Source organism: Bos grunniens, chromosome 4, assembly GCF_055505025.1.
Source record: "Bos grunniens cultivar Pamir isolate PY7600 chromosome 4, Bosgru_T2T1.0, whole genome shotgun sequence".
Lineage (NCBI taxonomy): Eukaryota > Metazoa > Chordata > Mammalia > Artiodactyla > Bovidae > Bos > Bos grunniens.
Window position 1 is genome coordinate 88760513 of NC_141168.1, and position 576716 is coordinate 89337228.

The 576716-nt window shown below is 42.4% G+C and overlaps 3 protein-coding genes, 3 long non-coding RNA genes, 1 other non-coding gene and 2 pseudogenes across 19 annotated transcripts in view; 3 read left to right on the plus strand and 6 right to left on the minus strand.

Annotated features, from left to right (window-relative positions):
• Nucleotides 1-1245: 1245 nt before the first annotated feature.
• LOC147374499 (uncharacterized) lies at nucleotides 1246-4330 on the minus strand. Its single transcript, XR_015162830.1, has 3 exons — nucleotides 4123-4330; nucleotides 2318-2343; nucleotides 1246-1810 (listed from the first exon to the last, which is right to left on the minus strand). It is a non-coding gene; the product is annotated as an uncharacterized LOC147374499 (long non-coding RNA).
• On the minus strand, nucleotides 2192-2264 carry LOC147374500 (small nucleolar RNA SNORD93). The gene has a single exon (XR_015163321.1). It is a non-coding gene; the product is annotated as a small nucleolar RNA SNORD93 (small nucleolar RNA).
• Nucleotides 4331-28067: 23737 nt separating the features above from the next.
• On the plus strand, nucleotides 28068-343574 carry TOMM7 (translocase of outer mitochondrial membrane 7). 10 transcript variants are annotated; one of them, XR_015162823.1, is made up of 9 exons: nucleotides 28068-28232; nucleotides 31504-31552; nucleotides 221402-221477; nucleotides 235856-235943; nucleotides 272863-273158; nucleotides 287713-287801; nucleotides 337582-337731; nucleotides 342653-342760; nucleotides 343102-343574. XR_015162823.1 is itself a non-coding variant. In XM_086397404.1 (4 exons), the coding sequence occupies exons 1-3, from the start codon at nucleotides 28130-28132 to the stop codon at nucleotides 221463-221465; spliced, it is 216 nt and encodes a 71-aa protein (XP_086253530.1). In that variant the 5' UTR covers nucleotides 28068-28129; the 3' UTR covers nucleotides 221466-221477; nucleotides 272863-274887. The 10 variants fall into 10 exon arrangements, 2 of the variants coding, with proteins under 2 accessions (XP_086253530.1, XP_086253531.1); XR_015162825.1 differs by lacking the exon at nucleotides 272863-273158; XR_015162826.1 differs by lacking the exons at nucleotides 235856-235943; nucleotides 272863-273158; nucleotides 287713-287801; ... (1 more) ...; nucleotides 342653-342760; nucleotides 343102-343574 and adding exons at nucleotides 230900-231478; nucleotides 233292-233641; nucleotides 233725-233941.
• On the minus strand, nucleotides 97041-103680 carry IL6 (interleukin 6). Of its 2 annotated transcripts, none has more exons than XM_086397401.1 (5): nucleotides 102089-103680; nucleotides 100683-100873; nucleotides 99468-99581; nucleotides 98591-98737; nucleotides 97041-97319 (listed from the first exon to the last, which is right to left on the minus strand). In XM_086397401.1, exons 1-5 carry the CDS (start codon nucleotides 102366-102368, stop codon nucleotides 97164-97166), a joined length of 888 nt encoding a protein of 295 aa, XP_086253527.1. In that variant the 5' UTR covers nucleotides 102369-103680; the 3' UTR covers nucleotides 97041-97163. The 2 variants fall into 2 exon arrangements, with proteins under 2 accessions (XP_086253527.1, XP_086253528.1); XM_086397402.1 differs by lacking the exon at nucleotides 102089-103680 and adding an exon at nucleotides 101041-101278.
• LOC147374503 (uncharacterized) lies at nucleotides 176140-178001 on the plus strand. Its single transcript, XR_015162831.1, has 2 exons — nucleotides 176140-176490; nucleotides 177801-178001. It is a non-coding gene; the product is annotated as an uncharacterized LOC147374503 (long non-coding RNA).
• LOC147374504 (uncharacterized) lies at nucleotides 259933-261400 on the minus strand. Its single transcript, XR_015162832.1, has 2 exons — nucleotides 261130-261400; nucleotides 259933-260101 (listed from the first exon to the last, which is right to left on the minus strand). It is a non-coding gene; the product is annotated as an uncharacterized LOC147374504 (long non-coding RNA).
• Nucleotides 270939-272211, minus strand: LOC147374505 (poly(A) polymerase alpha pseudogene; annotated as a pseudogene). Its single transcript, XR_015163040.1, has 2 exons — nucleotides 272195-272211; nucleotides 270939-271838 (listed from the first exon to the last, which is right to left on the minus strand). The product of XR_015163040.1 is annotated as a poly(A) polymerase alpha pseudogene (transcript).
• Nucleotides 272593-273625, minus strand: LOC147374506 (developmental pluripotency-associated protein 4 pseudogene; annotated as a pseudogene).
• Nucleotides 343575-411176: 67602 nt separating the features above from the next.
• RAPGEF5 (Rap guanine nucleotide exchange factor 5) overlaps nucleotides 411177-576716 on the plus strand; it is a 235128-nt gene continuing 69588 nt past the window's right edge. Inside the window, exons 1-11 of one of the 2 annotated variants that reach the window (XM_086397408.1) lie at nucleotides 411177-411534; nucleotides 454509-454559; nucleotides 456226-456332; nucleotides 463336-463457; nucleotides 465281-465449; nucleotides 479971-480037; nucleotides 505671-505719; nucleotides 533259-533332; nucleotides 545047-545172; nucleotides 573708-573826; nucleotides 574323-574411. In XM_086397408.1, coding sequence (XP_086253534.1) covers nucleotides 411304-411534; nucleotides 454509-454559; nucleotides 456226-456332; nucleotides 463336-463457; nucleotides 465281-465449; nucleotides 479971-480037; nucleotides 505671-505719; nucleotides 533259-533332; nucleotides 545047-545172; nucleotides 573708-573826; nucleotides 574323-574411 — 1204 coding nt within the window. In that variant the 5' untranslated portion in view covers nucleotides 411177-411303. The remainder of the gene's footprint in view (nucleotides 411535-454508; nucleotides 454560-456225; nucleotides 456333-463335; nucleotides 463458-465280; nucleotides 465450-479970; nucleotides 480038-505670; nucleotides 505720-533258; nucleotides 533333-545046; nucleotides 545173-573707; nucleotides 573827-574322; nucleotides 574412-576716) is intronic. The other variant, XM_086397410.1, reaches the window with a different exon arrangement.

Genomic DNA, 576716 nt, shown 5'->3' on the forward strand with positions numbered 1-576716 from the left:
TGTTGCTATTTGTTTAGTCATGTCCAATCCAGGCGATCTTCCCAGCCAAGTGATTGAAACCATGTCTCCCACATTGCAGGTGGATTCTTACTGTCTGAGCCACCAGGAAAGCCCCCAATTTGTTTATAAGCCACCCTCAGATCATTCCGGGAACGTGGTTTGGGTATAAAAGATATAAAGATTCTCTTCATGCCCAAAGCTCCTCCCTTGGAATAACAAGTCCTCTGAAAACATTTCAGCTCCAGATCTGCTGCTCTTCAGGGCCTGGTAGTTTTAGTCATGCTTAGTCACTCTTGCTTTTAGCGCAACATGTAGGCATGTATGATGCCAAGGAGGGCAAGCTGACTGCTGAACCGGCTGCAACTCACTTTGGTGGTCCTAGATTTTACTTAAGCAAGGTATTGGAACGCTCCATTGTCAGGGTACAGGGAAACGGGTTGGGGGAGATGGAGCGATTATGCATCATCTCTGGAGGCACAAGAAGGCACCTGAAAGCCCCACTTCCTCCTACAGGCAAGATGGCACAACACAGCTGCCAGGGTTCCTGATCACGGTGAGTAGGGCTCAACAGGCTGTGGCTAGACCTGTTATCCACAGGAATGAACTGGCCCATCCCTTTTCAAAAGAACCCTTGCACATCCCCATGGAAAGTATCCACATAACTTATGCACCAAGCTTAGCCATTAACCCAGTTATTCAGCATTCTCCCTGGTGGCTTGGCTGGTAAAAAATCTGCCTGCAATGTGGGAGACCTGGGTTTGGAAGATCCCAGGGGAACAGCTCCAATATTCTAGCATGGAGAATTCCCTGGACAGAGGAGCCTGGCAGGCTATACAGTCCATGGGGTCGCAGAGTCAGACTGAGCAACTTTCACTCACGCCTCACTTAATTCCCTGGTTTAGCCAGAATCTGCCAAAGCCAGTCTAAATTTTGTTGTGTAATTGTCACACTTCATTTTCTGCTACGATGTGGCTACTAGTATACATTGTCAAGAGACAGGGAAGTGTCATACCACTCACACACAACCTGCCAAAAGCTGTTGTCTGAAACATCTATAAAGAAAACTTGTATATCCTTGATGGGTAAGGTAACACATCCTTTGACTATTTCTCAAGCATTTACACACTTACATGATCCCAAGGTGATTTTGATGTTTTTGCCCACTTTATTCTCAGCAGTTTTATCACTGACCCAAGTCTTCCCACAGATTTCATTGGAAATCTCATTTAAGATGCCAGAAAGGGAAAGTTTTTAAGTCATATTTATTGAAATTGAATTTACATTCAGTAAAACTCACTCCAAATTTCTGACAGATGTAATTACCACTATAATCAAAGTGTAGAACAGTTCCTCAGGCCCTACCCTCAAAATGCTATGCAACAAACTCCACTTACCTGTCCTCTATACAATGGGTCAAATTTAACCATCAAAATGATAAGACAAACTGCAAGCACAAAACCCAGAGGTTTAGCATAGTCAAAAGAATGGGATTTAAAAATAACCTTTGTAAATTAAAGCAGCTAACCAAATTCTCTTTTAAGATAGTTGTAGAATAGCTAGTCTAGCTACTGTGTCAAGATTCAGGCTGGATGGCAGAAAAACTGTTTTAAATAATGGAATTGAATTCTGCCAAAAATTCTCTACAGGGCAGATATATATTTTTACAGATACTTGGCAGTTTTTTCCTAAAATTCACCCCTGCTACCACCATGAAAAGGACAAATAGCAAAAAACTCTATTCTGTATATATCAATCATCACATGTTCAAATACACCTTATCTCCTGGAAAAGCTTCTTTCAAGCACCAGCCCTGTAAGAGAAGTATCACAGTAGGTAATTAGAGCAGCAATTACTAAATTAGATTTAAGAAAATATAGTGACCAAACCATGTTTATAAAAGCAGTGCAGGTAAGGAAAATGAATTCCCCAATGAACTACATATTGTCAAATCAGGCATAGCAATATTCTGACATTAAAAAAAAAATTAACTCAAAATGGCCACCATTGCCAAAGATAAACATCTTTAAAGATTAGATGCCAATCACTTAAAAATACTTTTGTAAAATAACATTTTTCTTGGCATAATAAAATGTTATTTATTTACTAGAGCCCCCCCCCCCCATTTTATTTAAAACATAATGTTTAAAGGGGGAGGATGTGATTGCACTTAATACATTCCTGCCCATCAAATTGGCCTCAGGTAAATCCTTTAACCCATCAGAGCAGAGGGTATCCAATCAGATTAGGGTTCTCATCCTTGGCCAAGAATTCTATCCAACTAATAACTCAGGCCAGATTTTCTCCATTAGGTCCATACCTTAAGCTTGTCAGCATCTTGTCAGCCTGGTAGGAAAGAGAGAAAAACAATGTTAAAAATATCACTAAGTTTTTAAAAATTATTTATTTTAATTGGAGGATAATTACAATATTGTTTTGGGCATTTTGTGTCTTTTTTTTTTTTTTCTCTCTTTTTGGTAAAGAGTATCTTATTGGGCTATTTACCTTTGTTGACTAAAGAGCTAACTTTGAGTAGAATTCCTGTAAAACAGCAATATTTTCCTAATTTCCTGACACTGCGAATCTCCTGAAATTCCCAGCCAGGAGACACCCTGGGCGTCTCCATTTTATAGAATGTCAGCAGTCACCATCTTTCTAACTTTATCTCCTTGTTACACTAGCATGGAACAATATCAACTTGGGGAAAAACTATAAACATTACTGGTAACAGTATCTGCCTATGAAAGATGGAAACAAACTCTTCACATTAAAAAAAAAAAAAAGCAAAGGAAGCCTGAAACTAGTGTACAGAGGCGGAGGCCATCGAATTGAGAACAGTCCTGTCAACACTTGCTCACTTCCCACAGTCTTTAAATAGACACTGGCTCTCAGCCATGTCCCTCTCCTAAGGCGGTTTAAAAAAAAAAAAAAAGCCGTGCTTAGGACACAGCTCGCATCAGTAAAATCAGATACTTTCTGATCAGTAAAAAGATCTTTCACCACTGAGGCAAACATGTAAACATCCCACAAGCCTCCCATTTCAAGAGATCACTAAGCGGTACCAGCGATAACGATTCCTTCATCAGTCAGCTTATAAATTGAGATCTTTACAAATTTTATTAAATCCGGGGAGTAACGCTTTCGATAGGAATGTATACCGGTAAAACACTTAAAATGCCCTCTAATGCTGAGGACCAGAGTGGAACTTGGAAACGCTTCCTCGAGACAAACTTTCTCTAGGGCCACTTTTCCTGTTTATCTTGGCGAACACAAGTCAGAACCCCAAAGGTTCCGACTTCTCAGGCCAGAAAACGATGACGGGCCTCCCGCTCATGAGACCCACACACGTTAGGAAAGAGGGTCCTATGCTGCATAACGCACTGTCAATGCTGAAAAGGGGAGAAAAACTGCTCCCTCATCAAGGCTCACAGTAGTTAACCGCTCCCACAAGAGTCACGTAGACCTTTTAAAGAGCCCAACCACAGAGCGAAGTGGCAACTGAGAGGCATTTGCGGAGGGGGAATGCCTGTGTGGGCGAAATTACCTCCGTTACTTGCTAATACCGGAATTAACACTGCTCTGCCTTGAAGGCTAAAGTGTTTCAGGCCCATGATCTCATCCGCTTCCTAAATAGACCGTGTCAGAGTCCTCAGAGCCCCCGGTGGGGGCCCCGCGTGCGTCTCAACTCGCACACCGTCCAGGGCTCTGCGCCTCCGCCCCGGGTCGGCTCCTCCAAGAGTCGTTTGTTTTTTCTCTTTTTATTGCAAAAGGAGCTTGAAGCTCCATGTGGCCCGGATCCCTTGAGTATCGGGGTCCCAGGCACAAGTGACGGGCGCCTCGACCCCTGGGGGAAAGAGGGACCTTAGGCGCCAAGAGCGTTATTTCTGGGGAGGAAGGGTCCCCGGTACCCTGAGGATGTCCTCGCCGCAGAAGAGCTCTCACAGCGGCTCCCGTGGGGCCTGGGAGGCCTCTCTGAGGGGGAGCAGAGCTGAGGTCTAACATGAGCCCTAGCCGCCCACATGGGGCGGACGCGCGGACAGGAGGGGCGCTCCTGGTAAGTGCCACTGGAGAGAACCTCGGGCCACGCGGAGGGCTTTAGCGTCGAGCTGGTGAAAAGCCACTTACCGAGTCACGCGCGGAGGCAGAAAGGGGAGAGAGACAGGGAGACACCCAGTTTAAAAGGGGCCTGGGCAATCAGCACCCGGCGGCAACCAACCAAAAAGTTGCCCTAGAGCCCCGCCCGGCCCGGGACCCAGCCCAGCACCCGCTCCTCCCAGCCAGCGGCACCCTGAGGCCCTCGCGCGCCTCCTGTCGGCGGCCTGGGGCGAGCGGGGCGGACGGCTGCCCCGGCCTCGCGCAGCTAGGGCCTCAAAGCTGACCCACCGACCATCTGCCCCAAACCTCTTCCTAAGAGTGGGGTCCATTTACCTTGAGGCAGATTCAAGGGAGCTTCTGGCACTCTAATAATGTTAGGTATTTCTGCCTGTCTCCCCTCTCCCCACCTCAAGTATCCTTTGCCTTTCCCCAGGATAGTCTGCAAGCCATCAGAAGTCCCCAGCTTTGCTTTTATACTTGGTTCTATCCTTAATCTGGAGAAGGCAATGGCACCCCACTCGAGTACTCCTGCCTGGAAAATCCCATGGACAGAGGAGCCTGGTAGGCTGTAGTCCATGGGGTCGCTGAGGGTCGGACACGACTGAGCAAGTTCACTTTCACTTTTCACTTTCATGCACTGGAGAAGGAAATGGCAACCCACTCCAGTGTTCTTGCCTAGAGAATCCCAGGGACGGGGTAGCCTGGTGGGCTGCCGTCTAGGGGGTCACACAGAGTTGGACACGACTGAAGTGACTTAGCGGCAGCAGCAGCTATCCTTAATCTGTCCCTGGAATTTTTAGAATTGAGACTTCCTAGGTACTGGAGCACTTTAGATCATTTTGGTTGGAGAGACTGTTTAGGGCAACAAGTATACACTCAGCAGTAGGCACCCTGATTTATGCTGGTGGGTGGGTTGTTGTTGTCAGTCTCTAGGTCCAGTCGGACACTTTTGGACCCCATGGACTGCAACATGGCAGGCTTCCCTGTCCTTCACTATCTCCCAGAGTTAGCTCAAACCCATGTCCATTGAGTCGGTGATGCCATCCAACCATCTCATCCTTTGTGGTCCCCTTCTCCTCCTGCCTTCAATCTTTCCCACTATCAAGGTCTTTTCCAATGAGTCGGCTGGCTCTTCCCATCAGGCGGCCAAAGTATTGGAGCTTCAGCTTCAGCATCAGTCCTTCCAGTGGATATTCAGGATTGATTTCTTTTAGAATTGACTGGTTTGATCTCCTTGCAGTCCAAGAGTCTTCTCCAGCACCACAGTTAGAAAGCATCAATTCTTCCATGCTCAGCCTTCTTTATGGTCTGACTCACATCCATACATGACTACTGGAAAAACCATAGCTTTGACTATAGGGACCTTTGTCGGCAAAGGTCGACATGCCATGATGTACCTGATGCCATGATCTTAGTGTTTTGAATGTTGAGTTTTAAGTCGGCTTTTTCACTGTCCTCTTTCACCTTCATCAAGAGGCTCTTTAGGTCTTCACTTTCTGCTCTTAGAGTGGTATCATCTGCATATCTGAGGTTGTTGATATTTCTCCCAGGAATCTTGATTCCAGCTTGCAATCAAGCTAGGGGGCAGGAGGGGGAATGGTGTTGAATGAGAAACTGCCCCTGCTTTTAAGGAACATAAAACAATAGAAGCCAATGCAGTGTGCCACAGGATCAAGCCACCAAGCCCAGTCTCCTAAGGACATAAGGGTACCCTTCCTGGAGGAGAGGGTGTCTAGGCTGAATCTAGCATACTAGCAGGAAGCTTGCTTCATGATACAGGCGAAACCAAGAGAGTTAAAGAAGAGTCATAGACTAGAGGGACTTTTAGACCATACAGAATTTCTGGTGGAGTAGAGCACACATTAGGATGCTCTCCAAAAGGAGACTTGTTGCCACAATGGAATGTAAGCCTAATGGGGACTCAGCTTCTCGCTCTGTTGGATCCTCTGAATTCAACATAGTGCCTGGAACATATTTGAGTAAATGGGAAATGACTCCAGGGAAAGGGATTCACCACTGAACCCCTATAGTAGTTGAGTATTCATGCTATGAAACTCTTCAAGGCTCATAGTGATGATCGTGGTGGGAGTCTTATCCCAGAATGTAGCTCTTTGGGTTTCCATGAGTGTGAGTTTATTCTTGCATTCTCAGGACATGGCCTAGAGCTTGGTGCACTGTGAATGCTTGATAAAAACCTGCTGGATTTCCTTTCTTGGTGTGTATTTGCCCTGCTGCTAGAGAGGAACCCTCCACCCCCACCCCCACTCACCATGCCATGTCGCTTTGTGAAGGAACTTCTGCAGGCAAATGCCCTGAGCTTCTGTCCACCCTTTCCTCATTCCCTTCCAGAAAAGAAGGAATTTCAATAAAATCCTGTTCTAACATGAACTTTGAGAACAAACTGGGGTAAGCTTGTTGGCGTCCATCCTCCACCTGTTCCCTGTTTTCAAGATTGTAATCTTCTCTGATGTCTCCCCCTAGACAAGGGTTGAGACATGACCATTTGGAAGCCATTGAGGGTTTTCTTGGTTCAGTGTACAGTTATCTGGGTATAAGTGTCACTCCCTTATCCTTTGTGATTTTCAGTAGTCCAAACTGAATAAAAGATAGTATATCTTACTAATCCTGCAAAAACAGGATCTTGCATTTTACTCACTTTAAATTTTTGGCCCCCATATATGTTATGGCCCCCATAGATGTCCAATGGCTCCTCTTTCTCAAAGAAGAGCAAATCCATTAGGAGGCTGTAAGCTGTGAAGGTTTCTGTTCTTTTTCTTCCCTCATTGCCCAGCATCAATATAAAACAACAGTGACCCAAGGTTAGGATAGGCAGCAGAACAGACTCAGCTCTAAAATCACAATCTTATCAGCAGTAAAGCTAACACTTTCATTTCTCTTCTGTGTCTTGTTTTGCATTGGTTCTGAAGGTGGAAGGGCAAAAAAGCACATTTTTTATCTTCCTCCCCTAACCCTGCAGTTGTCTGATCCTTATTTGTTTCCAGTGGACCAACATCAGATACAGATCTGGGACATTTGCTTTCGCCAATTAATTGGCCCATTCATTTCCTTTTGTCTCTGTTTAGTGCACATTTTGTTGTGTTGCTGTAGTGTAGAGCCGGGAGATAAAGCAACTGAAGACATTGTTTATGATTCAAATGATCACAGCAGTTGGGTAACATTTTAATTGGCGTCAGTGGGCCATTTGCCACATGCTGTTCTCTACCCAGCAGCCTGCCTCTTCCAAGCAGCTGTAGGCTTGTTTTCAAGCCAGGAGAGAATGTTTGCTCTCATGGAGGCCTATTGGTTCCACTTGCCTCAGTAGAAGCAGATGATGGCTGCAATGCAGCTGATTTCAGCGATTAGAGGTTGTACAGGTAAGCATGCTGGAAGCACTGGGATACAACTGTACTTGTTTCTGACCTCCAGAATGGATACAAAACAGACTATTTAAAAAATGCCCCCTCGGGTTTGTTGCTCAAACATAGTTGTTCACAAGACCTCTGGAAAATTTAGGAATAAAGGTATAAAATAGATTTCTATTTCACGTTTTATATTCAATATATCAAATATATCACCTTATTGATAAGCATGCTCTAGTTGTAAAACAAATAAAAACATCCTTCAACTCCACATCCTTCTGCAACTAACTACTTATTTCTTTTTCTCTTGATAGTGTGCGTGCCTCATGCTGAGTCGCTTTAGTCGTGTCTGACTCTCTGCAGTCCCGTGGACCGTAGCCTGCCAGTCTCCTCTGTCCATGGGATTACCCAGGCAAGAATGCTGGAGTGGGTTGCCATGCCATGCTCCAGGGGATTTTCCTATTTTCCTGACCCAGGGACTGAACTAGTATTTCTTATGTCTCCTGCATTGGCAGGTGGATTCTTTACCACTAGGGCCACCTGGAAAGCCCTCTCTTGATAGCAAGTCTCCTCAAAAGCACTGTTTCTAATTGCTCTCCTCTACTCTTCTGAATCTAATTATGTTGGGCAGCCTCGGAGATGATCCCAGTGGCCCCATCTCCTGCTATTCATGCCCTTGTGTAGTTCGCTCCTCTCGAGTGTGGGCTGGACCTGTTGAATTTCTTCCAATGAATAAAGTACAGCAAAAGCAATGGGATGGCGTATGACAAGATGCTCCCTATCATATGTCGTTAGGAAACTGCAAATTAAAACCACAGTGACATGCCATTATATATCTATTGGAATAGCTAACTTTCAAAACACTGACAACACCAAATGCTAGTCCGGATGTATTAATAACTAGCAACTCTTTTCGTTGCTGGCAGGCATGCGAAATGGCACAGCCACTTGGAAGACAGTTTGGCCGTTCCTTACCAAAGTAAATGTGTTCTTACCACATAATCCAGCAGTCAAGCTCCTTGGTATTTACCCAAATGAGCTGAAAACTTGCACCCACACAAACACTTGCACACGGATGTTTACTGTGGTTTTATGTATTCATCATTGCCAAAGCTTGGAAACCACCAGACTTCAGTAGGTGAAAAATAAGTAAATTGTGGTACATCCAAACTATGGAATACTACTCTATACTAAAAAGAAGTGAGTTGTGAAGCCATGAAAAAACATGAAGGTAACTTAATTACATAAGTTTACATAATATGCAATTACATAATCACATATTACTAAGTGAAAGAAGCCAACCTGAAAAGTTTACCTACTGTTTGATTCCAACTATATGGCATTTTGGAAAAGGTAAAACTATGGGAACAAAAAAAAAAGATCAATGGTTGCCAGAGGTCTGGGGAGAGGGAGAATGAATAGGTGGCACACAGGGGATTTTTAGGTCAGTAGTAGTGAGAACATCCTGTACAGAATTGCTAGATGGACATAAGAAAGAGCTCCTCCATGGCTGCGTCTTAGTGGAGGCATGTGGGATAGAGAATAATTGAAGATGAGCTTTGTTCAGTTGTACATTTATATGATTGTTCAAATTCCGTTTTTCAGTCGCTAAGTCACGTGTGACCATTTGCAACCCCATGCACTGCAGCATGCCAGGCTTCCCTGTCCTTTAGCATCTCCTGGAGTTCGCTCAAACTCAAGTCCAGTGAATCTGTGATGCCATCCAACCATCTCCTCCTCTGTTGTCCCCTTCTCCTCCTGCCTTCTATCTTTCCCAGCATCAGGGTCTTTTCCAATGAGTCAGCTCTTCACATCAGGTGGGCAAAGTATTAGAGCTTCAGCTTTAGCATCAGTCCTTCTAATGAATATTCAGGATTGATTTCCTTTAGGATGGACTGGTTTGATCTCTTTGCTGTCCAACAGACTCTCAAGAGTCTTCTCCAGCACCACAGTTCAGAAGCATCAATTCTTCCATGCTCGGCCTTTTTTATGGTCCAACTCTCACATTCATACTTGAATGTGACTACTGGAAAAACCATAGCTTTGACTATGCAGACTTTTGTCAGCAAAGTGATATTCCTGCTTTTAATATGCTGTCTAGGTTGTCTAACTTTCCTGGTGGCTCAGATGGTAAAGCGTCAGCCTACAATGCGGGAGGCCTGGGTTTCATCCCTGGGTTGGGAAGATCCCCTGGAGAAGGAAATGGCAACCCACTCCAGTACCCTTGCCTGGAGAATCTCATGGACAGAGGAGCCTGGTAGGCTACAGTCCACGGGGTCACAAAGAGTTGGACATGACTGAGTGACTTCACTTTCTTTCACTATGTTGGTCATAGCTTTTCTTCCAAGGAGCAAGCATCTTAATTTTATAACTGCAGTCTCCGTCTACAGTGATTTTGGAGCCCAAGAAAATAAAATCTGTCACTGTTTCCATTTTTTCCCATCTATTTGCCAGGAAGTGATGGTACCAGATGCCATGATCTTTGTCTTTTTAATGCTGAGTTTTAAGCTGGCTTTTTCTCCCTCCTCTTTCACCTTCATTAAGCATCTCTTTAGTTCCTCTTCACTTTCTGCCATAAGGGTGGTGTCATCTGCATATCTGAAGTTATTGATATTTCTCCTGGCAATCTTGATTCCACTTGAGCTTCATCCAACCCGGCATTTCACATGATGTCCTCTGAATATAAGTTAAATAAGCAGGGTGACAGTATACAGCCATGACGTACTCCTTTCCCAATTTGGAACCAGCCCATTTTCCATGTCCAGTTCTAACTGTTGCTTCTTGACCTGCATACAGGTTTCTCAGAAGACAGGTCAGGTGGTCTGGTATCCCCATCTCTTTAAGAATTTTCCACAGTTTGTTGAGATCCACACAAAGGCTTTAGCGTAGTCAATGAAGTAGATGTTTTTCTGAAATTCCCTTGCTTTTTCTGTGATCCAGTGGATGTTGGCAATTTGCTCTCTGGTTCTGCTGCCTTTTCTAAATCCAGCTTGTACATCTGGAAGTTCTTGGCTCATGTACTATTGAAACCTAGCTTGAAGGATTTTAAGCATGACCTTGCTAGCATGTGCAATGAGTGCAATTAGTTTGAACATTCTTTGGCATTGCCCTTATTTGGGATTGGAATGAAAACTGACCTTTTCCAGTCCTGTGGCCACTGCTGAGTTTTCCAAATTTGCTGGCATATTGAGTGCAGCACTTTAACTACATCATCTTTTAGGATTTGAAATAGCTCAGCTGGAATTCCATCACCTCCACCAGCTTTGTTTGTAGTAATGCTTCCTAAGGCCCACTTGGCTTCGCAGTCCAGGATGTCTGGCTCTACTTGAGTGATCACACCATCCTGGTTATCCAGGTCATTAAGACTGTTTTTGTATAGTTCCTCTGTGTATTCCTGCCACCTCTTCTTAGTATCTTCTGCTTCTGTTAGGTCCATATAATTTCTGTCCTTTATTGTGCCCATCTTTGCATGAAATATTCCCTTGGTGTCTTCAATTTTCTGGAAAAGATCTCATCTTTCCCATTCTATTGTTTTCCTTTATTTCTTTGCATTGATCACTTAGGAAGGCTTTCTTATCTCTCCTTGCTATTCTCTGGAACTCAGCATTCAGATGGATATATCTTTCCTTTTCTCCTTTTCCTTTCACTTCTCTTCTTTTCTCAGCTGCTTCTAAGGCCTCCTCAGACAGCCATTTTGCCTTTTTTCATTTCTTTTTTCGGGGATGGTTTTGATTACTGCCTTCTGCACAATGTCATGAATCTCTCTTCATGGTTCTTCAGGTACTCTATCTATCAGATCTAATCCCTTGAATCTATTTGTCACTTCCACTGTATAATCATAAGGGATTTGATTTAAGTCATACTTGAATGGCATAGTGGTTTTCTGTACTTTCTTCAATTTAAGTATGAATTTGGCAATAAAAAGTTCATGATCTGAGCCACAGTCAGCTCCTGTTCTTGTTTTTCCTGACTGTATAGAGCTTCTCCATCTTCAGCTGCAAAGAATATAATCAATCTGACTTTGGTACTGATTATCTGGTGATGTCCATGTGTAGAGAAGTCTCTTGTGTTGTTGGAAGAGAGTGTTTGCTATGACCAGTGCATTATCTTGGCAAAACTCTGTTAGCCTTCGCCCCAGTTCATTTTGTACTTCATGGCCAAACTTTCCTGTCACTCCAGGTATCTCTTGACCTACTTTTGATTGTTCAGATGAACATTGTCAAATTTAAATTTCAAGAGGGTAGGAATTGTGACTCCTTAATTTCTGCATATAAGTCTAGGCTGCCTGAACCTCGTGCAAAAGGTTGCTAATAAATGCCTTTCATAGAAATGATGATAAATATGTGAAGCCACTTGATTGGAATGCCCTTTCTAATGAACACATATTTATAACCCACATTCAGAAGGCTGGAAATTACTTCCAGGCCCATCCAGATCTGTGCTGGGAACTGAATGCAGCAATGCCACAGCTTCTTCTAAATTACGTTTAAGCTTTAGAAAGATTATGATGAAGTGGTGCATAATCCTTCTGGTGTCTTCAGTGATGCACTTAAACAGGAATGTTTCCTTCCTTCCCCTTGCCGTGACTAAACATCTGTGCAACCATGACTGTTCCAGCTTAAAGGAAAGCATCAGACCCATTTAGCCTCTCCTGCTATTCATCCTGTGTCCTCTCTCCTCTCATTCCCAAAGGGGTAGCCTTCCAGTAGGGGCAGCAGCATCATAGATGCTCTGTCGAGAGCACAATTAGTCTACATTTTTTCATTACTGATCTGCATGCCCTTAACGAGCTTGCGCTCTGCTAGATGGAACTCGAGGTGCCCAGGGGGCTTTACACTTTAGTTGAGTCAGGTAAGTTTACTCAGATTCAAAAATTTAAACAGGCATTCGGGGAGAACGTTGAGTCTTTTTTTGTAGAAAGGCCCCATCTTTCTGGTTTCCACTCCCCTTCCCTTCTCTCCACGGCATCTGGTGTTCACATTTCAGGAGGTACTTTGCGTCCAGGAAGGGAGGCAGATGACAAGGACAGGTCTTCTGCATTTCAGCTGGCCTTTGCTACAGTAGGTGCTGCCCTTGGACAGTGACTGCTGTAATGGAAGTGTTTCCAGCCGTGGGTCTTCTCTGAGGTTTGTCGTTGAAGACCTGGGACCTGTCACTCATGATCACACTTGCCTGTGGCTTGGTCAAGCCTTGGGAATCTGCTGTGATCAGCTCCAGCGGCACCTTCCCTGGCTACCCTATCCAAACTCCCACTCCTTCTCCATTCCCCCCCCTTTTTTTTAAAGCCTATTTTCTTTATAAGACATATCTATGTATCTATCCATCTTTCTCTTTCATCTAGCCTCCTCTACTGAAACTTAAATCCCTTTCAAGATGATTTACCTAGAGGTCTCCTGTCCGCTTCTCTACCTCTATTTTCATCTCCTTCTCTGTCTCCACCCTCAAACCCACACCCATACTGATACCAATCTGTATCGATTAAAAATGTGGGTCTAAAATTTAACTTACTGGGTTCAGATTCTTGTTCTGTTATTTACTAGTTGGGGGAACCTGGACAAATTACTTAGCCTGCCTATGCCTTGGTTTCTTTATTTGTGAAAATGGGATAATAATAGCACCTACGGTGTAGGTTGTGATAAAGATAAAAATGAGTTACTATATGGAAAGGGTTTAGAAATGGGTCTGACATGTGGAAAGCATCACCTAAGTATTTGCTGCTTTTTAAAAATTATTGACAGTGTTCTCTACCAGAATATAAAGTCCATGAAGGCAGAATCTTTGTCTGTCTTTTCTACTGTTATGTATCCTTAGCCTTCAGCAACATATGACCCACAGCAGGCACTTCATAACTATTTGTTGGCTGAATGAATAAATGAATGTCTGGAGAAACAAGAGAGCAACAAAATCTATTTAAAAAAATATCACCACCCTTTCACACTCCCTCGGGCTTCCCAAGTGGCACTAGTGGTGAACCTGCCGGCCAATGAAGGAGACATAAGAGATGCGGGATCAATCCCTGGGTCAGGAAGATCCCCTGGAGAAGGACATGCAATCCACTCCAGTATTCTTGTTTGGAAAATTCCATGGACAGAGGACCCTGGTGGGCTACAGTCCATAGGATCGCAAAGAATCGGACACGGCTGAAGCAACTTAGTCTTCACACTCCCTCTAGTAAAAGTTGATGTCCCTCTCAAGATGATTTCCTCCTCTTTAGAGTTCTCCTTCCTTGAGAAGCTTCCCAGGTGGCGCTAGTGGTAAAGAACTTGCCTGCCAATGAAGGAGACATCAGAGCTGCAGGTTTGAGTCCCTCGGTGGGGAAGATCCCCTGGAGGAGGGCATGACAATGAGATTCTTGCCTGGAGAATCCCAAAGGACAGAGGACCGTGGTGGGCTACAGTCCACTGGGTCACGTGCAGAGTCGAACACGACTGAAGTGACTTAGCATGCACATGCCTGCATCCCCTAGGAAGCTGAGAACTGGGTTTTAGTCTTCAATGACACTTTCTATCTCCAGACTATCTTATCCCAGGGCTGCCAAGCTTGCTGGGTAACTTGATCCTGGGAGAAATCTCCCCTCTTGATCCTCAGAGGTTCCTCTCTCCACAAAGGTTTGTCTCCCTTCTCACATTGACACTAACACTATTCTTTCCTGCTCAAAGTGGAGAGGCGATACTCAGAGTATCACGTCTTGGGGGGGAGGGCGGTGTGTGTGTGCGTGTGTTAGTGGAGGAAGGCAGATAATAAGCAGCTCTCACAGTTTCAGTTCAGTTCAGTTGTTCAGTCGTGTCCAACTCTTTGAGACCCCATGAACCGCAGCACGCCAGGCCTCCCTGTCCATCACCAACTCCCGGAGTCCACCCAAACACATGTCCATTAAGTCGGTGATGCCATCCAACCATCTCATCCTCTGTCGTCCCCTTTTCCTCCTGCCCTCAATCTTTCCCAGCATCAGGGTCTTTTCAAATGAGTCAGCTCTTCGCATCAGGTGGCCAAAGTATTGGAGTTTCAGCTTCAACATCAGTCCTTCCAATGAACACCCAGGACTGATCTCCTTTAGAATGGACTGGTTGGATCTCCTTGCAGTCCAAGGGACTCTCAAGAGTCTTTTCCAACACAACAGTTCAAAAGCCCCATTTTCCCACCGTGCCTTTCTTCTTCCCAGGGCGATGGTATCTGTCTAGTTTCTGGCCTTACCTTGTCTGGCTGGCTTGAGAGAGAATTGGAGCCAGTTCTCCCCAGGACCCTGTGCCATTAACCACTTAGCTCTCCTGATGCCCTAGATCTGCATTACTAAGCCCCAGTTCACTCCATTAGTCGTGGGAGTTACCACTGATGGAAATGAGCTTTGGTTAATATAAGAGGCTCAGAATCCAACTGAATTTGAATTGTGATGAATTCTGCTCTCATCTTTCTTTTTTTCTGCTGACTTTCCTCTCTTTACCTTGGCAAGACACACCCCTTTGCAGGTCTGGGTTCAAGATGACTTGGCTACTTAATTTTTAGACTAGGGGCTTGTAATCAGCCCACGGGTCATGAAAGTGAGCCCCATCTGTAGTAAGGGAGGGTCTGACCACTGTCTGGTCACACTGTAGTTAAGTGTTGGTGCCCTATATTCTGGAGTATTAAGGGTCCCAATTCTGTTAAGGGGTGTCCTGGGGCACCAAAGATGAGTCATACAGGATAGTTCAGAATAGCTCAGCAAAGGCTTAGTTTGTGAGTGGGTTTTCTTTCACTGGAAAAACCACAGGCATCATACAAGTGCCCTCTGAGAGAGGCCTTCACCCCACAACAAAGAAAGGAATAGTTAAATCAACTTTTCCATCCATGTGATCCCAAGGGCATAAACTAGTTTGCAGATGTTGGCCTGCTGGAAAGCCTGTGTCCTAAGCTGGAGAGAGACCCCCTCTTCTCCTTGCCAGAGTTTTATATTATTATTTTATTAGTTCTTTTTAAGGCAGTGTGAGAGAGATTCTCTCTGGGAGATAGATACATAAAAGTTTCTGCCATTAAAAAAACATTTTCTCTTCTGAGGGATTATGCATGCTTGCAACTGTAAGAGATTTTTATTAGAGGACAGAGTTGTTTAATAAGATGTTACTTTTGCCAGCTTCTTAGCTCTTTGCTGAGGTCACTTATGTTTGAAAAGTCAGAGTGGTAGAGGATCCCTGCTCTCCATCAGAGCTCTGTCTTAGGAGGAGCAAAGAGAGGGTCTTCCATGATGGAGCTCTGTGGTTGTGACCTGGCCTCTGCCTCCTAAGGAATACAGTGACTCAACCAAATTGCTGGGACTTCCCTGGCAGTCCAGTGGTCACTACTCTGCACTTTCACTGCAAGGGGAGTGGATTTAATCCCTATTCAGAGAACTAAGATCTCACGTGCTGTGAGACAAAGCCAAAACAACAACAACAACAAAAACATAAAACTGAAATTGCCGATTGTGTTGACATCTGATTTCAACCTTTGGTTTCCCACTTGGGGTCCTGAAACGGGGATGTCTACTGTCTACCTCTCAATAAAAATGTTACCCCGTAGCAGATATGCATTAGAAGAGAGAGAGTTATTAAAGTGGTATCACAGAACCTTTTATATTTTTGTTCCTTCCCCTTATCCTTTTTGTTAGAAAACAGGATCTTAGGACCTCTGGTGGCCTTGCATCCCCTGACCTGTAATCTGTGTTAGAAAAGTAAGTAAAATCAGGGAAATAAACTCAGAGAGAAATGGGGAAGGGGAGTTCTCTGTTAGACAGGTGACTGGGGATGCCCTTCTGAGAGACTGTATTTCTGAAGATACCTGAAGGCAATGAGGGGCTGAGTCAAGGGGAGAACGTTCCAGGCAGGGAGCCCTGTAGAACTCCTGGATCCTGGGGCATCGCCATTTACCTGGTGAATACCATCAGTGTGGGCCCAGTGACCAGCAGGCCATGAAGATTTGAATAACCTGGTGTTAATCTGCTGGGATAATGGGCGCCTACTTTGAGCAAGCTGTGTGCAGCAAGCAACTTTGCACAAGAAGCCATGCATTTCCTTAGAAAAAAGGTGTTGAATCTTTCCAAGTTCTGCACCATAGAATGCTGAGGGGAAAATGTTTAGCTTGAAGAAATTTAAAGGTAGGTGTTGGCTACCTTGTCTTGTTCTTGGAGAAATTCAACATGAAGTTCCCTTTCAGGGAAAACAAGAAACAAAAATAAAAGCTGCACTCTGCTTTCCCAGCCCAGATGAACCAATGTGGCCTTTAGGTGCCATTCTGCTTGGGGGAGGCCAACATTTGGAATATCCCCCTTGAGTGAAACCCCTTTAGAATGTCTGTGTTTTAACTAAAATTGCTTCTTGATGTGTCCAACAGGATGATTTACTTACAAAATGTGCTAATGCCAAGTTGTCAATCTGTTACATGTGCGCTCAGTCGTGTCCAACTCTGTGACCCCATGGACTGTAGCCCACCAGGCTCCTCTGTCCATGGGATTTTCCAGGCAAGAATACTGGAGTGGGGTGCCATTTCCTACTCCAGGTTAGATGGGTTATTAAACTATACACTGAAGTGAGGCAGAATAGCTATTAAATGCAAAATTTTAACATCATTATTGCTGTGTGGCACCCTTTCCGAAAGTCATTAGTGACTGGATTAGAAAACAGAGGGCTCAGAAAATAATTTTATTTTGAATCAAAAATAATATGGGGTAAGTTGCAGCTTTCTTTGACACTCAGAGATTGTGCCTGCTATAACTCCTTTTTTCTTTTTTTTTTCTTTATTGAAGTGTAGTTGATATACAGTATTGTGTTAATTTCTGCTGTACAGCAAAGTGATTCAGTTATACCATTATATCATTCTTTTTAATTTTCTTGTCTTTTAAAAATTAATGAATATATTTTTATTGAAATATAGTTGATTTACAATGTTGTTTAGTTTCAAGTGTACAGCAAAGTGATTCAGCTTTATATATATATATATACACACATACTATTATATATAGCATTATATATAGTATTTATATATATATTTATTCTTCTTCAGTTTCTTTTCCCACATATGTTATTACAAAATATCGAGTACAGCTCTCTGTGCTATACTTTGTTGTTTATCCATTCTTTATGTAATAGTTCATCTACTAACCCCAGACTCCCACCCCATCGTGCCCCTATCCACACTGCCCTTTAGCAACCACAAATCTGTTCTTTATGTCTGTGGAGACAATTCCTGTTTTTGATTGTAGGTAGGCGATTCTGATATAGGTGGTAGTCACACTTGCCGAACCTTTTATTTTTACAGTAGATTCAACTTAAGTAAATAGTGTTCTATCTGTCATCCCATCTAAGCCTTCAGACACTTGAAAGGTAACCAAGTCAGGTAATCCCAGTGTTGCAGATGAGAGCCGAAACAGGAGGGTTTGAGTGAGCAGAAGACTAGGATGAGCACTGGGTGTTCCTGCTTCTCCAGCCCCTGACTTCCTGCTGGAATCTGTATCATGGTTATGTAGTTTGGTACCTGGACCACTCTTAACCATGGAGTCAAAGACTGAGGACACAGGTATGGACATATTAATTTTCAGGAATTTAAAGGAAATCTGTTAAATACTAGCCTTCAGAGAGGACAAGTTAAATATTGAGTTATTAATAAATATTTTTATGAAAAGTACGACTATGCATCCATTAAAAGGGAAGCTATTTATGTACTGATCTGGAATAATTGTTAAGAAATATTATTTTTTACAAAATTTTATTTATTTATTTTTGGCTGTGCTGGGTCTTTGTTGCCGCGTGGGTTTTTCTTTAGTTGTGGGACAGGGGCTACTCTCTGGTTGCGGTGCACGGGCTTTTCACTGCAGTGGCTACTGTTGTTGTAGAGCTCAGGCACTAGGGCACTCAGGCTTCACTAGTTGCAGCTCCCGGGCTCCAGCGCGTAGGCTCAAAAGTTGTGGCACAAGGGCTTCGCTGCTCCAAGGCATGTGGGATCTTCCTGGACCAGGGATGGAACCCATGTCTCCTGCACAGGCACGTGGATTCTTCATCACTGAGCCACCACGGAAGCCCAGGAAGTATTCTTAATGTTTTTTATTTTGACATATTTTAAGACTTCCAAGAAGTTCCAGAAATCATACAGAGATTTTCTGTGGGCCAGGAAATCTCTCTTCACCTATCTTCCCCCAGTAATAAGTTACATATGACCTTGATAAATTGATAGACTGGGGAAGTTGAGACTGGTAAAATGCCATTAATTCAAATAAAGACTTTATTTGTGTTTCTAAGAAATACTTTAAAATAAAAAGGGTGAGATAGTGTACAGTTTGCATCGTATTTGTGTATTTTTGAAGGGGGTGAGGGAATGTGTGAGTTTGTGTTTATTTGTTTCCATATGCCTAGAATATCTCTGGAAGGATGTATACAAAACTAGACACATTGGGTTGCCTACAAGAAGAAGAAGTGGGCAAGAAAGTGCAATGCTGTGCTGTGCTCAGTCTCTCAGTTGTGTCCAACTCTCTGCGACCCCATGGACTGTAGCCCGCCAGGCTCCTCTGTCCGTGGGATTTCCCAGGTAAGAATACTGGAGTGGGCTACTGTTCCTCCCTCCAGGGGATCTTCCTGACCCAGGGATCTCTTGTGTCTCCTGCCTTGGCAGATGGATTCTTTACCACTAAGCCACCTGGGAAGCCCAACAAAGTGTGAAAGAAATAGAATTACACTCTTTTGTGCCAATCCATCTATTTTTAAAAAAGGTAATGAGAAATCTTTTTACATATTCATATAAAATAGTCTCTAAATTACATTTTTAAGGTAAGTAATTCTGACTGTATCCCATTTGTAAAACAAGGGTGGGGAGGAATGTGTGTCTTTGCTTGCCTAAACATAGAGATCTTTGGAAGAATATATAAGAAATCAGTAACATTGATTTGCTTCCAGGGATAAAAATGGGGAACAGGGGACAGAAGCAGAGGGAGACCTTTTACCAGATACCCTTTGTACCTTTTAAATTTAAACTATGTGAATTTATTCCCTTTTCAACAAAATCAAGAAAACTAAAAAAAAAAAAAAAAAAAATTTAAACCCTAAAAATAAAGTGCTTTCACCTTGTAAATTTTTTTTCTCTAAAATATTCAGCAGCTTTCCAGCTACTCTTTGGCTAAAATCCAAGTTTCTTAACATGACGTTTAGGTTCTCTTTATAACTTGGTGTGTATTTCTTGCCTGGAGCTTTGTGTTCCACCTTAAACATTTCACTCTCTCTCCTCCTAATCCTGCTTTTTCTGACGTTTTTTTATTCTAGTCTCCCTCGTCTCCAGCCATCAGAAGTCCGCTCAGGCTCTCTTCTGTGATGTACCCTCAAAGAATCCAGCCCTCTGTGACTTGGCTCTCATCCAAATGTCTATAACATTGTATTGTCTGCTCTACACATTGGGCCTTCACCCCACACCCTTATCTTTCAAGGATATATGCATTGTATTCCCAAATAAGATTCCCAAATCCTTGAAGGACAATTTTTCTGAAACTCCCTCTTCCTGGCAGAAGCTTACCCTTGATTGATGTCCCAGTGATATTCTGTGACTAATCTATTCTTTGTGGAAATTGTATTCCACATATATGCTTGCTTGATATACACATGAATCCCAACCTGTACCATGGCAATAAGAAATTATCTATCCACTCACAACACCCTAGCAGAAAAAAAAGAGGACAAAGTAAGAGTTAAAAACTCAAGAAATCACATGGTGTCTGAATATTGATATATTTTTTAATGTACCATCTCTAGAAAACAAGATGCATGGTAAAATATTTTTTCCTCTTTCATTTTGGTGCATATATGTGGCTGCATATTGGAAAATAGGCCCTGTTTTCCTGGTATCCATGGTGAATTAATTAGTTTTTCTGATATATTATCAACTAGTTCTTGAGGTTCTTGTGTTGGACAAACAGCAGCTGCTGCTAAGTCGCTTCAGTCTTGTCCGACTGTGCGACCCCATAGACGGCAGCCCACCAGGCTTCCCGGTCCCTGGGATTCTCCAGGCAAGAACACTGGAGTGGGTTGGTTGCCATTTCCTTCTCTAGTGCATGAAAGTGAAAAGTGAAAGTGAAGTCGCTCAGTTGAGTCTGACTCATAGCGACCCCATGAACTGTAGCCTACCAGGCTCCTCCATCCAGGGGATTTTCCAGGCAAGAGGACTGGAGTGGGAAGCCATTGCCTTCTCTGGGGCAAATAGCAGAGTTGGATTCAAACCTTAGCAAGTCTGCTTTCAGATCCACGTGACTTCTAACTCTGTGTTCTTTTCTTTATAGCAATGGATATAGTTAGCTTCCTTCCATGGCACAGCATTGAATTCAGGTCCAATAGACACAAACTATAAACTATATTCCTTGAAGAGCTTACACTGTATCTCACGTTGCATTAGTCTGTCCCTCGCCCAGTCTGTGGCTCTATATTTAGTAGGTGCAGCCAGTTCCTGGAAGGCTGTTGATACACTCATGAAATTAGAACTAGAGAAAAAACTGACAAAGGTCAATCTTTGAAACAGAAACCATTAAGAACAAAGAGGCAAACGATGTTTAAAAATAGCTTATCTTTGCTTACCTCTTTTAGTTAGGCCCCATATTTCAGGTGTGTTATCTATTTATCTTTAGAGTAACTGAGGTGGCTATTATTGTTACCTTCTTTTGCAGATGGGAACAGAAACTTAGAGAGGTTAAATAAGTCGACACAGCTAAGTAACAGAGCCAGGATTCAAAGGCAGAGCCTGCTGCTGAGTCCCTGTGTTTAATCTTGGCGTGATGTTATTGTTTTTCCAAAGACCAGTCACATGGACCAGTAACTTCTCAATATATTTGTCTTACTCTCTCTAACCAGATTACAGAGTCTCTAAGTGGAAGATTGCACTTTATTTTCTTATGGGTCTCCACACATTGTGATCCATATAGCACAAGGAACTGCGCATTATTAGGACTCAATACTCCAGAATAAATGAATGCATAAAAAATGGCTTATAAATGTGCGTGAATGAAACAATGATGTTCAGATTCAAAATTCAACAACCACATACCAAGCAGTGTGAGGGGTGCAAAGAACATGACGTTTTGGAGGACTGGAGATGATGTCCAGGAAGGGAGGTGCCCAACACATGGTACTTTTATTAACACATCAGCATGATCTGATTTAATTTTTCTTATACACAGCTCTGTTAGGTAGCCTAACAGAGTTGGGCTCAGTAGTCTGCTCAGGCTGCCATAACACAACACCACAGACTGGGTGGCTTACACAACAGAAGTGTGTTTTCTCACAGTTCTAGAGGCTCAGAGTCCTAGATCGCGGTGCAGGGAGGTGGCCGGTCCTTCCTGGACATCATCTCCAGTCCTCCAAAATGTCATGTTCTTCACACCCCTCACACTTCTTGGTATGTGGTTGTTGAATTTTGAATGTGAACATCGTTGTTTCGTTCACCCACTTTTCTAAGCCATTCGTCTGCATCCAGTCCTTCTGGAGCTCTGATAGTGTGCACCCTCACTGTGTCCTCAGAGGGCCTTTCCTCTGTGTGCCCGTGGCCAGAGAGCTCTGCTGTCTCTTTCTCTTCTAAGGACTGGCCCTGGAAGATTAGGGTCCCACTCTTAACTCATCATTTAATCTTAATTACCTTCTTAAAATCTCTTTCTCCAAACCCCTCCACAGGGGGTTGAGCCTTCAACATTTGAATTTGGGGTGGCCTGGGGGTGGTAGGGCACAGAATTCAGCTCATAACTAGTAGTTACTCCCCTTCCATTTTTCAGATGTGTAAATAGACATCCGAAGGAGTCGTTCCCGTTCTTAAGTCTCGCTATGCTGCCAGAAATGTACAGCACCCATAGTTCTGAAGGTTTCTCTCCTCCTTGCAGCCTTAAAGAGCTCAACCATCTAATCCTCTCTAGAGTTGTTTCCCCGCCACTGCCCCCGCCTCCCCACCCCTGCACTAAGAAAACAATATTATCTTTTCTCTGGATGTTGCTGGTAAAATCCTGACAGTTGATTTTTCCCCTTGAACTTCTCACCTTCATGGCTTCACCTCTTTTCTGTTATTTTATAATTAGCTGAGACCAGTTACTTATAAAGTGACTGATTAATTCCACTTTCCTGTACATTACGGAAGAGGAACCATGGCATTGCCAGGCTTACAAACTTTGGAATAAAGCTGGGGACCTGAAGGTTGTTCAGTCCACAGCAAACTCTCAATGGGACTCTCTTATTTTCCTACCAGAAACCAGAAAGCATGTTATTCTTTATCTGAGGTCTTGAATATCATAATACCTCAATATTCTCTACTTGATGGTTTCTGCTGACTTGCGCCCTCTGCTGCTTCATGTCTTCTATTCTCTCTGTTTTACCAGCTGTGGTCAGAGTTTTCTTTCTTTCTATCTTGAGTTCAAATCTCATTTAGAGAGGGTCTGATTGGTTCAGTCAGTCAGCATCCCTCTGGGTCAATGGCCAGCGTTTGGTCTAATTTTAAGTGTTGCTCCAGTACAATGTAAAGAGTTCTTTTACCTATCACAGCATGAGGAAAATATTTTTTTGCGAATATATGACTTCTTTTCTTTTGTCCTGTGTTTACTTCTCTCCTATAAGGCACTGTAGCAACGTGGTTAACATTCAAATTCTGGTGTAAGAACATCTGGATTAAGACCCTACTCCCACTACTTATCAGTTCTATGAAGCTGGGCAAATTTACTTCACTTTCCTGTGCCTTAATTTCCTCCAAATGAGGTTGTTAATACAGTCCCCAGCTCACAGAATTGTGAGGATTCAAGTTAAGGCATTCGAACAACCACAGTGCATGCATTATAGTAAGTGCCCAGTAAGTATTAGTTATTTCTAACTGCTATGCAGAGTACATCATGAGAAACGCTGGGCTGGAGGAAGCACAAGCTGGAATCAAGATTGCTGGGAGAAATATCAATAACCTCAGATGTGCAGATGACACCACCCTTATGGCAGAAAGTGAAGAAGAACTAAAGAGCCTCTTGATGAAAATGAAAGGGGAGAGTGAAAAAGTTGGCTTAATGCTCAACATTCAGAAAATTAAGATCATGGCATCCAGTCCCATCACTTCATGGCAAATAGATGGGGAAACAGTGGAAACAGTGGCTGGCTTTATTTTTCTGGGCTCCAAAATCACTGCAGATGGTGACTGCAGCCATGAAATTAAAAGATGCCTACTCCTTGGAAGGAAAGTTATGACTAACCTAGACAGCATATTAAAAAGCAGAGACATTGCTTCGCCAACAAAGGTTTGTCTAGTCAAGGCTATGGTTTTTCTGGTGGTCATGTATGGATGTGAGAGTTGTCCTATAAAGAAAGCTGAGCGCCGAAGAGTTGATGCTTTTGAACTGTAGTGTTAGAGAAGACTCTTGGGAGTCCCTTGGACTGCAAGGAGATCCAACCTGTCCATCCTAAACAAGATCAGTCCTGGGTGTTCATTAGAAGGACTGATGTTGAAGGTGAAACTCCAATACTTTGGCCACCTGATGCGAAGAGCTGACTCATTTGAAAAGACCCTGATACTGGGAAAGATTCAGGGCAGGAGGAGAAGGGGACGACAGAGGATGAGATGGTTGGCTGGCATCACCGATTCGATGTACGTGGGTTTGGGTGGACTCTGAGAGTTGGTGATGGACAGGGAGGTCTGGCGTGCTGCGGTTCATGTGGTCGCCAAGAGTCGGACACGACTGAGTGACTGAACTGAACTGAACTGAACTGAATGGATTGTCCACCAGGAGGGAAAATGTCCATTCTTTTGCCAAGGATATCTCTAATCATAAATTTACAAATAAGCATTTTAGATACCTGTTCTATGGCTGACTGAGTAACATAATTAACCAAGGCTGTTAGTTCCCAATGAAATTCATTCAACAAGCCCACAAGTGGTATATATACAGTAATTGAGGATGTCAGATTTGTGAGGGTCTCTGCCTGTAGTCTATTTGGGGAAATAGTCATGTAAATAAATAATGATAAGTCAACTTGAGAGTAGGGGCACCAGGAGGAAGTGTTTAGCTTGTGCTGAAAGTCAGGGGAATTACATACTGGAGAAAATATTTGAATGGACCTTAAAGAAGAATTTGGGAGGGCCTTTCTGGCAGTGGTAGGAGCAGAGATGAAAGATAATATGGTGCCTTCAAGGAACATGTAGGTTGTGCAATAACTCTTTAACCTTTTATCCTAAAGGCAATGGGGAGTCCTTAGAGGGTTTAATTTTATTTTAAAATATTATACCTTTTTTTTTTTTGTAGAAGTCATATATGCTCATTATGAAAAACAAGCAACATATTACAGAGAAATACATGAAAAGTAAAGATTTCCATTAATTTCCTCCCTCATCCCCGAGATAATTACTATTACAAAGTGTTTGAAGTATATTTCTCTACATTTCTTTCTAGGCATATAGTAACAAGTGCATGGTGATTATTATTATAATAGAATCTCGTGTGTGTACATTATATATATATATATATTAATAATTTAGTACTGAAGTTTTGCAGCACTTCCAGCCATTACAATGTTACCTGAATCCCCATTCCTATCTGTAGGAATCACTGTGAAGGTGAATCTATATACTCTAGACTTTGTGGAGACCAAGGAGTAAGACGGCTTACTTAGTAAGTTGTGCAAATTCAAAACTGGGCAGGCATCTTGACCACCTCTTTCAACTCTGCCCTCCACATTCATTTGGCCAAAAAGACCTGTTGATTTTACCTCAACAATTCAAATTTATTTCCTCTTTGCCTCTGCTAAGTCACTTCAGTCGTGTTCGACTCTGTGTAACCCCATAGACGGCAGCCCACCAGGCTCCCCTGACCCTGGGATTCTCCAGGCAAGAACACTGGAGTGGGTTGCCATTTCATTCTCCAATGCATGAATGTGAAGAGTGAAAGTGAAGTCGCTCAGCCCTGGCTGACTCTTTGCAACCCCATGGACTGCAGCCTACCAGGCTCCTCCGTCCATGGGATTTTCCAGGCAAGAATATTGGAGTGGGTTGCCATTTCCTTCTCCAATGCATGAAAATGAAAGTGAAGTTGCTCAGTCATGTCCGACTCCTAGGGACCTCATGGACTGTAGCCTATCAGGCTCCTCTGTTCGTGGCCTATAATATATATAGTTTACGTCTTATAAGATTTAGTAAAGTAAAGGACTCCCTTGGAGGTCTAGTGGCTAAGACTCTGCTCCCAATGCAGGGGGCCTGGGTTTGATCTCTGCTCAGGGAACTAGATCCCATGTGTTGCACCTTAAAAAAAATGATCCTGTCTGTATGCAGCAACTATGGCATGGAACAACAGACAGGTTCCAAATTGGGAAAGGAGTAAGTCAAGGCTGTATATTGTCACCCCAGTTATTTAACTTATATGCACAGTACATCATGTGAAATGCCAGGCTGGATGAAGCACAAACTGGAATCAGGATTGCTGGGAGAAATATCAATAACCTCAGACATGCAGATGATGGCAGAAAGTGAAGAAGAACTAAAGAGACTCTTGATGAAAGTGAGAGGAGAGTGAAAAAGTTGGCTTAAAACTCAACATTCAAAAAACTGAGATCATGGCATCCGGCCGCATCACTTCATGGCAAATAGATGGCGAAACAATGGAAACAGTGACAGCCTTTATTTTCTTGGGCTCCAAAATCACTGCAGATGGTGAGTGCAGCCATGAAATTAAAAGACGCTTGCTCCTTGGAAGAAAAGTTATGACCAACGTAGACAGCATATTAAAAAGCAGAGACATTACTTTGCCAACAAAGGTCCATCTAGTCAAGGCTATGGTTTTTCCAGTAGTCGTGTATGGATGTGAGAGTTGGACTATAAAGAAAGCTGAGTGACGAAGAATTGATGCTTTTGAACTGTGGTGTTGGAGAAGACTCTTGAGAGTCCCTTGGACTGCAAGGAGATCCAACCTGTCCACCCTAAAGGAAATCAGTCCTGAATATTCATTGGAAGGACTGATGCTGAAGGTGAAACTCGAATACTTTTGCTACCTGATACGAAGAACCGACTCACTGGAAAAGACCCTGATGCTGGGAAAGATTGAAGGCAGGAGAAGAAGGAGACGACAGAGGATGAGATGGTTGGATGGTATCACCGACTCGATGGACGTGGGTTTGAGCAAGCTCTGGGAGTTGGTGATGGACAAGGAAGCCTAGCATGCTGCAGTCCATGGGGTTGTAGAGTCAGACACGACTGAGTGACTGAACTGAACTGAATGCAGCAACTAAGACTTGGCACAGCCAAATAATAAAATAAATATTAAAAAATATAATTAGTAAAATAAGCTTTAATGTTTTAAATTCTTTTAAAGATTAAGACTAATTTTGTATTTAAAACACTTAACACAGAATAGACTGGTTGTTATTATCACGATAATGAGCTAGGCACAGGAATGTCCACAAAGCCAGGCGGAAATTTTAGAGGAGCCATGAGCACTTTATGAATTTAAAAGAGTGAGCATTTCTAACCACTTCTGGTTTGGAACTTCTTGTTTTAAACAAATTTTCACTCAAATAAAGTCTTTAAAAAAAAAAGAGTATTTAAAACAAAATATATCTTGAAGGTGAGTCAAGAAAGGCACCAAGGTCAAAGAGGTAAAAATCTCTTACACCCTTAGTAATCAAGAATTCCTAGCCTTCCTTGATAAGCTAGAGGAGTAGGATGGGGTAGGAGCTGGGAGCAACGTTCAAGAAGAAGGGGGCATATGTATACCTATTCCTGATTCCTGTTGATGCATGGCAGAAACCAACATAATATTGTAAAGCAATTATCCTTCAATTAAAAATAAATACAGAAAAAAAAAAAATCCTAACCTTGAGGTAAAAGCCCAAATGCCAACTGCACAGGAGCAGTTACTGAATCAGAAGTTGGGAACTTCAATGGTAAGCAAAGGCCAGGCCCCACTCCCAATTAATCATAATTGGTAGGAGTTGGCCCCCAGTAGGAGTGAGCCTTTTAATCTCACTGATTCTATTGTGCAGCCAGGAGTGAGGATCACTGCAATTCTAAACGAAGGAGGACAAGACGGGTGCTGACTGCAATGAAATTCACCAACTTCTCTGAAAACGTCCTGATTTTCATGCGAACTTTCCCAAACTTTAAAATGCTGACAAGTAATTTAAAATGTAAAAATAAACAACTAAATACTTTGGGAGTCAAAGAAGACATGGATAGACGCTCTGTTGGGTGTCAGTTTGTGATCTTCCTTGCAGATCAACCTTCAGTTTGAAGAAACAAACTGATAAAGAGGGAAGTTAAATAACTTGACCAAGAATACACGGCAAGTGAGAATAAAAGTTGGGACTAATATTCAGTGTTCCTTCTCTGTTAGATTAAAAAACATTTGGAGATAAACTTTGAAGAGTGGGTGCGGCTGTAGGAAAAGAAAGGACGTTCCGGGCAGAAGGAATCTCCTGAACATTGCCCCAGGCATCCAGCAATCAAGGAAACCTGGCGATTCCTAAATAGTGCAAAGGGAATTTGGACCTCCTAACGAGGAGAATCAACAACTCATGCGCTTTCCACAGGCGGGGCCGCGGAGGGGCGAGGCAGGTTAAGGACGATGAATTGCGACCTTCGTTTGGCGACGCTCACGACTCCTGCCGTAAAGGCCGGTGTGGCGCGTGCGCGTCTCCTTTCGTGCAGATTCCTGACGCGTTTGCTGTTTTCTCACGGGTGTCGCCAGCGCTGTCGCAATGGTGAAGCTGAGCAAAGAGGCCAAGCAGAGGCTGCAGCAGCTTTTCAAGGGAGGACAATTTGCCATCCGCTGGGGTTTTATTCCTCTCGTGATTTACCTGGGTCAGTGGGAGAAGAACCTGGTAGGAGACGGGAGGGAAGAGGGTGCGGATGCTGAGACTCCATTTTGGCCTGAGGCGTGAGGGAGAAACGCGACCACGCCGAGCACGGCTCTCGAGGCGCTCTGGTCAAGTGTGGTCCGTCTAAGCTGAGTTCGAGTTCTTGTTTTATCCTCCCCCCACCCCGCCTCCTTTTTTTTTCTTTCTGGTCTTTAACAAGTCACGTAATATTTCCCGTGCTGTCTGTAAGCAAGAGGTGACCTACTTTTCTGGATTTGGGGGACCTGAAAAGTCCTCATGTGCGTGGACCTGAGGGCCTAATGTGTGTGAAAGTGACTAGTTCACATTTGGACACTAGGTGTGTTTTCGGGAAGGTTATTGTCACCTGTCGTGGTGGGCCTAAGTGGAAAGAGGTTCTAAGCCTCATGGGTATGCCACTGCCTCGAGGCATGATTATGACAATAGTTGGTGGATGCTTCTGCGTCCTCACGTGCCGGTCAAGGTTTTACGCGCGGGGAAACCGAGGCATAGAACAGTTTTGTTCTTCGCGGAACGCCACACAGCTGTCAAATGGGGGAGCTATGAACTCAAGCAGTGGGCCTCCAAGGCCCATCCTCTTAACCACTATGCTGTATTGCGGAAATTTGAAAGTGGTAAGGCTCATATTTTTGCCTAGGGCCGCACACTGAGACTTTACACCGTTTCTCGCCTGGGGTAGTTTTGTATTTTTAAACTGATTGCCCAGTTCAGGCAGTAGGATGGAGTGGATAGCGTTCCGCCTTTGTCAGTTTGAGCATAGAGTTTGACATTGTGTAAAACTCCGGTTCACATTTCACAATCCTTTGATTTTTAATTAGATGCTGCTTCTTGTTTTTGGTTTTATGTTTTTTAGGTGTCATGTCTTGTAAGACGCGGTGCATTCGCTCAGCCTTGACGGAGCGTTTGGTTATGCTGGATATTCCGTAGGCAGTTGTGGCTCCCATTTCCCCATGACTTGCAAGCCAACTAATAACCTGGAGATACTTCAGAATGCAGGGCTTAAAAAGACCCTTTTCCTCCCTTATTTTGAACGCATTTTTGGGGGGGTGGGGGGCGGGGTTTGGCTGCACCGTGGTCATGTGAAACTTCCGCTACCAGATACTGAACCTGCACTCCCTGCAGTGGGAGAGCGGATTCTTCACCGCTTCCCGGACTACCCGGGAAGTCCCTACTACACATGTTTTGAAAACGACTTACCTATTTGGCTGTGCCAGTTCTTAGTCGCAGCTTGTAGGATCTAGTTCCTTGACCAGGGATGGATCCCTGGCCTCCTGCTTTGGGAGCAGAGAGTCAGCCACTGCACCACCAGGGAAGTACTGCAATTTTAAAAGAAGCATTAGTTCCCCAGATTTTAGTAACTCTGTGTAGGTATTGAAAATTAGAGCAAGTAATTAGTCTGCTCTTACAGGCTGTTATTCCCCTCTTTCTCCCAAACTGTCCTCTTCCCCAGCCTTCGCTTAACTGTAAAAGGGCCCAGCAAAACTGGGAGGAGCTGTCCTCCTAGCTAAGGAAGTTAAGGGGTTTTTAATTCTTCCCCTTCTTTGTTCTGTGTCGTTTTCCCATTGTTGTGTATGTTGGGTCCCATTTTAGTCTGCTCCTGCTTTCTTTGTCCGTGTGGATTCTTTGCTCTTCTATGTCTTTTTCAGGTACCTTTTCTCCTCTCCTTTTTGAAATTCCTTTTCTGTTGCCAGAAAGCTGCAGCTGGTTGTTAAAATCTGTATAAGGAGGGTTTTGGTCTGAAGAGTAGACAATGCTTTTCTTTTCCACTCTAGAATTATTTTCCTTTTTGTGCACACTGGCTATTTTCTTTTTACTAGGATTACCAGTAATCCTACAGTTTAGTGCTGGTACCCTTGTGTCTAGCTCGGGTGGAGACTGATGTTAAGGCTATCTTTTTATCTTTCCTTATTAACTATTGTTTTTTCCTTATACTGTATCTAAGCTTAATTTTAGGTCTGACCTAGTTCCCATGCTTTACTTCTCCATCAGCTCTCAGTAAAACTTTGCAAGTGCATATTGAATTTCTTGTGTAGTTTAGTTTCTTTCTTTTTTTTTTTTTGTAGTTTAATTCCAAACATAACCTTTTAGGGCTTCTGGAAGTACAGTGGGAATATAGTGCTATAAAATAGGACAGTGACCCGATAAAGCATCTGTTTGGACATTTACCAACAACAAGATTTTAGTGAGTTACCTGTTGGAAGACAATTCTCCATAGTGTCTTGAATTTCTACAAATCTTGTGAGCAGAGGCAGTGACCACCCTTTGTTCATGTTTTTAAGGATGTTTGTAGGGTGGATAGCTTTGGAAAATAGTACCAGGGTAAAGGGGAGGCATGCTGTCCCTGCCCATTATAAAAGATTCTGGTTCCCCAAACACAGGGTCAGGGATCATCTTTAAATGCTGATTAGTCTGATTACAGCTATTGCTTGTAATAAGAGCATTGATTTAATAAACAATAGCCTGAAGTTTTTTTCCCTCTATCTCCAGCCTTTGGTTGCTTTGTAAAGAGAGGTTCATGGGGATAAAATAAGATGTCTTCAATTTTTTTCTTTAAAAAAGTATAATTTTTTACAGAAATAGACTCAAGAGTCACAGAACAACCTCGTGCGGGGTGGGGAAGAATGAGGGGAAGGGATAGGGAGTTTGGGATGGACAGGTATACACTGCTGTATTTAAAATGGATAACCTATTGTACAGCACAGGGAACTCTGCTTAGTGTTATGTGGAAGCCTGGATGGGAGGGAGTTTGGGGGAGAATGGACACATGTATATGTATGGCTGAGTCCCTCTACTCTCCACCTGAAACCAGCACAGCATTGTTAATCAGCACAGCATTTTTAATCAGCTGTATTCCAACAGAAAATAAGTAAGTTAAAAAAAAAAAAAAGCTTTAAAAAAAAAGTCTTAGTACTGTTTGTAGTTCTTCATTCAGTTTGATTTGGTAGTTTGTCTTTTTTGTGGGTAATGACTAAGAATGAAAGATCGTGTGTGCTAAGGGCTACTATTATAGGAGTAAGTTAGTTTGTCTTCCCTACTGATTAGTTCTGCACATGATCACATATTCTAGTGAAGATTCAAAACTATTCTGTTGCACAGGTAAATCTAGGTAATTCTGGTAGATGTGGATGTCATTCTAGCTACCAAATACTGATTTAGAAAGAAAACATTGTAAATTTTTTGTCTGCTAGAGTTTTAATTGGTCTTTATTCTCTTTCTTCCCTCTCCCTTTCCCCCAGGATTTAAGAGGGGTGCAGATCCTGGAATGCCTGAACCAACTGTTTTGAGGTACTGCTCTTACAAATAAGCATTGCAGGGCAAATGTTCATATATAAGTACTAAATCATGGCAAGCAGAAGAGAAGTAGTGCTAGGTATTGTAATGGAGCTTTATCAGTCAGGTGTAGTTTTGGGCTATTGGAAAATTGCAGCAATTTGCAGACCAGTCTAACTTTCATTATCAGGTAACTGCTTTCTCTCCTCTTCCTAATTTTTGTTTACTGTGCTGTGTGATAACCATAATGAAGTATGTTTTAAAAGGAAAAGAACTAATGTATCCTGCTACTTTAAAAGCTGAATGTTCTTAATTCCCATATTCCTGTCCTATCCTTATTAAAATATGTGAAACTTTGTATCATTCTAACAACAGTACAGTTAGAATTGATTCTAACAACAGTACAGTTAGAATTGATAGCCCATGTATTTTCCAGTTGTTGATCACTTAGGTTTTCAGTTTTTTTTTTTAGTATTTTAATTAACAATATAACAAACATTTTTATGTGCATAGGTTTTATAGGTTTAGATTTATTTCCTTGTGATAAATTCTCATGGGATTAATAAGTCAGAGTATGGACATTTGTGGCTCTGAAAATGCATTCCTTTCAAGTTTCCTTTCTCCAAAACAGCCTTGATGGTGTTGGATAAATACTGGTGAATACATACACACACACAGCTACACGGAGTATGTGTATTCATATACTCATATGCATGTGTGTGTACATACTTGTGAAAACCACGTGTGTGTGTGTGTGTGTGAGTGTGTGTGAAGGCAGAATCTGGAACAGGAAGAATTGCTCTGTAGAAAGGACTGGTACTCATAGCACTGGGATGAGTAGCGCCCCTGCACGGGTGCTGTGGAATACCACCTTGACCTTCTGTCTTCCAAACATTTCTTGTGGATTGTCCTAACAGACTTTTTACTGCTATTCTAGATCTGTTTCTTCACACTCCTAATCTAAGCTACTACTTTCTAGAATGGTCATATCACTAACAGTCATTTGTAGTGTGTCAGCCACTGTGTTAAGTGCTTTATATACAGCATCTCTAGTTGTTACTTCAGTCCTTCAGAGCTGATCATACAGTCAGTGCGTGGTCGTGTATGTCTGTCTTGAAGGCCTGTACACTTTCCACTGGGTCATGTGGCCTCCCGCAGATAATATGATCTGCTACTTTACTTAGCACAATGCCATCTGATATGAATTTCCTCCACCTTCTCTGCCTTGCCAGTCTCTCCTTTTCTCAAAGCAAGGTTTTTTTCTTCTTTAGGGTACTGCCAAACGTGCCATCTACATGTCCATTTATGCTGTTATTCTTTACTGATAAAATTCTTCAATGAATGGTCTTCACTCCCTGCTTCCTTTCTTCACTTCCCTCTTTTCCGAATCTTTTGTGGTACAGCCTCTTAAAACTGCTTTCAGAGGTCCCCATCAAGCTTTTTGTTTTTAGTTTTTACTCTTTGAACTATCAGTTTTCCTTTTTGTAAAATGGGGACTCAGGTAATGTGTCTGCTACTGAGTAGCTGATTGACCTTAGACCAGTTACTTCCTAAGGGAAACAGTACCTTAGGAAATACTATCAGAGATGGGACTACCTGGTCAAGCTGTGTGAACATTTTTCAAGGACTGAAAATTATCATCAAATACTTCTTTCCAAGAGGCTGTTAACCTAAGATGAAGTTTTGTTTTTTATAAGTTTATAATATCTGATTTATAAGATTGTCCTGAGAATTGAAAAAGATTATTGTATGTAAAGTATTAACAGTGCTTGACACATAATATATGAGCAATAAACTTAATAATTTTTAGCCTTTCTCTGTCATGTCCTTCACCCCACTTTTCTTCTGTGAAAACTAGGCTCTAGCTACATGATACTGTGTGTGAATCTCAGAATAAACTGTATTTTTTTCATGCCTTTGTCTGTATGCTTGTTCTCTCTCTGCCTGGGATGCTTCTTCCCTCAGTTTCCACTAGATGAAAACCTACCTTTAGAAAAGCTCAATCTCAATTTTTTTTTTTTTTCCCTCAGTCTCAAATTTATCACCTCTTCCTTAACTCTTCCACCTTTTCCTAGCAGAAACTGCTCCATTTTTTGTGTTCTGTGTCTCATTCTCTGCTTTGTATTATGCTTGTTGCTTGTTTTCATTTGTTTTGTCCTGTGAGTACCTGAAGTAGCTGCCAGATACTTGGGGAACACTTTGAAAGTGCTGAATTAACTTAATTAAAGGATCCTAACTTCTTTGTGGTGTTGGGACAGGAATTGGTAATAGCGTTTCTTCTTGTACAGTTTTTAGACTGGACCTGCATGCTGGGAAACAGCATTTCGTGCCCCAGGTGATACAGAACCCAGAAATGGGGATACATGTGCCCTTCTGTTGTATTGGCTTCAAATATCCCACCAAGAGTTGGCCCTTCAGAGTGAGGCGCCACCCCACCGCCCGCTTTTTCATGTCCTTATCATCATCTCAGTGCTCCTCTCCTTTCTGGTGGTGGTAATCATTCTTTTCTGTCATTAGGAACATTTTCTGATTTCTTTCCCGGGGTATTTGTGATATAGGAAGGAAATGAGTGCTGAAAAGGGTTATCCTGTTACAGAATTTCATATACTATGCTGCTTATACTGGGAAGACTGACTAAAGAGGTCTTCCTGGGTTGCCTCATCTGTACCCTGAAAGGAATAGACTTGTATTTGTCAGGGTTTTCAGTAATGTAAATGTTTTATTAATGTAAAACTCAGGAATATAAAGTTTATTGTTTATATATAAATTGATTTATATAGTATTTATGAAAATAATGTAGTTCAAGATTTACTGGTGTATTTTCCTTGTTAAGTTGTTGGATTCCTTGGAATTAGGTCCCCATTCATTGGTGTCCATCCTCTTTCACACAGGATGGTTCTGTGTATTAGGTTGTTTGATGTAAATGCCTTATTCAAAATGCAGTATTTAGTGAATAAGGGGCAAAACATTATTTAGGCAAAATGCATGAATATTAACTAACTGGGAGAATGATTGTTCCCATTATCTGTATAAGACCAAGGAAGATTTTCTTTTCTGTTTATCTTAGATGCTCATTACCAATGAGGAAGAGACCTTGATAAATGAATATTTTGTTTTCATATCTTAACTGTATGCAAATATACTTGGGATTTAATGGGAGATTTTAATACACTTTTGAAAATTGAAAATAAGTGCATGTTGGTTTGCTTTATACACAAAAGGAAAATACTTTCTAAATACAAACTTAACAGAATGCTCTATTGTCATTTCGTAATGCAATTTTATTTAAGTTGACTTACTAGAAACTACATTTTTAATCAACAGGGCTGAGAAATAAAACACATCTTGTCTCCTTCCTGTATCTAACAAGGATATACCTTTATTTTCTGGTTTCATCAATCCTTCATGTCACTCTTTTGATTGACCTCAATATATGTTTTCCTTTTTGTTTATAATAGGTAACTACAATTAAAAGTAATAAAATTGTATTTCTTTAAATAGGTCTCTGATTTTTTTACTCAGTGAGATTGATGCTTCTGCTAATTCTGAATTTGGTGGTTGAGTAAACGTGAGCATAAATGTATAAAATCTTCTAGTTCTTAAGCTGTGTTTGAGAAGTTTTTACTTTGGGGTTTAATTTGTTTCTCCTCTTCACAAACATTTTAGCTTACTTTGGGGATAAAGGACTGTTTGGTCATCTGGTTTTGGAAGCAGTCAATGCAGAGGAACAACATGGAAGGTGTGCTCTCTGGCTGGGATAAGAGATGGGACATCGTTCAGACGGTCACCAGTTGGATGGCACAGGGCTCTTACTTCTCAGATGCATCTGTTGCAGAGTGGAACCTCTACTGACTTATTTATGATAGACTGTATTAAAATAAATGTTTTTAACAATGTTATGTCTTGAGTCCTTTTTGAATTGAACCTAATAGGACTGTCAGGTAAAAATTTAGCCATTTGGTACTTTTTCAAAACAGGGATCTATGTGTCTAGATGATACTTTGAAAAAGAAGCACATTTCCAAGTTAATTCATGTCCGTTCACTTAACAAATGGATTCTAGTTTCCCTTTGCAGTGAATTAATAACTCCTTTTGAGATGTTCTGAGATAGTAAAAGGAGAGAGAGCTCTCTGTGACATACTGGGCCCTAACTTCCAGGGATGACGTTCTGATGAAATAGGATTCTTTGGCTGTGTTGGCAGGGCATGAGAATGGCATTGGAGGCTTATATGTCTGATTTTTGAGTTAAATGTGAGTCTTAAGATTTCCCTCACTAGGAAGCTGGAGGTGGCTGAGCAGGAGCCCATGGAGAGCTACGCAGAACGGTAGTACTTCCTATTTTCTGATAAAGGCGTTTATGGGAACTAGTTCAGTTCTGTGTTGTGGTTTCCTGGGACTTTATCTGTATTTGAAGGCACCCCTCACCTCCCTTTTTCTTAAACTTAGCTTCTGTAATTCTAACAAAATAGATCTATTTATTTATTTTGGGGAATTGTAATTACAGGAAAGTAGGCTTGAAACAAGAGATGACACATTGAATTGAATGTTTTAAACGTCTGGGTCAGAGAAGGATCATGAATGTAATCTCAGGTAACTGGAGCAATCATTATCAGAAATTTCCTCCTTATTTCTAATGTAAAGCCCTCTTGGTGATTTAAACCTATTTTCTCAAGTTTTGTTATCTTTGCCATGGAGATGTGGACTATTTTGGAAACTTACTGCATGAGGGAATTTTAAAGTGGAATTCTTGAGAGCTAACTGCAGGGAAATCATTTCTGGTATGTACTTAATGTAATTGCTTTAATATTTCATGAATCTGAGCACGTATGCTTTTGCTAAGAGCTCTGACTAGCTTTTAAATCCCCTAGAATTGCTTACAATTGTGGCTGCCGCCTTCTACACCCCCATTCTTTCTACTAAATGGGTTGTCAGTGAATTTTTGTTAGTATTTTGGTACACATTTTTCTTTTTCACTCAGACTTTCTAGAACTTGAGAAAATAAAGCTATGGCAAGTGCCCCATTTGATAAAATACTTACATGGATAAGAAACATAAGTGGTTTTGTACTTTAGGAGCTAACTTGTAGCTGTTTATAAAGCCCGCAAATATTTTTGAAGTAAGAAATTGGGAATTAAGGAGAAAGGGACTAGTTCCTAGTTCTCATATCTGATGAAGCTAAGGAACAGAATTTAAGCATTTGTTCAAGGCACAGGATAAGAACTGAGACTAAGTCTACACTTTAAAGTTTATTTCTGAAGGTTTGTGAAATGTTTATAATTAAGCTCCTACATTTTATTGAACTTTAGATTTTAGGACAGTGCAGTCCTGTTGAGCAAACATGAGTCTGTTCTGTGTTAAACACTAGAGAGTCCTTACAAATATGGTTTCTTTTTATTATTTTTAAAAAATTTTAAAAGTTGGAATATAGTTGCAATGGTGTGTTAAATTTTTGCTGTGCAATAGATTATTTCTGACCTTAATTTTGCTTAGACAAACCCTGAGCTGACAGGACCTGATTTGAGTCCTGGTCCTGCTACTTAGTTCCTACTGCCCTTCATAGAGAAATCACTTACTCTTTAGACTGGAGTTTCTTCCACAAAATAGGGATAATATTTGTCTCAATGCGTTAGTCCCTGCTGCTGCTGCTGCTAAGTCGCTTCAGTCGTGTCCGACTCTGTGCAACCCCATAGACAGCAGCCCAACAGGCTCCCCCATCCCTGGGATTCTCCAGGCAAGAACACTGGAGTGGGTTGCCATTTCCTTCTCCAATGCATGAAAGTGAAAAGTGAAAGTGAAGTTGCTCAATCATGTCCGACTCTTAGCGACCCCATGGACTGCAGCCCACCGGCTCCTCCGTCCATGGGATTTTCCAGGCAAGAGTACTGGAGTGGGGTGCCATTGCCTTCTCCGGCGTTAGTCCCTAAACCACAAGAATACTTGAGTGAGTAGCTGTTTCCTACTCTGGTTGGCATAGCTGATCCTAGACTAGTAATCCTAGTCATAGAAGCTTGTTAGCAAAGCACATTTTCAGCTCTTCCTGGATCAGAAATGGGATGACCTCCCATGATCTGTGTGTTTTAATTAGCAGTCCATGGGGTCGCTAGGAGTCGGACACGAGTGAGCGACTTCACTTTCACTTCTCACTTTCATGCGTTGGAGAAGGAAATGGCAACCCACTCCAGTGTTCTTCCCTGGAGAATCCCAGGGACAGGGGAGCCTGTTGGGCTGCTGTCTATGGGGTTGCACAGAGTCGGACACGACTGAAGCAACTTAGCAGCAGCAGCAGCAGCAGCAGCATTGTTTTAAATTAAACTTGTTATCTGAGATGTAGAATTCAATACAGTGTAAGAACCCATATAGAAAGATCCCTGTACGCCTTACCTAGTTTCCTCAAGTGGTAGCATCTTGTAAGACTATGATTTCAAGATATTGATGTTGATACAGTCAGAACCTTTCCATTACCACAGGCATCCCTCAGGTTACCTTTTTAATAGCTAACCTCCCTCCCTCACACCCTTGGCAACTAGTAATCTATTGTCCATTTCTATGGTTTTTCTCATTTCATTTTTGTATGTAAGAAAGTTACATAAATGGAATTATACAGTAAGTAACCTTTTGGGATTGGCTTTTTTCCACTCACTGTAATTCTTTGTAGATGGGTTGAGGTTTTGTGTTTATTCAGTTTATTCCTTTTTATTGCCAAGTAGTCCATGGTGTGGATATATGTAGAGGACATTTGAGTTGTTCCCAATTTTTAACTATTATGAATAAAGCTGCTATGAGCATTTGTGAACATCTCAAATGAACATGTGAACATGTTTGTGCGATCAATCTGTATTTTAAAAAGCCCTGTCATGACTGTACAACTCAGATTTGTGAATACTGTCCTAGGCTTGCAGTAACCTTCTTGCTTCCCAATAGGCATTAAAGTCTTCCCTATCATATCCAGAGTGATCCTTTTAAAAGTAAGATCACATCACATCCTGATCAAAACTCTCCAGTGGTTTCCTGTCTCACTGAGAATAAATGCCCAAATCCTTTCTGTGACTACGAAACAGCTGGTTTTATGTGCCTTTGATCTGTTACTCACCTAGGATCCTTCACGTTCACTTGCACTCTTGCTATTTTGATTTCTTGTCCTTCAAAAAGGCCAGGCATGTTCTCACTTTGGAATATGAGTTAGCTATTCTCCTGGAATTCTTTTTCCTGGGGCTTCCCTGGTGGCTTAGAGGTTAAAGCGTCTGCCTGCAGACGAACCCGGAGACGAACCCGGAGTTCGATCCCTGGGTCGGGAAGATCCCCTGGAGAAGGAAATGGCAACCCACTCCAGTATTCTTGCCTGGGAAATCCCATGTACGCAGGAGCCTGGTAGCCTACAGTCCACGGGGTCGCAAAGAGTCGGACACGACTGAGCCTTTGATCTGTTACTCACCTAGGATTCTTCATGTTCACTTGCACTCTTGCTATTTTGATTTCTTGTCCTTCAAAAAGGCCAGGCATGTTCTCACTTTGGAATTTGAGTTAGCTATTCTCTCTCCTAGAATTCTGTTTCCTAGATTTCCATGTGTGTGGCTTTATTCTATTCTCTGCCCAAATGCCATTTTGATAGAGACAACTTCTCTGATCCTTATGTAAAATGGCAAGCTCCACACCAGTCTTGTCACTCACTGTCTTTTTTAAATTTTATTTTTTAAAAATTGAAGTATAGTTGATTTACAATATTAATATTAATTAATAATTAAAGTGTTAGTTTCAGGTGTACCACAAAGTGATTCAGTGTTCATACACACACACACACACACACATGATTCTTCTCCATTATAGGATATAAGATATTGAATATAGTTATCTGTGCTATGTAGTATGTCTTTGTTTATCTATTTTATATAGTAGTGTGTATCTATTAATACCAAACTCCTAATTTATCCCTCTTTGGTGACCGTAAGTTTATTTTCTATGTAAGTCTTTCTGTTTTGTAAATAATATATATCATTTTTTTGATTCTATGAGTAAGTGATATCATGATATTTGACTTTGATTCTGATTATTAGTATGATAATCTCTGGTTCCACTCACATTGCTGCAAATGGTATTTCATTTTTTTATGGCTGAATGGTATTCGTGTGTGTACGTGCCCATTCATCTGCCAGTGGACAGTTAGGTTGCTTCCCTATCTTGGCTAGTGTAAATAGTGCTGCTGTGAACCTTGGGGTGTGTGTATCTTTTTGAATTAGAGTTTTTATTTTTTTCAGATCTATGCTCAGGAGTGAGAGTACTGGATCATATTTAGCTCTATTTTTATTACATAAGGAACCTCCATACTGTTCTCCATAGTAGCTATGCCAGTTTACATTCCCATCAACAGTGTAGGAGGCATCCCTTTTCTCCACACCCTCTCCAGCATTTATTGTTTATAGATGTTGGCCATTCTGACTGGTGTGAGTTGATACCTTCATTGTATGTAGTTTTGATTTACATCTCCCTGTTAAGTAGTGATATTGAGTTTCTTCATGTGGCCACCTGCATGTCTCGTTGGCCCATTCTCACCTTTTACCTTGTCTTCAAAGAAATTTTATCCACCTGATTTTCTATATATGTATGTGTATAGTCTTATCTCACTTCGAAAATGCAAACTACATAAACACAGGATATTTTTATGTATTTTTAGAGGCTAGCACAGGTCCTGACATGTAGTAGATGTTCGATAAGAATGAATGGGTGAATAACATTATATGTGTTAAGTGTAAAATGCTTTGAGAACTGGAAACTTACAAATCATTATAAAGGGCCAGTATTATTCTGTGTTATTCATAATTGGTAAAAAAGCCTTCATGAAAGATGACATCAAAAGATGTTGCGGGGAGATAATATGAGAGAGGGAACGTTTACTATGACTTTGCACTTTTTTCATTTAGTCACCACAACAATGCTATGAAGTAGGACATTAACTCCATTTTACAGATGAAACAGGTTTGGGTCATTTTCCCCAAATCACAGAAAAAACTTGTTTTTGAACCCATGTCTGCTAACTAAAAGCTTATGATGTTGTTATTGATATGTGCCACCATTAAAAGTAATTTATACAACTAATGAAATGGTATAATAGACATTTACAGCAACTACAAAATATTAACATTCCAAGTTCCATAAAGAGGGCCCATCTACTTCATCCAGTATCCAGGGCTGTATTCACAATAGGACATAGAGTAGTCAAATTCACATCACAAATGTAATTTACTTGAAATTATTATGCCAGCTGTAGTAAACTAAATGTTTATTTTTGTTATCTTTCCTTGAATAGCCTATGTTTCTATTGAGATATTTTACATACAATAAAACGAGCATATCATAAGTGTACAGATTGGTGAGTGCTGCCAGTTTTGTATACCCTGTAACCACCATGCCAAGGTGGGGCCCAGGATCTCCTTGAACCTGGGATCCTTAGTGTTTCACACATGGTAGGTGCTCAGCAAATGCTTTTGAATTAAATGATAAACTTTTTTAAGGTTGATCTAGAAACTGTATGCTGCTGCTGCTGTTAAGTCCCTTCAGTCGTGTCCGACTCTGTGCGACCCCATAGACAGCAGCCCACCAGGCTCCGCCGTCCCTGGGGTTCTCCAGGCAAGAACACTGGAGTGGGTTGCCGTTTCCTTCTCTAATGCGTGAAAGTGAAGTCGCTCAGTCGTGTCCGATTCTTATCAACCCCATGGACGGGTAGCCTACCAGGCTCCTCCATCCATGGGATTTTCCAGGCAAGAGTACTGGAGTGGGGTGCCATTACCTTCTCCAAGAAACTGTATAGGGAAGTTTGAATTGACGTTCTCTTTCTTTCCTGTAAGAAGCAGAGATGTGTGTATAGACCATGGGGTGACCCACGAAGAGTCGGACATGTCTGAGAAACAGCAATGACAGTCTTAGAAGTTTACTCAAAACTGGGATGATGAATAAAAGGTCCTGCAACACATTCTGTTACATCAAGCAGAGTCCAGAAGATAAGGAAAAGGGCATGGAGACAGAGGAAGAGATACATTTTTTTCTGGGAAAAAAAAAACTGCCACTAACAGGAAGTGAGCTAAGAAATGTCAGCAACTCCCTCATGTTCCCTAATGTCTACTGAGGAGGAGACTATGAACAAGAAAGAAGCTCCTAGAGAGCAAAATTAGAGGTCCCAGGGTTTCCGTGGAAGTAGAACTGAAAGCCCCAGATACTGCCAGGAAGGGAAGTCTGTTTCTGCCCCCATATGATCCTATATTGCTACAGTCCAGTGACCACTAGGTTTTCCTCTCTCCTTTTTTTGAATGGCAATTTTAATGCTATTTTCTTGCGCCTATTCTGCCTTTGTATATTGGATAAGTTGGGGGTGGTTAACTTGTCTTTAAGCTCTTAGGTTGCTGGCCCCTGGAGGGCACTTCAGTCCAGGTGGGAGGTGCACATTTCCCAGAATTCCCGACCTATAACTTGGTTGCAATATCTAGATGAGGCTTGAGAATTAGTATATATGAATATTTGGTCAGCAAAAGTGGACATGTCAGAGAATCAAAAATTCATTTTCTGTTTCTCAAATTGTGATATGTAGCTGCTTGTTGCAATCAATCTAAAAGGCTCCCATACTTCTTGGCAGTTAGGTGTAACTCTGACTAACAATCTGATAATTGAGATAGAAGCAGAAGTGTTGTGTGGTACTTCTGGGAAGTCTCCGTAAAAGGGAAGTTTGTTTCTTGGATCTGAAATCACTGGATTACAGCTGACCATAAGGTTAAAGGCCATGCCCGAGGAATGATTGAGTGGTATACTCTTAGGAGTCTAGCAGGTCTCTGTGACTAATGAAGAGACCCTGTTTGCTCACACTTTCATTGACTCATGTATTATCAAATTTTCTGGTCTTTCTAAACAGATAAGGTATTGTTCTTTATGTTAGCATTTTTTTTTTTAAATGAGTGAGGTAAGCACCTTTTCATATTTTAAAGAATCATTTATGTTTCCTTTAGCCCATTTTTCTGTTGGAGTATTGATCTTTTCCATACTGATTTACAGGCACTTTATATTTTAGGGACGTTTTATCTGTGATATTAGTTGTAGATATTTTCTCTCAAGTTTTCATTTGTCATTTGATTTAGCTTAATGACCATCCTTGCCATGTAGAAGTTTTGAATTACATTAATTAGATCATTGACTTATAAAAATGCCATTTGGGTATTATTTCATACTCACAAAGTCTTTTTCTCTCTTGAGGTTGGAAAAAAATATTTTCCTAAGGTTTCCTTGGTATATGTTTTTTGATTCTTATTTGTTAGGAAACATCATTTTTACTTTTTAATTAAAAATATTATTTTTATACAACTTTAAAAGGTTATATTGCATTTATAGTTTTTACAGAATATTGCTGTTATATACTATGTATTGTAACATCCTTGTAGTCAACAATTTGTACTTCCAAGTCTCAACCCCTGAATTACCCCTTCCCTCAACAGGCAACCACTAGATTGTTCACTCTGTCTGTGAGTCTGCATTTTTTTGGTTACATTCACTATTTTGCTGTATTTTTTAGAGTCCACATATAAGTGATATCATACTGTATTTGTCTTTCTCTGACTTATTTCACTTAGAATAATGCCCTCCAAGTCTGTCCATGTTGCTGCAGATGGCAAGATTTCTTTTTTTATGGTTGAGTAGTGTTCCACTGTGTGTGTGTGTGTGTCTTTGTGTTTGTTTATATGTATATATACCATATCTTTATGTTTTGGTATATTTTGGTTTACATTTTATATTTTATTCCATTTGTAATTAATAACTAAAATGGCTTCTCATTTAACTTCACCACAACTTCTCTTAATGATTTTATTACTACCCTGACTTCAGGTTCCAGGGAGGAGATAAGATCAAGTAGATCTTACCTAAAATAGTTAGGATCAACTGGAGACATAGAAGGTGAAATGAAACAAGAAGAGGTTTTTGTAACAAATCCCGAAAGGATCACATTCGTTCCTTGGAGTCATACCCTCTCTTGCCTTTGGACCTCAGCAAATGCTTGTTAATTCTCCCTCTCTGTTCCTGCTCCCTCCCAATCCTCCCCATTTTCCTGACTTTCTTACCATAAGGGCAAGGGCCTGGTTGATTTGTTTGGTGTTATATCCCTAACACCTGGACTAGTACATGGTACATAGTGAGGTCTCAATATTTGGTAAGCTAAGAAGTAGAAAGAGGAGAGTGAAAAAGTTGGCTTAAAGCTCAACATTCAGAAAACGAAGATCATGGCCTCTGGTCCCATCACTTCATGGCAAATAGATGGGGAAACAGTGGAAACAGTGTCAGACTTTATTTTTGGGGGCTCCAAAATCACTGCAGATGGTGACTGCAGCCATGAAATTAAAAGACGCTTACTCCTTGGAAGAAAAGTTATGACCAACCTAGACAGCATATTCAAAAGCAGAGACGTTACTTTGCCAACAAAGGTACGTCTAGTCAAGGCTATGGTTTTTCCTGTGGTCATGTATGGATGTGAGAGTTGGACTGTGAAGAAAGCTGAGCGCCGAAGAATTGATGCTTTTGAACTGTGTTGTTGGAGAAGACTCTTGAGAGTCCCTTGGACTGCAAGGAGATCCAACCAGTCCATTCTGAAGGAGATCAGCCCTGGGATTTCTTTGGAAGGAATGACGCTAAAGCTGAAACTCCAGTACTTTGGCCACCTCATGCGAAGAGTTGACTCTGGAAAAGACTCTGATGCTGGGAGGGATTGGGGGCAGGAGGAGGAGGGGACGACAGAGGATGAGACGGCTGGATGGCATCACTGACTTGATGGACGTGAGTCTGAGTGAACTCTGGGAGTTGGTAATGGACAGGGAGGCCTGGTGTGCTGCGATTCATGGGGTCGCAAAGAATCGGACACGACTGAGCGACTGAACTGAACTGAAGAAGTAGAAATGCATAGAATGTTAATTGCCTACCCAAAATCCATTTCTGTGTAACCTCTGAATTTCTGCTCAGCTCTGTTCTCCAGTTTCCTGGAGTCTAACTTGCCCTGTGTTCATACAACTCAGGACCAAGGATCTGAGAAGTTTCTATAGATTCACTATTGGATGCATTTTTAATGAGATGTATATGCAAGAAGCAGATACTGCTCTGATGTGAGGAAAAAAGTTTTGTAATAGTATGTGTTTACTGTCTTGAAGAACTCCCTCCTCTGTGATATATTTAATGCTGAGTATCTTTTAACAGGACCATTCTCCAAAATTTAATTTTTTTCTTTTGCTTTTTTGGGTCTTTAAGTAATAGATTGAAGGAAAGTAAATAAAATACCTAAGATTATGCATTTACATTATTTCTCATATTGATGAGTTGTTTAAGTGGCCCGTGGATCAACTTACATGCAATTAGAGCAAATAGTGGAACTATTGTCATTTTTATTTTCATCTTTCCCTTCCTCATTACTGTTATTTAAAATAAAGTCTCTATTTTAAAACACCACTATTCTTCACTTGTATGTCTTAGAGTACCAATTTCGAACCTCAGTAATTTGCTTCTCTGCATTATGTATTGTATTTCCATATCATGTTGAATGGTAATCTGTAAGGGCTAACAGTTGAATTGCATTATGTTAATTTGCATATCCATTTGCTCAGTGTCCAGACTTTGAGGGACTGAGACACAGGGTGAGCACCTTAAAAAAAATTTTTTTTAACTTTTTATTTTGTATTGGAGTTAGCTGATTATGTTTTTGATAGTTTCAGATGGACAGCAAAGGGACTCATCCATACAGGTGAGCACCTTTTTGATGGAGGGTCTGAGACCAAATTTTGGGAGAGTGGTCAGTCCAGTAGGGGTCCTGAACTTGAAGAAGAGTGCAGTGGTTTGGCTTCTGGACTCTGGATATGGAGAGGGTGGAGGCTTTGAAAGGAGGAGATTTAAATTGTCCAGACATTCTTCCGCTTAATTTTAAACCTAATTCTTAGTTATGGACTGTCTTCAACATCCTAATACACCCATTGTAAGTTGAAAATAAGAAAAAAAATGCATTTAATACGCCTAACCTACCAAGCGTCATAGCTTAGCCTAGCCTGCCTTAAATGTGTTCAGAACACTTACGGTTGGACAAAAATCATCTAACACAAAGTGTTGAATATCTGATGTAATTTGTTGAGTATGGTATTGAAAGTGAAAACCAGAACAGTTGTGTGGGTATGGAATGGTTGTAAGTGTATTAGTTGTTTGTTGTCACTATCAGGTGGCTGGGAGCTGAGGCTCCCTTGTTGTCCAGCATGACGAGAACATTGTACCACATTTCACTAGCCCAAGAAAAAATCAAAATTCTGGCTAGATATGGTTTCCACTGAAGGTGTCTCGCTTTCACACCATTATAATGTCAAAAACTCAAGTTGAACCATTGTTAAGTCGGAGACTGTCTAATTTTATTATGTAGATGTTTATTACCAGGTAAGTTTTAGTTAAATCTCACTCTTATCCAGCTGTTTCCCTTATTAGAAAAATAATTTGTTTAGGGTAAAGGAGAAGAAAAAGGTAAATAACAGAGTATCTTTCCAAAAAGATTTTAGATGACTCATTTTCTTCTATTTTTTTTTCTCTTTCCATGAGTCAGTGGGGATTTATTTTATTGATCTGTCTTCAAATTCATTAATTTGTGTTTTCTATTGTGCTGATAAATTATTAGTTTCTGATATTGAACTTTTCATTATTAGATGTCAACTTGATTTCTTTAAAAATAAAGATTCCAGTTCTCTGTTGATGTACTCCCTCTTGTTATCTTCAATTTCTGTTTTACTTTACATGTTAATTATAGTTATTTTGAAGTCATTTCTGCTAACTTCAGTATCTGGAGCATCTCATCACTCTAACCCTTGGCTGTTAGTCTCTTTACCTTGATTCTTTTCCCCTGGTAATTTTTTATTTCATGTGTGAAAATAAAGGAAACCTCATTTAAAATGGAATCAGGAAGACTTGAAGGGGGAAGCTCTCACCCACATATCACTCCCCACAGCTTACAGACCCTAGTTGGAAGAAAGAATTCCTTCTGACCCATCAACAACAAGCTGTCCACTGCCTACAGCCAATAAAGAACTTCCACAGCCCTCACTAGTTTTTCCTAAAAGCCTAGTAAAGGCCCACCTTTCCCTACAGACTTGCCTGTGGTGCACCCTGTAGTTTTGCATGTTCTGAGCTGCAATTCTTCTGCTCTTCCCGAATAAGCTCATTTTCCAACTGGCTGTGTTTTTTTGTTTTTTTAACATAAGCTAGATATTGTGGATAGTATTTGTAGAAGCTCTAGATTGTATTATCTTCTAAAAAGTGTTGAATTTTATTCTTCTTGTTCAGTCGCTCAGTTGTGTCTGACTGTGACCCCATGGACTGCAGCATGCCAGGCTTCCCTGTCCTTCACCATCTCCTGGAGCTTGCTCAAACTCATGTCCATTGAGTCAGTGATGCCATCCAACCATCTCATCCTCTGTCATCTCCTTCTCCTGCTTTCTATCTTTCCCAGCATCAGGGTCTTTTCCAGTGAGTCGGCTCTTGGGATGAGGTGGCCAGAGTATCGAAGCTTTCAGCTTTAGCATCAGTCCTTCCAATAAATACTGAGGATTGATTTTCTTTTTAGGACTGACTAGAGTTTTGTTCTAGCTGTCAAGTTACTGGCAAATCACCTTCATTCTGATGAGGATTGGATTTAGATTATTATGGTTGGTTTATTTCAGTTTTGAAATATATTTTTCAGTTTTGACCTTTCTCCCAGGGTGTAGCCTTTATACCTAGAGCATGATCTTTTTTGGTGACTCATCTGAAAGTTTGGGATCCAATATCCTTTTACTGTAGCTCTTAGGTGGCTGGAACTCCATCTTCCCAGCACTGTGCTGCCTCTTAAACTTCTTCCCAGCTGCCCAGTATCTCAACAGTTATTCTCTTCTAGGACTTGAAAGTCTCACCTTTTGCTCATACAGCTTGGAGCCAAGGATGTGGGAAGAATTTCTATAAAATTTCCAGTTCTTGTTCTGAAGTTCTCTCCTGTCACTTCCCCCACCCAGCCCCTGACCTCTGAATCCTGACCACCGTGGCAACCTCTGTTTCCTCTGTCCTTTGTAATGCAATTTTCTTCTTGAACTCAACTTCCTGAGCAGCGTAAATGTGAAGCTCCTTTTGCTTTCCTTCTTTCAAGTACTAGTTCTGTTTTAATTGCTGTCCAATCCTGAAAATTGTTATTTTATGCATTTTGTCCTGAATATGTCAATAAGTCTAAGCCTAGTATCAGCTATTCTGTCATGGATGAACTGTGAGTCCCACACTTTGATTGCTTAATTGACACAGTGGTCAATGAGAGCTGGAGTTAGCAGATATTCTTGGCTTAATTTTATTTTTTCCTTTTCTTTCTTTAAATAAAAAGGGGCTCTAATTAACAGTTTTGATGTGAGTGGATAGCTAGATTATAAGAATTTTCAAATGCTTTGAAGAAAGCTCCCATGAATTATTTTACTTGAAAAGGTCTTCATAGAACTATTAGTTTACTTTTTTCTTAAAGAGAAAGACTCCTCTCTGAAAGGCTATAGCTGTAGGAAATTCAGCATATGTTAATCCTTTCTAAAGAACTTGGTTGGAAAAAAGGTATAATTACTGTGGCTTTGCCTTCTGATTGGCCTTTCTTTCTGATTAGATCAGGAAATGCCTAGAGTATTTGTAGATCTAAAAAAGATGACAAATGAAATAGATCTAATCTCAAAATAAGTTTCTGATGTACAACAAACTAGGACACATTAGGTTAAATCTAAAAGTCTTTTTTAACATTCTGTAATCTGAGATTACTATGTTTTGAAGGTTTAATTCTAGCAATTGACATCTTTGCAGGTGACAGTGTAAATCACAGAGCTTAAAATTTCCTGGATACAGATTTACTTAAAATTGCTCCATGACTATCAAGCTACTTTCACATGGTGGAGAATGCCAACTGTATTCCTTTCTGCAAAAGCAAAGGTTCCTCTTAAAGGTCATTGGATGATAGGGCCTTCACAGTAAGCTAGTACAGTGTCCTCTGTGGCAGCTTCTAAAGTGGCTTCCAGTGATTTCCAGCCTCCTAGTAGTCATGCCTGTATTAGTTCACTTAGACCTGCCATAACAAAATACCACAGACTAGGCAACTTAAACACAGAAATGTTTTTTTTCACAGTTCTGGAGGGTGGAAGTCAAGATCAAGGTGTTGACAGATTTGATATCTCTCATATGGCTTTCTTCTTGCCTTATAGATGTCTGTCTTCTTACTCCATCTTCACAGGGCCTTTCCTCTGCCTGCGAGTCCCTGGTATCTCTTCCTCTTTTCATAATGATTCTAGTCATTGGATTAGGGCTACTCTCAGGACCTAATTTAATCTTATTACCTCTTTAAAGTCCCTATCTCCTAATACAGTCACATTCTAAGATAATGAAATTGGAACTTAAAGATATGGATTTTATGGTGACTCAACAATGCCCTTGTGTAATCCTTTCCCCTTGAGTGTGGGATGGACCTAGTGACTGGCTTCTAATGATTTAAATATGGCACAAATGGCAATAGCTTGCTTTTGATATTGGGCTAAAAAGACTATGATTTCTGTCTTGTTCAATCTTTCTGTCTGGTTCTTCTTGCTTGCTTGTTCTGATGGAAGCAAGCTGTCATGTTGGGAGTTCCCTGTGGAGAGAGGCCCACTTGGCAAGAAACAGGGTCTTGCAGCCTGCAGCTCCAAGGAACTGAGGTTCTCTGTCCAACAACCCAGTAGGAACTGAATCCTGCCAATGGCCACATGAGTGAGATTCAAAGCAGATTCTTTTCCACTTGAATCTTAAGATGACTGCAGTCTCAGCTGCTACGTGGACTACAATCTGGTGAGAGACTGAGCCAAAGGTCCACTTACGCTGCATCTAGATTTCTGACCTTTAGAAACTGAGATAATAAATGTTTTAAGCCACTGAGTTTTGGAGATAATTTCTAACAGCAATAGATGTACTCTCTATAAATTCTATATAAAGTGAGGGTAGCTAATATATTCTCATTTTGCCGTTGTTGAGAACAAATAATAGTTACCACTTATAGACTATGTGTAGTACAGTGCTGTTTATTTCCATGTATTATTTACTTTAATTCTCACAACAGCCTGTTTTTATCTTCAGTTTACAGAAAAGAAAATAGATTTAAAATGGGTTTGATAATATGTTCTAGGTCATACTCATAAAGAGTGATAAGTGGGGATTTGAACCCACGGGCTCCATGAAAGTGTGTGTGGCCCTGTGAAAAGCAAAAATATGGGGCTTCTTGTTTAAAAATTGTTAGGAATTTCAAGGTGGTAATAGCAGAGTGTGAAATGAAGTTTCATGCCATGAGGTTAGATGCCATTTGGAGAGCACTGGAGAGAGAAAATTGTTGGATGCCTTCCAGGGTCTGGCACTGTTGCAGGTACAAGCTCATATAATCCTATGGCAACCATATGGGATTGAATGATCACATCCTATAGATGAGGAAACTGAAGCCCAGGGACACTCTGTACACTTTTCCTAGTATCAAATAACTTTTTACACTGAGGAGTGTTCTCTTTCTGGAGTATAGCATTGAAGTTAATGAAATGTGATTAGCAAGTGTGGCCTGTCTTTAAAGTTTAGTCTCTTTAATGTTTTGAGGTATAAATGGAGCTGTGGACTTTGGAAGAATCACCTAGATATCCAGCAGGGGGTGTGGGAGAGCAGCACTTGGCTGGTAAAAAGGTCTGAGCTACAGACATGGCAAGATCAGTATTGTAGCCTTGCTGTCTTGGTATTTTACTTGTCTTCTAGCTTGTATTTCAAGGTCAGTGCCTTATCTTTGTTTTCCTTTTGGGAAAAGAATTGCCTTAGGCACTGTTATCTTAGAAGGAGCAGGAGTTGATGTCATAGAGAAACACTAGTTTTGGATCCCATTATACTTCATAGGGCCTGTAGAAGCTCTATGAAAAGTCACATGGGTTAAGGATCCCATCATAAAAGCCCTGGCCAAGATGGCAGAGTAGGAAGACTCTGAGCTCACCTCCTCCCAGAGGTACGTCAAAATCACAACTCCTTACAGTACAGCTATCTATGAGAATGATCTGAAGACTAGCAGAAAAGATTTTCTACAAATAAAGATATAAAAAAAGAACCATAACAAGATGGGTAGGAAGGGCAGAAATGTAGTATGTTCAGGACTTTCACTGCCAAAAATGGGACCCATGATTGAGGGTAAAATCATAATTGCAGAGGTTCTCCCCAGAAGTGAGGGGTTGGAGCCCTATATTAGCTTCCCCAGCTTGGGAGTCCTGTACCAAGATGAGAAGCCCCCAGAGTGTCTGACTTTGGAAGCCAGACTTGTGTACAGGAGAGCAAGAGGGCTGAAGGAAACATCAGTTCAGTTCAGTCGCTCAGTCGTGTCTGACTCTTTGCGACCCCATGAACTGCAGCACGCCAAGCCTCCCTGTCCATCACCAACTCCTGGAGTTTACTCAAACTCATGTCCATCGAGTCGGTGATGCCACCAGCCATCTCATCCTCTGTCGTCCCCTTCTCCTCCTGTCCCCAATCCCTCCCAGCATCAGAGTCTTTTCCAATGAGTCAACTCTTCGCGTGAGGTGGCCAAAGTACTGGAGTTTCAGCTTTACCATCAGTCCTTCCAATGAACACCCAGAACTGATCTCCTTTACAATGGACTGGTTGGATCTCCTTGCAGTCCAAGGGACTCTCAAGAGTCTTCTCCAACACCACAGTTCAAAAGCATCAATTCTTCAGTGCTCAGCTTTCTTCACAGTCCAACTCTCACATCCATACAAGACCACTGGAAAAACCATAGCCTTGACTAAACGGACCTTTGTTGGCAAAGTAATGTCTCTGCTTTTGAATATGCTATCTAGGTTGGTCATAACTTTCCTTCCAAGGAGTAAGCATCTTTTAATTTCATGGCTGCAATCACCATCTACAGTGATTTTGGAGCCCCCAAAAATAAAGTCAGCCACTGTTTCCACTGTTTCCCATCTATTTGCCATGAAGTGATGGGACCAGAGGCCATGATCTTAGTTTTCTGAATGTTGAGCTTTAAGCCAACTTTTTCACTCTCCTCTTTTACTTTCATCAAGAGGCGTTTTAGTTCCTCTTCGCTTTCTGCCATTAAGTGTGGTGTCATCCGCATATCTGAGGTTATTGATATTTCTTCTGGCAATCTTGATTCCAGCTTGTGCTTCTTCCAGCCCAGTGTTTCTCATGATGTACTCTGCATATAAGTTAAATAAGCAGGGTGACAAATACAGCCTTGACGTACTCCTTTTCCTATTTGGAACTAGTCTGTTGTTCCATGTCCAGTTCTAACTGTTGCTTCCTGACATGCATACAGATTTCTCAAGAGGCAGGTCAGGTGGTCTGGTATTCCCATCTCTTGAAGAATTTTCCACAGTTTATTGTGATCCACACAGTCAAAGGCTTTGGCATAGTCAGTAAAGCAGAAATAGATGTTTTTCTGGAAGTCTCTTGCTTTTTCAGTGATCCAGCGGATGTTGGCAATTTGATCTCTGGTTCCTCTGCCTTTTCTAAAGCCAGGTTGAACATCAGGAAGTTCACGGTTCACGTATTGCTGAAGCCTGGCTTGGAGAATTTTGAACATTACTTTACTAGCGTGTGAGATGAATGCAATTGTGTGGTAGTTTGAACATTCTTTGGCATTCCCTTTCTTTGGGCTTGGAATGAAAACTGACCTTTTCCAGTCCTGTGGCCACTGCTGAGTTTTCCACATTTGCTGGCATATTGAGTGCAGCACTTTCACAGCATCATCTTTCAGGATTTGTAATAGCTTAACTGGAATTTCATCACCTCCACTAGCTTTGTTCATAGTTATGCTTTCTAAGGCCCACTTGACTTCACATTCCAGGATGTCTGGCTCTAGGTCAGTGATCACACCATCGTGATTATCTGGGTCGTGAAGATCTTTTTTGTACAGTTCTTCTGTGCATTCTTGCCACCTCTTCTTAATATCCTCTTCTTCTGTTAGGTCCATACCATTTCTGTCCTTTATCGAGCCCATCTTTGCATGAAATGTTCCCTTGGTATCTCTAATTTTCTTGAAGAGATCTCTTGTCCTTCCCATTCTATTGTTTTCCTCTATTTCTTTGCGTTGATCGCTGAGGAAGGCTTTCTTATCTCTCCTTGCTATTCTTTGGAACTCTGCATTCAGATGCTTATATCGTTCCTTTTCTCCTTTGCTTTTCGCTTCTCTTCTTTTCACAGCTATTTATAAGGCCTCCTCAGACAGCCATTTTGCTTTTTTGCATTTCTTTTCCATGGGGATGGTCTTGATCCCTGTCTCCTATACAATGTCACGAACCTCCATCCATAGTTCTTCAGTCACTCTATCTATCAGATCTAGTCCCTTAAATCTATTTCTCAGTTCCACTGTATAATCATAAGGGATTTGATGTAGGTCATACCTGTATGGTCTAGTGGTTTTCCCTACTTTCCTCAATTGCAGTCTGAATTTGGCAATAAGGAGTTCTTGATCTGAGCCACAGTCAGCTCCCGGTCTTGTTTTTGCTGACTGTATAGAGCTTCTCCATGTTTGGCTGCAAAGAATGTAATCAATCTGATTTTGGTGTTGACCATCTGGTGATGTCCATGTGTAGAGTAGCCCTTAAAGGGTACATGAAAAAGTTAACATGCTCTAAGTCCCAGCACAGAGGCGGTAATTTGAAAGAAGCCTGGGTCAGATCAATTTGCTGATCTTTGAGAGCCTCTCAGAGATGCGGGAGACAACTGGGATTCCTCCTGGGACATAGACATTAGTGATAGCAACTTTTGGTAGCTCATTCTATCACAAGGACACTGGTGCTGGCAAGAGTCATTTTGGAGTCTTCCCTCTAACCTCTTAGTAATGGGAGTTTACCTGCCCAAAACAGTAGGCTGGCACCATCTTAGGACACTCTAGGCAGTACAGACAGCCATATTGGGATTTATATTACCCAGCAGTGGGCAAGCAACCACCACATGATGCAGGACCTGGTAGCCAACAGGGCTAGGGTCAGCCGTGCCTTCCAGTACACCCATGGTAGTGAACCTTACCACAGCAGAAGGACCCATACAGCCCACATAGTGGATACTGTGAGTATATTCCTGTGGTAACCAGAGGGACTGTGCTACTGGGTCCCCTACGACAACTCCAATGTAGGAACACTTGAAGTTTAGGAAATGTGATGGTATACCTAATATATAGAAATAAACACAGAGAATTAGGTAAAATGAGGATAGAGAAGAATATGTTCCAAATGAAGAAAAAGAACAAAACTTCAGAAAAAGAATGAAAGTGGAAAAAGCAGTCTACATCATAAAGGTGCTCAGTGAACTCAGGGAAAGAACAGACGAGCAGTGTGAATTTTAACCTAAAGTTAGAAAATACAAAGAGAAATCAAACAGCTGGAGAATACAATAATGGCAATAAATAAATGAATGAATAAATGAGATTATTTGATATAGAGGAATGGATTAGTGAACTAGAAGACAGAGTAGTGAAAATCAAGCAGAACAGGAAAAATGAAAAATGTTTTAAAATGAGGATAGTTTAAAAGATTTCTGAGATAGCATCAAGCATACTAAGATTTCGTTATAGGGGTCGCAGAGGGAGAAGAGTGAGGAAAAGGGGTAGAGAGCTAATCTGAAGAAATAATAGCTTAAAACAGCCCTAACCCAGGAAAGGAAACAGACATCCAGTTTCAAGAAGCACAGGGTCCTGAACAAGATGAGTTCAAAGAGGTTTATACTGAAGACACTTTATAACTGAAATGACCAAAATTTAAGATGAAGAGATACTCTTAAAAGCAGCAAGATAAAATAAACTAGATATGTGCAAGGGAACTTCTGTGAGATACTCAGCTGACTTCAGCAGAAACTGCAGGCTAGAAGGGATTGGCACCATACATTCAAAGTGATGAAAAAACCTACAACCAAGAATAGTGTACCCAACGAGGCTATCATTCAGCTCTGAAAGAGAGATAAAGAGTTTTACAGACAAGCAAATGCCAAAAGAGTTCAGATCCACTAAATCAGCTTGACAAGAAATGTTAAAAAGGACTTTTTTAAGTGGGAAAAAAAAAAGACACAACTAGAAATATAAAATTTATGAAAGGAAAAAAAATCTGACTGGTGAAAGTCATTTGTGCAGTAAAGATAGTAGATCAATCACTAATACAGCTAGTTCAGTTCAGTTGTTCAGTTGTGTCCAACTCTTTGCAACCCCATGAATTGCAGCACTCCAGGCCTCCCTGTCCATCACCAACTCCCAGAGTCCACCCAAACCCATGTCCATCGAGTCAGTGATGCCATCCAACCATCTCATCCTGTGTCATTCCCTTCTCCTCCTGCCCTCAAATTTTCCCAGCATCGGGGTCTTTTCCAATGAGTCAGGTGGCCAAAGTATTGGAGTTTCAGCTTCAACATCAGTCCCTCCATTGAACACCAGGAATGATCTCCTTTAGGATGGACTGGTTGGATCTCCTTGCAGTCCAAGGGACTCAAGAATCTTCTCCAATACCACAGTTCAAAAGCATCAATTCTTTGGCACTCAGCTTTTTTATAGTCCAACTCTCACGTCTATACATGACCACTGGAAAAACCATAGCCTTGACTAGACGGACCTTTGTTGGCAAAGTAATGTCTCTGCTTTTGAATATGCTATCTAGGTTGGTCATAACTTTCCTTCCAAGGAGTAAGCATCTTTTAATTTCATGGCTGTAGTCACCATCTGCAGTGATTTTGGAGCCCAGAAAAATAGTCAGCCACTATTTCCATTGTTTCCCCATCTATTTGCCATGAAGTGATGAGACCAGATGCCATGACCTTAGTTTTCTGAATGTTGAGCTTTAAGCCAACTTTTTCACTCTCCTCTTTCACTTTCATCAAGAGACTCTTTAGTCCTTCTTCACTTTCAGCTAGTAGGAAGATTAAAAACAAAAGTAGTAAAATCATCTATAGCCATAAGTAATAGTGGGATAAATTCCTAGAAAAATACAATCTTTAAATGCTGACTCAGGAAGAAAGAGGAAATATGAACAGATCAATTACTAGTAATGAAATTCAATCAATAATAAAAAAAACTCCCAATAAACAAATGTTCAGGACTAGATGACTACACATGTGAGTTTTACCACACATTTAAAGAAAAATTGACATCTGTCCTCAAACTATTCCAAAAAATTAAAAAGGAAGAAATGATTTCAGTTTTTGAGGCCAGCATCACCCAATACCAAAACCAAACAAAGATACTACCAAAAAATATAGGCCAATATCACTGATTTGTTTTTTGAAAGTCACCCAGTTGTGTCTGACTCTTTGCAACCCCGTGGATTATACAGTCCGTGGAATTCTCCAGGCCAGAATACTGGAGTGGGTATCCTTTCCCTTCTCCAGGGGATCTTCCCAACCCAGGGATCAAACCCAGGTCTCCCACATTGCGGGTGGATTCTTTACCAGCTGAGCTACCAGGGAAGCCCAAGAATACTGGAGTGAGTAGCCTATTCCTTCTCCACCAGATCTTCCTGACCCAGGAGTTGAACTGGTTTCTCCTGCATTGCACGTGGATTCTTTACCAGCTGAGCTATTAGGGAAGCCCCTAGTAAACAGATGCAAAAAATCCTCAACAAAATATTAGCAAACTGGATTCAATAGTACATTAAATGGGTCATGATTAAGTGGGATTTATCTTGTGTATATAAGGGTGATTCAAATCCACAAATCAGTGTGACACATCCACAACTTAAGAATAGATATACTATGATCATCTCAATAGATGTCCAAAGTGGAAAAAGCTTTGGTCAAAATTCAGCATCCATTGGTGATAAAAACTCTGAACAAAGCAGGTGTAGAGAAACATACCTCAACATAATAAAGGTCATATATGACAAACCCACAACCAACATGAATACCCAATGAGAAAAAACTGAATGCATTTCCTCTAAGCCCAGGAAAAAGACAAGGATGCCCACTCTCCCTACTCTTATTCAACATTGTATTGGAAATCCTCACTACAGCAATCAGACAAGAAAAAGAAAGGAATCCAAATTGGAAAGGAAGAAGTAAAACTCATTTTTGCAGACAACATGATACTATATATAGAAAATTCTAGATGCCACCAAAAACTATTAAAACGAATGAATTCAGTACAATTGCAAGATACAAAATGAATATACAGAAATCTGTTTTGTTTTTATATACTAACCACAAACCATCAGAAAGATAAATTAAGAAATAGTCCATTTATATTTGCATTGCAGCAAAAAGAATAAGATACCTAGGAATAAACCTAATGAAAAAGGTAAAAGATTTGTTCTCTAAAAACTATAAGACATTGATGAAAGAAATTGAATACAACACAAACAAATGGAAAGCTATGCCATGCTCATGGATTGAAAGAATTAACATTGTCAAAGTAACCATATTACCTAGTGCAATCTATAGATTCAATGCAATGCCCATTTTTACCAGTGACATATTTCACAGAACTAGAACAAATAATTCTAAAATTTCTATGGAAACACCAAAGACCCTGAATAGCCAAAGGAATTTTGAGAAAGAAGAACAAAGCTGAAGGCATCACATTCCTTGATTTCAAATTATATTACAAAGCACAGTCATTAAAACAGTATGGTGTGGGCACAAAAACAGACACAGATCAATAAAATAGAAATAGCCCAGAAATAAGCCCATGCTTATTTGGTCCATAAATCTATGATAAAGGAGGTAAGAATATACAATGGAGGAAAGACAACCTCTTCAATAAATGGTGCTGAAAAAACTGGACCACTTTCTCATGCCATATAAAAAATAAACTCAAAATCGGCTTATTTGTAAAATCTGAAGCTGTTAAACTTCAGAAGAAAACACAGTCAATAAATTCTTAGACATTGATCTCAGCAATATATATATATATGCATTTTTTTTTTTAATCTTGTTGCCTCAGAAAGAAAAGCAAAAATGAATGAATAGGACTGCATCAAACTAAAAAGCTTTTGCATAGGGAAGGAAACTCAACAAAAGGGCAGCCTACTGGATGGGAGATTTTTCAAACATATATGATAAGAGGTTAATATCCAAAATGTACAAAGAACTCATACAACTCACATTAAAAAAACAAGCAAATGACTTAAAAATGGGCAGAAGGCCTGAATAGACATTTTTCTAAAGAAGACACCCAGATGGCTAAAAGATACATGAAAAGATGCTCATATCAGTAATTGGGAAATGCAACTAAAAGCCACAATGAGATACCACCTCACATCTGTCAGAGTGACTGACATCAAAAAGACAACAAAAAACGTGTTGTCAAGGATGTGGGGAAAAGGGAACCCTCATATGCTGTTGTTATAACTGTAAATAGGTGCAGCCACTAGGGAAAACAGTATGGATGTTCCTCAAAAAATTAAAACTAGAACTGCCATATTATTTAGCAATTGCACCTCTTGGTATTTACCCAATGAAAGCAAAAGCACAATTCAAAAAGATACATGCATGTCAATGTTCATTGCAGTGTTATTTATAATAGCCAAGATACGAAAGCAACCTAAATGTCCATAGATGGATGAATGGATAAAGAAGATGTGAGATGTGGTATACACACACACACACACACACACACACAGGTATATATATATAATGAAAAATTACTCAGCCATTAAATGAAATCTTGCCAGTTGGGACAACATGGCTTGATCTAGAGGGTATTATGCTAAGTGAAATAAGTCAAAAGGGGAAGATGAATACCTTGTGACCTCATGTATATGTGAAATCTAAAAAAACAATAAATGAAATAAATAAAATGAAGTGAAAATAGACTCATGGATGCAGAGAGCAAACGGGTGGTTGCCAGATGGGAGGGGAGTTGGGAGACTGGGTGAAATTGGTGCAGAAGATCAAGAGATACAAAACTCCAGTTATATAATAAGTCAGTTCAGTTCAGTTGCTCAGTTGTGTCCGACTCTTTGCGACCCCATGAACTGCAGCACACCAGGCCTCCCTGTCCATCACCAACTCCTGGAGTTCACCCAGACTCATGTCCATCGAGTCTATGATGCCATCCAGCCATCTCATCCTCTGTCGTCCCCTTCTCCTGCCCCCAATCCCTCCCAGCATCAGAGTCTTTTCCAATGAGTCAACTCTTTGCATGAGGTGGCCAAAGTACTGAAGCTTCAGCTTCAGCATCATTCCCTCCAAAGAAATCCCAGGGCTGATCTCCTTCAGAATGGACTGGTTGGATATCCTTGCAGTCCAAGGGACTCTCAAGAGTCTTCTCCAACACCATAGTTCAAAAGCATCAATTCTTCGGCGCTCAGCCTTCTTCACAGTCCAACTCTCACATCCATACATGACCACTGGAAAAACTGTAGCCTTGACTAGATGTACCTTTGTTGGCAAAGTAATGTCTCTGCTTTTGAATATGCTATCTAGGTTGGTCATAACTTTCCTTCCAAGGAGCAAGCATCTTTCAATTTCATGGCTGCAGTCACCATCTGCAGTGATTTTGGAGCCCAGAAAAATAAAGTCTGACTTTATTTTCTGTTTGTATTATATCCCCATGGAATATGGTCAAACTGTTTCCACTGTTTCCCCATGTATTTCCCATGAAGTGATGGGACCAGAGGCCGTAATCTTAGTTTTCTGAATGTTGAGCTTTAAGCCAACTTTTTCACTCTCCTCTTTCACTTTCATCAAGAGGCTTTTTAGTGCCTCTTCACTTTCTGCCATAAGGGTGGTGTCATCTGCATATCTGAGGTTATTGATGTTTTTCCTGGCAATCTTGATTCCAGCTTGTGCTTCCAGCCCAACGTTTCTCATGATGTCCTCTGCACATAAGTTAAATAAGCAGGGTGACAATATACAGCCTTGACATACTCCTTTTCCTATTTGGAACCAGTCTGTTCCATGTCCAGTTCTAACTGTTGCTTCCTGACGTGCATACAGATTTCTCAAGAGGCAGGTCAGGTGGTCTGGTATTCCCATCTCTTCAAGAATTTTCCACAGTTTATTGTGATCCACACAGTCAAAGGCTTTGGCATAGACAATAAAGCAGAAATAGATGTTTTTTTCTGGAACTCTTGCTTTTTCGATGATCCATTGGATGATGGCAATTTGATCTCTGGTTCCTCTGCCTTTTCTAAAACCAGCTTGAACATCTGAAAGTTCACGGTTCACGTATTGCTGAAGCCTGGCTTGGAGAATTTTGAGCATTACTTTACTAGCATGTGAGGTGAGTGCAGTTTTCATGGGGATATAATACAAAGCATGAGGAATATGGTCAATAACATTGTAGTTAACTTTTTATGGGGACAGATGGTTACTAGACATTGTGGTAATCATTTCTTAATGTATGCCAATGTCAAATCACTATGGTAGTATACCTGAAACTAGCATAATATTATACACCATCTATGTTTCAATAAATATAGAATCAGAATATATGTTATATTAAGTCCTTTCTGGAAAAAGAGCAGTGATTAAAAAAAGGAAACTAAAATAGGGTACAGTGTAAATCAGTCTTTTCCTAACATATTACATGTTGGGGGGGCCCCCCAGGAGGAAGAGTGTAAAAGCAGATGGTAGAGATGGTCTAGAGGAGCTGTACTGAAGAGTGGAGGCGGGCAGATGTGGCCATTGTGGTCCAGGAGGGTTAACAATGAGTGTTTTAACTAAGCAGTTGGTACTGCATGCCTGGGGAGCTTTGTAGATCAGGTTTGATGTGCAGAGATGAGATTGGAACAGAACTGGTAGGGATGCAGTTATGACTGAAAGCTAAGACTAATTGGGTAAAAAGTGAACGAAGCTCCAAATTGTGACTGGAGTTTGCTCTAACGAGGCAGGGAGTGGGAATTCTGGAGATATGAACGAGGGCCTGGTCTTAAGCTCATCAGAGTAGGAATGGGGGAATATTTATAGAATATATTTAGGGGAATATTATGGGAAATTTATTGATCCTTATCTGGGCAGTGCCAGGGTGGACACATCTATAATAATCATATACATTGTCTCATAGACAGGGTATTTTGGGGAAGGGAGACATGCTTTATAGCCCTTCAACCATGGATTGCTGAATATCATATTACTCAGAAGACTGTCATATGAAGCAAAAAGAGTTCAGGACACCTGGTGGCCATCTTGAATTGTCTCCCAGCAAGATCTGATTTCTTTTTTATTTCCCAGTGTTTGGCACAAAAATATTCTTCTCTTGACTTGTGTCAGGCTAAAAAGAAATGATTAGGTTTCTGCTTCTATTCTTTTTTTTTTTTTAATATCTTTTATTTTATTTATTTATTTGTCTTAGTTGCAGCATATGAACTGTTAGTTGTGGCATGTGGGATCTAGTTCCCTGACCAGGGATTGAACCTGGGCCCCTTGCATTGGGAGCCAGAGTCTTAGCCACTGGACCACGAGCGAAGCCCCTGCTTCTATTCTTGATGGAGATTCAGGCAGGGGTTCAAGCTTCCCTGATGACCTCTGGCAGATGGTTCTAGTTATTTAGTGGAAATGAAGCAATTGTTTCAAGCATAGTGCCAGGATTTTATTTCCCAATCGCTGGTAAAATCAGTAATCATTTTTGGTTATATACCGATACTAAATTAAAAAACTAACATAAGCCAAGACTTAGCACTGTTGGCTTATCAAAATCATAACTTTGAAAATTCAAAGTATCAAAAATACTTTTTTATTAAAACACACCTGAGGAAATATGTATACGTGATTTTTGGTGATACAAAATTATGGTGTGTTTTAAAAAATAAAACTTTTCTAATTCTAAGAATGGTAGATGTTCATTGAAGGAAAAAATTGGGAAATGTAAAAGTACAAAAAAAAGAATAAAGAAAGTATCACCTGTAATCTTCTACTTAGAGATGACTACTCTTTAATACTTTAGTGGATTCTTTCTGAGCCTTAGTTTTCAGTCCATGTACTGTAAAATTGACATAGTCAAATTTGTACTCAAATTCATAATCTGGCTTTTGTTTTTGTTTTCCACAGTTATATGGTGAGCATTTTCCAACATCACTAAGATTTTTATAAACATATTTAATGGCTGCATAATTACTGTATGAATGTTCTATTATTTTAAAGCATTTTAAACTTTTTGTCTTGAAATAACTTGTTTTATCAAAAGTTATAAAAATAGTACAAAGATTTTCAATATAACTTTCATCAAGCTTTTATGAATGTTAACATCATACATAACTATGTACAGTACTATTAACTAACCTCCAAACCTTATCCAAATTTCACCAACTGTTTTGCAAATGCACAGGATCATTGCTTATAGTTGTAGTGTCTCTTCCAATTTGGGATAGTTCCTCCATCTTTCTTTGCCTTTCATTATCCTGACTTATCTTGTAGAATATCTTTCAATTTGGGTTTCCCTGATATTTTCTCATGTTTAAATTCAGGTTATGCATTTTGAATAAGAATACCACAGAAGTGATGTTGTGTCCTGTGTACATCAGTTCAGATGTGATGATGTGTACATCAGTTCAGAAGGTGATAACTCATAATTTATAAGTCATTCATGGAGTACCTTTTTTTCTCCCCTCAGTTTTGTTCTCTGTGTTTTCAGATCTGAAGTGAGTCTCTTATAGGAAGAAGATGTATGAGGCTTGTTTTTCAATCCATTCAGCCACTCTTATGTCTTTTGATTGGAGCACTTACTCTATTTACTTTTAAAGTAATTATTGAAATTGTCATTTGCCATTTTGTTGTTTTCTGTTTTTTTGTAATTCTCTTTTGTTCTTTTGCCCTCTTCTCTTGTGATTTGATGACTCTATTGTTATGCTTAGATTGTTTTCTCTTTTTTCTGAGTGTATCTATTAGGTTTTTGGTTTATGGTTATCATGAGATTTTTATATCTATATCTGTATCTAAACCTATATATGTGTGTGTTTATATATATCTATGTGATTATGCTTCCGTGGTTGCTCAGATGGTAAAGGATCTGTCTGCAATGCAGGAGACCTGGGTTCGATCCCTGGGTTGGAAAGATCCCCTGGAGAAGGAAATGGCAGCCCACTCCAGTATCCTTGCCTGGAAAATCCCATGGACGGCGGAGCCTGGTAGGCTACAGACCATTGGGTTACAAAGAGTCGGACACGACTGAGCGACTTCACTTTACTTCACTTCATGTGATTATTTTAGGTTGATAATCTTTTAAGTTGAAGCATATTCTAATCATCCTACATTTTTACTCTTTTATCAGTATTTAATGCTTTTAATGTCATATTTTACATATTTTGTACGCCCTTTAACTTTTGGAGAAGGCCATGGAAACCCACTCCAGTGTTCTTGCCTGGAGAATCCCAGGGATGGGGGAGCCTGGTGGGCTGCCGTCTATGGGGTCACACAGAGTCGGACACGACTGAAGTGACTTAGCAGCAGCAGTAACTAGTTATTGTGGACGTGTGTGCTTTTACTAGTTTTATCTCTCAGCCTTCCTACTAACTGTAAGTGGTGGACCCACCACCTTTCCTAGGTGTTTACCTTCACAGTGAGATTTGTCCTTTCATAATTTTCACATTTCTAATTGTGGGCTTTTCTTTTCCACCTAGAGAAATTCCTTTAGCGTTTCTTATAAAGCTGATTCAGTGATACTGAACTCTTTTAGCCTTTGCTTGTCTGTAAAACTCTCTCTACTTCAAATCTGAATGGTAGCCTTACAGAGTAAAGCATTCTTGCTTGCAGGCTTTCCCTTTTCATCATTTTGAATATATTGTGCCACTCTCTTCTGGTCTGCAAAGTTTATTCTGAAAAGTCAGCTGAATATCTTTTTTTTGGTTTATTTTTGTTTTTTAATTAATTAATTTATTTTAATTGGAGGCTAATTACTTTACAATATTGTAGTGGTTTTTGCCATACATTGACATGAATCAGCCATGGGTGTACATGTGTTCCCCATCCTGAACTCCTCCTCCCACCTCCCTCCGCATCCCATCCCTCAGGGTCATCCCAGTGCACCAGCCCTGAGCACCCTGTCTCATGCATCGAACCTGGACTGGTGATCTATTTCACATATGGTAATATACATGTTTCAATGCTATTCTCTCAGATCATCCCACCCTCGCCTTCTCCTACAGAGTCCAAAAGTCTGTTCTTTACATCTGTGTCTCTTTTGCTGTCTCACATATAGGGTCATCGTTACCATGTTTCTAAATTCCATATTTATGTGTTAATATACTGTGTTGGTGTTTTTCTTTCTGACTTACTTCACTCTGTATAATAGGCTCCAGTTTCATCTACCTCATTAGAACTGATTCAAATGCATTCTTTTTAATAGCTGAGTAATATTCCATTGTGTATATATACCACAGTCAGCTGACTATCTTGTGGAGTTCCCTGATACATAACTAAATTGCTTTTCTCTTGCTGCTTTAAGGAGTCTCTCTTTAAGTTTTGCCATTTAAATTACAATGTGTCTTGGTATGGAACTCTTTAGGGTTTATCTTGTTCAGGACTGTGTGCTTATTGGGCCTGAATGTCAGTTTCCTCTCCCATGTTAGGGGAGTTTTCAGTTATTATTTCTTCAGGTAAGTTCTGTACCCACTTATCTCTTTCTTCTCCTTCTGTTACCCCTATAATGTGAATGTTAGTAAGCTTGATGTTGTCCCAGAGGTCTCTAAATCTATCCTCTTAAAAAATTTTTTTTCTTGTGTGATTTCCTCTTTTCTGTCTTCCAGGCTGTGATAGGTTCCTCTGTATTATCTAATCTACTGTTTATTCCTTCCAGTGAATTTTTACTTTCAATTATTGTATTATTTAGCTCTCTTTGATTCTTCTTTATATATTCTCTTTGTTGAAATTCTCACTGTATTCATCCTTTTGGTTTTTTTCTTTTTTTGTAGTTTTATGAGTATCTTTCTGATATTCATTTACCTTGAACTCTTTATAGGTCGGAGAAGGCAATGGCAACCCACTCCAGTACTCTTGCCTGGAAAATCCCATGGATGGAGGAGCCTGGTGGGCTGCCGTCTATGGGGTGGCACAGAGTCGGACATGACTGAGGCAACTTAGCAGTGGCAGCAACTTTATAGGTAGAATGCTTATCTCCACTTTGTTTCCTCCTCTTTCTATGGGTATGTCTTATTCCTTAGTTTGGAACATATTCCTCCATATTGTCATTTTGCCCAAATCTTTGTTTTGATTTCTTTGTGTTAGGATGTCAGTTTTGTTTCCTAGTCTTGGAGAAATGGCCTCAGTAGGTAACCTCCTGAGACTTGGTTGTGTGCTCCTCTCTGGTCACCAGAGCCATATGGTCTAGGAATGCCTCTGTTTGGGCTCTATGGACCCTTCTTTTATGATGGGGGTCAACTTCTGTGGGTATGCTTGTGGGCAGGGCTGACCTCTGTGAGACTTTGCCTTGTGTGGTGGTCGTGAGCTGTTGGAAAGCTCTGCATAGTTGGCTGCATGGCCCAGAAGTGCTTGGCATTTGTGCTGATGCACTGGTGGGCATGACTGGGTCTCCTGCGCTGATAGACTAGCAGGAGGATTCCACAGTGGCACTTGACAGTACTAGTGTTACTGCAGGAGAATGAGTTCCCCGGATGGCTGCCACCAGTGTCTCCATCCCCACGGGAGGCTCAGTTTCCTCCTGCCTCTCCAGTAGGCTCTCCAAGATGAGCATTTGGGGTGATACTGGTCCCTTTCAAACTGCTACTTCTGTTCTGGGACTCAGAGCACGTGTGTGGCGTTTATATGTAGAATCTCTGCTTTCTACAGCCCTCTGACTCTCCTGAACATAAAACCTGCTATTTTTCAAAGACAGACACTCTGGGAACTCATCTTCCTGGTGTAGCACTCCTGGACTCCCTGGGGAGGACCTCTACAATTGTGCTATTCTTCCTTTTGTGGGTTTCCAAACCTAGGGGTATGGGTTCTGACCATACTGTTTTCATCCCCCCTACCTTTCTCATGGTGGTGTCTTCTTTACCTCTTTAATTGTGGAACTTTTTCCTTCTGGTCTTCAGGTTAGTCTCATAGATAGTCCCACCGTAAGTAGTTATAATTTTGGTATGTCTGTAGGGGGAGATGAGTTCAGGGTCCTCATACTCTGCCATGTTGGCTACCTCCCTCTATCCATTTACTCTTGTGTTAGTAATAATAGAATCCTTCCTTTTCTGTTCTCGCCAGCACCAGATGCCATTAACAACACATTTTTAAAAAAAGCTCATTGTTGATTAGATTACTGTTGAAGCTGGTCAATTTTTTATGAATATTCTAATTTTAAAGATTCTGACTTCATGAGCTATCTAATTGCTCTCAAGCCTTTTTACACAGTGCTAAGTGCTTTATATATATCATCTCATTTAATCCTCCTAACGATTCCCTTAGGATGATACTATTAATATTTACATTTTACTGATTGGAAACTAGGGTTCATTAATGTGTCTAGGGGAATTGGCTAGTGGTCCAGTGGTTAGGATTTTGTGTTTCTATTTCAGGGGGGCATGGGTTCAATCCCTAGTCAGGGAACAAAGAACCTGTAGGCTGTGGATGAATGGCAAAAAAAAAAAAAAGTAATAATGTGTCTAAATTCAAGCAGCTATTAAGTGGAGACAGAATTACAACCCAGATCTTCTGACTTAAAATCGCATGCAGTAACTCTAATGCTATTCTTGTTTGAGGGTTACAAAGTATTTTCTTTAATGATGATAGTCTTTATGTATTTAATACTTCCAACATCTTGCAAAATAGTAACAGAAGATCTGTAAGTGATTTAATTCTTAAAAAGTAAAGAACTTTAATAAAATATGAAATTATGAGGATTTATTCATTTCATTTAAATTCTATGCTTCATTGGATTTCTAAAATTGATACTGCCTCCTATACAAATAACTGAAATAGAATTGCTCTTTTAAAACTTTGTTTTAAAAATGAAAAATTCTCCTAAACTTGACTCCTTCAATTTTAGGACTGATATTTTTATGGAAACAAAGAAAATAAATGGCTTGTTTAATTTGTTATCCAAAAGTATAAGAGACAATAGTAACTCCAGATGTTGACTTGCCTTTTCCATTTTCAAAGTGTTCATAGTTTCCTTACCTGCTCTATGAATGGGGTAAAATTTCTGTCTCCATGAGGAAATGGAAGCTAAGAAAAGTTGGTTGATATCTGGATTTACACAGCTAGTTTGTAGCATGTGTGTTAGTTGCTCAGTTGTGCCTGACTCTTTGTGACTCCATGGACGGTAGCCCATCTGTGGAATTCTCCAGGCAAGAATACTAGAGTGGGTTGCCATTTCCTTCTCCAAGTTTGTAGCATATTTGGTAGTAAAATATGGGATATATGAGTTCAGTGGTGGTAAAATACACCATATGTGAATTCCAGCTCTTTCAATTACATAAAAATAATTTAGAAGTGAGCTATGAAACATTGAAATTCTGAACACTCCTCAAGTTTCTATTTCTTTCTTGAATAAGAAAAATCATATCTACTTTGAATACATTTATTTTGATATCTCATAAGTGTATCTTAAAAACATGTCAAAAATCAAACATTTTTCTCCCTAATCCTAGTTCTTCAAAATGTCAGCAAATGCCTCTACCATCTTTTCGTTTGCTTAAGTCAAAAACTTGGAAATCATTCTTAGCTCTTTTCCTCTTTCATCGAGTCTCTACACTCTGTGATTTTACTTCCTGAGATGTGTGTATGACAAGAAAAAAGAAACAAAAATTGTACACACTCACTGGATGTATATATACAGGTGGTTAGTATTGTAATTGCTGCACACTCAATTGCTGCACTTTCTGTCTTCTGCAGTCATAACTAAACACAGTTATGAGGAAAATAATGATTCTTATATTAAGTGCCTATGTGAATACTTTGAATGTACACAGTATTTATTTAGGCCATGTTGTGGCATGTGGACCTTAGTTGCCTGACCAGGGATTGAACCCGTGTCACCAGCAGTGGAAGCACAGGGTCCTTACCACTGGACTACTGGGGAATTCCCTGTGCACATGTTTTTAAGAAATTTTTATTGATATATAATTAATAGTGGTGTGTTAGTTTCTGACGTGCAACAAAGTGATTCAGTTTTACATCTCTGTCTCTATGTATCTATCTATATTTATATATACACACACAAATATATATATGTTCTTCTTCATATCCTTTTTCATTATCCTTTATTACAAGCTATTGAGTATAGTTTCCTGTGCTATACAGTAGGACTTTGTTTTTTATCTGTTTTAGCTTGGTTTGTATCTGTTAATCCCAAACTCCTAATGTATCCCTCCCCCGTCTTTCCTTTTGGTCACCATAAATTTGTTTTCTTTGTCTCTGAAACTGTTTCTGTTTTTGTAAATAAGTTCATTTGTATCTGAATGTACACATTTATTGTCATTAAAGATTTTGATTGACAAATCCAGGATGGATTGCTTATAATGTTACTTGTAGGAGATAATGTGTAAGTTGTGTCTATGTTTTGTTTTAATAACTTTATGTGTTAACTATGTCTGTGCATATCAATTTGCAATGAAAAATACTTTCCTAGCTTTATTTATTCATTAAGTTAGTCATTTATATCATTAACCATTTCTGAAAACATCAATTATAAAACCACTATAAAAAATGGTACCTGAGCTACATTTTTTGTTCTAGATTCATCAATTTGAAGCAAATCTTTTTTTTTTGTTAAGGTGAGTTACAATTTCTTTTTTTTAAAAATTAATTAATTTATTTTAATTGGAGGCTAATCATTTTACAATATTGTGGCGGTTTTTGCCATACATTAACATGAATCAGGCACGAGTGTACATGTGTCCCCCATCCTGAACCCCCCTCCCACCTCCTTCCCCATCCCATCCCTCTGGGTTGTCCCAGTGCACCAGCTTTGAGTGCCCTGCTTCATGCATCGAACTTGGACTGGTCATCTATTTCACATATGGTAATATACATGTTTCAGTGCTATTCTCTCAAATCTTTTTGATTTGGTCTTTCACTAACGTCTTTGACTAATGTGAACTGTATATGGTTTGTTAGTTTTAGCAACTTGAAGTGCCATTATTATGAGATGCTTTCAAAAAACAGATGTTTGTTAAAGAAATATTAAATTTTTGTCAACTTTTTAATCCAGTATTTTTTCTTCCAAACATTTTTTGTTTTAAACTTTTCTTTTTATGCAAAAATTTATCACTTAAATTTAGGAGTTTAGGTGGCCTCAGTGCTGCATTAGCTATACCTTTCTGCAAGTAACACTATGGTTTAGCACTTGACTATCACTTATAGCTACAAAACCAAGGGATCATACTCTGAATAAAAGTACAAGCTCTTTTAACCTTTCTTTCTTTGGAATCACTCCTATTGTCATCATTTGGTTAACTACTGTTGCTACATTCAGGAAAAGTATGTTTGGGTTTTGTTTTTGTTTTTGGCAAAACTATCCAGTAAAGCTCCTTTAGCCACCATATTTTTTAAGAGGCTTAAGTAACATTTGAATTAATTGTAAAAGTAAGTTCCTAAAAGTGCTTACATTTTCAGATTTTTATATACCTTGGGGTTTCCATTGACAAACTAACCTTAAAATAAATGGTCCTACTTCTCCTGACCTGTATATAGCTCATGTCACCTGCACCTCATCTTGTGAGGTCACTAATACTGACTAGTCTGTACCATGGTCAGAGGAGTCGCTGATCACAGGCTTATCTGATACAGCAACATCACATTGCTCTTTCCAAAGGTTTACTCAGTCATCTTTGATATTTATCTTATTGTAGGCAAAGAGTTCATGGGCCAAGTGTCGGTTTATCGACCCTACTTTGAGTAGTATTGAGCTGATATGAACTAAGATATACAGAGCACTGCAGACAAGTAAAAACTTGCATTTGAATATTCATTATAGTCTACAAACATTGTCACATGCTCTGTCTCCTTATCTGTTCCTCAAAATGAGTAATATTATTTTCATTCAGCTGTCAAATCTCCCATGGCTAGGAAGTGGCAGGAGGCATTTGCCACCCCAAGTCCAATATGCACTCTCATCTACAATTCCCAAATATATCTACACAATACCAAGGTACCTAAATTATGTGTACTTATTATTTCTTCTCCCCAGCTATTTGCTGTGACAACTCAGTTCTGAGCGGATAAGTAGTCTCTTTTGATGACTTGTTTTTCAAATAGATTTGAATTGATTTTGTGATCCTGTAAAAAGCCTTAGGAGCCAGTTTTGTTCTCTAAATTTATTATTATCCTAAGATACAAGTATGAAAGTAAATTCACTATCACATTTATAAAATATCACTTTATAAAAAGTAAAAATTTTTACTAACCTTTCTCAATATACCTTAAATGTAATATATTCCACCCCCATCATTTGAATGAATGAAAAATAGGGAGTTAAAAACAGGTATCCTGGGATTACTATATTTCCAGTAACTTTATAGATTAACTTCTTCATTTCTATTTTTTGACCCCTTCTTATTAAAGAGGTTGACAACTCTTTAAACTGCCTGCAGGGCCAGGCAAGTAAAATAGGAGAGAAGTAGGTGAATTTGCTAGGGTACTGTGTTTTTAATAGGGCAGCTGCTGGCTGTTAGTTTCAGTTCATTGTGACCATGCACGACTGTGAGCCCAGGGTCATTGGCTCTTCTAATTTTTAAGAAGAGTTGAGTATCTAGATTTTTATTAGTTCCTTTTTTTAATTTTAAAAGTTGGCAGCGAATTAAAGTATTTTGGAACACTATGCAGCCCAGTGAAGCCCAACTCATAGGCATACTGCCAGCTTATTATTTATTGCTGGCTTGTGCAGAGATGATTGGTGTTCAGCTGAAAGTACTCAGCCACTCAGGGTCTTTAAGGAGGAAAGTGAGGTCATGGGTTTAAAAAAGATATTCAGCAAGAGGTGAAACAAAGTTTTTCTGCTTAATTCTAACTGCCAGAAAATATAGTCAACAGAGCACCCTCGTGCTGATTACTCTAGCATGTATTCAGTTAAATTTTTTGCATTGTGGTCGAATATATATAATATAAAACTTATCACTTTGGACTTCCCTGGTGGTCCGGAGGGTAAGACTCTGCACTCCCAATCCAGGGGGTCCGGGTTGGATCCCTGGTCAGGAGGGAACTAGGTCCTATATGCTGCAACTAAAAATCCTTCTTGCTGCAGCTAAGACCCAGGGCAGACAAATAAATAAATATTTTAAAAAATTTATCACTTTAACCATTTTTTAAGTGTACTATTCAGTGACATTAAGTATTTTCAAAATGTGTAGCCCTCCATTTTCTAGAACTTTTCATCATCCCTGCTGGAAACTCTGTTATTTATTAAACACTAACTCTCCATTACTTACCCCAGCCTCTTGTAACCTCTATTCTGCTTTCTGTCTGTACCAATTTTCCTATTCTGTGTATGTAATTTTAAAAAAAGTTTAAATTACTTTTGGTCGTGCTGGGTCTTTGTTACTGTGTGAGCTTTTTCTCTAGTTGTGGTGAGCAGGAGCTACTCTCCGGTTGGCGTGTGCAGGCTCCTCATTTCGGTGGCTTCTCCTCTTGCAGAGCACAGGCTGTAGAGCACAGGTTCAATAGTTGTGGTGCATGGGCTTAGTTGCTTCACGGCATGTGGATTCTTCCTGGTCTAGGAATCAAACCTGTGTCTCCTGCATTGGCAGGCAGATTCTCTTCCATGTTCCTCCTGGGAAGACCCTGGGTGTCATTTAAGTGGAATTGTACGATAGTTGTCCTTTGTGTCTGGCTTATTTTACTTGGCATGTTTTTAAAAAGGTTCATCCATGTTGTAGCATATATCAGAATTTGATTCCTTTTTAAGGCAGAATAATACTCCATTGTATGTATGTGTGTAGGTGATACGTACATACATACACACATATATATGTATTTTATAAATGCATACATATATACCATATTTTGCTTAGCTATTGATCTGTTGATGGACATGAGTTGTTTCCACTTTTTGGCCACTGTGAATAATACTGCAATGAATGACAAGTATCTATTGGAGTCTCTGCTTTCAATTCTTTCAAGTATGTACCTAGGAGTGGAATTACTGGATCATATGGTAATTCTATGTTTAATTTTTTGAGGAGCTGACAAAACTTTCCACAATGATTGTGCCATTTTACATTTCTGCAAACAATGTGCAAGGGTTTCACTTTTTCCACATCCTCACCAATACTTGTTGTTTTACCTTTCTTGATGATAGCTATCTTAATGAATATGAAGTGATATCTCAATGTGGGTTGATTTGCATTTCCCTAAACACTGGTGGTGTTGAGCATATTTTCATGTACTTACTGATCATTTATGTATCTTCTTTAGAGAAATGTCTATTCTGGTCCTTTGTCCGTTTTTGAATTGAATTGTTTGCTTTTGTTGTTGTAGGAGTTCTTTGCATCATTTAATAATAGCTTTATTATATATTAAAAAAAAAAGGAATGAGCATTTCAGGGTTAAGATGACAGCTTTAATACATCTATTTAATTTTTCTCCTGCCTAAAACCTTACCAAACCTACTATAAATGGATTAAAAATAGTCATAGGCCCACAGGTCAGGAAGAACAGGGAAAGAGAAAACAATGATCACAGTTTAGAAGCTGCCATGTGAGCAGGTGAGTGGTAACTGAGTGAGGAACCCGAGACTGGTGTTACGAGCTGGTAGTGAGGAAAGCTGCTGAGATCCCTGAGGTACTGGGTGGTTGCCGGCAACAACAGGATGCCTCTGGATCCTGGGGTGAATTGTGGAGGAGGAATGGCGGAGAGCTGTCTGAGAAGTTGGACTTTCTCTCTCACTCCATTCTGCTGGGCCACAGCCCTATCCTATCCCAGCAGGAGGTTAGGAGTTACAGGGTGGGTCTGCAGAAGCATCACTTTTGTTGATGAGTTCACAGTGATGATGGTGTGTGGCTGAGACTGACTAATGGGACAATAAATAGGTGTGTTCCTGTAAATGATTCCACTGCAGCCTGGTGCTTTTGGCTCAGCACCTGAGCGAGACCCTTATCTACTAGCATAGAGGAAAAAGACAAATATGTCCCAACAAAGGGGAATGCTTTTGTCAATCCATGTGTGCTCCTGTATATGTGAAGTGTCTCTGGGGGAATGTATAAGAAGGTGGCAGCAGTGGATGCCTGTGCGTAAAGTAACTTTATGAGTTGGGGCCTTGATGAGAGGGAGATTTTTTATCCTTTACTCTCTTGTGCCTTGAATTTTGTACCATGTGCATCTATTAATTATTCCCCCAAATGAATTAAGTAAAACACCTTCCCCCAGCCCTAAAATTGTTGTTGTTGTTGTTTTTCAGTTGCTCAGTTGTGTCCAACTCTTTGGAACCCCATGAACTGCAGCACGCCAGGCTTCCCTGTCCTTCACCATCCCCCAGAGCTTGCTCAAACTCATGTCTATTGAGTCGATGACACCATACAACCATCTCATCCTCTGTCTCCCCTTCTCCTCCTGCCCTCAATCTTTCCCAGCATCAGGGTCTTTTCTAGTGAGTCAGCTCTTTGAATCAGGTGGCCAAAGTACTGGAGCTTCAGCTTCAGCATCAGTCCTTCCAATGAATGTTCAAGGTTGATTTCCTTTAGGATTGACTGGCTTGATCTCCTTGCAGTCCAAGAGACTCTCAAGAGTCTTATCCAGTACCACAGTTCAAAGGCTTCAATTCTTTGACACTCAGCCTTTTTTACTGTCCAGCTCTCATATCTGTACATATATATATATGGATATATATAAGAACATATACAATTTAAGCAAAAGCGGCATTGTGCAATGGATGTTATTCTGCAATTTAAGTTTTTCACTTAGATATACATGTGATAACCATTTAATAGCCATTCAATGATTGTTGAACCATTCCTTTTTTTCCCTTTCCTTAATTTTGGTACTACATAATTTCCTAAAATATAATCAGTTTTATTAGTAAAAATATTATTGACCTGAAGTTGTACATGACATATTTTCTTACAGTTTTTAAATCTTTGGAACTAAAGTGATATTCACTTTCTCAACACTGATTGTGTGTGTTTTCTATTTCTTGTTCTGTCTTGACAGAGACTTGCATGCATGCTCAGTTACATCAGTCATGTCCGACTCTTGGCGATCCCATGGACTGTAGTCTGCCAGGCTCCTCTGTCCATGAGATTCTCCAGGCAAGAATACTGGAGTGGGTTGCCATGCCCTCCTCCAGGGGATCTTCCTGACCCAGGGATCAAACCTGCAACTCCTATGTCTCCTGCACTGCAGGTGTATTCTTTACCACTGAGATACTGGGGAAGCTCAACAGAGATTTATGTCCTCGTTTATTGGTCTTTTTACAGAACCAATCTTGAAATTCATCTATTCTAACATTATAGGATATATATCTTTTTAGCTTCTTAAGCTGGATGTTTGTTTTTAATTTTTCTTTGAAATAAAAGTTTTTAGGTTATGACTATTTCCCTTAGAATGCTCCCAAACCTGTCCATTGCTAACTCAGTGTGGTATCATTTCTCAGACTGTCCTGCTGAAACTTCCAGCAGCTTCTGGCACAGCTGATCACTCTTCCTCCTTGAAACGTTTTCCTCTTTTGGCTTCTGGGTGCCACGAAGTTTTCATTCTGTCACGCGAGCTACTTCATCTCAGTCTCCTTTGCTGTTTCTTCTTTTCTCTATCTCGTAGTGTTGGGGGAGCCCCAGAGCCCAGTTCTTGGTTCTTTTTGCTTGTTTGTTCCATTGATGACTTCTCTCAGCCTCATGGCTTTGGATACCATCTATGGCACTTACAATGCCTACATTTACTTCTTCACTCTAGTTTTCTACACTCAACTACAGACATGTATATCAGTTAGCTTATCATTATTGCTAAGTTATCCACATAGATATCTAATGGGAGTCTCAAATTTGTCACGTTCAAGACTGAGTTCCTCATCTTTTCCTGAAAACTCCTTGTCCTGTTGGTTCCCTCTCTCATTCAATGGCAGCCTCATTGTTCCAATTGCTAACACCCAAAACTTTGGAGTCATCCTTGACTTCTCTCTTTATCCTACATATGTTTGTCAGCAAATACTGAAGACTCTTCTTTAAAAACATATCAAGAATACAGGAGCTTCTTACCTCCTCCACTGCTATCACTGTGTTCCAAGCTACCACCATCTTTCCCTTGGTAAATTAGATTAACCTCCACACTGGTCTTCCTACTTTCACCCTTGCCACCCCTATCAACTCTCACAGTTTATTCTTAACACAAAGCTATAGTGATCCTCTTAAACCATAAGTTAGATGTCTTTCCTTTGCTCAAAAATCTTCACACTCTGACCCATTTCTTCCAAGGGCCAGTCCTTGATATACCTGTCTTCTTGTGAATTAGGAAAAAAAGGGTCTCTTTTTGCCAGAAAGACACACCTTGGACCAGGTATATGGTTTGGCAAGCAGACATGAGCTTGATTTTAGCATCTACTTACCCTCTTGGCTTGATACATTTATGGTCATACTAGAATGATACAGGCAGAGCTGTAGCTTGAGTGGAGGTATAAGTGAGTAGAGAAGACAGATTCATTGGGTAAACTTAGGGACCTAGGCAGAGATACTGACATTCCTGGATTTAAACACCTGGTGAATGCTGGAGCTATTGTATGTATTTATTTTTAGTCATGTATATTTCATGTAAGTTTCTGAGTCAGACTTAATGTAGCTTTGGATCATGATGGTAGTGAGAGTGTAGGTTATTCCAGCCATTCTGATTTATGCTCTATTTCCTAGACAGGGCAACAGGAATGATCCAAGTCTCCCAGATCCCAGGTGATGTTAAACATCAAGTGCAAGTGCCCTTGCTGAGATGGTAGAAGGATGCACTAAATCAACCTCTTTCTTTCTCCATTTATTTGTATTATGTATATGTATATGTAAAACAATTATATGGTTTGTGTATATGTAATATAAATGATAAGATTCATATTTTTATCAACTCTCATGAAAAGTTGTAGGATGGGACTATTAGGTGAGAGTTGTGCCTCCACCTGAAATAAACAGCATGTTAGGTCTTCACACCTGTTTACTGTCTCTCCAGATGTTCTGGGTGTCAGAGCCATGAACCAGCCCCCAGGGGGGGCTGAGCTGGCTGCACAGGACATAGGAAATTGGAAAAACTGGCAGAAGCCTTTGCTTGTGTAAACTCTTTATCTTCTTTAAGAGAATGTAGGCCTTTCTAATTCTTTTTGAACAATGACATTATAATTTTCTAACATCAAGCCTGAGGATTTTTAACTTTAAAGACGAGACAGGGATTTGGGTGGTTTTTTTAAGTGAGGGGGTGGCATTTTCTCTGAAGGCTGCTCTGGTTCTCTCTGAGTCATCCTAGGAGTGGTTAGTCCTATGGCAGGGAAAGAGGGGACTTTAAAACCAGACAAAGTCAGACAGATTCCATCTCTGAGACTTACTAGCATTGGGGCCTGGACTTGGAGGTCCACCTTCACCACTGACAAATCAGATGGCCTTGGGCAATTTACTAATCTTCTTTAAGTTTCAGTTTTTCTTGCCCATGAAATGTTAGTATTATAATAATATATTCCTCATAGAGTGTTAGAAGGATTAAAGTAGCACATGAGGAATGTGTAGCTTGGTGCTAGAATTTAGAATGAACACTCACGGGGCATCATGATTATCATTGTTAGAGCCTATATTGTCTTCAGCTTCCGCTTATGGTCTCCCATTTTGAGAGGTCTAACACTGAAAAGAGTGAGTTGCTAGAGTGAGTTGCTAAAGTGGCTTACATGTGTAAAAAAAATTTTTTTTTCAGTTATGTTTCATTTCTAAGCCTGATCTACATTTGAAGTGCCCTCAAAGTCTAGTAGGGTAAGGGGTGTGTGTATGTGTGTGTAAGAAAGAGAGACACAGAGAAAGAGGAAGGTAGGCTTTCAGTTCATTTCAGTTCATTTCAGTCGCTCGGTCGTGTCCGACTCTTTGCGACTCCATGAATTGCAGCACGCCAGGCCTCCCTGTCCATCACCAACTCCCGGGGTTCACTCAGACTCACGTCCATTGAGTCAGTGATGCCATCCAGCCATCTCATCCTCTGTCGTCCCTTTCTCCTCCTACCCCCAATCCCTCCCAGCATCAGAGTCTTTTCCAATGAGTCAACTCTTTGCATGAGGTGGCCAAAGTACTGGAGTTTCAGCTTCAGCATCATTCCTTCCAAAGAAATCCCAGGGCTGATCTCCTTCAGAATGGACTGGTTGGATCTCCTTGCAGTCCAAGGGACTCTCAAGAGTCTTCTCCAACACAACAGTTCAAAAGCATCAATTCTTCGGCGCTCAGCCTTCTTTACCGTCCAACTCTCACATCCATACATGACTACAGGAAAAACCATAGCCTTGACTAGACAGACCTTTGTTGGCAAAGTAATGTCTCTGCTTTTGAATATGCTATCTAGGTTGGTCATAACTTTCCTTCCAAGGAGTAAGCGTCTTTTAATTTCATGGCTGCAGTCACCATCTGCAATGATTTTGGAGCCCCAAAAAGTAAAGTCTGACACTGATTCCCCATCTATTTCCCATGAAGTGATGGGACCGGATGCCATGATCTTCATTTTCTGAATGTTGAGCTTGAAGCCAACTTTTTCACTCTCCACTTTCACTTTCATCAAGAGGCTTTTTAGTTCCTCTTCACTTTCTGCCATAAGAGTGGTGTCATCTGCATATCTGAGGTTATTGATATTTCTCCCGGCAATCTTGATTCCAGCTTGTGCTTCTTCCAGCCCAGCGTTTCTCATAATGTACTCTGCATATAAGTTAAAGAAGCAGGGTGACAATATACAGCCTTGACGTACTCCTTTTCCTATTTGAAACCAGTCTGTATACACTAATTCCTTAACCCCTGGTTTATGAAGCGGGGTACTTTGGGGTTTCAAGAGAATATTGTTTAATTTAGCCTAAAATGCTGAATTATTGAGGGCTACTTTATCAATTATTGAATTGCTACTTCTTATTCAGATATGGTTAATTTGTGAGTTATGTGAATATATTAATACAGTATAATTTTTAAAAACTGAGTATTCCACTACTTATGAACACTACTATATATGATTTAATCCATTCTACTCCTATAGTGAAAACAAAATATTAATAGGAAAGATAAAATTGATAAAAACAAGCAGGTTAGATTGGGTGGTTCACCGAGTTTCTGGTAATATTTTCCCTTCTGAGTGATTCAGGTGGTCAGACACTAGCAAGGTTGTCCAGGCCATTCTCCTGAGGCCTGCTGTACAGCTGACTTGCTTTCTCTTCAGGAGAAAATGAGTTCATTATAAAGAGAACAATGTGTGTCATACAGTTTCCAGGAATCTCAAGTGTTTGGCTTAAGGTATTTTTGAAAATAAATAAACACACGTATTAGGAAGTCAGGCTCTGGGAGGTTTTTCCTGAAAGTAATTACAAGCCTACAATAATTAAGATTCTTTTGTTCATAAGTAACAGAAATAGACTCTGACTAGCTTAAGTAAAAAAGAAGTGTATTGGATGGACATAAGATGGTCTTATTCATTCAAGAAATCGCTAACCAGCCCAATCTTGGAAAGCACAGAAACTTGAGGGTTCAGCAGCAGGAAGTTTGTAGAACTCTGCTATCAGTGCCTCTGCTTCAGCAAGCACTAGTCAGTTTCATTTCCAGAGAAATGGGTAGGCCTGTCTTGAGCCCATGTTTGAGTTTATCCTTGGACCAACCACTTATGGCCAGTGGCATGTCCTAGTTCAGACAACACAGCTGAGTACTCAACACACGTGACCCTGGCAGCTCCTGGAAGAGGTAAGGCAAGCTGCCACCCAGGGGGTTTCTGCCATAGAGTATTTTACCTTTGAGCTACCTTTTTTTTTTCCTGCCCTTAAAGAACTAGGTGAATTTTTTACTTCACGTTTTTTTTTTCCCCTGGGGAATTAAATAAATTCCTGCTCCCATTCCTGGACACTTGTTCAATGATTTTTGAGAAGTTCTATGTCAGCAATTCTGCTTAGTCAGTCTAATAGCAGCAGTCTTTGGGTAGTTCCTCTGGTGATATCTGTTCTTGACCAGTTCTTTGCTTACATTTCTCTCTTCTTTTCTTGCTGTTTTTTTTTTTTTTTTGCAGTTCTTATGTATAGGTTCTTCATTAATTGCCATCCGATTATTACACATCTTTGAATGGCCTGGCCCATCAGGTGAAGGGAGTGGGTGGGGTACTGAACTAAGGCAATCTGAAACCTGACTTGGGGTTATTGTCTCAAACATCTTTTCATCAAATCTGCTATTGCCTTTGTCCTGAGAGCTTTCTTCTCAGTTGTCGTCTCTCCTCCGGGATCTTTGTTTTTTTTGAGAGGAAATATTCAAGAAGAAGGTGTTATTTTCTCTTTCTTAAAAATTATGAACTATATAATTCATATTGAAGAATAAATAAGATATCTTTATTATTAGACATTAAAGACTAATCATAAAAAGGATGTTCATATATAAATAGTCATTCCAGGGTCTTAGATACACTCTGTGAGTCTTGCACAGAGTATACCATTCCCCCCCTGGTGGTGGTAATCATTTGCTGACTTTTGTGTTCATAATTTCCTCACTTAAAATCAGTTTTTAAAATCACCTATGTATGTATGTATGCCTAAGAATACTTAAAAACACGATTAGTTAGTACAAACCTGGCTAAGTAGGAAAAGAGAGCTACATTGCCATTGTTAGAAGGAGTCTCCCAGAAGAAAATAAGCTGAGCAGACTCTTGGAAATGGTTTACAGAGACTTCTTTGCAGAAGTCTTTGAGCAAAAGTGTGAATGGGTCCTGAGAAAATCAAAACATCTGACAAGCCAGGAGTGTGGGCCAGAGATATCCAGAGGAAAAATGGTTGAAGAGAATAGGACTCTCTGCTTGTTGATTCTCAGCTCATCATGACCAACCCCAGAGCTAAAAATGTAGGTGAAAAGCAATGGTTCTCAAAGTGTGGTTCCTAGGCCAGCAGTATTAGTATCATCTAGGAAGTTGTTAGACATCCCTAGTTCCCAGTCCAGACCTACTAAATAGACTTCTCTGGGGTTGGGGCCCAGTGGTCTGTGTTTTAAGAAGAAGTGATTGTTAGAAACCAATTCAATACTGTAAAGCAATTCTCCTTCAATTAAAAATAAATAAATTTAAACAAAAGATGTTAAGAGTACATTGAAAAGACCATAAGGAAAAATAAAAAGTGATTGTGCTGCATGCTAAAGACTGAGATACACTGGATAAAGCACATATTCTGTTTATCTTCTTGGTGATAGTTGTAGCATGGAGGGAAAAGCGTGAGCTTAATTAATCAGCATTTGGTCAAAACAGGCTGAGTACAGATGACAATATAAAGCAGGCCCACTAGGTGTTTATTCTTCCACTAAAATGGCAGTACATGGGACCGGGTAGTATCTGAGGGATGGCAGCTCTCAACATGGCTGTCTTTTGGTGACACTGCATCAACCTGGACTGTTGTCCTTTGACCCTGATGACAGCCATTTCCCCAGGATCTTCTTCTATCATCCCACTTTAAGATTACCTTCAATTTTCTCCTCTTTCTTCTACTCCATGTCTTTCCTTTTCTTGGTTTACTCTCTTGCTTTGGTAAAAAAACATTCAGTAGTTTCTTCCAAGTGAATGAGATGTAAATTTTGGAGTCCTGGAGTTTCCCAAAATATCTTCATTCTTTTTTCATGCTTGGTTAATTGTTTGGCTGAATTTAGAGGAATGTTGAAGACATGGCTCCACTGCTTCTTGTTCTTTGGTCATCTTGCTTCTAGTATTGCTGCTGAGAAATCTAAAGCCATCTGATTCCTATTTTTCTTCTCTTCTCTTTTGTTTTTTTTTTTTGTATGTGACTTGATTTTTCTTCTTCAAAGCATGCAGAATCTTCTCTTTGTCCCCAGAGCTCATTTCCCAAGAAAATGCCCTCACGCATGTTTTTGTTTTGTTGATGTACGGCATTTTAAAAATTGTGTTGTGACCCTTTCACTTTGGAAATGTGTTGCAGGGAGGAAGCCAATTCAGACTCCATGTTAGAACTGTTTCTTTGACTTGCTTTTCATTGCTTTTGTTATAATCATACAGAATGGCCTGTCTCAGAGAATCCTGCCCCTCTGCCTGACTGTTAAACTAAAGTACATTTGTTCAGAACCCTGTCCACCTGTAGAGGGCAGAAAGGAAGAAATTGACACATCCCTTGCCCCAGGCTTGCCATTCTGGGACACGTTTGCAAGACTAATGGCCTTTTTACTTTGCTTCCTCACCTCCTCCCTCTTCCCCAAATCCCCACCCCCACCATCTCTGAACTATAAAAGAGCCTAGTGTCCAGACCCCATAAGATGGTTGTTTTGAGGCCTTAGCCTGCTATCTCCTCGATCAGCTGGCTCCCTGAATAGTCTCTTCCTATGCCTCAACCCCTCCTCTCTTGTATTCATTGGCCTGTCATATGGCGAGCAGAGTGACCTTAGACTCTGTAACGAATGTGTATCTTTTAATCCTGGGAAATTTTCTTGAATTATTTTGTTAATTTCCATCTCTTCATCTTCTCCATCCTCTCTTTCTGTAATTCATTTGTCTTTTTGTTCATTTATGTTGTCTTGAATGTTGTACCCCCTCGTGTTTTAGTTCCTGTTGTTCTTAGACTGTTCTCCTTTTTGATAGCTTTACATTCTTGTTCCGTCGATGTAATGTCCTCTTTTATCTCTCTGAGGATATTGTTGATATTTTTGAAGATTTCTTCACTGCAAAGTTACTATTTCCTGAAAATTGCTTTTTCTTTTTTTGTGGTGGTGGGGCGAGGTCTCTGTCTTCTGTATTGAAGTGATTAAAATGAAAGTTGCTCAGTTGAGTCCAACTCTTTGCAACCCCATGGAACCTGCCAGGCTCCTCTGTCCATGGAATTCTCAGGGAAAGAGTACTGGAATGGGTTGCCATTTCCTTTTCTAGGAGATCTTCCCAACTCAGGGATTGAACCCAAGTCTTCTGCATTGCAGGCAGATTCTTTACCATCTGAGCCACCAGGGAAGCCCCTCTTCTATATTAGAGGTTAAAAAAACTAATTAACAGAAAACTCAATCAAATAGAGTTAGGAGACCAGAAGAGGGAGCTCTCATGCCCTGCAATGGTAGTGGAGTCCAGCAGGAAGAAGAAAGTCTCCTTTCCTAAAAAGGATTCAGCCAATGAAAAGCCATAGACTCTTTGTTTACCGTAGTCCTCTCAACCACCTTTTCACCTCTATAAAAGTGTTTTCCTTCCTTTGCCTTGCAGGAACTTGCACATGACTCACCACAATTGCAAACCCCACATTGCAATTCTTTGCTGATTCCAAAGAAACCTATTTTTTTCTTTCCATTTTTCCTTAAAACAATTTTTATTTTATATTGGGCTACAGTTGATTTACAATCAACTGTAAAGGTATACAGGTTTCAGGTATACAGCAAAGTGATTCAGTTATATCTTTTTCAGATTCTTTTCTGCTATAGGTTATTACAGAATATTGAGTCAAGTTCACTGTGCTATACAGTAGGTCCTTGTGATCTAGAAACCCATCTTTGTTTGAGTAATATGTGGCTGGCTATGTAAGGTCAGCAGAAGTTTCCTTAGATATCTGACTTTGTTGTTTGCTCATATCAGAGTTAACAAAAAAGCTAATTGGAAGCTCTAAGCATGTGTCTGTAGGGCTTTTCATTCTTGAGTTTCACAAAATAATGAATGGGTGGATCACATTTGTTGGAGAGTTCTTGATATTAGTATTTTCACATCTTTACTCTTATCAAATTCCCCAGAGAAGACTCTTTCAGCATTCTGCCTGCTTCCCAGTATTCTGGAACATGGGTGAGGATGAGGGACCTACAATACAGCTTCTCATCCACGTTGCCTTATTTGGAGGTCCTCAACCCCTAGTTCCCTTGTCTGGGATGCCTATGCTCAACAATCTACATGGTTTCTCCCTTAGCCCTTTCTCCTCTGCTGTTCAGTGGAGTGGAATTGGGCCTATCAATAGACTTAAAGACATTTCTGCTGTCACACTGTTTATACATTTCTGAAAAACCTTGTGTTCTGCAAAAGTCATGCTCTGAAAATAAGGGGAAAAAAGAGTTAGAACACTATTCAAAACGTTGTACTTTTGTAATCAGTACAATGCAAAACTGAATGATAAAAAAGACAGTAGCACAATTAAATCTCCATGTGTATTTACATCCAGAATCATTCAGCCTTAACACTGAGGTATATTGGTCCTAAAGAGCATTTGCTTCTAAGAGAGATTATTTTTTCCTAGGATTTTATATACTGTTAAAGCTTTCTCTTTAATTGTAAGAAATCTGGTAGCTTCAAAATGACTGAGAAAAGTTGTTTATGAACTTACACACTTTCTGAATTAAAATATCATCCCCTTAGTTCAAACCGTGTTTGAATTAGTTCTCATTAAAAAAACATATGGGCACTTCCCTGGTGGTTCAGTGCTTAAGACTTTGTGCTTCTACTGCAAGGGGTGTAGGTTCCATCCCTGTTTGGGGGAACTAAGATTGTGCATGCCACAGGGTGTGGCCAAAAGAAAAAATAATAAAAACATTAAAAATTAAAAAAAAAAAATGTGTTATATCTGAAAAGACTGACCATTTCAGTTCTGTGGGCATTTCTGCCTCCAGGACTTGTTTGTCAAACTTAAAGATCTTTGCATAGACCTCTCCTCCACACACTGACAGTTCTTTAGGGGAAGTAGGTGTGTACCGTGCATTCCTCCCACATCTCCATCCAGACTCCCTGGATTTGGGGCAGTGTACTTGTGGACTGCAGCCATGTTTGTTTCCTTGTTTCACTGATGTTATCATTGCTTTTTCCCCTGCTCAGATTTCCATTTTCAGGAAAAGGTTTTTGGGAAACTTTGAACGAGGGCAGTGGAGTAGGATATATTAATATTACTCCACTGTCTTTACCGAGAAGTCCCCCAGGCACAGAGGTCTTTGAGGAAGGTAAACTCAAAGTTAGCTGGAATTTTACAGGTTGAGAAGTTTGCTTTAGTCCCAGAGACTTCTGTGGAAAGAGAGGCTGTGAGGCTGGGGTGAATTAGAGGCAGAGAGAGGCATTCTGGAAACAGCAGGTGCTGTGACTATCAATCTGATTGAACTGGGCCTGATTCAGGGTCTGTTTAGAACACTCTCTTGTTTTCTATCTTTTGAATCTTAGAATTGTCTAGGAACATAAGAAAAAGCAAATTTCTGACACCTTTCATGCTGGCTAGTGAAAGATAGTGTGTTAGTTGCTCAGTAGTGTCCGACTGTCTGCAACCCCATGGACTGTAGCCTGCTGTCCTCCTCTCTCGATGGAATTCTCCAGGCAAGAATCCTGGAGTGGTTTGCCATTCCCTTCTCCAGTGGATTTTCCCAATCCAGGGATCAAACCCATGTTTCCTGCATTGCAGGCAGATCCTTTACCATCTGAGCCATCAGGGAAGCCTAGCTGGTGAAAGAAGGGGAAGGAAACCACTGTGTGGCTTTTCGCATGTAGAGGTGCATGTAGTTCCATTTCTAGTCCTGTTGCATTTCCAAGAAATGTAAAGATTCCTGTGACCACTTTATCTTCAATGGTCCAGTCTAATTAAACTGAACAAATGCTTTAAGGACAAAAATGAATTGTGTCTTGGGCGCTTAACAACTACTTCTGCTTTCTAAACAGAATATTTTATTCTTACCGGAAACTCAATTTTCACTTTTCTTTGTGGCTGTTTTTCACAGAGTGGCAATTTCTAAAACCTGAATTAATCTGCCACATACAGAACTACCTATTATAGCTCTTAGTCTTCAGTGGCCTGTTAATTATTATTGTACTGGAATAGTACTTGATTTAAACATTTAAAGTTTGTGGATATGTTAAGCAAAACTTTAGTTAGCTTAATTGTCAAAATTATTTAGTCTACCAATTGTACTGGAAAACCAGGCTCTCTTGTTTGATTATCTCTGGTCATTTGCCAACATTTCTTTGTGTTTCATTACTTGTGTAGTGGCATGAAACTTAGGCTCTCAACAGAAGTATGTAAACCGTGTCTATTTATTTTTTAAAAAATTGAACATAAGTTTTATGTCAAGCCCTCATTTCATAGATATTTAACCTCAGCCAAATCAGGGTTTCTTCAGTCAGTTCAGACTCTAGTTTTTCCCTACTGTCTACACATTCATGATTGAGAGTCAGTCCAGGAATGCTAAGACTTCCTAAGGGTGGGCTTGAGAGGGCCGTCAGCTAACTGCCCTGAAGTGGTTGCCGTCTATTCCCAAGGTATTGGATATAAATCAGGTCTCCATTCATCAGAAACATTATTGCTCTTTTGTCTGCCCTGTCCTTTCCTAAGGCTTCTCCGGGTTATTCTTACTTGTAACTTTTGGACATGCCTATAACGTTTGGATGCTTTTCTCAGAGATATTTGTTAACAAGTAATTCTTACAAGTTTTCCCGTCTTATGACTGCTTATCTTTCACAGCTAAGAGAATTTGTATTTCCTCTAGGGTAGGAAAAACTAGATTTTATATAATCATGCATTCTCTCTAGTCTATTTGGTAATATACACTTTTTGCCATATACTCAAAAGATCAGGCTATTACAGATGAAAAAATGGTCTGCTTTTCTAGATGCATCCCTCTTCGGAGGTAACAGATGACTTAATGTTCCGTTGAGTGGGGGCAGGGTCATGGGGCAAAAAGTAATTAGAAATGAAAAGAATGCAAGTTTAATATATGAAAGTGTTATCCACAACAATTACATTGGGACCTGGAATATATGATTAATATCTATTGTGGATTCTAGAGTCTTAGTTTGATATTCTATTTTTTCTTTATTAATATTATTTCTATGTGTCCCTGTGGGGAAATGGAAAGCTGGTGGCAGTGAGAGATGGTTCACTCACATGGACTCTGCATGATGGAGATGTGACCTTGCAAGTTTGACTTGGGGTTTAAAACTGGGAGTACGTGATATTAGTACACATATTCTACTTCCAGGAAGATGGAATAGAGGTACTTTCCCCTATTCCTTCTACTGAATGCAATTAAGACCCTGGATATTTTGTATAAAACAAACATAAGAAGACTCTGCAGAGAGAAGAAGCTGACCAGTTAAGACCTGAGGATGTGAGGGATGACACAGTGGTGAGTTCCCTGGATTTTCTTTTTGCCTTGTATGTGTCATACTCAACACTGGATAAGACAGCAACTCAGAAAATGCCAGTGAGTGAAGATTAAAAAAAAAAAGGTCCCAAGAAAAACTTGGTCTTTCTAGACAAAGGACTAGGGAAGGGACTGTCTTGTAAGGCAGAAAACTTGTAGATAATAAACACTAGATGCCAATCAAATGTCATGGAGAAAAATAACATCCTACTCCTCCTTCTCTAGCTAAGACCAAGTAAGGAAGCTAGACTTCCACCCTCATGGAAATGAGGCACCCCAAACCCCCTAGTGGAGTGGGGTCAGAGAGAACTAAATGGGGATCTGGGACTTCCATCTCTGCTAGGCAGTAATGAGTTGCCTTCCCTACTCCCATCACCCCAGCCCTTGTGGTGTCAGTGGACCACATTGGGAACCTGGACTTCCACTCTCACCTAATAAAAGAAAGTGGCTCTTGTTCTCCCCAGGAAGGTGGCTTCCCAGGTGGCTCAGTGGGTAAAGAATCCACTTGCAATGTAGGAGACGCAGGTTTGGTTCCTGGGTTGGAAAGATCCCCTGGAGGAGGGCATGGCAACCCATTCCAGTATTCTTGCCTGGAGAATCCCATAGACATAGGAGCCTGGTGAGCTACAGTCCATAGGGTTGCAAAGAGTTGGACACAACTGAAGCGACTTAGCATGCATGCACATGTGCAAAGTAGACTTAGAGCAAAGAAAATCACCACAGACAGACAGGGACATAAATAAATAAAGGGTCAAAAATAAATAAAACGGCCAAGCCTCCAAGAAATCATGTAATCCCAAGTGTGTGTTCACCATGTTACAGAATTGCAAAGTATAAGAAGCAAAAACTAGTGGAACTGAAAAGAAAAAAAAAATTATGATTCAGGTTGGCAACTTAAACACCCCTCTCTCAGCAACCAACAGATCAACTAGAGAGAAAAATCATCAAGGATTTAGAAAACCCCAGTCATATTTGTTGATTTGGACCAAAAGGATCTAATTGACATATAAAACACTTTACCTGACAACAACAGAAAACATATTCTTCCCAAGAACTCATGGAACATATACCAAAACAGACCATTTCTTGGTCATAAAACAAATCTCAACAAATTTTAAAGAACTGAAATCATATGTTCTCTGACCACAATAGTATCACACTAGAAATAGATACCAGAAAGATAATGGATATGTCTCCAACTCTGGGAAACCAAACAACATACTTCTAAATAATCCATGGGTCAAAGAAGTCTCAAGAGAAATTGACAAATACATTGAACTGAATGAAAATGAAAATGCAGCATCTGAAACTTTGTGGGACAAGCTAAAGCAGTACTGAGGGGGAAATTTATAGTAATGCTTACATTAAAAAGAAGTACATAGATTGTTTGTGGAAATTCTTCCTGAATGGCGATACAAAAGAGCAATGGTGCCGGGAGCCAGCATATTGCATATTGAGTGCATATTGCATATTGAGTGCAGCACTTTCCACAGCATCATCTTTCAGGATCTGGAATAGCTCAGCTGGAATTCTAACACTGCTGGGAGCCAGCGTGAGGAACTCCGCCCATGGCAAAGGTCATGAGGAAGGAGGCTCGGCATAGGCAAAGGTGGGATCGAGCCTCAGGAGTCCCCCTGGAAATTCTTGAGCATCTACCCCCAAAACCAGAGTCTGCCTACTTTCTGCTTTGTGCTCTCACCCACACCTCTGACTTTATGGGAGGCTGTCCCCCACTACCTCTCTCTGAAAAAAAAGAGTTAACTTACAGCTCCAGTTAATAATTCCTGGGTGTGACAGTGTTTCAACCTACAAACTCCTTTGGAAGTCCTCTAGCCTGCCTGAATAGGTTTTTCCGGCCACATGTGATTGCTCAGAGCCTCCCAACTGTGAGAGGCATGAGATGTTCTAAACCGTCTAAATACAGAGTCCTTTGAGCAGTTAAAAGATTGATTAGAAATTGTATTGGTGAAGGGTTTTTCACTTGTTGGGCCAATGTTTGCTGCAAAGTCTCCATATCCCTTACCTGCTATGTCCCTGGCAGTGTATTGATTAATATAATTGGTGTAAGTAGTAGCTTTAATGTTTGTAACCTGGGACCCTTGAGTTAATTCTTTTCTTGATTGAACCCACCTCACCTTTGCCCTATAGGAATGCAACTCTATCCAGTGCTTTTTGGAGGCTGGCGCCTGACTTTAGAATAATCACCTTTAGAGAAAAATAAGTTTCTTAAAATGTTAACAGGCCTCCGGGCCAGAAGATGATGTAAATCACCTAAACTTTTGCGTATGATAAGTTTGCAGGAAGAAAGCCTGGCTTACTGCATGACTCTACCCCTTCCCCCATTATCCTCTATGCATAACTTAAGGTATAAAAACTACTTTGGAAAATAAAGTGCGGGCCTTGTTCACCGAAACTTGGTCTCCCCATGTTGTTCTTTCTCTCACCTTCTGGCTGAATTATTCAGCCTCTTTTCTCCACTGAATTTCCTCACTGAGCTATCCTTATTTCAGCCTCTTTTCTTCACTGAATTTTCCTACTGAGCTATCCTTCTTCTATTACTCTTTATATCCTTAATTAATGTTTAATTAAGCAGTTGTTTCCTGATCCTCGCCGACGCCGTCCCCGCTTCGAATTCCCTGGATCTGCCCGGGCTGGACCCCGGCACAATGGTAGAATGAGAATTGAGCTTTTGCGATCCTGAGAGACCCTACCCCATATGGACAAAGTTACCAACTCACATGTTCTCTGATTAAAGACCTGGGCATCAAGAGTAGCTGTGCTTGTTAGACATTCTGAGTTTGCTCCTGTTCTACATGATTGCTTGCTTTCTGTATTTTTAAAAAATCCTTGATTAAGAATAAATTGGGAGTTATGTTAGAATATAGGGCAAACTTCTGTAATGAACATATCCCCAAATATAGTTGAATAAGATAGAAGTAGATTTATCATGTAATGATCCACTGACTGTTGATGGTCCAGTGTAGTGAGTCTGTTCATCTCCATGAGGTCATTTAGCAATCAAAGTTCCATTCATCTCTGCTCCACTAACTTCTAGGGCCAGACTGTCCAGTAGAAATTTCTTCAGTGATGGAAATGTGTTGTATCTGCACTGCCCAATACGATGGCCACTAGCATGAATGAAATTGGGGGCCTTACGTTTTAATTTTTTTTAATCCTAATGAATTTAGGTTTAAAATTAAATGCGTGCAAGTGACTACTGTGTACCCTATTGGACATTGCAGCTGTGGATATTGCTTTGTTCTGTGTGATTAAAGCTGATTCACCATAGCATTTTTTTTCCTAATCCACAAAAAGGTGAAAGACAATGGAAGGCAAGTAATATCTTTTTAGGCAAGTGAAGGTAAAATTACAACCTCAATTTACTCACGTTTCATTGGTGAGAACTCAGCCACTGTGTCGAGGGTTCCCAACATTACCCTGAGGTTTGGTGATATTTACTAGGTGGGCTCCCAGGACTTAGTGTACATGAGTCACAGGACTCATATAGCTGTGATTTATTATAGCCAAAGGATACAAAGCAAACTCAGCAAAGGGCAAAGACCTGAGGCAGATTTTGGAGAAATTAAACATGAGCTTCCAATAGTCCTGTCCCAGTGGAGTCACATGGAATGTGCTTAATTCTTCCCACAGTGAGTTGTGACAGTATGTGTCTACCAGGGAAATTCTTTAGAAACTCAGCTCCCCAAGTTTTTAGTGGGATCCTCTCTGCTTAGCACATATTGAGATTTTACATTCTTAAAAGAAAAGCAGGTGGTTTGTATAAACTGTATAGACTGTACAGGTTAGGTACTCTAATCCTTTAGGGAAAGTTTTGTATCAGCGTGAGGAACTGTTTACTAGTTAAGGTCTCAGATGCCAGCCAAGGGTCATACTTGTAAGCAGGCTTTTCCAAAGACTTTTCTTGAGCCTGCTCTGTTCTTTTTTTCAGCACAGCCACACCTACTTGCAAAGGACAATGGGAAATGTAGCCTCTAGATAGGTAGCCACATGGCTAATCAAACACAAGAGTGGATTTGAAAGGACAGCTAGCCGTGTCTTACGGAATTAAGTACACTTTGTGATTTTGCACGCATTGCTTAGACTCTCTGCTCCTTTGGTTACTACATGTGCATCTGAAATAACACATACATTGAACTGTGCTTGGTGCACAGTAAGTGCTCAATAACAGATTATTATCATCATTATTATTAGTCTATTCTTAGTCTTTTTTGTTTCTCTGTTTTTTTGGCCATGCTATGCAGCCTGTGGGATCTTATTTCCCCACCCAGGGATTGAATACAGGCCCCTACAGTGAAAGTGCCAAGTCCTAACCACTGGACCACCAGGAAATTCCCAGTCTATTCTCAGTCTTATTATTAGTCTATTTATATGGGTTCATTTATCTTTTCCTTTCTATTCTTAAGCCACCAGAAACAGAATTTTACCAGAAGTGGATTCTGGACTGTTACTTTCCTACCAGCTTTCTCTCTTGCAGATTTTGGGGTCATTTTCATAGAATAACCTACATGTCCTCAAGTCCCTACCCTTTGGAGATCATCCTTCCCTTTAGCATACAAATATTATAGTCAGTATCTCCATCCCAACCCAACTACAGGGAATTCAAACTTCTCCCAGATTTTCCTGAGTCTTTTTGATTTTAAAAAAAATTATTATTTTTTATTCTTGATTTTCTTGGTGGGGTGTTACATGTCCTGATTGCTGCCTGTCACTCTTGCTATGAACTCTTTGGTTTCTCTTTGATCATTTCCCTGATCTCCCTGTGTTTTCAACCTTCCATTATCCATTTTACCCTCAAAGGTGCACAGGAGCCTCCCTTCATTCTTTAGAGCTGGGCTTGCACAAGGCTGCCATATGTTTGCTTTATGTCAGTGAATAAAAGTCATGGAAGATTTATGAGTAAGGGAGAAGATAAATGAAAATTTGATACCTGACATCACAATGTCTGAAGTTCTTTTTAAGACACACCCTGACGTGCTCCTTCTCATCTTCTCTTGTTCTTGCCTTTCACCTCTCTAGTACGGTCTGCCCTGTTGCTGGAACCCACTACAGAAAAGTAGATCTCTTACAGATATTCTCTATACTACCTATTATAGAGGTTTAGATCCAAATCTCCTCAACCCATGCCACCAGATGATGAAAAGTCCCGCAACATTAAAAAAAAAAAAATAGAGAAAGCAAACAAAAAACCTCGAAATAAAAATTTTAAGAAAATTGCTCTTTATCTTTCTGTTATATCAACATTTTTAGTTAATCCACCTTCATGATTTTTCATAACTTGAACCTATTCCTTCAGGTCTATTTGTACTACTTTCTTCTTTGTGCTTCAGTTATTTCAGTTCCTCCACATGTTCTGTCCAGCCTCTGAGCCTTTGCACATGCTGTGCTCACTGCTAGAAACACCTTTCCTACCTCTGCAACTGGCTGAATCCTGTACATTCTTTTGTTGTTGTTGTTCAGTGCCAAGTCATGTCTGACTCTTTGCAACCCCATGGACTACAGCATGCCAGATTTCCTTGTCCCTCTCCATCTCTATACATTCTTTTAGTATAAGTTTCAGTTCAGTTCAGTTCAGTCGCTCAGTTGTGTCTGACTCTTTGTGACCCCATGAATTGCAGCATGCCAGGCCTCCCTGTCCATCACCAACTCCCGGAGTCCACCCAAACCCATGTCCATTGAGTCAGTGATGCCATCCAGCCATCTCATCCTCTGTCGTCCCCTTCTCCTCCTGCCCCCAATCCCTCCCAGCATCAGAGTCTTTTCCAATGAGTCAACTCTTTGCATGAGGTGGCCAAAGTACTGGAGTTTCAGCTTTAGCATCATTCCTTCCAAAGAACACCTAGGACTGATCTCCTTCAGGAAGGACTGGTTGGATCTCCTTGCAGTCCAAGGGACTCTCAAGAGTCTTCTCCAACACCACAGTTCAAAAGCATCAATTCTTCAGTGCTCAGCTTTCTTGACAGTCCAACTCTCACATCCATACATGTCTACTGGAAAAACCATAGCCTTGACTAGATGGACCTTTGTTGGCAAAGTAATGTCTCTGCTTTTGAATATGCTATCTAGGTTGGTCATAACTTTCCTTCCAAGGAGTAAGCGTCTTTTAATTTCATGGCTGCAGTCACCATCTGCAGTGATTTTGGAGCCCCCCAAAATAAAATCTGACACTGTTTTCACTGTTTCCCCATCTATTTCCCATGAAGTGATGGGACCAGATGCCATGATCTTCGTTTTCTGAATTTGAGCTTTAAGCCAACTTTTTCACTCTCCTCTTTCACTTTCATCAAGAGGCTTTTTAGTTCCTCTTCACTTTCTGCCATAAGGGTGGTGTCATCTGCATATCTGAGGTTCTTGATACTTCTCCCGGCAATCTTGATTCCAGCTGGTGCTTCTTCCAGCCCAGCATTTCTCATGATGTACTCTGCATAAAAGTTAAATAAGCAGGGTGACAATATACAGCCTTGACATACTCCTTTTCCTATTTGGAACCAGTCTGTTGTTCCATGTCCAGTTCTAACTGTTGCTTCCTGACCTGCATACAGGTTTCTCAAGAGGCAGGTCAGGTGATCTGGTATTCCCATCTCTTCAGGAATTTTCCGCAGTTTATTGTGATCCACACAGGCAAAGGCTTTGGCATAGTCAATCAAGCAGAAATAGATGTTTTTCTGGAACTCTCTTCCTTTTTCCATGATCCAGCGGATGTTGCCAATTTGATCTCTGGTTCCTCTGCCTTTTCTAAAACCAGCTTGAACATCTGGAAGTTCACAGTTCACGTATTGCTGAAGCCTGGCCTAGAGAATTTTGAGCATTACTTTACTAGCGTGTGAGATGAGTGCAATTGTGCGGTAGTTTGAGCGATTTTTGGCATTGCCTTTCTTTGAGATTGGAATGAAAACTGACCTTTTCCAGTCCTGTGGCTAGTGCTGAGTTTTCCAAATTTGCTGGTATAAGTTTAAATGTCATTTATTCTGGTGAGTTTTTTCTGAACTCTATTTTAGATTAGATTCTCCTACTTTGTGTTGTCATAATAACTGTATTAGTTTCCTAGAGCTTCTGTAACAAATTACCACCAACTGTGGCTTAACACAACACAGATTTATTCTCTCACAGTTTTGGAAGATGGATGTCTGCTGTCAAGGTGTGAACAGGGCTGTCCTCTCTCTACAGGCTCTAGAGGAGGATCCTTCCTTGCCTCTTCTGGTGGTTGTCAACAATCCTTAGCGCTTGGTTTGTAGATGTATCTCTCCACTGTCTGCCTCTCTCTTCACATGGATGTCTCCCCTGGGTGTCTTTATGTGTCTCATGACTTCCTCTTGTCTTCGTTACCTCTGCAAAGATCTTATTTCTGAGTAAGGTCACATTCACAGGTACAAGGATTAGGACTTCAATGCCTCTTTTGGGGTGGGTGGGCTACCTACTTGTAACAGTAGCATACATACATAGCACAGTAGTTATTTCTTTAGATTGTTTTCCCTAGACTAGGTCTCCTGAGAGTGGAGACCTAGTCTGTTTTATTTATCATTATATGTCCTGGGCCCAGCAGAGAATCTGGCCCATTGCAGAAGCTCAGAGAATATTTGAATAAATAAAAACCCTCAAATTCAAAATTCTCTGGGTTTTCCACTCAACTACTTCTTCCCTCTCCCAAAGCCTCAGTGTCCTCTAGAATTCCTGAATCTTGGTCAACAATCACCACATCCTACTGAACTAGCCACTACGTATCTTTTGCTGATGACTGCCATTGCCTTCTCTCCTTTCAGTCATTCTCACCATCCTAATCCATGTCCTGCCTGGACTACAATGAAGGCCTCTGATATATTCCTCCAGCAATCTCTTCCTGCTTCTTTCCCATCCATTTCCCACACTGCAACTTGAGTGAGCACATTAAAATGTAAATCACAGATGTCATTCTACTCCTTAAATACCGTCAATGCCTTCTCATCACATATGGGATAAATTCCCAATTTTTATGGCTTTTGTAAATTATATTTTTATATTAATATGGCTTCTGATGCTCTCAGTCTGGTCTCAGCCTTCCTCTCCATCCACTCTCAGCTATCCTTTTTCTCATTCTTTATGCCCTGGACGTCATGTATTTTTCATGGTCTCAACCATAGTGTGCACTTTGTGGATTCAAACCACTGCACATGCTGTTCCCTCAGGCTGGAATGCTCTTCCCACCCATCTTGGCCTGGCTAACTCCTATATTATCTTCCACATCTCAGCCCGAACCCCTCTTCCTCAATTAGGTCTCCATTACTGCCCTCCCCAGACATAGTTAGATGCCTCCACTACTGGGGTGCGTAATAGGGTTCTTGGTATGCCTCGCATTTCTCTTTTGTAAACCTCCTCACATTTACATCCTTTGTTCCATGTCTGCCTTCCTGCCATAGTGTAAACCACATGAACAAACATGTTTACTTGTTCACCTTTGCATCCCCAGCATCACCTAACATATATGATGCTCACACACTCTTTTTTGAAGAGTGGAGGTGTTTGTTAACGGCTTTTTCTCTTGCTCTTTGAATTTAGTTCTGATTTTCAGAAACCTGCTTGTGATGCATGGTTTCTAGAAAGCAGAGTATGTGGCTCTTCTTTTGCTTAACTCCTCTCGGTTCTTGACTCCTGTGGACTTTCCCTTGCTGAGCAGAACTCCTCCCCCAGAGGAAGACATCTGTGGTGGTTAGGGTGGGAAAAGCTTTACTAAGAAGACAGACTTTATATGGCTGGGACTTAAAAGGGGAAATCTATGCCAAATTCCCAACATAATATTGATATGAGATGTAGGGACCATGTGCACTTCCCCAGATTGTCTCTCTTACCACCACTCTCGGCTGGGGTAAGAGGAGAAGGCGGATGGAGAATATCGCTGGTGGGAAAGAAAATGGAGGCAGATATACATGCACTGACTAGCCACTGTCTCCTCTAGAAGGTCTTAGAATGTTTCTTCCTAAGTCTTACTGTTTTTTCCCTTAAGATAAAGACTCATAAGCACACAGCACTAGTAACTTCCCCACTCATTGACCAACAGCATATATCCCTAAGAATTGAAGTATCTTAGGTTTGATTATCTGGGAGAAGGCAATGGCACCCCACTCCAGTACTCTTGCCTGGAAAATCCCATGGACGGAGGAGCCTGGTAGGCTGCAGTCCATGGGGTCGCTAAGAGTCGGACACGACTGAGCGGCTTCACTTTCACTTTTCACTTTCATGCATTGGAGGAGGAAATGGCAACCCACTCCAGTATTCTTGCCTGGAGAATCCCAGGGACAGCAGGGCCTGGTGGGCTGCCGTCTATGGGGTCGCACAGAGTCGGACATGACTGAAGCGACTTAGCAGCAGCAGCAGGTTTGATTATCTATGTGTGGTTTCTTCATTCAGTAAATGTTAACTGGGGCCTGCTTTGACTGTGTGGATCACAACAAACTGGAAAATTCTTAAAGAGATGGGAATACCAGACCACCTTACCTGCCTCTTAAGAAATCTGTATGCAGGTCAAGAAGCAAAAGTTAGAACTGGACATGGAACAGCAGACTGGTTCCACATCGGGAAAGGAGTACATCAATGCTGTATATTGTCACCCTGTTTATTTAACTTATATGCAGAATACATCATGAGAAATGCTGGGCTGGAAGAAGCACAAGTTGGAATTAAGATTGCTGGAAGAAATATCAATAACCTCAGATATGCAGATGACACCACCCTTATGGCAGAAAGCAAAGAACTAAAGAGCTTCTTGATGAAAGTGAAAGAGGAGAGTGAAAAAGTTGACTTAAAGCTCAACAAACTAAGATCATGGCATCTGGTCCCATCACTTCATGGCAAATAGATGGGGAAACAATGAGAGACTTTTTTGGGGCTTCAAAATCACTGTAGATGGTGATTACAGCCATGAAATTAAAAGATGCTTGCTCCTTGGAAGAGAAACTATGACTAACCTAGGCTGCATATTAAAAAACAGAGACATTGCTTTGCCAACAAAGTTCCATCTAGTCAAGGCTGTGGTTTTTCCAGTAGTCATGCATGGATGTGAGAGTTGGACTATAAAGAAAGCTGAGTGTTGAAGAATTGTTGCTTTGGAACTGTGGTGTTGGAGAAGACTCTTGAGAATCCCTTGGACTGCAAGGAAATCCAACCAGTCCATACTAAAGGATAACAGTCCTGAATATTCATTGGAAAGACTGATGCTGAAACTGAAACTCCAATATTTTGGCCACCTGATGCGAAGAGCTGACTCATTGGAAAAGACCCTGATGCAGGGAAAGATTGAAGGTGGGAGAAAGGGATGACAGAGGATGAGATGGTTGGATGGCATCACTGACTCAGTGGACATGAGTCTGAGTAAACACCGGGAGTTGGTGATGGACAGGGAGGCCTGGCGTGCTGCAGTCCATGCGGTCACAAATAGTCAGACACGACTGAGTGACTGAACTGAATTGAATGTTCATGTTCTGGGCTGTGGGCTCAGGATGCAAAGATGAATAAATAGAGTCTTCCTTCTTGTGGAACCCATATGCTGACTGGAAAGAAAAATCCACCCATTTTAAGATGTGATACAGTATGGTCATTGCTGTGATGGACAGATCTGTGCAGTTTGAGGAACCCAGGAATAAAAATTTCTAGTTATTATTCAGAAGCTTGCATATTGCTATGTCTTCTGTAAGTGGTTATACCATCTTAAAGATGTGTGATTGCATCTTTAAAATGTATTCCCTGTATTTTTTTGGGATTTTCTACCTCATCTGTCAGTTCCCTGTGAGGCGGAGGACCTAAAGGTTAAGAGTAGGGAGCCAGAGGCAGGAAGACTGGGCCTGTGGTTTACTTTTCAGCTGGGTAACTAAGGGAATTACTTATTCTCCCACCTCCAGAGAAAAGTGTGCAAATGCAAGGATTAAATATGATGCATGCAATTCATTGTGCTTGGTGCCTGGCATGCAATAGGTGCTCAATTATATCTTCCTCCAGGTGACTGCAGCTTTTTGTTTTAGTGGTGGTGGTAGTGACAGAAACTTGTTTATACTAAGCTTCATGGGACACACACAGAGGTTTAGTTGCTTTTTTTTCTTTAAAAAAGAAGTTTATTGTTATAAAAACAGCCTAAACATTATATAAATACAATATAAATATGCCTTTAAAAATATGCATAAGTTAGCAAATTTTTTGAGGTAAGCCTACACATTTCAAGAAATGATTTGTCTCCAAAACAATAAGGACATTCAAGCCGCATAGCCATTTTTACGTTACTTTTTCAAACCAAATACATAAAATATTTCAAGTGGCACTTCATAAAAATATAAATACTTATCATGTATATAAATTAACTCAAAATCACATATTTAAATATCAATAAATTAAAGATAAAATAGTGTCCTAACGCTCATACTTTTAGTTCTTCATAGAGAACAACATAAGTTGTGTGCCCAGTGGACAGGTTTCTGACCAGAGGAGGGAATGCCCAGGAACTACCACAATCATGGGAGCCCCAGCTACTTCATCCGAATAGCTCTCAGGCTGAACTGCAGGAAATTCTCAAGGTTTCTCAGGATGAGGATAATCTTTGCGTTCTTTACCCACTCGTTTGAAGACTGCATCTTCTCCAGCAGGTCAGTGTTTGTGGCTGGAGTGGTTATTAGATCTGCGATCTTTACATGAAGGGAACACAAAACAAAAGGAATTGTTTAAATATTGAAGAAGTCTTTTGCAGTGGAGAGGCGCTGTGGCCTGTGGGAAGATATTCAAACAAATTTGGAGCGAAGGAGCAGATGTGGGCCACTGGCCTTGACTCGCCCAGATGGGGGGAGGTCCTCTGCTCTGAGCCCACCCAGCATGAGACCCTCTCACAGCAACTGAGCTCTGATACTTTTTGCTGCTCTGTCTCTGTTGGACCATAAGCATCTCATAAGTAGCCATCGTATCTTACTTGTCTTATGTCATCCTAAACAGTGCCTGGCACAAAGTTAGAATTCAGTAGATGTATGAAGAACTTTTAGTTAAAGGCATTTTAATGGGTTCTTCGGGGGCCTCTAACTCTAATACTTTTCTTTGGCTTTGCTCTCACCCATCCATCTGACATCTATTAAGAGTCAGCTGCTCTGGCGGCGTAAACAGAATTGGGGAAGATTTTTCCATAGACCCACTGACTTGGAGCTAAGTCATGGTGGAAGGCCTCGCACCTCCACCTGTGATCCTGGAGCACTGCAACCTCAGCATTGCCAGGCGCTTGTTAGAAATGTGAGTCTCAGGTCTCACCCCAGACCTGTTGAGTCAGACTCTGCACTGTAACAAGATCCTCTAGGTGAAGGTGTCTGCACCTTCAACGGGGAGAAGCCCTGGTACAAGGGACTCAGCTAGGAAAGGGAGGCAGGATTAGCACCAATGTGCCTGCTTCTCCTTCTCTTTGTGCTTTGGTTCATCTGCAAACTGTGCCATCAAGCTTATACCATGTGGCATTTGAATGGCTAGCTGGTAGTGACCAAAAAGCCCTTGGTACATGCTCTTCCAGCCTTTAGCCTTTTCTCTGCATTAACTCCTTGGCAAAAGAGTATGGGAAAGTAGTTGAAACTACCATAATAACAAGAATGTCATTTGGCAATCTTAAATAGTTTTTGTGCTCTCTGTTCTTTGTTATTATGGATTGTTACTTGAGGTTGGATATGCTTCCTTCTGCCTCTACAGATACTTTTTTCCCTTATTTCTTAAACTTTTAGAAGTTAATGTGAAAACTCTCCCCCTTAACTGAGTTTTAAATATAGTTATTGATGTCATTTGCAGAAGACAGGAAAAAGAAAAAGCTTTAACTTGAGGAAATATTTGTCAGATCTTTTCCTTTACACACAGCCATCTCTTTTGAATTGGCTTTGCACTGCCGAGTTGTCTAGGCCGCCTTCTTTGAGTCAGGCGAGGGGACACTCACCTTTTGCTTCAGGATCTGGATCAGTGTTCTGATATTTTTCCTCAAATCCCTGACATTTTCCTGATTTCCCTCATACTCGTTCTGGAGGTAGTCCAGGTATATCTGATACTCCAGAAGACCAGCAGTGGTTCTGATCAAGCAAATCGCCTAAGAGAAAAGACAGTGGGAAAACTGGTTATTGCCAGCAAGGCATAATTGATTTTAGAAATTTAAATTGCTATAATTCAACAACTTCTGCCTGTTCCCCTCCAGGGAACTTCAAGTACTTCTTAAGCATCATGTTTTGAGACATTGGACAGCATTAGCTGCCCCATTTAAAATACCTGCACAACGAGAGGCACCACTTAAATGTTTCCCAAAGCCCAGTAGATGCTAGATTATGGCAAGGGGCCATCCTCTGTTACACCCCATAATGCTCTTCCCTCTGGCTGCACTCCTGCCCTTGTCAATGTCAGGGTGAAACCTCCTTTTATGAAATAAGCAGAAGTCAGTGGAGGTTACTGCACTGTCTGAAGGAGAAGGGTGTAGAGAATGATCTCGGCAGGGAGGGCAGGCCTAGATCCTGCTAAGGGCAGCCAAAGAGGAGAAAGGTTCCTGGACCACCTTACCCATGATGAACTAGCTAAACCTCTGGGGTTTCCTAACACTTGACAGTGGTAAAAATCCCAGCCCAGAGGGGCTATATTTGACGAAGTTGTTAAAAAATAAGTTGCCTTTAATATCATTTAAGTTGGCCTCCTCATGAAATCTACATGGTATTCTTTATATTAATCCCCTTCTTCATTGCCTGCCTGGTCTTTATATATACAGATGCTTCATGCAAGAGGGAGAACTTTTGACTAGGGAGTACTGAAAAGTGAACGTAATGCATTTGTACCTGATTGAACCCAGATTGGAAGCATCCGTCCTTTTCCTCCATTTTTGGAAGATTCAGCTTATTTTCTGCCAGTGTCTCCTTGCTGTTTTCACACTCGTCATTCTTCTCACATATCTGGGAAAGAATATCAGAACCGTTATCTTATAAATGCCCCTAAAACTCACACCACTAGAGGGCTGATGCATGATCTATCATGGCCAGGAAGTTCTCTAAGAAAAGTGAAGTCACAGTCCATTAGCACCCAGGCAAGTGAGCTCTACAGAAGATGGGCACATGGGTTCAGTTCTAGCCTCACCCGTGACTTCATGGTTGTTATGTATTCCCAGTCTCAGTGTCCCTATATCTGCAAGTTGGGGATAATGAAAAACCTGCCCATTAAGTTTATTGTGAGGACAAAACAATATTTTATAAAGTGTCAGCACATAGTAGGTAACATAATAAATGATAGGAATTTTGATAATAATTGGATGACTATAAGTTGAGCCAGAATTATATGTCCCAGCTGGAAGGATCTTTCAGATCATCTAGTCCAATTCCATGATTTTACAGATGGAGCCCAGAGGTGCTGAAGAATTTGCCCAAGATCACAAAGCTTGTCCAGCAGAATCAGAGTTAGATTTGGGACTCCCAGTTGCCTCTCCTGTATTATTTTCTTTCTACCAAAGCAGAGCCAAACTACCTTACATTTAAAGCTTGGGAGCTGCTGTAGCCTATGGATGATTTTGCCACTTTGGTGGACTATCAGGTATGCGTCTTACGTGCCAGAATGACTTTGGGGAATCCCTAACCTCTGGGCTGGCATAACCTAAAAGTACTGTGACTGTCCTGAGAAGCTGAACAGTCATTTCAGGTGGTGCTTTTTAATCCTCCTAAAGTCCAAATCACACAAAAAAATTGACAGACCTTAGTTTTTGGTTATGGAAAAGGAAATCCTGAGAGGCAGTGTGATCCACAGCTCATGCCAAGAATGGAGCTGAGAATGGGCCAGGGGGCAGGGATCCCAGCATCACTGTATATTTTTCAGGATGAAAAGGAACCATCTGAGACCAGGAGCAGAGGAGAAATTACAGGACATAGTCTGCCCCTTTGGCTTCAAGTCTGAACTGCCTCCAAACCCAGCAAAGACCTCCCAATGCAGAAGCCCCCATTCACATCCAAGAGCAAGGAAATAGATGCCCACATGGGTGCTCATCACCCTGGAGCGAGCCTACCCACCTCCTTTCTCATTGCAGAGATTTTGTCGACCATGCGCTTAATGAGAGCTTCGGTTTTCTCTGGAGTGGTCAGAAGTAGTCTGCCTGGGGTGGTGTCATTTTTGAAATCTTCTCCCAGGGGACCCGGGGTAGGGAAAGCAGAAGTCATCACCAGGAGCAGCCCCAGGGAGACAGCGAATGGAGTGAAGGCGCCTGTGACAGAGCAGAGGGAGAGCAGCCAGTGAGCAGACTGCGCCGCTGGGGGAGCTGTGCTTCTGGCTGCTGGCCGCCCGCCAGCCCTCACAGCAGCGGACACACACCCCCCTCCTTCGCCGCACGGCTGCCAGGCCGTTCCTGGGCTAAGGATTTCCTTCACTTACTTGTGAAGCGGGAATTCATAGCTGTTCCTGGAGGGCAGATGGAGCTCTCTTTCGTTCCTGGTGGGCCCGAGGGCAGACTGAGTCTCAGACATCCCCGGTCTCATATTTATTGGGGGTTGAGACTCTAATATTGAGACTCATGGGAAAATCCCACATTTGATAAATCTTTGTTGGAGGGTGGGGGTGGGGCCAGAGCGGGTGGGGCTGATTGGAAACCTTATTAAGATTGCTCAATGTGACGTCCTTTAGCATCACAGGAATCAAACCAGGGCAAAAAGTGCCGCGTAGAAGCTTAGATCATTACTAAAGCTAGTCCTCAGAAGCTGGATCACTCTTTCTTTACTTTTTTTTTTTAGTGACTCAGCACATTAGCATGTCTTGAGAAAAAGTAAAGCTGAAATCATGCACAGAGTTTTAGAGGGGTAGCGGGTGGGGAGAAGCTAAGGCTGACTGATTTTAAAAATACTTTAATTACCACTGGTTAGGCTTTAGTATTCCAGTTTATTTGTATTTGTAAAAAACCTAAGATGCTCTGACCTCAGTTTCCTCAGACCACTCCACAGCCTGCTGGCCTGGGATTACAAATAATATCCTATGAGCCTCTCCACCCCTCCACTCCCTCAAAAAGGATACTGTGAGCCCTCAGCAGTACTGTTATTTCCTGGCTCTCACTGTGGCCAGCTGTTGCAGAACCTCCTGACTCCCCCCACATCTTGTGGACGTTCTCTAGGAGTCTCCAGGTGCAGTGGGGGTTCACACATAAATGCCGCCACGAGGCATCTGCCAGCTTCCTCCTCACCTGCGCCTGCTCACTTGGGCCAGATCCGTCACAGCCCTGCTCATTCCCTAGTGGCCTTTTGGGGATGTTCCCCGTGAAGACCCTGATCTCTGTCCAAGGAGGTTGTCTTGTGATGCTGGCGCTATCCCTACCACTGGCTATAGGGTGATCCTGCTCCCACTGGGAGGACCCTGGGTCTGGGTGTGCTGGTGTCCTCAATTTACTGACACCCACTGGGTTCAGGGTAGAAGTAGGGAGAATACCACTCACCTCTTTGGTAGTATGTCAGAGGAGGATCTTGTGGCATTTTCTGGAGCTTGTGTTCATAGCTGTATGACTTGATTTGAATCCAGAGGCAACTGAGAAGAAATCTACTGATAGAACAGGACTCTGGGTTTGGAATCACACTTCCCCTCCAATGCCTCAGGCTTCCATGTTGGGTTGAGCTAGTAGAGGCTTCCTCGGTTCTTACAATATCTTTTGCAAGAGGGTCCTTGGTTTCATGCAGAAGATCTGTATACCAGGCCGTTCCCCCCAGTCTCCCAGACATCCAGACAGCTCAGAAGATTGGTTCCAGACTGCAAGTAGGACCCTTGTATGACACCAAGGGAAAAAAAGCCCTCTTTTTTTGTATGTTTTGTTTACAAAACACAGTGTTAACATCACAATCAACTTCTTTACTTTGCAAAGAGGATCTTGTCAGGATTGCTAAAACAGGGACCTCAGCTAGGGTATTTAAAACACAAATCGATTTACTTAAGTTTTGTTTTGTGAACAACATGTTGGGACCTGCCTATTGGGGAACGCGAGGTCATTCATTCTTTCACTGACTTTCTAAATTGAGAGGCAGATCCTGTAGTGGTGGTAGCTTGGTTTGGAGTTTGAAAATGAAAATGGCAGAGGATAGCTGAATGGTTTCGCTTTTAGTGCTCTTGGGTCTTGAGCTACTCAGATGCCCCCAACCAAGCCTCCTGTACTGAACGAAACCACCACTCCTGGCTCCCCTGCAATGCACGTGCTGGGCCTCTGTAGTGTGGGACTGCTTCGTCTCATATTTCCATTTTTTATAAAATATGACTCAGAAAATTTCATACAGTGAATCGACAGCATACAGATTTTTTTTTCAATCAAGAGTTTTAAAAACAGGAAGTACATGTGCATGATAAAATGTTGGGACAGAGCATTAGGGCAGCATGGGAGAAGAAGTTGGTCTCCTTCCTTCCCAGCTCCTCTTCCCAGAGATAGTGCCCGACCTGTGGTGTTTTCAACTAAATCCTCTGTTACTCTAATCTGGTGAGGTGTTCTTGGTGACCTACGTACTCGTCTCTGTGTTTACATTGTTGGTTCATATATTGTGTACACCCACACACTTGTACACAAGTATATACACACTATAATTTCCCATTGTCTAGATGATGCTGAGGCGATTTCCTATGGTCAGGTACATGGTAGAGGCACCGGCTCTTGAGTTCACACAGCTTGGCTTTAAAGCCCAGCTCTGCCACTTGCTGTCTGACCCTGGCTAAGAAATGCCAAGGATCTGTGCCCCTTGATTGCTCATCTATAAAACTGGGATAATAGCAGTTCGCTGTGGTAAAGACTGAAAGAGAAGATTGTGTGAAAAATCCCTGGAGCATGGTAATTCTGCAATTAATACTTGCTCTTTGTAACATTCCTTGGCTCAGGGTCTCTGGTTTGGAGAAGTCCTCCAGCCAACTGTGTCAGACAGTCCATATGGAGCCTTGCTTATGAATGAGCCAGACTCCTGTGCCAGTGGTCAGCTAGTCTCCCAGTCTTTTCTCCTCTGAAGAAATCAAATGCATGTTTTTTGAAAGTTAAGTAGAAGATGAAGAAAAGAAAAAAAAAAAGTGATTTCCTTTCTCTCTCTCTCTCTTAATGGTGAACATTAAGTTCCCCAAACCTGGTCTCTCAATTTAGGTAATGAGCCTAGCTTGTGTCTTGTTGTTACACTGTTTTCCAGGCTTTCTGCTAAGTGTTTTTATGACTGAAGGTTTTAGCCTTCCCCACCCATGATCATCATTATTATTCAAAATCTCGAAAGTGACCCTCGACTGTGAAGGAGTCTGACTTAATCTCAGACCTTGTGCTTCTGGCAGCCCTGGAAGGGTGAATTGTGTGTGGGTGGGAATGCAAGTGTATGGGGAGGCTGAGAGGACGCTGTTGGGCACCACCTTACACACTGGTAGCATCTAGGGTCTTTATTAACATCCTGGCCTTGGGTTGCCGTTTGCTTGTTGGAGAAAAGGGTTCTTTGCTCCAAAGCATTAATGCAACATCCGTAACTCCACCATGATAGCTTCTGTGCTTTGGATGTCAGTGGATATTCCCTTTGGAGAGCTCATCCCTCATATTTTAATATGTACAAATGATTAGGAAAGGCCATGCTGTCAGCATTTATTAACTAATAATAGCCGCAACTGCTGGATTGCAGCATCACTGATTTGAAGTGATCACCAGCTGAGACCAAGAGAGGCCTGACAGATGGGGGGAAGAAGGAAAACACCAAGGAACTTTGCTTCCTCTACCCTTGTCTAGGCTGGCTGGTCCTTTCTGTGCCCCTTAGGATTACTGCCCATGACTGCCCTCCTACATGTTGGTGGAATCCAGTTCAGAGAGTCCATCAATGCATTCAAAGTGAAGGGGGAAAGGTAACTGCCATTCAGTATTAAGCTCCCAGGAGAAGAGGTGGCGTCCACATCTCACAGGTTAAAATGTGGAGTTGTGCTCCTGTGTCTTTATTCTAGTGGGTAGGGTTGGGTTGGTTCTGTGATTTAGCAGGAGGGAGTATCCCAAGAAAAAAGAGAAGTCACCGGCTGCTTGAGAACTGGCAGTTGCTGTCAGAACGCAGTTTCACTTGTCACTAAGTCCTCAGAGTCTGTAAACCGCAACAGTGGGTTATTTAGCAGCTCCTTCCGGGGCTGAGTCCTACTGAGCAGACCAGCCAGGCCTGTAAGGCTCTGGGAAATGTCTTTGCTTTGAGAAAAGTGGTGCTATTACTGGGAGTGAGAATATTAGGGACATGCAGTGCGTCTACTTGGAAAGGGCTGGCTGCTTTTGGATGGGGGGCCAGGCCTGGATACCAAAGCTCTGGGCAGTTCTCAGGCCAGCCCAGCTTCTGTCCTGGACCTCACGACCTCAGCTCTGACGTCCTGCTGTAGCTCCTAGCGACTTCTTGGTCTGGCCTCAGCTTTTGGAGGGCAGAGATGTGCAGGGTTGTATCTAGCCTCTCCCTGTGTTAGAGACACGGCTGCAGTGCCAGGTTTCTGATCCACAACTGTGCAGAAGGAGGCGGGGTATCTGTTCTGGGCCCTCATTGTTTTGGTATGTGCTGAGTTATCGTCCCCTGCTGAAGTGGGAAATCCCAGGCATTTTAGGAGGGAAGTGGCTTCTCCTGGGGCAACCACGTAGACTCCCCCACTTTGAGGACGAGCCCTCTCCCCACGTCCCTCTGGTCTCTGAGCCTGGAAGAGCGGGCCCAGGAAGCTGCATTGGTGAGGAGATCTTACTTGATGCTTCTGAAGGAGCCCACTGCTCTGAACCCCAGGGCTGGGGAGGTTCCCCTGGGCTGAGTTTCAGTGTTTTATCTCTTTTCCATCTGTAGGGTTGACCTTCTTTGTCTGTGGCTGCTGGTTCTGCTTTACTATTAGGAAATCAGCTCATCAACAAGGAGCACTGAGTTAATTTATTCTCATGAATTATTTGAACCATCTTTGGTTTCTCCAAAGGTCTCAGTTCTCTTGAGTTCAGTGTCATAGAAACTAAGCATGTAACACCATTGGCTGGTTCCTTCTACTCTTTTCCCTCAAAATTAAGGTACTAGTAACCCATTTGAAAGCATCACATGTGATGGTTAAGACTAGGGGATTCTGCTATGATGTATTTTACCTCTCTTCCCTGCCCTTTTGGCTACTTATTTGCAAAAAAGAGACTCTCTTTGTCTCTTTAAATTATACCTTAATATGTGTTCTTCTTAGCAAGCTGAATCCATGAAAGTAGGGAAAGTCTCTCTAATCTTCTTGATGGAATAATTTCCATGATATTCTTTGGACATGTTGAATGCTCTGTAACTGAGCCATTGGGGTTTATTACTTCTCAAAGCAAGATCCACCTTGAGTGATCAAAAATATCACTGAAGTAATAAGGTAAGCAGGTAATAAGTTAAGCAGGTAAGGTAACCAGGTAAGCAGGTCAAAGAGCCATAGGTAATTTCTTTATTATTCCTCGAAGCAAGATCCACCTGGATTGATCAAAAATATCACAGAAGTAATAAGGTAAGCAGGTAAGGTAACCAGGTAAGCAGGTCAAAGAGCCATAGGTAATTTCTTTATTATTCCTCGAAGCAAGATCCACCTGGATTGATCAAAAATATCACAGAAGTAATAAGGTAAGCAGGTAATAAGGTAAGCAGGTAAGGTAACCAGGTAAGCAGGTCAAAGAAGTAATAAGGTAAGTAGGTAAGCAGGTAATAAGGTAAGCAGGTAAGGTAACCAGGTAAGCAGGTCAAAGAAGTAATAAGGTAAGTAGGTAAGCAGGTAGTAAGGTAAGCAGGTAAGGTAACCAGGTAAGCAGGTCAAAGAGCCATGGGTAATTTCTTCAAGCTATTGAGTTCTGGGTGTGAGATACGTAGTGCACAATCCTTGACTTACAGACCTATTGCCACAGCTCCAGGTGGTGCTGTCCTCACTGTGGCCTTCAAGGCCTGGGCACCCAGGCAGCAGGGCTGGTGGTCTGCTGGCCCTTTGGTCTGCCAGGCCTGCGGCTTCTCCTGTGCTGTGGGGCCTCCACAGTGGTCTGAGTTTCTCGAGGGCTCCGTGGAATGATGGGCCTGGAACTTTCACTCTGGAGGCTGTGTTTCTCATGTGCTGCTTTCCTGTGGGCAAGAGTGATGACAGGAGGAAAGGCCTGCCCTACTATGCCTGTTTGCTTGGCAAGTGATCAGGATGCATGGAAATGGTGTCTTCTTCCCTGGCATTTGGAATTGTCTTTGGTGATACCTTTTCTGGGAGGTGATGAACTTTTACAAGGAGAGATAGCATCCCCAGAGGTGTGTTTGGAGCCTTAGTACTGAAGCAATTGCTGCTAACTACCTCAGATTCTCTTGTCCTGGGACAATCAACACAGAGGCTGTAATACATATTCCTTCCTCTGTGTTCAGTTTGTTCACTGAGGCCCCAGACTCCATTAAGGCAGGTTAGGTGTCAGAAGAGATTCAGTTTCTGGGCTTTTCCCATCTGATATGTGTGGCCATGCTGTTCGTCAGGCGTGTAAAAACTCCCTGGCCTTCATGGCCTGTCTTAGATTTCAAGATTCAGAAGGAGCTTGGGGCTTTTTGCTACCAGAAAAATACTTTGGCCAACTGGAGGATTGGGGGCAAAGTACTCTGTGATCTCAGGGCTCCATTAGAGAGATTTCTCTAAATTCCCTTCTTGCCCCAGCATTCTGTGAATCTTCATTAGTTATGCTTAATAACCCAGAGTCTACTCTTAATAGAGTAAGAGACTCTAAATTAAGAAATAGCTCTTCAAAGTCCTAAAGTCTGATGTCTTGGTTTACACCAAGAGACCTCTTGTGGCTAGTCAGGGTGTCACCCATTTGGACATGCTCTGGACATTGGTGGCCTCAGGCAGACTGACTGATTTGGAAGATGCCAAAGCCCAGACATATCACTGCAAGGTGATAGCAGATTTCTTAGTTATCTGATCAATATTTTAAAATTTAATTGTTTTTAGCTTAAAGAAAGAACTACATAAGTAATACATGTTCAGTGTATTGTAGAAATTGAGAAAATAGAGATAGGCCAAAACACTGCATAATAATTTTATCACCCAGTGGTAATCATTGCTTATGCTGTAATTATTGTTCTTGTCATTTTTCTCTGTAGCTACACATCTGTCAGGATATGGGAAATAGAAAAATACCATCCATAGTGTATTATAACCTGCTTTTCCTTTTTTATACTGCTTTGTATCTGTAACATTCTGGGTAATTCTCTGAGTAGAGATGATGTAAACAATGGCTGTAGCCAAACCCATCAGAGCTGAGAAGGGAAACATCGAGTGAGGTTTATTGATTACTGCTGCAGATGCACACTGTTCACTGTTCCCTGGAGAAAGAGGGCATATCTGAATGGGGATAAGATGCATTTAAAACAGTCAGTGAGTTTCCCAGGGGGATAACTAATCACTTGTTTGTGGAACAGCATAATCTCTAAATCAGTAAGTCGTGCTGATGGTTTGACAATCATGAAAGTGAAATTTGCAGTTCAACCGATACTTGCTTCTCAGGTGGTTCTGGTAATTTAACATAGCCGAGCTCCGATTGGCTCTTGTGCAGGGCATCGATCTGTAGCTCGTTGCCCTTGGTTTCAGGATGCCTGGGGAGTTGTCACAGGTGATGGTGTCATCATCTCTTCTCATCTAGCTCATTTCCCCTAGTACTTTGAGGTTCCTTGCAGGGGTCTGTTCTACAGAGAGAGGAAAAAAAATTGTACATTTTGATAAGGAGTTTGTAGTCTTGCAACATTTCTCTCCTTTCCAACTCCAGTTCTGGTTGTGTTTCCACCTGTTGGGATTGTGTTGCTTGTGCAAGAAAACTGCATTTCCTGTGGGAGCTGAAGGTAGACCTGTCACAAAGCAGATGCCTGCAGGCCTTGATGTTGGTTGGGAGATATGTTTGGGTAAGAGGTAGACAGCCCTGGCCTCTCTTGATCAAGGACTCTGAGTTGCTAGAATGGGCTACTGATGGATATGTCAGCATCCCCTAATCCCAACCTCTGCTGCTGATCTGTTTAAAAATAAGTGCTTAACAATAAGCACCTATTTAAGAGACTTTGGACATACAGAATGATGTTCTAGGACTCCTGGCCCTTGGATTCCATAACCACAGTAGTTTTCCTGCTAAGGTATTTTAAGTAATTGAGGATTGATGTGGGATATGAGGGTCAGTCAGGTATTTTTTGAATGCTAAGTGCTAGACTAGATGCTTTACACACATTAGTTCATTTACATTCCACTCTATAGAGTGGCAGTTATTAGCTTTATTTTATGCATTAGGAAACTGAAGCTCAGAGACATTAGATGACTTACCTGAGATCACACAGGCTTCTGTAACTGTGAAGAAGCTTGCTGGTGTTTGGGAGGAGAGGTAAGATGTGGTGGATAGGTTAGGTGTAGGGTTGCCAGGTAAAATATAGGATGCCCAGATAAATTTCAGGTATACAACAAATAATTTTTAAGTGAAAGTATTTTCCAAATATTGCATGGAATGTACTTATGCTGTAAATGTATTCCTTGTTCATTTGAAATTCAGATTTAACTAGGCATCTTGTATTTTTATTGATTAAAGCTAACAATTTTTGTTAGGTAGACAAAACTATGGAGGGTGAGTTAGAAAGCTAGGTGGAAGTGAAGCAAATAGGGAGCCAAGGAAGATGGTTTGAGGAGGGCGTGGTTTGATGAAAGTGTTTAATCTGAATGAACAGAAAGAAGTCCCCAGGGGATGGAGAAGGAGGTGGGTTTGGAGGCTATTGAAGAACCATCTCAGCGTGAGAACAGGATGGAGCCCAGGCAGATGTACGTTGGGGCTGGCTGGTTCACGTTCAGAGGAGCCAACTGTGTTCATCTCCTCCCGGCTCTGCCCTCCGTGGTTCCTGGTTGTAGCTTTATATTAGACAGGGTAGGTGGAAATTGGCAAAAGCTAGGAATCAGGGCCCCCAGAAGGCTAGTTATTATATGTCTTCCCCCATATCTGTGGGCCTACAGAGATGGAAGGATATTTTGAAGGGCCAAATCAATGCAATCTAGAGATTGGTTATTAAATAGCTGTGGTTTAGGGAGTATAGAGAAAGCATGTAATCAAAGGTTATTTAAGCTTACTTTTCAAAGGCAATTGGCCATAAAACTTTTTAAGGAAACAAATTGTTCTGGTCAAAACATACTGCTCCTATGTCCCCAAATGAAGGCTGCTGTTTTTATAAATAAATTGACACAGACTGCACACTGAGTTTAGGGGAGTAAGGATATGCACAGCGTAGAATTTTTGTTCTACAGAGTTAGCTGTCCTTGAGTTTCCCCAGCCAGGTGCTGGCTCATGCCTTAGTGGATCAGGGCAGAGACTGAGCCCAGCTCTTGAGCTATGGCCATGTCAGGGACTGAAGACTGGTCACGGTGAGAGAATAAGACTGGTCACGGTGAGAGAATTAGACACAACAAGGCAGCAGCCCATGGGCTTGTGGGTTTCCGCTTTGTCACCGTTCTGTCACAACCAGAACAGATGAGTCAAGAGTCCAGCTTTGGGGCATTTAGTGGACAGGATGAAGAAAGCCCCGAAGCATTCTTAGGGTCCCCAAAGATTGCTGCTTATGTCATAAGTTTTGCTCTTAACTACTAAAATCACAAAAAAATCACTTCTACTGTTATTCTTGGCATTGTGTCTTATTGTACTACATCCTTTTGTTTTTGATTCATCTCTGTTACAGTTCTGTTGCATATTTCTAGGACATTGCATTAGGAAAACAAACATTTAAGTGCCATTAAATTCAACCCTGCCTCCTAATAGTACCCTCCTGATGACAGGAATGTGTTGATATTTGACTGTGTCATAATCAAACTTCAGAATATTGAGTAAAACATAAAATTCCCTGACAGAAACTTGGTTCCACTACATGGCACAGCTCCCAGGCAGATCACATTAGGCTCTAGGCTACAATTTCCTCCTGCTGTCCAAAGGATGTAAGTCTTTTCATAACAGTTTCAGCACAGGGTAGAATGACATCTTGCGGATGCCATGACGTCTCTCTGTTCTGAACTTCCATTAGGACTCAGACCGTGCCTTGATCCTCCGGGAAGCTTTTGCTGACCCATTTCCAGGAATAGTGAGGGTCATCTTCTGGGTTCTCCTGCAGTGTCGTGTGCTGTACTAATCAGTTTCCAGACAGTGTCATGATGGCACAGGCTCTGGAGCCAGACTGCCTCAATTCAAATTACCATTCTGTATTCTACAGGTGTGGTCAACTGGGAAGTTATTGACCATCTAGTCTTCATTCTTCTCATTTACAAAATAGGGGGTATCAGTTGTACCTTCTCTCATGTAGTTGTTGGAATCTATGTAAGGAGCTTAGCATCCTGCCTGCCACATTGGAAGGACCCAATAATATTACTATTGCTTTCGCTGCAACTGACTGAGAATTTCTTTCTTTTTTTCTTTTTTTGGGGGCTATGCTGTGTGGCTTGCAGGATCTTAGTTCCCTGACCAGAGATGACTGAGAATTTCTTGAGGGGTCCATCTTTCTATGTCAATGAATAGTATGGTTTTAGGCACTAGGCGCTCAGGGCTGGTAAGTGAATGAAAGGTGAGTTCTCCTTTCAATTGACTTGTCAGAAATAGTCATCAAGAGTTTAAAAATAAAAAATACCTTAATTTATGAAAAATTTTTTGTATGTGTGCTTTTAAAAAGTCATATAAAATATTATGCTTGCTTGATTTTTAAATCAAAGATTATAATACTTTCAATTTAGTTCAGTTCAGTCACTCAGTCGTGTCCTACTCTTTGCGACCCCATGAACTGCAGCACACCAGGCCTCCCTGTCCGTCACCAACTCCCGAAGTTTACCCAAACTCATGTCCATCGAGTCAGTGATGCCAACCAGCCATTTCATCCTCTGTTGTCCCCTTCTCCTCTTGCCCCCAAGTCCCTCCCAGCCTCAGGGTCTTTTCCAATGAGCCAGCTCTTTGCATGAGGTGGCCAAAGTATTGGAGTTTCAGCTTCAGCATCAGTCCTTCCAAAGAACACCCAGGACTGATCTCCTTTAGGATGGACTGGTTGGACCTCCTTGCAGTCCAAGGGACTCTCAAGAGTCTTCTCCAACACCATAGTTCAAAAGCATCAATTCTTCGGCGCTCAGCTTTCTTCACAGTCCAACTCTCACATCCATACATGACCACAGGAAAAACCATAGCCTTGACTAGACGGACCTTTGTTGGCAAAGTAATGTCTCTGCTTTTGAATATGCTATCTAGGTTGGTCATAACTTTCCTTCCAAGGAGTAAGCATCATTTAATTTCATGGCTGCAGTCACCATCTGCAGTGATTTTGGAGCCCCCCAAAATAAAATCTGACACTGTTTCCATTGTTTCCCCATCTATTTCCCATAAAGTGATGGGACCAGATGCCATGATCTTAGTTTTCTGAATGTTGAACTTTAAGCCAACTTTTTCACTCTCTTCTTTCACTTTCATCAAGAAGCTTTTTAGTTCCTCTTCACTTTCTGCCACAAGGATGGTGTCATCTGCATATCTGAGGTTCTTGATAATTCTCCCGGCAATCTTGATTCCAGCTTGTGCTTCTTCCAGCCCAGAGTTTCTCATGATGTACTCTGTTTTATCCAACAATTAAAAAATATATACGAATGGATATTTGTTCCATATTCCTGGCGGTACAGTTTACTAAAAGAAGCATGGATTTCACAGACAGACTTGGTTTAAACCCCAACCCCATCATTTACTGTTTGAGTAGCTTTGGGAAAAGCGCGACAGTCCCCTGTGCCTGAGTTTCCTCATTTGTAAATTGTGGCAAAGACAACTTTCCTCCTCATGGTGGTTGTGAAAATTAAATGAAACCACACCCATAAAGCAGACTTATTGGTATATACTAAATTGTCAGCAGATGCTAATTTTTTTTTTTTTTTAGTTGTATTTAGCAGAGGTGGGGCAAGAGAAAGAAGGCAAGAGAAAGGGAACAGAAAAGGGTCAAGGTAGACACAGCACAAAATAAAAACACAGGAATGAAGAAAACAGGAATGGCCACCAGAAAATACAAATAAAATGGCTTATAGATTTCTTCTTGTTTTTAAAAATTATATGTATATATATATATATATAAATTTTTTTTGCATGCATTATATATAGCCATGGCATGAAATTCAGAAGTTTCCAAGGCACACTCAGTATAAAAGAAATTATTTTCAGGCCACTTGAGCCAAACTGTTTACCTCATTATGTAACTACTTCAACCATCTTTTTCTAGTGATTCCTTCTAGAAATACTCCAAACATACACTGATAAACAGTATGTTCATATTTCCCATGATTTTTTTCGGCCGCACTTTGAGGTATGTAGGATCTTAGTTCCCAGACCAGGGATTGGACTCACCACCCCCTGCAGTGGAAGGGTGGAGTCTTAACCACTGGACCACCAGGGAAGTCCCAGTATTTCCCACAATTTAATTTTATTCTTCTACGTAAGTGGTGGTGCACAGATGACAGTGTTCTGCACCTTGCTTTCTTTACTGAATGCTTTAGCAGTCATTCCTTTGCGGGAGACACAGGCTGCCTCCTTCCTCTTAGCCCTTGTATTCCATTTATTAACCAGTTCCCCACTGATGGAATTTTAGGTTGTTTCCAATCTTTGGTTATTACAGATACAACTGCAGTGAATAATTTTGTTCATGTGTGATTTCACACTTGTGAGTGTAGCAGTGGGATAGTTTCCTAGAAATGGAGGTAGTTCCTCAAAGGATACAGGCAGTTCTACTAGAGACAGAGTTTATATCCAGTTACTCTCCTTCCAGCAAGGTGTAGGAACACCTGTTTCTCATACTCTGGTCAGCACATGATGCTATCAGTCTTGATCTTCACCAGACTGATGAGGGGAAAACATATCTCAGTGTAATTTTAATTTGCATCCCTCTTACTATAAGTAAGGTGGACCACGGAACCATTTTTATGTGATTTTCCACAAACTCTCCGTTCATGTCCTTGTTTTATTTTCTGATGGTTTTTGATCCTTTTCATATTGCTTTGAAGGAACTCTGTGTGTGTGTGTGTGTGTGTGTGTGTGTGTGCTGAAGTACAAATTTAATAAAGTCTTTGATCAGGTTTTAATCCATAAGTTATCTATGAAATCAGCCCTCCCCCCACAACTTTTTAGAGCCATCAATAGCCATCATGGTGTCTGTGAATACCAGACACCAGCTAGAAAAGTACAGATTCAGGGCTTCATTAGTACCATACTGCCAGCCGAAAGTTAAATGAAATTACAAACTACCCCTCTTCGTCAAAACAGCAAAGCTGACGTTGGTGCATAGAAACCACTTTCTGTGATCCCACCCTGGCGGATTCCTAGGGAATAAACATCAAACCTCTTCATGTAGGTTGACAATCTGAAGGAACTCTTGATACACTTCAAAAGGTAAACTTTTGTTCTTCATGTGTCTTTTTATTTTATCACTCATCTTTATATTAATTTATAGTAGGGTTTTTTTCCACCATGCAGAGAATTTAGATTTATATAAAGTAGACTTTTTTCTTTTATAGTGTCTATATTTCATGACATATATGAAAAGGTTTAGTATACTCCAATTTCATAAGACTATCCTTCTAAATTTTTCTCTAGTATCTTTAAGTAATAGGTTTTCAAAGTATTGAGCCAATACAGGCAATGCTTGTCATATGACAAGATGCAGTATTCTTTTCCACACCTTTTACATAAATATAAATACACAGAGAAAATGTCAGTCTCTCTAGAAAGTGGAGTGAGTGGTATTTTTTCCCTCTTTGTACTTTGTTTTCCAGGTTTTCTGCATTGATCATGTACTACTTTGATACTCAGAAATATATTAACTAAATGAAATTTACTTTTACCTCACTTAAACTTCATTTAAGATTTGCTTCCTGGATCTTTGAGAATGCTTGTAATGCTGTCTACTTTGCTTTAGAAATGGTCTTTCGGCTTCCACCCTGAACAGTTTTAGCCCCTAGAGACTTCCTTGTTGCCAAATCCAGTGGAAGCATTTTAGTCCTAACCTGACTTTCCCACTGGTATACTGAAGCTCCTGAAGCTTTCCTGCTTTTCCTTGCTTTCCTGCTTGGCCTTAGTGCCTTCTCTCTCTCCCGTTCCTCACGCTTTCCTCCTTGTGTGGCTTTACCGACCCTTTCTTTCTGTTGTACATAGATGATGCCCAAGTTTATGTCCATGACTTGGATTTCCTGCATTCTAGACAAGGTAGACATATTCAGTGTTCAGTGGACATTTCCACTTAGATCTCCCACAAACACCTTAACTTCAGCATGTCATTATCTCCTAACACTGTGTATCTGGAAAGATAGGGGATGTTATTTTTCACAGTGCCCAGTGGAAAAGGCTAACAAATGAGAACATGGAGAATTTCTCATTTGAACGCACATATACTATATCTGAGGTTAGAGCTTTGCTTTAATTTAGCTTCGGTTTATCAGCTCCTACCAGGGCCTTAGCCTCAGCCCTCAAAGAACTTTCAATTATTCAGCTTGATTTGCATGTTATTGGTTTTTTAAGGCCAGTGAATCTTTTGGAAGGTTGGTTGCCTTTTCCCCACAGACCAAAGTAATTTGCTTATCCTGATGGGAAGCCTCATTCATTTCCTACTAGTGAACAGGGCTTCCTCTCATGGAGTAATTAACATTGAAGGTCTGGATCCGTCTAAATCCCCTGAGAGTCTAGGTCCAATCCATTGGAATTAGTAATCACAGACAACTCAAGTTATGGCATTCGATTTAAAAACAATTGCAGTACATCCAGTGGGAAGAGGAAACTTTCAACTGGAGGAGGTTGGCTTGGTTTTCTGGCTGAAAAATTGTTTTTTCTGTCTTTGCGATTGCTAACTATCAGAACTGGTAGTGCTACAGGAAGAACACTACCAGTTCCACTTCTCTGAGATAGTCTCTTTCTTTTAATTTCTTTGTTAGTTAAAAATAAATTATGAAAGTAACAAACATTAATTGTAACTACAGCAAGACTGCCCGCCTCTTGAGATGACCGCTGTTCACCACGGTGTCACCTTCCACGTCACCTTCCCTGCTACAGACTCACATGAATGCATACAAAAGGCACCCAAGTTACATGTGCAGAATTGGGTTACCTATTCTTTTATTTTTTTTAAGTGATGAAATCATACATTGCATATTTACCATGCAACTTGTTTTTTTTACTAAGCTCTATGGCATGAATACCACATCCAGGTCACTTAATATAGCTCTTATTCTTTTTAATAATAGGTATTATTGAATGTTTCATGATTTTTTCAACCAATTTCTTTTTCTTTTTAAAAAACTTTATTGAAGTATAGTTGATTAACAACATTACGTTAATTTCTTCTGTATAGCAAAGAGACTCAGTTACATTTATATGTATCTTTTTCATATTCTTTTCCATTATGGTTTGTCACGGGATACTGGATATAGTTCCCTGTGCTGTACAGTAGAGTCTTGTTGTTTATCCATTCTATATAAATATAATAGTTTGTTTCTGCTAATCCCAAACTTGCATTCCTTCCTTCCCCCTCACTGTCCCCCTTGGCAACCACAAGTCTTTTCTCTGTATCTGTGAGTCTGTTTTTGTTTTGTAGATATGTTGATTTGTATCATATATTAGATTCTACATTTAAGGGATATCATATGGTGTTTATCTTTATCTTTCTGACTTACTTCTCAGTACTGATAGTCTCTAAGGTTCAACTAGTTTCTTCTTGATGAACATTTTGATGAACACTTTACAGGCAAAGCTGCAGGAGACATCCTTATATATGTATTCTTACAGAATGAAACTTTATTTCTAAAATGTCCTGAAAGTAAGATTGCTAAGCTCCAGGCTTGATTAATTTCTACAACTACGTTAATATATGAGCAGAGGAAGGGAAAAGGGAAGTGCTGTACTTTTGTCTGGCAGGTACTACAGTGGTACTTTCCATAAGTTGTTTAGTTTCATCTTGGTCTCTGGGCGATAGTCCTTCCCCAATCCCTCCTCTACATAACCACAGACGAGCATGTCACTCCTTTGCTTAGAAGCCCTGCATAGCTCTCATCTCCTACAGGTTGAGGCCAAGCTAATAACATGGCCTATGAGGCCCTCCACAATTTGGTCTTACCTACCTCTTCTGTCTCTCTCTTGCCCTCTCCTTCTTGCTTTGCATTCTAGCACCCCAGGACTGTTTGCTATCACCTACTTCCCTATGCCACTGCAGCCGTCCAAGGCTTTGCTCTGCCTTCCTCTCTGTTCTGCTGATTCTTTCTCACCTCTTCCCCTGGCTCTTCTCTCACTCATTAGTTAGCACTCAAGTCAGTCTCTGGGTCTCTCAGAATGCCTTTTGCAGGTTGGTTTATGAATTGGTGAGGTTAGATCATGCCACAGTGACTTATAACACACAATCTCAGTGGCTTAACACAAGTTTAGTGTTTGGTCAGTCAAAGTATGCTTTAGGTCTGGGTAACATTCTCTTTGGAGCTCCCTTTGGTGATCAGGTCATCAGGAATACACCATCCTATAATTGTACCATCCAGAGCACTTTGCTTCTCCGGTTGATGTAGCAGGAGACGAGAATACCAAGAGCATCTTACTGGCAGTTAAATGTATTGGCCCAGAGGTAACCACCTTATTCCCATTCTCAGCCCACTGGTGAACCCTGTTACACAGCCCTACCTAGGTGGTGAGGTGCAAGGAGGTGAGAGTGTAATGCTTTCCTGGGGCTGGAAGGAAGGAGAATTGAACATAAGTGAGCACTAGAAGCCTAAGCCTCTACTACAGGTGAGATGCCACCACTCTCTATATGTCTGTCTGAAATATTATATAGTATTAGAATGATAGGATGATGGTTTATGTGTGTCTCCCCACTAGAGTGGGCACTTCTGTAGAGTAGAGGATTTTATCTTGTTCATCTGACTGTGGCATGTGGCACAGTGTCTGGCACATAGGAAATGGTCAAGAAACATGTGTTGGCAAGTCCATTCATATAAATCAATAACCTATATTTATATCCCTGGGACAGTAAAGTTCAGAGAGGTCAGTTAACTCACTTATGATCACAGCTAGGAGTTAGCAATTGTTGTTTCAACTGCTAAGTTATGTCTGACTCTTTGCGACCCCATGGACTATAGCCCTCCAGCCTCCTCTGTCTGTGGGATTTTCCAGACAACAATACTGGAGTGGGTTGCCATTTCCTTTTCCAGGGGATCTTCCCGACCCAGGTATCAAACCTGCATCTCCTGCATTGACAGGCATAGTCTTTACCACTGAGCCACGAGGGAAGCCCAGGAGGTAGCAAAGCTTGATTCAAATCTAAGTCTGTCAGATTCCAGAACTCATGCTTTTAAAAAAGGTTCTAAATTCTAATCTGAGGGCAGGAGAAGACCAGTGTTCCAGCTAAAGCATTCAGACAGAAAGGGAGAGTGAATTCTGCTTTACTCAGCCTTTTTGTTGTATTCAGGCCTTCCATGCATTGGATGAGGCTTGCCACATTGGGGAGGACAATCTGCTTCATTAAGTCTACCAATTCAAATGTTAGTCTTATTCAGAAAAACTCACAGACACACCCAAAATAATGTTTAACCAAATATCTGGGCACCCTGTGGCCTAATCAAGTTGACACAAAATTAACCATCATACCTGCCTTTCCTGACACTCCGATAATTTGTACTATTTGTTAATCTTATACAAGACTCCTTTGTTCACATTCCTTCTATATTTGGTGTTAAAAAAACGTTAAAAGACAAAGAACTTTAATTTTGTGGAAGTGGAGTGCTTTTACCTTCTGAAAACATTTTAAAATTATATGCTAAGAGTCCAGTGAAAAATCAATTCAAAATAATCCCCACCCCTTTACACTGTTTCACCTTACCTGATTATTTTTTAAACTTAAAAAAAAATAGACTTTGGTTTTCAGAGCAGTTGTAGGGTCCCAGTAGAATCTGTGAAAGTTACAGACTTTTCCCATAATCCCTACCCCCCACCCCACAACCTCTCCCATTAGCAACATCCTGCACCAGTGTGATACATTTTTATAATCAGTGAACCTACAGAGACAAATTATTATCACCCTGAATCCATAGTTTACATTAGGGTTCACTCTTGGTATTATGTATTCTGTTGTTTTTGAGATGTATGACATGTACTTGCCATTACAGTATACAGAACAGTTTCATTGCCCTAAAAATCTTCTGTATTCCACTTGTTCATCCCTTTCTTCCTTCAGCCCCTGGCAACCACTGATCCTTTTTACTGTTCCCACAGATTTGTTTTTTCCAGAATGTCATGTCATTGGCATCATATAGTATGTAGCCTTTTTAGGTGGTCTCCTTTCACTTAGTAATACGCACTTAAGGCTCCTCTATGTCTTTTCATGGGTTGATGGTTAATGCCTGATTTATTTTTATCATGTAAAAAAAAAATTATAAATTTAACATTTAGCACTAGCTAATATAGTTTATCAATTTGATTCATGTTTGTTGACCATCTCTCCCACTAGAATGGAAGCTTCTGGAAGGTGAGGACTTTTATTAATCACTGTATCACAGTCCCTGTAAAAGAACTTAGTATATGATCAACTCTTATTGAATGAATGAATCAGACAAATCTTTTATAACTATAATCCTCTTATTTAGGGAATTGTTTCTGATGTGTACAATGTAAAAGTTAATCTGATACCACTGTTTGAATGGGATTTAAACTCTTAAGGGGTTTGAGTCCTTTTTTATTTGGATGTGGAACTAGAGACCTCATCAATGATTGATAAAATTGAAGAAATTATTGGTTTCTAGCAAAGTATTACTTTAATTTTTTTGTGCAGAAATGAAGTATGTAATGGAAACAGGAGTATTTCATTTTCTATCACCAGAAGTGATTCCCACCATCCCACCATATGGGATTTTGGCTTGGGAGGCAGGATTTCCATAACACACATGTAACCCTCTGCCTCTCCTCCCTGACTGTCTTCTTCCCACAGCCCACTGAGCCCGAAGGTTGGGCTTTTATTTTATGTCTCCTTCCTGTCTGCTGGGGACACCTGCCATGGCATGTCCTCTGTCCTAATTCCAGTGCTATGCCTTAGTCTAAACGCCTCAGCACAGAGTTCAGGGAGAAAAATGTTTGCCCATGAGGGAACATGCATACACTGGGAAGTACTTCAAAAACAACACTGTGTTATACGTGTACATCTTTGATTTGGTTTAATCAAAGTTGAGGTAATAGTACATATAATGCTGTTTCTTTTGTTTTAATTTAATATTTCTTGAAAATCTTTTCCATATTCGCAGACACACATCTACCTTACTCTTTTTTAAAAGTTACATAATACTCCATAAAAAACTAACTTTATTTAATCAGTCTCTTACTGAAGGATGTTTAAGTCATTTTCAGTCTTTTCTATATAAATAATGCTGTTGTGAACATTACACTATGGTTTTGGTTCTCTTGCATATTTGTGTGAGTATATCCTTTGGCTATATTTCTAGCAATGGAATTGCTATACAAACTGCTGTGTGCTTATAAGATTGTCTACAAAAGATCTAGCACTTTGTAGTTTTATCCACTGATAGCAAATTCATAGTTTTCTCTTTAGATTATAGCTCTTATAACTATAACTGTGTTGGTGATTAAGAGAGGATGAGATACATTTGGAAGAAAGAAAGGAAGAAACAGGAAGGGAAGAGATGAATCATTTGTTAAGTGAAAAGCACACTATTGGGGGTAGGCTTATGGAAGTAGGGGATCAAAGAGCCCTTGGTGGGAATTTCAGCTGTGCCATTTATTAACTATGGTACACATAATATGGTACAATGGCATGATGCTAAACGTTTAGCGTGTACTAGGCACTGAAGGAAATGCAAAAGAAAGCACTAGATTTTATTCCAGACTAGTTGGAAAAGCACAATAAGCCCCCTGGAAGCCATTAGGAAGCAATGAAGACCTTCAAAATCTCCAAGAGGATTTTGGAGAAACTCAGATCTACTTTAGAAATTATTTATGTGGATAATTTACATGGAGATATATATATATAAATATATATATATTTTTTACAATTTTATTTATTTATTTTTGGCTACACTGAGTCTTTGTTGCTGCGGTGATGTTCTCTAGTTGCGGCAAGTGGGGGCTACTCTTTGTTGCAAAGCTGAGGCTTCTCAGAAAGGTAGCTTTTTTTGTAGCAGAGCATGGGCTCTACAGATGTGGGCTTCAGTAGTTGCAGCTCATGGGCTCTAGAGCTCAGACTCAGTAGTTGTGGCACATGGACTTAGTTGCTCCACAGTGTATGGGGTCTTCCTGGACCAGGAGTTGAACCTGGGTCCTCTGCACTGGCAGGCAGATTCTTAACCACTGGGTCACCAGAGAAGTCCTACATGGATACTTTAAAAAAATCAGTTCTAATGAAATAATTTCTTTCTGGGAGTTTGATGCTTTTGAAGAATTTGCTTTAATTTCACATGACTCTCTTAAAAGCATCTCATAAGTCATATGACAGCATCCTATGTCAAGCTTTTTTTTCAGAAGTTCAACTATATGTTTGTCATGGTTTTTGTAGCGTCAATATTCTGAAATTCTTTAAAAATTATCATTGGTATCTGGGTTGAAGATTTGCTTCAGGGTGGAGCTGAGGTAGATTTGGTTCTTCCAGTGGGTTTCAAAGGGAAATTTTAGGCTTTTTTAAAGGATTATTTTGTAAAATGTCATAGTCTTATGTGTGTCTCCAGTTGAGGGTGCGGTGGTACCTGCCCTGGGTCAATAGAGGAAATGATGCAATAATGAAACTTAACTGCAGCACTGTCCTACTAGGGGATGGAAGAATAGTTACAGCTTTCCCCCAAACCTCGCCCTATTACATTAGGCCCTTTCACTGGTGATACTGTTGTTTGGGACCTTCTTCCCTCTCTCTTTCATTACTCATCTCTTAGTTTAAGAGTGAGTCAGACCTGATGTTAGCTTTCATTTGGGCTCTCACTACCCGTAGGACCTTAGGGTACTCTTTCATTCTGTGCTTGCTCATAGTCCAACAGAGAACAGTGTCTATAAATGAGCATTTTAATAAGCATTTCCAGAGATTCTGATATAGGAGGAAAGGTTGAGGACTTTCCAGGGAACTGAAATCTGGAGAAGTGGAGTAAGTTGCCTAAGATCACACGACTAACCGGTGGCAAAGTAAAAAATGGACCCAGAGTTTCCTGACTGCTGGTCTAGCATTTTGCCTATAAAATGGGGGGTGAGGGGATAGGAGAGGTCTCCTCTCCTGTTGTCTCCTGTCATAAATCAACTCAAACGATACTCTTCAGAAATACAGACCCACCATTTGGCTCCAAAGTGTACCTCCTTACCTGCTTCTCTTTCCTCCCAGTTCTTGCCAGTGTTGCTCCCTTCTTCAAGCTCCAGGTAAAATCTGGGTTCAATGGAGGTACCTTTTTCATGTCATCCCACATATATAATCTTTTGGAGGTCCTGTCAGTTTCCCTTTGTAAATAAATTCCAGATTTATTTACTACTGTCTCTTTCTCTACTGCTACCACCCTAGTCCAAATTTCCACCATCATTCACCTGGACCATAACTTTCTGTTTGGTCTCAGACAACTTTTCACAATGTGATTCTGTTCTCTCTCTACCACTTCATTAAAAACCTTCAGTGACTCTCCAGGGCTATTAGGTTGGAGGTACAACATGACATGACCTCCAATGCCCTGCAAGCTCTGGCTATTCAGGATTACCTTATACCATTCTCCTCTCTGTGCTCCTTCCAGTTTCCTGAATGTATCAGCTCCTCCCTACCACAGGCCCTTTTCACATGCTGCTCTTTTGCCTGGAAGAGATTATATATAATTTTAATTTCTTCTTCTTTTCCTGTTCAGTCAGTTCCTACTCAACTTTTAGATCTTAGCTCAAGGCTCCCTTTCCCAAGAAAACCTTTCCAAACTACTTCCAGTTACAGGCACTCCTGAACCATTCCTCTCCACATCCCTTGCCTCCACCTCCCTTCTCCCCCGCCCCATGTATGTTTATCAGTCTGTAATTCATCTACTCCTTGGTAGAATTGCTCGAGTAATTTCAATCCCCCCCTTATTATATAGTCTATGTGAGAAGATAAAACGACTGATTTTGTTCACTATTCTTCCCCCAGTGTCTAGCACAGTACCTGGCGCACAACAGGTCCTCAATAAAAATCTGTTTGATGAATGATGGCTCAGCAGTAAAGAATCCCCCTGCAATGCAGGAGATATGGGTTCAATCCCTAGGTCGGGAAGATCCCCTGGAGGAGGACACAGCAACTCACTCCAGTATTCTTGTCTGGGAAATCTCATGGACCAAGGAGACAGTCCATGGGGTCTCAAAAGAGTCGGACACAACGTAGTGACTAAACAACAATGAGTGAATGAAACTTATAGGCAGCTTTTCCTTAAATTTCCTCTGGATTTGTCTCATCTGGCTCAAGTCATCAAAGGCCTATCTTTCATGTACTTACATTAGGTTGGGCACATGTATATACACATGTGTATCTTTTATGTTCTCTTGAATGTAAGGTAGCCTATACATTCAATCTCAGCCATCTTCACTGATACTTTATAATCTGTCTCAAATATTAAATGACAGGGACCTTGTGACTGTAGGGAAGGGAAGTACTTTGTAAATTACCCTTCCTCTCTTTCTTTTACTGAGCTTCTGGGGAAGTCCCTTTGACCATGAAAGCTAGGGACAGAATCAGACTGGAGGCCACAGACTATCATGGTTTGCTTTAAAGCTTGAGCCCTAGGTAACTCAAGAAAAATAAGATGGAGATCTATGACCATTCATAGTCCACTGAATTACTTTACCTGTGGGAATAATGATATTAAGCTGCTCTCTGAGACTTTTTGGTTGATCATATCAAGGGTCTTATTGTCGTTCAATCCCTCAGCCATGTCCGACTCTGCAACCCCACGGACTGCAGCATGTTATGCTTCCTGCCCTTCACCAAACTCCTAGAGTTTGCTCAAACTCATGTTCATTGAGTTGGTAATGCCATCCAACCATCTCGTCTTCTGTCATACCCTTCTCCTCCTGCCTTCAATCTTTCCCAGCATCAGTGTCTTTTCCAATGAGTTGGCTCTGTGTATCAGGTGGCCAAAGTATTGGGGCTTCAGCTTCAGCATCAGTCCTTCTGTTATGTAGGTAGAATAGGGAAAAGGAGTCCAAAATGGCGATGGCTAAAAGACAAAGAAGGGAAAAGCCCGCGAAAATAGAACAAAAGAAGGTCCGAGGACCGGAGTGAGGACCTCAGGTAAAACAAACAACACTCCTGGCTGGCCCAATTTACATAGGACAGGCCCAGGGAAAGATAAACATATAAAAAGAGGAGCCAAGGCTAGCGCTCTCTCTCTCCTTCTCTCTCTCTCTCTCTCTCTCTCTCTCTCTCGCGTGCGCTGGGGTGCTCTTCTCCTCGTGTCTTTGGGTCTACGTGCCCTCACGCCTCAAAGGTGAATTTTCCTGCTATCTTCTAAATAAAATAGAGCTGTAACACTGAGCTGTAACACTGATCTGTCTAAGAGCTATAACATGGTCCTTTCGAGACCTGAGAGCTATAACACGGTCTATCCAAGACCTGAGAGCTGTGACATGCTGAGGGGGCTTTAATGTCTGTCACTCCAAATCTTTGTTGTGAGGAGACAAAGAACCGAGGAACATACACTCGCATGACACTTCCAGTGAATATTCAGGGTTGACGTCCTTTATGATTGACTGGTTTGACCTCCTTGCTGTCCAGTGGACTCTCAAGAGTCTTCTCCAACACCACAGTTTGAAAGCATCAATTCTTCAACTCTCAGCCTTCTTTGTTGCCCAACTCTCACATCCATACATGACAACTGGAAAAAACATATCTTTGACTATATGGAACTTTGTCAACAAAGTAATGTCTCTGTTTTTTAATATGCTGTCTAGGTTTGTCATAGCTTTTCTTCCAAGGAGAAAGCGTCTTTTGATTTCATGGATGCTGTAACTGTTCTCAGTGATTTTGGAGCCCAAGAAAGATAAAGTCTGTCAGTGTTTACTTTGTTTCCTCATCTATTTGCCATGAAGTGATGGGACCCAATGCCACAATCTAAGTTTTTTGAATGTTAGGTTTTAAGCCCGCTTTTTCCCTCTGCTCTTTCACTTTCATCAAGAGGCTCTTTAATTCCTCTTTCCTTTCTGTTGTAAGGGTAGTGTCATCTGCATATCTGAGGTTATTTATATTTCTTCTGGCAATCTTGATTTCAGCTTGTGCTTCATCCAGCCTGGCATTTTGCATGATGTACTCTACATATAAGTTAACAAGCAGGGTGACAATATACAGCCTTGATGTACTCCTGTCCCAATTTTGAACCAGTCTGTTGTTCCATGTTTGGTTCTAACTGTTGCTTCTTGACCTGTATACAAGTTTTTTGGGAGGCAGATAAGGTGGTTTGGTATTCCTGTCTCTAAGAATTTTCTGCAGTTTGTTGTGATCCACATAGTCAGGGGCTTTTGCATAGTCAATGAAGCAGATGTTTTTCTGGAATTCTCTTGCTTTTTCTATGATTCTATGGATGTTGGCAATTTAATCTCTGGTTCCTCTGCCTTTTCTAAATCCAGCTGTACATCTTGGTTCGCATACTGTTGAAGCCTAGCTTGGAGGATTTTGAGAATTACCTTGCTAGCACGTTGATATGAGTACAATTGTGTGGTAGTTTGAACACTCTTTGGCATTGCCCTTCTTTGGTATTGGAATGAAAACTGACCTTTTCTAGTCCTGTGGCCACTGCTGAATTTTTCAAATTTGCTGGCATATTGAGTGCAACACTTTAACAGCATCCTCTTTTAGCATTTGAAATAGCTCAGCTGGAATTCTATCACCTCCACTTGCTTTGTTCATAGTGATGCTTCTTAAGGCCCACTTGACTTTGCACTTCAGGATATCTGGTTCTAGGTGAGTGGTCACACCATTGTGGTTATCTGGGTCATTGAGATCTTTTTGTATAGTTCTGTGTATTCTTGCCACCTCTTCTTAATAGCTTCTGCTTCTGTTAGATCCATACCATTTCTGTCCTTTAGGATGCCCATCTTTGCATGAAATGTTCCCTTGATATCTTTAATTTTCTTGAAGTGATCTCTAGTCTTTCCCACTTTATTTTTTCCTCTATTCTAGTTCCTTTATGCCAAAAATTCTATTATTTTCCTCTATTTCTTTGTATTGTTCACTTAGGAAGGCTTTCTTATCTCCCTTTGCTATTCTTTGGAACTCTGCATTCAGATGGGTAAGGGTCTTATACTATTACAAATCATGATTGCAAGTTGCTTTAGACTATTATTTATACCCAGAGAAGATCTAAAATTGGTATATGGTTGGGCTCTGGAGTGTAGGACACTTCACCAAGTATATGTTCATCAGGTCAAACAAAGTATTGGCTTGAGGCAGAGACTTATCGATTCTGAGATCTTCCCTGGGGCATCTGGGAGTTTCCCCAAGAGCCAAAGTTGACATTGTGAAGCTAGGGATTATTTGAAATTATTTGAGATAAGCACTCTGCACTTAGTGCTTTAGTAAATGTTAGCCATTCTTTCATTCTTGTAGAGAACAAATAGACACTTACATTTTATTTGAGGGAAGAAATAACATGCATAGCTCTTCTTTTCCCTAAGGGACAGGTCCTTTGGAATCTGTCTACTTGTTTATTAAGAAACTCCAATGGTCTGTCATACTTAAAAAAATGCGATCCTAATAGAAGTATCTATGACACACTTTCAAGTGTTGACAAAGAGGAAGCTTTTTCTGAGTACCTTTTGTTGTATAACCGCTGAATTCTGGCCCCAGCTGAGAATTAGTCATGAAACAGGTCTCCTATTGCAACTTTTACCACACTTTTCCTTATGCACCTTATCACATGTGTTATTATTTGTGGGTTTTTTTGTATCTTTTTTTTGTTTGTTTTTAAGCTGACTTCTGTCATTTCTACTAGGCTTCTGTGGTGCTCCGAGCAGGAATCTCTATTTTGATGACTTCTGTCTGCATGCATAGGACCTAGTGCATAGGGCATAAAGAGGAAAGAAGAGTGCTCTCATTCAGAAGTCTTTTCTGTATCTCTCAGCCTGCATATCGTCTTAACCCTTTTCCCCTCGCATATAAATGGGAATGTACTGTATGTTTTAAATTCCTTTTCTTTTTAAAGGTAGATTTGTTTTGGAGACATCAGAATTAGTATGGTAGATTGAACACATAATTTTTCTGCCTTCCAAAACTCTGCTAAAACTATGGAAAGGGATTTTCTTTTAAGGCAAAATTTATAAAGATGGAGCAAATAGAAGAGAAATCAAAAACTCAACATTTTGGGAGAAGTACAGGTGGAACAGTGGCAACTGATGCAGAGACCCAGGAAAGGTGAATGTTATACTCGCCATGGAGAAAACTGAGAGCCACCTATTCTAACCTGGGGTGCTAAAAGGCTCAGCATCTGACAACTGGAACCAAGAGTATTAGGGTGATGAGAAGAGGGGAGTAAGAGATGTAAGGATCAGGTTATTTGGGCTGGAAACACAAGGCACAGGTGAGGGCTTGGATGCTGTACTGAAAATTGGAATTAAACACATAATAATGAAACACAGAATAATACATATGTATACTGATGGGAATCATATCTATGCAAAGCAGAAAGACTTAAAGATACAGACACTGTATTGCCCAGATCATTTTGCAGTGAAGCTCAAAGTCCTTGAGTAAGCCCATGCTCAAGCTTAAAGCTTTTGATCAGTCCTTTCTCCACGTGCTTTTAAATATAAGCAGACAAGCAGCCTTGTGAGGACAGTATTTAACATGAGAAGTTCAAAATAAACAGAAAAGCAACTTGTAAGAAACAGGTTGTGCAGTTAAAAGAAAACCTGACATTAATATCCTCAGGGAAACATTCCTTCTGTAAAAGAAGAACAGGATGGAAATGCTTGGAAACGAAAATATCCCTGGATGTTGGAAACATATCAGGAATGAAAAACTCAAAAAAAAAGGGGTGGATAAAATGTTGAGGGAACTCCTAGAAAGTAGAGTAAAAAGCAAAGAGTTGAAAATAAAGAGAAGAAAACTAGAGGATGAGTCCAGGAGATCCAACAACCCAATAAAAGTTCCAGAAAGAGATAGCAGAGACCATGGAGGGGAGAAAAGTTTTCACAACTAAAGGACATGATTTTTGAGATTAAAAAGACCCACTGATTGCCCAGTGCAATGGATGAAAAAATACCTTCAACATAATTATGAAATTTCATTACCTTGCGAATTTGGAAGATTCTGCAAGCTCCCAGAGAGAAAAAAATCAGGTCACATACAAATGATCAGCAATCAAAGGGCTTTGAACTTCTCAACAGAAACACTAGAAGCTAGAAAGCCATGGACAGTACTTGTGATAATATGAAGAACATTTGTTTTCAACCTAGGTTTCTATAGCAAGTCAAACTATGAGTCAAGTGAAAAGGTGAAAAAAAGATACTTTCAGAGAAGCAAATGTTAAAAAGCTGCAAAAAGTCTCCCTTCTCAGGAAGCTTCTCAAGGATCACTCCATATTAATTAGTAAATAAGCCAAGAAAGAGGAAGATATGGAATACAGACGATCAATCACTGTGGAGAAGGGAAGGGAATCTCCTGGAAAGTGGTGAAGGGAGATCTCAGGATTACAATTATGCATGAGATGTAGAGGGCAATCAGTAAAGATTGGAATAGCATGACGCAGGAGATGGCTTGAGAGCTGCCATTACCAAGTCTTTTGCTTTTGTATCAGTCCTTAAAAAAAAGTTATAGGTATATATATATTATAATATATATATTAATTATATATAATTAATATATATATTTACACACACATATATATTATCATGGTAAAAGTCATGTAACAAAAATTTACCATCTTGGCCATTTTAAAGTGTACAGTTCAGTGATGTTAAGTATCTCACACTGTTGTGAAGTAGAGCTCCACAATGTTTTCATCTTACAAAACTGAAAGTCCATACTCGTTAAACAACAACTCCTCTACCCACCTTCCCCCACTATTCTACTTTCTGTTTCTGCTAATTCAACTACTTTTGGGACCTCATGTAACTGAAACCAAGGAGTATTTTTCTTCTGTGCCTGGCTTTGATTATTTAGCTTAATGCTCTCAAAGTTCATCCATGTTGTAGCATGTGGCAAGATTTCCTTCCTTAAGACTGAATAATATTCTATTGTATGTTTATACCATATTTGGTTTATTCATTCATTCATTGATCCACATTTGAGTGGCTTCCATTTCTTGATTCATATGAATAGTTTGCTATCAACATCGAAATACAAATATTTCTTTGAGACTGTGCTTTCAATTCTTTGTGATATATGCTTAGAAGTGGGACTTCTGGATCATATAATAGTTCTAGATTTTTAATTTTTTGAGGAAGTGCCATATTACTTTCCATCCCATTTTATAGCCCCAAAGAGTGCACAAGGCTCTAATTTCTCCATATCCTTGCTGACTCTTGTTATTTCCTTCCTTCTTTCTCCTTTTCTTTTTTTCTCTTTCTTTCTCCCTCCCTCCTTTCTCTCTCTCTTTTTTCTTTCTAGTAGCCATCCTAATGGGTATGAAGTGATATCTCATTGTGTTTTTTATTTACATTTCTCTGGTGATTAGTGATGTTGAGCATCTTTTCATCTGGACCATTTGTATATCATCTTTGTAAAATGTCTATTCACGTCCCTTGCCATATAGTGTATATATAAGGATCCAACTTTACTCTTTTGAATGTGGATATTCAGTGTTCCCAGCACCATTTGCAGAAGCAATTGTCCTTTCCTCATTTAGTGGTCTTGGTACTATTATAAAGATCATTTGAAGTTTGTTTTTGAGCTCTCTGTTCTATTTCATTAATCTGTATATCTATGTCAGCACCATGTTGTTTTGTTTACTGTAGCTTTATAATGTTTTGAAATCAGAATGTGTGAGTCTTCTGAATTTGTTGTTTTTAAAAAACATTATTTTGGCTATTCAGGGTCCCTTGAGATTCCATATGAATTTAAGGATAAATTTTTGCATTTTTCAAAAAATGCTATTGGGATTTTATAGGGATTGCACTAAATCTGAAGATTGCTTTGGGTAGTCTGAACATTGTACTAGTTTTTTTTTTTTTTAAACTGTATAAAACTACGAGAAGATGAGTTACTAAAAAGAACTATAAAGTGAGAAAGTAAAAGCTTTATGGGAGACCATTGTGAACTGATAGATTCCCTGCTGGGACTGACCAGTAGAACATTGTACTGAAAGGCTTTTGGACAGTGTGGAAGAGTTAGTCTAGTAATTATAAAGATAATCAAGATAATAAGAAAAAAGGTGATTATTAAGGAAAAAGATTAAAAAAAAAAGATAGGAAGCATTATCACAGCACATTATAGTGCTTGACTGTGATTAATGTTTTCATAGGTATATAATATTAATATTGAATATTTAGTCAGTCAAAAAGTATGATGTGAGTGAAGTTGTGAGAGAGAAAGCACAGTAATAGAAGATGTAGACCTTTATCTGCCCGCAATAGGAAGTCATTAATGGATCAAAATACACCAGTGTCTTTGATTGTATAGAGCCAAGCTATCTGATATGATGATCACTAGCCACATGTGGCTATTAAGCACTGGAAATGTGACTTATCCAAATTGAGATATGCTGTTAGTGTGAGCTACAGGCTGAATTCTGAAGACTTAGTACAAAAAAGTAATGTAAAATATCTCATTAAGAATTTTTATATTGATTACATGTTGCAATGATAATATTTTGAATTGCTGTTGTTGCTGTTCAGTTGCTCAGTTGTGTTCAACTCTTTGTAATCCCATGGACTGCAGCACATCAGGCCTCCCTGTCCTTTACCATCTCCTGGAGCTTGCTCAAACTCATGTCCATTGAGTTGGTGATGGCATCCAACCATCTTATCCTCTGTTGTCCCCTTCTCCTCCTGCCCTCAATCTTTCCCAGCATCAGAGTCTCTTCTAATGAGTCAACTCTTCACATCAGGTGGCCAAAATATTGGAGCTTCAACTTCCCCGTCAGTCCTTCCAGTGACTATTCAGGATTGTTTACCTTTAGGATTGACTGGTTTAATCTCCTTGCAGTCCAAGGGACTCTCAAGAGTCTTCTCCAACACCACAGTCCAAAAGCAACAATTCTTTGACACTCAGCCTCCTTAATGGTCCAACTCTCACATCTGTACATGACTACTGGAAAAACCATAGCTTTGACTAGACGGACCTTTGTCGGCAAAGTGGTATCTCTGCTTTTTAATTCGCTGTCTAGGTTTGTCATAGCTTTTCTTTCAAGGAGCAAGCGTCTTTTAATTTCTTGGCTGCAATCATCATCTGCAGTGATTTTGGGACTCAAGAAAATAAAGGCTGTCACTGTTGCCATTGTTTCCCCATCTGTTTGCCATGAAGTGATGGGACTGGATGCCGTGATCTTCATTTTTTGACTATTGAGTTTTAAGCCAACTTTTTCACTCTCCTCTTTCACTTTCATCAAGAGGCTCTTTAGTTCTTCACTTTCTGCCATTAAGGTGATGTCATCTGCATATCTGAGGTTGTTGATATTTCTCCTGGCAATCTTGATTCCAGCTTATGCTTCATCCAGCCTGGGATTTTGCATGATGTACACTGCAAATCAGTTAAATGAGCAGGGTAACAATATACAGCCTTGATGTACTCCTTTCCCAATTTTGAACCAGTCCGTTGTTCCATGCCCAGTTCTAACTGTTGCTTCTTGACGTGTATGGGTTTCTTGGGAAGCAGATATGGTTGTCTGGTATTCCCATCTGTTTAAGAATTTGCCACAGTTTGTTGTGATCCACACAGTCAAACGGGCTTTGGTGTAGTCAATGAAGCAGAAGTAGGTATTTTTCTGATATTCTTTTGCTTTTTCTATGATCCAACGGATGTTGATAATTTAATCTCTGGCTCCTCTGCATTTTCTAAATCCAGCTTGAACATCTGGAAGTTCTCGGTTCACATACTGTTGAAGCAGCTTGGAGAATTTTGAGCATTATTTTGCTAGCCTGTGAAATGAGTGCAATTGTGTGGTAGTTTGAACATTCTTTGGCATTGCCTTTCTTTGGGATTGGAATGAAAACTTTGGAATGAAAACTGATCTCTTCCAGTCCTGTGGCCACTGCTGAATTTTCCAAATTTGCTGACATATTGAGTGTAACACTTTAACAGCACCACCTTTTAGGATTTGAAATAGCTCAGCTATATAATTTGAATATATTGAGTTAAATGATGTTGTTAAAATTAATTTCATTTATTTTTTATTAACTTTTTAAAAAGTGTGGCTACAGGAATTTATTTTTTTTTTTTAGTGTTTCTATTTCACTTTATTTATTTATTTTTTTAATTTAAATTTATTTATTTTAATTAGAGGCTAATTACTTTACAATATTGTATTGGTTCTGCCACACATCAACATGAATCCACCATGGGCGTACATGTGTTCCCCCAGCTACAGGAATTTAAGATGACACATGTGACTTGCATTATATTTCTGGTGGGGAGCACTGGTTTAGAAATAAGATAATGTGTAAATGTCAGAAGAACCAGCTAAGACAGTGAGAAGTGATTGTCTCTGGGGAAGGAACTTGGGAAACTGGGGAGGTGTGGAATATGAAATTACTGTTTTTGGTTTTAAGCTTTTTATTGTAATTTGGCTTTTAAAATGAGTGCATATATGACTGTTAAATACAATTTAACTAAACTATTTGGCTAGTTTCCTTTTTAAATATTTGTTTATCTGATCTTTTAGGAATTGCATAATAGTCCACTATAAGAAGTTACAGTAATTGCTATAATTAGTCTTTTTTTTTTTTTTTACAGATACTTAAGTTGTTACTAGAGTTTGGTTTTTTGCTATTTCAGACATCACTTTAGTGAATATTCTAAATGTAGATCTTTGTCATATTATATCTGTAAGATGAATATCCAGAAGTGGGCTTCTTGGGCAAAGGGAATGTGCACTTTAAAGTTTTGATAGGCATCAAATTTCTTTTCTGAGAATTTATACTAGCGTATACTTCCACTAACAATACCAGCATCCCCACACTTTGATCAAAATGGAAATTATCCAGTTTCTTAGACCTTGTTCTCTTTTTATTATTTGTGATGTTGAGCATCATGTGTGTGTTTTCACTCTGATGTTCTTTGCTCATTTTTGTTTGGGGTTGTGTCTTTTTCTACATGATCTGTAAGAGTGGATAGAGCCTTTCTAAATGGATTCTGAGGGCTATTGTACATGGGAAAGATGTTTGTCCCCCTAAAAGAAGAACCAATCCACAAGTATCTGATGAGGGACAGCTTAGAATGTCTCTGTTGATGACATTTCATATTTGGCAAAAAAAACCACAAACAGCCATTTAAATAATAGAACCACATGTATCCCAGAAACAAAAACAACCAACCAACTTTGCTAAAATTATTAGGGTAATAAAAGATTGTTTTGAGGGAGAAAGTAATTTTGTGGTAAGAATAAGATAGATTTTTTTTTGATCTGTGCTACCTCTTTTCTGCTTTATTTATTTAACTTGAGTTCTGTGTTTCCATAATTTTTTCTCAACCCTACCCATATAAAAGTATTATCATTCAGTCTGAATATTTACACATACATACTCTGTTTAAAAAAACAAACTATGAAATGGTTTTCTCCCTCCATATTATTCTAACCCTTTGCTCTCCAGAAGACAGCCCTCAAGAGCACAGGCTGCTATGAAGACAGAGTTCCAACCCTTGGAGATATGCATGGTCTATTGAATTCCATTAGAAGCACGCACACAGGTTAATAGTCATTATTCTGCCAGGAGAAATAGTTGTTTCTGATATAGCAGCAACTAGTGGTAATCTAACTAAATAACTTCTCTTTCCCCCAATTTAATAGTAAACTATTTGCATAAAAATGAAGAAGAAAAATGTATTGAGGGTGGAGAGGTATGTGATAGATGTATGTAAGGTGTGACTCAACACAGAGAGTTATTAGCTTAAAGTCTAAAAATAATTGTTTCTCCACTTGTTTTTTTTTAATGTAGGCATCTTTTAAAATTTTTTATTTATTTTGGCCATGCTGTGCAGCATGTGGGATCTTTGTTCCCCAACTGGGGATCCAGTCTGTGCCCCCTGCAGTAGAAGCAGGGAGTCTTAACCACTGGACCACCAGGGAATTCCCTCCACTTATTTTTCTTATTTTTGGTTCTCTCCATACAGAACCAAAAGCCCCAGGTAATGTCAGAAAGTACATGTCTTTGTCACTAGGGTGTTTCTCCTCAGCCACCCCAAACTTTTTGCATCCTCCTGCTCTTAAACATCGCTCAGGGAGGGAGGGCTCTATGACCATCCTCAGAAGACTATGTGAGAATCAAACCCTCCTATAAGTCAGAAAGTTCTTGCTTCATTTAGCTAGGATCATTTCATCTTCCATCCCTTATGGATATGCAGAGATAGCAGATTCCTAATCTAACAGCTTCTTATATCACTTCTATCCTGGCTTCTTCCTCTGTGATACATTTTTTTTCTCTACATGCTTGAATCCTTGAATAATTTCAAAACTCCTTTCTGACTTCTCTTTCCATATGACACCAAAATTATTTTCTTTTACGGTTGATATTTGCAGCTGAGCATGTAGTTATTTTCATGTAACTTGTGGTAGAAAGTGAAAGTGGTGATGGTGTTTTGGCTTTGCTGAAAGGCTACATCATTTTCTCTCCTGCTTCTAGCCTCCAAACTTCAGTTTCAGCCACCAGTAATAAACCTGCTTCTACGGCTTAGAGTACAAATTCAACACAATTTATGAGCTCCTGCATTGTGCCAGAATCCTTTTTCTCAGGGAACATTCCCAACTTGAATAATTCACTGTTACAACAGTGTTCTCTGAAGTTCTGTCAGAATTCTAGGCATCAGAGTTTTGGAGGGAAATCTGGCAGAGAGAGCCCATCCAGGCACATGGAGGAACCTCTGCCTCTAATCTCTCTGAAGACAGATAAAAGGCCTATTGAGACTGAAGGATCATAGACCATGGCATTAGAGCTTGATATAATTTACTATGCAGTTAACTCCAGCATAATTATGTACAACATGTTGTCAAAGGTCTACAGTAGGGTACTGATCCCAACTTCCCTTCCTCCTGCCTTAAGGCATTGGTGAACCTACTTCTTATCTGAGGACGGATATGGGAAGTAGTTCCTTCCTTCCAATTGGGCTTAGATCTCTGTATTCTTGTGCTATGCCAGTCACGGTAAGGGTGACCAAGCCCTTGAATGAAGAATCTTATTCTCATGCTCTGTTTTTGTGCTCTTTCAAAGTTCTTTCTACGTTGCCAACTATCAAAGGAGTGTGTGGTAAGCCTATTGCTTGTCAGTTTTTACTGAGAAATAACTTCTCCTTCTCTCTTTATAGATGGCCTTGTTTTGTGCTATACTCTTTTCCTTTGATAATCTGACACTGCATTCTGTACATTCCCCTTGGCTGGAAAAGTTATTTCATGATTTCTTCCCCCTTTTTCTTAAGAATGAGAGTTGTCTCTCTTATTTACAGAACATGTTCAATAGAGAAAATTTGGAATACACCAAAAAGCATAAGGGAGAAATGATTCATAATTTTACTATCCGGAAGTCATCATTATTAGTATATTAGAATATATACACATACATATATATGTATTTTAATTTATATTACAGAATAACTATCTGTGCTTTCTGTACAGTTTTTTATTAATAGATTTTATTAGTTCAATTTTATGGACATAGATTATTTTCATTTTTTCTATCATATATGTTGCCATGCACATGATTGCACAGACCTCTTTATGCTCACTTGACATTTTCTTTAGAATGAAATCCTAGAAGTGAAATTGTAGCATGAAAGGTCATGTACATTTTAAGGCTTTTGATAAATATTGCTGCATCCACCGTAATAAAGGTGATACTGGTTTGCTGTCCCACCAGCAGTATTTGGAAATGTTCATTGTTAAGACTGTGCTCAATAGCAGGTACTTAACTCTTTAATCTTTTTCAATTTGATAAGTATAAATAGTATCTCAATATTTACTGTGAAATTTCTTTGATTATAAGTCTGAATATATATATATATATATATTTCATGGTCAGCTATATTTTTTTGTGATTTGCTTTTTGGATCTTTGCTCCTTTGTTTTGTTCATCTGTCTGTTATTTCTTTGTGTTGATAAATAAACTCCATTAACCCCCTGGCAACATGTTGTTTGTTGTTGTTTAGTCACCATGTCGTGTCTGACTCTTTGCCACCCCATGGACTGCAGCACGCCAGGCTCCTCTGTTCTCCACTACCTCCCAGAGTTTGCTCAGACTTACATCCATTGAGTTGGTGATGCTGTCTAACCATCTTATCCTCAGCCATCCCCTTCTCCTTTTGCCTCCAATCTTTCCCAGTATCAGGGTCTTTTCCAATGAGTCAGCTCTTCGCATCAGGTGGCCAAAGGATTGGAGCTTCAGCTCAGCATCAGTCCTTCTGATGAATATTCAGGGTTGATTTCCTGTAGGATAGACTGGTTTGATCTCCTTGCAGTCCAAGGGACTGTCAAGAGTCTTCTCCAACACCACAGTTTGAAAGCAAAGTTCAGCACTCAGCCTTCTTTATGGTCCACCTCTCACATCCGTACTTGACTAAAGGGAAAACCATAGCTTTGACGATATGGACCTTTGTCAGGCAGAGTGGTTATTAGTCTGGAGCCAGACTGCCTGAGCCTGTATCCCATTCTACCTTTCTCACTGGCTATATAACCCTGGTACATTACTTAGCCTCTGTGCATCAGTTTTCTCCTCTGTAAAATGAAGATTCATGTTGATCCCAGGTGGTTGTGTAAGGATTAAATAAATTAACATATGGAAAGCACTTAAAACCATGGCATATAATAATTACTAAATAAGTATGTTATTATATGGAGAAGGAAATGGCAACCCACTCCAGTGTTCTTGCCTGGAGAATCCCATGGATGGAGAAGCCTGGTAGGCTGCAGTCCATGGGGTCGCACAGAGTTGGACACGACTGAAGCAACTTAGCAGCAGCAGCAGCATGTTATTATAATTACTTAAGATACTCTTTATAAGAATATTGATCCTTTATTATGTGTGTTTCAAAATAGCGTCCCTTATTTTTTTTTAAATTGTTATATGGTTTTTTATCTATGAAATTCTATACATCAAATTTGTCAATTTTTTCCCTTTCTAGCTTCTACCATGATATAATACATAGAAAGTCCTTCCTTATTCCAGTATTCTGTAAATATCACCATATTTTCATTCAGGACTTTACTCTCTCACTTGTTTCATTAAAATATTTTAAACTATGTAACCTACATGGTGGAGAAGGCAATGGCACCCTACTCCAGTACTCTTGCCTGGAAAATCCCATGGACGGAGGAGCCTGGTAGGCTGCAGTCCATGGGGTCGCTGAGAGTCAGATATGACTGAGCGACTTCACTTTCACTTTCCACTTTCATGCATTGGAGAAGGAAATGGCAACCCACTCCAGCGTTCTTGCCTAGAGAATCCCAGGGATGGGGGAGCCTTGTGGGCTGCCTTCTATGGGGTCGCACAGAGTCAGACACGACTGAAGCGACTTAGCAGCAGCAGCAGCAGCAGCAACCTACATGGAATTAATTTTGGTAAATAGAGTGAGGTAAGATACTAAGATAATAATATTAATTATCCTGATCTCTTATTTTCCTATATATTTGAAACATCAATACCACCTTTATGATGAATCATCATGTATGAGTATTCCTACATTCTTGTTAGTTTCTAGACTTTTTATTCCATCTCACTGAGTTTGCTATCTCTCCTATTACTAATGCCACATTGCTCAAATTATTGTAGTTTTAAATATATCTTATTTTCTGGCAGTGAAAGTGCCCTCTTTGTTATTTCTCTTTTTTATATTTCCTAGCTAACACATCTCATTAACTTTTGAATAACTTTTTCTAATTTCAAGAACTTTTCATAATTGAAATTTGAATTAAATGAGTGGTAGTTGCTCAGTTGTGTATAACTCTTTGCAACCCCATGGACTGTACCCTGCCAGTCTCCTTTGTCCATGGAATTCTCCAGGCAAGAATATTGGAGTGGGTTGCCATTTCTTCTCCAGTAATTTGAATTAAACATATAAATTATTGTGGAATGAGTTGACATTATTACAATGTTGACTTTTCTCATTCAATAACCTAATTTATATCTATGCAGTCCATGGGGTCGCTGAGGGTCAGACATGACTGAGCGACTTCACTTTCACTTTTCACTTTCATTCATTGGAGAAGGAAATGGCAACCCACTCCAGTGTTCTTTCCTGGAGAATCCCAGGGACGGGGAAGCCTGGTGGGCTGCCGTCTATGTGGTCACACAGAGTTGGAAACAACTGAAGTGACTTAGCAGCAGCAGCAAATATTTTACATATTTCAGTGAAATTTTATTTTGTTTTTCCAAGCCTGATTTTTAAAAATATTGTAGAAAAAAACCTGTACAATTGAAAAAAAAATATATAGGTCCTATGTATTTCCTTCTGGGGATACTCAGGTGGTGGTAGTGGTCAGAAATATGCCAGCCAATGCAGGAGACGTAAGAGACGCAGGTTTGATCCCTGGGTCAGGAAGATGCATGGAGGGCATGGCAACCCACTCTAGTATTCTAGCCTGGAGAGAATACCGTGTACAGAAGAGCCTGGCTGGCTACAGTCCACAGGGTCACACAGAATGGGCCATGACTAAAGTGACTTAGCATGCACGCATATTTCCTTTTAGATTAATTCCTGTGTATTTTATGTTTTTGTTGTGGTTTGGGAATGGAATATTTTCCCATTATATATAAAACTTGCTATTATTAAAATCTGCGTCATATATTGAGGAAAGTCTTTGTATATTTTATAACTGGTTGTCTTACCAAACTGTCCTATTTATACTAATAGATGTTGTTATTTGATATGACTTTTCTAGGAATCATGTCATTCAAATGATATTTTTGTGGCTTTTTTTTAAAGTTGAAGGATAATTGCTTTACAATGTTGTGTTGGTTTCTGCTGTAAAACAATGCAAGTCAGCTGTAATGATATGTCTATCCCCTCCCTCCCTGCTCCATCCCACTGTTCTAGGTTGTCTCAGAGTGCCAGGCTGGGCTCCCTGTGTTACACTGTAGCTTCCCGCTAGGTATCTCTTTTGCACATGATAGCGTATGTATGTCAATACTACTTTCTCAGTTCGTTCTGCCCTCTTCTTCCTGTGCTGTGTCCTCAAGACCATTGTCTACATCTGTATTTCTGTTCTTTCCCTCAAATAGCTCATGAGCACAATTTTTCTAGATTTCATATATATGTGTTAATATACAATATGTTTTTCTCTTTCTGACTTACTTTACTCTGTGTAACAGGCTCTAGGTTCATCCACCTTACTACAGTTGACTCAAATTTGTTCCTTTCTATGGCTGAGTAAGATTCCGTTGTATATAGGTACCACATCTTCTTTATCCCTTCATCTGTTGGGTGAAGGGATGTTCATCTGTTGATGGACATCTAGGTTGCTTCCATGTCCTGGTTATTGTAAATAGTGCTGCAGTGAACACTGGGGTACATATATAATTTTGAATTGTGGTTTTCTCAGGGTTTATGCCCAGGAGTGGGATTGCTGAGTCACATGGTAGTTTTATTCCTAGTTTGTTAAGGAATCTCCAGACTGTTCTCCATAGTGGCTGTATCAATTTACATTCCCACCAACAGTGCAAAAGCGTTCCTTTTTCCCCACATCCTCTCCAGAATTTATTGTTTATAGGTTTTTTTTTTTTTTATGATGGCCACTGTGATTGGTGTGAGGTGATACCTCATTGTAGTTTTTATTTGCCATTATCTAATAATGAGCGATGTTGAGCATCTCTTTATGTGTTTATTGGTCATCTGTATGTCTTCTTTGGAGCAATGTCTGTTTAGGTCTCTGCCCGTTTTTTGATCGGGCTGTTTGTTTTTCTGATAATTGAGCTATGTGGCTTCTTTTGTGGCACTCCTTTTCTTTTTTTTTCCTGTAATTACTAGCCAAACTTCTAGAATATTAAGTACTTGTATGGTTCTGAGCATTCTTGTCTAAATTCACTTTTTACTGGGAATATTGGCTGTTGATTGGAGCTAAGAATGCCATGTTTGGAGTTATAACTAAGATCAGATTTTTCCCTGAGCAAAGTCACTAAGACCTATCACATCTGTGATAGAACCATTCTACATCTCCTGTGGTTATAATCATTCAAGGATGGAACTGTTTACTATTTTGTGTCCAGGATGACTTAATCTGCATGTATTATATGATTTCATTCTCCTAACAGACCTATGAAATAGATATTGTTATCTGTATTTTTCACATGAGGAAGCCAGACTTCAGACAAATAAGTTGTGTAATCCTGAGCCATACAGTCACCCATGACAACAGTGCATCTGAACTAATTCTATTTGTTTTTTCCCCCTGGTATTTCACAAAGTGATAGAAATAATGGGAGTTACAAATTTAATTACTCTGTGAAATCCAAAAGAATCCAAAAGGGATATCAAGAAATATAGATTAGATCAGATCAGATCAGTCACTCAGTCATGTCCAACTCTTTGCGACCCCATGAATCGCAGCACGCCAGGCCTCCCTGTCCATCACCAGCTCCCGGAGTTCACTCAGACTCATGTCCATCAAGTCAGTGATGCCATCCAGCCATCTCATCCTCTGTCGTCCCCTTCTCCTCCTGCCCCCAATCCCTCCCAGCATCAGAGTCTTTTCCAATGAGTCAACTCTTCGAGTGAGGTGGCCAAAGTACTGGAGTTTCAGCTTTAGCATCATTCCTCCCAAAGAAATCCCAGGGCTGATCTCCTTCAGAATGGACTGGTTGGATCTCCTTGCAGTCCAAGGGACTCTCAAGAGTCTTCTCCAACACCACAGTTCAAAAGCATCAATTCTTTGGCGCTCAGTCTTCTTCACAGTCCAACTCTCACATCCATACATGACCACAGGAAAAACCATAGCCTTGACTAGACGAACCTTTGTTGGCAAAGTAATATCTCTGCTTTTGAACATGCTATCTAGGTTGGCCATAACTTTCCTTCCAAGGAGTAAACGTCTTTTAATTTCATGCTTGCAGTCACCATCTGCAGTGATTTTGGAGCCCCAAAAAATAAAGTCTGACACTGTTTCCACTGTTTCCCCATCTACTTCCCATGAAGTGATGGGACCAGATGCCATGATCTTCATTTTCTGAATGTTGAGCTTTAAGCCAACTTTTTCACTCTCCACTTTCACCTTCATCAAGAGGCTCTTCAGTTCCTCTTCACTTTCTGCCATAAGGGTGGTGTCATCTGCATATCTGAGGTTATTGATATTTCTCCTGGCAATCTTAATTCCAGCTTGTGTTTCTTCCAGCCCAGCGTTTCTCATGATGTACTCTGCATATAAGTTAAATAAACAGGGTGACAATGTACAGCCTTGACATACTCCTTTTCCTATTTGGAACCAGTCTGTTGTTCCATGTCTAGTTCTAACTGTTGCTTCCTGACCTGCATACAGGTTTATCAAGAGGCAGATCAGGTGGTCTGGTATTCCCATCTCTTTTAGAATTTTCCAGTTTATTGTGGTCCACACAGTCAAAGGCTTTGGCATAGTCAATAAAGCAGAAATAGATGTTTTTCTGGAACTCTCTTGCTTTTTCAGTGATCCAGCGGATGCTGGCAATTTGATCTCTGGTTCCTCTGCCTTTTCTAAAACCAGCTTGAACATCAGGAAGTTCACGGTTCACATATTGCTGAAGCCTGGCTTGGAGAATTTTAAGCATTACTTTACTAACGTGTGAGATGAGTGCAATTGTGCAGTAGTTTGAGCATTCTTTGGCATTGCCTTTCTTTGGGATTGGAATGAAAACTGACCTTTTCCAGTCCTGTGGCCACTGCTGAGTTTTCCAAATTTGCTGGCGTATTGAGTGCAGCACTTTCACAACATCATCTTTCAGGATTTGGAATAGCTCAACTGGAATTCTATCACCTCCACTAGCTTTGTTCGTAGTGATGCTTCCTAAGGCCCACTTGACTTCACATTCCAGGATGTCTGGCCCTAGGTCAGTGATCACACCATCATGATTATCTGGGTCATGAAGATCTTTTTTGTACAGTTCTTCTGTGTATTCTTGCCATCTCTTCTTAATATCTTCTGCTTCTGTTAGGTCCATACCATTTCTGTCCTTTATCGAGCCCATCTTTGCATGAAATGTTCCTTTGGTATCTCTGATTTTCTTGAAGAGATCTCTAGTCTTTCCCATTCTGTTGTTTTCCTCTGTTTCTTTGCATTGATCACTGAAGAAGGCTTTCTTATCTCTTCTTGCTATTCTATATATATATATATACACACACATTTATATATATATATATGTTTTTATTTATATATATATGTATTTCCCTGGAGAAGGGAATGGCAACCCACTCCAGTATTCTTGCCTGGAGAATCCAATGGACAGAGGAGCCTAGCAGGCTTCAGTCCATGGGGTCACAAAGAGTCAGACACGACTGTGTGACTACCACTACCACATATGTATTTAGAGAGTGAGAGTCTTTGTAGCTCTCAAATTTTAATATTCATAAGAATCATCTGGAGTGCCTTTAAAAGTACAAATTCTTCAGCTCTACTCTTCAGAAATTCCAATTTCTATGGTTTGGGCTGGCCCCGGGCCCAGGGATCTTTAGTTTTGAAAGAGGAGGTTTATATATCCCCCTTTAAGAAATAATATTTTAACTGTATAATGAAGCACATTATGTCAGCCATTCATATTTCATAACTGCTTGGGATGTAGAAATTCTGGTCAGAGCTAATGTAACATAGAACTCTCTGATGGCTATTCTGAGGTTCTGTTCTTGCACAGTGCAGTCCTCCTGGATCAATCATTCAATAATTTTTTATTTTCAGATTATGTTATAAAGATTAATGACTATATCTTCAGTTTAATCAGAAACAAATGTTTTGCTTTTATATCCAAGTCACATTTACTCTACTGGCATTAAGCAAACACAGATTGGTTACATGTGAAATTATTAACCTCTTATCTTAATTACTGAATCTTACCTGTGCTATTTTGGACTACAGTTTTCCTTTTAGAGAATAGATTTTACATACATGTTAGGTCAGGTTTATCTTCCCCATACATATTTCATATTTTCAAACACTAAATGAACGCTCTCACAGTTTCTAAGATTATGGATAGGAACTGATTTTATTATAGTTTTTGGAAAGCAGCCCTCAGCTGTTTAGGTGATGCATCATGAAATGGTAATTTTATTTACCTCAAAGGACATGTTATTTAAGAAAAATCTGCAAACATGGTGTATCTTAATTCACAGAAGCTGGAAAGCAGGATATATCTGGTAGAAAAGCGGCTGTGAGATCAACCCCTTACACAGTTCCCAGCTGTCAAGGGGCTAGAACAACTGTGACTGAGCCTTTTCAAGACCCCTGGATACTGATGCATTGATCCAGATATTCTTACCAGGTGGATGCCTATGTGGTACAACTCCAGCTTCCCAAATAACTCTTGGGTACGGGGGCTTTGGAGGCTAAAACTTGCCATTAGAGATAAGTTTTTCCTTATTAGATAGGCTTCTTTTCACAATTCCCTGGGGAGATGGTTTGATTAGTCTTTAATTCCTTGATTTATTAGAATGATTTCTGCCCTGATGAGACCACCAGAGAGAAAGTTGGGGAGAGATGAGGAGCTGTAGAGGGGGGAGAGCCTGGAAGAAGTATGAGCAGACCATTCTGGGCCCTGGCTAGTCTCTACTGGCCAGCTTCTTGGGAACTGCTGTCTCCTCTGCTTGCTTACTTGACCCTGCCATTCTGTGTCCCCTGAACCAGATGGGTATTTCTGAGAGATTTATCTGAAGTCGCAGAAGAAACCCTTACAGGTTGATTAATCTTCTGTTTTCTTCTTGGGCATGTGCAGATTCTAATTTCCACCAGAGCTCACTTGGGAACTCAGAGGAATACATTTTGCAAAGGGGGCAAGTGTGATGCTGCTGCTGCTTTAGGTGTCACACTCTGATACAGTAAAATTTGAGGGCACTCCACCCAGGATAAAATAACATTGAATATTAATGTGATTGTTAATGGGTTCCCATCTTCCTTTCAACCCTGCTTCCTAGGGATGGGCTCATTTTAGTTCTTATCTTTTGGGGAGGGTCTAGGAAGTTACTTCCTTCTGATCATTTGACACTTGATCAGTTCATTAAATTAGTCAGTTGCCTATACCTTGAATAAATACAAATATTTTTTCCATTTAAAAATATTTTTGAATTTTAAAATATTATTTTTCAGTAAATTTTCAGTTTCATAACAGCTAACTACAATTTGGGCTTCCCAGATGACTCAGTGGGAGACACAGATTCGATCCCTGGGTCAAAAACATACCCTGGAGGAGAAAATGGCAACCCACTCCAATTTTCTTGTCTGGAAAAGCTCATAGATAGAGGAGCCTGGTGGGCTCCAGTCAGTGGGGTTGCAAAGAGTTGGACATGACCAAGCAAGTAAACACATACACAACTGCAATTTACAGCATTAAAATTTTTGAATCCTGTTTATCCCACTATGTTGTATTACACTTAAAAAAATTCTAGCCTGAGGTTTTCTTTAATTTACATTCTTCCCTGCTGTCTTCCTTTCTTCCCTCCTTTGTTTCCTTTCTTCCTTTCATTCATTAAATATTCATTGCACCGACATTTAACAATCTAACAATCGTTGTCCTCTGGGAAATTTTCATTGGGATGGGGATTGAGGGGAGAGTCTTAGCTGGTTTGTTAGGGTTGCCTAGCACAGAGGGCTACTGAAGCAAAGAGAAAGTGACCTAACACCAACAATTCTTCCTTCCCTCCCAAGAAGGTAACACTAGCTTTCAACTTTTCATTTTCACTTAAAAACTCCATTTCTTGAAGAATGCCTTGCCCTAAATTAGTTTCTAAGTTTTTTCCCCTTTATTATCATTATCAAAAAACATTATTGAGTCACTTGAATGGTTTGCTGTCTTCTCAAGCTATTATCTATGCATCTCCTTGGCCACTTCCCCAAATGCTCTGATGTCTTTGACACCTGAAATTTTCCCTCCCGCCATCTTCTACGAAGAGCATCAATGACCATACAGCCGATCCTTCTAATGTTCCTTCTCTCGGAGACCTTCTCATTGCCAATGATCTTCACTTCTTTTCCATTTGAGCTTTCCACACCATTGGCCCCGGCTTTGAATTTTGCCATCAACAGGCCTGCTTCACCCATGAGGGCTTAAAACACTCCACACTAATAATGGATTCTGATCTCCCCACACTCCCTTTTTCATTATGTCAGCTATTAGATCTCATGGGGTCCTTCAGTTCCTTCCACTCCAAGTGAATCAGTCCTCTTATGATATTACTTTTTTTCCTGGGCATCATAGACCTCGTTGTGTATCCATCTGGTGTGTGTATATGTGTTTGTACACGAATACATGCTACATCTCTTCTGTTTTGGATTATGTATTTTTACTGATATAGAATTTATAAATACTACATTATATGCAGTAAAATGCACAAGTCTTAGATGTACAGTTTGAAGAATTTTTACATATGTATCTCCTATGTAACTACCACACAGATCAAGATATAGAACATTTCCATTACCCCATAGAATTCTGTCTGGCTTCTTTCCAGTTAATAACCACCCTTCACATGTAGCCACTATCATGACTTCTAATCAGCAGAGATCATATTCTGCCTATTCTTGAGCTTCCTATAAATGGAAAGGTTTCTGTTTCATAGAAATCGAAATTTAAGTAAATTGTCGGTCAACACATGGTGAGAATTGGAGTTTTAAGTGTGTTCCTTTAGCTTCCGACACACAGCTATTCTAATAAAGGGGGAATAAATCCATTTCCCCTTAAAAAAAATTCCTTTTAAAGGAATCCTATTCCTTTAAAACTTCCAATATAATAATGTACAAAGTATTATTGACCCAATTTGTCTAAGACCTTTGTTGTATGAAAGAAAAGATACAGTGTCAGGATCCCTGGTGGCTCAGATGGTAAAGCGTCTACCTGCAATGTGGGAGACCAGGGTTCGATTCCTGGGTTGGGAAGATCCCCTGGAGAATGAAATGGCAATCCACTCCAGCACTCTTGCCTGGAAAATCCCATGGACGGAGGAGCCTGATAGGCTACAGTCCATGGGGTCGCAAAGAGTTGGACACGACTGAGTGACTTCACAAGCAAGCAGGATCCAAAGGAGTCAACCACATTTATTGTTTGTCTCAATCTCTTTGTAATCTCCAGACAACTTTTATGTGTTCCTAGAAATCCACCCTGGGTCCTCTATTTCTCCTTCTCCACCTGCCTCCTGAGAAATCTGTATGCAGGTCAAGAAGCAACAGTTAGAACCAGACATGGAACAACAGACTGGTCCAGAATTCGGAAAGGAGTACGTCAAGGCTGTATATTGTCACCCTGCCTATTTAACTTCTATGCAGAGTATATCATGCGAAATGACAGGCTGGGTGAAGCCCAAGCTGGAATCAAGCTTGCCAGGAGAAATATCAACAACATCAGATATGCAGATGATAGCACTTTAATGGCAAAAAGAGAAGAGGAACAAAAGAGCCTCTTGATGAGGGTGAAAGAGGAGACTGAAAAAGCTGGCTTAAAACTAAGTGAAAAAGAACAAAAGAGCCTCTTGATGAAAGTGAAAGAAGAGAGTGAAAAAGCTCACTTAAAACTCAGCATTCGAAAAATGAAGATCATGGCATCCAGTCCCATCACTTCATGGCAGATAGATGGGGAAACAATGGAAACAGTGACAGATTTTATTTTCTTGGGCTCCAAAATCACTGCAGATAGTGACTGCAGCCATGAAATTAAAAGACGCTTGCTCCTTGGAAGAAAAGCTATGACAAGCCTAGGCAGCATATTAAAAAACAGAGACATTACTTTGCCAACAAAGTTCCTTATAGTCAAGACTATGGTTTTTCCAGTGGTCATGTATGGATGTGAGGGTTGGACCGTAAAGAAAGCTGAGTGCTGAAGAATTGATGCTTTTGAACTGTGGTGTTGGAGGAGACTCTTGAGAGTCTCTTGGACTGCAAGGAGATCCAACCAGTCAATCCTAAGGGAAATCAATCCTGAATATTCACAGGAAGGACTGATGCTGAAACTGAAACTCCAATACTTTGGCCACCTGATACGAAGAACTGGCTTATTAGAAAAGACCCTAATGCTGGGAAGGAGTGAAGGCAGGAGGAGAAGGGGATGACAGAGGATGAGATGGTTGGATGGCATCACCAACTAGATGGACATGAGTTTGAGCAAGCTTCAGGAGTTGGTGATGGACAGGGAAGCCTTTTGTGCTGCAGTCCGTGGGGTTGCAAAAATTTGGACATAACTGAGAGGCTGAACTGAACTGAATTGAACCACACAATCCCTGGGGAATTTCATCATCATCTGCTATGGCTCCAGCCGTCATCTCTATGGATGTGACTCCCACATACGTTCATCTCAACTGAAGCTTGGATTGAGACCTTTATCCTAGTCCCCTCATCCTGAATATCCCCATACACATGTTCCACAGGCATTGGCAAGCTAACTGGACTTGATTCTCCTTTTCTCCAAATCTGCTCCCCATACTGTATTTATTGATGAGGTGAATCTCCTATTACCCTCACTTAGGAGTTTCAACTCATCATATTCTCCGTGACCTGTCTCTTCCTCTTCATTTGCACTGTCATTGCCCTAGTTCAAGGCTTGCCATCTCCTGCTAGATCTTGCCTTAAAGCAGATCCTCATTTTGTTCCCCTTCATTTGTTACGCTCCTCCTGCCAGGGAGAATCTTTCATGAAAAAATATCTGATCATATCACTTTCTGATTCAAAATGGTTCAGTGACTTTCCATTTTGGCTTCTTAATCTGTCATGCAAGCCTTTCGTGGTTTGGTGTCTGCCTACTTGTCCAGATTTATCACCTTGCCACTCTCCCTTCACACTTTGGGCTCAGTAATGCCGAACTATTAGACATTCTCTGAATATACTCTATGCTGTGCCTTTGTGCTGCTATTCACTTCTCCTAAAATGCCCTCCTCCTCTTGGCTACCTGGGAAGAGTAGGGCAGCCTTGATGCCACTTAGTTCGTGAAGTTTTTCCTAATTCTCTACCCCATAGGGTCCTCAGCCCTACAGACACAGAAGGAAATGAATTCTGCAGACAACCTGAGTGAGCCTGAAAACAGCTCCAGGGAGGCAAGCATTTTCCTATATTGTAATTGTTTATATTCTCTATCTCCTAGTCATCTATCTGTACATTCCTAGAGGGTAGAGTCTCTTGTTCAGCTTTACACAGAAATGACTCACTATCATTTGTTAACAAACTATTCATTTGTTAAATGAATGAATGAAAAAAGAGTGTAGTAGTATGCTATGTACTTTGCAAATAAATTGGATACCACTTCTACCCTGTTTAGACTTACCTGTGGAAAAAATGATGAAGACTAGAAAGTCAAAAGACCAAGCAATAAATGGCTGTTCTTTGGAAAATACTTATCTTGGGTTTTTGAACAATAGGTTAAAAGGCATTATAAGTGCCCTTTAAGTGTGTGACGGGAGAGAGACTGTAGGAAATCACCTTCTTTTTCTGATTAGTCACTGGTACCTTCACAATAGGGGAGGCTAAGACTTCAGGACTTGGGGCTAGGGTGGTACAAGGAAAATCTTGAGAATGTGGGCAAAGGTTTTCCAGGAACCGGGTGGAAGAAGCTTCTATGCATGAGTAGAATGTTTCCAGGAAGACACTCGGAGAAGGAAATGGCAACCCACTCCAGTATTCTTGCCTGGAGAATCCTGTGGACAGAGGAGCCTGGTGGGCTGCTGTCTGTGGGGTCGCACAGAGTTGGACACGACAGAAGCGACTTAGCAGCAGCAGCAGGAAGACACTAAGAACAGATTTGCCTAAGCAGTGGCTGAGTGGACAGCACAGGAGTGAGATAAACAATGGGACAGTGAGAGATTCAGGGCACACTGACTAAAAGGCAGAGTCCAGGTTGCTTGGTCTCGTTCCTTTCAAGTGTGCTCAGACAGTCCTCTCTTGGGGATCATGTCCAAGTCATCTGTCAGTTGTAGGGGCTAATTGATTGTAACTGCCAACTGAGTACTGTCCTTTTCCCAGGGCCACTGAGGACAGATCCTAAGTCAGGAAAAGCTTTCTCTGCCCATCCACATATATTAACATACATACACTCACTTACTCTTTCAAAAAACTTACTGTGTTTCAACTGAGAAAAAAATGTGAAATCACAATATTTGAGACAGTTCTGGGGCATGTCATTTGGTGCCATCTCTAAGATTTTCATTCTTCTTTTCTGAAGTGTAGGCAGGTTAATGTGTAAAGGAACACATACGTTTATGCTTGTGTGTTCAGCTTGTATAAAGCACAAAGTTTAACTTTCTGATGGTACTGTTACCTTCCTATAAAAGAAGTAGTTGAGCATGGAAGAAGTTAAGTGACTTGCTTTTGATCACAGAATAACTTTGGACAAATTACTTAAAATTTCTAAGCCTGAGTTTTTTCACTTTCACAACAGAGATGATAATACTGTAATGGATATTAGTTATTGCTGCAAATTCTATTTGACTCCTCCCACCTTGAATAGCAATACCTTTTAAAAAAGAGAGTCAGAGTAGTTCTTGACCTTGGGTAGTTATTATTCCCCAGAGGTATTTAAAAATGTGTGGGGAATTCTTGATTGTCACAATAACTGCCAGAGATGCTGCTGACATTTAGTGAGATAGAACCACTTGACCATAGACTGGTTCTGATAGGTGCAAATCAGTCAGGATAAGCTTTCCCCTTTGCCCCAGTGAGGAATGGATATACTCACTACACTTAAGGGATTGCCTTCCAAGATGGAAAACTGACAGAGCCATAGGAATGGTTATAAAGGAACAGTAACAAGAGGCATCACTGGTAGCAGAGTTTGCCCCTTAATCATACCCTGACTTGTACTGTTTCTTCCTAATTCTGTTGAGTCCATCATATCCACTCCTACTGCCCTCAGGAACTCTCTGAGATACAGCTGGGCTAGATCAGCAATTTCTTAGAACCTCAAGGTTAGAAGGGCTCTTAAAGGTTATGAGATACCCTACCTTTCCATCAGTAGGTACAACAGTTCTGGGTACCACCTTTTTGAAGGGTCATGGTGATTTTCAACAGTAAACTTCTGCCTGTTCCCTAGAGGTGTTTGAAAATGTGACTGGGGGCATGGCGAGCATTTTGGGTTGTCATATGAGTAGGAGGCATCTAATGTATTTAGTGGGCAGTGACCATGGATTCTAAATGATCTCAAAGCACAGGAAAGTCCTATGCAGTGAAGAATTGTCCTGTTTTAAATCCAAATGATTGTTCCTTTAACAAACACTTCAAAAACTGGAGTTCATTCAAGGAAGAGTAACCAAAGTGATGATCACCAGTGGATAATTTTTATATGAGACATATTTCAATTCATTATAAAGAAGCTCTTTCTCTTTTTCTTCTTATACTCTTATTTTATCCCCATAAATATTAACAGTTAACAATTTCTCTATATATGTAAGAATATATACATTTATATGTTTTAAAGTTTTTAAACAAAAGATCATACTGTCCATTGTTCTGTAAATTGCTTTTTTGCTTTATAACATTGCTTGGATATATTTTCATATTGTCAGGTATAATAATGATAATGACTAATAATAAAAATTGCTAATTTTTATTTAATGCTAACTGTAAACCGTACACTGCCAAATTGTTTTATATAACTCATTTCATACACTAGTCCTTTGACATAGGTACTGCTATTAATCCCTGTGGCAGACTGACCCCAAAGTGTCCCCCCCCCCCACCACCACCATAATCTCTTGCTCTTGGTGTTCTCATCCTTGTACAGTCCCCTTCCCTTGAGTGTGGTTGGGATCTATGATTTGCTTCTAAGCAATAGAACATAGCAAAGGTGATGGATGTCATTCTCATGATTGCATAACATTATGTAAGTCTCTAGGCTTCCCAGGTGGCTCAGTGGGTAAAAGAATCTGCCTGCCAATACAGGAGATGTAGGAGACATGGGTTCAATCCTTGGGTCAGGAAGATCCCCTGGAGGAGGGCATGGCAATCCACTCCAGCATTCTTGCCTGGAGAATCCCATGGACAGAGGAGCCTGGTGGGCTAGTCCATGGGGTCACAAAGAATCGAACACAACTGAAGTGACTGAGCATGCACATAAGCACATGGAAGGCTCCATCTTGCTTTGGACACTGTTTGGGGACTTGGTGAAATAAGCAGCTATGTTGTGTGGAACTGAAGCTGCTTTCTAGAATCTGAGGACAACCTCTTAAGTCTGAAGGTGATCTCTAGATGACAGCCAATAAGAAATAGGGATCCTCAGTCATAGACATAAGGAAATGAATTCTGCAAATGACTTGAGCAAGCTTGAAATCAGATCCTTCCCCAGTTAAACTTCCAGATGAGAACACACCCCAGCGGACACCTTGATTGCAACTGTATGGGGCCCTGAGCAGAAGGCCCAGTTGAGTTGTGCCTGGACTCCTGATACATGGAAACTGTTCGATAATAAATTCATATTGTTTTAAGCCTCTGTGTGGTAATTTGTTGTAGAGCACAGGAAACAAATCCAACCCCATTTTACAGATGAGGAAACAGAGGCAGAGGAGCTATAACAACTTGCCTGAGGTCATGTAGTAGAAAAGCTGGTATATGATCCCTGGCTTTAAAGTTCATGCTCTGTAACAAGCTGTCACTCTGCTTGTCTGCCTCTATATAGACTACCTCATTGTTTTATACATCTGAAAGGTCTCCTATTACATGGATAAACTGACATTTATTTCTGCATATTCCTACCAATAGTCAGTTGGATTGTTTCCTATTTGTTTATTTATGTATTTGAATGAAAGATATGCTGTAATAGATATCTCTATTTCTTTGATCACTTTTACAAATATATCTTTTAAATAACTCTCAGCAATAGAGTTGCTGGATTAAAGATTATTTGTATTTAAAAATTTGATATGACCAGTTTTCCTCCAAAGAGATCATACCAATAGAATGGAACTTTCTGTCAAAATTGCCCAAAAATGGAATGGGAATGTTTGGGGGCAAAGATGGCAAATTGAACACACATTTCTAGTTCTTTCTTCCTTCCCAAACCACTAAAGCTAGAATAAACTGCTTTTTATGTTTTTTTAAGGTACAGACTGACAAACATGAGGGAATTAGAGAAGGAGTCCAAACGAAAATATCCTAAAGGTGGAAAGCATGTGGAAAAGTGGTAACCAACTTAGCAGACCTGGGAAAGGTGAATCCTATGCTGGTAGTGGGATCAGCTTTCTAAATTTCAGAATTCCCCAAAGACTTTGGAATTGGACCTAGAGTGACAGGGGAAGCATACAATGAGCTGACTGATGCTGTGAGGTAATTAAGAGTCTTGGACCCTTCTAACAATTCAGTGATGCTAGATCCCATCTCCACTCCAACCTCAATAGGAGCCTGGAGTCTATTTTTCTCCTCTGCAGATGATAAAACAGTCTTTGGACTGAGGACTCAAGCATAGTTGAGGGCAATGGCAGAGATAGTGCCCCAAAACACCCCTCAGATCTTAGAATTTTATCAGCTAGGACTCTAACTTTCAAACAAAAATATAGAAAAGTATGCTCTGCCATATCTGGTCAACTCAGGAAGAAATACTTAATGTTTCTGATGTTTAATAAAAACCCAGATAGATTAAAGTGAAACCCAAATTGGACAAAGCTCATTCAAAGGCCAGAGCTTCCAGTCAGTTTTTAAATTCCTATTTGATATAAGTAGACCTTCAAGGAATACCAGACTTCAAAGAACAGCCTCAAATGAGAGAGAGAGACCAAAAAGTCAAACAAACAACTGGAAACAGCTAATTCATAGAGGAAAAAAAGAGGTTATGCAAGAAAAAACTTCAAGATTAAAAAATTAACCAGAAAATAAAAATAGGATGCTAGAAAGAGCAAATTATAAAACACAAAAAGCTCTTAAGAAATTGATAAAATAACATAAAAATGAATATTTCAGTAGAAGGGTTGGAGGAAAATGTTGAGAAAACATCTCAGAAATTAGAATACAAAGAAATGAGATAGAAAACAAGGGAGAAAAGTAAAGATAAAATAATTAGAGGATCAATCCAGGAAGTGCAGTTTCTGAATGAGTGGCCAAAAGAGGGAACAGAACAAACCAAGGAGAGGAAACAAAATATATTTCCCAGAACTGAAAGGCATGAGTTTCCTGACTGGAATTCTCTATTGAGTGCCCAGCACAGTGCAAGGAAACAGACACACACCCAAGGCACAGCACTGTGAAACTTCTCAGTGCCCATCACTCAAGACAAGGAGACAATCTTAAAAGCTTCAAGGGAGACAAAACAAGTCATATACAAAGAACAGCTATCAGAATGACTTCTCTACAGCAGTGCTAGTATACAATTTAGAATCAGGTATGAGGTATAATCAAGATATATTTAGTCTTGAAAACATTAAAAAATTTTACCTCCCACACAACCTTTCTCAAGAAGCTACTGTGGAATGAGCACCTCTGAAACAATGGAGAAAACCAAATAAGAGAGAGACAGGACATACAGGAAATAGGAGAAAGGTGAAGGGACTCTCCAGGTGATGGTAAAGGAAGTTCTCAGATGCCAAGTGTGCACCTATGCATGTGAGTGTCTTGAGAGGAAATTTAGACATGTGACAGAAAATTGAGGGCTTGAATTACAGGTAAATACATAAGAAATTAAGCAAAGACAAAAGGTGAGTCTTTTTATTCATTCCAGAGGAATGAATGAAATACAAAGATGTGTAAGAAAGGAAAAATAATCATAGCTTAAATCCTGACTCAACTCTGAATAGTGTTTAGTTATAGTAAAGTGTGTTAGTCATTCAATTGTGCCACACTGTTTGTGACGCCATGGACTGCAGCCTACCAGGCTCCTCTGTCCGTGAGATTTTCCAGCCAAGGATACTGGAGTAGTTGGCCATTTCCTTCTCCAGGAGATCTTCCTGACATAGGGATTGAACCTTGGTCTCCTGCATTGCAGGCAGATTCTTTATGACTGAGATACTAGGGAAGAACTAGTTATAGTAATGTAAGCACTACGTGCTGATCTAACCACAATCACCACATAAACTATATTGGGGACTTCCCTGGTGGTCCAGTGGTTAAGAATCTGCCTGCCAATGCAGAGGACACAGTTTGGATTCCTGGTCCAGGAAGATTCCACATGCCATGGGGCAACTAAGCCCCTGTGCCCCAACTACTGGGCCCATGCTCTAGAGCCTGCATGCTGCAACAAGAGAGGCCACCGCAGTGAGAAGCCTGCACACATCAACTTGAGAGTAGCCCTCCAAATTTTCTAAAAGAATTACCTTAAAAAAATTGAAAGTGGATATCTCTAGTGAGGAGTTTCTGTTTTTCCTTAGCAAATCTTGTTGAACTCCTTAAATTGTATGCATGTATAACTTTGATTTTAAAAAAAATTTTTTTTTGATGTGTTGCCTCTGATATGTTCTTTATCTCTGATTTAGAGTGCTTCTTAGGAGGATGATGTAAAGATGATTCAAGCATCTTGAGGTTGATTGGATGAAATTTCTTTAGATTTGCTTCTAGACCTGGAGTTTGATGAACTAATGATTTTCTAATGGGACCATCTGTTTTCCAGAGTAGTTGATTTACCATTGAACTGCAGAAAAGTTCTTCCTTAAACTGAAACATAGCTTTGTATAATCTCTACTGTCAGATATAGTTTTACTACTTGGGGCACAAAGAACAAATCCCATCCCTTTTCTTTACCAGCCCCATTGAAACATGATTAAACTATCATCATTGAGAAACTATCCCTATTTCCCACCCCTACTGGCATGCTTTTTGGTCTTCTCACATCCTGTTCAACTTCCTGTGATTACATTCTACCTCTAAAGACGGTATGTGTGTGTGTGTGTGTGTGTGTGTATGTGTGTGTGTGTATTCGGAACAGAATATTCCCATTGTGGCCTGTTTGTTATAAAATGTTTCAACACTATACTGACCACCAAACACCTCCTCCTTGGATGTAAAAATTAGTGGTTAAGAGTAGACCTCATCTATAAAATGGGGACAAAGTCAGCATCTTCCTCATGTGAAAATTAAACAACATAAAATGTATGGCCAGCACAAAGACTGACACAAAGTAGGTGTTCAATGAATGTTAGCTATTAACTTTCCCCCTAGAATTATTCTATTAATGTAGCCCAAGACACCCATTAACAGAGGAATCAATCAAACAACAAATATTTACTGATTTCCTATTCTGTGCTAGATGCTGGGAATGAGGAGAATGAGACCATCCTCTTATCTGGAGGAGTCAGTAGTCCCTCACCATGTTGATTTATTATATTAACTAAGAACTAAAATCCTTTACATTTGTTTTATCTTTTCATTTTGAAAAAAGTGTACTTAAATTTTTTTTAATCAAAGTTATATATGCCCATATAAAAAGTTGAATAGAATTGACAAATTTATAACAAAACAATGGTTCCCTGCATCAGTCCTCACACTCCTCCAGGGCCTCTTTCCAGAGGCAACCAGTTGTCATTTTTTTAGGCATTTCTTCTGGAATACACATCTTGGTGCTTCCAAATAATATGCCTGAATTATACTGTCTTAAAATGTGACTTTTAGACATTTTCTGTCGCCTTTTGTGTTAAGAGTTGGATAAGCATCCAACTGTCTTATACCCCATTCCTCTCTGTACCTGTGCCCCATGCTCCTAAGATAATACACCTTGCTTAAATCAACGTATGCACTTATGTCACTTGTTAAGGAAATACAATTTACAGTTGAGCATTGTGGACTCTGGTTGTTTCTTTTCTCCTTATTTTTCCTGAAATTAAGAGTTGCCTTTCCTCCCATTTGTGTAATTTTCTTTGTACGACCCTCTAATAGACACACCTGATAGATACAGGTCAACCACCATTAGGTAACCTACCGATGTCTGTCTTTCTCTTGAATAGAGCCTTTCCACTCCTCCAGCCTTGTCCTGGGGTAAGAGCTCTCTACACTGTTGCAGAGCTGTCACCCTGGGACTTCCCTTCACCATCAATCTTGGAATTCCCTGTTTTTCTCCTGAGTTGGATTTCTTATCTCTTCCTCTTTCTTGGTTTACTCTTTTGTTTTGATGGAGAACATCCTCTTGGAGTCAAGGCAAAAAAAGGGTCTTTTCTTTGTTCCAGTGTTGTGAAATTTCACAGTAATGTTCCTGGCCATAAGCCTATTTTCATCCATTATACTGGGCCATCAGTGGTCCTTTCAGGAAATCTGGATGCTCATATCTTCTGAGAAATTTTCTTAAATTATTTTATGGATGATTTCCTCCCCTTGGTTTTCTGTTCCCTCTTTCTGAAACAGTTGTTAATCAGATTTCCTTCTTTTGAGTTTTTCATTATTACCATTAATGTTTATTAATTTCTAATGCTTCTGTTTTTTGGCAAACTAAATGTTCCTTTTTAAGATTCCTATTCTTGTTTTAAGGGTGTAGCATTGTCACATATTTAATAATACTTTAAAGTTTATTTTAATTTCTGTATATATATTTTTTCTTCCAAATTGCTTTTATCTGATAGTTTTGTTCTTTGCTTTTCTTATTCTAGGCCTTCCTTAGATATATGGTAACCCTTGGATGTCCACTCAAGATTAGTGAACCAAAAAGCTAATTGGAAGCTCTGAGTTTATAGACAGGGCTTGTTGATTTTGAGATTCCTACTATGTGATCTGGAAGCACTATTTTAGGAAACCTCTGATTAACTTTTTTCTGGACATTTTAGGGACTGGTCATACTCTCCAGAAAAACTTTTCTTACCTCCTCCAAGGTTACAAGTATGCTGCCTGTGTCCTGGTACCCCATTGAGGAAATAGGGCTGGGGAAGGAGAGCTGGGAGTTAGACAGCATTTTAGGATCACCAAATGCCCTAGTTTCTGGTACTGTTCCCAAACATACAACCAGGCCAGTTGACCTCCAAGCCAGAGTTTCTTCAAAGAATAAACATTCTGTCTTCCAGGGCTGTGGAAGAGCAGGGTGTAGACCCAGTGGTATAGAGCAGGAAAGGCTTGTGTGTGTGTTGTGTGTGTTTAGTTGCTAAATCGTGTTTGACTCTTTTTTTCTTAAATCATGGACTGTAGCCTGCCAGGTTCCCCTATCCATGGGATTCTCCAGGCAAGAATACTGGAATGGATTGCCATTTCCTTCTCCATGGGATCTTCCTGACCCAGGGATCAAACCTATGTCTCCTGCATTGCAGGTGGATTCTTTACCACTGAGCCACCAGGAGGGTTTAGAAGGCTCTAATTGCTTCTCAAATGGCCTCCACTCATCTCTTCTTAGGTCTGATTGCTTTGCTGTAACCCCCAATTTATGAAGTCTCTGGGACTGCTAGTTCTCAAGCCTTTTGAGGATTCTACACTGTAAATTCCATTGGTTTTCAGGTTTTGTTTTGTTTTTTGTTTCAAGTTATTATAGATTTAGAACTCAACATTCTATGATGTGCTCTATTACTTCAGTACTAACTACATAAGAGCTACATTGTTTGTCAGGATGATACTCTTTATTCCCCGCTTTATTCCCCGCTCCTTCCCTTTTGCCCTTCTTTCTCATCTGCCTCTCTTTCTCTATTTTCTTTATTTTCCCTTTCTGGATATTAACCCTTTGGGATCTATCCTCTGTTTTTTTAAAGAAAAAAAATTTTTTTTTTCTCTAGTCAACTTCTTTCTCTTTTTCCCTATTCTTTCTGGGAGATTTATTCATCTTTATGATTTAACCCTTCCATGGAGCTTTTCATCTCTGCTATCATATTTAGAATTCCTAAGAGCTCTCTTTTAAAAAAAAATAGTATCTTGTTAAATGAGTATATCTTTTATCTCGCTAAGGAAGTTGATATTAACTTAAAACCTTTTTTTCCCCTACTCCTTGTAATTTTATTTCCCCTGAATTTCTTCTTCCTGTTAGTTTGTTTCAGTCTGTTTCTTTCAAAGGTGTGGCTTTTCTCAAATGTCTTTGTCACTTATTTTTAGGGGAGGCACTGCAACGCTGACTGGAAGTTTTGTGTAAGTAGGGTTTAACAGCGGGCAGGCTTTTCTGAAGAGAGATCTGGCAGGGCTCTCAATTTTTCCATTGGAGGACCTTTAAATGTATGCAGGAGTGGAGACAGATTTCTCTTGGGATATTCAGTTTCCCCAGGGAGGAGTTGTCCAATCTGTTGCCTGGAGGATGTAAACTTGCCTTGCAAGTATTCTGATAGCTGAACCATTGAAAAGGGTTGGTCCAAGAGGTGCTGTCGGGGAGTGCGTGCGTGTGTACCTGCATGAGTACCTCATCATCCATTGTAACCTTCTCATTTAATCTCCCCGCTCCTGTTGGCATTTCATTCTGCCCACACCTGTGGCTCAAGTCCCGTGGGAGGCAGATTCCGTTGGCTGCTTAGGGGTTTTTTCCTTAATCTTTTTTTTTTTTTTGTAATGCTATTTTAATGGGTTTTGGAAGAATAAACAGAAGAACTGGAATATATGTTCCACTTTTACATTTATTCTCACCTGCCCTGACTGAGTCATGTCTTCTCCCTAAAGTTGTTTCTGTAATTGTTTACAAGGAACCCTACTCCCTTGAATCTTGTTTAATCCAAAAGGGCACCCTGGGGTTTTAATTCTGCCATTTACTATAAGAGTGGGGAGTACTTGGCTGTTGGGCTAGGCTCCCTTCTGCAGGGTAGCTATGGGCAAGAGAAAGGAGACTGCTATGAGGAACAAGCGTGCACGCTACATGTGCACTTAGGCACTAACGATGTGGTAGCGCCCAATCTGATGTGTATGTTGAACTCACACAGCATATGCTCTCCTTTAGCACAGGCTCCCTGCACTGTTTGTGCACCTCTCAGAAGCTGTGGTAGGGCCCTTGTTGTGTGCTTCACTCTGCAGTTCCTCCCAGAGATTGCCAGTTGCTCCCTCATCCTGGAGCAGGGTTTATTAAGAAAGCTTGGTTGGTGCAACTTTTCCTTTTTAAGTTCTTGCATGCAGCTGATGCTCTAACAAAAGGTCACAATCTATTAATAATTAATATAGAGCAGACCATAGTAAATCTGACAGTTCAAACTGGGCAAAGCCATTGCTTTTGGAATGGAAATAGAATTCTATTTAAAAGGCTTAAAAACAGACAATCAAAAAACTGAAAGAACAGATGGCTTCCAGGCTCTATTTGGACATTTTGGAATTTAATGACTAACTACATTGAAAAGTCTTTCCTACCTAGTCACCATGCAAGAGATACCCATAAAACAGTTCTGTATTAGCCTACCTTTGAGTTACACCATAATTTTGCAAGTAATGAAATGACTTTAAAAGACTGCCCAATAAATCACATTAAAGCATAAAGATGGTTTTCACTAATTCAGACTGGCCATCATCTTGTTAGTTCGAAATGATCCATATTATTAAGGAGATGCTAAGGTTTTCTTTTGAATAACACTGCTGCTGCTGCTAAGTCGCTTCAGTCGTGTCTGACTCTGTGCGACCCCATAGACGGCAGCCCACCAGGCCACGCCGTCCCTGGGATTCTCCAGGCAAGAACACTGGATTGGGTTGCCATTTCCTCCTCCAATGCATGAAAGTGAAAAGTGAAAGTGAAGGCATTCAGTTGTGTCCGACTCTTAGCGACTCCATGGACTGCAGCCTACCAGGCTCCTCCGTCCATGGGATTTTCCAGGCAAGATAACACAGGACACTTTAATGGAGCATGAGGAATTTGTTTCCTGTTACGGCCAAGGGCCCACATTTGATGTCAGGGCCAAGCTGGGGTATTTCGAGGTGGGGCAGGACTAGCATTCTGGTTAAAGTTGGCATTGAGTCCTCCGCTGTCTTCTGCATCTCCTTTGTGTGTCCGCCACTCTCCATCGACAGGACGGGAGGAAATGAAACACTACTTGTCATGACCTTAGGTGTATTTAGAAACGTCTTCTGAGAGAATGGCTTTCAACTGGGAGTAGAATGCTTGTGACCCAGAAGTTGTGTAGGTGGAATGTGGAATTTTTATAACAGTTCCTAAGAAGCAAGCATATTTTCACCCTATGATTAGTTGCAAGCATGCTAGGCATTATTATTAACTTTGTAAATGTTCAATGGATTTTTTTTTAACTTGTGTCAATGACATTTATAGAATTCATTTTCAGTGTTTTATTTATCTGTGTTGTGGTTTAGCCTTAAGGTAGTATTGCATTGCAAAATTTAACTACTATGACATAATCATTTGCTAATATGTTTTCTAGACATAAGAATAAAATTTACTCCCAATAATAGTATAGCAATGATTAATGTCCTTAAAACATTTACCTTTTAAATAAAGGTAAGAGTAACATCAGAATGCATGTTAATATGTAATTTCTTCTCAAAAGAAGTGAATCTTTAACCACAGTGAGACAGAGTTACTTTATGGAAGTATTGGTGGGATGTAAGATACAAAAATATTGAGTTCCACTTCTAAGTGACTGAGCAAAATAGGATCCAGGGCTGACTCACAACTGCCTGAAGTCAGCTTTCAGAGCTTCCCTAGCTGCGGATGTCTTTGGTGGCACTGGAGAGGAGCAAGTAAAGCAGCAAGGATCCTATAGTCTGGGAAATGCTGTGCTTACTTATTTTTCTTTTTGTAAGCATTTATCATGGAAAATTTCAGGCATACACAAAAACAGAGAGACTCATATAAACAGAGAGACTCATATAACAAACCACCATTGCAAAAATTTATTTTTAACCTAATGTCTTCGACCTCATTTGGGAAAAAACATAGTGGTAAATATAGGAAGTTCGTCCAAGCCTGGTGGAAACTAAAAACCATGGCAAGGACAGACATATTTCCTTAGCTACACAGGTCTACTCCTTCTCCAGTGAATACCAGCATAATTTAAATGTCATTTTTAACAATGAAAACACTTTCTGAATTTTTGACAGTAACATATTTCTTAGGAATCACATGGATTTGATAGGGTTCAGGGCAGGCTCATGGGAACAGATCTGGGTATCTGTCCAAGGTCAGGTATAAGAGGAATCAATAGTAATAGAAGCAGCAGGAGAGACAAGTGCTGAAGAGGCATTATCACAAGACCACAGTGGCCTGAAGAAAGCTATCAGATGAGGGACATGCTTGATTCATGGGCTTTAGAAGTACAGGTGACCTCTGGTACCCGAGAGCAGGTTGTGCCTCCAAATCCCCATTCACCTTTTGTTCCACCACAGCAGGTGAGCATTCCAGGGAGAAGACGCAGAACATTCCTTTTTCAGAGGAATGCCACTGTTCAATTTACCACTTGGAAAGCCCTAAAACCCCCCAGGGCCTTCCAAAATAGATGGGATTAGTCAGTAGTGACATTTACAGGTTTGTTTTTTTTTTCCCCCTCATTCCCCCTTTTCTCAAGAATGACAAAAGTTTTTCTTCTGTCTACTTAGTAAACTTATCTCCCTAGAGGATTTTCACCTTGTGAAAGAAAAGTGTGGTTAAATTCTATACTAGATTTACTGGATCTTATTGCAAAATGAAAATATCTAAATTGCTCCAGCTAGTTTAGGGAGGTATTTCAACTATGCTGATAATGGAAAGGGCTAAATGGAAGCTATAAATTGGGGGAAATTAATGAATTAGTACTGAAAATTTGAAATTTCTCAGCCCTCCATTTGGATAGTGACTGCTCTCCACACAGTAGAAACCAAGGAAACATTTATATAAATACTGCAAAATTCCTTTCTAATCACAGTGGTAGATGTCCAGGACTCACAGTCTGCTTTGTAGACTGATGAAATGTAACCATACATGTCAGGGAACAGGGATGTACTAATAGAAAAAGGAACCTAATGAGAGGTACCAGTTGCCAAGGGTAAGGCCTGGCTGCCCGTTCATTCACTCATTAGTTCATTCATTCATTCATTCACTCACTCATCTTCCTTCTCTCCCACTGCAAGGCCTTTGGTCTCATGAATGCTCCTAGGAGATTTGCCTCCTATTCTTCCTTTAGCTCTCAGCCAAACTTTACTTCCTCTGGAATACCGCCTGAGCCCCTTTACCTCCACCTCCACCTAACAGGTGGGTTAGGTTCTTACTGAACTGCTCCCTGTGGTGTATAACAGATACTCAGTAAATATTTATTAAGTGAATGAATAAGCTAATCCTTCATCCAAGTATTCTTTGTCTCCTCACTAGGCAAGACTTTACTAAACAATAGCTATGGAAGAACCCTGGCCAGGTGAGCAAGTCCTTTTACATCTGAGGATTCAAACAAGTCAGGACCCACCTTCTTCAAAACTGGAGGGAGCTGAGCATGAGATGGTTTTCAGCCTGAGTCTATGGGTGGAAGTTTATGGAATTAACCAGAATGGGCAGAGAGATAAGAAACAGTCAAAACTAAATTTATACTTGTGCCAAGTTCATGTGACTCTTAGAATTTGAAATATCATTTTTCTGGTAAGGAAACTGTGGCCTGGAAGACTTAGTTAATGAGTAAGTTACTTACTTGGTGAAGTTGGTTCTCTGACGTTTGTTTGAATTTACTAAAAGTTGTTGTGGATTGAAGTATAGGAACCTGCAGTATGTTTTGGTGCCTTGGGTTTGAAGGGAACATGTTATTTCTGGAGAAGTGGAAGGACTCAGAGTAGTAGACCCAGAGGAAACATCTGGAAGAGAAAGGGAAGCTCTCAGAGTCTCAGGGTTCTTCTACCCTGGGAGGGTGGTGACCCAGCGGGTACCAGCAACTCTACCAGGAGAGTATTCTGAGAGAGGGTTGTTTCTTCAGCAGTTGATTTTAGCTACTGCAGAGTTTTACCAGAAAGTAGACTTCTTTCATGGCAGTGTAGAAACTTCGGGGTGGTTCCAGTTCCTAAACATTTCTTCTGTTTAATTTAGCTGTTCTATTTAATAGACCATCAATTGTATATTTTCTGAATAACTGTACCTTATCTGTAGGGTTTTCGTGGTTACAAAGCCCTTTCCCATACACTAGATTCCTTGGTCCCGTTACACTCCTGTGAAGAAACTAAGACTGGAGACCGTGAGGTTTGACCAAGAGGCACATGGCAGGTGAGTGGAGAACAGTTGCTTGAACCAGGTTCCTGACTCGGGTCCTATACTGCGTACCACATGTGGCTCACACAAAAGGAAGTGTTCCTCTGGCGGCCTGGAGTCGCGTAGCAAAGAGTGACAGGGGCTTTGAACGCACTCAGATTTTACTTAGTCTATATGCTGTTTTTCTCAGAGGCATGTTTACCTACTTTTCTTCTTACCACATGCCACAGCAGAGGGTGGCAGAGGTGAGCAACAATTTATAAGTATGATGCTTGATAGTAGTCGATGGCACAGTATTTACAATCTGGTAGACACCAAAACTTTCACATGCATCCATTCATTTCATCACACAATAAGTCTGTGAGACAGGTACTGTAATTATCCCAAATTTACAAACGTGGTAACAGGCAGAGAGGTAAAGAAAATTAAGGTCTCAGAGTGAGTTTAGTGTCTGACATTTGTCTTCTTAATCACCAGTTTTTTGTTTTAACCTACTGACCTTTTACCTATGAGATTATTAAACCATTTGAGTACAAAGGAAAGGCCTCAGTATTGCATTGTAGAAAATACTCTGAAAAAGTTACTTTTCTTTCTAAAGTAATTATCTAGAAAATTACACTCCCTGAAAAGATGATGCATAAGCACAGCACAACACTCAAAACTAGTAAGAAATGTGTAAAACAGTTGGTCTCCTTTCATCCAGCATCTGCTCTGTTTCCCTCTCTGGAGGCATCTGCTGTTAACAGTTTCTGATGTTGAAAATGATGTTTGGAGATTCACGTTCTCATTAGTGATTGAAGTAGAGAGAAATGATGCAGCAGCGGCCCCACCTCTGGCCTCAGCTGTGTCCTCTGTCAGGACTGAGGTACCTTGGGGCTGCTTGCAAACTGGCAGGCCGCCAGCCAGAAGTCAGAGGGCGGGCGAAGTGAGGAACTCTGGGAAAGATGAGTGCCTCTGGGGAGAAGGAGCTTGGCCCCACATCAAAGCTCTTAGGCTTAATTGGGGGGTGAGGGGGATTCTGAGGAAGCAGTGGTGATTTCCTCGGCTCCCGTGGCAGATCCTCTCGCAAAGTCTTTTCTGAGTCCTTAGGTTTGGAGGGAACCCAGTGGGTTGAGGTAAAGCTTGCAAGGGCTGCTTCTTTGAATATTCTGGGAAACACTGAGCACCACATGGGGACTTCTCCATCACAACAAGTCTCAATAAGGAGGAAAACATTCTTCCTCAACTCAGCATAGATCACCAGAGGGTGCTGGCACCTCTGAGTTCCCAGGGAGTGGCAACGCAGGGTCACTGAGGCAGTAAGGCCTTGAGACGGCACGGGCGTGTTAGAGGTAGGCTTTTTAGGTCAGCCTGTCTTAGGGGCTCCAGAACTAGAGAGGGACGAAATGGCAGGCTCAACTCTACCAAATGGTAGCTGCCTATGATGAGTACTTATGGGATAAAAATGTTTGCTGATTCTTCTGATTCTTTGTTATTTTCCTTTCCTGAATTGGCCCTTTTTCTTCCCCTTTCCTGTCCAGTTCCTGCTTATCATTTAAGATGTGGTCAGGCAACCCCTTCTCTATTACCCCTACCCCAGCCCCAACCCCTGGCCCTGTATATCTGTCATTACCTGACTTGTATTAAAATGATCTGCTAATGGGTCAGTCCGAGACCATGAACTTCTATTTAGGGTTGGTTTGGGTCAGTTTTGTAGTCTGAGTGCCTGGATTCTGAAAAATATGTTGAGGAAGTGTAGAGTTCGTGTATGATGCTCTGAACTATGCCTGGGGTGCCATTCCTCCTTCCAGAATATCCCTCTCTGACGGTTTGGGCCAGCGAATGAGTTAATTTTTCCTAGCTTGACAGACAAAAGAATTTGCCTTTAGGTTGAAAATGGGGCTAAGATGTTTGCTAAACTGTTAAATGATTTTGGTTTACAAATGAGCATATTTGGAATAGACCACACTGGAAAATGGGCTACATTAACACATCACATAACCATTTAATTATCTTAGATAGTCATCAAAGTACTGACTGTATTGCTCAAGTTTGGGTCACTGGGAAAAAAAAAAACCCAATTGAGAAATCCCATCCTGTTTCTGTGAGGGAAATACTCTATGAGTGTCTGTTGAGGTGGTCTGAAGAAAGACTCCACATTTTTATTTGTTCCTACCTCATGGTTTGTCTTTTTTTTTTCTTTCTTTTTTCCTATGTCTTTCTATATTCCAGATGTGGTTCTTTAAATGATTTGACTTGGAGGCAAGATTGGGATATAGGTCAGTGTGGAGGTTGATAAGTAAATGCCTAATTGTTCCTAAGTGACGAAGGGAAATAGATAGTAACTAGTATATTTCTGGCTTGTAGCCCTTTCTGTCTCTTTAGAAGATTGTCAGGGACATAGGAAAAGAAAAAAGTCTGAATTCTCTGAGTAGGTTCTGCTTTATATAGTTTCAAGTAAATGAACTAAATCTCTGCTTTAAGGCTGCAAGTCTAGGAGGGAAGGCAAAAAAAGAGAAAAGACTGCAAATCTACATGTGATGGATGGTGCAAGCTGAAGGTTTACTCTCTGTAAAAGTGGTAATTTCCCCATTCCAAAGGCAAGGAGACAGGAATGGGAGGGGTGGGTGGGGGAATCAATGTGTAGGTCAAAAATTTGAATTTTAAGTGCAATCTTCTTAGTCATCACTTTCATTTCTGTCTTCTAGGGAAATCTGACACAGCTAGAAAGCAATGGAAAACACTAAGGGTTGCATCAGATGTTGAAGAGAAACTGATCATGTCATGGAGATAAAAATGATCTAAGACGGATTTTTAAAAAGCTGGTCATTTAAAGGTAGTAATCTTTTGGGGGAGAAGCTCACAAGGGTTCCAGAGATCAGTTAGTCCCTTGTTACAGTCTTAGCCCCATTTTAGAAAAAGGAATGGAAGTGTTCTTATGCTCTTTCTCTTCCTCTCAGCATATATTCGCTAGGTGGGCTGCCAATTTTCAGCCCATTTCAGCATGTTTCCCTGTAGAGAAAGTTCTAGATTCACCCTGTGAAGCAACATCTACAAGAAGATTTAACATTGTTAACTGATGCTCCCCCATTCTGTTGGACAAGTGGTTTTCTTTGATTCTTTCTTAACTCTACATCTAAAATTAGCCTTCAGTGTTCCTGGCACTGTGTATGACCCAGGGTAGGGTTAGGAAGGAAGTAGAAGATATGGAGTGAGAGGGCATTGGAGGAAAAACAGCACAGTAGTGATAAGAGTACCATCTGTGTAACAATTGTCAGTTTAAAGGTCATGGTCCATTAGTTCTTGCCACAAACATGCTGCATAGCTTTACTTTCTCCATTTTACAGAAGAGGATAGTGAAGCTTGGAGAAGTTAAAGGATTTGCCTAGGATCACATTTCTGTAGATGATGAAGTCTGAGCCTAGAAACAGTATTCTGGCTCTAAAATTGTGTCAGACTTCATTGAAAATTGGCAATTTTAGTCCAATATCTGTACATATGCATGTGGATAAGGCATCTTGAGTGCTTGAAGTGGCATGAGGCTCCTCGGGGTGGTATCTTGGGGGAGGATGCAGTGCACGTGGATTAGTGAGGGTGTCAAGGAGATCCTCCTTGGGGAGGAAGGTGGAAACAGCATGAGAGGAGGAGAAAGGCAGGAACTAACTGGAGCCAACTAGTGTGGGTTGGGGGAAGGAGACCGACCTTCCTGGGCAGAAGAACCTTGGCTGGAATGAAAGAGAGACAAGTCTAGGGATGTGGGGATAAGGGATGTGGATATGAGGGGTAGGGGAACAGCAATACCTGGAATTTTCTTTCCGTGGCCTCAGGGAGCCCAGGGCAGAAGGACTGTGAGCTCTCCTAAGAACGTGTTCTGCACTGGTGGGTAGAAAAGGGGGTTGCCAAATGAGTTATATATAGAAGTTTGTGCAAGGGAAGTTCTTATGCAAAATAACTAAACACGCTCCATTGCCCTGACTGGTTACTTATAAACGTGGCATATGTGCAGAGTTGATGGGAGTCCAGATGTTGTCTCAGAGACTGCTCAGAGAAAAACTGAGAATGAACTTGCAGAAGCTGATGACAATCTGTCCCTCCATCATAGTGGAGACAGTTTCAGCCACATTCCCATTAAGCATTTCCTCTGTCGAGCACTATCTCTCCTTGAAACTTGGGGAAGACCGGTGACAGAGCCATCCTCAAAGGAGTGGCTAAGAGCTTGAGGACAGGGAGAGAAGAGATTGAAGCAGACCTGGATGATCTCTGCAGTTATTTAACTTTCTAGCCACACATCACTTCATAAACCTCTGAATTATAGGCCCAATATCACCATGCATATGGGGCATTCTAGTTACCTTGAAATCTGGGACTCATAGGTTGTGGGTGGCAGGTCACAACCATAGCTGGTCGTGCCAGGGAGACTCCTCTGCACAGTGTCACAAGCACAAGAGAGAGCTTTGATTTCATGAGAGACAATCCCGGGAACCCACAGCAGTAGAGCAGGGCGGATTATGGAGCCTAGAGAGTGGAGCTGGGCCACAGAAGTGCCCTCACGCCTTCCTCTGCAGCTTCCCTAGGTCCCAGGAACACGTGACAGCAAGAGACATTCTAAGAGTTAGTGCTGACTGGCTGCACCTGGAGGCTCTCAGGGGGCTACTTGCTGATTCCAAGACAAGGGTTAGCCTTTCCTTATCCAGTTTGGCTAAGAATGTAGAACAAGGGAGGATGCCAGTTTACAAAAATTCTTAGAGCTTGAGTTTCCTCTGTAAAACAGGGATAATGGTAAAAACAAATGCAATCCCAGTCATGGTGAGGAGCAAATGAGACCCCGCATGTGTTGCAGCTAGGGTTCCTTGGGTCACAGATTATGAGATAGAGGTTTGCATGCAGAAAGGTTTTGGAGGGGTCCTCTTGGGATCAATACCTTTGGGAAAGTGAAGATAGCATTATTGGGTAGGGGAGAAGGTGAACTGTGATGCAGCTGAAGGAAGGCCTCAGTAATCCATGATTGGCTGTGCAGCTTCAATAGCCCTTCAGAGTCACCCTGAATTGAGACAGAGTTGTGGGTCTCATGTCTCCACATGGAGAAGTCACTGGATGTGCTGCCCCCAGGAAGGGTTTGTGATCTTAGGCAAAGAAACACTTCGGCAGAAGGTCAGGGCTAGAGAGGGATGTGGCGGCTAGCTGGCAGCTGTCACCACTCTTAGCAGGGGAGGGGAATGAGTGCTTAAGCCCCAAAGGAGGTGGTAAACCTGGGTGATGCACCACAGACCCACTGCAGCTCATTCTTGGTGCCTCTGCTTCGCTTATTTCATAAATAAGTTCTGCAAACAGCTCCTCTGGGGCTGGGGAGCTTTTTTTCATGGGGAAACTTATAAGAAAAATGAACTAGAGCCTTCACCACAGCAGCTGCTCTGGAGGCTGCAACTGATACTCATCATCTTCCTTCTCTACTCCTTGCTGTTTTCTCCTTCCCCTTATCCAGTCCAAGCACTTACTCGGTGGGTGTGAAGTGGACTGTGGCTGCTGTACTTACCCATTTGCCATTAAGAGGCAGCAAGTGGATTAGGTGGGTGCCAAACACAGCCTTCCTTTCCCCTCAATTGTAAAGGCAGCCCTGCGTGGGTGTGTGCTCAATTGTCTGACTCTTGGCGACCCCATGATCTGTGGCCCGCTGGGATCCTCTATAGAATTTTCTAGGCCAGAATACTGGAATGAGTTGCCATTTCCTACTCCAGGGGATCTTCCTGACCCAAGGATCGAAACTACGTCTCTTGCATCTCCTGCATTGGTGGGTGCATTCTTTACCACTGAGCCACCTGGGAAGTCCGAAAGCAGCCCTTTCTCTCTCTGACTCTCAGGGTCAATTATTCGTGCCAGAACAGTGACTCTACCAGAGAATGTTTCATGAGAAACATGAGGTAACTGGGTGGCAGCCACACCTCATCCTTTAATGAGAAACTGTGTTACCAACAGTGCCCAGAGCCATTGAATTTTTGTAGCATTTTTCTCCTATAGGAAGGGCATGTGTATTACTAAGGCCTCCAACATATTTGCCACATCTTGCTTCTCAGGTCCAAGTAACATACTGTCACCAATAGAGGGGACCAGAATGATATTCTGCAGGATGTCTGGGGAGCCAGGTTTCTTTGGACTATGTTTGACAGAGGGCTGGGGAGTTAACACAGCCTGGAGCAAGATACTGTCTGTCCCACATGAAGGAGAAACTGGGATCTGATCTCCCTTTCTGATCTCCCTTTCCGATAGAGGTTGGAAAGAATGCATTTTTCTAATCCATGAGGCAAACTATGAGCCTGAGGCAATGTTAATCTGCTGTCAGAGAGATAATCACATCTGGCAGAGCATAGTGGCTGCAGCTGGGGCTAGTGCTGAATTGAGTTTCCCAGTCCACAGCTGATCTGCAGGACCCACCTGGCTTTTGTAGAGGCCAGACTGGTGAGGTAAATGGCAGTGTGATAGAGATCACCCCACCCCCGGAATCTTTGAGATCTGCCATCCCCTAGGAATTAGATACTGTTTTTAACTTACTATCTTGGCTGGAATGGGGAAGGGCAGTGACAGAGGCTTCCACCTGGCTTTCCCACTGCAGCGTGTGGGGTGTCTGCCAACAACCAAGTGTGTCCATATTCTAGTTTTATATTCAAGCACAGGGAGAAGGACTACAAGATGGGCCAGAGGAAGCAGCACGCTCACTGTGAGCTGAACCTGAGGCAGGACCCCATTTACTGCTTGGTCCCCATTAGCCCCCTCTCCAGTGGGGTTTGGGCGTAATGCTGCTTTGGATCTCTGGGTTTCAGTGTCAACCTAATTCCTATGTCTATCAGTCCTCAAAATGTTTGGGATTTCTCCTTTTCCAGGTATACAGTTACCTGGGTGAATGACCAAAGATCCCTTTAAGGGAAGAATTGAAGTAATGGTTACTCTATATACTTATCACAGTGTTAAAGGTCTTCCCTTCTAGGGACCTTGTCTCTCTTTCAGTCAATTTTCCAGATCAAAACACTGACTCAGATCCAGAAATTGAACCAGGAATCATAAATTTTTGTTGGGTTGCCCCTAGTCTCTTGATCACCCATCCTTGATTTCTTTTGTATAGTGAATATTACCCATATGTCTTGCCCTAGGAATCCTGTGTTTGATTACTATCTCCATGGATTATGGAAATTGTGACCTACTTGCTTCTGGTGGTTAAGAGTAGCTTGCTGGCTTCTTCAGACTCCTACCATCCCCATTGCTCTCAGTGAGCCCAGTTCTATAATCACATCTCCTGCCATCAGAGAGTGACCACAGTTCATTCTCAGCGATGTTGGTGCCCTCTCACCAGGGCATCCCTCATCAGTCTGATAAACAGTGCCTCCTGTACCTTCCCACGGAACAAAAGCATTGGGTGCATTTTCTCGTGTTATTTAGTGTCTCTACTTTAGCATGCTGACTCCTCTGAACCCTTTGCTCTCCTTTCCCACCATTTGCCAGGGCAGCTCTGGCATTTCTATTTTGCTATTTTCTCCACATTTCTAAGATTCATCCGAGACGTGTCTTAGCACGGTCTCCTGGGGTGTTGAACCCTCTCTCACAAACCTAGTATCCCAGTTTCTGCAAACATGTGCTAGCTGGGTCCTGCAGTTTATTTGAGGGGCACAAACCTTTTATTAGAAGATCCAGTGCTCCCTCAATTAGGTTGTGTTGTACCTTAATCCTAGTTATTGATGTGATAGTCAAGATGGGAGAATGGGAGCAGATCCCTAGAGTATGTTAGTTATGTATTGCTGTGTGACAAATTACTCCCAAATCTAAGAGCTTAAAACAACAAAATTTATTAATCTCACAACTTCTGTGGGTCAAGAATTCAGACATAGCCTAGCTCTCGTGAGGTTGTAGTCAAGATGTTGGGTGGGGCTATAGTCATTTAAAGCTTGACTGGAGATGGAGGATCTGCCACCAAGATGGCTCATCACATGGCTGCTGGCAGCAGGTCTTAGTTATTTGCTGGCTGTTGGCAGGAAGCCGCAGTTCCTTGCCATGCAGTCCTCGCCACAACGCTGCTTAAGTAATTTTACAACATAGCAGCTGGCTTCCGTCTCTACCTGCTGCCCCACTCAAGTGGGTGAAGCAAAAAAGTATGAGATGGAAGCCACACTGTCTTCTGTGACCTAGCCTCAGAAGCCATACTTGGTCATTTCTGCATTATCTCATTGGTCACAAAAGTTGGCCCCATTCAAAGTAAAAGGGGACTGGAGAAGAGTAGGACTGTGAGGAAGCAGGGACCACTGGCACCATCTTTGAGGCTGCTCACCGCACAGCAGTATGTATTGTTTTGCAAGAAGAAACTGTGGCATTGTCTTTGGGTAAGGGTTGAGCGCTAGCCGTGATATTACTCTTGGCTGATACTTTTGTTTTTTCTGTGCATTTCTAACTCACGGGTGAATGGTTTCTGGGGTTTCTGTCCAACTCACAAGCCAACACATCCCCTTTTCTAGGAGTTGATTGCCCTTCCTAGATGGTCCATTGGCAGTCAGGGATTGTCTACAGGTCCTGGCCATGGCTGACTGGTGCAGGGGTGGACTCCTGATCTAACCAGACTGGTTGTGTCCTCTGTTGGGATTTTGTAGTCATGACTATGAGAAGCAGGCATTCTCTGTGGTTCCATCTATGATGTGTAAACTTGGGAGCCATAAGTGGTCATCTCCCCACCATTAAAATGGACTATAAAAAAAACCAACAACAACAGTCTGAGAGAATTGTCCTTCAAGGACAATTGCCTCCAGCCTTTGGCCTTTCTTTACATGTTTCATCTTTGTCCCTCGTTTGGTTACTCCATGATAATCCTGGCTTGCATTGACATAACTATTTTGTACATGTTTCAGTCCCTTAAGTTAGGACTCAATCTTATTTTCAATCAGCAGTCAATTTAGAATCATCAACTAGAATGTTACAAATGCTGTTATTTGAGCACACAAAGACAGTACTTGAGCAGAGGAGCTGTGACGCCTGGGGTTTGATAAATACACTCTCATTTTACCAAAGGGGCCCATTGTTCTCGTACTCACAGGTTTTGTTTCTCACTTTGTATGTGTTTATCCTCTCTGCCTTTCTTCTGTTACAGTCTTTGTATGTCCATGCCTTTGCACTTCCTCTGGAAGCTCTGTTGCCAAGAAACAAGGAAAGACCAAGCTCTTGATGTGAAACTCAATAAGAAAAGGGGGAAGGAAAGCATGTAGAGATCATGGACTGCAGCACGCCAGACTTCCCTGACCGCCACTGTCTCCTGGAGTTTGTGCAATTTAGCTCCATTGAGTTGGTGATGCCATCCAACCATCTCATCCTCTGTTGCCCCCGTCTCCTGCCCGCAATCTTTCCCAGCATCAGGGTCTTTTCCAATGAGTTGGCCCTTCACATCAGGTGACCAAAGTATTGGAGCTTCAGCTTCAGCATCAGCCCTTCTGATGAATATTCAGAGTTAGTTCCCTTAGAATTGACTGGTTTGGGCTCTTTGCTGTCCAAGGGACTCTCAAGGATCTTCTCCAACACTAAAGTTCAAAAGCATCAAATTCTTCAGCGCTCAGCCTTCTTAATGGTCCAGCTCTCATATCCACGTATGACTACAGGAAAGACAATAGCTTTGATTATATGGACCTTTGTCAGCAAAGTGATATCTCTGCTTTTTAATATGCTGTCTAGGTTTGTCATAGCTTTCCTTCCAAGGAGCAAGTGTCTTTTAATTTCATGGCTGCAGTTATCATCTGCAGTGATTTTGGAGCCCAAGAAAATAAAATCTGCCACTGTTTCCATTGTTTCCTCGTCTATTTGCCATGAAGTGATGGGACCAGATGCCATGATCTTCATTTTTTGAATGTTGAGTTTTAAGCTAGCTATTTCACTCTTCTCTTTCACCTCTTTAAGAGGTTCTTTAGTTCCCTTTTGCTTTTTACCATTAGGATGGTGTCATCTGCATATCTGAGGTTGTTGATATTTCTCCCAGCAATCTTATTCCAGCTTGAGCTTCATCCAGCCCAGCATTTTGCATGATGTACTCTGCATATAAGTTAAATAAGCAGGGTGACAATATACTTGTCCCAGTGCTTTCATTCAACTGTCATTCAACCCAACATTTAAAGCCAGCAAGTTTCCTCCTTCTGGGATTTTAACACATGTATATTCTAAAGAAGTCCAAAAGTGAATTCTGGACCTGACTCCTTAGTGGTTGGTATCTACTCACCCTTAGGGGCAAAGGAAAAAGGAATGGACATACCAAGTGAATGAGTCAGCAGCCACAAAAGTTATCCCACTGCCTCTGGGTCTGATCTATTCTCCCTCCTTCTCTCTGGTTTCTCCAGTTGATCCCCACTACCCCCGACCTCATGACTCTCTGGGAACAGGGAGACGACTGATTCATTCAACTGCCATTCTTGGCCAGAGCTCCAAGAGGAGATGACAGCCCAAGTCTGACCATGGATGAGACATACATGCTGAGATTACTTTTATGTCCTCTATTAATTTCTAGGAGAGAGAGAAGGGAAAGGAGGAAGGAAAATTTTCCAGGGACACATGTCTACAGTTTGAAACCATTTTTCTCATCCTGTACAGTAGAATCACCTGTAGTGCTTTCGGAAAATACTAATGTCCAAGTCTTGGTCCCAGAAGTTCTGACTCAGTGGGTGTGCCGTGAGACCAAAGCACTCTGTGTGTGTGTGTGTGTGTGTGTGTGTGTTTCCCAAATGATTCTGATGTGCAACCAGGGATGAGAACAGGTTTAGCACTTAGACTTAGCATTTCCCCTTTTCTTTCAGTGTGTCTGTGGGCAATTTGCACTGAATCTGAACCAGGCTTCTCCGTCCATGGGATTTTCCAGGCAAGAGTACTGGAGTGGGGTGCCATTGCCTTTTCCAACTGAATCTGAAACTGCTCAGTAAAAAGCCTCTGATGGATATAGATTATTTAAAGCCCATCTTGATCTGGACAGAACTGTTAAGTTAACCTGTTCAAAAGTGATGTGTTCCCAGGCTCCTGGAGTGTCTCAGCCTCTGCAGCCCTAGGTGACTCTGGTGGGTACCTCCAAAGCAGAACAGTGGGTTTTAGGTAGCAGGGGATTCAAGATGGTGTTTCAGGATCCAGCAGTGCTTCCCCTAACTTCAGCTTATAGTGAATTTTTTTTCCCATTAATTTGTTTTCTCTGGAAGATAAATAATTTACATATTGTGATGACATCTTCCATAGGTCAACATGAATCAGCCATAGGCAGGCGTATGACTCCCCTCTTCTGAAGGCCCTCCCCCCTCCCTCCCCACCCCATCTCTCCAGGTGGTCACAGACCACCAACTTTGGGTTTCCTGTGTCATGTATCAAACTCCCACTTTCTATCTGTTTTATATGTGGTAATATTTACGTTTCAATGCTACTCTCTTGCATCATCCCACCCTCTCCTCCCACTGTGTCCAAAAGTCTGTTTTTCATGTCTGTGTCTCCTTTGCTGCCCTGCACATAAGGGTCATTGGTACTATCTTTCTAGATTCCATATATATGCATTAACATACAATATTTGTCTTTCTCTTTCTGACTTACTTCACTCTGTATAATAGGCTCTAGGTTCATCCACCTCATTAGAATGGACTCAAATGCATTCCTTTTTATAGCTAAGTAATATTTCATTGTGTATATGTACCACAACTTCCATATCTATTCATCTGCCAATGGATATCTAGGTTGGGTTCATGTTTTAGCTATTGTTAATAGTGCTGCAATGAATATTGGGGTACATGTGTCCTTTTCAATTTTGGTTTCTTCAGGGTATATGCCCAGCAGTGGGATTGCTGGGTTGTATGGTAGTTTTAAGGACTTCTTCTTAGGTAGTGCTAGTGCTAAAGAACCAGCCAAGGTAGGAGATGCTGGAGACAAGGGTTGATCCCTGTGTCGGGAAGAGCCCCTGGAGGAGGGCATGGTAACCCATGCCCTGGAGAATTCCATGGACAGAGAAGCCTAGTGAGCTACAGTCCGTAGGGTTGCAAAGAGTTGGACACTACTGAAGTGACTTAGCATGTACATGTGGTAGTTTTATGCCTAGTTTTTTAAGGATTCTCCATACTGTTCTCCATAGTGGCTGTATCAGTTTGCATTCCCACCAACAGTGTAAGAGGGTTCCCTTTTCTCTGCACCCTCTCCAGCATTTATTGTTTGTAGACTTTTTGATGATGGCCATTCTGACCAGTGTGAGATGATACCACATGAATGTTTTAGCTAAGCAAAAAGTCTCTAGATGGTAGGGATCATGTCTGTCTCATTTTGCCAGATAAATGTGCTGCAATCTTGCTGTTGTACTTTTCTGCTTAGGAGTGAAATTTATAGCTGGATCTCAAGGACCCTAGAGGAGGCAGCACATTGGGGCCCAAGCATTGCATACCACAGCCTCATTCAAGTGCTGATGTTCTCTCTGTTTTACTATCTTATCTCTTCTCATGGCTTTGAAGGACAGCCATATGTGCTACCCCCAAATACGCCAATTTGACAGAAGGATTGTCTTGAGCTAAGATGTTTGAGATTCAACAGAAGCGGAAGGAAGCCTTCTCAGATATCTCTTTATCTGACTAAAAGCAGAAACTCCTGAGAAATAAGGATTGTCATAAATCCCCTCTGCTGGGGAAGTTTTATGGCCATGAAGATGGAGAGTTAGCCCCAAAGTAGACCTGGACAAGCAAACCTTGCTAAGATAACCCTTATCTTCTATTAGTTTCTCTCATAATTTCCCGTAGTTTCTCTCACTTAATTTCCCATAGTTTACAGTCACTCATAGCTTAAAGATCTTGTTACATATCTACAATTTATCATTTTTTGCTATAATTGATATATAAGCTCTCAATCCAATCCACTTCTTTGGGTATTCATTTCTTTTCTAGGAAGTTCCTTTTGTCACATAAAAATTAACATCAAATAAAATTTGTGTGCCTTTTCTCTTGTAAATCTTAGTCTTTATCAGTCTAATTTGTAGGGCCCCAGTCAATGAATCTAAGAGAATAAAAGGGAAAAGTTTTTCCTCTTGAGCAGATTTAAAACAGCTCTCAAGTCTATAGGTCTCTCCCAATATTTGACTCATAACCTGTTGGAAGCCTCCACTTGGATACCTCATGGGCTCCCTCAAAAATCAACATTTACAAAACTGAATTCATTATCAGTTTCTCAAAACATGCTCCTTTTCTTGGTTTAATGGCAGTAGTTCTGTACTCCATATTCCTTGGACTGAATATATCAGAGTCTACTTAGCTTTCTTCAGAAGCCATTCATGGAGTAAATATTTACTGAACTCATACTATGTACCACCCATTGTTCCAGCCACTGTATATACAGTGATGGATAAGCCAAACAAGTGCCTGCTGTCTTGGAGCTTGCAGTCTCACAGGGTGAGAGATAATAGACAATAAAGACCTTACTTTCAGCTAGTGGGAAGTGCTCGGAAGAAAGAAAAGGAAGGGGAGAGAGAGTAACAGGGGAAGCTACTTGAGGAAGTATGGTCGGAGAGAACCTTTCAAGGGGCTACCTGGATGATGAGAAAGGACATGAAAAGATGGGGGATGACTGTTCAAAATAAAGAGAACTGCAAGAGTTTGGACCCTGAGGCTGAATAAACCTGAGAGACCACTGTTTGAAGGGTGATGGGTCAAGGAGGAGATGAAGGGAACCATCTCGTGTTGGACTTGGAAGACATGGTAAAAGTGTTGGATTTAATTGTATTTCATTTAGTCCACCTTTTGTATCCACACCTTCCTTTCCACTCTCCTGCCACGTTCTTTGTCAAGATCCTGTTACAGTTCATCAGATCTGTTTACCTTCTCAGGTTTCCTAACTTCCTGCTCTCCAGGCTCCTTAACTGGTTTTTCTTTTTCTCCTTACCTTCCCTCCTTTTATTCTGTCAATTAATTAATTGATTTTTATTGAAGTATACTTGCCATACCGTATTATGTTAGCTTCAGATGTACTACATAGTGATTTGACAGTTGCTTACATTATGAAATGAGCACCATGATAAGTCTAGTAACTGTCTGTCTCCACATAAAGTTGTTACAGTATTATTGACTGTATTCCTTATGCTATGTGTGACATCTCTGTGACTTTTTTGTTATATAACTGGAGGTTTGTACCTCTTCATCTCCTTTGTCTATTTCACCTCTACCCCCCTCCCCTATTTCAAGGTAGGCAGGGCTGCTGCTGCTGCTGCTAAGTTGCTTCAGTCTTGTCCGACTCTCTGTGACCCCATAGACAGCAACCCACCAGGATACCCCGTCCCTGGGATTCTCCAGGCAAGAACAGTGGAGTGGGTTGCCATTTCCTTCTCCAATAGGCAGGGCTACATATGCTGAAATAATATAACAACCCCCAATTTGCAGTGGCTTAACACATAGAAATCTACTTCTTATTCATGCAGAGTCCTCTGTGGGTCAAGCAGTTCTTCAGGGCTTGACCCACAGAGACCTTCAGAGACCTACACACTTGGATTTCACAGCTGTGCTACTGCGGACACATGACTCTCAGAATTGCTGAGACAGAGAAGGAGAAATGGAGAATTTATATCTGCTCCTGCATTCTTCACACCTGAAGTAACAAAGGTCACTGCTGCTCACAGCACATTCCCTAATCAGCTGTGTGGTGGTCAGGAAATGTAGGGAAAACAGGGGTAGACTGTGAAATGTAAATATCTCTGATACAGTGATCATCCACCATATTTTATCTATGTACTGTCCAAGTGGTGGGCATCTGACTTCCAGCTACTGCATGCAGTGCTGCAGTGAATATTTTTGGCTTATACTCATGTGAACTGAGCTGAGGATTTCTCTGGGATGTGGTTGTAGTTCTAATGGTGGCTCCATAAAAGGTAAGCCCACATCCTAAGCCCCAGAACCTGTGAATGTGAATTTATTTGGAAAAGAGATCTTTGCAAATGTAATTATTAAAAATCTCAAAGTGACAACATCATCCTAGATTATATCGGTGAGTTCTAAATCCAATGATGTGTCCTTAGAGAGAAGAGGAAGAGGAAAAGACCATGTGAAAATGAAGGCAGATGTTGAAGTTGTTCAGCCACAGTCAAGGAATATCTGGAGCCAGCAGAAGCTGGAAAAGACAGGAAGTAGTCTCTCCCAGAGCCTTCAGAGGAACACCACCATGATTTCAGCAGCCTCTAGAATTGTGAAAGAATAAATGTCATTGTTTTAATCACCAATTTTGTGTTATTTTGTTAAGGTTGCCCTTGGAAACAAACACAGATTTTGCTACCTGGAAGTATGGTGCTGCTGTAACAAATATCTAAAACTGTGGGAAAGGCTGTGAAATTGGGTAGTGGGCAGAGGCAGAAAACTTTTGAAGCTCATTATATAGAAAAAGTAGATTCTGGTGAGAATTCACGAGGAAGTGAGGAGCACAGGGGAGAAAGTTTTGCGGTCTTAGAGACCACATATGTATAGAATATCATAGAAAAATGAACATTAAAGGCAAGAACTCAGAAGGAAATGAGAAACATGTTACTAGAAATTGGAGGAAAGATTATCCTTGTTATATAGTGGTAGAAAACCTGGCAGAATTGTGTTTTCTTTGATTTGTGAAGAGCAGAATTTATAAGATACAAGATTGGATGTTTAATTGGGGAGACTTCTAAGCAAAATGTTGAAGAGACAGCCTGTTTTCTCTTTGCTTACAGCAGTATAAGAGGAATGATAAGTGGAAGAAAGAAGTATTAAATGAAAAGGGATCAGCACTTTAATTGGGGAGTGTCTCAGTTTACCCAGTCTACAAAAGATACTGTCATCAGAAAAATCTACTGTTGGGAAGTATCCTCTAGAGAGAAACCTGAGGTTGTGACTGGACAGCCTTTTGCTGAAGAAATTAGGCATGTGACTCATGGATCCACTCAATTGTCTCAGCAGAAGCTAGGAATATAGATAGAGTTTACAGAACATATCTATGGAGGACCTTCTTCTCTAATGTCATGAGCCCTTGTGACATATACAGAAGACCCACAAAGTTTCTGAGAATATTACATGAGCAGAAACACTGCCAGCTTGTGCTGAAAAAGACAGAGAAAGGAGGAAATGAGAGAAAGCTATCAGACTTCCAAAATTCTACAGACAAGAAGTGAGCTGATAGAACTATTTGACTGCAGACAGTTGCTGCCATTCGAGAAAAAGGAAGAATAACTCTGAGGTGCAACTACAGGCCCAAAGGATAGAGTCACCATGGGCCCACTGCAAGCTCAAAAGGAAGAGCTGCTGTGGGCCCAGCTGCTGCTGCTGCTAAGTCACTTCAGTCATGTCTGACTCTGTGCGACCCCATAGACGGCAGCCCACGAGGCTCTGACATCCCTGGGATTCTCCAGGCAAGAACAGTGGAGTGGGTTGCCATTTCCTTCTCCAATGCATGAAAGTGAAAAGTGAAAGTGGAGTCGCTTAGTCATGTCTGACTCTTAGTGACCCCATGGACTGCAGCCCACCAGGCCCTCCGTCCATGGGATTTTCCAGGCAAGAGTACTGGAGTGGGGTGCCATTGCCTTCTCTGTGGGCCCAGAGGGTGTGTCAAGTCATAGAAGATTATTCGTAGGCTTTGAAACTCAATGAAATTTTCCCTATTTAGATTCTGGCTTTCTTGGGACCAGGGGTCCCTTTATTCCTTTGACTCCCCCCCCCCACTTTTGAAATGTGAATGTCTATCTTATAACTGTTCCACCATTGTATTCTGGAAACAGATAACCGGTTTTGTAGTTTCACAGATCCACAGATGGAGAGAAATTTTGTCTCTGGGTAGATCAAAGCTCGAGTCTCATCCGTACCTGATTTGGATTATTTATGTGATGAGATGTGGAACTCTCTGTGTTTATACTTCCACCAACAGTACTTAAAAGTTCCTACATTTCTGCCAACATCTGGCATTATCCAGCTGCCTAATTTTAAATAGCCTAATAGGTATAAGCAATATCTTATCTTTCCTCTAATTTTCTATTTCTCTTATTTTGAGTATCTCATGATATGCCTTTTAGCTTTTTGAACTTTCTCTTTTGGAAATTACCTTTGCTGGTTTTCCCATTGGGACTACTTTCTTTTTCTTGCTAACTTATTAATGACTCATTGGTTTTAAACATTGCAAATATCTTTCCCCATTTTCTTCTGTCTTTGGACCTTTTCTATAATAACTTCATTGAACAGAAGTCTTAATTTGTTTCGTTTTTCTCTTTGTTTGCCCTCATCCATTCTAAACTACACTAACCCCTTTTACTGGCTTTGTCAGAGTTTATTACTAAATAATATGTCAGTGTCATGTTAGATGGGCTTCCCTGGTGGCTCAGATGGTAAAGCATCTGCCTGCAATGCGAGAGACCTGGGTTTGATCCCTGGGTCGGGAAGATCCCCTGGAGAATGGCAACCCACTCCAGTACTCTTGCCAACAGGTTCTCTATTCACTTGTCTTCAGCTGTTGTACATTATTTTTTTCTGAACCCGATTGACTTTGCAATCATACATTTGCAAAAGTCAGGGCCGGGAATGGCAGACCTTATTCTGAAACATTGCAACTAATCAGGAACATTTGGGCTTTTAGCATATTTTCCTTGTAGTCAGGCTTTTTTCATATGGATGTGATGTTGTGTGGTTAGGCCAGTAGTTATACCCCTCCCTCCTCACAAACCTCAAGACCTCCTGGGGACCTGCTGAGACATGGAGGACATGTGACAAACAGCCCTTTTGGCCCAGAAGGAAGAGGTGCTGTGGGCCCAGAGGGTGTATCAAATCACAGACGATTATTCTCAGGCTGTGAAACCCAATGATCAGGTTTGTCTTCTCTCATGGGGGGATTTTTAGGAGTGTGCATTCACTGAATCATATAGTGTGAGAGCTGGAAAGAGCCGCAGGGATCATCCAGTTGGACCCTCTTATTTTACAAATGTAGGAACTGAGTCCCAGGGAAATGAAGGGCTTGTCCAGGTTATTCAACTGTCAGTGAACTGCTGCAGCTAGCACCCAGATCTCTTAACTCCCATTTTGTGAGTTTCCATTTTTCTACCTTCCCCTAGAGGATATCAGAAATATTTTTGGAGGGCTCTGAGTCCACGCTGAAACTTCCTGTAGGAGATCAAGGGCCTGCAGAATTTAGACTCTCTTGGCTTGTCCATCCTTGTCTCCTGCTGGTCTGGCTTAGTCTCTGCCTCCTTCCTCTAATGTTCCATGCTCTGCTCTTTCCTGTAAGCCTCTGCTCATGCTGTGGTCATCCTAGCATCACCGTTCTTCTTCTTGCCTGTCTTCATCCTTCAAGTGCAAGTCGTTTAAGACTCAGTTCTACTCTCTTCATGCCACTGCTCACCAGCATTGTTCTCTTCCTTCTTTAGGTTCTCATAACACCTGCAGCCTATACAAATACAATCTACGCTTGATTATTTGCTGCTTTTTTTTTCTAAAATGTTTCTGTTGAACAACTGACTAGGTCATTTAATGTCTCTGTGTCTCATTTAGTTTATTAACTAAGAAAAAAAAAGACTTGATCAAGATCATTTCTAATGATGCTCTGTATCTAACATTTTTTGTCTCCATAAGATTTTTAAACTCCTCAAGGAAAGGGTCTTTGTCTTATATTTCTTTTATAATTCCTTTAGTCTAGTGTTTCTCAGCAAGGGATAATTTTCCTCCCCCGGGGACATTCAACAACATTTGAAGATATTTTTTGTTGTCACGCTGAGGGAGAGGGCTGCTACTTGCATCTGGTGTGTAGAGGCCAGGGATGCTGCTAAACCTACTATACACAGAACACCTCCCGCCCGACTCCTCCCCGCCCCCACACACAGTAGATTGTCTAGTTCAAAATTTCAAGCAAGGTTGAGATACCCTAATTTAGCCTTTGTCCTAACACCATAGACACATAGTAGACACTGAATAAACATTTTCATTTTTTTGTCAAAGAGAATTGCCGTTCTAAAAGGGATCCTATCAGATATGGAGTTGTCCTGGGAGAATAAAAAAAGGAAGTGAGCACTCATGCAAAACTAATGCAACGTCAGAGAAGAGAATCTAATTTTCCTTAGTCAGGAGCAGGAGGAGAGAGTATCATAAAGAAGGAACTGTTGCATGAATGAAGACCAAGAACTGAGAATTTGATTACTTTGTAGGAGGTGTTGATTTAAGCAGTTTGTCTTCTAGATATCTCCAGGGAACAGCTTGTGATTTTGGTAAACAATAATAACGATAACATTGGAACATATGAAGGAAACTTCTGGGAACTATAATTTATATTGTCAAGGACACTTGTGTTTACAGTATCCTCTTTCTTACCTTCCCCTGAAATGAAGTCTGAGGGCTGAAAGTGACCTTGGTTTATATATGAGGCAAGAAAATTGGTTCAATGGGCTATGAGCTCTGTCAACCAAAAAAATCACAGGCTGTCTTTCCAGACCCCTACTCAGGGTTGTCTGGGGATAAGGAAGATGGAGAGCTAAATGCTTCTGGTGACTCCTCCTAGCCTCTGCCTGGGCTGTGTTCCTGATCTTCTCTCTCCCTGTGTTATGCCTGTATTTCTCTTTAGGTCACAACATGCAAGTAAGCCTTGTTATTTCTTTGTCACCCTCTCTCTCTTCTCCATCATGAAATACATATAATAAGAAATATCCTAGACATACAAAATAGATAGCTCCCTAAAAAGTTGAGATCAGAGGGAAAATCCATGATTTAAAAGCTCTCTTGAGATGGCCACCATTGTTCTTAACCTTTCTGAGCACTTGGCAGATGGCACTGTGAGTTCTCCTGGCTACCAGAGGTATTTGGCAAAGTTTCTGTTTAGACTTCATTTGGAGAAGAAATGCTTAAGTTAAACATTAAAATTCATGAGAATATTTCAGTTCCTTGTAAACTCTTAATCACAGTTACTTCAAGTGAGGTATCATTTATGGATCCTTGTGGAGGAAAAGTTCTTTTGACGGGGACTTCCAACAGTTTATTTCAGAAGATCACTAAGGCTATGGTCAAATGCAGTGCATTGTAAAACATACTGAAATACATAACGATGGTGATATTTATGAACTAATTTTTTATGGTTTAGGTTCCTCTCTGTTGCCTAAACTTATAAATTTTGGGTCCGTAGGAAAATGCATGCTTCTCACCTAGTCATGCATGGGTTTTTCTTCCAGTAAAAGAAAAATCAAATAAGTGAATTGAAGCACCTCTTTCTCTCTTTTCAAACTTTTCTGTAAAGATTTTTGGGAAAATATTCTGGGGCAAGGGTTCTCAGCATAACCAGTGCAGAGATCGACCTAAAACAGAAATTTGAAAAATGTATATTGCTACTGCTGATTTTTGGTAGATGAACGCATGACTTCTTTTTATCGAATAATCTGGAAAAAACATAGGGGAGCGTTATAAAAAAACATAAAACCCGTAAATGTGACAGCACATTTTGTAGCCCAGTCAACATTTCTGTTGGTTTGAAATTTTGTTTCCGCAGACTTTCTTCACGGTTGACTTTTTCACTTTTCAATTTGCTTCCCCTATACACCAAATAGCAGTACACTAGGAACTTGTATGAAATTAGATTTACTGTCTTAAGGTCCTTTGACATCACCGCATGTCTGAATGGGATTTTTTTTCCCTGTTTGGGATTTTTCCCCTCTTTGCCCTTTTGTGATGATTTTAAAATGTTATGCCAGAAGAGTCTGGGTAGCTCTTTGGTTTTGCTTTCATAGTCTTTTATGCCTGCTTAACTGGGTGCAACTGAGACTGGTTTTACAAGAAGCCAACAAAAAGCTCAGACTGGGAAAAGATGAGTAAACTCTTACTCTGAAGGCAGAGCTTGTGGAAAGGGAGAAAGGGAGATCCCTTTTATACTTTATGAGAATGCACAGTTTAGCAAGGCTTTATTTAAAAGTTCTCCCGCGCCTCCATGGAAAGAAATGGCTGAGCCACTACTTCTTTGTAGTCATTAGGAAATTGTGCTCACTGGTTGAATTTTTAGCATCTCACTATATTTCTGTTCTTTCTCTGAATACAGAGGATAATAAGTTTGCAAGTGACTTGAATAAGCCTGCATTAAGCAGAATTCTATGGTGGGCCCCAAGATCGGTACCTCTTCCTCCTGTGTAGGTGGTCAGTATAATCAATATGCAAGACTATGAACATGATAGGTTTTACTCTTGTGATTAGGTTATGTTGTAAGCACAGTTGGCCTTACGGGAAATTATCTGGTAGGCCTGACCCAATCACATGAGCCTTTAAAGCAGAGAGTTGTCTTCAGCTGGTCACAGAAGAAGCAGAAGCATGTGGTTTTCAGCTGAGAGACCTCAGCCCTGAGGCCTCTGTGAGGAAATGAATTCTGCCAAAAAAGCAGGGAGCTTGAAAAGGGGATCCAGAGCTCTAGGAGAGGATGTAGCCCCACCTGACACCTTGACACTCAGTCAGGGGGGGACCCTGAGAAGATAATCCAGGCCCACCACATTCAGACTTCTGACCTACAGAAATTGTGAGGTAATACATTTGTTTTGTTTTAAGCCATTAAATTTGTGGCTTAAGCTTTCCATTCCACACAGCAGTGGAAAACTAATATAAAGGAGGAGAAGGGCTTTGAGACGAGAAAGCTAAGTAAATCCAACATTCCTAAGTTTGGTTCTGGAGCAAAGCTGTCATAATGGCTAATGTTATGTTTCCCCTTATGTGAAGGTGCCCAGTTATCTGTTTGGCCAAAGCCTATTCTGCATGTTGCTGTGAAGTTATGTTGTAGATGAGATGAACATTTATAATCAATTGACTTTAGGTAAAAGAGATTACCCTCTATAATGTGAACAGACTTCATTATGAAGGCCTTTAGGGCAAAAACTGAGGCTTCCCCAAGAAGAAGGAATCCTGCAAGGCCATCATATCAAAATGCTGCATGAATTATGGATTTCAGCCTTGCCAGATCCCACAATGTCATGAGTCAATTCCTTCAGATAAATTTCTTCACATGTATCCTACGGGAGAAACTTAACTAATGCAGTCATAAACTCAGGTGTGTTAGGGACCACTCAGATGTCTGCAATGTACTGTACTGGGGCTGACTGGAGGATGGCATGGGGGCCCGCTCGTGCACTGTGCCACCAATTGAACAGGTCTTTTGATGTTTCCCAAAAGAAGCAGGAAATCCAGAATTCTGTACAAAATTGCCCAAGTTCTAAAATTCTCTTGAACTCACTAATTCTAACTTGAGGGTGAAGGTGTGGACCAAGCCTGCATATTCCAGAGTTAACCTTTTTTTTTTCTGAAACACATAAACATTATATGTTGTGTTGGATCCTGGGGTTAGAGCGACAATGAAACAGGGGGCAGTAATAACCTGAGGATCTACTCTGCTGGGGAGGGACTGTTCCCCACTGAAGAAAGGCCAGAACACAACATAATTTTTTTTTTTAATATCCTGGTGGAAAAAGCAGAGGAAACACAGCAGAGAGGGTGCAAGCTGCAAATAATTGAAGAAAGAACTTTGCTGGCTTCTCAAAGTCCTGAGTATAATTGAAAAAGGAAGAAACCCATCATTGGAAGCACCAATTTACCAAGCACCGATGAGGTGTCAGCTTGAAGTACTTAGAATATATCACCTTGTATAATTTTTTAAAATATCACATGTGAGTGGCAGTTGCTCAGTCGTGTCCAACTCTTTGCCACCCTGTGGACTGTAGCCTGCCAGGCTCCTCTGTCCATGGAATTCTCCAGGCAAGAATACTAGAATGGGTTGCCATCTCCTTCTCCAAAATATCACATGGATAATCACTAATCCCATTTTAAAGATGAGGTTACTGAGACTCAGCAAGGTTAAGCAAATTGGTCATAGTCACTTAGCTAAACAGCAGCAAGTTGGGATTTGAATCCAACTTTATGACCTCTTGAACCCATGGTCTTATCCATTTGGTTACACTAATTCAAAAACATAGTTTTTAAAAAACCTTGAGCATACTTTAAGGAAACAATCAGAAATATCCAGAATATGGATTGTCATATAAGACATACCATCTTGGTTCCTTCAATAAATCAAATTCATAAGAGAGAAAAGAAAAATATTAGGATTGGAACACTGTTGTAGATGAGAAAGTTTACACTAGACGTAATAACCATATGCAGTGAGAGTCTTTGAAGCCTAGTTTGGAAAAACAATCACCTATAATAGATATCTTGGGGACAGTTGTGAAAATTTGAGTTTGAGCAAGGTATTAAATGATATTAGGAGTCTCTAGTTACCTTAGTTGGGTGTGATAATGGTATTGTGGTATATAATGATATATAAGGGAAGTTCTTAAGTTTTATTAGAGTTTCATGTTGAGATTTTTAGGCGTGAAGTGTAATAATGTCTTGAAATTCTTTTTTCTTCCTTTCTGTATACACACACACATGCATAGTAAAAGCATAGCAGTGATTTAATCTAGACATTGGGCATATGTGTGCTTATTGTATTATTTCTTTTAGTTTTCTGTAGGTTTGAAACATTTCATAAAAAGTAAAAAAATTTTAAAGCCACTGAATATGAATAGACCAAACATAATATGTCAGTGAGTGCCAATTTACAATTGTAATCCATAAGGTTGGATCAAAGAACTGTGAGTAATTGCAGTTAGACTTCCTTTTCTGTGCTGTTGTGATGATGGTATGACCAGCTTTTCATCATTATAGATTTGCATACATCTGTCCTAAACCCAAGTTCTTCTAGGGCTGCTAAGGGAATTTACTCACCTCTGTGTCCCTGGAGTCTGTGCCTAAGTGAGCAGTCACTATGTCTCTGCTGAATGGATAAGGAAAAGCCCGAGAAAGCTGTACCAACGACAGTAACAATGACAATAATGATAGCAGCTAACATTGAGCCCTAGAAAAGTTGCAGGCTGAGAACCTCATAACAGTCATATGAATTAGATTTAATTAGATTCTGATAGTATGGTCCCCTTTTGCAATGAAGAAAGTGAGGCCCTCAGATGATTGGAAATTTGCAAGAATTCCAAGTAGTTGAGGCCAAGCCATCTGCCACTAGTCCCCTTACAAAACAACTCCCATTCATGCTTTGCAAGTCTCAGCTGTCTGCTGCTGCTGCTAAGTCCCTTCAGTCGTATCCGACTCTGTGCGACCCCATAGACGGAAGCCCACCAGGCTCCCCCATCCCTGGGATTCTCCAGGCAAGAACACTGGAGTGGGTTGCCATTTCCTTCTCCAATGCATGAAAGTGAAAAGTGAAAGTGAAGTCGCTCAGTTGTGTCCAACCCTCAGCAACCCCATGGACTGCAGCCTACCAGGCTCCTCCATCCATAGGATTTTCCAGGCAAGAGTACTGGAGTGGGGTGCCATTGCCTTCTCTGCTGTCTAGCACACAAAATTTCACTAAAATAAGTTTTCCCACAATCTATGTGGCGAACACTGGAATTTCAGGAAAGACAGCCATGGGGGAAATGCTGGCCTGTGTTACCCTGTGCCCCTGAGCTAAGGAGCTGTTTCCATGGCTGAGCTTGGAATGCTGGGAGCTGGCCACCCAGAGGTCTGTGTGACTTCAGTGGACCTGTGGAGGTAGGACAGCCAAGAACAGATGGCCCTGGGTTCCTGCACCCTTGACTGGGGAGGCACTTCCCTTCTCAAAGCCTCAGGCAGCTGTCATCCTGCTCTTCGTTAATGGCCCTGGCCCTGTCTAGGCCTGGGTGGCAGCACTGGTCCTCACTGAGTGTTTAATGACTTCCAGGGACGACAGCTGTCCTCTCTGCCAGGCCTCCCTTGGGGACCCACCGCAGGTCATCTCACAGGCAAGTGGGAGGAAGACAAATTATGCTTGTCTTATCGCCCAGAAAACCACCCCTAGACACATTTTTAATCATGGGGTACATATTTCTAGAGATGTTTGTTGAGTGGGGCAAATTAGTTTGCTTGCTCCTGGCTGGTCAGGAAAGAGAAAAAATTTAAAAATGAATCTCCAGGATTGGAGTCTCCACCAAGCTGTCCGCTGGAATTGGTCTTCTGCACCTTGAAACTCTCATATCGGGAGGAGCTGATATCCCCTGATGTCCTCTACTCCCTTACCTTGGGTCTTTTTGACTGCAAGTATGGTCCCTATGCCAATCAATTCCTCCAGCTCTTTTCCCTACACACCTACTCCATGCTGCTAGCCTTTTGTATTCATCTGTTCAGAATACTGTTACACAAAATTTCTCACACAGAGATGTGCTCAGTCATGTCTGACTTTTGTGGCCCCATGGACTGTGGCCCACCAGGCTCCTCTCCCATGGTATTTTCCAGGCAAGAATACTGGAGTAGGATGCCATTTCCTGCTCCAGGGGATCTTCCCCACTGAGGGATCAAACCCACATCTCCTGCATTGGCAGGCAGATTCCTTACCACTAGCACCCCTGAAAAGCCCCTCTCTTGTTGGAGAGCACAGGATCTGGGCTCATGGGCTTCAGTAGTTGAAGCACTCAGGGCTCAGTAGTTGAGGCTCATGGGCTCTAGAACACCGGCTCAGTAGTTGTGGTTCTCAGGCTTAGTTGCTTTGCAGCACGTGGGATCTCTCCAGATTAGGGATCGAAACTGTGTCTCTGCATTGCAAGGAACTACTAAATCACCAGGAAAGCCCAGTTTGGGTTGTGTTAAGCCACTGAATTTTGTGTGTGATTTTTTTTTTTTTTTTATGACAGCAGTTGGAAACTGATACATTAGTCTAGTCGAAATCAAGTGTGAAATGCATAAATTTTCATTCATTGAAAAGAAGATCTCTATATGGGCTTCCCCTTCTCTGTGTGAGACCTCTTTTTTTCAGTGAGTGAAAATTTATGCATTTCACCCTTGATTTGGGCTAGGTTAATGTGTCAGTTTCTTACTGCTGCCATCAAAAAAATTCTCCCAAATTCAGTGGCTTAAAACAACTCAAACTGAGCTTCCCTGGTGATCCAGTGGTAAAGAATCTACCTTGCATTTAAGGGGACACAGGTTCGATCCCTGATCTGGGAAGATCCCAAATAAATAAATACATAAATAAATAAATCTTAAAAAAAAGAAGTGCTTTATTAGAAAAACAAAAATCAAAGCCACAAAAAACCCCAAAAAAACAAATTTATTATCTTATAGTTCTAGAGGTCACAAATCCAAAATCAGTTTCATTGGGCTAAAATCAAAAGGTGTTGGCAGGACTATGTTTCTTCTGGAGACATAAAGGAGAATCCATTTCCTTGCCCTTTTCAGCTTCTGAGGCCACCTGCATTCCTTGGCTCATAGCCCTTCCTCCATCTTCAAAGCCAGAAGTTTAACATCTTCCCACTTCCCCTGACTCTAGCTTTCTGCTCTGTCATCACTACCTGTCTTCTCTTACTTGGATCCTCCTTCCTCCTTATAAGGACCCTCGTGATTACAGGGGGTCCACCAAGTTAATCCAGGATAATCTTGAACATCTCAAAATCCTCAACTTAATCACATCTGCAAAGTTCCTTTTGCCATGGAAAGTAGCATGTGCACAAGCCCCAGGGAGTGGGACCTGGACATCTTTGGAGAGCCTTTACTCTGCCGAACACATCTATTAGTAACATTTGGGATAGATAATAACTCAAGATAAAGGGGTTTTGTTCTATTGTTTTTGTTTGTTTGTTTTTTGCACTTCAAAAAAAAATTTTTTAGATCATATGAGTAACATGTTTTATAGGAAAATGTCCCCCCAAAGTATTAAAAATAAATCAGAACTCCTTTAATTCTAAACCCAGAGATAATCATCATTGACATTTTGTATATGTCTTTCAATCTTTCATCTATTCAGATTGTAGAGGTTTTATTCTTTCCTTGAAATCTATTTTCAGATGGTGACAAGTCCGGCTGATTTATAGAGTTGTAGCCCAAATAGGGCTTTTCATTCAGCACCACAATCCCCCTGTTGCAGTTGCTTGGTAATTTTAAAGTTTTTTGCTTTTCTACATCACTGTGACTCTATTTCTGTTTATAAGTAACTTCACTTGTGCCATTTTTTAAGATTCCACATATAAGCCATATCATATGATATTTGTCCTTCTCTGTTTGACTTACTTTACTCAATATGAGAATCTCTAGGTCCATCCATGTTGCAGCAAATGGCATTATTTCATTCTTTTTCATGGCTGAGTAATATTCATATATGTGTGTGTATATATATATATATATATATATATATGCATACATATATACCACATCTTCTTTATCCACTCCTCTGTCAGTGGGAATCTAGGTTGCTTCCAAGTCCTGGCTATTGTAAGTGGTGCTGCAATGAACATTGTGGTACATGTATCTTTTCTTTTGTTCTTTTAAAACAAATATTTTTATTTATGTATTTATTTGACTATGCTGGGTCTTGGGGCTTCCCTGGTGGCTCAGATGGTAAAGAATCCGGCTGTAATGCAGGAGACCTAGGTTTGATCCATGGGTTGGGAAGTTCCCCTGGGGAAAGAGATGGTAACCCACTCCAGTATTCTTGCCTGGAGAATTCCATGGACAGAGGAACCTGGTGGGCTATAGTCCATGGGATTGCAAAGAGTTGGACACAATGGAATATTACAGCTGCTAAATCACTTCAGTCGTGCCCAACTCTGTGTGACCCCATAGACGGCAGCCCACCAGGCTCCCCCGTCCCTGGGATTCTCCAGGCAAGAACACTGGAGTAGGTTGCCATTTCCTTCTCCAATGCATGAAAGTGAAAAGTGAAAGTGAAGTCGCTTAGTCGTGTCTGACTCTTCGTGACCCCATGGACTGCAGCCTACCAGGCTCCTCCGTCCATGGGATTTTCCAGGCAAGAGTACTGGAGTGGGGTGCCATTGCCTTCTCCAAATGGAATATTACTCAGCTATAAAAAGGAATGCATTTGAGTCAGTACTAATGAGGTGGATGAACCTGGAGCCTATTACACAGAGTGGAGTAAGTCAGAAAGAGAAAGACAAATACTATATATTAAATATATAGAGAGAATTTAGAAAGACCGTACCAATGATCCTACACACAGGGCAGCAAAGGAGACACATATATAAAAGAACAGACTTTTGGATTTAATGGGAGAAGACAACAGTAGGATGATTTGAGAGCATAGCATTGAAACATGTACATTACCATATGTAAAATAACTGACCAGTGCAAGTTTGATGCATGAAGCAGGGCACCCAAAGCCAATGCTCTGGGACACCCCAGATGGTTAGGGTGGGGAGGGAGGTGGGAGGGGTGTTCAGGATCTGGGGGACACATGTATGCTGCTGCTGCTAAGTCACTTCAGTCGTTTCTGAATCTGTGTGACCCCATAGACGGCAGCCCACCAGGCTCCCCCGTCCCTGGGATTCTCCAGGCAAGAACACTGGAGTGGGTTGCCATTTCCTTCTCCAATGCTTGAAAGTGAAAAGTGAAAGTGAAGTCGCTCAGTCATGTCTGACTCTTAGCGACCCCATGGACTGCAGCCCACCAGGCTCCTCCGTCCATGGGATTTTCCAGGCAAGAGTACTGGAGTGGGATGCCATTGCCTTCTCTGGGGGGACACATGTATACCTGTGGCCAATTCATGTTAATGTATGGCAAAAAGCATCACAATATTGTAAAGTAATTATCCTCAAATTAATAAAAAAAAAGTATAAGATGTGTTTAGCAAAAAAAAAAAAAAATAGGAGTCTGACACGACTGCTTGACTTTCGCATTTCACACACACATGCCTAGTGTTAGTTGTAGCACACGGCATCTTTAGTTGTGGCATGCAGTCTTAGTTGCAGCATGTGGGAACTAGTCGCCCAACCAGGAATCAAACCCAGGCCCCCTGTATTGGGAACACGGGGTCTCAGACACTGGGCCACCAGGGAAGTCCCATGTATCTTTTCAAATTGGGTTTTCAAATTGGATATATGTTCAGGAGTGGGATTGCTGGATCACATGGCAATGATTTTTTTTTAGTTTTTTAGGAACCTCCATTCTGTTCTCCATTGTGGCTGTACCAGTTTTCATTCCCACCAACAGGTGTAGGAAGGTTCCCTTTTCTCCACACCCTGTCCAGTATTTATAGTTTGTAATTTTTTGATGATAGCCATTTTGACCTTGTGAGCTGATACCTCGTTGTGGTTTTGATTTGCATTTCTCTGATAATTAGTGATGTTGAGTATCTTTTCACGTGCTTTTGCTTGTCTTACCAGAACTGCTCTTTCCAATTTCTAAGCTTTAGCCTGCTCCTCCCTTACCCTCAGAGTCGGACACGCCTGAGCGACTTCACTTTCACGTTTCCCTTTCATGCATTGGAGAAGGAAATGGCAACCCACTCCAGTGTTCTTGCCTGGAGAATCCCAGGGATGGGGCATCCTGGTGGGCTGCCATCTATGGGGTCGCACAGAGTCGGACACAACTGAAGTGACTTAGCAGTAGCAGTAGCAGTCCCTTACCCTTATTAAAAGCTATCTTTTCATTTTTATCCTTTTTGCAAATTTGGGGCATAAAATTCATTATGAATTTAACTGCTTGAATGAAATAAGGGTGAAAATTTTAAAACCATGTGGAATCTTGGGTGAAAGACATATGCCTGATAAAATCTGTCAAGGCCTGCATGTTTGCCATTATGTATTAAAGTCGTCTTTTTCTTTTCCTGTGAGTAAATGAACAAAGAAGCTTTAATCTTTCACCACAGTGAACAACAAAATAATATCCTTACAAAGGTAAAAGCTGATGTTCTAACATTTTCCAAATAAATTAGACTTTTGGAATTTTCAGTCTAAGGCCTTACTCCAGATCACGTCCAAGAGTTTAGTGACACATGCATCTTTTTTTAACCTCATAAATAATATCTATACGGTAAAATGTAAAAATACCTGTTTTAATAAGGGACTCTTTGGTATGAGATTTATTTCTTTTTACGGAATATTTTACCTCTATTTAGAAGTGAAATGCAAGTTCTTCCATTTACAGTAAGCTGTGGAGTCCATATGAACATGCTATCTATTTGTATCTTGGGGGAAAGAAGGGAAATTCCTACGAGAGTTGCTTTTCCCAAATTGAGTATTGACATAAAATCATCTTCAGTTTGTAAATTACTATTGACTATGTTTTTGGTTCAAACATCTCTTTTCCTTTTCACAAATCACTTCAGTGTTTTCCTTGGAATTTGAATTAATCCAATTTAAGTTTATCGGAACATTTGGCAGAAATTCAGGAAATGACCTTTGATCACTTTGGTATGTTTAAATCCAAGAGAGCTATAGTCAGATAGAGAGTTTGGGGGCACGTGGGCAAAATATTTCTGTGGTTTTTCATGTATCTTAAAACAGTACCAGGAATCTGCAGCAATTGAAATGTGTCCGTTTTTTTAAACAGATACAAATCTTATTATGGTTGGCCTTCTTTTTATTGCCCCAAATACACCCACGCTCAATAGAGCCTCAACCAAATGCAGCCAGGAGTGGAATGCTAGTTTATTTCTTCCAGAGCAGATTGCCAAAGTCCAAATCATCTGTCTGGAATCTAGAATGGGAAGAAAGTTGCTCCTTAAGAAAATTATGATAAGACTTTAACCACTAAAAACTTGTGAAAGTATTGCAAGTCTCTGAGAGACATTGTGTTTCCAGTATGGCTGTTTTGTTAACTAATTATTATTTAGGTAGTTGTGGTGGTTTAGTTACTAAGTCGTATTCAACTCTTGTGACCCCGTGGACTGTAGCCTGCCAGGCTCCTCTGTTCATGGGATTCTCCAGGCTAGAATACTGAAGTGGGTTGCCATTTCCTTCTTTGGGGAATCTTCCTGACCCAGGAATTGAACCCAGGTCTCCTGCATTGCAGGCAGATTCTTTACTGACTAAGCTACAAAGGAAGCCCCTCTAAATTATTATTTAGAGGAAGTGACAAAAATAGGAGGGATGTGTAATCTCTGCGGTCCCTTCTCAATCCCTTCTTTGCTCTGTATCCAGAGCAAAGGCAAAAATGAGAGAATATTTGACAAACTCCAAACCTTATTTTCATTCACTTGTTCAGTCATTTAGATTGGTGAAGGGATATGCAAGATCTCTTTTCAAACATTTGAAAAGAAAAAAAAGTTAGATCCCTAAACTCACTCTTCCCTGTGGTAAATAGATTCTAGATGAGTGAAAGATTCACACAAAATCAACAACGAAGACCCTGGAAGGATGAGCATTTTTATCATGTTGAGATAGAAAAGGCCTTTCTAAGCACAGTATAACACCAAGAAGTTCTAAAAGAACAACAGATCTGACCACATGAAAATTTAAAATGTCTGCATGGCAAATTATTTGCCCTGAACAAAGTTTAAGGACAAATGAAAAGTGGAGAGAGAATGTGCAGCCTATATAGCAGATCAAAGGGTTGATATTTCTAATATACAAAAAAGTAATAAGAAAAAAGAAAAACTCAAATAGAGGAAAACACTAAATAAGCAATAATAAATGTGCTAATATAAAAATATAAATTACGACACCAATTTTATCTATCTGGATATAGATACACAATATTGCTCAAAAATAATAACACAGTTTCTTTTCTACCCAGCAGTTCTCCCACTAGGCAGAACCTGTCAGGGGAAACTCTCATACCAGGCAAGGAGCTTGGCCCCTTCACGTTTATCGTCCCTGCAGTGCCAAGAATCCACGTGTCAGGTGGCGAGTCATGTCTCCTTTCTGGTTGCAAGGCCCATCCCTCCCCCTGTCATAGCTGATTTAGGGCTCTGCTGCCCTGAATGAATATTTAGGAACAAGCCTGTCAAGCGTAAATCTGCTCAGAGGCTCATGAGCAGATTTTTTGTTGCCTCATGGACAAAACATGAGGTTTTGTCCTCAGTTGTCAGGATCTGGTGTGGATACGGAAAAGGAGGAAACGGGAAAAAAAACCTGTTCCTAAATTGAGGAAGCACCTTGCTGCCTCTGCTACCAGGGGAGGGGCTCTGAGGAAGCTGAGCAGTTCCGGGCAGTGGTTAAGGCCCAGATGCCACTGGGTAGCTTTATAAATAGTGGGCCATATGAAACACTAAATGCCTGTGAGCTCTGGGGAGAATGTATCTATCTTCGTGGCTACTTTTACTTGCTAATAAAGAAGGTACTTAACGTGCGGAAAATTCTGAAAGAGGTGGGAATACCAGACCACCTGACCTGCCTCTTGAGAAACCTGTATGCAGGTCAGGAAGCAACAGTTAGAACTGGACATGGAACAACAGACTGGTTCCAAATAGGAAAAGGAGTCCGTCAAGGCTGTATATTGTTGCCCTGCTTATTTAACTTCTATGCAGAGTACATCATGAGAAACGCTGGGCTGGAAGAAGCACAAGCTGGAATCAAGATTGCCAGGAGAAATATCAAGAACCTCAGATATGCAGATGACACCACCCTTATGGCAGAAAGTGAAGAGGAACTAAAAAGCCTCTTGATGAAAGTGAAAGTGGAGAGTGAAAAAGTTGGCTTAAAGCTCAACATTCAGAAAATGAAGATGATGGCATCTGGTCGAATCTCTTCATGGGAAATAGATGGGGAAACACTGTCAGACTTTCTTTTTTTGGGCTCCGAAATCACTGCAGATGGTGATTCCAGCCATGAAATTAAAAGACACTGCTCCTTGGAAGGAAAGTTATGACTAACCTAGATAGCATATTGAAAAGCAGAGACATTACTTTGCCAACAAAGGTCCATCTAGTCAAGGCTATGGTTTTTCCAGTAGTCATGTATGGATGTGAGAGTTGGACTATAAAGAAAGCTGAGTGACGAAGAATTGATGCTTTTGAACTGTGGTGTTGGAGAAGACTCTTGAGAGTCCCTTGGACTGCAAGGAGGTCCAACCAGTCCATTCTGAAGGAGATCAGTCCTGGGTGTTCATTGGAAGGAATGATGCTAAAGCTGAAACTCCAGAACTTTGGCCACCTCATGCGAAGAGTTGACTCATTGGAAAAGACTGTGATGCTGGGAGGGATTGGGTGCAGGAGGAGAAGGGGATGGAGGCTGGATGATGAAGATGAGATGGCTGGATGGCATCACTGACTCGATGGACGTGAGTCTGAGTGAACTCCGGGAGTTGGTGATGGACAGGGAGGCCTGGCGTGCTGCGATTCATGGGGTCGCAAAGAGTCAGACATGACTGAGAGACTGAACTGAACTGAACCTTAGTGTTTCATTTTGCACTTTTATGTTTGTTTTATTTTGCTCGTAGAATTTTTAAATTCTGTGTTTGTGACAGAGGTATTTGCTAACACTGTAGTGGTAATCATATTGCAATATCAAAATGTATCACATCTATATGTTGTATACATTTACATACCCAGTGTTACATGTTATATCTCAATTTAAAAAAATTAAAGTGAGAATTTTTAAAAAATCTGTGTTTACTTGGATAACACTTGTTTTGTGTTATATCCAAGAAAAGACAACACTATGTCTAAGAATTTTCAGGTGACTAAATGCCACACAATAGCTTCCCTCTCCTCCCCTCCCCTTCCCTCCCTTCCCATTCCCTCACTTCCTCTCCTTTCCTCTCCTCTCCTTTCTTTCTCTTCCCACCTCCCTCTCTTTTTCCCTACCTCCTTACAACCCCTCTCACCCCATTTTTTCCTCTCTCTCTCTCACCAATCCAGGCACACTTAGAAAATATAACCAGAGTAGTATACCATTATTCAGAGAAGGCAATGGCACCCCACTCCAGTACTCTTGCCTGGAAAATCCCATGGATGGAGGAGCCTGGAAGGCTTCAGTCCACAGGGTCGCTGAGGGTCAGACACAACTGAACTTCACTTTCACTTTTCACTTTCATGCATTGGAGAAGGAAATGGCAACCCACTCCAGTGTTCTTGCCTGGAGAATCCCAGGGATGAGGAAGCCTGGTGGGCTGCCGTCTATGGGGTCGCACAGAGTCGGACACAACTGAAGTGACTTAGCAATAGCAATAGCAAATACCATTATTACAGGCAGAAGCCCCCTTCCTAGAGCTCCCTAGATTTATATTCCTTTCTGAGTATTAACCTAAGGGAGGTGCAAACAACCATTATCCACCATTCATGTCGACAGAGACATCAGTCATGGCTGAGCCACCTCCCCAGCCAGGTCTTTGGCTGAGCTCAGAGAGTCAAACATTCCAGGCAGAGGAGAGGAAGGGTGTGCTCAGATTGCATTGCTAAACCCCTGGGCAGAGTCTGGAATCCTGTGAATGCAAAGGAGCTTGGAACCATGTCTGTAACATTTAAACGTTTAAGAACATAGACCAAGGCAAAGTAATATTTCAAAATGAGAGAAAGAAATTTTACATGGCTTATCTCTGTATTTGAATTAAATTGACTGCAACTCATGAATGTTTTAATTCAGTTTAAAGATTGCTCATTGCTTCTTATTAGACCCTCTCTTTGCTTGCCTCTTATCCTCAGTCTCCAGTCAGTGTTGCTTCTGTATTTCCTCTATCAAGTCCTACCATCATGGTGAATAAAGATAAAAGTTACACTCTGTGGTAGTGCTCTCTCTTCTACCCCAGAGTTACTATAATTCATTTTGTGCTAGTGGTTACTCCTATGCTTTTGTAGCTTCTTCCAGGGCCTCTGCTAACCAACTTCTGCAAATTAAATAAAACAAGTGCCCCTCAGGGATAACACAGCCCCAGACTGGGGGACGTGATGAAATATGGCCTCCATTTCAATCCTGACTTGGCCCTCAGCCTGCCTCTGAGTGGTGAATAGCCTTTGCAGTGGTATATGGTCACCCTGCTTTCTCCTACTCCTGTTGCTCTAAAGTACAAAGAGAGATGAATGCTTAGAAAGAGGGATATGTGTGGTGTTGGAATGGAGAATCTGTGGGACTCAAATGCAATATTGGCTGAGTCTGGCCACTCAGCTGGCCACACTGTCTGTGCACTCCTGGTTCTTTTTATGTATTCCCTGTGGAATGTTAAAACGAAGCCCTTTTGGTCTCAGAGTTTTGGCACAGTCCTTAAGTCTGAGAACCAAATATTCCAGGATCCTAAAGAGAGATTTTAGGCCACCTTTGCAGAATATGCTTAGAGACTGACTCCTGTTCTGCTGTCATTAGCCCATGACTCACCTCCAAGTGACAGAATGAAAGGGATAAAGACTCCAGGATTAAGAGTATCTTTGGAGAAAGTTATTGCAGGCAGGGAGTGGATGGAAGAGGGAATGTTTCTGCCATTTCAAACCCACTAAGGAAGTCTTTAGAGACACAGAGAAGTTGTCATGTGTACCTTGGAGTGTGACGGAATACCTATAAGGTATTAGACTATAAAGTCTGAAGAGGACAGACTGTCTCTAGCTGGCTGGTCTGGATCCATGGGGTAGAGTTTGGTTGATCATGAGCTATATTTCCAGAGTTCATTGGGGCAAGGGCATTTCTGCTTGGTCAGATAAGGATCCCATGGACCGGGCTGGGTCATTTAGTAATGGACTCTATTCAAGAAGACTGCTTGGAGGGGGAAAGTGACCCCCAAGAAATGGAGGTGGCATCAGAAAACCATGTGGAGGAGTCCAGCTATTGTCGTTGGAAAACTTATCTATGGGGAATCTTTGAAGGATCCACAAAAATGCTTTAGAAGAGAGAGAAATAGCATTTCAATTCTGTACCCTGAAAGGGCACTGATGCCAAATTGTAAGTCACCAATCAAATAAGGCCTTTCTTCCCTCTTCTTTTCCTTCCTACCAGGCTTCAACCCAGGAAAGACCAAACACCTGCAGGTCAGGCTAATATATGAGGCAGAACAAGCAAGAACAGGGAAACATTCTCTCCTTTCCCTTCCCTCACTGATAATTTCCTAGTGTGGGGCAGGCCAGAGCTGGCAGTTGGGAGAAACTTAAAATTAAATAAATTTTGGAGTTTCAATAATGTCCTGGGTGTTAAACGCAATCCGTGGGTTTTTGATGTTGTTGTTGTCAAAAGTAACTGAAAAAGCCATGAGATATTCTGGAGGTTGTACCCAGGAGCAGGGCAGCACAAGTTGAAAAATTAGTTTCACAGGATGGTGATGGGCAAGAACAATGTTGCTTTCTGTTTCTACCTTTTCAAGTTTCAGTTTCTTTACTGAGCCAATTCTGTATGGACCATGAAGAGTCTTTCAGTGTCTTTACTGAGCCAGTTCTGTATAGACCATGAAAAGTCTTTCCGTCTCTTTACTGAGCCAGTTCTGTATGGACCATGAAGAGGCTTTCTTGCAGAGAAGTGCGTGTATGTCCTGGATCATGCACTCTCACCTGCTATCAGTCCCTGCAGTTGTCTCCTTCCTCTTGTGTATCATTGAATTCCCCCTCTCTGCTGCTGCTGCTGCTAAGTCGCTTCAGTCGTGTCCGACTCTCTGCGACCCCAGAGACGGCAGCCCACCAGGCTCCCCCATCCCTGGGATTTTCCAGGCAAGAACACTGGAGTGGGTTGCCATTTCCTTCTCCAATGCGTGAAAGTGAAAAATGAAAATGAAGTCGCTCAGTCGTGTCCGACTCCTAGCGACCCCATGAACTCTCTCTACTGGACCTTGACTTAATATCACCCATCTTAGAAAAACATGATTCCACATTCCCTTTAGCAACTGCTGTGTTCCCTGTTTGCCTTCACTGAAAAAATTTGAAACTGTTAGCTGACTCCGGGTCTATGTTTCTCCATCTCTCCTCAGCTCACTCCAGTGGGTTTTCATCTCCACTACACCACTGAACAGCTCTTACCAGGATCAATAGTTCCCTCCCCACCTCTCAGCTGATTTCTCAGCCGCACTTGATGTGGTTGGCCACCCCTCCTTCCTGAGCCATGTTCTTCACTAGGCTTCTGTGTCAAACGTTTACCTAGGCTCTTCCTCCCCTACCAGCCCCTGTCCTTGGTCTTTTCATCTCTGTCCAATCTTTGAGACTGAAAGATTTTAAAATTATTTCAATCTTTTTAGCAGGTATAGAACTATTCTATTTCTTAAAACAATTTGATATATTAAGGATTTAATTTCTTTAATTGATTCAGAACTGTTGAGATTTTAAATGGTTTCTAGTGTCCATTTTGGTAACTAAAAAACATTTTATCCATTTCATCTAAATTTTAAAAATAAAGTTACATAAGGGTGTTCATTATTCTCTTCTCTATTAAATGTCTGTAGTGATGGTCTCTTTTTTATTCCTCTCTCTGCTAAGTCACTTCAGTCGTGTCTGACTCTGTGCGACCCCAGAGACGGCAGCCCACCAGGCTCCCCCATCCCTGGGATTCTCCAGGCAAGAACACTGGAGTGGGTTGCCATTTCCTTCTCCAATGCATGAAAGTGAAAAGTGAAAGTGAAGTCGCTCAGTCATGTCCGACCCTCAGCGACCCCATGGACTGCAGCCTTCCAGGCTCCTCCGTCCATGGGATTTTCCAGGCAAGAGTACTGGAGTGCTTTGATTCCTAGTGTTGGTCATTTATGTTTTGCCTTTTGTTCTTGATTAATTTTGTTAAGGGTTTATCACTTGCATTAAGAACCAACTTTTGGCTTTGTTTATTTCCTGTTCACTTTAGTTCAGTTCAGTTCAGTTGCTCAATCATGTCCGACTCTTTGCAACCGCATGAACTGCAGCACGCCAGGCCTCCCTGTCCATCACCAACTCCTGGAGTTCACTCAAACTCACGTCCACTGACTCGGTGATGCCATCCAGCCATCTCATCCTCTGTCGTCCCCTTCTCCTCCTGCACCCAATCCCTCCCAGCATCACAGTCTTTTCCAATGAGTCAACTCTTCGCATGAGGTGGCCAAAGTACTGGAGTTTCAGCTTTAGCATCATTCCTTCCAAAGAACACCCAGGGCTGATCTCCTTTAGGATGGACTGGTTGGACCTCCTTGCAGTCCAAGGGACTCTCAAGAGTCTTCTCCAACACCACAGTTCAAAAGCATCAATTCTTCAGTGCTCAGCTTTCTTCACAGTCCAGCTCTCACATCCATACATGACCACTGGAAAAACCACAGCCTTGACTAGACCTGTTACATGTTCTTAATCTATTTCATTGATTTCTACTCATAATATTTCCTGTTTTTCTATTTTCTTTGGATTTAACTTGCCTGACATGAGAATTAAGTTTGTTGCTTTTCAATATTTCTCTTCTCTTTCCTTCCCTGACCTCCCTTCCCTTCACCCAATATGCACAATGCATTTGGACCTATAAGTTTCCTTTATGGCATCACTGTTAAGTAAATCACTTTCATTATCATTCAGTTCATAATATTTTCTAATTTATTTCTTATTTTTGAGTTGTTTAGAAGTTCATTACATAATTTTCAAATATTTGGGGGGTTTTCTAATTATTTTCTGTTATTAATTATATTTTAATTCCTTTGTAATCAGAGAATATATTCTACATGATTTAATTTTTTGAAAAAAAAGTTAAGACTTCCATTAAGGCCTTTCTGTATCTCTGTATTTAAAGTGATTCTGTTTTTGACAGCACACAGTTGTGGGGTTTTAATTTATTCAAACTAATAATCTATTTTTAAAAACTTATTTAGTTCATTTATATTAGATGGAATAATTGATATAGTTGGGTTTAAGCCTACCATTTTATTATTTATTTTGTTCATCTTTTCTTTGTTCTTCATTCCTCCTTTTGGATTAACCAAGTGTATTTTATGACTTCATTTCTCTACTCATTTAATAGATGGCTAGTCATAAATTATTGTGGTTTTCTTTTGACATTTCTCTGGAGATTATAATATGCTCTCATAATAATTAAAAATGAGAAATAGACAGTCTACTTCTCATTTTTCCCTTTTCGTCCTCGATTTAGTACAGTCCATCCTAACCTTTGAGCTATTATTGTCATGTATTTTATTTACATGTTATAAATCCCACAAGACATTATTATTATTGTTACATGAAGCAGTCAAAAGTATTTCGTGTTTGCCCACATATTTACACCTTCTGATGCTTTTCATTTCTTCTTTCAGTCCTGTGCTTTCAAATGTTCATTACCTCTCATTGTTTCAGCAGTATGGATCTACTGGTAAACATGTCTCTCACTTTGATTTTTCTGAAAGTTTCTTTATTTTGCTTTCATTTTTGATGATATTTCAAATGAATGTGGAATTCTAGGTTGACAACATTTTATTTTAGCACTTTGAGAATGCTATCTTTTTATTAAGTGCACTTTGAGAGCACTATCTTTTGGCTTCTATAACATGTTGAAAAGTCAACCATTAGCCCTACTGTTGCTCATTTGAAGCTAATGTATTTTTTCCCCTGGCTGCTTTTAAAATTTTCTCTCAATCCTTGACTATTAGACATGGACAAAAATATGCCTATGTATGGTTTGTTCACTTGCTTGTTTTAGTCCTGCTTAGAATTTTCTGAGCTTCTCTTGGATTTGGGAGATGATATCTTATCAACTTTGGAGAAGTCTTGGCCATTATTTCTTCAAAGATTATTTCTGCTTCAGTTTATTTCTCCTCATCTTCTAATGCTTTGTTGAAATATGGTAGACCTTTTAACTTTGTTTCATGTGTCTCTAATGCTCTGTTTTATTGTTATACATGCTTTGTACCCATGCTTGAATTTGCATATTTTCTATTGTACTATCTTAGAGTCTAATAATCTTGTCTTCTCTGTTGAGTCTGCTGCTAAATGTGTTCTCAACTTCAGTATTTTGCCCATCTAATTTTTCTTTTTTACATGGAATCCCTATCTCTGTTAATATTCCTTATCCTTTCATCCATTTTCTCACTTTTCTTCTATTTCCTGTAATATATTCATCAATTAGAATCCTTGTCTGTTAGCTTCACTATTTGAATTATCTGTAGGTCTGGTTCTATTATTTATCTTTTCTTGATGATGGTTATCAATCATCTTTTGCCATTTTTTTGCATGTCTTGTAATGTTTTGTCAGACATTGTAAAAAGCACTGCAGAGGCTCTAGATGATGCCCCACACTGGAAAGGATTTACACTTTCCCTGTTAGGCAATAGAATGAAGAATTTATCTTTGAGAGGGGTAGGGGTTACTTTTGAAAGACTTTAGTCTACTTCTCATTTTTCCCTGTTCGTCAAACATAGTCCATCTGGGCTTTTGATTAGAGCCTACAGGATCTCTGTCTTCTCAGTCCTGGGAGTGGGAAATTTAGTGCTGTACTTTGCAGTTTTAAACTTAGCTCTTTACCTTTCTCTCCTTGTCCTGTCTCAACTTTGAAACCTAAAAGATGTCCCAAGGGGTACCTGGTTATGTGTTTGAATGGGAGGACCTCTTTCTCTGGTTGGACTTTTTCCTCTTAGCACTATGAATCTAGAGGAGATTGTATTATGCCTTTTGGAATTCTTCTGCCAAACTTCCCAGCCGTCTTTGCATAGTCCCTGAACTCCGAAGATGTCCTATGGGGAAAACCAGTTGTGTTTAGCACTTCTCAAGTTTTTAGTTTCTCTTGCCAGCCCCATGAGATTACCAAAAACCTCTCCAGTTTCTCTTTTCTCAAGAAAATTCTTTACAAGTCAAGTTTAATTCTCAGTCCATGACCAGAATTGTTGGCTATCCCCAAAGAAGAAAACAAATGTAGTTCATATAGCCCTCATTGCTAACTTATTCCCTGCTGCTGCTGCTAAGTCGCTTCAGTCGTGTCCGACTCTGTGCGACCCCATAGAGACAGCCCACCAGGCTCCGACATCCCTGGAATTTTCCAGGCAAGAACACTGGAGTGGGTTGCCATTTCCTTCTCCAAACTTATTCCCTGAGGCCCTTAAAAATGTAACTTTTATAATCTAGCTGGCTCTTTCTAGTTGTTGCAATGGGAATTATATGTCATTATATCCCATGACCTACGTTTAACTTAGGGACAGAAGTCCCCTGATCCTTATGTTTTGAGGATAAAGGCCAATCAATATGGTTACAACTTCAAGAACTGAAAAGGGCCAGAACCTGCCTATAGTAGCTGGATTCCAGGAAGTAGAAAGTTACATTGGTTACCCAGACTTAAGCTCTTAATTTCAGAGGACATGAGTAAATATGTAGCATGGCTACACTTGAGGTGAGGAGGAAAGTGGTCAGAATGAATGGTGGCTCTTGAACAGACCATGTATGTTTGCAGCAACAACCATAGCTAGCAGTGATCAAAACAGACTTTATGCAAAGGTAGGAAGGGAGTCCTCTCCTCTTTTTGTGCTGGGTATGTAAAGGATTAAATGTGACTCAAAATATTTTAAAAACAGGTACTCTATTTCACAGAGGGAAACATACTTATCACACTGTTATTTCTAGTAGTACAACCAGGTAGCTGGTTACAAAATTGACTCAGAATTGTGGGACTTCAAGAAATTTTATAAATGCCTTAATAATTTTATTTTGCTTAAATTGTCTTTTTCATGTGTATACATCAGATCAGATCAGATCAGTCACTTAGTCGTGTCCGACTCTTTGTGACCCCATGAATCGCAGCACACCAGGCCTCCCTGTCCATCACCAACTCCCAGAGTTCACTCAGACTCACGTCCATTGAGTCAGTAATGCCATCCAGCCATCTCATCTTCTGTCGTCCCCTTCTCCTCCTGCCCCCAATCCCTCCCAGCATCAGAGTCTTTTCCAATGAGTCAACTCTTCGCATGAGGTGGCCAAAGTACTGGAGTTTCAGCTTCAGCATCATTCCTTCCAAAGAAATCCCAGGACTGATGTCCTTCAGAATGGACTGGTTGGATCTCCTTGCAGTCCAAGGGACTCGCAAGAGTCTTCTCCAACACCACAGTTCAAAAGCATCAATTCTTCGGCGCTCAGCTTTCTTTATAGGCCAACTCTCACATCCATACATGATTACTGGAAAAACCATAGCCTTGACTAGACGAACTTTTGTTGACAAAGTAATGTCTCTGCTTTTCAATATGCTATCTAGGTTGGTCATAACTTTCCTTCCAAAGAGTAAGCGTCTTTTAATTTCATGGCTGCAGTCACCATCTGTAGTGACTTTGGAGCCCAAAAAATAAAGTCTGACACTGTTTCCACTGTTTCCCCATGCATAAGTACACATATATATGTGTACATGTATATATGTTTATTCATGTATGTGTATAATACAGTTTTTACTCTACCCTCACTTTTCAGTCATTAATAATATAAAATGGGCACTTATTTTTTAATTATGCTCTTAAATTTTATTATTCTTTTTCAGGAACAATATTGATATTGTAAGCTGAATCCTTATCTTTTATACCATGACTTTACTAGTTTTTAGTTCCTTTTTTTGCTTCGTGTTTTGGTCAGTTGAGGATGCCTTACAGTATTTCTTCTAGAAGATATTGGTATTTTTGTAAGAAGTTGCATGCGTGACTATGTCTCTTATTGTCTTCATGAAAGAAAAATAACTTTGAAATCCTCAGGTTACAGATTTTTGTATGACTGCAGATTTTTTTAATGACTCCAGAGCTGTCATTCTCAATTTTGAGTGCATATTGTCATTTCCTGGGAGCTTTAAAAATACTGATCCCTGGGTCTCATTCCCAGCAATTCTGATTTAATTGGTCTGTGATGTGGCCTGGATATCAGGATTAAAAATGAAATAAAATATAAACAATAAAAAATATGCTTGGGCTCCACTCTGGGTCAGTTAAACTCTAATTTTCAGGAATGGGGTTTGGGCATCAGCAAACTTTTTCTGCTTTGTGTGAAAAATGCTCAAGCTTGCTGACCCAGTTTCCAACTGTGTCCATCTTGTTCCTTATTGCCATCAATGAAGATTAGAATTTTGCTTTTACATTTTCAGATTTTTTTTTTTTTTTTTTGGCGATCTTTTCTTACCTCTCATCATCCTTTTTACTTATTCTGTAGTCTGTTTATGCCAGATGATCTTCTTATAGCTTTCCCTATGGAGGTAAGTCATTTTACATCTTAGAAAATAGTTTTCTAAAATTTTCTTTTGTATTTTGCAGGAGATCATTTTTTGGAGAGGCTTGCTTTTCTTCTATATTTCCAAAATGATTCTCCCTTGCCCTTTTCCCCGTATTAGTTTTTGGTCAGACCTCTGTTTTGTTGTTCTGTGGCTTTGGTTTACATGATTTCTTTCTCTTTTCCCATTTCAAATACAGTCAAACTGACCGACCCAGAGATCGAGAACCCAGGTCTCCCATATTGCAGGAGGATTCTTTACCATCTCAACCACCAGGGAAGCCCCTCACTGGCCCCACTCTTGGGTAATATGGATGATCGGTGGTTACTTTTCTCAAATCCTCCTCTGTGGCACTGTTGTAAACATTCCCGTCTCCCAGTCCAATCTCCAAAGTCCAGGTTTTCTCGTCATGTGGTTTTGCTTATAGTTCTATTTGCCTGACCCTCTCATATTCCCATGGTCCACATGTATTTTTAAAAAATTCTTCCAGCATCACTCTCACTGTGCTGTCTTTCATCATTGTCCAACCATAGTGCTTTCCTTGTGGGGACCTCTTTTCTTAGGAAGCCACATACTAACTTTAGAACACACCTCCTCCTTTACTTCTGGCCCAGTTCTTTTTTGGGGTTTTCCATGTCTGCCAGATGGTGACACAGACTGAGGAACAATAACAACAGAGAGCGAGAGCAGTGAGTCAGGGAGGGGCTGATGTGCTTCCTTGTGGGTATGTGACTGGCTGTCTGAATCTGTGGCCTATCAAGGGGACTGATTTGAAATACCTTCCTGTACCTTTTATTCAGATAGATGAAGTCAGTTGGGCTACAAACAGGATAGGCTATGTTCCATCCACCTGTGTCTGGATTGTAACTGTATAATATACAGAGCTCCATGGGTGATTCTAGATATATAAGGTGGAGAGCCACTGTTTTGATCAATGCTTGGAAGAAGCTGCAAAAGGGACCAGTGGGACCCCCACCTCAAACTGGAAACCCAGGCTGAGTTTGAGCAGAATAACTCCATGGAGGTGTGCAATTCAAGGAGGACAAAGACAATAAGGGAACAGGTTTTTCAGTCATCCATGTGATGGTGTTACTGGGACAGGGACCTTGAGAAGGGAGTGCAGGGGGGGCAGATGTGAGAAATGGTAGAGAATCAGCATTCTCTCAGGATCCTGAGTGGATACAGCAGGAAGGAAGGGGAAGAACCAGTGACCACAACAAGGATGCCAATCTCCTGAGTGTTCTTGGCCAGAATAAATGCCTGTCTGGTCCTTTTAGAAATGGCATACTGAGGTTAAAAGATAACAGCAATCACTTAGCTTTATCCATTCACTAACAAATGTTTATTGAACACCTACTGTGTGCCAGGCTTTTTGCTAGACCCTGGGGATGAAATTTAGCAAAAAAGCACATAGTCCTTGCCCTCATAAAGCCTTCAGTCTAGATGCTTTAGAGACAGCATCAATCAGATAATCTTACCAATTAGCGTGTATCATAACTTGAGGGGAATGCTCTGAAGGAAAGGAACTCCTCCGCTATGAAAACATGTCAGGAGGGAAGCTAAACAAGGAGGGGATGGGGGTCTGGGATACAGCGCGCCAGACAGAGAGAGCAAGTGACAGATTTTCTAAGGGAGACAGAAGAGCTCCAGAGTGCAGAAACTCAGAGTGTGATGAAAGCAGGTGCAAGACAAGGCAGGGCATGTGGGCAGTGCCTCCCAGAACAGGAGACCCCTGTCATCTGTGAGTACTGTCCTGCTCAGTTCCAGTCATACCTCAGGCTTATAAGGCATTGTTGACTGAATCAGCCTAAGTAAGCAAAAAGGTTTTTTATATACTACCTGTGAAATGCTATAATGTATGATGAATAATAAAAATAATAAAACTTTATTCTTTTCATAAAGCTATTATGAAAATTTAATCTTACTTTCAGTTTAGTCACTTAGTTGTGTCGACTCTTTGTGACCCCATGGACTGCAGCACACAAGTCTTCCCTGTCCATCACCAACTCCCAGAGCTTGCTCAAACCCATGTCCATCTAGTTGGTCATGCCATCCAACCATCTCATCCTCTGTCATCCCCTTCTCCTCCCACCTTCAATCTTTCCCAATCTTTTCCAATGAGTCAACTCTTCACATGAGGTGGCCAAAGTATTGGAGCTTCAGCTTCAGCATCAGTCCTTCCAGTGAATATTCAGGACTGACTGCTTTGATCTCCTTGTAGTCCAAGGGACTCTCAAGAGTCTTCTCCAACTCCACAGTTCAAAAGTATCAGTTCTTCAGTGCTCAGCTTTCTTTATGGTCCAACTCTCACATCCATGCATGAACACTGGAAAAACCATAGCTTTGATTAGACGGACCTTTGTTGGCAAAGTAATGTCTCTGCTTTTTAATATGCTGTCTAGGTTGATCATAGCTTTTCTTCCAAGGAGCAAGCGTCTTTTTATTTCATGGCTGCAGTCACCATCTGCAGTGATTTTGGAGCCCAAGAAAATAAAGTCTTTCACTGTTTCTATTGTTTCCCCATCTATTTGCCATGAAGTGATGGGACTGGATGCCATGATCTTCATTTTTTGAATGTTGAATTTTAAGCCAGCTTTTTCACTCTCCTTGGAAGGTCAAAAGTGGCCCCAAAAATCTACTTTATAAACTTGACCAGAGCTATCTCTTCCTGTAAAGCCAGTGGATTTTCAAGTAGGAAATCATTAGTCTAGACATCATCTTTGTCTGAAAAGGAGCAAGCGAGCACTTGTGTGTCTGCACCACGTTTCTCAGGATTTATGAAGCCTCTGTCATCCTAGCCTTCAAACAAATTTATTCTGATCTATGGTCACATTTATGAGTGTGAATATTTTCCCATTCATAGTTCCTTGGGTGTGGTGGATCACTCTGTCAGAATTACTGCAGGCTGATTTTTTTCCCCCCATTTAAAAAAAAATTAAGGTATAATTATTTACAACGTTGTGTTAGTTACAGGTATACCACAAAGTTATTCATATATATATATGTGTGTGTGTGTATATATATGCATTATAACTGAACTATATTTATTGGAAGCTTATATTCAGTTATATATATATATACATATATATATATTCTTTTTCAGATTCTTTTCCCTTATAGATTATTACAACATATTGAGTATAGTTCCCTGTGCTATAGAATAGGTCCTTGTTGGTTATACATTTTATATACAGCAGTGTGTATATGTTAATCCCAACCTGCTAATTTATCCCTCTCCCCTTCCCCTTTGGTAATAACCATAACTTTGCTTTCTAAGTCTGTGTTATATTTCTGTTTTATAAATAAGATCATTAGTATCATTTTTTGAGATTCCACATATAAGTGATATCATATATTATTTGGCTTACTTCACTTAGTATGTCTCCATTTTTAAATTGATGTTTTTCCATACTAAATGTTTTATCTGTCTATCTATCATCAATCTGTCTGTCTATCTACCTATCTATCTATCCTTCCTGGCTCATTTCCTAAGTTAGGGCCTTTATGTGACTTTAGCCCCAAGAAAACTTTTCAGTCTACACCCTTCCTACCGGGATCTCCAAGTCCTGTACGTTTCTCTTACTGTAATCTTCCACTATCCCCCCCTCATCCTCTCATGTTTCTGTCTCTGTCTCACTCTCACTTGCTCTTCACACTTTTCACGCTCCCACTTTGGCTCTTGTCTTGCCCTTGGCCCTACTCTCCTTCTTACTTATACTTTCTCCCTATTTCTTTCTTTCAGTCTCACTATCTCACCCTCAGTCTCCCTCTCTCCCTCTTATAATTTGTACAATGATCTCCCCACATTTGTAGTTTCAGCTATGATCTGCACAGAGGTATCTTGTCTATATTTGTAGTTATGGGGCTCTTGGAGTTGCTAATAACAGAAACCAGCTTTGACTGGCTACAAAAAAGGAGGGAAATTTTATTAGAAGGTTACAGAGACATCTCACAAAATCAACAGTTGAACAATCATGAAAATAAATGGCCCTTGGGTCCACTGCTAATTCATGAACTTAATACTGGTAATTCCAAGTTTCTTTGATTTTCTATTCCTTGCTTTCAAATCCCTGAGAGAGAGAATTTGACTAACTCAATCTCACAGTGGACGCTTCGGCTCTGGATTGAGGTCAGTGTTGCCATATGCAGATGAGGATGAGTTTTGGTTTGCCACATCTGTTGTGCCATTTCCAGTGTTCATAAACTAGCTGCTACTGCTAAGTCACTTCAGTCGTGTCCGACTCTGTGCGACCCCAGAGACGGCAGCCCACCAGGCTCCCCCATCCCTGGGATTCTCCAGGCAAGAATGCTGGAGTGGATTGCCATTTCCTTCTCCAATGCATGAAAGTGAAAAGTGAAAGTGAAGTCGCTCAGTTGTGTCCGACCCTCAGCGACCCCATGGACTGCAACCTACCAGGCTTCTCCATCCATGGGATTTTCCAGGCAAGAGTCCTGGAGTGGGGTGCCATTGCCTTCTCCTTGAACTAGGCAGCAACCCAAATGGCTGTACCCTTAAATATCAATCCAGCTCTGGTTTTTCTGACTTTTGGAAGATAGACCCACGTGATTGAACCATTAAAGTGACTGAAATCCTCATCTTCTCTCTATCTAATGTCCACTGGGATTCACTCTCACCAGGCCCTCCAGGCTGGCTGTTATCACCAATCCCTCTGTATCCGCGTCCACACTACATATCCAGTAACAGTTATACAAACCCAAATCTGTGCATAAGAAGTAAAAGAGCCCAGTAAATAAGAAAACATAAAGCTTGGGGGATAAATACAAATAATTCACATTTTTCAACTGGAATTGGGCTTTTGGTCACAGTAAATAGAACACTTTAAAATATGAATTACCTAATGATTCATATATTTATCCATTTAAACTATTTTCTGAGCACTGACACTCTGGTGGTAATTAGACAAGTCCCAGATCTTGAATCCTCTGGTCTAACAGGGATGATCAGGAGCTAGTTAAAGAGCCTCACAGAACTGTATATAATTTGCAACTGTTTTAAGTACTCCAAAGCAGAGGTACAATGGTATTTGATCACAGTTAATGGGAGGCCAGGGGAGTCTTTCCCTGAGGAACTGATGCTTGCTCTGAGATCAGGAGTGGGGGTGGGGTAGGAGTGGGGGTGTCCGGGAGGAGAAATTGAGAAGAGCCTTCCAGGCAGAGAGAGCAGGGGGTGGGTGGCTCTGGTGCATTTGAGGAACTGGGAATCTAGCGTGCAGTGGGAGAACAGAGGTGGATGAAGAGCAAGGGAGGAGGTAGATGAGACACAGAGCAGGCAGGGCCAGTGCTCGGGGGGCGAGCTCTCAGGTTACAGATTTTGATTGAGAAGCTGATGCGGGTTTTTTTAAGCAGTGTAACAGAATTAAATTCAAGTTTTAAAGTGATCATCCTAGCTGCTGTGTGGAGAATGAATTCGAAGGGATTTGAGAGGATATGGGCAAAGTGAGGAACACAATGAGTGATATCTGGAAATAACTATTGTGAAATATCTGCACGTCCATAGAATTGGCAGAAAACCAAAATTCTCTGATAATTTTATGGCTGTTTTCATTTTGAACCTGTCAGTCATTATAGTTCAGAGGTTGTGTGAAGAAAGTCATAATAACGTCAAGACAGAAATGTTAAGTGACTAGGATTTGCCCCAGATGATGAAATAAAAATATCATGTATGAATCAAGGATAACTCCTAGGTTTATGACTTGAGAAATTAAGTAAGTGTTTGGTATACTGTCTTCTTAAGGAGTGTTGGTTATCCAATGGGAAGGGGCCACCCTGGTTAAGCATTTTCTTCAGTTGATCAAGTTGTTAACTCAGCTTACATATTTAATCAATTTCTTTTGTCATATACCATATTGGAAATCATGTATCTTTTTAAAAATGCATGTATTTTCTCTAAAAGCCTGTAAATACTGTATTTTGGAGCTTGCAGGAAATACTGAATTTAGGTACTTAAGTTATTATGAAAGATATCCTTCAAAACTTTCTGGTAGCTTATGACTCACTCAAACTCAAGTTTATTAGGAACATATTGAGACATTTCAAAACTATCATTTTAAATGCTGACAACAGTTAATGATGATAGGAAACTTGGAGGTCATCTGAGTATCCATTGCTGGAGAATGGGAAGGTAGAATGTGGATGGAAAGGCTTAAAGAAACAGACTAAATGTCCATACCACAAGGGCTGTGTTCAGTACAGTTATCTCAATGGGGAAGATGTGGCTGAAGCTAGAGTATTTCAGACTCACAATAAAATGTAATTTCCCTACAAGATTTTAATAAATACTTTCTTCTTTCTTCTCCCTTTCCTTTCCTTCACTTATTCAGTTAATGTTTTTAGAGTCTCAACCACTGTGCAAGGCACCAAGTATACTGTAAAGAAGTGCTTAGATGTTGCTCCTGTCCCAGTGGAAGGGGGAGGAGACAAGAACAAATGGTCACATAAATAAAGATATGGATACAAACTGTGATGAGTTCCTTGAGGAAAAAAATGCATGTTGCTGAACTATAAAGAGGTAGACCATGGTAGGCTTTTTAACAAAGAGATATTTGAGTTGAGACCCAAAGAATGCTATTTCTTCAGAGACTGGGAGAAGAGCATTTCAGTCCACAGGAATAGCATGTGCAACAGACCCAAAGAGAAAAAGGGCCTAGTTTCTCTGAGAAAATGAAAGAACATTGGTATGGGTGCACATATGAGCAAAGAGACTGGGGTACAAAATGGGGCCAGAGAAACACGTGGAGGCCAGGGCATTATATGCTCTGTAGGTCTTGTTTCTAATCTTAGATTTTAGCCCACAGACAACCTATCATCTGTTGAGGGTTTTGTGCTGGGAAGTAAAATTATTTGACTGACATTATAAAACAATGTCTTTGGCTACTATCAGGAGAAAGGGTTGGAATCAGAACAAGAATGGGTGCTAGAAAAACCATTAGGAGGATTTGTCTGAGTTCAGATGAGAACTGGCTGGGACAAGGAAGTGGTAGTGAAGATGGGGAGGAGTGGATTTGAGAGCTATTTTAATGGTAGAATAAATAGAACTTGGTGTTACAGTAGATAAATGCTGAGTACCATTATGCTAAATGCTACCATTACTGAGTAGCACAGGTTGGCAGGAAATCACATTTTCAAGAAAAGATCAGGAGTTCTATGTTGGACATGCAAGATCCCTGTGTAGTTGTGTACAAGTTGGTTATATGGGTCTACAATTGAAAGAGCAATCAATCTGGGAGTATAAAGAACAGGAAATATACTTAAATTTATTAGAATTTATGAGGTAACCAAGAAGGAGAGTATCTAGTGAGAATAGAAGAGGCCCCAGGGTGAAGCCCTGAGGACATCCAGTGTTAGGGAAGGGAGAAGCTTGGAAAGAGAAGGAGAGCCTAGGAGGAAAATCCTAGAAGTGTGGTGGCATTAAAATCAAGAGAGGAGAATGTTGGTGAAGGAAATGGCAACCCACTCCAGTATGCTTGCCTGGGAATTCCAATGGACAGAGGAGCCTGGCAGACTAGAGTCCATGGGATTGCAAAGGCTGGACATGGCTTAGCAACTGTACCACCACCGCCACATATATTTGTTATATTGGGTGAAATCCTGAGGTTTTTGAACTGGAAACTTCCTGAAATTTGTGTCTCCATGCAGTTCCCATAAACATAATGTAATAAAAGGATGCTCTTTGGTTAAAAAAACAGGAGAGAGAGAGGAGAATGTTTTGCAAAGAAAGTGGTTGCTAACTGTGTCAAATGATACTGAGATATTGAGTAAAATAAGACTGAAAAATCTCCATTGGATTTGGCAACATGGAGTTCATTAAGGACCTTGAGAAGAACAGTGTGGGAGGTAAAGGAGTGAACAAAGCCAGTTTACAGTAGAATTAATTGTGAGTAGGAAGTGAGAGCGCAGAAGGCAATGGCACCCACTCCAGTACTCTTGCCTGGAAAATCCCATGGACGGAGGAGCCTGGTAGGCTGCAGTCCATGGGGTCGCTAAGAGTCGGACACGACTGAGAGACTTCACTTTCACTTTTCACTTTCATGCATTGGAGAAAGAAATGGCAACCCACTTCAGTGTTCTTGCCTGGAGAATCCCAGGGATGGGGGAGCGTAGTGGGATGCCGTCTATGGGGTCGCACAGAGTCGGACACAACTGAAGCAACAGCAGCAACAGGAAGTGAGAGAGTGGATACCATATGGACAGAAATCTTCCAAGAAGTGTGACTATGAGGGGACATGAGGAGATTAAATAATACAGAAGGGAACTGTATTGGGCACCTCTTTTATGTCACTTCAAATCTTGGCTCCATTTTTCACCCCAGCCACTGCCTTGGTAAGCTCTAAGCAGAGTCAGTCTGCTTCCCATCGGTTTTACTTGACAGTGCCTTGCCTTGGGCCCCTCCTACTCTGGGGCTTCTTTACTTTGTGGCTGGGAACTCCTGAGGGAAACTTTTTGGTTTTCATGCCTATGTAACCCAGAATCCACTGAAGATAATGTGCCAGGATTGACCAGCGGGTAATGGGAGCTGATGCCTTTATTCCCTTTTTTCCCCTGGGTGGATGACTTTGAGACATATTTCATAAGTCTATCGAGAAGGACCCATGAGGCTGAACGTCAGGTACCTTTAAAAGTGGTTTAAAGAAAGCAGGCATCTATGTATTACCTTTCCTTCTTCCCATGTTTTGCCCCTCTGTCCCCAACCCTGAGATCACTTCTAGATAAACCACCTACCTGTATGCAAGCTTTCAACTCATACTAGAGCCTGATGGGGAGAATCTGGTAGAAAAGGAAACAGTGAAGATACAGAAGAGGGAAGAGATAACTAATGGAGCAAGGCCTTTGAGGAAGCAAAAGGAGATGGGACCCAGAGTGCTGTGGAGAAACTGACTTTTTAAAGGAGAAAAGACATTTCCTCTTTTGTGAGACAGGAGAGCACATGAAGATAAATATGGGGCACATCTGTTTGCAGTTTGGAGATTGTGTTGATGAGAGAGTTCTGTTTGTATGAGTTAGGGTTCAACTAGAGACATAGACCCAGTAGAAGGTGGGTATATACAGAGAGATACTAATGGATTGCAAAGAATTGACATGTATGATTGTAGGGTAGCTCCAAAATCTGTAGGGCAGACTGTGAGGAAGGGCACAATGGCTGAATTTCTTCCTAATCAGCAAAGCATCAGGTCTGTTCTTAGGACCTTCCCACTGATTAGAATCAGGCCGACCCAAAATATCTGGGATAACTTCCCTCACTATAAGTCAACTGATTATGGATGTCGAATGTATTTACTAAATACCTTTACAGCAATACCTAGATTAGTGTTTGAACAGCTGAGGGCTGCAGCCTAGCCAAGTGGACGCATCAAAAGACCATCACATGAAACTGGAGCCTATTATATGGAGTGAAGTAAATCAGAAAGAAAAACACCAATACAGTATATTAACACATATGTATGGAATTTAGAAAGATGGTAACAACAACCCTGTAAGCAAGACAGCAAAAGAGACACAGATGTAAACAACAGACTTTTGGACTCTGTGGGAGAAGGGGAGGGTGGGATGATTTGAGAGAATAGCACTGAAACATGTATATTACCAAATGTGAACTACATGACCAGTCCGAGTTCGATGCATGAAACAGGGCACTCAAAGCTGGCGCACTGGGACAACCCAGAGGGATGGGATGGGGAGGGAGGTGGGAGGAGGGTTTGGGAGGGGGGACACAGGTTCATGTCAATATATGGTAAAAACCACCACAGTATTGTAAAGTAATTAGCCTCCAATTAAAATAAATTAGTTAATTAAAATAAAAACAAAGCAAAAGAGACTCTCTTTTTCTACCTCTAAAGCTGTGCTAACAGAAGATTTTGCATTGATGGAAATGTGTTATTTCTGCATCATCCAATAAAACAGCCACTGGCCACATATGGCTATTGAACTACTGAACACAGTGCTTGGTGTAACTGAGGAACTACGTTTTGAATTGTATTTAATTTTAATTAAAATTTAAATACCCTATGTGTCTATTGGCATCAAGTTCTAGAGTATAAGGCAGGGTCATCTGTTGAGAATATTATTACTAGTTAAAAGTAACAAATTGGTTGATCAAAACTGGCCCCCCAAACCATCAGATATTCTCATTTGCCCTTTAGTCTATTCAGTGGGAATTTTTCAGTCGTAGCTGTCATCTCTGATATTGACCTTGCAGTTTGCTGGTATCACAGTTTGCAAATATTAACAGTAAACATGAGATTGTGATTCTAGCTGAGCAGCTCACCATGCTAAGTAGGTGTGCATTCCAGCATGGAGCAAGCAACCGTTCATTTCCTGTATGCGCAGAGGTTCTTCCAGATGGCAAACTTGTTATAAACAGCAGCTGTCCTGTACTACATCATGTTTTCTGATTAATGGATTGTGTTATCTTATCAGCACACCGAGGACACACGTGGTAGGAGAAATAGGAAGCACGCATGCCATATTCCCAAACACAGTGCAATAAAACTCAAATTCAGCACTAACAACACAACTATTTATGTTTGGAAATGTAAAAACATTATTCTAAATAATTCTTGAATCAAAAGGAACCGAAAACTGAAATTAAGACCTATTTAAATAAGCTGACTGAAGTGACTTAGCAGCAGCAGCAGTAGCAAATAAGCTGATAGACAAACTATACTAACATACTTCTCTTAGATAGCTTTAAAATAATTTTTCAGAAAACAGGATAAAATATAAACATAACTATACATTTAATTTCTGGAAGCTAGAAGGAGAACATCAACATTAACCCAAAGGAAACAGAATATAGTAATAAAGACAAAAATAAAATTAAAATGTTTACTTGATAATTGAAAGCTGTAGTTTATTATTTCAAATACACATAGTTCTAGAAATTTTAACATTAAAATAAGAGTACACAAATAGTTTTAGGAAGTGAAATTGTCCGTCACTCAGTCTTGTCCAACTCTTTGTGACCCCATGGACTATAGCCCGCCAGGCTCCTCTGTCCATGGAATTCACCAGGCAAGAATACTGGAGTGGGTTGCCATTCCCTTTTCCAGGGAATCTTCCCGACCCAGGAATCGAACCCGGGTTTCTTGCATTGCAGGTGGATTCTTTACTGCCTGAGCCATATGAAAATATTTGTATGTTTATAAATAATAATAACAAGTACTTGACAGCTTTCTATATTTCAAGCACTGTTGAAGTATACTATGATTAAATAAACTGTTCATACAATAGATGGAATACTATGCAACTATTAAATTATAAAAGGTTATTCTACATATAGGACATTGAAGGTTGTCCGTGACATACCCACAGTGAAAGAGCTAAGTTGCAAAATCAGATGAACATATGATCTCATTTTAAAAAATATGTCTACTAGTATGTATATTAATGGGGCTTCCCAGGTGGCTCAGTGGTAAAGAATCCTCCTGCAATGCAGGAGACTCGGGTTCGATCCCTGGGTCGGGACCATCCCTTGGAGAAGGGACTCGCTACCCACTCCAGTATTTTTACTTGGAGAATCCCATGGACAGAGGAGCCTGGCAGGCTACAGTTCATGGGGTCACAGAGAGTCAGACACAAATGAGCAACAAATGTGTATCAATATCAGTATTTTAAAATCCAAAATAAGACTGGGGATGGAATTGAACCAGAGAAGAGAACTTCTGCATTCTTTTTTTTTAGTTTTTTTTTTTTGCAATGATCTTGTTTAATAAGTACAGGGATGATACTTTTAAAACCACTAAATGTGTTAAATATAGTATCAGTTTCTGAGAGACTGAGAGCTGAGCATTTTTCACTTAGCAGGTGTGGAAAGCAGGTCTTGCTAAAACAATTTCCCTTCTGCTCCATGCTAGTCATCACTCACACTTCAAGCTCTGCTTTGCCATGTGCCTGGAATATTTTTGTGGTGGTGTTCTGAACTAATGACTCTTCATAGTGGCACATGTTACACAAAAAAGGTAATATATGAATTTCAGGATACCAGAAGGTGTCAAGGTGAAATATGCAAGGACTACAGGTCAGAGACCACAGCTGATGAAGACCTTCTGGTGGCTGCACAGGAGGGACTGAGGCTTTGTCCACCAGGGCACAGGCATGAGGGGAGGTGGGTGTTAAAAGCCAGGGTTACTCCCCTGTGGGGTACCTTGACCAGTCCCTCGCACGTGGCACCCAGACATGTTTTATATTATAATTTAGTCAGCATGGTCTTATTTTTCTCTATGTTGATTTCATGTCTGTCTCTTGCTTCTGGGATGTTTACTGTATTCATTACATTTCTGTTGAGAATTTTCTAAGATGTCCTGATATAATGACTTGTAATTTTTCCAGACCAGCAGTGGCAACATTTGAAATTACTAGCAAGCTGTTCCTCCACAGTTGAGAACAAATATTATTATTTACTTTCTGTCTGACTGACAGACTTACAGAAGAATTTTGAGCTTAAAAGGGACTGTAGAAATTAAACAAAATTTGTGAAGATCCTATTATGCTCCAGGTCTTACTTTCCATCCCTTAGAGCTTACCTTCTGTAGCAATGGCATTCCAACTTCTATGTGAATAAGGATTACCTGTAGAGTTCGTTAAACACAGACTCCTGGATCCTACAGAGTTTCTGACCCAGTAGGTCTGGGGAGGGACCCCAGGATTTGCATTTCTAACAAGTTCCCTGGTGCTGCTGCTGCTGTTTTAGAAAATCATTGCTCTAGAGTGGCACTGTGCAATAGAGATTTAATGCCAGCCACAAATGCAAACTACATACATATTTTTAAGTTTTCTGGAATCTGTATTAAGAAAGTAAAAGGAAACAGGTTGGATCAATTTTAATCACATTATTTGACCTAATCCACAATCTTATCATCTCAACACATAGCCAATATTATAAATTATTAAAGACATACTTTACTTTTGGGGCGATGGGATGCAGAATTAAGTCTTCACAGTCTGATGTGCATTTTGTCCTCATAGAACATCTCATTTGGAACCAGCCACATTTCAAGTGCTCAGTAGCCCCACATTGGACAATATGTGCATGCTTACTGAGTCGCTTCAGTCCTGTCTGACTCTTTGCCACCCCATAGACTGTATCCCACCAGGCTCCTGTGTCTATGGGATTCTCCAGGCAAGAATACTGGAGTGGGTGGCCATGCCCTCCTCCAGGGGGTCTTCCTGACCCAGGGATCAAACCTCATCTCTTATGTCTCCATCTTTGGTAGGTGGGTTCTTTACCACTAGTGCCACCTGGGAAGCCCCTTGTTGGACAGTATGGTTCCTAGTAACTAGTGCATCTTAACCATTTGTTCTTCCCCAGTATATCTAAGGGATCGGCATCCCTGGGGGCTCAGTGGTAAAGAATTTGCCTGCCATGTAGGAGACCCAGGTTCAATCCATGGGTTAGGAAGATCCCCTGGAATAGGGCATGGCAACCCACTCCACTACTGTTTCCTAGAGAATCCCATGGACAGAGGAGCCTGACAGGCTGCAGTTCATGGGGCTGCAGAGAATCAGACATGGCTGTAGTGACCAAGCAGCAGCAGCAGCATACCTGAGGGATATGATAAATTTCCAACAATAGTAGTAACTCATTAAGGCTACATTTTCTGGAAAATATATGAACAGGCCACCCTTTGTCCATTTGTATTAGGGGCTCATTGAGCTGGAGCAGGTAGTTTCATACTTAACCAGATGAAAATTGTTATAGTCTTGGCAGAAAAGACAGTTCCAAGTATAGTACAATGTCCTGTCCATGTTAACCTAACGTCTGAATCCTATGGATTTATAGGCGACATTGGGATAGGAGAAGGGGAGCAGAAGGAACTGTTTTAACAGTGACTCAAAGGAAACTAGGAATCAACAGCATTTGGGGTGGGAAGGGGCTCTCTAACAGAGTGACTTCCAAGTCCTCAGTAAGAAGAAGTCACGTGTTTTTTCTGCATCTTGCAGAATGGTGCTCACCTTCGATATGGTAGGGGCTGCAGCCCCCCAGCTATGCAGGAACAGTGATGCCCAGCAGACGGGGGAAGATGCAGAGCAGTGGGGTGGCTTGGAAGAAGTGTCCTTGTTCAGTGAGTACATGTGAAGCATGATGGGAGCTTCTAGAAACACTGGCAAAATGGAACTTAAAATGGGAGGCTGAGGTCCATATAAGCATGTGGGACAGAGCCCCCAGCAGTACCTGGTTGATTATTGTTAGGGTGACCTCATTACATGCATAAATTGTGTAGGGGTTCAGATGATTAGCCAGGGATCTCAGGGTAAGCTACATAGACCAAAGCAAGCTTGCACCAAGCTAGGTCTGGTGACTTTGGTTTTGTAAAGATGGAGGAATTGGGTGATGGGGCAATGGGAGAGGGTGATTTGTTTTCAGGAGAGGAAGCAACTTGAAAAAAGATCCAAGTGGGCAAGAAGCATTTTGGCAGAAGCTGTGTCTGCCTAAAGGAAGATAGGGGGAGCTACAGCTGCAAAAGATGGACAGAATCTGACCATGTTGGACCTAAAATATAAGACTTAGAACTTTGGACTTTGCTTCATAGGATATGGGGAACCCTTGAAAGTTTTTTTTTTTTAGCATGGTGATGTTATGATTAGATTGTTTATTACAGAGAAAATAATTTAGCAGCTGAGTGTAGAACAAAATATCCTGAGAAAAGACTAGAAGCCAGACCAGCTTTGCTGCCCTCAGGAAGGGTGAGTTGCTACCTGGACCTGGAGTGAGGGTTGGGAGTAAAGGTAAAGCAAAGATTTGAGAGCTGGCAAGAGTGGAACTAATAGCACTTCTGAAGGATGGTTGCAGAGGTGGGAAAGAAGGAAAGGAAAAGTGTGAAAGACAGGGGCTGGTACTCAGGGAAGCAATGAAGGAAAGGAGAGAGACTAGGGAGAAAGGCGAGAGAAATGGGAGACAGAAAGAGAGCCAGAGACAGACAGACAGACTCCTCTTCCCTCTCAGATAGAGGAGAGGGAAGAAAGACACAGATAATACCCAGTTTTGAAGCCAGTAGCTGGTGCAGTCAGTGGTGAGAACTTTAACAGAAATAGGGAAACACTCAGAAAAATCTGTTTACTTCAGTTTACTTTAATCCAGGTCTTGGAATCATCACCTCATTAGGACTGTGCATTGAAACTGAAGGCCAATGGCTAAATTTGTTCTGATTGTGACCCTTCTCTGGTACTTACTGGGAGAACTGTGGGCAGCAAAACAAGTGTCCTTGATGAGACCATCCTACTGTTAAATGATAAACTATCCCTGTTGCTAGGAGACATATTCCACCATCTTCTGCTGAAGAAGAGAGATGCCTAACTTCTAATCAGGTCAGCTATTGTTCAGAAAGGACTTCTAATTCAACCCAAGACAGATTTTGCTCAATTTTAGATTGTTTTTGGAGAGACAGCAATTCCCTGACTCCCTCCTCAGCCCCTGCCAGGGCAGCAACATCCACAGCCATCCCAGGTGGGTCTATGCCTGTGTCACAGATGCAGCTGTGGAAGCAGCTGGTCCACTTGTTCAATGCTCGCAGCCTCACATATCACCATACCACTTCCAAGAGATAGATTCAAAGCCTGAATTTAGAGAAATGGCTAGAAATCATCTGCAGGGGAAAATGCAGGCCTTTCTTTCACATTATTGAGAGAGAGACGGGAAGGAGGAAAGAGAGGAGAGAGAAAGTACACTGTGGTAACATGAATAGGAAAAAAGAAATTTCCACTTATGCTTTATCTATGGCTCACATTTTGACCATTTCATAATCATTCTTTCGTATGCTTTGTGGAAGAGACGTATTAAGGGATTTGAAAAACTCATTTACTATCCTGGCATTCTGTTGATAAGAAATTTACCCTTTTGTTTTCCCCAGAAAAAAATCTAACAACTCTGGACTGTTGACAAACATTCCCTTTTGCGGTCGCAACTCGTCTTGAAGCCAAAATGAGGTAATCAAAATTTTATAAGTAAAAAAAAAAAAAAAAAATTTCTAAGTAAATATGTAATTGCCCTAATTTGCATATTATTTGCATGACTAGGGTTGCAGGGATTTTTCTCCTCCTTCTGTGGCAGAAACCCAACCACAGGACCTTCTTGGATTTCAACTTGTATCTAATTTCCTGCCTTAGACACACAGTGCTAAGAGAATTTTCCCGGACATTTAATCTGACCCTTACCCACCCCACCCCCCATGATCTCTCAGTCTTCCTATTATAAGCAAATTGAAATACTCAAACTTCATCCTGCACCATAGCAGGAAATCTATTCTCTTCCAGAATATTCCAGAAGACTCTGGAAAGTGATTTCTTACTGCGTAGCGATAGCTTCTGAAGGCTTCTGCTTCTCTCTCCTGGCTTTGCTCTAAGAATACAATTTCTCCTTCATTTCCTAAGGAACTGCTAATACAGTCTAAACTGCATGTTTAATCAGTTTACTAAAGATGAAGATAGTAAAGAGAATTAAAAAGCAGAAAACAAAAATGTAAAGCTCTCAAATATCATAGTCCTATCCAGTTATCCTGTTTCATAAGTCCTTCTTTACCTTTCTTCCTTGGGTTCTGGCTTGTTGCTAATTGTTTCACTCACATCTTTGCTCTTCTCTCCAAATCCCCAGCTACTAAATTGCAGTGGAAAATGAAAATCCATTAACTAAGGCAATTAACAAAAATCTAATGCTTCTCCAGATACTTATCCACAACTTTCGGCTTAAGGAAGAGTGCTTTTTACTTTGTTAAGATGATTTTCGCCTCCTTTTGTTTTTTTAGAATAGTTTTCCACATTTCAAGTTAGTGGAATGCCTTATCATAGACAATCAAAAATTCCTTTAAAGTCTTTCTTTAAGAAGAGATGTGGGCATGCTCAGTCTCTTCAGTCATGTCTGGCTTTTTGCGACCCCATGGACTGTAACCTGCCAGGCTCCTCTGTCCATGGAATTCTCCAGGCAAGAATACTGGAGTGGGTTGCCATGCTCTCTTCCAGGGGATCTTCCCAACCCAGGTACCAAACCTGTGTCTCCTGCATCTCCTGCATTGGCAGGCAGATTCTTTACCCCTGAGGCTCTGGGGAAGCCCTAAAAAAGAGGTATTACCCTCTACATGTGTATCAACCACTCCCACCTAACAACAACCACAGTCTGTAGGCAGATTTTTGTTCTCCAAACAGAACCATTCTGAAATATATACTTCTCTGCTGTCCTCAATATCCTTATTTCTATTTAGTGGAACAGAGGGGGAAAAAGAATGCCTATCTCTGGAATTAGAGAACCCATGAAGGAAAAAACAGCCAATAAAGAAGTTAATTATAAATATTATTCAAACTCTTTAAACTATGTGAAGGAAGATGATGTAATGGGAAAACTACATGCTTGGGGTTCTGGCAGATGACAGACCTGCATTCAAATCCAAGTCTAAGAACTGTTTGCTCTGTATTCTTGGGCAAGTTACTAACTTTTGTAAAATAGCAGTAAACGTGCCTGCAACATGGGTTGTTGTGAAAATTGAGAAATGTATGAAGCACTTGGAATCTAATAAGGGGCTCGGGAAATAGTCCTTCTTGTCCCACTTCTCAGACCAGTAAACTGCTATTGTTAGTCAATATATTAACTGGTGCCTTAAATGCCTTGGATTATTAACCAATGAAATAAACTGTTCCATTAGTCAGTTTAGAAGCCCAGCCCAGTCAGACTCTCACCTATTCTCCACTCTTCCTGTTCTTTTACTCTCTTTCCCATCCCGCCTCTGTTCTTTCTACTCTCCACCCCTTTCTCCTCACTCTCATTTGCTTCTTGCTGTGTAATGGCAAACTGTCTATTGTACGGTGCCAAAATAGAGTTAGGTGCTTATTCTAATTATTGAATAACATCTTATATTCCCTCCTTTTCTTAATTCAAGAAAAGTTGTCTTTAAAGTTGTCTAGGAAGCATAGAGTATAAACTGGCTTTAAGTGTGCTCAGTTGCTCAGTTGTCTGACTGCTTGTGACCCCATGGACTGTAGATTGCCAGGCTCCTCCAACCATGGGATTTCCCAAGCAAGAATACTGGAGTGGGTTGCCATTTCCTACTCCGGGGGATCGTCCCAACCCAGGGATTGAACCCAAGTCTCTTGTGTCTCCTGCATTTACCACTGAATCTCCTGGGAAGAACCACCTGATCTGAGCTGATTTGGGGAGGTGGGGATGGAAGATTCTGGTCCTCAATAACAAAGAGATTCCTTACCCTGGTTTCAACCACTTTGCTTCGTATTTTATTATTATATGCTCAGTAGTTACACATCTGCAGATATTGTAGAATGAACAAACAGGAAATCATAATTTTTCTGCCATCACCCATCCAGGTGTTGAAAACCTAGGAGTCATCCTTGACACCTCACTTTCTTTCCTACCCCACAGCCTTTTGGCTTTACCTTCAAGATAGATTCTGTGTCTACTCACTTTCCCTCATGTCCAGGGCCACTACGCTAGCTTCCTGGATTTCTCAAAAAGCCTCTTACTAATTGCTTTGTGCCTACCTGCCAGCCCCCCAGAAGTCTCCAGACTAGGGAGGATGTGCAAACCAGCCAGAGTAGGGTTGATAGATTTAGCAAATAAAAACACAGAACACGCAAATAAAAAGTAATTTAAGATTATCAAGTACTTTTCAGTTGTATAAAATGTTATTAAAATTATTTTTATACTGAAAAATTATTCATTGTTTACCTGAAACTCAAATTTAACTGGGTATCCTGTATTTCTTTTTGGCAATCCTAAATTATAATCATTTCTTTAAAAATATAGATGATGAGATGGAATGAAAATAATAGAGTGTGAAAATGATAATTACTTATAGAATTACAGGGATTAGAAATATCTGATGGCCAGCCTGTGGATTAAGAACTCTCTCTCCCAAATATTTTTTAGCCACATGTACTATGTACTGTACTCTATAAATGAGAGCTGTGGTCAATCTAGAGAGATGAATCTCTACAAGAATTTTTACCTACTAGATTTGCAACAGTAAAACAGCCCAAGAACCCTGCACATAGGCACATTCATATAGGTGCATTATGTACATTTTTTTAGAAATAAATTCTATTTTGGAATATTTTAGATGCAAAAAAAGTTACAAAGATAGTACAGAGAGTTCTGGAATATCCTTCACCTACTTTTCCCCAGTGCTAACATTTTGCATAATCATGATACTTTTGTCGTAAGTTGCTTTCACTAGCATCCTGTTTCTGTCCCTAGATACAACGCAGGACCCTATGTTGTGTTTAGTTGTCGTGTCTTCTTAAACTCCTCTAGTCTGTGCTAGGTTCTTAATCTTTTCTTGTTGTTCCGTGACATTGATAGTTGTGAAGAATATCAGGAGATGGTTTTAACAAAAATTTCCCTCTCCACTTCCGGATAAACACCTGGTTTAGAATCACAGAGATGGAAGGGGGAAAAGCATAGAGGTTTAACGTTAGGACATCTAAGTTCTGATTCTGCATTATTTAATTCCTTCAGCACTGGAGAAAAAAGTGCTGAAGGAATTATATAATTATAAATATATAAATTTATAATTATATAATTATAAAAAAGTCTCACTTTCTTTATCTGTTTTAAAGTGGGCATATTGTTACCTTTCTCCCTGGGTTTTATAAAGTTTAAATGAGATAATGTTCAGGAAAGAGATTTATGGTGAAGCATCAAATATATGATCATCAAAAGGAAATTTATATTTCTAATGTCTGAGTTTTCCTATCCTGCAGATTTGTATAAAGTGGAGGTGGAAACCAATAACATTCTATTCCAGGAATTTTCAAATAAAATTCTCAGAAGGCTCTCCAAAAGAAAAAAGTGAAAGCATAAATCAGATCATACCAATCCACCAATGATGTTCCACTGTTTTCTAAATAAAGGCCAAACTCTTTGCCAAGGTTTTTCTAGACTGACACCATCTATGCCTCTGGCCTCAGACCTGTCATTTGCTCACTCTGCTCATCGAGCTGGCCCTCTTCCTGTTCTTACATCCAGTCAAGCCCACTGAATCTGCCATATCCTTTGCCTGGAATTCTCTTCCTTAGACCGTTACCTGCTGGCTCCTCCTTTCAGTCAGACCTTGACTCATGTGTCTACTCTTTGGTGGGTCTTCACTGTCCTCTCAGTCTAAAGCATGCCCTCCATCAATCCCTGTCACATCACTTGGTATTTATTTATTTATCTGACTGCACCAGGTCTTAGTTACTGCATGTGGAATCTAGTTTCCTGACCAAGGATCAAACCCAGGGCCGTCCTGCATTGGGAGTGTGGAGTCTTAGCCACTGGACCACAGGGAAGTCCCATATCATTTGGTTTTATTTTTCATAACACACACCCCATTCTGAGATTCTCTTGCCTGTTATCTGTCTCCTTTACTGAGCTGCATGAAGTCCGGGAATTTGTCCAGCCTTTTTCCTGTTTCATTCCCAGCAGCTAGAATAAATTCCCAGCTGATAGGTAGGTCCTCAATAAATACTTGTTGAACAAATGACTCTATAACTCTAGCTGAACAAAGAGGTAGGTCCATCCTACCTTGGTAACAGGTAACAGCAGGTAACTTGGTAACAGCAGCTTGGTAACACTGCTCTGTCAATCCATGTCACCAGTTCAGTTGGCACCTCTATGAAGACAGGCAGGCACAGTGGCCCAGAGAAGATGAGAGAAACTGCATTATTGCTTGTTGCATATTCTGCAGTATTGCATATTCTGTACTTTGTTGACTCAACTGCCTGCACTTACAGGCTATGAACAAAATTTCCACGATCCATCTTTAGGTGAAAAAAGCATGTTGCAAAGTTGTATATATAGTCTGACCCTTGTAATACTCATACACAATAAAAATTTGTTGAATGAATCATGTTTTTTCAAAAATGTGTTTATATACAAATGTCTGGAAAATGACCAGAAAAAACAAACAACCAAATGTAAAAAACAGTAAGTATTCTTGGGAATGAGATTGAGTAATACTTTTTTCCTTTGTATCTTTAAAATTTTTATATCATGAGAACAAAATTATAATAATTTCTATAATAAAAAATAGCAATAAAATTATTTCCATTTTTACAAGAAGAAAAAGGATTTACCTATAAGAAAATTGATATTTGAAATGAAGTACATGAAAAGATATGAACAGATGGTGGACAGAAAAGGAACTACAAATGACTTTCAAATATATGAAGATATGCTCATTCTCAAAGAAACATGAATTAAAACTACTCCAAGAAGTTTTTTTCACCTATTTGACAAAAATCCCAGCTCAATTATACAATCTGAATCAAAGCTTGATAATACATTGATTGTGGTTTATTAATCTTTTAGTCTTTTCTTACATCTCCAGGGCATTGCCCAAATGGTTATTTCATTGCTACTTTTTCTTTTAACTCTAGAGAAGTGGTTCCTAAATGCTGTGTTTTAGAATCCCTTGGTGGGCATTTAGAAATCCTGGTGCTCTCATGAAAAGATGTTCAGCATCACTAATTATTAGAGAAATGCAAATCAAAACTACAGTGAGGTACCACCTCATACCAGTCAGAATGGCCATCATTAAGTAACAAATGCTGGAGAAGGTGTGGAGAAAGGGGAACCCTCCTACACTGCTGGTGGGAATGTGAGTTAGTGCAGCCACTATGGAAATCAGTGTGGAGGTTCCTCAGAAAACTAAAAAGAGAAATACCATATGATCTAGGAACCCCACTCCTGGGCACACGCCTGGACAAAACTCTAATTCAAAATGATTCATGCACCCCTATGCTCATAGCAGCTCTAGTCACAATATTCAAGACACGGAAACAATCTAAATGTCCATTGACAGATGATAGTTGAAGACGGACATTTATACAACAGAATACTGCTCAGCCATAAAAAAAAGATGAAATAATGCCATTTGCCACAAGATGGATGCAACTGGAGATTACCATACTAAGTTAGGTGAGTCAGAAAGAGAAAGACAAATACCATATGATATCACTTATATGTGGAGTCTAAAATATGGCGCAAATGAACGTATCTACAAAACAGAAATAGACTCGGACATAGAGAACAGACTTGTGGCTGCCAAGGGGAGAAGGGGTGGGGGAAGGGAAGAGTAGGCATGTGGGACTAGCAGATGTAACTATTATATACAGGATGGATAAGCAAGATCCCACTCCATAGCACAGGGAACTATATTCAGTATCCTGTGCTAAACCATAACGGAAAAGAATATTAAAGAAAGAATGTCTATATGTGTATAACTGTGCCACTTTGTTGCATAGCAGAGATTGACACAACATTATAGATCAACTACAATAAAAAATTAAAAAAGAAGTCCCCGTGCCCACCTATACCAACTAAATCAATGTTTGGGGGAGTGGAAACCAGGCATAAATATTTTTTTGAAGATCTTCAGATTTCAATGTCCAGCAGTTTGGAACCCACGCTACAATGTTTCTAGTCCGTGCTCTCAGTATTGAGAGGAAGCCCTTAGTACTGAGCCCTCTTAATATTACTTTGCCAACCAAGGTCCGTCTAGTCAAGGCTATGGTTTTTCCTGTGGTCATGTATGGATGTGAGAGTTGGACTGTGAAGAAAGCTGAGTGCTGAAGAATTGATGCTTTTGAACTGTGGTGTTGGAGAAGACTCTTGAGAGTCCCTTGGACTGCAAGGAGATCCAACCAGTCCATTCTGAAGGAGATCAGCCCTGGGATTTCTTTGGAGGGAATGATGCTGAAGCTGAAGCTCCAGTACTTTGGCCACCTCATGCAAAGAGTTGACTCATTGGAAAAGACTCTGATGCTGGGAGGGATTGGGGGCAGGAGGAGAAGGGGACGACAGAAGATGAGATGGCTGGATGGCATCACTGACTCAATGAACATGAGTCTGAGTGAACTCCGGGAGTTGGTGATGGACAGGGAGGCCTGGCATGCTGTGATTCATGGGGTTGCAAAGAGTCAGACATGACTGAGCAACTGAACTGAACTGAACTGAAGGAAGCCCTCAGTATTGAGCAGCAAGACCACCTACATTGACAACTTACTGCCATCTCTGTTAACACGACAGCTATTCTTTCCAGGAAATTCTTGTCAGGGAAGAAAGAATAATAACTTTGCTATTTGCTTTTGTCCTGGCAAAATAGTTTGTTCATCTAGTCAAAGAGCTCACTTCTCAGAACAATAGACTGTTTACCTGGGCAAACAGTTCACTTGTCAAACAGCTGTGTACTTACCCAAGGCTTGACCGTCACCTTGCTGCATCCACCAGTACTAAACTACCATGTCATGAATCTTGCCCAGTCCCAATCAGATTCCCCCCTTAGAACTTCCTTAAACCACTTGAACTCAGACCCCCTAGACCCTGTAAATATGCTTTCCTTGGTGTTGCTTGACTAGCAGGTTTTTCTGTGGACATCCCTGGTGGCTCAGACAGTAAAGCGTCTGCCTATAATGTGGGGAGACCCAGGTTCGATCCCTGGGTCAGGAAGATCCCCTGGAGAAGGAAATGGCAACCCACTCCAGTAATCTTGCTTGGAAAATCCCATGGATGGAGGAGCTGGTAGGCTACAGTCCACAGGGTCGCCAAGAGTCAGACATGACTAAGCAACTTCACTCCACTTCTGTGGTCTTCAGAGAACTTAACTTCTGATAGTGTAACTTCACTGCCTTTTATCTTCACCTGCATTTCATTCCTGTGGGCTAGGAGGAAGAGCTTCCTGACCTCGATCATGTGAATCCCATCTTTTCCTATAAACCCCGACCCCCCAATCATTCTGATTTTTGGAACCTTCCCCTCTTTCTAGGAAAACCACTCCTGGGTTCCTTTACTCACACATTTGCAATACTTCTGACACCAAAAGTGGGGGTTTTCTACACAGCAAACAATTCTCTGCAACACCAGTTGTGCTGTGCTGTGCTTAGTCGCTCAGCTGTATCTGACTCTTTGCAACCCCATAGGCTGTAGCCTGCCAGGCTCTTCTGTCCATGAGAATTCTCCAGGAAAGAATACTGGAGTGGGTTGCCATGCCCCCCTCCAGGGGATCTTCCCAACCCAGGGATCAAACCCAGGTCTCCTGCATTGCAGGCAGATTCTTTACCATCTGAGCCACCAGGGAAGCCCAAGAATACTGGAGTGGGTTAGCCTAGCCCTTCTCCAGGGGAACTTCCCAACCCAGGAATCGAACCGGGGTCTCCTGCATTGCAGTTCTTTACCAGCTGAGCTACCCGGGATGCCCCACTTGGGTGTCCTATAATTCAGTTCTGACGCCATCTACCTGTAAGCATTTCAGTTCTACAAGGGATCCCTCACTTCAGACACCAGTCATGAGTCCTAGATGGTCACCTATCTATCATCTGACCAGCAAGCTATAAACCAGGGTTCCCATAACCCCCTACTTGGATTCAGTAATTTGCTAGACAAGATCACAAAATTCAGGGGAACACTTATGTTTACCAGTTTATTATAAAGGACATAATGAAGGATCCAGGTGAACAGCCAGATGAAGAGATACCTGGGGCAAGCTGCGTAGGAAGGGGCAAACCACTGCAGGCACTTCCTGACTGGGAAGTTCTCTGAAGCCCGTAATTCTGGGAATGTTCAGGAGGCTTCATCACATAGGCAGGATCAATTCTCCAGTCTCCTGTCCCTCTCCCCTTCCTAGAGGATAGAGGGTGGACGGAAAGTTCCAAGTTTCTCCTCACGGCTTGGTCTTTCTGATGACCAGCCCCCAACCTGAGGCTACCCAGGAGTCCACCAAGAATTGCCTCATTGGAACAAAAGACATTACTAGCACCCAGGAAATTCCAAGGGATTGAGGAACTCTGTGTCAAAAACTGGGGTCAAAGACCAATTAGTAGAACAAAGGATGTTTCTAGTGTTCTTACCACTTAGGAAATTCCAAGGATTTTAGAAATTTTGTGCCAGGAACCAGGGGCAGAGACAAACATACATACATATATATATATTTGTGTGTGTGTAAAATTATTTTCACAACCTCCCTCCTGACTCTTCCTGTCATCTGGTTTGCTAATATTTGCCAAATTGAAAAGATAATCATTTGACCTTGGTATCTCTTCTCACAATTATTTTCTGTCCATGTCCTTGAATGCATGAACTGTCACCATAGCATCACCTTCTTGGGCAGCTATGTCTCCTAGTTTTCTTTGCCTGACTCACCACACAGCTGAAACTTTTTCTTGCACATCTTACTAATGACCTCTTTATTGCCACATCTAATGGTCTTTCATCAGAGTTCCTTTTGATGACCCCACTAGATATGATTCTTACCTCATCTCTCCCTCTCCCTGTCATTGTTTTTTTTTTTTTTTGGCTTTCACGACATGTCACTTTCTCCATGTCACCACCTCACTTTCCTTCACTCACTTTCTCTCTCTCCCCCTTTTAGTTCCTCTTCCTTGCCCCAATTACCATCTGTGAGTATCCTCCAACACTCCAGTCAACTCACACGCCATCTCTGAAGGAAGAAACTCTTGTGACTTCAACCCTCACCTTTGAGAACAACTTCTACATCAGTAATTCAAGCACGGGATAGAGCAGGTACTTCACAAACACCCTTAAATTAATTATCAAGTAGCTGATGAAGATGAGCACATCATTTCCATGGAGTGTCTCATACATAGTACCAGCTGGAATTGGCAGCAGACTTCGTATCTGGACTGAGCAAGGATGTGTGCTCATCACTGAATGTGTCACCTGAAGCAGACTGTTCTAGTAGTTCTGTTGTATCTTGGAGACCTCATGACTCCATTCTCATGATTGTCAATCCATCCCAGCTGCAATGCCTACAGGACACCAGCCTAAGGTCTTTGGCCAGCCCTCAACATAATTGAGATGGAATTTACAAAAGGAAAATTGAGAAACACTCTCTTGAGGATGAGATCTCAGAGTAGCAAGTCTTCACTCTCCCTCTCCGTTGGGCTACAGGGGGAAACGCGTGTGATCTTTCTGGTGTAATGGAGACATGGTAACTATCTTGCCCTCTTGTAACTCTATCATAGGCACTGAATTAGAGGTGGAAGAGGGTGTGTTCATAAGTTATCCCTGAAATAGCTCCGGAGACATTCAGAACTGCCATTGACAAGTTATTGTTTATGATTTTTCTACCCAGTTGTTGTCTAACAAATATGTTTAAAGCAGCATTTTAATAGACACTGTACTAAGTGCTATGGGCTTCCCTGGTGGCTCAGTGGTAAAGAATCTGCCTGCCAAAGCAGGAGACTCAGATTTGATCCCTGGGTGGGGAAGATCCCCCTGGAGAAGGGAATAGCAACCCACTCCAGTATTCTTGCCTGGGAAATCCCATAGACAGAGGACCCTGGCAGGCTACAGTCCATGGGGTCACAAAGAGCCAGCCATGACTTAGCGACTAAATAACGACAACATACTAAGTGCTAGTGATACTTGTCCACTGCATCCAAAGAGCTCACACACACTCAGGTCCCCACACAACCACATTTACGCTGTGTAACATACAGTTAGACTTGAGATCAGGACAAAGGGCTATCATATTTGTCATAGTTTTGCAAGGTGTTTTCACATCCACTATCTCATTTAATATTCTTAACAGCCCAAGAAGATGGGCAGAGAAAATAGTGTCAATTCCATTTTATGGAAGAGGAGATCAAGACTTAAAAAGCATCACATGCAACGTACTGGTTTTAGCCTACGGTTGAGCCGGAACAGCAAGCCTGGTGGCCAAGTAGAATCCCCTGCTTTTGTCACTACCCCGTTCTGCCTTCCTACCTGTTTTTCCTCATCTGTATGAAGAAGGTGCTAGGCCGGTGTCTTTCTGCTATGGGCCTTCAACTATAAGACTCTCTGAGTCTATAACCAGGGCCCTCCTGCAAGGGAGCTCCCAGTCCAGGAGGGACAGTTGGACCAAAAAACTAACAACTTTGTTCCCCCGCTACCGCCTAGGGTTGTGTGAAGATTATAGTATATAATATACTAATCCAGTGCTTGTGTGTGTGTGTGTGTGTGTGTGTGTGTGTGTGAGATTGAGTAAAACTAGATGGAGTGGTACTTTGTAGGTACCACTTTGCAACAGGTATTTCTCTAGGTTCTCATTAGTTTTCCAGGTATCTGCCTCACTCAGGAGACTTTGGGGCAGGGATCATGTGATACCCACCATCACTAAGAATAGTGTCTTCTTTAAAAAAAAAATTATTATTTATTTTATTTTTGGTTGTGCTGGGTCTCACTGCTGCATGAGCTTTTCTCTATTTGCTGCGAGCAGAGCCCACTCTCTGGTTGTGGTGCGCAGGCTTCCCACCGCAGTGGTTTCTCTTGTTCCAGAGCATGGGCTCCAGGGCTTGGGGATTTCAGCAGTTGTGGCTCCCAGGCTCTGGAGCACAGGCTTAATGGTTGCGGTACACAGGCTTAGCTGCTCTGTGGCCTGTGGGATCCTCCTGGACCAGGGATCGAACCCATGTCTCCTGCATTGGCAGGCAGATTCTTTACCACTAAGCCACCAGGGAAGCTGCCTTCAACGGGGATTGTTGAAGAAACAATGGGTACATTAAGGCAGGTCCATCTTAGAAAGGGAGGTGGCTTGATCCATGTGCCAAATTCTCACCTCAACACACATTTTCCCGTTTCTCAAGATACCTAGTTTAGTATGCTTGGTGGGAACCCACCGTGGAAGTTTAACAACTGTAAAATGGGGTCAGGGGGCAGATTTTGAGTAGAGAGGAGGATGAAGAGGAAGAAGGAGGAAGAAAACAGGAGAGGATGGAGCTAGAGCATTCGAATGTGTAAAAATGCTTCTGTCTTCACAGACATTAAGTGCCAGGACTTCATCTGTCTTGCCATCCCCATATTTTGCCAGTTCTGCAACCGGAACTCCAGGTCTGCCATGGAGACAATCTCATGATGACATTACGTTCCAGGAAGTCTTGCTGAATGCACAGCAGCAGCAGCCCTGGCTCCCCCCGCATCTCTCTGGAAGCCTGCAATTTGTGTTGTTTTAGGCTCTGTGGCCCAAGAAGCATTATTAGATGGAAGTGTGCCATCTCCCCACCCCGGCTCCCAGTGCTGTCTTTGTGGCCAGTGAAGTAAATGCATCTTGTGCCTCTTAAGAAATGTGGGACAGGAGGTCGGGTGGAGCCCTGCCAGCATGACAGTGGAGGTGCGTCAGTGGCTCAGTGACAGGTGGCAGAGGCCAAGGGCTTGGGAATCACTTACAGTCACGGAGATTTCTTTCTCTTTCAGCCTTTGCCCTCTGATGGGAATGAAGCAGCAAGCCGCCAAGCCACACAACGGAAGCCTGAAATGAGATGACTTGGGCAATTTGCACAAGAGTTTCCTACTTTAAATAATTAGAGTCACTATCCCTGGGGGCATTTGCTTATTGGCTGCCTTAACAGTCTTCTTCTTCTTTTTTTTTTTTTTTAAAGCAAGTCTCTTAAAGATACTGCTCTTGATCTTACACGCACTTGCCAAGACTTGTCTTATTCTTATAGTACTGATGTTCTACTGTTCAAAAGTTAGGAAGGAGCTGATTCTGAGCTGGAAACAAGGGCAGCAGAAGATAGAGATAGTAGGCTCATTTTGTGCATGAGTCCCAGAGAGAGAGAGTGCCAGCCATTGCAGGAGGTGGGTTTGAGGGGTTGGATGTGCAAAATGAGGTCTAGCTGGCAGCCCCTGGGCAATCTGCTGACGGTGGGTTGGAAATGGCAACTGTTGAAAAACACCGCAAACTGAGGTTGTTTCTCATCTGAAACATGGCGTCTGCCCTGACTGTAAATGATCCCCACAGGGAACTAGGCAAGGGTGTGCTGGTAAATTGGCTCTTTGGAAAGAAAAAAAAGGAGGGTTGGTTTGTAACCTTAGTACATACTCTGACTCTGGCACATTTCCAGCTACCACGGTTAACCTGCCTGCCAAAATCCCGAATGTTTAACACTCCTCCCTCTGGAACTGGTACCAGAAGCTCCAGCCCGCCACTGGCTAAGAAACAAATTTCTACTTGCCACTCGCAGGCCAGCTGTGGGTCCACATGCAATACTCCCCGCTGCCCCAAATTAAAAAAAAAAAAAAAAGATTGGTTTCAGTTTTGCCACTTATTACATGTGTGCTTCTTGGCAAGGCTTTACTTTTTCCAAACATAGCTCTCTCCTTTGAAAAACAAGAGTTCAGATTATGCCATGTAGCATCTCTGCCAAGTTCACACCACTCTTCCCTAAGATCCACATCTTCTGTCTCATGTGCCATGCTTGGGTTAAGAGATTCTGCACCTGTGGCCTGAGCTGATTAAACAAATTGAATGGCCAGGGGCCAATCAGATCTCTTCCTTGATGATTAGCCCAGAGCAATCCCAAGCTTGAGTTTGTTAGTGGAGAGGCAGAGAGAGGGGGACCCAAACAGAGGAAGTCCTCTGCCACCTACCACATCCCTCAATCTATCTGCTCTTTGCTCTGATTGTTCAGCTTTGTCTTGGAGTCGTGGAGATACCCCAGTTGCTTCCAATAAACTTTCTTCTAGCTCTCAGGCTAGTGAGAGTAGGACTTTGTAAATTGTAAGTAATAGAGTTTTAGTGAGTGAAGTGAAGTCGCTCAGTCGTGTCCGACTCTTTGCAACCCCATGGACTATAGCCCACCAGGCTCCTTCCATCCATGGAATTTTCTAGGTAAGAGTACTGGAGTGGGTTGCTATTTCCTTCTCCAGGGGATCGGCAGAAATGATCTTCAAGGTGTTGTTTTTTTTTTTTTTGAGCTCTAATATTACACCAGTAGTTATCTAAGTATGGTCTTCCCACCAGCAGCATCAACATCACTTGGGAATTTATCAGAAATGCCCCACCCCAGACCTATTAAATCAGAAACTCTAAGGGGGGCATCCAGCAATTTGTGATTTTACAAGCCTTCCAGGTAATTCTGACATGTGATCAAGTTTTGCAAACTGCTGTATTTACTATTTTAAAGGGTTATGTTTTATGTAAGAAAGGGATTTTCATAACAAGTGCCACTATCTTTCTTTTCTAATTGAGTTACTAGATTGAAGGTCAAAAGATTTTTATTAGTAAAAAAGTTAATGTAAAAAAATTATTAATTTTATTAAATCTTCACCCTAGCATATTTTTTCTTTTTATAAAGCCATGTAAAAATTTTATTTTATTAAGGTTTTTTTTTTTTTTGGCTGTGCCACACAGCATGCAGGGTCTTAGTTACCCAACCAAGTATTGAACTTGCGCCCCCTACATTGCAAGTGTGGGGGTCTTAATCCCTGGACCACCAGAGAAGTCCCCAAAAGTTAGTTTTTATAAATAGCATGTATTACTTTTACAACTTTAAAGAAATGTCAACAGATTTTGTTTTTCTTTTTTTTTAATTTTTCATTTCAGAGGACTAAGACTGACATTTCAAGGATTAGCGTAAAAGAATAGAAGGAAAGTGTGAAGAATGAAAATGCTGCCAATAAAGAACAAAAAAGTAAGCAACAGATCATTTCAAATGGTGAAAGTCTGGAAGGGAATACAAAACAGATAACCCAGATGCTGTGTGGTTTTGCACTGGACCAGATTTCGCAAAATGTACCATTAAACACTGAAATGACTAATAATTTCTGGCATTGGGAAACTGCAGTAATGATTGATTTACATAAGTACAGTAAAAAGTGAAACAGGAAACTTTGACTTAAGTTCATCCTGGTGGTTCTCACTGTTAGGTTTGGAAAGATAAGGTTAAATTGGAATTTTCACTGTCACAGGATCTTAAACAGGCAGTTGGAATAGATAGGGCTCTTTTATGGGTTGGTTGTTTGAAAGTAACATATTATTTTCCCATGGAAAATCATACGTTGGAGGGCCGACTGCAGGTAGCACAACAAAATCCTTACTGGAAGGAAATCACAGTGCTGATAATAGTACAGGTCCCTGGGAGGGGAGGTTCCATGAGATGCCCTGCACTTTAGAAGTTCCCTCAGCAGCCCTTAGAGGACAACCTGTGTGCTGGGGTTAGGGAAAGCAGAGTGATGGAAGAAGGGACTCTGGAGGGTGGGGAGTCCTCTGGGGGAAGGAACGGGGACTTCATTTGCAGAAGTGTCAACAGGAAGCACACTAAGGGTGGAGGGGGCTCTGCCACTGAGTGTCCAAATATGTGTGTTATTCACAAATTGAATAACCAAAAAAATTGGGAACTGCCTGTATTTGCTATTGGATGCTGTATCTATTGTGGTGTCAACCTCTGAAACAAGTCTGAAGAGCCTAGTGGTTATACTTGCTGGCTTTGCAGTCAGGTGGATCTTGGTTTGAATACCAATTCCATGTGACCTTGGGCTAGTTACTAAAACACGCTGTGTCTCATGTCCTCATCTATAAAAGGGAGGTGGTAATGATGAGTGTTTACCTGACAGGGTTGCTGTAAGAATTCAATGAGATAATCTATATAAAGCACTTAACACACTGTACATTTAATATAGAGGGCTTCCCAGGTGGCACAGTGGTAAAGAATTGGCCTGCCAGTGCAGGAGACACAAGAGACTTGGGTTCGATCCCTGGGTCAGGAAGATACCCTGGAGAAGGAAATGGCAACCCACTCCAGTTTTCTTGCTTGGAGAATCCCATGGACAGAGAAGCCTGGCGGGCTACAGTCCATGGGATTACAAAGAGTCAGACATGACTGAACACATGCACTCTGTGTGTTAGCCCTTAAGATGCTTTAGTTAAATGATTCTTATCCTTTTTGAAAAAGAAAATGATAGTTTGAAGTTTAGAGAGGTTGATTAACACAACATAAGAAGTGTAAAGAGGACTTTAATAGTTGTGGGAAATTGCACCTACTTTCTTATGTGAGCTGGTGAACCTCCCCCTGCCCATCGCTGAATCTTCATAGAAGATTCCACCAGTTGAAAATCTTGCTATGAATGTGTTCCATTGGAATTTAAGAATTCTAGAGAAAATAAATACAGGAAAAACTTCTATAATGATTCATGATGTAGAAAGGATGTTTATTATTATAATGATTATTTCCTTCAATATGATTGCTGTTTGAAGATAATAGTATTTAAAAACAAAAACAAAAACAAGCCCTGCCTAATAGTGCAGGGAAACTGGCCTGGGTATATTTAATCATGTGTCTTGCTCTTCTGACAGCCCCAACTGCTGACAATATTCATGAGTGCGGTTTTGCCTTCATGTTCCTGGGTAAATAGGGATAATACATTGTCCTTCTGGGCCCTAGGAATGTTTTGAAAGGCCTGAAGGTTTACAGCTGTTTGGCTCTGACACAGGATTTCCCAGGGCCTTTGTGGTTTGTGGACAAAGCATGCTGGTTATGTGGAACTTGGTGGGTATGCTGGCTACGGCCAATGTCATCTAGAGAAGATGCCAAGGAAGGGGCCCTGGAGCCCCATGTGTCTGTCCCAGGGATTTGGATCACATCCCCGAGTGGTGCTTCTGTCTTCGAGCAGGGAGACACAAGTAAGTTCTGTTGATGTGTCTTCTATTTACTGCAATTGATTCCATCTCAGTAACATACCCTCGAAGTCTAAGCATTTACAGAGTAAGAGGACAAACTTCAAAAGAACATGAATCTTTGTACCAGATGGAGTTTCAGAGTTCTCTTGTGATTTCTCTGGGTCTGTTCTGGTTAGCTGTAGAGCCTCAGGCACTGCACGGGTCCCTGAAGAGTGCCAGGATGATGAGTTCAGACTAGAGTGAGCTCAAGTTGGTGGCTGAGTCCTATAGATGAAAGCTCTGGACTCAGAAGGCCAGAGGTCCTGGGTCTGGCTGGGTAACGTAGTCACGTAACCACTGCCAGTCAAGGAGTACCTCCAGTTAGGGCCCAGTCGAAGTGGTTTTCTGGAGTTTGTACTTAGAACTCTCCCCCATGGGTGCCTTACATTAGAAGCAGTAACTTCTCAACTGACTTTCAGACAGATCCTGAGAAGATAATACCTGACAATTTCCTTGGGGTATAAGCCCTCCTAAGAATATTCACATTTTAATAAGAGGCAGTTGGAGATTTAAACAGATTGTTAGGCAAAGAAAGAAGCCTTTTTGTAGGTTGGGTACAAGGGCAGCTGATGTGGGAAACAACTTTTGAATACACGGTCCTGCCTGGTAATCCTAAATGACATGCATTATGCTTGTCTAATTGGACTGACTTTTCTCTCTTGTAAAATGGGGATAGCAACCCTTGACTTCTGACTCAGAAAGATACATCATGACAGAAAGAGATAATAGATGATACTTTTGAAAGTATTGACACCAGGGCATTTTGTTGTAATTTTTAATGGGCAGCAATGTGGCGTTAAGGAAAAAGCGTAAGTTTTGGAGTGAGGCAGATGTGGGTTCTGATTGCTGTATGTGAGCTGCATGAAAAATCACTGAACTTCTGTGAGCTTCAGTTTTTTCACTTATAAATAGGGATGATGGTGCCCACCTCTCAAGTTAGGTAAGAATGGGATGCTATTTTGTGCTCTTAATGGTATTAACACCAATAAATGTTGGCAGTTATCATTCCTTAGAGCACCGTTCAAATGTGAGGTTTTATTTTCTACAAAGAGCAGTTATGGTATAAATCCAGTCTAATCTCAGGTTGATGGAAGGCTGCATGACCTTTGAGGATCCAGGGAACCTCTGGGGTGCAGTCTGAACTAAAGCAGGGCAGCTATGAGCCCCATTTCACACCTGAGGCTGTGCTTCTACGTGGGCTCTTGGGGCACTTAACCATTATTCCCCAGTGACCGTATCTTTCAGGCACCCCTTAAAATGCCAGCTTTGAATAAGTGAAGCCCGGTCTGTATATCACCAGCGCACTGTACAGGGCCTGGGACACAGTAGGGGATCTACCAACATTAATTAAATATACCAGGATCAGCCATCTGTACTTGCATGGGCTCCTCCACAAAGTCCAGTCTGAACCTGAGCTCTAGGAAATCAGGACTGGGAGAAGGCTATGTGGTCATGCAATGAGAATTTAATATCCAGATGGTATTGAGGGCAAAAAAAATAGTGTGGACTACATAGGAATGAAGTGTGTTCCTTTTCATCTCAGGTCAGCCTGGAAAAGTCATGTGTCTTGATCTTCAGAGCTGAAGGAAGTATGGAAAATGTTAACTTATGTGTCAGGAAGATGGATGCATGTCACTGCTTATTGCTACTTCTGGAATCAGGGGTCATTCATTCATTCAACAAATACTTACTGAGGCCCTACTATATGCCAAGCATTATTTTAGACACTCAATATATATCACTGAACAAAACAGACAAAATCCTTGTCCTCAAGGAGTTTCCATTTGAATGGGGAAAATAGACTGTTAGCAAAAAGATCATTTAACAAAGGGAGGTTGAATAAAACTAAAGCAGTGTCAGGGGGTGGAAACAGCCAAGGGGTGTGATTTCCAGTAGGGTGGACAGGAGACAGCAAGAGGGCCTCTCTGGCTGAAGCATGTACGGAGGAGAGAGTGATAAGAAATGAGGTTTGAAGGAAGCAAGAGCCAGGTCCTGGAGTCCGTTTTAGGCCAAGGCCAGGACTTTGGGTTTATTCTAAGGGTGACAAGAGAATTTTGAGCAGAGGAGTGATTTCTGTTCTTAAAGGACTCTGGCTGCCTGCCCAGCTGCTACTGCAGAAGCTCTGGTGAGAGGTAACTGCCACATGGAGAAGGATGGAAGGGGCGGGAGAAATAGTAAATGAAGGGTTGTGGCATATGACTTAGTGACTGAGTCGACAGGATTGGCCAATGCATCGGATGGAACATTTGAGAAAGACCAAGGATCACTCCAAGATGTTTTACCTAATTAGGAGGAAGTGTTTCCTGAGATGGGATGTAAAAAAGGAGGGGCAGGTTTTGTGAGGGGACATGAAGGATTTGGTTCCAGCTCCCCTTATAGTCACCTATTGCTATGTAACAAACCACTCCAAGACCTAGTGACTTAAAAGTACAATGGATTATTATCTTTCATGTTTCTTAAAGGTGGACTAGGCTCAACTAAGTGATTCTTGGTTGTTTTTCTTTGGCAGTTGCAGTGAGTCATGTGGGGCTCATTCCTGTGGCTGGGCAGGCAATTCTGGCCATTTGCTGGGAGCTCAGCTAGAGCTGTCGATGGCAGTGCAAACATATGTTGCTTGACCTTACAGTAGGGCATCTGGGTTCCAAGAGTGAGTATCCCAGGGAGTTGCCTTCCAAGAGAGCTAGGCAGAAGTTCCACCATGGCTTCTTATGGCCTAGCTCTGCAAGTGTCAAGCTGTTACTTCTGCTGTGTTTTACTGGTCAGGCAAGCCACTAAGGCCAGCCCATATTCAAAGGAGAAGGAGTAGGACTTTACCTCTTGATGCAAGGAGCAGCATCCATATATAGAGAAGGAAAGAGCTGCTGGCAGTCAACTTGGGGTGCCATCTACCAGTGATACTCTGAGTTTGGGATGTGTGCTTATATTCAAGTCTGGAACTCAGGGAGAGATTGAAAGTGAAAGTGTTAGTCGTTTGGTTGTGTCCGACTCTTTGTGACCCCATGGAATGTAGCCCACCAGGCTCCTCTGTCCATGGGATTCTCCAGGTAAGAATACTGGAGTGGGTTGCCATTTCCTTCTCCAGGGAATCTTCCCAACCCAGGGATCAAACCCAGGTCTCCTGCGTTAGAGGCAGATTTTTTACCAGCTGAGCTACCGGAAAGCCCCAGGGAGAAATTGGGTCTCTGGAAATTGGGCAGGATAGTTCTCTTCAGGATCTTTAGAATTCTTAGACCTGATATGTTAAATTAGAAACAAATTACTCGCCTGCCTTTTTTTTTCCCCAAGACTGATTGGAACTATATGTTTCAGTTGGATATGTCTCTGGTAGCTAAAAAGAATTGCATTTTAAAAATCATCATTAATATTTATTAATTACATAATACAATGCCTGATGCTCAGAGATCAGATCAGATCAGATCAGTCGCTCAGTCGTGTCTGACTCTTTGCAACCCCATGAATCGCAGCACGCCAGGCCTCCCTGTCCATCACCAACTCCCGGAGTTCACTCAGACTCACGTCCATCGAGGCAGTGATGCCATCCAGCCATCTCATCCTCTGTCGTCCCCTTCTCCTGCCTCCGATCCCTCCCAGCATCAGAGTCTCTTCCAAAGAGTCAACCCTTCGCATGAGGTGGCCAAAGTACTGGAGTTTCAGCTTCAGCATCATTCCTTCCAAAGAAATCCCAGGGCTGATCTCCTTCAGAATGGACTGGTTGGATCTCCTTGCAGTCCAAGGGACTCTCAAGAGTCTTCTCCAACACCACAGTTCAAAAGCATCAATTCTTTGGCGCTCAGCCTTCTTCACAGTCCAACTCTCACATCCATACATGACCACAGGAAAAAACCATAGCCTTGACTAGAAGAACCTTTGTTGGCAAAGTAATGTCTCTGCTTTTGAATATGCTATCTAGGTTGGTCATAACTTTCCTTCCAAGGAGTAAGCGTCTTTTAATTTCATGGCTGCAGTCACCATCTGCAGTGATTTTGGAGCCCAGAAAAATAAAGTCTGACACTGTTTCCACTGTTTCCCCATATATTTCCCATGAAGTGGTGGGACCGGATGCCATGATCTTAATTTTCTGAATGTTGAGCTTGAAGCCAACTTTTTCACTCTCTACTTTCACTTTCATCAAGAGGCTTTTGAGTTCCTCTTCACTTTCTGCCATAAGGGTGGTGTCATCTGCATATCTGAGGTTATTGATATTTCTCCTGGCAATCTTGATTCCAGCTTGTGTTTCTTCCAGTCCAGCGTTTCTCATGATGTACTCTGCATATAAGTTAAATAAATAGGGTGACAATATACAGCTTTGACATACTCCTTTTCCTATTTGGAACCAGTCTGTTGTTCCATGTCCAGTTCTAACTGTTGCTTCCTGACCTGCATGCAAATTTCTCAAGAGGCAGATCAGGTGGTCTGGTATTCCCATCTCTTGAAGAATTTTCCACAGTTTATTGTGATCCACACAGTCAAAGGCTTTGGCATAGTCAATAAAGCAGAAATAGATGTTTTTCTGGAACTCTCTTGCTTTTTTGATGATCCAGCGGATGCTGGCAATTTGATCTCTGGTTCCTCTGCCTTTTCTAAAACCAGCTTGAACATCTGGAAGTTCATGGTTCACGTATTGCTGAAGCCTGGCTTGGAGAATTTTGAGCATTACTTTACTAGCATGTGAGATGAGTGCAATTGTGCTGTAGTCAGGCTATAGACATACAATCAGTATTAATCATTATTATTGACTAGTACATTTTTTAACTTCCTTATTCACATTGTTTCTAAACTGCCTGACTGTCCCATGCTGTCTCTGTAGCATGTTACTCTGGCTGTAATTACATTGGGTTGATTGTTCCTGATGCTGTAAAACAGTTCAGATGACCTTTTCTTTCATTTAACCCATTACTAATATGTGTACCATCTCTCAACCTGGAATCATCTGACGTATTTCCTGAGTCCATAAAATCTATGGGATTTAAACATTTATGGATTTTCATATCTATGGTCATCTTAAAGTAATAGCACATTCTGGAACTCTCAGACTACTCCTTTTATTGAAGTTATTGTTGTTGTTCAGTCACTTAATTGTGACCAACTCTTTGTGACCCCACGGACTGCTGCCTGCCAGGCTTCCCTGTTCTTCACTATCTCCCAGAGTTTGCTTAAACTTATGTCCATTGAATCGATAATGCCATCCAACCATCTCATCCTCTGTCATTCCCTTTTCCTCCTGCCTTCTTTCCCAGCATTTCCCAAAAGACCATAGGGTCTTTTCCAGTGAGTCAGCTCTTCTCATCAGGTGGCCAAAGTATTGGAGCTTCAGCTTCAACATCAGTCCTTCCAATGAATATTCAGTGTTGATTTCCTTTAGGATTGACTGGTTTGATCTTCTTACTGTCCAAGAGACTCTCAAGTGTATTTTCCAGCAGCACAGTTTGAAGGCATCAGTTCTTTGGTGCTCAGCCTTTTTTATGGTCCATCTCTCACATCCGTACATGACTACTGGAAAAACCGTAACTTTGACTATATGGAACTTTGTCAGTAGAGTGATGTCTTTTTTTAAGTGATTTCTCTTTTTAACATGATGTCTAGGTGTGTCATAGCTTTTCTTCTAAGGAGTAAGCATCTTTTAATTTCATGGCTGCAGTCACTGTCCACAGTGATTTTGGAACCCAGGAAAATAAAGTCTGTCACTGTTTCCATTTTCCCCCCATCTATTTGTCACAAAGTGATGGGACAAGATGCCATGATCTTAGTTTTCGAAAGTTGAGTTTTAAGCCAGCTTTTCACTCTTATCTTTCACCTCCTCAAGAGGCTCTTTAGTTCATCTTCGCTTTCTGCCATAACATGTTATAATCTGCATATCTGAGCTTGTTGATACTTCTCCAGGCAATCTTGATTCCAGCTTGAGCTTTATCCAGCCCAGCATTTCGCATGATGTACTCTGCATATAAGTTAAATAAACAGGGTGACGATATACAGGTGATGTACTCCTTTCCCAGTTTTGAACCAGTCTGTTGTTCCATGTCCAGTTCTAACTGTTGCTTCTTGACCTACATACAGGTTTCTCAGAAGGCAGGTAAGGTGGTCTGGTACTCCCATCTCTTTCAGAATTTTCCACAGTTTATTGTGATCCACATAGTCAAAGGCTTTGGCGTAGTCAATGAAGCAGAAATAGATATTTTTCTGGAATATTCCATGCAATTTCATAGGGGCATTTCCACTGTACATAAGATCATATTAATACCAAGTAAAGCCAAATTACATTATACACTCTAAGCTTTTGCAGTCATTCCATAGAGAAAGATGGTAGGACAACGGAATGGCCCAGTCACTGGTATGTGTAACTGTAAGGACCCCAGAGCTTGGCCATCAATACATATTAATGAAGTCAGTGGCTATATTGTGAAATCTCATCTTTTAATATACAAATTAGCAGTGGTTAGATAGTAGTAAATGACTGTAGTAGTGAAAAACAAAGATTTTTTTTTATTAACATTTTTAAATTTCAATATTGTATTTTGAAGTGTGCACATGGCCTTTCAAGATAATGGGTCTGTTGTTAAAAGAAAACGTTTTTTAAAAAGGTAAACAATGAGGATGATAACAATAAAAGTTCAAATGATGATCCGAGTTTGCAACAAGTGATAAGAAACTCTAATAACCAAACATCAGCAGTTCAGTAGCAGCAATTAACATTGTCTGTTACTCTCAATTAATGTCAGTAATTCGCACTTTATTGGTTTTGTAACTTAGTTTGTATTTAATTTGTAAACTTCATTTAGTTTTGGATTTGGAGGCCTGGCGTGCTGTGATTCATAGGGTCGCAAAGAGTCGGACACGACTGAGCGACTGATCTGATCTGAAGAGCTGTGAGCCAAAGGCATATACACTTCATTCATCTTAAAGAAATATTATAGTTAAAATAATTTAAGTGAACACTGACAATTTAAAATATTTTTCCTTCAATGGATTTTTCTCATTACTCTTATTTAAGAAATACTGACTTAATGAATAAACTCCTCTAAATCCAAGAAACAGTATCATCATAGTCTAAGAAGGAAACAACCAAAACAACTCAGGGCCCATTTTTTCCTCCCAGAGATGTTTATAGGCTTGTAAAATTCTGGATCCAGTTGGTTTTTATTGGTGTTTTGTTTTTAAAAGACTTTTTGTTTGTTTTGCCTGTGTAGAACATAGCAGAAATTTGAACATGCATTTTTTAGGGGATGGGTTTTATGATCTTTAGAGAAATTTGCTCCTTTTACTCCAACTATATCAATCTACTTTCAATACCAAGAATGTACCAAGCTCTTTGCCACCTCAGCACCCTGGCACTTACTGTGTCTCCCATCTGGTCTAGAGCACCTTCCCTTGGCTTTTTCAAGGCTCAGCCTTTTTATTAGGTCTCTGCCTAAATGTCCTTCTTCAGAGTGCTCCTCCTTGATCACTTCTGTCTGAAAGAGGGTCCTCTTATTCTCCCTCTTCATCTTCTTTATTTCCCTCACAGGACATACAGCATCTCTCGTGATTTAAGATGTTTGTTTCGCTTTTCCTCTGCCTGCCACCCTCTTTGGACTGTGAGTTATCAGCAGGAAGGTTTTGTGTCTGTCTTTTTTTTACCATTGTAGCATTTAGCACACTGTATGATGAACAATAGAGACCCAATCAGCATAGATTAAATTTGGAAATACAATAATCACTGCTTTTATGACAGTGTGTGGCACCTATGAAGCCATTGTGAAAGTAACAAGAACTTAATCAATGGTGGAAAACATTCAAGTAATTAATTAAAAAAATTATATGGTCTTGGTGTATGTGTTGAGCTGAGTGGTGCAAAGGAACCAAAAGTAGGCATCAACTTCCCAACAGAGTGTAGCTTTGCTTTCTGAGCTATAAATAGTTATTCTCCTGATTCCTATGGGTTGTCTTTCCCTATGGTTTGATGAGGACGTAAGAGGTAAATAATGATTCCTTCCAGCCCTCTTCTATCTGATCATGGCCAGGATGAGTGCCTTAGTCAGGATGAGAAATGTGAAAGTTGGTAATTAATGGAGTCAGAGGCAAAAATAATGACGAGGTTTTTTTTTCTCATACCAACCCATATATGTGGATTCCAGAGAAATAGTGTAGATGCTCTCCTTTGCAAAGCAGAAATAGAGACACAGATGCAGAGATCAAACATGTGGACACCAAGGGGGAAAGGGAGGAGGGTGTGATGAATTGGGAAATCAAGATTGACGTGTATGCACTGTTGATACTGTATATAAAATAGATAACCAATGAGAACCTTCTGTATAGCTCAGGGAACTCTACTCAATGTTCTGTGGTACCTAAATGGGAAGGAAACCCCCCAAAAAGGGGACATGTGTACATGTGTAGTTGATTTACTTTGCTATACAGCAGAAACCAATGCAACATTGCAAAGCAACCATACTCCAATAAAAATTAATTTTAGAAAAACTGCAAACAAAACAAAACAAACAAAAAAAAAACCAACAGAGGATCAGGGAAGGGAAAAGGAAAATGGTTGGAATAAAAACCATCAATTACTATTTTTGCCTTTCTTTTTTCTGTGCCTGTGCTATCCTCTTGAGAACACTTAAACCTTTCCTTTCTATCCATTCATGTCAGAATTCTGTTGAGTTATATATCAGATACTTACCATTTTTCATTGACTCTTACATGCACATTTTCCCCACCTTTTAATGTTACTGAAATTGAGATGCATCATAATTTATGTCATGTGATGGTTTATTTCATGGCCTTTTTCTTTTTAAATAATAAATAAAATAATGTGCACCTTAAAATTGGTGGCATTTTACAATCAATAAAATAAATTAACTCTTTTTTTGGAGGCAGTTGTCTAATGTTAATTTGCTAAGTGAAGGAATTTGAAGCAGTTTGCTAGCAGTCAGTCACTGCAGCAGCTTTTCAGCAAACAAATGGCCATCGACATTTCCTGGGCAGTCATGGTGTTCTTCCTGCCTGGGAGTGGAGTCCATTTTTCATTTGAACTTAGGTTGACCCTGTGATTTATTTTGATCAAAAGAATATGGGAGACGTGACACTGTGCAACTTTGGGGCTGTCAGAGACTTCCAGTTCTTTTGGAGAGCCAGGAACCTCCATGTAACCAAACTAAGACTGCTGAATGATGAGAGACACATGGAGAGAGAGGCGTTTGGAGGAGAAGGGAAGTCTCCCCGCCAACACTTAGCCCCAAGTGCTCTGAGCATGTGAGTGAGGCCATCTTGCATCTTCCAGCCCCAGTCGATTCGCCTCAAATAACACCACTTGAAGCAGAGGTAAACAATCCCCATTGAGCCTGCTCTGAATTCCCAGGATCCTGAACAAGAGCTGGGTTTTTGTTTGAAGCCCCTGTATTTTAGGGTTGTTTGTTAGGTGGTGATAGATAACTGAGAGGGCAATTGAGTTAGGACTTAAGTCCTACAAACATTTTTTTCAATTTTTCCCAACTTGGAGCAAACCCTCTCCCCTCAGATAAAGAAATATCCTTCAGTGTTTCTCATTGTTTCCCAAACTGCCCACGTTTCTCCCTGTTCAGATTTCCCAGCACCAACAAAACAATCCTAACGTACTATGAGGAGTCACAGTCCAAAAACAAATCCTGCTGGGATTCTCATTTCCTCAAATCACCTTCCCACTTAAAATTGTTTCTACTCAATGTGGTAGTGCTTCATGGGGGTATCCGCGACTCCTAAAATGTGTTTTTCTACCTAATCTAAAGTACAACTACGTAATCACTAGGGAACCCCCTCCAAAAATGTCCAGTGCTTCTAAACAAGAAATGGCATGGCAATTCTATGAGGATACACGTTGACAACTATTGTTCAAGATCACGATTACTCAGAGAAACTGAACTGCATCCAACAGACCCGAGAACAACTATGGCACAAGGTGTGTTTGCCAAAGCAACAATCACAGTGGAGGCATGTCTCCTGAGAATGGCCACTCAGAACAGCTAACCCTGCTGACCAAGCAGGATATCCTCAGTGTGTGCAGCAGTTTCTCAATAGGAAGCATGAGAATTAGGAACATTGCAAAAGGAAGGGCAAGAACATTGAGAGACTAATATCCGGTGAGGTGTGAGGGGGAAACTTAAGCTACTCACTTTGCAGGAACAACCTCACATGGAAAGCTATTTTGGTAGCCAAGTGTGGAAAGTTAACTGTAACCAAATAAAACCAGGGGGTCATAAAGCCAGGAATGTGTATGAATGCATGAGTCTGGTTTTCCTAAGCTTATTTGCTCTTTCAGGAGAAAATTTCCTCTATTGCTCCATGAAATATGAGTGTATATGTGTTTTACCCTTTAATAAAACAAACCACATTATCTCTTAAGGTCCCATTATTCCTATTCCACAGCTTAATCCAAGTATGCAATCCAGTAATTATAACTGATTTAACATTTCTTTAAAATTGAAGCACACTACTTTTTCCTTTTTTCTGCCTAACCTTTTTAAAGGGACAATAAAATTGAGAATGAAATATCTTCTGCAGTCTTTGACTGGCACCCGAGACCTTCCCCAGGATCTAGCTGGGGTTATAAAACCTTTCATGAGTTCCAGTCAATTGGTCAACCCAGAAAGTCCATCCATATGAAACCTGTGGACATCGATCTACTGATGGGGGTAATAAAGATGCAGATTAATACCATCTTTATTATGATTTAGTGGAGAATCATACTTGACTTTGGATTGCTATATAACATCTGGGAGAGACGTTAACCCAGAAGGAAAACTGTAGAACGGGATCACCAAGAAAAAGCAAACCACAAAGGAAGGGGAAAGTGGTGTCAGAAAAGTTCAGTCTGACAGATACGGCCATGAATTTACTGACTTTATTTGCAATGAGACATTAAGAAAGGCATCCTTTCCCTACCAAATACCAAAGCACATTTTTGTTTTATCACTGTGGCAAAGACACAATGATCGACTTTAAGTTGGCAACGTCATTTTGAGGCCCCCTTGCCTTTCCTCTAGACTGCATCAGCAGTTTGCCAGATATCATAGGCTGTGCATTAAAAAACCTCATTCCAAGCTAAAAAGAAGCACTGTTGGTTTTTCTTAAATCTAGAAAAAATATTTTTTTTTCACTTTCTCCTCTAGCAAAGGAAGTAAGGGAATTCACACCAGATCAGAGACCCAAAGGTGAGTTCCCTGGGGTTTGACCCTTCTCTCTTAACAGGAATAGCTTTAAGTAACTTTGGGGGTGACAGTGTGAGATGTCCTCATGACCTTTCCCCAGCCCTCAACATTTCCCTCACAGCACAGGAGTGTTTTCACTTCTCTTTGTGATGCTCTGCTGAAGGACTGCCAGTTAAACCTACTTCTAAAGATGCAAATGGCCCAGCAAGGAAGGTAGGATGATAGGCACTCTGATCTTCCCTTGGGGCTGAGCATATAGAATGGGACAAGGCAGGGCTCAGGAAATGTGCGCTGAAAGTTTGAAGGTTGACTGTACATGGGTTACTGATCTTGTTAGGACTTCCAGGTGGGGCACCAGAGCTCTGAGGGGCACCTCAGATACTGATGCCAAGGAGCAGGGCAGCTGATGGGGGGAGATGACACTGTGGAAATCAGGACCTTTGTGACACAGGACAAGGGCAGTGGGAAGCACTGGGCATTCAGGGAGAGGGACTTCCAAGATGACACAGGGCACACAGGTTGGTGGAAGGGGGCCTTTCAAAGTACATGGGGTCTCAGGTCAGCCCGATTTTCTGAAAGATGATGAAGGAATACTTCTCTTCCTTCTCTTCCTCCCACCTTCTGTGCCTAGGAACTAAGACTCCAGTGGGAACTGTTGGTACCAAGACTTAACTTTGGACTGGGCCTTCTTTAACCTCTTTGGCACCCGTGAACTGATTTCTTCTCAGTCACTCTTGTTAACTGTATTACATAGCACATGATATTCTGTGAACCACAGGCTTACAGAAACAATTTGTGGGCTGTTTTTAAGGTAAGACTATCTACATCTCATTAAGATGTTTGCCAGTCTGTCTCTTGTGACTACACCCAGAGTCTTGCTAAAATCAATTCCTCTTGGTCAGCATAGAGAGCCATAATGTGCTAATCAGGGTTGGACTTGAAACAGCTGGGCAATGAACCAGTTTCCTTTATCTTCCTTTGCATTGTCAGTGGTCATCATGATTCATATGACATAGTTCCTCGAAAGACAAACCGAAAAAGATGATGGAACAGAACTCACAAAATACCTTCTATTGCCTATGGCTTATGCATGTGTGTGTGTGCTTAGCCACTCAGTCATGCCCAACTCTTTGCAACCCCATGGACTGTAGCCCGCCAGGCTTCTCTGTCCATAGGAATTCAATAGGCAAGAATACTGGAGTGGGTTCCCATGCCATCCTCCAGGGGATCTTCCCAACTCCGGGATTGAACCCAGGTCTCCTGCTTTGCAGGCAGATTCTTTACCTTCTGAGCCACCAGGGAAGCCCATGGCTTATGCATACACATTTTAATATTATCTATAAGTGCATAGTTAAGAGTGTTTTGGTTTTAGAGTTGGAAGCATAAAATGAAACTATGGTAATTAACTATAGTTATTGGGCAATTGTATTTGCTTCTAATCTATTTTTTAGCTGACATACTGCAAACAAAGTAAAAGACAGTGACTATTAGCACAAAGCTGATTCCTCCAATGTGGGAATAGAAGGAAATAAGACTTCATAAGTACATATGTAACACAGACAAATTACAATTTTTTAGATTTTTTTAGATTAAATATTATAGATTAAAGGGGTTCCCAGGTGGCACAGTGATAAAGAATCTGCCTGCCAAGGAAGAGACACAAGAGACGTGAATTCAATCCCTGGTCAGGTAGATTCCCTGGAGAAAGAAATAGGAATCCACTCCAGTATTCTTGCCTGGAAAATTCCTTGGACAGAGAAGCCTGGAGGGCTATAGTCCATGGAGTCACAAAAAGTTGGACACGACTGAATGACTGAGCACACACAGCTATGGATTGAAATCCTTAAGTCTGAATCTTCTTGTAACAGTATAGTTACAAGAGAAGGTCCAATCAGGATATAACAAGATTATAAGACCATTAGTTCAGTGGTTCTCAAAATGAGGCCAGAGAACCCCTGGGGACACCTGGTTCTAAAGGAGATTCACAAAACCCTGGGTTTTTCCAACTACATATCTGTAAAGCTGGATTTTCTTCATATTCTTCTGTTAAAACAGCATAACTAACAGGTTCAAATGTGGAAGTAGATGTGAGATTCTAACTGTCCTCCCTGAGGCCAGACACTAAATAAATTTCCCAAAATATAACACATGACAGTCTTCTCAATACATTTTGGAGAAGGAAATACAGTTTTCATGAAAAGCATGTTATTTATGTTAGCATGTAAAGGATTAGTTATTATATTGAATGAACAAAAAGATTACAAAAAATTCTTTGGTTTTAACTTCTAACGCGGTAAATATTAACAGAAACTTCATAAGTTTTAAGAGTGGAAAAGAGTCCTGGTACTAAGATGTTTGAGAAGTGCTGCATGAACATGGCTCAAGCAAATTCTCTAAATTCTAACTATATAAAGCCTGTTTCTTCAGCATAAGCTGGTTTCCACCTTCACCTCCTGCCCAGTTTCCCTCCAACTGTATGCTCATGTCCAGGGGTAATAAAAAATTTTAGCAACTGGTAGTCCATAGTGTCGCAAAAGAGTCAGACGTGACTTAGTGACTAAAGAGCAACAGCAAAGGCATGGAAGCCCATCAGTCAAAACGTTTGTCCAACCAGGAAGCGCAGACTGTGGCTGAAAGCAGCGGGGTTAGCCCACTCTCTGAGCATCCAGGTCTGCCCTCTGAATTCCACCTGCCTGTGGGCAAGTCAGAGCTCTCTCTCCCGCCCAGCCAGCTGCTCTGCTCACAGGTGAATCTAGTCGAGTGCCTGACATGTTGTCAGGGGCTGAGCCCTGTGTGCCCGAGCCCATGTTTACCTACACTGAGTACAAACCCTTTGCCTCAGTAGCCCTTCCTCTGGTTTGGAGAGACATGAGGTAGAGTTTCTCTGCAATGACAAGAATGGAAAAGGTCACCAACCATTTTATTACCATCCCAATTTGCCCCGAGTAGGTTGTGCATTGTCTTAAACACAGGTCAGATTTGTTGAGGCTTAAGGAATAGGTGAAATTCCTCCAGAGATCTTCGGTTAACCAAACCACTTCAACCACTTCAGTTAAAACCCAGTTAGCACTTTGCACAGAGTGCAGCAGAGTTAGCTTCTCACCAGAAATGCATGGAATGTACTTAGATGTCTTTTTGGTGGGGCGAGATTACGAGAACTGGGAAAACCAGACGCGGGGGATTTCCGAAGCTGAGGCCGAGCTGATGACTGCCAAGGCTGCACGCTTAGCCTGCGTTCTCCTGCAAAGTGAACTTCCCCACGCACTGACTCCTTCCCTCTGACTTGCTGCTCTGGGTTGATTGGTGTCCTCCAAAATTCATATATTGATATCCTAACCCCCAGGTGTTCAGAATGTGACCTTGTGTGGAGACAGGGTCTTTACAGTGGTAATCCAGTTACATAAGGTCATTAGCGTGGGTGTAAACCCAGCGTGTCTGGTGTCCTTATGAAAAGGGGAAGTTTGGACACAAGGATGCGTGCAGAGGGAAAATGGATAAAGATGCAGGGAGAAGGCCAAGTGAGTATGAAGACAGGCATCTGTAAGCCAAGGAGGGAGGCCTGGAATAGATCCGTCCCTCACAGCCCTCAGGGATCCCTTCTCAGGGATCTCTGCTCCCCAGTCCTGCCAGAACCTGACCCCCCGACTATGGGTTCGATGCATTTTGTAGGAGCTGTGCCATCTCTAATCTGTGTGAAGTTGGCTTTGATGTTGCTGCTGACTGTGGCATGCCCCAACCCAACTCGCTCTCACCCTCTCACACCCTCTTCTGCTCAGCACTGCCCCACGGTCTTCATTCTTCTCTTCTCATACAGAGCAGACAGCCCGCGTTAGCCACTCTCTGCATGGCTTCTGCTACTTAGATGCCACGTCTTGTGGATTATTCCTTCCAGTTTCTTCTCACTCTGCCTCTCCTTCTGTGCCCACTGAGGGCGTCCTTGGTCAGGCCATTGGTGGCCCATGCATGAACACTGGGTGACACTATTTGAACACCAAGGCCATTTTGACTTGGGGGCACCTGGAAGTGTGGAGTAAAGGATATGGGAATTCAAAGGAGTGATGAAGTGAGGGGCAAGGATGGGCTTGCGAGGTAGGGACTGGGAAAGGCCAATTTTCAGGGAGTTGGTGGGGTGGAGGGGTAAGGGCATCTAGTGCCCAGACTTAATGGTGATAAAGAGAAGTTGAGAGTTCGGTGGCTTGTTTCTGAAATCAACAACCGCCCCCGGAATGGCAGTGCCGTGTGTCATGTGTCATTGCAGAAGACTTCTCCTGCTTGCTTGAATTTCCTTCCTTGAATCTGGCACACACTAGCACTGCATTTAAATATACAATTTTGGCCAAAAGTACCATTTCATTTATCCATACAGCCAACACATATTTACTGAATATAATTCTCAGTATGGAGATTTTGTAGGAAACAAGGCTGACCAAATCCCTGTTACTCTACTACCATTCTCTTCAACAACTCCTACTCTAATAATATTTTAAAGTTGATTCTTAAAGGATGAATCATCAAATTAATACATGTGTATACGCACACTCATTGCTAGACATACATATGACAAATATATTACTAAAGCCCCAACTATAGACTTTTAATTCATTTGTTATAATCAAAATGAAGATACTCAGGAGTGAAGATATTCAGTGGTCACTGAGGTGATGGGCTCTGTGAAAACTGTAATTATTTTCTTTTGATGGCTTTTTCATGTATTGGATGAAATGGAAAAATATGGGGACATTTTCAAAACTGTAAGAATTATCCCCTCCATCATTCCATTGTTTGGTTTTCAGTGTTTTCGTCTTTCAACTTTTAAGATTGAGAACTCTTAAGTCTGCTTTTCAAAGTTCATGGGAGGAGGACAAATTTAGTTGCCTGTTGCTGAGTTGGTATTGTTCTAACTCCTTACAGTTGTCATATAAATAGCTTTCAGTTTTTAATTTTGAAAGGCAAAGAGATAAGCTGATGCCTCCATCCTTCTCCCGGTTCCCCTGTTCAGATACCCCAAAGCACCAGCGAGACAGGCAGTCCTCCTCTCCTCTCATCCAAGGGCAAGACAACTTTTTCTCAATTTTTTTCTCTCGAATAACCATAGGTTTTCAGAGAAGGCCAACAGTTCAAACTATTATATGGCATTAAAAAAAAATAAAAGGAATCACACACAGACCTTGCAGACGGTCAGAGATAATAAGTTATAAACTGCTGGGTAATCTGGATTTAGACCACCTAAAGCAGAAGTTGGGTCCATATTGGGCAAGCATGGAAGACAAATGCCATCTGTGAGTAAGCATTAGATTCATCATGCTCCAGGTCTCCTTTCCGCTGTCCACTTGCTTGCTCAGACTTGGCAAGGGTCCAGTGGAGGAAATAGGGGGAGAGGAAGCCAGTGGAGAATGACCAGTTTTTGTACTCAAGCTTCCTGAAGGGCTAATTTGTCTGGACTTGCTTGTAACGTTTTGGAGAAATACCTCACACGTGACAAAGGGAGAAGTTCTGGTTATAGAAGTGAGAATTATCTAGATTGTCCCTGGGGTCATGGGCAGGAGGAGGTGAAAAAGATGTGCCTTTGGTGATGGTGTCTATATACGCAAACAAGAAGAGAAATCATAGAAAGAAGGGTCCCTGGAGATTTAGCTCTTGTCCCTGAACCCTGGTCACCTTGCCTTACCTTTGGGCTCCTGGGCCTTGTGTGTGGGGCTGCATGTGTCAGTTATTCTTGCCATGTGATTTTAAAGTTGGTATATATTGAATGAGATTTTCCAGGTGTCAGGCCCTGAACTGTACATGTTGCAGGCATTGTCTAGTGCAGTCTTCCTAGCACACAAAGACTACTCAGCCCCAGTTGTTAGAGAATAACGCTGAGATACAAAAATCATAAAAAAAAACACAATTTGCCCCAAATCACAGATTCGCTCTGTTTTATCTCCCAGCACTTCTGAAGTACCAAATCATTCAATGCCTTCATTAGTTTTGTTTTTTTTATCCTCTTTCAACATTCTCTGCCATACAGAGTATGTACAGGAACCTTCCTGTGTGCCATTAATTCAGAATTCAGCAAGTCTTTCCAGAGAATTATTAGCTGCTAAATGGAGTGAAAATGTATAGCCTCTGCGCTGAAAAAGCTCATCCACATCCATTCGTTCAACTATCCAGCAGGGTTTTCCTAAGCACATCCCTTGTCCCAGGCAGTGTACTAGGTGCTAGAAATAAACAGCCAAATAAGGTACTGTGTTTAGCGTTAATAATGAGAGTAACAATGCCATCCTGGTGACTCAGATGGTAAAGTGTCTGTCTACAATGTGAGAGACCTGGGTTTGATCCCTGGGTTGGGAAGATTCCCTGGAGAAGGAAATGGCAACCCACTCCAGTACTCTTGCCTTGAAAATCCCATGGACAGAGGAACTTGGTGCAGGCTACTATCCAAGGGGTCTCAAAGAGTTGGGCATGACTGAGTGACTTCACTTACTAACAATGCTGGTAATAACAGCTAACATTTACTGAGCACTCGATGGTGTGCCCTGTGCTAAGTACTTTGTATCTATTTACTCGTCATTCCTCAGCACAAGTGACTCAGGTACCATTACCACAGTCTTCATTTTACAGATGAGGAAACGGAGACACAGAGAGACTGAGAGACAGTCTTGCTGGAGTCAAGACTGAAACAGAACCAGTGTAGATACTGTACATCCTTGTTGGAAACCAGTGCAACAAAGTATATTTGTAATGAAGTGAAATTCTTGAAAACTGAGGTCAATCCATGGTCATTTGAGCCCAGGGAAATCAGTGCTCAAACGTGTCTGTCCAAGGGTTCAAGATGGGTGCCTGGTCCTTAAGTGGGCATGTGGCTCTTGGCAAAGTTAGGATAGGAGAGCTGCTAGAGTGTGGAGATCTGGGTATTCAAGAGGCAGAAATGAAATTATTACACTTTCTTTCAGCTTCATTTCAGATATATAGAGATGTTTCTGTAACAGTGGAATTCAGGGTTACGTGGAAGAATGGCTTTGGTTGTGCTGGAGAGTCAGCACATCCTAGTAAGAATCCTGAGATGGTTATTTCCCTTATTAAGTTTCAAATGTAAGGTGTGTGTTCATTTACTCATTCAAGAGATATTTATTAAATGCCTACTGTATACCCAGAAACTGTTATAGGCCTTTGGAATACACAGTAAACAAAACAGAAAAAATATACTTACTCTCATGGAAGTTACATTGTTGTAGGTAAGACCTGTGAAAAAGCATTGCCAATAGGGAACTGGGAGTGTGGGCCTAGGGACCTGCAGCTTGGATTTAAGTAAGACAGCCAGGCGAGCCTCACTGAGCAGATAACATCTGAATAAAGTCCTAAAGCAGGTGGGAATAGCCAGTGCCAGGATTCTAGGGTGGGAGGTGCCCTTTGTGCTTCAAGAGCAGCCAGGAGGCCAGTGTGGCTGAAGACAAGCAGGAGGAGGGGTCAGAGGGAAAAAGCATGATAGGGCCCTGTGGACAACTCTAAAACCTTGGCTTTCCCTTTGAATGAAACAGGGAGGGCAGTGTATTGGAGGCACTGAGGAAGAGTTTGATTCTGGTTACAGTTTGAAGTCAGCAGATGAGATGTTCTGTAGACAGTAAGCAATCTGGGTATCAGAGAAGGAAAGGCATCAAGGACTGCACTGTGGCCTTTGGCTGGAGCACCTGGAAGGATGGAGAAGCTCTTAACAGTGAAGGGAAGACCTTTTGTGGAATCGTGGGGAGAAGACCAGGCATTCTGTATCAGGAGAGGCTGTGAGGCATCAAGTGGAGAGGTGAAGCTGGAACTCTCGGGGATGTGGGCCAGGGTGCAGAAGAGAGGGCTGAGCTGGGGGTGACAGTTAGGGAGCCCTCAGCATACAAGTGCTGTGCAAGGCCAAAGACAGCTGAAGTCACCAGGGGAGTGAGATAAAGAGTAGAAGAGGACTGAGAACTGAGTGTTAAGAGGTTGGGGAGAGGCAGCCAAGTGGACAGAAGAAACAGCCAAGTGGTAGGAGGCAGCGAGAGTGTGGGGTCCCAGAGGCCAGCAGAGCACCTGCTGTTAGGAGGGTCCTGGTTTGTCTGCCTGTCCAGAGGGACAGGACTCCTTGAATGAAAGTCAAGTCTGTGCCTCACTCAGGGTCTAGGAGTCAGGAGTTAGTCAGATAGACAGTTTTAAGAGAGAGAAACAGCTTTACTTTCCCTGCCACAAGGAGAAACAAAGATTGTTAAAGCACTTTTCATAATTGGGTCCTGTTAGAAGGACCCATGTGAGTTCAGTCATGAATGAAGATGTTAGCAACATCAATTAGTCATTAAGCCACTTCTTCATTTGCTGTGTACATGTGGTTTCTAACCAGGCAGGGATTTGTTTAACAAAACAATCATGGTCTTCATTTCCCTCACATCCTTGAATCTAAAGATCAGTTTTGAAATGTTAAGTCATGCTATACTGTACCCCTAGAGTGTCTTACTTTCGTTTTTCTAATTTTATAAGGAAATATATAAATATATAGATAGATAGATAGGACCTTAATGAACACATGTGAAATAAAAACCAAAGTTCTCCTTGTACTCGCCAACATATTCACCTTTTTATGCCTTTGAAATGCATTTACCAGCCATCTGCAGACCCTCGAACCCCTGAGCTGTTCCCACAGTATTCATGACTTTAAAATGGTCCATTCTTTAAATGGCTTCAGTCCTCTTTCATGCATCCCATCCACACCCTCTGGTTTGGACTGGATCCCAAAGAAGCTGGGTTTGGCTGCATCACAACATGGGCTCGAGACAGAGGGAAACCAAAGTCTGATTTCTGGGGAAACATTGGCAGGAGACACGAGCCACCTGAATGAAGCCATAGTTCTTCAGTGTCCTGTGAGCTCAGGCAGCTGGCCAGGCGGTTTGGAGAGCAGAGCCTGGAGTCACCCCTGAGGTCATGAGCTCTACCCCTGGATTATGGAGGCCCTTGCGGGCAAGCCTGGGGGCAGAGAGGGAGCTGATACAAGCTTGGTCCACTCATCCACTCAACATTCATTTGCCAAATGACTCCCATGTCTCATGTACTTCATTTCTTCATGAATTAACAGTATGTTTATTTTATTACATCAAAGAAACCAGACATAGCCTATGAATGAGAGGTCTGGAGATAAAGGATGGTTTAAGGTTGGGGGAAAATAGCACAACTGTTGAGTCAGGCTGGCATGGGTTCAGATCCTGGCCACAGCTGTGTGTTATTTTGAGGGGTTGCTATCCCTCTTCGGGTCTCAGCAGTCTCCTCCAAAGGGAACACTGTGATGAAATCCTTGAGCACAGATGATATGGCAGCAACACCTGAGAGAGCGACTGTCACAGAGCAGGGAGTCAGGGTGTTGTAACAGGTTACCACTATTTCCTTTGCTGTCGCAGGGTGTGGGTGAAGGAGGAGGTCTAAAGGAGACTTCCTGTGCAGAGGCTAAGAAGCTGAAGAATTTTTGCTCTCTTCAGGCTATTTTCCTTCACACTTTGTCCTTGGTAGACATTGACCATCAATTGCCACCCTCCTTCCACTCCAGCCAGGATGGCCTCAGGGTGTGGATCCAGGCCAATACCAGTTCTCTGGAGTTTGCTGATGAGGTGTAACCTCTTTATCATGGTCATCCCAAACAGGAAACCAAGAGAGGCATTTCTGAGACCTTGTATGCTGATACCTTTTTGAATAAGGTGAAGGGATTCGATTCAACGGAGAAGGCAATGGCACCCAACTCCAGTACTCTTGCCTGGAAAATTCCATGGATGGAGGAGCCTGGTAGGCTGCAGTCCATGGGGTCGCTAAGAGTCGGACACGACTGAGCGACTTCACTTTCACTTTTCACTTTCATGCATTGGAGAAGGAAATGGCAACCCACTCCAGTGTTCTTGCCTGGAGAATCCCAGGGTCGGCGGAGCCTGGTGGGCTGCCATCTATGGCGTTGCACAGAGTTGGACACGACTGAAGCAACTTAGCAGCAGCATTCAACTCAAAGTCCTGGGCAGTGAAAATCTTCCAGTGAAAAGGCTTCCAGGCAGCCTGTTAGGCAGCCATGGAAGAAAGCCCTCAGGCAGGAACACATTTAGAAAGTAGTTCAGGGACTTCCCTGGTGGTCCAGTGGTTAAGAATCCATCCACCAGTGCAGGGGACGCAGGTTCGTTCCCTGGTCCAGGAATATTCCACATGCTGTGGGCTAACTAGGCCCATGTGCCACAACTACTGAAGCCTGTGTGCCTAGAACCTGTGCTCTGTAATAAGAGAAGCCACCACAGTGAGAAGCCCATGCGCTGCAACGAAGAGTAATCCTTGCTCACCTCAACTAGAGAAAGCCTGCACTCGGCAACAAGGACCCAGCACAACCATAAATAAATACATAATTTTTTTTTTAAGAAAGTAGTTCAAAAGTCCTTGATTCTCTTTTCTAAAAAAAATTGTATTTGAAGATAGTTGATTTGCAATGCAGTATTACTTTCAAGTGTACAACAAAGTGATTCAGGTATACATATACACATTCATTCTTTTTCAGATGCTTTTCTCGTATAGGTTATCAAAGAATATCCAGTAGAGTTTCCCGTGCTGTACACTAGTTCCTTGCTGGTTATTATCTTATATATAGTAATGTGTGCATCAATTCCATTAATTCATGTAAATCCCAAGCTCCTAATTTGTCCCTCCCCTCCACGTTTCTCCTTTGGTAACCATACATTTGTCTTCAAAATCTCTGAGTCTGATTCTGTTGTGTAAATAAATTCATTTATATCATTTTTATTTTTTAATAAAGGCCACAAATGACAAACCCACAGCAAACATTATTCTTGTTATTTATTTATTTATATTTGTTAATTTGACTGTTTCTTTTTGGCTGTGCTGGGTCTTTGCTGTTGTGCTCCCGCTTTCTCCGGTTGCAGCGAGTGGGGGCTACTCTTCGTTGAGGATCCCAGGCTCCAGGTGCCCGGGTTTCAGGAGTTGTGGCTCTCGAGCCCTAGAGTGCGAGGGCTCATTAGTTGCAGCACACGTGTTCAGTGCGTGGACTTAGTTACTCTGCAGTATGTGGAGTCTTCCCAGACCAGGGACCAAACCCATGTCCCCTGCATTGACAGGCAGATTCCTACACACTCTACCACGCAGGACGTCCTATATCATTTTAAAATTAGATTCCGCATGTGTGGTATCATATGATATTTGTCTTACCCTGTCTGACTTACTTCACTTAGTGTGATAATCTCTAGGTCTATTTATGTTGCTGCAAATGGTATTATTTTCTTGTTCATAACTGAGTAACAATCTATTGTGCATATGTACCACATCTTTATCCATTTCTCCATCAATGGACATTTAGGTTACTTCAACGTTTGGCTATTGTAAAGAGTGCTATAATGAACATTGGGGTGTATGTTTCTTTTCGAATTATGGTTTTCTCTTGGATATATGCCCTGGAGTGTGGTTGCAGGATCATATGGTAGCTCTTTATTTGTTTTTTAAAAGGAGCCTCCATACTGTTCTCCATGCTGGTTGTACCAATTTTCATCCCCACCAACAGTGTAGGAGGGTTTCCTTTTCTCTACACCCTCTCCAGCATTTATTGTTTGTAGACTTTTTTATGGCCATTCAGCCAATGTAAAGTGATACCTAATTGATTGGCATTTCTCTGATAATTAGTGATATTGAGTATCTTTTCAAGTGCTTTTTGGCCGTCTGTATGTCTTCCTTGGAGAATTGTTTATTTAGATCTTCTGCCCATTTTTTGATTGGATTGTTTGTTTTTTTTGATACAGAGCTGCATGAACAGTGTATGTGAGAGTGACTCCCTTCTTAGTGATGGTAAATAGGTCTCCATCATCCGTGCCCCAGGAAAGGGTCCAAACAGCTTTGGGCAGCCCCACGTGCATGTGCAGCCTTTCTCAGGGCCTTGAACTTCCAAACAGCAGGAATTCACCACTCCCCCACTCACCACACTGCCCCCGCCCCCGCCACCCCTACTGCAGTTGCCACCTTCTTTCCCTCGCTCACCTGAAGTCCAGATCCCAGGAAGACACGAAGCGGGCTGAGTCCTCAGCTTCCTCCTTCAGTTACAATCCTGTGGCAGTCAGAGCCAGCAGTGAGGAAACGGGAAGTGCATTTTCTCCCCCTTTTGAAGGTGACGCCTAGGGTTTTACTGCTCACTTTCCAATCCCCATAGGTGAAAAAGATTTGGCACCATTGATACCCACCCCCACGCATAGGTTACTGAAAGTAGATCGTTGACGATGACCTAGCACTCACTACCTGAGGGAGGGAAGCAGCGGGAAGTGACAGCCAGGAGATTCTTGGTTTCAACTTCCTAATTTGGCCAGATGGGGCATTTTTTTCCTGCTGCCTGTTAGGCAAATCCGGGATGCTGCCCAAACTGGTGGTGTGTGTTGGGGAATGCCGCCATCGTGTGTGTTTGCTGATGACTCAGCTTATCTTGGGTCCTTTGAAAATGATATTTCCCGAGACGTGACTTCTTCCCTGCCAGGCGTCTTGTCAAAGATCCCAGGGTGGGGTGGGAGGCGGGGTGAGGCAAAAACCAAAAAAATCCAAAACAATGTATGAACAAAACCTGCTGTTTCTACAGCCTGCGTGGATCCTTCCAGATTCCAGTGTTACAGTCATTTCAAAAAACGTCCATTTTATTTCATGAGATAAACTTAGCAAAGCAGAAAACGCAGAAATTAGCATCCAGGTCCCAAGAATATAAATAACTCTATCAACCCAGCCTCTAAAGCCATATTGTCAGATGTAAAGAAAGTAGGAACCCTTGAAAACTGCATGGTGAGTTCATTGGGGGTGAAACCTGACTCAGTAAATCCAGAGATAAAACTTTAATGAGTCAATTAAACAAGAATGAGGTTAGATTGTAGATTCACTGTCTAATCATGGAAGTAATTTCCATGAAAAGAACAAGCAAGCACACTTGGGCACAGATAAGATACTAATGATGGGTAGGGTGAGGCCATGGAAGCTCTTAGGGTTGCTTTTCCTAGCATTGTGGATGGATGTCTTACAGTAAAATAACCAGTGAGGATCCCCTGTTCTGTACCAGCAACTTCCCACACATTAGCTCATTTACTCCCAATAGTAATCATACATACGAGGTGTTATTTTCCTTATCTTTCAGAAGGCAGAACAGGCTCAGAAAAACGTAGTAACTACCCCAGGTCACACAGTAGGAAATGGAGCTTGACTGTGAACCCACGTAGTCCTGACTCCAAGGTGTAGGCTGTTAACTGGCTCACTGCACAGCTTTCCAATCACAGCAGCAGAGAACAGTTTCCGTGGGCTTGTTTCAGTGCCCTGCGGGATTCCCTCAGCCTCCTACGGCCTCCTCTTTCTCTCTCTTTTTCTTAACCACAATATATATATTGTGGTTAAGAGTTCCCTCATTGTATATTAAGAAGCAGTATATTTTATGCAGTGAGCTGTCCTAAGGTGCCTCCTCCTCATCACCTGGATGGCTGGTCAGAGACCAGATATTTGCCAGGCCCACCTCCAGTGTCTGATTCTCTAGGTCTTAGGTGGAGCCTGAGGATTTCATTTCTTACGTATTCCCAGATGTTGCTGGTGCTGCTGGCCCAGATGACTATGGTGATGGACCACAGAGGTTTTTTTTTTTTTTTTTTTTAGCTACTGTACAGGTTAAAGAGGTCACTGTGGGTTGGCCTGCAACCAACAATCAATTGTAGTAACCACTAAGGTCAGTTTTCATTCCAATCCCAAAGAAAGTGAAAATGAAAGTGAAGTCGCTCAGTCGTGTCCAACTCTTTGCGACCCTGTGGATTGTAGCCCACCAGGCTCCTCCGCCCATGGGATTCTCCAGGCAAGAATACTGGAGTGGGTTGCCATTTCCTTCTCCAGGGGATCTTCCCAACTCAAGGATTGAACCCAGGTTTCCTGCATTGCAGGCAGACACTTTAACCTCTGAGCCACCAGGGAAGCCCAAGGCAATGCCAAAGAATGCTCAAACTACCGCACAATTGCACTCATCTCACACGCTAGTAAAGTAATGCTTAAAATTCTCCAAGCCAGGCTTCAGCAATATGTGAACCATGAACTTCCAGATGTTCAAGCTGGTGTTAAAAAGGCAGAGGAACCAGAGATCAAATAGCCAACATCCGCTGGATCATCAAAAAAGCAAGAGAGTTCCAGAAAAACATCTATTTCTGCTTTATTGACTATGCCAAAGCCTTTGACTGTATGGATCACAATAAAATGTGGAAAATTCTTCAAGAGATGGGAATACTGGACCACCTGACCTGACTCTTGAGAAACCTATATGCAGGTCAGGAAGCAACAGTTAGAACTGGACATGGAACAACAGACTGGTTCCAAATAGGAAAAGAAGTACGTCAAGGCTCCTTATTGTCACCCTGCTTATTTAACTTCTATGCAGAGTACATCATGAGAAATGCTGGGCTGGAAGAAGCACAAGCTGGAATCAAGATTGCTGGGAGAAATATCAATAACCTCAGATATGCAGATGACACCACCCTTATGGCAGAAAGTGAAGAAGAACTAAAGAGCCTCTTGATGAAAGTGAAAGAGGAGAGTGAAAAGTTGGCTTAAAGCTCGACATTCAGAAAATTAAGATCGTGGCATCCGGTCCCATCACTTCATGGCAGATAGATGGGGAAACAATGGAAACAGTGGCTGGCTTTATTTTCTTGGGCTCCAAAATCACTGCAGATGGTGACTGCAGCCACGAAATTAAAAGACGCTTATTCCTTGGAAGAAAAATTATGACCAACCTAGACAGCACATTAAAAAGCAGAGACATTACTTTGCCAACAAAAGTCCATCTAGTCAAGGCTATGGTTTTTCCAGTGGTCATGTGTGGATGTGAGAGTTGGACTATAAAGAAAGCTGAGAGCCAAAGTATTGATGCTATTGAACTGTGGTGTTGGAGAAGACTCTTGAGAGTCCCTTGGACTGCAAGGAGATCCAACCAGTCCATCCTAAAAGAAATCAGTCCTGGGTGTTCATTTGAAGGACTGATGTTGAAGCTGAAACTCCAATCCTTTGGCCACCTGATGCGAAGAGTTTACTCATTGGAAAAGACTCTGATGCTGGGAGGGATTGGGGGCATGAGGAGAAGGGGACGACAGAGGATGAGATGACTGGATGGCATCACCGACTTGATGGACGTGAATCTCAGTGAACTCCGGGAGTTGGTGATGGACAGGGAGGCCTGGCGTGCTGCGGTTCATGTGGTCACAAAGAGTTGGACACGACTGAGCGACTGAATTGAACTCTTTTTTTCTATGTAAAACTGACCTCTGAGTTCTGATAAGTATGTTTCAGACTCAGCGTATTTGGGCAGTGGATGTTTCTTGCCTGTTTGCAGTTGGCTTGGGTTCAAGCTGCAAACTCACGCATGGATAAGCTTGTAGCACTGCAGTGGCTGCAGGCTGAGGACTTTTTTTTTGTCCAGGCCCAACTGCCAGGGGATGAGGCGTTGGTCCAGGAATGTTGTTAGAATGCTGGCGGGTCAACACTTCTTCCCCTGAGCCTGCTCTGCTGTGCCTCCCTGCTTTCTACCCACCTCCCCCGCCAACTCCATTCTTGTCGAGTTTATTTACATCCTTTAACTAGTGCAAAAGCTGAAACTCCAGTACTTTGGCCACCTCATGCGAAGAGTTGACTCATTGGAAAAGACTCTGATGCTGGGAGGGATCGGGGGCAGGAGGAGAAGGGGACGACAGAGGATGAGATGGCTGGATGGCATCACTGACTTAATGGACGTGAGTCTCAGTGAACTCCGGGAGTTGGTGATGGACAGGGAGGCCTGGAGTGCTGCGATTCATGGGGTCGCAAAGAGTCAGACACGACTGAGTGACTGAACTAACTGAACTGAACTAGTGCAAATAAGTAGAGGAAAACAATAGAATGGGAAAGACTAGAGCTCTCTTCAAGAAAATTGGAGATATCAAGGGAACATTTCATGCACGAATGGACTTGATAAAGGACAGAAATGGGAAGGACCTAATAGAAGCAGAAGAGATTAATAAGCGGTGAAAAGAATACATAGAACTATACAAAAAAGGTCTTAATGACTCAGATAACCACGATGGTGTGGTCACTCACCTAGAGCCTGACATCTTGGAGTCTGAAGCCAAATGGGCCTTAGGAAGTATCACTACAAACAAAGCTAGTGAGGTGATGGAATTCCAGCTGAGTTATTTCAAATCCTAAAAGATGATGCTGTTAAAGTGCTGTACTCAATCTGTCAGCAAATTTGGAAAACTCAGCAATGGCCATAGGACTGGAAAAGGTCAGTTTTCATTCCAATCCCAAAGAAGGACAATGCCAAAGAATATTCAAACTACCGCACAATTGTGCTCATTTTCCATGCTAGTAAGGTAATGCTCAAAATTCTTCAAGCGAGTCTTCATTAGTATGTGAACTGAGATCTTCCAGATGCACAGCTGGGTTTAGCAAAGACAGAGGAACCAGAGATCAAATTGTCTACATTTGTTGGATCATACAGAAAGCAAGGGAATCCCAGAAAAGCATCTACTTCTGCTTCATCGACTATGTGAAAGCATTTGACTGTGTGTATCACAACAAACTGGAAAATTCTTCAAGAGATGGGAGTACCAGACCACCTTACCTGTCTCCTGTGAAACCTGTATATGGGCCAAAACTCAATAGCTAGAACTGTACAATGGAACAATGGACTGGTTCAAAATTGGTAAAGGAGTATATCAAGGCTGTATATTATCTGTTTATTTTATATGCAGGGTACATCACGTGAAGTGCTGAGCTGGATGACTCACAAGCTGGAATCAAGATTGCCGGGAAAAATATCAACAACCTCAGATATGCGGATGATATCACCGTAATGGCAAAAAGTGAAGAAACTATAGAGCCTCTTGATGACAGTGAAAGAGGAGAGTGAAAAAGCTCGCTTAAAACTCGGCGTTCAAAAAACTAAGATCATGACATCTGATCCCATCACTTCATGGCAAATAGGTGGGGAAACAATGGAAACAGTGACAGACTTCTTTTTCTTGGGCTCCAAGATCACTGCAGATGGTGACTGTAGCCATGAAATTAAAAGATGCTTGCTCCTTGGAAGAAAAGCTATGACAAGCCTAGACAGCATATTAAAAAGCAGAGGCATTACTTTGCCAACAAAGGTCCTTATAGTTAAAGCTATGGTTTTTCCAGTAGTCATGTATGGATGTGAGGGTTGGACCATAAAGAAAGCTGAGCGCTAAAGAATTGATGCTTTTGAACTGTGGTGTTGGAGAAGACTCATGAGAGTCCCTTTGACTTCAAGGAGATCAAACCAGTCAATCCTAAGGGAAATCATTCCTGAATATTCACTGGAAGGACTGATGCTGAAACTGAAGCTCCAGTACTTTGGCCACCTCATGCAAAGAACTGATTTATTAGAAAAGACCCTGATGCTGGGAAAGATTGAAGGCAGGAGGAGGAGATAACAGAGCAAGAGATGGTTGGATGGCATCACTGACTAGATGGACATGAGTCTGAGTAAACCCTGGGAGATAGTGAAGCACAGGGAAGCCTGGTGTGCTGCAGTCCATGGGGTCATGAAGATTCGGACACGACTTAGTGACTAATAACAGCAACTAGTGCTGTCCAAAAGAAGTAGATGTGAGCCACGTATGTAATTTCATTTTTCTAGTAGTGACATTAAAAATATCTTATATTCTATTATTTTCCCTTCAAGTCTTTGAAATACGGTGTTATTTCACCCTGCAGCGCATCTCAGTTCAGACCAGCTGTATTTTCCATGTCGAGTTGCCATGTGTGGCTGATAACTGCTGTGCTGGACAGTGGCATTCTCCTGCATTTGGAATTACTGCGAAGTCTGAACCTAGAAAGAACCACTTTATGAAAGGTGGTAATATCAACATATTCATACCTTTGCATTGGTTTATCTTTTTTAAACAAACAGATGTAGCCAAAACAGCTGTATCTCAGCATCGACTGAGACATCTGTTAAGGATACGATGCCCATGCTTAACCACAGAGCTACTGAGTTAGAATGGCGGTAGAGGGAGATGGCTCTGCATTTTTAAAGGGTCCCTGGGGTAATTTTGCAGCATCCAGCGCAGGACTTTTCACACAGGGACATTTACAAATCAGCAGACAGTGAAGTACAAAACCCCATCTAGGAGTGTCAGCCTTGGGGCCAGAAGCCAGAGTCTAGCTTCTTTTTTACTATTTGTCAGTCTATTTCACTTGTTCCTGAAGCCTGATTTGCGTGGTACTGACAGATCAACATTTTAAATCATTTAGCAGAATTAGGTTAGCATCCAATTTGTAGAAAAATGCTGTTCACTAGGCTTTCTTATCTTGCTTTTGTGACGGAGTTTTTTAGTTTGACACCAGTATGTGGAAATTTGTAGGCACGGGCTGCCACCTACTGATGGAAGGTGGTGTTGACACATGTTAGAAGGAATGTGGGCTTGCCCTTGCTGGTAGAGATGAGTGCCGTTTATACACAAGGTTCTCCACAGTGGTCCCTAGAACAGCAGCAACAGCATCCCCTGGGAACTTGATAGAAATGCAGAATCCCTGGGCCTTCCTCCAGATCCACTGGATTGGAAACTCTGAGAGTGGGTCCAGCTCTCTATGGTTAATAACCTCTCCAGGTGAGTATAAAGCATGCTGAAGTGTGAGGACCAGGCTGCAGCCCAAAGTCATGGTTCTTGATCTCTTACCTGCGTGCGAAGTTGCTCTGGGGAAAAGGTACAAATGCACATACATCCAGACTTAACAACTACTTGAGGAGAGTTCAGAGACCACATGAAATTAGAATTCGCTTCAAATCCTTTGGCGGTGGTGGGTGGGGACGAGGTAGAGGTGAAGGGTGGTCTAATTTTCTCGCATATGGTGTCCTATGTGCTCTGGTTTAAGGGTCTGTGTCCTGGTTAGACTCGATGGGTTTTAGAATACTGGCAGCCTATATCGTAGCTTTGTCTAGATTAGAAAAATGTACCTTTACTCAAAATCATGTTTTTAAAATTAGCATCTCTAAAATCTTTTAGTGGTAAAACTATCTCAACAATATTATAGTAAACACAAACTTTATGTTAATTCTGTATAAATTAAACAAATCATTTGTTAATGATCCAAAAATAGGAAGCCTGAAATTTTCTTCAGAATAATTAGGAATTAAATATCATTAAAGCCTTTGACTGTGTGGATCACAATAAACTGTGGAAAATTCTGAAAGAGATGGGAATACCAGACCACCTGACCTGCCTCTTGAGAAATTTGTATGCAGGTCAGGAAGCAACAGTTAGAACTGGCCATGGAACAACAGACTGGTTCCAAATAGGAAAAGGAGTATGTCAAGGCTCCTTATTGTCACCCTGCTTATTTAACTTATATGCAGAGTGCATCATGAGAAATGCCGGGCTGGAGGAAGCACAGGCTGGAATCAAGATTGCCAGGAGAAATATCAATAACCTCAGATATGCAGATGACACCACCCTTATGGCAGAAAGTGAAGAGGAACTAAAGAGCTTCTTGATGAAAATGAAAGAGGAGAGTGAAAAAAGTTGGCTTAAAGCTCAACATTCAGAAAACGAAGATCATGGCATCTGGTCCCATCACTTCATGAGAAATAGATGGGGAAACAGTGGAAACAGTGGCTGACTTTATTTTTCTGGGCTCCAAAATCACTGCAGATGGTGACTGCAGCCATGAAATTAAAAGACGCTTACTCCTTGGAAGGAAAGTTATGACCAACCTAGATAGCATATTGAAAAGCAGAGACATTACTTTGCCAACAAAGGTCTGTCTAGTCAAGGCTATGGTTTTTCCTGTGGTCATGTATGGATGTGAGAGTTGGACTGGGAAGAAAGCTGAGCACCGAAGAATTGATGCTTTTGAACTGTGGTGTTGGAGAAGACTCTTGCGAGTCCCTTGGACTGCAAGGAGATCCAACCAGTCCATTCTGAAGGAGATCAGTCCTGGGTGTTCATTGGAAGGACTGATGTTGAAGCTGAAACTCCAATCCTTTGGCCACCTGATGCGAAGAGCTGACTCATTGGAAAAGACTCTGATGCTGGGAAAGATTGGGGGCAGGAGGAGAAGGGGACAACAGAGGATGAGATGGTTAGATGGCATCACTGACTCGATGGACGTGAGTCTGAGTGAAGTCCGGGAGTTGGTGATGGACAGGGAGGCCTGACGTGCTGCGATTCATGGGGTCGCAAAGAGTCAGACACGACTGAGTGACTGCACTGAACTGAACTGAAAGAAGTGGTTTATAATTAAAGTGGCTTTGTTGGTTGTTGTTCAGTCACTAAGTCGTGTCTGACTCTTTTTGACCCCATGGACTGCAGCATGCCAGGTTTCCCTGTCCTTAGCTATCTCCCAGAGTTTGCTCAAATTCATGTCCATTGAGTCAGGGATGCTACTGGTTATTAACCATCTCAACCTCCGCTGCCACCTTCTTTTGCCTTCATTCTTTCCCAGGATCAGGGTCTTAATTTTTCCAATTACATGTTATCCAGAAAACTGGTATTCCCATAATAGCATTTCAGTATTGTAAACCGTTCTTTTAATGATTAAATTACTAAAATTATTGTAGGAAAAAGGGAATTGATTTTAAAATAAAATTAGCTATCATGGAAGGTCTGATCACGAGATTTTCAATTAAAGGTGCCCTTCCTCCTTTTTTGATTTTTAAAAAAATCGTGGAGAAGTTGGTGTCAAAATTACAAGATTCTGCAGTTTGTGTAGTATCACTGATAGATAAGCAAAACTTCAGAGCGTCTTAGTTCCTTTGACACTGTCAAGAGTGTTACACACATTGTGTTTGGTTCTCACATCACTTGGCTTTTATCATTGATTTTACTTAACATATCATCTAAAATTATACTGAGTAAATAAAATCTAAAGTTTATATTTTCAGAAGTGTACCTTTGACTCACATTCTAAAGTCTCTGCCAATATAATCATCAACAATTTTTAAGTGAGTGTTGCATGCTACTTTTTGAACTCAGTCTTTCCATTGTACCTTGGAAGATGGCATCAATTTAGGTTTGCTGAATATATTAATGCAATTCTACTTCATGTAGCTGTAGAGGTAATATTTTAAAAACTCAAAGTGCCAAAGAGATCTTTGCTTCATTATTCAGTAACAGGTGGATGCAGAGTAAGACATAAAGAATGTCTAGAAGTATTTTTGAGGGTTCTCTGTGGCAATTCATTATGTCCTACATATACTGTTTATACTATTATGATATTCTTGGAATTCAAGTTATGTTTTGTTTAGGTGTATTTTTTATAAGCGGTCTGCTGAAAACATGCAGTATTCTCTCTTCCATTAGACAATATCTGAGAGGTCAAGTGTTTATAGAGGCGAACAGTTTTCCTTTGACAAATGAACAACCTACTGATAATTATTATCTGTTCTTCAAAGTTAGCAGCAGGACTTGTATGCAGTACCTCTGGTTGTCTTAAAAAACCACTGCTTCACTTATTCACAACGATTTAATTAATCACATGTGATATATTTTTTAAATTCTTGAGTTCTATGTTTTTGTCTCCTAAATAAAGAGAAGTATTATTTGGAGTTGCTGTTTATATTCTGCATAAGTGCGGGGCCATAGTATCAGTGCTTGCTGTGGTTTCTGCCACATGAAGACAATACCCATTATCACAATCGTGCAGCATTGTGATCCCCGGTTGTTAGACGTTATTTCAAATTGAATTATGTCTATCATGTGTCCAACAGAAGCTCGTTGATAGGTTTTCTGATTTTTATGTATCACTGTTCTGCAGCGCTGTCAGTTAGTTATGCATTTTATTTTTTTTCAGTGTCTATAATCAACTTTATTTTAATATAATCTAAACACATATCATTTAGAAAATACCAAGAAAAATTTATGTACAAGAGTTGATGCTATCACATTTGGACAAAGCTGGAAAGTTCCTGCTACGAGCATATTCCAGGAGATACCACTGAAGAAACCTAATATATTGGAGTAGATGTTGTGGCATTTGGCCCACAGTTTGATAGCCCTCAGGCTTAACCTGAAGTTGTCAATGTTTGATACTAGATGTAAAACATCTCGTAAAACCATTTCATTGATTTGCAACAAAATCAAAACCCTGCAATTATTAAGACTTCCTATACATATCTAAATTTTTAAGCAGACTGTCATGTTTTAAGTCCAAGTTTCCTGGAATAGTCTGCAGTGCTAATCTTGCAAAGAAAATATCAATCTCTATTCCATCAAACAGTTTGATAACTTGGTACAAATGCCTCTTCAACAGCTCTTAAATCTTTTACTTCTCCCTGTAATTTCAATTTATCACAGAATGAGGTGAAAAAGTCACTTCAATCAACATGTCTTGGTGCAACACACAATGCATCGATATTGGCAGTTTTTTGTATGTACACCTAATCTGTAAGATCCAGAGGTAAACATTTTCCCATCAGCATGTTCAGTTAGAGATTGTGGAAGATTATTGCTTTCACTGATTTCTCGTATCCAGTCTTTTACCAGGTTAATTTTCCCAAAATTAAAATCCTGCACTGAAGTTCCTCTTTCTCTTCAAAAATCTCCACTAGTTTCTGTGTAAGTAGGCAGTTAGTCTCCTTGGGGGCCGCTAAGCAGAAGGGAGAAGCAATGCCATAGTGCTTCTGTGGCGGGTGTGTTTGCTGTGATCCCTGCTTTGTAACTGGAAACAGCTTTGTCTCAGCGCCGGCACTGCCCAGTCATACTCCACCCCGCTTGCCTGCAACGGCAGCCAGACATACTCTGGGCAGGATCCACTGATATGGGAAGGAGGGGCCTTGGCTGCCTCAGCCCTGGTCCAACCTCACTCCTGATCTGGCCTAGAGTATTTTATTTTAAAATAAAAGTTTTAAGTTTAAAATTTTCTAGTTGCCTTTTTACTAGAGGCACTATAATGTATCATTCAATCTGGAACACTTAAAAAATTATATATAACTCACATGTACATAAATTATAGACATCTTAAGTGCATAAGTTGTGAATATTTACATATGGATGGGTACATCTAAGTAACTGACACCCAAATGATGGTAAGCTCACCTAATTACCCTGAGACAAGAGGCATAATCAGGACTGATTGCTTCCCTGTGAATAGAGTCTTTGGGGCAAGAATATTGTCAGTGATACATTGTATCATGTCAGGAAACACATTTCTGCTTGTACCATGCCTGGTGATGATGATAAGGTTGAATATCTGGTTAAGGTGTCCATGACCAAATTTCAACTATTGCCTATAAGATCCATTTTGTCCAATGTAGAGATTTACTTGAGGCATTTTCAAGCAAATTAATTCCATTCAGTGACTTAGTATTTTTAAAATGTCCCCATCTCCTTTATCCTCTGCTCCCTTAGGGCTGGGCATTTTTGGAGAGACAGTCACTTCTGCTTCTGTTTCCCATCAGTTCACAGGCTTTCTTTTTCGTGCAGCCTTGTAAGCAGGCTGTGCACCCCAGAAGCAGGAAGCATGGAGAGAGTGGAGCGGCCCAGAGTTCAGCTGTCTGAAGTCACCGTGGAGTTGATTGTAGTCACTTCTCTATTATTAATTATAATCATAGCTGTACCCTTTTACTGGTATTATGATTTCACTGCAGGCTTTTTGTTAATACTTTATTCCTGTGTACACACTCAGGGCACAGCATATTGTCCTCCAGGTGTAGGGGTGGAAAGTCACCAGACGGTATCAGGAAGAATGCAGACACCCTCCTTCGTTTTCCAGGCACCCAGGCCTGCCCAGCATGAAACTGTAAGCGAACCCAGCCTTCTGTGTCAGCTGGGAGACTTCTCCCGTGGACCATGCACCATTGGACCTCACAAGTCTCTTGTGATCGTACTGACTCCGTCTTCACGGCCCTGGCTGTCATTCTGCTCCAGGCGGCAAACGCAGCTTCTGAGTCGGCGGCAGAAGTTGATACAACTGCCTCGAGAGGCGGAGGAGATCCCTCAAGGGCAGGTGGCCCCATGCAGAAGGAGCAGCCCCTTCAGAAGACGTTCTCTCAACAGAGCATTCCAGCGGTAGTTCCCCCTTTTCTATCTTTATCCTTTTCGATAGTGACAGGATCCTGGCCTCCTGTGCTGTGGCAGGAATGTTTCTTTGATGAGGGTAAGCATATTCACAGAGTCGTTTATACCATCTAGTTTCGGGCCTTTGGTGCTCAGTTTTAGCTGCTGGCACCAAGCACGAATGACGTCTCTATGGACCAGGTTGACAGGCGGCAGGACAGCAGGTAGAGGGGGGATGGGGATCCGCGTCGGTGTCTTCGGGGGTTTCACACCGTCACAACGTTGTGGCGTGTCTCCTGGCCGCAAGCTGTGCTATTTTTTGTGTCTCTTTTTCTTCTGGTCCCCTGTGCTGAATTTTATGCTATCTCTGCTTCACCAGAAGTTCCCTGTCCCTTTTCAGCTTCTACTGATGTAAGTCTGCAACTCATAGGTTCTTCAGATTTCTCTGTGGAGTTGTTCTCCTTGTTTCTGCTCTCCATGCTCAGAAAGGTCAAGGTTGATAAAATGAAGACTCTCCTTACTTCTGAGTTATGCATTTTAAAGGAAGATGTCACTTTTAAGTATGTAGTCCTGCGTTGGTGTGTGTTTCCTTTTTGTTGTATTTACTGAAATCTGTGCTGCCTTCTGCCAGGCTTTCATGCATCCTCATGCTTCCATTGTTTTTCATCTACAAAGAGCTTATAATAGAGACAAAGCAGACTATTTTGAGGTAGAATAAAAGAACAAGAATCTAGTGACTTTTTTTCACCATTTGGAAAAATTTTAATGTAATAAGTTTCTCAAAAACTTCCTACCTATATCATCCTTAGAAAGTGAAAATTACTTTTCACAGGTGAATAATTTTCTTTTCTATTTTTTAAAATAATATTTTGTTAGTTTCTGATATATAGTAAAGTGTGATGGTTTCATAAGAGTTTCATCCCTTCCTTCCTTTCTTTCTTTTTGGAATGAAATAAAATACTTTTATATATGTTTTAAAATGCATAATTCACTGTCCTTTTTTTATTGTGCTTTTTAATTTAAATTTATTTATTTTTATTTTGCCTTCCTTCCTTCCTTATTTTTTTTCATTATGACTGTCACAGGAGTAGAGGGTGCCCATCCATGATTTAAAGCCACCACACTACATTAAATGAAGGACCTATGAATTTCCTTTCCTGTCTCTCTGGGCATTTCTTATATTTTCTACAAAATATATTCAAATATCCAAATAATTATCCTTTTTCTTCCTTGTTTTCATTTTCTGTTTTGTAATCTAATTTTAAAATGTATCTGACATCTAGGGGAAAATAATGTGCTTAGTGTTTTATCTTGGTATTTGTAGTATCTTAATATATCCATATATTAATAAATGTTAATATTTGTACTGAGAAAATTTTTATAACAAGAATTGCTGTGATATAACTAGCAGATTACTATATAATAATCCCTGGAAAATATCTTTGAAACACCTAGTAGATTGTTAATAGAAAATTATTAATTATTATCCAGTGATTTATCCCACAATGGAAGTACTCAGATTTAAGCTGCAAGCTCAATGATACCATTTAAGTAGAGTGACAAATATAAGTTGATACAAAGTCACATAAGTTATAAGATGGAGAGTAAATTTAGCAGGAATCTAATATCAAAGAGCTGAAAATTTTTGTTTTTAACGTTCTCACCAGTCATTGTTATCTGTTAACTTCTTGTTTGGAAAAACAAGTACAATAAAGCACAATAAAAATAATATGACATTAAAGCAACAGGGTCCTTCAGTGATAAATGTCATCATGTTTAAGCTGAAGCAGAACAACATGGAACAGGCCTGGTAGAAGAAGGCCCAGGTTGGACCCCAGCTTCAGGGCAAACCATTCTGAGCATCTCCTGGCTTCCTAGGAGGGCCTTGATTTTTTATGGCCAGGGTGCTTGAGGGGACCTTGCTGCACAATCGACAAAGCTCACCCAAATCATTCACGTGCCTTCCCAGGCCCTTAGGGTGCGTGACGGCTACAGTGTGGGTGCAGAGGAGAGGCAGGAGACAGAGGTGGAGGGGACAGTGTGACTTCTTGACCCAACTTTCACCAAAGGTTGGAACTTTGCTAGGCAACGTGCTGATGGATACAGATTCCCTACTCTGGGAATCTCAGGGCCGAGAAAGGGCACAGGAGGAAGCTCCTTGACTGACACCTGAACGAGGAGACCAAGTGCAGAGGGGTCAGTGATATAATCAGAGGGAAATATGTTCAGAAGGTTTTTCTCAGAAATTATATGAGGTTCTGGCAATGAGCCAAATGTCGTTGGAAACATGGAAAAATCAAAAGAACAGGAATGTTCCTGAAAATGCCTTCTATTTTTCTTTTCCTGAGCAGAGAAAATCCTCAATCTACCAGTTTTTCTGATTTCGCAGCATCCAGTTCACCACATGGTGATGCTCAGGCTCCACCTTCCTAAAGGTTGTGACACAGCACAAGCAGTAACACAGTTCAGGGGCTGCAAGACCCTTCCTCTCCTCCCCACCTGCCTTCAGGGGAGATTTGTCCTTCCGTGTAGTCTTTAATCCTTTGCCTTGACCATCACGGGACTTCCTAATATTCTGTTCATAGATAATAACAAGAGCACAGGTGGCTCAATGGTAAAGAATCCACCTGCCAATGCAGGAGACACACAGAGGAGACACAGCTTCCATCCCCGGGGCAGGGAATGACACTCCAGTCTTCTTGCCTGGAAAATTCCATGGATAGAGGAGCCTGGTAGGCTGAGCCCATGGGGTTGCAAAGAGTCGGACACAACTGAGCACGCACACACACACATGCATGCACACACACACACACACACGGGCTTTCCTACTAAATTTGATTGAATTTGATTGAGGATGCCTACCTGGAGTCCTAAAATAAATGAATTAAAGCATATATTTCATTGCTGTGACCAAAAAACTCAGTCTCCCCCATTTGTTGCCTGCAGCCCTCTGTGTAAGAGAAGAGGAAAAGGAAGGGGATGAAATCAGAAATACATTCATGTATCCGTGTGTCTGCTCATCTCCCACTGACCATAACTTAATCAGACGGCCCCAATCTAACTGCAAGGGAGGCTGGAACACATAGAGGAGAAAATAATAGGAGCACCATTTATACAAAATTATGTGTTGGGCAGGATATAAATAATTTCTAAGGTTTATCAATTCTAAGTAAAACACTTCTGTATACATCTCTGCTAGGCCAAGCCCATGGTCAGTTGACAACCCTCCTCTGACTCCAAAAATCCCCAGTTCATTCGGAAGCTGTTGGCATATAGCTGGTGTTCACTCTCTGCTTCTCTGCATGAGGGCATCCCTCTAACCTGTGTACTAGAACTTTGTTTTGCAGTGGCTGCTGGTGCTCAGAAGCCTCGGGAGGCCTGGAACAGAGTGTGCAGCCCAGCAAACCTGGCCTTCTTGGGTTCACAGACTTCTCATCAGCCTTCATGTTGTCAACGCAATGTAGGAGCATTTTGAAATTGCTGTGTCTCCAGGTCCCCAGGAACTAATGGATTAAAAATCAAAACCGGTGGTCAGACATACCCAGGAGCATGGCAAATGTTGGAGAGCATGTGGGAAACCTGGAATCGTCATCCGTTCCTGGTGGGAATGTGACCTGCTAGAACCATCAGGAACCGTCTGGCAGTGCTCAAAATGTACCAGGCGTTTACCATTTCCCCCAGCGACTCTCCTCCTCAGGTACTTACCAAAGAGAAATAATGTTCATACAGATGCGCACAATGGTTCTCATAGCAGCTTTATTCACAAAACCCCCAAGCTGGAAACAACCCAAATGTCCACCAGGTGGTGAACGGATAAACGAATGATATGTTCAATCTCATGAACCACTGCCAGCAATAAAAAGGAGCAAGGTATGAAGACACACAACAATATGGTTGAATTTCAAAGACTGTAATTGAAGAAAGTCAGAAGCCTGATTTCATTTATATGACCTTCTGGAAAAGGGAAGACTAGTAACAGACAGCAGCTGAGGGCTTGATTTCCCTGGCGGTCCAGCACTTAAGAACCTGCCTGCTAACGCAGGGGACACGGGTTCGATCCCTGATCTGGGAAGACTCCACATGCCGTGGAGCAACTAAATCTGAGTGCCGCAACTACTGGGCCTGCGGGCTGCGACTACCGAAGCCCCCATGCTTAAAGCCTGTGCCCTGAACAAGGAAACCCACCACAGTGAAAAGCCCTGTTGCGCCAGGAGAGAGTGGTACCAGCTCTCCACAACAAGAAAAAGCCCTGGCGCTGCAAGGAAGACCCAGCGCAACCAAAACTAAAATTAATTAATTTCTTAAAAAGCAAGCAAGCAACTGAGGATTGCCTGGTCAGGGAGAAGATGAAGAGCAATGGGGGACAAGGGAAATTGTAGGATGTTGGAACTATTCTATATCCTGATTGTGATGGTGGTTAAATGATTCTATATGATTACCAAAAGTTATCAAACTCTACACTTAAATTGGAGAAGGCAATGGCACCCTACTCCTGTACTCTTGCCTGGAGGATCCCATGGACGGAGGAGCCTGGTGGGCTGCAGTCCATGGGGTCGCGAAGAGTCGGACACAACTGAGAGACTTCACTTTCACTTTTCACTTTCATGCATTGGAGAAGGAAATGGCAACCCACTCCAGTGTTCTTGCCTGGAGAATCCCAGGGACGGGGGAGCCTGGTGGGCTGCCATCTATGGGGTTGCACAGAGTCAGACACGACTGAAGCGACTTAGCAGCAGCAGCAGCAGCACACTTAAAATTGGTGAATTTTACTCTCTGTAAGTAACACCACTGTTGTTCGGTCACTCAGTCGTGTCCAACTCTTTGTGACTCCACAGACTGCAGCACGCCAGGCTTTCCTGTCCATCACCAGTTCCCGGAACTTGCTTAAACTCATGTCCATTGAGTGGATGATGCCATCCAACCATCTCATCCTCTGTCACCCCCTTCTTATCCTGCCCTGAATCTTTCCCAGCATCAGGGTCTTTTGAAGGGTGGAGGATAAGGGGCAACTGGCAAAAATGCTGACCAATAAAACTAACAAATGTCGACTCCATCCAAGCCCAGGGCGTGAATTCCTACCAGCCAAGTGGCTGGAGCTTAGCCTCCTCCAGCCACTCCAGGCCGAGTCCCACAAAACCGTCTGAGCAGCTGCTTCCCCAAACTGTTACTCCATTCGAGGCAAAGCGCGGTGCTACTTGGCTGGCCGCTGCTCTGACCCTAGTTGCCTAGCAGTCACTGCCATTTCCCAGGAGCCACAGCACGGAGTGCACCTACTCGGAAATAGGTGTGCACGTGAGGCCAGGGCAGGGGCCCACTTCTGCAAATCCACTTCGGATTTGCACTGTGACCGCGGTGTTTTGTGGGATGGAGGTCTCCCTCCTCCTGCCTGCCACTTGAGTGCCTCGCTGGGTGCCGCACCTCCCCTGCGGGCCCCCGCACCACCGCCTATTGCGCAGGCACCCTCCGGTGCACTCCCTCCTCGTCCCCGCAGGAAGGTCAGGACCCGAAAATAAACTGGGGGGTAACCAGAGCTTTTGCTCGGGCTTTGCCGCCCCCATCATGTCCTCCCTCCCCACACTGGCCACCCTCCAGGCCTCCGTCCCGCAGCCTGCTACGTTCCCCATGTCCTCTCTGTCGCAGTAGCATCGCCCTTACCTTCCCCGGAGATCGGGGAAGGTTTCTTTTCCGTTCCTGCCTGGGGAACCTGTGGCCACTATTCTGTCCCCTCTCCTGGGCACGCTTGCCCCACAGAACTAGGCAAGTCAGCACCATCGCCTGCTGCCCCTTTGGCTAGTTTCTGCCTGCCTCCCACGGCTCTTCAGGATGAGAAATGGGAAGACTCTAGGTAATGCTGCAGCGGTGCAGAGTTTCCCGTAGGTTCCATCCCCACGTCGCGTCGAGGCACCAGTTGACCATCCAGAGGAGAGCCTGGGATGCCCTGCTTGGGGGCCAGTTGCCACAAGGGGGTGCAATGCGTTCGATAGATTCAGCCAGTGCCAGACTCAACAATATCTTATTAATTTTGGTTTTAAAAATTATTAATTTAATGTTTTAGTCCTCCATATGCACGTGGTAAACCGAAGCAGTATAAAGATACACGATATAGGTGAGTCTCTCTCCCACTCATGCTCACTGTCCCCTGAGAAAGGGTCCCCAGGGTCATATCTCCTTCCAGCCATTTCCCAAGCTAGCCATTTCCCAAGGATGGTGGTAGTGATGGTTTAGAAGCTTAAGTCTTGTCCGACTCTTTGCAACTCTATGAACTGTAGCCTGCCAAGCTACTTTGTCTATGGGATTTCCCAGGATAGAATACTGAAGTGGGTTGCCATTTCCTTCTCCTTCCCAGGCATAGACAGGTCCATTTGTCCACATAAGCAAATAAGACATCTCAATCAGTCTTTTATTGTTCTTTTAATCTACTGTGTCTTGGAGACTCTTTCTACACAAATGTATAGAGAGCTACTTCATGACTTTGAAGCAGTGGTTCTCTGAGTGTGGTCCCCAGCCAACTCTACCAGCATCATTAGGGAACTTTAGGCCTCATTCCACAGCAAGTATATCAGAAACTCCATCTGGGCCTTCATGTTTAGTGTTTATCAAACCCTCTACACTCAGATTTGAGAACCACTACAGTTTTGCTCCACTCCTTGGTTCATTGCTTTGGTATCCCATAATTATTTATTTAACTAATTTTAAAAGATAACCTGTTTTGAATTGTGTTTTAAATAATGAATCTGATACTAACACCATTCAAACTTTGCTTTGCTTTCATAAACCAACGAAAGGACAAAGCCCAAATGAAGCTACATTCTTAATACCAAGAGAAACTTCCCAGTTTTCACATGGGTGTGTTTATTATTTTAAGACCCATGAGGTCATATTCAGTGGTTAAGTATCTGGTTGATAAGCAGTCAAATCTGTTATGCAAACTTAACAATAATCCTCTAAACACAATCCTCTAAAATAAGCATTTATGTGCAGTTTCCAATCACAAATGTGTAGTTTTCAGATTACAGGTCAATGGTCTTGTTAAATAATTATGAAAACAAGCCTCTAAATATTTGGAAAGCTTTTTGCTCTTTTTAGTAAACTGGCTTGGACAGGAACTCAGCTTCATCTGTACAGGACTTATTTTAATGTTACAGTAATCAGTTGGAAGATATTCTCTAATTTTTGTCTTTTTTAGCAAAAGATCACAGCTAACCAGGTGTTTCACTTATCAAAAACATATTACATCTTCCTTGGTACTGATGAGCCTATGTGCCGGGCAGCAATGGGCATGTGCACACAGAGAACAGACTCGTGGACGTGGGGGCAGGGGGAGGAAGAAAGAGGGTGAAGGGAGAGAGCAACGTGGAAATGGACACACTGCCATATGTAAAATCGATAGCTGGTAGAACTTTGCTGTATGACCCAGGGAGCTCAAACCAGGGCTCTGTGACAACCTAGAGGGGTGGGATGGGGTGGGGGATAGGATGGAGGTTCAAGAGGAAGGGAACATATGTACTTATGGCTGATTCATGTTGACGTATGGCAGAAGCCAACACAATATTATAATCCAATTATCTTTCAATTAAAAATAAAACTAAAAAATATATTAACATTGTCATTCAAAGTTTTCATAATATCATGGAAATTTGTGGTTCACAGTTTCAAACTACATTTTTTTTTCCAAACCACACAGTATTCAGACTTTCTTTATTTTTAAAAAATAATTTTATTTATTTTCCTTTTGGCTATGCTGGTCTGCATTGCTGCTCAGGCTTTTTCTCTAGTTGTAGCAAATAGGGATTAATCTCTAGTTGCGGTGTGTGGGCTTCTCATCCTGGTTGCCTTTCTTGTTGCAGAGCATGGACTCTGGGGCTCAGCAGTTGCAGCTCCCAGGCTCTACAGCACAGCTCAGTAGTTGTGGCGCATGCGTTTAGTTGCTCTGTGGCATGTGGGATCTTCCCAGATTAGGGATTGAAGCCTTGTCTCCTGCATTGGCAGGCAGGTTATCCCACTGAGCCACTAGGGAAGCTCTCAGGGTTTCAGTTTTCTATTTTACTCAGCCCTCTAAATAATGGTCATTTAGACAGCTCCCAGCTTTGGTCCCGGAGAAGGCAATGGCACCCCACTCCAGTACTTTTGCCTGGAAAATCCCATGGACGGAGGAACCTGGTAGGCTGCAGTCCATGGGGTCGCTAGAGTCAGACACGACTGAGCGACTTCACTTTCAGTTTTCACTTTCACGCATTGGAGAAGGAAATGGCAACCCACTCCAGTGTTCTTGCCTGGAGAATCCCAGGGACGGGGAGCCTGGGGGGCTGCTGTCTATGGGGTCGCACACGACAGAGTCGGACACGACTGAAGCGACTCAGCAGCAGCAGCAGCAGCTTTGGTCCAGCCAGTCATTGCTTCAGTGGCGTCTTGCCACACACCCATAATTATTGTGAAGAACAGATTCTTTGAAGAAGATCTGTGGTGTCAAAGATGATGTTCATTTTACATTTAATGGAGTCTTGCCAAATTATCATTTTAAAAGGTTTTTGCAATTTACATAATATATCAAAATATTTATTTTCCATATCCTTGCTAACATTTTGTATTTTAATTTTTTTAATTTTAAAATACTTTGCTAATGCACAGGCAAAGAAGAGTGTTTTTTTCACTGTTGTAATTCCATCTATTTAATTATGAGCCATTGGAATTTCTTTTCTTATTTGTGCTTCTTTCCCAATTTTCTACTGGATTACAGGTTTCCTTAGAAATCTGCAAGTGTTCTTTATATGTTAAGTAAAGGAGTCTTTTGTTACCTGTGTGGCAAATACGTTTTTAAAGCTGTTTTATCTTTTCACCTAATTCTTTCATACAGAGAATTTTAACCTTTTTATTGAAATTGATCCACCTTTGTCATAATGGATTCTGGGTGGTAGATCTCCTTTGAAAAACTTTTCTTTTCCCCAAAGAAACAAAGAATTCATATTAAAAATCCAAAAGTATCTAACTGGTGAAAATACAGTCACTCTCTGTGACTCATCGAGAATTTATACCAGCCAAGCAAGATGAGGGTGCAGTAGAAATCACCACCTTTGTATCTTTAAGTCATTGATCTCAGCACTGAACTTGACAATTCCCAGGGATTCCAGGAGACTCTCTCCGGCCCTTCCAGCCATAATGGCCTCTACTCCCTAGGCCAGGGAGCCAGTGTGAGTGTTCAGCCAGTTGCCAGGCTTATATTTTTCCTTTTATATATCCTAGGATTGAAGAAATAACCTCAGTGAGTGTCCACGTTGGACCTACTGTGAGAGGGACTTCAGCCAGGACACACAGTCTGTCACCTGATCTCCATGAGCTCCCATTCTGAGTGGTGGGTGCTCCATGATGATGGTTCAGGTCTCTGGGGATTCATGTCAGTTCAGAGGCAATATCTAATAACTCCTGAGAAGTTTGCGTATTTCCCTTTCTCCTTTCCCAGATAAGGCTAAATGGCCACAGTTTGTTCTGGGAAAGCTTTGGAAGAAATTCTTAGTGTACTCTATGGCAGAATTATACTCTATGCTTGAACATTGGTCCGAGGGCTCCAGGTCTAGATATAGGAAAGAGGTCATACATTTTCCTGGGATAATTTGAGGTAGGTTTGTGCCGCCACATTTTTTTTCTTCCTGTGTATCTTAAGCAGCATCTTAGTAGACTACCTACTGATTTCATTTCTAACGGTGCCAAAATCAATTAGCCATAGCCACAAATGCCTGTGGCACCATTCTGCTCTCGTGGCTGGTTTATTGTGGTAATTCTGCCCACCTTGCCTGCTGCACCAGTGGTGCTGATTGCATTGTTCTCCTTGAGCTCAGCCCTCAGGTCATCCCCTGCCTGCAGAGGACAGCCACACGGACCTTGTCCAAGAGCTCTGTGCTTGCCCCTCCCCACACACTCTGCAGTGTTTCTGTGTGTGGAGATTGCTCCAAGATCTACCAGTGGGGTATGATTGTGTGCCTGTGTGTGTGGTTGAAGTAGGGGTGGAGGATTTGAGCAGGTCACGCATACATAGTCCAGGTAGACCCTGGAGATACTGCGGGATCAGTTCACTGCCACAAAGTGAGTCACATGGGTCTTTTGGTTTCCCAGAGCATATAAAGGTCACCTTTATACTACGCATTCATGTGCGTGTGCTAAGCTGCTTCAATCCTGTCCGACTCTTTGTGACCTATGAACTTGTAGCCCACCAAGCAACTCTGTCTATAGGATCCTCCAGGCAAGAACACTGGAGTGGGTTGCCATGCCCTCCTCCAGGGGATCTTCCCAACCCAGGGGCTGAACTCCTGTCTCATATGCCTCCTGCACTTGCAGCTTCTTTACCACCAGTGCCACCTGAGAAGCCCACCTTTATGCTGTATGTCTATTAAGTGTGTAATAAAGTGAAGTCGCTCAGTCGTGTCCGACTCTTTGCGACACCATGGACGATAGCCTACCGGGCTCCGAGATCCATGGGATTTTCCAGGCAAGAGTACTGGAGTGGGCTGCCATTTCCTTCTCCAGAAGTGTGTAAGAGCATATGACTAAAATGTAATAAATGTACCTTCATTTAAAAATGCTTTATTGCTAAAAAAAAATCTGAACTTTAGCAAGTCATAATCTTTTTGTGATAGTAATATCAAAGGTCACTAACCACAGATCACCATAGCAAGTACAATAATAATGAAAAAATTGTGAAATAGTGGGAAAATTACCAAAATGTGACACAGAGAGACAAAGTGAGCAAATGCTGTTGGAGAAATGATGCTGATAGACTTGCTTGATTCAGAGTTGCCACAAACCTTCAATTTGTTTAAATAAAAAAAAAAAGCACTGTATTTGAAGTGCAATAAAATGAGGTCTGCCAGTGAATTCCTGATGTTCCCATCTCCCTAAGGCTTTGCAGGAAGGTTCTGCTGATTCACTCTGACTGCAGGCTACTATGGAAAGAAGCAGAGTAGCAGATGGGATTAAAGGACTTATCAGCTGACCTTAAGATAAGGAGAGGGGCCTGGGTCATGACGGTAGTCCCAGTGCAATCACGTGCCTGCGTACGTGCACGTGTGTGCTCGGCTGCTTCGGTCATATCCGACTCTTTGTGACCCCATGGACTGTAGTCCACCAGGCTCTTCTGTCCATGGGATTCTCCAGGCAAGAGGGCTGGAGTGGGTTGCCATGCCCTTCTCCAGGGGATCTTCCTGACCCAGGGATCAAGACCTGAGTGTTTTGCATTGCAGGCAGATTCTTTACCATCTGAGCCACTGGGGATTATATGGGTCATTAAACGGAGAAGAGAAAGCAAGAAAGTCAGTATGTGAAAGATAGCATTGCAACGAGGATTCGATCTGCCGATGCTGGCTTGGAAGATGGAGAAGGGAACTGAAGCCAAGAAATGCATCTGCCTAGAGCTTCCTGAGAGGAACACAGTCCTGCCAACACCTTGATTTAGCCTAGGGAGACCCATTTTGAGCTTTTGACCTTCCAAGCTTAATGAGTTCCAGATAATACTCTGTATTGTTGATATTAAACCACTAAGTGTGTGGCAATTTGCCACAGCAGTGAAAGCAAATGAGTACAGCTACTGCTGAATCCAAGTTTCAACTTAATGTCACTCCCAAGTTCCAGAGCAAACATATTACATCCTGAACCTCAGACCAGTACACCCACAAAAATAAATTTAGTCTTATCAAGTGAGGGGTATGCCGGTAACTGATTAAGAAGCAGCAATCTGGCGAGAAATATCCTGACTTACAGCATTTGCCACTTTCAGGTTGTAAATATTCTCACCACTGCTCACTTCAGGTTGTAAATGTCTTATTACTGAACACAGATTTGGGAAGAGATGCAGAGCAAGCAGCTGACCATTACGTAGTGTCTCCGTTAAAGTGTGAGTCTCCCAGTCGTATCTGACTCTTTGTGACCCCATGGTCTGTAGTCTGCCAGGCTCCTCTCTCTATGGAATTCTCTAGGCAAGAATACTGGAGAGGGTTGCCATTCCCTTCTCCAGGGGATCTTCCCAACCCAGGGATCGAACCCAGGTCTCTGGCATTGCAGGTGGATTCTTTACCACCTGAACCACCAGAGAAACCCCATGATAGAGTTGTGGTGGAGGCAAATACCCTTAAAAATATAGATAATAGTTGGGCTTTATGTTGGAGACTTTTAAGATTGAATCTTTTAGTAAGTTAAAGTATTTAATACAATACCGTGAACCACAGTCACCATGCTCTATATTAGATCCCTAGAACTTATTTTATTACTCAAAGTGTGTACCTTTTGACCCCCTTCACTCAATTTCCCCTCTGCTAACCACAAATCTGATCTCTGTTTCTATGAATTTGGTTTTTTAACATTCCACCTATAAATGATATCATCAGACCACCTCACTTGCCTCCTGAGAAATCTGTATGCAAGTCAAGAAGCAACAGTTAGAACTGGACATGGAACAACAGATTGGTTCCAAATCGGGAAGGAGTATGTCAAGGCTGTATATTGTCACCCTGCTAATTTAACCTATATGCAGAGTACATCATGTGAAATGCCAGGCTGGATGAAGCACAAGCTGGAATCAAGATTGCCGAGAGAAATATCAATAATCTCAGATATGCAGACGACACTACCCTTATGGAAGAAAATGAAGAAGAACTAAAGAGCCTCTTGATGAAAGTGAAAGAGGAGAGTGAGAAAGTTGGCTTAAAACTCAACATTCAGAAAATTAAGATCACGGCATCCAGTCCTATCACTTCATGGCAAATAGATGGGGACAGGGGAACAATAGAAACAGTGAGAGACTTCAGTTTTTTTGGGCTCCAGAATCACTGCAGATGGTGATTGCAGCCATGAAATTAAAAGACACTTGCTCCTTGGTAGAAAAGCTATGTCCAAGCTAGACAGCATATTAAAAAGCAGAGACATTACTTTGCCAACAAAGGTCCATCTAGTCAAAGCTATGGTTTTTCCAGTAGTCATGTATGGATGTGAGAGTTGGACTGTCAAGAAAGCTGAGCGCCGAAGAATTGATGCTTTTGAACTGTGATGTTTGGAGGGGACTCTTGAGAGTCCCTTGAACTGCAAGGAGGTCCAACCAGTCCATCCTAAAGGAAATCAGTCCTGGGTATTCATTGGAAGGACTGATGCTGAAGCTGAAACTCCAATCCTTTGGCCACCTCATGTGAAGAGTTGACTCATTGGAAAAGACTCTGATGCTGGGAAATATTGAAGGCGGGAGGAGAAGGGGATGACAGAGGATGAGATGGTTGGATGGCATCACCAACTCGATGGACATGAGTTTGAGCAAGCTCTGGAAGTTGGTGATGGACAGGGAAGCCTGGCGTGCTGCAGTCCATGGGGTAGCAAAGAGTCAGACACGACTGAGCGAATGAACTGAACTGATAAGTGATAGCGTATGTAACCAACAAGGACCTAGTGAATAGCACATGGAACTCTGCTCAGTGTTATTATGTGGCAGCCTTGATGGGAGGGGAGTTTGGGGGAGAATGGACACATGTATACGAATGGCTCAGTTCCTCAGATGTTCACCTGAAACTATTGGCTATACCCCGATACAAAATACAACATAAAAAAATGACATCATGTAGTATTTGTCTTCAACTTACTTAAATCATATAGTATTCGTCTTTAACTTACTTTGCTTAGTATAATACCCTCCAAGTCCATCCATGTTGTTGTGGAAAGATCTCCTTCTTTTTTAAAAAAAAGTCTGAATGGTATTTCTGTGCCTTTTTGGTTTTTTTCTTAGCACAATCACTATTCTCAGTACAGCAAAGACGGACCATCACTTGACTTCCCCGTGTCTCACACTCCACCTGTACTTGATCCTGTGCAGCCACTGGCAGATAGTGGGGTGATCATGACGCTGCTGCACGTCATGAATTACTTGTGTTCTGTTTCCCCCAACAAAGGAGTTTATCCAGGAATCCCCAAACACATGAGCAGAACATTCTCAGAATTGCATTTTGAGGCTTTCTCAACTAATTCCTGAATCTGTTAAGAGTCTTGGCAGATCAAAGCTAGCACACTCAAACTGGATACTTTGAGGAGCTTTGACCAAAAGGATTATTGACCAAGCTGTATAGGTGGAATACAAAGAAATGGGTCATGTTTAGCGCAGTGTCCTGGAGTTAACCCTCGCAGGGATCTGTTGCTTCCTAAGTGTGAAGGGACTAGGGGAGGCCAGAATTTCTGAGAGGAACCCTGAGAGGGCAGCTGTATAAACAGTTGCCGGACAGTCACTGAAGCTTCCCACAGATGATGCAGTCAGCTCCTGATGACCCAGGGGGAGGGCGCCAGGGGGCTAAAAGCCTCAGCATCTCTGTTCTCTCACCACCTGATCATCTGCTGGTGCCTTCTTTTGTGCAATCCCAACTGACAGCAATCAAGAATGGGGACATTGCTGTGTTCCTTACAGGTCAACCTCCAAAGCTACAGGACAGGGTAGTTGTGGGGGCACATAAGTGGCCTTATCCTGAGCAGAGCTGGACAGGGTTAGATGAAGGGAAAGTGACGCTTCTTGTGATAACCGTGTATGACTGTCATCCTTTCCAATTAATAGGCCACAGTTATGTGCAAGAGTGCATCAAGGATTGCATGTCAACTCCAAGGAGGTGACTGGTGGTCCCTTTTTCTAGACAAGGCAACTGGGTAAGTAAGCTGCTTGGCATTTTTGAGTGTTAAAGCCACACAACTGGTAAAGTGGGATTAGGACCCACTTGAGTTTTTTGGTGTTCTCACAAATGCTTCCAGTCAGCTGCGGCTACAATGTAAGCAGACTCTTCAAATGATAATGACTGCCTATATCAGTTTTGCTGGAGAAGGCAATGGCACCCCACTCCAGTACTCTTGCCTGGAAAATCCCATGGACGGAGGAGCCTGGAAGGCTGCAGTCCATGGGGTCGCTGAGGGTCGGACACGACTGGGTGACTTCACTTTCAGTTTTCACTTTCATGCATTGGAGAAGGAAATGGCAACCCACTCCAGTGTTCTTGCCTGGAGAATCCCAGGGACAGGGGAGCCTGGTGGGCTGCCATCTCTAGGGTCGCACAGAGTCGGACACGACTGAAGTGATTTAGCATATCAGTTTTGCAAGGCTCTTCACAAGGTCCCACAGACTGGATGGTTTAGAACAACAAAATTTTGTCTCAAGGCTCTGGAGGAGAGAAGTTGGAGACTGAGTTGGCAGCGAGGTTGGTCTCGAAAGAATCTGTTTCATGCCTCCCTCTGAGCTTCTAGTGGTTTGTTGGCAATCACTGGCATGTCTTGGCTTGTAGATGCATCACCCTGATCTTGACCTTCATCTTCAAGTGGCATCATTCCTGTGTGCATGGCTCTCTTTGTCCAAATTTCCCATTCTTACAAGGACACCAGCCCTTTTGGATTAGGGCCAGTCCTAATGACCTTTTTAACATGATTATCTGCAAAGACCCTATTTTTCATTTAAGGTCAGGTTCACAGCTACTGGGGTTAGGACTCATACATGAATTTGGAAGACACAATTCAAATCATAACAGTTCCCTTTTATCATTCCTGTCCAAAGTATTTATTGACCGTCCTGCACCTTCATAGTGCTGCTGCTGCTGCTGCTAAGTCGCTTTAGTTGTGTCCGACTCTGTGCGACCCCAGAAACAGCAGCCCACCAGGCTCCCCCGTTCCTGGGATTCTCCAGGCAAGAACACTGGAGTGGGTTGCCATTTCCTTCTCCAATGCATGAAAGTGAAAAGTGAAAGTGAAGTCGCTCATAGTGCTAGGAAGAGTCAATTTATAGTGCAAGTCCAACTACTACCTATGACCTCATTAACTTCTTTACGGTGGGGTCCTGACAGTAACCCCTCACAGAGCTAATGGAGGGAGGTTTGAATGGCATGATGCATGTTAAATGTTAAGCAATGAGTCTGGCAGAGTAAACACCTAATAACTAGTAATGTCAAGGTACAGCTGGAAATTCAGGTTATCACTGTTTCCTGACATAAACCCAGGAGTGGGATAGCTGGATGATATGGTACCTCTATGCTTCTGGCCTTAAGGACCCTCCATGATTTCTTCCACAGTGGCTGCTTCCAGCTGCCATCACAGACGTGGGCTGGGAGAGTTCCCCTTGCCCCGTGATCTCCCCAGCATGTATTCCTGCAGACTGGTCGATGATGCCTGGCCTGACTAGTTGCAAGTGATTCCTCCTTGTTGCACTGATTTGCATCTCTCAGGGAAGGAGAGGCAGTCATGGAAGGAAGTCATGGAAGGAAGTCAATATTCTTCCCTGTGATATTTCTTTTTTCTTTTAAAAAGAATGTGAGAAAACTTCACATTATGAAATTGGATTCGTAAAACCTGGCGCCATCTGAAGTCTTTATTCAGTTACCTACCTAGGTCACTGCTTGAGGACAAATGTCATTACAATGCTTAGTCCTTGTGAGTATTATACCTAAATTCCCATCAGACCAAGTTTGAAAGATGTTATTGAGAGGAATGGCCACAAGGTGGCAGCACTTCTTCATTCCCGCTATCCTTAATGTGGATGGAACAGAGGCTTGGTCAAAGTCCTGTTTCTGGTCTGTAAATCAGAATAGAAAGACCGGAAGAAACTCCTAAGGGGTTGTGTCTCATCCCTTCTTATCCAGTACCATTCGGCACCACCAAGCAACCCCCATGCCTAGACCAATGCACACCCCCTCTTCTGAGTTCTAATGAAAATGCTGTCTTCAAGAGGTAAGGAGACTCTTAAGGCCGGAGACCGGAGGGGGAAACACCATCAATGGCAGACGTGCTACTGCATGACTTTTGGAAGCTCTTCCAGCCCAAAAGGTCCCCCATCCTCTGGGTGCACTAGGGTTGTTTTAGTTGTAGAGAGTGAAACTGGGTCTGGAGATTGTGCTTTTCTCGCGAAGGGTGTACAGGACAGGTCTACCGTGAGGAGGATCATGGGTGCACGTGGTCCTCAGCTCCCTCTGTCCCAGGAGCATCCAGCCAAGGGAGGCGAGCCTGCTCAGGCTCCAGCGATGTGACCCAAGTCTGATTCCCAGGGCCGGAGGGGACTACAGTAGTTATTTTTTTTTCAGTGGTTAAATTAACGTCTGTTTCACGTTGGAGTAGTTGATGAACAATGTTGTGTTTCTTGCAGTTGCACACCTTGATTCAGGGACAGGCGGAGGTCTAGCCCGTCTTTTTAGATCCTTGCACAAATCGGGTACAACATGACTTTGTGGACCACAGTTCACGCATACAGTTCATGCACAGCATGCATACAGTGGGGAGAGCGCTGCATCAAATGCTGCCTCGGGGCATGTGGGTGTTAGGCCCCCACGCTATTCCCACTGTGGCTGACGTCAGTTGTGCACACGAAAGCGTGCAGGACCGTTCCCTCTGCTCTGTTCCCCCAACCTCAGCATGAAATGTGTGCAGTGTTTGAATATGGTCTTGGCAGCAGGTGAATCCGCCTTGGAGCACTCATTTGCATTCGTAAGGGAAATATGTGCTGCACTCTCTCCGTCTTTCCTTGTGGTTTTACATTTTTACTTATACTGAGGGTGAGCAAAATTTCCCGGCTGAAAGCGCTTCCTGAAAGCCTGTCCTCTTTCAGGTTTATGTTCAGTATGCAGCTCAAGTCCCATGCTTGACGACAGGTATTGTTTAGAACCTCTTAAGGCTTCTGAGGTGGGGAAACAGTGGAAACAGTGTCAGACTTTATTTTTTGGGCTCCAAAATCACTGCAGATGGTGATTGCAGCCATGAAATTAAAAGACGCTTACTCCTTGGAAGGAAAGTTATGACCAACCTAGATAGCATATTCAAAAGCAGAGACATTACTTTGTCAACAAAAGTTCGTGTAGTCAAGGCTATGGTTTTTCCAGTAATCATGTATGGATGTGAGAGTTGGCCTGTGAAGAAAGCTGAGCACCGAAGAATTGATGCTTTTGAACTGTGGTGTTGGAGAAGACTCTTGAGAGTCCTTTGGACTGCAAGGAGATCCAACCAGTCCATCCTAAAGGAAATCAGCTCTGGGTGTTCTTTGGAAGGAATGATGCTAAAGCTGAAACTCCAGTACTTTGGCCACCTCATGCGAAGAGTTGACTCATTGGAAAAGACTGTGATGCTGGGAGGGATGGGGGGCAGGAGGAGAAGGGAACGACAGAAGATGAGATGGCTGCTTGGCAACACTGACTCGATGGACGTGAATTTGGGTGAACTCCGGGAGTTGGTGATAGACAGGGAGGCCTGGCGTGCTGCAGTTCATGGGGTCGCATAGAGTCGGACACGACTGAGCGACTGAACTGAACTGAACTGAAGGCTTCTGAGTATTCGGTTCCCAGAAACCCGGGGTTGAGAGGAGTTGTTGCGAGAAATGGCCACAAGGCGGCAGCACTTCCCGATTTTTCAACGCTGCTGTTGGGGAAGGAGAACCTTCCTGAAAGTTGGTTTGCTGGGTTGTAAATGTGAGCAGAAAGTGCCAGAACACATGGCCAAGGGAGTGTGCCTTATCCTTAGTATCCTCATTGCCATTCAGCCCCACCAAGTCATCCCCACCCGAGACCAATCCCACCCTTCTCTTCCGCTCCTCTCTAGGTGCTACCATCCAAAGGTAAGAGACTGTTAAGTACCGAGTCTGGAGGTGGGAACTCCGCCCCCCAACCCCCACCTCTAAAGGAGATGCGCAGACCAGGCAACTTTTCAAACATCTTCCATTCCAATATGTCCTCCATTCTCTGGGTGCACTGGGGTTATGTGAATCCTGCAGGGACAAACTGGGTCTGGAGATTGTGCTTTGCTCCCGAAGCGAGTACGGGACAGGTCTACTGTGAGGAGGGTCACGGGTGCACATCGTCCTCAGCTCCCCCAGCAGTGTCCAGTCCGGGAGGCAAGGCTGCCCAGACTCCCATGATGTGACCCAAGTCTGATTCCTGGGGCCTGAGGGGACTAAAGTAGGCATCTTTTTTTTCAGCGGTTAAATTAATGTCTGTTCACGTTGGAGTCTAGCTGATGGACAATGTTGTGTTTGTTGCATTTGTACAACACCTTGATTCAGGTGTCAGTTCAGTTCAGTTCAGTCGCTCAGACTCTTTGCGACCTCATGAACTGCAGCACGCCAGGCCTCCCTGTCCATCACCAACTCCCGGAGTTCACTCAGACTCACGCCCATCGGGTCAGTGATGCCATCCAGCCATCTCATCCTCTGTCGTCCCCTTCTCCTCCTGCCCCAATCCCTCCCAGCATCAGAGTCTTTTCCAATGAGTCAACTCTTGGCATGAGGTGGCCAAAGTACTGGAGTTTCAGCTTTAGCATCATTCCTTCCAAAGAATACCCAGGACTGATCTCCTTTAGAATGGACTGGTTGGATCTCCTTGCAGTCCAAGGGACTCTCAAGAGTCTTCTCCAACACCACAGTTCAAAAGCATCAATTCTTCAGTGCTCAGCTTTCTTCACAGTCCAACTCTTACATCCATACATGACCACTGGAAAAACCATAGCCTTGACTAGACGGACCTTTGTTGGCAAAGTAATGTCTCTGCTTTTGAATATGCTATCTAGGTTGGTCATAACTTTCCTTCCAAGGAGCAAGCGTCTTTTAATTTCATGGCTGCAATCACCATCTGCAGTGATTTCGGAGCCCCCCAAAATAAAGTCTGACACTATTTCCACTGTTTCCCCATCTATTTCCCATGAAGTGATGGGATCAGATGCCATGATCTTTGTTTTCTGAATGTTGAGCTTGAAGCCAACTTTTTCACTCTCCTCTTTCACTTTCATCAAGAGGCTTTTTAGTTCCTCTTCACTTTCTGCCATAAGGGTGGTATCATCTGCATATCTGAGGTTATTGATATTTCTCCCAGCAATCTTGATTCCAGCTTGTGCTTCATCCAGCCCAGCGTTTCTCATGATGTACTCTGCATATAAGTTAAATAAGCAGGGTGACAGTATACAGCCTTGACGTACTCCTTTTCCTATTTGGAACCAGTCTGTTGTTCCATGTCCAGTTCTAACTGTTGCTTCCTGACCTGCATACAGGTTTCTCAAGAGGCCGGTCAGGTGGTCTACTATTCCCATCTCTTTCAGAAGTTTCCACAGTTTATTGTGATCCACACAGTCAAAGGCTTTGGCATAGTCAATAAAGCAGAAATAGATGTTTAGGTGGTGCTGTATCTAGTCTTTTCTAGATGCCTTGCATGGATAGGGTATTACACAGTGTCGTGTACCACGGTTCCTTGTGCTGTACCGTGGGTTTTCTTGGTGATCTAGTTTACATATGTGAGTTTGTGTGCGGTGAGTGCGTCTGCCCGTCTCGTCCCTCCTCTTTTGTCCCCTCCATAACACTAAGTCTGTTTGCTAACTCTGTTCCTCCTTTTTAAACGAATCCGTCAGTTGCAGGTGGCCTATGAATGATACCGTGCAGTCTTTGTCTTGCACTGTCTGATTTCCTTCACTTAGTAGGACCCATCCCCGTAGCTGCAGAAGGTATTATTTCATTCTGACCTGTTGCTGAGCGACACCTGCTTGTGACTGGGCATTGTATCTCCTGGATGCGATCGTCTGTCAGGGACATTATGGTTGACTCCCAGCTTGCCTCTTCTAAATAGAGCGTCAGGGATGGTTGGGGTGCACGTCTTTTGCACCACAGGTGTCTCGGAGCACACATTCAATGGGGAGAGTGCGGTGTCAAATGCTGCCTCAGGGCATCTGGGTTTTGGTCCCCCGTTACTCCGCACTGTGGCTGATTCCAGTTACCCAGCCAGGAGCGTGCAGGACCCTTTCCTCTGCTCTACCCCCCCAACCCCAGCATGAAATGCGTGCTGAGTGTGCGATGATGGCCGTCTTGGCTGGCAGTGGGTGATCTCACCTTGGAACATTCATTTATATTTGTGGGGAAACAAGTGCTAGACTTCTTCCACCATGATTCCCAGTGATTTTACATTTTTCCTTTTATACTGAGAACAAAATTTCCCAGCTGAAAAGAACTTCCTGAAAGCCCTCCCTCCTGGAGATTGTGTTCGGTATCAGCTCGAGGCCCATGCTTGGGGACAGGTGTCATTTACAACCCCTTAAGCCTTGTGAGTGTTCATGTTCAGTTCCCACAAGTCCCAGGTTGAAGGGTGTTGTTGCTAGAAGCGGCCACAAGGCGGCAGCACTTCCCGATTGTCAACCCTCTATTTGGGAAAGGAGAACCTTCCTGAAAGTTGGTCTGCTGGGTTGTAAATGTGAGCGAAGAGTGCCAGAACACACTGCCAGTGGGTTGTGTCTTATTTGTAGTATCCTTATTACCGTTCAGCCCCTCCAATTCATCCCCACTCTGAGACCAGTCGCCACCCCCTCTATTCTGCTCCTCTGAAGGTGCCGCCATCCAGAGGTAAGGCGAACTAATGTCCGAGGCCAGAGGTGGGAACCCCCTCAACGGAAGATATGCAGACCAGGCAGCTTTTCAAAGCTCTTTCATCCCAGTATGTCCTCCATTATCTGGGTTCCCTAGGGCTGTTTGAATGGTGAAGGGACAAACTGGGTCTGGAGATTGTGCTTTGCTCCGGAAGGGGGTACAGACAGGTCTACGGTGAGAGGATCACGAGTGGCACAACCTCCTCGGCTCCCTCAGCCCTAGGAGCATCCAGCCGAGGGAGGCGAGGCTGCTCAGGCTCCAGCGATGTGACCCAAGTCTGATTCCCGAGGCCTGAGGGGACTAGTCTTTTTTTTTTTTTTCAGCGGTTAAATAATGTCTGTTCATGTTGGGGTATAGTTGATGGACAGTGTTGTGTTTGTTGCATTTGTACAACACCTTGATTCAGGTATAGGTGGAGGTATATCCGGTCTTCTCCAGATCCTTGCACGGATAGGGTATTACAGTGTCGTGGACCACAGTTCTCTGTGCTATGCGGTAGGTTATCTTTGGTGACCCAGTCTACCTATGTGAGTGCGTGTAGGGTAAGGGCATCTGCCTGTTTTATCCTTCCTCTTTTGTCCCCTCAGTAACACTAGGTCTGTTTGCTAACTCTGTGTCTGTCCCTCCTTTTTAAATAAGTCCGTCTGGTTCAGGTGCTTGAGCTCACTTATGAATGATACCGTGCCATCTTTGTCTCCCACTGTGGGCATTCCTTCATCTAGTTGGACCCATCCCTGTAGCTCAAATGCTGTTGTTTCATTCTGATCTACGGCTGAGAAACGTGCGCTTGTAACTGGGCATCGCGTCCCCTGGATGCAGTCACGTCCCGGACGTGATGATTGCCTCCGCGTTTTTCCTCTTTTAAATAGTGCAGCAGAGACCGTCGGGATGCACGTCTTTTTGGAGGTGTCTCCACGCGATCACCCGGTGGGGAGAGTGTCACATCATATGCTACGTCTGGTCTTTTTGGCGTTATGTCCTCTCATTCAGTCCTCACTGTGGCTGATTCCAGTGACACCCGCGCCAGTGGGCTCGAATGTTCCCTCTGCTGTCCGCCCTCCCAAGTATACCTGTGCGCAGACTCAGTGATGATGGCCGCCTTGCCTGGGGGCAGGTGGTTCCTCCTCTGACCTTTCATTTGCATTTGTCAGGAAAGAGATGCTGGGTGGGATGATTCCCTGCGGTTCTACACTTTTCCTCTTATAATGTGGGGAGGGATTGGGGGCAGGAGGAGAAGGGGACGACAGAGGATGAGATGGCTGGATGGCATCACTGACTCGATGCACGTGAGTCTGAGTGAACTCCGGGAGTTGGTGATGGACAGGGAGGCCTGGTGTGCTGCGACTCATGGGGTCGCAAAGAGTCGGACACGACTGAGCAACTGAACTGAACTGAACTGAAACTTTACTGGCTGAAATAGGCTTCCCGACAACCTATCCCTTTCGTCGTTTTCCTTGAGTATCCTTCTTAAGGATTTTTGAAAGCAGGTGTCATTTACAGCCCCTAAGGCCTTGGAATATTCAGTTCCCAGAAGCCTGGATCTGAATTGTGGTGTTGGGAGAAACGCCCACAAGGCGGCAGCACTTCTTGATTTTCAACTGCTGACTGGGGACCGAGAACCTTCGAGAAAGTTGCCTTCCCTGGTTGCAAATGAGACTTTAAAGGGCCAGAACAAACTGCGTAGGGGTTGTGTCTCCTCCCTTCTTTTCCCAGTATCCTCCACCCCAGCAAGCAATGCCCACCTCTCTTCTCTGCTCATCTGAAGGTGCTGTCCAAAGGTAAGGCAACTCTAAAGACAGAGGCCGGAGGTGGGAACCCCCCCGCGGGGAGAGGGGCAGAACAGGTGACTTTTCAAAGCTCTTCCAGCCCAATCCGTCCCCCATCCCTGGGTGCACTAGTGTTGTTTCATGGTTCAAGGCCTGCCTTGGTGTGGTTTTTCCTGTGGTCATGTATGGATGTGAGAGTTGGGCTGTGAAGAAAGCTGAGTGCCAAAGAATTGATGCTTTTGAACTGCGGTGCTGGAGAAGACTCTTGAGAGTCCCTTGGACTGCAAGGAGATCCAACCAGTCCATTCTAAAGGAGATCAGTCCTGGGTGTTCTTTGGAAGGAATGATGCTAAAGCTGAAACTCCAGTACTTTGGCCACCTCATGCAAAGAGTTGACTCATTGGAAAAGACTGTGATGCTGGGAGGGATTGGGGGCAGGAGGAGAAGGGGACGACAGAGGATGAGATGGCTGGATGGCATCACTGACTCGATGGACATGAGTTTGAGTGAATTCCGGGAGTTGGTGATGGACAGGGAGGCCTGGCATGCTGCAATTCATGGGGTGGCAAAGAGTCGGACACGACTGAGCAACTGAACTGAACTGACTGAACTGAAAGAGATTTGAAATAATATAGATGGGGAGTGCAGGTGGCCTTATTGCTGACACGTTTTTTCTCACTTTTGCCTCCCAGATATTCATGGTATCATATGATGTTTGGTTTTCTGACTTCACTTTTTGCTTTAATTAATATTCACCCATTTTTCTCTGAATTAATTGATTCATCGATTAATTAATTGATATTTGTATATTCCATTGTATATATGTGCCACATCTTCTTTATGCATCCATCTTTTGTTAAATTTACATTTTTTCTATTTCTTGTGTGTCGGAAATTCTGCCACTATTAGCATAGTGGGGCACGTATTTTTCTCAATTATATTTTCGTCCTCCTTTTGCCCAGGAGTAAAATTGGTGGATCATATGGCAACTCAATGAATGAAAATTGTAGTTGATATTTCTGTAGTACTGTTGAATTTACTAATTACAACTTAAGGCATTATTTTGTTATTGATCCTGGAGATGCATGGAATTATTATCATTATCCTAATAGGCATGGTTTGGATTTGGAATCAAGTGGACCCAGGTCACATTTCATCTGTATTGTAATCTGTGTGACCGTGGACAGTCGGTTTCTCAATCTTACTCCTTCTCAGTCGGCGCCCTTAGACTGCAGATGGCATTCATTCATGAAAGCTGGTTGTCACCAACGTGTTCAGTTGCATCATGTAAGAGCATCTGGAAGGAGAGAGTGTACGGGGTAAGCAATTAGGGATCAGCAACAGAAATCTAGGCCAGTTCAGACTCTGCAAGATGGATCAAAAAGGAAATCAAATCCTATAATCTGAATCAAATACGAAAGTGTCTGAGTGTGGGAGACAAAACTACGGTAGCCCCCAGGTCACACCCCTCCCTCTCAGTGCAGGGGCGCCTGTGTCCTGCTTGCAACCAATGGAAGATGCTAGAGGCTCTGATGTCACTCCCTTGGCTGGGTTACAGTACGTGCGAAGGTGATGGATGTTAGCAGGTAGCTCAGGTAACTTAGCAGACTGGTGAAAGAGACGCTCCATGTGGCTTTGAAACAGTAAGCTGCCATGATGTGAGATGACCGCATGGCAGGGCAGGGTGTGACCTCTAGCAGCTGAACATGGCTCCCAGCAATAGCTCAGAGTCCTGAGTCCCACAGCCACCAGGGCTGGTGCTGCTAACAACTCCAGTAAACTCGGAAGCAGGTTTTCTCCAGTCACGTCCCCAGATGAGAACCCAGCCCAACTCACAGCCTGGTTGTAGCCTCTGCACCCTGAGCAGAAGATCCAGCCACACCGTGCCCAGACTCCTGAGCCACAGAAACTGAGAGGGGGTAAAGGGGCATTACTGATGCCCCAGGTTTGTGGTACCTGGAGTGTAGCAATGAGATCTAATGCACTAAAGTTTAGGCAAGACTTCCCCTAGCTGCCTGAAGAGAAGCATCGAGATGTAGCTAGCTACTCAAGACCCCACGTGACGGCAACCCGGAAGCCCAGTCCAGCCCCCCACCCCCACCTCCACTCCCACCCCCTCCACCCACTTGCTGACCATGGAGATGGCCAGGTGCCCATTAGGGGGAGAAGCACAGGGGCCTGGCAGGAAGCCACTTCTTGGGGTCGTGGTGAAGTGAGTTGAGGTATGTACAGCCCTGCCATCAGGCCTGGAGGGCTCAGCTGTACATTCTCCTCCTGCCATGAGAGATGGGGATACTAAGAGGCTTCCTGGACAATCACAGGCAGGTGCCAGGGAGCTGATCTTACTTCCAGATATGTTGGTTCGTTCGAAGCCTTTGTGACTAGTGGCTTACAGTCAGAAGAGGGTTCTCACTTGAATTCAGATCCACAGTTGCAAGCTGTCATCCCCTGGGGCAAAAGTTCCAACAGCTACTTGTTTGGGACTTAGCCTCTGCATTGAGCTGTTGGGCAGAGGCCTTCAGAGCTGACTAGCCAGGTTGAAGGGTGCCCAGATGCTGTAAGAAGCTGACTTAAGGCCTGGAGAAAGGGACAGTAATGTTAATTCTCTCATCCCCAAAGTCTCAGGAATCCCTGAGCCTCACAGCATAAGCATTTCCACAGTGTCTTGAGTCTATTCAAAGTATTCCCACCTAGATGGTGTCTGCCTGAGTACCTGGTTTTTGTGGTTCATGGGTTCTCGCCCTGACCACTCCCTCTTTTTTCGGTAAGAAGCCTGTCCTTCCCTTAACTATTTTTGAGAGTAGTTATCATTGCTAATGATTCTTACCAACAGTCTGCAAACCTTTTATATTAATCAAAGACTGGCGTTTCCCTTTTGCACTAACTGAAAAGTCAGTTAGTCTGACTTTATGAAAAGTCTCCTCATTCCACAGCTAACACCTTCGTGAGGTAAAATATCTGCCTTCAGATTTAAAAAAAAAAAATTTTTTTTAACTCTGCCTTGTGGGAAGATAGAAGATGTAGACAGCGTTATGAAATGTCACAGTTTGGCAGCGTGCTCACACGGCAGCAGATGGCTTTTTCTTCGTTATCCGCTATTAGTTTATTTATACATTCGGAGATGGGAGTGATTTTCCTCGGAAAGTGAGACAGCTGGGGGTCCTGAACCCCAAGCCCCACAAGCCTTGCTCTGGGTGAGATTCCTCTGCCTTGCTTTTCTCAACAAAAATTCTAGAAGGGTTTGCAGACATCCTAACAGCTGTAGTACCTCTGGGGGAACCCACTTTCCCCCGACCTGCAGTGGAGGCAGAGAAGGGGCACAGCCCCCCGCCTAGGGCCTTGCCTGTGGGCGGGGCGTGGGACCGCGTGGGAGACAGCGCCCGCTGCATGCAGTCAGCGGGAACTCCTGATTTAGAAATCCGAAGAAGGAAGGAGAAGGGGAAGAAAGACTCCAGGATTCCTGACCCAATTTCAAGATGAAAAGAGGATTTGGGAAATGATTTAGTAGTCGAAAATGTGGTAGCCTGTTCTTGCAGCAAAACTGTCTCTTTGATAGTTTTTTTCTGTTGCTAAAGTATGGTATTATGTGGGAGAAAGGAGGGTTTTATGGTTTGGGGGTAATAGTTTTATTTTTAGGTAATTTTAGACTGAGAAGAGTTGCAAAAATAGTCGTGTAAGCTTTACCCACTCCTTCCTATGTTAGCATCTAAAAACTATTGAATATTTATGTAAGCTAGAAAATCAACCTTAGTACAATATATTAAATTTACAGTTTATTTGGACTTCACCACTTTCTCCACTACTGTTCTTTTTTTCTATTCCAGCATCCCACATTTCATTTAGTCGTCTCCCCTCCTCTTTAATGGACTTGATGCTTTTGAAGAGCACTCGTCAGTTTTTTTTATAGAAATCCTTCCTTTGGGCTCTGTGTGATGTTTCCTTGTGATGAGATTCAGGTTATGCAGTTTGGGGAAGGATACAACAGAAGGGTGGCCTGTTCCGTGCATCATATCAGGGGTCCATGATTTTGGTGTGTGTTACAGGTGATGTTAATGTTGATCACTTGGCAAAGGTGGTATTTGTCAGGATTCTCCACCATGAACCCACTCTTTTTCCTCTTGCAGTTATTAAACGTTTGAGGAGAGATGCTTGGAGACTATTTGTGCTTAAACTCTTGCCCTCTGACTTTTTCTTTTCCATTGTAGTTTATTACAAGATATTGAATATACCTCCTTGTTCCTAGGAGGACCTTGTTTATCTGTTTTTATACACAGAAGCTGGCATTTGCCAGTCCCAAACTCCTCATTTATCCCTCCCACACCACCCCGCTTTCCCCTTTGGTAACCATAAGTTTGTTCTCTATATCTGAGCCTGTTTCTGTTTTGTAAATAAGTTCATTTGCATGATATTCGAGGCTCCATATATAAATGATATCATATGATATTAATATTTATCTTTCCCTGTCTGCCTTACTTCACCTAGCATGATAATCTCTTAGATCCATACCTGTTGCTGCAAATGGCATTATTTCATCCTTTCCCATTTGCCTCGTGATTTTAGCATCTTCCAGTGGGTCTTGCTTTTGGCAGTAATTGCAGTGGTGGTTCAATAGTGACTCTCTGCTTCCCTCTTTCTTTCTACGTTTGTTGATTGGAATTCTGTTAAAGACGACTTGTCTACTCTCCCTCGCTTATTTTTTCAGTTACTATTTATAGCAGGATGGATTGTTGGACATTTATCTGATTCTTTCGGTTATAATCCATCTTATCGTTTACTTTATTGGTCACATAAAGTGATCCATCCATCTTTGGTCCTTGAAAGCTTTCAGGTTTGATGTGCCCCCATCTTTTAATATAATTTTTAGTACTTCTTTGCTTCCTTGGTGGTTGAGTGGTCAAGAATCCACCTGCCGATGCAGGAGATACGGGTTTGATCCCTGGGTTGGGAATATCCCCTAGAGAAGGAAATGGTAACCCACTCCAGTATTCTTACCTGGGAAATCCCATGGATAGAGGAGACTGGCGGGCTGCAGCCCGTGGGGTCGCAAAAGAGTCGGACACGACTGAGCGACTAAATAAGAATAGCGCTTACTTTCTGGCACCACAGAATATACTCCAAGCTTGTCTTTATTTATTCATTTATTGCTCCAACCCTAGCTTCAGCCAGTTCTCCAAGGGGCCTTGGGTCCTTTCGCTGGAGAATGTTATGAGAAAACAACGTCTGGGCTAATTAGCTTCTGGCCTGTCTCAGAAGAGAGAATTAGGTAATCTATACATGTGTGTCGGAGAAGGCAATGGCACCCCCTCCAGTACTCTTGCCTGGAAAATCCCATGGATGGAGGATCCTGGTGGGCTGCAGTCCATGGGGTCACGAAGAGTCGGATACGACTGAGAGACTTCACTTTCACTTTTCGCTTTCATGCATTGGAGAAGGAGATGGCAACCCACTCCAGTGTTCTTGCCTGGAGAATCCCAGGGACAGGGGAGCCTGGTGGCTGCCGTCTATGGGGTCACACAGAGTCGGACGCGAATGAAGTGACTTAGCAGCAGCAGCAGCAGCATACATATGCGTATACTAACTAGTTCATGCATATACACATCTCTATTTTTGTTTCTGTATCTATTTGCCTGTGTATGTGTATCTTTTAAGACATAAGTCAATATCGATACTTCTGACTCTAATCTGTCACCTGAGGATTCGTTCTAACCTTCTTCCTTTCTTTACTTATAATTTTTTTTCCCAAAATTGAGAAATTAGCTGGAATTATTTGCAATATATATACTTAGTTTTTCCTCTAAGTATACAGTTTTGAAATTCCTAATGCTAGGCTTTGTGACAAACAGGTTTATCATCTAGAGTATAGTGTGTGTGTGCACGTGTGTGTGTGCGCGTGGACTTTAGCTTCACAGTGTCCAACCTAAATGTTTCCAAATCTTTTGGTAGATGATATTGTAGGCAGTGTCATATGGTGGGTGTATGTTAACTTTTAAGAAGCTGCCAAATGATTTTCCAAAATGACTCTACCATTTTGCTATCTCTACCAGCAGCATATGAGACTTCCAATTGATTTGGATCTTTGCCAGGGCTTTGTATTGTCAGATTTTTTAAATAAACTACCTAGACTCAAATTTGAATTTAGCAGGCAATATAGAACACCCAGTTAAGTCAGAATTTCATGTAAATAAGTATTTTTTAGTATAAATATGTCCCCAGTATTACCTGGAACATACTTATACTAAAAACTCTGTATCTGATGTTTTGGGGGCTCTGTTTAGAGGCTACCTATTCTCAGACCTCAGCATGGGTCCAAAAGGATCAGAGCTCTTTGCCAAAGAAATGTTCAAATATCCATGAAGAAAAGGGAGAAGAAATTCAGAGGTTCTCAGGTGATCTGGAGGGATGTTTCTGTTAGGTATTTGTTTTAAGTACAATTTGTGTTGAAGTCGAATACATATATTTTTAAGTGGCGCGCAAAACACAAGAGCTTGGCTGGATCCACTTTCACCCAGTAAGCAGCCCGGAGACCGGCTTCAGACCACGGACCAGCACGTGACCAAGCCGTGGCGCGGAATGCAGTGCACAGGTTCAAGGCTGGCTGGCTTGTAAGCCGATTAAGATACTGCTCTTTTTCCTCCAGCAGATTACTTGGGAATTTCCTGAGAAGTTTCCTCTCAAAGTGACTTCCTCAGGGCTTTCTACTTAAAAGAATAATATTCATTATTCTTTTGAATAAAATCGGCAAAGGGAGACAAGTCCAAGCCAAGGAATCTTACAAATAAGGGTCCTCTGGAATGCTGGCAGGTGCTTAATAGATTGGAAGAACCTGTTATTATATTTCCTCTTATGTCTTTTTCAAAGACCAGGTAATAACAGCAAATACTTCATAGCCTTCTCCCAGTGCTAGGTGTTTGAAGCCCCTTTATATTTATTAACTTGTGAAATCCTTAGGGCACCCCTGCGAGGGAGGTGTTGATATCATCCCCATTTTTCAGATAAGGTAATCGAGGCTCAGAAAGGTACTGCTGGAGCTCTCCAGGCTAGCGAGTGGCAGGGCTGGGATCTGAACCCAGGCATCTGGGCTCCAGAGTGTGGGCCTTTAACAGCCATACCTACAGCCTCACAGGTTTGGTGGGATCCCCTTTCGAAGCTCTATTCTCCTAGTTGGAAATAGCAGTCTGACTCATTTGACTTTTCTGAAGTACATTTTGTATTATCTTGAGCACTTGGTGAAATAAGTGAATTTTGCCGTTCCTTGTGTTAATTGGCATCTAAGCAGATGATATTAAAGAGCGCCCAGTAGGATACAGGTGTCTGAGGTCCAAAGCAAGTCAGTGGATCAAACCCTCAGTGAACCCAAGAACAGACGTCCACACGGCATCAGGGCACAGGGAGGGGGAGAGAGGTGCCAGACAGCGATCTGAGCCAGAGGGCTCTGGGCTTACTGGAGAGGGGCCTGTAGCTAATGGAGCACTGAGTTTTCATTGCAGGTGATAAATCTTCCTAATGGCATTTCAAATGCATTGTTCTAAATTTAAATATTTTAATATTAATTTATTCTAATGCCGTCTCAAGTGGATAATGAACAATACCATCAACTGTATTAAAAAGAGGGGGAAAAAATCATAGGCAAGTCCTCAAACATTTTCCACTCTGGGAGTGAATCCAGGAGGGTAAAAAACTTTTCAGCAAAACTCATTTCTTTTTTACTTGGGTACTGACGATAGTCAAAATCAAAATGAGTATAAACAATTATTAAATTTTTAGCATTTTGAGGAAGACAAGGCACGGTTGGCCGTTTCTCAGGAGTTTGAGTTTTGGCTCTCTGTGCAGCATAATAGCGTGACTATTACCAAGCATTTACTGTGCTTTCTACAGATGATCTCATTTCATGCCTCTAACAACTGTATGGTCGGTGCTCTTTATCCCTGTTTTATAGATGGGACAACTGAGGTTTCCAGGCTTAATACATAACTCAGTATTGAGACTGGGGCATGTCTGATCCTGGGACCTGGACTCTTAACCATGGTCTCTCACAACAGGAGCCTGTTTGCCCCACCAAGAAAATTAAGCAACCACAGCAACATGGTTTTCTTCTTTCCCCAAGAGATGGTGGAAAGTGGAGCGTGTGGTGTGACCCAGGAGTCTGGAACTGCAGGAAATGTGAGCATCCCAGACAGTGCTGTGAGTGGTGGGGCTGCCCAGGGCGTGCGCCCAGTGGACGCGGAGCTGAGCCTCCTTAGAGCTGCGCCTTAGCCGAGGGCCCCAAGGCGACATGCAAAATGAGTGGCAAGCAGTTCCTCAGCGTCTAGGGCTGCCTGAAGAGCCTGGCACTGCTTGCTTCTTTGGGCCATGGAGCTCAAACAGCCAAGAGAATGACCACAGTTTTTAGTTCCCCCTGGAACATTGGGCCTGCGTCACCTCCTTTTATTGTCCCTTAGCCACAAACACACCCTTCAACATGCTGTCCAAAAAATAATGGGATTCCTTTAAGTATTTCTCCTTTAAAGTGAGCAATAAAATAGGTAAAAGTATATTTTTTATAATATACACACACATATATATAGAGAGTAAAATAACAATTTAAAAAATAAGTGACCTTACAGCATAAGGCTTACTCAATAGAGGAGGCCAGAGGGGCTCTTGGGAGGAGGAGGGTCTCCTGTGGCTCCCAGGTGGGCCAGGGGCGGTGGGTGAGGTCTCCTGACAGAGCCTGTCCCAGCGTCAGGCCCAGAACCTGGTCCTTCTGCACCCTTGCAGCCTTGGCCTGGCGATCACTTTTCTGTGCTGTCTCTTATGAAAACCAGTGCCTCCCACCGACCCTGACAACCCTGGACACCCACTGCATGCCTCAGCCACAAGTTCTGCTGGTCTGTTCCCCCAGCCTGCACCCCAGAGAGAGGCATATTATGATTATTGCTGGGCAACTCAGACCAGCTCTGCAGCAAACTCCCTTGCTACGTGGCGGGCTGAATCCCACTTCTCCAGTAAGCGAACCCCTCCCAGTCTGTTCTTCGTGGGTACTCCCCCTCGGCTCTAGGGCACCATATGGAGTTTCCTTGTATCTTCCAGTCCTTCTTCATCGTTCTTTATATTAAACTACTATTTAACCCACTGTGCCTTTAAAAATATTTCTTTCTTTGTTCTTGGCTGCACTGGGGCTTTTCTCTAGTTGTGGCAAGCAGGGGCTACTCTCCAGTCATGGTGTGCGAGCTTCTCATTGCCTTGGCTTCTCTTGGTGCAGAGTGTGGGCTCCACGGAACGCAGGCTCCGTAGTTGTGGTACACGGGCTTAGTTGCTCCGTGGCATGTGGAATCTTCCCGGAGCAGGGATCAAACTCGTGTTCCCTGCATTCGCAGCTGGATTTTCAACCATGGACCTCCAGGGAAGTCACACTGTGTGGTTTTTATCATCTGATTAGACCTAAACTGCTATCCCTGCCATAGGACCACTTGCTTGAACCAAATTATGCTATCATGATACCAAATTATGATATCATGGGTGCTAAAGCAAAACTTCTGTATTTTTTTAAAACTTATTTTGCTTTTTAATTTTATTTTTGGCTTTGAAGGTGGTTTTAGGAGCAAATTTTCTTCAATCTAATCTCAATTCATGCTGTATAAGATGTTAATAATTATCAAGGAGAAGCTTCAGTGGTTATAAGTAGGGTGCTTCCAGAATACTAGCCTATTCAGTTCAGTTCAGTTCAGTTCAGTCGCTCAGTCGTGTCCAACTCTTTGCAACCCCATGAATCACAGCACGCCAGGCCTCCCTGTCCATCACCAACTCCCAGAGTTCACTCAGACTCACGTCCATCGAGTCAGTGATGCCACCCAGCCATCTCATCTTCTCTCCTCCCCTTCTCCTCCTGCCCCCAATCCCTCCCAGCATGAGTCTTTTCCAATGAGTCAACTCTTCGCATGAGGTGGCCAAAGTACTGGAGTTTCAGCTTTAGCATCAGTCCTTCCAAAGAAATCCCAGGGCTGATCTCCTTCAGAATGGACTGGTTGGACCTCCTTGCAGTCCAAGGGACTCTCAAGAGTCTCCAACACCACACTTCAAAAGCATCAATTCTTCAGCACTCAGCCTTCTTCACAGTCCAACTCTCACATCCATACATGACCACAGGAAAACCATAGCCTTGACTAGATGGACCTTTGTTGGCAAAGTAATGTCTCTGCTTTTGAATATGCTATCTAGGTTGGTCATAACTTTCCTTCCAAGGAGTAAGCGTCTTTTAAAGTCATGGCTTCAGTCACCATCTGCAGTGATTTTGGAGCCCAAAAAAATAAAGTCTGACACTGTTTCCACTGTCTCCCCATCTATTTCCCATGAAGTGATGGGACCGGATGCCATGATCTTCGTTTTCTGAATGTTGAGCTTGAAGCCAACTTTTTCACTCTCCACTTTCACTTTCATCAAGAGGCTTTTGAGTTCCTCTTCACTTTCTGCCATAAGGGTGGTGTCATCTGCATATCTGAGGTTATTGATATTTCTCCCGGCAATCTTGATTCCAGCTTGTGCTTCTTCCAGTTCAGCATTTCTCATGATGGACTCTGCATATAAGTTAAATAAGCAGGGTGACAGTATACAGCCTTGACGTACTCCTTTTCCTATTTGGAACCAGTCTGTTGTTCCATGTCCAGTTCTAACTGTTGCTTCCTGACCTGCATATAGGTTTCTCAAGAGGCAGGTCAGGTGGTCTAGTATTCCCATCTCTTGAAGGATTTTCCACAGTTTATTGTGATCCACACAGTCAAAGGCTTTGGCATAGTTAATAAAGCAGAAATAGATATTTTTCTGGAACTCTCTTGCTTTTTCCATGATCCAGCAGATGTTGGTAATTTGATCTCTGGTTCCTCTGCTTTTCTAAAACCAGCTTGAACATCAGGAAGTTCACGGTTCACATATATGCTGAAGCCTGGCTTGGAGAATTTTGAGCCTTACTTTACCAGCTCGTGAGATGAGTGCAATTGTGCGGTAGTTTGAGCATTCTTTGGCATTGCCTTTCTTTGGGATTGGAATGAAAACTGACCTTTTCCAGTCCTGTGGCCACTGCTGAGTTTTCCAGATTGCTGGCATATTGAGTGCAGCACTTTCACAGCATCATCTTTCAGGATTTGAAATAGCTCAACTGGAATTCCATCACCTCCACTAGCTTTGTTCGTAGTGATGCTTTCTAAGGCCCACTTGACTTCACATTCTAGGATGTCTGGCTGTAGGTGAGTGATCATACCATCGAGATTATCTGGATCATGAAGATCTTTTTTGTACAGTTCTTCTGTGTATTCTTGCCACCTCTTCTTAATATCTTCTGATTCTGTTAGGTCCCACCATTTCTGTCCTTTATCGAGCCCATCTTTGCATGAAATGCTCCCTTGGTATCTCTAATCTTCTTGAAGAGATCTCTAGTCTTTCCCATTCTGTTGTTTTCCTCTATTTCTTTGCATTGATTGCTGAGGAAAGCTTTCTTATCTCTGCTTGCTATTCTTTGGAACTCTGCATTCACATGTTTATATCTTTCCTTTTCTCCTTTGCTTTTCGCTTCTCTTCTTTTCACAGCTATTTGTAAGGCCTCCCCAGACAGCCATTTTGCTTTTTTGCATTTCTTTTCCATGGGGATGGTCTTGATCCCTGTCTCCTGTACAGTGTCACGAACCTCATTCCAAAGTTCTTCAGGCACTCTATCTATCAGATCTAGGCCCTTAAATCTATTTCTCACTTAGACTATGCCAAAGCCTTTGACTGTGTGGATCACAATAAACTGTGGAAAATTCTTCAAGAGATGGGAATACCAGACCACCTGACCTGCCTCTTGAGAAACCTATATGCAGGTCAGGAAGCAACAGTTAGAACTGGACATGGAACAACAGACTGGTTCCAAATAGGAAAAGGAGTACGTCAAGGCTGTATATTGTCACCCTGCTTATTTAACTTATATGCAGAGTCCATCATGAGAAATGCTGAACTGGAAGAAGCACAAGCTGGAATCAAGATTGCCGGGAGAAATATCAATAACCTCAGATATGCAGATGACACCACCCTTATGGCAGAAAGTGAAGAGGAACTCAAAAGCCTCTTGGTGAAAGTGGAGAGTGAAAAAGTTGGCTTCAAGCTCAACATTCAGAAAACGAAGATCATGGCATCCGGTCCCATCACTTCATGGGAAATAGATGGGGAGACAGTGGAAACAGTGTCAGACTTTATTTTTTTGGGCTCCAAAATCACTGCAGATGGTGACTGAAGCCATGACATTAAAAGACGCTTACTCCTTGGAAGGAAAGTTATGACCAACCTAGATAGCATATTCAAAAGCAGAGACATTACTTTGCCAACAAAGGTCCGTCTAGTCAAGGCTATGGTTTTTCCAGTAGTCATGTATGGATGTGAGAGTTGGACTGTGAAGAAGGCTGAGTGCTGAAGAACTGATGCTTCTGAACTGTGGTGTTGGAGAAGACTCTTGAGAGTCCCTTGGACTGTAAGGAGGTCCAACCAGTCCATTCTGAAGGAGATCAGCCCTGGGATTTCTTTGGAAGGAATGATACTAAAGCTGAAACTCCAGTACTTTGGCCACCTCATGCGAAGAGTTGACTCATTGGAAAAGACTCTGATGCTGGGAGGGATTGGGGGCAGGAGGAGAAGGGGATGACAGAGGATAAGATGGCTGGATGGCATCACCGACTTGATGGACGTGAGTCTGAATGAACTCTGGGAGTTGGTGATGGACAGGGAGGCCTGGCGTGCTGCGATTCATGGGGTCGCAAAGAGTCGGACACGACTGAGCGACTGAACTGAACTGAACTGATACCCTACCTTAAAACTTGTTTGCCTACCACCTCCTACTGGGTAAAGTAGAAAGTTTGCACAGCTTCTACTGCCTTCCATAACCTAGCCCTTGCCTCCCTTTTTTCTTATCTCCTGCTGTTACAGCTGTGCACATTATAGCCTATAAAAATTAAAGTCATGTATTCCCCTCTGCTTTTTTTTTTCCTGGCCTCCAGGCCTTTGCCTGTATGGTGTGTACTTTTCCTGAAATGTGCTTCCCTCCATCCTGACTAGGTTCTACCCAGGGTTTGTTGGGAAAGATTTAACCACCGTCTCTCCAGGAGGAAAAAAGTGTGGTTTGTAGTGCTTGCTGATTTCTGAGGTGTGGATACTCAAACCATTGCTGATTTCAGGTTGCCAATCGGGTCATTAAGTGCAGAACTGGGAAGAAATATATGTAATTGGCTTTGCAAGCCAGTGTGAGTGGCCTCAGCCCACCCTTGGCTCCACCTTTCTGCTTGAATAGCAGCTCTTCCAGGAAGCCTTCTCTGATTGCAGCATGCTAGTCACACTCATGACACAGTGCATTTCTCTGTCACTTCCGTTTTGTACACTGACATACTTTTCCATTTCTATGTCTGTTTCTTCCTTAGACTCATCTCCATGAAGACAGGGGTCCCAGTTTTTCCCTCTGTTTTTGGGGCCCTGGACAGTGCCTGGCACACGGTTGTTACCTGATCCGTGTTTATGGAATGAGTAAGAGTAGCTTTCCTTTGCCAAAATAAGGGATATTTTTTTTCTCCTTCAGCTGGATTATATTGTCTACTGTTCTTAGCAGTGAGCCTTATCCAAACAACCTATTGAAGTGGCTCATCTGGACTTGTTGGACATGAACTGTGAAGGTTGGCCAGGAGAGAGTTTGGTCAGGATGGGAAATGGCTAGAGAGCTGGTTTCTCCCGCTGGCTGTTTATGCCACAAAACCCCCGAATTCCAGTGTAGGGCATCGCCGCTAATTACAATGCCTGCTAACCTCATGAACTTACTTTTTATAATACTGTGTCATTATATAGACAGGCTGGACCTTGCAGTTGACTTTGCACTTTCTGAACATCAGATTTTTTAAAATTTCCCATCAGTTTGCTTGTTCTCTGTACTCAGCCTAAGCCCTGCCAACAATGCCAGTTGCACTCACATGGAAAATGTGAGTTACTAATGCAAGCTGGCATTAGCGAGATGTATATGAAGAAAACTCATATTCAGAAATAACTAGTACTTCCTTTGGATCTTGCCAGTAATGTAATCCGTCGTGGGCTTTCAGAGTTGAGGCTGACTCGCTGGTGAAGCCACTCACCAGGAACCAGCTCCCTGGTCTGCAGAGTTGTGCCTGGTGCACCGCGCCCGCTGTAAAGCATCTGCTCTCCTCACCTTGACGTTCCAGGCCCTTGGCGCTCTGGCCTCAACCTTGTCATTGGCAAGAAGTCTTTACCACAGGTGTGGCACCCTCAGGGCACACAAGGGAACTCAGCCTTTTCCTGACAGACATCAGGGTCAAGGTTGGAGAGAGGCCCTCCAGTCTCACTTTGCTCTGGAGTGGGTGTTCTCAACCTTCATCACGTGACAGAATCACCTGGGATACTTCTTTAAAAAGCACACAGATGCCTTCTCCACCTGCATTCTAAATCCACTGCTCTTTGGTGGGGCCGGGGCACTGGTACGGTTTAAGTCTCCTCTGGCAGGTCTAACATGAAGCTGGGGCTGGCAACTGGGGTCTGCTGAGGGGTTTCCAACTGGCCCCAACACTTTGTCTCTTCCAGCCATCCCTCTGGCAACACATCATCAGGTCCTTTCCAGTCTTGTTTTGGTCTAAACCAGACTGTTTCCCGCTCTGACAGTTCCCATCTCCAGAGGACTGGTCTGGAACTTCCCATTTTCCATTTTTCATGCTTTAGGGAATCAGACTTGTCTCCTAGGTTCCCATCTTTCTCCTTATTACCCACCATCAGCCCTGACGTCAGTTATAAGTGGACAAAAGTAAAAACCTAGCTTGTGTCTCATCCCACATCTGGAATAGATGATTGCTGTGATTCAGTCAAGACATTCAAGAAATGTTTCTTGAGTGCAGAGGGCACACCAGTTCCTGGGCTAGCCCTCGGCTTATGTAGACGAGTAAGAATGCTTGATTCCTGCTTTCATGGAACTTACCCTTGAGAAGGGGACAGATACAAAGCACATGAGTATTAATATACGGCGCCGTGAGTGGAGCGGCAGGCGAGGGCTGGGTGCCCCTGAGTGCTTGGGAGCGGCCCTGTCCTGTTATTGAGTCTTGCTGTTACTGTTGTTTTGAAACTGTTGAATTTATACTGGCGTTAAAGCGATTAAGAATGTTGTGATAATTTCAGGTGCACAGCCAGGGGACCAAGTCATAGATATGTATGTATCCATTCTCCCCCAGACTCCCCACCAGGGCTTCCTTGGTGGCCCAGTTGGTAAAGAAGGAACCTGCAACACAGGAGGCGCAGGTTCAATCCCTGGGTTGGGAAGATCCCCTGGAGAAGGCAATGGCAACCCACTCCAGTATTCTTACCTGGAAAATCCCATGCACAGAGGAGCCTGGCAGGCTACAGTCCAAGGGGTCACAAGAGTCAGACATGACTTAGCAACTAAACCACCACCATTCTCCCCTAAACTCCCCTCTCTTTTATATATATGAGGCTGATGGCTGTAACTATGGTCCCATACTTTGCAGTGTTCAGGGATAACGCCAAGGGATATGATGAGAAACCAAATGATTTTCCTTGGGTACAGAGTCAGTTAGTGGGAGAAGTGGGAATACCTCAGCCTTCTATTCCCAGCCAGTGCCCTTCCTGCCCATGTGTGGCCTCTCAGAGGGTTTCTTTCTAAAGGCATTGGAGATGAATAATGGAGTATTTTACAGAATATGGCAGAGAGTTTCAAACAAGTAAAGCAACAGAGAATGATTTTGAAATAAAACCCTGTCACAGTTAGTTGGCACTGGCACGATTTTTTTTTAACATCTCAACTGCAGTAATAAAGACGGTAGGGGAGTTGGTGAAAACGAGAACTTGGTGCCAGCTGGGGGCTGTATGAAATCATTTCACTTCAAAACAAAGAACAGAAATAGGAGAAATTAAAATAGATGATCCCCAGCTCCCTGGCTTCCTCCTCTTCTTGGGCAAGAATCAAAGGAGAAAAAGCTCAGCAGTAAAAGCAGTCTCGAAGGACTGGTGTCGGGATGAGCAGCTGCCACAAAGACAGACACATCATTCACCCCTGGAAAATCTTGCTTGTGCTTCCTGCACGTGTGAGAGAGCCAGCTTGCTTTGCACACACACACACACAGAGAAGCAAAGTCAAGAGTTTGTGAGCTTGGGGCAAGCATCTCAGCCCTGGGCGTCACCGCAAGGTAGCTATGCTTGTAGCTTCTGGTTGCTCTCAGCTGAAACCTGCAGATAGACTGAGACCAAAGGTGCTAACTCAGAGTCCAGTAGAGTCCATCCGTCTATCAGTTTGAGGAGAGGGGAGATTGAAGGTCATCTCCCTTTTCTCTGAATTCATGTCATTCCTTGACTGCAGTTTTCTCGTGACGCGTGTACCAGTTGTTAGTCAATCGCCTTTCAGCTCCACACGCATCCCTTTTTGTCCTGTTTTGCCATCCTGCACCTGGACTCAGCTCCCTATGTTTCTCATTTGCCAGCCAGTTCAGCCTTACACTGAAGCAATAGAGGGCGCTGCAAAGTCGAAGGGAAAGAAAGGGCTGCTTTTGCTCCACAGGCTGTTTCTGGTGCAGTCGCATGGAAGTTGGTGTGCAGAGGGTCCTGGCGAGTGTTCACCGCGGTGGCGACGGCTCTCAGGGTCCTGCCTTTAGCACCTATAGCGTCCTGGTTCTTCACGACAGCGGCCGTGCTCAGTCTGCAACGGTGTGCGACTCATCTTGTGGCCCCTCCTCTCAGTTTCATATTTCCTCACTGATTTTCCCTCAGCCTGCGAAATGGCAGATGGTTGCTGCCTTCTGAATTTCTACCTCTGTTACACTTTACAGTTCTCTTCTCTTCTGCCTAGTTAACAGTTCTTTTACTTGATGCCCCACGTTCAGGTTATTAATGGGGTTTGTCTCTTTGGCCCCTAACAGATACATTTGAACACATCTGATGACTCGTGCAGCGCCGTTTGTATGTGCCCCTCAGAACTCCTTATGGAGCCTCTGCGCTCCTACAGGAGCGGCCTTCCAGCGGGAATATATTACATTGAGTATCTCAGGGAATTAATTTCCAGATCCTAGACTTCCCTGTATATACACTTTCCTAATAAGATCAGCCTGAGAACATGCCTGCAGGGAAGATCCCATGGGAAGGGTTCTTTTTCCCTGCTCATCTTGAACTTTAAAAAGGCATACTTCTTATTTCTCCCTGATTTTACAGTGCATTGTCTAGAGGTGTAATATGCTGTTTTGATTAATTTTGTTCTATTAATTTTAGCAATAACTCAATCCAGAAGAAAAAATTTTCAACATCTAAAGCCTTAAGATTACAGGAAATTAAGAAATCATTTTGATTTATATCTTACTCTTGTTACATAGAATAATGCTAGGATAATTAATAAGAGATTTTCAACCATGAAACACATTATGAAGGGTAAAATTGGAGAAATGGAATGGAAATGTGACTTTAAGGAGGGAAAAGAACATTAAGTATTCCTACTCTTAAAAGGTCATTCATGTGTTTAAAAATTTTGGATGATGGTAAATATTGCTATGGTATCTATAATTGTTTGGATACATATAAAAACATTCAACGATTTTTTGTTCTAGATTGTCAGTATTGACTACACGCTAGAATTACATTCTTTGTAACAATTTAGGCAAAAGAGAAACTTTATAAGTTAATAGAGAAAAATATATGAACATATATATATATATATATGAGAGAGAGATGATAAACTTTAGATTTCATCTTTGAAAAGTTCAAGAGAGTATGTAGTTTTCCAGAATTGTTTGAAGAGATACAAATATACGTGCCTCACTTATAATAAAACATGAATGGAGGAAGACTGGGTGAATGAATAAAGGAATGAATAAGTGAATCAGCAGTTGGAAGACAGAAGTCCCTCCTAGGATAAATAGGAACGACGTTCTGTATTTCTCTGCTCAGGCTGTTTTTCAGCTTCTCCACTTGGGGAAATACGCATATGGAAAAGGCCAGCATGGCCCTGATGTGGGGGCCCAGATCAGGAGCCAGCCCAAGTCCCTCCTTTGCCTTTGTTTTAGAATGACCTGTGACTGACTGAATGACTTGTAATGCATTTCCTTAAAGCCCAGTGTCTTGATTTTATTTTTTCATCCGAGCAGTGGATTTAGAAATTCCAAATGAGTGACAGTTGGAATATTCATTTTATCTTTTGGAGGGAAACACCTGTGGCTTAATAGAACAAAACATCTTAGAGAAAGAAGACGTGAGTTGATGTAATGGTTTGCTAGTAACTGGCTCCATGTTTGTCAAATGCCTTCAAGTCTTTGCACTTCAGTTTCCTTGTGTGTAAAAAGTGAATGGTGGTAACTGTGAGCCTTAGATGGAAGCGTGCATGTAAATGAGCTTTGCACATGGTAAACCACCAGTACATGTTGAAGCTAATGCCGAAACATCAGTTGGCAGTGAACCCTGCTATATCCACCTCTTCCTGCCCTAAGGGTTGCCTGTTAGTTTGCCGTGAACTAGGCTAGTTGGTCATTTAGGGCTGCACACTGCCCCAGGTCCTGATCACATCAGGGACCTTCCATCCTAAGGCAAGGATGTGGGACATTTGATGGCCACACGTGGATGTACTCCCCCTTCACTTCTATAGCTGCGGTTCTTGTAAGCTTCCCGCTATGTTTGGCATGTGTTTTCGTCCTTGCCTCAGGGGGAGACACATTTGCAGCTAGTTCATCTGTAGAATCTATGGAAGTGGTCACTGTCAAGTATTTCCATGTGTTATATAAAATGTAAAACACAGACACCATTGCTTCATGCCAGAGTGTTTTCTGAATCTGCTGTCTTGGGGGAGTGTACAGTACTGGCTGGTGTTCCAACCAACTGAATTACAAACTGAGCAGTGTGTGCACATGCACACACACACACACACACGCGCACACACACACATGCACACACACAAGATGATTTCTTTATTCATCTCTGGCACCAAACTAGTGATAGTTCACCTGGCATTTTGTCAACAGTGGAGATCAACTGAGAAATTTAAATGCTTGTGCCAAGTACCTAATAATAAAACCATAAGATTTCGTCTACTACTGAAACATTGGTGAGTAAAGGGACATGCCTGTGGCTGCAGAGTCGAATCAGGTTAAGTGGCATTAGAGCTGCTTCTACACTGGCGTCACCAGCTTTTAAAATCAGGACTGCTCACTGAGCTCTTCATACATTTACACTAATGGGAGTGATGAATTTTAAAATGAGTGTTTTGATGCTCTGTAGAGAGTAAACCCTCAAGCCGTATTTCTATAAAGATTAAGATCTTATTCCAGACCCCAATTAAACTAAGGGAAGCCATGATCTCGGAGAAACAGAGAGGAGGATCCAGTTCTTGCAGTGTGCCAGACACACACTTTTCTCAGATCTCATCTCACTCTCACGGCATCACTGTAGGTTGGGTGTCGTCCCTTCCATTTCACAGGTGAAAACACCGAGGTTCGGGGAAGTTAAATTCAGCACCGCAACATGAGTCCGTGTCTGTCTGAAACAAAGCATTCTTTCCCCTTCACGCCATTAACTCTGACCCTGGCTCAAAAAGGTGGACGCTCAAAAAACAGGGGCTGTGGAGGTAATGTTAGTGTTTATCTTCCCATAGACCCAAAGTGGCAGTTCTCAATCTAGGCTGCATGTTAAAAATCACCGTTGTTCCAGGGTTCACACTCCTGACTTGTAAGAGAGCTCTTAGAGCAGTATTTCTCAACTTTCAGATCACCTGGTGCTTTGTTCAAACAGATTTCTGGGCCCTACCTCCAGAGTTTCTGATCCTTTAAGCCGGGAGTTGGCCTGAGCATCTGCATTTTTAGTAAATTTCCTGGTGCTGCTGCAGGTCGCGGCCCTTTCTTTGTGAACTACTGTCTCAGGGCATTGTTTCTCAACGTGTAGTTCCTGCCCAGAGTATTTCAGTTCAGAATTACTTAGAAACTCAAAAGCAGGCTCAAATGCAGGATCAGTCTTGGGGGCTGGGCACTAGGGAATCTGTCTTTTAACCAAGTGTTCCAGGCGATTCTTCAGCTCACTGAAGTGTGAGAACAGTCATCCACTGGATTTTTAACCCCTGCCTCTTCTCAACACAACCTGGCTGTTAAATTCCATATAATTTTGAGTGAAAACCCCACAACTGGCCATTAGCGGATGTTGTGACTTGGCTTCTGGTTTATTTAAAATGCTCATAAGAGGTCTCTTAGTCATGCTTTATAAATAAAAACAACAACAACAAAAGAAAAACAGTGACTTTAAAAAAAAACACCTCTCAATTGTCCAGTTTCCACTTCTTCATCGGGGGAGAGAGGCCTGGCTGATGAGGCGTTGTTTCGTGCTTCCCCACATAAGTGGAATCAGGAGGAGAAAAGCACCCTTTGAAGAGTCTCCTCTCCTTTCTTCGCTCCTTCCTTATTTTACCTGCAGCTATTCAGTTTCACCAGCCCCGCTGAAAATGCAGCTCAGGCTCGGAGTTTAAAGAGGGTGGCCGCTGGGAGCTTGGATTTCAGCTGGGAAGCTGGGTCACCGCCGGCTTCCTCAGAGCTGGAAAACTCTGCGGAAAGTGCGCTCAGAGGTCGAGGGCCTGCAAGCCCGGCCCGGCGGATGTGCCCGAGGAGATGCAGGTGCTTCCCCGCCCCTGCCCCTCAGCTGTGCTCCAGGGGGAAGCCGGGCGGCCAAGAAGAGTATTTATAGCCTCCTCTGCCGGCTGGTTCCTGCCCCAGGACCCCAGCCTGCTGCTGCCCAGACGGGAAGGTCATCGGGCTAGGTGGAGGGGGCCCAGCTGGCCTCCCTGAAGAGTTGCAGACGTTAGTCCCCCGACACCTGAAGTTACAGACACAATGGGATCTCCAACAGGGAGAAACGAAGGGCATGGGAAAAGATGTCCCATTGTTCTTCCCTGGCTCCAAAAGAAGCCGTTTGCCCAAGAGAAGCCCACCACGGGGAGGCCCCGCCACCATCTGCAGAACTGGCTTACAATCATTCTTGCCAATAATCGGGGCAAGCAGGTCCATGAAGCCCCCTCAGCCCCCTCTTCTAATGCCCAGCCCTGGAAACCAGCGTCCTCTTCCAGATTCTTAACTCAAACCTGTCAGCAGGAACAATCGCCCTTTTTCTCTCACATCCTTGGTTTAGTTAGGCCTTTGAGTTACAAAGGACGGTGGAGGTAACACAGCGGTTGAGGTGATTACCTTGGGCCAGGTGGACAGCCCCGCTTACTCCTGTGACTTTGGGGTTTCGGAGGCGGGGCCGCTGTCCCCACTTGTGCCGAAGAGAATTAGGGAGCCCGTGAAATACCTTGTCAGTGTTTATGGGGCTGTGTTCTGCACACAGCTTCTCAGCACACAGCTTCTAGGTGAAATTGTTAGCTCTCCAAGGGAAAGCCAACAAAACAGCAAGTGTTCCAGAAGGGGTTTCACTTCCTAACTGGCAGCGAGCCAGAGATCAAAACCTATTACTCGGAGCCACAGGTGGAATTCCTGCAGGAGACACGGGCTGTCCTATTGCCCTGCCTGGGGTCACTTGCGTGGACCGCGCAGGAGTCCCTCTGTAGCCAAGTCAGGGACTCGTGGGCTGTTTTCTCCCTGAGCTTGACGAGCATCCTATCTCTACAAACAGGAGACCTGGAAGCCTTATGATGGGTGTAATTTCAGGAACCCTTCCTGAATGCAGAAGGCAATATATATTTTAGTTTTCCTTTTTTAAGAGGAAGTGGGTCAGAGTGGAATGACAGAGGTCGAGGCAGTTGAAGTCCGTGTAAGGGCTGGAGCCGGGCACATGGGAATGATAATAACCAACTGTTAGTTTGCACTTTCCAGTTGTCAGCACAGCGCTGAGCGCTTTCTGGATGGGATCCATTTAATCCTCCCAGTCACCTAAGGAGGCAGATGCAGCTGCACTCCCTCCTTTAGGGCAGAGGAGACTGAGGTCTAGCGAAGCCAGAGGGCTTGCTTTTTGTCCTGGATGAGGATGGCAGAGTTGGCATTCCAGCTCCCTCCCCAGGAGCCTGGGCCCTCTGAGACTCAGAGGCTGGTCTCCCCCAGGAACTCTTCTTGCTGCAGGCGTTCCCTAGCATCTCGCAGACAGGGAGGTGGGGCTCAGCGTCCCCCTGGGAGCCTGTTCTAGGCACAGCCTCTTGGGCCAGCCCAGGGCTCCTGGAGACCCCCCCTTATCCCATTCCTGCAGGTGCCCACACACCCTCCCACTTTCCACTGGGACGCTGACTCCTGGTCAGCTCCCTCTCTGAGGGAGCTGTGCAACTGGGGCGACTTTGGGGCACTCTGTGAATTAGATTCATGCTGGCTCATGTCTTTGGAAGTGTTTTGCTGACTCTTGGCTGCAGCGGGGTGGGGCAGGGAGAGGGAGCTGAAAGCAGAGAAGGCAGCTGGCAAATGCCTCCCCACGCCCTCCCCGGACCACCGTGGAGGTCGGTGGTGCTTTTCTGTTGTCCTCTGGGTTGTGCAGTTGCTCTTCTTCATTGGGTGCTGGTGGTGGGGACCGAACGTGCACAGTGTGGAAGGGGCATGGCTGCAGCTGGAGCTACACTGCATGGGACTGAAGATCTCTTCAGTCTGGGGGGATGACCACTTTGTATGCTTTTCATCAGGTGGCAGATAAGGCTGTAAGTTTCAGTAAGAGCTTCTCCTTTCTGGATTCCTCATGACTTTTCCATTTTCCGAGTCACCTAAATAAGATTGTCTTCCTTGTTGATTGTTATACCCCTGGGATTCAGCACAGCTCCTAGCATATGATGGGTGCTTAATTAATGCCCATCCACTTAATAGCCATCCATTAAGTGAATAGCTAGTTGAATCAGTGAATCCATGAACCGCTGATGTTGGCCCTAGATTCCCGAAGTTAACCAAAGAGCATGACACTAGCGTCTTCTCTGGGATGCCATTTTCAGAGATTTGGCACATGTGTCAGTTGCAAGAGCAAGAAGCAGTCACTGGAATTTAAAGTGCAGTTTATGGGAGGGGACACCTGTGAAAAATAAAACAGGAGGCAGCGGGGGGGGGTGGGTGGGGAAGAGCACTATGCTGATCTGACACGGCCAGAGGAAAGGGAGTGGTAGGCAGGAGTGTGAGGCCCAGTGGCTCCCCTGGCTGGAGGCAGGTCGGCTGACTGCAAGGCCTTCCCTGAAGCAGGATCTGGGTGCTGCACCTCCATGCAGTCAGGAGAAGGGTGCAGAGGTGATCTGGGCGTGACGGTGCTGATTGCTTTTCCTTCTCCGGGCCATGTCCTCTCATCCTGTGTGTCTTCCATCAGGGCCACCCCTGCCTCCCTCGCCTCTGCACCTTCTTTCTCTCCATCACCTCTGTCTCCACCTTGGGAGGCCTGGTGGCCTAGGACACAGTGGGCCTCTCTCAGCATTGTCACAGTCTCTCTCTGGCTGGTTTCTAATGACGCAAACTCAACAAGCTCAAGCCTCTCTGGAGTGTATTCCTTTCCAGGACAATATTCTCTCCTACGTTTCCAACTCTGTCGTGGGCACTGTCAGGTCCTGCAGCTGAAAACCTAGCACTATCTTCCACTCCACTCTTGGCTCTCCTCCTGATGCCTCCGACACCCCATCCACCTCCTCCAGTCCCACCGCTTGAGAAAGAGCTCTTCAGAGCTCTACTCCTGACCTGTAGGCACCTGCGGCAGGCCGGGCCGGAGCCTGGTGGGGCTGGATCAGACATCCAGAGCCCATCAGCACAGGGCAGACAACATCCTTGTTTTAGGCAGAGTGTCTGGTTCTCAGGGTCTGAGTAAACAACCAAAATGAGGAGGTCTTTGTTATCAGCAGGGGGAAAAGCCCGTTTGTTCTGTTGAGTCCTTGCATCCTGGCCATTGGTGCACTGAGGAAACAATCCTGTTTATTTAAGGTAGATTGCTTTCCCTTGAAAAGCACTGGTTCTAACTCCAAACCTTTCAACTGTGTTGTGAGTACAAAGTGGGGTGTTAGGTACTTCCTCTCTTTGCAGTCTCTTTACCCATCATGCTTAGAGTGGCTGCCATAGTCTTTTTCCTTTCCTTTCTTCATTCATTCATTCATCTGCAGACAGTTGTTGGGAGAGAGTCACATGAGTTTGCAGTTATGGCCATGGGCTCTGCAGGCAGCCTGCCTGCACTCAAAGCCCAGCCCAGCCACTGCCTGGGAGCATAGTCGATTCAGTATCACCTCTCCCCACCCCAGTTTCCTCATCTGTAAAGGAGTGTAGTTAGAACATCCATCTCAGAGGTTCGTGAGGATTAAAAGAGTTAAACAGTCTGTACCCGGCACATGGAAAGGAAGTTAAAAGGGTTCTGGATCCGCAACATCAAATCCCTGCTGTAAAGGCAGTGTGGGTGGAGGCGGAAGGAGCTGGGTGCAGACAGGACGAAGGCTGGTGTGAGCTCTGGCTGGGAAACGTAGAACTTATCCTTCTGCGATGCTTTTGTGTTAGGGGGCTACTAGAACAATGAAAACTGTATTGTTTTTTAAATTATTTATAGACTAGAAAATTAGTTTCAACATAGTGCTCAACAGTAAATAGTGCTGTTCGAAAGTGATTGTATGAATAGAATTCTTTTTAAAAGAGACCGCTGCTCATGTGTGCAAACCAACATTTTTAAATAAATAATTTTATACAGATTAAGAAAATATAAGCAAAATACAATTCAGGCATACCTTGTTTCATGGCTTTGTTGTGCTTTATTGTGCTTCCCAGATACTGCCTTTTCTTTTTTTTTTCCCCCCAACACAAAATGAAGTTTTGTGGCAACCCTGTGGCAAGCAAGTCTGTTCAGCACCATTTTTCCAACAGCGTTCGCTCACTTTGTGTCTCTGTGTTACATTTTGGTAACTCTGGAAGTATTTTAAACCTTTTCATTTTTATTATATTTGTTGTGATGATCTGTGATCAGTGATCTTTGATGCTACTATTGTAATTGTTTGGGGCGCCATGGACCTCGCCCATGTAAGACCATGAGCCCCACAAATACTGAGTGTTTTCTGACTGCTTCACTGACCAGCCATTTCCCTTTCTCTCTCCCACTCTTTCACCCTCCCTAGTCCCTGAGACACAGCAATTTTGAAATTAAGCCAGTTAATAACCCGCCAATGACCTCTAGGTGTTCAAGTGAAAGGAAGAGTCACATATTTCTCACTTTAAATCAAAAGTTGGAAATGAGGGAATTCCCTGGCTTTCACTACCAAGAGCACTGGTTCGATCCCTGTTCGGGGAACTATTATCCCACAAGCGGCACAGTGTGTCCAAAAAGCCTAGAAACGATTATACCTAGTGAGGAGGGTGTGTTGAAAGCCAAGACAGGCTGAAAACCAGGCCTCTTGTACCAGTTAGCCAAGTAGTGAATACAAAGGAAAAGGTTTTGAAGGAAACTAAAAGTGCTACTCCAGTGAACACATAAATGACAAGAAAGGGAGACAGCATTATTCCTGATATGGAGACAGTTTCAGTGGTCTAGACAGAAGGTCATGGGGCTTCCCTGGTGGCTCAGTGGTGAAGAGCCCGCCTGCCAATGTAGGAGATGTAGATTCCATCCCTGGGTTGAGAAGATCCCCTGGAGGAGGAAATGGCAACCCACTCCAGTATTCTTGCATGGGAAACCCCATGAACAGAGGAACCTGGCGGGCGACAGTCCATAGCGTCGCAAAGAGTCGGACATGACTTAGTGGCTAAACAACAATAGAAGATCCTACCGGCCACAACATTCCCTTAAACCAAAGACTAATCCAAACAAGGCTCATCCATTCTTTGAAGGCTGAGAGAGGTGAGGAAGCTGCAGAAGAAAAGTTGGAAGCTAGTGGACGGTTGGTTCATGAGGTTTGAGGAAAGAAACCATCTTCATAAAATCAGAGGGCAAGGTGAAGCAGCAAGTGCGGATGTAAGAGCTTCAGCACATTATCCAGGAGATCTCATTAAGATTGTTAACTAGGGCAGCCACTCTAAACAACAGATTTTCAATGTAGACAAAGCAGCCTTATTTTGGAAGAAGATAACCCGCTAAGTCTTTCATAGCTTGAGAAAAGTCAATGCCTGGCTCCAAAGCTTCAAAGGACAGCAGGACTCGCCTGTTTCGGGTTAATGCAGCTGGAGAGCTCAGGTTGGAAGCCAGCGCCCAGTCACCATTCTGAAGATCCCAGGGCCCTTGCAGATTATGGTTCCTCTATTCTGCCTGTGTTCTGTAAATGGAACAACAAAGTCGGGGTAACAGCACATCTGTTTACAACATGGTTTACTGAATATTTTAAGGACACTCTTGAGACCTACCATTCAGAAAACAACATTCTTTTCAAAATAGTACTGCTCAGTGACAACACACCTGGTCACCCAAGAGCCCTGATGGCGATGTACAGTGAGATGAATGTTTTCATGCCTGCTAAAACAAGATACTCGTTCTGCAGCCCATGGGCCAAGGAGTAATTTCAACTTTCACGTCTTATTATTTAAAAAACACATTTCACAATGCTGTAGCTGCCATAGATAGCAATGGCTCTGATGGATCTGGGCAAAAAATAGGGAAAACTTCCTAGAAAGGCTTTACCATCCTAGATGCCATTTATGAACATTTGTGATTCATGAGAAAGGTTGATATATCAATATTAACAGGAGTATGGAAGAAGTTAATTCCAACCCTCATGGATGACTTGAAGGGGGTTCAAGACCTCAGGAGGAAGTAACTTCAGATGTGAAGGAAAATGGCAAGAGAACTAGAGTTAGAAGCCTGAAGACATGCCTGCATTGCTGCAATCTCGTGATAAAACTTTAATGGATAAGGAGTTGCTGCTTATGGATGAGCCAAGAAAGTGATTTCTTGAGATGTAAACCACTTCTAATGAAGATGCTTTGTTGAAATGACAACAAAGGATTTAGAATATTAGGTAAACTTAGTTATTAAAGCAGTGGCAGTTTGAGAGGACTGACTCCAGTTTTGAAAGGAGTCCTACTGTGGGTAGATCCTGTCAAACAGCGTCGCATGCTACAGAGAAAACATTCATGGAAGGAAGAGTCAATTGATGCTGCAAACTTCATTGTTCTCTTGTTTTACGAAATTGCCAAAAAAGCAACAACAAAACAAAACAAAATAAAAGAAGAAATTACCACAGCCACCCCAATCTTCACCAACCATCACTCTGATCAGTCAGCAGCCACCAACACTGAGGCAAGACCATCCACCAGCAACAAGATTATTACTTGCTGAAGGTTTAGGTGATAGCATTTTTCTTTTTTTTTAGCAATAAAGTCTTTTTGAATTAAGGTATATGTGTTATTTTTTAGATACATTGCTCTTACCCACTTAATAGACACAGCAGAGTGTAAACATACTTTTACATGTACTGGGAAACCAAAAAATTAGTATGACTCGCTTTCCTGTGATATACACTTGGTTGAGGTGGTCAGGAACCAAACCTGCAATATTTCTGAGTTATGCCTATAATACTGGGTTTCCTAAATATTTTTATTTATTTATTTGGCTGCACCCGATCGTAGCTGTGGCATGAGGAATCTTGTTCCCTGACCAGGAATTGAGCCCTGCCCCTCAACCACCAGGGAAGTCCCTATGCCTGTAATACTGAGCATTATTGTCTATAAATACACATTCACAACTTTAATCAATTTTCAGTCATATTTGTTTGCATTGAGGTAAGTTCCTGACACTGTTGAAGAATGTATTTGTTTCCATCTTTTTATTTTTAATTTTTAAACTAAAATTTACCATTGTATCATTTTCAGTTGCATTACATGATTAGTAAACTTGAAACTGACCTTTCTCTGTGAACCCAAGTATTTTTAACTGAGAAAATACTCTCTCTGGAGTTGCTGAATTATTATTATTTTTTTTTTTGGAGTTGCTGAATTATTTAGTAAGCTCAGAGCTAATGCAGCTAAATAGAGGTTCTAATGTTTGATTGATTCTAATGTTTTCAAATTGGACTGTGTTAATATTTCAGCCAAAATAACTTCCCCCATTCAGAGCACCTTTATTCAATGAATACTTTTACCAGGCACAAATTGTCAAATAATTTCTCACTATTTATGATGCTTTTGAATATTTCACTAAAGTTAGATGTTGTAAAATTGCAGGCCTTTGCAATTACATTTCACTTCAATAAAGAATATAAATTGATCCAATTAAAAATAAGAGCTTCGTCAAAAGATCCTTCCTACAAGTCAAGGTATTATATACCTCTGAGCTCCACACTTTAATTTCTTCATTTCTTTCCTTGCTTTGGTAGAGACAGTTTGAATGTGTCCCTGGGTAAGCTTGTTTTAGATCATTATAATTCATAAAGAGCTTTACAACCTGAATTTTATTGTGCTCCATTTATTGAATAATTTATTAAAATATTCCAATTGATTTTCATTAAAATGCAACCTGCATTTAATGAACAATTCCAAAATAATTCTCTAGTTTTCTAGGGCACGTAGGTTGATTTACAAAATAGTCATTCAAAGGCTCAAACATTTCTGAAATCAGCTTCCTGATGGGCAACAGAGAAAGTGAGAAAATGTGCACTGCCAAGCTGACGTTTTTATTGTTATTGTTGATGCAAGGGCTTTGTTTTGAGAGGAGTGACTGGATGCTTAATATAAGCTCTATCAGAAGAATTTTGTACTTTGGTTACTTTGTTTACATATAAAAACATTTGTAACTTTCGACAACCACAGTGTCTATTTCCTTTGGTGGAATATCACAGTTCTTTGGAGACAATCATGGATTGTGCTCAAGTACAGTTTTCCAAGTACATTCTGCTCTGCAGCTTTCTTAATTTGTTATGTTAAGAACATTATTTTTCCACGAACGTCACTTTCACTCTCCACTTTCATGCATTGGAGAAGGAAATGGCAACCCACTCCAGTGTTCTTGCCTGGAGAATCCCAGGGATGAGGGAGCCTGGTGAGCTGCCATCTATGGGGTCGCACAGAGTCGGACACGACTGAAGTGACTTAGCCCCAGCAAGCTTTCCTTAAATTTGTATTCTTATTATTACTATAAAACACATCTTATCTTCAGTCACACTTTTGAACTGAATTTATAACAGTAAAACAACGTCAGCTGTTTTACCTGAAAATAAACTGCAGACAGTTTTACTTTGATTTCATGAACTGTATGGGGGAAAAAATCACACCAGAGTTGGAATTCACTGATTTTCCATTTGAAGTATCTGAAGACTCTAATATGAAAAGGATTTTGTGCAACTGTTTGGCAATTCTTTTACTAATGTCACCAACACACACACAGCTGTTGGTTCACTTTTTGCTTATACAGACTTGGAATAAAAATGGGCAAAGTTAATTGAGAGGAGTAGTTTGATCTAAATGAAAAGTCATGCTTCACTGGTAAACACACCTTCTGCAGCTGCTCTTGTGAAATTTTTGTTTGGGAGCACAGCCTTCCTAAAATAGTTCTAACTTTTAAAGTAGAGGCTGGAACTTCTTCAGTAGACTTGTATTTGGTTTTTGTGTGGCCCATGATGTTACTGGTATCTGGTTCAGTTCAGTTCAGTTCAGTCGCTCAGTCCTGTCCCACTCTTTGCGACCCCATGAATCTCAGCACACCAGGCTTCCCTGTCCATCACCAACTCCCGGAGTTCACTCAGACTCACGTCCATCGAGTCAGTGATGCCATCCAGCCATCTCATCCTCTGTCGTCCCCTTCTCCTCCTGCCCCCAATCCCTCCCAGCATCAGAGTCTTTTCCAATGAGTCAACTCTTCACATGAGGTGGCCAAAGTATTGGAGTTTCAGTTTTAGCATCAGTCCTTCCAATGAACACCCAGGACTGATCTCCTTTAGGATGGACTGGTTGGATCTCCTTGCAGTCCAAGGGACTCTCAAGAGTCTTCTCCAACACCACAGTTCAAAAGCATCAATTCTTTGGCGCTCAGCTTTCTTCACAGTCCAACTCTTACATACATACATGACCACTGGAAAAACCATAGCCTTGACTAGAGGGACCTTTGTTGGCAAAGTAATGTCTCTGCTTTTGAATATGCTATCTAGGTTGGTCATAACTTTTCTTCCAAGGAGCAAGCGTCTTTTAATTTCATGGCTGCAATCACCATCTGCAATGATTTTGGAGCCCAAAAAATAAAGTCTGCCACTGTTGCCCCATGTATTTGCCATGAAGTGATGGAACCAGATGCCATGATCTTTGTTTTCTGAATGTTTAGCTTGAAGCCAACTTTTTAACTCTCCTCTTTCACTTTCATCAAGAGGCTTTTTGTTCCTCTTCATTTTCTGCCATAAGGGTGGTGTCATCTGCATATCTGAGGTTATTGATATTTCTCCCGGCAATCTTGATTCCAACTTGTGCTTCTTCCAGCCCAGCGTTTCTCATGATGTACTCTGCTGCTGCTGCTGCTGCTAAGTCACTTCAGTCGTGTTCAACTCTGTGCGACCCCATAGACAGCAGCCCACCAGGCTCCCCCATCCCTGGGATTCTCCAGGCAAGAACACTGGAGTGGGTTGCCATTTCCTTCTCCAATGCATGAAAGTGAAAAGTGAAAATGAAGTCGCTCAGTCGTATCCGACTCTTAGTGACCCCACGGACTGTAGCCCACCAGGCTCCTCCATCCATGGGATTTTCCAGGCAAGAGTACTGGAGTGGGGTGCCATTGCATATAAGTTAAATAAGCAGAGTGACAATATACAGCCTTGATGTACTCCTTTTCCTATTTGGAACCAATCCGTTGTTCCATGTCCAGTTCTAACTGTTGCTTCCTGACCTGCATATAGGTTTCTCAAGAGGCAGGTCAGGTGGTCTGGTATTCCCATCTCTTTCAGAATTTTCCAAAGTTTATTATGGTGGTGGGTAGTAAATATTATCAATGATATTGTACAAGTTGCATATTCATCAGTTCTCTTGATACATGAAAATTCAGTACTTAAATTTAACATGCACATTTTTTGTTGACTTGCTGCTGAAAACATTTATTGCCAAATTTTGTAAAGTGTTACCAAATAGTAAAATAAATAGTTGTAATTTTATCCATATTTAAAGGAAAATCCCTCTACAGCAAGAATATTCAGATTACTTGTTGTACTCTTTACTGTAGCACTGCTCAGTCTCTAATTCCTGTGTGTTTCTCACAAGAGCCTAACATATTTCTTTTATTTTCCAAAGACTGCACTGACTGAAGGCCTGGTGGCTTTGTGCGTCTTTCAGGCCCCTGCACTGGCCAGCACACACCTGGTGGGTGCACCAGATGGCTGGCAGGAGCCGTGGTGCCCAATAGTTCACCCCCAGCTTTCCAAGACCAGGAAGAGTTATATACATGCTTCATTTTATCAGCAGTAAGCGCCCCGTGTGTTGTCCTTGAAAAGGAGATGTTAGTTTTCACCTGTTCTCGTTTTCATCTAGGAAAGCTCAGGAAAAGAGACAGTTTATGGCTCATCATCTTTCAGGTCTCAGCATGTATTAGAGTAAGAACCCTATTTACTGCCTGTGGACCTTACGTCCTTGCAGGAAGTTGGAAAGACAAAGTGGACACCCACCAAACTCTCCCTCCCCAACACGTGCCTGTGTGCTCAGTCACTCAGTCATGTCTGTGACTCTTTGCAACTCCATGGACTGTAGCTGCCAGGGTATATCCCAGCAACCCACTGGAGTGGGTTGCTGTTTTCTCTTCCAGGGGATCTTCCCAACCCAGAGATCAACCCCACTTGTCCCTTGCGTTTCCTGAAATCAGCAGAAGGATGGTTCACATGAGTGCCACTAGAGCCGCATCCTCCCCAGCACGTTTTAATGCAGTCATCACCAACAGTAGTTTACAGAAAAATAGAGCATCTAGGACAAATGCCAAAAACTACACGGGACACCAAGCGTGAACTGGGGCTGTCTGGGTGAACTGGGGTATGTTACCTCACTGGCTACAGGGGCTATCATCATAGCATCCCTTTGTGAAAAACCCCCAACAGCAAGGGCAGTCAGGAAATACCTGAGCAGAATATTAAGATAGGTTGAAAATTGTCAAAGTATGAAAAGCAGGGTTTTTTTTTTAAGTTGTTTGTAAGGATTTTATTTATCTCAGTTGTCACAAAAACCCTATGGGTGGGCCATATTACTCTGATTTTGTGGCTGCTGTTGTTCAGTCACTCAGTTGTGTCCAACTCTTAGCTACCCTGTGGACCGCCAGGCTCCTCTGTCCATGAGATTCTCCCAGCGGAAATACTGGAGTGGGTTGCCATTTCCTTCTCCAACTCTCATTTTACATGTGGGGAAATCAGGGCTTAGAGGGGGTTAAGGAATTTGGCTGAGGTCCCCCAGCTATGACTTGGAGAAGCTGGGATGCAAGCAGAGGTCTGTGACTCCAGCGCTGAGGGGCCCGGTAGGTTCTGCATATACAGTGGCTCGGTGTTAGAGATGGTGAGCAGATTGGGAAAGGACTTCATGTTGGCAAAAACTGGGGTGGGGTTGTCTGATGAGGATGCTGCTGAAGATGGGTGGAGGGCAGGTTGTAACGGGCCTGGGAGGCCAGGCTAACTTGAATTAAGTCCTGAGAGTTGCGGAAAGCCCACCGTGAAACTCCCATTGCCCATAAAGACTGGTGACTGCAGTCTTCACCCACCCTCTCCCTTCCTCTCCACTTCTTTACCGGTGTTTACCGTGTGTGTGTGTTAGTCACTCAGTCGTGTCTGACTCTTTGCGACCCCATGGACTGTATGTAGCACTCCAGGCTCCTCTGTCTATGGCATTTTCCAGGCAAAAATACTAGAATGGGTAGCCATTCCTTTCTCCAAGGGGGTTTCCCAACCCGGGGATTGAACCCATGTCTCCTGCATTGCGGGCAGATTCTTTCCCTTCTGAGCCAGCAGGAAAGCCCACAGTTGTAACTGTGGCTAAGTTAAATACTTCCAGTGCTTTACTGGATACTGTCTTGTATAGTTTTCTCACTGTTGTATGTGTGAGTTTGGTCTTTTCATGCAAAAATCTCAACTTCTTTAAGGCAGAGATTGATGTTGCTGTAGATCTCTTAATAATTCCTGCTTGGTGCTGAGCACACAAGAAACGTTCAAAAAGACATTTCTTGATGGAAGGAGGGTTGTCAGTGAATGGGTTTTGGATTGCATTCTGTTGATTAATATCGCAATTTTTTAGAACTTTGACTTGAGTTTGAACCTGCTTTAGTTCTGCTTTTTTACACTCAGCTGCTTGGTGTTGTTCCGCAGCTCCCCCCATCCACCCCTGAAGACTTCTCTTTGGTTCTTTGTGCCTGGGGCTTCTGTTTTAGGTGCTTAACCTTGCTTCATGGTTACACTTCCTACCTCCTTTTCTGCTCCAACTGAGTAACAGGTTCATTTTCTTCTAGACATTCAAGGTCGGATGAGTCCAGGTGGGCAGACAGTTGATTTATTAATACCTTGTTGACCAGGCCCGTTGGTGGGTTACTTGATTTTAGTCTCGACTGATTAATCTTCACTGCTTTTGGTAAATCTAGTCAGATCTAAATAGGACTAGAATTCTGGAACTGTGATATGCAGATTGGAAATTGCCAGCCACAGGTGACTATTTAAATTAATTAAAATTAGATAAAATTAGATAAAATTTAAATTTCTGTTCCTCAGTCACACTAGTCACATTTCAAGAGCTCAGTAGCCACAGGTGGCGAGCAGCTACCCTATTAATAAGGATTTAGAATCTTTGCATCCTTCCAGAAACTACAAGGCAGTCGATTGTAGGCAGGAGTATTGGATTAGTTAACAAATCCTGGGCCACCTCTGAGCACTATAAAATGAAGCTTTGATAACTGATTCTTCCTCTGGCTGATTAATAATTTAATATAATATTAGTAAAATATATAATTATTAATATAATATTAATTTAATATAAAATTAATATAATATTAGGATTCCTATGGATAAAATGACTTCAGAGTACTTAAATAGCCCTTTGTTTAAGTGTCTATGAATTGGAGAAGGCAGTGGCACCCCACTCCAGTATTCTTGCCTGGAAAATCCCATGGACGGAGGAGCCTGGTAGGCTTCAGTTCATGGGGTCATGAAGAGTCAGACATGACTGAGCGACTTCAGTTTTACTTTTCACTTTCATGCACTGGAGAAGGAAACAGCAACCCACTCCAGTGTTCTTGCCTGGAGAATCCCAGGGATGGCAGAGCCTGGTGGGTTGCCATCTATGGGGTCGCACAGAGTCGGACACGACTGAAGCGACTTAGCATAGCATAGCATGACTTCCAACAAATCTGTGAGCTGTGAGTTCTTCCAGAACAGGGGAGGTGTGTTAGCTTTCCATCTCCCAGGCTTGAATTTGTGTTTGGTGCAGAAAGGACTCAAAAAAAAATATCGGGATAATGACTAAATAAATGCTTGGAAACATCATTTCATTTCCTCTTATTGCTGATTATAACTATTAGGCTCACAAATTATGTTCTGAAATATACCTTTTTTTTTTAACCTATTCTTTTTTTTTATGCTGTATAATCTGAGAACATGAAAGAAAGAAAAAGTTCAGAAATGAAATACAAATTCATTTGAATGAAAATATGAGAAATCTCTGTTGGGGGGACACAGAAGGAAAGGCTCCCGGGGGCCCACGTGGGGTCAGTGGAGGCCTTACTCTGGGGGTGGCGTGGCCCTAGTCGCCTTTCTTGTGGAGTTGGCAGGAGCTGACATGGGGCATCCTGACTTTGGAGGCTGCAGGTGGCCTGTCCCTGGGTCAAGGAAGGCAGCACAGACTGTGGAAAGTCAGCTTCCTAGCCCTTTCCTTCCCTGGAGGGGCCGCTGCCAGGGCCCTGTGATGCTTATCTGTTCTCTGCAGATCTGTGGAGTGAGGTCATCCAGGAAGTTGAATCCCTTTGATACAATTATCTCTGTGTCCTTGGCTCTTTGGAGAATGACCAGTGACCCCCATGCTTCTTACGTGGTCGGAACAGCTGTTGTGGGGTGGGATGCCAGGTGGAAGGCCCTGTGTGTATGTGTGTCCTTCCCCAGCTGTCAGGATGTAGGCCAGTGAACGGAGGTGGGCTCCCCCAGGAAAGCACGCTCATGCTGCAACAGAGGAGACAAGAGGGGAGAGGAGAACTTAATGGGTGGTGGAGAATCTGTCTCTCTGTCTGTCTCTTTCTCTCTCTGTCACACACACACACATACGTGCATATAGACCTACATTCACCATGACAAAGCCCAGAAGTGTTTCCTCTTCAATTTGTCTCAGTTGACAACCAGTTAGGCCAGTTCTAAGGGCTCACTCTTCCTGAAGGGGTAGGGGTGGGTGACTTTTGGGAATGAGATTTCTCCACAGCCCTGAGCCCATCTTTTGCTGTACTCCCTCTTGTATCTGGATACCTTCTCTACTCAGTAGGAATCCTGCGTAACAGACCCCAGATCCTCACAACTGGTGCCCCCCTCCCTCTCACTGGCTCAGCCTCACCTGTGCTTGACTTGTCCACACCAGAAATAACTCGTTTGGGTCTTTCTCTATTCTGAGGCTCCCTTCGCTCCCGCTGCTCCTGTTTTTCTGTCTTTCATCCCTGGTTGATCACTGACGTGTGCTCTGAGCCATCCGACGGCGTTTGTTGGCAGAAACAGCAGGTCTGACGGTTTAAGCACTTTTCTGTCTGAGCCCATGAAGTAACCTGAAGTCCTTAGCATTCAGGGAGTTAGAGAGCATTTCTCTAGAAAGAGACAAAACTCCCATTGTGTGTATGCAAGTATTATTCATATCATATGTAATCCATAGCGAGTAACAAGCTAGAATAGTGAATTGTCGGCTGGAGACCATGAGGGACAGTTTCCTGCTTCCCATTAGTGGAGTGGGGGAGGGGGGCAAGAGCTGTGGGTGTTTGCGGTTCGGTCCTCCCTTCCTCTTGGGAGTGTTTTCCCAGTCTTCACTCAGATGCTGTGGTAACCAAGGCCGGGGAAGGAAACACATGACTGCACTCCAGGGTTTAGTGGAGGGGCTGCTTACAGTTGGGGTGGGCTGGGGGCAGGGGAGCACTAGGTGGCAGGTAACAGTGGGAGCTGTTACCACCGGGGAGGAGCGGGGGGAAGGAGCTGGGGGTGAGGGAGGGAGCAGCTAGAGCTGGAAGGGTGGGGGGCGCCCTCCAGGGGATGTCCCACCAGAGGAGCACAGCCTCTGTTAGAACCACAGCACAGCAGGGAGCGAGCTGGGGGACAGTCACTCCTGCCCTGTTCGCCTCCCACCTTCAGATCTTCTGCTGGTGTTCTGGGGTCAAATCCAACTAGAAGCCAGGGAGCAGGACAGCTGGGGTGGTACATTGTGAAAGGGGTGCCCCGAGGGCACAGAGCAGAGCAGAGAGTGAAGCAGGGCCCAGGCATCGTGCCTCCTCCAGCAGCCCCTGTGCTCTGGGAGAGGAGCCTCCACCCCCAAACACATCTCCTCGGACTCTGTCAGCTAATCCCCAGCCAGAAGATCCACCCCTGGTCACAGTGCCTAGTTCAGGACACACCACCCAATTTAGGCCAATGAGCCAAAATTTTTTTCTCTAGAGACTTTTAGAAAAGAAGACGCTTCATTTTTAAGAGAGCTACTGGGAGAGAGTTTTCCCTTTCTACTAGACATAAACAAGGGAACACATAGCCCCTATAGCTGCTTCCAGCCAGTTTGCAAACATGCAGACAGTCAGCTTTAAGGATGAAGCAGGTACTGCTGGAGACAGGATGAGAAGAAACTGTGACTCTGGTGCCATGATTTGGCTCCCAAAACTCACCCTATGACTACTTGTTAATCACTGAGCCAGTACCATCTTTTTAGTGCTTACGTCAGCTTGGGGTTTCTGTTACTTGCAACCAAAAGCATCTTATCAAAGCCACTAGTGTTGGGCCCGGAACCAGAGAATATTCTTCTAGTCGGTGCATTGCAGAAGGGGAAGCACCGCAGGGCCAGACAAGCTGTAGTTTGCTAGCAAAAACTGTAGCATGCATGAGAGGGAGGGTAAGAACAAGACCAAGTCCAGAACGCCTGGGGCAAGCTGGAATCATGGAGTCAAGGGTTCATGTTCGGTACAGACAAGACTGAGTAAAGTACAGGTCAGGAGTGATGGGGAATGCCCAGGCACGGTGGTGAGTGTGTCTGTCTGACTGGCTTAGAAGGCCTGGGGCAGGCTGCACAGACGGTTTGGAATGAGGTCATCACCTTTAAGCAGGAGGACATGGCTGTCTCCAGGTTTCTTGAGAATATTTGGCTGGTTGCATTCTCAGCATGACCCATCATGACTCTTTAGGGAGTAAGCCTTTGGACCCATCCCATGGTTTCCGTCAGGCCAGCCAGGGGCAGAGAAAGGATGAGGAAGGCTTCCCTGGCTGGCCCTTGCTTGGCTGCTGCAGGCAGCAATACAAAATATTCTTCCACCACATCTTCCTTTGTTTGGGATTTTAATAGTTCCTCTCCATTTTAAGATGAAAGATGTGTTCTCCTGGCAGTTCTGTTGGTGAATAGGAGGCTGATGGTAATAGTTAGAGTTATATTTATTGAGCACTTAATGTGTCTTTATATATGTCTGGCTCTCATCCCAGCACTTTATTTATTTATTTATTTAGGTGTTAAAGAGATGATAGGATTTAATTGGACATAATTGATATTATTAGTGTATTAAAGTTGTATGGCACTGGTGCACACAGATCATCTCTTCAAACACATCCAGAAGGTTCATGCACACTTTATTCAGATTTATGAATTTTAGAGTCACCCTTTCTTTATAAATAATGGAGCATTTATATATTCATTACTAGTCCTAAATCTTTTTCTTTTTTTCCCTATGCTTTTAATCCAAGCACTTTATATGCATTAACTCATTTAATCTTTACCATATCCTTTGAGATAGTTGCTATTATTTTTCCCAAGAGGAAGATGAGGGAAATGAGACATCACATGAGTTGAATTTTAAGTGTGTTGGGAAGGGTTTTAGTCATTTGGTTCACCCTCTATATAAAAATTTGAAATGTTGTCTACACATAAGATAATTTAAATATGTGTATATGGTATAAAGAATAATACAACAAATTCACATATGAATGTGAGAAGTGGTTTGAGCCACAGCCAGTTTGAGAAGTGGTACTTGAAAGTGCTGTGTGTCACTCCCTAATCCAGAAGCTCACACCCTCTCATTTGTGTGGTTTTATTGCCTATAGACCCGTCCAGCCTGTGTCAGGCCTTTTAACCCCATCAAACACACTTAAAATCTCAATACATCGTTTACAGTTGTAAGCTTTTGAACTTCATATACCTGATATTATTCTGTATGTAGTATTCTAAATTACGCAATGTGATGTGAGATTTATCCATGTTGATGCAGGTAACTGTTGACTCAGTTTTCACTGATCTGTGATATCTCTTCTTATGAATATACTGTACTTTAGTTTTGCTGCTGTGACTGGACATTGGGCAGGGGGTTCTTACTGTTTAACTTTGCTACTGGGTCCACTCCCATACTGTCTCTTGGTGCCCACAGGCCAGAGTTTCTCCAGGGTATAAATCTAGGAGTAGCTGGCTCATTTGTAGGGCATGCACAGCCTTGAGTGCCCTAGTTGATGACTAGGAAGTATTTGTGTCAGTTTGTACTCCCACAAGCAGTGTAGAAGGGTTTTCATTATACCACAATCTTGCTTACTCTTGGTATTGGCAGATTAAAGCATTTTTTTCCCTGAGTATGCTAGAAAGTATAATTGCATTTATTTGCTTCAAATCCATACTCAAGTAAGACTCATAGATTACAATTGTTTGATATAACTCTGGAGTCTTTCTTGGGATATAGATTTCCTCTCTGTCTTTCATCTTGTTCTTTACAGTGTCTTTGTTGAAGAAATCAGGTCATTTATTCTGTATAGTTTCCACAGTCTGGTTTTTGCTGATTGCATTCCAATGTGTCAATCAGCATGATTCACAGAAGCCTCTATTTCCTGTAAATTGGTGGTAAGATTTAGAGAGCTGTTCACATTTAGCTTTAATTTTTTTGACAAGAATGCATCAGGCAGTGTATTGTACTTCCATCCATCAGACAGCATATATTAATAATATCCAGTTACCTGTTTTTTTTTAAATGATGTTAACAACAGCCATTCATGATTATTACCTAGATTTATTATTTAATTATGGTGTTGAAGTATTAAAATCATATTGCTCCCACTTCATTTATTAGTTGCTGCTGCTGCTAAGTCACTTCAGTCATGTCCGACCCTCAGAGACCCCATGGACTGCAGCCCACCAGGCTCCTCCATCCATGGGATTTTCCGCAAGAGTACTGGAGTGGGGTGCCATTGCCTTCTCCTCATTTATTGGTTAGGATACTTCTATAAAGAAAGCCTTCTCCTCATCAACAATTGGCATTCCAAGATACAGTTTTGTAAGTAGATTCAGTTTGCTTGATTTGGTCCTTTTATTTACTAGTTTTCAAAGGGACACACTGATACCCTGTGTCCTCTAGATATGACCAATGAATTTTGAAATTTATTATTACATTTAAAATATATTTGATATTTTAATCCATTGCAGCTATTAAATCTATTGATGCCCAATTGTTCCACCTTTGGCTATTGGGAGCCTATTTAAGTTGGTTTGTATATCCTTTTGACCCATCTGTAATATTTTCCAAATGCTTCTTAATTTTCTGGTGTGAAAAGAAGTGCTAGATTCTTTTTTATACATTTTATGTTACAGACTTGGAATCAGCCATTTCTCCAGAATTCTGGGAAATGATATTAATGTTTAAAGTAACAATCTGGGTGCTAGGGCTTGTTATTTGCTTATTGTTAACCAGGCCACAAGTCTAGAAGTCATGTTTGAGCCTTTCTCTCGCAACCCACTTCCAATCAATATGGAAATCCTTTCCTTTCCAGAGTCTGGCCATTTTTGCCATCTTCATTACACCAAGTGTTCTATTCTGCTCAGGCTGCTACAACAAAATTCCACTGACTGAGTGGCTTATGAACAGCAGAGATTTGTTCTGACAGTTCTGGAGGCTGAAGACCAAAACCAAGGCGCCAGCCTGGTTGCTTTCTGGAGAACCAGCCCTCATCTGGCCCATAGCTGGCATCCTCTGCCTGTGTCCTCACTTGGTAGAAGGAGCTGGGGGAGCTCTGTGGGGTCTCTTTGGTAAGAACACTAATTCCATTCGTGGAGACTCTGCCCTCATGACCTAAGAACCTCCCAAAGCTGTCATCTTATAATACCATCAGATTTGGGGATCAGGATTTCAACATGTGAATTCTGGAGGAGCACAAACATTCAAACCATGACCCCAAGTTGTCTAGGTCATCATCGCCTCTTGCTTGACCTGTTGTGTTATTTGGCGCTCCAGCTTCTAGGCTTGCCTTTCTATGGTGTGTTCTCCACACAGCATTCTGGTGAGCATTCTACATGTTAACTCACCCCTCAGTGTCTTTCCAGCTCTTCTGAATAATTTCCAAGTCACCAGTTCGCCCTCACGCATCTCTGTCACCTGGCCCCTGTGCCATCTCTCTCCACGCCCCCCACCCCCATCTTCTACACTCCTCATTTGCTTACTCTGCCGCAATCCCCACCTCTGTCTTCCTCAGGCCTGGCTTAGGGGCTTTTACATTTTCAGGTCCTTCTGCTTAGAGAGCACTTTGCTTTAATGTCTGCATGGATCACTCCCTCACTCCTTTCAGGTCTTACTTAGGTGTTACATTTCTCAGGGTACTTTCTTCACCCAACTAGACAAGATTTCTCCCCTATTTAGTTACTCATTAGCCTCCTTCCCCTTATTTATTTTTCTTCTAGCATTTGTCACTGTCTGATCTGCATGTTTGTTTATCGTCTGTCTCCCACTATTGGAATATAATCTCTTTCAAGGCAGGGCTTACCTGTTTTGTTCATTGCTATATCTCCAATATCTAGCTCACAGCCTGGCACGTAGCGTTCAAGAAATATTTATTGAGTGAATGAGTGAGTACAGGTTGGCTTTAAGTGACAAGTTCTCAGGGGAAACCACTTCCCCTTTGACCCATACCCATAGTTTTGCCTTCGTGCAGCAGTTTTACTCTTGTTTTTATTGTTGTCATTCACCCTTTTCCTAAAAGTGTTGGTAGCCTTTTGGAGATCTAACTTAATTCATGGAAGTGGGGTGGCGGAAGGAAGCATCTGCCTTTTGACTTGATATTTTTCAAGGGCCCAAGGCCACATTCATCTTTCTGATGAGTGAATATCAGAATACAACCCGAGGCAGCTTTGGCTTCACCACTGTTTAAAAATTCTGAGTTCCTTCTCTTACTTCATTTGGAGGAGGGGTCCTCAGAGGATTTCCCTTACTTTCTTATGAGCTTAGTTATACATTTCTACCAATTATTTCTTTATTTTCTTTTGCATTTCAGATGACCTGGCTGATAGTAGTACTGAATCTGGAACTCATCAAACCTGCTGTTTTTCATGCCCTGCTTAGCAACCCAGGGGAGTGACTTGCCCAAGGTCCTACTGTAAATGGAGTCGCTGGGAGCAGACCCTGAATTCCTCAGCTCACCATGGTGAGTGCTTGACATCCACCTTGGAGTGGGGCTGTGCCCTATTTTCTTAAGAGGGTCTAATAGAACAGATATTTCTAGCTTAATGTTTATAGTCAGAGAAGGTAGAAAGGAACAAAAACAATAATCGCAACACGAGAGTTTCCAGTTCTAAGGAAACTGTTGTCAGCATTGAGGGCTATAATAGCCACTTGTAAATGTGTAATGGGAAATAGGTGTGGGGCTTGCGGCTGATGTCAGCAGGGTAGCTTTTGTCAGAAGCTGCTCTTTTTGCTTTTCCTTTAGAAGGCAGATCTGAAAGACCCATTTTCCTCAGAATTTCTGCTCCGAGGTGAGGCTGGAGGCCGTCTGCTTTCACTCCTACCCTTCATTTAGGCTGCACCCAGGGTGGTTTCCAATCAGGATGGAAACATTTGTACCTTGATAATTATAGTAGATTTAAAAAAATGTTTATTGGCTCTGGTGCGATAGTGTTGCTGAAAACAGGCTGTACTTTAAGCAAAATGGCTGCAAGTTTGGCGTGCTCAGAATACTTTGCAAATCAGTTGATAACTGAGATCTTCATTCAGTCAGTCAGTCAATTTTGCTTCACATGATGCCACTGACATTTAAAAGAAAAATCCTTATTTGTCTCATTGAACTGACTGACTTTGGGCCTGAATTGACTTAATTGCATGGTTGCTTTTGATATATGGTAGATAGAGATTGCTCTGCTGGGTCATCATCAAATGTAACAAATAGGTCATGAATAATAGTGGATAGCCCCACTGGGCAAATGACTTGCTAACTTGTTTCTTGCAAAATAACTTACTGCTGCCAAGCTATCAGTAAGTTGGTTTAAAAGGCATGTGAGTAATAGACAGTGCAGTGTTCTGTCCATTGAATTCAATTTTAATGTATCACATCAAATCATTGGGTCAGTCAATCCAGTACCAATTTTTGATAGATAAGGTTTTGATGACTTTCAAAATATAGGCAGTGAGGTATCCTGGGATATCTACCTTTGAAGATTCCCTTTGTAAGAACAGCAGTAAGTTATGTTTTCTAACCACAAAAGTATTACCTACAATGCATATTTGGAAATTTCACTCACCTAGAGGTGGTGACAGTTAACACTTTAGTATATTTCTTTCCAATCTTCTTTTCACACATTTTTTACTAATTGAAATGATACTGTATCCTGGTGTGATTTTTTTTCACTTAATTTGTATACTCTTGGGGTTTTCTTCCACTGAACATGATGACTAGAATATTCCCATGTTATTATCAGTTTTCCATAAATATTTTAACGGTACATAGCATTGCATTGTATGAATGCAGAATAGCTTTTTTTGGTTTTTGTTTTTGATTCATGTATCTTTGGCTGCACGGGGTCTTTGTGGCCACCAGGGGTCTGTTGCTGCCCGGGCTTTTCTCTAGTTGTGGCAGCGGGGGCTGCTCTCTAGTTATGGTGCATGGCCCTCCCGTAGCAGTGGCTTCTCCTGATGCAGACACAGGCTCCAGGGAGGCAGCGGGGGCTGCTCTCTAATTGTGGCGCACGGCCCTCCTGTAGCAGTGGCTTCTCCTGATGCAGACACAGGCTCCAGGGAGGCAGCGGGGGCTGCTCTCTAATTGTGGCGCATGGCCCTCCTGTAGCAGTGGCTTCTCCTGATGCAGACACAGGCTCCAGGGAGCACAGGTGTCAGTCGTTGTGGCACAGGCGCTTAGATGCCCTGCAGCCTGTGCAAACCTCCTGGACCAGGGCTCGAACCCATGTCCTCTGCATTGGCAGGCAGATTACTAACCACTGGACCACCGAAAGTCCCATAATAGTTTACTTAAACATTCTCCTACTGTTGAACAGTTGGGCTGTTTCTTTGTTATCTCTTATTATAAATACTATTTACCTGAACATATTTGTACATAAAATTGTTTTTCTCTGTATCTTAAATTATTTTCTTAAACTAGTATCATATACTTATAGTAGAATTATTTAATCAAAGGCTATAGATATTTTTCAGCCTTCTGAGACAAATGGCAGAATTGTTTTCCTAAAGGAGTGTCCTTATTTATATTCAGTCCAACAGGACACGAGAGGATTTGTCTCTCCCTACATAGACCAGTATTATGTAATTCCAGAAAAAATGGGGTATTTCTAAAGAATTTCTATTTGAATTGGTGAAAATCATAGCTTTTAAAACTCACATTTTTGGTTAGTCTTAGGATTGAATACATTGTTTTGGTAAGTTTACTAGTCATTTTCAAAGGGGAGGAGGAACTAGTCTGTTTTTTCCCTTCACCCATTTATATTTTGGGATCTCACCATTTTTTTTTATCAAAGGTTTGCATGAAATCATTTAAAAAATATTTATTTATATATTTATTTAGCTGCAATGGGTCTTCATTGCCACGTGCACAATCTTCAGTTGCACCTTGCAAACTCTTAGCTGGGGCATGTAGGAGCTGGTTCTCCCACCCGGGATTGAACCCAGACCCCCTGCAGTGGGAACACAGAGTCCTAACCACTGGGCCACCAGGGAAGTCCCTGAAATTTTTATATACTATAAATAAATTTTTGTCTTATGTATGATAAATGTTATTATCAGTTAATTATTTGCATTCTATTTTTATTTTGATGTATAAAATCTCTACATTTTTATGTAATCATATTTATCATCTGTTTGTTATTTTTTATATTGAATTTAAGCTTGGGACCCATATTACTCAGCCATTAAAAAGAATACATTTGAATCAGTTCTAATGAGGTGGATGAAACTGGAGCCTATTATACAGAGTGAAGTAAGCCAGAAGGAAAAACACCAATATAGTATACTAACGCATATATATGGAATTTAGAAAGATGGTAACAATAACCCTGTGTACGAGACAGCAAAAGAGACACTGATGTATAGAACAGTCTTATGGACTCTGTGGGAGAGGGAGAGGGTGGGAAGATTTGGGAGAATGACATTGAAACATGTAAAATATCATGTATGAAACGAGATGCCAGTCCAGGTTCGATGCACGATACTGGATGCTTGGGGCTAGTGCACTGGGACGACCCAGAGGGATGGTATGGGGAGGGAGGAGGGAGGAGGGTTCAGGATGGGGAACACATGTATACCTGTGTCGGATTCATTTTGATATTTGGCAAAACTAATACAATTATGTAAAGTTTAAAAATAAAATAAAATTAAAAACAAACAAATGAACAAACAAAGGTAAAGTCATTAATTATAGTATTTATTCTCAATAATGTTATTGAGGTACAATTTATATATCACAAATTTATTTCTTAGGTGTACAATTCTGACTTTTAGCAGTTTTACAGAGTTCTTCAAACCTTACTGGAATCTAAATTCAGAACATTTCTATCACCCAGTGGAAACTTCATGTCCATTTGCAGTCACTGCTCATTCCTGCCACCAGTCCTGGGCAAGCTCGGTCTATTTTTGCCTCTATGAATTGCCTTATAGTCAACATCTCATGTAAACGGAATTATACATTGTGTGGTGTTTCATCTGTTTTCAGAGTTTAGCCATGTTGTAGCGCATATCAGTATTTTGTTCCCTATTGTGGTTGAATAATAAGTCCATTGACGGGCATACCACATTTTATTTATCCGTTCATCCTTTGATGGACATTTGGGTTGTTTCTACTTTTCGACTGTTACGAAACATCTGCTATGAACGTTCATATACAAGTCTTTGCACCTATGTTTTTATTTCCCTTGAATAGATACCTATGAGTGGAATGACTGGGTCAGCTGGTAAATTCATGCTTAACTTCTAAAGAAACAACCATGTTCCAAAGTGGTTGTGCTATTTTACATCTCATCAGCAATGTTTCCATTTCTCCAACGCTTGTTATTGTAATTATAGTCTATTTATATTTCATGCCTTCATTGTCTCTATTTTGTTTTATTCGTCAAGGCAAGGATTTAAAATAATTTCCCCTTACTCCATTTGTCATGTCTTTTTGTATATTACTTTAGTGTATTCAATTCATATTTAAATGAACATTATTTTATTTTATTTTCTATCTTTTGGTTGTGCTGCATGGCGTGAGGGATCTTAGTTCCCTAACCAGGGGATTGAACCCACACCCCCTGCAATGGAAAGTGCATGTCTTAACCACTGGACTGCCAGGGAAGTCCCTTAAATGAATGATTTTTTAATGATCTTTTTTCTCTGAGTATTTCCTTTTGATACTCTTCAATGTAAAACTTCATCTTTTTCCTTCTCATTTGAGCAAAAGCAAGCATTTCCCAGAAATTAAGTCAATGAAATGCCAGGATAAACTACAATTTAAATTATCAACAAATGCTTCAAATCTTTTTGAAAGTAGTGGAATAAAAGTACTTAAGAAAAACCAAACATTTGAGTGTATTTATTCTCAAAGCATTCACCTGGAGTGAATGAATCAAGACTGATGAAGTGATTCCTCAAGTCATTTTGGAGGACTGTTTTTTTTTGAGTTGCCCTGTGGTGCTCCAAGCATATTATTTTGGCCCTCCTAAGTGATTATAATGTCTGTGGCAGGTGACATTTATTTTTAGAAAGAGCATAGAGTCATTTGGAACCAAACATACTCAATAGAGCAAGTGATTGAATTGAACCAGAAATATGGGCTGCATAGTAACACTCCCTACACACACACACACACACACACACACGGTTGCATTATGTGTGTATTTCCTAGATTAAACCAGAAAAAAAACCCTCTAAAAATAGTTACCAATATACTTTTAAGTGATAACACTATTTGGTGAACAAGAGAATAATCTTCTGCAGTAATATCTTTAAAGAAAAAAACATTCAAAGAGTTGTATAAGTTATAGCGTATTTGTTTAAAATTTTATCCCTCTATTTGATAGTAACACTTCATTTCAAAGGTAACTTTGATAATTCCAAGTTCAAAGTTTTATTCCTACTGTTTCCCACAGGAGGCTCTAATCACAAAGCCGGTAAGAAGAGGCCCTTGCTTTGGTTTGAAGCTCCCCACTGAGCACGTTCCGAGTTTCTGGTCTCATTGGCACCGTGTGTTGAACTCAGTGAGTATCATGCACATCTATGCTTACTGTAGGCTTCTTCAGCATGCTAATGATTCATGTTTCTTACAAAAATGCTTGGAAAAGTCTTTTTTCTTTTGGTTTTTGGGCCTCCTCTCACTATATCTATATTCAAGGAGTGTTAGATAGACAACACAAAAGATCTCCTGAAGGCTGAGATGTAAACATTCCGGATTGAGTTGGAGCAAAGATAGAACTGCCTGGCTGTCGTCAGAAGGTGGTGGAGAGAAACCCCAGCGTCTAACTAACTCTCCTGCCTTTGTAGATAGAGTGTTGTCAGAGTTTCCTGGATGAGCTTTGACAGGCTGTATGGCTTTTGACAGGCTTCCCAGGTGGCTCGGTGATAAAGAATCTGCCTACCAATGCAGGAGATGCAGGAGACTCGGGTTTGATCCCTGGGTTGGGAAGATCCCCTGGAAAAAGAAATGGCAACCCACTCCAGTATTCCTGCCTGCAGAATCCCATTGACAACAGAGCCTGGTGGGCTACGGTCCATGGAGTCAAAAGAGTCGAACATGACTGAGCAACTGAACATGCACACACACGGCTTCTGACGTGTTCTTGGCTGTCAATCTCCTCAACTGTAAAGTGGGCAAAAGTGTAAAATATTTGTCTCACAAGATATAGCAAAATTGAAATGTAAAGGTTCTCAGCACAGTATGTGGCCATTAAGCATTTAAATGACAGTAAGTCCCATTGCTGTCACCATCATCAGTTGTCATGATCATCATCACCCCTTAGGACCTACCAGGGTGCCTGTTTAATGAAAGCAAAATAAATGTTACCTCATACTGGCCACGTCCTTGTGTTCTTTTCCTGACTTACCACAGAGCCTGGCGTACAGCCAGCATGCAATAAATGAATATTAAATGAGTGAAAAAAAGTCTACTTTAACTGTGTGGTTGCCAGATGTAGTTCACATGGATATTCAAAAAAATGGTGTTTAATGTGATTTCTTAATTAAGAACTTCCTCTTCTTCTGTTATGTGCTCTGAGGGTCAGCAGAGTGTGGTTACTACAAACAGGGATGCTGGAGTTGGACTTTCCTGGGTGGAAATCCTGGCATTGCTTCTTGCTTGCTCTGTGACCTAAGACAAGTTACCTCCCCTCTCTGTGCCTCAATTTCTTCATCTGTAAAATAATAGCACCTTCCTCACAGGGACTAGAGACTTTATACATATAGTGATTAGAACAGGCCCGGCAACCAGTAAAGGCCACGTAAGTATATGCCAGGGAAGGGGAAAGAACTGTACAAAGGACGAAGCAGAGCCCCTCTCCTCAAAGAAGCTTTCCGGTCCTCAGGGTTCCACATATGCCCACGAGGCATGCAACAACAGGAGGGAAAGCCGAGCATGAGGGAAGAGTTGAGTGATGTCCTGGCATGTGCTAAGCTGTTGTTAAACAACCAGCAATCTGGGAGAAAAAAAGCCCTGACTTAAACAACTCTTCCAGTTTCTGTGGTGTAAATATTCCTGCCGTGGCCAGTTTGAAGCCACCGTTGTGCTGATTGTGGAACCGGGAAAAAGCACACACAATCGGTTCCTGCAGGTTGACGTGAGTGGGCTCCAGGACACTGCTGGGTAGAAGCTGCAGGATTCTAGAGGACACCTCGTATTGGTGATGTGGACAAAGGGCGGTAACATCCTCCAGTCTGGAGACTTCTGCTTGGTTCTGGGAACAAGAGTTCCCTCTATCAAACCAGAGGGAGGGACGCCTTTCCTTCCCACAGCCTACCACTTAAAAAAATAATTCCCCTGATCACCTGATACCTGAAAGACTTCAGAAAGTCAGTCTCTTTGACCTTTTACCAGTCTGCCCTTGACCTTGAGCTAGCCGGTGGGTAGCATTACAAAGATGGGGTTCAGGTTTGCTGAGCTTGGAGAGAGATAGTAGAGGAGTGGGGCCCTCGTCTCCCAATGTTGTCTTCTTTGGGCATCTCAGGGAGAAGCAACCACCAGAATCCTGGCCCCCACTCTGACCTAATTCCCTGGGGGGACTTTAAGAACGCACTTAAACTCACCAATAAAATGGGTAGAATAACGTGATGGTAGTCATTCCTTTCATCATCCCTAATGATTCAAGTGGTAAAGAATCTGCCTGCAATTCAGGAGACTCAGAAGACTCGGATTTGAGCCCTGGGTTGGAAAGATCCACTCGAGAAGAAAATGGCAACCCACTCCAATATTCTTGCTCAGAAAATCCCATGGACAGAGGAACCTGGTGGGCTATGGTCCATGGGGTCGCAAAGAGTTGGACACGAAGAGTTGGTTGTGGGAGGCGACTGAGCACACAGACACAGTCAGTACTTCTCCACACGGATGGTTCCCCATTGCCCGCTAGAACAGAATGCTCCTGGCGGCTCTTTGCCCTTGGCCACAGTGCTCGCCGTATTCCAAATGACGGTTGTTTGGTCAGTGTGGACGCTGCAGAGAAGGCGGCATGGGAGAGCTAGCAGCAAATACATATTTGTTGTGTGAGTGCGCTGAGACTGGGGTTCATTATGGAGCACGAGCTGTCCTGTCCTGACTGACGCAGGATGCAGTGGTGAGACTCCAAAGCAGATATGCGCTGTGGATGGAAATGTTCTGTCAGCATTAAAGCACTCTACCTAAGGAAGCGATTGGCGTGTCTAAATTAGCAAGCGGGGGGAAAGCTCATTCTTGGAAAATTGCTTGCAATTATTTCTTTGAAATAGAAATTGAACTCTCAGGAACTACATCTGATCTCAGGTCTGTACAACAGGTCTGATTTGCTGTTAGCTTTCCTGGTCCAAGACTGGAGAGCAGTCAGCTTCTAGCCTTTGGTGTTTCTGGAAGTGTTAGTGAGGAAGTAAAAGATGCTTTATTGTTGTTTAGAGATAGGAACAGTGGCCACATAACAGAAGCCCCTTCACAGCAACAGTAAGAATGGCTTTTCTTCAGTGCCTGTGTGCCAGAACTTGGTGTTAATATATAGAAATGTAACATCTCACCCCCTTTCCAGAGTCAAAGCTCATCAAAGTTCATATAGGAGGAAGGGACCGGAGCTGGCATTCAGACCAGAGCTGTCAGAAACCCTGCCTTAGGTTTTCCCAAGAAGGCGATAAGGATTCAAGTACAAGTAGTACACTGGGCGTGCGTGCATGCTCAGTCACTCAGTTGTGTCCAACTCTTTTGCGATCTCATGGACCATAGCCCACCAGGCTCTTCTGTCCATGGGATTTCCCAGGCAAGAATACTGGAGTGGGTTGCCATTTCCTCCTCCAGGGGAGCTTCCCGACCCAGGGTTGAACCCGAATCTTCTCTGTCTCCTGCATTGGCAGGCAGATTCTTTACCCCTGCGTCACCAGGGAAGCCCTTATATACTGGGCAGTGGGAAGTGATTCAGGAGAAGGAAGGCAGCTAATAAAGGATGACTGTCATATAATTATCATTATGGCCATGGTTTAATCCCCTGGAGATAAAACTCATGACCCAGAATAATCCCACTCAAGGGCTGAGGGCGTTGGGGTATTAATATACCAACAGCTGCTCCCAGGGGCAGAGTGGCCTACTCTGGTTTGGGGAATACATGCCCTCAGGCACAGAGGCAGAGCCTGGTGATTAGAAGTCATCTTGGAAAGCACATATGCCCAAAGGTTGTGGATTGAGGCATGACAGCATTTGCTCCAGGCTCCAAAGCCTGAAGTCTCCATCACTTCTACCCTGTTCAGCTCCCTCAGTCTCTGAGCCATGGAAGCTCCTCGGCACATCCTCCCTCCCGTCCTGGAGCGCCTCTGGGGCCAAGGAAACCCCCATCACTACTAAGGATTGCATCTAGAGATTATCTGGTGCCCAGCAAGTAGTGGACAGAGCTCATGGATTAAACCACTTTAAATGGGGGTAGTGGAATCCATTTTCTAGGATGGTTGTGGGAATTGAATGAGTACATGTAGATTTCTTGGAACAGTGTCTGAGGCATGGTAAATGAACAATAAATGTGAGCCGCGATGTGGTTGAAGACAATAGATTGGGCAGAAGGTGATGAAGGGAAGGAGCAGTAGGACAAGGAGGGAGAGAGAACAGAGGAGGGATTAAGGAACAGACAGAAAGCTGTTGCCACAATGTACTGTTCACGTGGGCTGTCGGCATCAGCAAACTGCTCTTCTCTCTCCTCTTCTCAAGGTGTGGGGGGATGATACTCTTTATCAACCAGAACACGTATGAGATAGATTCCTGCAGCATCTCTAGTTCTCACTCCTGCTCAAGGTTACCCTCCTGGCAGTGTCACTACTGGACACACAGACAGATAAGCTGGGGCTGAAGTCCGTGCTTCTGAGCTGCATAAGGATGCGCTGGGGCTTTCCAAAGGGCTTCTTTGAGCCTAAGCCTCAGAATTTAATGTTTGCTTCTGTGATAATGCCAGTTTATAGAGTCCTGAGTGTGTGTGTGTGTGCACGTGTGCGTGCTCACCTGCACTTGTGAGTGTATGTAGGCACATGTGTTTAGCTTGCAGGATGTATACAATTTCAGATATTCTGGAAATAATTGCTCTTGATTAGGACCAACGGCAGCCACCAGTTCCTATTTTCACTGCAAGTTGAAGGAGAAAAATAGTGGCTTAAATCACAGAACAGGTGTTTCAGATTAGACATTAGGGGAAATTTCTTTTTCAGATGGATTTGATAAACTCTGGAATGGATTGTCAAGGGAAGTTTTGAAGCTTCTTTTTCTGGGAACTTTTAGAAATAGGATAGATACTTGTCTGCCTGAGGCAGTTGAAGCATATTTCCATCTGGAGATCCCCTGATGGACTGGCTTCAGGTGGGAATGGAAGGGAACAGTGATCACCTTTCTACTAAGGTCTCCTGACCAAGTGTTTCATTCCACTTTTCAGAGCATTTCAGCATTACTGATTTTACCTGATTTCAAAAGTTATATGTGTTCATTACCTAAAATTCAGAAAATGCAGAAACATATGAAAAAGTAAAACTCAAACAAAATCCTGTAATTCAGAGGCAACCAAAAATAATTTATTTTGGCCTATTTATTTTCCAGACTTTTTTATACATTTCACACAGAATTTTCCAAAAAATTTGTATCATATGAATTGTATCATACAATGCACACTTTTGTAGTCTAGCTTTTGCACTTATTACATTGTGGACTCCTTTCTATATCCTCAAATATGGCTTTATATCAGTTTTGGTAGCTAAAGACAATTCCATGATATCCATATAGCACATTTTATTTAACCAGGTTTCTACTGTGGAGGTTTAGGTTGTTTTTCCTGGAAAGCCCTGTACATGTGTCCTTGTGGAGTTGTCCAGTTATTTCGTAATAATAAATTCCTTTAAGCGAAATTCCTATATGAGGGTGTGCCTGTTTAGAATTTCCCACCTATTGCCAGATTCCCCTCCAGAAAGGTCAGATCAATGTGCATCACCATCAGTAATGCTTGAGCGAGTCTGTTTTCCCTTTTCCTACACGGCATTAACTACTGTCTGTGTTCACTGGCTGTTCTCAGTGTTTTGATACACATTTCTTGAGTTCTAGAAACATTGAGGTTCTCAAGGTTTTTAGGCATTTATATATCTTTTGTTAGTTCCCTTTTGTCTCCTTTATGCAGTTTTCTATTGGGGACCCAGATAGATAGATGGATGGGGTGTGTGGGTGGATGGATGGATCAGTTGCTGTTGTCTGACTCTTTGTGACCCTGTGAACTGTAGCCCACCAGGCTCCTCTGTCCGTGGAATTTCCCAGCAAGAATCCTGAAATCGGTTGCCATTTCCTTCACCAGGGGATCTTCCTGACCCGGGGATCAAGTGTGTGTTTCCTTCATCGGCAGGCAGGTTCTTTACCACTGAGCCATCAGGGAAGGATGGATCAATAGATAAAGATTATTTATATCATTTTCAAAGCTGCCTTTTAAGTTTACTGAATGTGAACGTATCGTTCAGAGGTTTGCTACACAAATTATTCTTTGGGCAACAGTAGTTATAACCAGGATATAATGAGCTATTGGAATCCTGGTCACAACTGTCACCTGTCTCCAGGCCAGACGAAGTCTCCAGTCACCGTGGAGTGTGGGGCAGAGTGTGGGGAGGTGGACAAATTGTGGAGACATGGCCAGTGCATATTTTTTGAATTGGATCCGAGTGTCCTGCCTTTGAGTGAAGTCAGAGCCACTGGGTTTGACAACAGAACAGGAACAAAGCCTTCAACCCAGGGAGCCTGTGGTAGAAGGAACAAGAGACGAGGGATGGAGGGAAGGTGGGGCAGATGGGCCAGTCATCGGATCCTTAGGGCCTTCCCTCTGTTCCCCTAAAGGTAGCAGCAGCTTTTCCTTTTCAGTTCCCCTCCCCACTCCTCCCCCACACAAAGCACCCATGTTAAGAGGCTCTACCAACCAGAACTGACATCCATGCTCTGCTGTCTCTTCCCTTAGACTGAGGAGGAGGGGGACATGAACACTTCCTACTTGGCGGTGTAGGGCAAGGCAGGCTGCCTGCACAGGGCAAGGTAGACAGAGGGGTGGGGGGAAAGCAGGACATTCTTCCTGGGGTAGGACTGCCTCTGGGGAGAAGGGCCTGGCTGCACGGTAGGGAACTAGAACTTGGCATAGTGCTTTGTCACAAAGAGGGATCTCAAAGCAGGACCACATACTACTTACTTCTTCAACTTCAGCTCATCTTTGCTTTTTCCTTGTCACCTTAGTTGTTTCAGGTTACAAGTTTTGTGAATTTTGAGAACAGCATCCTGTTCATTTCACAGAGAAGAAGCCAGACTCCTTACCTGGCCTGTCTGGCCCTGAGTGGTGTCACCTCAGCCACCTCTCCTACTCCCTAACTTACCCCGCTCCCCAGACCGTTCTGTCCCACCAATTCCTAGAGCGCTCCAGGTGCATGCTCCCCCTACGGCTGCCTGTTGCACCTGCTGCTGGCTTTGCTTGAAGACTCTTTCCGCACATGTCCACATAGCTTACCCACTCCATCCTCAGGTTTCTGCCCCAATGTCACCTCGTCTCAGTGGCATGTACAGGTCCTTGGCAGACAGCTGTCTCCACGAAGTGTATCTCAGAGAGCAGGGACCAGACACTGGGGAGGCTTCCTGAGGTGAACCCCAGGTCTGGGGCAGGGCTGACTGATAGGATGGAAATAGACCCAAGAGTCAGCAGGGTCCAGGGCTTGCAGCTCACCAGGGTGAGGGCTTGGGACAAGGGACCCAGTTGAGAATTCAGAACCTGGGCCACTCTTCCTTCTACTCCTCCAAGCCCACCTGTCTCCTGCTGAGTTGCCCCCCGACCCCCGCCACTCCGCCAACACACACACACACACACAAGCAGCATCTTCTCTCTGTTCCAGCCTCCACCACAGGCTCATGCTCAGGACCCCACTGCACCAGCATCAGGCCTGCTCCGCTGCCCCGCGTTCCTTCTGTCTCCCCTCCCTGCCCTCTTCCTGAGACTCAGGTTTCTCCTCATCCTGTTCTGGAAAATCTCCATTCTCTTCCAGGTGTATTGTTGCACCTGAACTCAGGCACATCCCCGGGGCAGCACACCCAGCTCTGGGAGCTGGTGAGGCAGGAATGCATTGTAGGAACTCAGCCTCAGAAAGAAAAAGCAGTTAGTTTCTGGACCACAAGACCAGAGTCAGGCAGCCAGCAAGTGTGAGTTGATGCTGAGTTTGAGAGCGCTAGGCCCAGAACTCAGAAATCCCTGCCCCTGGAGGGTGGGATTCCCCCAGAGCACAGGATGGTGCAGAGCAATCTGGAGGCAGTGCTGAGACGGCTCCAGGCCCAGGAGGAGGGATGAGGTGGTGGGGGGAAGACAGTCCTAATGTACTGCCCGGTCCAGCAGGGCGCCTGTCTGTCTGAATCAGTTCCCGCGGGCCAATCAGGAACTCTGCTGGTGCAGCCCAGGCTTGGTCCTTTTTCAGATCTCCCTAAGTTATTTTAATGTGCAGCCCTAGTTGGGAATCACGGATCCAAGGGAAAGAAGAGGTGATCCAGGAAACTAATATTTGCTGAATACCTGCTATGTGCTAGATGGTTTACCTAGTCGTGGCTGCTGTCTACTGAGTGCTTACTATGTGCAGACACGGTTTCAAAGGTTTTGTATCTATTGTATGTGTAACAATCCTCTGAAGAATGAGCTCCATGTCTCAGTAAGGAAACCGTTGCACAGAGCAATCACAAAGCTCATGAATGACGGAGCACAGTTTCAGATCAAGACAATGTGGCTTCAGAACCCACACTCTTTACCGTTACATCTTCCTGTCTCACAACGACCTTGGCTGTTAGTGAGGGTGGGCCACGTGGTTCTGAGAATGGAGGAGGTTACCTGGGAACCCCTAAACAGAAGTCCCTTAAGAACGCAAAAATCTCCATGCTACCAAGTTAGCAAAGATGATTTCTTACTCAAACTGGCTATTCATTGAACTTCAAAATTTGTATATACAACATTCATTTATGACTTGAAAAAAAGCTGCTGTTTGTTCACTGAAGGTCCATAAGGAGTTGGGAATGGGGGAGGGGGAGGGAATGCTCTCCTCCACAAAGCCACTCAGAGACTCAGGCTGAAAGAAGCTCCCCCAGCTTGTAAACTGCATCATTTGAAGAGGAAGGTGGCCTTCTCAGTCCCTTGGACCAGGCCATAGAGAGGTGGCATACTCACACACGGGTTTTTCACTGCCTCAGCTGGAAGGGGCAGAGGTCATTTCTGCCCCTCCTTCATTGGCTAGTCATGTGACCCTGCCTAGCTGCAGGGTGATTGGGTGATAGGGGAGCCGTGGAATACGTATAAGCATTCACTTCTTGGCCACACCCCCCTGAGGTGGCTGGGATTCCCAAAGGCCATCTCAGAGATCAAGAAATGTGCCTAGAGAGACCCAGAGCTTGGAGTTGGGCCTTACACTCAGCTAGTCTCACTGGAATTCTTGTGCTTTTTCTACCCCATCAGTGGCATTTATTTATGCTCCAGGGCATCCAGTAAATGCCTACACCACCTCCAAGCCCAAGGTGACACTAGAAACTTCTGGGTTGTAAATATAGATAATTGTGCTATTTTTATGAGGTTGTGCTCATTAAATCATCTGTGCAAGTATCTCATGCCATCCTGGGAGCAGAAAGGATCACGCTTGGTGCCTAAAAATAAAGAACCGATTCACTGTGGATTGCTAATATATGTAGCTTCAAAAAAAGCAACCACCAACTAGCACGTCTCCTGTATGCGTAAAAGACCACAGTTACACTGTTAGTGGCAGCTTCTTGCAGTTTCTGGAGCTCTGCCATCCCAAATTGCTCCAGGTACAGAGTTGACAGGTTGGAGGAAAGCTTTTTTCTCCCTCAGTCTGTGATCAGCCCTGGCTATGGTTGTTTATTAATCCACAGCATGAGCAGGAGTAGAAATTTGCTAAACTCCACAATTTTAGCATGAAACTTGGCGAGTGATGAAATGTCTCACCTTGTCCAATCGCTTAGTGTCTATTGTTCTGATAATTACATCTTAAAATACTGCCCATTTTCCAAATGTGCAGCCATCCTGATGGGAAGGAACAGCATGCCCTGAGGTAGGTAGTCCCTATTTGTATTTTCCTTAACATGGAGACGCTTTGCCCTTGGCCCCCAGGAAGCCCAGGGCTAGGACCTGGAGAGCCCATGTCTGTCCTGCTCCTCGGGGAAGTGCTCTTTTGCACAGTATGCTCCGCCCCCCGACCATGACCCAGTACTGTGCTAGGGGTTGTAACTGCATGAATACTGACAAGTCCATCCCAAACCTTCCTCTCTGATGTGGCACCTCCTCTTGTGCCCCAAGGAACTGCACTTCCCTCTAGAAAGGGGCCCAAGGCAAGTGTGCCAAGGGTGACATGTGGGACCAGAGCAAGTCAAATAATGAAAACAGTGGCCACCACTAATGAGCTCTACCACAGGCCAGGCACTCCTCTAAGCATTCTACATGTCAGTTGGGACAGTTCTCACAACAGTACTCCGAAGCAGGTGGTGCCATGATCTTTATTTCATGGGTAAGGGAGCTTGAGGCACAGGGAGGTTTAGAAACTTGCCCAAAGTCCTGCAATTAGACATAGGCAGAACCGAGGAGAGGAGGCAGGCAGGATAGTTTTTGAGGTTGAGCTCTTCACCAATACAGAAAATAAAAAGAGGCTTGTGAGGGGGAAATATGATTGACAAGAGGAAACCCACTGATCACTTTTCCATGTTTCTCCTTGGCGTCTGTAAAGCCCATCAGGAGACTGAGGTTACCTTCCCAGACTGGCTCTGGTTCCAGAAAGATCTGAACACCAAACCAAGCTGATCATTGAAACCATCTGGGGAAACTTAGAAAGGGCAGCTGTTTGAGCAGTACCCCTGAGCTACTAAACCAGTCTGACTCCATATGAGTCAGGGCCCCCAGAAATAGTTTTATTGCACATTAAATTTCCTCGAGTGTTTCTAACGGCCGAGCAGGTTTTGGAGTCCTTGCTGTAGCAGAATCGAAACATTCCCAAACACAGGGGTGGGCTCAAAGTGGCCTGGGCATGCCCCGTGATGTGCACAGGAAGTACACTTAACACTGAGCAGCAAGGCTGGGTTTGAAAGGGAGGAGAGGTGGTCATAGTTCAGCATGGAAAATGTGTAGCCAGGGAGGGCGTGATCATCAGCCTGCCCTAGTCATCCCTGTTGCCTTAGTTTTGGGAATAAGGGCCTTTGAAAACACTTTTTATTGTTTCTTTTTCTTTGTATACCACCATTGTAAAAGTACACATCGGTGAAAAGAAGAAAATGATCAAGGACTGGCATTTCTAACACCAGAGTCATCCTGCTAACACTTGAGTACTCACAGTCACTTCCTGCCAGATAGATACACATCCTCTCTCTGTTTTTTGGAAAAGCTGGTGGCACCACCATTTTGTCATCTGCCTATCTGGAACCTCACTGGGTGAGGTGCCAAGAGGTGCCTTGTCCCTGTGGTAATGTGGGTTTGCCAGGATTTGAGGCTCAGAGTCCCCATATGCAGAGCCGAGCTGGGGTCAGCAGGTCCATAGGAGTCAGGGAAGCCTGTGCAGCCAATGGATGGCCTGGTGGGCCTGCACCGCTAGTGGCCACACCCCCTGCCACGCCAGCAGCACCGCCATCACGGCACCAGCTCAGAATCATGGTGTCCAGCCTGGGAGGAACCTCAGAGACCACCACCTGGTTGTCATTTTCTAAACAAGGAAGCCAAAGCTTAGAAGGGTGAATGGCAAGTCCAGCTGTCTGTCTGCCCTGGCTGTGAGCTCTAAGATGCCTGAAATATAACTACAGGTCTGGCAGAAGAATCAGGTGATTCCTAAAGGCCAAGACTAATGAATGGGCTACAGAACAAGAGATGGGCAGAGGTCACTGGAGCTTGACTTTGTGGAAATCCTTTATGGCCACCCCCGGCAATCAAGATTGTTGGGAGAAATATCAATAACATGAGACATGCAGATGACACCACACTCACGGCAGAAACTGATGAACTAAAGAGACTCTTGATGAAAGTGGAAGAGGAGGATGAAAAAGTTGGCTTAAAACTCAACATTCAGAAAACAAAGATCATGGCATCTTGTCCTATCACTTCATGGCAAATAGAGGGGGAAACAATGAAAACAGACATTATTTTTTTGGGCTCCAAAATCACCGCATTTGGTGACTGCAGCCATGAAATTAAAAGACTCTTACTCCTTGGAAGAAAAGTTATGACCAACTTAGACAGCATATTCAAAGGCAGAGACATTACTTTGCCAACAAAGGTCCATCTAGTCAAGGCTATGGTTTTTCCAGTCGTCATGTATGGATGTGAGAGTTGGACTATAAAGAAAGCTGAGCATCAAAGAATTGATGCTTTTGAACTGTGGTCTTGGAGAAGACTCTTGAGAATCTCTTGGACAGCAAGGAGATCCAACCAGTCCATCCTAAAGGAAATCAGTCCTGAATATTCATGGGAAGGACTGATGCTGAAGCTGAAACTCCAATCCTTTGGCCACCTGATGTGAAGAATTGACTCATTGGAAAAGACCCTGATACTGGGAAAGATCGAAGGCAGGAGGAGAAGGGGACGACAGAGGATGAAATGGTTGGATGGCATCACCAACTCAATGGACATGAGTGTGAGAAAGTTCTGGGAATTGGTGATGGACAGGGAAGCCTGGCATGCTGCAGTCCATGGGGTCGCAAAGAGTCAGACACGATTGAGTGACTGAACTGAACTGAACTTTGTGGCCACTGACTCACCTGTTTGTATTGTATAACTTAGCTGCAGCTTAACTGGGGCAAATCCAGCCAGCAGACCCAACAGGATTGTATTCCTACAGATTTTTGCTGACAGTAGCCTCACACACCCCTGCCTCTCTTTCTTACTATCTGTCCCTGCAATGTGATCGGTTAGGTTTTTTCAGACCAAAGCTTGTAATTTGGGCATATCTTAATATTGGCTATGTTAATAGAGTTGCTATTAATATAAAAATGTTTGTGGTATACTGCAGGGGTTGGAAGATCATGTAGTAAATATTTTAGGATTTGTCAGCCCTAGGATGTCTGTTGCAGCTACTCAGCTCTGCAGCTGTCACACAAAAGCAGTCATAGATAATATGTAAATGAATGAGCATGACTATGTACCAGTAAAACTTTATTTACAAAAATAGGTGGTCAGCCTGCCAAACAGCCTGTAAAGGGGTTTATTCTATGCATAATAGAGATTTATTCCGATAATTCTACTGAATAATTATAGTATATCTAGAAATTTTTAATAATTTGAGTAGATGTCAAAAGAAATGACTGAATCTTTAGAGTGAGAGCAAAGTCAGATCTAGTCATAGAAAAAATTCACGTGGTTCTGGAAACTCTACTTTTCCTGCTTTTTAATGACTGCCAGAACAATGTTCTTGCCAGACACGTGTGTCAGTAACTCCTTGTGAATGCATTCATAGTGTGGAATTATTTAAGCTCAGACTGCCATGGTGCACTAGTTTAAGATATTAAAGCAGATGGAATATTAACCACCAATGCTAAAGTTTCATTTTTAAGACAGAAAATGCTCTCTCAAAGTAGCTAATCTTTCTAAGAAGGTATTGTGGTTGTTTTCGATTGTCAGTTAATTACAGAAACAAGCTGCCCTAAAACTTAATGCCCTAAAACAATATTTGTTTAGCTTGTCCATCCGTGGATCGCCTGGGTGGTTCTTTTGATCTAAACCAGACAAGGCCAGTTTCAAATGGTACAGACTGGATCTGCTCACGCTCCCATGGGGGGCTGGGTGGTCTCGTGCGGCCCTACTCGCATGTCTGCTGGTGGGATGGCTGTCTGCTCAGGCGGTGGGGGTGGGGAGCATGGTCCAGGATTGCATGGCTCTCACTCTCCAGTAAGCTAGCCTGGACTGTTCACAGTGCAGTCCCAGGGGGCCACAATGGTGAACGGAAGCCTGAAAGGCCTCCTGTGGCCTGAGCTCTGAACAGGCGCATGGGGCACTTCAGTTGCCTTCCATTGGCCTAAGCAAGTCACAAGATCAGCCCATATTCAAGAAGTGGGGAAATAGATCCCACCCCTTATTGAGAGGAGCGCAAGGTAATACTGCAGAGCGGGGAGGCATGGACAATGGGGCCATTGCTGCAATCAATCTCGCACGGTTTGTAAGAAAAGAGGCAGGATAATCATCTCTTAAAGACAGGACAGGAAACCCTATTGACAGCAGCATTCACACAGTGGAACTGAGAACAAAATTAGCACGACTGACGCATTTTCACAGTGTTGCGGCTCCTTCTTATTGTTGAATGTAACCATGTTTGCTGCTTTTTGTTTGTTTTCTTTGCTGCATTATGTGGCATGTGGACCTTAGTTCCCCAACTAGGAATCAAACCCACACACTCTGTAGTAGAAGCTCAGATTCTTAACCACTAGACCACCAGAGAAATCCCTCAGTCGCTATTTCTGTCCACCTACCTCACAGGCCTGTCCAAATTTCAGCACTTTTCCTAGTGTGTGTAATTGTGCTCTACCAAAAGAAAGCCCTGGGTATGAACATTCAGACTTTCGAAAGAGAAATTAAGATGTTCATCTCTGATTGACAGGAATTCTTTTAAGTTTTAACAGAAGGTTTTATTATAGAGTTCCTTGAAATAGTGAGTTCTTTACTTACCATGTAATTTACTTCATAGAAATTTGGTGTGGACGTTTTCTGGGCCCTCCTGTTACCAGGAACATGACACATCCTTCTTTCTCTCAGGACTCCTTAATGTTAAGATGATATGCTTAGTCTTGTTTTTTCACCATGTTTGTATATATGAGAAAGCCAAGCCTGCAACAATGGTACCTCCTTTTTTCTTCTTAAAGAAGTCAGACCACATTGGATTTGGCGGGGGGCGGGGCAGGCAGGAAGCACTGGCCCAAGTTTCAGCAGATGTGAGCTACAGCCTGAGATGGCTCAGGTACTAGAAAGAACAGCAGGCTTGGAGCCAGGAAGTGTGTGTTTGGATCTCATCTGCAAATATCTTCTTTGTTATAAGACATCATTTAATTCTTCTTGCCTCCAGTTCAGTAGGGTAGATGCCTCCACTGTCTCTCACTACGTGATTCTCTTTGCTGACTGTGTGATTCCCTGGGTCTCAGTTTCCATACCTGTAAAGTGGCTAACGGCACTTATTTTGATGGTTTATCAATGAAAAAAGAATCAGAAATGAGTTTGTCAAGTTCCTGAAGGCCAAACTTGAGAGTACCTCACATACAGAGCTTTCTTCTAAATCAGTATTCTTTGATACCTAATTTTATATTCATAATACTGAATCTACCAGAATTTCTTCAGGAGGAGGGTCCTCAATGGTGGTGCCCGTCAGGATGACACAACTTGAGTCTGCCTCCAGGAGAGAACACATAGGAAGTACTCTTATTAGGGCTCCGGAGCTGAGGGTTGGAGTTGTAGTTCTTTCATTTAAGGCTTTCCCCTGAAGTTAAATGCATATACTTCTGGAATGGGAAGCACACGGAGTCTTACTTGTGGTTTATACTCTAGAGTGTGCGAGTTAGAACTTTTCCTGAGAGCAGGCTTTGATAGGTGGGAAAGAAGAGAAAGCATAAAATGTGAGACCCTAAAATGAGGGAGGGAGAATCCATAAAGAGAAAGGAGGACAATAGCCAAGGCAACTCAGGCAGTGACCAGACAGAAAGGATGTGGCCATGGTCCCGGTGTAGGACTCTGGACACATGTGGCTGCTGGACCTGAGGTGAGGTCTGGAGGTACTAAGGGAGAGGTGGGAGTCATAACAACCAAATGCTGACACAGCCTTTCTCTTTGGGTGGCGTGAATGTTTTATTTTCCTTTTCTGTCTGGGTATACTTTTATTGTCCCCCAATTATAAAATAGACCTGACTTAGCTCTATCAGCACTTTTTTTCACATTTGAAAAATATTTTACATTTCAAAGAAAAGAGGACAGAGAAGACAGCTCACACTATTGGACCAAAGCTGGAGTGAATGGCTTACGGTTTAGAAAATGTTTCAGATGAAGGCCCTTTCTCCTGTGTGTTTTTTACTTCCAGACACACATCCCTCTCTGAAAGAAGCGTTTTCCTCCTTGAAGCTGATTCAGGCTAAATAAGGGTTTTAAAGCTATGTAAAATTGAATCTAGTTTTCTTATGGATGCTATTAAGAGTCCATTAAGATAGAAACCTTTACCGGGGCTCATTCAGTTTAGTTTGATTCAATTCTATACCTATCATCGAGTGCCAGCATGTGGGAGGTGTCACAATGAGGAAGGCCTGATCCCTGCCCTCCAGATGTTCAAAGCAAAGTGGATGAGACAGGTGCAGAGATAAGAGCCGTCTCATTGTCTTTGATGAGGGCTCGAACCCGGTTAAGTCTGGCCACCCCAATCTAATGGTCTTGACCCCAGAGACACAGGGAATTTTGGACAGCGCTTTGACATGTAAGGCAGTTTCTCTCCATATTATTCATGAACCATTGCCAGCAATGTGCACACAGTTCACACTGCAGCTCTCATTCCCCACCTTGGGTTTAAGAACCTAGGTCCTACTCTCTGGCTCTGCAGTGGACACCTCTATGTGTGCAGGAACATCCCGGGACACTCCGTCTCCTTCAAACCCACCAGCCTTTCTTACTTTGCTTCTTTCAGCTTCCATTCACACAAGCATTTCACTCCCTCTGAACAAAAAAGGGGAGTTAAGTTTAAAATACCTGTATGTGGGATTTGCCCGTTTCTCCTGCACCCACTTTAGCCCAAACTTCTGTTAAGCCCCATGAAATAGAGACACAGAGTGTGGAGTGGGTGGAGGAAGAAATGAATTCCAACTGGGATGGGGTATCTGAGAAAGCTTTTCAGAGGAGATACTGTTTCATGTGGGCCTGGAAAGGTGGGTGTGATTTCAGAAGGTGAGCGCGATGCTTTCTGGCCCTGGGAGCTCCGTAAAGAAAGGGCCGTAAGTTTGGCAAATGGAAGGTGGGTTTGGGGGTGGCAGGCCTGGCGTCTGCTCTGGGCTGGGTGTGCCACTGTGGAGGAGTGTGGCTCAGGGGAGGGAAATAAAGGTGGAGAGATGATTTGCAGCAATTCTGCAAAGGGTCTTGGGTGCCAGTCTAAGGATTTTAAAGTAATCCTTCATGCAGAGGAGATAACCCTAAAATATGGCTGAGAGGGGAGCATGAGAGGAGCATCTCAGAGTCCCATGTGCAGAGAATGAGCACAGAATCTGCCCCTGAAAGCCTCTCCACACGTCTCTTACTCTTAGATCCTCTCCATAATCCAGCTCGGGCAGAATGAGGCCTAGGAGGCCAAGGTCCTATAGCACAACTTCCTAATCGGCCCCTGGAGGCCTGCAAAAGTATATGTTCTCAGAGCCGCGAGTTAACTTCTCTTCTGCTCTACAAAGCAGTGTTTACTAAGTCTAGGCCAGATCCACAGGAGCGCACTGCTGAGCCTGAGGGCATTGAAACTTTGTGAAAAATCACTCCCTGTCCAATTTAAACATGTGAACCCAGCAGCCTGCCCTGAGTAAAGGGAACATGTTGTGAAAAGCAGATTTCCTATTAACTTTTTTTTTATGTGAAAAAGACCAGGTAGTCACTCTTGCCAACCTCCATCACAGGCTGGAGAAGGTCAGGTTCAGCTCCCGAGGAGGCAAACGGATCTCAGGGAAAAAACACATTAGAGGACTAATCCCCCCAGAGTCATTTGGAAAATTGCCTGTGCTGATCCACAATGGGAAAAACAAAGTACATTTGATGAGTTCAGCTGAATAAGATCCTGGAAAATTATCTGAGTCAAAAAAATTTCAAAGCAGAGCTTAAAAGCCTTAGCAGACTTTTGTGCGTCGGGAAATAGCAGGCTCCTGCACACACGGGCACACACATGCACACATGCAGGGCGATTCGCATCTTAACGGTCTCTTTGTCAGATGGTGCCTCTAACCCAGAGTAGTGTCATTTACTGCTCATTTCCTGCAGGGAGAGGGAAGTGGAGGGCTAGTGAGAGGCGTGAATGTGAAAACAGACTCCAGGAGTAAAGGAAATCTTAGGTCTTTTTCATTGGGTGGGACTCAAGTCCTTTGTGTTTTGTTATTGTTGAAACAGTTGAAGCACTGAGTCCTTGGGTGGGACTTAGTCTTGAAGTTTTACAGCTACGTCTTAAACATAGAACAAGGCATCTGAAACATTCGTCACGGGGGCACATGCCTGGGGAACAAGCAGAATTCTTGCTATTTACCTTTACTAGCCATGTTTTCTCGGAGAAGGCAACGGCACCCCACTCCAGTACTCTTGCCTGGGAAATCCCATGGACGGAGGAGCCTGGTAGGCTACAGTCCATGGGGTTGCGAAGAGTCAGACAGACTGAGCGACTTCACTTTCACTTTTCACTTTCATGCATTGGAGAAGGAAATGGCAATCCACTCCAGTGTTCTCGCCTGGAGAATCCCAGGGACGGGGGAGCCTGGTGGGCTGCCGTCTCTGGGGTCACACAGAGTCGGACACGACTGACTCGACTTAGCAGCAGCAGCAGCTGTGTTTTCTCTGTGCTTGAAACAGAAGCCCTGGGAGGGAGGAGCAGAGAATTCCCTCTGCAACCCCTGTGACATGGGTCAGGTGCCCTGTGACCCAGATCTCAGGGAATCCTGGGGGTCTGTCTCTGGGGTGGACCTTGGGTGGCAAATCTCACCTGCCGAAGGTCTGGGACACAGGTGAGGCCAAGTGTACCTGAGGAGGCCTGTGAGATGGTCTGACACAGGGAGGAGCCAAAGATGGTCACACTGGGTTATTAGGAAGACCTGTACTCTGGCTGTATTACATTACAACCTTGTTGTTCAGTTGCTTAGTCGTGTCTGACTCTTTGTGACCACATGGACTGTAGCACACCAGGCTTCCCAGTCCTTCACCATCTCCTGGAGCTTGTTCCTGTTCATTGAGTTGATGATGCCATCCAACCCTCTGTTGCCCACTTCTCTTGCCTTCAATCTTTCCCAGCATCAGTCTTTTCCAGCGAGTCAGCTCTTTGCATCAAGTGGCCAAAGTATTGGAGCATCAGCTTCAGCCTCAATCCTTCCAATGAATATTCAGGGTTGATTTCCTTTAGGATTGACTGGTTTGATCTGGCTGTCCAAGGGACTCTCAAGAGTCTTCTTCAACACCGCAGTTCAAAAGCATCAATTCTTTGGCACTCAGCCTTCTTTCTGGTCCAACTCTCACATTTGTACATGACTTCTGGAAAAACCACAGCTTTGACTTTACGGATCTTTGTTGGCAAAGTGATGTTTCTTCTTTTTATTATGCTGTCTAGGTTTGTCATAGCTTTTCTTCCAAGGAGCAAGTGCCTTTTAATTTCACGGCTGCAGTCACAGCCTGCAGTGATTTTGGAGCCCAAGAAAATGAAATCTGCCATGTTTGGGTAGCCATTCCCCTCTCTAGGGTATCTTCCCAACCCAGGGATTGAACCCGGGTCTCCTGCATTGCAGGCAAGGTTCTTTACCATCTGAGATTACAACCTTAGGAGGACCAAGCTGAATGTGTCTCTTGACCAGGTTTGGGGTACATCATCCCATATAAGCCATTATGCAGGAGTTGTCATCTGAAAGTGTGAAGGTGGGAAATTGTTTTGAAGGCCCTATTCAGTGTCCTCTCTTGTATGACAATGCAGCATCATTCTTTGTGTATCCAGAGTTTTACAAGGGCTTCTTCAGCCCGGGAAAGGGGCCCTACCCAGAGCAGACCCAGGACCGCCTCTACGGAACGTTACTCATGGCTGGATTTTAACTGAACACTTCCTAAGTACCAGAGCTTGTAAGAAAGGGTGAGGAACGAGCACAGAGCCTGCCTTCTAGGCCTTTACTCTGCAGAGGGGAGGCCCTAAAGGTCTCCCAGCCTGATAGACCCCCATGGAGGAGGGCCCATGGTTCACTCAAGACCCCCGACATCTACTCCTTGAGTGGGCCTCGCTCCCCACGAGTCCTTGCTCAGATGCCTCCTTCTCAAAGAGACCTTCCCTGTTTTTAAACCATGGTACGTCTCATCCCCTTGTCCTGCTCTACCCTTTCTCTTTATTTCCATACTGAGTCCACTAACAGACCGTATAATTTACTTAGTCTGATATGAACAGTGTTGTCCCTCTTGAATGGAAATGCTCACGAAGCAGAGATCTTTGCTACTTATATGACTGATACAATAACCGTAAGCACAGTCTGGGCTCCCTGGATCCCAGGTTACCTGATTGGGGTTGGCCTGCACCCCTGCCCCTGGGTTGCCCAGGGCCAGGCTCTCTGTTCTATAGCTCAGGCCACTGCTTCTCTGTCCCATTTTGGGAAAGAACATCAGTTCCTTGTTAGGAGCTGGAATCCGGGGTTACATCTCATAAAGCTGTTTCTAGGCTGGCAGCAGAGACTGTTTCTCTCTCCTTTCTGTTTTATCTTGGATGGTAGTGCCTGGGGTTTCGTAGGTAGGACTTGGTCAGTGTTTATGGGAATGAAGTGTACGTCGTTGACAGTGGCATTTCTACGTAGCTGACATTTCACCCCTCTTTTCCCAGACACAGAAAGAGCCCTGCTGTCTCTGCCACCCAGCACTCACCTCTGTGTCCCTCTGGACATGGCCTTGGGGAGTGGAAGGCCGGACCGGTGTGGAAGTAGGGGTGATTCTTGTCCCGTGCCACTGGTTTTCACCACAGCCCCTTCCTCTCCTGATTCTAGAGCTCCCCCCCAACGAGTGGCCCAAGTCCCTGCAGACAGTGCCGCCCTGCTGTCATCTCCGAGCTGGCCTGGATTTAACCACACCCCTTCCTGCTGACTGGGTCCCAGATCTCCACAGAAGCAGACTCAGAAACAGTATTCACATCTTTCAGCTGCTTCCTAGGTTACCCAATATAAACAAGGGGAGGAGGTAAACCCAGGGCAGAAGGGCCAGGAGGTGCCTGTGTGAACTCGAATGGGTCATCAGGTCTTTCTGGGCCAGGAGTCACACCCTTGCTATGCGCTCGGTGGTGGGCTCCCTCTCCAAGGCGAGCAGCCTGCAGCCGAGCATGGTGAGGAATTGCAGCAGGAACCCCGACTGCTGCTTCAGTCCTGGAGGCTGACTGCAGATGCTTCTAGCCACGTTCCCGTCTTCCCAGGGCTTCTTGGAAGTGTGCAGACAGTGGTATGGCACCGAATCTCTCTGTGGCTGTCAGGGGAGGGTTACACATGGGGAGGAAGGCCCTCTCACCAAGGTAGAGCCAATCTCTGTAGCTCAGACAGGGCTGTAGAGGGGTCTCAGGTGGTAGATAGTCCTTTGTCAACTGTCGTAGCCGAGAGAGAGAGGCCCTTCCATCATGTTGCTCCTTCTCTGGGAAGGTGTCTTGACAGTGAGAGCCAGATCAATGGGGCTGAGCCAGAGAGGAGGGCAGGGCCAGCAATCCGGGTCCTCTTGATGGAGAACAGTCCCCTGTACAAGGATTCAGTCCCCTGTACAAGGATTCCCCTGCCTCAGAACCGATTGCTGTGGCTGTTGGTGCTCACTGGCCGTTTGGAAAGCGGCTCACTTTGGGGACCCGGATCCCTGTATTAGCCCCTCACAAGTAATTGATGTCCTTTGGGAAAACGAGGAGAAGAAAGCTGAAGGAGGTAAGGAAACAGGATACTTGGTCCAGATGGTGTTTCACCTGCCCTTTTCTCAAGTTTGCTGCCTTGCCAAGACGATTCCCCATACCTCTGCCCTATGGCTCACTGCCACCCCACCCCTGCCCAGCCCCCACGTACACTTCCTCTAACCCTAACAAAAGGGTATCAGCTCCAGTCAGGAGCTCAGCAGAAACATCAGAAGCTGTCATCACCTTCAGGTTCTGAGTCAGCTCCCACCACAGCACGTAATTCTGCTCCAGGGGCTCTTCTCACCACACCCGAGCCCAGGTGGCGGGGTAAGCCCCCTGGCAGCATGAGGCTGGGGTTCCTTGGAGAATCCCAGCGCCATCAGAAAGTGCCACTCAGTCCCAGTTCTCCTCGGTTAAGGCCAGGTTCAGGGGGATGGGGAAGGGAGAGGGGGGGGAGGGTGTGGCCAGTGTAATTGGAGCCAGGGCCTCAGCTCAGTTCAGCATGCCCTCTGCAAGAGCCAGTGTTGTCTTACTGAGAACAAGGCACTGGTTAAAAATGCGAAGGAAAGGAGATGCTGCTGCTGCTAAGTCACTTCAGTCGTGTCCGACTCTGTGCGACCCCATAGACGGCAGCCCACCAGGCTCCTCCGTCCCTGGGATTCTCCAGGCAAGAGTACTGGAGTGGGGTGCCATTTCCTTCTCTAATGCATGAAAATGAAAAGTGAAAGTAAATCCTGTGCATTTCTATTCATGTTTGGCTTTCCATTGTATCTAGAACTAGGATACTCAACTCTACATCCTGGTAGATGATGATCAGCCTATAATTTGATGATTGATCAGCCTGTAATTTGGACTAACTTACATGGGTGAAAATTGATTTTTTAAATCTCTTGGATGATAGTGCTAACAGACCCCCGCCTACAGATATAACTGTAAGTTACAAGTGCCTGCTGGGTCCGGGAAGTTAATAATAGAAGGTTAGCCTTCTAATCCAGGCTTTGCTGTCTATTGATATTGTTGCCTATCTGTATATCATCACGATCATTTCCAAACATTTGCTGTGGCTCCTATTAACTGTATAAGGAACCCACAAAAGGTAGAAGTCACAGTTATATGAAAACCTCTCTTCCTTGTGTTGCCCTGAACTGATTTCAATTCTTGGTCAAGAGGCATGTTCAGTATCAGCTCTGTTTCCTACTCGTTCTTCCTGAAAGAATTGGCTTCTCAATGAGGAGTGCTTGGCCATGTCTTTGGCCTTTTGCAAATGTCTTCTCACCTCCTTTAGGTAGAGAATATTCCTTCCTAGCAAAAAATGTGTATTGTATAAGTATATAGAGAGAGCTGATTGAAAATGTAGGAAGCAACTAGCCAATATCTATAATATCTTCTCTGAAATGGCTAGCTTTACAGCAGGGAGTTCCCTGCGTAGCTTGAGAAGCATTAGGCAGAGTAAATCATATTTCATTTGTTTCTTCTCCTCTGATGGGTGCCCCATGAGACTGTGGTCCCTTGGACTGACATCTGGTAGAAGAAACATTGAAGGGTAAATGAAATGCTTCTAGTTAATCCCATTATGCTGTTTACTGACATCCTTTCTGGGCTCAATCTATCCCCAGGGGACTTTCTACAGGGGAGCATATTTGATGGGAAACATAGATTGTGTCCTAATAAGCCAATGAAGGTAATCACGAGTCCTGGGCTTGCCAATGGAGGCTGTCGCTCCGAGAGCCCACAGAACGGGACAGGTTCTATTTCTTCCTCCACATGCCATGCTCAGTGAGCTTGGGAAGGTTTGCAAAGACTAGGTTAGTGTGATTTAATTGCAGCGTTATTTCCATCCTGAAAATTACACTATGTAGAAGACCTGAGTTCAGACCTGCTTCCACCAGATAGCACTTCGTAGCTTTCCTTAGCCTTCAGGCCTTGATGTTGTTAATCAGAGTCACTGCCAGAAAACACTTGGAAAACGTGGAGGCCACATTCACACATAAGCTATGATTTATCATGATTACAGTATCCCCATTAGGCCCCTTTCTTTTCTACTAAATAGTGGAGCAGTCTCTTTAAGCAGAACCTATCGTTTCCTGAGGTATCTTCTTACTTTCCCTTTGCGTTGCCTGGTATAGATGTGTCAAGAGGTGGAAGACCAACCACTTAAGTCTCCTCTTTTGGAGATAAAAAGTCAATGTGGCAATTGATCTTGCTGTGACGAGTTGAAAAAATTTTTAATTGTAAGAATCTAGGTGTTTTATTTTTTTAACCTGCCTAATAACCCCCTCAAGGTGAAATCCAGCAGGGGTAATTAAGGTAAAATCAGCAATAACATCCTTCATTGAACTTTCAAAACAATATGGAACATTGTGAACATTTTACCCAAAGCTTGCGTGCATTAATTAAATAATGTAAACTAAAGTAGTATGCTCCTCTATTTTTGCTTACTCTAGGAAACCAAGCATTTCATTCCAGCCTGAATGTTGACACACTTAGGAAATCAAAGCTTCCTCATTTCATCATGTTGGACTGGATGAGTAATAAGAAGTTTCTCTGGTCTCTGGCCTAAATGTATAGGTGCTGCAGTGGGACGGAGGTGCTGTGCACCAGCGAGCTCAACTTGGACGGGTAGGGCAACCAGAAGAAAGCACGGCTGGGCGCTGCAGGAAGACCACCACATCTTGGTTATCACAGACCTCTAGGTGGTTCAGATTATATCAAGGCCTTGAAGTTCAAGTCATAATAAGCCTGGAACGGAGTTCTAGATTTAGGGCTGGAAGGCACTTTAGAGATCATCTAAATTCCTGTCACTCAAAAGTCTGGTCCGAGGACTGGCAGCATCAGTATCATCTTCAGGTCCCACCCTGGGCCCACTGAGCCAGAGTCTGTGTGTAGCAAAATCCCCAGGGGGCTGGAAGTCTTATTAAAGTTGTAGTCTCATTGGTCTAACCCATTCCTCTTGTATAGATGAATGAAGTCATCAAAAGTCTGCGTGACATCAAGCAATGCCAGTTCAGAGACAGTTCTCACTGGTTCAACTAAAATTTCTACACTACTTATATAAGTGGGTTAATATCACATTGGTAGCTCAGCTGGTAAAGAATCTGCCTGCAATACAGGAGACCCTGGTTCAATTCTTGGGTCAGGAAGATCCCCTGGAGAAGGGATAGGCTACCCACTCCAGTATTCTTGGGTTTCCTTGGTGGCTCAGCTGGTAAAGAATCCACTTGCAATGTGGGAGACCTGGGTTTGATCCCTGGGTTGGGAAGATCCCATGGAGAAGGGAAATCTATGCACTCCAGTATTCTGGTCTGGAGAATTCCATGGACTGTGTAGTCCATGGGGTTGCAAAGAGTCAGACATGGCTGAGTGGCTTTCACTTTCAAAGTGCTGTGGTTCTGGTGGCAATTTACCGTGATTCTAGGTCAAGTGCTTGGGCACCTTGAGAAGGGGACTGTTAACACGGCTGCACAGAGGAAAGTGGCTTGGTACCCACTGCCTGCGGTGAAGCAGTGCAGTGTTGAGATGGGGTTCACCCCAGGGCCTTGCTCCTGCCGCTCCCCCTGCCTGTGATGCCCACCTCTGAGTCTTCACAGGGCAGGCGCCCCCTTATCTCCCAAGACTCACCCTTGGAGAAGCTTTTCTTGGTCACTCAATCTCAAACCACTTTCTCTCTCCATCCCAATCCCCTCAGTCATTCTCTATCCCCATGGTCTTGCCTTTAAAAAAAAAAATTCATAGCAATTATTAAATGAAACTATTTAGTTTAACAACTTATTGTCTGTCTTCCCTCCCAAAACATGTTCATTTGATGAGAGTAGGGACCTTGCTGTGCTTATGCACTGCCAAGTCCCTACTCGCCAACAACGGAGCTTGACACAGTACCTACTTAATAATCACTTGCTAAATGATTGAGTGAGAACAAAGTGTGCCATGTTCATGGTAAGAATAATCCTCAATAAGAGCTATTGTTTGTTGACTTTAGCAATATGTAGGGAGGGCCCTGTGCCACAGGCTTTGTCTACATTGTCTCATTTAATTCTTTATTATCAAAAGCATTAACTAGTGTGGACTGCTTGAAGATTGTGACCTTATAAAACTGGGGGAGATGATTGAAATCTGACTTGAATTCAGGACATTTCCCTGAAGGAAAGCACTGAGTGGCCTCTGCACTAAGTGGTCCACACTTGGGGAGGATCTCAAGGATGCAGGCGACTCCCAGGACTGTCTTGGTTCCCTTGATGGTTTTTCCTTTGAGCACACAAATAGGGACAACCAGACTCAGAGGCCTGATGCACAATGAAATGTCCTGATATGCTTTTCAAAGTGATGATGGAAACATGAACTCTTACTTACCCCTTGCATGACCTGCAAAGCCATCTGTAACAGAAAGTAACTTGTGCTTGGAGGACATGATGCCAACCAGAGGACAATCCTTGATCTTCATTTTTCACCAAAGCAAATGGGTCAGTATTGGCTCCTGTCATCAGATACAGTTCATGGTGCCTACGGAGAGAGGAGGGCCTCCCAGGTGGCACTAGTGGTAAAGAACCCTCCTGCCAGTGCAGGAGACATAAGAGATGTGGGTTTGATCCCTGGATTGGGAAGAGCCCGTGGGAGGGCATGGCAACCTACTCCAGTACTCTTGCCTAAAGAATCCATGGAGGCTGGGCGCTTTAAGATTTCAAAATATCTTAAAGCGCCCAGTCCCCATTCCACTCTCCATCTCGCCCTCCATGGGCCCCGCACGTCCCTTGCAGACAGCCGCACCCAGCTGACTCAGTAGGACGAGGCCTACCAACAGATCAGGGAGTCAGCCGGAAGAGCACATCTATAAGGAGAAGCAGGAGGATGGAGCGGAAAACAACTTGAGTGGATGCATTTCATTCCAGAGAAGAGCTTTTTAAAAAACCGTTTAACATTTAAAGTTCTATTATTATTTTTGGCAGCATGTTGAGTCCATGTCTCTTTTTTGGCTACTTTTCTAGTACTTTATGTATCTGGAAGCAGAATTTGCAACCGATTTCAGTAACTTGGGAAAGTTTTTTCAGTGTAATTATAGGAGGTATTTAAATGCTATCTAAATGTTATTTGGTGTACTCATGAAACAGGAAGCAGGCGCAACTGGAAATGACCAAATAAAGTGACCTGTAATTTATGCTTATATGTCATAAACATAAAATGCCTGAAGCATTTGTAGAATTAATTATATAACTTAAAAAACAGACCCAATAATAATTACCCATAAATTCCAAGTTAATTACCCAAAGGAAAAAACAGATGGGCATACAAGACCGTGGGTGGGCCCTTCCTTTACACGGTCAGTCGTGCAGCCTGGTATCTTTATTTTAATAAGCGTTATTTAATTTTAGTTTTATTTATGTATTTATTTATTATTTATTTATTTTGTCTGTGCTGGGTCTCCATTGCTGCACTGGCTTTTCTCTAGTTGCAGATAGCGTGGGTTTTTCTCCAGTTGTGCACAGGCTTCTCACTGCGGTGGCTTCCCCTTTTACGAGCACAGGCTCTCGGGCACTGGAACTTCAGGAGCTGTGGCTCTCGGGCACAGGCTCAATAGTTGTGGCCCATGGGCTTAGTTGCTCTGCAGCATGTGGAAGCTTCCTGGACCAGGGACTGAACCCGTGTCTCCTGAATTGGAGGTAGATTCTTTACCACTGAGCCACCAGGGAAGCCCAATAAGCTTTCTGTTAGGCACAATTGAAAGTATATACAAAAGTAGAGAGGCCATGCACACATCACCCAGCTTCGGCAATCTCCCTTTACTGGCCCTTTGCCCTGATGGTGAGAGGAGGAGCTAATAGGTACGGCCCTTATGACAGCTGGAAAGGCAAAAGAGTTGTGTCTGTGGCAGGGATGGGTTATGCTGATTAACTACGTGAAGCTGTAGGTAAAGTAGGTAGATCATAACCTTAATCTCGACTTCTGCTTCAAGACATCAGGCAAAAAAAAAAAGTCAAGTTTATAAGCATTTGTGGTCTACCATGAACCCATCATTGCACTAGATTTTGTGATGGATTTAGAATAGTAGTCATTAACATATTGGAATGGTAAAATAGTTTCCATTTGCCCTTCCATATATCCTCATTACCCTACCCTGCTCTGCCTCCTGGGAGACCTATCTGTACTACATCAAAAGTCCCCCCGCCCTCTGACTTCTGCTGGGCTGAGCCAAGGGGTGGCAGGGAGAGGGACACCGGCAGGATGCTGGAGACAGGGACACTGAGTGGGCAGAGAACCCACTCGCACAGGATGTGAGGCAGTGCTGCCCTGACTGTCCAGCCAATGAGTTTTAGTTGATTCAAGAGAAATAGTATGCTCAATATAACTCATCCTTCAGTTCAGTTCAGTCTCTCAGTCATGTCCGACTCTTTGTGACCCCATGAATCGCAGCACGCCAGGCCTCCTTGTCCATCATCCTTAGGAAAATGTAAATTAAGCCACAGTGAGATACCACATCACACTCGTTAGGAGATATCATGTCACATCCATTGGAATGGCTATTATTGGGAGAAAGAAAAACAGAGAATATCAACTGTTGATGAGGGTGTGGAGAAATTAGAAAGTTTGTGCATTGCTGGTAGAAATGTAAAATGGTACAGCCACTGTGGAAAACAGTATGGCAAATACTTTAAAAGGCTGATAGAATACCCATGCTGCTGCTGCTGCTGCTGCTGCTGCTGCTGCTAAGTCGCTTCAGTCGTGTCCAACTCTGTGCAACCCCATAGACGGCAGCCCACCAGGCTCCCCCGTCCCTGGGATTCTCCAGGCAAGAACACTGAAGTGGGTTGCCATTTCCTTCTCCAGTGGATGAAAGTGAAAAGTGAAAGTCAGTCAGTCATGTCTGACTCTCAGCGACCCCATGGACTGCAGCCCGCCAGGCTCTTCCGTCCATGGGATTTTCCAGGCAAGAGTACTGGAGTGGGGTGTCATTGCTATGATCTAGCAATTCCATTATGGGGTATATACCCAGAAGAACTGAAAGCAGAGACTTGAACAGATATTTGTATATCAGTGTTCATAGCAGCATTATTCACAATAGTCAAAAGGTAGAAAAGAACCAAACATTCATGGATGGATCAATAGATAAACAAGATGTGGTTTATACTTAAAATGAAATATGGCTCAGCCTTAACAATAAATGAGATTTTGATGCTTGCTGTAGTAGGGATGAACCTTGAAGACGTAATGCTAAATGAAAGAAGCCACACACACAAAATAATGTAAATATTGTGTTATTTCACTTACATGAGAAATCTAGAGTAGTCCAGTTCATAGAGACAGAAAGTAGACTGTAGGTTACCAGGGACTGGGAACTCTGGGGAATGGGGAGTTATTGTTTGAGAGGTACAGTCTCCATTTGAGAAGATGAGGAATCTCTGCAGATGGATGGTGCTGATGGTTGCAAAACAATGTAAATTCACTTAATGCCACTGAACTATATACCTAAAAAATGGCCACAATTGTAAGTTTTATGTTATGTGTATTTTACAATAAAAAAGTCATAGGTATACTTTGCAGCTTTACCACAAAGTGAAGATATGGAAATTTGTTTGGAGGTGTTTAGCATCAGTGAACAGGACTAAAATATGTGGTCCACTCTCCCCTCCCCTGCCACTTACGCAAGGAATTTTTTTCCCAATAAATCCGAGATTGCAGAACCACAGACATCCCACTGTGACAAGTGTCTCAGATTTTCCCTCTGCAGGGTGTGGGTGCCCCTATCTCCCCACCCACTGCAGTGTTCAAAGGTCAACTGTGTTTAACTTCTTACCAACACAATTCTTCTTCTCCTCCTCCTTCCTCTCTTTCTCTTCTTCAGTTAGTATCTTTGTGTATATAGATGTGTTCTAAGGTGAGACCCACGAAGCTGGCAATATGGAGACTTTTTCTGCAGACAATTAGGGTAGCCCAAAAAGAGAGGTGGAGAAGAAAGTGTAGGTAATAGAAGTGCTGTGATGAGACGCTGCTTTTTCCAGATCTTTTCAGGGAGGTGGTCTGGTTTTCATCATGGAGACCTTTAATCAGGAATTACATTTTCATGTGTTATTTACCTGGTCAACAATATTGGCTTAAGCACTGGTTGCTATAAGCAAAATTTGCACTGAAAGGGAGGCTTAAAAATATAAGTGCACAAAGAATTCTCTGAATTGTCTCTTCAATTGTAACTTGTATCAAGGGTGAGGTCTTCTGAATGATACTTTACTAAGGCACATGCCACTTAACATGCCAAAATATCACAGATATTTTCTCCTTACACACAGAATGAGCACCAAGTTTACTTAAGAACAAATGTAACTCCGGAATAAAGGAAGTGGGGCTATATCTGAAATAAAACCTGAATTTGAATCTCAGATCTGAAAAAAACTAATATGAAAAGATACATTGTTGCTATTCCTATTACAAATTATTTGGACATTGTTCTCACTTTACAGCAGCTCTGTTCATTATTCCCATGTTGCTGCTGCTGCATCGCTTCAGTCGTGTCCGACTCTATGCGACTGCATAGACGGCAGCCCACTAGGCTCCCCCGTCCCTGGGATTCTCCAGGCAAGAACACTGGAGTGGGTTGCCATGCTACAGGTGGAGAAATTGGAGCTTAGAGACATCAACTAATTTGAGGAGTAGTTATTATGCTACAGACCGATATTGAACCAGAGCTGCCTTCTCAAACACCACAGCTCTTTGGGTTCCATCAGAGCTGCAAAAGGCAGGCGATTATATACATGGATTTTCCAGAAGACATAATCAGAACTTTCCATTCCCTTAGTTGTTTTTAGGGCAGGAATGAGGGTAAAGTATTGTGTCAATATATAGATGCAACCACATCATGTATTTCTTACTTGTATTTCTTGTTTACCTTATGATTTTTTAAAAGACTTTCATATCATGACTATTTCAATTCAAATAGTTGGATGATAGATTTAAGCTTGTTTAACAGGTGATGAAATTGCGATGCAATTTGCCTTTTCAAAGATCAGTTTACTAGCGGCTATTGTTGTTTAGTCGCCAGGTCATGCTCAACTCTTTGTGACTCATGGACTGCAGCACACCAGGCTCCTCTGTCCTTCACTATCTCCTGGAGTTTGCTCATGTCCATTGAGTCGGCAATGCCATCCAACCATCTCATCCTCTGTTGTCCCCTTCTCCTCCTGCCCTCAATCTTTCCCAGAATCAAGGTCTTTTCCAATGAGTCAGCTCTTGGCATCAGGTGGCCAAAGTACTGGGACTTCAGCTTCAGCATCAGACCTTCCAATGAGTATTCAGGGTTGATTTCCTTTAGCTTTGACTGGTTTGATCTCCTTGCTGTCCAAGGGACTCTCAAGAGTCTTCTCTAGCACCACAATTCCAAAGCATTAATTCAGTATCCAGCCTTCTTTATGGTACAACTCTCCCATCCATACATGACCACTGGAAAACCATAGCTTTAACTATATGGATCTTTGTCGGGAAAGTGATGTCTCTGCTTTTTAATACACTATCTAGGTTTGTCACAGCTTTCCTTGCTAGTGGCCGAGTTGAGAAATATCCTAGGACCCTCATCTCTGGGTTAGTGGTTGTCATGACAGTGCAGAGGTGGCTCTACAGTGGTTCTTGTTTAGGTGGTGGGGCCTGGATGTCACACTGACCTAGGCTAAGCAACTGGAAAAACAAACAAACAAAAAAAAAACAAGCCTTCACATACTAGTTTCACATATTTAAGTTGTAGTTGCTAGTAATAGGTTTGAAACAAAAAGTCAAAGTTAGAAATACAGTATTCACTAACTTTATTTTCTGCAAATAAATTTTTTGCACAGGAAAAGACAATTTTTAGGTGAATTTTAGAATTAGGAAAGTTTAGACATTTAATGCAGATTAAAATGTTCCTGGTTTTGCTCCTGTAATCACTTTTTTGCTTGCCAGAATTTCTGTGAGTCAGTTACAATTGTAAGGAAAATCTAACCCTTTTGAAAAGCAAACCTCAAAAGAGTGACCTCTATTAGGAACCAGTGGTGTCTGTTTCCACAGTTGATTCTGACTGCTTTATTATTCCCACTTCCCAAACTCCTAAATACACATAGCTGTACCATATCTTCTGACTTCATTCATTTGATCCACAAATATTTATTAAGCACTTAACATGTGCAGGGCTTCCCTTGTGGCTCAGCTGGTAAAGAATCCGCCCACAATGCGGGAGACCTGGGTTCAATCCTTGGGTTGGGAAGATCCCCTGGAGAAGGGAAAGGCTACCCACTCCAGTATTCTGGCCTGGAGAATTCCATAGACTGTATAGTCCATGGGGTCACAAAGAGCTGGACACAACTGAGTGACTTTCACTTCCATTTTAACATGTGCAGGCACTGTTCTGGTCTCTTAGGATATGTTAGTGAACAACAGAAGAATCTCTGCCCTCCAGAAACTTACATTCTAGCAACTTTGAAGGTACTTTGCTATTCATATATTAATAGCATTACATATGTTGATTTCTAAGGGAAGGGAAATCCATTACATTATTCTCATGTAGAGCTGGTTTCCAGCCATAGCCTTTCCATGACCATATCTGCTGGCAAATAATCTGAATAAGGAATGTTAAGAGGAAATATTCTCATAAACTCATTATGGGTTTTTCTGACCTTTTGGCTCTACCTCAGGACAGCTAAGGGAAGGTCCCCTGGAGAAGGAAAGGGCAACCCATTCCAGTGTTATTGCCTGGAGAATCCCAGGGACAGGAGAGCCTGGTGGGCTGCTGTCTCTGGGGTCGTACAGAGTTGGACACGACTGAAGCGACTTAGCAGCAACAGCAGCAGGACAGCTAGGAGCCTGACACAAGTAACGGGCTAGTTGCCCTTAAGAGTTGGGGTTAAATCAAAGAAGTTTTTCTTCATGGTAGTCAGGAAAAGAAACCTTTCCTCCCCTATCCCATGCCAAGCACTATATTAATCATTCATTGCTCATGAAATTCAGACACATATCTTGGTTTTCTGCACAGAACTGCATAATGATAAAAAACCAAAGGGCTCTGGGTGGAAACCAGGCAGAATGGGGAAGAAAGAGGAAGATGATAGAATAGCCTCACAGGTTATATCATAAACAGTGTCAAGAGGCACAAAGAGAGAAGTCTTTTCATGTTGCCTCCCAATCTAGGCTGGTCCTTTTGAAACGTGACACGGTCTTGAAATTTTTAAGAGTCTCTACAACTCCAAATCTGAAAGCATAAGATAGTGGGGAAGTACTGCCACTTCTTATTAGCTTTGTTATAGTGCAGGTATAAATGGAATCAGCAAATAACTTTTCAAAAAGTAAATATGAAAAATATTGAGCTTATGCATTATGAAGATTCCGGTTCATAAATTAAGGCTTCATTTTTTAAAAATAAAAATTGTTATTTTGAGTCAGTTATGGAGTCTCTTTCAACTTAAAAAAAAAAATTCATCAGACTCTGTGTGTAGTTTTTCATATAGGAAATTGCTCTTTGGGACTTCCCTTGAGCACATCCTCTTAGTTCTAAAAGAGCTGCTGTTCATTAGGCCCAGCTAACATGAGAAGTTATAATTTTCTTGGTTTTCTTAAAAAAATGACAGTTGATATTTTGTGACTTTTGAATGTGGGTGGGAAGATGACAAATAGCAGAACATATATCATTAAGACACTCTGGAAGAAGGTGATTAAACTCTGGATGTGTGCTGGGGGTGGAGGCAGGAAAGAGGAGGAGGTGTCTCAGTGGAACAAGTGCTGGGCAGGAAGGCTCCATAACTGACTGCTCTGTGCTTGCCAAGTACTTGGGTTCTGCAGTGGCATTGAAGCAGACTCTTCTTCAAAGTTGTTGTTTTTTTTTTTAAAGATACCTAATTAGGATGAATAAAATAGTCATCTCTTATGTGAAAATCTTCACTTATGTGACTGCTTATCCTAAAGAAGATTTTAAAGTGAGTTCTGTTATGCTTCCTGCTTTCCTCATTGATGCATTCTAGACTTTTCCTTTCATGGAACTCCTGGCCTTAATCCTGATGGGCACTTCAATTTAATGAGTGGAAAGTCTGTTTAGCTATAAACCAGAGGTATAGCTCTCCTCAGATTGAATTTCAGAAAGGGTCTCTTCAGTTCAGTTCAGTTCAGTCACTCAGTCGTGTCCGACTCTTTGTGACCCCATGAATCGCAGCACGCCAGGCCTCCCTGTCCATCACCAACTCCCGGAGTTCACCCAAACTCACGTCCATCGAGTTAGTGATGCCATCCAGCCATCTCATCCTCTGTCATCCCCTTCTTCTCCTGCCCCCAATCCCTCCCAGCATCAGAGTCTTTTCCAATGAGTCAACTCTTCGCATGAGGTGGCCAAAGTAGTGGAGTTTCACCTTCAGCATCAGTCCTTCCAATGAACACCCAGGGCTGATCTCCTTTAGGATGGACTGGTTGGATCTCCTTGCAGTCCAAGGGACTCTCAAGAGTCTTCTCCAACACCACAGTTCAAAAGCATCAATTCTTCGGCACTCAGCTTTCTTCACAGTCCAACTCTCACATCCATACATGAACACAGGAAAAACCATAGCCTTGACTAGATGGACCTTTGTTGGCCAAGTAATATCTCTGCTTTTGAATATGCTATCTAGGTTGGTCATAACTTTCCTTCCAAGGAGTAAACGTCTTTTAATTTCATGGCTGCAGTCACCATCTGCAGTGATTTTGGAGCCCAAAAAAATAAAGTCTGACACTGTTTCCACTGTTTCCCCATCTATTTCCCATGAAGTGATGGGACCAGATGCCATGATCTTCGTTTTCTGAATGTTGAGCTTTAAGCCAACTTTTTCACTCTCCTCTTTCACTGTCATCAAGAGGCTTTTGAGTTCCTCTTCACTTTCTGCCATAAGGGTGGTGTCATCTGCATATCTGAGGTTATTGATATTTCTCCCAGCAATCTTGATTCCGTCTCTTAAACTTTGTTAATTGCAGATTGGAAAGCTTGCTCGTCTGTCTGCAATGCTGAAATGTGTGTGGGCAGAAGTCAGATTCATAAAGAGAGAGAAAGGCAGAGAGTTAGCCTGAGTTACTTTATTCTGACAAGCTTGATTTTGTGTATGTATGCTTTTTGGTGGGGGCACATGGTTCAGCCCACTGTGAGCTAAAAAAAGAAAGAAAGAAAAAACAAAACAAAACAGCCATGATCTGAACTATAGGTCCTCTATTCCAATTATAAGTCTAAGAAATTGTGTGAAGATAGTATTGACTAGGTACAAAAGCAATGAGTTATGGACTGTCGAGAGCCCTTCTCTAATTAACAGAATTGCCACTGGCATTGGTCTGGACTCCACAGGGGTGATTTAGAAAACAGTTGTACCTGTGCTGAACCTCTGTGCTGCAGTCCCTTGTCACCATCCTGTATAGAGCCTCAAGTCCTGGGCCAGTAAAAAAGATCATTCCATCACCTCCTGCAGAAATCATCCCCTTTTCTATTCACCACTGTTTCTTCTCAGTATATACTGCTCTAAATGTAAATTAGCATTGCCTTAAAATTTTGGGGTAGGTTGGGAGGCCAATAGTAGTAATTTGAGTGGTACATTAGATACTCTACAAAAGCTTTCTGGATCTCTATTAGGAATCTGATAACAATATTATAATTCAAATATTACTATAAGTTCAGTTCAGTTCAGTTCAATCGGTCAGTCGTGTCCGACTCTTTGCGACCCCATGAATCGCAGCACGCCAGGCCTCCCTGTCCATCACCAACTCCCGGAGTTCACTCAGACTCACGTGCATCGAGTCAGTGATGCCATCCAGCCATCTCATCCTCTGTCGTCCCCTTCTCCTCCTGCCCCCAATCCCTCCCAGCATCAGAGTCTTTTCCAATGAGTCAACTCTTCGCATGAGGTGGCCAAAGTACTGGAGTTTCAGCTTTAGCATCATTCCTTCCAAAGAAATCCCAGGGCTGATCTCCTTCAGAATGGACTGGTTGGATCTCCTGGCAGTCCAAGGAACTCTCAAGAGTCTTCTCCAACACCACAGTTTAAAAGCATCAATTCTTTGGCACTCAGCTTTCTTCACAGTCCAACTCTCACATCCATACATGACCACAGGAAAAACCATAGCCTTGACTAGACGAACCTTTGTTGGCAAAGTAATATCTCTGCTTTTGAATATGCTATCTAGGTTGGTCATAACTTTCCTTCCAAGGAGTAAGCGTCTTTTAATTTCATGGCTGCAGTCACCATCTGCAGTGATTTTGGAGCCCAAAAAAATAAAGTCTGACACTGTTTCCACTATTTCCCCATCTATTTCCCATGAAGTGATGGGACCAGATGCCATGATCTTCGTTTTCTGAATGTTGAGTTTTAAGCCTACTTTTTCACTCTCCACTTTCACTTTCATCAAGAGGCTTTTGAGTTCCTCTTCACTTTCTGCCATAAGGGTGGTGTCATCTGCATATCTGAGATTATTGATGTTACTATAAACGTACATGCAAATCCTTAGTCTATCTTATATTGCCTATTCTCATATTAGATGGGCTTCCCAAGTGGCTCAGTGGTAAAGAATCTACCTGCCAATGCAGCAGCTGCAGGAGATTCAAGTTCAGTCCCTGGGTAGGCAAGATGCCATGGAGGAGGAAATGACAACTCACTTCAGTATTCTTGCCTGGAAATTCCACAGACAGAGGAGCCTGGCGGGCTACAGTCCATGGGATCACAAACAGCTGAACATGGACTGAAGAGACTGAGCACATATGCATGCACTCATATTAAATACATATCATACATCAAAAGACACAGTTCTTTTTTTTCTAGCAATATAAAAAGCAACACAAAAAGTACAAATTGTCATGACAAGTGTAGTCAGAAGCTTTAGCTAGGAAACTATATACCATATTTTATGAAAATAATGATTGGTTAAAGTTGAATATTCTTCCCTTGAGTTTAACACAAAATCATGGATCAAACAGCAGAAACAGTGGCTGACTTTATTTTTCTGGGCTCCAAAATCACTGCAGATGGTGATTGCAGCCATGAAATTAAAAGATGCTTACTCCTTGGAAGGAAAGTTATGACCAACCTAGATAGCATATTAAAAAGCAAAGACATTACTTTGTCAACAAAGGTCCATCTAGTCAAGGCTATGGTTTTTCCAGTGGTCATGTATGGACGGGAGAGTTGGACTGTGAAGAAAGCTGAGTGCCGAAGAATTGATGCTTTTGAACTGTGGTGTTGGAGAAGACTCTTGAGGGTCCCTTGGACTGCAAGGAGATCCAACCAGTCCATCCTAAAGATCAGTCCTGGGTGTTCATTGGAAGGACTGGTGTTGAAGCTGAAACTCCAATACGTTGGCCACCTCATGCAAAGAGCTGACTCATTGGAAAAGACACTGATGCTGGGAAAGATTGAGGGCAGGAGAAGGGGACGACAGAGGATGAGATGGTTGGATGGTATCACCAACTCAATGGACATGGGTTTGGGTGGACTCCGGGAGTTGGTGATGGACAGGGAGGCCTGGTGTGCTGCAGTTCATGGGGTCGCAGTGTCAGACACAGCTGAGAGACTGAACTGAACTGAACTTAACATGGATCAAACACTATTTATCTGGCAAATTCTCTGCTCAGTTCACCCTTCAACTCTTGAGAGGTTGTGGAGCCCAAGCATCAAGGAGGCTTCTGAACCAAACCTACCCTCCCAACAGAGTGTATGACAAGGTAATGAGAGAGGGAACATGGTCCCGCTGGGTTTTTCTCATAGTTGGGGTTCAGTGGAGCTGATCCAGCAGCTACTGGGGACTAACACCATTCTGGCTTTTTCTTGCCCATTTATGGGTAGCCCTGCCTGAGTTTATTTTCTGAGAAACCCCTAACCTTGGGTTATCACTAAACCTGATATAGACGGTATATGGTTGGGAATGGCTAGCCACAGATAAGCTTGTAGGGGTAAATTGGGAGTGATTAGCACAGAATATGTGAAATGTTTATCAGTAATAGGGCCTCAAAACTAAATTTGACACCAGGGATGATAAAAAACTGAGCAACCTATTGATTAATGTAAACCCTATTATGTTTTATGTGTGGCAAGTTCTTTTTCAAAAATTCTGTCTTCTCTGGGGAGATACTATGTCACAAGTGTTATGAAGAACTCATACACCAGAGGTTTCCACTTTTTGAGAAAAAAATCTACTGTCTTTTCCCCCCAAATCTTTGAGGTATAATTAGAAACAGTGAACTATATATACACAAAAAGCATAGATATCAACAACATAGTGCTGAATGAAGATGATTTTTAGTGGAAAAAAATGAAATGAGATTTATAACAGTATCATTTATGTACATTAAAAACACAAACACATAATCAACAACATTACACCTTTTATAAGAGTTCATGCATATCTGGGCTTCCTCAGTGGCTTAGATGGTAAAGAATCTGCCTGCAATGCAGGAGACCTGGATTCAGTCCCTGGTTCAGGAAGATCCCCTGGAGAAAGGAATGCCAACCCACTCCAGTATCCTTGCCTGGATAATCCCATGGACAAAGGGGCCTGGTGGGCTGAAGTCAAGCGACTAACAGTTAAAGGTTTTTTTTTTAATGCATATCAGACACTTCTGAGTGACATGCCTATAGGAAGGAAGCGTGAGGAGACACAGGGGGTGGGGCTGGAGATGAAGGGGTTAAATGAAATAAAGTAAAAGCAAGCAAGGACCTGGCGCCCACCTAGAATGCTGGGCTGTGGATTCAAGAGTATAATTCACTCTGTGACCCTGAGGGCCAAAGACTCCCATGGTAGGAGTGAGAGGAGTTGGAAAGTGGGGGTCCCTGGGCACAAGGAAGGGAAAAGAAACCCACTGAGTTCATACTTCCTCCTCCATGCTCCCCCCTGCGAGGTCAGTGACATCTGCAGAAGGGGCCATGCCACAGGGAATTTTTTCTATAGGGGACTGTCTAGAGAATATTCTAGCCCATGCAGGCCAGTCTCACAACTATTCAACTTGGTTGTTATAGCTTGAAAGCAGTCATTGACAATCTATAAGAAATGTGGAGGGCTGTTTTCTAGTAAAACTTTACTTAAAAAACCAGAGGCAGACTGCATGTGGCCCATGGGCTGTAGGCGGCTGACCCCTGGCATGAGAGCTGGAGTCCCCCCTCCTCATGGACTGCCCAGAGCAGAGCCTCCAAGATGATTCTGTCATTCAAAAATTGGACCTCAGAGGACAGACGGAAAGGCATCAGGGCTCATTTAAATTCAGAGAAAAAGAACCAGAGGTCCACAGGGGCTTCTGTGATAATAGAATTTCAGACATCCTGAGCATTTGCTGCTGGGATAAATAACCTGTGGGCAGGGTTCATATCGTTTTTCATTTCATCAAGTCAAGAGCATGTTTCATAAGCAAATGCAAATGCTCAAGAGCTTTTCTGAGTTTGTAGCAAGTGGCAGGAATTTACATCCTGTGTGTCCCAGTGCCATGGTGCCAGGGGCTCCCTCTCCACCCTTCTCAGACCTGTTGGCCTAAGTCTTTGGGGGCATTCCCTCCAAGAACCCCCAAACTGGACTGGAGGCTATCTAGGGAAGAGCTAAACCCATGCCTGCAGCTCATGTTAAGGGAACGGAGGACAAAAGCATAAAGTCTTCAAAATCGTCATTTCTACATGAATAGACCAATCAAGCACTGAAGATTCAAGCATGAGGATCACCAGTGCGAAGCTTTTCAGATGTCAACAGCAAAAGGGAAACAAAATCAAGAGGCTGGACTGCCTTTCACCTCCACCCTGGTTCACTGGCTTTTAGTTGCCAATTATCTCTCGAGGCTCCTGTCCCATCCCCTGTCGTGTTTGTCTGGCAAGCATCTAAGCCTCTGTCTCATTACTGAGTGCCTGGCTGTTTTCCAGCAGAGGGCCAGCTCGCTCTGGAAGGACAGCCTGTACCATGATGCGCTGACATCTTAATTTGGTCCTTTAACAGCACGCTTATCCACGGCCATCCGCTTGGTCCAAGTGAGATTTCCCCAGGCACCCCTTCCCCTGCATTTTAGACTGTTTTGCTGTGGCTCCAATACTTTACTCTTCTAAGAAGAGGCTGTAGGCAGAAAAGGCCCCCTTTAAAGCCTGTATAAATTAGTGTCAGTCATAAAATTCACCCACTGTATTTCTCAGGAGTCCACATGTCAAGAGAGAGGTGAGAAGAATCATTAGCTAAGTGTGCTCTTCTGTTCCGCCTACCAGGATTTCAGTCCAGGATCTGCACATACTGCCTAAGACAGGGCGGGAGTTCTCCAAGCCGACTTAGGGGGAAAAATTAATAGTCAAAGGCTCCACAGACCTGTTATTCCCATGTCTGGTTATAAATCTAGAATATTGAAATATTGAAACTTGTTCATGAAGGTAATGCATTTTGTTAGTCTTAATTGAGAAATTGCCCTCAGCATGGTACCTGATTTGAAAGTTCTCTCTTAATGAGATTCGGAAACAGGAATCCAACTTCATGCTTCCCTATAAGTAAAATGATGGAAAATGTGTTAATCTCAGCCACATGAGGCCTTGTGTGCCCAGTAACAACTGCGCTTACACTTTTGGCCTTGTGTCAGAGTAAAAGCAAAGACCAGTTTACACCTGCTGAGTGTCCTCTGTCTTTCTGCCCAGATCCAACTTTGCTCTTGTTTTCTCAGGTCGACAACTTTGTCTTCTTTCCTGCAGCGATTCTGTAGCTGAGCCCTCCAGGTCAAACACCTTTATATCCTCTTCCCCTTCATGTCTGCATTTCCCTGGAGGAGGGAAACAAGCACGCCTTCTCCCTTCCAGACTCCAAGGTGACAGGGAACTCAAGAGAGACCCAGAGAGAAGATATTCTTTCTACTTCTGGTGAGCATTCTGAGCATGTTGTTTAAAGGGTCAAGAACTTGACCTCAGACATAGATAATAAATTAAAATATGTGTATATGTTAGACCCTAACTCCTAATTAGCAGCCCCTGCCCAACCTTTCCCCTTTGGTAACCACAAGTTTGTTTCCTATGTCAAAGGTCAATCTCTTGACCCTTTAAACAAAATGTCCAGGACTTCCCTGGTGGTCCAGTGGTAGAGAATCTGCCTGCCAGTGCAGGGGACACCGGTTGGATCTCTGATCTGGGAAGACTCCACATGGTGCCGGGCAACCAAGCTGGTACACCAGAACTCTAGATAACCAACAAGGACCTACTGTATAGGACAGGGAGCTCTACTCAGTATCTTGGAATAACCTATAAGGGAAAAGAATCTGAAAAAAGAATAGATAGATATAACAGAAGCACTTTGCTGTGTACCTGAAACTAACACCTGGATTTCCCTGGTGGCTCAGATAATAAAGCGTCTGCCTACAATGCAGGATACCCAGGTTCAATCCCTGGGTCAGGAAGATCTCCTGGAGAAGGAAATGGCAACCTGCTCCAGTACTCTTGCCTGGAAAATCCCATGAATGAAGGAGCCTGGTAGGCTATAGTCCATGGGGTCGCAAAGAGTTGGACACAACTGAGCGACTTCACTTTCTTTCACTTTGAAACTAACACAACATTGTAAATCGACGATGTGGTTTAGTCACTATGTCATATCCGATTCTTTGCAACCCCATGGACTGCAGCACACCAGGCTCCTCTGTCCTTCTTTACCTCCGGGAGTTTGCTCGAATTCATGTCCAGTGAGTCGGTGATGCCATCTAACCATCTTATCCTCTGCCACCCTCTTCTCCTTTTGCCTTCAGTCTTTCCCAGCATCAGGGTCTTTTCCAGTGAGTTGGCTCTTCGAGTCAGGTGGCCAAACTATTGGAGCTTCAGCTTCTGCATCAGTCCTTCCAATGAATATTCAGGACTGATTTCCTTTAGGATTGACTGGTTTGATCTCCTTGCAGTCTAAGGGACTCTCAAAAGTCTTCTTTAGCACCACAGCTATACTTCAGTTTAAAAAAAAAGAGAGACCGACCTTTAATTAATAATAGTAATATAAATGTCTAGCTTTGAATGTTAACTGTATGTCAGGCTCTTTGCTAAGCACTTCTTACATATTTTATCCTCATAACAGCCCTGGGTAGGAGGAATTTCACACGGGGAAACTGAAACTGGATAAATTAAGTGACTTGCTCAGATGTGGAATTTGAAACTGGGGAGTCTGGCCCCTGTTTCCAGCCTCTGTGCTACAGCGGGAAAAGGAATAGAAGACGTGCCACCCTGAGTCTCGCCACTTTGTGGTTATACAATTCTCAAAGGAGAACAGTCTCCATCATCCTGTGTAGGATTTACACAGTACAAACTAAAAATGCCTCCTGGATTAATCTTGGCAGCCCACACCTTACACCCTCCTCCTCTTCTCCTGCAATCAGTCCCTGTCTGTTCAGTGAATGTTAACTCAGGTTATTATTAGCTGAAGAATAATTATAGCTATAAATATAAAATTCATGTATGTAAATGTATTAATACCTCTCTCCTGCCCTTAATCTTGTCTACTGTGTTATCATGAAGGGCGTGTTACTGTCTTCAACCTTATCTCTGATAGAATAGAGTTTGCTTGAATTTAATGTGCACAGGGCATAAGTCCTTAGGACAACAGAGATTGGAGGTGGTTTTTTTGTGTTTGTTTTTAGAAATGGTTGTACCTGGTCTGCAAAAGAGATGCCACCAACCCCTTTATCAATGAATGCTTTTCTAGACTATTTCCTGGTACATTTGTGGAATAATGACAGGTGTGTGAGATGGCCTGGCTGAGCCAGGGTTGCAGAAATGTTTTTGAAACAGTACAAAACTAACTGCACCCCCAACATCCCCATATGCCCCAAACAGAAAACCTTGGCTCCATTAGCACTGTTCTCTAAGGGCGGTAACTGAAAAAAAGAGAGTGTTAAGTTGCTCAGTCATGTCAAACTCTTTGCAACACCACGGACTATAGCCTGCCAGGTGGCTCTGTCCATGGCATTTTTCCAGGCAAGAATATTGGTATGGGTTGAGATTACCTCCTCCAGGGGATCTTCTTGACTTACATTTGAGGCCCAAAGGCAAACTTACCCACTGACCAAACCCTAGAACAACAGTTAACAATAATAAGAGCTGACCTCTACTTAAAGCTTTCTATAGGTCCAAAAAAGATCTTAATGACCTAGATAACCACGATGGTGTGATCACTCACCTAGAGCCAGACATCGTGGAATTCGAAGTCAAGTGGGCCTTAGGAAGCGTCGCTACAAACAAAGCTAGTGGGGTGATGGAATTCCAGTTGTTTCAAATCCTAAAAGATGATGCTATGAAAGTGCTACACTCAATATGCCAGCAAATTTGGAAAGCTTAGCAGTGGCTACAGGACTGGAAAAGGTCAGTTTTCATTCCAATCCCAAAGAAAGGCAATGCCAAAGAATATTCAAAATATACACCGTTGCACTCATCTCACATGCTAGCAAAGTAATGCTCAAAATTCTCCAAGCAAGGCTTCAACAGTATGTGAACTAAGAACTTCCTGATGTTCAAGCTGGATTTAGAAAAGGCAGAGGAACCAAAGATCAAATTGCCAACATCTGCTGGATCATAGAAAAATCAAGAGAGTTCCAGAAAAGTATCTACTTCTGCTTTATTGACTACACCAAAGCCTTTGTGGATTCCACAAACTGGAAAATTCTTCAAGAGATGGGAATACCCGACCACTTGACCTGCCTCCTATGAAATCTGTATGCAGGTCAAGAAGCAATAGTTAGAACTGGACATGGAACAATGGACTGATTCCAAGTTGGGAAAGGGTAATATACATCAAGGCTATATATTATCACCCTGCTTATTCAACTCATATGCAGAATACATCATGTGAAATGCTGGGATGGATGAAGCACAAGCTGGAATCAAGATTGCTGGTAGAAATATCAATAACCTCAGATATGCAGATGACACCACCCTTATGACAGAAAGTGAAGAGGACTTTACTAAAGAGCGTCTTGATGAAAGTGAAAACAGAGAGTGAAAAAGCTAGCTTAAAACTCAATATTCAAAAAATGAAGATCATGGCATCTGGTCCCATAATTTCATGGCAAATAGATGGGGAAAAAATGGAAGCAGTGACAGACTTTATTTTCTTGGGCTTCAAAATCACTGCAGATGGTGACTGCAGCCATGATATTAAAAGGCACTTGCTCCTCAGAAGAAAGCTATGACCAACCTAGACAGCATATTAAAAAGCAGAGACATTACTTTGCCAACATAGGTCTTTCTAGTCAAAGCTATGGTTTTTCAAGTAGTCATGTATGGATGTGAGAATTGGATCATTAAGAAGGCTGAAGGCCAAATGCTTTCAAACTGTGGTGTTTGAGAAGACTCCTGAGAGTCCCTTGTACTGCAAGGAAATCCAACCAGTCAGTTCTAAAGGAAATCAGTCCTGAATATTCATTGGAAGGACTGATGCTGAAGCTGAAACTCCAATACTTTGGCCACCTGATGCGAAGAACTGACTCATTAGAAAAAACCCTAATGATGGGAAAGATTGAAGGAAGGAGAAGGGCATGACAGAGGATGAGATGGTTGGATGGCATCACTAACTTGATGGACATGAGTTTGAGTAAGCTCTGGGAGTTGGTGATGAACAGGGAGGCCTGCCGTTCTGCAGTCCAAGGGGTCACAAAGAGTCGGACATGACCGAGCAACTGAACTGAAATCATGGGTCCAGATGCTATGCTAAGCAAATTACACATACTGAGTGGTTGCTATAGATTTGAATATACTGTTATGCCCACTTAACAGATGAGGAAGCTAAGGTAACAGGTACTAAAATCGTAGCAATAAGATTTAAACACAGAACCTGTTGACCTTTTTAGTCCTTTGACTTACCATGAGACTCGGCCAAGTGACAGCATCCCTGCTGCTCCAGGGCCCTGGCAAGCAACTTGAAGAAGTGAGGTCAGCAGGTGCAAGCCACAGGGAGCGAGGGGGCTGGAACACGCGGACAGAGCATGATCTAGCCCCGGAGGCAGTGCTACTCACAATAGGAGGGTGTGCAGGGCAGGTGCCAGGCCTTTTGATTTGTCTAGAGTGGCCAAAAAAGCTGAAGTTCAGTAAGAGATCTCCTGGGTTTTGAATGTTGGCTCCTTATTTAGAAAGGCACTCTCCACACCAACCACCTACACCTGCCACTCATGCAAAGCCTACAGGCGGCCCTCGCCTTCCTCCACTGCACTGGCTCCACACAGTGTGCCCCTCGCCAGAGGTTTGCTCTCAGATGTTGATCTTCTGTCTGAAAGTGCTCCCTCCTGGGCTCAAACTGTCTGCCAAGCTTCATGAACTTATGCTGTTGAAGAACGGTGGCAGAACTGGGGAGCCCGCCTGCTTCCATGTCTCCTCCTGCACTTTACACAGTTCAGTGCAGACTGCACCTCCGAGCTTTCCCACTTCTCTCTGTAGGGATCAGTGTCCTCTTGGCCAAAGTTCTCCTGAGGCTTTGTACCGCACCTGGCTGTATCCTTTCTCCCTTTTACCTGGTACATTTCTCCTCTCTCCCAATTACACAGTCAACCTCTTGGGACAAGTTCAAAGTCTTAGTAATTACCTCACTCTTCCCATCTTCCCCCCAGCCTGATCTCAGTGCTTCATAGGTTTACCTCTCAAATTTTTATTGAATAAATATAAAACTTGCAGTACAGGTGAGGCTTGTCTTCGTATTCTTAATGACAAGGCAGGTTCAGTTGCTTTAATAAGGAACTAAAAGTAGAGTTGTTTTGCCTCTTTAAACCTGTTTTCTCATCTATTAAACATTATCAAACCCAAGGAATCACTTAATAGGCATAGATTGCATAGCACAGCACCTGATGCATAGAAGGCACTCAGGAGAGGTCAGTTCCTCTTGTTGTCATAGCTTTCATGATTTAATACAATTGTCATTTAGACTCTTTTGATCCCATGAACTGTAGCACTCCAGGCTTCCCTGTCCTTCACCATCTACTGGAGCTTGCTCGAACTCATGTCCATTGAGTCGATGATGCCATCCAAACATCTCATTCTCTGTCGCCCCTTTCTCTGTCTTTCCCAGCATCAGGGTCTTTTCCAATGAGTCAACTCTTGGCATCAGGTGGCCAGAGCATGGAACTTCAGCTTCAGCATCAGTCCTTCCTATGAATATTCAGGGTTGATTTCCTTTAGGATTGTGTGGTTAGATCTCCTTGCAGTCCAAGGGTCTCTCAAGAGTCTTCTCCAAAACTACAGTTCAAAAGCATCAATTCTTTGGCACCCAGCCTTTTTTCTGGTCCAACTTCCACATCCATACATGACTATTTGAAAAACCATAGCTTTAACTAGACGGACCTTTGTCAGTAAAGAAATGTCTCTACTTTTTATTATGCTGTCTAGGTTGATCATAGCTTTTCTTCCAAGGAGGAAGTGTCTTAGTTTCATGGCTGCTGTCACCATCTGCAGTGATTTTAGAGCCCAAGAAAATAAAATCTGTCACTATTTCCATTGTTTCCCCATCTATTTGCCATGAAATTATGGGATTGGATGCCATGATCATCATTTTTTGAATGTTGAGTTTAAAGCTAGCTTTTTCACTCTCCTCTTTCACTTTCATCAAGAGGCTCTTTAGTTCCTCTTCACTTTCTACCATAAGGGTGGTGTCATCTGCATATCTGAGGTTACTGATATTTCTCCCAGCAATCTTGATTCTAGCTTGTGCTTCTTCCAGCCCAGCGTTTCTCATGATGTATTCTGCATATAAGTTAAGTAAGCAGGGTGACAATATACAGCCTTGATGTACTCCTTTCCCAACTTGGAATCAATCCATTGTTCCATGTCCGGTTCTAACTGTTGCTTCTTGACCTGCATACAGATTTCTCAGGAGGCAGGTCAGGTGGTCTGGTATTCCCATCTCTTGAAGAATTTTCCACAGTTCGTTGGAATCCGCACAGTCAAAGGCTTTGGTGTAGTCAATAAAGCAGAAGTAGATGCTTTTCTGGAACTCTCTTGCTTTTTCGATGATCCAGCAGATGTTGGCAATTTGATCTCTGGTTCCTCTGCCTTTTCTAAATCCAGCTTGAACATCTAGAAGTTCTCAGTTCACATACTGTTGAAGCCTTGCTTGGAGAATTTTAAGCATTACTTTACTAGCGTGTGAGATGAATGCAATTGTGCAGTAGTTTGAGCATTCTTTGGCATTGCCTTTCTTTGGGATTGGAATGAAAACTGACCCTTTCCAGTCCTGTGGCCACTGCTGAGTTTTCCAAATTTGCTGGCATATTGAGTGCAGCACTTTCACAGCATCACCTTTCAGGATTTGAAATAGCTCAACTGGAATTCCATCACCTCCACTAGCTTTGTTCGTAGTGATGCTTCCTAAGGCCCACTTGACTTCACATTCCAGGATGTCTGGCTCTAGGTGAGTGATCACACCATCATGATTATTTAGGTCATTGAGACCTTTTTTATATAGCTCTTCTGTGTATTCTTGCCACTTCTTAATCTCTTCTGTTTCTGTTAGGTCCTTACCATTTCTGCATTTCAGGATTTAATACAATAGAGCTAAGGTTTACTGAAAGGCAAGGCTGATCTTATTACAGGTTATCCTCACATCCTGAACTGGGATCCCAAGGCACTTGTGAAAGGTCTTTTCCAAATTAAGACGGCAGTTAAAATTCTACCTATACATTTCTTGCCTGTAATTGTTTGTTTGAGCCTGGTAAAAACACTTGCTTTCCTTCTTAACAGAAATTTTACAAATTTAAGTGATGAATATGCTCATTACTCTCTGTCATAGGCTGAATTTTGAACCCCCCTTCAATAGCAGGAAGGCCGAGAGGAGCTACTGCACATTCAAGGTCAGGAGGGGCAGCGGTGAGGAGATACCCCTCATCCAAGATAAGGAGCAGCAGGTGCGCTTTGCTGGCAGCTGTGAAAAGATACCCTATGACCAAGGTAAGAGAAACCCAAGTAAGACAGTAGGTGTTGCGAGAGGGCATCAGAGGGCAGACACACTGAAACCATAATCACAGAAAACTAGCCAATCTGATCACACGGACCACAGCCTTGTCTAACTCAATGAAACTAAGCCATGCTGTGTGGGGCCACCCGAGACAGGAGGGTCATGGTGGAGAGGTCTGACAGAATGTGGTCCACTGGAGAAGGGAATGGCAAACCACTTCAGTATTCTAGCCTTGAGAATCCCATGAACAGTATGAAAAGGCAAAATGATAGGATACTGAAAGAGGAATTCCCCAGGTCAGTAGGTGCCCAATATGCTACTGGAGATCAGTGGAGAAATAAGTCCAGAAAGAATGAAGGGATGGAGCCAAAGCAAAAACAATACCCAGTTGTGGATGTGACTGGTGATAGAAGCAAGGTCCGATGCTGTGAAGAGCAATATTGCATAGGAACCTGGAATGTCAGGTCCATGAATCAAGGCAAATTGGAAGTGGTCAAACAAGAGATGGCAAGAGTGAATGTCGACATTCTAGGAATCAGCGAACTAAAATGGACTGGAATGGGTGAATTTAACTCAGATGACCATTATATCTACTACTGTGGGCAGGAATCCCTTAGAAGAAATGGAGTAGCCATCATGGAAAATAAAAGAGTTTGAAATGCAGTTCAGTTCAGTTCAGTTTAGTCACTCAGTCATGTCCGACTCTTTGTGACCCCATGAATCGCAGCACGCCAGTCCGTCAGCAACTCCCGGAGTTCACTCAAACTCATGTGCATCGCGTCAGTAATGCCATCCAGCCATCTCATCCTCTGTCTCCCACTTCTCCTCCTGACCCCAATCCCTACCAGCATCAGGGTCTTTTCCAATAAGTCAACTCTTTGCATCAGGTGGCCAAAGTATTGGAGTTTCAGCTTTAGCATCAGTCCTTCCAATGAACACCCAGGACTGATCTCCTTTAGGATGGACTGGTTGGATCTTCTTGCAGTCCAAGGGACTCTCAAGAGTCTTCTCCAACACCACAGTTCAAAAGCATCAATTCTTCGGTGCTCAGCTTTCTTCACAGTCCAACTCTCACATCCATACATGACCACTGGAAAAATCATAGCCTTGACTAGACGAACCTTTGTTGGCAAAGTAATATCTCTGCTTTTGAATATGCCATCTAGGTTCATAACTTTCCTTCCAAGGAGTAAGCATCTTTTAATTTCATGGCTGCAGTCACCATCTTCAGTGATTCTGGGGCCCAAAAAAATAAAGTCTGACATGGTTTCCACTGTTTCCTCATCTATTTCCATGAAGTGATGGGACCAAAATGCAGTGCTTGAATGCAATCTCAAAAATGACAGAATGATCTCTGTTTGTTTCCAAGGCAAACCATTCAATATCACAGTAATCCAAGCCTGTGCCCCAACCAGTAATGCTAAAGAAGCTGAACAGTTCTATGAAGACCTACAAAACCTTTTAGAACTAACACCCAAAAAAGATGTCCTTTTCATTATAGGGGACTGGAATGCAAAAGTAGGAAGTCAAGAAACACCTGGAGTAACAGGCAAATTTGGCCTTGGAGTACAGAATGAAGCAGGGCAAAGACTAATAGAGTTTTGCCAAGAAAATGCACTGGTCATAACAAACACCCTCTTCCAACAACACAAGAGAAGACTCTACACATGGACATCACCAGATGGTCAAACCGAAATCAGATTGATTATATTCTTTGCAGCCAAAGATGGAGAAGCTCTATACAGTCAGCAAAAACAAGACCAGGAGCTGACTGTGGCTCAGATCATAAACTCCTTATTGCCAAATTCATACTTAAATTGAATAAAGCAGGGAAAACCACTGGACCATTCAGGTAGTACCTAAATCAAATCCCTTATGATTATACACTGGAAGTGAAAAATAGATTTAAGGAACTAGATCTGATAGACAGAGTGCCTGATGAACTATGGACGGAGGTTCGTGACATTGTACAGGAGACAGGGATCAAGACCATCCCCATGGAAAAGAAATGCAAAAAAGCAAAATGGCTGTCTGGGGAGGCCTTACAAATAGCTGTGAAAAGAAGAGAAGTGAAAAGCAAAGGAGAAAAAGAAAGATAAAAGCATCTGAATGCAGAGTTCCAAAGAATAGCAAGGAGAGATAAGAAAGCTTTTGTCCATGATCAATGCAAAGAAATAGAGGAAAACAACAGAATGGGAAAGACTAGAGATCTCTTCAAGAAAATTAGAGATACCAAGGGAACATTTCATGCAAAGATGGGCTCAATAAAGGACAGAATTGGTATGGACTTAACAGAAGCAGAACATATTAAGAAGAGGTGGCAAGAATACACAGAACTGTACAAAAAAGATCTCCACAACTTAGATAATCACAATGGTGTGATCACTCACCTAGAGCCAGACATCCTGGAACGTGAAGTCAAGTGGGCCTTAGGAAGCATCACTACGAACAAAGCTAGTGGAGGTGATGGAATTCCAGTTGAGCTATTTCAAATCCTGAAAGATGATGCTGTGAAAGTGCTGCACTCAATATGCCAGCAAATTTGGAAAACTCAGCAGTGGCCACAGGACTGGAAAAGGTCAGTTTTCATTCTAATCCCAAAGAAAAGCAATGCCAAACAATGGTCAAACTGCCACACAATTGCACTCATCTCACACACTAGCAAAGTAATGCTCAAAATTCTCCAAGCCAGGCTTCAGCAATACGTGATCCGTGAACTTCCAGATGTTCAAGCTGGATTTAGAAAAGGCAGAGGAACCAGAGATCAAATTGCCAACATCTGCTGGATCATCGAAAAAGCAAGAGAGTTCCAGAAAAACATCTATTTCTGCTTTATTGACTATGCTAAAGACTTTGTGTGGATCACAATAAACTGTGGAAAATTCTTCAAGAGATGGGAATACCAGACCACCTGACCTGCCTCTTAAGAAATTTGTATGCAGGTCAGGAAGCAACAGTTAGATCTGGACATGGAACAACAGACTGGTTCCAAATAGGAAAAGGAGTACATCAAGGCTGTATATTGTCACCCTGTTTATTTAACTTATATGCTGTGTACATCATGAGAAACGCTGGACTGTAAGAAGCACAAGCTGGAATCAAGATTGCCAGGAGAAATATCAATAACCTCAGATATGCAGATGACACCACCCTTATGGCAGAAAGTGAAGAGGAACTCAAAAGCCTCTTGATGAAAGTGAAAGAGGAGAGTGAAAAAGTTGGCTTCAAGCTCAACATTCAGAAAACGAAGATCATGGTATCTGGTCCCATCACTTCATGGGAAATAGAAGGAGAAACAGTGGAAACAATGTCAGATTTTTTTTTGGGGGGCTCCAGAATCACTGCAAATGGTGACTGCAGCCATGAAATAAAAAGATGCTTACTCCTTGGAAGAAAAGTTATGACCAACCTAGACAGCTTATTAAAACGCAGAGACATTACTTTGCCAACAAAGGTCTGTCTAGTCAAGCTATGGTTTTTCCAGTGGTCATGTATGGATGTGAGAGTTGGACTATGAAGAAAGCTGAGCACCGAAGAATTGATGCTTTTGAACTGTGGTGTTGGTGAAGACTCTTGAGGGTCCCCTGGACTGCAAGGAGATCCAACCAGTCCATCCTAAGGGAGATCAGTCCTGAATGTTCCTTGGACGGAATGATGTTGAAACTGAAATGCCAATATTTTTGCCACCTGACGCGAAGAGCTGACTCATTTGAAAAGACCCTGATGCTGGGAGGGATTAGGGGCAGGAGGAGAAGGGGACGACAGAGGATGAGATGGTTGGATGACATTACTGACTCAATGGATTTGAGTTTGGGTAGACTCCGGGAATTTGTGATGGACAGGGAGGCCTGGTGTGCTGCAGTCTGTGGGGTCGCAAAGAGTGGACATGACTGAGTGACTGAACTGAACTGAATCTTTCTCGAAATGCACCTTTTCTTGGCTCCCTTATTATCTCTATGGAAGCTCTCCTACCTTCCTCTGCAAAGCGCATCTGCCAAGGCAATTACTTACTCTAGAATTCTTATTTCAGGGTGTGATTCTAGGGGAACCAAAACTAGGGCTACCTGCCTTCTAGCTACCTGTGTGTGCATATGAAACATTCATATTTAAAGATGCTGCTGTGGTTTCTAATTTAACATGATGATATATTGCTTTGGGGCTTTCCTGGTGCCTCAATGGTAAAGAATCTGCCAATGCAGGAGATCCGGGTTCAGTCCCTAGGTTGGGTCGATCCCCTGGAGAAGGAAATAGCAACCCACTCTAGTATTCTTGCCTGGAGATTTCCATGGACAGAGCCTGGTGGACTACCGTCCATGGGGTTGCAAAGAGTCAGACATGGCTTGGTGACTAAACAACAACACCGCATCCAATTCTTTCTGTGGTGCGGTGGTAAGTGGTACATCTCCTGGTGAACCCTGGAGCCTCTCCTTGCAGAAAGGCTGTTTCAAAGTCCTGCCTTGTGGAAATGTCTTTGTGTCAATCAACTATGCTGCATTTATTTCTTCTATAAACACCAAACCCCAATCTTTTCAGAACTTATTGGCTTAAAAAAAACTTTTTTTAATTGAAGGATAATTGCTTTACAGAATTTTGTGGTTTTCTGTCCTACATCAACAAGAATCAGCCGTAGGTACGCCCCTGTCCCCTCCTTCCTGACCTCCCTCCCATCTCCCTCCTCATCCCACCCTTTAGTCTGTTGCAGAGCCCCTGTTTGAGTTACCTGAGTCATACAGCAAATTCCCATTGGCTATCTATTTTACATATGGTATTGTAAATTTCTATGTTACTCTCTCTGTGCATCTCACCTTCTCCCTCCTGTCCTCCCTCTGTGTCCTTATTGGCTTTGCTTAGCCTGTGCTCTTGCATCACATCTCTATAATGGGTAGGTGTGTTTGCATCAGGGTGGAGTGGTTTTAATAAGTTGTCTTGTGCCTGAGCCACATGTTTCCTTATGGGGCTGCTCTAATGCCTGGTGTGAAGTTTTCATGGTCCCTGGGGGTGCAGTTGGGGGAGTTGCTTCTAAATAGGAGTCCAAGCGACTATGAGAGAAACAGACTTCTGAGGAACAGTGCCAGCTGCTCTGGGTGGCAGTAAAAGAAAGAAAGTGTGCTCAGTCGTGTCCGACTCTTTGTGACCCCATAGACTGTAGCCTACCAGACTCCTCTGTCCATGGGATTTTCCAGGGAATAGTACTGGAGTGGATTGCCATTTCCTTCTCCAGGAGATCTTCCCGACCCAGGGATCAAACCCAGGTCTCCTTGCATTGTAGATAGACGCTTTACTGCCTGGGCCACCAGGGAAGCACCGGTGGCAGGAAAGCTTCTGCTAAACCCACTGACCCTCAGCCCTTCCTCATTACTCTTAGGCTGGTGTTGAGCATGTCAGAGGTTGAGGTCTTCTCAGTGACCACTCAGAACCATGCTAAGGACGTTCCACACTGAGGAACTTTCAACCTTCTAGGCTCTTACAGCCAGGTCCACAGTTCTGGAAGGAAGAGCCCTGAGACAAGGCTGAATGCATGGATGAATGCATTAGCCAGGCCTCACCTGACTGTGCCTGTAACCTCTGCAGCTGCTTTGGTGAAAGGATCACTTGTGATTGCCCCGAGAGGAAAGGTTTTGTAACAGAAGCTATTTCCCTGTTGCATCTTTTTGTGAATCTTTTTCTATTAGTGCATTAACCATAAGAAGTATTGCTGGCTTAAAGGATTTTTGTGAGTCAGCCAGGGGTCTACCACCATGGTGTTTAATCACCTTCATTGCCACATGATCTTCAGCTCACAGCTGAAGGCCAGAACCACAGGTTTAAAGGGCCATGGGCATCTCACTCCGCACATCCCTGCTGACTTATTTACCTTCTGTTCATTGACTGGTAAAAAGGAAATAGTAAAGGTGCATGTTACTCTATTATTTTTCATCTAATTATTTAGAAAAGCCTCCCCTGTGAATTGATTAAGGTATTATACCGAGGGAAGATTTCAGATCAACTCTGGGTAAATCTACAGACTCGTGTAAATCCACCCATTACATCTAAATGGACTTCCTTTGAACCAGGTCACTCTGTAAATGATGAAGGCCTTAATCCTGTCTTTCGTTTAAACACGTCTTTCAAGATAATTTCTCCTAGCAACCTGTTGGGGTATTAGTTCGGCTCTGATGCAGACGGAGTTAGCGTTGAACTGTAAAGCACAAAATCCCTTGTTTGGTTTCCCAGAATTTGTTTCCTAAAATTTAATAATATTTCGCTGTTTTTCTTTTGTTTGAATAACAGCGAGGGAGTTTACTTGATTGAAGCTTCGACATTATCTTACCCTAGACAGAGACACTGAGCGCCAAAACTGTGAGGGGCTGTGTGTTAAAGGGACCATCCCTGCCCGAATCCTCTCTCATCTTCTGTTCCCATCTGGCCGGGTTTTCCTTCCAGATGCTCGTCTCTTCTTTGCTTCTCCACTCCCACTTAGACTGTTTAACAGCCTCAGGTGTTATCACCTCAACTGGGAGTCCCCTTGGTTATCCCCCAGTCTGCCTCCTTGATCTTAATTCTAGATATTCCAGGCAACGCTGCCTCCTGTTTGTCTGCTAATTATCCCCAAGCATGCTTCCACCATGTCCGTCCCCAACTAAGAAACATACTGTGCTCCCTACGGATTACCACGCACCTTCCAGTGTTCTCTGCTGGACTTTCGAGGCCTTCCACAATCTAGCCTGTCCCACACAGCCCAGCATGCTCTCATGCTCCATTACTCGACGCACTTTGCTTTTTCCTCTTACCGTGAGCAAGTCAGGATGGTTTCCAGAGCCAGTGGATATGGGTGTCCAGCTTGTGTACTGCAGCCCTGGGCGTCATGCAAAGCCGATCATTTCTACTTCCATGATCTTCTTTCTTCCCACTGTCTGCCTGTCGAAATTCTTCTCATCCTTCAAAACATCCCTTAGCCACAGTGTCTTCCTGAGTTGTGCCAAGGCTCATTCATCTTTACCTCTTCCTTTGAAGTTCTACAAGTCTTAGAAGCTCTCCCTGCCAAAACAGTTCCTACTAAGAAAACACCCCTGCTGAGGAGGGCACGTCGTCGTTGTCGTTTAGTTTCTAAGTTGTGTCCAGCTCTTTTGCGACCTCATGGACTGTAGCCCGTCAGGCTCGTCTGTCCATGGAATTTCCCAGGCAAAAATACTGGAGTGGGTTGCCATTTCCTTCTCCAGGAGATCTTCCTGACCCAGGGACTGAACCCATGGCTGCTGCCTCTCCTGCATTGCAGACTGATTCCCAGAGGGCATGTACCCCACTTACCTTCCCATCCCAACAACAGGACACAGTAGGGCTTAGTGACTGTTGAATAGTTTTCCCTCTTTTTCAAATGTGATTATTTTAACTCTCCCACTACTTCCTGAGTTCCTGGAGGGAATGAAGGCCACCATCCACATCTGTAGTGCAGTGCTGAGCACAGGATTGGCGTGCTATAAATATTGGCTCTTTGATTCCTAAGCATGATCTATAATTAAGACAGAAAGAAGGAAGAACATCAAATGTTGATATGCTTCTTAAGGCAAAATCGGCCTCATTCTTAGTCTGAGCCCAGAGATATGTAACGTGAGCGAAAGGTATGTGATTTTCAAGTAATAAGGCCTGTTCCAGGAAGTTGTCCACATTGTCCAGAGAGAAGAATGAATTATTTTTTCACCACCAACAATATAGTTGATTTCAAGCAAGGCAGCTTCAATTATTTAGAATACTGAATAGCTATTCAGGGTTATTAATATGCAAACTAAAAGGCAGAAACACTAGAAAAGCGACATCTCTGCCCTCTTGTTAGAGACTGAAATTTTATGAGGACTACCTGTTGTCATGGCAGAAAATTATTCTAAGTGCATACCCAACAGTAACTACGAAGAGTCATAAATTCTCTAGTAAATGCTCCGGAAAACAGGCACAAAATTCTGTCATCCCATCTGTCTTTTTCTTCTTACAGAGGATCTGTGCTGCCTTTGAAAGAAAAATGCAAAATTGAAACAGTAAAGCAGCCTCCTGCAAATGCCTTCTTTGCTGTCTCCTCCTCTAGCATTTTCCCTCTCATACCTGGTCCTGTGATAGTTGTCACTTCTTTGTGGTATTTTTAGGATGTAAGCATCAACAGAAATGTCAGGTTTCCACTTGTTTTGCCCCTTCCCAGACTGCCTTCAATCCTTCCCAAAACCTCTTGGCCATCAGATACGGGGCTACGTGATGACCACCAGTGTGGATTGTCAGCTTGTGTTCATTCTCAGGTTTGTGCCTTGTGGTCGTGGGTAGTGGTGTCGGGTGCTGGAGGGGTCCGTTTGTACTCGATGCGGGCCCACTAGTGGAGGAGCGGCTCCACGCTGCGCTGGACATCGCAATTAATGCCGCAAGTGTAAGTGGGCAGCCTGCGTTTGTCTTCATCTGTGGTCTGTATATACACACTCAGTTCAGAAAGTTAGGCTCAACCCAAGTGCCTTGGGCCTTAGAAATTTTGTGATTAGGCTACCTGTTTTGAAGGGAGGGCACAGCAACTCACTCCAACATTCTTGCCTGGAGAATCCCGTGGACAGAGGAGTCTGGTTGGCTACAGTCCATAGGGTCGCACAGAATCAGACACGACTAAAACAACTCGGCAGGCACACTCGTACCTATTTCGAAAATCTGATGACATCCACATCTCTTTCATCAGAGAAGTACGCAGGCATTTTTCATATGATTTTAGAAAGTCCCCAGCCCTTTTTGAATCTCTATAGCTCAGATTGAATAGTAATAAAAATATCCTCTCACGAGCCTGTGCTCCTGACTGTGCCTTCATTGTTCTAGGTACTTTACACGTACTCTCTCACGTTTTCTCCACAGTGATCTAATGAGGAGAGTTGTTCCTCATTTTGCAAATGAAGGAACTGAGGCCAAAGATGTATCTCATTCAGCTTCCGACAGTGCTTCCAAGTCTTTCCTGTGATTTCATAGACTCTTGAGTTCATCTTCTTTTCTGATATCTACACCATAAACAGAGGTCTAAAAAGTATCTTGTCCATGCAGCTTGAGAAGAACTATTAAGACTTTACCTCTGATCCTCTAAGTCTCCCTTGAAAATAAATATGACACTCCATTGTTACCATTGTGAATGGTATCTGCAAACGTTTCAAATCGACATAGTTGAAAAGTGAAACAGTATCAGTTTTGATCTGAAATCATAAGACTACAGTTGCCTGTAATGCCCACCATGCAGAGAACAACTCTGTAAGTGAGAGGGAATTTACATGGTATTTAGAAGGAATGACATCAGCCCAAGAGGAGCCAAGGATAACAAATATGCATGTAACTCAGTGGACCATAGCCAAAACTGGCTCATCCTGAATCCTGAATCGAGTGGAGTCAGGTTCTTTCAGCCTTGACAATGCAGGTTTTGACGTTTCATCAGGAATAAACAGGAACTTTATGAGTAACAGCTTTTCCTACTTCTAAATCAATAGACATAAAAGAGCACCTGCAGATAAAAGATTTCGTTAGTAGCTCTGCTAATAGCAGTTATAAATTCTCACTCCTGCAAGCATCTCCTCCTCAAGCTTTATTTTCCCTCCTAAGAGACCAGGTCATAGGAAGAGAATCAGATGAGTGTCACATTTTAATTTTCTAAAAAAGTTCTTTATTGTTGCTCTTATCAACATTACTACCACTTTTAAGTAAATGTATTTAGAAATAAAGATTGATGTGTCATAGTGTTTCTTTTTATTAGGGCTTGACTTCAGACTTCAGAAAAACTAATTGGGGAGATTGCCCAGAAGACATTCACAAAATTTGTGGGCTTGTAAAAATGTGTGCAAATTTCATGTTACTATCCAGTCATACACATACTTGCATGTGTGTATGTGTGGAGATAATTTTTTGTCTTTCCTTCTTTTTTTTTGACTGCATGGCTTGCAGTCAGCCTAAGTTTTAACAGTTTTAGTTCTCTGACCAGGGATCAAACCTGGGTACTTGGCAGTGATAGCATGGTGGCCTGGTTAGGACTTCAGGGAGTTACCTGGAGATAATTTTGATTAAGTAGTCATTGTGGAATTTTTTAAGTTAGATCAGCTTTAAACATAAAATAGATGAGATTTATTAATGACAACAACATATATATATGTATTTTACTGTTTGCTCGGTGTTTTCATAGGCATTATTTACTTTAGCTTTCATAACCACCCCACAGATTTTTATTATTCCCTGTTTTATGGATGAGGAAACAGGCTCAAAGAGATGAAGTGCTTATTGAAGGTCACAAAGCTAATAAATCAATAAATGTGGGACATGGCCTGGGTGTTTGATTCCACGTTCAGTGTTTGTTCTCCTCCCCCACAGCTGTATTCAGAATAGAGAGGACGAGGAAGTTACGTTTCAGCGGTTGGTGGTAAAGTAGGTGCTTCAGTAATAACCTGTCTAAAGATTTGGGGTTTGTCTAGAGAGGGGATTATATGGGGAGAGTTGGTGAAAATCACGTGTAGACCACCGTTTGTTCACCAGGTCATGTGGCTTCCCTGGGCCTCACCTGGGATTAATCAACAGCCACGTGGGAGCTGTAATTTAAGAGGTATCGCACCTGGGTTGCATCTCACCAGGACTTCCCTGGTGGCTCAGATGGTAAAAGCGTCTGCTTACAATGCGGGAGACCCAGGTTTGATCCCTGGGTTGGGAAGATCCCCTGGAGAAGGAAATGGCAACCCACTCCAGTACTCTGCCTGGAAAATCCCATGGACAGAGAAGCCTGGTAGGCTACAGTCCATGGGGTCGCAATGAGTCGGACACGATTGAGTAACTTTACTTTCACTGGGTTAGATTCTACACGAAGATCTTGTCTAATCTTCTCAACAACCTGGTAGTCTTAATAATGAACAGATCATGGAGCCTCAGAGAGGCCAAGTAATTTAAGGCCTCTAGAAAGTGGAAAAATCTGGGTTCAAATTCAGGCCCATAGGATTCCAAAGCATGGGTCTTCTGTTCCACCACCCAGATACCTCTACCAGCCGCCTTTGTGGAAAACCCTAGTTCTCTGTCAGGCTGAAAGTGGTGTTAACTGAGCAAAGGTGACTGCGGTAGTGGGAGGGCAGAACGGTTTCTTTAGCCTGTTCACATCTCCCTACTTTCTTTCTTTGTTCCTTTATTCTTCCTTCTTTCCTTTCTTTCTCTCTTCTTTTTTAGTTTTTTCTTTTTTCCAGCTGTGCTGCATGGCTTCTGAGATCTTGGTTCTTTGAGCAGGGATGGAACCTGTGCTCCCTTTGCTGGGAGCTCAGAGCCCTAATCACTGGATCACCAGCGGAGTCCCTCCCTCCTTTCTTATTATCAGAGACAATTTTTTTCTGACCATTTTTTGGGACCCCTTTACACCTTTAAATTATTGAGGGTCTTGAAGAGCTTTTCTTTTCCTGTGGGTCATACCTGTGGATACTTACTATTTTAAAATTGAAAAGAGCAGAATTTAAAAAATTATTTATTAATCCATTTAATAAACTGATTATGTTAATAGAAATATGTTTTATGAAAAATAATAGTTTTCCAAAACAAAACAAAGTTTAGTGAAAAGAATGGCCTTGTTTATATTTTTGTTAGATTCCTTGATGTTTGGCTTAGTAGAAGCTGTTGGAATCTCTTCTCTGTTCCTGCATTCCACCTGCTGCAGTATCACGTGGCCATAGCCTCTGGAAAACATCAGTGTATCCTCTTCAAAAAATGACAACAAAAAAGACAAATAGCATTTTGGCATTATTAAGAGAACAGTTTTGACCTTATGAAAGCCCTGCAAGGGTCTTGAGGATTCCCAGAAGTCCCCAGGCCACATTTTGAGAACTGCTACTTGATATAATCACCTCAGTATTCACTAGGGCTGGCAAAAAACCCCAATGTTTGGGTCAGATGAAATGTTCCAGGTCACTGAATCCAACCATGCATCTGATAAAATAAAATTCCATGAAGTCCCGTCATTTTGCAAGGGTAAGAATACTAGAGAAGGAAATGGCACTCCTCTCCAGTATCCTTGCCTGGAGAATTCCCATGGACAAAGGAGCCTGGTGGGCTGCAGTCCCTGGGGTCACAAAGAGTCAGACATGACTGAGTGACTCACAAACACACAGACACAGACACACAGACTGTTAGTTCAACATGGATTTAAATGGATAGAAAAGTATTATGCTAAGAAGAAATTTTACTCTGTAGTTTCCATCTGCAGTCTTAACTGTTTAGAATGAACCCAATTTCTCCTCTGTATATTCCAGATACATGAAAACAACAGCCTTGTCCCTTGCTGTTATTTTCTTCAGAAGACCTCCTTCATGTTTAAGAACTTAGAAGACCTCCCTGCTCTGAGTGTTCTCTAGCCCCACATCTCTGTATTCTCATCCAGATCTTCAAATGCCAATTTGAACTCATACAATGTTGCCAGAATGCACTCAGGAAGATTTTCTCATGCTTACTCTGTGCTTGGCTTTGATCAGGGCTACAAATGCTTCACATTCACAGACAGGGAGAAACATATTGTCAAAGGTCACTGTCTTCTGGTTGGGCATGGTCTTTGACATCCTATTTACTTTCCCACTCCTTCTGCCATTCTGGTACAGGCTCTGCTTTCTCTAAGGCACCATCTCCTCTGTCCCTTCTCTCTCACCCCTACAGAAAGGCAGTGCTCTAGATGTTGTGCTTTAAAGTTTGCAAACAGCTTTATAAACATCATCTCATTTAATTAGCATGGAAACTATGCCCAAAATGTTGTTGTTGTTCAGTTGCTAAGTTGTGTCCAACTCTTTGCAACCTCATGGCCTGCAGCACGCCAGGCTTCCCTGTCCTTCACCATCTCCCAGAGTTTGCTCAAACTCATGTCTATTGAGTCCGTGATGCTATCTAACCATCTTATCCCCTGCTGCCCGCTTCTCCTTTTACCTTCAGTCTTTCCCACCATCAGGGTCTTCTCTAATGAGTAGGCTCTTCACATCAGGTGGCCAAAGTATTGGAGTTTCAGCTTCAGCATCAGTCCTTCCAATGAATATTCAGGGTTATTTCCTTTAGGATTGACTGGTTTGATCTCCTTGTAGTTTAAGGGACTCTCAAGAGTCTTCTCCAATACCACAGTTCAAAAGCATCAGTTCTTTGGCACTGAGCCTTCTTTATGGTCCAGCTCTCACATTTGTATATGACTACTGGAAAAACTATAGCTTTGACTGGCTGGACCTTTGTCTGCAGAGTGATGTCTCTGCTTTTTAATACACTACGTACAGAATGCACAGATGTGAGTAGAATAAGGAAAACACAGAAGTTTCTGTTAACCTGATTCTATGGGTTACCACGCTAATACTTCATGCCTGGGATTCTGTAACCTGCTTTGCTGGCTGTGCAATTTTCAGGGTCTCCCTATTTTAAAGCACTCTACATACTGATGCTAAAATCATCTTTCTTCCCTGCTGATCTGAACATGCCACCATCTGGAGTCCATTTATAGCCTCCAACATTCTTGGGGTAATGTATTTTCCTGAGACCTTCGAGACTCTGCATCTGCTAAGACCTCTGACTGACTTTCCTCAACCTAGGATGACAGTGTTTGGCTAATCAGAGTTTTGTTCATTCATTTGTTCGTCCATCCAGCATTTATTCATGTATGCATTTTTTAACATAGCATCTATGATGTGCTAGGCACTGCAATGGACAGTAGAGGGGAATACAAAAGTAAGTTTTCTCTGCCCTCCAAGGTTTTATAACCTCATCCAGGTCTTATATGCACAAGTGGCAGGAGACATAAGAGACATGGGTTTGATCCCTGGGTTGGGACGATCCCCTAGAGAAGGGCATGATAACCCACTCCAGTATTCTTGCCTGGAGAATTACATGGACAGAAAAGCCTGGTGGGCTACAGTCCATTGGGTCACAAAGAGTTAGATACGACTGAAGTGACTTAGCATGCACACATGCATGCAATTCAAATACTAGACTAACTGTGATGAGAGGTGGTGAAAGTAGATTTATAGTTGTAGGTAAACTCTGAGGTTTATCTGAGGAAGAATTAATCCCAATGGGCAGAACATACAAGACCTCCAGGAGGGGTACTGTTGAATCTGTGCAAGGACAAATAGATTTCCATAAGCGGGATGGGGAGATGGGACAAGCCTGGCTCGGCTTCCTTGCTGTCTGTTGGTCAAATTAGGTCTCCTATTGCCTTCTCCTGTGTCTTCTTGGGCCTTTGACCACAAAGAAATTTTTTTTTTTTTAACCAGCGTCCTAAATACTCAAGGGCTGGGTAAACGTGCACACCTGACTTAAAAAAGGAAATTTCCAGCATGATAACAGTCAATGGCATATGAAAAGGCATAAACAGACAGATTTTGTTTCAAGATTATGAGTGTGTAGAAGACAAACTTGCAAGGAAGGGCACCCACCCTTATCAGCCAGTCTCTGGTTGGAGCCACCAATGCAAATAGTGTAAGGAAAAAATGTGTCATCCTTGAAGGGAATATTTGCATGATGCATAGTGCATGATATACTACACAAATAATAGCACAGCATCACACAGGTTTGTCATGAACCATCTGATGGCAGATAGTCCTATTTGTGATTCTTGAAAACTAAAATAAAATGAGTAAGGCTTAACATTTTTGGGTTTGAAACATGTTTCATTATTTTGTGACTTTTATCTCAATTGCATATTCATTCCATAATAAAACATAAAAATAGTATTAGTATCAAGCACACACTTCTGTGTGGCATTCTCAGCAGAGGCAGGGTGGGCAGTACTGGGTTTCAAGTGCAAGCTCTGCCTCTGATCCCCCACTTCAGCCTTAGTTCTTGGGAAGGTCCCATTCAGTCCATCTTGATCATTATATATTAAAGCATTAGCAGGCTTGAATAGAGAGGCAAAACTGTTTTTAGATTTTCTCTTTCAAATAGCTGGTAAAGAAATGCAAAACATCTTAAATGGAGGAAAAATTAAAATAAGAGATGTTGGGAAGGGATGGGCACCAAGGAGGACTCATCAAAGTCCTGGTAGCTGTGGGGTTGGGAGACTGTATAGAGTTTGACACACATGTGTACATTTATGGGGAGATAAGTAGGTACACCTTTTCCAGTCCTGTGGCCACTGCTGAGTTTTCCAAATTTGCTGGCATATTGAGTGCAGCACTTTCACAGCATCGTCTTTCAGGATTGGAAACAGCTCAACTGGAATTCCATCACCTCCACTAGCTTTGTTCGTAGTGATGCTTTCTAAGGCCCACGGACTTCACATTCCAGGATGTCTGGCTCTAGGTGAGTGATCACACCATTGTGATTATCTTGGTCGTGAAGCTCTTTTTTGTACAGTTCTTCTCTTCTTAATATCTTCGGCTTCTGTTAGGTCCATACCAATTCTTTCCTTTATTGAGCCCATCTTTGCATGAAATGTTCCCTTGGTATCTCTAATTTTCTTAAAGAGATCTCTAGTCTTTCCCATTCTGTTGTTTTCCTCTATTTCATTCCAATCCCAAAGAAAGGCAATGCCAAAGAATGCTCAAACTACCACATGATTGCACTCATCTCACACGCTAGTAAAGTAATGCTCAAAATTCTCCAAGCCAGGCTTCAGCAATACGTGAACCGTGAACTTCCTGATGTTCAAGCTGGCTTTAGAAAAGGCAGAGGAACCAGAGATCAAATAGCCAACATCTGCTGGATCATCGAAAAAGCGAGAGAGTTCCAGGAAAATGTATATTTCTGCTTTATTGACTATGCCAAAGCCTTTGACTGTGCGGATCACAATAAACTGTGGAAAATTCTGAAAGAGATGGGAATACCAGACCACCTGACCTGCCTCTTGAGAAACCTGTATGCAGGTCAGGAAGCAACAGTTAGACGTGAACATGGAACAACAGACTGGTTCCAAATAGGAAAAGGAGTACGTCAAGGCTGTATATTGTCACCCTGCTTATTTAACTTCTATGCAGAGTACATCATGAGAAACGCTGGGCTGGAAGAAGCACAAGCTGGAATCAAGATTGCTGGGAGAAATATCAATAACCTCAGATATGCAGATGATGCCACCCTTATGGCAGAAAGTGAAGAGGAACTCAAAAGCCTCTTGATGAAAGTGAAAGTGGAGAGTGAAAAAGTTGGCTTAAAGCTCAACATTCAGAAAACAAAGATCATGGCATCTGGTCCTATCACTTCATGGGAAATAGATGGGGAGACAGTGGAAACAGTGTCAGACTTTATTTTTTGGGGCTCCAAAATCACTGCGGATGGTGACTGCAGCCGTGAAATTAAAAGACGCTTACTCCTTGGAAGGAAAGTTATGACCAACCTAGATAGCATATTCAAAAGCAGAGATATTACTTGGCCAACAAAGGTCTGTCTAGTCAAGGCTATGGTTTTTCCAGTGGTCATGTATGGATGTGAGAGTTGGACTGTGAAGAAGTCTGAGCGCCGAAGAATTGATGCTTTTGAACTGTGGTGTTGGAGAAGACTCTTGAGAGTCCCTTGGACTGCAAGGAGATCCAACCAGTCCATCCTAAAGGAGATCAGTCCTGAATATTCATTGGAAGGACTGATGCTGAAGTTGAAACTCCAGTACTTTGGCCATCTCATGTGAAGAGTTGACTCATTGGAAAAGACCCTGACGCTGGGAGGGATTGGGGGCAGGAGGAGAAGGGGACAACAGAGGATGAGATGGCTGGATAGCATCACCAACTTGATGGACATGAGTTTGAGTGAACTCCAGGAGTTGGTGATGGACAGCGAGGCCTGGCGTGCTGTGATTCACGGGGTCGCAAAGAGTCGGACATGACTGAGCGACTGAACTGAACTGAACTGAACTGACTGAAGTAGGTACACAGGGAGGGGGAAATTACAAGGGAAAGCCCAGTTGATATATGCTTTCCTTGGCATTCTGGATAATCATATGGACCACAAAAATTAAAGGAGGAAAACCAAGGTGAGTCATTGCTTCAAATTCCATATGAGGACTGGAAAGTCGCACTCTGTGTGTGATCCGAGGGCCCAGTGGACTGTCTCTGCTCCTCTCTGTCCTCTCAGCACTCCAGCCCAGATCCATCCTTTACTATCAGATATTTGGACCCCAGCATCACCATTGCTCCTGTCCTTTCTTTTGGGCCCCAGCTCATCCTTTGTTCTTGCCGGTCAGATTTTCACGGGGCGGGGTTGGGGGGGCTTCTCTCAAATAAACTCCCCCTACCTCCTAACTTTTCTAAATCCAGAGCCATTTTTTAAAACAATTTTTTGAATAGGTAGTATGTTTTCCTGTTTAAAAAAAAAAAGTTATACTTAAAAAAAAATCTCCCTTCTTTCCTTTCCTCATGTAGCCAATTCCAACCACTTGCAAGAAACTTCACATTTCTTCACATACATGCAAATAGAAATATAAATTTCCTTTTTTTCAATTCATAAAGGAGTATATTTTTCATGGTTTTTTAAACCATGTGTTTTGGTCATTTACTAGTATGTAACGTGCAAAGAGTCAGACACGACTGAGCGACTGAACTGAACTGAACGTGCATGCGTGCTTATCACTTCTCCCGTCCAACTCTTTGCAATCCTATCGACTGTAGCCTGTCAGGCTCCTCTGTCCATGGGATTCTCCAGGCAAGAATATTGGAATTGCCATGCCCTCCTCCAGGGGATCTTCCTGACTCTGGGATTGAACCTGCATCTGTATGTAACAAATATCTCTAAACTGAGGGCCTTAAAACAATTTGTTGCTAACTCTCATAGTTTGGTGGGTTGCTTGGGCTCAACTGTGTAGTTCTTGCTTTGGCTTCTCACTGTAGTTTCGGTCAGATGTGGGCTAGTACAGTGGTCACAGGAAGGCTTGACTGGGTTGGAGATTCCAGACAGCTTCCAAATGGCTGGCAATTATGTTGGTTGTTGGATGGGAGCTCAGTTGCCAGAGCACCTCTGTATAGACTGGGCTTTTCACAAGAAGCTGGTCTCTCTGAGTGGGAGCATCCCAAGAGAGCAGGAAGTGAAAGTTACCAGGTTAATTAAGGGCAACTTACAGAACTGGCAGTGTTAGGTCTGCTGGATTCTGTTGGCAAAATGGTCTCAGGGCTAGCCCAGGTTCAAGGAGATGGAGAAAGAAACCCTGTTCGCTTCATGGGAGAGTAGCAAGATTGTATTGCAGAAGATCTTGAGGTTAGGAGATACTGTGCTGGTCATTTTGGTAAAACACAATCTGTATCACCATCTGAAGTACCTTTCTACTCCTAACACATGCCCAAGGCCTGAGGAGCATTCTTTTATAATGTCTAATATCTGACCTCTCCCTGTTTCCACCGACTCCACTCATTCAAACCTGCATCCTTTTGTAGTTAGGTGAATGCCAGAATTACCTTCCTGGTATCCCACTTTCCTTCACTGCAAATAGCCAATGAAACTTTCTTAACATTGGTGTTTACATAAACTTTAGCTTTAATGATGTCATTCTCCTAAGTAAAAATCAGATCTGATATCCCCAGTGGTTTTGTTTGACCTGTGCCAAGTTAGCATATATAGGATTTGCTTTTTTTTAACTTTCAACATTGCAAAATCAGGAGGTCCAGATTAAGCTCCTTTTGAAAAACTAGGTCCTCATATGTAGAAAAATCGGATTCTTTGACTAATATGTTCTAGATACTGAACAAAAGGGAAAAACTTTCGGGCTCTTGTGGGACTTAATGAACAATAGGGGAAATAGATAAATAACATAGGAAGACTGATGGACGGCAACACTACAGGGTTAGAAAGGAGATAGGGCAGGAGGCAGGTGGGAAGGGCTACAATTTCAAATCACATGGTCATGGAGGCCCTCACTGAATGGAGACATTTCAGTTAAAAAACGTAAAGAGTAGTGGAAGGGTAACAGGGAATTCTAGAACTTTGCTTTCCAGTAGAGTAGCCCACAACCATATGTGGCTATCTTAATTTGTATTAATTAAAGTTAAAAATTCAGTTTTTCTGGCACAGTAGCCACATTTCCAGTGCTCAAAAGTCACCTATGGCTAGTGGCTACAAAGCAGATATAGAACATTTCCACCATTACAGAGAGTTCTACTGGACAGCATTTCAGAGGTGGGGTATTCCATGCAGAGGGGAAGCAAGTGCCAAGGTCCTGGCAGGGGGGTGGAACACTGTGGCACTGCTCTTCTGCTCACACATGCCCGCTATGCCCTACTGTCTGTCTTATACTGCAGCTATATGGCAGTTGTCATTTAGCACCTTACCCCAAGCCAACCTTCCAAAGGCCTTTGTTGATATTAAGTTTTAGACCTTTGGTCAATGCCATAGAATCCATGGGGTCAAGTCCCAGACTCCCTGATCTTGCACTAAGAAACTCTGGAAAGAGCATGAAGGCCAAGGATCTGGACCAGGAGTCAGAACATGTGTGTTCTGTTTTAGAGCAGAGTAGGTTCATGGTGTGATTCAAAGGGTGTTCTCAGGGGTGACATGGCACAAACCTTCACTCACCAGAGAGATTGCTAGCCACAAGTGTCCTGGAGTGCCTTTACTGGACCAGGACCAAAGGTCTAGTGGACTTTTAGTTGGTATTTCAGGAGGAAATCTGGAGTATGGAGTATGACAGTGGTTTTTGTTTTTGTTTTTTTAGTTGCTAAGTCGTATCTGACTCTTGCAACCTCATGGACTGTAGCCTGCCAGGCTCCTCTGTCCATGGGATTTCCCAGGCAAGAGTACTGGAGTGGGTTGCCATTTCCTTCTCCAGGGGATCTTCCTGACCCAGCAATTGAACCTGGGTCTCCTGCATTGCAGGCAAATTCTTTACTGACTGTCATGAGGGAAGCTCATGACATTGGGGCTCAAGGCAATGCCTAATTACCAGTGGCAGCAGAAGTATTTGAACATTATATAAGCTGGTACACTCTTAAATGGTCCATACAAGTGGAATTTCAGCCTTGAATAAATATATGTAATAGTTATTTGGAAACTGTAATGTCTGAGTACTGTAATGTCCAGTAAACACGCACTGCTTTCTATGATAGGATGTAAGGCGCCCAATATGTCACCAGCATCTATTCTGATATTTTCTCCTCCTCCTCCATCACAGGATCCCTCTCTCCCACCAGTAGGACACATTCAGGGCCCAATAGGTTCTGTGTCCTACCCCTCTGGCGTTTTTCTCATGTTTTTCCTTCTTGCTTGAAGGACCCACATCCTCTTTTCTGCCTGACTGAATCTTCCACACTCAGCTTGAGGGCACAGCTCAAACTCCCTTCATAGACTTTTCTTTGCCTGTCTCAGGCCAGAAGCATCTCCCTGCTCCTGTGAGCTGCAGTGCTCATTATTCACACTCAGTTGGCAATTACCAAGACTACAACACTATATCTTTGTTTTTTTTAATATGTGTAATCTAGTCCTGGCTCAAGTCTTAAGTTTGAACAAACTGGGAGATAGTGAAGGACAGGGAAGCCTGGTGTGCTGCAGTCCATGGGGTCACAGAGTCAGGCGCAACTTAGCAACTGAACAAGAAGTCTTAAGATCCTTGAGGGCAGAGTTCACAGGTCATTCTTTTTTCCTTGCATGGCCATATTTCCATATATATTTGCCAGTTGTCTGCCATATGAGGGCTGAGAGTATAGTGGTAGACCAACATAAACCAACAAAGGGCCCTGATTCCTTGTAATCCTTAGTTGTCAACTTTTTTTTTCTAAGGTGAGTAACTTTATTCAGTTCTTGCAAGTCTTAGGCAAAGATAGGAGCCCTGTGTCCTACTGATAAGGAGTAAAACTACTGGCTGTCCCTTGCTGAAGACTGATCTGGGAGGTGAAGGTTCACAGCCATCTGGACTAAGGCCCTGTTGGAAGAGTCTTGCTGCCAGGGCTCCACAATTCCTGCCTCCTGGAATGGTGTAAACAATGATTCACACCACGGCAGGCCTTTACCCTTTACCAAGCACATTCATCACACGCATCAGGCTTTCAGGGGAGGTCAGGTTCCAACTTGTTAACAGAGAATCACCTCCAGGTCACCAGACTTGCATCTATTTTGCTCAACACCTATCATAATGAACAAAAGTTTTAGACTTTAATGATGAATGTGCCAGAGAGGACAGCGTGGGGGCTGTTTGACTCGTAGCAGAAAACAGAGCCTATTTCGAAGTTCTTAGGCGAAAACCATTTCTGGGATTAGTAATTACGATTTGGGGCCAGGCTGTGAAGAGGAAAAAAAAAAAACAAAACTACCTTGTGCGCCCGGGCGGGGTGGTGGTGTTCCCCACTTCCTAGCTCACGGGTCGAAGTTCAGGTCGAGCCCGGCATGCAGGAAAATGGGGTGAAGTGGGACTTTTCAGCCTAAAGGGAGTAGGGGGATGGGCCGGGCAGTGGAGTGGGTTTGGTGGTGGATTCTGGGAATCCGCACCTGTGGAAGAGACGGTGCTCAAGGTTCGGGGAGTGGCTGCGGGGGCCGGGTCCGCAGGCGGAGGTGTGCCGCGGCGAGGGCGGGGCGGGGCGGGGCCAGGCGCACCTGGGCGGAGAGGGGGAGGCGCGCGGGGCTGAGCCTGGCGGGGGCCGCGGCGCGCGCCAATGGGCAGCGGCTGGCAGCGCGCCCCGCGCCCGAGCCGCAGTCGCGCCCTCTTGCTGCCTGGCGAAGGCGCGGACGGCGCGCGGAGGCGAGCGCGGGGAAGAGCCGCCGGCGCCACTGCCGCCGTCAGGGCATGAGGATGGCCGTGGGTTCCGTCAAGATGCAGCCGCCGTGCGAGAGCCCGGCTCTGGCCGCGGTGGCGGCCGTGGCGGCGGCGGACGGCGCCCTGCGCCGCAGCCCCAGCGCGCGCGAGCCGGAGCGTGAGCAGCTGCCGGTGCCTCCGCGGCCGCGGCTGCGGGACCTGCCGGCGCTGCTGCGGAGCGGGCTCACCCTGCGGAGGAAGCGCAGCGCCGCTGGGGGCCGGGTGAGTGGCCGGGTCTTGCGCGGCCGGAATGGGCGTGGGAGGAGCGCACGTGGAGCCCGCGCCCACCCTCCGGGGCGGCCGAGGAGGGCATCTGGAAGTTGGGGAGGTGCCGCGAGTGGGGCGCTTGTGCCGGACTAAGCAGAAGAGGGGCCCGGGAAAGCGGGGTCGTGGGGTGCCCCCCGCGGAGCGGCGGTTTCCCTCTCCCTTAAGTGCACCTGACTTAGCCCAAGCGCACCTGGATTCTGGCCGCGGGACCGTGAGCATCGCTGGAAGAAGGGCCGTTTGCCTTTCTCTAGAGGGGGAGCTGCAGGTGTCCGGTGCCTAACGGCCGGCCCTGTCCCAACAGCGAGCCCAAGGCCCCAAGCGCGGGACCTCAGTTTTCAGGAGGCATGAGACGTGTGCACTGCTGTCGGACGCCTCGTTGCAAGCTTTGGGCACCGACACTGGCTCTGGCCGCCGCCACGGCCGAGGGACAGACGCCGGAGTTGGAAGTTCCGGGGCGATCTGTAGCTCCTGGGCTCTCCAGTCGCCAGCACTTAGTTCTCGGCGACGCCCCCAGAATCTTAAATATTGACTTCCTGCTGGTGTGTTCGGTAGGATTTCCTGGTGGAGGAGTGTCCCTCGTTGGGTTCTAAGTGCATCTAATGGCCCGAGCAGGTCAGACATGTTTTGTGGTTAAGAGAAGCGGGACGGCCTGGGATCTCTCATAAGTCACTCAGCAGGCACTACTGACTTACGGGTGTCCCTGCTCACCAAGGCCTTGGGCACCTTTGGGAGGTTTTACTTAGCTTTTAAAATTTTTGCATCATTAAGGAGACATTACCAAGAAGGTACCACAAGGTAGACATTTTGGTCTGCAATTTTGAAAAGAAGTGGTTGTCTATCTTAAAAGATCTTGCTGGGGGACTTCCAGCTCTTGAAAGATATGTTTGTGAAACTTGAGCGTTAGGGAGAAATACTGGGTTTAGTATGGCTTCCTTTGGGCAGGAAAGGGTCTGAATTAATGTTGAGTCTTTGGCCTTTCTAGGCTGTGTACCTCCTTCCCTAAGAATTCTTCCCACATAGAGATGACTGTACATGATCTACCTTAGAAGGATGTTTTGAGGATTAGCTGAGCAGTAATAGGACATCTTTAGGTCAAATGACCAGGGGAGTTTAGGAATTACTGCAAATGACCTTACCATGTGGTGTACAGGGTACAAAGAAAGTGAGGAAATGTGTCCCAAAGATATGATAGCTAAATAAACACAAAAATCAGAGTTAGAGACTTTCCAGGAGTCTAGGGAAAAGTAGGTTAAATCGTATTCCTGTTACCCTTGATAGTTATTTTTTCACTGCACAGAATACTGAGGACATGAGGGCAGCCAGGCAGTCTGTGAGGAGGATCGCCCAGGGTTTCTGTGTAAATAGATCTGGCGTGTTCTTCTGCATAGAGACTTGAATTTCCCCCTGTCTGGGATGTTGTGGTGTACCTTGCCAAAATACATATTTACTCTTATTAATTATTTTGAATGTGGTTACTTCAAATAAGATATACTTTATTAGCCCTTCTTTGGTTCTAATATTGTATTAGTTCTCCTTGTGACATTCCAAATACATTTCATAAGTGCAGGGCCAGTTTTGTTTTTTTTTTTTTAAATTGGGGGAAGATTGTCAAGTTTTCTGACATTGGAAACCCATAATTTTCAACTGTTTTCCCTCCTTTGGCTTTGGAACCACCTTTGTGATCATGGAACCTTCCCATCAAAGGAGTTGGAAAGGGTTTGAAAGAAAGAGAAAAATAGGTGAAATATGTATTAGTTTGTTCAGGCTACCATAAAAAAAATACCATAGACTTACACAACAGAAACGTATTTTCTCACAGTTTTGGAGGCTGAGAAGTGCAAGATCAAGGTGCCTGCATATTTAGTTTCTGGTGAGAACACTTCCTGGCCAGTAGACAGTCACCGTCCCTCTATGTCCTGATGTGACCATTCCTTGGTGCCTGTGGAGGAAAAGAGATGGCCTTCTCTCTCTTTTTTCTTTTTTTAAACTGAAATATAGTTGACATACAATATGATGTTAGTTTCAGGTGTACCACATACTGATTGGTACTTGCGTACATTAGAAAATGACGTAATGATGTAATGCTAGTTACCATCTGTTCCCATACGAAGTTATTACAGTATTATTGACCATATTCCTTATGCTGTATATGACATCCTCATGGCTTATGTATTTTACAACTGGAGGCTTATACCTCTTATTCTTGTTCACCTGTTTTGTGCTACCCCCATCACTTGTTTATTCTCTGTATCTCTACTTTCATTTTGTTTTGGTTTTTAGATTCCATATGTAAGTGAGATCATCCAGTATGTTTTTCTCTAGCTTATTTCACTTAACATAATACCCTCTAGATCCATCCAATGGATTGGTTGTCACCAATGGTAAGAATTCATTTTTTTTAATGGCTGAGTCATCTTTCATTATATGTATATACCCCATCTTCTTGATCCATTCATCCATCAGCGGACACTTCACTTACTTCCATATCTTGGCTGTTGTAATAGCATGGCAGAGAACATAGGGGTGCATATATCTTTTCCAATTAGGGTTTTTGTTTACTTTGGATTAATACCCACGTGTGAGATTCCTGGATCATATGGTAGTTCTATTTTAATTTTTTGAGGGATCTCCATCCTGTTTTCCATAGTGACGGTGCCGATTATAACCTTAACCAGTGGTACGGCAGGATTCCCTTTCCTGTGTATCCTCCCCAGCACTTGCTGTTTGCTGTCTTTTTGATGATAGTCGTTCTGACAGGTGTGAGGCGATATCTCATTGTGGTTTTGGATTCGTTTCCCTGATGATTAGTGATGTTGAGCATCTTTTCATATGCCTGTTGGCCATCTGCTTATGTTCTTTGGAAAAATGTCCCTTCAGGTCCTCTGCCCATTTTTTGTTTTTGGTGTTGAGTTGTATGAGTTGTTTGCGTATTTTAGATCAACTCCTTGTTGGGTATATCATTTGCAAAAAGTTTACGTGCTCCCATTCAGTAAGCTGCCTGTTCGTTTTGTTGATGGATTCTTTCACTGTGAAAAAGCCTTTTAGTTTGATGTAGCCCCTTTTGTTTATTTTTTCTTTTGTTTCTCTTGCCTAAGGAGACAGATCCAAAAAAGTATTGCTAGACTGATAGCAAAGTGTACTGCCTATGTTTTCTTCTAGGAGTTTTATGGTTTCAGATCTTATGTTTGTAAGTCCTTAATCTGTTTTGAGTTTGTGTATGGTGTTAGAAAGTGGTCCAGTTTGATTCTTTTGCCTGTAGCTTTCCCAACTCTATTTATTGAAGAGGCTGTCTTTCCTCTGTTGTATGTTCCTCATTTGTCATAGATTAACGTGGGCTGCCGTCTATGGGGTCGCACGGAGTCGGACACGACTGAAGTGACTTAGCGGTGGCAGCAGCAGCAGTGTGCTGTATAAGCATGGGTTATTTCTGAGTTCTCTATGTGCCAGTACCACATTGTTTTGATATAGATACTGGCATCTGTGTATGTCTTTTTGTACCAGTACCATACTGTTTTAATGACTGTACCTTTGCAATATAAACTGTTTGAAATCAGGGTATGTGATACCTAGAGCTTTGTTCTCTCTCTTAAAACTTGCTTTGACTATTTGGAGTCTTTTGTATTTTCATACAAATTTTAGAATTTTTTGTTCTGATTCTTCGATCTCTCTCCTTTTCTTATAAGGCCACTAATTCCATTATGGAGACAGCACCCTCATGACCTATCTCACCCTTAGTACCTCCCACAGGCCTTCCAGATACCAGCATCTTGGGGCTTATGGCTTCATTAATTTTGGGGGAACACAAATATTCAGTCCATAACAGAAGTGTTTGATGGAAAGAGAAAAACACAAGCAGTGTGTATCAAACCAGTGGGTGACTTGTAAACACCTGGGGTCATGTGGTTAGCCCCTTGGTTAGGGCAGTGATATTAATGCAAGTAAATCATGGCTAAGCTCTTTGTGTGGACCTTCAGTTCTGTATGTCATGAGCTGTACTTCTGGATTATAGCTGAGTGATTATAGGGACAAGTTAGCACAGATTCATTACCACTGGTAAGAAAGTAGCTTTGTGTATTACACAAGCTGGTAGGAAAGTTTGCAACTTCTGTATTGACCAAGATCTGATTTAGGAATCTGTGTGGCCCTTGCCCATGCTGCCTTGGGCTGTCCCAGATCTTAACAATCTGACATCAACTGTCATCAGATAAGCTCTTTGTGAGTTGTGTTGCCCAACCCAGGTGGCTCGTAGGCTGTCTCTTATTGGGAGAATATAAGCTGACATTTGATTGTTACTATAGAACTCCTGGTTCCTTGGTTCAGTCACTTATTGTCATACTGAATTCAGAATGCAAGCTGATTAAGACTCTTTGCACCTCTTTAGGCTAGGTGGAATGACTAGCTTTTTCTTAGCTGCCTCCTAAAAAATCACTGCTAAGATAAGGGACAGATTGACTTTACACCAAAACCATTTAATTTTCTTTTTTAACTTTGTGTTGGGGACATTATGAAAGAACAATGTAATTACTTCCTACCTTTAGCTATTAACATTTTACCAATTTCATTTCACTTATTTCTCTTTTCCCCACTTTTCTTTTGTGAGGGACTGGTGTATTTTAAAACAAAATCCTAAATATTGTGTCATCTCACTCATTAGTGTTTCAGTTTACATCTCTGATAAGGACTTTGTTCCTTAAGAAAAAAGTGTGCCTTTCTTGCATAAAATTTTAATAATAATTCCTTAACATAATTCCCATATTTAATTTTTCTCAGAGATGTCTTTTCACTTATGATTGGTTGCAACCAGGAATTAAGGTCCATGCATTGTGTTTGGTTGTTAGGTTTTCAAATCTATTTTATTTTATAACCATCTCCTCCCCCCGTTTCTTTTTTCATGCCTTTGATGTGATGGAGACAGCAGGTCGTTTGTCAAGTAGAATGTCCACTTCTGGGGTCACTTCTTACTTGTGATGTTGTCTAGTTTGTTCATTTATTTTCCATGTTTCCTGTAATCTGGCAGTGAGATGTAGTGGCTTGATTAGATTCAGACTTAAGAGCGAACATTCTTGGTAGGTATTACTGTGTATAATCTGTTGCATCGCATCACGAGAGGCATGATGCCTGAATGTGTCCCTGCTTGAGATAACAAGAGTGATTAGTGGGTTCAGGTGGGGTCAACTTACCTTTCTACCTTTCGCCTAATGATTGTAACACCCCTGATAGTTGTAACCCAGATCCATTTCATCAGAGGTTGCAAAATGATGATCTAAACCTATCATTCCTCTTGCATTTATCAGTTGGAATTCTGTCTATAAAGAATTTACTCTCGAAAAATAAAAAATTTACCCTCATGAACTACTTGGGTCTTCTGAAAAAAAGATTGTATAGGAAGGACAAGGGAAAGGCTTGATTTTTTTTCCCTTTTATCAATTTTCTGAGTTATGATTTAATGCCCTAGCAACCAGTGAGTTTTTTTTCTTTTTCAAGTATCAGTAAGATCTTAGATTTGTTTGTAATTTGTTTGTAAATTTGTTTCAACCCATTGAAGGCAATAGTCTTTTTTTGATGCTCAGTTTATATTTATCTCCTGCGTACTTCTTAAAAGGCCCTAGTAGTCTCTGATACCTTTCTTCCTTTTCAGCACAAGTTATTCTAAGCATATCTTTTCCCATTTCCTGGTCCAGACTCCAAATCAGCCATTTTCCCAAGGAGTACTGATTTTTTTTCTTCTGAAAACCATTCATGTCCCTCAACTTTTGCCTCTCATAGTGGTTGAGGTTTTTTTTTAACCTTCTTTTTAAGTCTTTCATCTTAAGTTTTTGTTTCATTAAAAATTCTTCTCATCAGGCTGTTTCTAAGACTGTCATTTTTTCCCTCTAATGAAATAACTGGTAGCTACATTCCTTCTTTCTATATATACTGTTGGAGCGCTGGGGCTACCTTATTTTGGGCTTTGGCTGCTAGAATATTTTCTGCAGTGTTCCACCACTTTCTTCATCTTCTTGAAATCTGTTTCATTTACCTCAATCAGAATGATTCACCGGTCGTGCCAGTTTGACTGTTCACCCAAGTCTTCCTATGATTCTCAGCCTTTGGATCAATTTTCTCTGCCTTGACCTCTTCCCTTCAGCCACTCTTCACTCAGGCAGGGTCTCAGTGGGTCTTCAGACCTGAGAAACTGGAAGTTCTCTCTTTTTCATTTACAGTCTGTACCCTGATGCACGTGTGTGTGATCAGTTCAGTTCAGTCGCTCAGTTGTGTCCGATTCTTTGCAACCCCATGAATTGCAGCACGCCAGGCCTCCCTGTCCATCACCATCTCCTGTGATCAGTCATGTCCAACTCTTTGCAACCCCATGGACTGTAACCCACCAGGCTCCTCTGTCCATGGGATTTCCTGGGCAGGAATATCAGAGTGGATATTTGCCTTTTCCTTCTCCAGGGGATCGTCCCAACCCAGAGATTGAATCCCACCCTGGTGACTCCCTCTCAAAGAAGAACAAGGCTGCCCATTTCCTGTGTCTGAGCTGGAATGCTTCAGGCCTGGCTTACCACCCTCCTCCGCTGGAAATAAGACTTTGTCGATCGAGAAACACGTTCTGCTCCAAGTTATACCAGTATGGCCAACTTATAGTCATTTTATACACATATCTCATAGGCAAAGCATGTAGTTTCTTCCTTGTATTTAAATTAAAATCAGTGCTAACACTTCATAGCACTTAATTATGTGCCTTGCAGGTTCTGGTATAAACTTTTAACGGTCACTACAAGCCTCTGTGATAGATGCTTTTATTTGCATTCTACAGATGAGGAAGGGGGTTCTCAGGTGGTGGTGCAGTGGTGATGAATCCGCATGCAATGCAGGAGATGTGGGTTCAATCCCTGGGTCAGAAAGATTCCCCTGGAGGAGGACAGGGCAACCCACTCCTGTATTCTTGCCTGGAAAATCCCATGGACCGAGGAGCCTGGTGGGCAACAGTCCATGGGGTCAAAAAGAGTTGGACACAACTGAGTGCACTTGTGTGCACTCACACATACACACACACACACACTCACATACACACACACACACACACACACAAATGAGAAAACTGAAACCTAGAGGTAACTTGCCCAAGATCACTGAGTGGGCGGGATAAGGGAGGTTTGAATGCAGCCAGTCTGGTTCCATAGTCCATGTCCTGAATTGACTCTCAAATGCACTGAGGACCTAGGGTCTATTTTTTTTCCCCTAAATGTCCATTGTTGTTGTTGTTCAGTCACTCAGCAGTGTCAAATTCTTTGTGACCCTGTGGACTGCAGCACACCAGGCTTCCCTGTCCTTCATCATCTCCCCAAGTTTGCTCAAACTCATGTCCATTGAGTTGGTGATGCCATCTAACCGTCTCGTCCTCCGTTGTCCCCTTCTCCTGACTTAAGTCTTTCCCAGCATCAGGACCTTTTCCAATGAATGCCCATAGGCTTTATAGTACCTGCTGGTATGACCTTACCCCTCTTGAGAATGGTCAGTACATGCTGTTGATAATGCCACACATTAACTTTTCTGTCATTGGAGCACACAAGGCCTTGTGGTCCTCCTGGGATTGAGGTGGAGAGGTCGGGGGAGGGGAAATGCTGTGGTTATAGGTGTGTATAGTAACTAATAGTTACTAAGATTAAAGTTCGAAGTCAGTGTGTCCTAAGCAAAAAACTCGCAGGCCTATCGTCATCAATCCAAACAGTTTGTGAATTCATCCTCCTTACTCTTTTCTTATCTGCTTATGGTAGCCTGTCAGAAGATAAAGGTCATTAAAGGAGGCATGCATCTTCCAGGAAAGGTGAGTCAGATCAGATAGGACAGCATGTGTTGGTCTTATTTAAGAAACAGTGACTTCTGGCCAGCTCAAACTTTGAGTTGCAGGGCCACTACTCTCTATCCTCGCATGTTATTCTCTGAGCTCTTGAAGCCTCATTTTCTTCCGCTGTTGTGAGATACACTGTGGGTCAGGTTTTTCTGAGAATAGAGGCAATGTCTGGGAAGCTTTGGGCACCTTGCAGCTTAAATGTTTTCTTCCCCAGCTGTATGCTTATTCTAAGCAAATGGACTTACATAGACATATTTATGGAAATCTAGGCATAAAAAATTTTGCTCTTGTATGCAGTGTCAGTTTCCAAGTTTTTAAAAATCATGGTGTCCTAACATAGAGTGATTATTTTAGGTAGTGTCTAAATACTGATACCATAACAAAACAGTCTGAGGTTCACACTTGCACTGTCTAAAATGGACTTGGCAGTAATTGGTAACTTGTGAAGCTAAAAATAGAAGGAAAGGTGGGAGAAAAGTCACTGGGGATGACTCTGAGCGCTTGTGACTTTCTTTTTGCCTCAATGTTGCATAACAACCCTGGTTAGGAATACTGATCATGCTAGTAACACTATGTTATCAAGGAGTACTTTGTGAGAGGTTATAAGATTTTATGGGAAGGCAAAGTAGTTAAAATCAATGGCTGCCCCCACCATGGTTAATTATTGTTATAATAAATCATTTATTTATAAGTCCATATGGAAAAGGGAGAGTTCAGGGACAATATCGTGGATTCTGGCATGTCTTTATCAGATTGAAATGTCAGTAGTCCTCTAAAAGGAGAAGGTATTTTCAACTTTGAGAAAATTACCATCTAGAGAGGTTTAATAGCCTTCCATGATCACCCAGGTAAGAAGTAGTGCAGTCAGAGTGGGGCCCAGGACTATCTGATTACAGTCTCTGTGGCCTTTCTGCAAAACCATGTTGTCTAAGTGTGTGTGTGTGTGTGTGTGTGTGTGTGTGTGTGTGTGTATGTCTGTGTGCATGCTCGCTCAGTCGCCAGGTCATGTCCAACTCTTTGTGACCGCATGGACTGTAGCTTTGCCAGGCTCCTCTGTCCATTCTTTAGCACTGAGCCACTGTACCCTGTTGTCTAAGACATGGATGTAATTATGACATGTTGAGCACTGAAACAGTGGGTACCCCAAGGAACTCCAGTGGTAGAATCCCTTAGTGTGTGGTATTTATATAAAACGAGGGGTGCCCTAGGCATTTCAAGTTTAGTGCAAAACACAGCTTACTTTCTTTCCAGTGTCTTAAGCAAATGGCTTCCAGGATTCGTCTTTATCCACTTGCAAGGTTTGGTGATGGCTTGAGCAGCAGCAGCTGTTTGTCATCCCTCTGCAATACCAGCCATTGTTCAAGAAACAGGAAGGTTTAGGATGACTCATTCGGGAAGCCATTGCTCTGGAGATTTGGAAACTGACTGGCTGCGTATTGCAAATAAACTTGGAGATTTATATAAAGCAAGTAGCTTCCTTTTCTAGAAGACTGGAAGAAGAGGTAGAATGAGTTTCTGATAACCCAGGATTTACGTTTCTGATGGTGACTTGTTTGATATTTAAGAAACGTCTGATTAGGAAGTGAGAACTATGCGTACCTATCAAAGTAAAAGAATCCATTTACAATTGAATCAAGTCATTGAGAATACACAAGTGTCTTTTACTAAAATTAAGCTTTGGCCCATTTATCTTTTAATGGATGTGATTACCTGAAACAAATAGCTCTCTACTTCCCCCCCCAACCCCAATCCCAGGCCTTTGCTGGAATCTGGGGTGGCACCCTAGAAAAAAGCATGTGCAGGCATAATTTTGCACCTCATTTCAGAGGGCTTGTGGATGTTCTGAAGCCTGGGTCACCACACACCCCTAGTTAGAAGGCCTTTCTTCTAGAAGCAGTACCATGGTTCTGTAATTATTTTACTTTTCATCTTTCCTTCCTCTAAAAATCTGGCATAGTGTCAGGTTCTCAGTCGGTAAATATGTCCCCAAATTAAAGCATTTTAATGGCTGGTTGAATTGGAAATTTATTCACCTCAATGCAGCAAAAGCTTCAGTGAGTCCTGGGAGGTGGTGGCCATGGTGATGATAATTGTTATTATTTAACAAATTCGCATGTAACATTCATCATCTCGGGTTGTTTGAGGTACTTTCTTGGGGTTGTTTGAGGTACTTTAAGAACATTAATCACTGAATCCTCATAACAGCCGTGTATGACTGATATTCTCTTTGTCTTCTTCTTGTCTGAAGTGGAGAATGAGGTTCACAGATGCTGGCTAGATTGCCTGAGATCACCTATTAAGTGGAGAAGCTGGGCTTTGAACCCAGGAAATCTGGCTCTGTATTCCAAGGTTTACCTATTCTGCTGCATCCTTTCTCCAAATAAGAGAATGTATTTTCTTGATTACAATCTCTTTCTCTTTTTCATTTTATTACTTTTGAAATAGGGATGTTTGTTAAATTAATATGATCATTTAATGGAATAAAACTTTTTTCATTTCGAAACTATTATTAAATTGATAGTGTATGTTAAAATTTGCTTCCCAGGTGGAGATAGTGGTAAAGAACTAGCCTGCTAATGCAGGAGACATAGAGACGCAGGTTTGATCCTTGGGTCAGGAAGATCCTCTGGAGAAGGGCATGGCAACCCACTACAGTTCTTGCCTGGAGAATCCCATGGACAGGGGAGCCTGCAGGACTACAGTCCATAGGGTCGCACAGAGTGGACACGACTAAAGAGACTTAGCATGCATGCCATCTTGAAATCTTGATGTCTTAAATTAAAGCTGTAATAAGCCATGTTTTACTTTTTAAATGTAGCTGCATAGTTTATCTGTCGAAATAGCAAAGTAAATCACAGCTTTAAAATCGTGCATCCAGGTCACTCACTTCTGGATCTTTCCCATGTATGCGTGTTACTAAACTTTTGTTTGATTTTCTCCTGTTAAAAAAATAAAATAATGCATACGAACAAAGTGTTAGTTACTCAGTTGTGTCCGACTCTTTGTGACCCCGTAGACTGTAGCCCTCCAGGCTCCTCTGTCTGTGAAATTTTCCAGGTGAGAATACGGTAACAGGTAGCCGTTCCCTCGAACCTGGATCTTCCACATTGCAGGCAGATTCTTTACCATCTGAGCCACCAGGGAATCCCAATACAAACAAAATCCATATCTATTCGTGAAGTGTGAAAATTTTAATGAGTATATTAACAATTTATCTGAGCACTGATAATTGCTTAGGTAATGCTTTAAATGACAGAGGAGAATACATATAAATTTTTTCCTACGAAAAGTATTATCTTTAAAATAATGTTGAAGGTGAAATTATAGAAAGTTTATTATTGGTTCCCTCCAGTTTTTTTTTTCCATAAAATTTAAAAGGTAAACTTCCCACATGCATTTCTTATTTTTTTGAAACTAACAGCCATGAATATACACAAGTGCCGGTAGACTTAGTCTTTGAGTCACTGCACACTGTGTGGGGGATGGCAGATCTTACCTTCTGGGACTCAGTTCTCTTTTTTATGTTTTACTTGCTTTTTTCATGAGGCCTTGGCCTCTCCCTTGTAAAGTGCTTTTCTTTGCTTTTTGTACCGTTTGTGTTATCTGTAGAAAAAACATAATTCAGGATTTCTAATACAGGCGAAACAAACCTTTCTAAAGTTAGAGTCCAGAAACCCAGGGCTTCTGCAATCTAGCTGGTTGTCTTCCTGTATTTTTTTCTAACTGGTCGAGCAACTCACTGCAGCCCCGTTGGTGCTTTTGCTGTTCAGTCGAATTTGACCTTGTCAGATCATTTACCTGCAGCTGTTCTGAGGTGTACACGCAAATACTTGTGATTGCCTAACACTTTTGCCTCTGGTGCTGACTGTAAATTTGTTGTACTCTCTCCTGCTGCTATTGAGGGAGGTGAACAGCTTATCACTTCTGCTTGGTCTAACACTCTAAATGTTGACTGTAAAGAACAAGCGCTACAAATGGTACACTCCATCATACTGTGTTGTGAATTTATGTATAGGTATGAGATCTTTTGTAGGAAAAAAAAAGAAACTGTGTGATGTTGCTTTTAGAGAGTAGGGGAAGTATGATGCCTGTTTCAATCCATTGAAATAGAATTTGGCTTTGTTATAATAGAAAAGACATTTTTTTCTATGTTTTGTCATTTACCGGCTGTGTGAATAAGTCAGACAACCTTTCAAGTTAAAATGGAATGCTGGTATTCTATCATGCAGTTGATGGTGGCAGAGGGGACCAGTTTTCATTTCTTGGCCCTTGTCTGTACAGCCAAGGTCTTTCTTCATTGAGATGCCAGCTCAACCCCCAGTACACTTTGGGGGCATGTTTTAGGCAGAGGGAAAGATGGGTCTTAATAGTCACCTCATCTCTGGAGTTAGAGAGCGGAAGATAATGATTTAATAGAAAGAACATTTGAAGGAGGAAGATTCTGATTAAATCGAGAATCCATCATATCGAAAGTAAAAATGATGTTACCTATGAATTTGTTTCCAGAAGATTAAATCATTTGTTTGGCCATAAACAGAATTCTGGGAGAGGAGTCAGAAGAGAACTTGTGTCAGCAGCCCTTTGTATCTGGGGAGAGTTTACCAGGTGGTTTTATCTTCTTTTAGGTGAGAGGTTTGTTGCTGTTTCTTGTCATCAGGGAAAGCTATTTTTTAGATTCAGATTAGCATCAATATTTGTTTTCCTCTACTGTTTCAAATTTATGAAAAATCTTCAAATAGCACCCGCTGAAACGCTGAAATTTCTGCTCTTCTTGGCACATGACTTTTTTTAAAATAAGAGGAAGCCTGCTAGTTGTATTCTAATCTACCTCAAATATCCCACGAAGTTAGAGCTTAATGAAACTCCACAGGGTCAGTTCATCAGTAGCTGACTGTTCACACTGCTGTCATTTATATAAGGCTTTATATTTGCAGAATGCTTTCTCATACTGTGTTCATAGCTCTGAAGTAGGTATTCCTTTCTTATACAGACAAAACAAGTTACTGAGTTTTTCCATAGGCCACTTCTGTGAAGCAAAGTTAGTGCCCACCTCACAGGGGAGGAGAGGAAGCAGGTTAAAATGCACAGCACTTTTCAGACGAAACTGGTTTTGTGGAGAAGGCTTAGTGTGAGCTGCTGCTGTTGTCATCGCTGCCATCATCATTGTCTCCTGAAATGACAAATCTGAGGGATTTCAAGATCAAGCCCTTGGAAAAGCTGAAATAGATTTTATTGGCTATGGTGACCGCAACTAAGTAGGAAAACAGAGGCTCAGACATCGGTATCTTGCTAAAGGTTGTAGTGAGGAAGTTCAGGGTCAAGGGCTCCTTACACCTGAAGCGTCTCTGATAGGATATCCATGGTCGTCCCCCCTAAAATGTCAAAGATGGGGTCTAAAGGAGGACTCCTCAAACAGTAGCATATACATACATGAGAATCCCTGAGAGCTTTTTAAAGCACAGATTCCCGGGCCCCAGTCTTAGAGACTTTGATTCCATACGTCATGGATGGGGCCCAAGAATCTGCATTTCTGTGCAGTTCCAGGTGATGCTGATGCTTCTGGGACACGGACCACGCTTACACCAGTCAAAAGGGCCTTAAAAGTTTGATTCCCTTCAGTGTCAGAAAATTTCTGAGGCCAGGAGTCTACCTGCTGTTCTGTTTGCCACCTTCATGATGGAAGGACAAGCCAAGATGGAAGACCATGACTATAAGAACTTAATTAGAATTAATAATACTGGAAACTACCCCTGATTGGTTTCCACAAAGTAACTGGCAGTTGAAAAAGTCATGAGCATTTGAAACACAAAGGGCCCTTGGCAGCTGGCCTACTGATTCTCTGTCCATCCCCTGTCCTCTCTGTTTCGTTCCAGTCTACACCTTGGAGCCTGCCCTCTGGATAGTCATCACTGGGGCTCCTGCCATGTGGCTTTGGTTTGGGTTCAGTCACTGGAAGGCCAGGGGAGGAGCGGAGTCAGGGGTGGGTGTCTGTGCCCTCTGCCGCTTCTCCTTTTCTGTGTAGTGCCGGCAGTGCCTGTGCCTGTCTGTTACCAGCTTCAACAGGGCAGCCTCTCCTCCATTACTTCAGCTCTCTCCCGTCTCCAGTAGACCTGTGTCTTCCCTGGTCCCTCCTGCCTGTGGCTGTTAAAGGCTTGTCATTCCCAACCCCTATGTTCTGCAACCTCTCCTGCTGGCTCTCGGAACCTCGCCCACACACCTTTGATAGGCTGTCTTTTGAGAGGACCCTTGATTGATACTGGAGTGGAAGGAAGAGCTCCCAAAAGATGGGAAGAGTGATGGTAGAAGGTGTAGCCTTGGATGAAAAGAACATCATGAGTGGAATGGGCAATTGATGGTGAAGTTTATGTCAAGGGGCTCCAAAATCACTGCCTATGGTGACTGCAGCCGTGAAATGAAAAGACACTTGCTCCTTGGAAGGAAAGCTATGACCAGCGTAGACAGCATATTAAAAAGCAGAGACATTACTTTGCCAACAAAGGTCCTTATAGTCAAAGCTATAGTTTTTCCAGTAGCCATGTACGGACATGAGAGTTGGACCATAAAGAAGGCTGAGCACTGAAGAATTGATGCTTTCGAATTGTGGTGCTGGAGAAGGCTCTGGAGAGTCCCTTGGACTGCAGGAAGGTCAAACCAGTCAATTGTAAAAGAAATCAACCCCTAATATTCATTAGAAAGATTGATGCTGAAGCTGAAGCTCTAGTACTTTGGCCATGTGATGTGAAGAGCTGACTCAATGGAAAAGCCCCTGATGCTGGGAAATATTGACGGTAAGAGAAGGGGATGTCAGAGGATGAGATCATTGGATGGCATCACTGACTCAATGAACATAAATTTGTGTAAACTTACGGACATAGTGAAGGACAGGGCAACCTGGTGTGCTACAGTCCATGAGGTCCCAAAGAGGTGGACATGACTTGGTGACTGAATAAGACAATAAGAGGTGAGGAGTGCAGGAAAGGGGTCTTTAAATTGATTCTGGATCAATCACAGAAGGTCCAAGAGGTCCCTGGGTGAGAAGCTACAACTGCTAGAATGTGACCCAAGTGTCACCCCTAAGCGTAAACTTGCACGGCGAGGGTTCAGAGGAGTTTTTTAATGAAGAACGTATGTTCCTCTTCGACAATTGCCTAACAGTTTGTTTTTTCCTTTCCTGCCCCTGCCGTTTCCCCAGACACCCCTAGTGTTGTTAGCCTCTACACAGGGGTCATAAGGTCTTTCTGCGGCACTTGGGTCTTGCTCCGTTTTGTCACAGTATTTTGAACATATTCTGAAGTGCCTGCCAGAACTACATTCACAAAGTAACAACTAGTGGAATAGAATAACCACGCCTTCAGTTCCTTTGCCCATGGGTTCCAGTGATGGGCATATCAATAAGATGAAAAATGCTGTTCATGGTTTTGGTCCTCAGCTACATCACCCTCTGCAGTACCCTCACCATGAAGCAGGACCATAGCACAGACTTGTACCAATTCTGTGTGTTTATCAGTTCTTTTATATTGAAATCTTATGCCCAGGTTGAAACTGTTCAACAGCTTTTAGAGTTTTTTGGTAGGGGTGGGTAGTAAAGTTTGTCTTAATCAGATCAGATCAGATCAGTCGCTCAGTCGTGTCCGACTCTTTGCGACCCCATGAATCGCAGCACGCCAGGCCTCCCTGTCCCTCACCAACTCCCGGAGTTCACTGAGACTCACGTCCATCGAGTCAGTGATGCCATCCAGCCATCTCATCCTCTGTCGTCCCCTTCTCCTCCCGCCCCCAATCCCACCCAGCATCAGAGTGTTTTCCAATGAGTCAACTCTTCGCATGAGGTGGCCAAAGTACTGGAGTTTCAGCTTTAGCATCATTCCTTCCAAAGAAATCCCAGGGCTGATCTCCTTCAGAATGGACTGGTTGGATCTCCTTGCAGTCCAAGGAACTCTCGAGTCTCCTCCAACACCACAGTTCAAAAGCATCAATTCTTCGGCACTCAGCCTTCTTCACAGTCCAACTCTCACATCCATACATGACCACTGGAAAAACCATAGCCTTGACTAGACAGACCTTTGTTGGCAAAGTAATGTCTCTGCTTTTGAATATGCTGTCTAGGTTGGTCATAACTTTACTTCCAATGAGTAAGTGTCTTTTAATTTCATGGCTGCAGTCACCATCCGCAGTGATTTTGGAGCCCAGAAAAATAAAGTCTGACACCGTTTCCACTGTTTCCCCATCTATTTCCCATGAAGTGGTGGGACTGGATGCCATGATCTTCGTTTTCTGAATGTTGAGCTTTAAACCAACTTTTTCACTCTCCACTTTCACTTTCATCAAGAGGCTTTTGAGTTCCTCTTCACTTTCTGCCATAAGGGTGGTGTCATCTGCATATCTGAGGTTATTGATATTTCTCCCGGCAATCTTGATTGCACTTTGTGTTTCATTTGTCTTAATACTTTGTCTTAAATGGTTTAAAGATAAAACAGGTCCTTGAGCTCAGATTTTCTGTTGTTACAATTCTTTAGGAAGAAGAAAAGCTCTCGAGGAAAAATGAATTCTGGAATTTTTCCCTCTTCTTTCTGTGTTTTCATATACCTTTGTGTCAGAAAACATGACTTTGGGAGGGAGTTGGGAGTGTGACCTTACACAATTGAGGCAAATCGTGGTGAATCATCTCGTGTTACGTGGCACAGGTTTCAGGTACACGAGCCGTTTGTTTCTCCTGAATTTTCCCTCCTTTCTAGTTATTTATCCTGAGGTCTTGGTGGCTGGACACCCTGAGAAGATAAGACACAGAGGAGAGGATCCCAAGTCCACCAGGAAGGCCATGGTGAATTCCTGGATGGAGGCTGCCTTGACATGGTAATGTGTGAACGTCAACTGTTAGTGGAAATTGACCTGAGGGAATAAGGGGGTTCCTAGTGCAGATGATCCTCAGAGAGGCCATATCCTGTCCAGGGAACAAGGAGGAGGCCGGCATGGAGGAGGGGGGCCCCATCATAGGCTTCTTTTCCAGTCCCGCATCGTGGGATGAGGATGGTTCTTGCTGATCTGCTTTGTTTCCACCTCCTAGGGTCGGGGTCCTCCCTATGCTCCTCCCTGGGGAGAGAGCCTTTCTCTTGCTGTATCTCCATCTCTGGTTTGGCCCCAGGAGATCTCTGGGAGCCCTCTCTGGTATTTTAAGGACTCACCTCCTTACTCACTTCCTTGGGATGAGCTAGGCATCTTCATTATCAGTTTGGTTGCCTTTGGCTCCACAGGGCCTGCTTTTCCCTCCTCCTCCTCCTCCAGCTTTGTTCCCTAAGGCTGTTCTGGTGGGCTGTGCTCCCAGCTCATCTTCCGTGAATCAGCTCTCCCTATTGTCTGCTCTCCATGCTTCCCTGCACAGCCCTCCTGCTGCTTCATCCTCTTACATTCACCTGGCCCCAGCTGAGGGCTGTTTCATATAAACGAGGATGCCACAAGCCCCTTTTAGAAATCTGGGTGATTCAAACCCACTTTTACATGTTAAAGGTTCCCTCTTTTTTAGGTGATTTAAGCTCTTACAGCAGTTTTATCTACCTCTCTTCCTTAACTTCCCAGGAGAAGAACTTTTGCATGGGCTTGGATAACCACTGTCTCACTGGTCTGCACTGGGGGATGCAGAGTTTACAAACATTGTTTTCTAATTAGTTTTCATTTTCCAAACTACCTCCTTTAAATAGAGACTTCTATCTTGGTCCAAAAGATGTGTACAAGAAGGTATTGCTCTGGTGAGAACTAAGGTTGTGAAATGCAAAATCAGTTTCATTCCTTAATGGCAGTAATAAATGTAGAACCTTCATTTAAGCAGTTAGCTTTGGGAGTACAAGGCTAGACAGATGACAAAATAAAGTGGATTAATGATTTTGTTAATCAGTTCTTTCACCACAGGCAGCTTCATAATAATCCCAGACTGCTGTCCAGTGAGTCATCCTCACTTTTGCATTTCCTGATATCTTTTCTTTCTTCTAAAAATCTACGTAAGGTACCTATCATCTGATTTGTCAGGATAGTCTAGGTTTTGCCGCAATAACAAAAATACCACAAAATCTTTGCGGCTTAACACCATAGACGTTTATTTCTCATTCACTGAAAGGCCGTTTTGTGTCTGGGTGCTCATCACCGGGAGCTGTCCTCCATGTGGTGGCTCTGCTTCCATCGTAGGACATTTCTGCATCATCATCACCTTCCACTATGACTGCGAAATGTGAAGAAAGAATGGAGAACTCCACAAGGGTATTTAAATACACCTCTCCGAAGGGTGTTTTGCTGACATCCAATTGGCTGGAGCAAGTCGTATGACCTCATTCACTTCAAGGCACGGGGGAACGTGTCCTCTTCCCAGGAGCTTTGAAGGAGAAAGGAGGCACAGATATTAGGAGTGTCTACCTCAGGCTCCAGAAACTGAGAATTCAGAAATGAATAAAGGCATAATCCCAGTCTTTTGGTCCAGCTGGAGAGGTAAACAGGTTCATAGTATTACAATATAGTCCTATAAAACTGTACAAATTACAAATTAGCATGGTAATGACTGTGGTAGAACAGAAAGCACCTAAGAGCACAGAGAAGAGCAGGGCATCTACCTCCCTGGCCTGCAGACGAGGGAAAACCCTCCAGTGGGAGTGACATCAGGGCTGGGCTTGTTCTCCAGCTTGAGGTCTCCTTACCTTGGTGAGAGTGGTATCTGGCCTTATTTATGTGCTGCATCCCAGTGAAACTAATGTTTGGAATACAGCTCCAAGAAGTAGGCTTATCTTTTCTTTAAGACCTCAAGAAAAAAGTGAAAGCAGGCTGTCAGCAAGAGAAAAGATCTGCCCGTTCCCATGAAAGATGACACACAGTGTCCTTCTAACAGAGGTTTGCAGGCACTGTTCTACTACTCCTAAGCTGTCATGCTCCTGACAGTTCTTTGATCTCAAAAATTAAACTTGCTGTTACAGTAGGAAAAGAGCAAAGCAGGTGTAAAATAACAATCAGGGTTAGTTATTAGGCAGCAAAGGTTGCATGTACTGTACTTTGATTTGCCCAGAGATTCTGACACATTTTACATTAGATATAAATGTGAGTGGTGTGTTAACAGTGCAAAGAATTTGCTTTATAGACGGAAGGAGACAGGCTTGTCCTCAGATCTGATAAAGCCACATCCTTACCCTCTTTCACTGCTCTAGCCCCACTGGCCTTGTTGCTGGTCATCCATCACAGTGGGCATTCTCCCTCCTCAGGGCCTTTGCACCTCTTGTTTTCCTTGTCTAAAGTCTTCTTTCTCCAGATACCTATTCACCTACTTCAAGTCTTTATACAAAGGCCATTCTCTTGATGAGATGTGCCAGGCACCCTGTTTTGGGTTGAGAACCACTGCATGCAGTACACATATGGGTTTGGGGACAGAATAATGTTGAGACTATATGTGGATAGGATCTAACAGTGAAGGTTGTAGTCCCGTCTGTTGACAAAAACATTTCATAAAGTTTAGGTGTATGGGGTGCAGAATGGAGAAAGGAGAGGTTGAAGGCAGCAGAATCTGTTGGGGGCTGTTGTCCAGGTAACAGGAGCTGAGGGCCTGGTGTGAGATGGAGGTGTTGGGAGTGAGAGGTCTAAGGGTGGGGGAAGGTCAGGATGCTAGGATTCAGCGATTTCCTCTCAGTTTTCATGGGGAGCTAAAAATTAGCAAGGACTCAGAATAAATTTCTTGTGTTGAAAGGAATATAACTCTCAGAAGCATGACCAGATGTGGTGCCTATTCTATACAGAAGGTCTCTTAGAAATTATGAGAATGTGTGTATGTGTTTGAATGAAAAATTGAGTATAAGTCAGCTTTTATGATGAAAGAAGAGGGAAAGGGGGTTCTTTTAAAATGACTAAGTGGTAGTGTTTGTTTTTAGGACATAGTTTGAAATTTCCACTTCTTGATTGGGGCAGAAGAGCTGAAGGGCAGCCTGCTCCCATTCTGCTGGGTCTCTCAGGGTTGCTCCTGCCTGTGACCTCGGGCACATGCCTCCCCGCCTGTCCCTCCCTTCCAGCCTTGACCTCAGGCTACATCTGCTCATCGCCAGGTCTCCACCTTCAGTACCGGCCAGCATTGTGCCAGCTGCCCTCCAGCCCCACCTCGGGTCAGGCGGAGGAAGGTAAAAGTAGGAGAGCATAGAAAGGAGAATTTAATCCTGCTTTTTTTCAATTCTTAAATTTCTCTATGAAGTCCAGGGAATTGTGGCCTCAAGATACCCATAGCTGCTTGTCTCAGTAGACTCAGGTAGAAAATTGTAAATGTTTTCAAGGCTTACCTCTCAAAATCCACCTGCCTTCTGCTTGATGTTGAGAAAAACAGACACCTCTCTTCTTTCATCAATTTCCTGACAGCTCCTGCTTCTCACCCGTAGGATGACAATTTGACTCATTTATGTGAGCCCCATAAATATGTGTACCCGGCCTCCACGCCTACCTCCCTGTCACCTCGGTCCTCAGGTAATTGAGTTGCTGCTGGGCCAGAGTTCAGAGTAGCCTTTTGTGTTCACTTATACTTGTCTCTCTAATTGGATTGGGGACTGAGTCAATCGGGGATTTGATTGCAAACAAGAGAAACCAACTCTGAAATTACTAGAAGGTGTTGTAGGTCATCCTACAGAATTATTGGAAGGCTGGAGAGGTAGGCTTCTGACAGGGCAGGAACCAAGGATGTTTCCAGAGAAGAAACCATAGAATGTAAACAATCAAGAGCCTGAATGGGGACTTCCCTGGTGGCCCAGTGGTTAAGACTTCACCTTCCAATGCAGAGGGTATGGGTTTGATCCCCAGTCTGGGAGCTAAGATCTCACATGCCTCGTGTCCAAAAAACCAAAACATAAAACCGTCATTGTAACAAATTTAAGAAAGACTTTACAAATGGTCCAAATGAAAAAAGTCTTAAAAAGGCGTGAATGTTGAGAACAACCAGCTTGGGTCTCTCTGTCACTTGCCAGTTGAACAACTCTGGACACATCTCTTAACCATTCTATGCCTCCCAGCATGATTATCAGCGAGAAATGCATTCATATTTGGAAGAAGTACTTAAACAGGGACTGGCAAATAATAAACGGTATCTCAGTGTTCGGTGAGTATGCGTTTCTAGTTGAGGTTGTGCATGCCTGTACGTATATTTTGGCTTTTAGCTGGTAAGTGTAATTACTCTCTGGGCTGCAGGCTTTCCTTCTGTGCCCCCAGCTGCTGCTTTGCTGGAACTAGTTTCTCCCTTATCGCTAAAGGCCAAACGTTTGTTCAAGGACATTGTTTCAGTTCTTTGTGGTTCCCTCAGAACCATTAATTCTGGGACATTATTAACAACAGAAGCACATAAAAATCACAGTCTGTGCATTTGGGGCTTTAGTTTTACGTGGCCACCCTGAGCGATAGTGTAGTCAACTTTTTTCTGCCACTTCTTGTCTTCTTTTTTTGATATTATGTTTTCATGGTCATTACTAATATCCCCTTTACTCTTTGCTCCTGATATTCTGTTCTGAGAGAAACAGCCAAAATAAATATTGTCATAGACAATAAACCATCTTACCTCTGAGAAGGGTTTAGGAGTCCTCTCCCATTTTTAAGTGTAGCATTAATATTTAAACATATTAATAATTAACATAAGTGCTTATTAGTGTTATTTAATTATTCATATTAAATACTTTTTTAAAGTACGTTTCTGAAATACTTATTTTTTTCCCTCTTTGATTTTGTTCAAAGACAATTATATCTATTCTTTTATTGAAAGAATCTTTCCTTTAAGATTATTAAGAGTGTTGGTGGTTTTGGCAAGCCACGGCATAGTCCATTTATAGAGAAGCTTTACTTAAAAGCAAAAAGTCAATGACTTGGTGTAGTCCATGTGTTGAATATGCTGTTTTAGGTCCCAAGTTTAGTTCACTTCAGTCGCTCAGTTTTGTCCGCCTCTTTGCAACCTCATGAACTGCAGCACACCAGGCCTCCCTGTCCAGCACCAACTCCCAGAGTTTACCCAAACTCATGTCCATTGAGTCGGTGATGCCATCCAGCCATCTCATCCTCTGTCGTCCCCTTCTCCTCCTGCTCTTAAGCTTTCCCAGCATCAGGGTCTTTTCAAATGAGTCAGCTCTTCACATCAGGTGGCCAAGTATTGGAGTTTCAGCTTCAACATCAGTCCTTCCAATGAACACCCAGGACTGATCTCCTTTAGGATGGACTGGTTGGATCTCCTTGCAGTCCAAGGGACTCTCAAGAGTCTTCTCCAACACCACAGTTCAAAAGCATCAATTCTTTGGTGCTCAGCTTTCTTTATAGTCCAACTCTCACATCCATACATGACTGCTGGAAAAACCATAGCCTTGACTAGATGGACCTTTGTTGGTAAAGTAATGTCTCTGCTTTTTAATACGCTGTCTAGGTTGGTCATAACTTTCCTTCCAAGGAGTAAGCATCTTTTAATTTCATGGCTGCAATCACTGTCTGCAGTGATTTTGGAGCCCAAGGAAATAAAGTCTGACACTGTTTCCATTGTTTCCCCATCTATTTGCCGTGAAGTGATGGGACTGGATGCCATGATCTTAATTTTCTGAATGTTGAGCTTTAAGCCAACTTTTTCACTCTCCACTTTCACTTTCATCAAGAGGCTCTTTAGTTCCTCTTCACTTTCTGCCATAAGGGTGGTGTCATCTGCATATCTGAGGTTATTGATATTTCTCCTGGCAATCTTGATTGCAGCTTGTGCTTCTTCCAGCCCAGTGTTTCTCATGATGTGCTCTGCATATAAGTTAAATAAGCAGGGTGACAATATTCAGCCTTGATATACTCCTTTCCTGTTTGGAACCAGTCTGTTGTTCCATGTCCAGTTCTAACTGTTGCTTCCTGACCTGCATACGGGTTTCTCAAGAGGCAGGTCAGGTGGTCTGGTATTCCCATCTCTTTCAGAATTTTCCACAGTTCATTGTGATCCACATAGTCAAAGGCTTTGGCATAGTCAATAAAGCAGAAATATATGTTTGGTTACTCTCTTTCTCCACACAAACAGACATATAATATCTAGGTATATGGGCATGCAGTTCAGCCTGATTTTGCTTATGTAAATATGTAAGTAATATCTATCAAATATTTATTGAACATTTTAAAGATTTAAATAGCTAAAAAGTTCTTTCACTGACTCTTTAACATGAATATTGTAGAATCATTATAATGAAATGTAAGCATTTAATATGAATATATGTAAAATAACAATGGGTTCAGGTTGATCTCGTTTGGCAGGCTGTATAAGGAGATGATTGAACGTGTTTTGTTTCAGTTACATACAAATACACATATGTTTATGTGACCCGGGCCACCCCATAAAAGGTACTGCCTACTGTGGGTTGTAGTCAGAAAAGTTTAAAAGGCAGTGAGTAGACAAGCAGCTTATTCCAGTTTGTCTCTGCTCCCCTTGTAGTGGCTTGCTCCCTCCGGCACAGAAGGGTGAGAGAGAGTCGGAGAGAAGGTGGTTTGCATGGAATGCCTGACCCAGTGGGTCACAGTCCGTGATGGTGGTGAAGTGTTTGTTGTCCAGCTCGAGACCCACAGGACCCAAGTGAGAGCTTTGTGAAAGGAATTGCCTGCCACGAGTCTGGAGTGAATTCATAATTGGAAAGCTTTCAAAAGGAAGTTTCCCTCTGTGTGTCCTATGTAGCTGGCAGTAAGAAATTGGGAACGACTTTGAACACCTTCTCTTGGCATGGACTCTTGACTGTGGAAATGTGGCTGAGTGGAGAGAGCCGAGTTCTGGTCTCTGCAGGTGGAACAGGCCTGGTTTTCACCTTCCTGTTTAAGGCTTTATTTACACTGAGGACCCTGACGACTCTCATGATGCACTGAAATGCATTTATAAGGGCACACAGTTGCAGTAATTAAGTTCTGAAGCTTCATTTGCTTGTGATTACATTTCTAATGTTGCCATTAAAAACCTAATTAAAATTAAGAAGGGTTTGACAGGCACAAGGCCTGGAGGCTCAGGCAATTCACAGGCGAAGTTAGAGCCCAAGAAGAGCCTTCAGCTCCTTTGTATGACTTTAGTTATATGTTTATTTACTTAGTTTTGGAGGCGATCATTTTTAAGTAAATTTAGAATTTCAAAACCTATCAAATATGGTTTAAAAATAAAAAAATTTTTTAAAATTTTGTTTGTTTTTGACTGTGCGGAGTCTTCGTTACTGGCTTTTCTCTGGTTGCGGTGGGCGGGTGCTGCTCTGTGGTGCACGCTTCTCTTGTTGCAGAGCACAGGCTCCAGAACACTGGCTCAGGAGCTGTGGCACGGAGGCTGAGTCGCTTCGCTGGCATGTGGCACCTTCCCATATGAGGGATCAAACCTGTGTCCTCTGCATTGGCAGGCAGGTTCTTTACCACTGAGCCACCAGGGAAGTCCTAAAAAATTTTTTTTACATTGTAGTAAAATACATGAAATATGAAATTTACCATCTTAACCATTTTTTAATTTTAATTTTTATAGTTTATTTTTGGCTGTGCTGGGTCTTCGTTGCTGCACAGGTTTTCTCTAGTTGTGGCAAGCGGGGGCTCCTCTGCAGTTGTGGCAGCAGGCTTCTCATTGCTGTGGCTTCTCTTGTGGAGCACAGGCTCTAGGTGAGCGGGCTTCAGTAGTTGTGGCTCCTGGGCTCTGGAGCACAGGCTCAGTAGTTGTGGCACATGGCTTCCCAGATGGCTCAGTGATAAAGAATCCCCGCGCCAATGCAGGAGCCACAAGAGATGCAGGTTCGATCCCCGGGTTGAGAATATCCCCTGGAGAAAGAAATGGTAACCCACTCCAGTATTCTTGCCTGGAAAATTTCACAGACAGAGGAGCCTGGCAGCCTACAGTCCATAGGGCCACAGAGAGTCAGACGTGACTGAGCAACTGAGCACACGCGCGCGGGCTTAGTTGCTCTGCAGCCTGTGGGATCTTCCCGGATCAAAGATCCAACCCACGTCTCCTGCATTGGCAGGCAGATTCTTTACCACGGAGCCATCTGGGAAGCCCATCTTAACCATTTTAAAATATACATTTCTATAGTGTTAAGCACACTCAACATTGCTATGCATCAAAACTCCAGAATCATACATGGGTTTGAAGTCAGAATGGTATAAGAGTTTTAATGTAAGTATGCTTTTACTCTAGGATTTTAATACTGTTTTAGTATTCTAAGTTTTTATGTTACTCAACCAGTGTTTTCTAATTCATACTCCTGAAATATATAATAGAAATAGAAGGAAATCCTTGGTTACTTGTTCACGGCTATCCCCTCTCTGAATGTACTCCTTTCTTGAAAGTTCTTGGTCAACTCAAGTTCTCTTGTAATTGTTTTTAAAGGAGTCTTGATCTTTTATTTTAAGCTTCCCAGGTGATGCTAGTGGTAAAGAACCTGCCTGCTAACAAAGGAGACTTAAGAGACATAGATTCGATCCCTGAGTTGAGAAGATCCCTTGGAGGAGGCAGGGCAGCGCAGTCCAGTATTCTTGCCTGGAGAATCCCATGGACAGAGGACCCTGGTGGTCCACAGTCCTGAGGGTCATAAAGAGTTGGACACAACTGAAGTAACTTAGCACAAAAGCACGCATGACCTTGTATTTCAAGAGACATGCAAAATTTCAGACTCAAAATGGTGTGGAAATAGTAATACTTTCTTCTGTAGGACTCATTCCCTGGAGAGGGGCATATCTCCTAGGAAAAATGAAAAGGTTTCAATCTTGTGTTCTTTTGCAAAGATTTTGGTCTAATTCAGTTTTATATGCCATCCGTATATGAGTTGTAAAATAGTTTTCATTCTGTCTTAGCAACTGCTTTACAAACTGCTGTCTTGGTGATTTAACCTTACCTTCAGTGAAAGCTCTACATGGAAGTTGTTAATGGAATATGTATGTAAAGGCTTTTAGAACTCCACTTCCTCTTGCTGGTTGAGGATTTCATCCCAGCTTGCATGTTGAGGACTGGGTACTGACATTGTTTTGGATTAAACAAGAGTTGAGTTGTTGTCCAGGACTCAGGAAGGAAGCACATGAGGCCAGGACCAAAACTCACATTCTTGCTGGTGTCTCTGATGAAGCCAATGTCCTGTACATGAGGATCACAATTCATTAAAAAATTGATGTGCAGTTTGCATACCTGAGAGTAGTGAACTCAGTGTCTGTTCTCTGGGACAGAGGAGGAGGTTAGATTTTACTAGAAATTGCATTGACCATGTAGCTTCATATCCTGTATTAAATATAGCTGTCACATGATAATCCATTGTGTATCTCACATTCTTCCCTTGGAAGCTGATTATCTAACCTGGCTGTGTATAGACAAATTCAAACACTGGGAACCTCAAAATTATTGGCATTTGACTTTGGTGTATTTACTTCTTGCATTGTTTCCTGTAGATGTTGTTAGCTCTGAGTATTCAGAGGTTGATGGCATGAGAAAGTGATCCTAAACACTTCAGTAAACTGGCCACAAAACAGATACTGACCAAGTACTGGTGTTATTAGAATAGGAACTCTGGGCAGAGCCTGGTCTACATTCTTTACCACCAAGGGTCATTTAGAAATGGAAGGGCTGCCCCGTCTCTTCTCGCTGTGGGTTTTCAGTCTCCCCACTGCAGTCTCATCATCTTCTGTTGCTTTTTTCTCTCCATGGGTCTTGTTCAGCCTCCTGTCTCTTCAGGGAAGACAGGGAGATTGTGAAGTGGACTCCATGGAGAAGAAAGAGGGGGAACAAATGAAAACATCTCTCCTTGTAGAATCTTTAATCTGTCATATCTTCTTGGCTCTTTACCTAGAGATTTATCTCCCTCTGTGAACCCAAACACACTTATATTAGAGCTAACTTAAGCTTGGATTTCTTTCTGACTGTAGACATTTTCTTAATCCTGTATGTGTAAAGAATTACCGTTTGCATTTCTGTAACATGACCTTTTTGTTTTAGGGTTAGAGGTGGAGGATGGTGATATAAGTAGAGGTTTTATATTTTTTAATTATAAAAGGAATATATTTAATACAGAAAAACTGAAATTTTGAAAAGAGAAGAACAAATCTACCAGTAGCCAGTCCCACGAAGACCATTACTATTAGCATTTTGATATATTCTTTTCTGTTTTTTTTTTAAGTACTGTTAACCTTATATGTCTCTTTAGTTTTACTTGCTTTTTTTATAAAAACGTTTCACCAAAATACTTCACTGTATTACAACTTCTTTGCAATACTTTTAATGACTTCAGAACGTTTTGCTGGGTTCCTGGATTGTTAAAAGGGGGAGTGGGGTGTGGGTCGAGGAGTCACAGAGCATGTCGAGTTTTTAGATAACCAAGGATTGTAAAACCCTCTCAAGCAGTAACAAATACCCTAACAAAACGTCTCCTCCTTTGTCATTCATATATGTTATGTCAGTTAACTCTGCAGTCACCTACTTCTGGAATGTGGGGCACTTTTTTAACTTTCGTCTAGAAACAGATGATCAGTGTTAACATACTTTTAAAGGGGCCTCTTAAAAAGTTAGGGTTGTGATTGACTCTATCTCAGCTCTGTCAAGTTAGAGAAGATATCGTTTGTTACCTGATTTTATGCAGATATGAAGAGTCTAGTTGTAGGTGTTTAAAATGAAGTTTTAAAAAATGAATTTAATTAAAACTAAAAAATGAGACAGTTCTAAAAATGGAACCCCTTATGAGGTATCTCTCACAGTAATTATGCTTCAAGAAGAGGGGTGAACACAAAAAATGGGAGTTGTTTTTGGATCTTACATAGCAGAACAAATGTAAATCAGTTTTTGAATGTCTTCCTCTTCGTGAAAAAATAGTAAAGAGAGGAGTCAAGATATGTCCAGAAAGTTTGCAATGGTAACAGTCTGCTTTAATCAGATGGTTAGGTAGCTCTGGTATTTGGCCTTTTTCTTTTGTTCATCTTGGCCTTATAATGTCCCACCTTTGGGGCCAAGGCTGCTGTCTGCTTGACCTCCCCCGCCAAGAAAGTAGGCAGCAACATCACTTCTGACCTTGATTAATAGGTGCACTTAAAAGTCAGCGGGCCAGCAGGAGAGGCTTGGAGAAGTCACTGCAGCACTTTAAGTGGAAGTGCTTAGGCTCTAGGACAGGTTTCTCAATTTACTATTTTCTGTTAACACCAATAAATGTGCTTTAAGATGGCAACACATATGTATAAAAACAGATAATTTTTTTTTTTTTTACAAAATGTAGAAAAGAGGGAAACAGTTTTATTATTGAATAAGCACAAGGCCATATTACAGTATGCATTGTAAGCAATCCACCAAGTTAAGAGAAAGAAAGAAATTCTAGAAATTCAGGCTAGAATTAAACAGGCTAGAATTAAACAGTAGTAATCCTTTACATCATGTTCTTAAAAACAGATAAATTTTAAAAATTCCTTGGTCAGATGTGTTTGAAAAATGTTGTATTAAACAGAATTTATTTACTGCAGGAATTTTTCTTTTTTAATGTGTTTTTATTAGCTGTGCTGGGTCTTCATTGCTGTGCGGGCTTTTGTTTAGCTGTGGCAAGCAGGGGCCACTTGTCACTGTACTGGGGCTTCTCATCGTTGTGGCTTCTAATGTTGCGGAGCACAGGCTCCAGGGCATGTAGGCTTCAGTAGCTGTGGCTCCCAGACTCTTGAAACAGGAGCTCAGTAGTTGGAGTGCATGCATAGTTAGTTGCTATATGATATGTGGAATCTTTTCAGATCAGGGATTGAACCTGTGTCTCCTGAATTGGCTGGTGAGCGGCATTTACCGCTGAGCCACCAGGGAAGCTCTCCAGGAATTCTTGAACATTTTTAATTTGCTTAGGGGCACTTTTCAGCTTTAAGAAGGGAGAATAAAGTAAGTGATGTCTTCAAAACTCATTTTAACCATTTAGTCCTTTTTTTAGGAGGACCTCTGCTAGTGTCTGGGCTTTCCTGGTGGCTCAGCTGGTAAAGAATCCTCCTGCAATGTGGGAGACCTGGGTTTGATCCCTGGGTTGGGAAGATCCCCTGGAGAATGGAAAGGCTACCCACTCCAGCATTCTGGCTAGGAGAATTCCATGGACTGTATAATTCATGAGGCTCAAAGAGTTGGACATGACTGAGTGACTTTCACTTTCACTGTTGATGTCTTGGTCTGAAAACACTTGTAACAGAAGCAGGATTTTGTATCTAGGTGGTGTGCATGAATGCTTTTCGGACTTGACCTTGATGTGATTCACCTGGTGGTCTCGTTCAGCTTCATCTAACTGGGGGCATCTTGGGTGACCCCTGAGACTCTGCATCTCCCAGGAGCACCCAGGTGATGCCGCCGCCGCTGCCGCTGCCGCACAGACCATGTGGAGGAAGGAGCTAGTTAACTGCGGATTAGTAGCTGCTGAGCTGGGGCCCGAGGAAGACAAATACTTGCCAGGTGGTTTTAGTAGCCTTCCAGAAGGTTCCCTCCTGAGCCGAGTGAACTGATTGGAAGTTGCTGATGCCTCTTGTGCTGAAAGGGGGATTTCTAGAAGAAAACTAGAGAACTAGCTCTCCTTGAATTCCAGGCCTGCCGAGTGAGCTGTGGGGTGTGTGCTCTGCGTCTCTTTCTGGCTGAAGGGATCACCGGTTCTGTTCACTGGGGCTCTCACTGGCCTTTGTGCTGGAGTTGAACGTTGTGGGAGAAGAGGGAAACCATTTGAGGAAAGACTCTGATGATTTGTTAGAGAGAGGAAAGGGTGTCCAGACAGGTTAGATGAAATAATTTGGCGGGAAGACTAGAAAGGGGGGGATTCAATGGAGGGAGCTGCTGCTGCTGCTGCTGCTGCTAAGTGGTTTCAGTCGTGTCCAACTCTGTGCGACCCCATAGACGGCAGCCCACCAGGCTCCTCTGTCCCTGGGATTCTCCAGGCAAGAACGCTAGAGTGGGTTGCCATTTCCTTCTCCAGTGCATGAAAGTGAAAAGTGAAAGTGAAGTTGCTCAGTCGTGTCTGACTCTTCACAACCCTATGGACTGCAGCCTACCAGGCTCCTCCATCCATGGGATTTTCCAGGCAAGAGTACTGGAGTGGGTCGCCATTGCCTTCTCTGCAGTGGAGGGAGAGGGAGACCTAAATCAGCGTCAGGGAATTGAAAGAGTAAGGGCAGGAAACTCGTCAGTGCTGATGCAGCGCAAGGCCCATTAGACTCCGCTCGTTATGCACAGGGAACCTGGAGAGCAAGTGACCGTGTTTTGAACCTGCACGTGGTGGAATCTGCTGTGTCAGCACACTCAGAATAGGGATGGTAAGGGCGTCGTCACTGGAACCAAGTTCCGATTCCGTAGTGTGGCTGTTAGAGCATTTTGGGAGAGGAGAGGAAGTGATGGACCCTGATGTGGCTGTAAAGTGGGCTTTCAGTAGCCCTCAGATGTAAAGAGGGCTTCCCAGATGGCACAGTGGTAAAGAACCCACCTGCCCATGCAGGGGATGCAGGATACGTGGGTTTGATCCCTGGGTCGGGAAGATCCCCTGGAGTAGGCCATGGTGACCCACTCCAGTATTCTTGCCTGGGAAATTCATTCCCTGGACAGAGGAGCCTGGTGGACTATAGTCCATGGGGTCACAAAGAGTCAGACACAACTGAGCGACTAAGCACAAACAGATGTAAAGAAGACAAGTGAACCAGAGGAAGGAGGACGTGTGACTCAGATGAAGTAAGTTTCACAAGCCTGTGGGACTCCGGTGCCAGCTCTTTGAGGGCTTGCGAAATAGGTGAAGGCCACAAAGCTCACAGTTCTGTGTGCAGTCGGAACCAGGCGCGGAGGAAGGCACAGGCCTGCTCCTTGTGGTGAATGGCAAGATGAGATGTCTCTGTTCTTATCTCCATCAGGAGAATGATATTTCAATCTGGAACTGCATGAGATAGGAGGCAGTGGAGTGCCCAGCTGCTTCAAGTCCCTTCTGGGAGCCAGAACAGTGACCTTGTGTGATTCTGAAAGTTTACACATACATACCGCAGTCAGTATGATTTGCCAGATTGTGGAGAATCTATGTCATTGCCCTGCTATTAATGCAGAGAGTTTCCCTCCCCACAAATTTTCTCTTCTGACCATGAGGGACCTGGGCGAGAGGCAGAGAATTCTCTCAGAGCTGCACGGGCCTTGCTTTGTCACAGGCACTATGTCATGTCCTAGGAATTGTGGATGAAAAGGATACAGTCCTGTCCCTGGGTAAGTTTAACACTGTGGAAAGGGAGACCCACATTCATATATATGATAATAATAATCAAGTTTGCAGAGCGCCCCCAGAATAATAATGAATGCTTACGGGGGCTTCCCTGGGGACCCAGGATTAAGACTCGTCACTTCCAGTGCTTCCACTGCAAGGGGTTCAGTTTCAATCCCGCATGCCACACAGTGCAGGGAAAACAAAACAAAACATTAATTTCCCTCTTTAAAAAAACAGTGAATGCTTGTTGAGCGCTTATTACTTGAAGATTATTTAAAGATTACTCTTTAATATTTTAAATCAGTGGTTCTCAGAGTATAGTCAGTCCATCAGCATCATCCTCTGGGAATCTGTTAGAAATGCAGATTCAGAACCTCACCCCAGACCTAAGACAGACAAAACCTCTAGAATGGAGCCTAGCAGTCTGGTTTAATAAGGTGATTCTGATGCAAGCAATTTGAGAACCACTATTTTAAGCCATTTAATCCTTACAACAACCTTACAACAACCCATTTAAAGAGATGGAAACAGAGGCACAAAGAAGTTAAATGATTTGTCCATGAATGTGGAACTTTTAAGTGGTACAGTTGGGCTTTGAATCTAAGCAATGCGAATTCAGAGCTCTGCTCCTAACCATCAGGCAAGGCAGCGTCCTAGGAAAATAAGGTGCAATCCACAGAAGAAGGAGCCGTAAACTCCAAAAGGGGGAAGATTTAAAGCAGTAAGACCAGATTTTTTGTGTGTCTTTGTTTATAAACATTTAATGAGAATTAGTTGTATGCAATGAATTATTTTAAACACTGTGGACGTGTATAAATATGAGTGGAACATAGACTCTATTTTAAGACTCTTACAGTGAATTAGGGACAATCCAGATGTAAGTATCTGGAACCTAAAGTGCTTTGAAGTAACCAAGAAATTTTTATGGAGCAGGGATTGAGGATTTGAGCGTGTGAATACGTTTTAACATAAACTGTTGTTGTTGTTCAGTCCCTCAGTCCTGTCTGACTCTCTGTGACCCCATGGACTGCAGCACGCCAGGCTTTCCCTGTCCTTCACCATCTCCTGGAGTTTGCTCAAACTCATGTCCATTGAGTCGGTGATGCCATCCAACCAACTTGTGCTCTGTCATCCGCTTCTCCTCTTGCCTTCAATCTTTCCCAGCATCAGGTTCTTGTCAGGCTCTTAGCTTGTGGCCAAAGTATTGGAGCTTCAGCATCAGTCCTTCCAGTGAATATTCAGGATTGATTTCCTTTAGGATTGACTAGTTTGATCTCCTTGCAGTCCAAGGGACTCTCAAGAGTTTTCTCCAACACCATAGTTCAAAATATCCATTTTTCATTGTTCAGCCTTATTTATGATCCTACTCTTTCTGTACATGACTACTGGAAAAACCATAGCTTTGACTAAACAGACCTTTATCGATAATGTAATGTCTTTGTTTTTTAATATACAGTCTAGGGTTATCATAGCTTTTCTTCCAAGGAGCAAGTGTCTTTTAATTTCATGGCTACAGTCATCATCTGTGATGATTTTGAAGCCCAAGAAAATAAAGTCTGTCACTGTTTCCCTTGTTTCCCCATCTATTTGCCATGAAGTGATGGGACCAGATGCCATGATCTTTGTTTTTTGAATGTTGAGTTTTAAGCCAACTTTTTCTCTCTCCTCTTTCACCTTCAAGAAGCTCTTTAGTTCTTGGTGGTGTCTTCTACATATCTGAGGTTATTGATATTTTCCCCAGCAATCTTGATTCCAGCTTGTGATTCATCCAGACTGGCATTTTGCCTGATGTACCCTGCATATAAGTTAAATAAGCAGGGTGACAGTATGCAGCCTTGATGTACTCCTTTCCCAATTTGGAACCAGTCTGTTGTTCCATGTCTGGTTCTGTTACTTCTTAACATGCATACAGGTTTCTTGGAAGGCAGGTAAGGTGGTCTGGTATTCCCATCTCTTGAAGAATTTTCCACGTTTGTTGTGATCCACACAGTGAAAGACTTTAGCATAATCAATGAAGCAGATGTTTTTCTGGAACTCTCTTGCTTTTTCTGTGGTCCAGTGGATGTTGGCAATTTGATCTCTGGTTCCTCTGCCTTTTCTAAATCCAGCTTGAATCTGATAGTTCTCTGTTCATGTACTGTTGAAGCCTAGCTTGGAGAATTTTGAGCCTTACTTTGTTAGCGTGTGAAAAGAGTGCAATTGTGCAGTAGTTTGAACATTCCTTGGCACTGCCTTTCTTTGGTATTGGAATGAAAAGTGACCTTTTCCAGTCCTGTGGCCACTGCTGAGCTTTCCAAATTTGCTGACATATTGAGTACCGCACTTTCACAGCATCCTCTTTTAGGACTTGAAATAGCTCAGCTGGAATTCCATAAGCTAGTGAAAGCTCCACTAGCTTTGTTCCTAGTGATGCTTCCTATGGCCCCCTTGACTTTGCGCTCAAAAATGTCTGGCTCTAGATGAGTGATCACACAGTTATGGTTATCTGGGTCATTAAGATCTTTTTTGTATAGTTCTTCTGTGTATTCTTGCCACCTCTTCTTAGTATCTTCTGCCTCTGTTAGGTCCATACTGTTTCTGTCCTTTATTGTGCCTGTCTTTGCATGAAATGTTCCCTTGGTATCGCTAATTTTCTTGAAGAGATCTCTAGTCTTTCCCGTTCTATTGTTTTCCTCTATTTCTTGGCATTGTTCACTTAGGAAGGCCTTCTTGTCTCTCCTTGTTATTCTTTGGAACTCTGCATTCAGATGCTTATATCTTTCCTTTTCTCCTTTGCCTTTCACTTCTCTTCCTTTCTCAGCTCTTTATAAGGCCTCCTCAGACAACTATAAACTGTATGGAAACAGCATACACTGTATGGAAACTTAGATGAGAAGAAAGGGATTCCAGGCATAGAGGATACTGTGTGCAAGATTCAAATGTTTGAAACAAGGCGTATTCTGTATTACCATATAGATTAGTAATTCCTAGTTAAAAGTAGTTAGTGAAACTAATTGCTTTTGTTTGTTTTCGTCTTGGGAGCCAATAATTGTTTTGACCTATTTCTTGTGTTCATGTAATATGTCAGTGAAGGTGGAAATGTGTCTTAAACAATTTTGAAGGAAATAATCTTAAATGGCAGCAAAAGATTATTTGGTTCAAAATGAAAAAAAGGCTTACTGATAACTGGTTACTGGAATATATTGCTAGGGAGATTACAGAGCTCCTCCTACTCTGTAAAATTTGATAATTTAGACCAGGATTGGTAAACTTTTCCTGTAGAAGGCCAGGTAAAAAATATTTTTGTTGGGAAAATGGCCAGAGGCCGGATATAAACGTGGGACACAGCTGTGTTCCAGTAACGCCATGAACCGAGCCCGGCAGCTGGGTTTGGACTGTGGCCCCTGATCCCTCCTGCCTCACATCACTAAGATGAAGGCTGCAGAATGGTCTGGAGACCTCCCGGTGTCCTGTCTGCTACTGTATTTCGGAGGTGCTCTGTATGGCTTGGGTGAGTAATTGAAAAATAAAAACTCGATCTAGTGTCTAAGTCTTCCTTCTGCCAGAGGACTGTACATCGTCACCTGTATTGCTTTTTGCAGCTTTCAAAAACTTTTGTACGAATTAACAAGGAACATTAAAGAGACTGACTTATTTCCAGAGCTAACAAAGAGAAGATGGCTACTCCAAGGTGTGTTTCTTTTGCACATTTTTGACTTGGCAGTAGTATAGGAAAGGAAAAGTGAAAAAAATTACCTTTTGAAGACTCCACACAAAGTAACTTATTGAAGTCTTTTCCACAGCAAAGAAATAATTGGCATTCAAGTGGATCTTTGTTTTATTTATTTATTTTTTTTTCAGAATCATTTGGATCTTTGTTTTAAAGCAAGCACATTTATTATTCGGTGTTTAAAAATATGCTCTGTATATGTTTGTATGTTTCACGTATGTGTGTGTGTTTGTGTGTGTGTGTTTCATATGCGACCACTTACAACAGAGTTGAGCAACTTGAGAAAGCAAGCTGGGAAGGATGGCAGAGATGGTGGTGGGTTTCATAGGTTTTGAGGGAGTGATATCCTGCCTTATTCTTTGGCCTGGGAGTCTGGGTCACCAGGTTATATGGCAGTGGGAGGGAGTCACCACTGGCTGTCCGGCCTCTGCTGTGCTCTGTAGAAGGTCCTAGATTGACAGAAGGTGGAAGTCCCTCTGGGGGTCTACAAGGCTGGTTGAGGAGAGATGAGCTACATATGCAGATGGAGCCAGGAGACACATCAGTGACAAATACTGAGAGTGTTTAGTGAAAGAGATTGGTCACAGGAGGCTCAAGGCTTGGGTGAGCTTTACACAGCGTTTGTGTGGATTGAAGGAAGGGCAGAATGTGGAAATAAAAAGATATACAGAGGTCAGAGGTCGTGGCAAGGGCTTGGTCATGGAGGTGAGATTGCACACTGTTGGCAGAGTGAAAATTGGACCAGCTGTCTGGCTAGAGTGGGGAGTTTGCAGAAGAGACATGCAGCCAGGATTATGTAGACATTGAGAGACTGCCCACTTGGGTAAAGTCTTAGAATATTGTCTGTGAGTGCATAAAGAGCATAAATGTTTTAAAATCAACTTTACTTTTAATAACGAAGTAGTATGTAAGGAGACATTTTAGGGAAGCTAATCCGATCTGTGTGAAGATGCTAGAGGCCAGAATGGTCAGGGGGCAAGGAGAGTCATTCTTTTGGCAGTCATTCTGGGCAGCCCAGGATGATGATGTTATGGAGAGAGCAACTTTTAGTACAGAAATAGAGGCTGTATTTTAAATAATATTTGAATGGTTTTTGAGGCTTTGTTTGTGGGGAGGAAGGAGGCTATTACTTAAACATTTTTTATTTCACTTTGGAATAATTTCAGACTTAAATGTATAAATACTACAGACGAAGCCTTATAACCATTACCCAGCTTCCCCAAATGTTAACATTTTATGTAACCACAGTGCACTTGTCAATACCAGCATTGACACTCAAGTAGCTCAAATATAGACCTCACTCACTTCGTGCCAGCTGACCTGCTGAGGTCCTTACCCGTGTCCAGGCTGGCACTCAGGATCCGATTGTCTTCCTTGTCAGTTTCCTTTGTTCTCCTCCAATCCAGGATAGATGCTCTGTTTTTCTTGGTCTTTCCTTACCTTGACAGTTTTTGCAGAGTACGAGCTAGTTATATTGAAGAATATCCCTCAGCTTGGAGTTGCGTGATGGTTTCTCATTAAATTATGGGATGCATTTTGACAAAAAATACCCCGAAAGTGTCTTTCTCAGGGTATCATATTATTAATAGCAGGCAAGTGATGTCAAGTCTCATGATTGGTGATAACTTTTATCACTTAGTTAAGAAGGATCTGCTAAGCTCTGCTGAAAAGTTACTATTCTTTCCTCTATTCCTTAATAGCTAGTGGGGAAACACTTTGACACTATGCAGCTGTCCTATATCTCAGTCGTACTTTTATTCTCTCATTTTGGCACCCATTGATGAATCTTGCCTGCAACATTTAGCACTGTGTTCTTTGCCTAATTGTGGTATTCTTTGCCTCTTCTCGTTGCATTTAGTAATTGAAAGAATTCTGGAAGGAAGAGCTGTTTCCCCACTGTGCCCTCTGCCCCACGTTTGTTTATTCAGGGATTTAGATCAGTTTGGACTCCTGGGTATTTATCCTGCTGGTATAATAATACTTGCATTGTTTTGTGCTCAAGTCCTAGATAGGGCAGGTGGGAGCTTCTTCACGTGCTGAGAAAGGGGTTCATTTTGGAGTCCAGGTGTGACTGGGGGGGTTGATGTTACTGCAGGTAGGGAATTCAGTGACAAGTGGGGATAAGTAAGCTGCCAATTTACCTGCTGACCCCAAATTTTCAGTGACCTGCTTCCTAAATTGTAAAGGCTTTTCAGTGATTGTATTAACCAAGGAAGCCACCCTGTAGCAGTTATGCTGTTGTTTGTACACACAATGAACAGAAAGATACTTTCCCAAGGAATGAAAAGAATCAAGTTGATGACATTTTGGGGTTTGTTTCCATGATACCTATTGTATATATTTTCCCAGAAGCTGCTGGTTCCTGCTGATTTATCTCTCTAGGCAGGCAAGATTGTGAAATATTTATAAGTATTCCTAAGCCCCACTTTAATTTTCTCCTTTGGCTTTTAAGTGGGGCAAACATGTTTATACTAGAAGAGAATCCTTCCATAGTGGGAAATGTAAATGAAGTCTAATGCTACAGATGCCATTAAAAGGGGGCTGTCCTTCCAGCAGGTGTGTAGGTAGGACGCCGCTCCGCAGACGTGAGGCTCCTTGGCTTAGGGCTATGTTTGGGATGGGGCGGGTAGAAAACACACGCCACAAGAACAGGTGCAGGGTGCGATTTACTGCAACACTGACTCTTTGTTCTACACGAACCAGAGTCAGAAGCTCAGACACAGACCCCAGGGCTGTTGTTTGGATGGCCTGCACCTCTGCTGTGTCTAGATCTCTGGTGGGCATGTGAGGCAGAAGATGGCTGAGGAGTGCACCTAGCTTAATAGTGGAGGTGGGTGATGAGAGCTGCATATCACCGAGTTCAACCACTGGTTTTTTTTTAGTTTTTCTCAAACCAGAGTGCATTCAAGCTACCCTGAGGAGCTTGGAAAAAAACCCATTCAGGCTGCACTCCTATAGGCTCTAATTCTGTGGACCTGACCTCCTGATTATTTCTTCAGGTTCCCTGATGGTTCTAATTTACATCCAGGGTTAAGTGCCTCTGGATCTAGCAGAGCCAGCTGTCTGTGACATCTTCATGCAGTCACATGTGCTTGCTTGTCACGTGATTCTTAAATTGGCATATTCTGCATTATAAATGTATGGGGAAATAACTACAGACAGGCTTGACTTGCATGAACTTGGGTGAACTTCTTAAGCTCTTCAAGTCTAGCTTTACCATCTACAAAATGAGATTAATAATACCTCATAGTTTTTCCAAAGTTAAGCAGAATGTTGCATGTAAAATAATCAGTACAATCTCTAGCACACGGTACAAACACATTTATTATTTAGTAACCTGCAGCATGTTACAGTAGAGTGGTGACTTTGGAATCAGTCAAAATTTTCTTCCAGCCCTGGCTGTATAACTTTCCAGCTCTGGGACCTTAAGTGAATTCCCTAATTTCTCTGACCCTCAGGGCTCTTGTCTATAGATGTATGAACAGGTGGGTGCAGTTCCTAGCATGGGAAAGGGCTTAAGCACAAAGGCAGTACTCAGTAAGCATTTCTGCCACCTTCCCTCTCAGTCTGTTTTCTTATTATATCACAAGGCAGTGGGAAAATCTAATTTTGAGAACATCATTGACTTTGGTTTGGCCAGGGTGTATGGAGAAGATACTTTACAAATGGCCTTTGTGGATGTGACTGACTTTGGGAGCATGACCCTTGGAGCCCTGAGGGATGGTTGGGCCTGAATTGGGACCAGAATCTGCAGATAGAGTTGGGGTGCCCTGCCCTGCACTTCCATATCAGTACTTGGCTCGTGTTTCCAGTTTGCATTATGCTGAACTTGCGATGGCCTTGTCCTTCTTAAGCCAGCATCCTGGCTGGGTGGGGTTCTGTCCTTTTTACCTGAATCAAGCTTTGCTTGAGATGCACAGGTATGCTGGGACTTAAAAGGACCCCCACCCCAGGTCTTGGAACTCTACTGCACAGCCTCTGTTATTGTAGTCCCTAGTCTTCTAACTCAGGCGTCCTCTAGTTGCTTATGGAACTTTTGACTTCTAAGTATACTTACCCGTTTTAACATCTTCATTTCTACTTTGTCAGCCAGAATGGGTAGAGGACAGTGGCTGAAGATGACAGAAGTTGTGTGTGAGCTGAAGTCTTAATTTATCAACACATTGGGTAGTTCTTGTTGGTTCCTGTTTGTAATAGATCAGGTCATACTTCTGTGGTGATTGAAGTGATTCAGTCTTTTTCTTTTCATTTCTCTCTCCCCTTGTAGCCTAAGTTTTTTAATTCAATCCAAGAAGAACATTAAGACATTAAGACATGTCCTTTAAGAGCTGATTAAAAAATGTGCGTTAAGTCCAGTGTTGCTAAAATGTTTAATTTAGACCCGGACTCACAGACTATTCTAGTTTAACTTTAGTGGGCACTTAACTTAGAAAAAAATAGAAATAATACATGATTGCTTTCCAGTTATCCTTCTGAGCTATGCCATTTTTTTTTTCCTGGAAGTTCATTTATGAATAGTAAAGGGTTGCAATTTTCTAACACATGTCTAAAATATGGGATTTGCATGGAATCATTTAGGGAATCATTTTTTATGGTTCATTAAATTGGAAAGGAGAAGAAATTTGAATTAAAGTCTAATTTCATTTGTATTGTTACTAGTCTTGTCTCTATGGTCTGTATAAAGTCCTGTGTAAAAGACTCATTGCATCTACCTTAAGTAATTCTAGGAAATTGGAGATAAAGGGGAGAAAAGAATCATCTCATCTGGGCATTCTATTTGAGATATCACGGTGAGAACCACTGAGAAGAGGACCCTTCATCAATTGGACCAGCCACCCAAGATTATAGAGAAAATTGACGGGAAATTGGGAAGAAGAAAGAGACCTCTTATGGGTTTAAAGTGTTCTTTAGATCCTGTGTCTTTCAGTAAATTGATCTCTAAATTAGAGGATGGTATCTTGTTCATATGTCTGTTTCTGGAGCTCCCATGTTACCAGAATAGGAGCTCAATAGGTGCTTCATAAGGAGCGTAAGGAAAGTCAGTCGCCACAGGAGTGGTGAGATGAGGCTCAGAAATGCTGAGAGGAGAAACAAAACTGAGGGAGTCCAGGGTGGAATGAGAACAGCTGAGTATTGGGTACCATGGAAAGAAGGTTGAGTGGACAAGGCGCATTGTCAGTGTTTCTTGTGCTGCTCTTTCAGGGAACGGCTGGGAGGGAAAGTTCGTGAGGGGCTTTAGAGCAGTGATTCTCAGAGTCCTGTAAGTTGGCCCATGGCATTCTCCCAGTAAAACTCCATGACAGTCCTTTCACAAGGTCTGTGAAAAAATGGGCTGATGGATGGTCAGTTCCTCCATGTTCTTTTTTAATATGTCTTTGGCACTTGCAATTTTTAGTCATAAAGTGGTCTCAAAAAAAAAAAAAAAAGTACAGGCTTATGGTAGTTATTTTCAGCTGAACAAATCAGTCCTTTCTTGTACTGTTTGAGAGCTGCTGTCTGGAACATTTAGGAAACACAGCTCCCTGGGGACGAGTCGAGAGCAGGCTCCTGAGGCGTTTCTGACAACAAATCTAGGCATTGTGTGCCGTCAAAGGCAGTTCCTGATCGATTCCCTGTGGGCTGGGAGCTCATCTAACACTGTTGTCTAGTCGGCTTGGAAGGATCCCATGGCTTTATTGGCTCACCTTACCAATCTTTTGTAACAAGCCACCCACAGGGGAAGTTTCTGTGAAATGGAATTGTGCAAGTATAACACTAGTGTCAAGACAGCCAGATTGGGGCTGGCAGCAGAGAGAAAGGAAGCCGTTTGCTTTCTTTTGTGGAAGTGCCCCCACCTAAGTCTTCAGAGCTTGTTTCTACCTGGAAGCCTTCTTTTTAACTAGATCATGTGACGTAGTTGCTTTTCTGAGCTGATTTAGGCAATTAGATGAGTAATAAAGATTGTCAGTTATGGCCTGCCATATTGACTTTTAAAAGGCTGTTTAGGGGGAAAAAATCACTTATTATGATGATTCATCTTCAAATTATAAATCTGGTATAGCTGCAAATTTCACACTGTTCAGTATTTCAGTGAGTGAGTACAAATGCCTAGGCTCAGATGTCAAAAGGCCTAGGAAGGGCCAGTTGGGAATGTGTATAGACTAGACCAGAAGCGGGGAGTGGATATTTTATTTTAATACATGATAATTAAAAATGGCCTGTCTGGGGCTTCCCTGAGTGGTTCAGTGGTAAAGAATCCACTTACTAATGCAGAAGACACAGGTTTGATCCCTGGTTGTGCAGGAAGGTCACATATACCCCGAAGCATCTACGCCTGTGCGCCACAGCTATTGAGCCTGTGCTCTAGAGCCCGGGAGCCGCAGCTACTGAACCGTGCACACCCTAGAGCTTCTGTTCTGCAGCAGGAAAAGCCACTGAAATGAGAAACCCGGGCACACAACTACACAGTAGCCCCCGCTCACTGCAACTAGAGAAAAACCCTCGCAACAGTGAAGAACCAGCACAGCCAAAAATAAGTAAATAAATAAAATTATTCGTAAAAAAATTAAAAATGGCCTACCTTAAACAATTTCTGGATTGTTTGGCAGCACCCACTCGATGGACATGAGTTTGCGCAAGCTCCAGGAACTGGTGATGGACAGGGAAGCCTGGCGGGCTGCAGTCCATGGGGTCGCAGAGAGTCGGACATGACTGAGCCGCTGAACTGAACTGCCTGAAACAATTTCTAGGGTGGGGGTGGGGAGCCATTGCAAGTCTTTGGCAGAGTACCAACTGACATTTCTGGATACAGAGTCCATATATTTATTTCGGTTTAATTAGAAGATAAGTAATATGGGAGCTGTGTGGAGTGGGCCAGAGGGAAATTCTGCCATCAAGTCTGGTAGAAGTTTCAGAGGCTGGAAGGCCCTGAGTGGCAGGGAATGTTCTGTAAGTGAGTCTAAGAAGTGGAGGCGGCAGACAAAAAACTATGGGATCTCAAAAGATAGCAAGCTTCAGAATAGAAGTGTAAAGAACTTTTAAACATAGGGTTGGAAGCTCAGTAAATGTTCGTTTCTCTGTTCTTTTTCCTAAACCGCAACAGGAAAACATAATAGTTTTCTATTGTGCTTAAACACATGTGGGTGATGGGGCCGCTTAGTGGATTGTTAGGTAGGAAAAATTAGCTCCTACAATTCAAATCATTCAGCAAATACTCAATTGATACAGAGATATAAATAATCTGCAATAATAGAAAAGTTCAACACTTTGGTGCACAGCTGTGTGCTAAAGCCTGTGAAAGCAAAGACGGATAAGCTGCCAGCTCTCCCTCAAGGAGCTTATGGATTAGTTGGGCAAATGCACGTGTGGAAGGCCAGCCAGTAAGGCAGAGCACCCGGGAGCTGCCCCAGAAATAGTCAGAAACAAGGAGCTCCAAAGAGGGACAAATCCCAGTGGAGGGGGATGGAGCCTCACCCAGCAGGTGACTGCACAGACCTGGGCTTCACTGGGGTTCAGGGCCATGTCAGGGAAGGTGAGGGCTTTCTGATGTGGAGAAGGGTATGAGCAGAGGCAGGTATGTGTTGTAGGTTCTTCTGATAAGTGGATTTTATGTTGAATCACAGAAGCCATGTGGGGAGGTAGAGGGAAAATACTAGAAATCTTCTGGAGGCCAACTCTGGTGGGCCCAGAAGGGCAGGCAGGGGTTTTTCACTGACTCCTGTAAGCAAGGAGAGACCCACCCTCAGTTGAGGGGGCTACACAGGGACTTTTGTTCACCTGAGGTTTGCAGGATGGCCTGAGAGGGTATGATGGGAGCCTGGGGAAATCCATTGAGAGGCTGAAACAGCAGTCCAGGGGTGCACGGATGAGAGCTGGAATTAGACCGATGAAAGGGAAAATGGAAGGGAAAGGCGAAGTGGTATCAAAATCATGTTGAGAATAAAGCAACACAGACACAAACACCCGTTGTTCTGTTGCAGTTTTTAAAGCCGTGGAAGCCATTCCGATAGCATATCTTGTCCCATTGGAGTGAATGTTGACCAGATATTTACCTTGAATGAATGTTGACCAGATATTTACCTTGAATGAGAATAAAGATGTTAACCCTCTGTGGCCATTGACGTTTTTTGGCTTGGACAATTCCTGGACTTCCCACGGTTGCATGTATTGTGTCTTAATGGTACAGTCGTACCACAAAACTGGTTCTAATTTTTCCCTTTTCTTTCCTTCCAAATAGACTCTATCAAGAAGAATTTCCAATCCATACCTCGAACATACTCCATCCCAGGTATGATTCTTTTCTGCCTTACAGCATCTCGGAAACAATAGTTCACAAATCCCGGTGTAGTACTTGCTAGTTAGAAGTCTGCCCTTTGCTCCTGATCACGCCGTCTCCTTCACGTGGAATGACATGGCCAAAGGTGTTTGGACTGTTCTGATAACTGTCATGTAGAAAGATGTTCACTAAATAAGGGAAAAAAATTTCCCCCATTTTCCAAGTCCTTTACATGAGTGTGTTATGAATATGGTAGAGTTTGTATATAATAAAAATATTTTCTATTTGCTGAATGATAGAAATGCTGTATTTAAAAAATAAGGGATGTTTTACTCTGAAAACTTTGTGAAAAGGGGGATTATTTATAGGTATCTAATAGTAGAAGGTCCCTGGATACTTACCGAGACAAGGTGGGGCTGCCTTCATTGTGTTGTTAAAAAATTGGCTGACAGGGTTGTGTATTTTAGAAAGATAGGAGACTGTGAGCTCTGTGAGGACAGAACCTTTGGTCTTGTCCACCACTGTGTCCCCAGCATCTAGAGTGGGGCTGACCGCTGCTCCATGTTTTTGAATGACTCAGTGTCAGGATTAGTCAGGTAGTAGTTGTTGTCTGGCTTAAGTATTTTTTTTTAATTGGTTTAGCATGTTAAAAATAAAATCATTTCCTGTCCTTCTCATCTTCTCATTAGGTTGTGTTTAGGAGGTGATAGTATTAAGGATAAAATTAAGGGAGTATAAGGATGGGATTGGAGTGTTCGGGATTAAGTTATAGTCAATATATTATCAATTGTTTGCCTTGGGAAAAGATAAAAATATTCTGTCAAAACTTTGTGGGTGCAAAAAGAGTTCAGCAAGAAACAAGTGAACAGATGTAAGCATGCACCCTCAATATATCTTCATTTTCATGAGCCTTTACTTAGGACTGAGAGTTCATTTCATTTCCTTTGTGAGGCAACATTGCCCTGTGGATGAAGCAGCCAGTTACAGAGAAAGGAGGTAGTTTATAAAGTGGGACATAGCCTTCTCCAGATCTAAGGGATACCCTCCTTCATCCTCCAAGATTCAGAGATGCATACAGGCAAATCAGAAGATTAAAAGAAGAAGTTATATGAAATTTTTATCTGCTAGATGCAATCATGAAGTAGATGAACCCAGGATGCTTGGAATTAACTATGAACTTTGCAGTTGAGTGAAGCTTAAAAGCAAAGCAGACAGCAGCCTGGTATCAAATTATATCATGGTGCGAGATGCTCACTAGATAGGAAAAAATTTAATTTTCCCATCTTCCAAGATGTTTATATGTTTGTATTATCAATATGGGAGAATTCATATAAAAATGTTCTTCAGTTTGCTGTATTGATGATAGACACATTGTATATAAAGAAAAAAAACAGGTATTTTGCCCTGGAAATTTTGTGTAAAAGGAAATTATTTACAGTTAAAGCAGTTTAGCATTTGGAAAGTAGTTGTTATAGCCTAATAGCTTAAATGGTCCAACAGCAAAAATAAATAGAATAGATACTTACGTAGCTATTATCTTAGCTATGTATGTAAGATGTAAGTGTTTTAAGCTTAGGGACTTGGCCGTAATTTTTCTGTATAGTGTGTCATTGGCAGCTCACAAATTGTCACATTATTGTTCTGAATTCTCAGTGAATCTTTTGTCTTTTCTATGTAGATTTATGGGGAGAATTCTTCTTGTGCAGGAAGAGCATTGCGGAATATTATCATCGTTCAGGCAGCTGACCTGATAAAGGACAGAGCGAACCTCAAGGGGTTTTATAGGTAACACAGTTTCCTAACACCTTGTCAGAAATTCTCCTTGAGAAAAAAAAAAAAAAACAAAACTGAAAACGTGTTAAAGTCATAACCTTGATCACAGAGAGATGGGCTATTATGAGGAGTAGGAGGGTTGCTGGGTTTGAAGTGTCTGCTTGGGAGATTGGTGGTGACTTCTCTCTTAATTAAACGAGCTGAGTGTTGGACAGCTGGACTCCTGGTCTGAAGATCAGGCGAGGAATGCTCAGCTGCAGGTATGCATGGGCTCCTGAGAGTCTGCTCTGCTTCCTCAAAGATGTGATGTTATATAATGTTTTTATTGGGCGTGTGCTGTGCTGGGCCTTCTGTAAATACAGGTCCCCTCCATCAGAGCTCTGTGAGGATCCTTTGGAGGTCCCTGGGGGAGAGCGCCACTACTCTGACTCTCCAGGGGGGAGTGAGCTGCCCCTTCAGGAGCTTCGGGGTTGGGGAGGGCCAGGTGGGCATAGGGATGGCACTTCTTTGCCTTGGCAGGTGAATAAGGGTGGAGGTGTTAGAGTAAATGGATGGGCATATGGTCAGCTTAAAGTACATCTGGACCAAGAAGATGGTCATGGAGAAAGTTCAGGGCACATGTCTTCATTTCATGGAGCCATTTAAAGAAATAACAAAAGTGAATGACCAGCTTTTTATGAATATTTTTCCAAGTAAAGGTATTAAACCACAGCAAACAATACTAAAACTACAAAAATAAACAGAGAAAGAGCCACTATCATTTATTATCATTATTTGTTCTTGCAGAAATGAGATTACAATACCATGAAGAACAGGAAAGAACACTCAGAACAAATGATGCCAAAAAAAAGTAGGAAAGGTTCTCAGAATAAAGACGTTTCTTTGAGTTAACTAAGTTTAGCTTTATCACCATCTCCTTATGGTATTTTCATTTTTTTCCACTTGCCACAGATGGGAAAAATTTCATCATGGCCTAGATTTGGGGGGAGAGTGCTTCCTAACCTGTTTGAGTAAGAAGACCCCCCATTTTCTATTGAGGCATAGTTTACATACAGTAAAATGCACAAATCTAAGGGTACTGATGGATGAATTTTTAATTATGACACATACCTATGTGTCTGCTATCTACAGCAAGATCTAGGAGGTTTTCACACCCCAGATGATGTCTTCATGTCCCATCCCTATCAGTAACTGTCCTAGGCCGACAACTTGTTTCTAATAAAAAACTTGGCAGGATCTGTAATCTTAGGCACCACTGAGCAACTACATAGTGGAGATGAGAGAACTACAATGAATTAACACTTTAAAATCCCATGTTTAATTAATCTTACTAGTATTTATGTAGGTTTTGACACCTTCCACATAGGTTAGACATGATTTATTCTGTTGAGAAACAGTGTTTTTGTGTATATAGAATTGTGAATCTCTTTAAAAAGCTCCCGGATCACTCCACCCACTTCCTCCCATAACGAATTCAAGCCCCTAAGTCTGAAAATTACTAGCTTAGGGCCCAGGTCAAGTGGTTGCAACATGTGGCTGGGATAGGAGCTGTGAGTATAGTTGCATTGCTGCTGCTGCTGCTAAGTCATGTCAGTCGTGTCCAACTCTGTGCGACCCCATAGATGGCAGCCTACCAGGCTCCCCCGTCCCTGGGATTCTCCAGGCAAGAACATTGGAGTGGGTTGCCATTTCCTTCTCCACTGCATGAAAGTGAGAAGTGAAAGTGAAGTCGCTCAGTCGTGTCCGACTCTTAGCGACCCCATGGACTTCAGCCCGCCAGGCTCCTCCGTCCATGGGAGTTTCCAGGCAAGAGTACTGGAGTGGGTCACCAGTGCCTTCTCTACTTCATGTAAAATCTCTCTCTCTCTTTTTTGTTTCTTTAATAGATGATAGTATCAACTGTAGACAAGTCTAATTTTTTTTTCTTAAAAACTAAAACTGCCTGCACAAGCATACCTCAGAGGTACTGTGGGTTTGGTTCCAGACTACCCCAGGGCAATGAGGAGCACAGTAAAATGGGTCACATGGACTACTGTGTTTCCCAGGGCATGTAACAGTTGTTATACTGTAGTCTATTAAGTGTACAAGTGCATTATGTCTAAAAATAATACTCGTCCCTTAATTTAAAAGATACTTTATTGCTAAAACTTGCTAACCATCATCTGAGTCTTCAGCAAGTCATCATCTTTTTGTTAGTGGAGGGTTTGAAATGTTGTGAGAAGTACCAAAAACAGAGACACAAAGTGAGCAAATCCCATTGCAAAAATGGCACTGATAGCCTTGCTATATTTAGCTTGCCACAAGCCTTCAGTTTGTAACATAATATCTGTAAAGGACAGCAAAGGAAAGTGCAATAAAACAAGGTCTGCTTATGTCAGTCTTGGGGCCTAGTTGTGACCAGACTCATAGGATTCATTTTCGCTCCTGCATAAGGCTGTCTATAGGACTGGTCCTTGCTCTCAGTTTTGTTCCTGATTGGATATAGACTGAAAAAGAATTGGAAGATGTACATTAATCAGGTTCATGGAAAAGAACCACCCATCCAAGCAAGAGCACACTTTGTGTTTATTGAGAGTAGAATGTGGCGAAAGTCTGAGGACTGATTAATGCTCTGGGTTTAGAGACAAAGTGCTAATACGATAACATCAAACTGCCAACATCCGCTGGATCATTGAAAAAGCAAGAGAGTTCCAGAAAAACATCTATTTCTGCTTTATTGACTATGCCAAAGCCTTTGACTGTGTGGATCACAATAAACTGTGGAAAATTCTGAAAGAGATGGGAATACCAGACCACCTGACCTGCCTCTTGAGAAACCTGTATGCAGGTCAGGAAGCAACAGTTAAAACTGGACATGGAACAACAAGACTGGTTCCAAATAGGAAAAGGAGTACGTCAAGGCTGTATATTGTCACCCTGCTTATTTAACTTCTATGCAGAGTACATCATGAGAAATGCTGGGCTGGAGGAAGCACAAGCTGGAATCAAGATTGCCGGGAGAAATATCAATAACCTCAGATATGCAGATGACACCACCCTTATGGCAGAAAGTGAAGAGGAACTCAAAAGCCTCTTGATGAAAGTGAAAGTGGAGAGTGGAAAAGTTGGCTTAAAGCTCAACATTCAGAAAACGAAGATGATGGCATCCGGTCCCATCACTTCATGGGAAATAGATGGGGAAACAGTGGAAACAGTGTCAGACTTTATTTTTCTGGGCTCCAAAATCACTACAGATGGTGACTACAGCCATGAAATTAAAAGATGCTTACTCCTTGGAAGGAAAGTTATGACCAACCTAGATAGCATATTGAAAAGCAGAGACATTACTTTGCCAACAAAGGTCTGTCTAGTCAAGGCTATGGTTTTTCCAGTGGTCATGTATGAATGTGAGAGTTGGACTGTGAAGAAAGCTGAGCGCCGAAGAATTGATGCTTTTGACCTGTGGTGTTGGAGAAGACTCTTGAGGGTCCCTTGGACTGCAAGGAGATCCAACCAGTCCATTCCGAAGGAGATCAGTCCTGGGATTTCTTTGGAAGGAATGATGCTGAAGCTGAAACTCCAGTACTTTGGCCACCTCATGTGAAGAGTTGACTCATTGGAAAAGACTCTGATGCTGGGAGGGATTGGGGGCAGGAGGAGAAGGGGACGACAGAGGATGAGATGGCTGGATGGCATCACTGACTCGATGGACGTGAGTCTGAGTGAACTCTGGGAGTTGATGATGGACAGGGAGGCCTGGCGTGCTGCGATTCATGGGGTCGCAAAGAGTCGGACACAACTGAGCAACTGAACTGAACTGAGGCTGAGTCATTTTCATTTGTCTGGTGGTAAATTGAGGCAGAGTACCACATGAGAATTACTTGCACAGTTTTGATGTTTTCCATTCATTTGGTACTATAGGAAAAATCATACTACTTTTTTTGAGCCTTCATGTAAGTCTCTAAATACCACTGTCCCATTGAATGAGATGAGAGTCTGCCTGTACTGCTATGAACTGATGACTAAAACTGTAACTGGAGACAGAAGGAGGCCAAGAAAAACCAAGTATTCGCCCTCAGAGATTAGTAAAGTTCTTATTTGCTGTGGCAATCACATTGACCTTGGAGCCATCACCTCCATATCATAATGTTCCTATCTAGCATTGCAGCATTGGTGAGGTCTCTGTGTACTCAGAACAACTTCTGGATTCAGTACAAGACTGAAGATAGGTGGGGAGTAAGAACTGCCGTGGGTGTTCACACTCCTCCCTTCCATGCATCTCTGATTTCTCCACCACTCTCCTCGAAGTCCTGTCCATTCAGGGATTTAAAGTGGATTGTTGCTGACCTGGTCCACAAGTCAAGGAGGTTGTTGGTTAACTGCAGTGGCCACTCACCTCATTTTGTATTGTTGTTCAGTTGCCAAGTCGGGTGCGACTCTTTGCGGCCCTGTGGACGGCAGCACATCAGCCTTCCCTGTCCTTCACTATCTCCAGAGCTGGTGAATTGGTGGTATTAGTGATAGTGTCTATCTTTATCCCAGTGATATTTTCCCTGGTGCAAATGGATTTTCGAAAGCAATTCGAAACACAATATGATAAATTGCAGGTGGGGGTAGAAAGAGATTGTGCACAACTGCAACAGTAGCTTACTCTGAGAGCAGGAGCTTGATTATTAATACCTACACATGACAGCAGTCATGGCTATACCGTGTTTGAGCAAATCGACTCAGTCCTGTCCACCACGCTCTCCTCCCCGCCTCCGACACAGAGCAAGTCTTTCCGGTTGAGAAGGTAGGGCTGGGTCCCGGGTCCCACCTGGCAGCCCATTAGACGTGAGGGCTCTGAGGCTGTACCCAGCCACACTGCACCAGAATCCTCATGTTAACAAGGTCTCCCAGATGACTCCCACTCAACACAGTCATAGGAAGCCCTGCTCTGGGAAACGTCTTCCTGATCACCTGTGAGGAAACAAGCCAGTGCGTCTGTCTAGTCACCGTTTGCAGTTTGAAAGTTTAGTTTGTTTAGTAAATGTTTTGTTGTATCCTGCCACTTTCCAGGTGGTGTCAGACAGAACAGGCTGAGGAGCCATATGAGGAGCCATATTCTCATTGTTCGGACAATGAGGATTAAGATGATAAAAGTGCTTTACAAGCCCAAAGATGCTGGCTAATTGATAGAGGTGTTGAGGAATTAACACTTTGAGGATTTACTAATGAAAGTGTCCTATGGAATTAGAAGTTAATATTGACGGTTTGATCTAATTGCCTGTTTTGTTGCAATCTGTTTTCTTGTATTGTTTTAAAAAAATCCATTTATTTGACTGTTACTCTTTCTTTTGTCTTACTGCTAACCTGCAACTGGATTTGTACAGTTGGTACAACTTAGAATTGCCTTAATGATCTCAGAGTAACTTTCAAATCTTTACCCAAGAAAGTGATATTTTAACTAAAGCTAGAATAGTTGTTCAGATATCTCAGCAGAAATGTTTATACTTTATTTTTCCATCATCCAAGAAAATAAAGTATCTCATGGCATTTCTTCATTCTGTTGGTTACTGAGTGATTTCTAGGTATTTGTGATTATGCCAGTCATAAAAGATAGGCAATATTTTTTTGTTCTAGAAATGCAAATAAATGTTGGCATTTTTTTGGTCCTTAAATAAAAAATATAGGAGAAAGATAGTCATTTTCGTGATGCAGGTATTTAAAAAAAACATTTTGATGTGACTTTTTTCATATGGGAGAGTAGGTTTCAATGAAATTTCTGCGTAATTAACCTTATTTCAGAAAGTTTTTATTTGGTTTTTCATCTGAGGCTGATAAAGATGCAAAGGTAGGCATGAAAATACTGCTTGTAATACCCAGATTAGGGCATTCTTTGAATACAGCTGTGTATTTTAAGATGGATTATAGAAAGTATTTCTTCAGGTGGTTAGCAGAATCCATCATCCAGGTTTGTGGGTTTATGATCCAGGCTGCTTGGTGGATTGCTTAGACTATCAGTCAGTCAGTCAGTTCAGTTGCTTAGTCGTGTCCGACTCTCTGCGACCCCATGAACCGCAGCACGCCAGGCCTCCCTGTCCATCACCAACTCCTGGAGTTCACTCAGACTCTTGTCCGTTGAGTCAGTGATGCCATCCAGCCATCTCATCCTCTGTCGTCCCCTTCTCCTCCTGCCCCCAATCCCTCCCAGCATCAGAGTCTTTTCCAATGAGTCAACTCTTCGCATGAGGTGGCCAAAGTACTGGAGTTTCAGCTTCAGCAGCATTCCCTCCAAAGAAATCCCAGGGCTGATCTCCTTCAGAATGGACTGGTTGGATCTCCTTGCAGTCCAAGGGACTCTCAAGAGTCTTCTCCAACACCACAGGTCAAAAGCATCAATTCTTCGGCGCTCAGCTTTCTTCACAGACTATATTAACAGTCAAATTTATTGTTCTTTGAGACAAATATTAGGTTTAATCTCTGTTTGAAGAGTAGAAAACAAAACATTATACCCCTCACTGTGGTGTAACTTGGTCTAATCTTGGAATTATCTTGTTCTCAAAGAGACGAGATAAAAATGTGTAAATGGTTGCACCAAAGTTGATCGCCACTTATCGAGGCAGAAACATTGTCTTTCAGTAAAGGACTGCTAAATGTATTCCTTCGTTTATTCCAATGTATGTATTCAGAGAATTTGCTGTGTTCCTGGACTGTCCTAATGTTGGGGTTTAGTCATGAGTTACATACACATAGTCCCTGTTCTCCTGAAAATTATTCTCAAGGGAAGAAAGTAGGTATTATTCATTTGGAAAGATGTATAATTGGTAAATGTTAGGGGATGCAAAGAAAAAGTATAAGAGGATATGATTCTAAGCTTCTGTAAGGAAGTGATATTTGAGGTAAAATCTGAAACATGAATAAGAAGTACATGTCATTTATTCTTGAGTTGCTTGTCTAAAAAGAACATGAAAGGGATGGTATTAAATTAATTTTTTTTTTTTTTGGCAAATGGGTGGCAACCATGTCTTACTGTGGATGGTTTGCTTTTGTCTAGGAGAAGCTGCGTTGGGTCAGAACTGGTAGACTGGCTTCTGGAGCACTGCCCTTTCGTCCAGTGCAGATCTATGGCCATAGGGGTCTGGCAGCTCCTACTGGACATGGGAATCCTGTCGTCAGGTTAGTGTTACGTGTTCTGAAGGCACAGAATCCTGAAGCTGGTAAGCTGCTCGACCAAAATGTGTTTGATTTTCTAGATGATATAATCTAGATGGAAATTGTTTTTGCTGGTAAAGTGACAGGTCATCTTTTGTTATTTCTCACACCTTTTGGTAGTTGCTGATTTATTAATACAACCTGTAAGAGTCTTTCCCTTACCCCATCTCTTCTGTATTCAAAATGATGATCACAATTTTTAAAAAAGATCAGTGGACATCTTTAGTTGCTCTAAATGTGTGATTTGTCTTGCTGTACTTAGAATAATCATCAGAAACTGTATGAATAGAAGGTGTCTGCCATTTTAATTGTATAAGGAATCATGAACAGCTAGAAATACGATCTATGAAAATAAACTGTTTAAATAGAATAGAAAATTGATGTTAACTAGACACTAAAATTGGAGAAGGAAATGGCAGCCCACTCCAGTATTCTTGCCTGCAGAATCTCATGGACAGAGGAGCCTGGTGGTCTACAGTCCATGGGGTCACAAAGAGTCAGACGTGGCTGAAGCGACTTAGCACAGACACTAAAATAGATGGTGAATATCTCTTTTCTTTGTTGAGTCCCAGGGAACTGAAGAACTATATAAGTCAAGCAGCTTGGATTCTTTATTTAGCTCTACCACGCGGGTGCTGGGTCACTGGGAAGTTCTTTTCTTCTCTAGGTTATAAATATTGAGGGTCAGAGAACAAAATAAAGTTCAGAAAGTCATACCCAAGTCCTACTGTGGGAAAGTGGTACAGATGGGGATGTGGGTGTCATCTTAGTTGGTCACACTTAGCACCTGATGCTCTTATTTAGGAAAGCAGTTAACTGCCTTTAAGGATTATAATTATCAGCTTGCTTGTGAGGTTCAGGTTTCTGGTTTGCAAAAAATTTTATGTTAGTATTTTTAGGAAACGTCTCCACTTCTTGATTTCTTTTAAAGTCGGGTTTCCCAGCCTTGGTAGTATTGGTATTTTCTGCCAGATAATTCTTAGTTGTGGGGGGCTGTCTTGTAAACGATAGGATGTTCAGTAGCATCCCTAGCACCCCCTAGTTGTGGCAACTTAGAATGTCACCAGACGTTGTTAAATGTCCTCAGGGCGGGGAACGGTTGCCCCTGGCTGAGAACCACTGATCTAAAACTTGGCATAGTTTTGTATTTGTGTACCATTAAAGTAATTAAATGTACTACTTTGGGACACTAAAAAAAAAAAAAAAAAAAAGAAATTTCTTCTACTCCCTTGAAATTGCTATTGATTTCACCTGTCCCTTGAAGCAGAAGAGTTGTAAAATCCACGTGAATGTGCTGGCCAAAGTTTCAAATAATAAAAATAGGTTGGTCAGTAAGTCCTTTTTCATTCAATGTGATTGTGAGCATGAATGGGCTTAATTATGGTCCCATCCCTAGCTTCTCCCTAGTAATTAGTAGTTCTTTCAATTTATTACTTGGTTTGCTGCTGCTGCTGCTAAGTCGCTTCAGTTGTGTCCGACTCTGTGCGACCCCATAGACGGCAGCCCACCAGGCTCCCCCACCCCTGGGATTCTCCAGGCAAGAACACTGGAGTGGGTTGCCATTTCCTTCTCCAGTGGATGAAAGTGGAAAGTGAAAGTGAAGTCGCTCAGTCGTGTCCAACCCTCAGTGACCCCATGGACTGCAGCCCCCCAGGCTCCTCCGTCCATGGGATTTTCCAGGCAAGAGTACTGGAGTGGGGTGCCAATGCCTTCTCCGTTACTTGGTTTATGACTCTCTAAATAATATACTTTACAAAACTGATCCACACCTTTTTTGTTTCCAACAGTGGACCAGCATTTATACTTTCAGGACACCTATGTTTTCTACCAGTTTTCATCTGAGGAGTGTAGCTACTTGTACTGTGAGTTTGAGAGAGAAGAGGAGTGGCAGAATGGCGTCAGACTCTTACTGCAGCTTGTGCCTCTCATTCCCAGCCGCGCTGGCATCTGTGAACTGTAAGTACATGCTCTTTTGTTCCGTGGTAAAATTATTCTCACTTCAAGAACCATCCCTGTGTCTGGGGACTGTGCTCTGCTTTTTAAGACCATCTCCTTTAAAAAGTAATTGTTTTATTCCCATTTCTCAGATGTAGGTTCAGAAAGGTAAAATGCTGAAAATTCAGTCCAGCTAATAAATGACTGAACTGGTGTTCAAACCCCATAAGTCCATGCCCCACCAGCTGCACCATACTGCTTCTAATTTAATCACTGCTATATGAGTAGATGATCCAAATTGGGAATAAACTTGATTTAGCTGAACTTGGAATAAAATAATAACCGGCATCTAATTCTCTAGCTAAGTCATGACTTTCCTAAGAAAAAGCTCAACAGACATTTCTGCAAATAATCTAGAAGCAACATTTGGCAAATTAAAACCCATGAGTCATTATCACATGAAGATGCTGAGTCACTATATGATTAAAATGAATTTGTTAGAGGAGGTTTGGGAACAGGACTTGAGTCATGATGTGAGGAATCTGACATGCCTTTGTTTATGCACAGCATTTGTGACAAGCTTATTTTAGTATAATCAATCACAAATTAAAATTTTTAGTTAGTAATTTTTGTATATTCTGTTTCTAGAATACATTTAGATTAGAGGGCAAGTGGCATTATCCTTGCTTCATAGGTAAGAAAAATAGGTTCAGGGAGAAACACCTACAACCATAGCAAAGATGAATTACTCTTGTTTAAAAAAATACAATATTGAACAGTTAATACAGGCTTTTAGAAAAGATAAAAGTGTGAGAATACGACACTAATAGATTGATTGTAAAGAATGCACTTTGTGTCAGGAACTGTGCTACATGCTTTATATTTGTTATTTCATCTTCAGATGAATTGTGTAAAACAGTTTCTATTATTTTAAAGTGAGGAAACTGAGGCATACAGATCAGGTAACCTATCTAAGGTCACACATGTGGTGTGTGGCACGTCCCATGTCTGGCTCTCACACCCGTGCTTTTAACACCTGCTAGAGTGTGTGCCTAGGAGTTATGGGGGTCATTCTGGCTTCCCCTCTGAGATAGGATAATCAGAAGCTATAAAAATGTTAGACTGACTCTGAAATGGTTATGAATTCGGTGCTACTGGCACCACCACTGTTCATAGAGGACCTTGCCATCGTAAAGCAAATTCAAATAGAATGCATCATTCGACTAAGTACAGAAAATGTTCCTTAATGTAATAGGCGTTTAATATAGGCCAGAAGTTTCCCAGGAAAAGTCAAGGAGCATTTCAGTAAATTTTAAAAAGCTTTCTAAGAAAGAGTCGAATTAAGCTAGAGGTGGCTGTAACTTTCTGTGACTCCATAGACTGGCATTCTCTGGCAGCTCTTCTTAACCATTTCCTGTCCTGAACTTGGAAGTGTGTGCAGTCCTGATGGGTGTGCCCAGAGTGATGGGGGCATGAGGGGTTCTGCAGTAAACTTGCAAGCAGCCCTCATGGTTAGCTCTACTCCTTTCTCCCCCACTGAGGAAGCAGATTGGAATGCCAGTGAGAGGACCTTGTTACAGGGAAACCCTAAGTCTGCTGCAGGTTCTAAAAATGAACCTATTTGAAAAAATTTGGTTCCTAATATTAACTGCATATTACTTGCAGTCTTTTGTCCCTCCAGTCACCGTACCCAGTGCCATGCCTGTGGAGTTGACAGTCACGTAGCGTGCCTTGTCAGCACATTCTTTTTCTCTTGATGTGATCGCGTACATTTGGGAGTGGTAATTCCTCTGGGAAAATTGGCAGTGGAGAGCTATAGACCTGTTTAATCCCATATTATAAGTACAAACTATGAAAAGATAAAATTACTGAACCTACTGCAAGTCTCTTCTGGAGAGAATATATCTTTTTTTTTTTCCTCTGTACTAGAGTTATAAGCAAACTTATAAGCTCTGGTAAAATGTTTTGGGCCAAATTTTTTTAACCTAATCAAAGATTAGGTTATCCAGACTTGGAATCATCTATGGTCAGAGAAAAGGAAGGTGTCCAAGGGACATCATCCTCTTCCAGTTAGGTGGTCATAGCCCTTCCTAAGGTTCAGCGCATATGATCCCATCATAACTTCTGCTCCAATCTGGTGATGTCCATTCACTGTAGCCTGGATCCCACAGCTGTTTACTCCCTCGTGCCCTTGTGAAGTTCTGCCCTTTCCTTGTCTGGTCAGGTTCTTCCCACCCCTCAAGGGGGAGCCCAAGTCCTGCCTTGACCGCAGAGCTTCCGTGATGTCTGCAGTCTGTGGCAGCCTAGTGGAGTGGAGTGTGTGTGTTAGTCGCCCAGTCCTGTCCGCCTCTCTGCGACTCCATGGACTGTAGCCCACCATGCCCGCTCTGTTCATGGAATTCTCCAGGCAGGAATACTGGAGTGGGTTGCCATGCCCTTCTCCAGAGGGTCTTCTTGACCCAGGGATTGAAGCTGAGTCTCCCACATTGTAGGCAGATTCATTCACTCATTGTTACCATCTGAGCCAATAGGGAAGCCCTCACTTTTCGTAATTTACTGCTCTTGCTGTTTGTATCAAAAATTTTTTTTTTCTATTCTTTTATGTCATTCTTAGTCCTGTGGTATCCATTCCACTATATTATCCATGCATTTTTACCCATTCTAGTGAAATGCCCTCTAAAGTCCTCTTGACTCATTAACTTACATTGTCTTTTCAGAAGCTGAAAACCCATTCCTATGGTTCTTTTAATAACCTTTTTGATATCTGAAGGCTGCAAAGTTCTGCCTGTGCAGTTCCACACTGGGGTTCCAGTATTTGCTGTCTTCTCTCTAATCCCTTTAACACTATGTGAGGAAACTACCTCCTGTCCCTATGTAAAAACAATTCTGTTCTTTAAGGACGCGTTTAAAAAAAACAAAAAAACAGATTTTTTTTTTTCCATTTAAAATAAAATGTTTATATCAGGAAGGAAAATGGAACTATTGCAGGTTTTTAGGCTAATGTGAAGAAACAAAATTCATCTTCTATAGAAAATAACTTTTACATCTAAGCTGAGTAGATCATTTGAAAGAAGCGAGTGCATTGGTTGTCATGGGTAATCTCCGAGGGAAGAAGGAACAATTGTGGTAACTTATTCAAACTGACGGAGAAGGCAATGGCACCCCACTCCAGTACTTTTGCCTGGAAAATCCCATGGACGGAGGAGCCTGGTAGGCTGCAGTCCATGGGGTCGCTAAGAGTCAGACACGACAGAGCAACTTCACTTTCTCTTTTCACTTTCATGCATTGGAGAAGGAAATGGCAACCCACTCCAGTGTTCTTGCCTGGAGAATCCCAGGGATGGGGGAGCCTGGTAGGCTGCCGTCTATGGGGTCGCACAGAGTCGGACACGACTGAAGCGACTTAGCGGCAGCAGCAGCATTCAAACTGAAAGCCAGATCAAGTCATCCAGAATGTACTTTTTTCTAACTCTTTTTCATTGATGTGGGAGGAGGAAAAGTGGGGGGTAGGGGGTTAGGAATACTGAAGTTGCAGTGTAGGGAAAGGAAGCCTAATAATTCCTTTAGGACGAGTGAGACATGTTTCTCTCTTAACACTGACTCGGAGAATTTAGGCTGTGTGGGAATTTGGCTGTTTTAATTCAACCACCTGTGTTACACCCCTTGCCCGGGGGTGGGAGTGGTGGTGCTCTGAATAACTGAGTCTGTGAACCTTGATACATAAAACTGTATTCTGCCAATTACAGGGCAGTTAACGTTTACGCTGCTGTTAAAAGAGTCATAGAGGATTGCTAAAATTTAACTCACGCTGCACTCAGGCAGGTAAAGAAAAATGTAAATGTAACTTTGTTTTTCTCTAAGCGGTCCGTTGTTGGCTGTCCACATGAGTCCCGTCCTGCTGGATCACCAGAAAGAAGGAAAAGAAAAGCCCCATAATTTTAGTCTCATCGAGTAAAATTATTCTAGTAAGGGAATTTTTTAAATGTCTTTGGTTAGCTCCTGAGCGTAGCTTGCTAAAATAGTTGTCCCTCTGTGCCCTCTCCTTGCTCCTCAGCAAGATCGCCTTTGGGGACATGGTGGGTGGTGTGGGCCCCTGACCCTGGGCTCTCTTGTCACGGTGGCCCTTTCCCATGCCCGCTGATCTTGCCTAGTGACCCTGGAGTGTAACTGGGGTGAGCTGTTACTGTGGACCCAGGGCCTGGCATCATTGGGTCCATCTCTCTGGGCTTGATCAGTGCCCCTTGGTCCTGGCCAATGTGCCCTCCTGGATGTGTGCTGGCATTCTGATGCTCCTGAGGCCCACAGACCTGCATTCACTCACCTGCCCTCTGCTGTCTCTCCCTGATCTTCCCTCTATCCTGTTTAAAAAATCATGCCTGTTCATTGTTGTTCCTGTTAATGAGCAGAGCACTTAACTGGTTGGCACCTTTGATTCCTCACTAACCACCTGTAGGGAAAGATCAGCCCAGTGGGTTAAGAGGATTTTGTTGACATTCATGACTCCATGCTCTAAATAGAAAAGCAGACGGGTGGGAAGTCAAGAAGATGGGTGGTGTGTTGAGACGGTACAAGGCAGCTTGGTGTGTCTGGAGCAGCAGGTCACAACCAGAGGGACTCAGAACCTTAAGAGCACGGGTGGGGAGCAGGATCAGATTGGTTACAGGGGTCTGAAAATCTACAGGGAAGCCAAGCGTTATCTTTGTATTGAATAAAGAGAATGACTTAACTGTGTATAGATGCTGCTGAAATAAGTACAATTTACTTGAATTCATGGTAACATTTTGGTCATATATTTACTCAACAGAGTTTATGTGTCTTTGATCTATTTCTATGTTAAAGGGGACCCCCCACTCTAGTAAAATGGGCTTCCCAGGTGGTTCAGTGGTAAAGTATCTGCCTGCCAGTGCCTGCCTCCCACAGGAGATGTTGGTTCGACCCCTGGGTCAAAAAGATCCCCTGAAGAAGGGAATGGCAACCCATTCCAGTATTCTTGCCTGGAGAATGCCACGGACAGAGGAGCCTGGCAAGCTATAGTCCACGGGGTCGCAAAGAGTCAGACGCAACTGAGCAGAGCACACAACTACTTAAAAACGGAAAGCAGATGGCTTGGCCTAACCTACCCTAACGGCGCAATAATAATAAAATAGCAGTAATAGTTAACGCGTAAATGTACTTACCACATTCTGAGCATTGTACACGTGATTCATTTAGTGCTGACAACAGTAGTTTGGAGCTGTTCTGATTTTACAGATGAGGAACCATTAATACCGTGTAACTTGCTCAGAGGGCAGGCATCTGTACTTGGTGGCAGAAAGTGAACCACGGTTTGCAACCATGATACTTTAAAAATTAAGCAGATATAACCTGAGATCTACTGAATCGAGGTTGGGATAGAGAGATAAGACATAGGTATCAATATTTTTTTTAACAAGAGGCTGAGGCGCCGTGAGGTTGAAATCTGCTGTTCTATGACGTTAGTCCTACAGAAAGAGCTCCATCAAGTGATAGGGAATGTGAAGGTTAATTAAATCACAGTCTCAAAATGCTACGTAAAGAAACCAGATTAATTTTATCAGGACATAAAGATTTTATTGAGCATGATACCTGTCACACTTGGCTGACACTTCTGAAATTCTGTAAATTTAGCTTCATAAACATTTATATCTGGAAAGGGATTTTCTGAATAACTGAATTTGCTTCTCTTAGTTTTCAGGTAAGGAAAAGGGACAGGACATAGTCCAGGAAAAGACACCCCCTTGTCACAAACACTCTCCACTGAGTGACTTACTTAACAACATTTACTTCCCATCAGGTTTGTGTTAATAACTGTGCCAAAGCCTTATAAGATATGTGACTACATATAGGTAAGTAATGGAAGGCCTTTTATGAGACCAGTGTTATTATAACAAAGTTAGGAAAAGGAAATTGAGTGTAAACATTAAAACTGTAACATATTACTGAATGGGGTCTGGCAATATATAAAAATGATAATGCATCATAGAATGATATTTATCCCAGGAATATGAGGGTAATTCAACATCTAAAAATCAATCAATGTAATCCACCAGATCCAGTCCAAAAAAGAAAACTGAAAATATGTGACAAACTCTGCAGATGCATGAAAGCATTTGTAAAAATTCAACATTCATGATAAAAATTTTCAGAAAACTAAGAATGTAAGGGAATTTCTTCAATCTGGTATAACCTTACATAAAACATGTAGCTTATGTCATACTTAACAGTAAAAGACTGAATCCTTTTCCACTAAGATTGGGAACAAGGCTAATATATTGCCTCTTATCACTGTTTCCAACATGAGCCAGTGCAATAAGGCCAGACAAAGAAGGAAAAGGTATACAGATTAGAAGGAAAAAAGTAAAGCCATCTTTCTTTGCAGATGGCCTAATTATAAACATAAATTATATACATAGAAGATTCTAAGGAATCCACAAGAAACCCACTAGACCTAATAAATGGTTTAGCAAGATCACAGGCAATAAAATCAATGTACGGAATGACATTTCTCTGTACTGGCACAAAAAAAGAACCTGTGAAATGATTAGGTCCAAGTCTCAGAGTGTGCAAAAGCTGTATGTCACACACTTCATAAGCCTGATTGTAAAAAATCAGGAATTAAATAAGTAGAGGATCTATTCATGTTCATGGATTGGAAGATTCAATATTGTTTAGATATTACTTCTCCCCATATTGACTAATCACTTCTATGGCCTTCATCTGACCTGTTGCCCTCATTATACCTGCATAATATAAAACCCATGTTTGGAAACATTAACCTCTAAACAGGGAGTGTCTGGAGCGCAGTCTTCTTTTTTCTGCTGTCTCTCCAGATGCATCGTCACTTAGTCATATTTTTAATATCAGCTCTACAGTGATGACTTCCATAATTCAGATCCCTGTCTTCTCTGAGAACTTTATTATACAATAATAATACCACCACCAAACTCCTGCATCACCTCTGCCCCCTTTGTTCTCCTTATCCTGCCTAACTTGTCCTTTTTTATTTGACATGTTTAAGCACCATGAGAAATTCATTGGCATCCTTAATTTCTGAGATGGTGCTAGATTAACACCTTCTAACTGGAAAGATCAACTTCAAGTCTGCCATTCCTGCATCCCAAAACTTTACTTTGTATTCTTGACTTTTCCTGATTAGATTCTCATTTTATGATCCTTGGAGAGGATGAAATACTGGATGAGTAAACAAACCTTTTTTGAGTATCTCTCAAAAAATTTTTCATGATGAAACTTGACATAAGTTTTGTATTAGGGTCAAAGGTGAAGAAAAATTTCCATTTATCACTAAATTGTTTGTATAAAAAATGCTGTGAAATCAGCTGGTCTCAGTCTTTGTTATTACTCATCACTCCCTTTCCTAAGGAAATACTAAGTCCTCCAAAATTTCCATTGTTTACAGATAAGACTTACCCCAGGTGGGTAAACAGACTACTTATCTCTATCTGAGTACATCAGTTTAGGAACAGTACAGGAATTTTAACAAAAATTGAACTTTTAGGCTTGCTTGGGCCAACATTTGAAATGTAGCTGTTTAATTGAATAGTAACCATTAGTTCTCAAATCTTCAATGTGAAATGTGAAAAAGAGATATCAGTAATATTTTATTCAGTGTTAGAAGAATGTGTAACTAGATAACCTGGACCCTTAATGAAGCCTGTCACATACACAACTTTGTCCTGTTTGGTAAATTTCCTCTATAAGCATAACTAGTAGCCTGATACTATGAAAAGTCACCTTCTCTTGAGAAGTTTGCACAGGTATTTTTGTTCATGATATCAGTGATCTCAAAAAAATAAAATCCACTTCTCATATACCTCCCACCCACTCTTTCTTTTTGTCGTAGGAATTTGCTTTGTTAGGCAGAATAGGCCTATCTGGTTATCGGTGTTATGGGAAGGCCTAGGTGTGTCACCTGAGTGTCACACATCCTCTTGGGGCGTGGGTGTCGGATGTGGTAGAGATCGACTCTGTGCCCCTTGAAGAACATTCTGTTGTGGTGTTGAGGACTTGGTGGCAGTGGTTTTTAGGAAAAAAACTTTAAATTTGGCCCAATTTCTGGGAAACAAAGGTCCCTAATGCTTTTCCTGGCCTGACATTCAACAAGGATGGAATGGACCCTGGCTTGTCTCGGAGAAGGTGGCTTCTGGCATTGTCACCTGACCTGTCACTTCTTCCTGACGTGGTGGAGACAAGTCCCTTCTGCTCCAGACTCACTCTGCTGCCTGGGCTGCGGGTCTCAGTTCCTGCTTTCTCAGTCCCTCACCCTCTGTTGGTGTTCTCCTTACTTTTGCTTCCGTCCTGTTTGCTTTACAGCCAAACACCTCAGCATAACACCCAAACTCATTAGCAGTAGTTAGACGTGCCCTGACTGTCTTGGCCTCGGCTTTGCCTCTTGCCATTTCCCGCTTCCCTGTGCTGGTCTTTCTGCCAAGTTCCAGCGCCACTCCTTTTCCATCAGAACCTCACCTCGGATATCACTTCTCGCAAGACACCTCTGAATCATAGATCATGCTAAGTGACTGTTGCTTGTGTTGGCAGGGTATTTCAAAGATGGATTTTTCTAAGCCAAGTAAATAGTTTGTAGGTTTTTTTTTTTTTTCCATATATGTGTGTGCTGTGCATCTTCTCTTTGTTGCGGGATCATGTTTGAAAGATTCCTGTATAGTTTGTCTTGGTTCTGGTTTGTTCCATGCCCTGGAATTTCACCAGCCTCTTGCTGGGGTTGCCTGAGATTCCTGCTAAAAACTGGCTTTTTGTCAGTTCCTTCCAAACAGGGTGGGGCAGCAGCAGCCTGGCTCCGGGTGGGAGGTGGGGACAGGCCTGCCCCCATTCCCCAGGAACACCCTCTTCCTGACAGAACTCTGATTTGGAGACAGATGTGTTCTCCACCTTCACTAAGTCCCAGTCTAGATTATCTGTTTCCCCATCTATTTGCCATGAAGTGATGGGACTGGATGCCATGATCTTCATTTTTTTGAATGTTGAGTTTTAAGCCAGCTTTTTCACTCACCTCTTTCACTTTTATCAAGAGGCTGTTTAGTTCCTCTTCACTTTCTGCCATAAGGGTGGTGTCATCTGCATATCTGAGGTTATTGATATTCCTCCCAGCAATCTTGATCCCAGCTTGTGCCTCATCCAGCTCGGCATTTCACGTGATGTACTCTGCATATCAGCTAAAAAGCAGGGTGACAATACACAGCCTTGACATACTCCTTTCCCAATTTGGAACCAGTCTGTTGCATGTTCATTTGTAATTGTTGCTTCTTGACCTGCATACAGGTTTCTCAGGAGGTAGGTAAGGTGGTCTGGTATTCCCATCTCTTTAAGAATTTTCCACTCTTTGTCATGATCCACACAGTCAAAGGCTTTAGTGTAGTCAATGAAACAGAGTAGATGTTTTTCTGGGATTCTCTTGCTTTTTCTATGATCCAACAGATGTTGGCCATTTGATCTCTGGTTCCTCTGCCTTTTCTAAATCCAGCTTGACCATCTGGAAGTTCTTGGTTCACATATTGTTGAAGCCTAGCTTGAAAGATTTTGAGCATCACCTTGCTACCGTGTGAAATGAACACAAGAATGTGGTAGTTTAAACATTCTTTGGCATTGCGTTTCTTTGGGATTAGAATGAAAACTGACCTTTTCCAGTTCTGTGGCCTCTGCTGAGTTTTCCATATTTTCTGGCATATTGAGTGCAGCACTTTCACAGCATCATCTTTTAGGATTTGAAATAGCTCAGCTGGAATTCCATCGCCTCCACTAGCTTTGTTTGTAGTGATGGTTCCTAAGGCCAACTTGACTTAGCACTCCAAAATGTCTGGCTCTAGGTGAGTGATCACATCATCATGGTTATCTGGGTCATTAAGGTCTTTTTTGTATAGTTCTACTGTGTATTCTTGCCACTTCTTCTTAATATCTTCTTCCCGTGTTAGGTCCATTACCTAATAGAAACCTAAAGGTCTGTCCTTTATTGTGCCCATCTTTGCATGAAATGTTCCCTTGGTATCTCTAATTTTCTTGAAGAGATCTCTAGTCTTTCCCATTGTCTTATTTTCCTCTATTTCTTTGCATTGTCCACTTAGGAAGGCTTTCTTATCTTCCCTTGATATTCCTTGGAAATCTGCTGTAACCAGGAACAAAACAGGCAGAAATATCTATTCCCATGTCTAGGAGGGAAGTACAATTTCATAAGTAAACAGATTGATGTCAGTTAACGTGGAAAACTTTACACAGATAAAGTAGGAAATGAGCGATAGAGTGATGGGTCAGGAAAGGCCTCTCCAAGAGGTTGATGTGAGGGAAGAGGCAATGTGCAGTGTGGGTGGAAGTGTTCTAGGTTTGGGGACAGTCAGGGCAAGGCCCAGGACAAGAGCATTGAAGGCAGGGCCAGAGAGACCGAAATAGAGTAAAGAGAGCGAAAGATGGCAGCACTGTAGAGACTTTGGCTTTATTCCGAGGATGATGGGGAGTCATTTGAGGATTTTGAGTGGAGGAGGACCATGATCTAACTTCCATGTTAGCAAGACCACTCTGCCTCTAGATGAGCGATCTTGTGGCTGGGTCAGCGGTGGTTGAAGCAGAGGTGGTGAGAAGTGTTCCAAGGCGAGAGCTGCCTCGAAGACGGAGCTGATAGGATTCGGGGATGGATTCAGTGAAGAGACCATAAGGAGGGTGGATCAAAGGTGACCTCTAACTAGAAGGGTGGAGTTGCCTGTAATTAAGGTGGAGAAGCCTGTAGAGAGGTAGGGGTTTGTTTTGTTTTTAGTGCAGATTGAGTGGAACGATAATGTGTCCTGTTTGATGGTTGGGGGAACAAGGGTAGAGGTGCACTGGCTTTTGCCATTCCTGTGTCCTTACAACAGCATCCTTAGATATTGCAGACCTCCTGAACTCACAGAGACATCTGCCCAGAGCACTGTAGTTGTAGTCACTAAGTCATGTTCGAGTCTTTGCAATGCCATGGACTGCAGCATACCAGGCTTCCCTGTTTTTCACTATCTCCCGAAGTTTGCTCAAACTCATGTCCATTGAGTCAGTGTTGCCATCTAACTGTCTCATCCTCTGCTGCTGCCTTCTTTTGCCTTCAGTCTTTCCCAGCAGTAGCGTCTTTTTCGGTGAGTCGGCTTTTCACATCAGGTAGCCAAAGTATTGGAGCTTCAGCTTTAGCATCAGTGCTTCAGTGAATATTCAGGGTTGCTTTCCATTGTATATATGTACTGCAACTACTTAATCTGTTCATCTGTCACTGGCCATCTAGGTTGCTTCCATGTCCTCTTGCTACCTCTTATTAATCTCTTCAGCTTCTGTTAGGTCCTTACCGTATCTGTTCTTTATCGTGCTTGTCCTTGCATGTAATGTTCCCTTGATATCTCCAATTTTCTTGAAGAGATCTCTAGTCTTTCCCATTGTGTCGTATTGCCCAGAACACTAGGATTCGGCACTTCCCTTGCAGGATCATGGGGTCAGGCTTGCACTGTTGCCAGGCAGAGACCTTGACAAGTGGCCTTAGGAAATCATAAAAGGGACTCCAGTTGGGCCAGAGCTTCCTGCTGGCACAGATCCTCAGGGATGGGTCTTCCTTCCTAGGGTCACTTCCTTTTCTCTTTCTTTCATCACCTTGCCACTGCCGTTACTGCTGAGTCCAACCAGGGTTTCTCTGTTGCCCTGTCTCTCCGGAGTGTCTCTCTTCCTCTCTTGCTTACTGAGCAGCACAGCCCCCTTAAGATGCAAGTACAGCCTTCCCTCGGCATTTGTGGGGGGCTGTTCCTGGGACCTCCATGGATACTAAAATCCATGGATGCCTGAGTTTCATGTGTAAAATGGTGTGCTACGTGTTACGGGTGGTTCTTTCTTTATTCTCCCATGCCCCTTCTGTTTGGTCATCTGTTTTGATCCGATATGTGAGAACTTTACCATCACTGGGTTGCACAAATGGGTATTTACATCGTAAAATAATCAGATTTTATCTTATTTTGCAAAAATATATTTACGAGGGAAAAGGAGTCTGGTATTTCTGGGCCTTTTGGCATTGAGCTGGGCAGGGATGCTAGTGGTGAGGAGGGAAGCTGAGTGGGGGAGCATCGTCCTTCTCTCTTCCATCCGCCCCTCTTATGCTCCCCACTGTTTGCCTGCCTCCCATGTCACAGCAGGGTGGACCTGGGGCTCCTCAGCAGACAGGAAGTCTTCTGAATTCTCAGGTAGGCAGTGGGAGAGTCCCTGAAGCTGTGGGTCTGGAGAAGAGCAGGACCACATCGGGGTTGTAGGAGGAGAACCCTGGCATCAACAGAAGATCAGATACTGGAGGAGAAGCAGAGACAAGCTGGTTAGAAGCTGGTTAAAGTATGTTATGGAGGCGAGAGCCTCCCAGAAAGGCTTGTGGGGAAGAAAGCAGGAAAGCAGAGCAGAGGAGGATATGGTGATGGAAAGATGAGGAATGACCACAGGGTGACATGAAGCCGAGTGGTGAGAGGCACTGGAGTACCACTGAGGGCAGGAGACAGGAGAAGGTCACCGGAAGTTATGTCGATCTGAGGGCCTCATAAGATCCCGTGTGAGTGAAAACAGTGTTCGGAGATTGCCACCTAGAGCCATGTTGAGGGCAGCTGGAAGCACAGGGTGAGCTCAGGGAAGATTCAGGGGCTAGAGAAAGACTTGAGAGTTCTGGGTATAGATTGTGGTGATTGAGGGGATAAAAACGGGACATGAGCTGGAGGACGGCGCTCAGGAGAGCATCGCTCTGTCTCTCTTAGATGTGCTTCCTTGAGAGACGTTTCTGCCAGGGGTATGTTTTGTGCTAGAAGCATGATGAAAGATAGTTTTGCTTGAACAGAGATGAAAGTATTTGTCACTGAACTCCCAACAACTTGGCTGTTACTCGTTGCGTAGCCCCCATCAGTCACATACACTAGAGCTTCCCTTGGAGTTTTGAGTTCCTTTCGGCAGTTTGTTGAAAATGCATTCACAACAGAATCTGTGTTAATGGGAAACACGTCATGCACACAAACTCATCCTTCAGGTGTCTGCTGGGGGCTGAGCAAGAGATGGCACCACCAGCTGCTCTTCACCGCAGATACCGACGGGGCCTTGAAATCCTTGGTGGTGCTCTTGTGTCTAACATTCTCAGCTCCTAATTTCCTCTCAGATCTGTTCTGTCACCCCAGCATAATCTTATAAACCTGCTTTGGTGGCTTAGGTTATAAAGCGTTCTAGTCTCTTCTCAGTGTAACTTCATGTGTATGGAAACCTTGTAAGTAGATGTTTTAATAATAAAGCTTATTGTTTGAAATATTAATTATCAAGGTCATGTTTCAGAGGCTTTGCTGCACCAAAAATTAAGTTATTGGACAACATGCCTGCGCTGCTCCATACCTGTGACATGCCATTCTTGTAAAGGTGGTAGTTTGTAAGTCATTCTTCTGACCTGAAGGGTGGAACATTTTTCCTTTGAAAGGGTTTAGTGACTTTTACAGAAACCGGAAGCCAGTGCCAGAACTGATCCGACTGCTTTTCCTTTGTCCAAGAGCCTCTCCTAGCTCTCTTAGGAGCCAGGAGAAGCCCTTCTGCCCTGTAAGGCTTGCGCTCATGCTGGCCCACTGCAGTTTCTGAGATTGAAATCCATCAGTGGACTGCAGTGCCACGGGGCTGCTCTGCAGAGCAATTACCACCAACGCCCTCCCAGTCCACAGAAGGTGCTGAAAGGAATTGCTTGTGGAAATAGATCTGGGAGACAATTATATATATTCAGTTGGCATTAGTCAGTGTTTTTCCCTTTGACCAGGTCAGGAGAAAGAAATGTAATTTTTATAAGGTTTGTTTGAAGTAGATTTTATATGTTAGCAATGTACATTTATGTGGTGAAAAATTTTTCATGAATTACATTAGAAAGGTGATTTTTCTAAACAAACTGATACCACACTGTGTAAACGTTGTTTGTCTCCTTAGTTATTTAACACATGCATAATTTTCTTCTCAACTGGGCTGTGGTCTCATAAAAAAGAACAAAGTGCTCGTGCTATTGGGATCCATATAATTCCTGTCACAGGACAAGGCTTATAATAGACTATTTCCTAATAAATTTGTTTGTTGGCTGGAACTCAGATATAGTAGAAAATTCACGTTTCATATTTTCAGAATCTGGATTTAATTTAGACTGACCAGGAATTTCAATACTTAACCACATTATATTCACCCTCTGCTTATTCTCTGTGCATACCCATGTTAGTAAGTATAGTGAGTCAGGATTATTCTTCGATTCATTTGGAGAACAGTAGCAGTCCTTAGGATTTAATTGATGTGTGGGAAAGAGGCTCTTGCTGATTGATTTTGAAGGAATCGTTGGGCTGCCTCAACTTGCGTTCCTATGGTATTATTGTCACCATGTTACTCACATAAGTTACTTTCACTAATGTATGAAGCAATAATGCTGTTCTTTACCCTGTATTCCCCATAACTCAGTGAATAAATGTGAGCAGGCAAAGCTAAAGTGTAATTTATTCTTTGTTTTTCAAAGATCTCATCAGAAAATTGAAGACTCAGAAGAGAGCAGTGATGAAATTCTTGCCCGTCTAACGTCTGCGGTAAGGCCATGCGATTTCCCTGCCCAGGAGTGCAGAAATAATGAGGGGTCTTGGAAGGGAGGCACTGTGGGTAGTGATGTAGAGAGACACTTGCCCTGTGGCTGCTTGTGGGAGGCCCAAGTCAGGGCGAAAGAGACAGTGGCATTAACTTGCTCTGCTCTCAGGCAGCCTTTCCTGCAAGATTACAGATTCTGTTGATGGAAAGTTCCTGGAACCTTAGAGAAGGACTTTAAAAAAAAAATACTGTATGATTTAACCTAGGGAAAGCTGTGACCTACTGCACAAAGGAGAAAGGACTATATGTTTCATTAGGAGGAAAAAAAGATCAACTCAACCAACAGAAGATCAGTTCTTCAGTTTTTAATGTACTGGATTACAACATTTTCATTATGTCTTTTAAAGCCATTAATTAGAGTCAGTAATTAACCTGTTGGTTGAGGGAAAGCTTATCCCTTTCTTCCCAGAAGAAGCTGGCCATGGTCACTAATCATTAAACTCTGGTTGTTGACAGGCTCTAGAAATCCTATCTCACAAAATCTAGCCTTCCCAAAGCTTCTTGAGTACTTCTTTAACTGTATTTAAAAAATGGTGATTGCTGAAAATCATGCTGGATTGGGTTATGTATGTGAAATGAAACTGATCTTGTATAGTTTCACACCCCAAGTTTTGGCATCTGGGCACAGCTTGAAAGTTAAAAGTTGTCTTTCTTACTCTTCTAGAATGTAGCTTAGAAAAGTAATTTTTGGCTAAATATAGTGATGAGTAGTATAAAACTTCACATGCAATGGAATCTTGACAGCGTGCTAATACAATATGTTTAACATGAGCTTTGCAGTTTAAAGGGCTTCCCTAGTGGCTCAGACAAGTAAAGAATCTGCCTGTAATGAGGAGACCAGGGTTCGATCCCTGGGTCTGGAAGATCCCCAGGAGAAGGGAATGGCAACACACTCCAGTATTCTTGCCTGAGAAATCCCATGGACAGAGGAGCCTGGCGGGCTACATACAGTCCATGAGGTTGCAAAGAGTTGGACACAACTGAGTGGCTGACACTTCACTTCACTTGCAGTTTAAAATATTGACTAAAGAGGAATACCTGTGGGTTGCAAAGTCATTAATAGCGATCTGTTTAAAAAAAAACCCACTCACTGTGTACCAAATACTGTGTTACACACTGTGTGTTTGTATGTGTATGTACACATACACATGTACACATTACACTTCACTAAAGCCTTGTGAAATAGGTGGCATTATCTCTGTTTTATAGACATGAAAGCTTCTAGAGGTTAAGTAACCTGCCCAAGGTCACCCATCTAAAAAGGATCAGAGCCAGGATCTAAACTCCGGATTTTCTACTTCTTAGTCATATTCTCCTAATCACTGGGCCTCATTTTTAAAATAATGTAACATAGGTAAGTTTCAGAAGCAGTGACTATGTAAGATGTTCTTACAGCCGTACCAGGAAGACAGGCACATTAAAAAGCTAGCTTATAAAACAACTGACAGCTGAGCACCAACAATCAGTGTGTGATAGTGAATCCAAGAACAGCAACAGAGAGCTTGGTTGAAGAGACTGGACTTGAATCAGCATTGAAAGCGGTCAGGCTGTGAGCAGGTGGAGGATGTGTACTCTGGCTGTGGGATTTAATAAAGAAAAGTAAAATACTTTTTGAACAACAGATTAACATGATGTAGACATTTAAGAAACAAGATGAGTTGGATGAAAATCTAGTTTGAGAGGCTGATGAGAACCTAGTTTCTAGTGGTGTTTTGGGGAACCACAAGCAAAAGGAGCATAAAGAATTGTTTAAAACATCAGTAGGACTAGGTAAATGTAGAGGAGGACTCAAGTAACCACAGCTGGGAACTTAGTGGAAAAGTGATGATACTCTTAGGAAGCTGAGTAAAATATATGGAAGGAGAGATGACATAATTTTGGACACGCTGAGTTTGAGGACATAAGGGTGTAAAAATATTCGGGAAACACCTGGAGACGTGAATCTGGAACTCAGAAAGGTCGGGACTAGCGTTATGGGAACCAGTCCAGGTTGTTGATTGAAGAGCAGAGTGGAAGGTGCAGTCTTGGGCAGCACCCAAGATAAGGGGGAGGTAGGGAGAAGAGGCTTAAAACTCAACATTCCAAAAACTAAAATCATGACATCCAGTCCCATCACGTCATGGCAAATAGATGGGGAAAAAATGGAAACAGTGACAGACTTTATTTTCTTGTGCTCCAAAATCAGTGCGGACAGTGACTGCACCCATGAAATTAAAAGACACACTTGCTCCTTGGAAGAAAAGCTATGACAAACCTAGATAGTGTATGAAAAAGTAGAGACATCACTTTGCAACAAAGGCCCGTCTAGTCAAAGCTATTGTTTTTCCAGTGCTCATGTACAGATGTGAAAGTTGGACTATAAAGAACTCTGAGCAGCGAAGAATTGATCCTTTCAAACTGTGGTGCTGGACAAGACTCCTGAGAGTCCCTTGGATAGCAGGGAGATCAAACCAGTCAATCCTAAAGAAAATCAATCCTGAATATTCATTGGAAGGACTGATGCTGAAGCTGAAGCTCCAGTACTTTGGCCAACTGATGCAAAGAGCCGACTCATTGGAAAAGACCCTCATGCTGGGAAAGATTGAGGAAAGGAGGAGAAGGGGATGGTTGAATGGCATCACCAACTCAATGAATATGAGTTTGAGCCAACTCTGGGAGATACTGAAGGACAGGGAACCCTGGTGTGCTGCAGTTCATGGGGTCACAGAGGGTCAGACACGACTTAACAACTTTACAATAACAACAAAGGGAGATGAGGAGACTGTGATAAGAAGTGGATATACTTATTGGAAGTGGAAGTTTATACCATGAAAGTAAAATTCAAGAGAACTTCTAGAAAGGAGGGGTGGACAGCAGAGTGATGGTTGTATATTTGGTTGAGGTAATCTTACTGGAAAAAATCTCTAAGCTAAAAGACTGAATAAATTGAGGTGAGGTGCTAGAGTAGAAATGAGAATAAAGGACATAGTGAAAGGTTGCTGCTGGACCATGAGAAACATCTGGATTCTTGGCTTCCGGAGGAGAAGAATTCAATCCGGGGCCGGAGACGAGGCTTGATCACTCAGAGCTTTTGTGTAATAAAGTTTTATTAAAGTATAAAAGAGATAGAGAAAGCTTCTGACATAGACATCAGAAGGGGGCAAAAAGAGTGCCCCCTCGCTAGTGTTAGAAATGGAGTTCTATACTCTTACTTATTACAGTGAATCAAAAGAATGTCTGGAGGTTGTAAAGACCTTACTAGACCCATTTCCGTAATTTGCATTTTAAGATAACAGGATTAGCCAGAAGGTTTTTCCAGAAACTGTCCTCAGGCAAGATACATTATTGTTATATAATCCTAAGGAATGTAGAGGGGAAAAAAAGTTTGTCCTTTCTTCCTCCTTGAGAATTCCAGACCCGTCTCTCCTTGGGGACCCCTGGACTTTTTATCAACCTGCCTAGGAATTGACTGTCAATAGGAGAAAAATTCATGTCTTGAATTGATAGCTGACCAGCCTGGAATAATGAAACTATCTTTGAACTGAGAATGTAGACCTTGATTCTTAATTCTTTCAAACAGTATAACTTTGGCCAAATTGAGTGGCGGACTTGACAGTATCTAAGTTCTAAAATTCCTTGGTTCCTTGTGTAAGCATTTATGAAGGGACTGTGTGCTTCCCCACTTCACAGTGTAGTTATTCCTGTTGGCAGTGGTCTGAAAGCTTTGTTACCCAGCTGTTAACACCGCAGAGGATGGGAGATTTTTGCATACATCACTCAAGTGGCAGTTGGCATCCAGCATGACCCTGAAATGCATTAAGGGAAGGTAGAAGTGACATCTGTAAAGCGGAGTTGTTAAAGTGCTCTTCAGAGCTTTTGTGTAATTAGAGGTCACTGGAAGGGGGAGAGCAGTTTCCCGCAACAGTTTACTGCCCTGTGTATTCATCTCCTTTTCCTCAAACTTGGGCATTTTGTAAATAAGCATTCTTTTTTTAAAAAAAATCCTCCTTGTTAAATAGTTTATCTCTTAGTCTCAGCTTAGGTTCATCAGGAAAAAGGTCCTTTCATCTAAAAAATAATATGTAAAATTCTACCCTGGAAGAAAACACAAGTGAGTTTTCATATTAAAGTAACAGGAGAAGGCAGTGTATATAGAAATAAAAATGCCTTGATAATTCGGTCAGATTTACAGATTTTATGCTAGATTTATACAAACATAAACAGTAAAAATGTTTCATCTACGTTTCTAGTGACCTTCCCAAGTGCCTGACATCCAAAAACCTTCAGAGGAAAACCTTGTAAGAAGTTTTCAGCTTAAGGAAAAAGGGCATGACTGTAATAGACTTCTCCCATTATGTGAACTCGACTGTCACACCCTGGGCATTATTATCTGAAAATACTTTGGCTTTCCCTGTGTACATAGGTTTTCTGCCTTAACATCTTAGCCACCTTTCTAATATCTTTTGACTGAACACATTTTGTTAACTTTAAACCTTCTCTTCTTCATTTCCTCTGAGTCTCTGTTAGTCACATAAAGCTGGCAGGCTAGAAGGAGCCCATGGATGACACAGTCTGCCACTTCCTACCCTGGAAGTTTTGAGCATTATTTTATCTTTAAACATGAATTCTCCCAGGGTACGTGACAAAAAGAGTGTTTAGAATCGATAATACAACTTTTATATATTTGTTTTACAATCCAGGATAAACTAGACATAGAGACATACAGAAGAGTTTTTAGTCAGTAGAATACTGCTTTCAAAGTCATAGTTCTTAGGATGTAAATTTAGGAAATAAGCTAAACTTTGAGACATTTTCAAGAACTGAGAAGTAACTTGGGCATTATCCAAAGACAGGAAGTGGCAACATGGACATGATTAAAGAGGAGATAAAAACTGACTCTGGACTTCAGGTCATGCTAATCAACATCCTAAACAAACCATGTTGGCTTATTTCTGTTACTTCAGGCTAAATTTTCTTGATGTAAATCGTAGAAATAAGAAAACAAACATCCTAGTAAGGTCTGGTGATTTTCATTCACATGGTCCAGTTGTTGAACTGCTGAGCTGATGTGAGCAAGGCTAAGTTGTGAATCGAACATATTAGATGCATGTTTGATGACATGGTTGTATGTGTGGCATTTATGAAAGGGTTGTGGGGGGAGCTGTGATGTGGTCATCTGTGCTGTTTGTCCAGTGAAGTCAGCCATCACTCAGACGGTAAAAGAGAACTGTGCTGAGTGTCCGCACTGACCTGGTGATAGTAATGGAGAAGAGTTTGTGGCCATGTCTTGACAGATGAATTCAAATGAAAAAATATAGTGTACAGAATTTAGGAAGAGCAGTCAGAATTGGATGAGAACAGAATCTAATACCCGGGGACCATTTAAGTAGGCACTCGTACACTCTCATCAATTCAGTCGCTCAGTTGTTTCCAACTCTTTGTGACCCCATGGACTGCAGCACGCCAGGCTTCTCTGTCCATCACCAACTCCTGGAGCTTGCTCAAACTCATGCCCATTGAGTCGGTGATGCCATCCAACCGTCTCATCCTCTGTCGTCCCCTTCTCCTCCCTGATACATTCCCAGCATCAGGGTCTTTTCCAATGAGTCAGTTCTTTGCATCAGGTGGCCAAAATATTGGAGTTTCAGTTTCAGCATCAGTCCTTCCAATGAATATTCAGAACTGATTTCCTTTAGGATGGACTGGTTGGATCTTCTTTCAGTCCAAGGGACTCTCACGAGTGTTCTCCAACACCACAGATCAAAAGCGTTAATACTTCGGTGCTCAGATTTCTTTATAGTCCAAATCTTACATCCCTACATGACTACTGGAAAAAGCATAGCTATGACTAGATACTTTGTTGGCAAAGTAACATCTCTTCTTTTTAATATGCTAAGTTGGTTATAACTTTTCTTCCAAGGACCACGCATCTTTTAATTTCATGGCTGCAGTCACAATCTGCAGTGAATTTGGAGCCCCCCCAAAATAAAGTCTGTCACTTTTTCCATTGTTTCCATCTATTTGTCATGAAGAGATGGGACTGGATGACATAATCTTCTTTTTTTGAATGTTGAGTTTTAAGCCAGCTTTTTCACTCTCCTCTTTCACTTCCATCAAGAGGCTCTTTAGTTCCTCTTCACTTTGTGCTATAAGGGTGGTATCATCTGCGTATCTGAGGTTATTGATATTTCTCCCAGCAATCTTGATTCCAGCTTATGCTTCATCCAGCTCGGCATTTTACATGATGTACTCTGCATATAAGTTAAATAAGCAGGGTGACAATATACAGCCTTGATGTATTCCTTTCCCATTTTGGAACCAGTCTATTGTTTCATGTCCTATTCTAACTGTTGCTTCTTGTCCTGCATACAGATATCTCAGAGGCAGGTAAGGTGGTCTGGTATTCCCATCTCTTGAAGAATTTTCCACAGTTTGTTGTGATCTGCACAGTCAAAGGCTTTGGTGTAATCAATAAAACAGAAGTAAATGTTTTTGTGGAATTCTGTTGCTTTTTCTATGATGTTGTTAATTTGATCTCTGGTTCCTCTGCCTTTTCTAAATCCAGCTTGAACATATGGAAGTTCATGCTTCATGTACTGTTGAAGCCTGGCTTGGAGAATTTTGAGCATTACTTTACTAGCATGTGAGATGAGTGCAATTATGCCACAGTTTGAGCATTCTTTGGCATTGTGTTTCTTTGGGATTGGAATGAAAACTGACTTTTTCCAATCCTGTGGCCACTGCTGAGTTTTCCAAACTTGCTGGCATATTCAGTGCCTCACTTTCACAGCATCATCTTTTAGTATTTGAAAAAGGTCAACTGGAATTCCATCACCTTCACTATCTTTGTTCGTAGTGATGCTTTCTAAGGCCCACTTGACTTTGTATTCCAGGATGTCTGGTTCTAGGCAAGTGATCACACCATTGTGGTTATCTGGGTCATGAAGATGTTTTTTGTACAGTTCTTCTGTGTATTCCTGCCACCTCTTCTTAATATCTTCTGCTTCTGTTAGGTCCATACCATTTCTGTTTTTTATTGTGCCCATCTTGGCATGAAATGTTCCCTTGGTATTTCTGATTTTCTTGAAGAGATCTCTAGTCTTCCCCATTCTGTTGTTTTCCTCTGTTTCTTTACGTTGATCCCTGAGGAAGCCTTTCTTATCTCTCCTTGCTGTTCTGTGAAACTCTGCATTCAAATGGGTGTGTCTTTCCTTTTCTCCTTTGCCTTTAGCTTCTCTCCTTTTCACAGCTGTTTGTAAGACCTCCTTAGACAACCATTTTGCCTTTTTGCATTTCATTTTCTTGGGGGTAGTCTTGATCCCTGCCTCCTGTACAATGTCACGAACCTCTGGCCATAGTTCTTCAGGTACTCTGTCTATCAGATCTAGTCCCTTGAATCTATTTATTACTTCTACTGTATAATCCTAAAGGATTTGGTTTAGGTCATACCTGAATGGTCTAGTGGTTTTCCCTACCTTTCTTCAATTTAAGTCTGAATTTGGCAATAAAGATTTCATGATCTGAGCCACAGTCAGCTCCACATCTTGTTTTTGCTGACTGTATAGAGCTTCTCCATCTTTGGGTGCCAAGAATATAATCAATCTGATTTCTGTATTGACGATCTGGTGATGTCCAAGTGTAGAGTCTTCTCTTGTGTTGTTGGAAGAGGGTGTTTGCTATTCTCTTGGCAAAAGTCTGTTAGCCTTTGCTTTTCTTCATTTTGTACTCCAAGGCCAAATTTGCCTGTTACTCCAGGTATCTCTTGACTTCCTCCTTTTGCATTCCACTCCCCTATGATGTACAGAACATCTTTTTTGAGTGTTAGTTCTAGAAGGTCTTTTAGGTCTTCATAGAACTGTTCAACTTCAGCTTCTTCAGCATTACTGGTTGGGGCATAGGCTTGGATTACTGTGATACTGAATGGTTTGCCTTGGAAATGAACAGAGATCATTCTTGTCATTTTTGAGATTGCACCGAAGTACTGCATTTCAGACTCTTTTGTTGACTATGATGGCTCCTTCATTTCTTCTAAGGGATTCTTGCCCACAGTAGTAAATATAGTGGTCATCTGAATTAAATTTGCTCATTCCAGTCCATTTTAGTTCACTGATTCCTAAAATGTCAATGTTTACTATTGGCATCTCCTGTTTGACCACTTCCAATTTACCTTGATTCATGGACCTAACATTCCAGGTTCCTATGCAATATTGCCATTTACAGCATTGGGCTTTGCTTATATCACCAGTCACATCCACGACTTGGCATTGTTTTCATTTTGGCTCTGTCTCTTCATTCTTTCTGGAGTTATTTCTCCACTGATCTCCAGTAGCATATTGGGCACCTACCAACCTGGAGAGTTTATCTTTCAGCGTCCTATATTTTTGCTTTTTTATACTGTTCATGGGGTTCTCAAGGCAAGAATACTGAAGTGGTTTTCCATTCCTTTCTCCAGTGGACCATATTTTGTCAGAACTCTCCACTATGACCTGTCTGTCTTGGGTGGCCCTAAAGAGCATGGCTCATAGTTTCATTGAGTTAGACAAGGCTGTGGGTCATGTGATCAGTTTGATTAGTTTTCTGTGATTGTGGTTTTCATTCTGTCTGTCTTCTGATGGATAAGGATAAGAGCCCTATGGAAACTTCCTGATGGGAGAGACTGTGGGAGAAACTGGTTCTAGTTCTGATGGGTGGGGCCAGGCTCAGTAAATCTTTAATCCAGTTTTCTGTTGATGGGTGGGGCTGTGTTCCCTCCCTGTTGTTTGACCTGAGGCCAAACTATGGTGGAGGTAATGAAGATAATGGGGCCTCCTTCAGTAGGCCCCATGCACCTACTGCTGCCCTCAGTGCACCAACCCTGCAGCAGCCACTGCCAACCCACACCTCCACTAGGGAGTCCTGGACACTCACAGCAAGTCTGGGTCAGTCTCTTGTGGGGTCACTGCTCCTTTCTCCTGGGTCCTGGTCACACAAGGTTTTGTTTGTGCCCTCCAAGAATCTGTTTCCCCAGTCCTGTGTAAGTTCTGTAATCAAATTCCGCTGCCCTCCAAAGTCAAATTCTCTGGGGATTCTCAGTCCCTTTGCTAGATCCCCAGTTTGGGAAATCTCTTGTGGGTCCTAGAACTTTCTTAACAGTGTGAGAATTTTTTTGATATAATTGTTCTACAGTTTGTAGGTTATCTCCTCGGCGGCTCTATGGTGGGGTTAATGGTGACCTCCTGCAAGAGGGCTTATATCACAGGTTTTGTGACTCAGGTAGCTGCACCCAGAGCCCCTGCCCCTGTGGCTGGCCACAGCTGACACATACCTCTGCAGGAGACTGAAACACAGGTCTGGCTCAGTCTCTGTGGGGTCTCTGGGTCCTGGTGTACTCAAGGTTTTGTTTGAGCTCTCCAGGCATCTCTGGCGGGTATGTTTGGTTCTAAATGTGATTTTACCCCTCTTACTGTCTTGTTGGGGCTTCTCCTTTGCCCTTGAATGTGGAGTATCTTTTTTTGTGTGTGGGATCCAACATTCTCCTGTCAGTAGTTGTTCAGCAAAGAGTTGTAATTTTGGAGTTCTCACAGAGAAGATGAGTGCATGTCCTTCTGCTCCACCATCTTGCCAGTGGCATTCCTGGCGCCCTCATATTCTTCCTCAAAGCTGATGTAGTTGATGATTTTCATCAGTGTAGATTTCTCTCTTGGTATGTCTCTGCTCTATGCTGTTGCTCATTTTCTTCAGCTCATCCAATTTTAGTTTAGAACCACTCTGCATTTGATGTCCTTAGTGGTATTTCCCAAATTCCTTCTCATAGGGTACGTTATCACTCCTCTGAGAAATGCCTCTGACCTTAAAAAAAAAATCTAACCCAAATGACAAATGAAGGTTACTGCTGTAAGTCCTAGAAGATCTTGAAGCAGATGAAACCCCAAGAAGTCAAGAGGACACATAACTTTTGGTGCAAGTGTTAGAGAAGAAGAGATTTGAGATGGAATTTCTTTTTGCAACTCTCTAGGAAAAAAAGACAAAAGACAAAAGAAGAGGTGGTTATAACTGCAGCACATTGTCAACTTCACAGCAAAGTCTTTCCCTGCTTAATGTCTAGAAGTTGTGACATTAACTCCATCAGTTTTCCATCGGCCATGAACTTGTTCTCTGATGCTTCCTAGCATTCTTTCTAGTAAAAGTCATCTCACATTTTCCCTCTCTGGAATCCTGCTTTACAGGTAAAAAGGACCTGATTTTCCTCTCATTAACTAGGGACTTAACCCGGGCCTGTGATTCTTCTCCCATGTCATCTTTTCCTTAGATAGAATCTCTTGGGAAATACTTTTCAGAGAGGCACCAGGAACTGAGTCTTAATGAACAACCAATTGTCCTGTGTCACCAAAAGCATAACACAGGAAACTCAAAGACCCCAGCTCCCCAAGGCTGTCTGTCAGCTGTCTCACTCCTCTCACTCATTTGAAACTCCTCTCCTTTGCCATGTCTAGTCTTTCTCCTGAACCTTCCCTTGTTTTCTTTAAGGTTTGTCTTTCGCAAGAATCTGCTACATCCTTTCTGAGTCCAGAAGCATATACAGTGGCTAGGATCCCTTTAGTTCATCCTTCTGGATGAACCTATGAGTTGGGTTTGATACAGTGGAGAAATTCCTTTTTGGGCAGTAGTGTCTGAAGAGAGGGCTTCCCTAGTGGCTCAGATGGTAAAGAATCTGCCTGCAGTATGGGAGACCCAGGTTTGATCCCTTGGTCAGAAAGATCCCCTGGAGAAAGGAATGGCTGCCCAATCCAGTATTCCTGGGGCTTCCCTAAAGAGAATGGTGACAGCTTTTTTGATTGGAATTGTTCACATTGGTACCAGTTCAGGAAGAAGAAATAGCATGGGATTTGAGCTTTGCCGAATGTTTAAAAAGTTAGAACTTTGGAGACTTATTTAAGACATGATACATAGAGTTAGTAAGGTCTAGAAATAATCTTAGGTTAGGGGAAGAGGGGAGAATCTGTCACACTGAGTACGCAATGCACACCACCCAGTGATGAATTTTGCCACATTTAGAAATACGGCTTTTTTAATGCTGAAGTACTGATCTCCACTCACTCTTTTTCTGGGCTAGCTGCCTCTTCCTTTCCAGGGAAGAGAGAAATGGAGTGGAGTTAATCTCCGTTTTCTGAGTCTGTCACAGACCTGAGTGAGCGTGTTTGTTCAGAGAATAAAAATAAGTGACTCCTCCAGGGAATGACTCACCTTGCATCTGGGTACTGCAAGATCTTGAACACCTTGCCACCTTATATTTCTCATCTGTGGGGAACGTACAATTCTCACGTGGAATTGTAGCCTGGTTCCAGCCCTTCCAAGGGCTTTAGAGCTGCTACATGATTTGGGGAAGGTCAGGTGGATTGAGATTTGAGAGGAAATGTCAAGTCAGGCCCAGGAAGACAGATCTCGTTTCGGGAAGCATCAAGAAAGCCCCGGAGCACTTGTAGCTCAGTCTTGGTGTAGTTTTCCTTGTTCTTGGTATTTCTAAGGAGTTGTGGGGTTTATTAGTACCTTTCCTCATTGTGCTTTAGAGCTACCCTGATCAGCTGTCACAGCATTCAAGGCACCTTCGGCTGTGGATTTTTAAGTCTCTAGGACCATGTGGAGAGCTGGTTACAGCTCCTTCAGTTTCTCTCAGGTAGGATCTCATGGTAACACATCACAAAGCCCACCATTATCAATATGTAAACAGGTAACTCAGTGGCATTTTTCTCTCCTTTGTAAATCAAACAAGCTTAATATATTCTACAACTACCATACATCAAGTTGATTTTCTTTGTCTTGGGAAGAGCTCCCTATATAGCAAAAGATATAGATGTACACACACATGACTTTTTAAAACTAAATACTAACTTATTGTCTCTACTTTCAAAGAAACCAGGACTTTCCTGGTGGCTCAGACACTAAAGCGTCTGCCTACAGTGCTGGAGACCTGGGTTCGATCCCTGGGTTGGGAAGATCGTCTGGAGAAGGAAATGGCAACCCACTCCAGTAGTCTTGCTGGGAAAATCCCATGGACAGAGGAGCGTGGTAGGCTACAGTCCATGGGGTCGCAAAGAGTCGGACATGACTGAGCGACTTCACTTTTCAAAAAAACCATCTGTACATGCTCGGATCTTGTGGTAACCTAATTTAACTGTAGCCTTGTGAAGTATGTTTGGTTATTGGTGAATAGCATAGTTCATGGTGTTTTGCCTACTGAGATGAGCACAGTGTGGGGACATTAACTTAAAAGCATCATTTCAGAAAGATGTCTCTGTGCAGAACCCATTCAAGAATAAAATGTGACTTGAAGAGTCCCTTGTCAATAAGGGAAGAAGTGTGTGTGTTTATACAATATATTATGATCTTTGGGTATCAGTTCCCAAGACGAAGATAGTAATTTTTCTTTGCAATATACATGCAAAACAGACCTTTTTAATTGACAGGGTATACAGATAGACTATAGTTCAAAAGCCTCAATTCTTCGGTGCTCAGCTTTCTTTACAATCCCAACTCTCACATCCATACATGACTACGGGAAAAACCTAGACAGACCTTTGTGGACAAAGTAATGTCTCTGCTTTTGAATATGCTGTATACGTTGGTCATAATGTTTGTTCCAAGGAGTAAGCGTCTTTTTATTTCATGGCTGCAGTCACCACCTGCAGTGATTTTGGAGCCCAAGAAAATAAAGTCTGCCACTGTTCCCATTGTTTCCCCATCTATTTGCTATGCAGTGATGGGACCAGATCCCATGATCTTTGTTTTCTGAATGTTGAGCTTTAAGCCAACTTTTTCACTCTCCTCTTTCACTTTCATCAAAAGGCTCTTTAGTTCTTCTTCACTTTCTGCCATAAGGATGGTGTCATCTGCATATCTGAGGTTATTGATGTTTCTCCTGGCAATCTTGATTCCAGCTTGTGCTTCATCTAGCCCACTGTTTCTCATGATGTACTCTGCATATAAGTTAAATAAGCAGGATGACAATATACAGCCTTGATGTACTCCTTTTCCTATTTGGAACCAGTCTGTTGTTCCATGTCCAGTTCTAACTGTTGCTTCCTGACCTGCATACAGATTTCTCAAGAGGCAGGTCAGGTGGTCTGGTATTCCCATCTCTTTCAGAATTTTCCACAGTTTATTGTGATCCACACAGTCAAAGGCTTTGGCATAATCAATAAAGCAGAAATAGATGCTTTTCTGGAACTCTCCTGCTTTTTGATGATCCAGTGCATGCTGGCAATTTGATCTCTGGTGCCTCTGCCTTTTCTAAAACTAGCTTGAACATCTGGAATTTCATGGTTCATGTATTGTTGAAGCCTGGCTTGGAGAATTTTTAGCGCCAAAGAATTGACGCTTTTGAACTGTGGTGTTGCAGAAGACTCTTGAGAGTCCCTTGGACTGCAAAGAGATCCAACCAGTCCATCCTAAAGGAAACCAACCTTGAATATTCATTTGAGAGACTGATGCTGAAGCTGAAGCTCCAGTACTTTGGCCACCTGATGTGAAGAACTGACTCATTTGAAAAGACCCTGATGCTGGGAAAGATTGAAGGCGGGAGGAGAAGGGGACAACAGAGGATGAGATGGTTGAATGGCATCACGGACTCAATGGACATGAGTTTGAGTAAACTCCGGGAGTTGGTGATGGAGAGGGAGGCCTGGTGTGCTGCAGTCCATGGAGTTGCAAAGAGTCGGACATGACTGAATGACTGAACTGAACAGATAGACCATTTAGCCATCAGTTTGTACATTAACAGTCACAGGTTTGTGGAGTATTACTGTGAAATCCTATCTAAGGCAAGTGGAAGGAACTTTCAAAGGACGATCCATGAACATTTCATGTTGGGTTGCTTCTTTGGTGCATTGGTTTAAAATAGAACTTCTTATAGTTGCTTAGATGAAATTTAATTTTACATACTTAACTCAATGGTACAGCTTTAGTATTATGTCCATTTGTGAAGGAGGACCAGGAGGCATATAAAAAAGAGAAAACTACTTGAGTTTTTGGTGGTGATGGAATAAGGTAAATTTTAAATTAATTTGTTATTTTATGCTGTTGTATTAATATAAATCAATATAAGGAAATTTTATGTGCATACTAGATGGTTAGAATTAGGGTGAATTCTGTTTATGTCAAAATGATGATAATTCTGGTAGTGAGTCATTGTTACTATGGATTATGCTTTGCAAATTTTAAAAATTTATCTGACATTTGGGTTATTTAACTTGAATATAAAGACAATAATTTTTTTTTTTAATTCCAGAATAAAAAAGATGCCCGTAGTGAAACTGCTTAGAAATGAATCACTATTGACACTTTAGTGTTTATTACTTTCTAGGTTATATTTCTTGTGTGGTGTATATTTTGTAAAATATGTCCAAAAAAAATGACTCTTATTTTGAGGTCTGTGCTTTTCCCTTAATGTATTTTCAGCACCAACAGTACCTCCTGTGGCATTGGTTGTTGCTCATAGCACCCTATACCATGGATTTATCATCCCCTGACCATTATGGTTGTTTTCCATCTTTTGTATTAGAAACAGCACAGATGAACTTCTATATGGGGAAATTATTGAAGAAACTTGTTTGCAGATATAAAGGTATTAGCCTCTTGTTGAGTTATGAAGACCAAATGAGATCTGGGTAAAAGGCTAAGACTGGGTGATTTTTGTTGAGTTCTTACCTTGTGCAAGCATCCTGCTTCTGTTTTTATGCAGCATCGCATTTCAGCCTTGCGCAGCACAATGGGTTGTCATTTGCATTGCAGAGGTGAAGCATTTGAGACAGGAAGTATTAATGAAGAGTAATTAAAAATAGCAATTTTTGCTATTGTACAGTAATTGCTGTAGTAATGAAAAATAGCAATTTAGGGTTCAAAAGGCAATTCTCTACATTATCTTCACTTAGGACACTTCATAGTTACTGAATAAGTCTCAACAGGTGGGGTTTGGGATTTGATTATAGAGTCTTCTTATTTGAAGAATTGTATAAAATGAAACCTATGAAATTTTATTAAACAGCATTTTAACTTTTAGCCTGTTAGGGATCATGAAATACTGTAAACATGACTGCATGGTTTAGCAATTCAGATATTTCTTCAGACTGGCTCTCAAGTCATGGGATTCCATTGTGTGAACTCAGAGGTATGCTCTGGTAAAGATGTTACAGCAGGTAAATCATGACCCAGGACTAGACTTATTAGCATGTTACTATAAAATCCTAAAATGGGGTTCAAGGCTAGTTTTAATTATTTTTTTTTCCTTTATTTTATTTATTTATTTATTTTTTTATACATTATTTTTTTTAAATTTTATTTTATTTTTAAACTTTACTCAAGGCTAGTTTTACAGGAGGGCTCTGAGGCTCTGAGTTGCTGTACCTTAGTAGGTAGAATGACCCCAAAGATGAATGCAGTATTTGGCACCTGTAAATACTCACTACGTGGTAAAAGGTACTCTGCTGATGCAATTAAGTGTACAGATCTGGATTGTCTGCAAGTACCCAGTCTAATCCTGTGAACCTTGCTGTGGTGAGCATCAAAGAGAAATGACAGAAGAGAAAATAAGGAAAGATTCGAGTGTGAGGATTCAGTGTGTTGTTGCTGGCTCTGAGAAGTAGGTCTCCCTGTGCAAGGACCAGAGAGAGGCCTCTAGGAGCTCAGGGCAGGTTCCAGGTGACACAAGCAAGGAAATGGGTCCCCTAGTCACATAGATGCAGGACCCAGACTCTGCCAACCACCCGGATGCTCTTGGAAGCATCTTCTCTCCCAGTGCTTCCACAGGGAACACAGCTCCGCCTGTACCTTCGTTTTTGGCCTCATAAGTCTCTAAGCAGAGGATCCAGCTGAGCCATGCTTCCTCTGCACTCCTAACCTATGGCAGTGTGAGATGATCAATGGGTGTTCTCTTAAGCTGTGGGTCGTGATTTGCTAGGGCAGAAATACAAAAGTAATACACACTGCTTGTCGAATACAGCCACAATCCCTTGGTTCATTCAACAGCAGTTATCTCTTGGATGCCAAAAGCTGCCAGGCCACAGCTCGTTGGTTGATCCCTCTGAAGTTTCAAAGTGAATTTCTAAATCTGAGGTCTGTCTTACATACCTTTGTAAAAGCTTCAGAATTTTGTAGAAATCTAAAAGTATATTTTTTAAAAAAATATAAACTCTAGAAATACCTGCACTGTTGGCCCTTTTCAGTGAAGCCTATCAGTCACTTTTATGCTCCTGGCAATGTGGGGGCCATGTAGGAGGCATATTACAAGCAGAAGCAGTACTGATTGTCAAGGAGTTTTAATAATTTAGATAGGAAGAAGGGTTTAAACAAATGAAATAGTAAAGCAACTAGGGACTGAAGTGTCCTTCTATTATAATTTGTTGTTAAGCTCAGCCGTATTGCTTATAGTAGTGTGATGATGATGATGATGATGGTAGCTAACATGCACGTAGCACTCGCTGTTGCAGGCACCATTCCTGGATGCTTTATAGGTGTTAACTCACTTCATGCCCATAGCAGTCCTGTGCTGTGGGGTGGAGGGCTGTGACTCTGCCCCAGCAAACAGATTCCCAGATTTCCCTCAAGGTTGGCATAAACTAGATGAAGATTTCCCGTTCCTGTTATAGGCTTTTGGATCTTGTGTTCTGCATCTTGTTCTTCCAGGATATCCTCCCACATTCGCAGTTTTTGTAGATAGACTTCCTGGTTGCAAGGGTCTTGGATGATCTGGATTCATGCCAGTGGGGGAGTTTCTGTGTAATGTCCCTTGTTGTTGTTCAGTCGCTCAGTCGTGTCCGACTGTTTGTGACCCCACGAACTGCGGCACGCCAGCCTTCCCTGTCCTTAACCATGTTCCTGAGTTTGCTCAAACTCGTGTCCATTGAGTCAGTGATGCCATTCAACCATCTCATCCTCTGTTGCCCCCTTCTCCTCTTGCCTTCACTCTTTCAGCTTCTATAGGACCTGTCCCTTCTGATTGGAGATCCTTACTGTAGAAGATCCCTGGAATGTCTAGAGCTATAGGTTATATTCCTGCTGCAGTTTAGAAACTTACTTCCAAAAAGCACACTGATTAAGAAAGACCATATAAGGAATGACATGTAATACTAAATAAAAGGCATGCTAAAGACATGTTTCCAAATTATGTCTTTAAAGATACTTTGTTAAATAAACCATATCATATAAATCTACTGAAGAATCATTAAATGTGACATAGATTGAAAATACTCTGGTCTTACCAGAAAATGGAAAAAAGTAACTTGAGACTTAAAAATTTTTAAAAATATATTGATATAAGCATAATCCATGTTTTATTTCATTGTCATAGCAAAACCCAGGGTGTCCAATGTATACGTGTTTCCTTATAACATTTCATATATATAAAATGTTCGTCAAGAAATTCATGTGGATGAGCAGTTAGAGCTTTGGGGAAATGACTAGATCAAGAATTGAGGAGCAGCTTTGAAGACTGAAGGAGCAGATTCACCTGCTCTTTTGAAAAGATGTCAGTGTCATTTGCTTGCTCTTTTCGGATTACATTTGGCCAGTACATCTGCAGCATCTCCTGTTCTTTGTGCCATGAAATTGAAGAGATTTCCACAGTAAGGAATGGCCTCCAACTGTTCTTTTTCATCTGTTGAGATTTGCCCTCCCCCTGTCTCTGTTACCCAGATGAAATGCCAATAATATCCCCAACTGTTCTACTGCAGGCTGACAGATAGACGACTCCCAGGAGGTTTATGCTTGTTCTCTTTTGATGATAGTGGATAATTTGGGTAGGAGGCATTCATAAAACAAATCTTTAGAACAAATCCTTGGTCTGGGTACTTCTGAAATTTACCTTCCCATATAAAGCATCTTCTACTGAACTTCACATAGTAGAACATTTCCACTGTGGGTAGTTCTGAGTATTTGAAAGTTTGTAGAGCTAAAACATGCCTTTTTGCCACAAGAGAAGCCATTGCAATGAAAAGCCCACACACCACAACAAAGAGTAGCCCCTGCTTGCCACAACTAGAGAAAACCCAAGCACACCAACGAAGAACTCCCTCACCCCAAAAAAGGAGATGTGGAAATAGGTGATACTGAAGACCAGATGAAAAGAATATTATATATGAAATATTGGACATTGGACTCTGTCATGGTGTCATGGGAAGTCTTTGAAGAGTTTTTTAGCAAGAGATTAATATAAGATTTATATTTTCTATTGAGTATGATGTGGTTTGAAGAGAGGTAAATGAGAGGCAACAGTCTGAGTTGGGAGGAGACGGTGGGTTGCATTAAATCAAGGACACCTCACTTCTTGGCTTGAGACCCTGGTACATGGTGGTACCATTCACTGCCTGGGTATATGGGCCATGCTACAGATTAGAGAGTGGAGGGAAGTGTAAGAAAGTGACTTCACATTTGGAAGTGTTGAGTTTGAGTTACTCGTGGGGCATTTAGGTCCTGGAGGTGGATGGGGATGAGACTTTTGGACCCTGGAAATGCAGATAGATTGAAGTCCTGTGAGTAAGTGAGGTTGCCTAGGGAGAATGAATAGAAAGAGAAGAAGGTTGAGAGGGCTAAGAACAAACCACTGAGGATCATCAAAACTTAAAGATAGGGGAAAGCGAAGCCTTGAGGGAAGAGAAGTGGCAGCCAGAGAGAAAAGAGAAGAGCCTGGAGGGTATGTGTCATGGAATCCTGGTGGCTAAGGACAAGAGGACGGTAACATGCCAGACCCTGCTGAGGACAAGATAAATGAAGACTGCTATATCACGTCGACCGCGAGGAGGTGACCACCTTGGGGTTGTCCCGTGAATCCTGTCAACTCCTCATAAGCCGAACAGATGGTACTTCAAACTGAGTACAATCCAGGTGTTGCTGTCTCTGGAGTCCATCATTTCTTGCTGACCTGAATATCATCCTCGTACTATTCCAAAACCATTGTTATGCAATTCTAAATCTCATTTCCATTGTTAACTTATACCATGCTTATGATCAACTAAAAATTATCACATCTTTCTAATGTGAACCTCATGCATAGGAGATACATGTACACGTAGCAGACCTAAATAACAGACTTAAAAAACTAACTTACATATAGGGGCTTCCCTGGTGGTGCAGTGGCTAGAGACTCCATGCTTCCAGTGCAGGGGGCCCAGGTTCAGTCGCTGGGCAGGGAACGAGATGCCACCTGCCGCATGTGAGCCTGAAGCTTCACATGTTGAAACTAAGACCTGGCACAGCCAAGTGAATAAATATTAAAAAAAAAAAAGAAAAGAACTTACGTGTAGGACTTTATTCCACTAGTTAGTTTCAGGTCACTTATGTATGTATTAGTCTTTGGTCAGTGATTATCTAAGTTACAATAAAATAGACATATCTGTATTTAGTCAACAAAGTATTTATGAGAATTTTTAAAAATATCCCTAATATCCTTGAAATAAGAATAAGCATATTTTATCATCGTAGCATGCTTAGCAAACACGTCTTTGATATGGTGAGAGTAGTTATTAGGAAAACAACTATTTGTTAAATAAACTATTAGGCAGAGAACAGTACTGTCTAGACAGATAAATAACCTTCTTAATTTTCCAATTATGGGTTGACATTAGCAGGTAATCACAGGATTATTCATGTGTCAGTCCTGTGGCAATATTAACTATTTAGAACAGAAGAGTGAATTTGGAAATGGGAAAATGGGCCACTGAGGAACAAAGGAAATTGTCACTGAGTATGTGGCTCTTTCTTCATGGGACAGAAGTCTAGCCACCATCACTACTCAGTTTATATCTTATCCAGAAATATGTTGATGGCTTTAATAAGCATATTTATTTATTTATCTAGAATTTTTAACCCTGTTTTGGGAGCAAGTATATTTGGGAATAAAACAGGAAAGTGTATTGAATTATGTTTCTTCTTACATTTAATTTAGGAAATTGAGAAAATGTGTTCTGTGTTTTAAAAACATTTTGATTATATTATCAAAATTTAAAGAGTTCTAAGATTAATAGATTTATTAAAAACCTTTAGGACATTTGTGAATTCATGATTTTCTGAAACATTAGTTTATAAGGATGGCCCTTTGGTGGCGTCTGTCACTGTTGGTCTGTCTCCCACAGGGACCTTTGTTGGCTTTCTCCAGCTTCACGCTTGGTTTTCAGGGGCCTCTTCCTCCAGGAAGGCCACCACGTCTTCTCAGTTGACCTCTCCATGGCCATGATCTCTGGCACTCGGGGCTTGTATTTGACACTTTCTGTTGCCTCTTGAACCTTGTGCTGATGCAAGACTCATTGCATTTGTATTTTGAGTCTGAAAGCCTTATTAAGCCAGAGAAAAACAGACAATATGCTGGAACTGAGACTAACCCTGATTCTTGTTGAATTTCAGGGCTATTTTGTGAGTAGCCCTGCTGGTTTTTAAAGATAGAAAGCCAAAATACTTCAACACTTTAAAACATTTTAAAATTGCTGATGGGTACCCAGAGGAAAAGGAAATTTTGATGTGTTTTATCAGTCCCTTAATTATCCTCTATTTAGATATTCACAAGAGCAAATACACCCTAAGCTGCAAATGTGTTTTGAGTTATAGGGTTCTTTTTATATTAAGTAAACTATGTTTTAAAGTTTAAGCTTCTTTAAAAGCTCCCTTGCAATTTTCCTTGTGCTTGGGTCTGTCAAACCACTGATGATGTAACGGAATCTTACCATTTGATTGGATTATATCAAAATTTAATACCTAAAACACAGTGAAAACCATGTTTCTTTACAAATGATTTAAATTAGAGGAGAATAAAATAAAAAGTAAAAATTGATTGTCAGTTGAAATGATTTCAAGATTAAAAGGTTGAGTCTTGGAGAAGTGAAGATGTCTTATTAAATAGAAGAGTGCTTCTCAACCCTGGATACAGTGTAGAATCGCTTAAGAAACTTGGGAACAACAGCAGCAGTAAATACTGATGGCTGGACTTGTCCCCCAGAGATTCTGATTTAGATGGGGCCCAAGTATCAGTTGCTTTTTTAAAGCTTCCCAAGTGATTCTCATGTGCATTCAGGTTCAAAATGGATGCAAAGCCAAGCAATTTAAAAGAAAGCATTTCTTAGAATATAGTGACTACATAGCTATTTGACAAGAAGAAACATGAGAAAAAGATGGAGACAAACCTTCAGCTTAAAATTAGTAGAGGTTTACTTACGATCCATTATTCACAAATCTGAAATATAAAAGCCCTAAAACACAAAAGGTTTTCATGACTTGTGTGTTTGTGTGCTTAGTTGCTCGGTGATGTCCAGCTCTTTTGTGAGCCCATGGTCTGCAGTCTGCTAGGATCCTCGTCCAGTTTCCCAGACAAGAAAACTGAAAGGGCTTGCCATTTCCTACTCCAGGAGATCTTTTCGACCTAGGGATCGAACTCGCATCTCCGGCATCTCCTGCTGGTGGATTCTTTCCCACTCTGCCACCTGATGCCAAAGTCTAACCTAAACTGAATATATTTAGTAGAAAATCCTGAGACTCCTCCTAGTCTGTCTTTATCCCATTTGGTATGAATAATCATACATTTCATTACAGAAATATTAGTGTGTCTGATTTCTTATTATAAGACTTCACTGAGGGTGTGACATAGGTAGGGTACATTTCTGAGCTACATAAAATGTTCAGTCACCAATTCAATGGACATGAGTTTGAGCAAGCTCCGGGAGATGCTGAAGGACAGGGAAGCCTGGCGTGCTGCGGTCCATGGGGTCGCAAAGAGTCGGACATGACTGAGCGACAACGAAGGCTTGTGATAGACCACTGTGAGAATGGACTTCCCGTCAGATCAACAGCAGTGCATTTCTTCTAATTTTCTAGGCAGTGGTTTAGCACGCTCATAAAATAAAAACAGTGGTGAATATCAGAGCATGGCTCTTGGCCATTTTTAAATATACATTTATAGGTATGTATTTTTTGATACTGATTTAAGAAGAGGGTTCCATATGTGTCGTGATGAGAGAGGCTTACATTAAGGAACAGCACAAGGAGATCAAGTAGAAAAATAATTGTCTATAAAAGACTTTTAAGTGTAACAGACTCTTCCCCCAAGTTAATGGTTTAAATCAGCACATATTTACTGTACCTTCTTCTTTTTTTTTAAGTGAAACAGGTTAAGTGTTTATTAGGAAAAAGGGTATGTGTGGATAGACACACAAAGGCGAACTCAGAGAGAGTCGCCACATATTTATTATCTTCATCAGTCCCTGAGTGTTAGGAATTCAGGAGCATCTTAGCTGGTTGGTTTTTGCTCAGGGTTCCCAGAAAGTTATCAAAATGTGGGCCAGGACTTCAGACATCTGGAAACTTGAGCGTTGCTGGGGTGTTATGTTTCTTTTTCAGTGCCGGCAAGTCCCGTATTAGTGCTTACAAAGAAAAGTCTAGTCTCTGTTTCTGCAGTTGTTAAAAGTTTAAGTTTTCAGAATAAACCTAACAAGTATTTGCTAAAGGAGGCTTGGAGTCCTAATTTGTTCTGAAGATTTCTGCTACAAGTCCCTTCTTAGGGGGAGTGCCTTCTCTTTGGATTTTCCTTGTCCTCCCTCAGGCAACCTTTTTTTTTCCCTCCCCTGGGTTCTGTCTCTGTTCCCTTTAAGTTGCCTCTTCATCCACCTCCTGTGGGTCAGTGCAAGCGTGTTGATGGCCCTGAGTCATGGTGCTGAAAAGATAGCTGCCTGAGCGGAGCTTCTGCCCAGAAGACAGGCATTAGTCACAATTGAAAATAATGAAATAATGATTGCTGGTGTGTCTTTAAAAAAAAAAAGTGCTAAGAGGATACTGTGTTGTTGTTCTGTCACTAAGTCGTGTCTGACTCTTGCAACCCCATAGACTGCAGCACGCCAGGCTCCCTTGTCCTTCCCTGCCTCCCGGAGTTTCCTCAGACTCCTGTCCATTGCGTCAGTGATGCCTTCCAGCCATCTATAGGAGACTCTAACGGGATCTCACCCAGTTTGTGATTTGTTTGCTCAGTGCTTCCCCCTTTGTATTTTGGAGGAAGAATAACCTACCCTTGGGTTTTGCGCAAAAATGTTTTCCCTCTGGGGCAGAAATGTGGAAGCTGTTCTACACGCCACCGCACGTAACACTCGTCCGTCCTCCCTGACTGCAGAGTTCAGGGGATGTGGTGTGGTACAGTAGAGTATTCTCACTTATTTTATGGAAAAAAGAAAAAGCTTAGGTTCATTTTTAACTGTGAAGTTCTTGTCTTTCTCACTATCCTTTTTTTTTTTCCATCTTGGCTTCCCAAAAAGTGCTCTGTGGGTTTCTTGCTCATCCTTTTTGTCCCTTTCTTTCTCCACCAAATCTTTGCAGAGATGTTTTATATAGTGTTGGGAATATAACATTTTCCTTTTCTGAGCTACTTCTGTTTTGAGTCTTATTTCTAAATCGAGAAAGAAAAACTGAAGCTCTCATGAAGAGAGTCTCAGGTATAGAAAACTGAAGGAGGAGGGTGGAGAAGACAGCTTTAAGTGAGCCACCTTCTGCATCTTTTTCTGTCTCTGCTGCCTTTCTATGTCTGAGCCAAGAGGAGTCTTCCCTGGGCGCCACAACATTAGGAAGCCATTGACAGGGCCCCAGGGAGCCTTTCTAATCTGTGTCTTTGTCCACCTCCAGATATTCTCCCCTGTAACAGGGGATTGTGTGTAACGGTAAACCTTACACACAATTTCAAATGTCTAAAACAGGCACTAATTTGTGTTTTGTTTTGTTTTGTTGCTTTTTTATTACTACACATGCAAGTATTTTGTAAAGGCTTTCCTCTGATGAATCATCACTTCTATCTCTCCCAAGTCTCTTTTTCTGCATAAGTTCTTCAACTAAATTTTTATATCTGTGAGCATTTTTTTTTTTTTTAAACTTTTAATTTTGTATTGGAGTAGGAGCGGCTGAGCATGCGTGCATGTGCGGGCGCATGCACACATGTGCGCTCACACACAGCTGATTGACAGTGTTGTTTCTGGTGAATAATGAAGGGACTCAGCCATACATATACATGTATCCCTTCGCCCCCAAACTCCCCTCCCATCCAGGATGCCACATAACATTGAGCAGAGTTCCACGTGCTCTACAATAGGTCTTTTGTTTGTTATCTGTTATCAGTACAGCAGTGTGTACATGTCAACCCCAAATTCCCTAACTGTCCCTTCTCCCTGTCCTTCTCTCAGCAACCATCAGATGTTCTCTGTTAGTCTCTTTCTGTTTTGCAAGTTCATTTGTATCATTTCTTTTTAGATTCCAAATATAAGGGGTGTTGTATGATATTTCTCCGCCTCTGTCTGACTCACTTCACTCAGTATGACAATCTCTGGGTCCATCTGTGTTGCTGCAAATGGCATTATTTCATTCTTTTTAATAACCCAGTGATATCCCATTGTATATATGTACCACATCTTCTTTATCCATTCCCCCATGAATGTTTTTGGATTTCAAACCCCCACCATTAGAGAGGGACTGATTATCTTCTCATTACAGTATAATTTTCCTGAGGAAGCCCTAAGGAAGCAAAGAATCAGTTAAATCAAGAGTATATATACCCTTTAGACTGGCATTCACACTGGCCAGCCAGGGAAGCCTGGCAGTAAAGCAGTGTGGGGAAGGGGGAATGCTTTCTTCAGGGATGACTATACCTTGATCATTGTGGTGTGGATCCCAGGCAGAGTCCCAGTGTCTCGCTGAGCTGCTTTTGCCTTCACATACATCAGTGTAAATTAGATTAATTTCCGTAGCAAATCTTCTTTAACCTTGAACTTCACGCTCGGCCTTTAAAATTTCACTTGTATAACACATTAAGCTGCAGGACCCTTTCAAACTCACTACCACCACCCCTTGAAACCTCCAGAGGTTTCCCAGATATTATCCTCATGTTATCTTTTTTTTTCCCACATTATCTTTGCAAGTGACTGTGGTTATCTTTCTTGGTCTCTGTTTTATGTTCCTTTTTGAGAAAGGATTTAAGCATATATGTTCAGGGAGGAGAGAGAGAATGAGTGAATAAGCAAAAATCTGGACAGCACTTAAGATATTAGAGCTCATCCTGCCTGTCCCCATTTCACCTGGCCTGTGTGTTGGTAGCATTCGAGTTTATGCAGCACGTCATCTGAAAAGGTTGCTGGTAAACCTGTCAGGCCTCAAGTGATTGTTCATTGTATTCAGACAGAAGTCCAATTAAACTAAGGTCGTCTACCTCCGTTTTTCCAGAATTTCTGTATAAACTAGAATCTTTAGGAGAGAAAAAATATTTACGATCTTTGCCACAGTATTGTGCCTGTTGTAATAATTTATTTGCATTATTCCTGAATGTTACACCGTTACGTTTTTGAGGTACTTTTCATCAAAGCGTCAGAAGTAACAGTGTTTTCCAGTGTGTACATTCTGGCAACTGTTTATAATTTCTTTTTAAAGGAAGTCAATTCGATTCTTTGAGGTTTTTGGCCTAAAATTCCTATGCAGAAGTTTTTCCATATTATTAAAAACAAACAAAAGTATGGCAGCAAACTTAACTCTTATCTCAACAGCTCTTAACTTTGCAGATCTAAAGACAAACCTATGTTTTTCTTCTTCTAATTTGATGTTTTCCCCCTAATATTTTCTTAGGTGCAGAGAGAGCTAGCAGCTGTTATTGCTTTGAAAGCAAGGAAGTCTGGTGAGTAGTCCTTCATGGGGCTGGAGGAAGATTCTGATTCTTAGGGGATATTTCACATGTCATGTGGTTGTGAGCAGTTGAATGTATCCTGGGAAGATTTGGTCCAGAAAGCATATCTCCATTTGTTTTAAAAAGTATTTATTCTGCTGTCAAAATAGCACAGGCATATATACAGTTCTTTCAGATTTCACTGCCTGGCTTTATTTCATGCTTCAAGGAAAAATGAAATTCAAAATTCAAAATGTGTTTGCAGCCCACTGCAAGCATGGGTCTAGGTACCCAGCAAAAGAAAGCAAACCACTTTACATTACTTGTCATAATGACAGAGGAAAATAGATAATATAATGGTGGTCTCTGTTTTATATTTCTCATCTCAAAGTGGCTTCTTAAAAAAATAATTGAATTGTCTAATAACATTTCATAGCAAGCATGTTTCATAGGAACTGATGGTATGGATCCAATTCCTAATACCTTAGGAAGCAATCTGTGAATATAATAAGTGGAAAGGAAAAGGGAGCTCTCAGCTACATCTTGAGGAGAGAAAGCCATGTTTTGCTGAAATTCAGTATGAAACAGACGCTCAGTGAGGTAGAGAACCCTTGCATTGAAAAGAAGAGTAGCAGGAGGACCCTCGCTGTTCAGAGGAGGCCGGTGCTGAATGGAATGGCAGACAGAGGGGAGAGGCTTCATGGAGAATGGTAAGCCAGGCTAAGACTTTGCAGGTGAAAGCACTGTGACAAAGTCAGAGAGTTGCCACGGTTTGAAGAAATGCCTGCAACAGAGATGTCTTCAGAACAGAAGTCATACATTTTGCATCTTCCTTTTTCTAGCTAGAAGCGAAAACTTTGCTTTTCTCTCGGTGGCTTTTGGGATCAAACACACCTTGTTGTGTTTGTACTATGTTGATTTGGCTGTTGTAGAGGATGCAGAGCCTGGATACTACAGAGGTGGTGGAGAAGAAATGCGAGGCACAGCGATGCAGATCCGCAGCGCCCAGGCAGTGGGAATGGCATTAGATCGTGGATGTTTGCATAGGTGGAGGCCAAGAGGGAGAAGGGACACCAGTATACAGGTTGTAGGAGGGGAATCTTAGAAGAAAAATTGTGCTAGAGCTGATGTAGTGTCCCACAACCGTAAGGAGACAAAATTTACAGTCTGTGTGAGTTGGGATGATCGTGCCTTGGAAGATAGATTTATTTTTTAAGTTTTAGAAAAAGTTGGGGAAATAATAAAATACATATGCTCTGTCATTGCTGGAGCAAAATAGAACAAGTAAATATAGATGGGGCTGGAGAAGGAGGTGGTTGCTAATTTACACAGTGTGGGCTGGGCAGGCCCCTTGAGCAAAGACCTGAAGTCACTGAGGGGTGAGCCCCGTGGACGTCCAGGCAAGAGCATTGGACAGAGGTGTGCAAAATGTGTGTAGAGAACAGCAAGGAAGTGAAAGTGGCTGGAGCAAAGTGAACAAGGCAGAAAGAGGTAGATTCCGGACGTCAGGCTGAGAAGTTTGAACTCTCTGGAGGTGAAGAGAATTGAGGAAGCGTCAGCAAGCCCCACACACAGTGGACTGTGCAGAGTCAAAGACTGGTATGCAGTTGACTGTTATGCCATGAGGTTAGCGTCTCTATTTTCCTTACTTATTTCATCCGTGGAGCTTGGAATGTCAAGACAACATTGGCAGCTTCTCAGGGACAGAGTGAAACACAAATATATCAGGAATGGGGACGTAAATTCATAGTTTTATTTTGTCAAGTTCCATGAAAACCCCTACTGGTAATTTTTAAACTGTATTGAATTTATAGGTCATTAGATAAATTGGCACTTTGGAGATAAGCATTTCCATTCATGAATCTAGGATTTCATTCCACTTTTTTCATATCTTCAGTACTGTCTTAAAAATGTCTCCTTAAAGCTTTGTACATTTTTTTGCTTAATGTATTCTTTGGCGCCTTTGGTTACTGTTATTTTTTTGGCTTCTGGTATTTTTAGCTTTTTTTTTTTTAAGTGAAGGTTTCTGTCTTTGTCTTTCATGACAGTTTTTCTTGAAATAAACTTTACCTTTTAGAGTAGTTTCAATTCACAGAAAAATTGAGCAGAAAGTACCCAGTTCCCATATACCCTGTGTCCCCACATGCCCTGCTCCCTTACTGCCAGCATCTCAGAGGGGTATATTTGTTATAATCAATAGCCTATGTTGACACATCGTTGTCACCCACGGTCCATAGTTTAGGGTTCATTCTTGGTACTGTCCATTTTATGGGTTTGGACTAATGTCTAATAACATGTGTTTATATTATAGTATCACACAGAATCACTTCACTGCCCTTATGCTCTACCTATTTATGCCTCCCTCCCCCATATTCTGGAAATCACTTATGTTATTGTCCCCATAGTTTTGCCTTTTCCAGAACATCACGTGGTTGGAATCATAGAGTAGATAGTCTTTTCAGATTGGCTTTGTTCAGTCAGTAATAGGCATTTAAAGTTCCTCCATGTCTTCTACTAACGACTTGATAACTCATTTCTTCCTAGCTTAGAATAATATTCCGTTGTCTGAAAAAAAAAAAGAATAATATTCTGTTGTCTGAATGTACCGCAGTTTATGTATCTGTTCACCTGCCAGAGGACATCTTGATTGCTTGCAGGTTTTGGCAGTTATAGATGGTATAAATAAACCTTGTATAAACATCCGTGTGTATGTTTGTATACAGGTTTCATCTACACAGACACCTCCATGCACACATAGTTTTCAGCTGCTTTGGTGAGTAGCAAAGAGTGTGATTTCTGGACCGTGTGGTAGGAGTGTGTTGAGTTTTGTAAGAAGCTGCTTCTGGTGACTACCTTCCCGAGTGGCTGTGCTCTTTGCGTTCCCACCAGCAGTGAACGAGAGTTCCTGTTGCTCTGGATCTTCACCAGCATTTGTTGTCAGTGTTTCAGATTTGGTTGCTTTAGTTTGCATTTTCCTGATGGCATGTGATCTGGAATATCTCTTCATGTGCTTACTTGTTATCTTTATATCTTCTTTGAAGAGGTGTCTGTTAAAGTCTTTGATCCATTTTTCAGTCAGCTTGCTTGTTTTCTTGTTGAGTCTTAAGAGTTCTGTATATATTTTTGATGATTGTCCTTTTTAGGATATATTTTGCAGGTGTTTTCTCCCAGTCTCTGGCTTGTATTCTCATTCTCTTCACATTGTCTTTGAAAGAGCAAAGATTTTTAATTTTAATAAAGTCAGGCTTATCTTTCTTCTCTTTTGGATCCTGCCTTTGGTGTTATAGCTAAAAAGTCATATCACACACAAGATCATCTAGGTTTTCTTCTATTACATGCTAGACCTTTAAGTCTGTGATCCGTTTTGAGCTCATTTTCATGAAGAGTGTTAGGTCCGCATTTAGGTTCTTTTACGTGTGGGTGTGTGTGTGTCTAGTTGTTTGAGCAGCACTTGTTGAAAACACTATCCTCCTTCCATTTTATTGCCCTCTCTCCTCTGCCAGAGGTCACTTGACTGTATCTGTGTGGGTTTATGTCTGGGCTCTGTTCTCTTCACTGCCCTGCTTGTCTGTGCTTTCGCCAGTGCCACCCTGTTTGGGTTACTGTAACTTTACAGTGCGTGTTGGTAGGGCACTGTCAGCCTTCCAGGTTTTTCTCCTTCAACATTGTTCTGGCTATTCTGGGTCTTTTTCCTCTCCATATATACTTTGAATCAGTTTGTTGATCCACATCTGTTATCTTTTCTAATTGTTTATTTTTCCTGCATGAGAATTCTTGTTTTTGTTCCTATCAAAAGTGTTGAACTTAAATGAATTTTAATAGCTAGTTTTAAAATTACCTGGGGTTTTCTTTATAGGCAAATACAGTGTCTATCAATTATGACTATTTTATCTGTCTTACCAACCCAAGTAACTCCCCCTTTTTCCCCTCATGCTGTTTCATTAGCTAGGGTCCTGTGATACATAAATTGAATAATAAAAAAGATAGTTAGCATCCTTACTTTGTCCCTGACAAAATTAAATAAGTTTTCTGACTAGAAAAATAGAGTAAACAAAGAAGATCATTTTTAGAGAAAAACAGACTTTTCTGTGCCATATTCCCCAAACTACAACAAATTTGGGAAACCGTCTAGGGGCAAAAATAACCAAGATGATATTGCAATATTCAAAGAATCCAAATGTGGACTTCAGGAGATAGCCACCTGATTTGTCCCACACTTCTGCTGCTGCATTTGGCCTTGAGAGTAGATGGAAAATCATAGCGGCAAAGTGTGAGAACCTAACTCCTAAGTATGGCTTTGGTTCCTTTATCAGATTCTAACTGAGCACCTACTCTAGGGCATTGGCGGCACGGTGGTGAGCAAGGACAAATACGGCTCCCTGCTATTTTAAAATCACATTGTTTATTTCAGAGATAAATAAACGTGAGTAAGTCAATGGCTGTCTGAAAAAGGATAATGTATTACTATGTAGTTAGGAGGTGATAAAATGAACTGTTAAACACAGCCTTAATTAAACAGAATTTTAGCTGCAGAATGGTGCTTTCTGTATGCTCATTAAAAAAAAAAGACTATTTTGATTTTTTTAAGGTAGAATAAGAAGAAACTGGTATACTTCTAATAAAAAAGTATTGAAATAATAGTTGGCACATCTGGGGCTTGACAAAAGGAATTGATTGCCTTAATATCTGTCTTGCAGTGGAACTGTTAATTAGGGCTCAGGTGGTCATGCCAGATTTACGTCTCTCTGTGAAGGGTTGTTAAAACAAGAATTAGTATAAAGAAAGAGTTTTTTGGTTTCAGCTGTCCTACAAACAGAAATAAAAGTAATTGCCAATTGATAGATTATATAGATGACTCAAGGATCTAGCTTTGTAAAAAATCTATTTTGTTGTAATTTTCTAAGAAGCCATTAGGATGTGTCTTTAAACAGTTTTCTCCTCGAAATGCTAACCTTAGTGAATATGAATAGCATTTTAAGGCTTCACACGGTTAACACAGATATCCTTGCACTTGTTTCTTTTTTGTTGAATTGCTGATTCTACTGCTAATTGTTAGAGTCTTAGGAACATTTTCTTCCCCCTTTCAAGGGAATCCACAGCCAAAGCGTGTTTAGCTCTCAGTATCTTTAGATTAGATGAAATTTGTGCCATGGTGGGCTTTTATTTCTGGAAAGCCAGAAATCTCATATTGGTAAACCTCTTTGGCAGTTTTTATATTTCACTCTCTCTCCTAGTCCATACCTAGTTAAATGTTTTAAAACTAAGTATCGAGGATATTAATGTTTGGAAAACACAGAAGAGGTTCTAGACTCTGTTTGTACTATTAAATGTCTTTGTGACTTTGGTAAAGGGATTCCAATTTGTATTGTATCATAAGGGGGTGGGTATAGAATGTAGGCACCTTCGTGATTCCTTCCAGCTCCAATATTTAATTATAATAGTATTTTCATTAATTTCTTTCATTATCCTTAATGGAGTCACAACCTTGGGAATGTTTTATTCAGGACTCTTAGGGACAAGTGAGAGAAAAATAAACTGAAAACCACAAAGGCTCAGGGCATCTGTGGAGCTAATCAGTCTCAGCAGGAGAGAACCTCTTTCCTGGTAAGGCCCACGGAGGTCTCAGCGGGGACTTTGCTGGAAGGATGGAATGCCCATCTCTGGAGCAGTGGAAGCTTGGATGGAGGGCAGGATACAGAGGTTAAGTCCCCCGAACTGAGGCTGGGGCAGGTGTGGCTCCCCAGAGAAAACCAGCAGGAGAGGGATGGCTGCTGGGGCAGAGTGCTCACCACAGGAGGAGTTGCTTGTATTGTCTGAATCTTGTGATTCAGAGAGGATTTAGAGGGAAATGTCGTGCCTGAGAGAGAGTACACAGGTTAAGGCTGCAACCAGTGCAAACCCAGGCTTTCCAACATCCAGTCTCTAGTTTTCCTAGCTACGCTGCGTCCCCTCCCTTGTTATTACGGGGAGTAAAGATTTGGTTTATGGAAAGGCATTCACATTTTCTACTTTTGTTTCTGGGAATGGAAAAGAATCGAGTGAAAACTTACATTTTTCAAGCAGTAAATAGCAGCAATTTTCCCCCCTCATTTTCAAATAAATTAGCCAGGGATTCAGGTTACCGTGTTATTTTTGTACCAAGATATTTTATTATTTCTTTGGGATGTTAAATATATATATAAAACATAAAATTGTATAAAATAGTTTTACCTACTGTGTTTAGTTTTAGCTTTTAGAAACATTATTTTTAATAGGCCGGAAAGGATGAGAAGGAAGCCCGAGTTTTACATTCACGTTAAATTATTTCTCCTGGCCTCAGAAATCCTCTTTGTTTGTTCAATCATCTTTGATTCCATGAAATTAAAAGACGCTTACTCCTTGGAAGAAAAGTTATGACCAACCTAGATAGCATATTGAAAAGCAGAGACATTACTTTGCCAACAAAGGTCCGTCTAGTCAAGGCTATGGTTTTTCCAGTGGTCATGTATGGATGTGAGAGTTGATTCCTATACTCAAGCTTAAATAGGCATTTGAATGGGTATGTGATTTCTCCAGCTTGGTTATTAACATTTGCTGTATACTGAACGGTATGTTTGTAAAACATTCAACAGGTGACCGCGGGATCTGGTAATCTGGGTGAACCCATCAGACAAGTTGAGGGCCTTTTATTATCTGGCTAAATTCCTAGCTTTGAAGATCTACTGCTGGTAACAGTCACTGGTCACCAATAACTCGTTACAAGAACTTAAGCAGTTCTAAGCCCCTTTGTGAGATTGGCAGGGAGTCAGTGCTGACAGGAAGCTCTGCAGAGAGGGTTGAGGTCTGACACAATTGAAGGGACATGTTCTCCTTCAGGGCAGAAGCTTCCCACACAGAAGACATCCCCATCGCTTTGTCATGAAAAATGAAATAGATGGACTGATTATTTTTAACAGTAGAGAAAGGTTTCTCCCTTCTGCACCTTTAGAAAAAGAAAAATAACCATTAAGCCAATGGAATTGCTTCTCCTTTTATGGTCCTCTAACTTTTTACTTCTTATTTTAATGGAGCACAGTGTTTGACTTTATTCTCTCATGAACACATTGCTCATAAAGGAGAAGGCACAGTAAAATGGGATTTTAGAGTGGATGGTAATAATAAAATTAAGGGCCATCAAAGGCAGACTTAACGGCTGGTACAATTATTGCTATCTCAAACCCCTTTCTGGTTTCTTGTGATTAACTTGCTATTGAAAAAATTTTAAATGCTTTGAAAGTATTAATAAAAGCTGTAGTAATCCTGTCTTGAATAGTTTTTTTCCATCTAATCTCTGAGTGTGCTAATAATGTTCAAACTAGAAAATGCTAGTTTATAACGACAGAGGTCTATTGGCTGTATTCTACGCAGTTGAGATATTATGCTTTATTTTTAGTGATATTTTCAACCCCTTAAAAATTTAAAGTCTTCCCCACCCTGTCTTCACAGGGCGCCCCGTCTCCTCTTGGAGCTGACGTTTTCACATGCTTTGTGTTGTGTCCTCTTCTCCTTTGCCGCCTTCTGGATGTTGAGCCGGCAGGGCCATGGCTCTCGTTCGTGGTCAGCACAGACCCACACCGATTGTCTTGTTAGCCCCACTAACAAATGTGCTATTTAGCATTTGTCAACCAAGAGGAAAGAAGTAGCATGTGTTTTCCCCCAAAATCATCAACACGACATTCTGGTCTTCCTGATTGATTGAGGATCTAGGATGTTTTCCTGAGAAGAGAGAGCTTTGCCTAACACCATGCTGATTGTTGAAGTTTGTAAAAATCTCCCCCTTCTCGGTGCTATAATAACTCCTTGTTCTAATATTTCCAGAGGCTCTTCTGCCAGCTGACGGATTTTGTACATTCACATCCCGTCTCCACCAGTGCATGTTCTTACTAAACAGAGATCAATTCAGTGGTTGACAAGTTGTATCTTTCTTTTTTATTTAATGGCATGAAACCATAATAAGAGTCTTGAAACAGTCATTGTCAATGCAATGCAAAGTTAAAACTTACTTGAAAATGTAAAAATCTTCCTATCAAGAAAATAATAGCATCAATAAAACCCAGAAACAATTGAAAATGCATGAGGCAGATGCTTTGTAAATTTTTTCTAACTCTCCCACTGGGATACGAAGAAAATTGCCTTTAAAAAAAGAATCCCATGACACTGTCTTTTGTAATTAGAGCTATTAAGTCAAAATGATAAATAACCATTCAGTGACATACCATAAAAGAAAATAGCTCTTTGCCCTGTTTTCTCCTGAATAGCAAGGTATCTGAGAGCAACCAGCATGGAAGTTGGGCTCTTTTTAACCCTGAGGGTTACTTAGAATTTAGGAAATTAGAAAGGCAAGATGATTTTCTTTTTCCTCCTTCTACATGATCGTGTCCATTAAGAGAGTAAATGGAACTGATTTGCCAAGGAGGTGAAGAATGGTAATAACCACAGCAGAGTGTGCGTGCGAGTGCAAGGTTTAGAGGCCTTTGTTTTTAAAAATGCACTGCAGAAACTCTTCAGTGAAGGAAGGTAATGTTTATAAGGCTCAGTAGACAAAGGTATTTATCACTCCAATGGGAGCTTGTTCTTGTTTTAGGGAACCAGATACCGGAAGGGGGAACTGAGCACTGATGCTCTCTGGTCTCATGTGGTCCAGGACAATGATTTTACACCATTCAGATTCTTAGCTGTTATTGTCTGTGTCTTATAAACGTGGCCAAACCTTGGGAAACCGTTTCCTGCGGTTTGGAGCAGAGAGTTGGGTGGAAGGTGGGACAGACATAAAGTGGGGACTCCACAGTTTTCTGTTTGAGCATGGAAAGCTGGCTGCCAGCACTACAGCTCCTGGGAACATGTTTTCTTTGAGCAAACTAGATGAGTGTAATGAGTGTACCCTGTGCATAAATTCAATATTCATTCTACACACAAGGTCAAATGAAAGTTAATGACCATTTGCACACCAGAGATCTGAAACCCACATTTTATTTCTTTCTCATAATGACTAAAAAGGATAGCAATTTATATTTAAATTGATTTAAATTTCAAAGCATAAACACAGAGGTCTCCATGGTACCCTTTTTTAGCAGTGAAACTTCCTGGTAGGGCTCAACTTTCATAAAAAATTCAGTCCCATCCCATGCAGGCTCCCCAGTGTGGACCATTTTTTTGTTTTCTGTGGAGCAGCCCTGTTCCCACCCTGCTGGGTTAGCAACACCAAATTAGAGCCCAGCAATGCAATCAGAACCACTTTCTTTAATGATTTAGGTTTTGCATTTGTTGAGTTAATTAGCTGATGGAGGCAACTAATGGGTGTCTTTAATACACTGTTGATGGGGTGGCTTCTCTAGAGCCTGCCGGCTCCTTTGTTCTTGGTCTTCTGGGGTTTCGGAACTGCTTCCCAGAAGAACATATGATATATGCCACCCTGAGTCTGGAGGCCAGCCTGGGAGGCTAGTATGCTAATTACCAAGTGCCCCAGAAGGACGAGCATCCACTTAAAACCCTGTATCTGACTAATTCTGTGTGTTTGAATGAAGTTTTACATGGAGGGGGTCGAGGTGCATGGGTAAGGAGGGTGGGGAGAGTGACCTGTGATCCGTTTTTACAGTTAAAAATGCTGTGATTGCTTCTCTGTATACACCCAAGCTACAAAAGAAAAGCAGTTGGTAGGTGTTTTAAAATATTAGAATAGTTAAGGAAATATTACAAGAACAAGATGATGGGATAATTAAATGGGAAGGTATATTAATGGCTAAAATGGTGTCTTATGAACTAAAATATTCCTTAAGTAGAGGAATCCTTGTTGTATGCTGTTCTTACAAAGTTATGAAATTCTGTGGTCTGGTGAACACAGTCAGCTACCAAAATCTGGCAGTCTTGGACATGCAGTCAGAAAATCTGGGCTGTGTTCACTCTGGCAAGTCACTGGCTCCCCTCAGCCTCAGGTTCTTCTTCTTCTTCTTCTTTTTTTTTTAAATAAAAGGAAGAGGCTGGGTTTGGTTGATGCCGGAGGGCCATGCTGAGTCTGCAGGTCATGCCCTCAGGGCCAAGTATTAGGTGGTATTCTTTGCTGTCTGTTTAGGCAGAATGTAAGAATAATAACTGCTGATAACTTAGTATCTTTTCCAAACATTTTTTCATTTTTTGCTTAGTAAAGATCTGCAGATGGGCCCCTCCCCCACCTTTTTCAGGGAACATTTTCTGCTCTCATTTGTATTGACAAGTAAGCACACTCGAGGGAAATCTTTGTCTTGGCCACATGACCCAGCTATTGTCCATCATTCGTCACATTAAAAATCTAATTGTATAAACAGCCATGAAAATGGAGCTGTTTTCAGTAAAACTGAAAATGACAGGCACAGTGTGTGTAAATATAAGTTAAATAATGTGCCATAGTATGTAATGCAAAGTACACAATTTGATTCAACTGAATTATATTAGAAAAAGTGAGCCAGTTATGATAAAAGTGAAATTTATGTCACATACTGTTCTTTCTGCTTAATGTGACACATAAGTGCTTAACATCTGACGATTTCTTAATCAGACATTGTCTTTGTAAGTGGACAAATTGTGGTTCTAGTCACTTGCAATTTTCAGATAGTTATAAAAATATTGCATTTTAATACTACAGTGATATCTGTTTTTGGAATGAGATTGATGATAAAAATTTTGGAGACAATGAAGACTTCTCTTTACAACTTCAGTGATACATTTTGACATTAGTCTTTTTGGTTGGAGATGAGGAAACAGATGGATAGATTATTTTTTTAAATAATTTTAGGTTTCCTTCTGAATGATTGCATCAGAATTCCTACTTAACTAAATAAAATTTTGATTTTCTAAAGTTCCTTAAGTTGAGTTGGACAACTGCCCAACTTTACAATGTTTCTTGACCTGAGTGGAAATTTTGTCATGTGAATGGTAACAGAATTAAAAGCTTTCATGCATTGGCAGTAAAGCCTTTGTAAACGAAGAGAAGTACTACCAAGCTTTATTTAGTGGGCAGACTCAGGAATAAGCAAATACTCCTACTGAAGTTTCTATACTGAACTTACCAGAAAGACCTTTGGGTCAGGGAGGGAGGGCCCACTAGTTTAAAGAGGAAGTGAATTTAACCTTGGCTGTAAGTGAGTGCACATGATCCACAGCCACATCCTGATAAGTTGTGGGCAGGACCCCAAGTTGACAGGACTAAAGGGATTGTCTGCTTCTCCTTTTGCCAAAAGGGGACTAACTTCTGTGTGTTGCAAATGCAGATACAGAATAGAAACAAAGCATTTGCTTTAAGACCTATTAAAATTAATGGAGAAAGTTTATATCTTATCGTATTATTGTTTTCTGGTAGAAAAATGTGAGAAATTTGAGATTGAGGTTATCTTTATACCATTAGAAACAGTTGGAAGCTTTTAGAAATGGTGCCCATTTTTCTTCCACTCTAGCTGAAATAGAAGAGCATGACAGATATGATTGCCATCTTAGTTCTTATGTTTCTGTTTTCTTCATTTCGATTTTTAGTTTTGTTTTCATATGTTTAGAAGGCCCATTTCCATATCCTAGTTCTGAAGGTAGAGCGAGGTAAAGGTTCTTTTCTTCGGCCTGAGGGAGGCCTTATAGAGCAAACACAAATTTATCAAATAGTAGTAAGAAAACAAATTTCCACCTTCAGGTAGGGGGAAGTAGCAGGGATTAGAGGTCATCCATAGGCCCTGGCTGGAACCCTCTCTTGCTACAGTGGAGGAAGCTAAGGGTGTTGTCCCAGCACCCTGCTGCCCTAGGGAATGTCTTTCCACCTTGTCTGGTCAGGGGAGGAGCAGATTTCATGCTCTGCTCTCATGGTGTTAGAGCAGCACCTAGGCTGTATAGGCTTGGTCACTGGGCACCTTGGACCCTTCAGTTATCTCAGAGTCATCACTGAAACTAATTACTGGTGTGGAATTCAGGCTTATCGTTTGTACCCGAATCCAAGTTGTTGAAGCTGCTTCATTTTGCTAGTAACATTAGGCCTACTTAAGTCAACTAATTTCAGGGTTAACCTTGTAATCAAGTGGACAGTTTCATCAAAAGATTACCTTTATATGAGTGGTTCAGGTCCTTCCAAGGGAGTTTTCCTGGGGGCCTGCTTTAGTGCAGTTATTCATTACCTTGATACTTCAAGAAGAAAGTCAGACCAATAAAACAGCCTGTAGTTTCTATCAATTGTATATGACAAAGCAAAATACATAGACTTTGATTTGAGAGGAGAGATGGCTGGCTGAGTGCCGTCAGCGTGGATGTGGAAAGGAGTCTGGCTATCAGCCAGCGCTAGTGCTGTATCAAGACTTTTTTCTTTCCACATATATCTTGGCTAGGTTTTCTTGTAATCTTATGAGATTAGTTTAGGAACCATTAGAGCACTTATACTAATACTCAAAAATGGCAACAGATTGTCAGAATTATTCACTGTGGTGAAATGTAGATGGGAAATGCTTTCTTCTTCGTTTTCATCAGCTGTGCTGTATGGTCTTACCTAGTGCCAGTGAGCTTCTAGATCTTACCTGTTTCTGATTCAAACTTTCTTTGTGGTGAGCGATCTGTTCAGGATGTTGGTCCTGCCTGAGTCTGGTTTAAATCTCCCTTCTTGGGCCACTTAGTTTCTGGCATGAGAGGGTCCTGTGGTGGCGTGGGCTCCTCTGATCTCTGAAGCAGTGCCCCTGCCAGTGCTGCAGGCTTGGTGGATCTGCAGGGGGCCTCTGCTTGCTGTGGTATCTGCAGCGGCAGTTAGGGGCCCAGGGCGGCTGGCTCTGTGTCTGGACCTTCCTTGGGCCTCTGGCCCCATACTGCCTCTTGCTGGAGCTGTAACCCCCACTGCTTCCCTGCTACAGGCTCCAGGCAGCCCCTGGATGAGGGCACTTCCACTGCCAGCCCCTCTTCCTGGGCCACAGAGGTACTTCTGAGTCCTTTCAGACTTCCCAGCCAGGGAAGGAAGAGCAGCTCAGAAAAGTAAGCCCTACCCCTTGTCTGCTCCAAGCCTTACGGTGCTCACAGATGATCCCCTGTGAGTGTGCTGGCCCTGGGTGGGGCTGGGGTAGGGTTCAAGGCCGTCTCCCACCGTGTAGGTGTGCTAACCAGCACTCCCATCCTTAGCGTCCCCTCAATCATCCACCCACCCAAGCCTCAGAGCCAAGCCCACCGGGGAGCTCAGGCCCACTGTTCTGACCTGTTTCTGCTTCCTCTTTCTGCTGCCCCATCCCGTGATCCACTTGTAGCAACACAGAGATGAGCTTGACCTTTTCTTACCCATTACTTCCTGACTGTCTCCTTGAGGGAGATAAACCTGTGGCTTAGCTATCCCAGGAGAGAGAGCTCTGCAATCTAAGACTTTTAGAGTGGGTTCTTGATGTGCAGAGGAGAATGACATTCTTTACCGTGTTTGCCCTTTCAAGCCTGTTGTCTTGTTGCAAAATTCTTTGGGTGTCAGGATGCAAATATGATTGGCTTCATCTTTATGCTCCTTATCTTCTGCTCTCCCCAGGCTGTATGAGGGTCTGATTAGGGAGAAGATTCCATCCAGAGATGAAAATGGAAAAGAAAAAAGCACATTACATGCTTTGTAGCTTAATTACCCTTGATTAAGCACTTGACTGCCATCCTTTTTTCCACACACCTACCCTGTGGGGTTGTGGCTCTGATCACCCCCTTCTGTAGGTAATGAAGTTTAAGATTGGTGAGTTGATGTGACTTGACAAAGGTCATATACTAGAAATAGTGTAGAAATGATGCCATATTTTCTCCCATATTTGTAATAAAAGGACATTTAAAAAAAATCCAGTGGGATAGAGTTCATTGAAGGTTAAGGAAAGTTTTCAGATATTTCCTAGCCGTCTCTTGGCCTATCTGCTCCCTCCCACCCCCACAATGATTGAGTGAGTGGACCATTTGGTGTCTTTGCTTGTATCAGTATTTACAAACATAAGGACTTTGAGGGGATTCTTGGCGGTTCCTCTGCATGTTTTAGAATTTCGCTGTAATGTCAAGGGAAGATTCAGCAGTATAATTGCTGACAATTCAGGAACAACAACAACAGAAAAATAGCATCATGTGAGAAGTGTTTTAATGTAAATAAACCTTGTTTTTGGAATGTAGACTCCTTGCCTACTATAAAACCTTAGTTAACAAGACTCTCTGTGTAGATCTGACCTGTTATGTTTTCTGGTTTACAGTCCTTGAGGCAAAATTTCGTAGCTGTGAAAAGCAATTTAAGAGACTCAAGTTCAGTTCTGGCTGAGTCCCTTACTGTGAAGTAGTGGCTCCCAGACATTTGTTTTCTTATTCTGTGAAATGGAGCAAAGGGCATATGCCTCTGAGGCTTCTGGAGGTAGGAGAGAGTTAGACAGCAGAAAGCATGAAGCTGGCATGTAGTTAGGCTTAGAAATAATTTTCTCTTATTTTTGGCTGCACCTTGCGGCACATGGGAACTTAGTTCCCCAACCAGGAATCAAACCTGTGCTGCCTGCAGTGAAAGTGCGGAGTCGACCTCTGGACAACCAGGGAAGTCCCAGATATCATTTTGTTTTACTCCCTGAGATAAATATTTTAAAAACTTTACAATTCTTGGGTGAAACTATACAGAGTAGTGGGATCTTTTTAAATAAATGAACATCTTAAGGTGTCTGAGCATCACTGCTGCTCAAATCTTTGGTCACAGGATTAGCCTGAACCTGTCCTGGCACCAGAACACAATTCTTGCAAGGTGTTTTAAAAATGAAAGCCCTTCTGTCTCCCAAGAAAAATGGTGAAGAAAAATGTTTCTAAGCTTAACTCGACTGTTTGTCATTGAGGTTTTATTTTAGTTGAATTGTATATAATCCATCTTCGCATTAAAAGGAAACTTGTTTATTTCTAGTACATTTCTTCACAAGAAGGACAACCGAACAGGCTGCTGGGCTCAGGTACTGATGAATTCTTTATTACTCTCATCAATGGAGCAAATATTTATGCTCTAATTAAAGGGTACACTTTGCTCTGGTGACATTACCATTTTTCTCTATTGAATAACTTTTCCGTTGGCTGGACATTAATGTATTAAATGTGACTCCAAAGAAAACACCTAGTAGGTAAAAACCTGTTAAGAAGTGGAGGAAAGAAAGTTTGGAGGGTCAAGTCTACTGCAAGGCAAAGGCACAAGAGTTGAAATGGAATCCTCTCTGCTGGGGGCAGGGATAAATCACACCATCAGTCAGGAGATAGGGAAACAGCCCAGAGTCTGTCTCGCCATGGCTTGAGCTGTCTCCAGGCAATTGTGCAGAGTGTGGAGTACCTGATGAAGCAGATGACAGGTTTTCACCTACCTCTGGTTTTAGCCTCTGCACTGTAGATTTATCATGTTGTCCGAGTGCTGTGGATTCCCACTTATCAGCACACCCGTAGTCAAATGTTGGTAAAAGTAAAACATTAGTATTGAGCTCCGTGTGTGCTGTTGTGTTCCGTAAGTGGCAAGAGGCAGGAGTCTTCAGGGATGGCAGCGTGACAGGACCAGGCTGGCGATCTGGAAGTGGAGCAGCTGAGTGGAGAATGGATGGAGACAGGGGCTGGCTCGGAGGCTGGGCAATACTGGCAGAAAGGTGAGAGGTGGCATGGTCATAAGCTATGACAGTGGCAGGGAGCAAGAGGGACAGAAACGTTTCAGAGGTAAAAGTCACAGGATCTAGTGAGAGACGGATGTGAGGGCTGAGGGAAAGAAGAACACGAAGGCTCCTGGTGGTGATCTGAACTAAAGTACAGACCCCAGGAGGAGGGAGAGGCCTGTAAGACATGCTGTGTGTGATGCATGTGATTTCAGACCTCCATGTCCTCCCATTGCATTAAATTGATGCTCTTTCTTGAGGGCAGAGGTGATGCCGCTGCACATGCCATAGCAGCTTGTATGGAGCAGACATGTGATGGTCTCTGAAATGAGCATCCTCAGCACGTAACTGGAGATGTGGGCCTGGCACTCAGGGAAGAGGGCAGAGATGGAGACACAGATTTGGGAATAACCCGCATAATGGGGAAAGTTGAAACCATAGGAACAGATAATATCACTGAGGAGAGAGGAAAGAGAGCCTGCAGGAAACTTGCATTTTTTTAGAGGGTTCAACCTGATAAGGACTCAGAAAAGAGAGTTTTAAACAGTCTCAAGTTCAGCTGACAGGCTGAATAGATTGAGATGGAGAGAGTAGTTATTGGTCAGCTTTCAAAGAAAAGGTTGAATGGCACTGGATGGACCAGATTATAATATTGTGGCATGGTGGGATTGTAAATTGGTGCAGTTACTATGGAAACAATATGGAGAGTCCTCAAAAAATTGAAAATACAACTATTGTGTGATCCAGCAATTCCACCTCAGGGGATATATCCAAAAGAAATGAAAACACTAACTTGAAAAGGTATTTGCACCCGTTTCATAGCAGCATTATCTACAGCAGCCAAGACATGGAAACAGCCTGAGTGTCCACTGATGGACAAATGGATATAGAAAAACAAAACTCATCAGTTCAGTTCAGTTCAGTCGCTCAGTCGTGTCCGACTCTTTGCGACCCCATGAATCGCAGCACGCCAGGCCTCCCTGTCCATCACCAACTCCCGGAGTTCACCCAGACTCACGTCCATCAAGTCAGTGATGCCATCCAGCCATCTCATCCTCTGTCGTCCCCTTCTCCTCTTGCCCCCAATCCCTCCCAGCATCAGAGTCTTTTCCAATGAGTCAACTCTTCACATGAGGTGGCCAAAGTACTGGAGTTTCAGCTTCAGCATCATTCCTTCCAAAGAAATCCCAGGACTGATCTCCTTCAGAATGGACTGGTTGGATCTCCTTGCAGTCCAAGGGATTCTCAAGAGTCTTCTCCAACACCACAGTTTAAAAGCATCAATTCTTTGGCGCTCAGCCTTCTTCACGGTCCAACTCTCACATCCATACATGACCACAGGAAAAACCATAGCCTTGACTAGACAGACCTTTGTTGGCAAAGTAATGTCTCTGCTTTTGAATATGCTATCTAGGTTGGTCATAACTTTCCTTCCAAGGAGTAAGGAAAAACCAAACTCATAGGAAAAGAGATGAGATTTGTGGTTACCAGAGGCACAGAGCTGGGGAAGGGGGAGATGGAGGAAGGTGGTCAAAAGATACAAACTTGCAGTTATAAGAGGGCAATGAGTACTGGGGTGTAACGCACAACACAGTAACTATAGCTAGCACTGCTCTATGGTGCATACAGAGTAAATCCTAAGAATATTCTTCACAATGAAAATTTTTTCCTTTTTTCTTTTTTTATTATTGTATCTGTAAGAGAAGATGGATGTTAGCTGAACCGACTGTAGTAATCACTTCTGTACATGTTAAACTTATACAGAGATGTATGTCAATTATTATTCAATAAAACTGGAAAAAAGAATACATAAAACTTTAAAGAGTCAAAAGAATATTAAAAATACTACATGACATGACTCAATGGTGAATGCTGACCACTATTTTTCAAATTTCACTACTAAAAACATATATAATGGTGAGTTAAGGCTTGTAACTGCTTTTCCCCTTACTTTTTTAAATATTAGAAAAGATCTGAGCATTTGGGAGCACTTGTGGGATATATGTAGATAACATGGCCTTCACTGGTGGCTCAGATAATAAACAATCCGCCTGCAATCCAGGAGACCTTGGTTCAATCCCTGGGTCGAGAAGATCCCCTGGAGAAGGGAATGGCAGCCCACTCCAGTATTCTTGTCTGGGATATCCCATGGACAGAGGAGCCTGGCAGGTGACAGCCCATGGGTTCGCAAAGAGTTGGACAGAACTGAGTGACTGAATGAATATGCTCTGCCAGCATGTCTTGCTGGTAGCTCATTTCCATGCCTTCTCACAGGGCTGCTCTCCTTGTTGGATGTGGATAGAGTCTTGTTGAGGAGGCTCCTAAAATAAATACTACGACCTTTTTCCAGGAAATGGCACCAAAAACATAGCTGGTTATTCGGATAATGAGAAACAGGGTTCTGCCTCCCATGGCTGGGAATACCTTCTGTGTTTTCCTAACATATTTATGTCCACAACCCGCAGGACATTCAGAGGAGCCTGACCTGGCACACATCTAATTCCAGGTTTTTGAGAAATACTGAACTTTACTAGTTGCAGTACATTTTGACTTTTAAGTTTTTTCCTATTCTTTCCACTGTATTCTGTTCTATTTCATTAAAAAAGAAATGGAAAGAAGTCCTGGTCAGGAAACACATGAATGAATTTGCAGTTTGACTTGCTGTTACTGCTCTGTGCTTGACTGAGGGTGACTTGAACTGCCACAGACACAACATTTTATACAGGAGGATTGTATAAAATGAGAATGTTTTTACCTGCCCAACTCTGTAGGTTTTTTGAACATCAGATGAGACCCTTTGTGAAAGAGCTTTCCCTCTGTAAAACTACTGCACAGGTAAAGGGTGACATTTTTGGCAAAACTTTAATTCTTGGCAAAGTACTCAATGAATTACTTTTCTTAACTCTATTTGCTAATTTCTCACATTGAAACACTGAATTTCTGTCTGTAATACGATTTTGGTTGATCTGTAAATTAAAAAAACAGTCTGGTTGATTTTTAAAGAGCGCTCTCAACTATAGTCACTTAGTACATTAGAGTCATTGTATTTAATGACCTGTTGGTTTGGCTTTGACTTTTACAACACTGATCAGGAATTAAGTAAATGTCATTCTGAAAGAGCATCAATCCCCTTTGTGTTTCAATAACAGTTTTAACAGAGTTGTTAGGAGAGTTTTCTTAGCAACCATCTCAGTTAAGTCATGGGGAGAGAGAACCTCTTGTCCCCAAGGCAGCAAGACGGTGACAGTCAGGAGAACCCTGGCATCCTCAGAGGCTGTCACCAGTAACCCCTCTTGAATTGCTCTTGGCTAACCTCAGATATGCAGATGACACCACCCTTATGGCAGACAGTGAAGAAGAACTAAAGAGCCTCTTGAAGAAAGTGAAAGAGGAGAGTGAAAAAATTGGCTTAAAGCTCAACATTCAGAAAATTAAGATCATGGCATCTGGTCCCATCACTTCATGGCAAATAGATGGGGAAATAGTGGAAACAGGGGTTGACTTTATTTTTTGGGGCTCCAATATCACTGCAGATGGCGATTGCAGCCATGAAATTGAAAGACACTTACTCCTTGGAAGGAAAGTTATGACCAACCTAGACAGCATATTAAAAAGCAGAGACATTTCTTTGTCAACAAAGGCCCATATAGTCAAGGCTATGGTTTTTCCAGTAGTCATGTATGGATGTTAGAGTTGGAGTATAAAGAAAGCTGAGCACCGAAAAATTGATGCTTTTGAACTGTGGTGTTGGAGAAGACTCTTGATACTCCCTTGGACTACAAGGAGATCCAACCAGTCCATCCTAAAGGAGATCAGTTCTCGGTGTTCCTTGGAAGGACTGATGTTGAAGCTGAAACTCCAAACCTTTGGCCACCTGATGTGATGAGCTGACTCATTTGAAAAGACCCTGATGCTGGGAAAGACTGAGGGCAGGAGAAGGGGACGACAGAGGATGAGATGGTTGGATGGTATCACGGACTCAATGGACATCAGTTTGGGTGAACTCCGGGAGTTGGTGATAGACAGGGAGGCCTGGCGTGCTGCAGTTCATGGGGTCGCAAAGAGTTGGACACGACTGAGCAACTGAACTGAACTGAACTTACAAAGAGATACAATTAAACTCACATAACTCGTATGTGAGTTAGAGCTAATTAATCCACATATATTCTTAGTTCTCTTGCAGGCTCTCTCTTTACCATTTGCAGTGTATGCTTCAGGTCTTGTACTGTGACTTTTGTTGTGGTAAGTTATTTTCAAAGGCCTTTTCTGGCTCTTGGACTCTGTGTGTTGAGAACTCTTGGACTCCGTGTGTTGAGAGATAAGGGGATGGTTTGTGTTGGCAGAGAGCAAGGCTTCGCGCCTCCCTTGGTCCCAGAAGCTGTCATTCCTGTATCTTTGTGCCATGGGAGGGAACTGTCCAGAATCAATATTTGCAGAGGAAAATTTCCTCCAGCAGATTCTTATTCTGATCAGATAAAAGAATTCAGCTCAAAATCCAAGTAACTGCTTCCTCCTTGTTCTACCAGATGAGCCACACTCTGAGGAGGCATGGAGAGAGAAAGTGCCTCCACGTAGTCATAGACATTGATCTTCACATTAAAGCATCAATAAGGCATTCTCTTTTAGGTGTCGTCCATGAGACTTCATGGGGTGATTATAAATCCTCAGAAGGCCGTGATAAATAAGGTGGTTTTTTTTTCTCAAGTGGTATACGTGAGCCACTAGCTAAAAATGCATTCTTAGAATCATATTTTTTTCAGTATTTCCAATAAAATACTGTTGTGTGTAGTAAGGGACCACACTGTTTTCTTCATTATCGGGGTGCTGAGGTTGAGTCCAGTAGCACTTTGAGCGTCTCTTCTTTACCCATGTTGTGATCAGTTACTAAGTTACCTTTGTGACATGCCTTTAACATACTTGTGTTTCTAATTCTCTCTCTGTTAACCACATGTAACCCTGGGCAACACATTTTGAGATCTTCAATATGTGATGAGAAATGTCACATTGTTGTTGAGGAAAAGCTAGAAATACAGGACTGAATTCTTATCCCAAGTATGCGTTTTTTGGTTATCTTCTCTTTGTTTCGTTCTAGTTGTATGTACTAAGAATTATGTCTAAATTTCAAAAATAGTGTGAACTCTCAATCATGAAATTGTAATTCACCATCCTGCATGTTGTCTGAATGTTGAGTTTTAAGCCAACTTTTTCACTCTCCTCTTTCACTTTCATCAAGAGGCTCTTTAGTTCCTCTTCACTTTCTGCCATAAGGGTTGTGTCATCTGCATATCTGAGGTTATTGATATTTCTCCCGGCAATCTTGATTCCAGCTTGTGCTTCATCCAGCCCAGCATTTCTCATGATGTACTCTGCATATAAGTTAAATAAACAGGGTGACAATATACAGCCTTGATGTACTCCTTTCCTTGTTTGGAACCAGTCTGTTGTTTCATGTCCAGTTCTAACTGTTGCTTCCCGACCTGCATACAGATTTCTCAAGAAGCAGGTCAGGTGGTCTGGTATTCCCATCTCTTTCAGAATTTTCCACAGTTTATTGTGATCCACACAGCCAAAGGCTTTGGCATAGTCAATAAAGCAAAAGTAGATGTTTTTCTGGAACTCTGTTGCTTTTTTGATGATCCAACAGATGTTGGCACTTTGATCTCTGGTTCCTCTGCCTTTTCTAAATCCAGCTTGAACATTTGGAAGTTCACGGTTCATGTACTGTTGAAGCCTGGCTTGGAGAATTTTGAGCATCACTTTACTAGCATGTGAGATGAGTGCAGTTATGCGGTAGTTTGAGCATTCTTTGGCATTGCCTTTCTTTGGGATTGGAATGAAAACTGACCTTTTCCAGTCCTGTGACCACTGCTGAGTTTTCCAAACTTGATGGCATATTGAGTGCAGTACTTTCACAGCATCATCTTTTAGGATTTGAAAAAGCTCAACTGGAATTCCATCACCTGCACTATCTTTGTTCGTAGTGATGCTTCCTAAGGCCCACTTGACTTCACATTCCAGGATGTCTGGTTCTAGGTGAGTGATCACACCATTGTGGTTATCTGGGTCATGAAGATCTTTTTTGTATAGTTTTGTGTATTTTTGCCACCTCTTCTTAATATCTTCTGCTTCTGTTAGGTCCATACCATTTCTGTTTTTTATTGTGCCCATCTTTGCGTGAAATGTTCCCTTACTATGTCTGATTTTCTTGAAGAGATCTCTAGACTTTCCTATTCTATTGTTTTTCTTTATGTCTTTATATTATTGATCACTGAGGAAGGCTTTCTTATCTCTCCTTGCTGTTCTGTGGAACTCTGCATTCAAATGGGTATATCTTTCCTTTTCTCCTTTGCCTTTAGCTTCTCTTCTTTTCTCAACTCTTTGTAAGGCCTCCTTAGACAACCATTTTGCCTTTTTGAATTTCATTTTCTTGGGGATAGTCTTGATCACTGCCTCCTGTACAGTGTCACGAACCTCTGGCCATAGTTCTTCAGGTACTCTATCAGATCTAATTCTTTGAATCTATTTGTCACTTCTACTGTGTAATCCTAAGGGATTTGATTTAGGTCACACCTTAATGGTCTAGTAGTTTTCCCTACTTTCTTCAATTTAAGAAAGTGAAAGAGGAGAGTGAAAAAGTTGGGTTAAAACTCAACATTCAGAAAACTAAGATCATGGCATCTGGTGCCATCATTTTGTGGCAAATACATGGTGAAACAGTGGAAAAGGTGACAGACTTTATTTTTGGGGGCTCCAGAAACACTGCAGATGGTGACTGCAGCCATGAAATTAAAAGATGCTAGCTCCTTGAAAGAAAAGTTATGACCAGCCTAGACAGCATATTTAAAAGCAGAGACATTACTTTTCCAGCATACATCCATATAGTCAAAGGTATGGTTTTTCCAGTAGTCATGTATGGATGGATGTGAGAGTTGAACTATAAAGAAAGTTAAGTGCTGAAGAATTGATGCTTTTGAACTGTGGTGTTGGAGAAGACTCTTGAGAGTCCCTTGGATAGCAAGGAGATCCAACCAGTCCATCCTAAAGGAGATCAGTCCTGAACATTCATTGGAAGGACTGATGCTAAAGCTGAAACTCCAATCTTTTGGCCACCTGATACAAAGAACTGACTCACTGGAAAAGACCCTGATGCTGGGAAAGATTGAAGGCAGGACAAGAAGGGCGTGACAGAGGATGAGATGGCTGGATGGCATCACCGACTCTATGGACGTGAATTTGAGTAAGCTCTGGGAGTTGGTGATGGACAGGGAGGCCTGGCATGCTTCAGTCCATGGGGTCACAAAGAGTTGCACACGACTGAGCGACTGAACTGACTGACTGATCCTGCATGTTGTATGATGTATTTATAATAAGATGAAAAAAAGAAATGCACAGAAATCAGAACATTGTTGTTTTAAAAACAAAAACACGCATGTAATGGGCCAAAATACTCCAAAATTTAATTTTCTTTATTTTCATCAGAACTAAAACTTTAAAGAGCAAAAATTCAAATAAAACATAAATTAAGTGCCAAGGTATAGTGAGTACTTAATGCAGGCATAGTTGTTCCCTGTCGGCATATTATTGACTTGCCCTCTAGGAACACTGTTCCTCATTATAGGATGAAGAAAGGCTTCTTACAGTATTTCAGATAGTTTACTTATTTCTACAACCCACTGCATTTTTAAGTGGACTTGTAGATGTTATTTTGTATTTTATTTTTCCCTTTTCATTTATGTCTCTAGTTTTTCAGAGAAAACACTAGTGTTTTTCTTTATTCTTAAATTTCCTCCTAATTGGGCAACAGTAGCAACAGAGGGCCCGCTTTGAACAAGCATGAATGGAACTTTTTGCTGAAAGCAGAAGAAAAGCTTCTGTCAACTTCTGTTGTTCCTGCCTTGCTTTTTAATGCTCAGCTGGTCGGAGTTATCCTGGTTTTCCATGGAGTTTAAGAGAAGACTTTCCCTCCCTTCTTTTTTCGTAAATGGCTATGTAAGACATAGCTTATGTATATAGGTGTAGTCAATTTGTGCCTTTTTGGTCACTTGGGGAGAAATTGTTCATCTCAGTTAGTTTTTACAGCACTCACACTGTGTGTGCAGCATTTAGGTGAGAGCCATGGTGAGTGCCACACAGTGGGCATAAGAGACACATAAAAGCAAAAGGTACATGAAATAATATTCAGTGGGCGACCTCACTGTCAGTAGGTTGCTGTGTTTGGGGCCTGCTGTTGACGGAGAAGGCAAAAAGAATAAGTGGTACAGTCGGCACAAGCAATGACTTATTCTACTTGGGTATCATTCTGGATTGCCTTTTCTCACTAATTTCCCTACCACCCACCCCCGCCCCCCCTCCCATGCCGTTCCTTGCCTCTCCTATTCAGTTCATTGGCAAATTATGTCTCAGAAACACAGCTCAGATTCTCCCTGTCGCTTCAGCTCATCTGCCCCACCTCCCCCGACCCCAGTCTGTGCTATGGTCATTTCTAGCCCAGATGGTAAGCCATGGTCACTTAACTGGGCTCCCTCCTTCCTGTCTTGCTTCTCCTAAGTCTGGTCTCCTCAAAGCAGGTAAACAGAACTTTTGAAAATAGACATCACATCATGCAGTTCCCAATTTAAAATTCCTTAGCCAGGCTTCAGCAATATGTGAACCGTGAACTTCCAGATGTTCAAGCTCTTTTAGAAAAGGCAGAGGAAATAGAGATCAAATTGCCAATATCCGCTGGATCATCGAAAAAGCAACAGAGTTCCAGAAAAAAACATCTATTTCTGCTTTATTGACTATGCCAAAGCCTTTGACTGTGTGGATCACAATAAACTGTGGAAAATTCTTCAAGAGATGGGAATCCCAGACCACCTGACCTGCCTCTTGAGAAACCTGTATACAGGTGAGGAAGCAACAGTTAGAACTGGACATGGAACAACAGACTGGTTCCAAATAGGAAAAGGAGTACGTCAAGGCTGTATATTGTCACCCTGCTTATTTAACTTCTATGCAGAGTACATCATGAGAACCACTGGGCTGGAGGAAGCACAAGCTGGAATCAAGATTGCTGGGAGAAATATCAATAACCTCAGATATGCAGATGACACCACCCTTATGGCAGAAAGTGAAGAGGATCTAAAAAGCCTCTTGATGAAAGTAAAAGAAGAGAGTGAAAAAATTGACTTAAAGCTCAACATTCAGAAAACTAAGATTATGGCATCCAGTCCTATCACTTCATGGCAAATAGATGGGGAAACAGTGGAAACAGTAGCTGACAAAATCACTGTGGATGGTGATTGCAGCCATGAAATTAAAGGATGCTTGCTCCTTGGAAGGAAAGTTATGAGCAACCTAGATAGCATATTAAGAAGCAGAGACATTACTTTGCCAACGAAGGTCCATCTAGTCAAGGCTATGGTTTTTCCAGTGGTCATGTATGGATATGAGAGTTGGACTATAAAGAAGCTGAGCACCGAAGAATTGATGCTTTTGAACTGTGGTGTTGGAGAAGACTCTTGAGAGTCCCTTGGACTGCAAGGAGATCCAACCAGTCCATTCTAAGGAGATCAGTCCTGGGTGTTCATTGGAGGGACTGGTGTTGAAGTTGAAACTCCAGTACTTTGGCTACCTGACGCAGAGAGCTGACTCATTGGAAGAGACCCTGACGCTGGGAAAGATTGAGGGCAGGAGGAGAAGGGGACGACAGAGGATGAAATGGTTGGATGGCATCACCAACTCAATGGACATGAGTTTGGGTGAACTCTGGGAGTTGGTGATGGACAGGAAGGCCTGGCGTGCTTCAGTTCATGGGGTCGCAAAGAGTCAGACGCGACTGAGCGATTGAACTGAACTGAACTGAGTGCCCCCCTGCCCTCCACCCCGTGTTCTAACTAGCATCCACATTGTGTTCCATGCTTTCTCCAGGCCTGTCTTGCATCACTGTCACCCGCCATGTGTCTCGACCCCTGGTCTCAGCACAAGTATCACTGCTTCTAAGAAGCTGCCTGCCTGGCCTGCTCTCCACAGTGACCTTCCTCAGTTGGTTTTCTGTCATTTCCCTATTTATTATGGTCTTTACTCATATCTCACTTTTAAGGATTATTGTTCTGATAATTGTGATTTTTACTAGTTGCAGCAGTAGCTGTTAGCTCTCCCCCAGGTAGTGTGTGTGTGCTTCACGAGGTCAGAGGCTTACCTGTCTTGTTCACAGGCATAATCCCAGTGCCAGGCACCTAGCAGGTACTAAGTACATATTTGTTAAAACGGCAAGCAAGCTGTATAAGGACAAACATGATGAAATCATGGAGTTTGGATCAGAGCTCAGTACACTACATTCTGACATTGAATGTCAGTGTGAAGTCAGAGATGAGGAAGCCAGAGAGTTCAAGGAAGACCTTCCGTGATGAACAGTGTTCAGAGTTAATGAGATAAGTGATACAGAGGCCAGAGCAGTGTACTTATTGTTATATTTTCTGAGACTAATTACTAACAGTTCTGCTCAAGCTAGATTTCAGTAAGGAGAGGCTAGAATCAGGGGTTTTGTGGTAGGAGGTTATTGCACCAGTGCAGAAAGGGTGACAAGGACTTTGATAGGGAGATACCGGGGAAATATGCGAGAAGAGGTCGATTCAGGACTCCATAGTTTAGAATTTTGTGGTAACAATGCTCCATGTAGTCCAAATATAAAATAATCATGCGTCTTCCAGCATTCCCACTCCTGGGCATATATCCAGAGAAAACTCTTAATTCAAAAACATCCATGCACCCCAATGCTCACTGCAGCACTATTTACAAAAGCCAAGACGTGGAAGCACCTAAATGTACATTGACAGAGGAATGGGTAGAGAAGATGTGGTACAGATATACAGCAGAATTTTACTCAGTCATTACAAGAATGAAATAATGCCATTTGTAGCAACATGGATGGACCTAGAGGTTATCATACTAATTGAAGTAAGGCAGAAGGAGAAAGACAACTGTCATATAATAGCACTTACGTGTGGAATCTCAAAAGATGATACAAATGAGCTTATTTATAAAACAGAAACAGATTCACAGGCGTAGAAAACAAATGTATTGTTACCAAAAGGGGAAGTTGGGGCATGGAAAAATTACAAGTTTGGGATTAGCAGATAAACAGTACTATATGTAAAATAGATAAATAACAAGGTCCTGCCGTATAGTACAGGCAGCTATATTCAATATCTTGTAATAAACTATAATGGAAAAGAATCTAAAAAAAATATACATATGTATAACTGAATCACTTTACTATATACTTGAAACTAAGACAACATTGTAAATTATACTCTAATTTTAAGAAAAGTCATGCTTCCTTCTTAATATGTGTTAGTTGCTCAGTCATGTCCAACTCTTTTGTGTCCCCATGGACTATAGCCCTCCAGGCTCCTCTGCCCATGGATTCTCCAGGCAAGAATACTGGAGTGGGTTGCCATTTCGTTCTCCAGGGGATCTTCCCAACTCAGGGATTGAACCCAGGTCTCTAGCATTGCAGGCAGGTTCTTTACCATCTGAGCCATCTGGGATAACACTAAACTATTAGCCAAAAAAATCACATAAAAAATATGACATTCTCACATGAACTGGGTACAAGTCTTTATCTCTACCCCAGCTCCTTTTTGGTAAAGCACAAAACTGGCACGATGATGTCTGGATGGGTTGAGGTGACAAGGAAAATTGAGATCAGATATCTCCAATGCTATTGACTTAACAAATGAGATAATGGATGTGGAAAATGCCCAGTGCTATTAGTGAAACTATTCATCCAAATAATTTATTGTAAAACATAGTACTGATACTTACATTTTGGGTCTCTACCTAACATTCTTTTTTCCTGCCAAATTGCCATCTGAAAAGAAAATGACCTGAAACAGTTTTCTTATGATGCTACATTTGCTTAATATTGTTCTTTTTCTTTCTTTCTTTCTTTCACTTAAGCACTTGCACAAGATGAAGAAAACAGTGACAAACACGTGACTGTGACAGAGGCTGAAGCTGCTGCAGATCCTCAGGTGTGACAAGCTCTGTGAGGCCCCTCCCTACGCCCTTCTTCTGTGGTGAGAGTGGTGGGAGAGCGCAGGTGTAGGCAGGGGATCCAGGTCTCACCTTCTGTGTTCTGTGAAGTTATGGGAATGGAGCACTTATTTTTGATTAGGAGATATTCTACAAGAAAGGCCCGAAATTGCTCATTATGTTTATAATTTGATTCATGGGAGAAGGACAGGTATGGAGACAGCCCCCACTTCCCAGAGGAAGCAAGCCAAGTAAGTGAAGAACCAGGGGAGACCACCCTGGGGCCATCCGCCCCCTCTAGATGGCAGAGGAGAGTCAGTGGGGCCAGAGCCCAACAGATCAGTGCGGTGCCTCCCCTGGCAGACTTTCTGTACCCACCCCCAGCATTTACCTCGTGGCATGAACATACTTTTAGTAGCAGCTGACCTCAAATAGTATGGCAGCATAAAAACTCTGGACACCCTACTGCTGTAAACTTTATGTAAATGCAGAGCATTGAAAGTTTCTTTGTGGGAACAGAAGGGAGAGAAACAGAACAGATGGCATAAGGACTTTATTTTGCAAAGTCCCCAGCAGTTCAGCTCCACTCCTCAGACTTGCACTGCCTTGATACCCAGCTATAGCGTTATGTGATGTGGCTAAATACCTAGCTGCATTAAAGCAGTTTCTTAACCCTTTTGAGGGTTAGATGACTCATCTCTAAACCTACCTGATAGGGAAGTTGTGAGGATTAAAAAGAGAAGTGTGTTGAATAAGAAAGCCATGGGATTTTATTATACACAAGAAAGAGAAAAGAGTGGGTTCAGGGGAGTCCATTACTTGGAAATCGTGTTGTGTACAGAGCGGTGGGGTTGACTTATCTACCCAGGGAGAAAAGTTGGATAGACTGTACGCTCAGGGTGAAAGGAGCAGAAAAACGAAACAGACAAGCCCATTTTAGCCCTTACTAAAGTGGAGGGTGTTGCTGGGTTCTCCTTGCTAGACCTGCCGAGGAGATGCCCTCTCAGGGTTGTGATGATGGTATCCTGGTATCAAGTGGGTCCAGACTCATCAAAATGGGTGCATTAAATGTATGCGACTTGTTGTACATCATGTATACCTCAATAGGTCTGGTGAAGAAAAGATGCTTAGTTTGGTTGACACCTCGCACTCCACCTTTAAAGTTGTAAATCTGTGGATTCCGGTTAGAATAATCACATTAACTTTGTTAGGCAGGATTGCATAGGCTTTCATGGCCTAATAAGTTCATATAAGGACTTGTTTGGAATTGTTTTGCTATGGTCATACTCAGAATGCTGCAATCCACAGGCTTATACTGCAGTTACATTTCAGGCTTCCAAATAAACCTGGGCAGGGATTGCTTTCTCAAAGTTTTCTTAAAGGGTTAAGTTATTAGTGGGGCCTTGTATTTATTATAGTTTCTCAATTTAAACTTCTAGTTTTATTTTGGACTTATTCTGTGGGCAAAAGTCTGTGTTAATCAAGTTCTATTCCTTTGTGTATCTCAAGTGGATGTGCAGAGCTTGCTCTACAAGATTTTGTGATTTTTCTTCAGCAACGGTGACATCTCTGAGCATCTGTAGAATGTACAGAGGAATGATGGCCTGAAACCGGTGAATCCATAATTAGATCAGGAACAGATTCTTTTTAGGTTGGAGAGTCATGAGTTAATTCAGTGGGGTGCCTGACTGTGAGTGTTAGAGGCCTGGACAGCTGTCACCTCCACTAACGTGTCTGAGGAGGTCTGATCTGCTCCCACAATGAGAGGGGCCGCTTTTAATGGCTTAATCCTGCAGGTCCATCTATTCAAATGCGCTGAGTGGACTCACCAGGGGTTCAGGTTGTGTAAGGCGAGCTTAAAGAAAACATCCACAGTTTCTCCATCACATACCTAGACAGATTTAGAAATAGATGTATGTGTGTGCTCATGGGTATAAATGTGTGCACTTTCCACAAAAAATTTATTCATTTGATATTTGTTGTGTGTGTATGTATGTAAAAATTAATCAAGCACCTATATGCCAGGCTCTTATGGTATTTCACATTATTGCAGTCCTCACTCCAGAGCATGCTTTAAACAAGTTAAATGCAAACTGGTTTCTCATTCCTTCCCTGTATGTGATGAAATATGTCACTACAAGAAAAACTTCCTGTGGCTGTTGAAAACTCTAGGTGTACAAAGGGTTAAGCTTGTTACTAACTCTGGAGAGACTGGGCCTTGTTGTAAAAGGGTTTCTCAGAAACCTTTCCCAGAAAACTGGTTCTCTCCTCATATGCTGGTTTTCTGCCTGAGAAACTTCCTGTTTCCATGCAGTGATGTGTATGCACAGTGAAGGGAGCATGTAGCCTGGTGTACATCCCAGCCCTTCTTCCTCATAGTTGGTGCCTATAGGCAAGTTCTGTAGTGTCTCTAAACTTGTGTGTTCCTGTAGGGTGGCATCCTTTGTCACCAGGGTGTCCAAAGTATCCCCACTATGCTAGGCAGTGACTAGCATGCTTGGTTTTCATCTTTAAAGTGGAGATGTTATGAAGCTGAAATGAAGCAACATAACAAATGCCTGCCATTTTGGCACGTAAAAGATTTGCCCTGTGAATGCCAGGCCACACCCATGAGGTTAAGAGCTCTGCCTCCCGGGCCAGGCTGCCAGAGCTCCGGGCTGGGCTCTGTTCCAGCACCCTGGGCAAGTTCCTCTGCTCTCTGGTGTCCCATGATGCTTTTCTTTAGAGCATCAAGAGTTAACACTTAGATAACACTTCAAATGCACTCTCCTAAGCTCTTTGTTTTTATTAACGTAGTTTAAAACCTCACAACAAACCCTGTGAGGCTGATAATATAATTACCACCACTTTACAGATGAACGGCTGATGCCAAAAGCTCAAGCTTCTCTGTACACCCGTGTACAGCTGAATCACATCTCAGAGACAGAATTTTGGATGAAGTAGAAAAGGATAACCTTTTTACTTTGCCAGACAAAGGGGGACACAGCGGGCTCCTGCCTTGAAACACTGTGTGTGTGCCCTTGCCCCTCCTCCACAAGGCTTTGATGAAGAGTTTTATAACAATACTTCCCAAGGGTGAGTTTGCTGACAAGATTAGGCAGGGGTGTGCTGTGCTTAGTCACTCAGTCATGTCTGACTTTGCAACCCCATGGACTGTAGCCTGCCAGGCTTTTCTGTCCATGGGGATTCTCCAGGCAAGAATACTGGAGTGAGTTGCCATGCCCTCCTCTGGGAGATCTTCCCAACTCAGGGATCAAACCCAGGTCTCCCACATTGCAGGTGGATTCTTTAGCATCTGAGCCACCAAGGAAGCCCAAGAATGTTGGAGTGGGTAGCCTATCTCTTATCCAGGGGAACTTCCTGATCCAGGAATTGAACCAGGTCTCCTGCATCGCAGGTGGGTTCTTTACCAGCTGAGCCACCAGGAAGGGTGTGCTAGGGTCTCCTAATCTTGATGAGCTTCTCTGGCTCCGGCTCTTGCCTCTGGTGGTTTCTTGGTTCTCCTTCCCTTGATTAGCAACTGAATCTGCCCTTTGGAACTCAGGGAAGCTCCTGGAAGCTGGAATATTGCCCCTAAGCAACAGGGGACAAAAAGGCCGGTCCCCCATGCCTGTGGAGCCCCAAAGGACCCTGCTAGGATTCACTGCTAAGTGGTGGGGATGGGAATCCAAGCAAGGTAGTCTGGTTCCAATATTCTTGCTTGTAACCACTGTGCTAAACAGCCTTTCTAACATTTCTGAAATGGAGATAATTGTTCTGAAGATTAAATGAGTATATGTGAAGCCGTTAGAACAGTGCCTGGCATACAGTAAGTTCTCAGCAAAAGTTAGCCTCCTGGTGTTCTCATGATCATCTGTTGCATTCTGTTTTGGTTTGAGAATCTATGGTATCTGTCAGGGCTGGGCTACAGTGGTACTCTGTCTACCATTGTGGTGTCTGTATATCAGCATGCTAGACCTTTACTCGTTATAACCATTTATATAGGACTAAAGGGTTAAATCATCTTTATCAAAATGTATAGAACTTTTTCAGCTTCTAGTTTAAGGATTGTAATGAGATATTCCATGAATAATTTACAACATTTTGAACTTTAGAAATTCTCCCTGTTTATGCAGGTGGCCACTGGATTCAGTAATTATTTTGTCTCCTATTCCCCCATTGGACTCAATCATTTTATTATTAAGTGATGATAACTGTTAATTATACAAATTGATTACCAAATAGTTCATGATTGTTTTATTAGTAGCAAAATAGTTTTTTTTCCAAAATAGACTGAAGAAAGCTCTTATTTAAGGTTGTGATAGCTATCATAGAAAACAGATGATGCTTTTAAATCTTTTGTGTTGGAATATATTAAATTTACTATTCTCTTTCTCTCTCTCTCTTTTTTTTTTTGTAAACTTTATTATTTGCCCAGCTCTGGTGCTCTGCTTTGCAGATGGTCAATAATGTATAAGACCTAAGCTGTAATTTCTCTCAGGTCAAAACAAGGTAAAATATGGTGACTTCTCTATTCTAGTCTGAAAGTTCAAAGAATTAAATATATATAATGAATGAACCCCTTACTTCATCAATCACATTAAATCTGTGATGTATGTAGCTTCATCAGAAGAGATAGTTATGTAATATAATAGAGGAAGAAAAGCGTTTGAGGGAAGTAACAGTCAGAAATTCCATGTAGCTCTGGTTTCTGCCCCCTTCTGTGTTCTGGGCACAGTTTGGTGCAACGCAGTATCACATATTATTGGTGGAGGATGGGTCTGACTAACCAGTGTGGAATATTAACACAGGTGATGCCACAGGGGAGGAAGGCCGGAGGAGCGAATCTCCCTGAACTTGCACTGTGAGTGCAAATCCCAGGCGCTGATGCCCCAGCATGGTGTAGAGGCCTGTCCTTGTGATGCCCTGGGCATTAGTAAACCTGCCTTTACCATCGCACTTTCTATCACATTTACTTTTCACTGTAACTGCTTCTTGATTCTTTCCCCAGTTATCAAAGTGTGCATTTTTCTAGTCCCATCTAGTAAAATATTTGTCATCATTTTCTTTCTCTGAAGAAATTTGAGAAAATGAATAATAAAAATGAAATTATTATTTATTAATATTTTCAATTTATTATGAATTAACTTTTGAATTTTCCTGAAAAGAATTCTGTTTTTTCTTTTGGAAATAGGGACGTGCCTTTTAGTAATGTAATATAACATCCCAGCCGATCAGTGTTTTATTCTGTCATTTGGGCTTTCTGTTTAAAGTAGCAAAAAAAAGGGTTTTTATGAATTTCTAGTCAAGATATAATTTTTGAAGAAATGAATCTATTATATAGTAGTCAATTCTAATTTACCCACATACCCTGAATTTATGTTGAAGAGCATTGTTATTACAGAGGTGCTTTCATGAAAGGTAGACTTTTTCATCCTGGTTTTCCTTCCCCTTTCCTTCCCCATGCCAAAATCAAGCAATTTTGGCATGATGCTTTTTCTAGGTGTTATAGAAAAGCTGATTTTTAAGGTTATGATAATGTAGAAAATGCTTGCATATATAGAACTGTGCTCTTTCACCTTATGTCATAAAGGTTGTTCATTTATCATCCTTGTAGCTTTTCCTAAGGGAATTTTGTCCAAGTTTCATTTTATCCCTGAAAGAATGGACCAAACATTTTTATGACTCCATTTATAAAGGAAACAGACTTTTCATTTACATTCATAATATTTCTCAAATACTGAAAATCATATGAATTCCTTTAATTATGCATTACAGAGTTTTTTTTTTTTTTTCTCCAAAGCAGACCTTGAAATAAGGCTCTTAAATAACTCTTCTGACTGTTACACATTAATCTTTTATTTTTTTCTGGTCTAGAGTGTTAGGTGAACAGTTTATAATTAATTTCACATAGATAAATTAAGTAGTCCTGTCATATGGAAGTCTAGATCAAGGGCGGTTAGTTATCTTGCCTCTCTTGCCATAACAAAGCTCTCAAAATATATTAATAAATTCATGGCTTTTTTGAATTAAATCACTAAATTACAGAACTGTGAAAGGAACCCCCTGGAGAACATCTGGTTGAGCATGGTATTTCCAAAAAGGACTGTCTTATAAAACTATCTAGGATATACGGGCAGCTCTCCAGGCATGAAGTTCTCTAGGGAGTGAAGAAGCTTTCATAACCCTCCTTGAAAGCCTTTTTTGATAGTTATATATGAGTGCTATCAAATTGATTATCTTGTGAAATGCACCTAGAAATTATGCAAGAGACCAGAAAATCTAGATCACAATATTCCTTGTAAAATTATAAGATGATTTAATTATAAACATGAAAAATTTAAGCCCATCTGAAAACCCATTTTTTAAAAATAATAGCATGTTGTGTTTAAAATACATAATTTGTACACCCAAGTACGTGGTACTGATAAAAATGTATTTCCTCAAAAAAGAAAAGTCTATATTTAGGATCCTAAGCAAGAAGCTCATGTTCACTTAGAAGCCAAAGAAATAGTTAAGGTCTCTTAAATTTCCTCTCCTCAGTCCTATCGTTTTGTTGCTGATGATATTATCAGTTATATTCTAAGGATACGTGTGGAACCCACAGACAGAAGTAAAGACTCTCTGTCCAAACTGGCATCTGTGGAAGCTTGGCCCAGGTGTGTTGGAGCCGGTGCTGGTGAGAAGAGGTAGCAGGCTCATTCTCACTCGCCAGGTCAGTTAGCTCGAGGTGCTCTCCTCCTGTGTACCATCCCAGCCTGGCCCATCCCACTCGTGCCCTCTGTTACCCAAGGCTGCCACCCCAGGGAGCAGGCAGAGATGGGGACCAATCCATCACACTGCTGAGTAAGCAACCGTGCAGCAGGTCCAGAGCTTACAGGGTCATTGACACCCTCTCTCCTCTAGCAAGACAGTGTATTAAACACTGGGAGAATGACACGGAGAGACAGAGAAGAAATCCTAGATGGTCAGCATAAATGAATTTTCTGGATAACAGAGATACAGTCCTTTAAGTATCAAAACATTTAAAGAATGTTGATCATTTTTGTCTAGAAATTTCCCAGAATAATTTCTTTGTCTTCTTAGTTTTAAAGGAAGATCCTTAATTCCACTGGTCCTCTTTTTACTCTGTGGCAGTGATTAAAAGAGCATCTTCAAGATTGGCCCATTTGTTTAGCATTAGCTCAGGTTATGAACTCCATTAAAATCCTGATAAACCAGTATGTCTAAGGAGGATGGCTAGAATGGTAAAAGGATCTAAAAATAAAATCAAGTGGGTCCTTGCTAATGCTTGGCAGTCTGATTCTATTTTTGTTGTCCAGTTTCCTATTCTCTCAGGTCAGAAGTTGAGAAACCACAGCCTCCTGCCGGTTTTGTAAATAAAGTGTTAGTGGAACACAGCTGTGCTCATTCACTTACGTACCGTCTCTTGCTCCATTTGTGTTAGAACTGCACGGTGGCTCAGACGGTAAAGAATCTGCCTGCAGTGCAGGAGACCCAAGTTCAATCCCTGGGTCAGGAAGATCCCCTAGAGAAGGGAATGGCAACCCATTCCAGTATTCATTCTTGCCTGGAGAATCCCATGGTCAGAGCAGCCTGGTGGGCTACAGTCTGTGGAGCTGCAAAGAGTCAGACACAACTGAGCGACTAACACTTTCACTCTTTCACTTGGGGTCCTTGCACCAGAACCTCACAGCCCACTGAGCCTAGAATATTTACACTCCGGCCCTTTACAGAAAAACGTTTGCTAACCCTTGGAACTGAAATGACTGTTACATGCTCTCTTTTGTTATGCTTCCAGCATCTTCTCAGGGTCCTTACTCTCAGCTAATTACCTGAATTGTTGTTTCTGAAATAGAGGTCTTCAAAAAAGAATTTCCATGTTCTCGTCACCAGGTATGCCAGCCTACCTGCAGTCCACCCCCTGTATCCTCCCCTCCTGTTACAGTGAGGGAAGTATTCACATGCATGTTTCTGAGAGTAGATCTTTATGCTCTTTTTCCTACTCAAGCACACGTCTCCTGAAAATGCCGTCTCTCTGGCCCACGCCATCAAATTTCTCTCTACATGGGATGATTTCTAATAAAGATAAATGTGCTGGAATATCCCTCACCTTAAATGAGCAACCAGAGCTTCCTGCTGCTGCTGCTGCTGCTGCTAAGTCGCTTCAGTCGTGTCCGACTCTGTGCGACCCCATAGACGGCAGCCCACCAGGCTCCCCCGTCCCTAGGATTCTCCAGGCAAGAACACTGCAGCGTCACTCTTTAAATAGTGTCCCATTCTTTAAATAAAACTCCTCAAAAGAGTTGTCTCTCATTCTCTGTGAAGCCCATATGAATAAAAGTTGTCCCCCCACCACTTTTTTTTCTCCCAAAAAAGTTATACTCAAAGTCAGCAATTACTCTTGTTAAATTCCATGTCAGTTGTTCGAGCTTCTTTTATTTGATGTTTCAGCTGTACTGGATGCAGCTTTTCACTCCCTCCTCCTTGAAAACACCAGACTCGCTACTCACCAGGTTCTCCTCCTAGAGGCCTCCTCATTCTCCGTTCCAGATTAGTCATCTTTGTTGTTTAGTTGCTAAGTCGTGTCCAACTCTTTGCAGCCCCATGAACTGTAGCCCGCCAGGCTTGTCTGTCCGTGGGATTCTCCAGGCAAGAATACTGCAGTGGGTTACCATTTCCTTCTCAGGGGATCTTCCCAGGGATCAAAACTGAGTCTCTGGATTCTTGACCACTGATCTACCAGGGAGGCCTCACTCTTCATCTTCCCAATATCTAAATATTAGACTCAGTTCATGGATTTCTTCTCTGCTTTGTTTGCATCACCCCATTGGTAACCTTAGTCTTTCCTCTGGTTTAAATACGATCTACCCTATGATGACTCCCATCCCCAGCTTAGTCTTCTCTGGATCTCCTGGCAGCCAACCTGGCAGCTCCACATGGATGTCTTAATAGGCATATCCCATACCAGATGACCCCCCTTCCTCAAGTCTCCCAATCTCAGGAACTGACAGCCCCTACCCTTCTAGTCACTCAGGTCAAATATCTTGGAGACAACCATTTCTGCTGACCCTACCTTTGAAATAGATCCAGAATCTAACCACTTCCGACCAACTCTACTGCTGCCATTTCTTTTTCTAAACCAGTTGTTGTCTGAAGACCAGTCTTAATTGGCCTTCTTAGCTTCAGCTGCTTTCCCCCACTTAACAGTGTTTTCTCAACCCAGAAGATGGAATGATCCTGTTAAAAGATAAGTTGGATTATTCCAGTCCTATGTTCAAAACATGTCAAAGTATTTTTCCATCTTGTTCAAAAAAAGAATGTAAACCTCTTGCACGTCCTGTACAGAAGCTACACGTCCTGGTCCAGCATCACCTCTCTGAACTGTCCCACAGGTCTGCCCTCACCAGCTCTGCTGCAGCCCTGCTGTGCCCTCCCTCATCCTGGAACATGCTGAACACTCCCAGACCTCGGGGCCCTTGAACTTCTGTTCCTCTGCCTGGAACGTCCTTCACTCCCCTTAGGTCTCCTCTCAGATGTCAACCAACAAATCCTTCTCTGTCCCTTACCCTACTGTATTTTCCTTCTTATCATATACCACCATCTGATATTTCGTATCTGTATGTTAATATAATCCACATCTCCTATTTACTGTGGTGTTGGAGAAGACTCTTGAGAGTCCCTTGGACTGCAAGGAGATCCAACCAGTCCATTCTGAAGGAGATCAGCCCTGGGATTTCTTTGGAAGGAATGATACTAAAGCTGAAACTCCAGTACTTTGGCCACCTCATGGGAAGAGTTGACTCATTGGGAAAGACTCTGATGCTGGGAGGGATTGGGGGCAGGAGGAGAAGGGGACGACAGAGGATGAGATGGCTGGATGGCATCACTGACTCGATGGACGTGAGTCTAAGTGAACTCCGGGAGTTGGTGATGGACAGGGAGGCCTGGCGTGCTGTAGTTCATGGGGTCGAAAAGAGTCTGAGCGACTGAACTGAACTGAACATGACGTGTGACTTGGTCTTTATTGTTATTCACCACTGTGTTCTTAGAACCTGTAATAGATCTTGGTGCATGGTTGTTCCAATAAAATCAGTTGAGTGAGTGACTGAGTGAATGAATGAATGAATAAAATAGGGAATTAGGGCAATGGCAATGGCACCCCACTCCAGTACTCTTGCCTGGAAAATCCCATGGATGGAGGAGCCTGGTAGGCTGCAGTCCATGAGGTCACTAAGAGTTGGACATGACTGAGTGACTTCACTTTAGGGGAATATACATGAGGAATGCATAAAGGAGGACATCATAGATATTGGTATTTAAATATTTAGAAGGTCGTCATATTGGATAAAAAGTAGACATACTTTCAGTTGCTTTAAAGGGCAGTGCTAGTACTCATGGATTGAAGTTTAGTGGTTTCAGAATTTTGTCTAGCATGATAAGGGGCTTTCCAGTACTTCTGGCTCTCCAGCACTGCACAGCCTGTCTTAAGATAAACTGAGATCCTTGTCTGAGGAAACCCTGGAGACGAACTGGAAGACCACTTGTGAAGCACACAGTAAAAATAAATCCCTGACTTTGGTGTAGAAATTCCACTTGCCATTCCAGGGGAATCTGATTTGGACCACTTCCGATTTTTTTTTGTTGTTTCCTTCCTTTTTTGTGGAGAAAATGCTAGATGAGGAGCTGTCCTTGCCCTTAGGAGTAACTCCTTAGTCACTGCTTTGCATGGACGGTTCCATTCTTCTGATGCCCACTCAACAAACTGTATGTCTTCAGTACAAACTATTAAGACACTAAAGTTGTGATCACTTGCTGCCCATTTCTCCATATTTGGTTACATTGCTGGGTCCATTCAAATCCTGTAGATTGTATAGGGTAAAACGAGGATTTGATAGTTTTAGGTGTTCCTGCCAGGAATAACTTCAGATTTCTTTTTGGGTCATTTCCTCATATATCAGTGTGAACCATTTTTGAAAGAATTTGAGTAGAAACTGTTCAGAGTGTGTGTTAACAATGAACATTTTTTTTTCTTATCAAAATCCTAGATTCTTTTTCATATTATCATTATTACTTGGTACTTGGGTATAATGAAAATATGGTGCTTTGTGGACCATTTCTAAACTCTGAGTAAATTTGAAGCTTTCTTTTTGCAGTTGATTTTTAATAACTTTCCACCACATTTCATGCAACATTGGAGTTATTTTACTGATATTGCCCCACAGTAACTTTTCAGTTTTGAAGAAAAGAATTTCTTGTCCTTTTCTTGTGAACTGTGTGTTTGTACATGGAATGAGCTGGTGGAGCTAAGGAATTAGGAGGTTGTGTACTGTTATTTTTAGTTCTCTATCACTTCACCCTGATGGCCGGAGTAGTTCCTGGCTAACTTTCCCATGAGTTTTTAACCTCTTGCTGGGCTTATGTAACAGGAAACAGGCTGTCAGGAACAAATAGTGGCATAGCAGGAGCACCCTTTAGCAGCAAATGATTCAGTGCGCTCTGCCTTTCCCTCTCTTAGAGTAGACTGATAAATGATCTCAACTTAAGTCTTTTGGTGCGGCATTCCTAGGTTAAGTTTCAGTTTTGGAGAGGCAACATATTTTTACCAAGACCATGATTCAATCCAGGCGACAAGAGAAGATGAGTGTATTATAAGGTGAACTATTCAGTGAGCGGTGTCATGTCCTGGGACTGTGGATTTAAGTACATCTTCACTTTTTCTCCAACTCTTAAGGCCGGCATGATGTGCAAACTTCAGGAGAGAGATGATATCGGGCGAATTGAACTGGTCCAGAAGCTGGCAAGAGAAAGCTGTCAGTTTTTGCAGACGGACAAAAAAGAACAGGAGAAGTCTGAACACGTAAGCACTTTTCCTCTTGGGGATGCAGGTTTGAAGGGGTGGGAAGTGTTTCTGCCTGGTTGTATGTTTGAAGAGAAGAATATTTTATTTTAAATTCTTTGGGCTTGGTTTTTTTTTTTCCCCCCTCCAAAAGCATGCTTCTTAGTAAAAGAGAATGACAACTGCTCTAATTTTCTAGGCCAGTGGTTTATGACGCTGGATTTAGAAGCAGTCTCTTCACAGAAGTAGATCATGGAGAAATATAAGAATGCAGAGGAGCACATATGAATGCATGTCTATTTGATAGCTTCCAGGCTTGACTTGGGGAGTTTCACCCCATCAGAAACTCTGTGGAGTATGAATTCTAAAAGAACATTCTGATGTACTTTTATGTTGAGCCCAGGGGGTGGGTCTAGTTATCAGGCAAGTAAGTCCTAACTCAAGAAATAGGTGAGAACAGAGGAACAGATTCTAGATGCTTAGACCAAGCGGCAGAGTCAGAAGGGCGTTTTCCCAGTATTTCATGAACGTTTGTGTTCCAACAAGAGTTATATTGTTCAGATGCAGTTAGACTGGAGGGAAGGGACGCTTTGCTCCGTTGTCCTGAAAGCGGTTATTCAGACTGAGCCTTAGAACCAAGAACGCTGCGGTCATGCTGGGGAGACAATGGGACCACTCACTTCTGCTCCACACTGTTGTCTGTTGACTTCGTGTTGTTGTTTGTAAGGCCTCACCCTCCATGCTGAGCCCTCCAGGATTGCTCATGAAGACGAAAATTCCCCAGTGTTTATGAACGTCTTTTCTCTGACTTTTAATCTTTGCTGAAATGTTATTTTCAACCCTTTGCAAGGGAGCAGAATTGGTTCATGCTCGTTCCGCTCCAAGACCATCAGTACAAACAGCAGAGATTGACAGAGCGGGAGAGGAGGTGAGAGGTCCCAGGATGGCAGGCTGTCCGTTTGATCATGTAACACATCTATAGCCGTGTGGCATTGAGTCATTAGCTATCAGTGTCTCAAGGGGGAGAACAATTAGGCAGTTTCAGAGCCTGCAGTGGCAGTTATCTTAGAGGTGACTGTTGGCTTTAAGTTTGAGTGGACGTCTCAGGAGCCTTCACCTCAGAGGGTACTACTTAAGGAACTTTCTTGCATTGTCAAAAACACTCCAAAGGTTAACTGTATGGAAGACTGACTCCTAACCTCTTCTGCATCCATAGAATATCCCGGCGCATGTCTTAAATTTCTCAAAACAATGTTCCTTTTGATTCATCTTAGTTAGCAGTCGTTTTCATATGCTATATTTTATCGATTTCCGGGTGCACTCACCCCCTCCCTCCACACACATCTTAGCATTTCTGAAATCAGGATGAGTCTTAACAGTTGATGATATGAAAACATGCCCTAGTTTAATTGAGAGCATTTCTCTTCCCTGCTGCTGCTAAATCGCTTCAGTCGTGTCCGACTCTGTGCGACCCCATAGACGACAGCCCACCAGGCTCCCCCGTCCCTGGGATTCTCCAGGCAAGAACACTGGAGTGGGTTGCCATTTCCTTCTCCAATGCGTGAAAAGTGAAAGTGAAATCGCCCCATCATGTCTGACTCTTAGCGACCCCATGGACTGCAGCCTACCAGGCTCCTCCGTCCATGGGATTTTCTAGTCAAGAGTACTGGAGTGGGGTGCCATTGCCTTCTCTGTTCTCTTCCCTGCTGCTGCTGGGGCTGCTGCTAAGTTGCTTCAGTCGTGTCCGACTCTCTTTTCCCTGCTACTGCTAAGTTGCTTCAGTTGTGTCCAACTCTGTGCGATCTCATAGACGGCAGCCCACCAGGCTCCCCTGTTCCTGGGATTCTCCAGGCAAGAATACTGGAGTGGGTTGCCATTTCCTTCTCCAATGCATGAAAGTGAAAAGTGAAAGTGAAGTCTCTCAGTCGTGTCCGACTCTTAGCGACCCCATGGCCTGCAGCCTTCCAGGCTCCTCTGCCCATGGGATTTTCCAGGCAAGAGTACTGGATGACGTATTATACAATGGAGAAGGAAACAGCACCCCACTCCAGTATTCTTACCTGGAAAATCCCATGGACAGAGGAGCCTGGGACAGTTCATAGCGTTGCAGAGTCAGACAAAACTGAGCCTGGGACGGTTCATAGGGTTGCAGAGTCAGACAAACTGAGCGACTGAGCACACATTATACAATGGATTGTATATTCGATTCAGTGGATCAGTGACAACCTGAGGGGAGGGAGGGATCTTTTAAAATCAGACCAATAGAGTAACCCTTACCCCTTCCCCAAGGTCAGAAATCACCAGCCTTAGGACATAGACAGCTTTATGCTTAATAAAAAGGTACCTGTGTTGCCTTTGCCTGATTAGTTTAATGCAGAATATTATAGTTACAGTTAATGAGAATATAATACCCTCCAAATACAATTGCTGCTGTTAAGGACTTTGACCATGAGATGGAAATTTAGTGGTGGAAGGTTTGCAACTCTGCTTATGGTTGTGTACTCACTGTTCTCTTTAAACCTTCATTTTAAGATGATAAAAAAAGAACACTATGGTTTTTTACTTCTTGCGTGAATGTTGTAATAAGGATGCATTAACAGCTCTGAAGAGTGTGTCCTTCTGAGGGGAAAGATGATGTATAAATAAATAGTGGAATGATGGCCTTTTCTCTTTAGACTTTTCCTGCTGAAGCTGACAGTCAGGAAAGGTGAATATGAAGGATTCTGTGATCTCCCTCCTTCAAGCTGACATCAGCTGAATTGATCAGCTCTCAAGGCTAAGGCTTCCACGGTGCACCACCAAATGGAACCTTTGACACTGGGTGCTTCCTGCACCTTTTACAGTTGTTCGTTAGGAATAAAAACCATCTGCTGGATTGTTTCACTCTTTTGTCTTAAGCACTCGAAATAGCAATCCCTTTGCTTGCCGATGGAGTTCAGTGTCCATGAGCTGGTTGCAGCGTTTTCATTTTTCCTGCCCTCACTTTCTTTTCAGCATCAGTCATCTGTTCTTGTCCATGAAAACACACAGAATATACAGAGGAAACTGCAGTTTACTTAATGTAAACCTAGTTCTGCAGTTTCCTACTCTTATAACAATAACAATTATGACCAAACCATAGAGTTAACATACAAATTTCCTTTCTTTTGTGATTCTCAAATGCTTCAACTACCTCATCTACCATTCTTGAGCCAAAATTATTCAAGTGGATAGTGGTAAAATTTGAGTTTAGAATCTCAGATGCTTATCAGTCATTCTTTTTAGTGAATGACTTTGCTTCTCCAGTTCCAGTAAGCCATGTCCCTCTTTGTACATAAGCATTCAAAAGAGAAAGCTGCTTTAAGGTACTACTGCCCAGAGATAGACATGAATTTGATAGAATAAGGCTTTTGTTGCTGGTGCATCTTGTTACAAATTGAAGGGGCTTTGAGATTTCTGAGTAGGCATATCTAGTATCTTCTTAAACTGGTAAATGTCATGATTAAAAATGGATGCAATTAGAGAAATGCTTTACTCTGTGCTTTTGCCAGGGTGTTTCTGAAGTTTAAAAAAAGTTAAATGTATAATTACCACAAGTTTCTCAGGAAGCACTTACTTTTCCTATTTTGTATTAACAGGCTGTAGGCAATATTAACCAGCACTCATTCCTAAGTGTTGAAAATTATGTGAGAACTTTTAAGAAGGGGACAGAAAGGGCTCTTTCTTATAAGCATTATGAGAGTGAGCTTAATATTTCGTCATTAATTCTTTAAAGAAATTGCCTCTTATGTAGGCATCATATTTTCTGGTCTTAGTTCTATGATTATATCCATAGAGGAAGGGGCATATGTTACCAAATGGGAACTTTTGAGCTTGACCTGGAAGGATGACTAAGGTCATAGAAGGGCAGGGCAGGGAAGAGCATTCAAGACAGAGAAACCGTCAGGAAGGTGTGTGAGTTGAGCCTGGGCAGTTCTTGGGAAAAGAGCTGGGGTGGGGTGGGCTGTGAGGGAGGGTAGAATTCAGTTGTGAAAGACCTGGCAACCCGCTCTGAGCAGTTTAGACTTGCTTTTCTGGCCAAGGAAAGCCATCAAAGAAGGGAAGCGGCGTAATCAGATGTGGTCTTTGTAAGATCCCTCTGGCATTGGTTTAGAGGAAAAATTGAGTGAGGAAGAGGGAAACGCTGGAGAGAACCCTTAGAAAGATATTGTTGTGAGTCAGGTGAGAGATGTAAGTCTGAACCAGGGTGGCAACTCTGGGAAATGAGAAGGTCACAGATGATGAGTCATTTAGATGGTAAACTTGGCAGCATTTGATGACTGGTGATGGGAGGATGTGTGTGCTAATTTACACTAAGCAGTTTTGAAGTTTGTACTACAATTTCCTGGTATGGACATGAGAAAGTTGTCTTTATCACCAGAATGGCTGGTCATTTTCCCCAAAAAGCTCTGTAGCCGTTTCCCTTGCCTTGTCCTGCAGCCGTTTCAGGTATCTGAGATGCTACAGCACACCGTGTTTATCTCATCAGCAAACCGTCAGATGGGTTTTTGGCTAACAGTAGGGAGACTGCTTCTTCTGAGACCCAGGTACTTGGACGATAGCTTAAGCATAGAGACTCTCTGGTAACCTCAAAATGAACTGAATTATTTGGCCAATGCTTTGGCATCGGCTGCAGTGATGTACCTCCTTCAGAACTAACCGTGATTTTAGAGGTGTTCTCCTGATCCATTTAGTCTGAGTTGGTGTTTCTATCGGAGAAGGCAATGGCACCCCACTCCAGTACTCTTGCCTGGAAAATCCCATGGATGGAGGAGCCTGGTAGGCTGCAGTCCATGGGGTCGCTAAGAGTCGGACACGACCGAGCAACTTCACTTTCACTTTCCACTTTCATGCCTTGGAGAAGGAAATGGCAACCCACTCCAGTGCTCTTGCCTGGAGAATCCCATGGACGGAGAAGCCTGGTTGGCTGTAGTCCATGGGGTCGCACAGAGTCAGACACAACTGAAGCAACTTAGTAGTAGCAGCAGCAGGTGTTTCTATACTGTTATTCTAGAATATCCTTGGTCATTTATTCATTCAGTGCACCTTTATTAAAGCTAATGTTGTAGTGGATCCAGAATAACTATGCTGGTTCCTCCCTGAAGGAGTGTAGTCACGTGTGGAGAGGAGATACAAACACATATAACAGTGGTAAGAGGAGAGACAGTGGTAATAATCCCCAGAGAGATACATGGGTGTCACAGCAAGAATTTTCACCTCGGCAAACAGGATTCTTTCTTATGGCAGAGGTAGAGTTTGATGCGGACCTTGAAGTAGGTTTGAAGTTGGAATTAAACAATCCAAACTGAAGAAGAGCATTCCTGGCAGAGAGAAGAGCATTACAAAATACACAAGCTGTTTTTTTTCCTTGATATTGAAACCACTCTGTGTCACCAGAGCACCAAGAGTGGGGTTTGAGGGAGATGGTGGCAAAGATTTAGGAGAAGGAAAAGTTGGTGAGGAACGAGATCGGGGCCAGGCTGTGGAGGATTTTGAGGGCTGACATGTTTCACTTCATTCTACAAATAATGAAAAGCTATTGACTTGTTTTGTTAGTTTTCATAAAAAAGAAGGATGAGGGGGCCCTTCTGTGAGGGAAATGATGTTATTTCAGTGTGATGGGTCAGAAAGCTGAGGCTGGTGAGTGGCCAAGCAGAGCTGGGCCAGGTGGAAACTCCAGTCCGGCTGCCCCTGGCCACCTGCTCGCTCAGCCATCAACCCCACAGGGCACCTGGTGTGAGGACCGGAAGCCGAGATGGCAGGACAGTCCTGAGAAAGGGCGGCTGCCTGGACCACAGCCCTGGGGGAAAGAGGACGAGTCTGTATTGAAAGGATGGTGGTGGTGAAGTATGGGGAGGAAGGAAGAAAAGGGATGCTTAGGTACAAGCTTCTTTTGAGTTCTAACTTAATTTTCTAAAGTGTATAGACAGTTCACATGTAGTGTCTGTGAAGCTGTTGGATTGAAGAACGACTCTAGACGTGGCTGCTGTGTTCTGCCATACCACACTGTTTACAGGAAGACTGAAACTCAGCTTTTCCTGAAATGTCATTTATGCTTCCTAGTGCATTACCTTGTAGAAGAGGAGTAGCAACACGCAGCTCCTAATTTCCACTCTGCAGAAACAAAAGTCTATAAAACGTGCATGAAAGCCGTGCCTAGCGATGCTTGCTCTCCACAGGGGCCCTGTCTGTGTCCCTCCCCCTCCCCACACCGCTTTCTTTAGTCCCTTTGTTGAGTCTGGGACCCACCCTACTTCCTTCCCCTTTTCCAGTTCACTCATGAAATATGGGTGGGAAGGAGGTTTTACACATTCTGAAAGCAAATCTTGGCAGGGTCTGCTGCCAGGCTGGGGTCCCTATCTCTCAACTTAAACCGGAATTTCCTCTCCCCTGTTTCCTGCAGCCTCATCCTGGAGCCCTGCTTGCGTCAAAGGGCTCACTAGGCGTCCAAGGGCTTGCTGCCTGTGCGTCCCTGGGGCAGAAGTGGGCTGGAGTATTCTGGCTCTTGCTGCTCTTTATTTCACACTCTAAAAGTTGATCTCTGCATTTTCCCAACTTTCATTTAGTCTCTTACTTAAAAAAAAAAAACACTGTATATAAAATGAAAACCCTCTTTATGCTCTATGTGAAATCAAACTCATTTTATGCATAGAGGTGAGTAAAATTAAAGAGCAATCATGGCATTATTTGAAGTTTGCCGGTGATTTAGTTTAACCAAGAACTACTTAAACACAAGTGCAGTGTTATCACATCATTGCTTAGTTTCAAAAGCCAGAATTCAAATGTAATAGTCAAGTCATAACATAGTAAGTGGCCCACTACTGAGAAATTCTATGCAGAAACCATGTTGTTTTTCTTAATGAGAAAAATCCCAACTTTGTGTTGGTTTGGTACTTACATACATACCTTTTTAGAGGAAATAGGCTTCATTGAGTGAGTTGTTTTTGTTCATCTTTAATCAGAATTAATTTTAATCAGAGTAATCATGAAAGTGATAGACGAGATAGGTCTTGCCTCCAAGAAGTTTACAGTTTGGCTGGAGATAAAATTCACACGTGGAAAACCAATGCACCATTCAAAACAGTGTTAAACGAAGTGTTTAAATAATTTCACAGACGTTCAGGGAGAGGGAAGTACCTCTGGTAAACTTTTTTGCAGTTGCAGCAATCCATAGAGAAAGTCTTTTCCTTTTTCAAAAGCAAGGTTTGGAAGTTTGGTTCATTTTAAATCCTGCTTTTATTTTGTTATTTTGCGTCATAAAATCGGCAGCCAGGCAGCCAGGGGACTTCAGTGGTTGAGCTCCCACTGTCTGGCAGAGCCATCTGCCCACTAGCTGGGGTTTTTAGGTCTCACAAGAAGCCTGTTGCAAGTCTCAACATTTAAAAAATATTATCTTCAGTTTTTAACAGTTTAAGCAGAGACGAACTTGTCATTATTGTATTCGTTTATTTTTCTGAAGATACTCGTTTAGTTTTTAAAAGGCCCAGTTAAGAAACTGGATCCTGGCTCAGTTAGTTTGGTTTATCAAATTCATATTCTTAGCAGATGTTGGATTCCCTATGGTACAGATGCTACTCACCAGGTTATCAAGTTCTTCTACTTGTAATATTAAAATAGTCATATTATCTTCAGTATGTTTGAGAAATCATACTGCTGTGTTGTGTAGTCGCTCAGTCGTGTCTGACTCTTTGCGACGCCATGGACTGTAGCCCGCCAGGCTCCTCCGTCCATGGGGATTCTCCAGGCAAGAATACTGGAGTGGGTTGCCATGCCCTCTTCCAGGGGGAGAAATCATACTAAATATGGTGAAGCATTGAAATACTGAAAAATAAAGTATTTTTCTCAACTTTTGGTCCTCTCAGTGGTATACCTCACTCCAGACCCCTGGCAACCTTATATTCTTTTTTTTCTCTACCCCTATCAAGGCGTGATCTGCATTAATATAACCGTATTGATACTTTGTAGGTTGTCATCTGATGAATTAACAGTAGAAATCTTTGGTGGTTTGGTTTCATTTGAATTTATAGTGAGTGGGTTAAGACAAAAGGATAGAGCAAAGATGTGTGGACAGATGGACAGCCCTTCATAGAGAGATGGACTGTACTTCATGACAACTGTGTACCACTGAGGCCTGGAGAAATAAGACATGGAGACACAGGTACTCATGTACTTTGTGTCTTGATTCCCCCAAAGACTGTCCTGATACATCAGTGCTTTGGGGGGAGGCAGCATTGCAACAAATTTAGAGGCTAAGTTCACAGTTACTGTTGTCTAGTTGCCAAGTCCTGTCCAACTCTTTTGTGACCCCATGGACTGTAGCCCACCAGACTCTGTCCATGGGATTCTCCAGGCAAGAATACTGGCGTGGGCTGCCATGCCCTACTCCAGGGGATCTTCCTGACCCAGGGATCTCTTGTGTCTCCTGCATTGGCAGGCAGTGGATTCTTTACCACTGAGCCACCTGGGAAGACCTGAGTTCCCAGTTATCTGCATGCTAAGCTCCAAGATGCGATGGAAGCTTATCACAGGACACTCAGCTGGTCCAGGGAGACATGCCTGTGTCCCCGAGGAAGAGACAGGATCTGAAGAGTCAGAAGAGTTCTTAGAAGAAGTGAAGCAGGGCAGGCAGAGGAGAAACCCACGTGAGGACAGGAAGGGCTGGTGCAGAGGACGCTGCCACTCTGCAGGTGGAACCAAGCGGCTGGAGCCCGGGGAGGGCGAGGAGGCCGAGGAAGCAAGGCCTTACCACAGGCTGAGTCAAAGACGGGGTGCTCAGAGTGATACAGAGCCCTTGTGGACACTTTAAACAAGAGATGACGATGATTAGATTTGAATTTTTGAGATTCCTCTGCTGCAGTGTGGGAATGGGTTTGCCAGCCTAGAATGGGTCACACTCACTCCTTTCAAAGCTTTCTGACTCGCCTTCCCTCACAGACCTCTCTTAATTTTACGTAAAACAGTAACCAGCATAAACGTCAAAGGTTTGCTGTGAAGACAGAATGTCCAATTATAGCTCAGCTCTTAACTAAATAGCTTTACTCTAAAATGTACCACCTCATCATTTTTCTTTAAAAAATTGACTTTGATTCAGTCCTGTTTCATAGAATGAATTTTGAACTTGCGTGTAATATGAATACTTTCTGTTAATTAACACCCGGCAGGCACGTATGTTCACATTAAATATACTTACTTTGCTGCATAGTATTTGCTGCATATTGATTCAGCCAGAGTTTGGTGATTTCTGAGTGATTCAGATACTTCAGTTGATAAAGATGAGGAAAAGAAATTTATAAAAGATTTTCATGTGGGATGCAAAGAACCTTTTTTTTTTTTTCCCCTTTTGCAGTGGGAAGTGGGTGGAAAGGAAAAATTCCATCTGGCATACAGCAGCCCTAAATGTTGTTTTAAGAGAGCAAAAATAGAAGATGGCTGAAAATATCATAACAGAACATAGCAGACTGTGGCCAAATGTACAGTACATATTTTTCTAATAAATCATGTTAAATACCCATATTTTACTTAAAACATGACCATGTTCTTGTTTGTCAGTATATACAAATTTGTCTTTAATTTTTGAAAAATCACCCACTCCATTATTGAAGAACAAAAGACTTGTTTGAATGTCTTGAAGTTAATGCTGTCACATTAGGTCTACCGGGAATAGGTTTTTGCAGGGTTTTCTTTCCTTTTCCAATCTCTCCCTCCTGTATTCAGGGAAAAAAAAAATGGAGAAAGAAGATATGGCACTTGGTCTCTTCATTTATTGTACATTTGTCTGTAATTAGGTGAACAAGGCTCAACAATTTTAACAAAACTTTGTAAATGTCCTCTTTGTTCAGGTTCCAGGAATGACTGGGCTTGATGGAGGTGAGCTGAGTCAGAGTAAAGGATTAGGGGCTCCTTTAGATCCAAGAAATACAGACAGGGAGTGAACAATGGTGATAATGTAATTAAGACGGCAGGAAGTGGCCCTGGGGTAGGGATTTCCAAGGAAGCTCAAGAAGACTCAGTGAGTCCCAGAAGGTATCTTACTGACCTCCCAGGTTGGGGTGGCGTAGAGGTGTCCAGTCAAATTTTGACCCTGTGCAATCAAAATCATACGGATGATTCGTTAAACCTTTCTTGATCTTGCCTTGGCTAGGATTTATAGAGGTAAAACAAGCTTCCTATTGGTACTCTTGTGAATAAAGAATTCTAATGATCCCCAGATGGTCCAGTACCTAATCAAATCCCAAACTGAATTTTATGGTTGATAGATGCTGTCACTTTCTTCCAGCTCAGTGACCTTACTGTTATTATAAGTGGGGGGATTCTGATGATGTGGTGTTTTTTGCAATCAATCCGAGTATCATGGAGTTTTCCTCTGAGAAGCATAGGCTTTGATAAGAACTTTTTTGATATGATGTATCTTGACTGGATAAGAAAAAGTTTCACTCAAAAACTGGCAACTGCTAAATAGGATTATAAACAGTATCCTCTAAAATGGGTAGTAAGTACTTCACAGTCCATTAATTCTGTCTAAAGTTCATTAATCACAAAAAGATGTTGAAATATTCTGATATATTTCTCCTAGTAAGATGTATACCTTTTTAGCCTCTGTTATCAGAAGCAAAAGATCATTAATTAAAATAGTCATTATCGGAGAGCCTTCAGGTTTGTTAGAGAAAGGTATAATTTAGTCTTTGTGCTTTTATCGCTCTGTGTTTCTGGAGTTATATTTTGTGGGGCTCTAACAGAGGCTAGCCTGATTGAAGTGACCCTTGCTCCAGTAAGCATTTCTATTGAACTACTTCTCCTCTGCTTGTTAGCAGTTGTTATCTGTGACCCCATGGGCTATAGCCTGCTAGGCTCCTCTGTCCATGGGATTTCCCAGGCAAAAATACTGGAGTGGGTTGCTGTTTCCTTCTCCAGGGAATCTTCCTGACCCAGGGATCGAACCCTCATCTCCTGCATTGGTAGGCTGTTTCTTTACCACTGAGGCACCAGGGAAGCAGTTAGCCCTTGCAAAAACTAACACAGCAAGTCCTAAAAGCAGGCACAGTTTTGCCAACAAAAAGTTACTGGGGCATTCAGTGCTTATTAAACATCCATAGGGAAGCACAGAACTGAAAATTACCTCTGTGTTAAAACAATACTTTGATATAACTCTAAAATTGTTGGAACTGAGAGGTTAATTGAAACCATGGAGATAATACTGTCTCCTCTCCTAGTACGTATGACTGGAATATACAGTGGCAGAGACAGAAACATGCATGGCTTGAGTTAGTGCTGAGTTGTACCTACAGGTTTGAGGTTAAGGGATATACCAGTCAGGTGGAGAAGGGAAGCTTTTGAGCTTCAGTTCAGTTCAGTTCAGTCACTCAGTCATGTCCGACTCTTTGCGACCCCATGAATTGAAGCACTCCAGGCTTCCCTGTCCATCACCAGCTCCCAGAGTTCACTCAAACTCACGTCCATCGAGTCGGTGATGCCATCCAGCCATCTCATCCTCTGTTGTCCCCTTCTCCTCCTGCCCCCAATCCCTCCCAGCATCAGAGTCTTTTCCAATGAGTCAGCTCTTCACATCAGGTGGCCAAAGTATTGGAGTTTGAGCTTTAGCATCATTCCTTCCAAAGAACACCCAGGACTGATCTCCTTTAGAATGGACTGGTTGGATCTCCTTGAAGTCCAAGGGACTCTCAAGATGAGGCCAAATTTTAACTAACCCTTAAAATTCGAGAGAAGAAACTTTGGAACAAAGCAGAGAGCCAATTTTATTCTGATTGTCTTTTAAGGAATATACTTGAATGCCAGATGCTTGTGGGCAGATGCCTCTCAAGACTTGCTGAGCTGTTAAATGCCATTTCCATTGTAAGTTAGCAATTGTGTCTGACCTGTATCCTAATTTTAAGTAGATGCCACTTCTATTTGAAGTCAGTAAATCTCAAATTCCTGTCCTTTAGTATTACTCATGATCTTGGCATATAGAGGAGATCTGCAGAGACCTGAGACAAGTGTGCCACACCCTGGAAAAATCCTTCCTCATGAAGATCCAGGTGGCCCCAGGTAGAGTCAACATCTGTGGCTGCTGATCCCCCTGGGCCCCACCCTGTGTGCTTTGCCATTTTTGCATCTTGGCTCTGACTTCTGCTTTTAGGTACCACACCTGGCCATGCCAAAACCTTCGGAGAAGAGGGCAGTGAGAGTTTTGTTGGGCCTGTTTTGGCCCAAACCTAAGTTTTAAGATCGTTTCACTCCAGAAGAAAAGTTGGGAATGCTGTCTTTTCCTTCCAAGTGATAGAGGATGGCAGACTGCAGACTTCCCAGTCTGGGGGACCCTAGAAAGAAGAGTTGGGTAGCACAGGCCTACAGAAGACCCAGAGGAAATTCAATGTGTGTTCCTTAGCCAGATGCAATGACCCAGCAATTCTGGGGGATTCAGTCACTTACTTGACTGCCTTGAGGTCTTCAGACCGATGCTAGCATTTCGCATCAGTCAGATGCTTAGCTTCTCTGCCATTAGCAGCTTATTTCAGATTCCCCTGTTTGAACTCGTAGAGATGATTAGGAAAAATCCTAGTAGGATGGAGACAGCCAGATAACTGTTTAGCTTGCTGCTACCAACAGTAGGCATTCAGCTGTGACACATAAAGTTCACTTTGTTGAGGGCCTAAATGATTTTTAATTTCAGTAGAACTTTATCCTTTTCAAATATAGAGCAAATTTTTAAAATGCTTGACCAAGATTAATTTATTCTTGCCTATGTTCATTGAGAAAAGCATTTGTTAAGCACTAATGAACCAGACATCACACACCATAGAACAGAGACATAAGTGAGCAAGATTGGATTTGAGCCCCCAAGCTCGTCACCACTTATGAGGGAGGAGGATTGAAAACAAAGATAAGGGAGTTAAAGAAGGGTAATATGCAGACCGAAGAAAAGAAGGGGTGTACTTTGAATAAGGTGTCTGTTTCTAGAAAATTGTTTCTTCACCTTGTGAGGCATTTGCTAAATTAAACATCATCTCTTTTACTTCCTGGCATTGTTACCAGGTAAGAACACAAATCATAAAAGGCAGACATCATAAGTCTTGTATCTAAGGAGTGTTAGATATTGTTGGAAAATGGCATTGACCATTTTTCTCCCTCCCCATTTTCTAACTACAAAATATTTTTAAAATTAGTATAGTGTATACAGTTATTGACCTGTTTAATAATTTGTTTTTGAAAACAAGCTTCATTCTTGAGATTTATGGCTGTTTAATAGTCAAGAACAAGGCATCAGGCAACTTGCTGGAATTTATAGCACATTTCTTTCTGTTAGACTTTTTTGTTTACATTTAGAAATAATAGAAAGCTACAAGGAAGAAAAGAAAACTTTATTGAGAACTAACCAGGATTTCTCCTTACCGTCTCCAACATATCAGCACATGCATTATGAGGCTTTCCTTACGTTTCTATAACAGACTTTACTTATCTACACTTCCCATTTGGGGGCAAATAGGGTTTCAAATTTTTCCAGTTATAATAATCTGAGATGCACATGTCTAGAAAAATCTTTATCTAAGTTTATATTTCTTAAGGGTAAATTCGTAGCTGAGTAATTACTACTCACAGGTATGAACTGCCTTAATCTTTTATGTTTTATGCTCGACTGTTCTTCATAAAGCTTGTTCCAGTTTTCATAAACATCAACGCTCCATTAAAGTATTTGTTTTGTTACCCCTCACCCATATTGGAGCATCCCTGGTGGCTCAGATGGCAAAGAGTCTGCCTGTAGTGCGGGAGACCTGGGTTCAATCCCTGGATCGGGAACATCCCCTGGTGAAGGAAATGGCAACCCACTCCAAAATTCTTGTCTGGAAAATCCCATGAACGGAGGAGGCTGGTCAGCTACAGTCCATGGGGTTGCAAAGAGTCAGACACGACTGGGCGACTTCTCTTTCTTTCTTTCACCCATATTGATTATTATGATTCTTAGAAGGAGAAGCTAAGTTTTCTTGTCGGGTTGATGGGAAGGAAAAGTATTATCTTGTTCAGATTTACATTTCTTTTCTAGTGAGGTTGAATACTTGCAGTTAATATCAGTCCATCCATATTTCTTCTGTAATTAATCTATTCACCTCCTTTGCCCATTTTTTCTATTGGGATTTTTCTTACTAATTTGAATAAGTACTTTATACATTAGGGACATAAATCTTAGTCGTATTTGTTACATGTAGTTTTTCCAGGCTTCTTCTTTTTTGTTTTTATGCACATATGAGCAAAAGTGTTGATTCATGTTTTTTAACTTTAAAAATGCCTTTAAAATTAGAAAGTTCTTCCCACTTCTGTGGCTAGACACTTAATTTTATTTTGTTCTATTCTAGAGTTACACTTCTTATTCATGTCTTTAATATAACTGGAATTTATTTTTATAATATAAAAGTAAGATTTCTCCATCAGTTATCACATGCAGATTTTTTCATGTTTTCATATTTTTACTGGTTGCCAACATTAAAAAAAAAATCCATTGTATTCTTGAGAAATTGAAACTGTTAACAGACTTCCTCCAAATTAAATATACCAAATATAAGCTTAGTGAATAATATTACCTCTCTGAGCTTCAGTTTTCTCATCTATAAAAGTAGGAGATTAGAGGTGTAAGATTTCTTCTGGTTCTGAAATTCCTGTCTTAAATTGAAGATGACGTCCCCCACCCCACTTTCCCCAGTTTAGCAGCATTCATACTTTTGAGTGTTAAACACTTTGGGGGAAAATGTTGCAATTTTAAAACGGATGCCGATCGATTACTCAGGAGGCCCTGAGTAGCCATTTTTCACTCTGATTGACTATGCTTATCAATGCCAAAAATCGTTCTGTTCTTTTATGTTCTAAAAATACTCTGGTGGATAGAATTTCTAAAAAATCTCCTTTTTGTGAAATGCAGTTGGTATGGGACAGATGGTGATCTAGCATCCAGCTAGAAGTAGCTCTGCTATCAGGGTGCTGAAGCCATATTTCAAGCCACGTCATTAAATATTTGGAATTGTTTTTCTGAGTTTACAATGTCCTGAGGAAGATTGAGATATGAAACTCTGAGATAATGACAAACTAAAAAAAGCTTCTAGATCCTACTGTCTTGAACTTCTAGAAATAAGAAGAAATTAGTCTCTTTATTTGTAGTGGCTCAGCTCATTAACCACTATCCACAACCTTGCTCCAAACCACTGTTTGTTGGTTGTTGTTTTTAATGCAAATTTTTATCTCTCACCTGTCTCTCAGAAAGAATATTTCTTCTCTGAAGATAAGCTCTATGTTTTATTTGAACTTTTATCCCCAGCATCTAGCATGAGGCTTTCAATTGGTATTTGTGGACCTGATTTCTGTAGAGAAGGCAAATGTGAGTGATTTGAAATGTTTCTGAAGTTCAAGCACTCAAATCTGTGCAAATCCAAAGTTATGCCTGCTCCAGGGTTCCAGTTCATTGGAGATTAGGATTAGCCTGGAAATGACAGGCAGAAAGGACAAGGAGGTTCCTCACCAATCATCACTTGGTAACTGCAGACAAGTCTTTAGGAGAACACATACTTGGTAAAGGGTAGAAACAAACTTTCAAGCTTCAGTGAGTCACAGTTCATGGAGCAAGGATCTCACCTGGGCAGGTTTGTATTTGAAGGTTTCAATCCTCTTTGGTACACTAAGTGCACGTTAACATTCAGGAAAATAGATGATTTTTTTTTTTTTTTGGTCTGTATTATCACTTAAGTACTTCCATTTCTTTTCAATCCATTTTTCTCTTTCTCCACACCCATCCTTCACTCCAGAAAAAGGGAGAAACACCTACTCCTGTGTAACCAAATTTATTTCTTTCTTATTTTAACCTTTTCTTCCTTTTTATCTCATAATTTTGTTTATCTTTCAAACAATTGTAGTAGTATTTCGTTGCAGTTTAAATTCTTTTAACCTGTTTTAATACCACCTTTTTCTATGAGTGCACAATAAACCAAGACTGACACAGTCCTACTTGTCTCATAGTCTTGTTTCATGCTGTGAAACAAGGTTTCTGCGATGGTTGTTGCTGAGACCTAGGTGTGTCTCTCTTAAAACACCAAGGAATGTGCAAAACATGAAAAAACAAGAGTGTTTACTTAAGATGCTTTGTATCTCCTTGCTCCCATGCCATGTGATCTTGCAGTTGCTACGGTAACTAGGAATTTTTCACTCCATAACTTGCATAAGGACAGAGTCTGACCTTTTTATTACTGCTCTGCCCTCTCTGAAGTTATACGTGCACTCAAGTGCATACACACACACACACGTGTGTTCACACGCATACACTTGTAAAGTCACATTTATATACACACGGCAGACATTTGGAAAGAGTTATAGAGTTCCTTGACTTGAAGCCTTAGGTTTTCATCTCATCTTTAGGTTGCTTGGGGAAAGTGTCAATATTGATATTTTCCCTTTAGAATAACTTTGCATGTGTGTGTCACACACACAAAATGACATGGAAATTCGTAGGAACAAGAACGTATTTCTACAATTTGTATTTGCCATTTCTGTAAAATTGCCTAGCAAACAAGATTTCCGATTTTTTAGTTGTTTTAAATCTCAGGCAACATATGCTTTGTATTTTGAGGGCCATCGAGATATACCAATAATGAGAAGTGGAAATTAGCACTGTTGCCAGCACTAAGTCATCTCAGTGTTTTGTAAAGTAAGAGTCTGTCGTGAACATATTGTGCAAACCTTCTCCAAGGATGCTGTGGATTGGTGGAATTCATATCCAAAGTATTGATAGACAGTTTTTCTCCAGTGAACTCAGTCATGTTAGCAGCTACTTAATGATCTAATTTAGAATTTGAAGGCATCCCCATTTCGTCTGAATTACCTTCTAATGGGCTTCTGTCAGATCGTGTATGCACAAGGCAGAACCCTCAGTTGCCCTTTGACCTAGGCTTCTTGAAGCCAAAGGATAAGTCTTAGTGATTTCCCAACCCAGCCAAGCCTCTGCACATTCCCATAGACTCAGTAACCAGGGTGAGTGTATGTAACTCGTAAGTCTTAGCAGAATGAAATAGCCACCATATCTGGGACTAAGGGGCTGCAGAAGCAATGGAGTGCAGCAGCCTCAGCCCGTGACCCTGGCCGACAGCATGCCTTGTTTGTTGCTGCAGGTGTTTTATCTTGTTTATACTTTAGACATGCTGATGCTAAAGGATGTTGACTTCTCCCTTGCAAGTAATCAGCAACGCCATCCCAAACTAGGGTCTCATTAGGCATTAACTCACTCCTGAAATTTCTCCTTTCTACCCTAGCCTGCTCTCTGGACTATCTCTTTGTAGCTGAACCTCCTCCTCCCGGCCTTTGCAGACCTTTCAGTCCTTGACCTTGGGCCACTCTGCTGTCTAGTATCTGTCTGCTCATCTGTCGCTCACCAGGCCGTTCATTCGTTTTACAGGCAGTGTTGTTCTGGATGTAGGGCCAGCACAGAGAACAAGACAGACCAAGTCCATGTTCTCCTGAAACAAATATCAGGGTAGAACTTGTCCTGTCGTTTCTCCTTGCCCTTCTCCTCTCCTTCCCCACCCACAATCTATTCAGCAACCAAGAACTAGTGTATTGGAACTAGAGCACTTGCTGAGAAAGATTTAATAAAATTTAAGATTTTATGTTAAAAAAAAAAAACCTGTGTGATTTAATAACTCTCAAGGGTCACATGGGGAGTGTCTTGTATGAAGCAAAGAAGAGGATCTGAATTGTAGTGAACTGATATTAGACCAGAAAGAGTGTTAGGAAAATAAAATGTGCAGGAATTAGATTGAAGTTGGCCTGGATCAGATTCCCAGCCTTGCCCTAATTGTAGGGTTCTGAGAAATCTTACTTTACATGATAATAATTATTAGAGGCAGTAAAATTCAATATATACGGTTCTTCTCTAGCAGCCGGAGCTTTCTGTCTTATCACGTTTACTGGTTTTCTCTGGGAGTTTGACCACATTCCATAACAACTTTGTGTTTGCTTTCGTACTATGGAAGTCAGACTTGACCTAGATTTTCTAAGTCTGGGGATGATGAGCCCTATTAGTCCTATTTAGGCTTTAGTTTGAATTATTAATCATATTATTCTTAGGATTTTTTAAAAGAACAAATGATCATTAACTCAAATACTCTTTCTGACAGGATGTGTTTGCTAGGCAGGAACCTTGGAATCTGGTAAATTTAAACCACTGCTCACCTTGACACACATCTGCTTACTTTATCTTTCCCTTAGCTGCTCTGTTAATCAGGTCTATCTTGCCAGCGATATCCTTTTTTATTTTTTTTCTAAAGCTCTGTTTGCTTTTTTTTTTTTTCCTGTAAGAAAATAGAATCATGAGATACATTGTCAGCAAATTCTGTGAAGGTTGTTCTTCGACAAAATTGTTTTTGGCCGGAGGAGATATTTTTTTTTCAGATAAGTATTCCAGTTCTGCGGTACCCACATTTACAGTACAAGAATAGATGTGGGCACTGATGGTTTGGTTTGCTCAGCTGTGTGTGAATTTCCATAGTGCAAGATGAGGAGAGAGTCCCTAAACACTAAATCACACGCAGCTTTCCTCTGTAGGGAACCAACACTTCGGGCTTCTGGGGAAAAAGTGAAGTCAAGACAACCGAATTTTGTAGGATCTGAGGATTTGGGAAAAATGTGAAGGTCATCATCTCCAGCCTTACTCACTGAAGAAGCACCTTCACTTGTCGATAATGTTACTGCCAGACTCTGCTCCAGTTTTAAAAAGAGGTCATTTTGCCTCTGTGTTTCCTAAAATTGACCTTGAGTCTGCTTCCTCCAACTCACGATCCATTAACGGAAGGTACTTTTCTACAACATCACCAATAATCCTGTTCCACAAGACAGTGTAGCTCAGAAAGTGAAAATCTCCTGCAATGGTTTCATTGTCCCTATCTTTTTTTTCTTAGACATTCCAACTATCTGAACACACCTCAAAGGGCATGTTTCCCAGACCTTCTTGTAGCTGCTTGGTGCAGAGTCCCATGTGCTTTGATCAGCAGACTCCTCTGCCCACAGACTCCTCACAGCCCTCTTTTGTTTTGTTGGAGATAAGATTCACATAGCATAAAAGTAACCATTTTAAAGTGTACAGTTCCATGTCTGCCCAGTGCTTGAGCCGATCAGGCCCAAGGCAGCATATGCGCTGGAAGCCCTGCCAACCTTAGTCTTCAGGTCTTTTGGTGCCCAAGTTCTGTGGGCATCAGATTGAACTGATCCCTGCCATGCTTAACTCAATTCTTGCTAGCACTTCATTTCCCCTCTGCTGGGTCTTGGACTTTGCTCTTGCTGAGCTGGTGTAGTTGTGGTCCTGAGACCACGTTCAGTCCTTGTCAACCCTCTTCTCCTCTTGGAACTCAGGATGATGTAGACACCTCTGTTGCTTACACGCTGAGCAGATTGGCTTGCTTTGGCTGCCAGCACCAGGGTAAACTAGTCCCTGCCATAGCTGTAGTCTCTAACATGTATTAGTGACCATCTTCCAGGGATGTCTGTGGTTCTGGTCACGAGCTCTGTTGTTGGGTCTTCCTGGGCTCAATCTCAGCTGTAGCACACACACCCTCACCCTGGGATCTGGCTTGGCCAAGTTACTTTGTCAAAATGAGAGATTTAATAGTATTTACGCTGTGTGGGCTGTGCTATGCTTAGTCGCTTAGTCATGTCTGACTCTTTGCGACCACATGGACTGTAGCCCACCAGTCTCCTCTGTCCATGGGGATTCTCCAGGCAAGAATACTGGAGTGGGTTGCCATGCCCTCCTTCAGGGGATCTTCCCAACCCAGGGATCAAACCCAGGTCTCCCGCATTGCAGGCGGATTCTTTACCATCTGAGCCACCAGGGAAGCCAGAATTGTTGTAATGGTTAGATAAGAAGGTGGCTTAGATGGTAAAGAATCTGCCTGCAATGTGGGAGATCTGGGTTTGATCTCTGGGTTGGGAATATCCCCTAGAAAAGAAAATTGCAACCCACTCCAGTATTCTTGCCTGGAGAATTCCATGGACAGAGGAACCTGGTGGGCTACAGTCCATGGGATCACAAAGAGTTGGACATGACTGAGCAACTAACACTTAGATAATATAACGGAAGCTCATCCCCTAGTTTTGCTGATATATGGTGAGCCCTCAATAAATATAACCAATTTATCTGCCTGGTCTTGACTCGATCCCTCCCTTGTTGCCTATTCCTAGTAGATCTGTTAGTTGCATATGGCAATGCTGTCTCCCTAGTTCTCCAACTGTAACTTCTACCACTGTGAGATAAAAATTATGTTAGCTTTCTTTAATGGTCTGGTAACTAATGATTACATGATGCTTTATACTTCACCATGTATATTTACCATGTATCCTCTTAAAGTGGAGAAGGAAATGGCAACCCACTCCAGTATTCTTGCCTGGAGAATCCCATGGGCAGTGGAGCCTGGCAGGCTACAGTCCGTGGGCTCACAAGAGTCAGACTTACCAACTAAACCAACCGACCAACCATCCTCTTAAGTACGGGCCAAATCTGGGGGCTGCCTTAGTGATTTTCACATTAACGACTCTCAGAGCCATATCCTGAATTAGAGCAAGTTGTTGTGATCTCGTAACTTCTTGTCTGTCTATATCACTATCCAGTGTGACACGCATGCACCTCTTCTGTTCAGTTCACCTGTATCTGTTTGAGTGTCCCAGACTTCCAGCTGGTGATGGAGATGCAGAAGAGGGCGGGCCAGTGTCATCCACTGCCCGAGTAGTTGGGTGACCCTTAGAAAGAGCACCTCTGAGCAGACTGTCCACTCTGTTAGCACCATCAGAGTCCACTACTTGAGATGCAGTCTGTGAGACTTACGCTGTTATCCTGTAAACCTCCACTCAAAATTGCACTTTTATCCTTTCCTCTTTGTGTTCATTCACTGATTCCTTTGACTAATGTTCGAATATCTATGAAGTGCCAAGACCTGTTTGTTGGGAGTTCAGTGTTGAAGAAGATATAGTGCCTGCCATGCATGAACTTATACTTTAGAAGGGAGACAAAAAAGGTCATCAGTGTGTGCTTTTTGAAATACTGAGTCTGAAGGATTCATGTGGCACCATGGGGTCCCAGAGAAGGGCCCGCCACATCAGACTGGAGGTAGAGGGGGCAGAAAACCTGGAGGATGTGATTCTTGAAGTGCACATTGTAAGGTGAATGAAAGTCCGACCAAGAAGGGTGGGGAATGAAGGGAGTCGTAATAAACTATTGGCTCTAAATGCATCACAGTCCTTTCAGGCTGTAATAAAACACCACAAACTGGGTGGCTTATCAACAGGAGAAATTTATTTCTCACAGTTCTGGAGGCTGAGAAATCCAAGATCAGGGCACCAGCAGATTCAATGTATGATGAGAGCCCACTTTCTGGTTCATAGACAGCTCTCATTTTGCTCTGTCCTCACAGGGCAGCAAAGGGTCAAAGGATCTCTCAGGGGCCTCTTTTATAAGGGTGCTTATCCCATTCAAGAGGTCTCCACCCTCAGGACCTAATCACCTAAAAGCTCTGCCTCCAGACACCGTCACGCTGGGGATTAGGTTTCAACATAGAATTTTTGGAGAGAGGACTCATTTAGTCCATAGCAAATGCCTTCCTATGAATAAATTAGCATCTTCAGTTACTATGTTCACAGACTTGAGGGAAAACTGCGTTGCATCTTGTACTACTAGTATGACTTCTTGAGTGTCAAGCTAGATGGTTCTGTGCATCCTTCATATGACAGTCTCTATGCTGCCTGCTTTATACAGGTCTGATGATGGAGTCAGCCTGGGTCACGGGAGGAGTGTTGAGGATCCTGCTTGGGGCAGGAGGGGAGCTTAGAGGATGCAAAATGCACATCTTCCCCAGTTGGGCCCACAGGGTGACCTGTTCCCACCCACACCGTATTTCCCTCGTGCCCTAGACTGGGGGACAGTACCATTTAGTGCAGGCCTTCCCAGGGTTGTGTTAGTTATGGGGTTTCATATGTCAGTTGCATGGGAGCTTAGTCTGATAGAATTTTGACAGATGGAACAAGTGTAACACTCAAGTTCAAAGCATAGTTATCTCATGTGATGAGTGTTATAATAGAAGGGTGACTGAGGAGAGAGGGTAAAGGCAGCCTTGGAGGAGAGTGACCGTTGAGATTGAATCTGTGTTTTAAAGGAAATCCACATGCTCACTGTCTCCCTTGCTCATGAACTTGTAAGCTCAGTAAACCATTATCAAGTTAATATCATTTGCCAGACCTTGAGCTGTGTGTTAGGAAGAGAAATAGAAGTCACAGTCCCTGCCCTCAAGATGTCATCATTTCGCAGAGACCACAGAAAGAGCTGATAATCAGAGGTCAGTGTGATGGATGTCATGACAGAGTTCTTTGAGCATCTCATTTGGACAGACAGTGTTATGGCAGGAGATTTGTCAAAGAAGCTTCCTTAGATGTGGTGATAATACGAGTTTCATTGTATGGAATGATTTGTACCTTTTGGGGTTCATAGACTCCAGTGAGACCTAGAATTCTGGACTCTGGAAAACTGCCTACATATAAAAAATCTTGTATACTTTTAGAGGGTTCTCTGAGTCCCTGAAACCCATCCATGAACCCCCAGCTAAGTTTATGCTCACAGAGTAGCAGGGACACGATGCCATGGAGAATATCAGTAGCTGCTTTCTGTGAGCACTTGGGAGAAGAACGTTTCCCATCAGAGATAATAGAAAATCAAGCAAGTATTTGTGACAATTTCAGCAGGCCTGAGAAATCCCTTAGTAATCACTTTTTCTTGCTAGTGCCAGTGATAAGTGAAAATATAAATGCAGTCAGAGATTTGGTTTGGGACTGCCTAGACCGGCTAAACTGTGAACATCAGTTCTTGACTTTATATTTTTATTACCCTATATGTATTTCATCTTAAAAATAAATGTCTTTCATGTGAATAAATGAAAGAAGAAGAGTTGGATTTGTAAGTATAAACGCTGATCTTGGTCTTGAATTTAATCTAAAGTAAGTCAAAGATACGGGTTCTGTCATTCATTGAGAATTCACAGGCAGAAGAGCAGTGTAGCCATAAAAAGAAAAGAAATCATAGGTAGTTGCCCAAAGAATGGAACAAAGATGAGGAGCAGGGAAGATCTGAAAATCCTCCATTGTTTTTGTATTCCCCATGGACTCTGTTGAGAAGGTCCTGTGAGTCTGTGATCACACAGCTTTCCCTCAGCACTCACCCCTCTCCCACTTTCAGCTGTGGATACCTGTTTATTTTTGCACTTCCTCTCCTCCCCCACCTCCCTGCTCATCCCAGACTGCATCCCAGACTACATCCCAAGGGCAAAGCATGAAGAATCTATGTGGCCCAGTCCTTGGAGTTTCTTGTTCTTCCCAACATCCCTTCAAGAGAGTAGGGCAAAGAATGAGTTTCTGCGAGCCTGAGAGCTGAAATGTGTGTCAGCGAGAGGAGAGGATTCTCGCTGAGCATGTACCAACCAGGGCTGAGCATCACGGGCCAAAGCAGGGCACGGGGTGGGAATACGCCTCCTGGGAATACACCCTGCTCCCCACTGCACCCTCCTCTTCAGTGTTGCACCCGCAGAGCCCTTTCTCTTCTGAGGTCTCTGCCTCTTGTTCAGGCATTCTTCCTAGCTCACCCATCTTCTGAGCCCTGTTGCCTGTAATCACTTTTGGAAACATTCCTGAGTGTGACTCTCATCCCGCTGGCAAGGAAATAAATGCATTTTATTCTTAACTCCGATAATCATCACCTCCACTCTGCGCCATGCTAATGGCGGGGCAGCATCTTAATGACCCTCATCCATGGTCAGTGCCCTCTGGCCAGAGACCACTGGGAACACAGTTGTAGTTGAGCAAGTTGGGTTTGCTGCTTGGCGTGGGGATGGAGCGCTTGCCCTGGGGGGAGCCGTGCAACAGCTCAGGGCAAGAAGGTTTTAGAAGGATTTACAGGACTTGGTGGTTTGTGTTTGGTGACTCTGGGGAGGATTTAAAGTAGCGCGGCTTTGTTTTTGATCAAGCAGCTGGGTAACTGTGAGATATCTTAAATGTTATCTCTAGGAGGAGGAGCAAAGCTAAGGCTGGAAAGAAGCTAAAGCTAAGGAAAGAAGCAGCCATCACTGCTTAGCTGGGCTTCCTGCTACTTTCTTCTGTGACCAATATTTATGCTGTATCTTGTTCAGAGTAGCCATGTTTTTGTCTTGTCCCACCACAGCATGGAGTGACCTTCTCTAGTGTTGACTTTTTGCAGAATCTTTGACATTTAACAGGAGAACGCGGGGCTGGGCCCGAGTGCCAGGCCAGCTCCGGGTATCTGGGCTGCTTCTCCTTCTTCCCGTTTTCACTGCTCTGAATTGCCCTGCTTCAGAGATCAGCCTCCTTGATCAGAGCTTCCACCTGCTCGCCTGCCTACCTGTCCCTTCATTCCTGTAAAGATTTGTCCTCGGCCCCTCCACACTGCCCTGGTTTATCAGCTGTTCTTCCACTCACTAGACAGACGCCATGTGGTGAGGAGCTGTGTGCGTGTGTGCTGATGCGGCCCTGAGCTCCTCTCCTGCCTCCTGTCTCCATTGCTGATCACTTCCCCGGGGTGGGGGGTGGGGGGGCATCGTGCACTGTTCCCCTCTCAGGTTTCTGAACACCGTGGCAGGAAGGCCTAAAACCATACATATGTGTTTTCTACCCTCAGCAGCACAAAGCTGTCTGGCAATTGCTTTTTCCATAACTTGTTTATTCCATGTTGGCACCCCACTCCAGTATTCTTGCCTAGAGGATCACATGGATGGAGGAGCCTGGTGGGCTCCAGTCCATGGGGTCGCTGAGAGTCGGGCACGACTGAGTGACTTCACTTTCACTTTTCACTTTTCATGCATTGGAGAAGGAATGGCAACCCACTCCAGTGTTCTTGCCTGGAGAATCCCAGGGATGGGGGAGCCTGGTGGGCTGCTGTCTATGGGGTCGTGCAGAGTCGGACACGACTGAAGTGACTTAGCAGTAGCAGTAGCAGCACCCCCTAAAGCCATTTCTCCCAAACAGTTTTCTCTTTGGGCCACCAGTGAATCCCCTCCTCCCAGAAGAGGGTCTCAACTCACACTCTGCAAAGATGATGGAAACCACCTCATCTGTTCTACCTCAGCTTTCTTCTTTTCCCTGCTCTATTTTTTCTTTTTCTAAACCTCCATTGTCTTCCTTCCCCTGATACTCTCTGAAAGGAGGAACTCTTGGTCCTGTGGTAGCCTCACCCCTCCACACCTGTTCCTGACCTGTTTCGCCTTCTCTGCATCACCCCTCACCCGCCCCCCCCCCCCACCTCCCCAGCCAGGCAGCCTCTTCAGCCAGACTCCTTCCCTTCCTGGTGACATTCTGAGGTGGTCTTCCTCGTCTGTGCAATTCGTCCACATTCACTCATGCCTCAACACTCCCCTTCCCACCGCTGGACTTAACCGTGGTCTTGTCATCACTTTCTCATAGACTCTTCATTTTCATAAACTTGACATCAGATAAGCTTTTCATCGCCCTCCACCTACTCCTGGCTCATCTTGGTTTCACTTCTTCATCATCTTTTTAGTAGGCTTCCTCGTGACTCTGATCCCCCTCTTTTCCTCTCTACTTCCTATGTTTTCTCTTCCTTTATCCATCTTCATAATCCCCTTTCTCTCCTGCTTCCCTTTAACAGTCTCACCCACTCCCTTAACTGGAATAATTCACAGATTTGTCTCTGTCCGTGGCCTTCGTACAGAGGCCTCGTTCTTTATTTCTAACTGTTTGCTAAACATCTACAGCATGATGTATTGTCAGTCCTGAAACATCAGTTGTCTGAAACCAGATCCATCAGTCTCAGCAGAACCAGTTTTTTTTGCCCCATTTAATGGCACTTCCATTCTCTGTCACCCACAGATCTGGGATTCGATCTGTCATCTTTGACAATCAAATCCCATGAGTTCTACCTTTGCTTTTGTCTCTTGCATGTGGCCTCATCTTGGGGAGCTCACCACATTAGACTTGCGTTATGGAGCTACTACCTTGTCATCTAAGGGCAGGGCACCAGTCTTACTCACCTTTGCTTGCCCCTTAGTGGCTGGCACAACACCTTCCCCACAGGAAACCCACCCCCCTCCACTGTCTGTTGAATGATGGTCTATAAGTTAAGCATTTTAATGCTTTACTTGCATTTCACAAACTATTTGTCATTGAATGCATTTCTTGTCATTAGTTCACTGAATACCTTTATTCTTAGCTGAGCAAGCACCAGAATGAAGTTTCATGACCAGAGCCTCAACTCTGGTACTTCTGCTCTTTTTCAGGAAGAGCAGTTTGGCATGGGTTGGACGTGAGGCATTAATTTCACCTTCCTTCTTGAGAGCAGATATAATACATAGGGTTATTATGTTTTCACGGCAATTTTAGATAACTTCCATCTCCCTTTATACATTGATTTTTCTGCGTTTTTGCTTCTTTATTTTTTAACAGGTTTTCAAAATGGAAACTACCACTGTGACATAAGATGCTATTGATAGTACATCAATATGGTTCAGCTAGGCCCCTGCCCAGCAGAGTGTAGCTGCCCCGTGCACAGCCCTGTAATACATATTAGTTACACAGACATTAGGGAAGCCCTTCCCATCCATATGTATGCACAGGGCCTGCGGAAGTTAATAATGCCATATATCACATGCACGTAGGATGTAAAATGTACTTCAAAATGACAGCGGGCTCATATAAAACGAGTATTGGCTTACGACAAGAGGAACGCCAGAGGAAGCTTTTTGTCCTTTCAGACCTGCTCTTTACTGAATTATCTGCTTCTGTGTCTCAGTATCCCAGACTCCATTTTGCTACCCCCCCCTACTTTTTTTTTTTTTGGTCAATATTATGCTCATCTTTCCAGCCACCTTATTTCACTTCAGCCACATGGATAACAAAAGAACCTCCTTGGAGAAATGAAAGATAGCAATTACACATTGGTATTCATGTTACAGGAGTCGCTGCCATCCTCGGGGACTTTAACAATGAATATCCAGCATTAATTGCCACAGTAACTGCGTGTCTGACCTTGCTGAAATGTAATACATCAGTTTTACATAGTAAAATTATTTGCTACTAAGAGATTAAAAAGGCATGATCATAAAATTATATTGCTGTTTGGAATGACTAGTAGTTTTTATTTTTAAGAAGATCTTGGAGGACTCGAATGAGTAGGTTGCTACATTTTCTTAGAAATGAGAACATCGGGAGTTGAAATCTTAGTATTCCCACTGACTTGGTTGGCAATTACAAGAGTAGTGCCTTCCTATTCTTATGGAAGGTGAATAAAATACATTGGCATCTCCAGTTAATCAGTGGAAAACTGATTAATAAGGCATGGAGACATAGTACTTTTTATGCACTTGGGGGAAAATGTTCTTTTTGTGTGTTTATACCTAATTTACGTAGGTTTTCTGCCAGGAGCAGGAACATAGAAACGTGCCCGGAACCCTAGGACCTGTTTCCCTTTGTAAGGAAGTAGCATCATTTTTAAGGTGCTGCTTATTGGCTCTCAGCTTCTTGCATCAATCTTTTGCTCAGACCCTCGGAGATACAGAAGTTACATTTTCTCATGTGTGTCTCTCACGCACCCCTTGCCCCCCTCCCCCACCACAATTTCCTCTGGCTGGATGTTGCCAATCAGAATTTCACACTCCACACTCTGAAAGTGTTCATCACTCGGGGCGGCTCCACACTGCTGGGTCAGCAGTGAGCCCGACTCCAACAGAGCCTCGTCAGCGGGCCACGCTGGGCTCTGCCTGTGGAAGCTGTGTGTGCAGAAATGAGTGATTGTTTGGCCTTCTGTCTGCGTTAAAAGTGATCGAGGTGAAGAAAGTCAGTGCAGTCACCCATGACACCCGAATTTCAGCCCAGATGAGATTCTAACTAGAGGATCCATTTTTTGTTCATATCCTGGCAAAACAAGTACATGATACATGTGAAGGCCATCTCAAATTTGCGTGGGCAGGAAGATGAACTGAATAATAGAATGAGTAGTGTTTTGCCCACCTTTTAAAGTAAGACTGTGATGTAAATGACAGTACATAGCCATTGCATCTACTTAATATGGCTTGCTCATTGTTTTAGTGTTTTGTATGGTTTTCCACTTTTAACATAGTGGCTGTTTAGGAAGCAGTAACCAGGTAAAAGAGTAGTACACATGCAATTAGTGTGTTGTGTTTCTGAGACTTTGAACTTTGGATTTCTTTATTCAGATCATTCAAGTAGTTTTACAAATGAACTCCGACTCCCATCCTCACTGGGTTTTTTTTCAGTTTCCTTTAAAGTATGTATGTTTTTCTAATGGTTTATGTGTCCACAGAACTTGATCCTGGACCCATTACCATTAGACGGAGATTCTTGACCAGATTCCTAATTTGTTCTGAATCTATAAAGAAATTAGGTGGGAAAGCAACTTGAGAGATTGCAGCTTTTGTTAGCTTTTTTTGCCTTTTAATCTTCTCTCCCTTTTTCCTTCTTCCATCCATCACTCCTGTCGGCAATTAAAGCAGGATGATGAAGTGACGACGGTTGAGGTGAAAGAGCAGGACCAGAATGTCCTGGTGCTGAAGAAAGTGCAGAGCTGCGGCCCAGCCCCGCAGGCGGGGAGCGCCGAGAGCGATTGGAGGTGAGAGTTTTCACCGGAGCCCCGCGCTTCTGTTTCCTTTCCCTGCCTGCCCCCCCGCCTCTCCCGCTCCATCTCACTCGCTGTCTCTGCCTCCTCTTCCCTCCCTCCCTCCCTCCCGTTTTTTCTCCGCCTCTTGCCTCTCGAGCGAGCTAGCTAGAGCGAGCTAGCTAGCGTTCTAGCTGACTGCAGAGCTCCTAGCAGCCAGATGGACTCGGTTCCCAGCAAAAGGACAGAGGTGGCAAGATCTCTGAGCATCTAGGGGATGCCTTTGTTAGTGGTCGTGCACAATGGGCAGCTCCCGGCTGAGGGTCTTTGACCCTCACTTAGAAAGAAAGGATCCCGCCGCTGCCGCGCTGGCAGACCGAGAGCTGCCCCTGCCCACCTTCGATGTGCCTTATTTCAAATACATTGACGAGGAGGATGAGGACGAGGAGTGGAGCAGCCGCTCACAGTCCTCCACTGAGGAGGACTCGGTGGACTCTCTGCTCTCTGACAGATACGTGGTCGTGTCCGGGACCCCGGAGAAGATCTTGGAGCATCTTTTGAATGACTTGCACCTGGAAGAAGTCCAGGACAAAGAAACAGGTAAGGCAGGGGGGTGTCTCCCGCTTCTTCCAGACTCACGGCTGCAGCGCCCTTATCAGTTTCCTGAGGGGCAAGGCTCCCTCCCTAACCAAAGCAGCAAAGCGCGGGTGGGGGGCGGGGGGGGTGGGGTGGAGCGGGGCGGCTGAGCCGGCAGACCTTTGTGCGCCTCCCCCTTAGCCTCCTGCCGTTTTGTTTAAATCCAGTAAATGGACGCATGGAGATCCCAGCAGCCGCCTGGTAAGTGGCTGTACAAAGAAATGATAGGAAGGCACGTATTCTTGTTTTGCTGGCAATTTTTACCAAATCTCACCTAAAGGCAGTTGACAACAAGAGGCCAGCATCCAGTAGCCAGTGTTCAGTGGGAAGGATTACAAGGGAGATGGGGGTTACCGGCAAGCATTTACCTAGCCCGCCCGTGGGAAGCACTGAGCTGGCCGGAGGAGCCTCCCTGCCAAAATGTCAACAATTAATGCAACTATTCAGCAACTAGAAGCTTAGTGGCAACTTCTGCGTTTTTCCAAGTGTTTCACAAACTGCTCAAAGCAAGCCCTACTGTGCAGAATATGATACTCACAGCTTCTCAGACTAGAAATAATTCACTGAAGTCTTCTTGGTCAGGTTCCTTGTCCTTCTATTTAATCCTCAGGCAAAATACCCGCTTAGCTTTTTCACCCTTGCACTACTGGAAATGCTATCCCTGCATGATCTGGCTAAACTTCCTTCATCACACAGGGCAGTGCTGGATTCTTTTAACCAGGATTTGTAATTTGTTTCAGCCTGGAGCAGTTATCCCAATGAATAGGCCTCTGACTTTAGCCTGAATTCTGTGACTTGATCCCCTGACTAAAATGCACTTTTTGCTGCCGCCATAGCACCTGTCATGACCACGGTTTGCAATACATGGACTGCATCAATAAAAGGCATTTGGGGGTTGTGCTGGTACAATACTTTGTATTGATAACTCCTTAAGTTTTTCCCATTCAAGAAGGATTTTGAGAGGATAGCTCAGGTGAGAACAAGCATTTCCTTGGGTCCTGGCAGTTTTGTCTGAACTTAACAGATCTGTGCTGCATTATGAAGGACATTAAGAGGAACAAAGATATGTGAAATATGCAGTTGAGTTTTTTAAAAGTCAAAATGACTCCATCACTCATCCTACTGATAGTGTTATTGTTTGATCTCACAATTCAAATAAAAACTTTACTTTGCCTTATGTATATTTGGGGAAAAAAATAGCAGTAGTCATTTATACACAGGCTAAAAGAAAAACGTATTCTTGTGGCATTTGCTGGGTGGTTTTTGCTCGTCTGTCTATTAATATTTGCACATTTGAGTAATGTTTGCAAGTTCTGCTTCATCAGAGGTGGTCATTATGGAACTGGCCATAATTTTCTGTGTACCGATTACCAGACTGCTTTACACAGGTGGTTTGGACTTGATTACAGACAGGTTATCTGCCATGAAGACACCTTTGAATATGGGTACCAGGTTGGGAGATTCAGTGGCTTGTTCTTAATAGCACTACAGTTCTATTCTGTAGCACAGGACTTCATGTCTAAGTTGTATAAATAAGAGTAGAGATTACTGAAGTCAATCCTGGGCCAGTTGGTTTCTTTTTTTCTTTTGTTCTCACTGTCATTTGTTTTTTGTGAGGGATGGCCTTCTTGTTGTTGTTTAGTCGCCCAGTCGTGTCCAACTCTTGCAACCCCATGGCCTGTAGCCTGCTAGGCTCTGCTGTCCATGGGATTTCCCAGGCAAGAACACTGGAGTGGGTTGCATTTCCTCCTGCGGGGCATCTTGCTGACGCAGGGATTGAACCTGTGTCTGCTCGATTGGCAGACAGATCCTTTATCACTGAGCCTCCAGGGAAGTCCTGGTGCCTACTAACAAGCTCCCATACTTAATACTGGGAATGAAAAATCACCCTGATCCCTCTTAGTAATGCCAGCGGTCGCCTCCTGTTGGGAAAGGGTGTTGTAGCTGGTGTGTCGTGACTGTTAGTCCCAGGTTGTTTTAGATTATACCAACACTGGGGTCTCACGTGTCACTCTTGCCAGGTGCTGAGCAAAGCAGAGAGGACCAGGACTCAGTGGGGGTGGCTTCAGTCCTGCTGGGCCAGCCTCTCCTCACTCCTACTCATTTCCTTAGCATTTGCAGGGGACACAAACACATGTGTTGGCAGAGACACCTGAGGGGGAAAATGGTAATAATACTTCCTCTGATCAAAGGAGAGTTTTATGATAATGAAAAAATCAACTTTGGAGAGAGATGGATGTGTAATATCATAGGGACACCTAAGTAGAAG

Bases quoted from the DNA above. Each gene is read 5' to 3' on its own strand.
- TOMM7 (XM_086397404.1), top strand. From the start codon at position 28,130: ATGGTGAAGCTGAGCAAAGAGGCCAAGCAGAGGCTGCAGCAGCTTTTC. The intron at 28,233-31,503 runs GTCAGTGGGAGA...CCTTTCCCCCAG, and splicing joins TCCTCTCGTGATTTACCTGG to GATTTAAGAGGGGTGCAGAT. The intron at 31,553-221,401 runs GTACTGCTCTTA...TGTTTTCCCCAG, and splicing joins CCTGAACCAACTGTTTTGAG to AAAAAAATCTAACAACTCTG.
- IL6 (XM_086397401.1), bottom strand. From the start codon at position 102,368: ATGTCTGGGAGACTGGGGGGAACGGCCTGGTATACAGATCTTCTGCAT. The intron at 99,582-100,682 runs GTGGGTAGGCTC...ATTCTTTCCCAG, and splicing joins TCTCTGCAATGAGAAAGGAG to ATATGTGAGAAGAATGACGA. The intron at 97,320-98,590 runs GTGAGTGTCCCC...CTTCATGTAAAG, and splicing joins TCCAGATCCTGAAGCAAAAG to ATCGCAGATCTAATAACCAC.